This window comes from Elephas maximus, chromosome 17 (assembly GCF_024166365.1).
Source record: "Elephas maximus indicus isolate mEleMax1 chromosome 17, mEleMax1 primary haplotype, whole genome shotgun sequence".
NCBI lineage: Eukaryota > Metazoa > Chordata > Mammalia > Proboscidea > Elephantidae > Elephas > Elephas maximus.
In genome coordinates this window covers 43,139,916-43,716,631 of record NC_064835.1, presented here as the reverse complement: position 1 = coordinate 43,716,631, position 576,716 = coordinate 43,139,916, and the positions used below count along the sequence as shown (strand labels likewise).

Here is a 576,716-nt window from a genome sequence, read left to right as displayed (position 1 = left end):
CTAGGCTGGTGTGCCCCTTTACTCTTGTTTTGTTTTATGGGCCTGTCCAATCTTTGACTAAATGGTGAACCTCAGGAATGACTTCATTACTGAGCTGAAAGCATATCTGGGGGCATACTCTCAGGGTTTCTCCAGTCTCTGTAAGGCCAGCAAGTCTCCAGCTCTGTCCAGGACCCTCTTTTGTGATCCCTGTCAGAGCAGGCATTGATGGCATCCAGGCACCATCTAGTGGTGCTGGATTCAGTCTGCTGGAGGCAGTGGTAGATGTGGTCTTTTAGTCCTTTGGATTAATCTTTTCTTTAGATCTTTAGTTTTCTTCATTCTTCCTTGCTCCCGAAGGGGGGAGGCCAGTGGATTATCCTCAATGGCTGCTCACAGGTTTTTAAGACCCTAGATGCTATTCACCAAAGTAGAATGTAGGACCTTTTCTTTATAAAGTATGTTACACCAATTGAGATAGATGTTCCCAGAGACAATGGTCTCCACAGCCCTCAGCCCAGCAATTTGTTTCCTCAGGGAGTCTGGATGTGTTTATGGAGCTTCCATGACCTTGCCTTGTACAAGTTGTGCTGTCTTCCCCAGTATTGTGTACTGCCTTCCCCTTCACCAAAGTTACTACTTATCTATTGTCTTTTTAGTGTTTTTCCATCTCCACCCCTCCCCTCCCTCTTAACCATCAAAGATTTCTTCTTTTTGTGTGTAAACCTTTTCATGAGTTTTTACAGTAGTGATGTCATACAATATTGGTTTTTTTTTTTGTGATTAACTTAACTCACTCGGCATAATGCCCTCCAGGTTCATCCATGTTAGGAGATACTTCACAGATTCATCATCGTTCTTCATCATTGTGTAATACCGCACTGTGTGTATGTACCACAGTTTCATTATCCATTCATCTGTTGATGGGCATCTAGGTTGTTTCCATGTTTTTGCCAGTGTGGAGAACCTTGCAATGAATATAGGTGTGCATATGTCTATTCGTGTAATGACTCTTGTTTATCTAGGATATATTCCTAGGAGTGGCATTGCTGGATCATATGGTATTTTTATTTCTAGCTTTCTAAGGAAGCACCATATCATTTTCCAAAATGGTTACATCGTTTTGCATTCCTACCAGCAGCACATTAAAGTGCCAATCTCCCTGCAACCTCTCCAAGATATGTTATTTCCTGTTTTGTTTGATTGGTGACAGTAATGCCATGGTGGGATGGTATCTCATTGTGGTTTGATTTAAATTTTTAATGGCTAAAAAAAAAAAAATTTTTTTTTTTTTTTATCTAATCGCTACTTGGGTTTGGGTTTTAACAGCTAGTGATTGGGCGCATGTTCTCTTTTGTCTGTTAGCTGCTTCAATGTCTTTGGTGAAGGGTCTGTTCACTTCCTTTGCCCATGTTTGAATTGAATTATTTGCCTTTTTGCTGTAGAGGTATTGGATTTTCTTGCAGATTTTGGACATTAGACCTTCGTTTGATTCGTAACTGTGAAAATTTTTTTCCTACTCTGAATTTCTCTGTTTACTGTTTTGGTGAAGACTTTTGATGAGCATAAGTGTTTAATTTTTAGAAGATCCCAGTTATCTAGCTTATCTTCTGGAGTTTGTGTGTTGTTGGTTGTGGTGTGTATCCTATTAATGCCTTGTATTAGGACCTCTAGCGTTGATTCTTTTTTTTTTTTGTTCTATGACCTTCATATTTTTTGGCTTTATATTTAGTTCTTTGTTCCATTTTGAATTAATTTTTTATATGGTGTGAGGAATGGGTCCTGTTTCATTTTTTTACATATGGACCTCCAGTTTTGCTAACATCATTTGTTAAAAAGAGTGTCTTTTCCCTATTTGTTGGACTTTGGACCCTTGTCGAAGATCAGGCGACCAAAGATGGATGGACTTACATCTTCGTTCTCAGTTGTGTTCCATTGGTCAATGTGTCTGTTGTTGTATCCATAAGGGATGTTTTGATTACGGTACTGTAACTGTATAGGAGGCTCTGAGGTCAGGTAGTGCTTGTCTTCCTACTTATTCTTCTTACCATTTTTTTTTCAATACTGCTTTACTTATCTGGGGCTTCTTCCCTTTCCATATAATCTTAATGACAAGTTTTCCCGTCTCTTAAAGAGTATTGTTGGTACTTTGATCGGGGTTGTACTGTATGTGTAAATCACTTTGGGTAGAATTGTCATTTTCACAATGCTGAGTCTCCCTATCCAGGAACATGGTATGTTTTTCCATTTATGTAGATATGTCCTGTTTTCCTGCAGTAGTGTTTTGTAGTTTCTTTGTATAGGTCCTTTACATCCTTGTTCAGGCTTATTCCTAAGTTTTTAATTTTTTTAGGGGCTATTATAAACGGTCCTGTTTTCCTGATTTCCTTTTCATTGTTGTCTTTATTGTTGTATAGATATCCAACCGATTTTTGTGTGTTTATCTTGTATCCTGGGACTGTGCTGAATCTTCCTATTAGGTCTGGTAGTTTTCTTGTGGAGTCTTTTGGATTTTCTGTGTAGAGTATCGAATCATCCACAAATAAGGACCGTTTTACTTCTTTACTTCCAATTTGGATGCCCTTTGTTTTTCTTTCTTTCCTTCTTGCTCTAACTAGAAGTCCCAGCACAATGTTAAGTACGAGAGGGGATAACTGGCATCCATATCTTGTTTCTGTTCTTGAGGGGGAATGTTTTCAGCATCTCTCCATTAAGGATGATGTTGTCCTTTGGCTTTGCATAGATGGCATTTATTATGTTGAAAAATTGCCTTTCTATCCTATTTTATCGAGAGTTCTTACCAGGAATGGGTGTTGGACTTTGTGAAATTCCATTTCTGCATCTATTCAGATGATCGTGTGATTCTTCTCTTTCCTTTTACTAATGTGGAGGATTCCATTGATTGATTTTCTAATGTGGAACCATCCTCACATACCTGGTATGAATCCTACTTGGTTGTGGAGTGTTTTTTTTTTATTTTTTATTTTTTTATTTTGCTGAATTCTATTGGGTAGAATTTTGTTGATAATTTTTGCATGTATGTTCATCAGAGAAATTGGTCTGTAATTTTTTTTTTTTTTTTTTTTTGGTCTACTATTTTTTGTGTCAGTGTTATCCTGGCTTCATAGAATGAATTTGAAAGTATCCCTTCCTTTTCTATGTTGTGAAATATGTTGAGTGGTATTGCTGTAAGCTCTTCTCTGAATGTTTGGTAGAATTCTCCAGTAAAGCCATCTGGGCAGAGACTTTTTTTGTTGTTGTTGGGAGCTTTTTTCTTACTTTTTCTCTCTCTTCTCTTATCATGGGTCTGTTCATATTTTCGATATCATTTTGTTTTAAGCTGTGTAGGTAGTGTTTTTGTAGAAATTTGTGCATTTCCTCTAGGTTTTCAAATTTGTTGGAGTATACTTTTTCATAACACTGTCTTATGATTCTTTTTATTTCACATGGGTCTGTTGTAATGACTCCCATTTCATTTCTTATTTGTATTATTTGTGTCTTCTTGTGTTTTTTCTTTTGTCAGTTTGACCAGTGCTTTGTCAATTTTGTTGATCCTTTCAAAGAACCAACTTTCTATTGTTTTTCTATCTTCTATTTCATTTATTTCTGCTCTGATTATTTTTTCCTTTCTTCTGGTAGCTGGGGTCTTCTTTTGCTGTTCTCTTTCGATTTGTTCAAGGTGTAAGCTAATGTTATGAATTTTGTCACATTCTTCTTTTTTGATGTTTCATCTCTTGCTATAAGTTGACCTCTGAGCACTGTCTTTGGAAAGATGTGTTTTCATTCTCATCTGATTCTAGGGTTTTTTTTTGTTCTATCTCTGATTTCTTCAGTTTTGATTTGATAGATGTTTTCCTTTGTTCTTCTTGTTGTTAATTTCTACTTTTATGACATCCTGGTCAGAGAAGATACTTTGTATTTCTCAGTGTTTTTCATTTTGTTGAGTGTTGCTCTGTGTCCTAATATGTGGTCTGTCCTGGAGAACATTCCATGTGCATTGGAAAAGAATGTGTACTTTGCAACTGTTGGGTGGAGTGTTGTATATATGTCTATGAGGTCAAGTTAGCTGATTGTGCCCATTAGTTTTCTGTATCTTTGTTGAGTTTCTTTCTAGATGTTCTGTCCTTTACCAAGAGTGTTGTGTTGAAGTCTTCTACTATTATTGTGGAACTGCCAATTTCTCTTTTCAGTGCTGTTAGAGTTTGTTTTATGTATTTTTAGCTCTGTCATTGGGGCATAGATATTTATTATGGTTAAGTCTTCATGATGGATCATCCCTTTAGTCATTATACAGTGCCAATCTTTGTTTTTATGGTGGGCTTTGTTTGAAAGTCTATCTTACCTGAGATTAATATTGCCACTCCTGCTCTTTTTTGGTAGTTATTTCCTTGATATATTTTTTCCATCTTTTGATAATTAATAAATTTACATGTTTGTTTCTAAGGTGTGTCTCTTGTAGACTGTGTGTTGATGGAGTCTTTTTTTTTTTAATCCATTCTGTCACTCTGTGTCTCTTTATGGGTGCATTTAGGCCATTTACATAAAGTGTGATTACTGATAGGTGTGATTTTATTTCTGTGTTGTGTATTGCTTTTTTTTGTGGTGCTAACATTTTCTTTGTTCCTCTTACTCTGCTGTGCTGAGTTCCTTTTGTTTGTGGATTACTTGTTCATCTCTTTTTTTATGTATATATTGTTTTTATTGAGACTTTATCTTTTCTATTTCCTTGAGTAGGTTCTGTAAATTTCTTTGGGGTCACCTTGAAATTTACCCTTAACTTCCTAATTTGAACCAGTCTAGTATTACTTGGTATCACCTTGCTTTCCTCTGTGTTAGAAAGTTCTATCTGCACTGTTTATTGCCTCTTTTATTGTTCTGAGATTGTTCTCATTTATAGGTTAGTCTCTCCGGTTCCCTGTTGTAATTATTTTGGTTTTGGATAGTCCTTCAATGTTTCTTTTCTGTGTTGGTATCTGGCGGCTAAAATCTTGTATCCTAGGTTGAGGCTGTAGTCTGATGTCATTTTTTCTCAGGCTGAAGGACTCCCTTTAATAATTCTTGTAAGTTTTGTTTCATTTGCACATATTGCCCTAATTTCTGTTTATCAGGAAATGTCCTAGTTTCACCACCATATTTGAACAAGAGTACTGAAGGATATATTATTCGTGGCTGGCAATTTTTTTTCTTTCAGGGTTTTATATGTCATCCAATTGCCTTCTTGCTTGTGTGGTTTCTTCTGAATAATCAGAGTTTAGTGTCATTGTTTCTCGTCTGTATGTGACTTTTTGTTTTTCTCAAGCTGCTTTCAGGATTTTTTCTTTACTTTGGTTTTAGTGAGTGTGATTGTGATATGCCTTGATAATTTTCTTCTGCTGTCTATCCCAAATGGGGTTCACTGAGCTTTTTGGATGGTCAGCTTTTCATCTTTCATGATATTAGAGAAGGTTTCTGTTAGCAGTTCTTCATTAATCCTCTCTGTGTTGTCCATTTTCTCTCCCTCCTCTGGCAGTCTGATCACTTGCAAAATTTACCTTTTGATTGTATCCCACATAATTCTCAGGGTTTCTTCATTCTTCTTCTGATTTTTCCTCAAAGAGAGTTGTACCCAAGTCTTTGATTTCAGTTTTGCTGATCCTATCTTTCATCATTTAGAACCTGGTCCTCAGCCCTTCTATGACACTGCCCATTTCTTAAATATTGTGGTTTCCTTTTGAATTTCTTACTTTTGTTTTTTGAAGATTTCTAGTTGTGAATGTATTTTGGCATTTTGTTTCTGTATTGTTTTCCTGAATTCTTCCATGTTTTGTCTACTTTCCATGAATTTTTCTGCTTTTTCCATAAATTTGTCTATTTTTTCCTCGTTTTTGTTTTTTGTTTCTGCTCTTGGACAGTTCCAAATATTAGAGATTTGAATTCCGTGTCAGATAATTCTAGTGCCTTTTCTTCTACTGGAAATTCATCTGGTGTTTTATGTTGGATGCCTACTGGAACCATCTTTTCCTTTTTTATGCTTTGATATTGTCTGCTATCTACAGGACATTCAGTAGTTATTTTCCTCATTTATTGTAGTAGATCTGTTCATTTTGTCCTGCATTTTTTTTTTTAATTTGGTTGTGTCTAGCTGGTGGGCTGTGCATTGTTTGTTGTTCGCTTGTCCGTGGTCACGATATTTTCACCTCCTTGTCCAATGGGCAAGTCCAGTTGCTCAGCTATGGTGCAGCAGGCAGGTCCTGCTGAAGGTGAGTGGCAGGAGGTTTTGTGTGTGGCACGTACTATGGCCAACAGTGTGGAATGGTAATAAGGGCTGGGCAGGTTCACCAATTGCCGTGTTGTCAGCTGAGACTCATGGTGACCACATACGTGTAACAGAAGAACTGTGCTCCGTAGGGTTTTTAGTGTCTGACTTTTCTGCAGCAGGTCACCTTGTATTCTTCCGATAAGCCTCTTGTAGACTGAAACCTCCAACCCTTCATTTAGCAGCTAAGTGTGTTATCTGTTTGTACCACCCAGGGACTCCTGTGCTGTAGGTTAATAGCCTGCTGCTATTGAGTCAATTCCAAATTATAGAAAACTTTTTAGACACAGTAAAATTTCTCCAAAGCTTCCAAAGTGTAATCTTTATAGAAGCAGGTGCTCTACTGCCCTGGAGTTGATTCCGACTCATAGCGACCCTGTAGGACAGAGTTAAAGTGCTCCATAGAGTTCCCAAGGCTTTAAATCTTAACTATAAGTGGAATGCCACATCACACTCCTGCAGAGAAGCTGGTGGGTTCAAACCACAGACCTTTAGGTTAGTAGCCAAACATTTTAACCACTGCAAAACCAGGGCACCTTGTTAGGAGGGCCAAAAATTTGAGAGTGTAAATTCTGTACTTCTTTTTTATTTAGGGAATGCTGGTGGTGCAGTGATTAAGAGTTTTGCTGCTAACAAAAAGATCGGCAGTTTGAATCTACCAAATGATCCTTCGAAACCTTTTGGGGTGATTCTACTCTGTCCCATAGGGTCGCTATGATTCCCATTCCACTCCACCACAGGTTCAAGTTTTGGTTTTTGGTCCTAAGTTGACACCACACTAGGGGGCACTCAAGTCAAATTCTTGACATGTTTCTCCTTTTTCAACTTGCAGTCCAAAATGTTTTCTGTATTTGCCCGACTCATTAAAGTGTTATTGTTACAAAACCAAAAAAGAAAAAAAAAAAGAAACAAATTCACTGCCATCGAGACAAATTCTTCCTCTCTCTCTCTCTCTCTCTTCCTCTCACCCTCTCTCTGTTTGCCTGAAAATGTTAATCGAAGGCAACTTTCGTAAGAGATTTTCCACTGTTTTTTTTCTGTACAAGTTCTGAGTGTAGAAGAGCTCCTGTTATGTCCAGTATTAATTGCATAGTTTGAATCCAAGACACATCCGTTTCACTGAATCTTTTGACTTTACTGTTAAGCCAGAAGGAAAAGATATTGCTCTTTTGCTACTCAGAAATGTTATTGTCAAGCAAATATTTTCTTTTTTCCATATAATCAACAAGTTTAGCCCTTTTAAAAACAAAAATTATTTAAAAAAAAAAAAACCCATTGTCTTCATGGTACTTCCAACTAATAGTTACACCGAATGTGTCACAGTAGAATTGATCTCCACAGGGCTTCCTTGGCTGTAATCTTTATACAAACTGATCTCCCGGCTTTTCTTTGGTGTCACCATTGGGGGGATTGAGTCACCAATCTTTCTATTAGTGGATGAGAGCAAACTGTTTTTGCCACCCAGGAACTATTTGAATCTTTACTTTGCCTTAAATAAATATTGTTTGTGCATTCTTGGATGGAAGATTAATATTAATTCTCATAATCAGTTTTAAATTTCACGTAGGGCTGCTAGGATATTCGTCTATGAGAGAACCAAATGAGGAGGTCCCTAATTTCCAATTAAAAGACCTTGAAAGAGGAGCGAGAGCTGCCAAAGTCAGTTTCTATGAAGTTCTTACAGCCTGTAATTTTTGATAAACTTTGTGGTTTTATCCCCTGACTATTCCAGGAAACTCAAATTTATTTGACCTGGTTTTGGAAATCTTATCTTTTTGTGTTATCTCATTCTTTCTTTTTTAATTCAATTCCATTAGATTCAATGTGATTTGATTTGATTCAATTTATTACTGACCCTGCATTCTCCCCTTGGCCTAAGAGCTGTTGTAGAGGATGCAACATAAAAATTTCTAGAAATACTGAAATGTGAGTAGTTTATGCTTCAAAGAGCAATAATTTTGAGTTATCCTTGGCTCCTGATCAAGAGGATCAAGATAAGTTTTCTGTTAAGAGAATGCCGTCACTGTTTCTACTTGCTAATGAAGAAAAAAAAAAAATTTTTTTTGAAGAGATGGCATTATTATTATAAGACAAAGAATGGTTACTAAATAATGCATTGAGCCCTTAACTCTTGCTCACAGTTTTCAATTTTGGCTAACAGTTGATGAGACAAAGCACTTAAGGCAGAATCAACTGATTTCAGACATCATTTTAAGTGATTTAATTTGGTGTTTGATTTTTCCAGAGGGTCTTGATATCTTCTTATTAAAATTTATAGGATCAGGTTTTAAAATTCTTGAAACTATTTAATATGGAAGAAGACTCATGGAATTGGAGAACTCTCAGTCTATACTCTCCATTATTCTGCAGGCAAACTATAATATCCAAATAAAACTGTTTCAAAAATAACATTTTTCTTTGTCATCTTGGCATGTCCATAGAAATCCTCATGGCAAAGGCAGCTTCAGCAAGAAATTAAAAAGACTAAAATTCCCTTTTGTCCCCCAAAGTTTTCTTGGGCCCTGCAATCTCCATCTCTCGGATGAAGCAGGCTTTCTTACAATGTCAGACAAAAAGACACACCTCCTCACTGAACTTCTAGGCAAATTGTGGCTTCTAAGGAGGCTATCTGTTGAAGACAGAGGATCCTTTCATCAAGGGTGAGTTTTGAGAGGGGATCTCAGATGAATTAAAGAACTTACATGGCAGAGAATGCTCAGATACTCAATGGAATTAAGATCCCCTTTGCGGTGAGCTGGGGATCAGCAAAAAGATCCAGCACATGTTTCGGCCACATATCCTAAGGGTCAGTTGTGTGTCTCTATAGGATTTTTCCATTTATTCGAAGAGAAAAGTAGGAAAAATAATTCAGACATTTGGAAACAGACTCAGATTAGGAAGATGGAGAATAGGGTCTTGAGCCGCCAGAAAATCAGACATGTTAATATTCCCGCTTTTCATAGATGTTAGAGAGAACATCTAAACTCAGAAGATAAACGCTTTCACAGAGCTGTCCTGATCTCCCTGCAGTTAGAATATTTATCCGTGAATGTATCCCCTAAAAAAGTGGGTGACAATTGGCAGTTATTTATAGAGGGCAATCAGCTGTAATCACAGGTACCTCAGAGCCTAGGAATCCACTCAAGGTCACCTGCATGTGGAAACTTCCCTCTGCTGGGGGCTTGATCTCAATTCCTACACAAAGAAAAACTCTCACCTTTTTCCAGAAAGAACCTCCATTTGGGTCCACTTGGGGAAATGATCTCTTGTGTAAATCTGTTTGGTTTTGGGCTATTTGGGTAACAAAGTCTACAGAACAAAGTCTACAGAATGTGTGAGAGTTTCACACTCTACACCCCATAAACACTGACACTAGGGTAACTGACTCAAACAGTTCCACTTCCACAATTGTCTTCCTAAATCCTACAAACCACACTCTAGCTTTCAGTTCAGTGCACACCAAACTCCCAGTTTCTGACAACAGAGATAATCTACTGTAGAACCTACCTGTATAAGTTTCCTCCTTCATCTGAGTATGATCAACATGAGAGAATTAGAGAGGTCTGTTGCCCCCCACCTGGAACACATGGAGGTTATTTTTAATATTCTTTTACCAACTTTTGTTATTTGTGTCCAGTGTGGAGTGACCATCATTGACTGCTGGTCAGTTTTGTTGTCCAAGGCTGAGTATGGTTTCATAACATACAAGAGACAGTGATTCTTTAGAATTAGGAATATTGTGATGGCTCAGGATAGATAGCGTAAGGACATTTCAAGGCCATTTTCTGAGCAAGAAATATTTTTTACAAGATTATTTATTTTTTGGATATTTTACTTCAACTTATTAAAAAATCAAACAATCCTTCAGAATGGAATACCAGAACACTTAATTGTGCTCATGAGAAAACTATACAGAGACCAAGAGACAGTCATCCAAATAGAGCAAGGAAATACAGCATGGTTTAAATCAGAAAATGTTTAGTTCAGGTTAGTAGCTATCCCCCAAACTTTTTCAATCTGTATGATGAGCAAATAATTTGAAAAGGTGGACTATGTGAAGAAGAATGCAGCATCAGGATTGTTAGCAGCCAGCAATATTTAGATGACATAGCCATGCTTGTTGAAAGAAAAGACATGAAGCCCTTACTGATGAAGATCAAAGACTGCAGCCTTCAGTTTTGATTACACTTCAATATAAAGACAACAAAAATCCTCACAAATTGACCAATCGGCATCACCTTGAAAAATGGAAAAAAGATTGACATTGTGGAGGATTTCATTTTACCTGAGTCCATAAACAACACTCATGGAAGGAGCAGTCAGGAATCAAACAATTTATAGCATTGGGCAAATCACCTACAAAAGAACACTGTGAAGTGTTAAAAAGCAAATATGTCACTTTGAGAACTACAGTCCATTTGACCCAAACCATGGCATTTTCATCTGCCTCATTTTCATGTGAAAGCTGGACAATGACTAAGGAAGACCAAAGAAAAATTAATGTCTTTGAATTACGCTCTGGCAAATGATACTGAATATGTCACAGGTTTCCAGAAGAACAAACAAGTCTGTCTTGGGAGAGGTAGAGCCTGAATGCTTTGTAGAAGCCAGAATGGGGAGGCTTTCTCTCATGTACTTTGTACATGTTATCAGGAGGAACCAGTCCCTAGAGAACGACTTCATAATTATTGTAGTAGAGGACCATTGAAAAAGAGGAATGAGACGGATTGACACAGTGGCTGCCAAAAATGGGCTCAAACTTAACAATGATTCTAAGCCTGGTGCAGGCTGAACTGTGTCTTGTTGTGGTGTACACAGGGTTTCCATGAGTCAGAACCAACTTGCCAGCATGTAACAACAACAGCTTTATATGTATGTATAACGAAAGAGAGAGTAATAAGAGAGGCCATTCATCAATTTTAACAAATGATTACCAGGAATATCATATTCACTACCTGAGGCATAAAATTGTTTTCCTCTTTTCCCCTTGCCTTAAACTGACCTATTAGCTGTCTATGTGTAAGACACATTTTTTTTTTTTTTTTTTTCTTCCCTATCAAGCTCTTTTGACTTGAGGGCTCTTTAAGAGTTTCATTCACTGCGTCCCAGAGAGAGTTTGTAGCATTTGATTCAAACATTCTTAAACATTTAACCCGGTATCAGCAGATACCAGACAACCTTGAATGATCTCAAGGCCATCTCATTATTTACAGACGCCCTGTGGATCAGCACAGTGAGTGTGGGAGTTGCTTCCTTTTATAGATTAGCTGAGAGATAACCATGCAGGATGGTCATTCAGGGTCCCAGAGGCCAATCCTGGACAATCACCTATACATCATCAGGGTCTCTGATGGTTTCTTACAGTGTCAGGGCCATGTACATTGTGTCATTGACATGAATACATCCTTTTCCAATCCAAAGTGACCACTACTGCAGGGAGAACCAACTTTACCTCTGTTGGTTTTCCTTCAAACACAGAAGACCCTTTGTTATTTGCTCACCGGAGAGGCCCACCTTCCCCTCGGTTCTCTCCACACTGCTGTGCCCACCAAGGGATTTGCATGTTGTTTCCCAGGGAGGACCTTCCCTGGCCAAGTCTGAGATAAAAAGTCAGCTCTAATCTGCTTTGACTTATCAGGATTTATTCCTTCAACTTCTAAAATGAGGTTTCCTGCTCAGCTCTTGGGGCTGTTAATGCTCTGGACCCCTGGTGAGGACAGAGGGGGCATGGGAAAGGAGCAGGAGGTGGGGAGGGTGATCTCTGGGGGCACCACAGGTTCCTATGTGTTTTCTGTTCTCAAGTTAGATGAGTATGCCACTCCCACTCTGAGAGGCATGTGGTGTTTAGATCAGTGAAACTGAGGAGAACACAAGAGTAAAAGGGACCTGCTCCCTGGTGAAGATTTTCACAAAGAAAACCGAAAATCAAGCCAAACCCACTGCCATCGAGTGGATTCTGACTCAAAGTGAAATCCCCGTGGCCCAGTGCTTTGGAGTTTAGCTGCTAACCAAAAGGACAGCAGTTCAAATCAACCAGGTGCTCCTTGGAAACCTTACGGGGCAGTTCTACTCTGTCCTATAGGGCCAATATGAGTTGGAATCGACTCGAATGCACTGGCTTCACAAAGAAAGAGGTTCTTTTATGTCTGGTAGTATCAGAGTTGTTTTTTTTTTAATCGCCTATTTTGGAGTATGAATGAAAATCTCACTCGCGCATGCCTGCGCACAGATACACACACAATTTAGCCTGAAATAAATAGAAGGAAATCTTGACAATGGTTCTTAGCATTGGTACATAACCTTGCTCTTCTCTCTTGTCATTTTAGCATCCAGCGAGGATATTGTAATGACTGAGATTCCACTCAGTCTTCCAGTCACTCTTGGAGAGCTAGCCACAAACTCCTGCAAGTAGAGTCAGAGCCTCCTACATAGTAATGGGCAAACCTATCTGTACTGGTACCAGCAGAAGCCAGGCCAGGCTCCACAGCTCCTGATCTTTACGGTTCCTAACCGATTCTTAGGGGTCCCAGAGAAGTTCAGTGGCAGTGCATCAGGGACAGATTTCACTCTGAAATTCAGCAGGGTGGAGGCTGAGGATGTTGCAGTTTATTACTGCATGCAAGCTACAAAATATCCTCCCACAGTGAAAAAACCTTGCACAAAAGCTTCTCTGCTTGGGGTAGACCAGCTGCTCAAATGTGTGGCCTGTGTGGGGAGTCAGCCCAGCAGGTTCTCTGAGTCTGCTAAGAGGAAGATACTGGAGGATGTGTTGCATCTGAGGACTCTGGACCATGAGTGACTCTGCTACACCTGAGAAGGCTGTTCCGTTGTGGCCCATCAGGTGGACTAGTCTTAACATGGCAGAGCCAGCAGGGGTGATGGAGGAGGTCCAAATGTTCCTGCGAAACTAGACCTGATGCCAGGAGAGCTGACGGAGAGCTCATCCTAAGTCTCCTGCCTGTGTACATTTGTCAGTTAAATGTAGTCAGCATGACAGGCAGACAATTGACACAGACTGTAAAAACACAAGTTGAATACATGTGGAGGTTTAGAATGCTTCTTTGTATATTTTATCAGGATAATATTTGATGATATTTAGAAATTAGTCTTGTCCCACTCTCACAACCCCCTGCTTCTCACTTTACCACTTACACTTCCCCTTGAATTAAGATAGTTGAAATATCATTCTGTATTTGCTATCCTCAGGGGAGTGTGGCTGAGAAGGATTTGTGAAGATGTTGGTTATTGAGCCTTCAAATAGCATTTCATAAATTTATAAAGGACACAAGATCCTAATTCCACCAGTATTTTAATTTTCCCAGTTACTTCTTGTTGAGAAAAATAAGGAGTTCTTGGAATTTTAAACGTTGGGTTTTTTTTTAAAAAAAGAAAACAAAATATAGACTGAAAGATATAGGACATAGAACTTTGCCAATCCAGTAGTAGAAGGATACAAAATGACAGAAAAGATTTTCATTCGAAAGGTAAGAATATTAAGACTGTGGGTGGACTGCAAAAAATGGAATTTTGAAGGGCACATAACAGAGGTCAACTATTGGCCTGTGGATTCTCTCCCAGCTGTGTTTCTCTGTCTGGGCAAGGTCAGAATTCTGTCCACAAATTTCTCTGGCAAATTCTGCAAATGAACAAAAAGTCATGTGAATATCTTCACAGCTATAAATGATTTTTTCTCTTTGAAACCTTAAGTGATCCAGTTCTCATTTTTTCTACAGCCTCTGATATCACTAAAATAACATTTTTGCTTTTTATTCCTTTCGGTTTTGTAGTTTTTACAATGGTTGTGTTGGTCCTCCAACTCCTGTAATTTTCTACTTAGAAATGGTAATTTGTTTCATTTTTTAAAGTAAATTAATGTTTTGAAGATGATGACTTTGGGATTTTATTGTCATAAACAGAAGGAAAAGGACTAGCTTACATGACACTAGAGACAGAAGCACCACACTGTGCCTGCACAGCAAAGACCCAAAAAACTAAGTGAAACATCAATCCTGGAATCTGGAGCATCATATGGAAGAGATCAAGAATTGAGCCAAGCACCAAATGGAATAAGAAACTGACGGAGAATAGAGAGCGAGGAGAAAGTAGAGCGGAGGTCCCCTATCAGCTAAGGCAGCATGGATTCACCATCCTGGACTCCAGTTGACGATCAGCAAACAGGAAGTACAGGAAAGCACCAACACAGAGCTCCCAGTAGGAGACACAGCATCTGGTAACTAGCGATATAAGCTTTCCACTCACCATTCAAACATGAAATCAAAAGTGAGTAAAATTAATTTAGAAGAACCACGATTTTATCTAAATGAAAACTGCTTCAGATATTGTGGGCCCAGTGCTCTGAAAATAAACAAGTTGCATTTGAAATGGATGCTAATATTCTTTACAAAGAGTTACTTGGGTGATGCAAATGCTCACATTCTAGACTACTAAAAGGTGGGCATTTCAAACTAGCAAGAGGCTTCTTGGGGATAAGGCCTAGAGATCTGCTTCTGAAAGGTCATAGCCTTGAAAACCCTATGAGGTGTAGTTCTATTCTGCACACATGGTGTAACCATGAGTCAGAATCAATTTAGCAGCAACTAAAAACAACAGGATCCTGTAACAAATTCGTGTCTTCTGGCTTTTTTCATGTGCTCAATCCCTTGATGTATGGTAAATGTCAACAAACTTTGTCTGCAATTCACACACTCATTATCTTCTGTTTGAAAAACAAGAATTCAATAGTTAATTTTGTGTCAAGCATGCTCTATTATTTTTTATCTTATTACTGTCCAAAAGGTTTACAGTGGAAAAAAAAAAAAAACACTTTTACCAAGCAATAAGAGTCACAAGTTCACATCATACATTAAGTGAAAAACCACTGTAAGGAGAGAATTCAGACTGTTCTCCATTACTTTCATGGCAGAACTGCAGAGTCTCCACTTCCGCCATGTGTTTTCCTTATAACTAAGCTATCATTTTGAACAGGTTCCACTACCTCCAATGAGTGGCAGCCTAGAAGCTTTGGACATAGGCAGGTCAAGGCATAATTGGCTTCTCACCAAATGACTGCAACCAATATTTTACCCATCACCACCTGCGAGTAAGAATAGCTCATCAAAAATTATCAAAATATTAGTGCTTAAGGGATTAAGGTCTCAAGATGAAAAGGAAAAAAGATCAGGAAAAGTGAGGTGGGTTATTTCTAGTCTAAGGTTTAACCTCATGTTAAAGTGAAAGCTCTCTGCAAGACACATGGGTCTCATCACCTAAGTCATGGCAGAAGCCAAAGGGTTAGGAGGGAGAGGTCTTAAAACCATTGTACTCAGTTAAATAACAAAAACACACACACAAAAAAACCCATTTTGGTGGAGTACATTCCGACTTCTAATGGACCTATACAACAACTTAAAATGATGCTTTATTAGAAAATTTAAAAATATGAGTGAAAAAGCAAAACCATAGATACAGTAAAAAGTAAGTGGTTGCAGGCAGCTCCGGAGGAAGAGGGAGGGATGAATAGGTGGAGCACAGGGCATTTTTCAGGCAGAAATGTATGATCCTGTAATGGTCGAGCAATGATTTTATGCATTTGTCAAAACCCACAGGACTGTAGAAGACAAAGAGTGCACCCTAATGTAAATTATGGACATCAGTTAGTACTAATGTTTCACTGTTGGCTCATCACTGGTAACGAATGTACCCTGTGACTGTAAGACGTTAATAAGAGGAGAAACACCACACAGGGGAGAACAGGCGTGTGTGGTAGCTCTCTGCACTTTCTGCACAATTTTTCTGTAAACCTGAAACTGCTCTAAAGAATAAAGTCTTATTATAGACCTATATCCCTCATGAATGTAGATGCAAAAATCCACAACAAACTTGCAGCCAATAGAATTAAATAACATATCAAAAAAATAAGTCACCATGACGAAGTGGGATTCATACCAGGTATGAAAGGACGGTTCAACATTAGAAAAACAATTAATGTAATCCACCACATAAATAAAACAAAAGACAAGCATCACTGTGTTGGCAGCTCTTGTGTGAAGGTGAGAAGAGAAGGCAGAGGGTTACAGAAGCTGGTTGAGTGGACACGGAAAATACAGAGTGGAGAGGAGGAATGTGCTGTCACATTGTTGGGAGAGCAACTAGGGTCACAGAACAACATGTGTATAAGTTTTTGTATGACAAACTGACTAGAATTTTAAACTTTAACATAAAGCACTAGACAAAAAAAAGAAATAAAATTAATAGCATTCTCTTACACATGCACCTACCAACAAGACAATCTAAACATTCTCTTTTTAAAATAGAAATATGCATATATGTTTCCTTATATGTATATAAAGGTGGCGCGAACAGTTATGCACTCAACTACTAGCAGGAAGTTTGGTGGTTCGATCCTACACAGTTGCCCCTCAGAAGACAGGTCTGGAGATCTTCCAAAAGCTCATAGCCTTGAAAGCCCAATGGAGCAGTCCTACTTTGCACACAGTGGGTCACCATGAGTTGGAATCTTCTCAACAGGAGCTAATAACAACCACATATATAAGTATATATGAATATATGTATATATTCATATACATCCACACACACATATACAGATAGACAGAAATAGGTATTCATGCACAAATATTTTTGAGAAATGTTGACATAAACCATGAGGTGGTTTGGCTTTCCTATAACTAAGAAATGTGTTTGTACTAAGGCTGATTTTTCCTGATGGCAAGTAAGGATTCTGCAAATAAGTGGGCTTGAGTTTCAGGGCCATTGAAAGGCCAGGGAAGCAGAAGTGGGGACCAAGAGTCCATCCAAGTGGGGAGTTCAGAGTGAGATCATCCTGCATTAACCTGAAGTCCCATGTAGTCTCCACTTCAGATATGAATGAACCAGATTTAGACTGAATCCAGTGCTTTTCTCATTTTCAGGGAACTCCAGAAAAAGGTGCTCAGGTTTATCTCAGAACAAGAGAGGAAAAGGGAAAGGAAGAGAGAAAAAAAGAAACCTCCCCTAGGAAGTTCTGACTACAGATGAATCCCTCCGGGGATGTGTACCCCACATATGCATGGCCTGATTGGGTGTGACTCTTTGCAAACTTAAACTTGTTTAGCTGGACCTACTAATGTTAGTGCCTCCTAGAAGGTAGCAGACACAGAAATAAAACTTCTCTTGAGGAAGGCATATTCATTCTAGGTTTTAGAAACCCCAGAGATAATTTTTAAGGGCCAATATCACCAAGATGTTAGACATTTCTCGATATCCAAGAAAACAAGACTTTCTGAACATGAACACCTTTCGTAAAGAGCATCACAGAGAGCAGTGATGTCCCCTTAGTTTTCAGATTTTAAAATTGTCACAAATAGAATTTATTTAAAGAAGTGAATAACAAGCAAGAACGTATGTATAGGGAAAAGAGAAATATAACATGTGACATCACACTTTCAAAAATAGAATGTTCAACTTCATTTCTTGAAATTAAATATGTGAAACCAATACCTCAAGGTAATCGGCAGCAGTAAAGGATTCACTGAACTAGAGGATAAAGCAGAAGAAACGATCCATAATACAACATGGAGAAAGAAAAATATGGAAAAAACAGACAAAGCGGATGTAGTAAAAAACAGTGTGATTTCCTTATACTGATCTGAAAGACAAGAGATAGAGTTAATGAGCCTGCACAACATTTGAACAAAGAATGGTCAAGCATTAAACACTATTAGGAAGAGAAATTATTCCATAGACCCAAGTGCTAGAAAATTCCAACCTAAATAAATAAAAATGATTTCAAGCCTACACATACTACAGAGAGCTGCAGAAAACCAAAAACAAAGAGAAAAGCTTAGAATCGGACCGAAAAAAGGGACAGATCACCTTCGGAGGGGCTTGCACAGATCTGATTCTCTCAGTCAAAACCAAACCCAGTGCTGTCAAGTTGATTCTGACTCATAGTGACCCTACAGGACAGAGTAGAACTGCCCCATAGTGTTTCCAAGAAGTGCCTGGCACATTCAAACTGCCGACCCTTTGGTTATCAGCCTTAGCACTTAACCACTACGCCACCACGGTTTCCATTCTCTCAGTAGCAACGACAAAAACAAGAGGTGAGTAGAATGAGATTTTCAAAGAGTAGGAAAAGGTAACTACATATCTAGGATTCTATACACAAAAATATCATTTTAGAATGAAGGCTACATAAGGATATTTTTGGACAAACAAAAACTAAAATTGTTTATTAACATCAGACCATCTCTGTAGATGTGCATTGGCTCATCTTTACCCACAACAACACTAAAATACAGGTAGAATCACTATACACTGTGTTGTTGTTGTTAGGTGCCATCGAGTCGGTTCTGACTCATAGGGACCCTGTGTACCACAGATGGAAACACTGCTTCAACCTGAATGTCCTCAAGGTCATTGTAATGCTTGAACCCATTGTTGCAGCCAAAGTGTCAGTCCATCTCATTGAGGATCTTCCCCTTTTTCACGGACCCTCTACTTTACCAAGCATGATGTCCTTTTCCAGGGACTGATTCCACCTGATAACATGGTCAAAGTATGGGAGATGAAGTCTCACCATGCTTGTTTCTAAGGAGCATTTTGGCTGTACATCTTCCAAGACAGATTTGTTCGTTCTCCTGGAAATCCATGGTATATTCCATACTCTTTGCCAGCAGGATAATTAAAAGGCTTCGATTCCTCTTTGATCTTCTTTACTCATTGTCCAGCTTTAACATGCATGTGAGGTGATTGGAAATACCATGGCTTGAGCCAGGAACGCCTTAGTCCTGAAAGTGATATCTTTGCTTTTTAACACTTGTAAGAGGTCTTTTGCAGCAGATTTGCCCAATTGCAGTAGGTCATTTGAATTCTTGCCGGCTGCTCCTGTAAGCGTTGATTAGGGATCCAAGGAAAATTAATTCCTTGGCAGCTTACAAATTTAAAAATGTAGGCTTTCCTCTTTCTTTTATTTGTATGAGTCATAATTTTACCATTTTCTGAAAAGAAGTGTTTAACCAATGTATCTTGGCTGTCTCTGTACCACTCAGATTCCCATTTCCCTACTTCTTGTTGTTAGCTGCTGTCGAGTTGATTTTAAATTTGAAATTCCAAGCTTCTCCTTTATAACAATTCCCTGACCGAAACCAAGAATGTCACGGCCCCTCCCTTATTACATTACATTCATCTTGTAAAACCTAAACCCTGGGAAAAACTCCACCCTCCACATACCTGCCTCCATGTCCCTAATGTGGCTTGGAAAAAACACATAATTATGCTGATTCTTTCACCGTAAATTTATGCACTCTGCCTCAGGACAGCCCTTAATCCTGCCTTACAAACATACTTCATTTACCTGGTTCATTCAGTCTGCACCCTTTCTCTTTTCTTTTATCTTCAAATTTAACACCTACTTCTCATCCTAGTGGTGGAATGGTTAAGTGCTAGGGCTGTTAATCAAAGGGCTGGGAGTTCGAATCTACCAGTTGCTCCTCAGAAACTCTATGGGGCAGTTCTACTCTGTCCTGTAGGGTTGCTATGAGTTGGAATCGACTCGAAGGCCCTGGGTTTTTTGGTTTTCTAATCCTACCTTTCAGCAAATGACCTCATTTCCAGTTTCTTGGAAGAGCTTTCACTAGCTCCTCTCAGGCATCTTCTGATCCACAGTTGTCTACATCCCCATGCTCTGCCTTCCTTCCTTCCTTCCTTCCTATTACTGTAGATGAGCAGACAGCCCTCCTACCTGAGGCCAGGCCCTCTGCTCCTGTACTGCTGTCCCACCAAGAGCGTCTTAGCATTTCTCACTTTTCTTTTCTGAGTTATCCTTGTTCCCCTCACTTTAGCATCCTTTCCATTAGCATGAAACGTCACTTTGAAAAACTCTCCTGATTTCAAATCTCCCTCCAGTTATGTCCTCGTTCACTCTTCTCCCTTACCTTAAAGCTCATTGAAAGACTTGTATGTGGTCACCAACCTAAACCATCTCTTTTCATAAACCCTAAATCATGCCATCTCTGGCATTGTTTCTACACCAAGGCCATATTTTCCAAATACTCATCCTTCTTTGTTTCCACCTTCACATTCCAATCGCCAGTAATTACCAGTGCATCCTGATTGCATGTTCGATCAATTTCATAGATCAGATTTTGGTAAAAATCTTCTATTTCTTCATCTTTGGCCTTAGTGGTTCGAGGGTAAATTTGAATACTAGTCATATTAGCTGGCCTTACTTGTAGGCGTGTGGGTGTTATTCTATTACTGACAGTGTTGTAATTCAGGATAGATCGTGAAATGTTCTTTCTGATGATGCATGTAATGCCGTAGTAGACCATACAATTTTCTGACTGAAAATGACAAATACCAGTCCACTTCAGCTGAATAATCCCTAAGATATTGATCTTCATGCCTTCTTTTTCATTTTGACAATTTCTTAATTTTCCTGGACTCATACATTGTACATTCCAAGTTTAGTTTATTAATGGTTTCAGGTGTTTCTTCTCATTTTGAGCCACGCCACATTAGCACATGAATGCCCCGAAATCCTGACTCCATGCCCGTCATTAAGGTCAACTCTACTCTAAGGAGGCACCTCTCCCCCAGCCATGTATTGTGTGCTTTCCAACCTGAGAGGCTCCTCTTCTGGCAGTGTAACAGGCACTGTTTTGCTGCTGTTAGTAAGGGTTTCACTGGCTAATTCTTTCAGAAGCAGACCGCCAGGCCCTTCCTCCTAATGTGTCTTAGTCTGGAAGCTCAACTGAAACCTGTCCGCTGTGGTGATCCTACTGGTATTTGTCTATCGGTGGCACAGCTTCCAGCATCACAGCAACATGCAAGCCCTCACACTATGAAAAACTGACAGGTGTGTATTCTGTATCTATTTCCTGAAAATTTTAGTTTTCAGATCTGTAGTACCCCTGCTTTTAGTTTTCTGTGTCTTGCATGCAATGTGAAGTTTATCATTTACATTCTTTTAATAAACTCGCATAGTTCCCATATCAAAAGTGTGAGGAGGACTTTTCTTGTGTGTTATTTTTATTGCATCACATTCATATTCATACCCTAGTTATGCTATTTTCTTGGATGTCAAGAATCTCTGACTTCTTGGTGGCAGTAGTGTTTGAAAAATTATTTGTGAGGTGTCCTGAGTATTTCTGATGGGGATGCCCTCTTCCAGAGCAGCTTCAACTTGTTGCTCCTGTCAGTTGGGCTATCTTAAACTAATTTCATGATTAGAGAGCTCCAGACACACCTACACCATATACACCTACAGTGAAACTCTTTGGAGGTTTGGCTTTCAGACACAACTTCCCAAGGAAATCTTGCTTATTTTTTTGCTTCCGTTTCCACAATAAACCTAGAGACCTTTGATCATTTTCTAGCAGCTGTGGGAAGGATAGATTTAGTTTCTCTGGTTCACAATGACTTTGAGATTAGAGCACCCTCCCTTGGGCCTAGCTCAAAATAGGTTCCCTCAGGACTCCCCACACTTCTGGGCTTGCCTTCCATTTCCCTGGATCTTACATACCCCTAGAATTAAATCTTTAGTGTATGCAGTGACCTTAAACTGTCCGTCAGGGTAAAGGTTCTCCATTTTCATCTCTTTCTTTTATATATTTCTAGAGTTTTATATTACTTCACCAGGATTATAGAAACTAGATTATCATTTAAGAAAATGAACCCATTTCAACTTTTTTTCTCATTTTAAGTAGAAGCTCTCCTTAAGAGAATCTACTGTTTGTAGTTTTAGAACTTCTAAGTTGGTAATAGAGCTTCTCAGTTTTATACTTTGTCTTTTCTAGTCATTGGTTCTCTATTTACATTGGTTACTTTCACAACCCACTGCCCATGTAGTTTGCTTCCACATTGATGGCTGGCTTTCTATAGCCCGCCCAGGCCCAGTCTGGCTGCTCAGATTTTATAAAAGGGGACTATGCAATTTGAGCTGATTTTTATCAGGCTGGTGGACGCAGCAAGATGGTGTTACAGGCTCCTGTCTTCATGCATCTGTTGCTCTGGGTTTCTGGTGAGAAATAAACAGTGACTCAATCCCTTTCCAGAAGAATCTCTGTAGAGCTGAAAAATGATTTTAAGATGTTGTGGGATATGATGGCTGTTTCCAAAACTGACTCAATAATGTGTGACTCAATAATGTGTGACAGGCATACCACTAAAACACGCTTTTAAAATGGCATATGTTAATGTGCTTATCAAAAAGTGTGTGTATATATGTATGTATGGTAATTGTCTTCTCTGCAGGTGCCAGTGGGGACATCATGATAACACAGTCTCCTGTCTCCTTGACTGTGTCTCCAGGAGAAACGGTCACCATCAGTGCAAGTCCAGCCAGAATATTAGTAGCATCTTAGCCTGGTACCAGCAGAAACCAGCACAGGCTCCTAAGCTGCTTATCTCCTTGGCATCCAACTGGGCATCTAAGACATCTGACTGGTTAAGTGGCAGTAGGTCTGACAGTCCTCATTCTCACCATGAACAGTCTCTAGGTTGAGGACGAGGCAGGTTATTGCTGTTAGCAACATAATGGCTACCCTAGCACAGTGCTTCAGCCCCAAACACAAGCCTTCTCCCAGGGCTGGAGGCCTGTGAGTCTTCACTGCACCTGTTGCTTCCTGCCCTCACAGTCCGGAACATGTACACTTCCTCTATCTGCCCCAGAAACCTCATCTCCTAGACATGGAGTTTTCTCTCCAAAGTGATCCTCCTATGCAGACAGGCCTATATTTTCAGATGAGAAATGAAATAAAAGCTACAAGCTAACCAGGCCTGTCCACTTGTCCCAGGTAGAGACCCTTTTGGTTTGATGTTCCTTCTGTCCCTGATTGTGTAGCATCTCTGGATCATCCTCGGGTGCCTGTCGTTTCAGGTTCCAGTGGGCAGATCCTGCTCAGTAGGGGCCAGAATCTCTCCTGTCTCCCAGGAGAGAAGGTCTCCGTTAGCTGCAGGGCCAGTCGGAGTCTCGTCTACACTGACTGGAAACACTACTTGGGCTGGCGTGAGCATGGATCTGAGCAGGGGCCGAGGCGCCTCGTTTAGCATACTTCCTCATTTAGCATACATGTTGCTGCCATGTTGAACAGGTTTCAGCTGCACTTTCAGACACTAATACACACTAGAAAGAAATGCCTGGTGATCTACATCTGAAAAATCAGCCAGTGAAAACCCTGTGGATCAAAACAGAGGTCTCACTGTTCATGGAGTTGTTATGAGTTAGGGACCAATAGGTTGTCAATTAACAATAACGAAGAGCCATGATTTCCTTTCATCACTAAATTAAACTTGGGTGCCCAGGGGATAAATTTAAAGTGGAATTGACAACTAAGGAAAAAAGAATGTGGGAAAGGTATCAAGTATTTCTGGAGTGATAGGGTTAATGAATTAGAGGCTGGCCTTTGAAAGAATGAGAGCCACTGAAAGACATGGACAGAGGAGAAAAGGGCAGTAAAATGGGAGCTTAGAGCAGGAAATCACCTTCATTGACATTGACCAGGAAGGTTTGGCTGGAAAACAGAATCCATGGAAGGAAATGTAAGAGAGAAACAGTAGCTTCTCGGAGGGAGATTTTAAAAATGAAGGGCCCAGTTTTAACATCGGTTTAGGTCCAGAGTTATGAGGGGTGATTGAAGAGAAAGGAAAAAGTTAAGAATATCTAGGAAATAAAATGGGAATATTCCAGAGTCAAGAAGGCACAGGGAAGAGAAAACTGATCTTTCAGGGTGTAAAACACACTGGACCCTTCCCCAGATCAGTCATGTGATCTATCCATGTGAACTGTGCAGGTTCCTGTGATATGAAAATGCTTAACAAAGTAAACAAGACAATTTTACAGCATGTTTCTTTTATAATTTACCACAAAAGGGGATCCAGGAGAAGCCACATCTCTTAATTTTCTCCTGGAGCCTGCAAATACTCCAAGGAATTAGTCAGGAGATGCAGCCTTGGGGGCAGAGAGAGGAAGTGTGCATGTCCAGGGCTGAGCAGAAAGGTAGCGGCTGGTACAGTGAAGACTCACTGGCCTGTAGCCCTCGGGAGAAGGTTTGTGCCTGAGACTGAAGCACTGTGGGTAGTGTATTATAATGCTGCAGACAATAATAAACTTCGGCTTCATCAGCCTGGAAGTTGCTGATGGTGAGAGTGAAGTCTGTCCCAGACCCACTGCCACTGAACCGGTCAGGGACCCTAGATGCCAGGTTCGATGCATCGTAGATGAGTGGCTTAGGAGCCTGTCCTGGTTTCTGCTGGTACCAGGTTACGTAGTTGCTCACACTCTGACTGGCCTTGCAGTTGATGGTGACCCTTTCTCCTGGAGACACAGCCAGAGTAGCTGGAGACTGGGTCATCACAATGTCTCCACTGGCACCTGCAATCAGAGTGGACAATTTTCATGCATACAAATATACACACACTTATTTGTACACAGTTTAAAATAACATTTATACCACAGCCTCTAGTGATATTACATATCAGCACATAATTTTTTCCATTTTGGAAATAGCTATTATTTCCCACTACATCTTAAAGTCATTTTTCAGCTCTACAAAGATACTGCTCTAGAGGCATTGAAGCACTTTTAGTTTCTCACCAGAGGCCCAGAGCAACAGGGACATGCGGACCAGAGTCTGTGGCACCATCTTGCTGCCCCTGCCTGCCTGACGCAGATCAGCTCCCATAGCAAAGGCCCTGTTTATAGTATCTGAGCAGCCAGCCTGGTGTTGGAGGGGCCTATGCAAAGCAGTCAGTGAATTGAAAGCAAATTACATGGACCACGGATTGTGACACCATCCAACATAAATCAAGAGCTAAAAAATCACAGAAATGATAATTGTATGACTAGAAAAGACACAGAAGTGTATTTAGAAGTTCTAATATCAACTTTAAACCTCTTGTAGTCCAGTGGATTGCAACTCAGGACAACCCCATGTGTTACACAGTAGAGCTGCCCCATAGGGTTTTCTTACCTGTATTCTTTATAGAAGCAGACCGACAGGCTTTTCTTCCAGGGTGCCACTGGGTGTGTTCAAACTACCAACCTTTAGGTTAGCAGCCCATCACAACTGCTTGAAGCACCCAAGGTCTGATGAATAGCTTTAGTTTTAACTTAAAAAAAAAGTTTTAATTGGGTATTGGTTCCATAAATAATGGACTAGTTTCCTCAAATCAACAGTTTTTAGAAATGATAAAAAATGCTGAAAAATAAGTAACAAAGGAAAGGGAAGAATATAGGAAATTTTTGCCTCAATGTTTGATAAAAATTTATAGCTAGAAAATGTCTGAGCTCGAAAGCTACTTGTGTCCTGAAGGATACCTAAGAGACACTGCAAGCACTTGAGATTGAATTCCAGGGCTATGAAAGGGCCAGAGAAATGGAAGACAGCCCCAGAATTCACCTGTGTGGAAAGTCCTCAGGGAGCCTATATTGAGCTAGGTCTCAGGAGGGTTCAGATTACAAAGGCTATGGGAACCAAAGAGAAAGTGGAACCTATCATGTCCACAATGGCTAGGACCTGAGAAGAGGGCTCTAGATTCATTGGGAAAATGGACAGGAAAAACAAACAGGATTTCCTTGTAAAGCTGGGTTGAATGCTACCTCTTCACGGAGTTTCATTCCAGGTGTGCACGGCCTCAGTGTGCCTGGAGCAGCTCAGCCTTGAAGACGAGACTCCATCTGTTTTACTTTGGACATATTATAAGGAGGGACCAGTTCCTGGAGACGGACATCATGCTTCATTAAGTAGAGGGTCAGCGAAAAAGAGAAAGAGCTTCAAAGAAATGGATTGACACAGTGGCTACAACATTGGGCTCAAACATAGCAAAGACTTTGAGGATGGCTCAGGGCCATGGAGTGTTTCATTCTGTAGTGTATGAAGTCGCTATCACCTTTAACTGATTTGACAGCACATGACAAAAACCACAACATGAGTACAAATATGAAACAATAGAAATAACAGAGAAAAAAGAAGTTCTGCTCATACTTCAGATTTTGGGCATTACACGAGGTTATTTAAAGAAATAAATGACAAAGTTGACATTGTATGCAAGGTACAGAAAAGCAAAAAGGAGACACTTCAGTCTGGAAAGGAACCAACTGAATTTCTAGAAAGTAGAAGCAGAATTACCAAAATTTTAAACTCAGTAGAAGAGACTTCCACTTGTAGGCTAGATGGAATAACAAGGACAAGATTCACCCTCACCCATGAAACAGCCAAAACATAATTAATTATAAATTATGTTTAATGGTTAACTCACTGAACTCCTTGTCCATCAACACTGGCCTCAAAAAAAAAACAAAAACCTGGCGAACTACTTCTGAAAAATCATTCACTGAAAACCGTACAGATCACAGTGCTACTCTGACATACATGGGGCCACCATAGGTCAGAATCAAATCAATAGTGAATGGTTTTTAATCTTACAGAAGGAGATTGCCCAGCCTTTCTTCCAAGGCCCCACTGGTGGATTCAAACTGCTAATCTTTTGGTTAGTAATCCACATCACTAGGTAAATCTTAGTTTTGGGCAGAGAATCCTCGATAATATGTGGCCATTACTGCCATATTCAAAAAGTAAGTCAGAAGGGAGCATCCTACATTATTTTCTACTGTAACCCTGTGCTCTAAGACTTCACCATCATTCTCCCTGGCTCTTGGCATAAATGCTCCCTTGCCAAACCCCACCGTGGGCTCGGCCCTGCTGACCTGAACCTCATAAATGAAGCCTTTGCTGGGGAGTGGAACCTGAGCAACATCACACAAGAGAGAACCTGCAGGATGGTGACACCATCCAGGTCCTCAGGCTCCTGCTCTACTCTGTTCCAGGTGAGAAAATGTTAGCAAACCTAGAGTCGGAGCTTTCTCTGCAGAGTAATCCTTCCACGGAGAGCTACGATTTTAAAATGAGATGAAATAAATGCTACAGTAACTCAGGCCTGTCCACCTATCACAGGTAGGCTATTTTGGCTTGACTGGTTCTTCTATCCCTGATTGCACAGCATCTCAGCCTCATCCCCGTGTGCACACAGTGCCGTGTTGAGTGGTCCATGGTAATGTAGTCATAAGGCTGGGCCACACTGCAAAGTTATCAAGGAACAATGTGTTCTAAGTATGTGCCTGGGACAGAGAACCAACAAGAGTCCCCGCACACACACTACTGACCAACTAGGTGGTCAGGAGAGCCTTTCTCCTGCAATGTCCCTCTGACACCTTTTGTTGGCTGGAATTTTGTTGAGGATTTTTGCATCTATGTTCATGAATGATATTGACCTGTAATTTCTTTTTTTTGGTTTCTATGCCTGGCTTTGGTATGCCTGGCTTTGGTATCAGGGTATGCTGGCTTCCTATAATGAGTTTGGGAGTATTCCTTCCTTTTTATGCTCTGAAATTCCTTTAGTAGTACTGGTGTTAACTCTTCTCTGAATGTTTGGTAAAATTCTCCCGGGAAGCCTTCCGGATCAGGGTTTTTTTTTTCCCTTGGAAGTTTTGTTCACTTACATCATTAATCTCTTATTTTTTTATGGGTTTATTTATTTTTTTCTAACTAAGCTTAGAGTTATTTTAGATAAGCAGCATATTTCTAGAAATTTGTCCATTTCCTCTAGTTTTTCAAATTTGTCAGAGTACAATTTTTCATAGTATTCTGTTATGATCGTTTTCATTTCAGTGGGGTCTGTTATGATATTGCCCATCTCACTCAGGTTATTTGCTTGCACTCCTGTTTTTCTTTTTTTACTTTGGCCAATGATTTGTCAGTTTTGTTGATCTTTTCTTTTTTTTTTTTTTTCAAATAAGCACCTTTGGTTTTGTTGAATCTTTCAATTGTTTTTCTACTTCATTTATTTCTGCTCTAATCTTTATTATTTCCTTTTTTCAGGTGCTCCAGAGCTCTTTTTACTGCTCTCTATTCGTTCAAATTGTAGGGTTAATATTTTGGTTAGCGCCCTTTGTTCTCTTTGGACATGTGCATTTACTGTTATAAATTGACCTCTAAGCACTGCTTTTGCTGTGTTCCAAAAGTTCTCGTAGGATGTCTTTTCTTTCTTATTTGATTCTACGAATTTCTTTATTCTGTCATTGATTTCATCTATAACCTAGTAGTCTGGTTCTTTTTTTTTTCCTTTTTACTAGTACTTTAGATGAAGGTTTACAGAAGAAACTAGTGTCTCATTAAACAGTGCACTATGACATTGGTTAACAATGTCACGATATCAACACTCTCCCTTCTCAAACTTGGGTTCCCTATTATTGGCTTTCTTGTTCCCATTTGTTAAAAAGACTGTCTTTCCCCCATTTAACTGTTTTGGGGCCTTTGTCAAATATCAACTGCTCAAATGTGGATGGATTTATTTCCGGATTCTCAATTCTGTTCCATTGGTCCATGTATCTGTTGTTGTAACAGTAGCAGGCTGTTTTGACTACTCTGACAGTATAATAGGTTCTAAAAGCATGTAAATAAGGCCTCCCACTTTGTCCTTCTTTTTCAATAATGCCTTATTTATCCGGGGCCTCTTTCCCTTCCATATGAAATTGGTGATTTGTTTCCCCATCTCATTAAAGAATGTCCTTGGGATTTGGATCGGAATTGCACTAAATGTATGGATCTCTTTTGGTAGAATAGACATTTTTATAATGTTAAGTCTTCCTATCCACGAGCAAGGTATTTTCTTCCACTCGTGTAAGTCTCTTTTGGTTTCTTGTAGAAGTGTATTGTAGTTTTCTTTGTATAAGTCTTTTACATCTCTGGTAAGATTTATTCCTAAATATTTTATCTTCTTCGAGGCTACTATAAACAGCATTAATTTGGTGATTTCCTCTTCGATGTTCTTTTTCTCGGTATAGAGGAATCCAACTGATTTTTGTATGTTTATCTTGTATCCCGATACTCTGCTGAACTCTTCTCTTAGTTTCAGTAGTTTTCTGGAGGATTCCTTAGGGCTTTATGTGTATTAGATCACATCATCTGCAAATAGTGATACTTTACTTCTTCCTTGCCAATCTGGATGCCCTTTATTTCTTTATCTAGCCTGTTTGCTCTGGCTAGGACTTCCAGCACAATGCTGAATTAGAGCGGTGATAAAAGGCATCCTTGTCTGGTTCCCAATCTCAATGGGAATGTTTTCAGGCTCTCTCCATTTAGGGTGATGTTGGCTATTGGCTTTGTATAAATGCCCTTTTTTATGTTGAGGAATTTTCCTTCTATTCCTATTTTGCTGAGAGTTTTTCTCATGAATGAGTGTTGAACTTTGTCAAATGCCTCTTCTGCATCAATTGATAAAATCATGTGATTCTTGTCTATTGTTTTTTTTTTTTATGTGGTGGATTACGTTAATTGTTTTTCTAATGTTGAACCATCCCTGCACACCTGATATGAATCCCATTTGGTCTTGGTGAATTCTTTTTGTGATATGTTCTTGAATTGTATTGGCTGAATTTTGCTGAGGATTTTTGCATCTATTTTCATGAGGGATATAGGTCTATAATTAGACTTTATTCTTTAGAGCTGTTTCAGGTTTACAGAAAAATTGTGCAGAAAGTGCAGAGAGCTATCACACGCACCTGTTCTCCCCTGTGTGGTGTTTCTCCTCTTCTTAACATCTTACAGTCACAGGGTACATTCATTACCAGTGATGAGCCAATAGTGATACATTAGTACTAGCTGATGTCCTTAATTCACATTAGGGTGCAGTCTTTGTCTTCTACAGTCCTGTGGGTTTTGACAAATGCATAAAATCATGGCTCGACCATTACAGGATCATACATTCCTGCCTGAAAAATGCCCTGTTCTCTACCTATTCATCCCTCCCTCTTCCTCCTGAGCTGCCTGCAACCACTTACTTTTTACTGTCTCTATAGTTTTGCCTTTTCCCTCATTTTTTTTTAAATTTTCTAATAAAGCATCATTTTAAATTGTATAGGTCCATTAGGAGTCAGAATGTACTCCACCAAAATGTTTATTTTTTATTTTTTATTTAACTGACTACAATGGTTTTAAGACCTCTCCCTCCCAGCCCCTTGGCTTCCGCCATGACTTAGGTGATGAGACCCATGTGTCTTGCCGAGAGCTTTCACTTTAACATGAGGTTAAACCTTAGACTAGAAATAACCCACCTCACTTTTCCTGATCTTTTTTCCTTGTCATCTTGGGACCTTAATCCCTTAAGCACTAATATTTTGATAATTTTTGATGAGCTACTCTTACTTGCAGGTGGTGATGGGTAAAATATTGGTTGCAGTCATTTGGTTTGCAGCCAATTATGCCTTGGCCTGCCTATGTCCAAAGCTGCCAGGCTGCCACTCACTGGAAGTAGTGGAACCTGTTCAAAATGATAGCTTAGTTATAAGGAAAATACATGAGGGAAGTGCAGACTCTGCAGTTCTGCCGTGAAAGTAACGGAGAATAGTCTGTATTCTCTTGTTACAGTGGTTTTTCACTTAATGAGGATGTGAACTTGTGTCACTTTTTTATTGGTGGGTAACAGTGTTTTTTTTTTTTTTCTACCTTTGGACAGTAATGAAATAAAACGTAATAGAGCATGCTTGACACAAAATTAACTATTGAATTCTTGTTTTTCAAACAGAAGATAATGAATGTGTGAATGGCAGACCATGTTTACTGACATTTTCCATACACCAAGGGATTGACCATATGAAAAAAGCCAGAAGACACAAATTTGTTAAAGGATCCTGTTGTTTTTAGTTGCTGCTAAATTGATTCTGACTCACGGTTACACCAGATGTGCAGAATAGAACTGCACTCCATAGGGTTTTCAAGGCTGTGACCTTTCCGAAGCAGATCTCTAGGCCTTATCTCCAAGAAGTCTCTTGCTAGTTTGAAATGCCCACCTTTTAGTAGTCTACAATGGATCCATTTGCATCACTCAAGTAACCCGTTGTAAAGAATATCAGCATCCATTTCAAATGCAACTTGTTTATTTTCAGAGCACTGGGCCCACAATATCTGAAGCAGTTTTCATTTAGATAAAATGGTAGTGCTTCTAAATTAATTTTTCTCATTTTTGATTTCATGTTTGAATCATGAGTGGGAAAGCCTATATTGCTAGTTACTAGATGCTCTGTCGCCTACTGGGAGCTCTGTGTTGCTGCTTTCCTGTACTTCCTGTTTGCTGATCTCCAACTGGAGTCCAGGATGGTGAATCCATGCTGCCTTAGCTGATAAGAGAACGCCGCTCTAATTTCTCCTTGCTCTCTATTCTCTGTCAGTTTCTTATTCCATCTGGTGCTTGGCTCAATTCCTGATCTCTTCCTGTGATGCTACACGTTCCAGGATTGATGGTTCTCTATTTCACTTAGTTTTTCGGGTCTTTGCTGTGGAGGCACAGTGTGGTGCTTCTGTCTCTAGTGCCATGTAAGCTCCTCCTTTTTGTTCTGTTTATGACAATAAAATCCCAAAGTCATCATCTTCAAAACATTATTTATTTTAAAAAATGAAACAAAGTACCGTTTCTAAGTAGAAAATTACAGGAGTTGGAGGACCAACACAACCATTGTAAAAACTACAAAACCAAAAGGAATAAAATGCAAAAATGTTATTTTAGTGATATCAGAGGCTGTAGAAAAAACGAGAACTGGATCACCTAAGGTTTCAAAGGGAAAAAAAAAATTTATAGCTGTGAAGATATTCATGTGACTTTTTGTTCCTTTTTAGAATTTTCCAAAAATATGCGTGGACAGAATTCTGACCTTTCCCAGACAGAGAAACACTACTGGGAGAGAATCCACAGGCCAACAGTAGACCTCTGTTATGTGCCCTTCATGACTCCATTTTTTGCAGTCCACCACAGTCTTAAAATTCTTACTTTTGGAATGAAAAACTTTTCTGTCATTTTGTATCCTTCTAGTATTTGATTGATAAAATTCTATGTTCTATATCTTTCAGTCTATGTTTTGTTTTCTTTTTTTAAAAAACACAACTTTTAAAATTCTAAGAACTCCTTATTTTTCTCTACAGGAAGCAACTGGGGAAATTTGAAGACGGATGGAATTAGGATCTTGTGTCTTTGAAAAATTTATAAAAGGCTTTTTGGAGACTCAATAACCAACATCTTCACAAATCCTTCTCAGCCACACTCCCCTGAAGACAGCTAATATAGAATGATATTTCAACGACCTTAATTCAAGGGGAAGTGTAAGTGGTAAAATGAGAAGCAGGGGGTTGGGAGAGTGGGACAAGACTAATTTCTAAATATCATCCTGATAAAATATACAAAGAAGCCTACTAAACCTCCACATGTATTCAACTTGTGTTGCTACAGTCTGTGTCAACTGTCTGCCTTTCATGCTGACTAAATTTAACCGACAAATGTACACAGGTGGGAGACTTAGGATGAGCTCTCAGTCGGCTCTCCTGGCATCAGGTCTAGTTTCTCAGGAACATCTGGACCTCCTCCATCATCCCTGCTGGCTCTGCCATGTTAAGACTAGTCCACCTGATGGGCCACAACGGAGCAGCCTTTTGAGGTGTAGCAGAGTCACTCATGGTGCAGAGTCCTCAGAGGCAACAAATTCCCCTGAGGTCTCCAGCATCTTCCTCTTAGCAGACTCAGAGAACCTACCTGCTGGGCTGACTCCCCGCACAGGCCACTCATTTGGGCAGCTGGTCTACCCCAAGCAGAGAAGTTTTTGTGCAAGGTTGCTCCACTGTGGGAGGATATTTTGTAGCTTGCGTGCAGTAATAAACTGCAACATCCTCAGCCTCCACCCTGCTGAATTTCAGAGTGAAATCTGTCCCTGATCCACTGCCACTGAACTTCTCTGGGACCCCTAAGAATTGGTTAGAAACCAGAGAGATCAGGAGCTGTGGAGCCTGGCCTGGCTTCTGCTGGTACCAGTACAAATAGGTTTGCCCATTACTATGTAGGAGGCTCTGACTCTACTTGCAGGAGACAGTGGCTAGCTCTCCAAGAGTGACCGGAAGAGTGAGTGGGGTCTCAGTCATCATAATATCCTTGCTGAATGCTAAAATGACAAGAGAGAAGAGCAAGGTTATGTACCAATACTAAGAACCATTTTCAAGATTTCCTTCTGCTATTTATTTCGGGCTAAATTCTGTGTGTGCAATAAAAAAACAAACAAACAAACAAACAAACTCTGATACTACCAGACATAAAAGAAGCTCTTTCTTTGTGAAGCCATTGCATTCGAGTTGATTCCGACTCATAGTGGCCCTATAGGACAGAGTAGAACTGTCCCATAGCATTTCCAAGGAGCACCTGGTTCATTTGAACTGGTGTCCTTCTGGATAGCAGCTGAACTCTAAACCACTGTGCCACGGGGATTTCACTATGAGTTGGAATTGACTCGATGGCAGTGGGCTTGGCTTGATTTTTGGTTTTCTTTGTGAAAATCTTCACCAGGGAGTAGGTCCCTCTTACTCTTGTGTTCTCCTCAGTTTCACTGATCTAAACACCACATACCTCTCAGAGTGGGTGTGACATACTCATCTAACTTGAGAACAGAATACACACAGGAACCTGAGGTGCCCCCAGAGCTCACCCTCCCCACCTCCTGCTCCTTTCCCATCCCCCGCTCTGTCCTCACCAGGGATCCAGAGCATTAACAGCCCCAAGAGCTGAGCAGGAAACCTCATTTTGAAGTTGAAGGAATAAATCCTGATAAGTAAAAGCAGATTAGAGCTGACTTTTTATATCAGACTTTGCCAGGTAAGGTCCTCCCTGGGAAACAACATGCAAATCCCTTGGTGGGTGCAGCAGTGTGGAGAGAACCAAGGGGAAGGTGGGCCTCTCCGGTGAGCAAATAACAAAGTGTCTTCTGTGTTTGGAGGAAAATCAACAGAGGTAAAGTTGGTTCTGCCTGCAGTAGTGGTCTCTTTGGATTGGAAAAGGATGTATTCATGTCAATGACACAATGTACATGGCTCTGACACTGTAAGAAACCATCAGAGACCCTGATGATGTATAGATGATTGTCCAGGGTTGGCCTCTGGGACCCTGAATGACCATCCTGCATGGTTATCTCTCAGCTAATCTATAAAAGGAAGCAACTCCCACACTCACTGTGCTGATCCACAGGGTGTCTGTAAATAATGAGATGGCCTTCGGGTCATTCAAGGTTGTCTGGTGTCTGCTGATACCAGGTTAATTGTTTAAGAATGTTTGAATCAAATGCTACAAACTCTTTTTCTCTGGGACACAGTGAATGAAACTCCTAAAGAGCCCTCAAGTCAAAAGAGCTTGAAAGGGAAGAAAAAAAATCTCTTAGACATAGACTGCTGATAGGCCAGTTTAAGGCAAGGGGAAAAGAGGAAAACAATTTTATACCTCAGGTAGTGAATATGATATTCCTGGTAACCATTTGTTAAAATTGATGAATGTCCTATCTTATTACTCTCTCTTTCGTTATACATATATATAAAGCTGTTGTTGTTACATGCTGGCGAGTTGGTTCTGATTCATGGAAACCCTGTGTACAGCACAACAATACACAGTTCAGCCTGCACCAGGCCTAGAATCATTGTTATGTTTTAGCCCATTGTTGCAGCCACTGTGTCAATCCATCTTATTCCTCTTTTTCGATGGTCCTCTACTACACTAATTATGAAGTCCTTCTCTAGGGACTGGTTCCTCCTGATGACATGTACAAAGTACATGAGACGAAGCCTCCCCATTTTGGCTTCTAAAAAGAATTCAGGCTCTACCTCTCGCAAGACAGACTTGTCTGTTCTTCTGGAAACCTGTGACATGTTCAGTATCTTTCACCACAGCGTAATTCAAAGGCATCAATTTTTCTTTGGTCTTCCTTAGTCATTGCCCAGCTTTCACATGAAAATGAGGCAGATGAAAATGCCATGGTTTGGGTCACGTGGACTGTAGTCCTCAAAGTGACATGTTTGCTTTTGAACACTTTAAAGCATTCTTTTGTAGGTGATTTGCCCAATGCTATAAATTGTTTGATTCCTGGCTGCTTCTTCCATGAGTGTTGTTTATGGACTCAAGTAAAATGAAATCCTTCACAATGTCAATCTTTTATCCGTTTTTCACGGTGATGCTTATTGGTCAATTTGTGAGGATTTTTGTTGTCTTTATGTTGAAGTGTAATCAAAACTGAAGGCTGCAGTCTTTAATCTTCATCAGTGAGTGCTTCATGTCTTCTCTTTCAACAAGCATGGCTATGTCATCTAAATATTGCAGGTTGTTACCAATCCTGATGCTGCATTCTTCTTCACATAGTCCAACTTTTCAAATTATTTCTTCATCATTAAAAAAAAAAAATCATCATACAGATTGAAAAAGTTTGGGGGATAGATACTAACCTGAATTGAGCCTTTTCTGATTTAAACCATGCAGTATATCCTTGCTCTGTTTGAAAGACTGTCTCTTGGTCTATGTACAGTTTTCTCATGAGCACAATTAAGAGTTCTTAAATTCCATTTTGAATTGTTGGTTGATTTCTTAATATGCTGAACTAAAATATCTAGAAAATAAAAAATATTGTAAAAAATATTTCTTGCTCAGAAAATGGCCTTGAAATGTCCTTATGTTACCTACTACCCAGAGCCATCACAATATTCCTAATTCTAAAGAATCACCGTCTCTTGTATGTTATGAAACCATACTCAGCCTTGGACAACAAAACTGACCAGCAGTCAATGATGGCCACTCCACACTGGACACAAATAACAAAAGCTGGGGAAAGAATATTAAAAATAACCTTCATGTGTTCCAGGTGGGGGGCAACAGACCTCTCTAATTCTCTCATCTTGATCATACTCAGATGAAGGAGGAAACTTATACAGGTAGGTTCTACAGTAGATTATCTCTGTTGTCAGATACTGGGAGTTTGGTGTGCACTGAACTGAGAGCTAGAGTGTGATTTGTAGGATTTAGGAAGACAATTGTGGAGGTGGAACTGTCTGAGTCAGTTACCCTAGTGTCAGTGTTTATGGGGTGGAGAGTGTGAAACTCTCACACATTCTGTAGGCTTTGTTCTGTAGACTTTGTTACCCAAATAGCCCAAAACCAAACAGATTTACACAGGAGATCATTTCCCCAAGTGGACCCAAATGGAGGTTTTTTCTGGAAAAAGGTGAGAGTTTTTCTTTGTGTAGGAATTGAGATCAAGCCCCCAGCAGAGGGAAGTTTCCACATGCAGGTGACCTTGAGTGGATTCCTAGGCTCTGAGGTACCTGTGATTACAGCTGATTGCCCTCTATAAATAACTGCCAATTATCACCCACTTTTTTAGGGGATACATTCGTGGATAAATATTCTAACTGCAGGGAGGTCAGGACAGCTCTGTGAAAGTGTTTATCTTCTCAGTTTAGATGTTCTCTCTAACGTCTGTGAAAAGAGGGAATGTTAACGTGTCTGATTTTCTGGTGGCTCAAGACCCTATTCTCCATCTTCCTAATCTGAGTCTGTTTCCAAATGTCTGAATTATTTTTCCTTCTTTTCTCTTTGAATAAATGGAAAAATCCTACAGAGACACACAACTGAGGCTTAAGATATGTGGCCGAAACATGTGCTAGCTCTTTCTGCTGATCCCAAGCTCACCGCGAAGGGGACTTTAATTCCATTGAGTATCTGAGCATTCTCTGCCTTGAAAGTTATTTAATTCATCTGAGATCCCCTCTCAAAACTCACCCTTGATGAAAGGGGCCTCTATCTTCAACAGATGGCGTTCTTAGAAGTCACAACTTGCCTGAAAGTTTGGGGGGGGGTGTGTCTATTTGTCCGACGTTGTAAGAAAGTCTCCTTCACCTGACAGATGGAGATTGCAGGACCCAAGAAAACTTTGGGGGACAAAAGGGAATTCTAGTCTTTTTATTTTATTGCTGAAGCTGCCTTTGCCATGAGGATTTGTATGGATTTGCTAAAATAACAAAGAAAAATGTTATTTTTGAAATAGCTTTATTTGGATATTGTAGTTTGCCTGCAGAATAATGGAGAGTAAAGACTGAGAGTTCTCCAATTCCATGAATATTCTTCCATATTAAACAGTTTCAAGAATTTTAAAAACTGATTATATGAATTTTAATAAGAAAATATTAAGACCCTCTGGAAAAATCAAACACCAAATTAAATCACTTAAAATGATCTCTGAAATCAGTTGCTTCTGCCTTAACCGCTTTGTCTCATCAACTGTTAGCCAAAATTGAAAACTGTGAGCAAGAGTCAAGGGCTCAATGAATTATTTAGTAACCGTTCTTTGTCTTATAGTAATGCCGTCTCTTCATTAGCAAGTAGAAACAGTGACTTTCTGCTTTAAAGATGGCAGCATTCTCTTAAGAGAAAACTTAAGACCGATTTTGATCTTCTTGATCAGAAGCCAAGTATAACCCAAAATTACTGCTCTTTGAAGCATAAACTACTCACATTTCAGTATTTCTGGAAATTTTTATGTTGAATCCTCTACAACAGCTCTTAAGCCAAGGGGAGAATGGAGAGTCAGTAATAATTGAATATAATCAAATCAAATTGAATTGAATCAAAAAAGATAGAATGAGATAACACAAAAAATAAGATTATACAAAACCAGATGAAATAAATTTGAGCTCCTTGGAATAATTTGGGGAAAAAAAACACAAAGTTGATCAAAAATTTAAATGGTATAAGAACTTCATAGAAACTTAATTTGGCAGATCTAACTCCTCTTCCAAATTCTTTTAACTGGAAATTAGGAACCTCCTCATTTGGTTCTCTCATAGAGGAATATCCTAGCAGCCCTACATGAAATTTAAAACTGATTATGAGAATTAATATTCCATCCAAGAATGCACAAACGTTATTTATTTAAAGCAAAGATTCAAATAGTTCCTGGGTGGCACAAACAGTTTGCCATCATCCACTAATTGAAAGATTGGTGACTCAACCCCCAAAATGGTGCCACCAAAGAAAGTCCTGGAAATCAGTTTGTATAAAGATTACAGCCAGGGAAGCCCTGTGGAGATCACTTCTACTGTGACACATTTGGTGTAACCATTAGTTGGAAGTACCATGAAGACAATGGGTTTGGTATTTTTTTAATAACTTTTGTTTTTAAAAGGGCTAAACTTGTTGATTATATTAAAAAAGCAAATATTTGTCAATAATATTTCTGAGTACCAAAACAGCAATATCTTTTGTGTCTTGCTTAACAGTAAAGTCAGAAGATTCAGTAAAACTGATGCACCTTGGATTCAAACTATGCAATTAATATTGGTCATAACAGTAGCTCTTCTACCCTCATAACTTGTACAGAAAAAAAGACAGTGGAAAATCTCTTATGAAAGTTGCCTGAGATTAAAATTTGCGGGCAAACAGAGAAAGGGTGAGAGGAAAAAATAGACAGAGAGAGGAAGAATTTGTCTTGATGGCAGTTAATTGGTTTCTTTCTTTTCTTTTGGTTTTACAACAGTAACACTTTAATGAGTCAGGGAAATACAGAAAACATTCTAGACTGCAAGTTGAAACAGGATAAACACGTCAAGAATTTGACCTGAGTGCCCCCTAGTGTGCTGTTAACTTAGGACCAAAAACCGAAAAACAAACCTGTGGTGGAGTGGAATGGTACTGATAGCGACCCTATAGGACAGAGTAGAATCACCCCAAGAGGTTTCAAAGGGTTGTTTGCTATATTCAAACTGCCGATCTTTTTGTTGGCAGCAAAATTCTTAATCACTGCACCACCAGCGTTTCCTAAATTAAAAAGAAGTACAGGATTTACACTCTCAAATTTTTGGCCCTCCTAACAAGGAGCCCTAGTTTTACAGTGGGTAAAGTGCTTGGCTGCTAACCTAAAGGTCTGTGGTTTGAACCCACCAGTTTCTCTGCAGGAGTATGATGTAGCATTCCACTTCCCGTTAAGATTTAAAGCCTTCGGAACTCTATGGAGCACTTTAACTCTGTCCTATAGGGTCACTATGAGTCAAAATAAATTCCAGGGAAGTAGAGCATCTGCTTCTATAAAGATTATACTTTGGAAGCTTTGGGGAAAATTCACTGTGTCCAAAAAGATTTCTATGACTCAGAATTGACTCAATGGCAGCGGGTTATTAAACTACAGCACAGGAGTCCCTGGGTGGTACAGACAGATAACACACTTGGCTGCTAAATGAAGGGTTGGAGGTTTCAGTCTACAAGAGGCTTATCAGAAGAATGCAAGGTGACCTGCTTCCGAAAAGTCAGACACTAAAAACCCTACGGAGCACAGATCTTCTGTTACGCATATGTGGTCACCATGAGTCTCAGCTGACAACTCAGCAACTGGTGAACCTGCCTAGCCCTTATTACCATTCCACTCTGTTGGCCATAGTACGTGCCACAAACAAAACCTCCTGCCACTCACCTTCAGCAGGACCTGCCCTGCTGCACCATAGCTGAGCGACTGGCCTTGCCCATTGGATAAGGAGCTGAAAAATATAATGACCATAGACAAGAAAACAACAAAGAATCACAGGCCACCCAGTAGATGTAACCAAATAATAATAATAATAATAAATGCAGGACAAAATGAACAGGTCTACAAAAGTAAATGAGGAAAATGACTACTGAATGTCCTGGAGATAGCAGACAATATCAAAACATAAAAAAGGATAAGATGGTTCCAATAGGCATCCAAAATAAAACACCAGATGAATTTCCAGTAGCAGAAAGGCATTAGAATTACCTGACACAGAATTCAAATCTCTAATATCTGGAACTGTCTAAGAGTAGAAACAAAAAGACAAAAATGAGGAAAAAATAGACAAATTTATGGAAAAGGTAGAAAAATTCATGGAAAAAAAGACAAAAAATGGAAGAATGCAGGAAAATAATACAGGAACAAAATACCAAAAGACATTCACAACTAGAAATCATAAAAAAAAAAAAAGGTAAGAAACCCAAAGGAAACAACAATATTTCAGAAATGAACAGTGTCATAGAAGGGCTGAGGACCAAGTTCTAAATGATGGAAGATAGAATTAGTGAAATTGAAATCAAAGACTTGGGTACAACTCTCTTTGAAAAAAAATCAGAAGAAGCATGAAGAAACCCTGAGAATTATGTGGGATACAATCAAAAGCTAAATTTTACAAGTGATCAGAGTGCCAGAACAGAGAGAGAAAATGGAAAACACAGAGAGGATCAATGAAGAATTACTAACAGAAATCTTCTCTAACATGAAAAATGAAAAGTTATCCATTGAAAAGTTCAATGAACCCCAATTGGGATAGACAGCAAAAGAAAACTATCAAGGAATATCACAATCACACACACTAAAACCAAAGACAAAGAAAAAATCCCGAAAGCAGCTCGAGAAAAACAAAAAGTCACATATAGAGGAGAAACAATGAGAATAACCTCTGATTATTGAGCGGAAACCACACAAGCAAGAATGCAATTGGATGACATAAATAAAACCTTGAAAGAAAAAAATTGCTGGCCACAAACACTATATCCTTCAGAACTCGCATTCCAATAAGATGGTGAAATTAGGACATTTCCAGATAAACAGAAATTAAGGGAATATGTGAAAATGAAACAAAATTTACAAGAATTATTAAAGGGAGTCCTTCATCCTGAGAACAAATGACATCAGACCATAGCCTCAACCTAGGATACAAGATTTTGCCAGCCAGATACCAACATAGAAAATAAACTTTCAAGGGCTATCCAAAACCAAAATAATTACAACAGGGAACCAGAGAGACTAATCTGTAAATGAGAACAATGTTAGAACAATAAAACAGGGAATAAACAGTTCAGGTATAGAACTTTCTAACGAAGAGGAAGGCAAGGTGATACCAAGTAATACTAGACTGGCTCAAACTAGGAAGATAAGGGTAAATTTCAAGGTAATCCCAAAGAAATTTAAAGAACCTACTCACCAAAATAAAAAAGATAAAGCCTCAATAAAAACAAAATATGCATAAACAAAAGAGATGAAAAAGAAATCCACAAACAAAAGGAACTCAGCACAGCAGAGTAAGAGGAACAAAGAAGAAAATGTTAGCACCACAAAAATAAAAGCAATACACAATACAGAAAGAAAATCACACCTATCAGTAGTAACACTTTCTGTAAATGGCCTAAATGCACCCATAAAGAGACAGAGAGTGACAGAATGGGTTAAAAAAAAAAAAGAAGAAGAACAGAATCCATCAATATACGGTCTACAAGAGACACACCTTAGAAACAAACAGGTAAATTTATTAAAAATCAAAGGATGGAAAAAGTATATCAAGCAAATAACTACCAAAAAAGAGCAGGAGTGACAATACTAATCTCAGTTAAGATACACTTTAAAACAAAACCCAACATAAAAGACAATGAAGGGAACTATGTAATGACTAAAGGGATGATCCATCATGAAGACTTAACCATAATAAACAACTATGCCCCCAATGACAGAGCTAAAAATACATAAAACAAACTCTAACAGCACTGAAAAGAGAAATTGGCAGCTCCACAATAATAGTAGAAGACTTCAACACACCACTTTTGTTATAGGGCAAAACATCTAGAAAGAAACTCAACAAAGATACAGAAGACTAATGGGCACAATCAGCCAACTTGACCTCATAGACATATATACAACACTCCACCCCACAGTTGCAAAGTACATACACATTCTTTTCCAATGCACATGGAATGTTCTCCAGGATAGACCATGTATTAGGACACAGAGCAACACTCAACAAAATGCAAAACACTGAGAAATACAAAGTATCTTCTCTGACCACAATGTCATAAAAGTAGAAATTAACAACAGGAAGAAGAAAGGAAAACATCAATTAAATGGAAAGTGAAGAAATCAGAGACGGAATAAAAAAAAATTCCTAGAATCAGACGAGAACGAAAACACATCTTACCAAAGGCAGGGCTTGCAGGTTAATTGATAGCAATAGATGCAAACATCAAAAAAGGAGAAAGTGACAAAATCATAACATTAGCTACACAACTTGAACAAATAGAAAGAGAACAGCAAAAGAAGCCCCCAGCTACCAGAAGAAAAGAAAAAATAATCAGAGCAGAAATAAATGAAATAGAGGATACAAAAACAATAGAAAGTTGGTTCTTTGAAAAGACCAACCAAATTGACAAACCACTGGTCAAATTGACAAAAGAAAAATACAAGAAGACACAAATAATATAAATTAGAAATGAAATGGGAACCGTTACAACAGGCCCAAGAGAAATAAAAAGAATCATAACAGAGTATTATGAAAAAGTATACTCCAACAAATTTGAAAACCTAGAGAAATGGACAAATTTCTACAAACACACTACCTACACAACTTAAAACAAAATGATGTTGAAAATATGAACAGGCCCATGACAAGAGATAGAAAAAGTAAGAAAAAAACTCCCAACAACAAAAAAGACTCAGCCCAGATGTCTTTACTAGAGAATTCTACCAAACATTCAGAGAAGAGCTTACACCATTAACACTCAACATATTTCAGAACACAGAAAAGGAAGGGATACTTTCAAATAAATTCTATGAAGCCAGCATAACCCTGAAAAAAAAATTGTCAGACTAAAAAAAAAAAAAAACTTACATACCAAATTCTCTCATGAATATAGATGCAAAAATTATCAACAAAATTCTACCCAATAGAATTCAGCAAAATATAACAACAACAACAAAAAAAAACTCCACAACCAAGTAGGACTCATACCAGGTATGCGAGCATGGTTCCACATTAGAAAATCAATCAATGCACTCCTCCTCATTAATAAAAGGAAAGATAAGAATCACACGATCATCTGAATAGATGCAGAAAAGGAATTTGACAAAGTCCAACACCCATTCTTGATAGGAACTCTCAATAAAATAGGTGTATAAAACAGGTATAGAAGGGCAATTTTTTGACATAAGAAAGGCGATCTATGCAAAGCCAAAGACCAAAATCATTCTTAATGGAGAGATGCTGAAAACATTCCCCTCAAGAACAGAAACAAGATACGAATGCCAGTTATCCCCTCTCCTATTTAACATTGTGCTGGAACTTCTAAAAAAAAAAAATTCTAATAGGAAGATTCAGCACAGTCCCAGGATACAAGATAAACATACAAAAATCAGTTGGTTATCTATACAACAATAAAGACAATAATGAAAAGGAAATCAGGAAAACAATACCATTTATAATAGCCCCTAAAAAAATTAAAAACTTAGGAATAAGTCTAAACAAGGATGTAAAGGACCTATTCAAAGAAACTACAAAAGACTCCTGCAGGAAAACAAGAGAGATCTACATAAATGGAAAAACATACCATGTTCATGGATAGGGAGACTCAACATTGTGAAAATGACAATTCTACCCGAAGTGATTTACATGTACAGTGCAACCCCGATCAAAATGCCAACAATACTCTTTAAGAGATGGGAAAACTTATCATTAAGTTTATATGGAAGGGAAAAAGTCCCAGATAAGTAAAGCACTATCAAAGAAGAATAATAAGAAGAAGGAGTAGGAAGACTAGCACTACCTGACCTCAGAACCTACTGTACAGCTAGAGTATGGTAATCAAAACATTCTGTACTGGTAAAGCAATAGATACATTGACCAAGGGAACACAATTGAGAACACAGGTGTAAGTCCATCCATCTTTGCTCACCTGATCTTCGACAAGGCACCAAAGTCCATCAAATAGGGAAAAGATACTCTTTTTAACAAATGATGCTAGCAAAACTGGATTTCCATATGCAAAAAACTAAAACAGGACCCATATCTCTTACCACATAAAAAAAAATAATTCAAAATGGAACAAAGTCGTAAATATAAAGCCAAAAAGTATGAAGGTCATAAAGGAAAAAATAGGATCAATGCTAGAGGTCCTAATACAAGGCATTAACAGGATACAAACCACAACCAACAACACACAAACTCCAGAAGATAAGCCAGATAACTGAGATCTTCTAAAAATTAAACACTTATGTTCATCAAAAGACTTCACCAAAACAGTAAACAGAGAAATTCAGACTAGGAAAAAAATTTCACAGTTACAAATCAGACGAAGGTCTAATGTCTAAAATCTGCAAGAAAATCCAATACCTCTACAGCAAAAAGACAAATAACCCAGTTCAAAAATGGGCAAAGGAAATGAACAGACACTTCACCAAAGACATTCAAGCAGCTAACAGACAAAAGAGAACATGATCCCAATCACTAGCCATTAGAGAAATTTAAATCAAAACCCCAATGAGATACCAACCCACCATGTCATTACTGTCATCACTCAAAATAAACAGGAAATAACATATGTTGGAGAGGTTGCGGGGAGATTGGAACTTTTATGTACTGCTGATGGGAATGCAAAATGATATAACCATTTTGGAAAATTATATGATGCTTCCTTAGAAAGCTAGAAATAGAAATACCATATGATCCAGCAATGCTACTCCTAGGACTATATCCTAGATAAATAAGAGTCATTACACGAATAGACATATGCACAACCATGTTCATTGCACGATTCTCCACACTAGCAAAAACATGGAAACAACCTAGATGTCCATCAACAGATGAATGGATAATGAAACTATGGTACATACACACAATGGAGTATTATACAATGATGAAGAAGGACGATAAATCTGTGAAGTATCTCCTAATATGGATGAACCTGGAGGGCATTATGCTAAGTGAGATAAGTTACTCACAAAAAGACAAATATTGTATGACATCACTACTGTAAAAACTCACCAAAAGGTTCACACACACAAAAAAGAAGAAATCTTTGGAGGTTAAGAGGGAGGGGAGGGGTGGAGATGGAAAAAACACTAAATAGACAATAAATAAGTAGTAACTTTGGTGAAGGGGAAGGCAGTATGCAATACTAGGGAAGACAGCACAACTCGTACAAGGCAAGATCATGGAAGTTCCATAAACATATCCAGACTCCCTGAGGGAACAAATTGCTGGGCTGAGGGCTGTGGGGACCATTGTCCCTGGCAACATCTCTCTCAATTGCAGTAACATAGTTTATAAAGAAAAGGTTCTACACTCTACTTTGGTGAGTAGCATCTGGGGTCTAAAAAACCTGTTAGCACCCATCTAGGATACCCCACTGGCCTCACCCCTTCAGGAGCAAGAAAGAATGAAGAAAACTAAAGATATAAAAAGATATAAAGAAAAGATTAATCCAAAGGACTAAAGGACCACATCTACCACTGCCCCCCACAGACTGAATCCAGTACAACTAGATGGTGCCTGGATACCATCAATGCCTGCTCTGACAGGAATCACAAAAGAGGGTCCTGGACAGAGCTGGAGACTTGCTGGCCTTAAAGAGACTGGAGAAACCCTGAGATTGTGCCCCCAGATACGCTTTCAGCTCAGTAATGAAGTCATTCCTGGGGTTCACCCTTCAGCCAAAGATTGGATAGGCCCATAAAACAAAACAAGAGTAAAGGGGCACACCAGCCCAGGGGCCAGGACTAGAAGGCAGAAGGGAACAAGAAAGCTGGTAGTAGGGAACCTAAATTTCAGAAGGGAGAGCGTTGACATGTGGGGTTGTTAACCCATATCATAAAACAATGTGTGTACTGTTTAAAGAGAAACTAGTTTGTTCAGTAAAGCTTCATCTGGAGTACTATTTAGAAAAAAAAAAAAAAAGAAGCTACTGGGTTATAGAAGAAATCAAGGAGAAAATAAAGGAATTCATAGCTTCAAATGAGAATGAAAAGACATCTTACCAGAACTTTTGGGATGCAGCAAATGCAGGGCTTAGAGGTCAATTTATAGCAATAAATGCACACATCAAAAAAGAAGAAAGAGCCAAAATCAAAACATTAACCGTAAAACTTGAAGTAATAGAGAGCAGAAAAAGGAGTTTTTGGGCACCAGAAGAAAGGAAAAAAAGATTAGAGCAGAAATAAATGAAATAGAAAAACAATTGAAAGATTCAACAAGACTGAAAGCTGGGTTTTTTGAAAAGATCAGCAAAATCAACAAATCATTGGCCAAACTGACAAAAGAAAAACAGGAAGCAAAAACCAAACCCACTGCCAGGAGGGGAAACAAATAACCTGAATGAGATGGGCAATATCACAACAGACCCAACTGAAATAAAAAGGATCATAACAGAATACTATGACAAATTGTATTCCAATAAATTTGAAAACCTAGTGGAAATGGACAATTTTCTAGAAACACACTGCTTACCTAAACTAACACAAAACTTGGGTCGTTGGGTAGAAAAAATAAATAAACCCATAACAAAACAAGAAATTAAAGAGGTAATAAAAAAAAAAAAAAAAAACTCCCTGGCCCAGAAGGCTTTCCTGGAGAATTTTACCAAACATTCAGAGAAGAGTTAACACCGGTGCTACTAAAGGTATTTCAGAGTGTAAAAAAGGAAGGAATACTCTCGAACTCATTACAGGAAGCCAGCATAACCTGATACCAAAGCCAGACACAGGAACCACAAAAAAAGAGAATTACAGACCAATATCCTCAACAAAATTCCAGCCAATAAAAGGCGTTGGAAGGGCATTGCAGAAGAAGGGCTGTCCTGACTGTCTAGTCGGTCAATTGAGTGAGTGCGAAGACACTTGTTGGTTCTCAGTCCCAGCCACATACTTGGAACACATGGTTCCTTGATGATTTTGCATTGTGACCCAGCCTGAGGACTATCTTACCACAGACCACCCAACAGGGCACTGTGTGCACAAGGGCATGATGCAGAGATGCTGTGCAATCAGGGGTAGAAGAAACAATCCAGGCAAAATAGTGTAACTGCAGTAGGTGGACAGGCCTGTGTTGCTGTAGCATTTATTTCATATCTCTTTTTAAAATTGTAGCTCTTCACGGAAGGATTACTCTGCAGAGAAAACTCCATTTCCAGGTTTGCAAATACCTTCTCACCTGGAACAGAGTAGAGCAGGAGCCTGAGGATTTGGATGGTGTCACCACCCTGAAGCTTCTCTCTTGTGTGATGTTGCTCAGGTTCCATTCCTCAGAAAAGGCTTCCTTTATGAGGCTCAGATAAGCAGGGCCGAGCCCACGGTGGGGTTTGGCAAGGGGGCATTTATGTCAAGAGCCAGGGAGTACGATGGTGAAGTCTGAGAGCACAGGGTTGTGGTAGAAAATCTTGTACGGTGCTCTCTTCTGACTTACTTTTTGAATATGGCAGTAATGGCCACATATCATCTTGGATTCTCTGCCCCAAACTAAAATTAAGCTAGTGATGTAGAGCAAATGTTTTGGGCTCGACTACTAACCAAAAGGTTAGCAGTTGAAATCCAACAATGGGGCCTTGGAAGAAAGGCCTGGCAATCTAGTTCTGTAAGATTAAAGAGAGTTCACCACTGAGTTGATTCGGACTTCTGGTGACCCCATGTGTGTCTGAGTAGAACTGTGATGTATGTGGTTTTCAAAGACTGATTTTTCAGAAGTAGAGCGCCAGGGTTTTTTTTTTTTTTTTTTTTTTGAGACCACCGTTGGTGGACTAGGAGTTGAGTGAGTTAACCATTAAATAAAATTTTAATTAATTATTTTTTTTTTTTTTTGCATGCTTCAGGGTAAATCTTATCCTTGATATTCCATTCAGCCTACAAGTGGAAGTCTCCTACTGAGTTTTAAAATATCGGTAATTCTATTTCTAATTTCTGGAAATTCAGTTGGTTCTTTTTCAGACCTGAAGTGCCTCCTTTTTAGTGTTTTTACCTTGCATACAATGTCAAGATTATCATTTATTTCTTTAAATAAACTCATATAATGCCCAAATCTGAAGAAAGAACAGAATTCCTTTTTTCTGTTATTTTTACTGCATCACATTTGCATTCAAATCATGCTATTGTTGTTGTATGTGCCCTCAAGTCAGTATTGTGAACTTATACACAAGAGAACGAAACACTCTGTGGCCCTGAGCCATCCTCACAATCTTTGCTATGTTTGAGCCCTACGTTGTAGCCACTGTGTCAATCCATTTATTTGAGGCTCTTTCTCTTTTACGCTGACCCTCTACTATGAGAAGCATAACGTCCTCCTCCAGGGACTGGCCCCTCCTGATAACATATCCAAAGTAAGAGAGATGGAGTCTCAACTTGAAGATTGAGCTGCTCCAGGCACACCGAGGCCATGCATACCTGGAATGAAACTCCTTGAAGAGTTGATATTCAATCACAACTTTACAAGGAAATCCTGTTTTTTTTTTCCTGTCCATTTCCACAATGAATCTAGAGCCCTCTTCTTAGGTCTTAGCCATTGCGGACATGATATGTTCCACTTTCTCTTTGGTTCACACTTCCTTTCTGATCTGAACCCTCGGAAGGCCTAGCTCAATATGGGATCAATGAGGACTTTCCACACAGGTGAATTCTGGGCCTGTCTTCCATTTCTCTGGCCCTTGCATAGCCCTGGAATCCAATCTGAAATGCTTGCAGTGTCTTTTAGCTATCCTTCAGGATAAAAGTGTCTTTAGAGCTCAGACATTTTCTAGCTATAAATTTTTATCAAACTTTGAGGCAAAAATTTCCCTTATTCTTCCCTTTCCTTTGATATTTTTTTCCAGCATTTTTTATTATTTTCCAAAACTGTTGATTTGGGGAAACTAGTCCATCATTTATGGAACCTGAACCCATTTGTAACTGTTTATAAGTTAAAAGTAAAGCCATTTATTAGATCATGAGTGTTTCAAGCAGTTCTGTCGGGCTAGTAACCTAAAGGTTGGCAGTTTGAACACACCCAGAGGTACCCTTGAATAAAAGCCTGTCAATCTGCTTCTATAAAGAATACAGGCAAAAAAACCCTATGGAGCAGCTCTCCTGTGTAACACATGGCGTTGCCCTGAGTTGGAATCCACTGGGCTGTGAGAGGTTTTAAGTTGATACTAGAGCTTCTAAGTACACTGCTGTGTCTGTTCCAGTGATAAAGTTATACTTTGTGCAATATTTTTGGTTGTTGATGTACATTAGATACTTTCACAAACGTGGTCCATGTAATCTGCTTTCAGTTCACTGACTGCTTTGCATAGGCCCCCCCACACCCACGCTGGCTGCTCAGATATTATAAACGGGGCCTGTGCAATGGGAGCTGATCTGCAACAGGCAGGCAGGGGCAGCAAGATGGTGCCACAGACTCTGGTCCTCCTGTCCCTGTTGCTCTGGGCCTCTGGTGAGAAATTAAAAGTGTTCAATCCCTCTAGAGTAGTATCTTTTCAGAGCTGAAAAATGATTTTTACAAATAGTGGGAAATGATGGTTATTTCCAAACTGGAACCAATTACGTGCTGATACCTAATATCAGTAGATGTTGTGTTGGGGGATATTTTCATGTGCCTATGAAAAAGTGTGTGTATATGTATGCATGGTAATTGTCCACTTTGAATACAGGTACCAGTGGGGACATCATAATGACCCAGTCTCCAGCCTCCCTGGCTGCATCTCCAGGAGGAATGGTCACCATCAACTGCAAGGCCAGCCAGAGTCTTTTTGACAGCTCCGACAACAAAGACTATTTAAACTGGTACCAGCAGAAACCAGGACAGGCTCCTAAGCTGCTCATCTACTTGGCATCTAGCCGGGCATCTGGGGTCCCTGACCGGTTCAGTGGCAGTGGGTCTGGGACAGACTTCACTCTCACCATCAGCAACTTCCAGGCTGAAGACGCTGCAGTTTATTACTGTATGCAGAATTATGATGATCCACCCACGGTGCTTCAGCTTCGAACAAAAACCTCCTCCCAAGGGCTACAGGCCAATGAATCTTCACTGCACCAGCTGCTTCCTTTCTGCTCAGCCCTTAACATTCACGCTTCCTCTGTCTGCCCCAAGGACTGCATCTCCTGATGAATTCCTTGGAGTATTTGCAGGTACCAGGAGAAACTTAAGGGATGTGGTTTGTTCTGGATCCCATTTTGTGGTACACGAAAGAAAAAAAATCCTCTAAAAACCTCTTGTAGACTTTGTCAGGAGTTTTCATATCACAGGAACCTGCATGTTTCACATGGATAGATCACATGACTGATTTGGGGTAGTGTCCAGTGTGGTTTACACCCTGAAAGATCAGTTTTCTCTTCCCTGTGCATTGTTGACTCTCGAATATTCCCGGTTTATTTCCTTGTTTTCCTGGACTTTTTCCTTTCTCTTCCATTATGCCTCATAACTCTGGATCTAACCCAATACTAAATTTGTGCCTTCATATTTAAAATCTCCCTCACAGAAGGGAGTATTCCTCTCTTACATTTTCCTTCCATGGATCCTGTTTTCCAGCCAAACCTTCCAGGTCCACATCAGTGAAGGTGTTTTCCTGCTCTAAGCTCCCATTTTACTGCCCCTTTCGCCTCTGTCCATGTCTTTCAGTGTCACTCATTCTTTCAAAGGCCAGACTCTAACTCATTAACCATATCACTCTAGAAACATGTAATAGTTTTCCCATTTCTTTTTTCGTTATTTGTCAATTCCTCTTTACATTAATCCCTTGGGTGCCCAAGTTTAATTTAGTGACTGAAGGAAATCATGTTTCTTTCTCATTTTTACTTGTCATCTTGTGAGTCCCTGACTCATGAAAATTCAGTGCACAATATAATCTGATTGTTGTGATCCATAGGGTTTTCCCTGGCTGATTTCTCAGAAGTAGGTCGCTAGGCCTTTCTTTCTAGTCTGTATTAGTCTGCAAGTGCTACTGAAACCTGCTCAGCATCACAACAACACATGTAGAGGAAGTATGGTAAATGAGGCCTATAGGTCCCTGTTCGGGTTGATGCTGATGACAACCCAAGTAGTGTTTCCAGTCAGTGTAGACAAGACTCTGGCCCTGCAGCTAATAGAGACTTGCTCTCCTGGGAGACAGCAGAGATTCTGGCACCTACTGAGCAGGATCTGCCCTCTTGAACCTAAAATGAAAGGCACACAAGGATGATCCAGAGTTACTGTGCAATCGAGTACAGAAGGAAAATCAAACCAAAATGGTCTCTAACTGGAACAAGGGCACAGGCCTACGTGGCTTGTAGCATCTATTTCATATCTCACTTCAAAATGTAGACCTATCTGAATAGGAGGGTCCCTCTGGAGAGAAAACTCCATCTCTAGGAGATGAGGCTTCTGGGCCAGATAGAGGAACTGTACATGTTCAGGAGTGTGAAGGAAACAGCTGGTGCGGTGAAGGTTCACAGGCCTCTAGCCCTGGGGAGGAGCTTGTGTTCAAGGCTGAAATACAGTGAGATCATAGGCACAATGTTGCAAATAGCAATAATCTACCACATCCTCACCCTGGAAGCTGCTGATTGTGAGGGTGAAGACTGTCTCAGGCCCACTGCCACTAAAGCAGTCAGGAATCTTGGATGCCTGGTTAATGTGCAAAGGAGATATTCAGCTTAGGAGCCTGTGCTAGTTTCTGCTGACAGTAGGCTAAGATGCTGCCAACACTCTGGCTGGGCTTGTACTGATGGTGATCATTTCTCCTAGAGAAACAGTCAAAGAGACAGGAGACTGTGTTATCATGATGTCCACACTGGCACTTGCAATCAGAGAAGACAAATACATGCACTCATATATACACAGCTTTTCATACACACATTAAAATATACCATTTTAAATGTGCATTTTAGTGGAATACACTTCAAACTTAATGGACCCCTCATTTACTACTATGCCCTAAAATAGTTTTTCACCTCTATAAAGATACTTCTCTAAAGGGATTGAGGCACTTTTCTTTTCTCACCAGAGATACAGAGCAACAGGGACATGAGGAAAGGAGCTTGTTACACCAGCTTCCTACCTCCATCTGCCTGATGAAGATCTATGCACACTGCAAAGTCCCCATTTATAGAACCTGAGCAGCCAGACTGGGCCTGGAGCGCCTCTGCAAAGCCATCATTGAATGTGAAAGCAAACTGCATGGGCAGCGGGTTGTGAAACCAACAAATGTAAATCAAGAGCCAAAGACTAGAAAAGACAAAGTAGTCAACCTAGAAGCTCTAATATCAACTTAGAAGCTCTAAAACTAGGAACAGTAGCTTCCCTTAAGAAGACTTCTATTTAAAATAGGGAAAAAAACTGAAATGGGTCTAGGGCTGGTATCCTGATTTCTATGATGCTCGTGAAATAATACAAAATACTGGAAATATATAAAAGAAAGAAAGAGGAGTATAGAAGTGATTACAACAGAGAACTTTTGGTTCACTTTTTGAAAAAAATTTATGGCCAGAAAATGTCTGAGCTCTAAACCCAATTTTATCCTGAAGGACAGTTTAAAATCACTCCATACACTAAAGTTGCAATTCTAGGGAATTGTAAAACCCAGGAAAATGGAAGACCGGCCCAGAAATTACCTATGTGGAAGTCCTGAGGGTCCCTACATTGTGCTTGAACCAAGGGAGTGGGACTGTAATCTCAAAGTCAGTGTGAACTAGAGAAACTGAACCTATCCTTCTCAGAACTGCTAGAAAATTATCAAAAGGTTCTAGGTTCATTGTGGAAATGGGCAGAAAAAAATAAGCAAGATTTCCTTGAGAAGATGTGTCTGAAAGTCAATCTTCCAAGGAGTTTCACTCCAGGTATGTATGGCCTAGGTGTCTCTGGAACTCTCCAAACTTGAAATTAGTTTAAGAAGTCCCAATCCATAGGAAGCTGCTCTAGAAGAGGGCACACCCATCATAAATCCTCAGGAATCCTCATCAATAATTTTTGGAAGACTGACACCACCAAGACATCAGAGATTCTTGACTTCCAAGAAAATAACTAGGATATGAATACAAATGTGATACAACTGAAATAACAGAGGAAAAAAACAGTGTTCTCCTCAGGCTTTAGATTTGGGAGTTGTGTGACTTAATTTAAAGAAATAAATGATAAAATTTACATTGTGTACAAGGCACAGAAAAATAAAAGCAGGGTGCAACAGATCTGAAAAACAAATTCCAGAAATTAGATTCAGAATACACGTCTATCGGTTTGTCTTACTTAGGGAGCTCACATGTTGCTGTGATCCTGGTTGCTATGCTGCCAGTAGACAAATACCACCAGGTTCAGCCCAGTGGACAGGTTTCAGCTGAGCTTCCAGACTAAGACAGACCATGAAGAAAGACCCGGTGGTCTGCTTCTGAAAGAATTAGCTATTGAAAGCCCAATTAAGAGCAGCAAAACTCTGTCTTTTACACGGCCAGAAGATGAGCCCCTCAGGTTGGAAGGCACTCAAAACATGACTGGGCAAGAGCTGCCTCCTAAAAGTAGAGTTGACCTTAATGAGGTGCACGGGGTTAGTCTTTTGGGATATTCATGTGCTGATGGGGCATGACTCAAAATGAGAAGAAACAGCTGAACATCCATTAATAATCGACATGGGAAATGTATGAAGTATGAGTCTAGGAAAATGAGAAATTGTCAGAAATGAAGTAGAATGCATAAAGATCAATATTCTAGGCATTAGTCAGCTGAAATGGGCTGGTATTCATGATTTCGAATTGGAAAACAATATGGTCTACTATGCCGATCATGATAACTTGAAGAGGAATGGCACTGCATTCATCATCAAAAAAGATATTTCAAGATCTGTCCTGAAGTACAACGCTGTCAGTGATAGAATAACATCTACAGGCCTACAAGTAAGACCAGATAGTATGACAATTTTTCAAATTTACCCACCAACCACTAAGGCTAAAGATGAAGAATTCGATTTTCACCAAGTTCTGCAGTCTGAAACTGATTAGAAACGCAATCAAGATGCCCTGATAATTTCTGGTGATTGGAATGCAAAAGCTGGAAAAAAGAAGAATCAGAGTTTGGAAAATATGTCCTTGGCAATAGAAACGATGCTGGAGATTGCATGATTTAGGGTATATGAAAAGAGACGGTCTAGGATTTGTGACTACGTACAAGTCTTTCAATGAGCTTTAATGTAAAGGAGAAGAGAGAAACAGGAACAAATTGGAGGCAGATGTGAAGTCAAGAGAGTTTAAAAATGATGTCTCGTGATGACAGAAACAATGCTAAAGTGAGGGGAACGTGGATAGTTCAAAAAAGAGGGGTGAGAAATGCCAAGAATGCCCTTGGGGGGAACAGTGGTGGAGGAGCAGTGGGACTGGCCTCAAGTAAGAAGGCTGTCTGCTCATCTATGGTAATAAGGAGGAAGGAAGGCAGAACATGGGGATGTAGATACCCGTGGATCTGAAGGTGCATGAAGGGAGCTAGTAGAAGCTCTTCCTGGAAACAGGAAATGAGATCATTTGCTGAAAGTTAGGATGAGAAGTAGGCGTTACAACTTGAAGAGAACAGAAAAGAGAAATGGTGGATGAACCAGGTAAATAAAGTACAACCATGAGGCAGGATTAAAGGCAGTCCTGAGGTAGTGTGCATAAATTTATGGTGAGATGAATCAGAATAATTTATGTGTTTTTCTCCAGCCACTTTAGGGACATGGAGGCAGGTATGTGGTGGGTGGAGTTTTTCCCAAAGTTTAGGTTTTACAAGAGGAATATGATGAAATAAGATAGGGACCATGGTGTTCTTGATTCCGGAGATGGAATTTTTATACAGGAGAATACTGGCATTTGCAATGGGTATGAAGTGAAAATCGACTCAATGTCAGCTAACAACAGCAAGTGGGGATATGGAAATGTGAAGGGTGCAGAGACAGCAAAAATAGATTTATTGAAAACTTCTTTTCTGATAATGGCAAAATTCTGATTCATACAAATACAAGAAAGAGCAAATACTATATTTTAAAATTTTTCTTATGATTAAAGAAACTTATTTTCTCTTTAGAGTTTTGTACTAGTAATCCTTCTGTTAAAATGGTTTTGGTAAAATAATACTTGCTTTGCTTTTACACAAGGGCAAGCATGGATCTAGTTTTTTCCCATTCCTGAGAAATTTTCTCTGGCATAAACTTTAGCGGGAAGCAGGGACAGGAATGCTCAGGGGGTAGGGGCTCTAGCCTTTGGCCTAGAGAGGAGCAGCTGTTCCGGAGCAGCAATAAAGGCATTTGGGAGTCATGGTTCAGGTCAGGCTAGAGAAGACCAGATGGGAATGCAAATGACCATGGAGTGAAGCCCAGAGTGAGGGCTGAGAGCAGATTTAAAGGAAGTGAGCAGGAAGACCAGAAGGCCTGCTCATTTTGGAGCCAGAGGTGGACCAGCTGTCGATTTTCTGACTACTTCATGTCAACTTTTTTGTGTGACCAAAACAAAAAAATAAAACACAGCAGTCTCTGTGACAGTGCCTCGTAAGTGGGACACTTCCCCTACCTCTGCTCTGGTAAGAAGTTGCATTGTTACCACAAAACACAGATTCTAGCCCCCTGTCGCAAAGCCAATACTGAGACAGGGATGAGGTAAGCAGCAAGAGGCCTTTATTGTAAATGGGTATACAAGAGAAAGGGGGGATAGCACTCCTCCAAAGACTGTCTGTCTGCTAGAGACTGGCCAGATGGTTTTATAGGGTTGGGGCTAGGCTTGAAGAATCTGGGAATGGCAGTTCCCCTTTGAGGGAGGATGCTGACCACATTTCAGATATGTTGACCTTCTGTGGGTTTTCATAGAGGTCTTCTGAGGCCATCCTCGTTTCATTCTCAAGATGGACCCTCCTTGTCTGGTTGTCTTATCCCAGATCTTATTGATTGTTGTTCTGATTGTTCAAGAGGAACACAGGTTAATTTTAAACTTCATAAGACCATGGAGAATGGGAGAGGGAAGGGAGGAAACAAACCACAAATCACAAAACCAGCAGGGTAAGCAAAAGTTAACTATGCGGGAGCCAAAATGGCAGAATAGACACACGCTTCCTGAGAGCCCTCTTTACCACAAAAACCTGAAAAAACAAGTGAAGTGAGTATATTTGGCACAAGCTCGGAGCTCTGAGCTTGAAGGACAAGCTTAGAAAATGAACTGAGGGGCAGGGGGAGGAAGAGACCATTCAGAAGCGGAGAGGAGGTACCAGACATGAATCACTGGGAGCCCTCAGGCAGCGGAGGGGTGATACTAGTGTTCGGCCACACTTTCCTCAGGGAGAAGCAGCCAGCCACACAGCCTACTCACATCTCTGGAACCTGAGAAGAATGGCACTCTCAGCAAAAGTTAAGTACATGCATATATTTCACGGTGCCCCCACAACCCCAAGCTGGCTTCAGCAGCTGAATTCCCTCAACACCCTGTTGAGCACCTAGAGCCATCCTCCCAGCCTTGGAGAAGAAACAATTTTCAATTGCGGGAAAAATAATTTGCCAGCTCCACTAACTGGTATAGCTCAGGACAGAAGTGGCTCCTGTTCAGGCATAAATACTCTATGGACTTTGAGCACATTTCCCTTCTGCGTAGACCAGTGTGGGCCTATTTTGGGAGAATAGGCCCTTGTTGGAAGACTTCGACAATTTCTGCCATGTGGCAGAGAGGTGGGTGTTTGATGTTTGACATCACTGTGCCCATTAAACAAGGTCCTCACCTACCCACATCAGGGACCTAAGGGCTGGTAGCTCCATTCAGGTCACCCAGCCACCGGCAACAGGGGGTCCAAGGATAACTGGTACCTCCCAGTCCTTACAACCAAAAATGTTGGGTGTCCATGGTCAGTCTGCACAACCAACCCACCTGCACGCTCCAGAGAAGAGGGATGTGCTTTCCTCAGAGACACTCAGGAGTCAGTTGTCAGCCCCCCTGCCTTGATCAGAGAGTGACCTCCTGCTGCAATCAGATACCAGTACATACACCAATCATGCCTGCCCCTCTGAGACTGTGGGACAGAGCATGTACCACACATTTGATGATCAGCTACCTGGACACCGGAGTTGAATTCATACAAGAAAAGTGAATGGACTCCTAGACTGATATACCTGATGACATCTCTAGCCATCTGGGGACAGGACATCAGAGCTCCAAAGGCGAAAATAATCAAGCTCACTCACTCAAGAAACCCATCTGTGTATATCAAAACAAAACAAAGCAAGAAGCAATGCTACAGTTAGCAAGCATAAACTAATTAGTTTAGCAAGCATAAACTAATACAATAACATATAAATGGCTCAGAGACTACAGTCAATATCAAGTCACAAAAGGAAACAGACCATGATCACTTCAACAAACTCTCAAAACAAAGAATCCAGGGATCTTCTAGATGAAAGTGCATTCCTGGAATTACCAGAGCCAGAATACAAAGATTAATATACAGAACCCTTCAAGGCATCAGGAAGGAAATGAGACAATACACAGAAAAGGCCAAGGAAAACACAGATAAAGCAATTGAAGAAATTAGAAAGATTATTCAGGAACATAGTGAAAAATTTAAGAAGATGGAAAAATCCATACACAGACAGCAATCAGAAATTCAGAAGATTAACAATAAAATTACAGAAGTAGACAACTCTGTAGAAAGTCAGAGGAGCAGAACTGGGCAAGTAGAAGCCAGGATTTCTGAATTTGAAGATAAATCACTTGGCACTAACATATTTGAAGAAAAATCAGATAAAAGAATTTAAAAATAATGAAGAAACCTTAAGAATCATGTGGGACTCTATCAAGAGAAATAACCTCCGAGTGACTGGAGTACCAGAACAGGGAGAGATAACAGAAAATACAGAGAGAATTGTTGAAGATTTGTTGGCAGAAAACGTCCTGGATATCATGAGAGATGAGAAGATATCTATGGAATATGCTCATTGAACTCCACATAAGGCAGATGTTAAAAAGGAAGTAATGAAGACTTATTATAATCAAATTTGCCAAAACCAAAGAGAGAGTTGGAAGAGCACCTAGGGATAAACGAAAACTCACCTACTTTGGAGAGTCAATAAGAATGAGCTCGGTCTACTCGGCAGAAACTTCGCAGGCAAGAGGACAATGGGAAGACTTATTTAAAAAGTAGAAGGAAAAAAATTTCCAGCCAAGAATCATATATCCAGCAAAACTGTCTCTCAAAAATGAATGTGAAATTAGGACATTTCCAGATAAACTGAAGTTTAAATTCATAAAAACCAAACCAAAACTACGAGAAATTTGAAAAGGAATTCTTTGGTTAGAAAATCAATAATATGAGGTATCAACCCAAGACTACAACACTGAGCAGAGCAATGAGAACTCAACCCAGACAGGGAAATCAAAAAAAGCAAAGGAACATTTAAAAAAAAAAAGCTAAAAACAGGGTAACAATGAAGTTATTATGTAAAAGGAGACAACATTAAAACAATAAAGAGGGTTTTTTTTTTTTTAAGAAATGTAGTCATAGATCTTCCATACGGAGAGGAAGATACGGCAATACAAAGAAATAAAAGTTAGGTTTAAATTTAGAAAAATAGAGGTAAATAATAAGGCAACCACAAAGGAGACAACTATCCTGCTCATCAAAATAAAATACAAGAAAAAAATACTCAGCAGAAACAAAATCAAAACCAATGAACAAGAGGAAGGGACAATATATAAAGTTAATCTACTCGGAAAATACAATTAAGTGGGAAAAAGAAACTGTCAACAACACATAAAAAAAGACACCAAAACGAGAGCACTAAATTCCTACCTATCCATAATTACCCTGAATAAAAATGGACTAAGTGTACCAATAAAGAGACAGAGGGTGGCAGAATGGATTAAAAACCAAGACCTGTGTATATACGCCTACAAGAGACACACCTTAGACTTAGAGACACAAACAAACTAAAACTCAAAGGATGGAAAAAAATATATCAAGCAAACAACAGTCAAAAAAGAGCAGGAGTAGCAATATTAATTTCTGACAAAATAGACTTTAAAGTTAAATCCATCAGAAAGGATAAGGAAGGACACTACATAATGATTGAAGGGCCAATATACCAAGAAGATATAACTATTAAATATTTATGCACCCAATGACAGGGCTGCAAGATGCATAAAACAAACTCAGCATTGAAAAGTGAGATAGACAGCTCCACAATAATAGTAGGAGACTTCAACACACCACTTTTGGTGAAGGACAGGACATCCAGAAAGAAGCTCAATGAAGACACAGAAGATCGAAATGCCACAATGAACCAACTTGACTTCACAGACATATACAGAACACTCCACCCAACAACAACCAAGCATACTTTCTTTTGTAGTGCACATGGAACATTCTCTAGAATAGACCACATAATAGGGCATAAAGGAAGCCTTAAGAAAATTCAAAACATTCAAATATTACAAAGCACCTTCTCTGACCATAAGGCCATAAAAGTGGAAATCAGTAACAGAAATCAAACACTTGGAAATGGAACAATACCCAGCTCACAAAAGCCTGGATTATAAAAGACATTAAGGATGGAACAAAGAAATTCACAGAAACCAAAGAGAATGAAAACGCTTCCTATCTGAACCTTTGAGACACAGTAAAAGCAGTGCTCAGAGGCCAACATATCAATACATGCACACATACAAAAAGAAGAATGGGCCAAAATTAAAGAATTCTCCCTAAAACTTGTACAAAGAGAAAGAGAACAACAAAAGAAATTGTCAGGCACCAGAAGAAAACAAATAATAAAAATTAGAGCAGAACTAAATGAAATAGAAAACAGAAAAACAACTGAAAGAATTAAGAAGACCAAATCTAGTTCTTTGAAAAAATCAACAAAATTGATAAACCCCTGGACAAACTGAAAAAAGAAAAACAAGAGAGGAAGCAAATAACCCAAATAAGAAATGAGATGGGAGACATTACAACAGACAAAACTGAAATTAAAAGAATCCTATCAGAGTACTGTGACAAATTGTGCTCTAACAAATTTGAAAACCTGGAAGAAATGGATGAATCCCTAGAGACACACTACCTACGTGAACCAACACAAACAGAGGTAGAACAACTAAATAGACCCATAACAAAAGAAGAGGTTGAAAAGGAAATCAAAAAACTCCCTACAAAAAAAAAGCCCTGGCCTGGATGGCTTCACTGCAGAGTTCTAGCAAACTTTCAGAGAAGAGATAACACCACTATTACTAAAGGTATATGAGAGCATAGGAAAAGATGGAATACTACCAAACTCATTCTATGAAGCCACCATATTCCTGATACCAAAACAAGGTATAGACACCACAAAAAAAAAAAAAAAAAAAGGAAATTATAGACCTATATCTCTTATGAACTGAGATGCAAAAATGCACAAGAAAATTCTAGCCAATAGAATTCAACAACATATCCAAAAAAATTCACCATGACCAAGTGGGATTTCTACCAGATATGCAGGGATGGTTCAACATTTAGAAAAAAAATTAATGTAATCCATCACATAAATAAAACAAAAGACAAGAATCACATTTTTTTATCAATTGATGCAGTAAAGACATTTGACAAAGTTCAACACTCATTCATGATAAAAACTCTCAGTAAAATAGGAATAAAAGGAAAATTCCTCAACATAATAAAGCGTATTTTATACAAAGCTAACAGCCAAGATCACCCTAAATGGAGAGATCCTGAAAGCATTCCCACTGAGACTGGGAACCAGACAAGGATGCCCTTTATCACTGCTCTTGTTCAACATTGTGTTGGAGGTCCTAGCCAGAGCAATTAGGCTAGATAAAGAAATAAAGGGCATACAGGTTGGCAAGGATGAAGTAAAATGGTCTCTGTTTGCAGACGACAGGATCTTATCCACAGAAATACATAAGGAATCCCAAGAAAACTACTGAAACTAATAGAAGAGTTCAGCAATGTATCTTAACATACAAATATCAAGTGGATTCCTCTACACCAACAAAAAGAACATCGAAGAGGAAATCACCAAATCAGTGCCATTTACAGTAGCCCCCAGGAAGTTAAAATACTTAGGAACAAATCTTACCAGAGATGTAAAAGACTTATACAAAGAAAACTACAATACTCTTCTGCAAGAAACCGAAAGTGACCTACATAAGTGAAAAACATATCTTGCGCATGAATAGGAGGACTTAACATTATAAAAATATCTATTCTACCGAAAGCAATCTATACATTTAAGGCAATTCCGATGCAAATTCCAATGACATTCTTTAATGAAATGGAGAAAAAAATCACCAACTTCCTACGGAAGGGAAAGAGATCCCAGATAAATAAAGCATTACTAAAAAAGAAGAACAAAGTGGGAGGCCTTACCCTACTGGATTTTAGGACCTTCTATACTGCTTTTTTCTTTTTTTTTTATACTGCCACAGTAGTCAGAATAGCCTGGTACTTGTACAACAACAGATACATAGACCAGTGGAACAGAATTGAGAATCCAGACCTAAATCCATCCACATATGAGCAGCTGATATTTGACAAAGGCCCCAAAACAGTTAAACGGGGAAAAGACAGTCTTTTTAACAAATGGTGCTGGCATAACTGGATATCCATCTGCACAAAAAAAATCTTGCATTTGTTATTCCATCTAGCCTACAAGTAGAAGTCTCTCATCTATTGACTTTAACAATTTTGGTAATTCTATTTCTAATTTCTAGAAATTCAGTTGGCCTTTCTCAGATCTGAAGTGTCTCCTTTTTAGCTTTCTGTCTCTTGCATACAACGTCAACTTTGTCATCTATTTCTTTAAATAAACTCGTGTAATGTCCAAATCTGAAGTATAAGCAGAACTCCTTTTATTCTGTTGTTTCTGCTGCAACACATTTGTATTCATATCATGTTACTGCTGTTGTTCTGTGCCCTCAAATCGGTTCCAACTGATAGTGACCTTATACACAAGAGAAAGAAACACTCCATGGTGCTGAGCCATCCTCACAGCTTTTGCTATGTTTGACCCCAATGTTGCAGCCACTGTGTCAAACCATTTCTTTGAGGCTCTTTCTCTTTTTCATTGACTCTACTTTATGATGGATGATGTCCTTCTACAGGGGCTCGTCCCTCCTGATAACATGCCCAAAGTAAAAGAGTTTCAGTCCCACCTTAAACGTTAAGCTGCTCCAGGCAGAACGAGGCCACGCGTACCTGGAATGAAACTCCTTGAAGACTTGATATTCAGTCACAACTTTAAAAGGAAATCCTGTTTGTTTTTTCCTGAACATTTCCACAATGAATCTAGAGCCCTCTTCTTAGGTCCCAGCCTTTGTGGACATGATAGGTTCCACTTTCTCTTTGGTTCACACTTCCTTTGTGATCTGAGCCCTCCCCAGCCTCATTCAATATAGGGTCCTGAGGACTTTCCACACAGGTGAATTCCGGCCCTGTCTTCCATTTCTCTGGCCCTTGCAAAGCCCTGGAATCCAATATCAAGTACCTGAAGTGTTTTTAGGTATCCTACAGGATACAAGTGTCTTTAGAGTGCAGACATGTTCTAGCTATGAATTTTTATCAAATATTGAGGCAAAAATTTACCATATTCTTCCCTTTATTTTGTTTTTTTTTTTTCCCCCAGCATTTCTTATCATTTGCCAAAAGTGTTGATTTGAGGAAACTAGTCCCTCATTTATGGAACCTGAAACCATTTAAGACTGTTTTTAAGTTAAAACTGAAGGTATTCATTAGATCATGGGTGCTTCAAGCAGTTGTGATGGGCTACTAACATAAAGGTTTGCAGTTTGGACACACCCAGTGGTACCCTGGAATAAAAGCCTGTCAACCTGCTTTTATAAAGAAAACAGGCAAGAAAACCCTATGGAACAGCTCTACTGTGTAACACATGGGGTTGCTATGGTTGGAATCCCCTGGACTGTGAGAGGTTTTATTTTAAGTTGATATTAGAGCTTCTAAGTACTGTGTTTCGACTGATAAAATGATACTTTCTGTGATATTTTTGGCTCTTGATGTACATTGGATAGTTTCACAAACCGTGGTCCATGTAATTTGCTTTCAATTCACTGATTGCTTTGCATAGGCCCCTCCACACCCAGGCTGGCTGCTCAGACATTATAAACAGGGCCTGTGCAATGTGAGCTGATCTGCATCAGGCAGGCAGGAGCAGCATGATGGTGCCACAGACCCTGTTCCTCATGTCCCTGTTGCTCTGGGCCTCTGGTGAGAAATTAAAAGTGCTTCAATCCCTATAGAGTAGAATTTTTGTAGAGCTGAGAAATGATTTTAAGATATAGTGGGAAATGATGGTTATTTCCAAATGAAACCAATTATGTGCCGATACCTAATATCGCTAAATGTTTTTGTATCAGGGGGATATTTTAATGTGTGTATGAAAAAGTGTGTGTATATATGTATGAATGGTAACTGGCTGCTCTGATTACAGGTGCCAGTGGGGACATCATACTGACCCAGTCTCCAGCTTCCCTGGCTGCGTCTCCAGGAGAAACAGTGACCATCAACTGCAAGGCCAGCCAGAGTCTTTTTCACAGCAGCTACGACGTGAACCTCTTAGCTTGGCAGCAGCAGAAACCAGGACAGGCTCCTAAGCGGCTCATCTACTTGGCATCTAACCGGGATTCTGGGGTCCCTGACCGGTTCAGTGGCAGTGGGTCTGGGACAGACTTCACTCTCACCATCAGCAACTTCCAGGCTGAAGATGCCGCACTTTATTATTGTCAGCAGGGTAAAGAGCTACCTCCCACAGTGCTTCAGCCTCGAACAAAAACCTCCTCCTGAGGGCTACAGGCCAGTGAGTCTTCATTGCACCAGCTGCTTCCTTTCTGCTTAGCCCTGAACATGCATGCTTCCTCTGTCTGCCCCAAAACCTGCATCTCCTGACTAATTCCTTGGAGTATTTGCAGGTTCCAGGAGAAAATGAAGGGATGTGGCTTCTTCTGGATCTCCTTTCGTGATAAATTAAAGAAAAAAAAAGCTCTAAAAATGTTTTGTAAGCTTTGACAGGAGTTTTCATATCACAGGAACCTCCATGTTTCATATGGATAGATCATGTGACTGATTTCAGAAGGGTTCACTGTGCTTTTACCCTGAAAGATCAGTTCTCTCTTCCCTGTGCCTTCTTGACTCTGGAACATTCCCATTTTATTTCCTTGTTTTCCTGGACTTTTTTCCTTTCTGTGCTATTACCCCTCATTACTCTGGACCTAACCCAATATTAAACCTGGATCCTTCATTTTTAAAATCTCCCTCACAGAAAGTAGTATTTCTCTCTTCTGTTTTCGTTCCATGGATCTTGTTTTCCAGCCAAGTCTTCCTGGCCAACATCCATGAAGGAATTTTCATGCTCTAAGCTCCCATTTTACTGCCTTTTCTCCTCTCTCCATGTCTTTCAGGGGCACTCATTCTTTTAAAGACCAGATTCTAACTCATTAATCCTATCACTCTAGAAACATGTGATAGCTTTCCCACGTTCTTTTTCATTAGTTGTCAATTCCTCTTTGCATTAGTCCCTTGGGTACCCAAGTTTAATTTAGTGACTAAAGGAAGAAATCATGGTTCTTTCTCTTTGTTAGTTGCCATCCTGTGAGTCCATGACTCATGAGAATTCAATGCATAATATTATCTGATTTTTGTGATCCATAGGGTTTTCCCTAGATGATTTCCCAGAAGTAGGTCACCAGGCCTTTCTTTCTAGTCTGTATTAGTCTGCAAGTGCTACTGAAACCTGTTCAACATCACAACAACACGGGTAGAGGAAGTGTGGTGAGGGAGGCCCATAGGTCCCTGCTACCTTGTATGCTGATGACAACCCAAGCAGTGTTTCCTGTCAGTATAGTTGAGAGTCTAACTGGCCCTGCAGCTAATGGAGACTTTCTCTCCTGGGAGACAGCCAGAGATTCTGGCACCTAGTGAGCAGGATCTGACCACTGGGACCTAAAATGTCAGACACATGAGGATGTTCCAGAGATACGGCATAATCAGGGATACAAGTAACATCAAACCAATGTTCTCTAACTGGGACAAGTGGACAGGACTTGGTGGCTTCTAGTGTTTATTACACATCTCCTTTCAAAATGTAGACCTATCTAAATAGGAGGATAACTCTGGAAGAAAATTCCATGTCTAGGAGATGAGGCTTCTGGGGCAGATAGAAGAAGTGTGCATGTTCAGGACTGTGCAGAAAGGAAGTAGCTGGTGCAGTGAAGACTCACAGGCCTCCAGCCCTGGGGAGGAACTTCTATTTAAAGCTAAAACAGTGTGAGAGCTTAGCCATAATGTTGCTAACAGCAACAATTTGCCATGTCTTCAGTCTGGAAGCTGCTGATTGTGACGGACCCACTGCCACTGAACAGGTCAGGGATCTCAGATGCCTAGTTGGATGCAAAGGAGAAAAGCAGCTTCGGAGCCTGCCCTGGTTTTTGCTTATACCGGACCAAGACGCTGCTAACACTCTGCCTGGACTTGCACTGATGGGGATAATTCTTCTGGAGACATGGTCAGGGAGACAGGAGACTGTGTTATCACAATGTCTCTACTGGCACCTGCAATCAGAGAGGACAATTACCATACACATATGTATACACACACTTTCTCATAGGCACCTTAAAATATACCATTTTGAATGGGCATTTTAGTGGAATACCTCTCACACATAATTGAGTCATTTTTGGAAATAGCCATCATTTCCCACTACGTCTTAAATCATTTTTCAGCTCTACAAAGATACTTCTTTAAAGGGATCGAGGCAGTGTTCATTTCTCCCCAGAGACCCAGAGCAACAGGAACATGAGGACAGAAGCTTGTAATACCATCTTGCTGCCTCCACCTGCCTGATAAAGATCAATGCACATTGCAAAGTCCCCATTTATAAAATCTGAGCAGCCGGACTGGGCCTGGAGGATCTATGCAAAGCGTTCATTGAATGTGGAAGCAAAGGACGTGGGCAGTGGGTTGTGAAAGTAATCCATGTAAATCAAGATCTAATTACTAGAAAAGACAAAGTCGGCAACTTAGAAGCTCTCATATCAACATAGAAGCTCTAAAACTACAAGCAGTAGCTTCTCTTAAGAGCTTCTATTTAAAATAAGAAAAAAAAATTGAAATGGGTTCAGGGCCCATAAACAATGGGCTAGTTTCCCGATTTCTGCAATCCTCATGAAATAATATCAAATGCTCAAAGTATATGAAAGAGAGTGAGGAGTAAAGAGAGATGACAATGGAGAAATTTTGGTTCACTTTTTGATAAAAATTTATGACCAGAAAATGTCTGAGTACTAAACCCAATGTTATCCTGAAGGACAGTTGAAGTCACTGTATACACTAATGAATTACTTCTAGAGATATGTAAAATCCAGGAAAATGAAAGACAGACCTAGAAATTACCAATGTGGGGAGTCCTGAGGGACCCTATGTTGTGCTAGAGCCAAGGGATGGTGGCTCTAATCTCAAAGACAGTATGAACCAGACAAACTAAACGTATCCTTCTCATAGCTGCTAGAAAATGGTCAAAGGGCTCTAGGGTCATTGTGGAAATGGACAGGGAATAATAAGCAAAATTTCCTTGGGAAGTTTTGTCTGGAAGTCAGCCTTCCAAGGAGTTTCACTCCAGCTATGTATGGCCTAGGTGTGTCTGGAACTCTCCAAACTTGAAATTAGTTTAAGAAGGCCCAATCAATAGAAAGCTGCTCTAGAAGAGGGCACACCCAGCAATCCTCAGGGCACCTCACAAATAAGTTTTCAAAGACTGACACCACCAAGAAGTCAGAGATCCTTGATATCCAAGAAAATAAGATAACTAAGATATGAATATGAATGTGAAGCGACTGAAATAACAGAGAACAAAAGGTGTTCTCCTCACACTTTAGATTTGGAAGCTATGTGAGTTTATTTAAAGAAATAAATGATAAACTTTACATTGTATGCAAGTCCTGGAAAACTAAACGCATTGTACTAGGTATCTGAAAAAAAAAAAAATCCAGAAATTAGATGCAGAATACACTTCCAACAGTTTGTCATACCGTGAGGGCTTGCATATTGCTGTGATGCTGGTAGCTATGCCAACAATATACAAACACCAGGAGGGTCACCACAGTGGACCTGGTTTCAGTTGAGCTTCTAGAGTAAGACAGACTAGGATGAAGGACCTGGTGGTCTGCTTCTGAAAGAATTAGCCAGTGAAAGCCTTATTAATAGCAGCAGAACAATGTCTGTTTCACTGCCAGAAGAGGAGCCCCTCAGGTTGGAAGGCACTCAAAAGATGACTGGGGAAGAGCTGCCTCCTTACAGTTGAGTTGATCTTAATGCTGTGCATGAAGTCTAGCTTTTGGGACCTTTGCTCACTGATATGGCATGACTCAAAGTCAGAAGAGCCAGGTGAACATCCTTTAATAATGGAAATGTAGAATGTACGAACTGTAATTAGGAAAAGAGAAATTGTCCGAAATGAAATGGAATGCATAAAGATCAATATCCTAGACATTAGTCAGCCAAAATGGACTGGTATTGGTCATTTTGAGTTGAAAAATCATATGATCTATTATGCCAGGAATGATAACTTGAAGAGGACTGATGTTGAATTTATCAAGAAGAACAATTCAAAATCTATCCTGAAATACAATGTTGACAGTGATAGAATAACATCTACATGTATACAAGTAAGACCAGTTAATATGAGTATTATTCAAATTTACCCACTAACCACTAAGGCCAAAGGTGAAGAAATAGAAGATTTTTACCAAGTTCTGCAGTCTGAAATTGATCGAATACGCAATCAGTATGGTGACAGGAATGTGAAAGTTGGAAACAAAGAGGAAGGATCAGTAATTGAAAACTATAGCCTTGGTGACAGAAAGGATGCTGGAAATTGCATGATTGAGGGAGGACGAAAAGAGATGGTCCAGGTTTGGTGACTATATAGAAGTCTTTCAATGAGCCTTAAGGTAAAGGAGAAGAGGGAAACAGGACGTAACTGGAGGGAGATGTGAAATCAGGACAGTTTTTAAAAAAAGATGTTTCATGCTGTTGGAAATGACGCTAAAGTGTGGAAAACACAGAGAGTTGAGAAAAGAGAGGTGAGAAATGCCAAGATACCCTTGGGAGGGACAGTGGTATAGGAGCAGAGGGACTGGCCTCAGGTAGGAGGGCTGTCTGCTCATCTACAGTAACAGGAAGAAAGGAAGGCAGAACCTGGGGATGTAGATGCCTGTAGATCAGAAGATACATGAGAGGAGCTAGTGGAAGCTCTTCTAAGAAACAGGAAATGAGGTCATTTGCTTGGCATTTCACAAACTGAAAGAACTGAAGAAAAAATTCAAGCCTTAAGTTGCAATAGTGTAGGATTCCGTGGGGAAAATATTAAATGACGCAGGAAGCATCAGAGGAAGATGGAAGGAATACACACAGTCAGTATACCAAAAAGAATTAGTCGATATTCAACCACTTCCAGAGGTGGCATATGATCAGGAACTGATGGTACTGAAAGAAGAAGTCTAAGCTGCTCTGAAGTCATTGGCGAAAAACAAGGCTTCAGGAATTGATGGAATATCAATTGAGATGCTTCAACAAACAGATGCAATGCTGGAGGTGCTCACTCGTCTATGCCAAGAAATATGGAAGACAGCTTCCTGGCCAACTGACTGGAAGAGATCCATATTTACCCCTATTCCCAAGAAAGGTGATCGAACCAAATGTGGAAATTACAGAACAATATCATTAATATCACACGCAAGCAAAATTTTGCTGAAGAACGTTCAAAAATGGCTGCAGCAGTATATCGACAGGGAACTGCCAGAAATTCAGGCTGGTTTCAGAAAAGGACATGGAACCAGGGATATCACTCCTGATGTCAGACGGATCCTGGCTGAAAGCAGAGAATACCAGAAGGATGTTTACCCGTGTTTTACTGACTATGCAAAGGCATTTGACTGTGTGGGTCATAACAAACTATGGATAACACTGCGAAGAATGGGAGTTCCAGAACAATTATTTGTGCTCATGAGAAACCTTTACCTAGATCAAGAGGCAGTTGTTTGGACAGAACAAGGGGATACTGATTGGTTTAAAGTCAGGAAAGGTGTGGGTCAGGGTTGTATTCTTTCACATCTATTTAATCTGTATGCTGAGCAAATAATCTGAGAAGCTGGACTATATGAAGAAGAATGGGGCATCGTGATTGGAGGAAGACTCATTAGCAACCTGCGTTATGCAGATGACACAACCTTTCTTGCTGAAAGTGAAGAGGACTTGAAGCACTTACTAATGAAGATCAAAGACCACAGCCTTCAGTATGGATTACACCTCAACATAAAGAAAACAAAAATCCTCACAACTGGACCACTGAACAACATCATAATAAACGGAGAAAAGATTGAAGTTGTCAAGGATTTCATTTTACTTGGATCCACAATCAACAGGCATGGAAGCAGCAGTCAAGAAGACGCATTGCATTGGGAAAATCTACTGCAAAGGATCTCCTCAAAGTGTTGAAGAGCAAAGATGTCACCATGAAGACTAAGGTGCGCCTGACCCAAGCCATGGTATTTTCAATCGCATCATTTGCATGTGAAAGCTGGACAATGAATAAGGAAGACCGAAGAAGAGTTGACGCCTTTGAATTGTGGTGTTGGTGAAGAATAGTGAATATACCATGGACTGCCAAAAGAAGGAACAAATCTGTCTTCGATGAAGTGCGGGCAGAATGCTCCTTAGAGGAAAGGATGGCGATACCGTGTCTTACATACTTTGGACATGGTGTCAGGAGGGATGAGTCCCTGGAGAAGGACATCATGCTTGGCGGAGTACAGGGTCAGCGGAAAAGAGGAAGACACTCAACAAGGTGGATTGGCACAGTGGCTGCATCAAATGAGCTCAAACATAACAACGATTGTAAGGATGGTGCAGGACCAGGCAGTTTTTCATTCTGCTGTACATAGGTTCGCTATGAGTTGGAGCCAACTTGATGACATCTAACAGCAACAAAAACAAAGAATGAGAAGTAGCTGTTAAAACTGAAGAGAAAAGAAAAGAGAAAGGGTGCAGACTGAATGAACCAGGTAAATGAAATACGACTGTGAGGCAGGATTAAGGGCTGTCCTGAAGTAGTGTGCATAAATTTATGGTGAGATGAATCAGAATAATTATGTGTTTTTCTCCAGCCACGTTAGGGCCATGGAAGCACGTATGTGGAGAGTGGAGTTTTTCCTAGGGTTTAGGTTTTTGGTGCAATGACTCTGTGTATTTCTTCCATCTTTTCTTTTGTTGCTTCCTGTGTTATTTAATATTTTCCCCTTAGAATCCTTCACTATTGCAACATGAGGCTTGAATTTTGAATTTTCAGTTTGAGAATCGCTCAGCGTTTTCTTCCCTTTTGGTTTACCATCTCCAGCTCTTTGCACAGGTCATTGTAATACTTTAATTTGTCTTCTCGAGACACCCTTTGAAATTTGCTGTTCAGTTCTTTTACCTCATCAATTCTTCCTCTTGCTTTAGCTGCTTGACGTTGGAGAGCAAGTTTCAGAGTCTCCTCTGACATCCGTCTTGGTCTTTTCTTTCTTTCCTGTCTTTTCAATGACCTCTTGCTTTCTTCATGGATGATGTCCCTGATGTCATTCCACAACTCGTCTGGTCTTTGGTCACTAGTGTTCAATGAGTCAAATTTATTCTTGAGATGGTCTCTCTATTTCAATAAACCCATAGGGTTTTCAAAGACTGATTTTTCAGTAGTAGATTGCCAGGTTTTTTTGTTTTTTGTTTTTGAGACCACTGTTGGTGGACTAGGAGTTGAGTAAGTTAACTGTTAAATACAATTTTCAATTATTTTTTCAGCTGTTTCATGTATGAGGGTAAATCTTGTCTTTGTTATTCCATCTAGCCTACAAGCAGAAAGTCTCTTATCTATTGAGTTTTAAAATTTTGGTAATTCTATTTCTAATTTCTAGAAATTCAGTTGGCCTTTCTCAGATCTGAAGTGTCTCCTTCTTAGTTTTCTGTCTCTTGCATACAACGTCAACTTTGTCATTTATTTCTTTAAATAAACTTGTGTAATGTCCAAATCTGAAGTATGAGCAGAACTCCTTTTATTCTGTTATTTCTGCTGCAACACATTTGTATTCATATCTTGTTATTGTTGTTGTTCTGTGCCCTCAAATCGGTTCCAACTGATAGTGACCTTATACACAAGAGAACGAAACACTCCATGGTGTTGTACCATCCTCACAGTCTTTGCTATGTTTGGCCCCAATGTTGCAGCCACTGTGTCAATCCATTTCTTTGATGCTCTTTCTCTTTTGAATTGACTCTGTGCTTTATGACGCATGATGTCCTTCTCCAGGAACTCATCCCTCCTGATAACATGTCCAAAGGAAAAGAGTTTCAGTCCCACCTTAAACATTAAGCTTCTCCAGGCACAATGAGGCCATGCATACCTAGAATGAAACTCCTTGAAGAGGTGATATTCAATCACTGATTGCTTTGCATAGGCCCCTCCACACCCAGGCTGGCTGCTCAGATATTATAAACGGGGCCTCTTCAATGTGAGCTGATCTGCATCAGGCAGGCAGGGGCAGCAAGATGGTGCCACAGACCCTGTTCCTCATGTCCCTGTTGCTCTGGGCCTCTGGTGAGAAATTAAAAGTGCTTCAATCCCTGTAGAGTAGAATCTTTGTAGAGCTGAGAAATGATTTTAAGATATAGTGGGAAATGATGGTTATTTCCAAATGGAACCAATTACGTGCTGATAACTAATATCACTAAATGTTTTGTATCAGGGGGATATTTTAACGTGTGTATGAAAAAGTGTGTGTATATGTGTATGCATGGTAATTGGCCGCTCTGATTACAGGTGCCAGTGGGGACATCATACTGACCCAGTCTCCAGCTTCCCTGGCTGCATCTCCAGGAGGAACAGTGACCATCAACTGCAAGGCCAGCCAGAGTCTTTATTCTAGTACCTACAAGAAAGACTTATTAGCTTGGCACCAGCAGAAACCAGGACAGGCTCCTAAGCTGCTCATCTATGATGCATCCAGCCGGGCATCTGGGGTCCCTGACCGATTCAGTGGCAGTGGGTCTGGGACAGACTTCACTCTCACCATCAGCAACTTCCAGGCTGAAGATGCCGCAGTTTATTATTGTCAGCAGAGTAAAGAGCTACCTCCCACAGTGCTTCAGCCTCGAACAGAAACCTCCTCCCGAGGGCTACAGGACAGTGAGTCTTCACTGCACCAGCTGCTTCCTTTCTGCTCAGCCCTGAACATGCATGCTTCCTCTGTCTGCCCCAAAACCTGCATCTCCTGACTAATTCCTTGGAGTATTTGCAGGTTCCAGGAGAAAATGAAGGGATGTGGCTTCTTCTGGATCTCCTTTCGTGATAAATTAAAGAAAAAAAATGCTCTAAAAATGTTTTGTAAGCTTTGTCAGGAGTTTTCACATCCCAGGAACCTCCATGTTTCATATGGATAGATCATGTGCCTGATTTCGGAAGGGTTCACTGTGCTTTATACCCTGAAAGATCAGTTCTCTCTTCCCTGTGCCTTCTTGACTCTGGAACATTCCCATTTTATTTCCTTGTTTTCCTGGACTTTTTTCCTTTCTGTGCCATTACCCCTCATTACTCTGGACCTAACCCAATATTAAACCTGGACCCTTCATATTTAAAATCTCCCTCACAGAAAGTAGTATTTCTCTCTTCCGTTTTTCTTCCATGGATTCTGTTTTCCAGCCAAGTCTTCCTGGCCAACATCAGTGAAGGCATTTTTATGCTCTAAGCTCCCAATTTAGTGCCTTTTCTCCTCTCTCCATGTCTCTCAGGGGCACACATTCTTTTAAAGACCAGACTCTAACTCATTAATCCTATCACTCTAGAAACATGTGATAGCTTTCTCATGTTCTTTTTCATTAGCTGTCAATTCCTCTTTGCAGTAGTCCCTTGGGTACCCAAGTTTAATTTAGTGACTGAAGGAAATCATGGTTCTTTCTGTTTGTTAGTTGCCATCTTGTGAGTCCATGACTCATGAGAATTCAGTGCATAATATTATCTGATTGTTGTGATCCATAGGGTTTTCCCTGGCTGATTTCCCAGAACTAGGTCACCAGGCCTTTCTTTCTAGTCTATATTAGTCTGCAAGTGCTACTGAAACCTGTTCAGCATCACAAAAACACTTGTAGAGGAAGTATGGTGAGTGAGGCCCGTACGTCCCTGCTATGGTGTATGCTGATGACAACCCAAGTAGAGTTTCCTGTCAGTACAGTTGAGAGTCTAACTGGCCCTGCAGCCAATGGAGACTTTCTCTCCTGGGAGACAGCCAGAGATTCTGGCACCTAGTGAGCAGGATCTGACCACTGGGACCTAAAATGTCAGACACATGAGGATGATCCAGAGATACTGTGTAATCAGGGATACAAGTAACATCAAACCAATGGTCTCTAACTGGGAAAGGGGACAGGACTTGGTGGCTTGTAGTCTTTATTACATATCTCATTTCAAAATGTAGACCTATCTAAATAGGAGGATCACTCTGGAAGAAAATTCCATGTCTAAGAGATGAGGCTTCTGGAGCAGATAGAGGAAGTGTGCATGTTCAGGACTGTGCAGAAAGGAAGAAGCTGGTGCAGTGAAAACTCACAGGCCTCCAACTCTGGGGAGGAGCTTCTATTTAAAGCTAAAACAGTGTGAGAGCTTAGCCATAATGTTGCTAACAGCAACAATCTGCATGTCTTCAGTCTGGAAGCTGCTGATTGTGATGGACCCACTGCCACTAAACAGGTCAGGGATCTCAGATGCCTAGTTGGATGCAAAGGAGAAAAGCAGCTTCGGAGCCTGCCCTGGTTTTTGCTTATATCAGGCCAAGGTGCTGCTAACACTCTGGTAGGACTTGCACTGAAGGGGATCATTCTTCTGGAGACATGATCAGGAAGACAGGAGACTCTGTTATCACAATGTCTCTACTGGCACCTGCAGAGAGGACAATTACCATACATATATGTAAACACACACATTTTCCTAGGCACCTTAAAATATATTATTTTGAATGGGCATTTTAGTGGAATGCCCCTCACACATAATTGAGTCATTTTTGGAAATAGCCATCATTTCCCACTATGTCTTAAATCATTTTTCAACTCTACAAAGATACTTCTTTAAAGGGATCGAGGCAGTGTTCATTTCTCACCAGAGACCCAGAGCAACAGGAACATGAGGACAGGAGCTTGTAACACCATCTTGCTGCCTCCACCTGCCTGATAAAGTTCAGTACACATTGCAAAGTCCCCATTGATAAAACCTGAGCAGCCGGACTGGGCCTGGAGGATCTATGCAAAGCCGTCATTGAATGTGGAAGCAAAGGACGTGGGCAGTGGGTTGTGAAAGTAACCCATGTAAATCAGTATGTAATTACTAGAAAAGACAAAGTAGGCAACTTAGAAGCTCTCATATCAACATAGAAACTCTAAAACTACAAGCAGTAGCTTCTCTTAAGAGCTTCTATTTAAAATAAGAAAAAAAAATTGAAATGGGTTCAGGACCCATAAACGATGGGCTAGTTTCCTGATTTCTGCAATCCTCATGAAATAATATAAAATGCTGGAAATATATAAAAGAGAGTGAGGAGTAAAGAAGAGATGACAATGGAGAAATTTTGGTTAACTTTTTGATAAAAATTTATGTCCAGAAAATTTCTGAGCTCTAAACCCAATGTTATCCTGAGGGACAGTTGAAGTCACTGTATACACTAATGAATTACTTCTAGAGATATGTAAAATCCAGGAAAATGAAAGACAGACCTAGAAATTACCAATGTGGGGAGTCCTGAGGGACCCTATGTTGTGCTAGAGCCAAGGGATGGTGGCTCTAATCTCAAAGACAGTATGAACCAGACAAACTAAACGTATCCTTCTCATAGCTGCTAGAAAATGGTCAAAGGGCTCTAGGGTCATTGTGGAAATGGACAGGGAATAATAAGCAAAATTTCCTTGGGAAGTTTTGTCTGGAAGTCAGCCTTCCAAGGAGTTTCACTCCAGCTATGTATGGCCTAGGTGTGTCTGGAACTCTCCAAACTTGAAATTAGTTTAAGAAGGTCCAACCAATAGATAGCTGCTCTAGAAGAGAGCACACCCATCATGAACCCTCAGGGCACCTGACAAATAAGTTTTCAAAGACTGATACCACCAGGAAGTCAGAGATCCTTGACATTCAAGAAAATAAGATAACTAAGATATGAATATGAATGTGAAGGGACTGAAATAACAGAGAACAGAAGGTGTTCTCCTCCCACTTTAGATTTGGAAGCTATGTGAGTTCATTTAAAGAAATAAATGAGAAACTTTACATTGTATGCAAGTCATGGAAAACTAAACGCAGGGTACTACATATCTGAAAAAAAAAAAATCCAGAAATTAGATGCAGAATACATTTCCATCAGTTTGTCATACGGTGAGGGCTTGCATATTGCTGTGATGCTGGTAGCTATGCCACCAATATACAAATACCAGGAGGGTCACCACAGTGGGCCTGGTTTCAGTTGAGCTTCTAGAGTAAGACAGACTAGGATGAAGGACCTGGTGGTCTGCTTCTGAAAGAATTAGCCAGTGAAAGCCTTATAAATAGCAGCAGAACAATGTCTGTTTCACTGCCAGAAGAGGAGCCCCTCAGGTTGGAAGGCACTCAAAAGATGACTGGGGAAGAGCTGCCTCCTTAAAGTTGAGTTGACCTTAATGCTGTGCATGAAGTCTAGCTTTTGGGACATTTGCGTGCTGATATGTCATGACTCAAAGTCAGAAGAACCAGGTGAACATCCTTTAATAATGGAAATGTAGAATGTACGAACTGTAATTAGGAAAAGAGAAACTGTCAGAATTGAAATGGAATGCATAAAGATCAATATCCCAGATATTAGTCAGCCAAAATGGACTGGTATTGGTCATTTTGAGTTGGAAAATCATATGATCTATTATGCCAGGAATGATAACTTGAAGAGGAATGGTGTTGCATTTATCCTCAAGAAGAACAATTCAAAATCTATCCTGAAATACAATGTTGACAGTGATAGAATAACATCTACATGTATACAAGTAAGACCAGTTAATATGAGTATTATTCAAATTTACCCACTAACCACTAAGGCCAAAGGTGAAGAAATAGAAGATTTTTACCAAGTTCTGCAGTCTAAAATTGATCGAATACGCAATCAGTATGGTGACAGCAATGTGAAAGCTGGAAACAAAGAGGAAGTATCAGTAATTGAAAAATATGGCCTTGGTAATAGAAAGGATGCTGGAGATTGCATGATTTAGGGAGGATGAAAAGAGATGGTCCAGGTTTGGTGACTATATAGAAGTCTTTCAATGAGCCTTAAGGTTAAAGAGAAGAGTGAAACAGGACGTAACTGGAGGGAGATGTGAAATCCGGACAGTTTTTAAAAAAGATGTTTCATGCTGATGGAAATGATGCTAAAGTGAGGAGAACACAGATAGTTGAGAAAAGAGAGGTGAGAAATGCCAAGATACCCTTGGGAGGGACAGTGGTATAGGAGCAGAGGGACTGGCCTCAGGTAGGAGGGCTGTCTGCTCATCTGCAGTAAGAGGAAGAAAGGAAGGCAGAACATGGGGATGTAGACGCCTGTGGATCAGAAGATACATGAGAGGAGGTAGTGGAAGCTCTTCTAAGAAACAGGAAATGAGGTCATTTGCTCGGCGTTTCTCAAGCTGAAAGAACTGAAGAAAAAATTCAAGACTCAAGTTGCAATAGTGAAGGATTCCGTGGCGAAAATATTAAATGATGCAGGAAGCATCAGAAGAAGATGGAAGGAATACACAGAGTCATTATACCAAAAAGAATTAGTCGATATTCAGCCATGTCAGAGGTGGCATATGATCAGGAACTGATGGTACTGAAGGAAGAAATCTAAGCTGCTCTGAAGCATTGGCGAAAAACAAGTCTTCAGGAATTGATGGAATATCAATTGAGATGTTTCAACAAACAGATGCAATGCTGGAGGTGCTCACTCGTCTATGCCAAGAAATATGGAAGACAGCTTCCTGGCCAACTGACTGGAAGAGATCCATATTTATGCCTATTCCTAAGAAAGGTGACCCAACCGAACGTGGAAATTATACAACAATATCATATGCAAGCAAAATTTTGCTGAAGATCGTTTAAAAATGGCTGTAGCAGTATATTGACAGGGAACTGCCAGAAATTCAGGCTGGTTTCAGAAGAGGACATGGAACCAGGGATATCACTCCTGATGTCAGATGGATCCTGGCTGAAAGCAGAGAATACCAGAAGGATGTTTACTTGTGTTTTACTAACTATGCAACGGCATTTGACTGTGTGGATCATAACAAACTATGGATAACACTGCAAAGAATGGGAGTTCCAGAACACTTATTTGTGCTCATGAGGAACCTTTACATAGGTCAAGAGGCAGTCGTTTGGACAGAACAAGGGCATACTGATTGGTTTAAAGTCAGAAAAGGTGTGCGTCAGGGTTGTATTCTTTCACATCTATTTAATCTATATGCTGAACAAATAATCTGAGAAGCTGGACTACATGAAGAAGAATGGGGCATCGTGATTGGTGGAAGACTCATTAGCAACCTGCGTTATGCAGATGACACAACCTTGCTTGTTGAAAGTGAAGAGGACTTGAAGCACTTACTAATGAAGATCAAAGACCACAGCCTTCAGTATGGATTACACCTCAACAAAAAGAAAACAAAAATCCTCACAACTGGACCAATGAGCAACACCATGATAAACGGAGAAAAGACTGAAGTTGTCAAGGATTTCATTTTACTTGGATCCACAATCAACAGCCATGGAAGCAGCAGTCAAGAAGACGCATTGCATTGGGAAAATCTACTGCAAAGGATCTCTTCAAGGTGTTGAAGAGCAAAGATGTCACCATGAAGACTAAGGTGTGCCTGACCCAAGCCATGGTATTTTCAATAGCATCATATGCATGTCAAAGCTGGACAATGAATAAGGAAGACTGAAGAAGAGTTGACACCTTTGAATTGTGGTGTTGGCGAAGAATAGTGAATATACCATGGACTGCCAAAAGAACGAACAAATCTGTCTTGGAGGAAGTGCGGTCAGAATGCTCCTTAGAGGAAAGGATGGCGATACCGCGTCTTACATACTTTGGACATGGTGTCAGGAGGTATGAGTCCCTGGAGAATAACATCATGCTTGGCAGAGTACAGGGTCAGTGGAAAAGAGGAAGACACTCAAAAAGGTGGATTGGCACAGTGGCTGCAACAATGAGCTCAAACATAACAACGATTGTAAGGATGGCGCAGGACCAGGCAGGTTTTCATTCTGTTGTGCATAGGGTCGCTATGAGTTGGAGCCAACTTGATGACATCTAACAGCAACGAAAACAAAGAATGACAAGTAGCTGTTAAAACTGAAGAGAAAGGAAAAGAGAAAGGGTGAAGACTGAATGAACCAGGTAAATAAAATACGATTGTGAGGCAGGATTAAGGGCTGTCCTGAAGTAGTGTGCATAAATTTATGGTGAAATGAATCAGAATAATTATGTGTTTCTCTCCAGCCACATTAGGGCCATGGAAGCATGTATGTGGAGGGTGGAGTTTTTCCTAGGGTTTAGGTTTTTGATATAATGACTCTGTGTATTTCTTCCATCTTCTTTTGATGGTTCCTGCGTCGTTTAGAATTTTCACCATAGAATCCTTCACTATTGCAACTTGAGGCTTGAATGTTTTCTTCAGGTCCTTCAGTCTGAGAATTCCTGAGCGTGTTCTTCCCTTTTGGTTTACCATCTCCAGCTCTTTGCACAGGTCATTGTAATACTTTGTCTTCTTGAGACACCCTTTGAAATCTACTGTTCAGTTCTTTTACTTCATCAATTCTTCCTTTTGCTTTAGCTGCTTGACGTTCAAGAGCAAGTTTCAGAGTCTCCTCTGACATCTGTCTTGGTCTTTTCTTTCTTTTCTGTCTTTTCAGTGACCTCTTGCTTTCTTCATGGATGATGTCCTTGATGTCATTCCACAACTCGTCTGGTGTTTGGTCACTAGTGTTCAATGAGTCAAATCTATTCTTGTTTGACTGTGCCCATTAGCTCTTCCATAGCTTTGCTGAGTTTCTTTCTAGATGTTCTGTCCTTTACCAAGAGTGTTGCGTTAAAGTCTCCTATTATTATTGTGGAACTGTCAATTTCTCTTTTCAGGGCTGTTTGAGTTTGTTTTATGTGTTTTGGAGCCCTGTCATTGAGTGCATAGATGTTTATTATGCTTAAGTCTTCATGTTGGATTGGCTCTTTACTTACTACATAGTGCCCTTCTTTGACTTTTACGGTGGATTTTGTAATAAAGTATATCTTATCTTAAATTAATATTGCTGTTTCTGCTCTTTTATGGTAGTTATTTGCTTAATATATTTTTTTCCATCCTCTGATTTTTAATAAATTTGCTTCTTTGTTTCTAAGGTGTTTCTGTTGTAGACAGCATAGTGATGGATCCTGTTTTTTTTTTTTTTTTCTTATCCATTCTGTCACTCTGCATCTCTTTATGGGTGCATTTATGCCACTTACATTCGGTGTAATTATTGAGAGGTGTGAGTTTATTGCTGTATTTTGTATTGAATTTTTTTTTTTTTTTTGGCGTTAACATTTTCATTGTTCCTCTTACTTTCCCCTGCTGAGATCCTTTTGTTTGTGGATTTCTTTTTCTTTTCTTTTGTTTCTGTAGATTTTGTTTTCATTGAGACTGTTTATCCTTTTTTTTTGCTCCTTCCATGAGATTTATTGTTTTAGATTTTATATTTAGGACTTTGATCCATTTTGAGCTCGTTTTTGTGCAGTGACTGAGCTATGGGTCTTGTTTCATTTTTGTGCAGATGGATATCCAGTTATGCCAGCACCATTTGTTAAAAAGACTGTCTTTTCCCCATTTAACTGTTTTGGGGCCTTTGTCAAATATCAACTGCTCATATGTGGATGGATTTAGGTCTGGATTCTCAATTCTGTTCCACTGGTCTATGTATCTGTTGTTGTACAAGTCCCAGGCTATTCTGACTACTGTGGCAGTATAGGAGGTTCTAAAATCCGGTAGGGTAAGGCCTCCCATTTTGTTCCTCTTTTTTTTTTTCAGAAATGCTTTATTTATCCGGGATCTCTTTCCCTTCCGTAGGAAGTTGGTGATTTTTTTCTCCATTTCATTAAAGAATGCCATTGGAATTTGGATCGGAATTGCCCTAAATGTATAGATTGCTTTTGGTAGAATAGATATTTTTGTAATGTTAAGTCTTCCTATCCATTCGCAAGGTATGTTTTCCACTTATGTAGGTCACTTTCAGTTTCTTGCAGAAGAGTATTGTAGTTTTCCTTGTATAAGTCTTTTACATCTCTGGTAAGATTTGTTCCTAAGTATTTTATCTTCCTGGGGGCTACTGTAAATGGCACTGATTTGGTGATTTCCTCTTCGATGTTCTTTTTGTTGGTGTAGAGGAATCCAATTGATATTTGTATGTTAAGATACACTGCTGAACTCTTCTATTAGTTTCAGTAGTTTTCTTGAGGATTCCTTACGTTTTTCTGTGTATAAGATCATGTCGTCTGCAAACAGAGATCATTTTACTTCTTCCTTGCCAATCTGGATGCCCTTTATTTCTTTATCTAGCCTAATTGCTCTGGCTAGGACCTCCAACACAGTGTTGAATAAGAGCAGTGATAAAGGGCATCCTTGTCTGGTTCCCGATCTCAGTGGGAATGCTTTCAGGATCTCTCCACTTAGGGTGATCTTGGCTTTTAGCTTTGTATAAATACCCTTTATTATGTTGAGGAATTTTCCTTTTATTCCTATTTTGCTGAGAGTTTTTATCATGAATGAGCGTTGAACTTTGTCAAATGCCTTTTCTGCATCAATTGATAAAAAAATGTGATTCTTGTCTTTTGTTTTATTTATGTGATGGATTACAGTAATTTTTTTTCTAAATGTTGAACCATCCCTGCATATCTGGTAGGAATCCCACTTGGTCATGGTGAATTTTTTTGGATATGTTGCTGAATTCTATTGGCTAGAATTTTCTTGAGCATTTTTGCAATTCAGTTCATAAGAGATTTAGGTCTATAATATCTTTTTTTTTTTTTTTTTTTTTTGTGGTGTCCTTACCTTGTTTTGGTATCAGGAATATGATGGCTTCATAGCATGAGTTTGGCAGTATTCCATCTTTTTCTTTGCTCTGATATACCTTTAGTAATAGTGGTGCTAACTCTTCCCTGAAAGTTTGGCAGAACTCTGCAGTGAAGCCATCCAGGCCAGGGCTTTTTTTTGGTAGGGAGTTTTTTGATTTCATTTTCAATCTCTTTTGTTATGGGTCTATTTAGTTGTTCTACCTCTGTTTGTGTTAGTTTAGGTAGGTAGTGTCTCTCCAGGAATTCATCCATTTCTTCCAGGTTTTCAAATTTGTTAGAGTACAATTTTTCACAGTACTCTGATATGATTCTTTTAATTTCAGTTGTATCTGTTGTAATGTCACCCATCTCATTTCTTATTTGGGTTATTTGCTTCCTCTCTTGTTTTTCTTTGTTCAGTTTGTCCAGGGGTTTATCAATTTTGTTGATTTTTTCAAAGAACTAGCTTTTGGTTTTGTTAATTCTTTCAGTTGTTTTTCTGTTTTCTATTTCATTTAGTTCTGCTCTAATTTTTATTATTTGTTTCCTTCCAGTGCCTGACAATTTCTTTTGTTGTTCTCTTTCTCTTTGTACAAGTTGTAGGGAGAATTCTTTGATTTTGGCCCATTCTCCTTTTTGTATGTGTGCGTGTATTGATATAAGTTGGCCTCTGAGCACTGCTTTTACTGTTTCTCAAAGGTTCTGATAGGAGGCGTTTTCATTCTCTTTGGATTCTGTGAATTTCTTTGTTCCATCCTTAATGTCTTCTAGAATCCAGGCTTTGTGAGCTGGGTATTGTTCTGTTTCCAAGTGTTTGATTTCTGTTACTCTTTTCTACTTTTATTGCCTTATGGTAAGAGAAGGTGCTTTGTAATATTTGAATATTTTGAATTTTCTTAAGGCTTCCTTTATGCCCTAATATGTGGTCTATTCTAGAGAATGTTCCATGTGCACTACAAAAGAAAGTATGCTTGGTTGTTGTTGGGTGGAGTGTTCTGTATATGTCTATGAGGTCAGTTTGGTTCATTGTGGCATTTCGATCTTCTGTGTCTTTATTGAGCTTCTTTCTGGATGTCCTGTCCTTCACCAAAAGTGGTGTGTTGAAGTCTCCTACTATTATTGTGGAGCTGTCTATCTCACTTTTCAATGCTGAGCTTGTTTTATGTATCTTGCAGCCCTGTCATTGGGTGCATAAATATTTAATAGTTATATCTTCTTGGTATATTGTCCCTTTAATCATTATATAGTGTTCTTCCGTATCCTTTCTGATGGATTTAATTTTAAAGTCTATTTTGTCAGAAATTAATATTGCTACTCCTGCTCTTTTTTGACTGTTGTTTGCTTGATATATTTTTTTTCCATCCTTTGAGTTTTAGTTTGTTTGTGTCTCTAAGTCTAAGGTGTGTCTCTTGTAGGCAGCATATACACAGGTCTTGTTTTTTAATCCATTCTGCCACCCTCTGTCTCTTTATTGGTACACTTAGTCCATTTTTATTCAGGGTAATTATGGATAGGTAGGAATTTAGTGCTCTCATTTTGGTGTCTTTTTTTATGTGTTGTTGACAGTTTCTTTTTCCCACTTAATTGTATTTGCTGAGGAGATTAACTTTATATATTGTCCTTTCCTCATGTTCATTGGTTTTGATTTTGTTTCTGCTGAGTCTCTATTTTTTTCTTGTATTTTATTTTGATGAGTAGGATAGTTTGTCTCCTTTGTGGTTGCCTTATTATTTACCCCTATTTTTCTAAATTTAAACCTAACTTTTATTTCTTTGTATTGCCGTATCTTCTTCTCCGTTTGGAAGATCTATGACTACATTTCTTAGTGCCTCTTTATTGTTTTAATGTTGTCTCCTTTTACATAATAACATCATTGTTACCCTGTTTTTAGCTTTTTTTCTTTTTTTCTTAAATGTTCCTTTGCTTTTTTTGATTTCCCTGTCTGGGTTGACTTGTGATTGCTCTGCTCAGTGTTGTAGTCTTGGGTTGATACCTCATATTATTGATTTTCTAACCAAAGAACTCCTTTTCATATTTCGCGTAGTTTTGGTTTGGTGTTTAGGAGTTCAAACTTCTGTTTATCTGGAAATGTCCTAATTTCACCTTCATATTTGAGAGACAGTTTTGCTGGATATGTGATTCTTGGCTGGAAATTTTTTCCTTCAATTTTTTAAATAAGTCTTCCCTTTGCCCTCTTGCCTACGAAGTTTCTGCCGAGTAGACCGAGCTCATTCTTATTGACTCTCCAATGTAGGTGAGTTTTCCTTTTATCCCTAGGAGCTCTTACAATTCTCTCTTTGGTTTTGGTAAATTTGATTATAATATGTCTTCGTGACTTTCTTTTAACATCTGTCTTATGTGGAGTTCAATGAGCATATTGTATAGATATCTTCTCATCTTTCACGATATCCAGGAAGTTTTCTGCCAACAAATCTTCAACAATTCTCTCTGTATTTTCTGTTATCCCTCCCTGTTCCGGTACTCCAGTCACTCGGAGGTTATGTCTCTTGATAGAGTCCCACATGGTTCTTAAGGTTTCTTCATTTTTTTTTTTAATTCTTTTATCTGATTTTTCTTCAAATATGTTAGTGCCAAGTGATTTATCTTCAAGTTTAGAAATTCTGGCTTTTATTTGCCCAGTTCTGCTCCTCTGACTTTCTACTGAGTTGTCTACTTCTCTAATTTTATTGTTAATTTTCTGAATTTCTGATTGCTGTCTGTGTATGGATTTTTAAAGCTTATTAAATTTTTCTTTATGTTCCTGAATAATCTTTCCAGTTTCTTCTATTGCTTTATCTGTGTGTTCCTTGGCTTGTTCTGTGTTCTGCCTCATTTCCTACCTGATGTTTTGAAGGGTTCTGTATACTAATCTTTTGTATTCTGGCTCTGGTAATTCCAGGAACGCACTTTCATCTAGAAGATCCCGGGATTCTTTGTTCTGAGATCTTGTTGATGTGCTCATGGTCTGTTTCTTTATGCGACTTGATATTGACTCTTGTCTCTGAGCTATTTATAAGTTATTGTATTAGTTTATGCTTGCTAACTGTGGCATTGTTTCTTGCTTTGTTTTGTTTTGATATATACAAATGGGTTGCTTGAGTGAGCTAGCTTGATTATTTTCAGGTTTGGAGCTCTGACGTCCTGTCCCCAGATGGCTAGAGGTGTTATAGGTATTTCAGTCTAGGAGTCCATTCACTTTTCTTGTATGAATTCAAGTCAGGTGTCCCAGTAGCCGATCATCAAATGTGTGGTACATATTCTGTCCCACAGTCTTAGAGGGGCAGGCATGATTGGTGTTGTACCGGTATCTGATTGCAGCAGGGGTCACTCTCTGATCAAGGCAGGGGGCTGACAACTGACCCTGAGTGTCTCTGAGGAAAGCGCATCCCTCTTTCCTAGAGTGTGCTGGTGGGCGGGTTCTGCAGACCGACCATGGGCACCCAACATTTTTGGTTGTAAAGACTGGGAGGTACCACTTATCCTTGGACCCCTGTTGCGGGTGGCTGGGTGACCTGAATGGAGCTACCAGCCCTTAGGTCCCTGATGTGGGTAGGTGAGGACCTTGTTTAAGAGGCAAGGTGATGTCAAACATCAAATAACCACCTCTCCTCCGCACCGTGGAAATTGTTGAAGTCTTTCAGCAAGGGCCTATTCTCCCAAAATAGGCCCACACTGGTCTACGCAGAAGGAAATTGTTCTCAAAGTCCATAGACCATTTATGCCTGGACAGGAGCTGCTTCTGTCCTGAGCTCCCCCAGATAGTGGAATTGGCAAATCATTTTTTTCCCCCAGTTGAAAATTTGTTCCTTCTCCAAGGCTGGGAGGATGGCTCTAGGTGGTCAACAGGGAATTCAGCTGCTAAAGCCAGCTTGGGGTTGTGGGGGCACAGTGAAATATATGCACGTACTTAGCTTTGCTGAGAGCTCCATACTTCTCAGGTTCCAGAGGTGTGAGTGGACTGTGTGGCTAGCTGCTTCTCCCGGAGGAAAGTGTGGCCGAACACTAGTATCACCCCTCTGCCGCCACTCCGGGAGTGGTGCCTGAGGGCTCCCCGTGATTCACATCTGGTACCTCTTCTCCGCTTCTGAACTGTCTCTTCCTCCCCCTGCCCCTCAGTTCGTTTTCTAAGCTTGCCTTTGAAGCTCAGAGCCCCAAGCTTGTTATAAATATACTCACTTCACTTGTTTTTTCAGGTCTTTCTGGTAAAGAGGGCTTTCAGGACGCGTGTGTCTATTCCGCCATCTTGGCTCCCACATAGTTAACTTTTGCTTACCCCAGTGATTTTGTGATCTGTGGTTTCTTTCCTCCCTTCCCTCTCCCATTCTCCATGGTTCTATGAAGTTTAAAATTAACCTGTGTTCCTCTTGAACAAGCAGAACAGCAATCAATAAGATCTGGGATAAGACAACCAGACAAGGAGGGCCCATCTTGAGACTGAAACCAAGATGGACTCAGAGGACCTCTATGAAAACCCACAGAAGGTCAACATATCTGAAATGTGCTCAACATGCTCCCTCAAAGGGGAAATGCCATTCTCCAGATACTTCAAGCCTAGCCCCAACCCTATAAAACCGTCTGGCCAGTCTCCAGCAGACAGACAGTCTTTGGAGGAGTGCTATCCTTTCTTTCTCTTTTATACCTATTTACAGTAAAGGCCTCTTGCTGCTTACCTCACCCCTGTCTCAGTATTGGCTTTGCGACAGAGGGCTGGAATCTGTGTTTTGTGGTAACAATGTGACTTCTTACCAGAGCAGAGGTAAGGGAAGTGTCCCACTTACTAGGCACTGTCACAGAGACTGCTGTGTTTTATTTGTTTGTTTTGGCCACACAAAAAAGTTGGCATGAAGTAGTCAGAAAATCGACAGCTGGTCCACCTCTGGCTCCAAAATGAGCAGGCCTTCTGGTCTTGCTGCTCACTTCCTTTAAATCTGCTCTCAGCCTTCACTCTGGGCTTCACTCCATGGTCATTTGCATTCCCATCTGATCTTCTCTAGCCTGACCTGAACCGTGACTCCCAAATGCCTTTACTGCTGCCCCAGAACTGCAGCTTCTCTCTAGGCCAAAGGCTAGAGCCCCTATCCCCTGAGCACTCCTGTCCCTGCTTCCCCGCTGAAGTTTACACCAAAGAAAATATCTCAGGAATGGGAAAACACTAGATCCATGCTTGCCCTTGTGTAAAAGCAATGCAAGTATTATTTTACCAAAATCATTTTAACAGAAGGATTACTAGTACAAAACTCTAAAGAGCAAGTAAGTTTCTTTAATCATAAGAAAAAATTAAAAATATAGTATTTGCTCTTTCTTATATTTGTATGAATCAGACTTTTACCATTTTTGAAAAGAAGTTTTCAATAAATCTATTTTTGCTGTCTCTGCATCCTTCATATTCCCATATACCCACTTGCTGTTGTTAGCTGACATTGAGTCGATTTTCACTTCATACCCATTGCATATGCCAGTATTCTCCTTTATAATAATTCCCTCCCTGGAACCAAGAACACCATGATCCCTACCTTATTTCATCATATTCCTCTTGTAAAACCTAAACTTTGGGAAAATCTCCACCCAACACTTACCTGCCTCCGTGTCCCTAATGTGGCTGGAGAAAAACACATAATTATTCTGCTTCATCTTACCATAAATTTATGCACACTACCTCAGGACTGCCTTAATCCTGCCTCACAGTTGTACTTTATTTACCTGGCTCATCCACCATTTCTCTTTTCTTTTCTCTTCAAGTTGTAATGCCTACTTCTCATCCTAACTTTCAGAAAATGACCTCATTTCCTGTTTCCAGGAAGAGCTTCTACTAGCTCCCCTCATGCACCTTCAGATCCACTGGTGTCTACATCCCCATGTTCTGCCTTCCTTCCTTCCTATTCCTGTAGATGAGCAGACAGCCTTCTTACTTGAGGCCAGTCCCTCTGCTCCTATACCGCTGTTCCCCCAAGGGCATTCTTAGCATTTCTTACCCCCTTTGTTGAACTATCCATGTTCCCCTCACTTTAGCATTGTTTCTGTCATCAGGAGACATCATTTATAAAGTCTCTTGACTTCACATCTGCCTCCAATTTTGTCCTGTTGCTCTCTTCTCCTTTACATTAAAGCTCATTGAAAGACTCGTATGTGGTCACAATACCTAGACCGTCTCTTTTCATATACCCTAAATCATTCAATCTCCGGCATCGTTTATACCACCAAGGACATATTTTCCAAACTCTGATTCTTCTTTTTTCCAGTTTTCACATTCCAATCACCAGTAATTTTCAGGGCATCCTGATTGCATTTCTGATCAGTTTCAGACTGCAGAACTTGGTGAAAATCTTCTAATTCTTCATCTGTAGCCTTAGTGGTTGGTGGGTAAATTTGAAAAATTGACATATTATCTGGTCTTACTTGTAGGCCTGTAGATGTTATTCTATCACTGACAGCGTTGTACTTCAGGACAGATCTTGAACTATTCTTTTTGATGATGAATGCAGCGCCATTCCTCTTCAAGTTATCATTCTCGGATAGTAGACCATATTGTTTTCCGATTCATAATGACGAATACCAGGCCATTTCAGCTGACTAATACCTAGAATATTGATGTTTATGAATTCTATTTTATTTCTGACAATTTCCCGTTTTCCTAGACTCATACTTCATACATTCCACATTTCTATTATTAATGGATGTTCAGCTGTTTCTTCTCATTTTGAGTCATGCCCCATCAGCACATGAATGTCCCAAAGGACTAACTCCATGCCCCCCATTACGGTCAACTCTACTTTTAGGAAGCAGCTCTTCCCCAGTCATGCTCTGAGTGCCTCCCAACCTGAGGGGCTCATCTTCTGGCCGTATAAAAGACAGAGTTTTGCTGCTCTTAATTAGGCTTTCAATAGCTAATTCTTTCAGAAGCAGACCACCAGGTCTTTCTTCTTAGTCTGTCTTAGTCTGGAAGCTCAGCTGAAACCTGTCCACTGGGGTGAACCTGGTGATATTTGTCTACTGGCAGCATAGCAACCAGGATCACAGCAACATGTGAGCCCCCTAAGTAAGACAAACCGATAGACGTGTATTCTGAATCTAATTTCTGGAATTTGTTTTTCAGATCTGTTGCACCCTGCTTTTATTTTTCTGTGCCTTGTACGCAATGTAAATTTTATCATTTATTTCTTTAAATTAAGCCACACAGCTCCCAAATCTAAAGTGTGAGCAGAACACTAATTTTTTTCTCTGTTATTTCAGTTGCATCATATTCATATTCATATCCTAGTTATTTTCTTGTACGTCAAGAATCTCTGATGTCTTGGTGGTATCAGTATTCCAGAAATTATTGATGAGGATTCCTGAGGATTTAGGATGGGTGTGCCCTCTTCTAGAGCAGCTTCCTATTGATTGGGCTTTCTTAAACTAATTTCAAAGTTAGAGAGTTCCAGACACACCTAGGCCATACACACCCAGAGTGAAACTCCTTGGAAGATTGACTTTCAGACACATCTTCCCAAAGAAATCTTGCTTATTTTTTTCTGCCCATTTCCACAATGAACCTAGAACCTTTTGATAATTTTCTAGCAGCTGTGAGAAGAATAGGTTCAGTTTCTCTAGTTCACACTGACTTTGAGATTACAGTCCCACTCCCTTGGTTCAAGCACAACGTAGGGACCCTCAGGACTTCCACATAGATAATTTCTGGGCCTGTCTTCCATTTTCCTGGGTTTTATATACCCCTAGAATTAAAACTTTAGTGTATGGAGTGATTTTAAACTGTCCTTCAGGATAAAATTGTGTTTAGAGCTCAGACATTTTCTGGCCATAAATTTTTATCAAAAAGTGAACCAAAAGTTCTCCATTGTAATCACTTCTATACTCTTCTTTCTTTCTTTTATATATGTCCAGCATTTTGTATTATTTCATGAGGATCATAGAAATCAGGAAACCAGCCCATCACTTAGGAGCCCTGAACATGTTTCAATTTTTTTGCCTGATTTTAAATAGAAGGTCTTCTTAAGAGAAGCTACTGCTCCTAGTTTTAGAGCTTCTAAGTTGACTACTTTGTCTTTTCTAGTCTTTGGTCTGGATTTACATTGGTTGGTTTCACAACCCGCTGCCCATGCAGTTTGCTTTCACATTCAGTGACGGCTTTCCATAGACCCTCCAGGCCCAGTCTGGCTGCTCAGGTTCTATAAATGGGGACTTTGCAGCAGGCTTAGGTCTTCATCAGGCAGATGGAGGAAGCAAGCTGGTGTTACAAGCTCCTTTCCTCATGTCCCTGTTGCTCTGGGTCTCTGTTAAGAAATGAAAAGTACCTCAATCCCTTTAGAGAAGTATCTTTACAGAGCTGAAAAATGATTTTAGGGCATAGTAGTAAATGATGGGTCAATTATGTTTGAAGTGTATGCCACTAAAATGCACATTTAAAATGGGATATTTTAATGTGTGTATGAAATGCTGTGTGTATATGTATGTGTGCATGGTAATTGTCTTCTCTGATTGCAAGTGCCAGTGAGGACATTGTGATAACACAGTCTCCTGTGTCTTTGACTGTGTCTCCAGGAGAAATGATCACCATTAGTACAAGCCCAGCCAGAGTGTTGGCAGCATCTTAGCCTGCTATCAGCAGAAACTAGCACAGGCTCCTAAGCTGAATATCTCCTTTGCACATGAACCAGGCATCCAAGATTCCTGACTGCTTTAGTGGCAGTGGGCCTGGGACAGTCTTCACCCTCACAATCAGCAGCTTCCAGGGTGAGGATGTGGTAGATTATTGCTGTTTGCAACATTGTGCCTCCGTTGTCATAGTGTTTCAGCCTTGAACATAAGCTCTTCCCCAGAGCTAGAGGCCTGTGAGTCTTCACTGCACCAGCGGCTTCCTTCCCACACACTCCTGAACATGCACAGTTCCTCTATCTGGTCCAAGAGCCTCATCTCCTAGAAATGGAGTTTTCTCTCCAGAGGGACCCTCCTATTCAGATAGGTCTACATTTTGAAGTGAGATATGAACTAGATGCTTCAAGCCACATAGGCCTGTGCACTTGTTCCAGTTAGAGACCATTTTGGTTTGATTTTCCTTCTGTACTTGATTAGACAGTAACTCTGGCTCATCCTTGTTTGCCTTTCATTTTAGGTTCAAGAAGGCAGATCCTGCTCAGTAGGTGCCAGAATCTCTGCTGTCTCCCAGGAGAGAAAGTCTCTATTAGCTGCAGGGCCAGAGTCTTGTCTACCCTGACTGGAAACACTACTTAGGTTGTCATCAGCATCAACCTGATCAGGGACCTACGGGCCTCATTTACCATACTTCCTCTACACGTGTTGTTGTGATGCTGAGCAGGTTTCAGTAGCACTTGCAGACTAATACAGACTAGAAAAAAAGGCCTCGCGACCTACTCCTGAGAAACCAGCCAGTGAAAACTCTATGGATCAGAACCATCAGATAATATTGTGCATTGAATTTTCATGAGTCAGGGACTCACAAGATGGCAAGTAAAAACGAGAAAGAAATATGGTTCCCTTCAGTCACTAAATTAAACTTGGGCCCCTAAGGGATTAATGTAAAGAGGAATTGACAAAAAATGAAAAAAGAAATGGGAAAACTATCACATTTCTAGAGTGACAGAGTTAATGAGTTAGAGTCTGGCCTTTGAAAGATTGAGTGACACTGAAAGACATGGAGAGAGGAGAAAAGGGCAGTAAAGTGGGAGCTTAGAACAGGAAAACACCTTCATTGATGTTGACCAGGAAGACTTGGCGGAAAAATGTAAGAGAGGAATACTCCCTTCTGTGAGGGAGATTTTAAATATGAAGGGCCCAAGTTTAATATTGGGTTAGGTCCAGAGTTATGAGGCATAACAGAAGAGAAAGGAAAAAGTCCAGGAAAACAAGGAAATAAAATGGGAATATTTGAGAGTCAAGAATGCACAGGGAAGAAAAAACTGATCTTTCAGCGCGTAAAGCACACTGGACACTACCCCCAATCAGTCATGTGATCTATCCATGTGAAACATGCAGGTTCCTGTGATATGAAAACTCCTGACAAAGTCTACAAGAGATTTTTAGAGGATTTTTTTTCTTTAGTTTACCACAAAATGGGACCCAGAAGAAGTCACATCCCATAATTTTCTCCTGGAACCTACAAATACTCCAAGGAATTAGTCAGGAGATGCAGGCTTTGGGACAGAGAGAGGAAGCGTGCATGTTCAGGGCTGAGCAGAAAGGAAGCAGCTGGTGCAGTGAAGACTCACTGGCCTGTAGCCCTCGGGAGGAGGTTTTTGTTCGAGGCTGAAGCACCGTGGGTGGAGTATTATAACCTTGCTGACAGTAATAAACTGCAGCGTCTTCAGCCTAGAAGTTGCTGATGGTGAGAGTGAAGTCTGTCCCAGACCCACTGCCACTGAACCGGTCAGGGACCCCAGATGCCCTGGTCGATGCATAGTAGATGAGCAGCTTAGGAGCCTGTCCTGGTTTCTGCTGGTGCCAGGCTAATAAGTCTTTCTTGTTGGAGCTGTCAAAAAGACTCTGGCTGGCCTTGCAGTTGATGGTGACCGTTCCTCCTTGAGACGCAGCCAGGGAGGCTGGAGACTGGGTCATTATGATGTCCCCACTGGCACCTGTAATCAGAGTGGACAATTACCATGCGTACATATATACACACACTTTTTCATAGGTACATGAAAATATCCCCCCGAATACCAGAACATTTAGTGATATTAGGTATGAGCACATAATTTGTTCCATTTGGAAATAACCATCATTTCCCACTATGCCTTAAAATTATTTCTCAGCTCTACAAAGATACTCCTCTGGGGGGATTGAAGTACATTTAATTTCTCACCAGAGGCCCAGAGCAACAGGGACATGAAGAACAGGGTCTGTGGCACCATCTTGCTGCCCCTGCCTGCCTGATGCAGATCAGCTCACATTGAAGAGGCCCCGTTTATAATATCTGAGCAGTCAGCCTGTGTGTGGAGGGGCCTATGCAAAGCAATTAGTGAATTGAAAGCAGATTACACGGACCATGGTTTGTGAAACGGTTTGTGAAACTAATGTACATCAAGAGCCAAATATATTACGGAAAGTATAATTTTATCACTAGAAAATACACAGAAGTGTACTTAGAAGCTCTAATATCAACTTAAAACCTCTTGCAGTCCAGTGGATTCCAACTCAGGGCAAGGCCATGTGTTACACAGTAGAGCTGCTCCCTAGGGTTTTCTTGCCTGTATTCTTTATAGAAGCAGACTGACAGGCTTTTCTTCCAGGGTACCACTGGGTGTGTTCAAACTGCCAACCTTTAGGTTAGTAGCCCGTCACGACTGCTTGAAAAACCCATGACCTAATAAATAGCTTTAGGTATAACTTAAAAACAGTCTTAAATGGTTTCAGGTTCCATAAATGATGGACTAGTTTCCTCAAATCAACAGTTTTGGGAAATGATAAAAAATGCTGGAAAAAAATATTAAAGGAAAGGGAAGAATAGGCGAAATTTTTGCCTCAATGTTTCATAAAAATTTATAGTAGAAAATGTCTGAGCTCTAAAGACACTTGTAACCTGAAGGATATCTAAAAGACACTGCAAGCATTTGAGATTGACTCCAGACTTATGCAAGGCCCAGAGAAATGGAAGGCAGGCCCAGAATTCACCTGTGTGGAAAGTCCTCAGGGATCCTATATTGAGCTAGGCCTTACCAGGGCTCAGATCAGAAAGGAAGCGTGAACCAAAGAGAAAGTGGAACCTATCACGTCCACAACGGCTAAGATCTAAGAAGAGGGCTCTAGATGCATTGTGGAAATGGACAGGAAAAAACAAACACGATTTCTGTGTAAAATTATGATTTAATACCAATTCTTCAAGGAGTTTCATTCCAGGTATGCACAGCCTCGGTATGCCTGGAGCAGCTCAATCTTCAAGTTGAGACTCCATCTCTTTTACTTTGGATATGTTATCAGGAGGGGCCAGTCCCTGGAGAAGGACATTATGCTTCTTAGAGTAGAGGGTCTGAAAAAGAGAAAGAGCCTGAAAGAAATGGATTGACACAGTGGCTGCAGCGTAGGGCTCAAACCTAGCGAAGGTTGTGAGGATGGCTCAGGGCCACGGAGTGTTTTGTTCTCTTGTGTATAAGGTCACTATACTGATTTGAGGGCACATAACAACAGTAACAACAACAATACCATGATATGAATACAAATGTGATGCAACGAAAATAACCGAAGGAATTCTGTTCATACTTCAGATTTGGTCATTATATGAGTTTATTTAAAGAAATAAATGACAAACTTGACATTGTATGCAAGGTACAGAAACCTAAAAAGGAGACATTTCAGATCTGAAAAAGAACCAACTGAATTTCCAGAAATTAGAAATAGAATTACCAAAATTTTAAAACTCAGTAGGAGACTTCCACTTGTAGGCTAAATGGAATATCAAGGATAAGATTTACCCTGAAGCATGAAAAAAAAAAAAAATTAATTAAAATTTTATTTAACGGTTAACTCCCTCAACTCCTAGTCCACCAACAGTGGTCACAAAAACAATAATAATAATAATAAAAACTCCTGGGGATCTACTTCTGAAAAATCAGTCTTTAAAAACCATATTGATCACAGTTCTACTCAGACCCACGTGGGGTCACCATAAGTCAGAATCAACTCAGTGGTGAACTCCTTTTAATCTTACAGAACTAGATTGCCAGGCCTTTCTTCCAAGGCCCCATTGTCAGATTTCAACTGCTAACCTTTCGGTTAGTAGTCGAGCATAAAACATTTGCTCCACATTGCTAGCTAAATCTTAGTTTTGGGCAGAAAATCCAAGATGATATGTGGCCATTACTGCCATATTCAAAAAGCAAGTCAGAAGAGAGCACCCTACAAGATTTTCTACCACTATCCTGTGCTCTCCGACTTCACCATCATGCTCCCTGGCTCTTGGCATAAATGCCCCCTTGCCAAACCCCACCGTGGCCTCGGCCCTGCTTATCTGAGCCTCATAAAGGAAGCCTTTTCTGAGGAATGGAACCTGAGCAACATCACACAAGAGAGAAGCTTCAGGGTGGTGACACCATCCAAATCCTCAGGCTCCTGCTCTACTCTGTTCCAGGTGAGAAGGTATTTGCAAACCTGGAAATGGAGTTTTCTCTGCAGAGTAATCCTTCCATGAAGACCTACAATTTTAAAAAGAGATATGAAATAAATGCTACAGCAACACAGGCCTGTCCACCTACCACACTTACACTATTTTGGCTGGATTGTTTCTTCTATCCCTGATTGCACAGCATCTCTGCATCATCCCCATGTGCACACAGTGCCCTATTGGGTGGTCTGTGGTAAGGTAGTCCTCAGGCTGGGTCACAATGCAAAATCATCAAGGTACCATGTGTTCCAAGTATGTGGATGGGACTGAGAACCAACAAGTGTCTTCGCACTCACCCAACTGACCGACTAGGCAGTTACGACAGCCCTTCTTCTGCAATGTCCCTCCAACACCTTTTATTGGCTGGAATTTTGTTGAGGCTATTGGTCTGTAATTCTCTTTTTTTGCAGTTCCTGTGTCTGGCTTTGGTATCAGGTTATGCTGGCTTCCTGTAATGAGTTCGAGAGTATTCCTTCCTTTTTTACACTCTGAAATACCTTTAGTAGCACTGGTGTTAACTCTTCTCTGAATGTCTGGTAAAATTCTCCAGGAAGCCTTCTGGGCCAGCGATTTTTTTTTGGTGTGGCGGGGGGGAGATTTTTTTTTTTTATTACCTCTTTAATTTCTTCTTTTGTTATGGGTTTATTTATTTTTTCTACCGAAGTTTAGTGTTAGTTTAGGTAAGCAGTGTGTTTCTAGAAAATTGTCCATTTCCACTAGGTTTTCAAGTTTATTGGAGTGCAATTTGTCATAGTATTCTGTTATGATCCTTTTTATTTCAGTTGGGTCTGTTGTGATATTGCCTGCCTCATTCAGGCTGTTTGCTTCCCCTCCTGGCAGTGGGTTTGGTCTTTGGTTCCTGTTTTTCTTTTGTCAATTTGGCCAATGATTTGTTGATTTTGCTGATCTTTTCAAAAAAAACAGCTTTTGGTCTTGTTGAATCTTTCAATTGTTTTTCTATTTCATTTATTTCTGCTCTAATCTTTTTTTTTTCCTTTCTTCTGGTGCCCAAGAGCTCCTTTTTCTGCTCTCTATTACTTCAAAGTTGTACGTTTAATGTTTTGATTTTGGCCCTTTCTTCTTTTACGATGTGTTCATTTATTACTATAAATTGTCCTCTAAGCAATGCTTTTCATTCTCATTTGAAACTACGAATTTCTTTATTTTCTCCTTGATTTCTTCTATAACCCAGTAGCTTCTTTTTTTTTTTTTTCCAATAGTACTTTAAATGAACCTTTACTGAACAAACTAGTTTTTTATTAAACAGTACACATAATTGTTTTATGACATTGGTTAACAACTCCACAACATGTCAACACTCTCCCTTCTGAAACTTAGGGTCCCTATCACCAGCTTTCTTGTTCCATTCTGCCTTCTAGTCCTTGCCCCTGGGCTGGTGTGCCCCTTTACTCTTGTTTTGTTTTATGGGCCTGTTCAATCTTTGGCTGAAGGGTGAACCTCAGGAATGACTTCGTTACTGAGCTGAAAGCATATCTGGGGGCACAGTCTCAGGGTTTCTCCAGTCTCTGTAAGGCCAGCAAGTCTCCAGCTCTGTCCAGGACCCTCTTTTGTGATCCCTGTCAGAGCAGGCATTGATGGGATCCAGGCACCATCTAGTGGTGCTGGATTCAGTCTGCTGGGGGCAGTGGTAGATGCGGTCTTTTAGTCCTTTGGATTAATCTTTTCTTTATATCTTTAGTTTTCTTCATTCTTCCTTGCTCCCGAAGGGGTGAGGCCAGTGGAATATCCTCAATGGCTGCTCACAGTTTTTTAAGACCCTAGATGCTATTCACCAAAGTAGAATGTAGAACCTTTTCTTTATAAACTATGTTACTCCAGTTGAGATAGATGTTCCCAGAGACAATGGTCCCCACAGCCCTCAGCCCAGCAATTTGATCCCTCAGGGAGTTTGGATGTGTTTATGGAGCTTCCATGACCTTGCCTTGTACAAGTTGTGCTGTCTTCCCCAGTATTGTGTACCACCTTCCCCTTCACCAAAGTTACTACTTATCTATTGTCTATTTAGTGTTTTTCCATCTCCACCCCTCCCCTCCCTCTTAACCATCAAAGATTTCTTCTTTTTGTGTGTAAACCTTTTCAGGAGTTTTTACAGTAGTGATGTCATACAATATTGTTTTTTTTTTTGTGATTAACTTAACTCACTCGGCATAATGCCCTCCAGGTTCATCCATGTTAGGAGATACTTCACAGATTCATCATCGTTCTTCATCATTGTCTGATACCCCACTGTGTGTATGTACCACAGTTTCATTATCCATTCTTCTGTTGGTGGGCATCTAGGTTGTTTCCATGTTTTTGCTAGTGTGGAGAATCTTGCAATGAACATGGGTGTGCATATGTCTATTCGTGTAATGACTCTTATTTATCTAGGATATATTCCTAGGAGTGGCATTGCTGGATCATATGGTATTTCTATTTCTAGCTTTCTAAGGAAGCACCATATCATTTTCCAAAATGGTCATATTGTTTTGCATTCCTACCAGCAGCATGAAAAAGTGCCAATCTCCCTGCAACCTCTCCAAGATATGTTATTTCCTGTTTTGTTTGATTGGTGACAGTAATGCCATTGTGGGATGGTATCTCATTGTGGTTTTGATTTAAATTTCTCTAATGGCCACAAAATATATATATTATTATTTTATTTTATTTTTTTAATCTAATGGCTACTTGGGTTTTAATGGCTAGTGATGGGGCGCATGTTCTCTTTTGTCTGTTAGCTGCTTGAATGTCTTTAGTAAAGGGTCTGTTCATTTCCTTTGCCCATTTTTGAATTGGATTATTTGTCTTTTTGCTATAGAGGTATTGGATTTTCTTGCAGATTTTAGACATTAGACCTTCGTCTGATTTGTAACTGTGAATATTTTTTTTCCTACTCTGAATTTCTCTGTTTACTGTTTTGGTGAAGAATTTTGATGAGCATAAGTTTTTAATTTTTAGAGGATCCCAGTTATCTAGCTTATCTTCTGGAGTTTGTGTGTTGTTGGTTGTGGTGTGTATCCAATTAATGCCTTGTATTAGGACCTCTAGCGTTGATTCTACTTTTTGTTCTATGTCCTTCATATTTTTTGGCTTTCTATTTAGGTCTTTGTTCCATTTTGAATTAATTTTTTTATATGGTGCGAGGAATGGGTCCTGTTTCATTTTTTTGCAGATGGACCTCCAGTTTTGCTAACATCATTTGTTAAAAAGAGTGTCTTTTCCCTATTTGATGGACTTTGGACCCTTGTCGAAGATCAGGTGACCAAAGATGGATGGACTTACATCTGCCTTCTCAATTGTGTTCCATTGGTCAATGTGTCTGTTGTTGTACCCATAAAGGATGTTTTGATTACTGTACTGTAACTGTATAGGAGGCTCTGAGGTCAGGTAGTGCTTGTCTTCCTACTTATTCTTCTTATCATTCTTTTTCCATACTGCTTTACTTATCTGGGGCTTCTTCCTTTTCCATATAATCTTAATGATAAGTTTTCCCATCTCTTAAAGAGTATTGTTAGTATTTTGATCGGGGTTGTACTGTATGTGTAAATCACTTTGGGTAGAACTGTCGTTTTCACAATGCTGAGTCTCCCTATCCATGAACATGGTATGGTTTTCCATTTCTGTAGATCTGTCTTGTTTTCCTGCAGTAGTGTTTTGTAGTTTTTTCTATAGTTCCTTTACATCCTTGTTTAGGCTTATTCCTAAGTTTTTAATTTTTTTAGGGGCTATTATAAATGGTCCTGTTTTCCTGATTTCCTTTTCATTGTTGTCTTTATTGTTGTATAGATATCCAACTGATTTTTGTATGTTTATCTTGTATCCTGGGACTGTGCTGAATCTTCCTATTAGGTCCAGTAGTTTTCTTGTGGAGTCTTTTGGGTTTTCTGTGGAGAGTATAGAATCATCCACAAATAAGGACCGTTTTACTTCTTTATTTCCAATTTGGATGCCCTTTGTTTTTTTTCTTTCCTTCTTGCTCTAGCTAGAAGTCCCAGCACAATGTTAAATAGGAAAGGGGATAACTGGCATCCATATCTTGTTTCTGTTCTTGAGGGGAATGTTTTCAGCATCTCTCCATTAAGGATGATGTTGTCCTTTGGCTTTGCATAGATGGCCTTTATTATGTTGAAAAATTGCCCTTCTATCCTATTTTATCGAGAGTTCTTACCAGGAATGAGTGTTGGACTTTGTCAAATTCCATTTCTTCATCTATTCAGATGATCGTGTGTTTCTTCTCTTTTCTTTTACTAATGTGGAGGATTCTATTGATTGAATTTCTAATGTGGAACCATCCTCACATACCTGGTATGAATCCTACTTGGTTGTGAAGTGTTTTTTTTTTTTTTATATTTTGCTGATTTCTATTGGGTATAATTTTGTTGATAATTTTTGCATGTATATTCATCAGAGAAATTGGTCTGTAATTTTTTTTTTTTTGGTCTACTATTTTTTGTGTCAGTGTTATGCTGGCTTCATAGAATGAATTCGAAGGTATCCCTTCCTTTTCTATGTTCTGAAATATGTTGAGTGGTATTGCTGTAAGCTCTTCTCTGAATGTTTGGTAGAATCCTCCAGTAAAGCCATCTGCGCCAAGACTTTTTTTGTTGTTGGGAGCTTTTTTCTTACTTTTTCTCTCTCTTCTCTTATCATGGGTCTGTTCATATTTTCAACATCATTTTGTTTTAAGCTGTGTAGGTAGTGTGTTTGTAGAAATTTGTGCATTTCCTCTAGGTTTTCAAATTTGTTGGAGTATACTTTTTCAAAACACTCTCTTATGATTCTTTTTATTTTCACATTGGTCTGTTGTAACGACTCCCATTTCATTTCTTATTTGTATTATTTGTGTCTTCTTGTGTTTTTCTTTTGTCAGTTTGACCAGTGGTTTGTCAATTTTGTTGATCCTTTCAAAGAACCAACTTTCTATTGTTTTTCTATCCTCTGTTTCATTTATTTCTGCTCTGATTATTTTTTCCTTTCTTCTGGTAGCTCGGCGCTTCTTTTGCTGTTCTCTTTTTATTTGTTCAAGCTGTGTGGCTAATGTCCTGATTTTGTCACTTTCTTCTTTTTTGATGTTTCCTCTATTGCTATAAATTGACCTCTGAGCACTGCCTTTGGGAAGATGTGTTTTCATTCTCATCTGATTCTAGGATTTTTTTTTTTTATTCCATCTCTGATTTCTTCAGTTTTGATTTAATAGATGTTTTCCTTTGTTCTTCCCGTTGTTAATTTCTACTTTTATGACATCGTGATCAGAGAAGTTACTTTGTTTTTCTCAGTGTTTTGCATTTTGTTGAGTGTTGCTCTGTGTCCTAATTTGTGGTCTGTCCTGGAGAATATTCCATGTGCATTGGAAAAGAATGTGTACTTTGCAACTGTGGGGAGGAGTATTGTATATATGTGTATGAGGTCAAGTTGGCTGATTGTGCCCATTAGTTTTCTGTATCTTTGTTGAGTTTCTTTCTAGATGTTCTGTCCTTTACCAAGAGTGTTGTGTTGAGGTCTTCTACTATTATTGTGGAACTGTCAATTTCTCTTTTCAGTGCTGTTAGAGTTTCTTTTATGTATTTTTAGCTCTGTCATTGGGGCATAGATATTTATTATGGTTAAGTCTTCATGATGGATCATCCCTTTAGTCATTATATAGTGCCCTTCTTTGCTTTTATGGTGGGTTTTGTTTTAAAGTCTATCTTGTCTGAGATTAATATTGCCACTCCTGCTCTTTTTTGGTAGTTATTTCCTTGATATATTTTTTCCATCTTTTGAGAATTAATAAATTTACATGTTTGTTCCTAAGATGTGTCTTTTGTAGACTGTATATTGATGGAGTCTTTTTTTTTTTTTAATCCATTCTGTCACTCTGTGTCTCTTTATGGGTGCATTTAGGCCATTTACATGAAGTGTAATTACTGATAGGTGTGATTTTATTTCTGTGTTGTGTACTGCTTTTTTTTTGTGGTGCTAACATTTTCCTTGTTCCTCTTACTCTGCTGTGCTGAGTTCCTTTTGTTTGTGGATTACTTGTTCATCTCTTTTGTTTATGTATATATTGTTTTTATTGAGGCTTTATCTTTTCTATTTTGGTGAGTAGGTTCTGTAAATTTCTTTGGGGTCACCTTCAAATTTACCCTTAACTTCCTAGTTTGAACCAGTCTAGTATTACTTGGCATCACCTCGCCTTCCTCTTCGTTAGAAAGTTCTATACCTGCACTGTTTATTGCCTTTTTATTGTTCTGAGATTGTTATCACTTATAGGTTAGTCTCTCTGGTTCCCTGTTGTAATTATTTTGGTTTTGGATAGTCCTTCAATGTTTCTTTTCTGTGTTGGTATCTGGCGGGTAAAATCTTGTATCCTAGGTTGAGGCTGTGGTCTGATGTCATTTTTTCTCAGGCTGAAGGACTCACTTTAATAATTCTTGTAAGTGTTTGTTTCGTTTGCACATATTGCCCTAATTTCTGTTTATCGGGCAATGTCCTAGTTTCACCACCGTATTTGAACAAGAGTTCTGAAGGATATGTTATTCGTGGCTGGCAATTCTTTTTCTTTCAGGGGTTTATATATGTCATCCAATTGCCTTCTTGCTTGTGTGGTTTCTTCTGAATAATCAGAGTTTAGTCTCATTGTTTCTCCTCTGTATGTGACTTTTTGTTTTTCTCGAGCTGCTTTCAGGATTTTTTCTTTGCTTTGGTTTTAGTGAGTGTGATTGTGATATGCCTTGATAATTTTTTTTTTGCTGTCTATCCCAAATGGGGTTCATTGAGCTTTCTGGATGGTCAGCTTTTCATCTTTCATGATATTAGAGAAGATTTCTGTTAGCAGTTCTTCATTAATCCTCTCTGTGTTGTCCATTTTCTCTCCCTGTTCTGGCACTCTGATCACTTGCAAAATTTAGCTTTTGATTGTATCCCACATAATTCTTAGGGTTTCTTCATTCTTCTTCTGATTTTTCCTCAAAGAGAGTTGTACCCAAGTCTTTGATTTCAATTTCTCTGATCCTATCTTCCATCATTCAGAACCTGGTCCTCAGCCCTTCTATGACACTGTCCATTTCTTAAATATTATTGTTTCCTTTTGGATTTCTTACTTTTGTTTTTTGAAGATTTCTAGTTGTGAATGTATTTTGGCATTTTGTTTCTGTATTATTTTCCCGAATTCTTCCATGTTTTGTCTCTTTTCCACGAATTTTTCTGCTTTTTCCATAAATTTGTCTATTGTTTCCTCATTCTTGTTTTTTGTTTCTACTCTTGGACAATTTCAAATATTAGAGATTTAAATTCCGTGTCAGGTAATTCTAGCGCCTTTTCTTCTACTGGAAATTCATCTGGTGCTTTATTTTGGATGCCTACTGGAACCGTCTTTTCCTTTGTTATGCTTTGATTTTGTTTGCTATCTGCAGGACATTCAGTAGTTATTTTCCTCATTTATTGTTGTAGATCTGTTCATTTTGTCCTGCATTTTTTTTTTTTTAATTTGGTTATGTCTAGCTGGTGGGCTGTGCATTCTTTGTTGTTTGCTTGTCCATGGTCATGATATTTTTCACCTCCCTTGTCCAATGGGCAAGTCCAGTTGCTCAGCTATGGTGCAGCAGGCAGGTCCTGCTGAAGGCGAGTGGCTGGATGTTTTGTTTGTGGCACGTACTATGGCCAACAGTGCGGAATGGTGATAAGGGCTGGGCAGGTTCACCAGTTGCCGTGTTGTCAGCTGAGCCTCATGGTGACCACATACGTGTAAGAGAAGAACTGTGCTCCATAAGATTTTTAGTGTCTGACTTTTCTGAGGCAGGTCACCTTGCATTCTTCTGATAAGCTTCTTGTAGACTGAAACCTCCAACCCTTCATTTAGCAGCTAAGTGTGTTATCTGTTTGTACCACCCAGGGACTCCTGTGCTGTAGTTCAATAGGCTGCTGCTGTTGAGTCAATTCCGATTCATAGAAAACTTTTTGGACACAGTAAAATTTCCCCAAAGCTTCCAAAGTATAATCTTTATAGAAGCAGGTGCTCTAGTGCCCTGGAGTTGATTCTGACTCACAGCGACCCTATAGGACAGAGTTAAAGTGCTCCATAGAGTTCCAAGGCTTTAAAACTTAACTGGAAGTGGAATGCCACATCACACTCCTTCAGAGAAGCTGGTGGGTTCAAACCAGAGACCTTTAGGTTAGCAGCCAAGCATTTTAACCACTGCAAAACCAGGGCTCCTTGTTAGGAGGGCCAAAAATTTGAGAGTGTAAATTCTGTACTTCTTTTTTATTTAGGAAATGCTGGTGGTGCAGTGATTAAGAATTTTGCTGCTAACAAAAAGATTGGCAGTTTGAATCTACCAAATGATCCTTCGAAACCTTTCGGGATGATTCTACTCTCTCCTATAGGGTCGCTATGATTCCCATTCTACTCCACCACAGGTTCAAGTTTTCGTTTTTGGTCCTAAGTTAACAGCACACTAGGCGGCACTCAAGTCAAATTCTTGACATGTTTCTCCTTTTTCTACTTGCAGTCCAGAATGTTTTCTGTATTTGCCTGACTCATTAAAGTGTTATTGTTACAAAACCGAAAAAGAAAGGAAAAGAAACAAATTTACTGCCATCGAGACAAATTCTTCCTCTCTCTCTCTCTTTTCCTCTCACCCTCTCTCTGTTTGCCTGAAAATATTAATCTAAGGCAACTTTCGTAAGAGATTTTCCACTGTTTTTTTTTCTATACAAGTTCTGAGTGTAGAAGAGCTCCTGTTATGACCAATATTAATTGCATAGTTTGAATCCAAGACACATCCGTTTCACTGAATCTTGTGACTTTACTCTTAAGCCAGAAGGAAAAGATATTGCTCTTTTGTTACTCAGAAATGTTATTGTCAAGCAAATATTTGTTTTTTTTTCATATAAGCAACAAGTTTAGCCCTTTTAAAAACAAAAATTATTTAAAAAAAAAATACCAAACCCATTGTCTTCATGGTACTTCCAACTAATAGTTACACCGAATGTGTCACAGTAGAATTGATCTCCACAGGGCTTCCTTGGCCGTAATCTTTATACAAAATGGTCTCCCGGCTTTTCTTTGGTGGCACCATTGGGGGGGTTGAGTCACCAATCTTTCTATTAGTGGATGAGAGCAAACTGTTTTTGCCACCCAGGAACTATTTGAATCCTTACTTTGCCTTAAATAGTGTTTGTGCATTCTAGGACGGAAGATTAATATTAATTCTCATAATCAGTTTTAAATTTCTTGTAGGGCTGCTAGGATATTCATCTATGACAGAACCAAATGAGGAGGTCCCTAATTTCCAATTAAAAGACCTTGAAAGAGGAGTGAGATCTGCCAAAGCATGTTTCTATGAAGTTCTTATTGCCTCTAGTTTTTGATAAACTTTGTGGTTTTATCCCCTGACTATTCCAGGAAGCTCAAATTTATTTGACCTGGTTTTGTATAATCTTATCTTCTTGTGTTATCTCATTCTTTCTTTTTTAATTCAATTCAATTTGATTTGGTTATATTCAATTTATTACTGACCTCCATTCTTCCCTTGGCCTAAGAGCTGTTCTAGAGGATGCAACATAAAAATTTCTAGAAAAATTGAAATGTGAGTAGTTTATGCTTCAAAGAGCAATAACTTTGGGTTATCCTTGGCTCCTGATCAAGAAGATCAAGATAAGTTTTCTGTTAAGAGAATGCCGTCACTGTTTCTACTTGCTAATGAAGAGATGGCATTATTATTATAAGACAAAGAATGGTTACTAAATAATTCATTGAGCCCTTGACTCTTGCTCACAGTTTTCAATTTTGGCTAACAGTTGATGAGACAAAGTGGTTAAGGCAGAATCAACTGATTTCAGAGATCATTTTAAGTGATTTAATTTGGTGTTTGATTTTTCCAGAGGGTCTTAATATCTTCTTATTAACATTCATAGAATCAGGTTTTAAAATTCTTGAAACTGTTTAATATGGAAGAAGACTCATGGAATTGGAGAACTCTCAGTCTATACTCTCCATTATTCTGCAGGCAAACTATAATATCCAAATAAAACTGTTTCAAAAATAACATTTTTCTTTGTCATCTTGGCATGTCCATAGAAATCCTCATGGCAAAGGCAGCTTCAGCAAGAAATTAAAAAGACTAGAATTCCCTTTTGTCCCCCAAAGTTTTCTTGGGTCCTGCAATCTCCATCTCTCAGATGAAGCAGGCTTTCTTACTATGTCAGACAAAAAGGCACACCACCCCACCAAACTTCCAGGCAAGTTGTGACTGCTAAGGATGCTATCTATTGAAGACAGAGGCCCCTTTCATCAAGGGTGAGTTTTGAGAGGGGATCTCAGATGAATTAAATAACTTACATGGCAGAGAATACTCAGATACTCAATGGAATTAAGGTTCCCTTTGCGGTGAGCTGGGGATCAGCAAAAAGATCCAGCACATGTTTCGGCCACATATCCTAAGGGTTAGTTTGTGTCTCTATAGGATTTTTCCATTTATTCGAAGACAAAAGTAGGAAAAATAATTCAGACATTTGGAAACAGACTCAGATTAGGAAGATGGAGAATAGGGTCTTGAGCCGCCAGAAAATCAGACATGTTAACATTCCCGCTTTTCACAGATGTTAGAGAGAACATCTAAACTCAGAAGATAAACGCTTTCACAGAGCTGTCCTGACCTCCCTGCAGTTAGAATATTTATCCATGAATGTATCCCCTAAAAAAGTGGGTGACAATTGGCAGTTATTTATAGAGGGCAATCAGCTGTAATCACAGGTACCTCAGAGCCTAGGAATCCACTCAAGGTCACCTGCATGTGGAAACTTCCCTCTGCTGGGGGCTTGATCTCAATTCCTACAAAGGGAGAAACTCTCACCTTTTTCCAGAAAGAACCTCCATTTGGGTCCACTTGGGGAAATGATCTCTTGTGTAAATCTGTTTGGTTTTGGGCTATTTGGGTAACAAAGTCTACAGAACAAAGTCTACAGAATGTGTGAGAGTTTCACACTCTCCACCCCATAAACACTGACACTAGGGTAACTGACTCAGACAGTTCCACCTCCACAATTGTCTTCCTAAATCCTACAAATCACACTCTAGCTTTCTGTTCACTGCACACCAAACTCCCAGTATCTGACAACAGAGATAATCTACTGTAGAACCTACCTGTATAAGTTTCCTCCTTTATCTGAGTATGATCAAGATGAGAGAATTAGAGAGGTCTGTTTCCCCCTACCTGGAACACATGGAGGTTATTTTTAATATTCTTTTACCAATTTTTGTTATTTGTGCCCAGTGTGGAGTGGCCATCATTGACTGCTGGTCAGTTTTGTTGTCCAAGGCTGAGTATGGTTTCATAACATACAAGAGACTGTGAATCTGAAGAATTAGGAATATTGTGATAGCTCTGGATAGGTAACATAAGGAAATTTCTAGGCCATTTTCTGGGCAAGAAATATTTTTTATGTTCTGGGTATTTTAGTTCACCATATTAAGAAATAAACCAACAATTCAAAACGGGATTCCAGAACACTTAACTGTGCTCATGAGAAAACTATACTTAGACCAAGAGACAGTCATTCAAACAGACCAAGGCTACACTGCATGGTTTAAAATCAGAAAAGGTTTAGTAGAGGTTAGTAGCTATCCCCCAAACTTTTTCAATCTGTATGATGAACAAATAATTTGAAAAGGTGGACTGTGTGAAGAAGAATGCAGCATCAGGATTGTTAACAACCTGCAATATTTAGATGACATAACCATGCTTGTTGAAAGAGAAGACATGAAGCACTTACTGATGAAGATCAAAGACTACAGTCTTTGGTTTTGATTACACTTCAACATAAAGACAACAAAAATCCTCACAAATTGACCAATCAGCATTACCGTGAAAAATGGAAAAAAGATTGACATTGTGAAGGATTTCATTTTACTTGAGTCCATAAACAACACTCATGGAAGGAGCAGTCAGGAATCAAACAATTTATAGCATTGGGCAAATCACCTACAAAAGAACACTTTAAAGTGTTAAAAAGCAAATAAGTCACTTTGAGGACTACAGTCCACGTGACCCAAACCATGGCATTTTCATCTGCCTCATTTTCATGTGAAAGCTGGACAATGAAAAAGGAAGATCAAAGAAAAATTAATGTCTTTGAATTACGCTCTGGCAAAAAAAAGAAAAAAAAAGTTTTGTTTTTTTTTTTCTGGCAAAACATACTGAATATGTCACAGGTCTCCAGAAGAAGAAACAAGTCTGCCTTACAGCATCAGGGCCATGTACATTGTGTCCTTGACATGAATACATCCTTTTACAATCCAAAGTGACCACTACTGCAGGCAGAACCAACTTTACCTCTGTTGGTTTTCCTCCAAACACAGAAGACAGTTTGTTATTTGCTCACAGGAGAGGCCCACCTTCCCCTTGGTTCTCTCCATACTGCTGCGCCCACCAAGGGATTTGCATGTTGTTTCCCAGGGAGGACCTTCCCTGGCCAAGTCTGAGATAAAAAGTCAGCTCTAATCTGCTTTTACTTATCAGGATTTATTCCTTCAACTTCTAAAATGAGATTTCCTGCTCAGCTCCTGGGGCTGTTAATGCTCTGGATCCCTGGTGAGGACAGAGGACGGATGGGAAAGGAGCAGGAGGTGGGGAGGGTGAGCTCTGGGGGCACCACAGGTTCCTGTGTGTATTCTGTTCTCAAGTTAGATGAGTATGTCACACCCACTCTGAGAGGCATGTGGTGTTTAGATGTGTGAAACTGAGGAGAACACAAGAGTAAAAGGGACTTGCTCCCTGGTGAAGATTTTCACAAAGAAAACGGAAAATCAAGCCAAACCCACTGCCATCGAGTGGATTCTGACTCAAAGTGAAATCCCCGTGGCGCAGTGGCTTAGAGTTTAGCTGCTAGGTACTCCTTGGAAGCCCTGTGGGGCAGTTCTACTCTGTCCTATAGGGCCACTATGAGTCGGAATTGACTCGAATGCAATGGCTTCACAAAGAAAGAGGCTCTTTTAAGTCTGGTGTTATCAGAGTTTTTTTTTTTTTTTTTTTTAATTGCCTATTTTGGAGTATGAATGAAAATCTCACTCGCGCGTGCATGCGCACAGACACACACACAATTTAGCCTGAAATAAATACCAGAAGGAAATCTTGAAAATGGTTCTTAGTATTGGTACATTTAACCTTGCTCTTCTCTCTTGTCATCTTAGCATCTAGCGAGGATACTGTGATGACTGAGACTCCACTCACTCTTCCAGTCACTCTTGGAGAGCTAGCCACCATCTCCTACAAGTCGAGTCAGAGCCTCCCACATAGTAATGGGAAAACTTATTTGTACTTGTACCAGCAGAAGCCAGGCCAGGCTCCACAGCTCCTGATCTCTGTGGTTTCTAACCGATTCTTAGGGGTCCCAGAGAAGTTCAGTGGCAGTGGATCAGGGACAGATTTCACTCTGAAATTCAGCAGGGTGGAGGCTGAGGATGTCACAGTTTATTCCTGCATGCAAGCTACAAAATATCCTCCCACAGTGGAGCAACCTTGCACAAAAACTTCTCTGCTTGGGGTAGCCCAGCTGCCCAAATGTGTGGCCTGTGTGGGGAGTCAGCCCAGCAGGTCCTCTGAGTCTGCTAAGAGGAAGATGCTGGAGACCTCAGGGGAATGTGTTGCATCTGAGGACTCTGGACCATGAGTGACTCTGCTATACCTCAGACCGCTGCTCTGTTGTGGCCCATCAGGTGGACTAGTCTTAACATGGCAGAGCCAGCAGGGGTGATGGAGGAGGTCCAAATGTTCCTGCGAAACTAGACCTGATGCCAGGAGAGCTGACGGAGAGCTCATCCTAAGTCTCCTGCCTGTGTACATTTGTCAGTTAAATGTAGTCAGCATGACAGGCAGACAATTGACACAGACTGTAAAAACACAAGTTGAATACATGTGGAGGTTTAGAACGCTTCTTTGTATGTTTTATCAGGATAATATTTGATGATATTTAGAAATTAGGCTTGTCCCACTCTCACAACCCCCTGCTTCTCACTTTGCCACTTATACTATACTTCCCCTTAAATTAAGATAGTTGAAATATGTTATTTGTCCTCCGGGGCGTGTGGCTGAGAAGGATTTGTGAAGATGTTGGTTATTGAGCCTCCAAATAGCATTTTATAAATTTATAATGGACACAAGATCCTAATTCCACCAGTATTTTAATTTTCCCAGTTACTTCTTGTTGAGAAAATTAAGGAGTTCTTGGAATTTTAAATGCTGGGTTTTTAAAAAAAGAAAACAAAATATAGACTCAAAGATATAGGACATAGAATTTTATCAGTCGAGTACTAGAAGGATACAAAATGACAGAAAAGTTTTTCATTCCAAAGGTAAGAATTTTAAGACTGGGTGTGGACTGCAAAAAATGGAATCATGAAGGGCACATAACAGAGGTCAACTATTGGCCTGGAGATCTCTCCCAGTTGTGTTTCTCTGTCTGGGGAAGGTCAGAATCCTGCCCATGCATTTTTTTTGGCAAATTCTGCAAATGAACAAAAAGTCATGTGAATATCTTCACAGCTCTAAATGTTTTTTTTTCTCTTTGAAACCTTAGGTGATCCAGTTCTCATTTTTTTCTACAGCCTCTGATATCCCAAAAAAAAAAAAAAAAAAACATTTTTGCATTTTATTCCTTTCAGTTTTGTAGTTTTTACAATGGTTGTGTTGGTCCTCCAGCTCCTGTAATTTTCTACTTAGAAATGGTAATTTGTTTCATTTTTTAAAATAAATAATGTTTTGAAGATGATGGTTTTGGGATTTTATTGTCATAAACAGAAAGAAAAGGAGGAGCTTACGTGACACAATGGACAGAAGCACCACACTGTGCCTCCACAGCAAAGACCCAAAAAACTAAGTGAAACAGAGAAACATCAATCCTGGAACCCGGAGCATCATAGGAAGAGATCAAGAATTGAGCCAAGCACCAAATGGAATAAGAAACTGACAGAGAACAGACAGTGAGGAGAAAGTAGAGCAGAGGTCTCCTATCAGCTAAGGCAGCATGGATTCATGATGCTGGACTCCAGTTGGAGATCACCAAACAGGAAGTACAGGTAAGCAGCATCACAGAGCTCCCAGTAGGAAAAACTACCGATATAAGCTTTCCACTCACCATTCAAACATGAAATCAAAAATGAGTAAAATTAATTTAGAAGAACCACCATTTTATCTAAATGAAAACTGCTTCAGATATTGTTGGGCCCAGTGCTCTGAAAATAAACAAGTTGCATTTGAAATGGATGCTAATATTCTTTACAAAGAGTTACTTGGGTGATGCAAATGCTCACATTCTAGACTACTAAAAGGTGGGCATTTCAAACTAGCAAGAGACTTCTTGGGGATAAGGCCTAGAGATCTGCTTCTGAAAGATCACAGCCTTGAAAACCCTATGAGGTGCAGTTCTATTCTGCACACATGGTGTAACCATGAGTCAGAATCAATTTAGCAGCAACTAAAAACAATAGGATCCTTTAACAAATTTGTGTCTTCTGGCTTTTTTCATGTGCTCAATCCCTTGGTGTATGGTAAATGTCAACAAACATGGTCTGCAATTCACACATTCATTATCTTCTGTTTGAAAAACAGGAATTCAATAGTTAATTTTGTGTCAAGCATGCTCTATTATTTTTTATCTCATTACTGTCCAAAAGGTTTTCAGTGGGGAAAAAAAGAAAAAACTTTTACCAAGCAATAAGAGTCACAAGTTCACATCATACATTAAGTGAAAAACCACTGTAACGAGAGAATACAGACTGTTCTCCATTACTTTCATGGCAGAACTGCAGAGTCTCCACTTCCCTCATGTATTTTCCTTATAACTAAGCTATCATTTTGAACAGGTTCCACTACCTCCAATGAGTGGCAGCCTGGCAGCTTTGGACATAGGCAGGCCAAGGTAAAATTGGCTGCAAACCAAATGACTGCAACCAATATTTTACCCATCACCACCTGCGAGTAAGAGTAGCTCATCAAAAATTATCAAAATATTAGTGCTTAAGGGATTAAGGTCCCAAGATGAAAAGGAAAAAAGATCAGGAAAAGTGAGGTGGGTTATTTCTAGTCTAAGGTTTAACCTCATGTTAAAGTGTAAGCTCTCTGCAAGACACATGGGTCTCTTCACCTAAGTCACGGCGGAAGCCAAGGGGCTGGGAGGGAGAGGTCTTAAAACCATTGTAGTCAGTTAAATAACCAAAAAAAAAAAAAACCCGAAACCCATTTTGGTAGAGTACATTCTGACTCCTAATGGACCTATACAACAATTTAAAATGATGCTTTATTACAAAATTAAAAAAAAAAAAAGAGGGAAAAGGCAAAACTATAGAGACAGTAAAAAGTAAGTGGTTGCAGGCAGCTCAGGAGGAAGAGAGAGGGATGAATAGGTAGAGAACAGGGCATTTTTCAGGCAGGAATGTATGATCCCGTAATGGTAGAGCCTTGATTTTATGCATTTGTCAAAACCCACAGGACTGTAGAAGACAAAGAGTGCACCCTAATCTAAATTATGGACATCAGTTAGTACTAATGTATCACTATTGGCGCATCACTGGTAATGCATGTACCCTGTGACTGTAAGATGTTAATAAGAGGAGAAACACCACACAAGGGAGAACAGGCATGTGTGGTAGCTCTCTGTACTTTCTGCACAATTTTTCTGTAAACCTGAAACTGCTCTAAAGAATAAAGTCTTATTATAGACCTATATCCCTCATGAATGTAGATGCAAAAATCCTCAACAAAATTCTAGCCAATAGAATTCAACAACATATCAAAAAAAAAAAAGAATTCACCATGACCAAGTGGTATTCATACCAGGAACACAGGGATGGTTCAACATTAGAAAGACAATTAATGTAATCCACCACATAAATAAAACAAAAGACAAGAATCACATGATTTTATCAGTTGATGCAGAAAAGGCATTTGACAAGGTTCAACACTCATTCATGATAAAAACTCTCAGCGAAATAGGAATAGACATAATAAAGGGCGTTTATACAAAGCCAACAGCCAACATCACCCTAGATGGAGAGAGCCTGAAAACATTCCCATTGAGATTGGGAACCAGACAAGGATGTCCTTTATCACCACTCTTATTCAACATTGTGCTTGAAGTCCTAGCCAGAGCAATTAGACTAGATAAAGAAATAAAGGGCATCCAGATTGGCAAGGAAGAAGTAAAATTATCTCTATTCGCAGATGACATAATCTTAAACACTGAAAACCCTAAGGAATCCTCCAGAAAACTACTGAAACTAATAGAAGAGTTCAGCAGAGTATCAGGATACAAGGTAAACATACAGAAGTCAGGTGGATTCCTCTACACCAAGAAAAAGAACATCGAAGAGGAAATCACCAGATCAATGCCATTTACAGTAGCCCACAAGAAGATAAATACTTAGGAATAGATCTTACCAGAGATGTAAAAGACTTATACAAAGAAAACTACAGCACACTTCTGCAAGAAAACAAAAGAGACTTACATAAGTGGAAGAATATACCTTGCTCGTGGATAGCAAGACTTAACATTGTAAAAATGTCTATTTTACCAAAAGTGATCTATACATTTAATACAATTCTGATCCAAATTCCAAGGACATTCTTTAATGAGATGGGGAAACAAATCACCAATTTCATATGGAAGGGAAAGAGGACCCGGAAAAATAAGGCATTACTGAAAAAGAAGAACAAAGTGGGAAGCCTTACTTTACATGATTTTAGAACCTATTATGTCACCATAGTAGTCAAAACAGCCTGTTACTGTAACAACAACAGATACATGGACCAATGGAACAGAATTGAGAATCCAGACATAAATCCTTCCACATATGAGCAATTGATATTTGAAAAAGGCCCCAAAACAGATAAATGGGGAAAAACAGACTTGTTTTACAAATGGTGCTGGAATAACTGGATATCCATCTGCAAAAAAAATGAAACAAGAACCATACCTCACTCCACGCACTAAAACGGGCTCAAAATGGATCAAAGATCTGAATATAAAATCTAAAACAATAAAGATCAGGGAAGAAAAAACAGGGACAACATTAGGAGCCCTAATACATGGCATAAACAGTATACAAAACATTATAAAGGATGTAGAAGAAAAACTAGATAACTGGGAGCTCCCAAAAATCAAACACTTATGCTCATCCAAAGACTTCACCAAAAGAGTAAAAAGACTACCTACAGACTGGGAATAAGTTTTTAGCTATGACATTTCTGATCAGCGCCTGATCTCTAAAATCTATATGATACTGCAAAAACTCAACTGAAAAAAGCCAAATAACCCAATTAAAAAATGGGCAAAACATATGAATAGACACTTCACTAAAGAAGACATTCAGGTAGCTAACAGATATATGAGAAAATGCTCATGATCATTAGCCATTAGAGAAATGCAGATCAAAACTACAATGAGATTTCATCTCACTCCAACAACAACAACAAAAAAAACAAGGTTGGCATTAATCCAAAAAAGACAAAATAAATGTTGGAGAGGCTATGGAGAGATTGGAACACTTATACACTGCTGGTGGGAATGACAAATGGTATAACCACTTTGGAAATCGATTTGGCGCTTCCTTGAAAAGCTAGAAATAGAACTACCATATGATCCAGCAATCCCACTCCTTGGAATATATCCTAGAGAAACAAGAGCCTTTACACGAACAGATGTATGCACACCCGTGTTTATTGCAGCACTGTTGACAATAGCAAAAAGATGGAAGCAACCAAGGTGCCCGTCAACGGATGAATGGATAAATCAATTATGATGTATTCACACAACGGAATACTACGCATTGATAAAGAACAGTGAGGAATCTGTGAAACATTTCATAACGTGGAAGAGCCTGGAAGGCATTATGCTGAGTGAAATTAGTCAGTTGCAAAAGGACAGATATTGTATAAGACCACCATTATAAGAACTTGAGAAATAGTTTAAACTGAGAAGAAAACATTCTTTCATGGTTATGAGAGCGGGGAGGGAGAGAGGGTGGGAGAGGGGCATTCACTAATTACATAGTAGATAAGAACTGTTTTAGGTGAAGGGAAAGACAGCACACAATACAGGGGAGGTCAGCACAATTGCAATAAACCAAAAGCAAAGAAGTTTCCTGGATAAACTGAATGTTTCGAAGGCAAGCCTAGCAGGCGCAGGGGTCTGGGGACCGTGGTTTCAGGGGACATCTAAGTCAATTGGCATAATAAAATCTATTAAGAAAACATTCTGCATCTCACTTTGAAGAGTGGCGTCTAGGGTCTTAAACACTAGCAAGCGGCCATCAAAGATGCATCAATTGGTCTCAACCCACTTGGATCAAAGGAGAATGAAGAACACCAAGTATACAAGGCGATTACGAGCCCAAGAGACAGAAAAGGAGGCTACATCATCCTGAGACTAGAAGAACTGGATGGTGCCTGGCTACAACCGATGACTGCCCTGACAGAGAACACAACAGAGAACATGGAGTTTTCTCTCCAGAGTGATCCTCCTATTAAGATAGGCCTACAATTTGTAATGAGATATGAAATAAATGCTACAAGCCACACAGACTTGTCCACTTGTCCCAGGTAGAGACCCTTTTGGTTTGATGTTCCTTCTGTCCCTGATTGTATAGCATCTCTGGATCACCCTCTGGTGCCTGTCGTTTCAGGTTCCAGCGGGCAGATCCTGCTCAGTAGGGGCAAGAATCTCTGCTGTCTTCCAGGACAGAAAGTCTCCATTAGCTGCAGGGCCAGTCAGAGTCTTGTCTACACTGACTGGAAACACTACTTGGGCTGGCGTGAGCATCAACCTGAGCAGGGGCCGAGGTGCCTCATTTAACATACTTTCTCTATGCATGTTGCTGCGACGCTGAACAGGTTTCAGCTGCAATTTCAGACACTAATATACACCAGAAAGAAATGTCTAGTGATCTACGACTGAAAAATCAGCCAGTGAAAACCCTATGGATCACAACAGAGGTCTCACTGTTCACGGAGTTCTCATGTTAGAGACCAATAGGTTGTCAATTAACAATAACAAAGAACCATGATTTCCTTCAGTCACTAAATTAAACTTGGGTGCCCAGGGGATAAATTTAAAGAGCATTTGACAACTAAGGAAAAAAGAATGTGGGAAAGGTATCACGTATTTCTGGAGTGATAGGGTTAATGAATTAGAGGCTGGCCTTTGAAAGAATGAGAGTCACTGAAAGACATGGAGAGAGGCGAAAAGGGCAGTAAAATGGGAGCTTAGAGCAGGAAAACACCTTCATTGACATTGACCAGGAAGGTTTGGCTGGAAAACAGAATCCATGGAAGGAAATGTAAGGGAGAAATAGTAGCTTCTCGGAGGGAGATATTGAAAATGAAGGGCCCAGTTTTAACATCGGTTTGGGTCCAGAGTTATGAGGGGTGATTGAAGAGAAAGGAAAAAGTTAAGAATATCTAGGAAATAAAATGGGAATATTCCAGAGTCAAGAAGGCACAGGGAAGAGAGAACTGATCTTTCAGGGTGTAAAACACACTGGACCCTTCCCCAGATCAGTCATGTGATCTATCCATGTTAACTGTGCAGGTTCCTGTGATATGAAAATGCTTGACAAAGTAAACAAGACATTTTTACAGCATGTTTCTTATATAATTTACCACAAAAGGGGATCCAGGAGAAGCCACATCTCTTAATTTTCTCCTGGAGCCTGCAAATACTCCAAGGAATTAGTCAGGAGATGTGGCCTTTGGGGCAGAGAGAGGAAGTGCGCATGTCCAGGGCTGAGCAGAAAGGAAGCAGCTGGTGCAGTGAAGACTCACTGGCCTGTAGCCCTCAGGAGGAGGTTTGTGTCCAAGACTGAAGGACTGTGGGTGGTGTATTATAATGCTGCAGACAACAAAGAACTGCGGCATCATCAGCCTGGAAGTTGCTGACGGTGAGAGTGAAGTCTGTCCCAGACCCACTGCCACTGAACCTGTCAGGTACTCCAGACGCCCGGTTCAATGCATGGTAGATGAGCTGCTTAGGAGCCTGTCCTGGTTTCTGCTGGTACCAGGCTACGTAGTTGCTCACACTCTGACTGGCCTGCAGTTGATGGTGACCCTTTCTCCTGGAGACACAGCCAGAGTAGCTGGAGACTGGGTCATCGCAATGTCCCCACTGGCACCTGCAATCAGAGTGGACAATTACCATGCATACAAATATACACACACTTATTCGTACACAGTTTAAAATAACATTTATACCACAACATCTACTTATCAGCACATAATTTGTTCCCTTTCAGAAATAGCAATCATATCTCACTATGTCTTAAAGTCATTTTTCAGCTCTACAAAGATACTGCTCTAGAGGGATTGAAGCACTTTTAGTTTCTCACCAGAGGCCCAGAGCAACAGGGACATGAGGAACAGAGTCTGTGGCACCATCTTGCTGCCCCTGCCTGCCTGATGCAGATCACCTCCCATAGCAAAGGCCCTGTTTATAGTATCTGAGCAGCCAGCCTGGTGTTGGAGGGGCTTATGCAAAGCAGTCAGTGAATTGAAAGCAAATTACATGGACCACGGGTTGTGACACCATCCAATATAAATCAAGAGCTATAAAATCACAGAAATGATAATTTTATGACTAGAAAATACAGAGAAGTGTACTTAGAAGTTCTAATATCAACTCAAAACCTCTTATAGTCCAGTGGATTCCAACTCAGGACAACCCCATGTGTTACACAGTACAGCTGCCCCATAGGGTTTTCTTACCTGTATTCTTTATAGAAGCAGACCGACAGGCTTTTCTTCCAGGGTGCCACTGGGTGTGTTCAAGCTGCCAAACTTTAAGTTAGCAGCCCATCACAACTGCTTGAAGCACCCAAGATCTAATGAATAGCTGAAGTTTTAACTTAAAAAAAAGTTTCAATTGGGTTCAGGTTCCATAAATAATGGACTAGTTTCCTCAAATCAACAGTTTTTAGAAATGATAAAAAATGCTGAAAAAAAAATAACAAAGGAAAGGGAAGAATATAGGAAATTTTTGCCTCAATGTTTCATAAAAATTTATACTAGAAAATGTCTGAGCTCTGAAGCTACTTGTATCCTGAAGGATACCTAAGAGAGACTGCAAGCACTTGAGATTGGATTCCAGGGCCATGGAAGGGCCAGAGAAATGAAGACAGGCCCAGAATTCATCTGTGTGGAAAGTCCTCAGGGAGCCTGTATTGAGCTAGGGCTCAGGAGGGTTCAGATCACAAAGGAAGTGGGAACCAAAGAAAAAGTGGAACCTATCATGTCCACAATGGCTAGGACCTGAGAAGAGGGCTCTAGATTCATTGGGAAAATGGACAGGAAAAACAAACAGCATTTCCTTGTAAAGCTGTGATTGAATGCCACCTCTTCACGGAGTTTCATTCCAGGTATGCACGGCCTCAGTGTGCCGTCGGCAGCTCACCCTTGAAGATGAGACTTCATCTGTTTTACTTTGAACATGTTATCAGGAGGGACCAGTTCCTGGAGATGGACATCATGCTTCATTAAGTAGAGGGTCAGCGAAAAAGAGAAAGAGCTTCAAAGAAATGGATTGACACAGTGGCTACAACATTAGGCTCAAATATAGCAAAGACTTTGAGGATGGCTCAGGGCCACGGAGTGTTTCATTCTGTTGTGTATGAAGTCGCTATCACCTGGAACTGATTTGACGGCACATAACAACCACCACAACATGAATACAAATATGATACAATAGAAATAACAGAGAAAAAAGGAGTTCTGCTCATACTTCAGATTTCGGCATTCCACAAGGTTATTTAAAGAAATAAATGACAAAGTTGACATTGTATGCAAGGTACAGAAAACCAAAAAGGAGACACTTCAGGTCTGGAAAAAAACCAACTGAATTTCTTGAAAGTAGAAACAGAATTACCAAAATTTTAAAACTCAGTAGAAGAGTCCTCCATTTGTAGGCTAGATGGAATAACAAGGACAAGACTCACCCTCACGCATGAAACAACCCAAACATAATTAATTATAAATTATATTTAATGGTTAACTCACTCAACTCTTAGTCCACCAACATTGGCCTCAAAAAAAAAAAAATAACCTGGCGACCTACTACTGAAAAATCGGTCACTGAAAACCATACAGATCACAGTGTTACTCTGACATACATGGGGTCACCGTAAGTCAGAATCAAATCACTAGTGAATGGTTTTTAATCTTACAGGAGGTTGCCAGACTTTCTTCCAAGGCCCCACTGGTAGATTCAAACTGCTAATCTTTTGGTTAGTAATCCACATCACTAGCTAATCTTAGTTTTGGGCAGAGAATCCACGATAATATGTGGCCATTACTGCCATATTCAAAAAGTAAGTCAGAAGGGAGCACCCTACAAGATTTTCTACCGCAACCCTGTGCTCTAAGACTTCACCATCATTCTCCCTGGCTCTTGGCATAAATGCTCCCTTGCCAAACCCCACCATGGGCTCAGCCTTGCTGACCTCAGCCTCATAAATGAAGCCTTTTGTGGGGAGTGGAACCTGAGCAACTTCACACAAGAGAGAAGCTGCAGGATGGTGGCACCTTCCAAGTCCTCAGGCTCTTGCTCTACTCTGTTTCAGGTGAGAAAATGTTAGCAAACCTGGAGTCGGAGTTTTCTCTGCAGAGTAATCCTTCCATTCAGAGCTACGATTTTAAAATGAGATGAAATAAATGCTACAGCAACTCGGGCCTGTCCACCTATCACGGGTAGACTATTTTGGCTTGATTGGTTCTTCTATCCCTGATTGCACAGCATCTCAGCCTCATCCCCGTGTGCACACAGTGCCGTGTTGAGTGGTCCATGGTAATGTAGTCATAAGGCTGGGTCACACTGCAAAGTTATCAAGGAACAATGTGTTCTAAGTTTGTGCCTGGGACAGAGAACCAACAAGAGTCCTCGCACACACACTACTGACCAACTAGGCGGTCAGGAGAGCCCTTCTCCTGCAATGTCCCTCCAATACCTTTTATTGGCTGGAATTTTATTGAGGATTTTTGCATCTATGTTCATGAATAATATTGGCTTGTAATTTCTTTTTTTGGGGGGGGTCTCTATGCCTGGCTTTGATATCAGGGTATGCTGGCTTCCTATAATGAGTTTGGAAGTATTCCTTCCTTTTTTATGCTCTGAAATACCTTTAGTACTACTGGTGTTAACTCTGCTCTGAATGTCTGGTAAAATTCTCCCGGGAAGCCTTCCGGGCCAGGGTTTTTTTTTTTTTTTTCCTTGGGAGTTTTGTTTACCTACCTCATTAATCTCTTTTTTTTTTATGGGTTTATTTATTTTTTTTTCTAACTAAGCTTAGAGTTATTTTAGACAAGCAACATATTTCTAGAAATTTGTCCATCCCCTGTAGTTTTTCAAATTTGTCAGAGTACAATTTTTCATAGTATTCTATTATGATCGTTTTTATTTCAGTTCGGTCTGCTATGATATTGCCTGTCTCATTCAGATTATTCGGTTGCACTCCTGTTTTTCTTTTTTCACTTTGGCCAATGATTTGTCGATTTAGTTGATCTTTTCAAAGAAGCAGCTTTGGTTTTGTTGAATCTTTCAATTGTTTTCCTATTTCGTTTATTTCTGCTCTAAGCTTTATTATTTCCTTTTTTCAGGTGCTCCAGAGCTCTTTTTACTGCTCGCTATTGGTTCAAGTTGTAGGGTTAATATTTTGATTTCGCCCCTTTCTTCTGTTTGGATGTTTGGATTTATTAGTATAAATTGACCGGTAAGCACTGCTTTTGCTGTGTTCCAAAAGTTCTCGTAGGATGTCCTTTCTTGTTTGATTCTATGAATTTCTTTAATCTGTCACTGATTTCATCTATAACCCAGTAGCCTGGTTCTTTTTTTTTTCCTTTTTACTGGTACTTTAGATGAAGGTTTACAGAAGAAACTAGTGTCTCATTAAACAGTGCACATACTGTTTTAAGACATTGTTTAACAACGTCATGATGTCAACACTCTCCCTTCTCAAACTTGGGTTCCCTCTTACTGGCTTGCTTGTTCCCATCTGGTCATTGCCCCTGGGCTGGTTTGCCCCTTTACTCTCATTTTGTTTCATGGGCCTATCCAACCTTTTGCTGAAAGGTGAGCCTCAGAAATGACTTCATTATTGAGCTGAAAGTGTATCTGGGGGCCATACTTTCAGGGTTTCTCATGTCTCTGAAAGGCCAGCAAGTCTGGTATGTCTTTCTGAGTTGGGATTTTGTTCTGCATTTTTCTCCCTCTCAGTCCAGAACCTTCTATTTTGATCCCTGTTAGAGCAGTCATTGGTGGTAGCAGGGCACCATCTAGCTGCACTGGACTCAGCCTGGTGGAGGCCGTGGTAGATGTGGTCCATTAGTCCTTTGGGCTCATCTTTCCTTTGTGTCTTCAGTTTTCTTCATTCTTCCTTGCTCCTGAAGGGGTGAGACGAGCGGAGTATCCTAGATGGCCACTCACAGGCTTTCAAGACCCGGATGCTACTCACCAAAGTAGAATGTAGAACTTTTTTCTGTATAAATTGTATTATGCCAGTTAAGCTAGATATTTCCCAAAACCATGGTCCCTACACCCTCAGCCCAGCAATTTGGTCCCTCAGGGGGTTTGGATCTTCCACGACCTTGCCTTGTACAAGCTGTGCTGGCTTTCCTAGTATTGTGTATTGCCTTACCCTTCAGCAAAATTACCAATTATCTGTTGCCCATTTAGTGTTTTTCCATCCCCAGTGCTCCCCTCCCTTGTAACCATCAAAGATTGCTTCTTTTTGTGTGTAAACCTTTCCATGAGTTTTTACAGTAGTGCTCTCATACAATATTTGTCATTTTGTGATTGACTTATTTCCCTCAGCATAATATCCTCCAGATTAATCCATGTCATGAGATGTTCTGCAGATTTGTCGTTGTTCTTTATCATTGTGTAATACTCCATTGTGTGTATGTACCACAGTTTGTTTATCCATTCATCTGTTTGATGGTCATCTGGGTTGTTCCCATGTTTTTACTATTGCGAACAACGCTGCAATGAACATGGGAGTGCATATGTCTATTCCTGTGACCACTCTTATTTCCCTAGGATACAGTCCTAGGAGTGGAATTGCTGGATCATATGGTATTTCTGTTTCTTGCATTCTAAGGAAGCGCCATATCATTTTTCAAAATTGTTGTATGATTTTGCATTTCCACCAGCAGCGCGTGAGAGTTCCGATCTCCCCGCAGCCTCTCCAACAGTTTTTATTTCCTGATTTTTTGATTGGTGCCAGTAATGCTGGGGTGGGATGGTATCTCATTGTGGTTTTGCTTTGCATTTCTCTAATGGCTAGTGCTTGGGAGTATTTCCTCATATTCCTGTTAGCCACTTGAATGTCTTCTTTGGTGTACTATCTGTTCATTTCCTTTGTCCAGTTTTTAAATTAGATTATTTGTCTTTTTGTTGTAGAGGTGTTGGATATTCTTGTAGAATTTAGACATTAGAACTTTGTCTGATTTGCAATAATTTTTTCCCCCCTTCAGTCTGAAGGCTCTCTGTTTACTCTTTTGGTGAAGTCTTCTGATGAGCATAAATGTTTAATTTTTGTAATATCCCAGTTATCTAGCTTATCTTCTGGAGTTTGTGTGTGGTAGGTTGTGGTTTGTATCCTATTGTTGCCTTGTAGTAGGGCCTCTAGTGTTGATCCTATTTTTTCTTCTATGACCTTCATACTTTTTGGCTTTATATTTAGGTCTTTGATTCATTTTGAATTAGTTTTTGTATATAGTGTGAGATATGGGTCCTGTTTCACTTTTTTGCAGATGGACATCCAGTTTTGCCAGCACCATTTGATAAAAAGAGCGTCTTTTCCCCATTTGATGGACTTTGGGCCCTTGTCGAAGATCAGGTGACCATAGGTGGATGGATTTACATCTGGGTACTCATATTTTTTTTTCCACTGGTCAATGTATCTGTCTTTGTGCCAGTACTAGGATGTTTTGATTACTGTAACATAGCTGTATAGTAGATTCTGAGGTCGGGTAGTGTGAGTCCTTCTACTTTCTTCTTCTTCTTCAATAGTGCTTTACTTTTCTGGGACTTCTTCCCTTTCCATATAAAGTTAATGATAAGTTTTTCCATCTCTTTAAAGAATATTGTTGGTATTTAGATTGGCATTGCCTTGTATTTGTAAATCAGGTAGAATTGTCATTTTTACAATGTTGAGTCTACCTATCCATGAGCATGGTGTGTTTTCCCATTTATATAGATCTCTTTTGGTTTCTGGCAATAGTGTTTTGTAGTTTCTTTGTATAGATCTTGGCATTCCTGGTTAAACTTATTCCTAAATTGTTTGTTTGTTTGTTTGTTTTTAGGGGCTGTTATAAATGGTATTGTTTTCCTGATTTCCTTTTCATTGTTGTCTTTATTGTTGTATTGAAAGCCAACTGATTTTTGTGTATTTATCTTGTGTCCTGGGACTGTGCTGAATCTTTCTATTAGTTGCAATACTTTTCTCGTGGAGTCTTTTGTGTTTTCTATGTAGAGAAGCATATAATCCAAAAATAGGGACAGTTTTATTTCTTCATTTCCAATTTGGAAGCCCCTTGTTTCTTTTTCTTTCCTTCTTGCTCTAGTTAGAGCTTCCAGCATAATATTAAATAGGAGTGGGGATAAAGGACATTGTTGTCTTGTTCCTGTTCTCAAGGGGAATGTTTCAGTCTGTCATCTTTAAGAATGATGTTGACCTTTAGTTTTGTATAAATGTCCTTTATTATGCTGAGAAATTGCCCTTCTATACCTATTTTATTGAGAGTTCTTATCAGGAATGGGCTTTGGACTTTGTCGAATGCTTTTTCTGCATCCATTCAGATGATCATGTGATCTTTTTCTTTCCTTTTATTAGTGTGGTGGATTATGTTGATTGATTTTCTAATGCTCAACCACCCTTGCATACCTGGCATGAATCCTACTTGGTTGTGGTGTTTTTCTTTTTGATACGACGCTGAATTGTATTGGCTAGAATTTCGTTGAGAAGTTTTGAGTCTATATTCATGAGAGATATTGGCTGGTATTTTTTTTTTTTTTTTTGTGGTGTCTTTGCCTTGTATTCATATCAGGGTTATGCTGGCTTCATAGAATGAATTTGGAAGGAGCCCTTACTTTTCTATATTCTGAAATATGTTGAATAGTAATGGTATAAGCTCTTCTCTGAATGTTTGGTAGAATTCTCCAGTGAAGCCATCTGGGTCAGGGCTTTAATTTGTTGGGAGGTTTTTTCTCATCTTTTCTATCTCGTTTCTTGTTATGGATCTGTCCAGACATTTAACATCATTTTGTGTTAATTTGGTTAGGCAGGGTGTTTCTAGAAATTTGTCCATTTCCTCTAGGTTTTCTAATTTGTTGGAGCATACTTTTCGTAATACTCTGTTATGATTCTTTTTATTTCAGGTGGATCTCTTGTCATGACCCCAATTTCATTTCTTAGTTGGGTTATTTGCAACCTCTCGTGTTTTTCTTTTGTCAGTTTGTCCAGTGGTTTTTCAATTTTGTCGATCTTTTCCAAAGAACCAACTATTGGTTTTGTTGATTCTTGCTATTGTTTTTCTATCCTCTATTTCATTTATGTCTGCTCTGATCTTTCTTATTTCCTTTCTTCTGATGGCTATGGGCTTCTTTTGCTGTTCTCTTTCTGTTTGTTCAGGTCGTGTAGCTAATATTCTGATTTTGTCACTTCCTTCTTTTTTGATGTGTGCATCTATTGCTATAAATCGACCTCTGAGCACTGCCTTTCCTGTGTCCCAAAGGTTTTGGTATGAAGTGTTTTCATTCTCATCTGATTCTGGGAATTTTTTTTTAATTCATCTCTGATTTCTTCTATTACCCAGACATTTTTAAGCAGGTTGTTCTTCAGTTTCCATGTAACTGATTTTTTTCCCTTGTTCTTCCTGTTGTTGATTTCTACTTTTATGACATTGTGGTCAGAGAAGATACTTTGTAGTATCTCAATCTTTCGATTGTGTTGAGGGTTGCTCTGCGGCCTAAAATATGGTCTATTCTGGAGAATGCTCCATGTGCACTGGAAAAGAATGTGTACTTTGCATCTGTTGGGTGGAGTGTTCTATATATGTCTATGAGGTCAAGTTGGCTGATTGTGCCTTTAGTTCTTCTGTATCTTTGTTGAGTTTCTTTCTAGATAATTTGTTCTTTCCTGAGAGTGGTGTGTTTAAGTCTCCTACTACTATTGTGGTGCGGTCAATTTCTCTTCTTATTGCTGTTAGGGTTTGTTTTATGTATTTTGGAGCCTTGTCATTGGGTGTGGAGATGTTTATTATGGTTAAGTCTTCATGATGGATTGTCCCTTTAATCATTATATACTGCCATTCTTTGTCTTTTATGTTGGATTTTATTTTAAAGTCTATCTTACCTGAGATTAGTATTGCTACTCTCACTCTTTTTTCTTTTTCTTAACTTTTATTGAGCTTCAAGTGAACTTTTACAAATCAAGTCAAACTGTCAAATATAAGTTTATATACACCTTACTCCGTACTCCCACTTGCTCTCCCCCTAATGAGTCACCCCTTTCAGTCTCTCCTTTCGTGACAATATTGCTAGCTTCCAACTCTTTCTATCCTCCCATCCACCCTCCAGACAGGAGATGCCAACACAGTCTCAAGTGTCCTCCTGATACAAATAGCTCACTCTTCATCAGCATCTCTCTCCTACCCACTGTCCAGTCCCTTTCATGTCTAATGAGTTGTCTTCGGGGATGGTTCCTGTCCTGTGCCAACAGAAGGTTTGGGGACCATGACCGCCAGGATTCCTCTAGTCTCAGTCAGACCATTAAGTATGGTCTTTTTGTGAGAATTTGGGGTCTGCATCCCACTGATCTGCTCCCTGATGGGTTCTCTGTTGTGCTCCCTATCAGGGCAGTCATCGGTTGTGGCCAGGCACCAACTAGTTCTTCTGGTCTCAGGATGATGTAGATCTCTGGTTCATGTGGCCCTTTCTGTCTCTTGGGCTCTTAGTTATCATGTGACCTTGGTGTTCTTCATTCTCCTTTGACCCAGGTGGGTTGAGACCAATTGATGCATCTTAGATGGCCGCTTGTTAGCATTTAAGACCCCAGACTCCACATTTCAAAGTGGGATGCAGAATGTTTTCATAATAGAATTATTTTGCCAGTTGACTTAGAAGTCCCCTTAAACCATGGTCCCCAAACCCTCGCCCTTGCTCCACTGACCTTTGAAGCATTCAGTTTATCCTGGAAACTTCTTTGCTTTTGGTCCAGTCCAGTTGAGCTGACCTTCCATGTATTGAGTATTGTCCTTCCCTTCACCTAAAGCAGTTTTTATCTATGAACTAATCAGTAAAAAACCCTCTCCCACCCTCCCTCCCTCCCCTCCTCGTAACCACAAAAGAATGTGTTCTTCTCAATTTATACTATTTCTCAAGATCTTATAATAGTGGTCTTATACAATATTTGTCCTTTTTGCCTCTGACTAATTTTGCTCAGCATAATGCCTTCCAGGTTCCTCATTGCTATGAAATGTTTCACAGATTCGTCACTGTTCTTTATCGATGCGTAGTATTCCATTGTGTGAATATACCACAGTTTATTTATCCATTCTTCCGTTGATGGACACCTTGGTTGCTTCCAGCTTTTTGTTTTGTAAACACAGCTGCAATAAAGATGGGTGTGCATATATCTGTTTGTGTGAAGGCTCTTATTTCTCTAGGGTATATTCCGAGCAGTGGGATTTCTGGGTTGTATGGTAGTTCTATTCCTAACTGTTTAAAATAATGCCAGATAGATTTCCAAAGTGGTTGTACCATTTTACATTCCCACCAGCAGTGTATAAGAGTTCCACTCTCTCTGCAGCCTCTCCAACATTTATTATTTTGTGTTTTTTGGATTAATGCCAGCCTTGTTGGAGTGAGATGGAATCTCTTCGTAGTTTTAATTTGCATTTCTCTAATGGCTAATGATCGAGAGCGTTTTCTCATGTATCTGTTAGCTGCCTGAATATCTTCTTTAGTGAAGTGCGTGTTCATATCCTTTGCCCACTTCTTGATTGGGTTGTTTGTCTTTTTGTGGTTGAGTTTTGACAGAATCATATAGATTTTAGAGATCAGGCACTGGTCGGAGATGTCATAGCTGAAAATTCTTTCCCAATGTGTAGGTGGTCTTTTTACTCTTTTGGTGAAGTCTTTAGATGAGCATAGGTGTTTGATTTTAAGGAGCTCCCAGTTATCGGGTTTCTCTTCGTCATTTTTGGTAATGTTTTGTATTCTGTTTATACCTTGCATTAGGGCTCCTAACGTTGTCCCTATTTTTTCTTCCATGATCTTTATCATTTTAGTCTTTATGTTTAGGTCTTTGATCCACTTGGAGTTAGTTTTTGTGCATGGTGTGAGGTATGGGTCCTGTTTCATTTTTAGGCAAATGGATATCCAGTTATGCCAGCACCATTTGTTAAAAAGCCTATCTTTTCCCCAATTAACTGACACTGGGCCTTAGTCAAATATCAGCTGCTCCTATGTGGATGGATTTATATCTGCGTTCTCAATTCTGTTCCATTGGTCTATGTGTCTGTTGTTGTACCAGTACCAGGCTGTTTTGACTACTGTGGCTGTAAAATAGGTTCTAAAATCAGGTAGAGTGAGGCCTCCCACTTTCTTCTTCTTTTTCAGTAATGCTTTACTTATCTGAGGCTTCTTTCCCTTCCATATGAAGTTGGAGATTTGTTCCTCCATCACATTAAAAAATGACATTGGAATTTGGATCGGAAGTACATTGTAGGTATAGATGGCTTTTGGTAGAATAGATATTTTTACTATGTTAAGTCTTCCTATCCATGAGCAAGGTTTGTTTCTCCACTTAAGTAGGTCCTTTTTAGTTTCTTGTAGTAGTACTTTGTACTTTTCTTTGTATAGGTCTTTTACATCTTTGGTAAGATTTATTCCTAAGTATTTTATCTTTTGGGGGCTACTGTGAATGGTATTGATTTGGTTATTTCCTCTTCGATGTTCTTTTTCTCGGTGTAGAGGAATCCAAGTGATTTTTGTATGTTTATCTTATAACCTGAGACTCTGCCAAACTCTTCTATTAGTTTCAGTAGTTTTCTGGAGGATTCCTTAGGGTTTTCTGTGTATAAGATCATGTCATCTGCAAATAGATATAATTTTACTTCCTCCTTGCCAATCTGGAGGCACTTTATTTCTTTGTCTTGCCTAATTGCTCTGGCTAGGACCTCTAGCACAATGTTGAATAAGAGCGGTGATAAAGGGCATCCTTGTCTGGTTCCCATTCTCAAGGGAAATGCTTTCAGGTTATCTCCATTTAGAGTGATGTTGGCTGTTGGCTTTGTATGGATGCTCTTTATTATGTTGAGGAATTTTCCTTCAATTCCTATTTTGCTGAGATTTTTTTATCATAAATGGGTGTTGGACTTTGTCAAATGCCTTTTCTGCATCAATTGATAAGATCATGTGGTTTTTGTCTTTTGTTTTATTTATATGGTGGATTACATTAATGGTTTTTCTAATATTAAACCAGCCTTGCATACCTGGTATACATCCCACTTGGTCATGGTGGATTAATTATTTGATATGTTGTTGAATTCTATTGGCTAGAATTTTGTTGAGGATTTTTGCATCTATGTTCATGAGGGATATAGGTCAGTAATTTTCTTTATTTGTGATGTCTTTACCTGGTTTTGGTATCAGGGCTATGGTGGCTTCATAGAATGAGTTAGGTAGTATTCCGTCATTTTCTATACTTTGAAATACCTTTAGTAGTAGTGGTGTTAACTCTTATCTGAAAGTTTGGTAGAACTCTGCAGTAAAGCCATCCGGGCCAGGGCTTTTTTTTGTTGGGAGTTTTTTGATTACCGTTTCAATCTCTTTTTTTGTTATGGGTCTACAACTTCTGATTGTGTTAGTTTAGGTAGGTGGTGTTTTTCCAGGAATTCATCCATTTCTTCTAGGTTTGCAAATTTGTTAGAGTACAATTTTTCGTAATAATCTGATATGATTCTTTTAATCTCAGTTGGGTCTGTTGTGATGTGGCCCATCTCGTTTCTTTTTCGGGTTATTTGTTTCCTTTCCTGGCCAATGGTTTATCAGTTTTGTTAATTTTTTCAAAGAACCAGCTTTTGGCTTTGTTAATTCTTTCAATTGTTTTTCTGTTTTCTAATTCATTTAGTTCAGCTCTAATTTTTATTATTTGTTTTCTTCTGGTGCCTGATGGATTCTTTTGTTGCTCACTTTCTAATTTCTATTTGTTCAAGTTGTAGGGACAGTTTTCTGATTTTGGCTCTTTCTTCTTTTTGTATGTGTGCATTTATCGATATAAATTGGCCTCTGAGCACTGCTTTTGCTGTGTCCCAGAGGTTTTGATAGGAAGTATTTTCATTCTCGTTGCTTTCTATGAATTTCCTTATTCCCTCCTTGATGTCTTCTATAACCCAGGCTTTTTTCAGGAGGGTATTGTTCATTTTGCAAATATTTGATTTCTTTTCCCTAGTTTTTCTGTTATTGATCTCTAGTTTTATGGCCTCGTGGTCTGAGAAGATGCTTTGTAATATTTCGATGTTTTTGGATTCTGCAAAGGCTTGTTTTATCACCTAATATGTGGTCTATTCTAGAGAATGTTCCATGTGCACTAGAAAAAAAAGTATACTTTGCAGCAGTTGGGTGGAGGGTTCTGCATAAGTCAATGCGGTCAAGTTGGTTGATTGTTGTAATTAGGTCTTCCGTGTCTCTACTGAGCTTCTTACTGAATGTCCTGTCCTCCGAAAGTGGTGTGTTGAAGTCTCCTACTATAATTGTGGAGGTGTCTATCTCACTTTTCAGTTCTGGTAAAATTTGTTTTATGTATCTTGCAGCCTTGTCATTGGGTGCATAAATATTTATTATGGTTATATCTTCTTGGTCAATTGTCCCTTTAATGATTAAGTAGTGTCCTTCTTTATCCTTTGTGGTGGATTTAAATTTAAAGTCTATTTTGTCAGAAATTAATATTGCTACCCCTCTTCTTTTTTGCTTATTGTTTCCTTGATATATATTTTTTCCATCCTTTGAGTTTTAGTTTGTTTGTGTCTCTAAGTCTAAGGTGTGTCTCTTGGAGGCAGCATATAGACGGATCGTGTTTCTTTATCCAGTCTGAGACTCTCTGTCTCTTTATTGGTGCATTTAGTCCACTTACATTCTGAGTAATTATAGATAAGTATGTGTTTAGTGTTGTCGTTTTGATGCCTTTTTGTGTGTGTTGTTAACAATTTCATTTTTCCACTTCCTTTTTTGTGCTGAGACTTTTTTTTTGTAAATTGTGTGTTCCTCATTTTCATTGTATTTGACTTTATGTTTGCTGAGTCGTTACTTTTTTCTTGGTTTTTATTTTGAGTTATGGAGTTGTTATGCCTCTTTGTGGTTACCTTAATACTTACCCCTATTTTTCTAAGTAAAAACCTAACTTGTATTGTCGTATATCTCCTTGTATCCCTCTCCATATGGCAGTTCTATGCCACCTGTGTTTAGTCCCTCTTTTTGATTATTGTGATCTTTTACATATTGACTTCAATGATTCCCTCTTATGAGCATTTTTTTTAATTAATCTTATTTTGTTTTTGTGATTTCCCTATTTGAGTTGATATCAGGATGTTTTGTTCTGTGACCTTGTGTTTTGCTGGTATCTGATATTATTGGTTTTCTGACCAAACAATTTCCTTTAGTATTTCTTGTAGCTTTGGTTTGGTTTTTGCAAATTCTCTAAGCTTGTGTTTATTTGTAAATATCTTAATTTTGCCTTCATATTTCAGAGAGAGTTTTGCTGGATATATGATCCTTGGCTGGCAGTTTTTCTCTTTCAGTGCTCTGTATATGTCATCCCATTGCCTTCTTGCCTGCATGGTTTCTGCTGAGTAGTCTGAACTTATTGATTCTCCCTTGTAGGAGACCTTTCTTTTCTCCCTGGCTGCTTTTAAAATTTTCTCTTTATCTTTGGTGTTGGCAAGTTTGGTGATAATATGTCTTGGTGATTTTCTTTTTGGATCAATCTGAAATGGGGTTCGATGAGCATCTTGGATAGATATCCTTTCATCCTTCATGATGTCAGGGAAGTTTTCTGTCAGCAGATCTTCAACTATTCTCTCTGTGTTTTCTGTCCTACCTCCCTGTTCTGGGACTCCAATCACATGCAAGTTATCCTTCCTGATAGAGTCCCACAGGAGTCTTAGGGTTTCTTCATTTTTTTTAATTCTTTTATCTGTCTTATTTTCAGCTATGTTGGTGTTAATTCCCTGGTCCTCCAAATTTCCCTGTCTGCATTCTAATTGCTTGAGTCTGCTCCTCTGACTTCCTATTGCGTTGTCTAATTCTGTAATTTTATTGTTAATCTTTTGGATTTCTGCATGCTGTCTCTCTATGGATTCTTGCAACTTATTAATTTTTCCACTATGTTCTTGAATAATCTTTTTGAGTTCTTCAACTGTTTTATCAGTGTGTTCCTTGGGTTTTTCTGCAGGTTGCCTTATTTCATTTCTTTGGTCATCCCTGATGTCTTGAAGCATTCTGTAAATTAGTTTTTTATATTCCGTATCTGATAATTCCAGGATTGTATCTTCATTTGGGAAAGATTTTGATTCTTTAGGTTGGGGGGTTGTAGAAGCAGTCATGGTCTGCTTCTTTATGGTCTCACTCTTTTTTGGTTTTGTTTGATTTTTTTTACTATCCTTTGATTTTTAATAAATTTACATCTTTGTTTCTAAAGTGTGTCTCTTGTAGACAGCATATAGATAGTTCCTGTTTTTTTTTTTTTTTTTTTTTAAATCCATTCTGGCACCCTTTGTCTCTTTATGGGTGCATTTTGGCCATTTACATTCAGTTTAATTATTTATTAATAGGCTTGAGTTTATGGCTGTCATTTTGTAGTTTTTTTTTTTTTTTTTTTTTTTTTTGCGGTGCTAACCTTTTCTTTGTTCCTCTTACTCTCTTGTGCCGAATTCCTTTTTTTGTGTGGATTTCTTTTGTTTCGTAGATTTTGATTTTATTGATACTTTATGATTTTTTTCTTCTTTTTTTTTTTTGGTGAGTAGGTTCGTTAACTTTTTTTGGGATTACCTTGAAATTTACCCTTATCTTTCTAGTTTAAGCAGTCTATTATTACTTGGTATCACCTTGCCTTCCTCTCCATTAGAAAGTTCTATACCTACACTGTTTATTCCCTCCTATTGTTCTGATGTTGTTGTCATTCACAGATTAACCTCTCTGGTTCCCCGTTGTAATTCTTTTGGTTTTGTATAGTCCTTGAGAATTCATTTCCTTCATTGGGCTCTGGCTGGTAAAATCTTTTTTCCTAGATTCAGGCTGTGGTCTGATGTTTTTTGTTCTGAATCTGAAAGACTCCCTTTAATAATTCTTGTATGTTTGGTTTGATTTTCACATATTCCCTTAATTTCTGTTAATCTCGAAATGCCCTAATTTCACCATCATATTTGAATGAGAGTTCTGAAGGATATATTATTCTTGTTTGGGATTTTTTCTTTTTTTCTATCAAGGTTTTATATATGTCATCTAATTGCCTTCTTGCCTTGGTGGTTTCTGCCAAATAATCAGAGGTTAGTTTCATTGTTTCTCTTCTGTATGTGACTTTTTGTTTTTCTCGAGCTGCTCTCAGGATTTTTCCTTTGTCTTTGGTTATATTCAGTGTGATCGTGATTTGCCTTGGTTAATTTCTTTTGGTTCTATCCCATATGGGTTTTTTTGAGCTTTTTGGATGGTCAGCTTTTCATCTTTCATGATATTTGGGAAGTTTTCTGTCAGCAATTCCTCAATGATGTTCTCTGTTACTTCCATTTTCTCTCCCTGTTCTGGAACTCTGATCACTAGCAAATGTTTGTTTTTCATTGTATCCCACATAATTCTCAAGGTTTCTTCATTTTTCTTCATTCTTTTTCTGATTTTTCCTCTAACAGAGTTGTATCCAAGCCTTTGATTTCAATTTCGCTGATCTTATTTTCCGTAATTTCGTACCTGGTCCTCAGCCCTTCTGTGACATTGTCCATTTAGAAGTCTTGTTATTTATATGTTCGATTTCTACTTGTTGTTTTTGAATGGGTTCTAGTTGTGAATGTATTTTGGCATTTTTTTCCTTTATTATTTTTCTGAACTCTTCCCTTTTTTGGTCTGTTTTTTCTATGCATTTGTTTGTTTTTCCATAAATTTGTCTATTTTTTCCTCATTTTTCTCTTTTTGTTTCTACTCTTGGATAACACAGAATATTGGAGATTGGAATGCCCTGTCAGGTAGTCTAGTGGCTTTTCTTCCATGGGAAATTCATCTTTTGTATTATTTTCGACTCCTACTGGACCCATCTTGTCCTTTTTTATATATGTTTTGATATTTCTGATATTTTCAGGACATCCAGTAGTTATTTTCCTCATTTATCAATTGTAGATCTCTTTGTTTCGACCTGCTTTTTTGTTTTCTTTGGTTAAGTCTGAGTGGGTGGGCTGTGCATTCTTTGTTGTTTGATTATCTTTGGTCACGACAGTTTTCACCGCATTGCCAAATGGGCAAGGCCAGTCACTCAGCTATGGTGCAACAGGGTAGGTCCAGCTGAAGGGGAGAGCCTGGGATGGGTTGTTTGTGGCACATGCAAATGCTGAAAGAGCAGAATGGTGGTTAGTTCTGGGCAGGTTAACCAGTTGCTGAGTTTTCAGCTGAGATTCCTAGTGACCACATATTTGTAAGAGTAGAACTGTGCACCATAGTGTTTTCAGTAGCTGACCTCTCTGAATCAGGTCACCATTCTTTTCCTCTGATAAGCCTCTTGTAGACTCGAACTTTCAACCTTTTGCGTAGCAGCCAAGTGTGTTTACTGCTTGCATCACCCAGGGACTCCTGTGCTCTAGTTTAATAACTTTCTGCTGTTGAGTCAATTCTGAGTCATAGAAAACTTTTTGGACAGAGTAGAATTGTTACAAAGATTTCCAAAGTGTAATCTTTATGGAAGCTGGGGCTCTAGTTAACCCACTGTCTCTGAGTTGATTCCAACCTATAGTGACACTTTAGGACAGAGTTGTGCTGGTCCATATGGTTTCCAAGGCTGTAGCACTTAACAGGAAGCAGAATGCCATATCTTTCTCCTTCAGACCACCTGGAGGGTTGAAACCACAGACCTATCAGTTAGCAGCCAAGCTCTTTAACTACTGCAAAACCATCGCTCCTTGTTAGGTCGGCCAAAAAATTGAGAGCATGAATTCTGTACTTATTGTGTACTTAGGAAACTCAGGTGGCATAGTGGTTATGAGTTTGGCTGCTAACCAAAAGGTCTGCAGTTAGAATCTACAATGCACTTCTTAGGAAACTTATGGGGTGATTCTGCTCTGTCCTATTGGGTCACTATGAGTTGAATTCCATTCCACCAGAGGTTTGGTTTTTGGTCCTAAGTTTACATCACACTAGGAGGCACTCAAGTCAAATTCTTGACATGTTTATCCTGTTTCAGATTGAAGTCCAAAATGTTTTCTGTATTTGCCTAACTCATTAAAGTGTTACTGTTACAAAACAAAAAGAAACAAATTCAATGCCATCTAGTCAAATTCTTCCTCTCTCTCTCTTCATCTCCCATTCTGTCTGCATGCAGATGTTAATCTCAGGCAACTTTCATAAGAGATTTTCCACTGTCTTTTTTCCTCCAAAAGTTCTGAGGGTAGAAGAGGTAATGTTATGACCAATGTGAATTATACAGTTTGAATCTAAGGTGCATCACTTTTAACGAATATTGTGACTTTACTGTTAAGCCAGAAGCAAAAGTTATTGCTCTTTTGCTACTCAGAAATATTATCGACAAGCAAATATATGCTTTTTTATCATATAGTCAACAGTTTTAGCCCTTTTAAAAACAAAAATAATTTTTAAAAAACCGAACCTATTGTCTTTGTGGTACTTCCAACTATTGGTTACACCAAATGTGTCACAGTAGACGTGATCTCCACAGGGCTTCCGTGGCCATAATCTTTATCAAAACTGATTTCCAGGCCTTTCTTTGGTGGCACCATTGGGGGGGTTGAGTCACCAATCTTTCGATTAGTGGATTAGAACAAACTGTGCCACCCAGGAAGTACTTGAATATTTAGTGTGCTTTAAATAGATAATGCTTTTGCGTTCTAGGATGGAAGATTAATATTAATTCTCACTATCAGTTTCAAATTTCACATAGGGCTGCTAGGATATTCGCCTTTGAAAAAACGAATGAGGAGGTCCCTAACTTCCAAAGAAAAGAATATGAAACAGGAGTGAGATCTGCCCAAGTCAGTTTCTATGAAGTTCTTATAGCTTCTAATTTTTTGTTAAACTTTATGGCTTTATCCCCTGACTCTTCCAGGGAGCTCAAATTTATTTGATTTGGTTTTGTATTATTTTATCTTTTTGAATTATCGGATTCTATCCTTTTCCATTCAATTTGATTTGATTATATTCAATTTTTTACTGACCCTGCATTCTCTCCTTGGCCTAAGAGGTGTTGTAGGGAAGTCAACATACAAATTTCTAGAAATACTGAAAGGTGAGTAGTTTATGCTTGAAAGAGCAGTAATGTTAGGCTATCCTTGTCTCCTGATCAAGAAGACTAATATGGGGCTCATGTTTCTGCTAAGAGAATGCTGCATTCTTAAAGCAGAAAGTCCCTGTTTCCAATTGCTAATAAAGAGATGTCATTATTATTTTAAGACAAAGAATGGCTCCTAAATGATTCATTGAGCCCTTGCCTCTTAATTCGCAGCGTTCAGTTTTGGCTAACAGACGATAAGACAAAGTGGTTAAGACAGAATCAACTGACTTCGGAGATTATTATAAGTGATTTAATTTGGTGATTGATTTTTCAAGAGGGTCTTAATATCTTCTTATTAAAATTCATACAAGCAGTTTTTAAAATTCTTGAAACTGTTTAATACAGAAGAAGAACCATGGAATTTGAGAGCTCTCAGTCTATACTATCCATTTTTCTGCAGGTAAACTATAATATCCAAATGAAACTACTTCAAAAATAACACTTTTCTTTGTCATCCAGGCATATCCATACAAATCCTCGTGGCAAAGGCAGCTTCAGTAACAGATTAAAAAGTCTAGAATTCCCTTTTAGCCCCCAAAATTTTCTTGGGTCCTGCAATCTCCATCTCTAAGGTGAACCAGGCCTTCTTACAAGGTCATACAGACAGATTTCACCATCCAACAACCAGGGAAGTTGTGACTTGTAAGGAGGCCATGTTGTAAAGACAGAGTCCCCTTTCTGCAAGGGTGAGTCTTGAGAGGGAAACTCAGACTAGGTAAGTAACTTACAAGGCAGAGAATGCCAAGATAGTCAATGGAATTAAGATCCCCTTTTTTTTTTTTTTTTTTTGTGGTGCGCTGGGGATAGGCAGAAAGAGCCAGCACATGTTTCCCCGACCTATCCTAAGACACAGTTGTGAGTCTCTATGGGATTTTTCCATTTATTCTAACAAAAAAAAATCAGACGTGTGGAAGCAGACTCAGACCAGAAAGATGGAGAATAGGGCCCTTAAATTCCAGAGAAGTCAGGCATGTTATCATACCTCTTTTTCACAGGTTAGAAAGAACATCTAAACTCAGTAGATAAACAGAGTCACAGAGCTGTCCTGAGCTCCCTGCAGTCAGAATATTTCTCCATGAATGTATCCCCTAAAAAATCCCCTAGTGGGTGACAATTTGCAGTTATTGATAAAAGACAATCAGCATTAACCACAGGTGCCTCAGAGCCTAGGAATCCACTCAAGCCCACCTGCAGGTGGAAAGCTCCCTCTGCTGGGGGCTTGATCTCAATTCCTACTCAAGGAAAAACTCTCACCTTTTATCAGAAAGAGGCTCCATTTGGGTCCAGGTGAAAATTGGGCCTCTTGTATAAATCTGTGTGGGTTTGGGCTATTTTGGTATCAAAGATTACAGAACAAAGTCTACAGAATGTGTGAGACTATGACACTCTCCACCCCATAAACACTAAATCTAGGGCAATGGACTCAAACAGTTCCACCTCCACAACTGTCTTCCCAGTTCCTACAAATCGCACCCTAGCTTCCAATTCAATGCACACCAGACTACCAGCATCTGGTAACAGAGGTCATCTGCTGCATGACCTGTCCATATCAGTTTCCTCACTTCTTTGAGTATGATCAAGATGAGAAAATTAGAGAGGTCTGCTGCTCCCCACCTGGACCAAATGGAGGTTATTTTTAACATTCTTTTACCAACTCTTGTTCCTTGTGTCCAGTGTGGAGTAACCATCTTTGAATGCTGATCAGTTGTGTTACCCAAGCGAGATTATGGTTTCACAGCACAAAAGAGGCAGTGATTCTTTTCCAGTTAGGAATACTGTGCTGTCTCTGGATAGGGAACATAAGAAAATTTCACAGCCATTTCCTGAGCAAGAAATATTTTTTACAAGATGATTCATTTTTTGGATATTTTAGTTCAACTTATTAAGAAATCAAACAATCCTTCCGAATGGAATTCCAGAACACTTAATTGTGCTCGTGAGAATACCATACACAGACCAAGAGGCAGTCATTGGAACAGAGCGAGGAGACACTTCATGGTTTAAAATCAGAAATGGTATAGATCAGGGTAGCATCTTTTCACCATAGTTATTCAATTTGTATGCTGAGAAAATAATTAGAAAAGCTGGACTATGTGAAAAATAATGCAGCATCAGGATTGCAAGAAGACTCATTAACAACCTGCAGTATGCAGATGACTTGAAGCACTTACTGATGAAGATCAAAGACTACAGCCTTCAGTTTTGATTGTACTTCAACAGAAAGACAACAGAAATCCTCACAAATGGACCAATAAGCATCTTCATGATAGCTGGAGAAAAGATTGATATTGTCAAGGATTTCATTTTACTTGAGTCCACAAACAACACTCATGGAAGGAGCAGTCCGGAAATCAACTTACTGCATTGGGCAAATCTCTTGCAGATGAGTTAAAGTGCTAAAAAGCAAAAATGTTCACTCTGAGGACTACAGTGCTTCTGATCCAAAGTGTGGCATTTTCAGTCACCTCATTTTCATGTGAAAGCTGGAGAATGAATAAAGAACGTGAAGAAAACTTGATGTCTTTGAATTACTCTGTGTTGAACGATACTGAATATGTCATGAACTTCCAGTAGAACAAACAAGTCTGTCTTGGAAGAAGTAGAGCCAGAATTCTCCTTAGAAGCTAGAATAGTGAGACTTCATTTCATGTAATTTGCACATGTTATCAGGAGGGACCAGTCCCTGGAGAAGGACTTCATACTTAGTAAAGTAGAGGATCAGCCAAAAAGAGGAAGAAGATGGATTGACACAGTGGCTTCAACAATGGGCTCAAACATAGCAATGATTCTAAGGCTGGCGCATGAGGGACCATGAGTCAGAACCAACTAACCGGCATGTAACAACAAACTTATATATACATATAAAGAAAGTGAGAGAAATAGGATATTCATCAATTTTATTAAGTTGCTGCCAGAAATATCATATTCACCACTTGAGGCATAAAATTTCTCTCCTCTTTTCCCCTTGCATGAAGCTGCTCTATTAGCTCTTTATGTATGAGACAATATTTTTCTTTCCTTCCAAGCTTTTTTGACTTGAGCACTCTTTAGAAATATAATTCACTTGGCCCCAGGGATAGTTTGCAGCACTTGGTCTAACATTTTTAAACCATTAACCTTGTGTCAGCAGATACCAATCTTTTTTTACAAGTAATCATATATTTTTTAATTTTTCTTGTGCTTTAAATGAAAGTTTACAAATCAAGTCAGTCTCTCACACAAAAACTTATATACACCTTGTTACATTCTCCCAACTGCTCTCCTCCTGATGAGACAACCCGCTCTCTCTCTCCACTTTCTCTTTTCATGTTCATTTTGCCAGCTTCTAACCCCCTCTACCCTCTCACCTCTCCTCCAGGCAGGAAATACCTACATAGTCTCAAGTGTCTACCTGATCCAAGAAGCTCACTCCTCACCAGCATTCCTCTCCAACCCACTGTCCAGCCCAATCCCTGTCTGAAGAGTTGGCTTTGGGAATGGTTCCTGCCCAGGCCAACAGAAGGTATAGGGGCCATGACCACAGGGTCCTTCTAGTCTCAGTCAGACCATTAAGTCTGGTCTTTTTTGAGAATTTACTGTCTGGATTACATTGCTCTCCTGCTCCCTCAGGGGTTGTCTACTGTGTTCCCTGTCAGGGCACTCATGGGCTGTAGCCAGGCACTACCTAGTTTTTGTGGTCTCAGGATGATGTAGTCTCTGGTTTATGTGTCCCTTTCTGTCTCTTGGGCTTGTAATTACCTTGTGTCCTTGGTGTTCTTCCTTCTCCTTTGACCCACGTGGGTTGAGACTAATTGATACAACTTAGATGGCTGCTTGGTAGTGTTTAAGACCCCAGGGACCACTCTCCAAATTGGGATGCAGAATATTTTCTTAATAGATTTTATTATGCGAATTCACTTAGTTGTCCCTTGAAGCCACGGTCCCAAAACCCCAGCCCCTTCTACACTGGCCTTGGAAGTATTCAGTTTATTCAGAAAACTTTTTTGCTTTTGGTTTAGCCCAGTTGTGCTGACCTCACCTGTATTGTGTGTTGTCTTTCCCTTCACCTAAAGTAGTTCTTATCTACTATCTAATTAGTGAATACCCCTCTCTCACCCTCTCTCCCTCCCCCTCTCATAACCATTAAAGAATATTTTGTTCTCTGTTTAAACTATTTCTCGAGTTCTTATACTAGTGGTCTTACACAATATTTTTCTTTTTGCAATGGACAAATTTTACTAAGCATAATGCCTACTAGATTCCTCCATGTTATGAAAAGTTTCACAGATTCATCATTGTTCTTTATCGATGGGTAGTATTCCACTGTGTGAATATACCATAATTTATTTATCCATTCATCCATTGGTTGATGGGCACCATGGTTGCTTCCATTCTTTTGCTATTGTAAACAGTGCTGCAATGAACAAGGGTGTGCATATATCTGTTCATGTAAAGGCTCTTATTTTTCTGGGATATATTCCAAGGTGTGAGATTGCTGGATTGTATGATAATTCTGTTTCTAGCTTTTTAAGGAAGTGCCAAATAGATTTCCAAAGTGGTTGTGCCATTTGACATTCCCACCAGCAGTGTATAAGTGTTCCAATCTCTCCACAGCCTCTTCAACATTTATTCATTTGTCTTTCTTGGATTAATGCCAGCCTTGTTGGAGTGAGATGATATCTCATTGTAGTTTTGATTTGCATTTGTCTAATGCCTAATGATCATGAGCATTTCCTCATGTATCTTTTAGGTACCTGAATGTCTTCTTTAGTGAAGTGTCTGTTCATATCTTTTGCCCATTTTTAATTGGGTTATTTGTCTTTTTGTAGTTGAGTATTTGCAGTATCATGTAGATTTTACAGATCAGGCCCTGATCAGGAATGTCATAGCTAAAAACTTTTTCCCAGTCTGAAGGTAATCTTTTTACCCTTTTGGTGAAGTCCTTGGAGGAGCATAGGTGTTTGATTTTTAGGAGCTCCCAGTTATCTACTTTTTCTTCTGCATCGTTAGTAAAGTTTTGCATAGGACTTATGCCATGTATTAGGGATCCTAATGTCCTAATTTTTTCTTCCATGATCTTTATTGTTTTAGATTTTATATTTAGTTTTTTGATCCGTTTTGAACTTGTTTTTGTGCATGGAGTGAGGTATGGGTCTTGTTTCACTTTTTTACAAATGGATATTCAATTATTTCAGAACCATCTGTTAAAATGACTGTCTTTTCCTCATTTACCTTCTTAGGGGGGGTTGTCAAAGATCACTACTCATATGTGGATGGATGTATGTCTGCATTCTCAATTCTGTTTCATTGGTCTGTGCATCTGTTGTTGTACCAGTACCAAGCTGTTTTGACTACTGTGGGTGTATAATAGGTTCCAAAATCAGGTGGAGTAAGGCCTCCCACTTTGTTCTTCTTTTTCAGTAATGCTTTACTTATCTGGGACCTCTTTCCCTTCCATAAGATGTTGGTGATTTGCTTCTCCATCTCATTAAAAATGTCGTTGGAATTTGGATCGGAATTGTGTTAAATCTACAGATTGCTTTTGGTAGAATCGGCATTTTTGTAATTTTAAGTCTTCCTATCCATGTGCAAGATATGCTTTTCCCCTTATGTAGGTCTGTTTTGGTTTCTTGCAGAAGTGTTTTCTAGTTTTCTTTGTATAAGCCTTTACATCTCTGATAAGATAAATTTCCATGTATTTTATCTTCTTGGGGACTACTGTAAACGGTATTGATTTGGTGACTTCCTCTTTGATGTTATTTTTATTGGTGCATAGAAATCCAACTGATTTTTGTATGTTTATCTTGTATCCTGATTCTCTGCTGAACTCTTTTATTAGTTTCAGTAGTTTTCTGGAGGATTCCTTAGGGTTCTCTGTGTATAAGATCATGTCATCTGCAAATAGAGATAATTTTACGTCTTCCTTGCCAATCTGGATGCTCTTTATTTATTTATCTAGCCTAATTGCTCTGGCTAGGACCTCCAGCACAATGTTAAACAAGAGTGGTGATAAAGGGAATCCTTGTCTGGTTCCCGATCTCAAGGGGAATGCTTTCAGGCTGTCTCTATTTAGGATGATGTTGGTTATTGTCTTTGTATAAATGCCCTTTATTATGTCTATTCCTATTTTGCTGAGAGTTTTTATCATGGATGGGTGTTGCACTTTGTCAAATGTCTTTTCTGAATCATTGATAAAATCATGAGATTCTTGTCTTTTGTTTTATTTATATATATGATGGATTACATTAATTGTTTTTATAATGTTGAGCCACCTGTTCATAGCTGCTATGAATCCCTCTTCATCATGGTGAATTATTTTTTTGATATGTTGTTGAATTCTATCAGCTATAATTTTGTTGAGTCTTTTTGCATCCATGTTCATGAGGGATATAGGTTTGTAATTCCTTTTTTTGTGGTATTTTCTTTACCTGGTTTTTGTATCAGGGATATTCTGGTTTCATAGAATGATTTTGGGAGTATTCCGTACTTTTCTATGCTCTGAAATACCTTTAGGAGTAGTGGTGTTAACTCTTCTCTGAAATTTTGGTAGAACTCTGCAGTGAAGCCATCTGGGCCAAGGTTTTTTGTTGTTATTGTTGGAACTTCTTGGATTACCTTTTCAATCTCTTCTTCTGTTATGGGTCTATTAAGTTGTTCTACCTCTGTTTGTCCCCCACATGTCTGTCAGTTTGTCGTACTGTGGGGGCTTGCATGTTGCTGTGATGCTGAAAGCTATGCCACTAGTATTCAGATACTGGCAGGGTCACCCATGGAGGACAGGTTTCAGGTGAGTTTCCAGACTAAGACAGACTAGGAAGAAGGACCCAGCGGTCTACTTCGGAAATACATTAGCAAGTAAAAACCTAATGAATAGAGGTGGGACATTGTATGATATAGTGCTGGAAGATGAGCCCCCCAGGTTGGAAGGCACTCAAAACATGACTGGGGAAGAACTGCCTCCTCAAAGTTGAGACAACCTTAATGACGTGGACGGAGTAAAGCTTTCAGGACCTTCATTTGCTGATGTGGCACGACTCAAAATGAGAAGAAACAGCTGCAAACATCCTTTAATAATCGGGACCTGGAATGTATGAAGTATTAATCTAGGAAAACTGGAAATGGTCAAAAATGAAATGGAACACATAAGCATCGATATCCTAGGCATTAGTGAGCTGAAACGGACTGGTACTGGCCACTTTGAATCAGACAATCACATAGTGTGCTATGCTGGGAATGACAGCTCGAAGAGGAATGGTATTGCATTCATCATCAAAAGGAACATTTCAAGATATGTCCTGAAGTACAACGCTGTCAGTGATAGGATGATATCCATATGCCTACAAGGAAGACCAGTTAATATACCTATTATTCAAATTTATGCACCAACCACTAGGGCCAAAGATGAAGAAATAGAAGATTTTTATAAGCTGCTGAAATCTGAAATTGATCAAACATGCAATCAAGATGCATTCATAATTACTGGAGATCAGAATGCAAAAGTTGGAAGCAAAAAAGAAGGATCAGTAGTTGGAAAATATGGCCTTGGTGATAGAAACAATGCCAGACATCGAATGATAGAATTTTGGAAGACCAACAACTTCTTCATTGCCAATACCTTCTTTCATCAACATAAGCGGCGACTATACACGAAGAGTATACATACAGAAATCATTGACTATATCTGTGGAAAGAAATGATGGAAAGCTCAATATCTTCAGTCAGAACAAGGCCAGGGTCCAACTGTGGAAAAGACCATCAATTGCTCTTACGGAAGTTCAAGCTGAAACTGAAGAAAATCAGAGCAAGTCCACGAGAGCCAAAATATGACCTTGAGCATAATCCACCTGAATTTAGAGACCATCTCAAGAATAGATTTGACTCATTGAACACTAGTGACCAAAGACCAGACTAGTTGTGGAATGACATCAAGGACATCATCCATGCAGAAAGCAAGAGGTCATTGAAAAGACAGGAAAGAAAGAAAAGACCAAGACGGATGTCAGAGGAGACTCTGAAACTTGCTCTCAAACGTCGAAAAGCTAAAGCAAAAGGAAGAATTGATGAAGTAAAAGAACTGAACAGAAGATTTCAAACTGTGTCTCGAGAAGAAAAAGTAAAGTATTACAATAACGTGTGCAAAGAGCTGGAGATGGTAAACCAAAAGGGAATAACACGCTCGGCGTTTCTCAAGCTGTAAGAACTGAAGAAAAAATTCAAGCCTCAAGTTGCAATAGTGAAGGATTCTACGGGGAAAATATTAAATGACGCAGGAAGCATCAAAAGAAGATGGAAGAAATACACAGAGTCATTATACCAAAAACCTAAACCCCAGGAAAAATTCCAACCTCCACATACGTGCTTCCGTGGCCCTAATGTGGCTGGAGAAAAAGACATAATTATTCTGATTCATCTCACCATAGATTTATGCACACTACCTCAGGACAGCCCTTAATCCTGCCTCACAATTGTACTTCATTTACCTGGTTCATTCAGTATGCACCCTTTCTCTTTTCTTTTATCTTCAAGTTTTAACAGCTACTTCTCATTCTTTGTTGTTGTTGTTAGATGCCATCAAGTCGGCTCCTACTCATAGCAACCCTATGCGCAACAGAATGAAAAACTGACCGGTCCTGCCCCAGCCTTACAATCGTTGTTATGTTTGAGCTCATTGTTGCAGCCACTGTGCAAATCCACCTTGTTGATGGTCTTCCTCTTTTCCACTGACCCTGTACTCTGCCAAGCACGATGTCCCTCTCCAGGGACTCATCCCTCCTGACACCATGTCCAAAGTATGTAAGATGCAGTATCGCCATCCTTTCCTCTAAAGAGCATTCTGGCCACACTTCTTCCAAGACAGATTTGTTCGTTCTTTTGGCAGTCCATAGTATATTCAATATTCTTCACCAACACCACAATTCAAAGGCGTCAACTCTTCTTCAGTCTTCCTTATTCATTGTCCAGCTTTCATATGCATATGATGTGATTGAAAATACCATGGCTTGAGTCAGGCACACCGTAGTCTTCAGGGTGACATCTTTGCTCTTCAACACTTTGAAGAGGTCCTTTGCAGCAGATTTGCCTAGTGCAGTATGTCTCTTGATTTCTTGGCTGCTGCTTCCATGGCTGTCGATTGCGAATCCAAGTAAAATGAAATCCTTGACAACTACAATCTTTTCTCCATTTATCATGATTTTGGTCATTGGTCCAGTTGTGAGGATTTTTGTTTTCTTTATGTTGAGGTGTAATCCATACTAAAGACTGTGGTCTTTGATCTTCATTAGTCAGTGCTTCAAGTCCTCTTCACTGTCAGCAAGCAAGGTTGTGTCATCTGCATAATGCAGGTTGTTAACGAGTTTTCCTCTAATCCTGATGCCCCATTCTTCTTCATATAGTCCGGCTTCTCAGATTATTTGTTCAGCATACAGATTAAATAGATGTGGTGAAAGAATAGAACCCTGACACACACCTTTCATGACTTTAAACCAATCAGTATCCCCTTGTTCTGTCCAAACTACTGCCTCTTGATGTATGTAAAAGTTCCTCATGAGCACCATTAAGTGTTCTGGAATTCCCATTCTTCAAAGTGTTATCCATAGTTTGTTATGACCCACACAGTCGAATGCCTTTGCATAGTCAATAAAACACAGGTAAACATCCTTCTGGTATTCTCTGCTTTCAGCCAGGATCCATCTGACATTAGGAGTCATATCCCTGGTTCCATGTCCTTTTCTGAAACCAGCCTGAATTTCTGGCAGTTCCCTGTTGATATACTGCTACAGCCATTTTTGAATGATCTTCAGCAAAATTTTGCTTGTGTGTGATATTAATGATATTGTTCTATAATTTTCACATTCGGTTTGGATCACCTGTCTTGGGAATAGGCATAAATATGGATCTCTTCCAATCAGCTGGCCAGGAAGCTGTCTTCCATATTTCTTGGCATAGAAGAATGAGCACCTCCAGCATTGCATCTGTTTGTTGAAACATCTCAATTGATATTCCATCAATTCCTGGGGCCTTGTGTTTCTCCAATGCCTTCAGAGCAGCTTGGACTTCTTCCTTCACTACCATCAGTTTCTGATCATATGCCACCTTTTGAAATGGTTGAATATCAACTAATTCTCTTTGATATAATGACTCTGTGTATTCCTTCCATCTTCTTCTGATGCTTCTTACGTCATTTAATATTTTCCCCATGGAATCCTTCACTATTTCAACTCGAGGCTTGAATTTTTTTCTTCAGTTCTTTCAGTTTGTGAAATGCTGAGGAAATGACCACATTTCCTGTTTCTTAGAAGAGCTTCCACTAGCTCCTCTCATGTATCTTCTGATCCAGAGGCATCTACATCCCCATGTTCTGCCTTCCTTTCTTCCTGTTACTGTAGATGAGCAGACAGCCCTCCTACCTGAGGCCAGTCCCTCTGCTCCTATACCACTGTCCCTTCCAAGGGTATCTTGGCATTTCTCACCTCTCTTTTCTCAACTCTCTGTGTTCTCCTCATTTTAGCATCATTTCCGTCAGCATGAAACATCTTTTTTAAAAACTGTCTTGATTTCACATCTCCCTCCAGTTATGTCCTGTTTCACTCTTATCCTTTACGTTAAAGCTGATTGAAAGACTTCTATATAGTCACCAAACCCGAACCATATCTTTTCATCCTCTCTAAATCATGCGATCTCAGGCATCCTTTCTATCACCAAGGCCATATTTTTCAAATACTGATCCTTCCTCTTTGTTTCCAACTTTCACATTCCTGTCACCATACTGATTGCATATTCAATCAATTTCAGACTGCGGAACTTGGTAAAAATCTTCTATTTCTCCACCTTTGGCCTTAGTGGTTAGTGGGTAAATTTGAATAATACTCATATTAACTGGTCTTACTTGTATACGTGTAGATGTTATTGTATCACTGTCAACATTGTACTTCAGGATAGATTTTGAATTGTTCTTCTTGATGATAAATGCAACACCATTCCTCTTCAAGTTATCATTCCTGGCATAATAGATCATATGATTTTCCAACTCAAAATGACCAAAACCAGTCCATTTCGGCTGCCTAATGTCTAAGATATTGATCTTTATGCATTCTATTTCATTTCTGACAATTTCTCATTTCCTACTTATAGTTCGTACATTCTACATTTCCATTATTAAGGGGTGTTCACCTGGTTCTTCTGACTTTGAGTAATTCCATATCAGTACACGAATGTCCCAAAAGCTAGACTTCATGAACAGCATTAAGGTCAACTCTACTTTAAGGAGGCAGCTCTTCCCCAGTCATCTTTTGAGTGCCTTCCAACCTGAGGGGCTCATCTTCTGGCAGTGAAACAGACTTTGTTCTGCTGCTATTAATAAGGCTTTCACTGGCTAATTCTTTCAGAAGCAGACAGCCAGGTTCTTCGTCCTAGTCTATCTTACTCTAGAAGTTCAACTGAAACCAGGTCCACTGTGGTGACCCACCTGGTATTTGTATACTGGTGGCATAGCTACCAGTACCACAGCAATATGCAGTTCCCTTTATGGTATGACAAACTGATAGAAGTGTATTCGGCATCTAATTTCTGGATTTTTTTTTCCAGATATGTAGTACCCTGCGTTTAGTTTTCCATGACTTGCATACAATGTAAAGTTTATCATTTATTTCTTTAAATAAACTCACATAGCCTCCAAATCTAAATTGTGAGGAGAACACCTTTTGTTCTCTGTTATTTCAGTTGCTTCACATTCATATTCATATCTTAGTTATCTTATTTTCTTGGATGACAAGGATCTCTGACTTCTTGGTGGTATTAGTCTTTGAAAACTTTTTTGTGAGGTGCTCTGAGGATTTATGCTGGGTGTGCCCTCTTCTAGAGCAGCTTTCTATTGATTGGGCCCTCTTAAACTAATTTCAAGGCTGGAGAGTTCCAGACACACCTAGGCCATACACACCTGGACTGAAACTCCTTGGAAGGTTAACTTCGAGACACAACTTCCCAAGGAAATTTTGCTTATTATTCCCTGTCCATTTGCACAATGACCCTAGAGCCCTTTGATTATTTTCTAGCAGCTGTGAGAAGGATACGTTTAGTTTCTCTTGTTTATACTGTCTTTGAGATTAGAGCCACCATCCCTTGGCTCTAGAGCAACATAGGGTCCCTCAGGACTCCCCACATTGGTAATTTCTGGGTGTGTCTTCCATTTTCCTGGATTTTACATATCTCTAGAATTAATTCATTAGTGTGCACAGTGACTTAAACTGTCCTTCAGCATAAAATTGGATTTAGATCTCCGACATTTTCTGGCCATAAATTTTTATCAAAAAGTGAACCAAAAGTTCTCCATTGTCATCTCTTCTTTACTCTTCTTTCTCTCTTTTATATATTTCCAGCATTTTGTATTATTTCACCAGGATTGCAGAAATCGGGAAACTAGCATATCATTTATGGGCCCTGAACCCATTTAGATTTTTTTTCTTATTTTAAATAGAAGCTCTTCTTTAGAGAAGCTACTGCTTATAGTTTTAGAGTTTCTAAGTTGATATGAGAGCTTCTAAGTTGCCTACTTTGTCTTTTCTAGTAATTGGCTGTTGCTTTACATCGGTTACTTTCACAACCCATTGCCCATGTACTTTGATTCCACATTCAAAGATGGCTTTGCATAGATCCTCCAGGCCCAGTCCGGCTGCTCAGATTTTATAAATGGGGACTTTGCAATGTGCACTGATCTTTATCAGGCAGGTGGAGGCTGCAAGATGGTGTTACAAGCTCCTGTCTTCATGTTCCTCTTGCTCTGGGTCTCTGGTGAGAAATGAACACTGCCTCAATCCCTTTCAAGAAGTATCTTTGTAGAGCTGAAAAACGATTAACATGTAGTGGGAAATGATGGCTATTTCCAAAAATGACTCAATTATGTGTGACACGTATTCCGCTAAAATGCCCATTTAAAACGGTAAAGTTTAAGGTGCCTAAGAAAAAGTGTGTGTATACACATATGTATGGTAATTGTCCTCTCTGATTGCAGGTGCCAGTAAAGACATTGTGATAACACAGTCTCCTGTCTCCCTGACCATGTCTCCAGAAGAATGATCCTCACCAGTGCAGGTCCAGCCAGAGTTTTACCAGCCTCTTAGCCTGGTATAAGCAAAAACCAGGACAGGCTCCGAAGCTGCTTATCTCCTTTGCATCCAAGTAGGCATCTGAGACTCCTGACCTGTTTAGTGGCAGTGGGTCCTTCACAATCAGCAGCCTCCAGACTGAAGACATGGCAGATTATTGCTGTTAGCAACATTACGGCTAACCTCTCACACTGTTTTAGCCTCAAACAGTAGCTCGTCCCCAGGGCTGGAGGCCTGTGAGTCTTCACTGTACCAGCTGCTTCCATTCCACACAGTCCTGAACATGCACACTTCCCCGATCTGTCCAGAAGCCTCATCTCCTGGACATGGAATTTTCTTCCAGAGTGATCTTCCTATTCAGATAGGTCTACATTTTGAAATGAGATATGTAATAAATGCTACAAGCCCCCAAGTCCTGTCCACTTGTCCCAGTTAGAGACCATTGGTTTGATGTTACTTGTATCCCTGGTTGCACACTATCTCTGGATGATCCTCACGTGTCTGATATTTTAGGTCCCAGTGGTCAGATCCTGCTCAGTAGGTGCCAGAATCTCTGTCTCCCAGGAGAGAAAGTCTCCACTAGCTACAAGGCCAGTTAGACTCTCAACTATACTGACAGGAAACGCTACTTGGGTTGTCATCAGCATACACCGAGCAGGGACCTATGGGCCTCACTCACCATACTTCCTCTACACGTGTTGTTGTGATGCTGAACAGGTTTCAGTAGCACTTGCAGACTAATACAGACTAGAAAGAATAGCCTGGTGACCTACTTCTGGGAAATCAGCCAGGGAAAACCCTATGGATCACAACAATCAGGTAATATTGTGCATTGAATTTGCATGAGTCATGGACTCACAAGATGGCAACTAACAAACAGAAAGAACCATGATTTCCTTCAGTCACTAAATTCAACTTGGGTACCCAAGGGATTAATGCGAAGATTAATTGACAACTAATGAAAAAGAGCATGGGAAAGCTATCACATGTTTCTAGAGTGATAGGATTAATGAGTTAGAGTCTGGTCTTTAAAAGAATGAGTGCCCCTGAAAGACATGGAGAGAGGAGAAAAGGCAGTAAAATGGGAGCTTAGAGCGTGAAAATGCTTTCATTGATGTTGACCAGGAAGACTTGTCTGGAAAACAGGATCCATGGAAAGAAAATGGAAGAGAGAAATACTACTTTCTGTGTGGGAGATTTTAAATATGAAGGGTCCAGGTTTAATATTGGGTTAGGTCCAGAATTATGAGGAGTAATGGCACAGAAAGGAAAAAAGTCCAGGAAAAAGGAAATAAAATGGGAATGTTGCATAGTCAAGAAGGCACTGGGAAGAGAGAACTGATCTTTCAGGGAAAAAGCTCAGTGAACCCTTCCGCAAATCAGTCATGTGATCTACCCATGTGAAACATGCAGGTTCCTGTGATTTGAAAACTCCTGCCAAAGCCTAGAAAAGATTTTTAGAGCATTTTTTCTCATTAATTTATCATGAAAGGGGATTCAGAAGAAGGCACATCCTTTAATTTTCTCCTGGAACCTGGAAATACTCCAGTGAATTAGTCAGGAGATGCAGGCTTTGTGGCAGAGAGAGGAAGCGCGCATGTTCAGGGCTGAGCAGAAAGCAAGCAGCTGGTGCAGTGAAGACTCACTGGCCTGTAGCCCTCGGGAGGAGGTTTTTGTTCTAGCCTGAAGCACTGTGGGAGGTAGCTTTTTACCCTGCTGACAATAATAAACTGCGGCATCTTCAGCCTGGAAGTTGCTGATGGTGAGAGTGAAGTCTGTCCCAGACCCACTGCCACTGAACCGGTCAGGGACCCCAGATGCCCGGTTAGATGCCCAGTAGATGAGCAGCTTAGGAGCCTGTCCTGTTTTCTGCTGGTACCAGGCTAAGAGGTCCTCCTCGTAGCTGCTGTCAAAAAGACTCTGGCTGGCCTTGCAGTTGATGGTCACTGTTCCTCCTGGAGACACAGCCAGGAAAGCTGGAGACTGGGTCATTATGATGTCCCCACTGGCACCTGTAATCAGAGCGGCCAATTACCATGCATACATATATACACACACTTTTTCATACACACATTAAAAAACCCCCCGATACAAAAACATTTAGTGATATTAGGTATCAGCACATAATTGGTTCCATTTGGAAATAACCATCATTTCCCACTACATCTTAAAATCATTTCTCAGCTCCACAAAGATTCTACTCTACATGGATTGAAGCACTTTTAATTTCTCACCAGAGGCCCAGAGCAACAGGGACATGAGGAACAGGGTCTGTGGCACTGTCTTGCTGCCCCTGCCTGCCTGATGCAGATCAGCTCACATTGCACAGGCCCCGTTTATAATATCTGAGCAGCCAGCCTGGGTGTGGAGGGGCCTATGCAAAACAATCAGTGAATTGAAAGCAAATTACAAATATCCAATGTACATCAAGAGCCAAAAATATCACAGAAAGTATCATTTTATCAGTAGAAACACACAGAACTGTACTTAGAAGCTCTAATATCAACTTAAAATCTCTCACAGTCCAGTGGATTCCAACCATGGCAACCCTATGGGTTACACAGTAGAGCTGCTCCATAAGGTTTTCTTGCCTGTTTTGTTTATAGAAGCAGGTTGACAGGCTTTTATTCCAGGGTACCACTGGGTGTGTACAAATCGCAAACCATTAGATTAGTAGCCCATCACAACTGCTTGAAGTACCCATGATCTAATGAATACCTTCAGTTTTAACTTAAAAACAGTCTTAAATGGGTTCAGGTTCCATAAATGAGGGACTAGTTTCCTTAAATCAACAGTTTTGAGAAATGATAAGAAATGCTGGGGGGGAAAAATAACATAGTAAAAGGAAGAATATGGTAAATTTTTGCCTCAATATTTGATAAAAATTCTTAGCTAGAAAATGTCTGCACTCTAAAGACACTTGTATCTTGAATACCTAAAAACACTGCAAGCACTTGATATTGGATTCCAGGGTTATGAAAGGGCCTGAGAAATGGAAGACAGGGCCAGAATTCACCTGTGTGGAAAGTCCTCAGGGACCCTGTATTGAGTTAGGGCTCAGGAGGGCTCAGATCACAAAGGAAGTGTGAACCAAAGAGAAAGTGGAACCTATCATGTCCACAAAGGCTAGGACCTAAGAAGAAGGCTCTAGGTTCATTGTGGAAATGGACAGGAAAAAACAAACAGGATTTCCTTTTAAAGTTGTGATTGAATATCAACTCTTCAAGGAGTTTCATTCTAGGTATGCATGGCCTCATTGTGCCTGGAGAAGCTTAATGTTTAAGGTGGGACTGAAACTCTTTTCCTTTGGACATGTTATCAGGAGGGATGAGTTCCTGGAGAAGGACATCATGCGTCATAAAGTACAGAGTCAATTCAAAAGAGAAAGAGCATCAAAGAAATGGATTGACACAGTGGCTGCAACATTGGGGCCAAACATAGCAAAGACTGTGAGGATGGTACAACACCATGGAGTGTTTCGTTCTCTTGTGTATAAGGTCACTATCAGTTGGAACCGATTTCAGGGCACAGAACAACAACAGTAACATGATATGAATACAAATGTATTGCAACAGAAATAACAGAATAAAAGGAGTTCTGCTCATACTTCAGATTTGGGCAGTACACGAGTTTATGTAAAGAAATAAATGACAAAGTTGACATTGTATGCAAAGCACAGAAAACTAAAAAGGAGACACTTCAGATCTGGAAAAGGATCAACTGAATTTCTAGAAATTAAAAATAGAATTACGAAAATTTTAAAACTGAATAGAAGAGAGACTTCTACTTGTAGGCTAGATGGAATAACAAAGACAAGGTTTACCCTCACACATGAAACAGCCAAAAAAAAATCAAAAATTATATTTAACAGTTAACTCACTCAACTCCTAGTCCACCAACAGTGAGTGGTCTCCAAAAAAAAAAAAAAAGCCTGGCAATCTTAACAACAACAACAAAAAACCATACCCAGTGCCGTCCAGTGGATCCCGACTCATAGCGACCCTATAGGATAGAGTAATCAGTCTATGAAAACCCTACCAGTTTATTTAAATAGGAGTGGGGATAAAGGGCATACTTCTTAAAAATCTTGTTTCTGTTCTTGAGGGGAAAGTTTTCAGCACATCTCTGTTAAACATGATGTTGGCCTTTGGCTTTGCATAGACTCCCTTTATTATGTTGTGCAATTGCCCTTCTATACCTATTTTATCGAGAGTTCTTACTAGGAATGGGTGTTGGACTTTGTCAAATTGCTTTTCTCCATCTATTTAGATGATCATGTGATTCTTATCTTTCCTTTTATTAATGTGGAGGATTGCATTGATTGATTTTCTAATGTGGAACCATCCTGGCATACCTGGTACGAATCCTACTTCATTGTGGTATATTATTGCTATTTTTTGATATGTTGCTGAATTCTATTGGTAGAATTTTGTTGAGAATTTTTGCATCTATATTCAGGAAAGAAATTGGTCTGTAATTTTTTTTTGTGGTGTCTTTGCCTGGTTTTGCTGCCAGGAGTATGCTGGCTTCATAGAATGAATTTGGAAGTATCCCTTCCTTTTCTATATCCTGAAATATGTTGAGTTGTAATGGTGTAAGCTCTTCTCTGAATGTTCAGTAGGATTCTCCTGTGAAGCCATCTGGGCTGGGTATTTTTTTTTGTTGAGAGTTTTTTTCTTAACTTTTCTACCTCTTCTCTTGTTACCGGTCTGTTCAGATTTTCAATATTATTTTGTTTAAATTGTGTAGGTACTGTGTTTGTAGAAATTTGTCTATTTCCTCTAGGTTTTCAAATTTGTTGGAGCATACTTTTTCATAATATTGTTATGATTCTTTTTATTTCAGTTGGGTCTGTTGTAATGACTCCCCTTTCATTTCCTATTTGGGTTATTTGTATCCTCTTGTGTTTTTCGTTTGTCAGTATGATCACTGGTTTGTCAATTTTGTTGATCCTTTCAAAGAACCAATTCTTGGTTTTGTTGATTCTTTCTATTGTTTTTCTATCCTCTGTTTCATTTATTTCTGCTCTGATCTTTCTTATTTCCTTTCTTCTGGTGGCTGGGGGCTTCTTTTGCTGTTCTCTTTCTATTTGTTCAGGTTGTGTAGCTAATGTTCTGATTTTGTCACTTTCTTCTTTTTTGATGTGTGCATCTATTGCTATAAATGGACCTCTGAGCACTTCCTTTGTTGTGTCCCCAAGGTTTTTGTTTGATGTGCTTTCATTCTCATCTGATTCAAGGAATTTTTTTATTCCATCTCTGATTTCTTCAGTGCCCATTTAATTGATTTTTCCCTTGTTCTTACTGTTGTTAATTTCTACTTTTATGACTTTGTGGTCGGAGGAGACACTTTGTATTTCTCTTTGTCTTGTATTTTGTTGCGTGTTGCTCTGTGGCCTAATATTTGGTCTATCCTAGAGATCATTCCTTGTGCATTGGAAAAGAATGAGCACTTTCCAGCTGTTGGGTGGAGTGTTCTATATATGTCTCTGAGGTCGAGTTGGCTGACTGTGCCCATTAACTCTTCCATTGCTTTGCTGGGTTTCTTTCTAGATGTTCTGTCCTTTACCAAGAGTGTTGCGTTGAAGTCTCCTACTATTATTGTGGAACTGTCAATTTCTCTTTTCAGTGCTGTTTGAGTTTGTTGTATGTATTTTGGAGCCCTGTCATTGAGTGCATAGATGTTTATTATGGTTAAGTCTTCATGATGGATTGGCCCTTTAGTTATTATATAGTGCCCTTCTTTGTCTTTTACAGTGGATTTTGTATTAAACTCTATCTTATCTGAAATTAGTATTGCCATTTCTGCTCTTTTCGGTAGTTATTTGCTTAATATAGCTTTTTCCATCCTCTGAATTTTAATAAATTTACTTCTTTGTTTCTAAGGTGTTTCTGTTGTAGACAGTATATTGATGGATCCTATTTTTTTTTTTTTTTTACCCATTCTGTCACTCTGCATATCTTTATGGGTGCATTTAGGCCACTTACATTTGGTGTAAGTATTGACAAGTGTGAGTTTATTGCTGTATTTTGTATTGAATTTTTTTTATTGGTGTTAACATTTTGTTCCGCTTACTTTCCTCTGCTGAGTACCTTTCGTTTGTGGATTCCTTTTTCGATTCTTTTTTTTCTGTAGATTTTGTTTTTATTGAGACTTTATGTTTTTCTTCTTTATTTTAGTGAGTAGGTTCTTTAAATTTCATTGGGATTGCCTTGAAATTTACCTTATCTTCCTAGCTTGAACCAGTCTAGTATTATTTGGTACCGCTTTGCCTTCCTCTTCATCAGAAAGTTCTATACCTGCACTGTTTATTTCCTCTTTTACTGTTCTGACATTGTTGTCATTTACACATTAGCCTCTCTGGTTCCCTGTTGTAATTATTTTGTTTTTGGAGAGTCTTTGAAAGTCTATTTTCTATGTTGGTATCTGGCTGGTAAAATCTTGCATCCTAGATTCAGGCTGTGGTCCGATGTTTGTTCTCAGACTGAAGGAGCCCCTTTAATAATTCTTGTAAGTTTCATTTCATTTTCAAATATTCCCTTAATTTCTGTTTGTCTGGAAATGTCCTAATTTCACCATCATATTTGAACAAGAGTTCTGAAGGGTATGCTATTCTTGGCTGGCAATTTTTTTCTTTCAGGGTTTTACATACGACACCCAATTGCCTTCTTGCTTGTGTGGTTTCTGCTGACTAATCAGAGGTTAGTCTCATTGTTTCTCCTCTGCATGTGACTTTTTGTCTTTCTTTAGATGCTTTCAGGATTTTTTCTTTGTCTTTGGTTTTAGTGAGTGTGATTGTGATATGCCTTGGTAATTTTATTTTGCAGTCTATCCCAAATGGGGTTTGTTGAGCTTCTTGGATGGTCAGCTTTTCTTCTTTCATGATATTAAGCAAGATTTCTGTCAGCAACTCTTCATTAATCCTCTTTGTGCTTTGCATTTCCTCTCTCTGTTCTATCACTCTGATCACTTGCAAAACTTAGCTTTTGATTGTATCACATGAACTTCTCAGAGTTTCTTCATTCTTCTTCTGATTTTTCCTCAAAGAGAATTGTACCCAAGTCCCTGATTTCAATTTTGCCGATCCTATCTTCCTTCATTTGGAAACCCTGGTGGCGTAGTGATTAAGTGCTACAGCTGCTAACCAAAGGGTCAGCAGTTCAAATCCACCAGGCGCTCCTTGGAAACTCTATAGGGCGGTTCTTCTCTGTCCTATACAGTCACTATGAGTCAGAATCGACTTGAAGGCACTGGGCTCTGGGTATCTTCCATCATTTAGTACCTGGTCCTCAGCCCTTCTATGACACTGTCCATTTCTGAAATACTGTTGTTTACTTTTGGATTTCTTACTTTTTTTTTTTATGATTTCTAACTGTGAATGTATTTTGGCATTTTGTTTCTGAATTCTTTCCTGAATTCTTCCATTTTTTCTTTGTATTTTCCATGAATTTTTCTGCCTTTTCCATAAATGTGTTTATTTTCCCCTCATTTTTGTCTTTTTGTTTCTATCCTTGGACAGCTCCAAATATTAGAGATTTGAATTCTCTGTCAGAAAAATTTAGTGCCTTTTCTTCTACTGGAAATTCATCTGGTGTTTTATTTTGGCTGCCTATTGGAACCATACCGTCCTTGCTTTATGTTTTCATATTTTCTGCTAACTTCAGGACCTTCAGTAGTTATTTTCCTCATTTATTGATTGTAGATCTCTTTGTCTTGCCCTGCAATTTTTTTTTTTTTTTAATTTGGTTATATCTGAGCACATGGGCTGTGCACTCTTGGTTGTTTCCTTGTTCATGGCCACGATATTTTTCACCTCCTTGTCCAATGGGCAAGGCCAGTCTCTCAGCTATGGTGTAGCAGGGCAGGTCCTGCTGAAGTTGAGGGGTGAGATGCTTTATTTGTGGCACTTACAAGAGCTGACAGCATGGGATGATAATAAGGACTGAGGAGGTTAAGTAGTTTCCGTGTTGTCAGCTGAGACTCATGGTGACCACATATACATAAGAGAAGAGCTGTGCTCCGTACTGTTTTTAGTAGCTGACTTTACTGAAGCAGGTCATCTTTCTTCCTTCAGATAAGCCTCTCATAGACTCGTACCTCCAACTCTTCACTTAGCAGCCAAGTGTGTTATCCATTTGTACCTCCCAGGGTCTCCTGTCCTCTAGTTTAATAGCCTGCTGCTGTTGGGTCAATTCCAAGTCATAGAAATATTTTTGGACAGAGTAGAATTGCCCCGAAAGGTTTCCAAAGTATAATCTTTATGGAAGCAGGTGCCCTTGTTAACCCACTACCGTGGAGTTGAATCTGACTCATGGCCGCCACCCTATAGTACAGAGTTAATCTACTCCATACAGTTTCCAAGGCTTTAACTCTTAACTGGAAACACAATGCCACATCATACCCTGAAGACCAGTTGGTGGATTCAAACCACAGACTTTTTTCGCTTAACAGCCAAGTGTTTTAACTACTGCAAGACGAGGGCTTCTTCTTTGAGGGCCAAAAATTTGAGAGTATAAATTCTGTACTTCTTTTGTATTTAGGAAACCCTGGTGGCGCAGTGGTTAGGTTTTTTGCTGCTAACTGTAAGATTGGCAGTTTTCATCTACCAAACGCTCCTTGGAAACCTTTTGGGATGATTCTACTCTGTCCTATAGGGTCACTATGAGTCCCATTCCACTCCACCACAAACAAGTTCATTTTCTGGTTTTTGGTCTTAAGTTAACAGCACACTAGGGGACACTCAAGTCAAATTATTGATGTGTTTACCATTTCAATTTGCAGTCCAAAGTGTTTTCTGTATTTGCGTGACACATTAAAGTGTTGGTATTATAAAACAAAACAAAAAAACTAAATTTACTGCCTTCAAGTCAAATACTTCCGCTGTCTCTTTTCCTCTACCCTCTCTCTTTTTGCCTGCAAATATTAATTTCATGCAACTTTCGTAAGAGATTTTCCTCTATCTTTTTTTTCTCTACAAATTCTGAGGGTAAAAGAGCTACTGTTATGACCAATATTAACTGTGAAGTTTGAATCCATGGTACATCAGTTTTACTGAAACTTGTGACATTACTATTAAGAGAGAAGCAAAAGATATTGCTCTTTTGCTCCTCAGAAATATTATTGACAGGCAATATTTCCTTTTTTCATATAATCAATAGGTTTAGCCCTTTTAAAAACAAAAATAATTTAAAAACAAAAAAACCCATTCTCTTCAAGGTACTTCCAACTAATGGTTACACCAAGTGTGTCACAGTTGAAGTGATCTCCACAGGGTTACCTTCGCTGTAATCTTTATAGAAACTGATTTCCAGGCCTTTCTTTGGTGGCACCATTGGGAGGGTTTGGGCCACCAATCTTTCGATTAGTGGATGAGAGCAAACCCTGTGCCACCCAGGAAGTATTTGAACCTTTAGTATGCCTTAAATAAATAATGTTTGTGCATTCTGGAATGGAAGATTAATATTAATTCTCATAACCAGTTTCAAATTTCACCTAGGGCTGCTTGGATATTAGCCTATGAGAGAACCAAATGAGGTTGGTTCTCAAAAACTCCATATAAAAATTTCCAAGGAAAAGAATATGAAAGAGAAGGGAGATTTGCCAAAGTAAGTGGTTAAGGCAGGATGAACTGACTTTGGAAATGATTTTATGTGATTTAATGTGGTGTTTGATTTTTCCAGAGGGTCTTAATATCTCCTTATCAAAATTCATATAAGCAGTTTTTAAAATTCTTGAAACTGTTTTATATGGAAAAAACTCCATATAAAAATTTCCAAGGAAAAGAATATGAAAGAGAAGGGAGATTTGCCAAAGTAAGTCTCTATGAAGTTCTTATTGCCTCTAACTTTCTGATAAACTTTATGGTTTTATCCACTGACTATTTGATTTGGTTTTGTATGATTTTTTTGTGTTATCTCATTCTCTCTTTTTGGATTCAATTTGATTGGATTTAATTTTATTTGATCATATTCAATTTGTTACTGACCTTCCATTCTCCCCTCGGCCGAAGAGCTGTTGTAGAGGGGTCAAGACACAAATCTCTAGAAATACTGAAAGGTGAGTAGTTTATTTTTCAAAGAGCATTAATTTTGCATTACCTTTGACTCCTGATAAGCCTTAAGTTTTCTACTAAGAGAATGTCACATTCTTATGAAAGAAAGTCACTGTTTCCCCTTGGTAATGAAGAGATGGCATTATTATTATAAGACAAAGAATGGCTACTAAATATTTCATTGAGCCCTTGACTCTTGCTCACAGTTTTCAATTTTGGCTACCAGTTGATGAGACAAAGTGGTTAAGGCAGGATGAACTGACTTTGGAAATGATTTTATGTGATTTAATGTGGTGTTTGATTTTTCCAGAGGGTCTTAATATCTCCTTATCAAAATTCATATAAGCAGTTTTTAAAATTCTTGAAACTGTTTTATATGGAAAAAACTCATAGAATTTGAGAATTCTCAGTCTATACTCTCCATTTTTCTGTAGGTAAACTATAATATCCAGAAAAAAAAAAACGATTTCAAAAATAACAGTTTTCTTTGTCATCTTGGCATATGCACACAAATCCTCATGGCAAAGGCAGCTTCAGCAACAAGTTTAAAAAACTAGAATTCCTTTTTTGTTCCCCAAAGTTTTCTTGGGTCCTGCAATCTCCATCTCTCAGGAGAACCAGGCCTTCTTACAACGTCAGAAAGACATACCTTCCCACCAAACTTCCAGGCAAGTTGTGACTTCTAAGAAGGCCATCTGATGAAGACAGAGAACCCTTTCATCAAGGGTGAGTTTTGAGAGAGGATCTTAGGCAAGGCAAATAACTTACAAGGAAGAGAATGCCCAGATACTCGATGGAATTAAGGTCCCCTTTTTTGTGGTGAGCTGGGGATCAGCAGAAAGAGCCAGCACATGTTTCCTCCACCTATTCTAAGACTCAGCTGTTTGCCTCTATAGGATTTTTCCATTTACTCAAAGAAAAAAGAAGGAAAAACAATTCAGAGGCTTAGAAATGGGCTCAGATTAGGAAGATGGAGAATAGGGTCCTGAGCCTCCAGAAAAGTCTGGCATGTTAACATCCCTGATTTTCACAGGTGTTGGAGAGAACATCTAAACTCAGAAGATAAACACATTCACAGAGCTGTCCTGAGTTCCCTGCAGTAAGAATATTTATCCATGAATGTATCCCCTAGTTGGTGACAATTTGCACTTATATATAGAAGGTCATCAACTTTAATCAGGGCTACCTCATAGCCTAGCAATCCACTCAAACCCACCTGCACCTGGAAACTTCCCTCTGCTGGGGGCTTGATTTCAATTCTTACACAAGGAAAAACTCTCACCTTTTATCAGAAAGAACCTCGGGTGGGAAAAGGACCTCTTGAGTAAATCTTTTTGGGTTTGGGTTTGGGCTATTTGGGTCACAAAGTCTACAGAACAAAGTCTGCAGAATGTGTGAGAGTATCACACTCTCTGTCCCATAAACACTGAGGCTAGAGTAACTGACTCAAAAAGTTCCACCTCCAAAATTGTCTTCCTAAGTCCTACAAATCACACTCTAGCTTCTAGTTCAGTGCACACCAAACTATCAGCATCTGGCAACAGAGGTAATCCACTGTAAATCCTGCCTACATAAGTTTCCTCCTTCATTTGAATATGATCAAGTTGAGAGCATTGGAGAGATCTGCTGCTCCCCACCTGGAACAAATGGAGGTTCTTTTTAACATTCTTTTACCAACTCTTGTAATTTGTGTCCAGTGTGGAGTGACCATCTTTTACTGCTGGTCAGCTTTGTTGTCCAAGCCAGTGTCTGGCAGTAGCCTTTTACAATGCAAAGTGACCACTACTGCAGGCAGTACCAACTTGATCTCTGTTGGTTTTCCTCCAAACACAAAAGACACTTTGTTACTTGCTCACAGGAAAGGCCCACCCTTCCCTTGGCTTTTTCCACACTGTTGTACCCACCAATATATTTGCATATGGTTTCCCAGGGCAGACCTTCCCTGGCAAAGTCTCAGATAATAGGTCAGCTCTCTAATCTGCCTTTCCTCATCAGGACTCATCAATTCCACTTCAAAAATGAGCTTTCCTGCTCAGCTCCTGGGCAGTTATTGCTCTGGATTCCTGGTGAGGACAGAGCGGGAATAGGAAAGGAGAAAGAGGAGAGGAGGATCCTCTCTGGGGGCACCACTGGTTCCCCTGGGTATTCTGCTCTCAAGTTAGATGAGTATGTCACACCCACTCAGAGAGGAATGTGGTGTTCAGATCTGTGAAACTGAGGAGAACACAAGAGTAAGAGGGACCTGATGTTTGGTGAAGATTTTAACAAAGAAACAGGTTCTTTTATGCCTGGAATTATCAGGTTTTTTTTTTTTTTTTTTAATTATCTGTTTTGGGATGTGAATGAAAATTTCTCACACACACACAAACACACACACAAACTTAGCCTGGGATAAATAACAGAAGGGAATCTTGTTAATGGTTCTTAGTATTGGTACATAACTTTGCACTTCTCTCTGGTTATTTTAGCGTCCAGCAGGGATGTTGTGACGACTGAGGTTCCACTCACTCCTCCTGTCACTCTCGGAGAGCCAGCCACCATCTCCTGCAAGTCAAGGCAGAGCCTCCTACATAGTAATGGATAAACCTATTCGCACTGATTCCGGCAGAATCCAGGCCAGACTCCATGGCTTCTGATCTCCATGGACTCTAATTGGTTCCCTGGGGTCCCAGACAGGTTCAGTGGCAGAGGGTCAGGGACAGATTTCACTCTTCAAATCAGCAGGGTGGAGGCTGAGGATGTTGCAGTTTTTTACTGTCGGCACAGTATACAAAACCCTCCACAGTGGTACAGCTCTGCATACAAACCTCTCTGCCTGGGGTGGCCCAGGTGAACAAAGGAGTGGCCTGTGTGGGGAGTAGAACCAGCAGGCTCTCTGAGTCTGCTAAGAGGAAGAAGCTGGGGACCTCAGGGGAATGGGTTGCAGCTGAGGACTCTGCACCGTGAGTGCCTCTGCTACACTGCCCATTTGTGACCCATCAGCTGGACTAGTCTTAACATGGCAGAGGCAGCAGGGATGATGGCAGAGGCCCAAATGTCTCTGGAGAGCTGACTGAGAGCTCATCCTAATCCTCCTGCCTGTGTCCATTTGTCAGCGAAATTTAGTCAGCATGACAGACAGACAATTGACACAGACTGTGGCAATGCAAGTTGAGTACATGTGGGGGTTTAGCAGGCTTCTGTGTATGTTTCATCAGCATAATACTTGGTGATATTTAGAAATTAGTATTGTCCCACTTTCCCAATCCCCTGCTTCTCATTTGACAACTTACACTTCCCCTTGAATTAAGATAGTTGAAATATCATTCTATATTAGCTGCCCTCAGAGGGAATGTGGCTGAGAAGAATTTGTGAAGATGTTGGTTTTTGAGCCTCCAAAGACCATTTATAAATTTTTCCAAGACACAAGATCCTAATTCCACCAGTCTTTGAGTTTCCCCAATTACTTCTTGTGGAGATAAATAAGGAGTTCTTGGAATTTTAAAAGTTGGGTTAAAAAAAAAAAAGAAACTGAAAGATGTAGGAGGTAGAATTTTCTCAGTCAGCTACTAGAAGGTACAGAATGACAGAAACGTTTTTCATCCCAAAGGTAAGAACTTGAATACTGTAGGCGGACTGCAGAAAATGGAATCATGAAGGGCACATAACAGAGGTCAGCTATTGGTCTGTGGATTCTTTCCCAGGTGTGTTTCTCTGTCTGGGCAAGGTCAGAATTCTGTCCATGCATATTTTTTGGCAAATACTGCAAATGAACTGAAAGTCCGGTGAATATCTTCCCAGCTATGAATGGTTTTTTTCCTTTTGAAGCAAAAGGCGATCTTGTTCTCATTTCTCTACAACCTCTAATATCACTAAAATATTTTTGCATTTTATTCTTTTTCATTTTGTAGTTTTTACAATGGTCATGTTGGTCTTCCAACCCCTGCCATTTTCTACTTGAAAATGGTAATTTGTTTCATTTTTTAAAATACACAATGTTTTGAAGATGATGACTTTGAGATTTTATTGTCACAAAAAGAAAGAAAAGGAGGAGCTTACATGGCACTATAGACAGAAGCACCACACTGTGCCTCCACAGCAAAGACCCAAAAAACTAAGAGAAACAGAGAAACGTCAATGCTGGAACCCTAAACATCACATGAAGGGATCAAGAATTCAGCCAAGCACCAAAAGGAATAAGAAACTGACAGAGAATAGAGAGCAAGGAGAAATTCATGTGGAGGTCCCCTATCAGCTAAGGCAGCATATATTCACCATCTTCGACTCCAGTTGGAGGTCAGCAAACAGGAAGTACAGGAAAGAAGCATCACACAGCTCCAAGCAGGAGACAGAGTACCCAGTAAGTAGTGATATAGGCTTTCCTACTCACCATTCAAACATGAAATAAAAGATAAGTAAAATTAATTTTGAAGAACCATCATTTTATCTAAATAAAAACTGCTTCAGATTTTGTGGGGCCCAGTGGTCTGAAAATAAAGAAGTTGCACTTGAAATGGATGCTAATATTCTTTACAAAACGTTACTTGGGTGATGTGAATGGTTAAGTTCTAGACTACTAAAAGGTGGGCATTTCAAACTCAGGAAGACACCTCCTGGGGATAAGGTCTAGAGATCTGCTTCTGAAAGGTGACAGGCTTGAAAACCCGACTGAGTGCAGTTCTATTGTGCACACATGGTGTAACCCTGAGTCAGAATCAACTTAACAGCAACTAAAAACAACACGATCCTTTAGCAAATTTGTGTCTTCTGGTTTTCATGTGGTCAATCCCTTGGTGTATGGTAAATGTCAACGAACATGGTCTGCAATTTACACATTCTTTATGTTCTGTTTGAAAAACAAGAATTCAACAGATAATTTTGTGTCAAGCATGCACTTTTATTTTTTCTCTCATTTCTGCCCAAAAGGTTTACAGTGGGAAAAAAAAAATTTACCAAGGAATAAAAGAGTCACAAGTTCACATGATATATTAAGTAACAAAAGCTGTGTAGTGAGAAACTACAGACTGTTCTCCCTTACTTTCATGGCAGGACTGCAGAGTCTCCATTTCCCTCACGTATTTTCCTTATAACTAGGCTATCATTTAGAACAGGATCCACTACCTCCAGTGAGTAGCAGCCTAGCAGCTTTGGACATACTGCGGGCCGAGGCATAATTGGCTGGCAAACCAAATGACTGGTGAGAACAGAAGCAACCAATATTTCATGCATCACCACCTGTGACTAAGAGGAGCTGAGCAAAAATTATCAACATATTTGTGCCTAAGGGATCAAGGTCCCAAGATGAAAAGGAAAAAAGATCAGGAAAAGTAAGGTGGGTTAATTCTAGTCTAAGATTTCACTTCATGTTAAAGTGAGAACTCTCTGCAAGACACATGGGTCTCATCACCTAAGTCATGGCAGAAGCCAAGCGGTTTGAGGGACAGGTCTTAAAACTATTGTAGTTATTTAAACACCAAAAAAAAAAAAAAAACCCATTTAGGTCGAGTCCATTTAGTCTTCTAACGACCCTATACAACAATTAAAAATGATATTTTCTTAGACAATTAAAAAAATGAGGAAAAAGGCAAAACTATAGAGACAGTAAAAAGTAAGTGGTTGCAGGCATCTTGGAGGAAGAGGGAGGGATGAATAGGCAGCGCACAGGGCATTTTTCAGGCAGTGATGTATGGTCCTACAATAGCAGAGGGAAGACTTTATGCAGTTGTCAAAACCCACAGGAAAGTGGAAGACAAAGAGCGCACCCTAATGTAACCTATGAACATCAGCTAATACTAATGTCTCACTATTGGCGCAGCACTGGTAGTGAACCTGCCTGTGACTGTAAGATGTTAATTAGAGGAGAAACACCACACAGGGGAGAGCAGCATGTGTGCTAGCTCTCTGTCCTTCCTGCGCAATTTTTCTGTAAACCTGAAACTGCTCTAAAGAATAAAGTCTACCAAAAATAAAATGAAAAATTCTGGGACAAAGGCTAAACTGGACAGGGCAGTGAGGCAGTTGATACAAGCCAGGAAAGTTTTGAACAATTCTGAATACATAAGTTTATAAAAAAAACAAAAAGATTAACTCGCAGAAAGTGAACTAGGCAACAAAATCAAAAAGGATAATCATGATTTCCTAGATTAGCGGCGTATCAGAATCACCTAGGAACATATTTTGAAAAAGAATATTGAGCCACAGCATGGCCAAATTGGTTAGAATTCCTGGAACGGGAGTTTAGGAATCTACATTTTAGCAAAATCCCCAGATCTTTCTTTTGTAGTGTGTGGCACCTGTCCATGAATAGGCATATAGGGACCACTGCTGCATCCCACACAAGCATCCCAATGACATCAGGGGAAGAAAGAAACCTACTTCGTATGGTATTTATGAGGATTAAATGAAATACACAAGGTATGTCACAAATGTTAATCATTATCATTTTTATCCAAATACAAAAGTAAAGAAAACACAGCTAAGAATTTTAAATGACTACTTGACTTGGAAATTAAGGGTGCATTGCTGCCTTTACTGCAGGGTGGGTAAAAAGGCAAGACATTGCAGAGTCTTCAAGAGAAGATCAGATAAAGAAGTGGAAGTAACAAATGAAAGGAAGGCCAATGGGGGATGACAAATGTGGTTTGAAGGTACATTTTTACTGTGATAGTAGGAGACAGAATTACTGACCCCAAAGCTCTCAGGTGCTAATTCTAGAATGAGTACATATTTCCATCCATAGCAAAGAATTTGCAGATGTGATTCGCAGGTAAGGATCTTGAGATATGGAGATTTTCCTGGATTATCAGGAGGGGCCCTAAATGTCACTGCATGTATCCTATGATAAGAGGAAGATTTGACCACACACAGAAAAGAAGGCTACCTGAAGACTGAGCAGAGAAAGGTGTAAAGATGCTGGCCTTGAAGACCACAGTGATGTGGCCACAAGACAATGAATGATGGCAGCCACCAGAAACTGGGTGAGGGAAGGAATAGATTCTCTACTAGAGCCTTTGGAAGAGTTGTGGCCCAGCCAACATTTTGATTTTAGCCCAGTGATCCTGGGCCCCTTCAAATGGAGTGAATTCTTAAAGCAAAGATCCCTTCTCAACTGTGGTCAGAGGGAGATGTGAAAACTAAAGAAGAATCAGATAGACTCAATGTTGCTGACTTTGAAGATGGACTAGGAGACGATGAGAAAAGAAATGCAGGAGACTGCTAAGAACGAGAAAAAGTAGGAATTAGATTTTCCCCTAAAAAAAAACTAAATAAAAAGATTTTCCCCTAGATTTGCCAAAAAGAATACAACCCTGCCAACACCTTGATTTTATAGACCAGTGATAGACATTCAGGACTTCTGTAAAATGATGATTTTAGTTTGTTTGTTTTAATCCACTAAATCTGTGGTAATTTGTTACAGCAGGAAGAGAAAGCTGATACAAAGGGTTAGAATGCATGTTCCTACAGGGACTTTCCACCACAGGGAGCCAAAATCAAATCAAAAACCAACTTGTAGCCGTGGAATCACTTCCAACTCATAGTGACCCTAGGACAGACTACAACTGCCCCACAGAGCTTCCAAGGCTGTAATGGGAGCTGACTGCCACATCTTTCTCCCGCTGAACAGCTAGGGGGTTCAAACCACCAATATTTTGGTTAGCCACAAAGAATTTTAAGTTTTTACAGGTAAGCAAAGAGACAAGAAACTCCTGAATTGTCCCCTGAGCACTGCAAACCTTCCTGCAGGTAAGTCAGGAGACACAGGCTCTCACCAGATGGAGGAAGTGTGGGAGCCCAGGGCCTGTGGGCAGAAGCAGTTGCTCCTGCAGAGACTCGCTGACACACAGCCTGGGGAGGAGGTTTGTGTTCATACTAAAGCACTGTGACAAGAATGCCATAATTTTGCTGACAGTAATAATCTGCCACATGTTGTGACTGGAGGCTGTTGATGGTGACAGTGAAACCTGTCCCATACCCGCTGCCACTAAACCAGATGTGGGCACAGATGCCTGGGTGGTTGCTGAGTAGACGAGCAGCTTAGGAGCCTATCCTGGTTTCGGCTGGTAGCAGCCTAAGGAGCTCTGCACACTCTGACTGCGCTTGTAGTTGATGGTGACCATTTCTCCTGGAGCTTCAGCCAGGGAGACAGGAGACTGGGTCATCAAAATGTCCCCACTGGCACCTTCAATCAGAGTGGACAATTACCATGCACACCTACATTCAGCCAACACATTTAAACGCATATTGTTCATATTGTGTTTTCCTATAGCATTGCATGTGCAACAGAGTCTTTTAAGTAATAGACATTATTTCACTTCACATCTACAACCATTTTTCCTGAAATACAAAAATATTAATCTGGATGCATGGAAGGGTTTTTCAATCTGTCACCTGAGACCCAGAGCAGCAACGCCATGTGGAGCTGGGTCTGTGCCATCATCATTGTGCCTTAGACCTGCCTGATGCAGCTCATTCACACTGAGATGACAGGAGCTTTTTGGAAATCTCAGAGCAGATGGTGGGTTGGTGCAGTGGTTAAGAGCTATGGCTGCTAACCAAAAGACCTGCACCTTGAATTCACCAGCTGCGATTTGGGAATCCTCCGGGGAAATTCTACTCTGTCCTATAGGGTTACTGTGAGTGAGATTTGACTCCACAGAAACAGGTTTTTAGCAGCTGACCAGGGCCCAGAGGGGGCTATGCAAAGCAGACAGGGGTTATGGAAGTAAATAGCGTGGGCAGTGAGTCGTGGAGGTATATAATGTAAACAAAGACTTCACTGTATCATCACAAGAATTAGCTGACTATGAAGGATGCGGAAATCAGTTTAGAAGGTTTAATTGTAAATCCAAACTTCAGAAGCAAATTGAAAGAAAAAATGCATTTCAAAATTGATAGCATTGAGGGAGAGAGTAGCAGAAGGGGGTCTAGGGATCATGGTTTCAGGGGGCATCTAGATCTATTGGCATAAAAAAGTGTAGTAAGGAAATGTTCTGCATCCCACTTTGCTGCGTGGCGTCCAGGGTCTTAAAAGCTAGCAGGCAACCATCTAAGATGCATCAGTTGGTCTCAAGCCACCTGGAGTAAAGGAGAACGAAGCACACCAAGAGACAAGGAAAACAGGAGCCCAAGAGACAGAAAGGGCCTCATAAAGCAGAGATTCCATCAGACTGGGGCCGGAAAAGCTAGGTGGTGCCGGGCCACCACCAACAACTATCCTGACAGGCAACATAACAGAGAATCCCTGATGCAGCAGGAGAAAAGTGGGATGCAGAACTCAAATTCTAGTAAAAAGACCAGACTAAATGGTCAGAGACTGAAGTGACCCTAGAGGACATGGGCCCCGGACTCTCTGTAAGCCCAAAGCTAAAATCATTCCCGAAGTCAACTCTTCAGACAAAGATTGGACTGGAGTATAATACATAAAATGATACTGGTGAGGAGTGTGCTTCTTAGCTCGAGTAGACACATGAGACTATGTGGGCAGCTCTTGTCCGGAGGTGAGATGAGAAGGCAGAGGGGTACAGAAGCTGGATGAAAGGACATGGAAAATACAGAGTGGAGAGGAGAAATGTGCTGTCACATTGTAGGGAGAGCAACTAGGGTCACGTAACAATGCGTGTATAAGTTTTTGTATAAGAAACTGACTTGAATTACAAACTTTCACTTAAAGCACAGTATAAGAAAAATAAGAAAAAAAATTAATATCATTCTCTTACACAATCACCAAGAAAATAATCTAAACATTTTATTAAATAGAAATATGCATATATTTTTCCTTATATGTATATAAAGGTGAAGCGAGCAGTTATATGCTCAACTAGTAGCAGAAAGTTTGGTGGTTTGATGTTACACAGATGCCCCTCAGAAGACAGATCTGAGGAACCTTTTCCAAAAGCTCGTAGCCTTGAAAGCCCGATGGAGCAGTCCTACTTTGCACACAGTGGGTCACCATGACTTGGAATCTTCTCAACAGCAGCTAATACCAACAACATATATAAGTATATATGCATATATGTATATGTACATATACATACATACACACACAATCATATACAGAGAGATAGATATAGGTATTCATCCATAAACATTTTTGAGAAGTGCTGACATAAATCATGAGGTGGTTTGGCTTTCCTATAACTAAGAAGAAATGTGTTAGTGCTAAAGCTGATTTTTCCTGAAGGCAACTAAGGATTCTGCAAGTTAGTGGGCTTGAGTTCCAGAGCCTTTGAAAGGGCAGTGAAGCAGAAGTGGGGACCAAGAGTTCATCCAAGTGGGAAGTTCAGAGTGAGATCATCCTGCATTAACCTGAGGTCCCATGTGGGCTCCACTTCAGGTACGAATGAACCAGATTTAGACTGAATCCTCTGCTTTTCTCATCTTCAGGGAACTGCAGAAAAGGATGCTTTGGTTTATTACAGAACAGGAGAGGAAAGGGGAAAGGAAGAGAGGAAAAAAGAAACCTCCCCTAGGAAGTTCTGACTACGGATCAATCCCTGCAGGGATGTGTACCCCACATATGCATGGCCTGATTGGGTGTGATCCTTTGCAAACTTAAACTTGTTTAGCTGGACCTACTAATGTTAGTGCCCCGTAGAAGCTTGCAGACACAGAGATAAAACTTCTCTTGAGGAAGGCATATTCATTGTAGGTTTTAGAAACCCCAGAAATAAGTTTTGAGGGGCCAATATCATCAGCAAGATGTTAGAGATTTCTCGATATCCAAGAAAACAAGGCTTCCTGAACATGAACACCTTTCATGAAGAGCATCACAGACAGCAGTGACGTCCCCCTTAGATTTCAGATTTTAAAATTATCACAAACAGAATTTATTTAAAGAAGTGAATAACAAGCAAGAATTGATGTATACGGAAAAGAGACATAAAATGTGACATTACACTTTCAAAAGTATAATGTTCAGCTTCATTTCTTGAAATAAGATATGTGAAACCAATACCACAAGGTAATCGGTAGCAGTAAAAAATTCACTGAACCAGACGAAATGATCCAAAATACAACATGGAGAAAGAAAAATATGGGAAAAAAACAGACATAGTGGATATAGTAAAAAACAGTGTGATTACCTAATATGGATTTAAAAGACAAGGGAGAGAGTTAATGGGCCTTTACAACATTTCAATAGAAAACATTCAAGTACTAACCACAGATTAGTAACAGACATTACTCCATAGGCCCAAGAGCTAGAAAATTTCAAGATAAATAAATAAAAATGATTTCAAGCCTAGACACATTACAGAGAACTTCAGAAAACCAAACACAAAGAGAAAACCTTAGAAGCAGACAGAGAAAAGAGACAGATCACCTTCAGAAGGGCAGAGTTATACACAGGTCTGATTCTATCAGTAGCAACAATGAAAACGAGAGGCGAGTAGAATAATATCTGCAAAGAGTTGGAAAAATAACTACATGCCTAGCATTCTATACACAAAAATATCATTCTAGATTGAAGGCTACAAAAGGACATTTTTGGACAAACAAAAACTAACATCATTTATTACCATCAGACCAACTCTGTAGATGTGTATTGATTCATCTTTATCCACAACAACACTAAAAAATAGGTAGAATTACTATACACATAGTGTTGTTGTTGTTCTGTTAGGTGCCATCAAGTTGGTTCCGACTCATAGGGACCCAATGTACCACAGACGGAAACACTGCTCCATCCTGAACGTCCTCAAGGTTATTGTAATGCTTGAGCCCATTGTTGCAGCCAATGTGTCAGTCCATCTCGTTGAGGATCTTCCTCTTTTTCACGGACCCTCTGCTTTACCAAGCATGATGTCCTTTTCCAGGGACTGATCCCGCCTGATAACGTGTTCAAAGTAAGGGAGAAAAAGTCTCACCATGCTTGCTTCTAAGGAACATTCTGGCTGTACAACTTCCAAGCCAGATTTGTTCATTCTTCTGGAAATCCATGGTATGTTCCATACTCTTTGCCAGCAGCATAATTAAAAGGCCTCAGTTCTTCATTGATCTTCTTTATTCATTGTCCAGCTTTCAGATGATCATGAGGTGCTTAGAAATACTATGGCTTGGTTCAGGAACCCCTTTGTCCTAAAAGTGAAATCCTTGTTTTTTAACACTTGTAAGCGTTCTTTTGCAGCAGATTTGCCCAGTTGCAATATGTCGTTTGATTTCTTGACTGCTGCTTTCTAAGGAAAATGAAATCCTTGGCAACTCAAAAATTTAAAAATGTAGTCCTTGCTCTTTCTTTTATTTGTATGAGTCATAATTTTGTCATTTTCTGAAAAAAAGTGTTTAACAAATCTATTTTGGCTGTCTCTGCACCCCTCACACTTCCATTTCCCTACTTGTTGTTGTTAGCTGCCCTTGAGTCAATTTGAAATTTTAAATTCCAAGCTTTCCTTTATAATAATGCCCTCACCCAAACCAAGAACTCCATGGCCCTTCCCTTATTTCATCATATTCATCTTGTAAAACCTAAACACTGGGAAAACCTCCACCCTCCACATATCTACCTCCATGACCCTAATGTGGCTGGAGAAAAACACATAATTATTCTGATTCTCTCACCATAAATTCATGCACACTACCTCAAGACAGACCTTAATCCTGCCTCATAATCGTACTTCATTTCCCTCATTCATTCAGTCTCCACCCTTTCTCTCTTCTTTTCTCTTCAAGTTTTAACACCTACTTCTCATCCTGCCTTTCATCAATTGACCTCATTTTCTGTTTCTTGAAAGAGCTTCCACTAGCTCCTCTCATGCATCTTCTGATCCACAGGCGTCTACACCCCCATGTGCTGCCTTCCTTCCTTCCTTCCTATTACTGTAGATGAGCAGGCAGCCCTCCTACCTGAGGCCAGGCCCTCTGCTCCTATACCCCTGTCCCTCCAAGGGCATCTTGGCATTTCTCACCTCTCTTTTCTGAGTTATCCATGTTCCCCTCACTTTAGCATCATTTCCATCAGCATGAAACATCATTTTTAAAAACTCTTCTGATTTCAAATCTCCCTCCAGTTATGTCCTGTTTCACTTGTCTCTTTTATCTTAAAGCTCATTGAAAGACTTGTATATAGTCACCAACCCAAACCATCTATTTTCATACACCCTAAATCATGCGATCTCTGCCATTGTTTCTATCACCAAGGCCATATTTTCCAAATACTGATCCTTCTTCTTTGATTCCAACTTTCACATTCCAAAGACCAAAAATTATCAGTGATTCCTGATTGCATGTTCGATCAATTTCACACAACAGATTTTGGTAAAAATCTTCTATTTCTTCACGTTTGACCTTAGTGGTTTTTGGGTAAATTTGAATAATAGCCCTGTTAACTGCTCTTATTTGTAGGTGTGTGGGTGTTACTCTATCACTGACAGAGTTATACTTCAGGATAGCTCCTGAAATGTTCTTCTTGATGATGAATGCAATGGTGTGGTAGGCCATATGATTTTCCAATTCAAAGTGACCACTACCAGTCCACTTCAGCTGAATAATGCCTAGGATATTGATCTTTAGGCATTCTATTTCATTTATGACAATTTCTAATTTTCTTAGACTCATACTTCGTACATTCCACCTTTAGATTATTAATGGATTTTTGCAGGTGTTTCTTCTCATTTTGAGTTGTGCCACATCAGCACATTAATGTCCCGAAATCCTGAGTCCATGCCCGTCATTAAGGTCAACTCTACTCTAAGGAGGCAGCTCTCCCCCAGTCGTGTTTTGAGTGCTTTCCAACCTGAGGGACTCATCTTCTGGCGGTGTAACAGACTTTGTTCTACTGCTGTTAATAAGGGTTTCACTGGCTAATTCCTTCAGAAGCAGACCGCCAGGCCCTTCTTCCTAGTCTGTCTTAGTCTGGAATCTCAGCTGAAGGCTGTCTACTGTGGTGACCCTGCAGCTGTTTGTATATCAGTGGCACAGCTTCCAGCATCACAGCAACTCACAAACTCTGACAATATGAAAAACTGACAGATGTGTATTCTGCATCTACTTTCTAGAAATTTTTTTTCAGATCTGTAGTGTGCGTGCTTTTAGTTTTCTGTGTCTTGCATGCAATGTAAAGTTTATCGTTTACATTCTTTCAATAAACTCACACGGTTCCCATATCAAAAGTGTGAGGAGGACTTTTCTTGTGAGTTATTTTAGTTGCATCACATTCGTATTCATCCCCTAGTTATGTTATTTCCTTGGATGTCAAGAATCTCTGACTTCTTGGTGGCAGTAGTGTTTGAAAAATTATTTGTGAGGTGTCCTGAGCATTTCTGATGGGGATGCCCTATTTCAGAGCACCTCCAACTTTTTGCTCCTATCAGTTGGGCTGTCTTAAAGTAATTTCATGATTAGAGAGCTTTGGACACGCCTACACCATATACACCTACAGTGAAACTCCTTGGAGGTTTGGCTTTCAGACACAACTTCCCAAGGAAATCTTGCTTATTTTTTTGTGTCCATTTCCACAATGAACCTAGAGCCCTTTGATCATTTTCTAGCAGCTGTGGGAAGGATAGATTTAGTTTCTCTGGTTCACAATGACTTTGAGATTAGAGCCCCTCCCTTGGGCCTAGCTCAAAATAGGTTCCCTCAGGACTCCCCACACTTCTGGGCTTGGCTTCCATTTCCCTGGATCTTACATACCCCTAGAATTAAATCTTTAGTGTATGCAGTGATCTTAAACCGTCCTTCAGGGTAAAGGTTCTCCATTTTCATCTCTTTCTTTTATTTATTTCGAGGGTTTTGTATTAGTTCACCAGGATTATAGGCCTCTGGAAACTAGGTTATCATTTAAGGAAATGAACCCATTTCACCTTTTTTTCTCATTTTAAGTAGAAGCTCTTCTTAAGAGAATCTACTGTTTGTAGTTTGAGAGCTTCTAAGTTGGTAATAGAGCTTCTCAGTTGACTACTTTGTCTTTTCTAGTCATTGGTTCTTGATTTACTTTGGTTACTTTCACAAGCCACTGCCCATGTAGTTTGCTTCCACATAGACTGCTGGCTTTCCAAGATCCTCCAGGCCCAGTCTGGCTGTTCAGATTTTATAAAAGGGGGCTTTGCGATGTGAGCTGATTTTTATCAGGCTGGTGGAGGCAGCAAGATGATGTTACAGGCTCCTGTCCTCATGTATCTGTTGCTCTGGGTTTCTGGTGAGAAATGAACAAATGAACAGTGCCTCAATCCCTTTAGAGAAATATCTTTGTAGAGCTGAAAAATGATTTTAAGATGTGATGGGAAATGATGGCTGTTTCCAAAACTGACTCAATAATGTGAGACATGCATTCCACTAAAACGCACATTTAAAATGGCATATGTTAATGTGCCTATGAAAACGTGTGTGTATATATGTATGTATGCTAATTGTCTTCTCTGATTGCAGGTGCCAGTGGGGACATCGTGATAATACAGTGTACTGTCTCCTTGACTGTGTCTCCAGGAGAAACAGTCACCATCAGTGCAAGTCCAGGCAGAATGTTAGTAGCATCTTAGCCTGGTACCAGCAGGAACCAGGACAGGCCCCTAAGCTGCTTATCTCCTTGGCATCCACCTGGACATCTAAGACACTTGACTGGTTAAGTGGCAGTAGGTCTTGCAGTCCTCACTCTCACCATGAACAGTCTCCAGGTTGAGGATAAGGCAAGTTATTGCTGTTAGCAAAACAATGGTTAAGCTCTCACAATGCTTCAGCCTCAAACACAAGCCTCCTCCCAGGGCTGGAGGCCTGTGAGTCTTCACTGCACCAGCGGCTTCCTTCCTACACCGCCCTGAACATGCACACTCCATCTATCTTCCCCAGAAGCCTCGTCTCCTCGTCATGGAGTTTTCTCTCCAGAGTGATCCTACTATTAAGATAGGTTTACAATTTGTAATGAGATATGAAAGAAATGTTACAAGCCAACCAGGCCTGTCCACTTGTCCCAGGTAGAGACCCTTTTGGTGTGATGTTCCTTCTGTCCCTGATTGTTTAGCATTTCTGGATCATCCTCGGGTGCCAGTCGTTTCAGGTACCAGCGGGCAGATCCTGCTCACTAGGTGCCAGAATCTCTGCTGTCTCCCAGGAAAGAAAGTCTGCATTAGCTGCAGGGCCAGTCAGAGTCTTCTGTACACTGACTGGAAACACTACTTGGGCTGGTGTGAGCATCAACCTGAGCAGGATCTGAGGCGCCTCATTTAGCATACTTCCTCTATGCATGTTGCTGCGATGCTGAACAGGCTTCAGCAGCACTTTCAGACACTAATACACACTAGAAAGAAATGTCTGGTGATCTACTTCTGAAAAATCAGCCAGTGAAAACCCTGTGGATCACAACAGAGGTCTCACTGTTCATGGAGTTGTCATGTTAGAGACCAATAGGTTGTCAATTAACAATAACAAAGAACCATGATTTCCTTCAGTCACTAAATTAAACTTGGGTGCCCAGGGGATAAATTTAAAGAGCATTTGACAACTAAGGAAAAAAGAATGTGGGAAAGCTGTCATGTATTTCTGGAGTTATAGGGTTAATGAATTAGAGGCTGGCCTTTGAAAAAATGAGAGCCACTGAAAGGCATGGAGAGAGGAGAAAAGGGCAGTAAAATGGGAGCTTAGAGCAGGAAATCACCTTCATTGACATTGCCCAGGAAGACCTGGCTGGAAACCAGGATCCATGAAAAGAAATGTAAGAGAGAAAGAGTACCTTCTGTGAGGGAGATGTTTCAAATATGAAAGGCCCAGTTTTAATATTGGTTTAGGTCCAGAGTTATGAGGGGTGTGCCTGCAAAGAAAGGAAAAAGTTAAGACTCTCCAGGAAATAAAATGGGAATATTCCAGAGTCAAGAAGGCACAGGGAAGAGAGAACTGATCTTCCAGGGTGTAAAACACACTGGACCCTTCCCAGATCAGTCATGTGATCTATCCATGTGAAATGTGCAGATTCCTATGATATGAAAATGCTTGACAAAGTAAACAAGAGATTTTTACACCGTGTTTCTTACATAATTTACCACAAAAGGGGATCCAGAAGAAGCCACATCCCTTAATTTTCCCTTGTAACTTGCAAATACTCCAAGGAATTAGTCAGGAGATGCAGCCTTTGGGGCAGACAGAGGAAGTGTGCATGTTCAGGGCTGAGCAGAAAGGAAGCAGCTGGTGCAGTGAAGACTCACTGGCCTGTAGCCCTCGGGAGGAGGTTTGTGTTCGAGCCTGAAGCACTGTGGGAGGTGGGTTATTATATTGCTGACAATAATAATCTGCGGCATGATCAGCCTGGAAATTGCTGATGGTGAGAGTGAAGTCTGTCCCAGATCCACTGCCACTGAACCGGTCAGGGACCCCAGATGCCCGGTTCGATGCACCGTAGATGAGCCGCTTAGGAGCCTGTACTTGTTTCTGCTGGTACTAGGCTACGTTGGTGCTCACACTCTGACTGGCCTTGCAGTTGATGGTGACCCTTTCTCCTAGAGACACAGCCAGAGTAGCTGGAGACTGGGTCATCACAATGTCCCCACTGACACCTGCAATCAGAGTGAACAATTACCATGCATACAAATATACACACACTTATTCGTACACAGTTTAAAATAGCATTTATACCACAACATCTAGCGATATTACATATCAGCACACAATTTGTTCCATTTCGGAAATAGCTGTCATTTCCCAGTATGTGTTAAAGTCATTTTTCAGCTCTAGAAGGGTACTGCTCTAGAGGCATTGAAGCCCTTTTAGTTTCTCACCAGAGGCCCAGAGCAGCAGGGACATGAGAACCAGAGTCTGTGGAACCATGTTGCTGCCCCTGCCTGCCTGATGCAGATCAGGTCCCATAGCAAAGGCCCCATTTATAATATCTGAGCAGCCAGCCTGGGGGGTGGAGGGACCTATGCAAAGCAGTCAGTGAATTGAAAGGAAATTACAAGGACCACAGATTGTGACACCATCCAATATAAATAAAGAGCCAAAAAATCACAGAAATGATAATTTTATGCCTAGAAAAGACACAGAAGTGCACTTAGAAGTTCTAATATCAACTTAAAATCTCTCATAGTCCAGTGGATTCCAACTCAGGACAACCCCATGTGTTACACAGTAGAGCTGCCCCATAGGGTTTTCTTACCTGTATTCTTTATAGAAGCAGACTGACAGGCTTTTCTTCCAGGGTGCCACTGGGTGTGTTCAAACTGCCAACCTTAAGGTTAGCAGCCCATCACAACTGCTTGAAGTACCCAAGGTCTAATGAACAGCTTTAGGTTTAACTTAAAAAAAAAGTTTCAGTTGGGTTCCTGTTCCATAAATGCTGGACTAATTTCTTCAAATCAACAGTTTTTAGAAATGATAAAAAAAAATGCCAATAAATAAATAACAAAGGAAAGGGAAGAATATAGGAAATTTTTGCCTCAATGTTTCATAAAAATTTATACCTAGAAAATGTCTGAGCTCTGAAGCTACTTGTATCCTGAAGGATACCTAAGAGACACGGCAAGCACTTGAGGTTGGATTCCAGGGCTATGGAAGGGCCAGAGAAGTGGAAGACAGGCCCAGAATTCACCTGTGTGCAAAGTCCTCAGGGAGCCTGTATTGAGCTAGGGCTCAGGAGGGTTCAGATCACAAAGGAAGTGGGAACCAAAGAGAAAGTGGAACCTATCATGTCCACAAAGGGTAGGACCTGAGAAGAGGGCTCTAGATTCATTGGGAAAATGGACAGGAAAAACAAACAGGATTTCCTTGTAAAGTTGTGATTGAATGCCACCTCTTCACGGAGTTTCATTCCAGGTATGCACGGCCTCAGTGTGCCTGGAGCGGCTCAGCCTTGAAGATTAGACTCCATCTGTTTTACTTTGGACATATTATAAGGAGGGACCAGTTCCTGGAGGCGGACATCATGCTTCATTAAGCAGAGGGTCGGCGAAAAAGAGAAAGAGCTTCAAAGAAATGGATTGACACAGTGGCTACAACATTGGGCTCAAACATAGCAAAGATTGTGAGGATGGCTCAGGGCCATGGACTGTTTCATTCTGTTGTGTAAGAAGTTCCTATCACCTGGAACTGATTTAACGGCACATAACAACAACCACAAGGTGAATACAAGTATGATACGATAGAAATAACAGAGAAAAACAGAGTTCTGCTCATACTTCAGATTTGGGCATTAAAAAAAAAAAAAAAAAACTGGGGCATTACACGAGGTTATTTAAAGAAATAAATGACAAAGTTGACATTGTATGCAAGGTACTGAAAACTAAAAAGGAGACATTTCAGGTCTGGAAAAGAACCAACTGAATTTCTAGACAGTAGAAACAGAATTACCAAAATTTTAAAACTCAGTAGGAGAGACCTCCATTTGTAGGCTAGATGGAATAACAAGCACAAGATTCACCCTCAGGCATGAAACAACCAAAACATAATTAATTAGAAATTATATTTAATGGTTAACGCACTGAACTCCTAGTCCACCAACATTGGCCTCAAAAAAAAAAAAAAAAAACCTGAAACCTGGCCACCTCCTTCTCAAAAATCAGTCATTGAAAACCATACAGATCACAGTGCTACTCTGACATACATGGGGTCACCATAGGTCAGAATCAAATCAATAGTGAATGGTTTTTAATCTTACAGAAGGAGATTGCCAGACCTTTCTTCCAAGGCCCCACTGGTGGATTCAAACTGCTAATCTTTTGGTTAGTAATCCACATCACTAGCTAAATCTTAGTTTTGGGCAGAGAATCCACGATAATATGTGGCCATTACTGCATATTCAAAAAGTAAGTCAGAAGGGAGCACCCTACATTATTTTCTACCACAACCCTGTGCTCAAAGACTTCACCATCATACTCTCTGGCTCTTGGCATAAATGCTCCCTTGCCAAACCCCACCGTGGGCTCGGCCCTGCTGACCTGAGCCTCATAAACGAAGCCTTTGGTGGGGAGTGGAACCTGAGCAACATCACAGAAGAGAGAAGCTGCAGGATGGTGGCACCATCCAGGTCCTCAGGCTCCTGCTCTACTCTGTGCCAGGTGAGAAAATGTTAGCAAACCTAGAGATGGAGTTTTCTCTGCAGAGTAATCCTTCCATTCAGAGCTACGATTTTAAAATGAGATGAAATAAATGCTACAGCAACTCAGGCCTGTCCACCTATCACAGTTAGACTATTTTGGCTTGACTGGTTCTTCTATTCCTGATTGCACAGCATCTCAGCCTCATCCCCGTGTGCACACAGTGCCGTGTTGAGTGGCCCATGGTAATGTAGTCATATGGCTGGGTCACACTGCAAAGTTATCAAGAAACAATGTGTTCTAAGTATGTGCCTGGGACAGAGAACCAACAAGAGTCCTCACACACACACTACACACTACTGACCAACTAGGTGATCAGGAGAGTCCTTCTCCTGCAATGTCCCTCCAACACCTTTTATTGGCTGGAATTGGATTGAGGATTTTTGCATCTATGTTCATGAATGATATTGGTCTGTAATTTTTTTTTTTTTTTGTGGTTTCTCTATGCCTGGCTTTGGTATCAGAGTATGCTGGCTTCCTATAATGAGCTTGGGAGTATTCCTTCCTTTTTATGCTCTGAAATTCCTTTAGTAGTGCTGGTGTTAACTCTTCTCTGAATGTTTGGAAAAATTCTCCTGGGAAGCCTTCCGGGCCAAGGTTTTTTTTTTTCTTGGGAGTGTTGTTTACTTACCTCATTAATCTCTATTTTTTTTTTTTTATGGGTTTATTTCTTGTTTTCTACCAAAGTTTAGAGTTATTTTAGATAAGCAGCATATTTCTAGAAATTTGTCCATTTCCTCTAGTTTTTCAAATTTGTCAGAGTACAATTTTCCATAGTATTCTGTTATGATCGTTTTTATTTCCATTGGGTCTGTTGTGATATTGCCCGTCTCACTCAGGTTTTTTTTCAGGTTATTTGCTTGCCCTCCTGTTTTTCTTTTTTCAGTTTGGCCAATGATTTGTCAATTTTGTTGATCTTTTCAAAGAAGCAGCTTTGGTTTTGTTGAATCTTTCAGTTGTTTTTCTATTTCATTTATTTCTGCTCTAATCTTTATTATTTCCTTTTTTCAGGTGCTCCAGAGCTCTTTTTGCTGCTCTCTGTTGGTTCAAGTTGTAGGGTTAATATTTTGGTTTCGCCTCTTTCTTCTTTCTGGATGTGCGCATTTATTGCTATAAATTGACCTCTAAGCACTGCCTTTGCTGTGTTCCAAAAGTTCTTGTAGGATGTCTTTTCTTTCTTATTTGATTCTATGAATTTCTTTATTCTGTCATTGATTTCATCTACAACCCAGTAGTCTGGTTCTGTTTTTTTCCTTTTTAATAGTACTTTAGATGAAGATTTACAGAAGAAACTAGTGTCTCATTAAACACTGCAGATATTGCTTATTGTTTTGTTTTTCGTGATGTCAACACTCTCCCCTCTCAAACTTGGGTTCCCTATTACTGGCTTTCTTGTTCCCTTCTAGTCATTGCCCCTGGGCTGTTGTGCCTCTTTGCTCTCATTTTGTTTCACGGGCCTATCCAACATTTTGCTGAAAGGTGAGCCTCAGAAATGACTTCATTATTGAGCTGAAAGTGTATCTGCGGGCCATACTTTCAGGGTTTCTCAAGTCTCTATAAGGCCAGCAAGTCTGGTATGTCTTTCTGAGTTGGAACTTTGTTCTGCATTTTTCTCCCACTCAGTCCAGAAACCCTCTATTGTGATCCCTGTCAGAGCAGTCATTGGTGGTAGCAGGGCATCATCTAGCTGCACTGGACTCAGCCTGGTGGAGGCCATGGTAGATGTGGTCCTTTAGTCCTTTGGACTAATCTTCCCTTTGTATCTTCAGTTTTCTTCATTCTTCTTTGCTCCTGAAGGGTGAGACCAGAGGAGTAGCCTAGATGGCCACTCACAGGCTTTTAAGACCCAGATGTTACTCACCAAAGTAGAATATAGAACTTTTTTTCTGTATAAATTTTATTATGCCCATTAAGCTAGATATTTCCCAAGACCATGGTCCCCAGACCCTCAGCCCAGCAATTTGGTCCCTCAGGGAGTTTGGATGTGTCTCTGGATCTTCCATGACCTTGCCTTCTACAAGTTGTGCTGGCTTCCCTAGTATTGTGTACTGCCATTGTGTACTGCCTTACCCTTCAGCAAAATTACCACTTATTTATTGTCTGTTTAGTTTTTCCATCCTCACTGCTCCCCTCCCTTGTAACCATCAAAGATTGCTTCTTTTTGTGTGTAAACCTTTCCATGAGTTTTTACAGTAGTGCTCTCATACAATATTTGTCCTTTTCTGATTGACTTATTTCACTCAGCATAATGTCCTCCAAATTAATCCATGTCATGAGATGTTTGACAGATTCATCATTGTTCTTTATCATTGTGTAATACTCCATTGTGTGTATGTACCACAGTTTGTTTATCCATTCATCTGTTTGATGGTCATCTGGGTTGTTTCCATCTTTTTACTATTGTGAACAACACCGCAATGAACATGGGAGGGCATATGTCTATTCCTGTGACCACTCTTATTTCCCTAGGATATAGTCCTAGGAGTGGGATTGCTAGATCATATGGTATTTCTGTTTCTTGCATTCTAAGGAAGCGCCATATCATTTTTCAAAATGGTTGTATGATTTTGCATTTCCACTAGCATCACATGAGAGTTCCGACCTCTCCGCAGCCTCTCCAACAGTTTTTATTTCCTGATTTTTTGGTTGGTGCCAGTAATGCTGGGGTGGGATGGTATCTCATTGTGATTTTGATTTGCATTTATCTAATGGCTTTTTTTTGCTAGTGCTTGGGAGTATTTCCTCATATTCATGTTAGCCACTTGAATGTCTTCTTTGGTGTACTATCTTTTCATTTCCTTTGTCCAGTTTTTAAATTAGATTATTTGTCTTTTTGTTGTAGGGATGTTGGATTTTCTTGTAGATTTAGACATTACAACTTTGTCTGATTTGTAATAGACCATTTTTTTTTTTTTCCCCCCCAGTCTGAAGGCTCTCTGTTTACTCTTTTGGTGAAGTCTTCTGATGAGCATAAATGTTTAATTTTTGTAACATCCCAGTTATCTAGCTTATCTTCTGGAGTTTGTGTGTGGTAGGTTGTGGTTTGCATCCTGTTAATGCCTTGTATTAGGGCCTCTAGTGTTGATCCTATTTTTTCTTCTACGACCTTCATACTTTTTGGGCTTTATATTTAGGTCTTTGATTCATTTGGAATTGAATTAGTTTTTGTGTATAGTGTGAGATATGGGTCCTGTTTCGCTTTTTTGCAGATGGACATCCAGTTTTGCCAGCACCATTTGATAAAAAGAGTGTCTTTTCCCCATTTGATGGACTTTGGGCCCTTGTCGAAGATCAGGTGAACATAGGTGGATGGATTTACATCTGGGTACTCATTTTTTTAACATTGGTCAATGTATCTGTCGTTGTGCCAGTACTAGGATGTTTTGATTACTGTAACATAGCTGTATAGTAGATTCTGAAGTCGGGTAGTGTGAGTCCTTCTACTCTCTTATTCTTCTTCAATAGTGCTTTACTTTTCTGGGACTTCTTCCCTTTCCATATAAAGTTAATGATAAGTTTTTCCATCTCTTTAAAGAATATTGTTGGTATTTAGATCGGCATTGCATTGTGTTTGTAAATCAGGTAGAATTGTCATTTTTACAATGTTGAGTCTACCTCTCCATGAGCATGGTATGTTTTCCCATTTATATAGATCTCTTTTGGTTTCTGGCAATAGCGTTTTGTAGTTTCTTTGTATAGATCTTGACATTCCTGGTTAAACTTATTCCTAAGTTGTTTTGTTTGTTTGTTTATTTTTAGGGGCTGTTATAAATGGTATTGTTTTCCTGATTTCCTTTTCATTGTTGTTTTTATTTTGTATAGAAATCCAACTGATTTTTGTGTATTTATCTTGTGTCCTGGGACTGTGCTGAATCTTTCTATTAGTTGCAATACTTTTCTCGTGGAGTCTTTTGGGTTTTTTTTGTACAGTCTCATATAATCCAAAAATAGAGACAGTTTTATTCCTTCACTTCCAATTTGGAAGCCCTTTGTTTCTTTTTCTTTCCTTCTTGCTCTAGTTAGAACTTCCTGCATAATATTAAATAGGAGTGGGGATAAAGGACATCCTTCTCTTGTTCTTGTTCTCAAGGGGAATGTTTACAGCCTCTCTTCTTTAAGAATGATGTCGGCCTTTGGTTTTGCATAAATGTCCTTAATTATGTTGGGAAATTGCCCTTCTATACCTATTTTATTGGAAGTTGTTATCAGGAATGGGTTTTGGACTTTGTCAAATGCTTTTTCTGCATCTATTCAGATGATCATGTGATTCTTTTCTTTCCTTTTATTAATGTGGTGGATTATGTTGATTGATTTTCTAATGTTCAACCACCCTTGCATACCTTGCATGAATCCTACTTGGTTGTGGTGTATTTTCGTTTTTGTTTTTTTTTTTGGATATGATGCTGAATTGTATTGGCTAGAATTTTGTTGAGAAGTTTTGAGTCTATATTCATGAGAGATATTGGTTGTTAGTTTAGTTTTTTTTTTTTTTTTGTGGTGTCTTTGCCTTGTATTCATATCAGGGTTATGCTGGCTTCATAGAAGGAATTTGGAAGGAGCCCTTCCTTTTCTATATTCTGAAATATGTTGAATGGTAATGGCATAAGCTCTTCTCTGAATGTATGGTAGAATTCTCCAGTGAAGCCATCTGGGTCAGGGCTTTAATTTGTTGGGAGGTTTTTTCTTACCTTTTTTATCTCATTACTTGTTATGGGTCTGTTCAGACTTTCAACATCATTTTGTGTCATTTTGGGTAGGCAGGGTGTTTCTAGAAATTTGTCCATTTCCTCTAGGTTTTCTGATTTGTTGGAGTATACTTTTTCATAATACTCTGTTACGATTCTTTTTATTTCAGGTGGATCTCTTGTCATGACCCCCATTTCATTTTTTATTTGGGTTATTTTCAACCTCTCGTGTTTTTCTTTTGTCAGTATGTCCAGTGGTTTTTCAACTTTGTTGATCTTTTCCAAAGAACCAACTATTGCTTTTGTTGATTCTTTCTTCTTTTATCCTCTATTTCTGCTCTGATCTTTCTTATTTCCTTTCTTCTGGTGGCTGTGGGCTCCTTTTGCTGTTCTTTTTCTGTTTGTTCAAGTTGTGTAGCTAATATTCTGATCTTGTCACTTTCTTCTTTTTTGATGTGTGCATCTATTGCTATAAATTGACCTCTGAGCATTGCCTTTCCTGTGTCCCAAAGGTTTTGGTATGAAGTGTTTTCATTCTCATCTGATTCTAGGAATTTTTCTGTCTCATCTCTGATTTCTCCTGTTACCCAGACATTTTTAAGCAGGTTGTTGTCAGTTTCCATGTAACTGATTTTTTCCCTTGTTCTTCCTGTTGTTAATTTCTACTTTTATGACATTGTGGTCAGAGAAGATACTTTGTAGTATCTCAATCTTTCAATTTTGTTGAGGGTTGCTCTGTGGCCTAACATATGGTCTCTTCTGGAGAATGCTCCATGTGCACTGGAAAAGAATGTGTACTTTGCATCTGTTGGATGGAGTGTTCTATATATGTCTATGAGGTCAAGTTGGCTGATTGTGCCTTTAGTTCTTCTGTATCTTTGTTGAGTTTCTTTCTACATAATCTGTTCTTTACTGAGAGTGGCGTGTTTAAGTCTCCTACTACTATTGTTGAGCAGTCACTTTCTCTTTTTATTGCTGTTAGGTTTTGTTTTATATATTTTGGAGCCTTGTCATTGGGTGTGGAGATGTTTATTATGGTTAAGACTTCATGACGGATTGTTCCTTTAGTCATTATATACTGCCATTCTTTGTCTTGTATGGTGGATTTTGTTTTAAAGTCTATCTTATCTAAGATTAGTAGTGCTACTCTCACACTTTTTTGGGAGTTATTTGATATATTTTTTTCTATCCTTTGATTTTTAATAAACTGACATCTTTGTTTCTAAGGTGTGTCTCTTGTAGACAGCATATAGATAGTTCCTTTTTTTTTTTTTTAAATCCATTCTGTCTCTCTGTGTCTCCTTATGGGTGCATTTTGGCCATTTACGTTCAGCTTAATTATTTATTAATAGGTTTGAGTTTATTGCTGTCATTTTGTAGTGCTTTTTTTTTTTCTGGTGCTAACATTTTCTTTGTTCCTCTTACTCTTTTGTGCCGAGTTCCTTTTGTTTGTGGATTTCTTTTTCATTTCCTTTGTTTTTGTAGATTTTGATTTTATTGATACTTAATGATTTTCTTCTTCTTCTTTTTTTTATTTTGGTGAGTAGGTTCATTAATTTTCTTTGGGATTGCCTTGAAATTTACCCTTATCTTTCTAGTTCGAACAGTCTATTATTACTTAGTATCACCTTGCCTTCCTCTCCATTAGAAAGTTCTATACCTACACTGTTTATTCCCTCCTATTGTTCTGATGTTGTTGTCATTCACAGATTAAACTCTCTGGTTCCCCGTTGTAATTCTTTTGGTTTTGTAGAGTCCTCGAGAGTTCATTTCCTAAATTTGGATCTGGCTGGTAAAATCTTGTGTCCTAGATTCCAGGCCTTTCTTTAGTGGCACCATTGGGGGGTTTAGTCACCAAACTTTCTATTAGTAGATGAGAGCAAACTGTTTGTGTCTCCATGGAAGTATTTGAATCTTTAGTATGCTTTAAATAGATAAAGTCTGTGAATTCTAGGATGGAAGATTAATATTCATTCTCATTATTGGTTTCGAATTTCACGTAGGGCTGCTAGGATATTCGCCTTTGGGAGAACCAATGAGGAGATACCTAATTTCCAAAGAAAAGAATATGAAACAGGAGTGAGATCTGCCCAAGTTTGTTTCTAGGAAGTTCTTATAGCTTCTAACTTTTTGTTAAACTTTATGGCTTTATCCCCTGAATCTTTTTTTTTTTTTTTTTCTTCCAGGGAGCTCAAATTTATTTGATTTGGTTTTGTATTATTTTGTCTTTTTGTATTATCTGATTCTATCCTTTTCCATTCAATTTGATTTGATTATATTCAATTTTTTACTGACCCTGCATTCTCTCCTTGACCTAAGATGTGTTGCAGGGGAGTCAACATACAAATTTCTAGAAATACTGAAAGGGGAGTAGTTTATGCTTCAAAGAGCAGTAGTGTTGGGGTACCTTGGCTCCTGATCAAGAAGACTAATATGGGGCTTATGTTTCTGCTAAGAGAATGCTGTATTCTGAAAGCAGAAAGTCGCTGTTTCCAATTGCTAATAAGCAGATGGCATCATTATTATAAGACAAAGAATGGCTCCTAAATAACTCATTGAGCCCTTGCCTCTTAACTCACAGTTTTCACTTTTGGCTAACAGATGATGAGACAAAGGGGTTAAGGCAGAATCAATTGACTTCGGAGATCATTATAAGTGATTGAATTTGGTGATTAATTTTTCAAGAGGGTCTTGATATCTTCTTATTAAAATTCATGCAAGCAGTTTTTAAAATTCTTGAAACCGTGTAATATGGAAGAAGAACCATGGAATTTGAGACCTCTCAGTCTCTATTCTCCATTTCTGTGCAGGTAAACTATAATATCCAAATGAAACTACTTCAAAAATAACATTTTTCTTTGTCATCTTGGCATATCCATACAAATCCTCATGGCAAAGGCAGCTTCACCAACAGATTAAAAATTCTAGAATTCCCTTTTACCCCCCAAAGTTTTATTGGGTCTTGCAATCTCCATCTCTAAGGTGAACCAGGCCTTCTTACAAGGTCATACAAAGAGACAGACTTCAGCATCAAACATCCAGGCAAGTTGTGACTTGTAAGGAGGCCATGTTTTAAAGACAGAAGCCCTTTCCTCAAGGGTGAGTCTTGAGAGGGAATCTCAGAGGAGGTAAGTAACTTACAAGGCAGAGAATGCCAAGATAGTCAGTGGAATTAAGATCCCCTTTGTGGTGAGCTGGGGATAGGCGGAAAGAGCCAGCCCATGTTTCCCCGACCTACCTAAGGCGCAGTTGTGAGTCTCTATGGGATTTTTCCATATATTCTAAGAAAAAAAAAGAAAATCAGACATGTGGAAGCAGACTCAGACCAGAAAGTTGGAGACTAGGGCCCTGAAACTCCAGAGAAGTCAGGCATGTTATCATACCTCTTTTTCACAGGTTAGAAAGAACATCTAAACTCAGTAGATAAACAGACTCACAGAGCTGTCCTGAGCTCCGTGCAGTCAGAATATTTCTCCATGAATGTATCCCCTAGTGGGTGACAATTTGCAGTTATTGATAAAAGACAATCAGCATTAACCACAGGTGCCTCAGAGCCTAGGAATCCACTCAAGCCCACCTGCAGGTGGAAAGCTCCCTCTGCTGGGGGCTTGATCTCAATTCCTACCCAAGGAAAAACTCTCACCTTTTAGCAGAAAGAACCTCCATTTGGGTCCAGGTGAAAATTAGGCCACTTGTATACATCTGTGTGGGTTTGGGCTATTTTGGTAACAAAGTCTACAGAACAAAGTCTACAGAATGTGTGACAGTGTGACACTCTCCACCCCATAAACACTGAATCTAGGGCAACCAACTCAAACAGTTCCACCTGCACAGCTGACTTCCCAGTTCCTACAAATCACACCCTAGCTTCTAATTCAATGCACACCAACTACCAGCATCTGGTAACAGAGGTAAAATCTACTACATGACCTATCCATATCAGTTTCCTCACTCCTTTGAATATGATCAAGATGAGAAAATTAGAGAGGTCTGCTGCTCACCACCTGGACCAAATGGAGGTTATTTTTAAAATTCTTTTACCTACTCTTGTTCCTTGTGTCCAGTGTGGAGTAACCATCTTTGAATGCTGATCAGTTGTGTTATCCACATGAGAGTATGGTTTCACAACACACAAGAGACAGTGATTCTTTTCCAATTAGGAATACTGTGCTGTCTCTGGAAAGGGAACATAAGAAAATTTCAGAGCCATTTCCTGAGCAAGAAATATTTTTTACAAGATTATTCATTTTTTGGATATATTAGTTCAACTTATTAACGGATCAAACAGTCCTTCCGAATGGAATTCCAGAGCACTTAATTGTCCTCATGATAAAATTACGCATGGACCAAGAGGCAGTCATTGGAACAGAGCAAGGAGACACTTCATGGTTTAAAATCAGAAAAGGTATAGATCAGGGTAGCATCTTTTCACCATACTTATTCAATTTGAATGCTGAGAAAATAATTGGAAAAGCTGGACTATGTGAAGAATAATGCAGCATCAGAATTGCATGAAGACTCATTAACAACCTGCAGTATGCAGATGACTTGAAGCACTTACTGATGAAGATCAAAGACTTCAGCTTTCTGTTTTAATTATACTTCAAAATAAAGGCAACAGAAATCCTCACAAATTGACTAATAAACATCTTCATGATAAATGGAGAAAAGATTGATATTGTCAAGGATTTCATTTTACTTGAGTCCACATGCACCATTTATGGAAGGAGCAGTCCAGAAATCAAATTCCTGAATTGGGCAAATCTCCTGATGAAGAGTTAATGTGCTAAAAAGCAAAAATGTCACTTTGAGGACTACAGTGCTCCTGACTCAAAATGTGGCATTTTCAATCGTCTCATTTTTTATTTTATTTTTTTTCATTTTTATGTGAAAGCTGGACAATGAATAAGGAATCTGAAGAAAACTTGATGTCTTTGAATTATTCTGGAATGAAAGATACTGAATATGTCATGAACTTCTAGTAGAAAAAACAAGTCTGTCTTGGAAGAAGTAGAGCCAGAACGCTCCTTAGAAGCTACAATGGTGAGACTTCATTTCATGTACTTTGCACATGTTATCAGGAGGGACCAGTCCCTGGAGAAGGACTTCATATGTAGTAAAGTAGAGGATCAGCCAAAAAGAGGAATAAGATGGATTGACACAGTGGCTGCAACAATGGGCTCAAACATAGCAATGATTCTAAGGCTCGCGCATGATGGGCAGTATCTCCTTGTGCTGTACACAGGGTGACCATGAGTCAGAACCAACTAACCAGCATGTAACAACAAATTTATATATACATATAAAGAAAGAGAGAGAAATAAGATAGGATATTCATCAATTTTATTAAGTTGCTCCCAGGAATATCATATTCACTACCTGAGGCATAAAATTTCTTTACTCTTTTCCCCTTGCTTGATACTGTTCTATTAGCTCTTTATGTATGAGACAATATTTTTCTTCCCTACCAAGCTTTTTTGACTTGAGCTCTCTTTAGAAATATAATTCACTTGTCCCCAGGGATAGTTTGCAGCACTTGGTCTAACATTTTTAAACCATTAACGTTGTGTCAGCAGTTACCAATCTTTTTATACTAGTAATCTTATATATATATTTTAATTTTTATTGTGCTTTAAGTGAAAGTTTACAAATCAAGTCAGTCTCTCACACAAAAACTTATATACACCTTGCTACATACTCCCAACTGCTCTCCTCCTAATGAGACAACCTGCTCTCTCTCTCCGCTTTCCCTTTTCATGTTCATTTTGCCAGCTTCAAACCCCCTCTATCCTCTCACCTCCCCTCCAGGCAGAAAATGCTTACATAGTCTCAAGTGTCTACCTGATCCAAGAAGCTCACTCCTCACCAGCATCCCTCTCCATCTCATTGTCCAGCCCAATCCCTGTCTGAAGAGTTGGCTTTGGGAATGGTTCCTGTCCAGGGCCAGCAGAAGGTCTAGGGGCCATGAGCACAGGGTCCTTCTAGTGTCAGTCAGACCATTAAGTTTGGTCTTTTTGAGAATTTCCTGTCTGCATTACACTGCTCTCCTGCTCCCCCAGGGGTTCTCTACTGTGTTCCCTGTCAGGGCACTCATGGGTTGTAGCCAGGCACCATCTAATTCTTGTGGTCTCAGGATGATGTAGTCTCTGGTTTATGTGTCCCTTTCTGTCTCTTGGGCTTGTAATTACCTTGTGACCTTGGTGTTCTTCATTCTCCTTTGACCTACATGGGTTGAGACTAATTGATACAACTTAGATGGCTGCTTGGTAGCGTTTAAGACCCCAGGCACCACTCTCCAAAGTGGGATGCAGAATATTTTCTTAATACATTTTATCATGCCAATTCACTTAGTTGTCCCCTGAAGCCATGGTCCCAAAACCCCGGCCCCTTCTACACTGGCCTTGGAAGCATTCAGTTTATTCAGAAAACTTTTTTGCTTTTGGTTTAGCCCAGTTGCTGACCTCACCTGCATTGTGTGTTTTCTTTCCCTTCACCTAAAGTAGTTCTTATCTACTACCTAATTAGTGAATACCCCTCTCTCACCCTCTCTCCCTCCCCCTCTCATAACCATTAAAGAATATTTTCTTCTCTGTTTCAACTGTTTCTCGAGTTCTTATAATAGAGGCCTTGCACAATATTTTTCATTTTGCAATGGACAAATTTTACTAAGCATAATGCCTACTAGTTTCCTCCATGTTAAGAAAAGTTTCACAGATTCATCACTGTTTTTTATTGATGGGTAGTATTCCACTGTGTGAATATACCATAATTTATCCATTCATCCATTGGTTGATGGGCACCATGGTTGCTACCATTCTTTTGCTATTTTAAACAGTGCTGCAGTGAACAAAGGTGTGCATATATCTGTTCGTGTAAAGGCTCTTATTTTCTAGGATATATTCCAAGGAGTGAGATTGCTGGATTGTATGATAATTCTGTTTCTAGGTTTTTAAGGAAGTGCCAAATAGATTTCCAAAGTGGTTGTGCCATTTAACATTCCCACCAGCAGTGGATAAGTTTTCCAGTCTCTCCACAGCCTCTCCAACATTTATTCATTTGTCTTTCTTGGATTAATGCCAGCCTTGTTGGAGTGAGATGAAATCTCATTGTAGTTTTGATTTGCATTTGTCTAATGGTTAATGATCATGAACATTTCCTCATGTATCTGTTAGCTACCTGGATGTCTTCTTTACTGAAGTATCTATTCATATCTTTTGCCCGTTGATTAATAGGGTTATTTGACTTTTTGTAGTGGAGTTTTTGCAGTATCATGTAGATTTTAGATATCAGACCTGGTCAGGAATGTCATAGCTAAAAACTTTTTCCCAGTCTGTAGGTAATCTTTTTACCCTTTTGGTGAAGTCCTTGGAGGAGCATAGGTGTTTGATTTTTAGGAGCTCCCAGTTATCTATTTTTTCTTCTGCATTGTTAGTAATGTTTTGCATAGGAATTCTGCCATGTATTAGGGCTCCTAATGTTGTCCTAATTTTTTCTTCCATGATCTTTATCGTTTTAGATTTTATATTTCGGTCTTTGATCCATTTTGAACTTGTTTTTGTGCATGGAGTGAGATATGGGTCTTGTTTCATTTTTTTACAAATGGATATTCGGTTATTTCAGAACCATCTGTTAAAATGACTGTCTCTTCCTCATTTAACTGCTTAGGGGCCTTTGTCAAATATCAACTGCTCATTTATGGATGGATGTATGTCTGGATTCTCAATTCTGTTCCATTGGTCTATATGTCTGTTGTTGTACCAGTACCAAGCTGTTTTGACTACTGTGGCTGTATAATAGATTCCAAAATCAGGTAGAGTAAGGCCTCCCACTTTGTTCTTCTTTTTCAGTAATGCTTTACTTATCTGGGACCTCTTTCCCTTCCATAAGAATTTGGTGATTTGCTTCTCCATCTCATTAAAAATGTCGTTGGAATTTGGATCGGAATTGCATTAAATCTATAGATTGCTTTTCGTAGAATAGACATTTTCGTAATTTTAAGTCTTCCTATTCATGTGGAACGTATGCTTTTCCCCTTATGTAGGTCTCTTTTGGTTTCTTGCAGAAGTGTTTTCTAATTTTCTTTGTATAAGCCTTTACATCTCTGGTAAGATATATTCCCATGTATTTTGTATTCTTGGGGGCTACTGTAAATGGTATTGATTTGGTGACTTCCTCTTTGATGTTCTTTTTGTTGGTGTATAGGAATCCAATTGATTTTTGTATGTTTATCTTGTATCCTGATAATCTGCTGAACTCTTTTATTAGTTTCAGTAGTTTTCTGGAGGATTCCTTAGGGTTTTTTGTGTATAACATCTTTTTATCTGCAAACAGAGATAATTTTACTTCTTCCTTGCCAACCTGGATGCCCTTTATTGCTTTATCTAGCCTAATTGTTCTGGCTAGGACCTCCAGCACAATGTTAAATAAGAGTGGTGATAAAAGGCATCCTTGTTTGGTTCCTGATCTCAAGGGGAATGCTTTCAGGCTGTCTCCATTTAGGATGATGTTGGTTATTGGCTTTGTATAAATGCCCTTTATCATTTCTATTCCTATTTTGCTGACACTTTTTCTCATCAATAGGTGTTGCACTTTGTCAAATGCCTTTTCTGAATCAATTGGTAAAATCTTGTGATTCTTGTCTTTTGTTTTGTTTATATGATGGATTACATTAATTGTTTTCCTAATGTTGAGCCACCTGTGCACACCTGCTATGAATCCCACCTGCTCATGGTGAATTATTTTTTTGATACGTTGTTGAATTTTATCAGCTAGAATTTTGTTGAGTTTTTTTGCATCCAAGTTCATGAGGGATATAGGTTTGTAATTTCCTTTTTTTGTGGTATTTTCTTTACCTGGTTTTGGTATCAGGCATATGCTGGCTTCTTACAATGAGTTTGGGAGTATTCCGTCCTTTTCTATGCTCTGAAATACCTTTAGCAGTAGTGGTGTTAACTCTTCTCTAAAAGTTTGGTAGAACTCTGCAGTGAAGCCATCTGGGCCAGGGTTTTTTTTTGTTGTTGTTGTTGTTGGAAGTTTTTTGATTACCTTTTCAATCTCTTATTTTTTATGGGTCTATTAAGTTGTTCTACCTCTGTTTGTCCCCCACATGTCTGTCCGTTTGTTGTACTGTGGGAACTTGCATGTTGCTGTGATGCGGGAAGCTATGCCTACAGTATTCAAGTACCAACAGGGTCACCCATGGAGGACAGGTTTCAGGTGAGTTTCCAGACTAAGACAGACTAGGAAGAAAGACCCAGCAGTCTACTTCTGAAATACATTAGCAAGTAAAACCTTATTAATAGCAGTGGGACATTGTATGATATAGTGCTGTAAGATGAGCCCCCCCAGGTTGGAAGGCACTCAAAACATGACTGGGGAAGGGCTGCCTCCTCAAAGTAGAGACGACCTTAACGACGTGGATGGAGTAAAGCTTTCAGGACCTTCATTTCATGGTGTGGCACGACTCAAAATGAGAAGAAACAGCTCCAAACATCCGTTAAAAATTGGAACCTGGAATGTATGAATCTCGGAAAACTGGAAATGGTCAAAAATGAAATGGAATACATAAACATCAAAATCCTAGGCATTAGTGAGCTGAAATGGACTGGTATTGGCCACTTTGAATCAGACAATCATATAGTGTACTATGCTGGGAATGACAACTCAAAGAGGAATGGTGTTGCATTCATCATGAAAAAGAGCATTTCAAGATGTAGCCTCAAGTACAACGCTGTCAGTAATAGGATGATATCCATATGCCTACAAGGAAGAGCAGTTAATACAACTGTTATTCAAATTTACGCACCAACCACTAGGGCCAAAGATGAAGAAATAGAAGATTTTTATCAGCTGCTGCAGTCTGAGATTGATCAAACATGCAATCAAGATGCATTCATAATTACTGGAGATGGGAATGCAAAAGTTGGAAGCAAAAAAGAAGGATCAGTAGTTGGAAAATACGGCCTTGGTGATAGAAACAATGCCGGATATCGAATGATAGAATTTAGCAAGACCAACGACTTCCTCATTGCCAATACCTTCTTTCACCATCATAAACGGCGACTATATACGGAGAGTATACATACAGAAATCATTGACTATATCTGTGGAAAGAAATGATGGAAAAGCTCAATATCTTCAGCCAGAACAAGGCCAGGGTCCGACTGTGGAATAGACCATCAATTGCTCATATGCAAGTTCAAGCTGAAACTGAAGAAAATCAGAGGAAGCCCATAAGAGCCAAAATATGACCTTGAGTATAACCCACCTGAATATAGAGACCATCTCAAGAATAGATTTGACTCATTGAACACTAGTGACCAAAGACCAGACGAGTTGTGGAATGACATCAGGGACATCATCCATGAAGAAAGCAAGAGGTCATTGAAAAGACAGGAAAGAAAGAAAAGACCAAGACGGATGTCAGAGGAGACTCAGAAACTTGCTCTCAAACGTCGAAAAGCTAAAGCAAAAGGAAGAATTGATGAAGTAAAAGAACTGAACAGAAAATTTCAAAGGGTGTCTCGAGAAGACAAAGTAAAGTATTACAATGACCTGTGCAAAGAGCTGGAGATGGTAAACCAAAAGGGAAGAAAACGCTGAGCGATTCTCAAACTGAAAATTCAAAATTCAAGCCTCATGTTGCAATAGTGAAGGATTCTATGGGGAAAATATTAAACTACACAGGAAGCATCAAAAGAAGATGGAAGAAATACACAGAGTCATTATACCAAAAACCGAAACCCTAGGAAAAACTCCACCCTCCACATACGTGCTTCCATGGCCCTAATGTGGCTGCAGAAAAACACATAATTATTCTGATTCATCTCACCATAAATTTATGCACACTACTTCAGGACAGCCCTTAATCCTGCCTCACAATTGTATTTCATTTACCTGGTTCATTCAGTCTGCACCCTTTCTCTTTTCTTTTCTCTTCAGTTTTAACAGCTACTTCTCATTCTTTGTTTTCATTGCTGTTAGATGTCATCAAGTCGGCTCCGGCTCACAGCGACCCTATGCACAACAGAATGAAAAACTGCCTGGTCCTGCACCATCCTTACAATCGTTGTTATGCTTGAGCTCATTGTTGCAGCCACTGTGTCAATCCACCTTGTTGAGTGTCTTCCTCTTTTCCGCTGACCCTGTACTCTGCCAAGCATGATGTCCTTCTCCAGGGACTCATCCCTCCTGGCACCATGTCCAAAGTATGCAAGACGCAGTATCTCCATCCTTTCCTCTAAGGAGCATTCTGCCCGCGCTTCATCCAAGACAGATTTGTTCATTCTTTTGGCAGTCCATGGTATATTCACTATTCTTCGCCAACACCACAATTCAAAGGCGTCAACTCTTCTTCGGTCTTCCTTATTCATTGTCCAGCTTTCACATGCATATGATGCAATGGAAAATACCATGGCTTGGGTCAGGCACACCTTAGTCTTCATGGTGACATCTTTGCTCTTCAACACTTTGCAGAGATCCTTTGCAGTAGATTTTCCCAATGCAATGCATCTTCCTGACAGCTGCTTCCATGGCTGTTGATTGTGGATCCAAGTAAAATGAAATCCTTGACAACTTCAATCTTTTCTCCGTTTATCATGATGTTGCTCAGTGGTCCATTTGTGAGGATTTTTGTTTTCTTTATGTTGAGGTGTAATCCATACTGAAGGCTGTGGTCTTTGATCTTCATTAGTAAGTGCTTCAAGTCCTCTTCACTTTCAGCAAGAAAGGTTGTGTCATCTGCATAACGCAGGTTGCTAATGAGTCTTCCTCCAATCATGATGCCCCATTCTTCTTCATATACTCTGGCTGATCAGATTATTTGTTCAGCATACAGATTAAATAGATGTGAAAGAATACAACCCTGATTCACACCTTTCCTGACTTTAAGCCAATCAGTATCCCCTTGTTCTCTCCAAACAACTGCCTCTTGATCTATGTAAAGGTTCCTCATGAGCACAAATAATTGTTGTGGAACTCCCATTCTTCACAGTGTTATCCATAGTATGTTATGATCCACACAGTCAAATGTCTTTGCATAGTCAGTAAAACACGGGTAAACATCCTTCTGGTATTCTCTGCTTTCAGTCAGGATCCATCTGACATCAGGAGTGATATCCCTGGTTCCATGTCCTCTTCTGAAACCAGCCTGAATTTCTGGCAGTTCCCTGTCGATATACTGCTGCAGCCATTTTTGAACAATCTTCAGCAAAATTTTGCTTGAGTGTGATATTAATGATATTGTTCTATAATTTCCACATTCGGTTGGATCACCTTTCTTGGGAATAGGCATAAATATGGATCTCTTCCAGTCAGTTGGCCAGGAAGCTGTCTTCCATATTTCTTGACATAGACGAGTGAGCATCTCCAGCATTGCATCTGTTTGATGAAACATTTCAATTGATATTCCATCAAATCCTGAAGCCTTGTTTTTCGTCAATGACTTCAGAGCAACTTAGACTTCTTCTTTCAGTACCATCAGTTCCTGATCATATGCCACCTCTGGAAATGGTTAAATATGGACTAATTCTTTTTGGTATAATGACTGTGTGTATTCCTTCCATCTTCTTCTGATGCTTCCTGCATCATTTAATATTTTCCCCATGGAATCCTTCACTATTGCAACTCGAGGCTTGAATTTTTTCTTCAGTTCTTTCAGTTTGTGAAATGCCAAGCAAATGACCTCATTTCCTGTTTCTTAGAAGAGCTTCCGCTAGCTCCTCTCATGTATCTTCTGATCCACAGGCGTCTACATCCCCATGTTCTGCCTTCCTTTCTTCCTGTTACTGTAGATGAGTAGACAGCCCTCCTACCTGAGACCAGTCCTATACCACTGTCCCTCCCAAGGGTATCTTGGCATTTCTCACCTCTCTTTCTCAACTATCTGTGTTTTCCACACTTTAGCATCACTTCCGTCAGCATGAAACATCGTTTTTAAAAACTGTCCTGATTTCACATCTCCCTCCAGTTATGTCCGGTTTCACTCTTCTCCTTTACCTTAAGGCTCATTGAAAGACTTCTATAGAGTCACCAAACCTGGACCATCTCTTTTCGTCCTCCCTAAATCATGCAATTTCCAGCATCCTTTCTGTCACCAAGGCCATATTTTTCAAATACTGATCCTTCCTCTTTGTTTCCAACTTTCACATTCCTGTCACCATACTGATTACGTATTCGATCAATTTCGGACTGCAGAACTTGGTAAAAATCTTCTATTCCTTCACCTTTGGCATTAGTGGTTAGTGGGTAAATTTGAATAATACTCATATTAACTGGTCTTACTTGTATATGTGTAGATGTTATTCTATCACTGTCAACATTGTATTTCAGGATAGATTTTAAATTGTTCTTCTTGATAAATGCAACACCATTCCTCTTCAAGTTATCATTCCTGGCATAATAGATCATATGATTTTCCAACTCAAAATGACCAATACCAGTCCATTTTGGCTGACTAATGTCTAGAATATTGATCTTTATGCATTCTGTTTCAATTCTGACAATTTCTCTTTTCCTAATTACAGTTAATACATTCTACATTTCCATTATTAAAGGATGTTCACCTGGTTCTTCTGACTTTGAGTCATGCCGTATCAGCACGCGAATGTCCCAAAAGCTAGACTTCATGCACAGCATTAAGGTCAACTCAACTTTAAGGAGGCAGCTCTTCCCCAGTCATCTTTTGAGTGCCTTCCAACCTGAGGGGCTCATCTTCTGGCAGTGAAACAGACATTGTTCTGCTGCTATTTATAAGGTTTTCACTGGCTAATTGTTTCAGAAGCAGACCACCAGGTCCTTCATCCTAGTCTGTCTTACTCTAGAAGCTCAACTGAAACCAGGCCTACTGTGGTGACCCACCTGGTATTTGTATATTGGTGGCATAGCTACCAGCATCACAGCAATATGCAAGACCTCACGGTAAGACAAACTGTTGGAAGTGTATTCTGCATCTAATTTCTGGATTTATTTTTTTCAGATACATAGTACCCTGCGTTTACTTTTCCATGCCTTGCATACAATGTAAAGTTTATCATTTATTTCTTTAAATAAACTCACATAGCTTCCAAATCTAAAGCGTGAGGAGAACACCTTTTGTTCTCTGTTATTTCAGTCTCTTCACATTCATATTCATATCTTAGTTATCTTATTTTCTTGGATGTCAAGGATCTCTGACTTCTTAGTGGTATCAGTCTTTGAAAACTTATTTGTGAGGTGCCCTGAGGATTTATGCTGGGTGTGCCCTCTTCTAGAGCAGCTTTCTATTGATTGGGCCTTCTTAAACTAATTTCAAGGTTGAAGAGTTCCAGACACACCTAGGCCATACATAGCTGGAGTGAAACTCCTTGGAAGGCTGACTTCCAGACAAAACTTCCCAAGGAAATTTTGCTTATTATTCCCTGTCCATTTCCACAATGACCCTAGAGCCCTTTGACCATTTTCTAGCAGCTATTTGAAGGATACACTTAGTTTCTCTGGTTCATAGGGTCTTTGAGATTAGAGCCACCATCCCTTGGCTCTAGCACAACATAGGGTCCCTCAGGACTCCCCACATTGGTAATTTCTAGGTCTGTCTTTCATTTTCCTGGATTTTACATATCTCTAGAAGTAATTCATTAGTGTATACAGTGACTTCAACTGTCCTTCAGGATAACATTGGGTTTAGAGCTCAGACATTTTCTGGCCATAAATTTTTATCAAAAATTGAACCACAATTTCTCCATTGTCATCTCTTCTTTACTCCTCACTCTCTTTTGTATATTTCGAGCATTTTATGTTATTTCACCAGGATTGCAGAAATCAGGAAACTAGCCCATCGTTTATGGGCCCTGACCCATTTCAATTTTTTTTTTCTTATTTTAAATAGAAGCTCTTAAGAGAAGCTACTGCTTGTAGTTTTAGAGCTTCTATGTTGATATGAGAGCTTCTAAGTTGCCTACTTTTTCTTTTCTAGTGATTAGATCTTAATTTACTTGGGTTACTTTCACAACCCACTGCCCACGTCCTTTGCTTCCACATTCAATGATGGCTTTGCATAGATCCTCCAGGCCCAGTCCGGCTGCTCAGGTTTTATAAAGAGGGACTTTGCAATGTGCATTGATCTTTATCAGGCAGGTGGAGGCAGCAAGATGGTATTACAAGCTCCTGTCCTCATGTTCCTGTTGCTCTGGGTCTCTGGTGAGAAATGAACACTGCCTCGATCCCTTTAAAGAAGCATCTTTGTAGAGCAGAAAAATGATTTAAGACATAGTGGGAAATGGTGGCTATTTCCAAAAATGACTCAATTATGTGTGAGAGGTATTCCACTAAAATGCCCATTCAAAATGGTATATTTTAAGATGCCTATGAACAAGTGTGTGTATACATATATGTATGGTAATTGTCCTCTCTGATTGCAGGTGCCAGTAGAGACATTGTGATAACACAGTCTCCTGTCTCCCTGACCATGTCTCCAGAAGAATGATCACCATCTGTGCACGTCCAGCCAGAGTGTTAGCAGCGTCTTGGCCTGGTATAAGCATAAACCAGGGCAGGCTTCGAAGCTGCTTTTCTCCTTTGTATCCAACTAAGCGTCTGAGATCCCTGACCTGTTTAGTGGCAGTGGGTCCATCACACTCAGCAGCTTCCAAACTGAAGACATGCAGATTGTTGCTGTTAGAAACATTATGGCTAACCTCTCACGCTGTTTAACTTCAAATAGAAGTTCCTTCCCAGGACTGGAGGCCTGTGAGTCTTCACTGCACCAGCTACTTCCTTTCTGCACAGTCCTGAACATGCACACTTCCTCTATATGCTCCAGAAGCCTCATCTCTTAGACATGGAATTTTCTTCCAGAGTGATCCTCCTATTTCGATAGGTCTACATTTTGAAATGAGATATGTAATAAACACTACAAGCCACCAAGTCCTGTCCACTTGTCCCAGTTAGAGAACATTGGTTTGATGTTACTTGTATCTCTGATTACACAGTATCTCTGGATCATCCTCATGTGTCTGACATTTTAGGTCCCAGTGGTCAGATCCTGCTCACTAGGTACCAGAATCTCTGTCTGTCTCCCAGGAGAGAAAGTCTCCATTAGCTGCAGGGCCAGTTAGACTCTCAACTATACTGACAGGAAACACTACTTGGGTTGTCATCAGCATACATCGAGCAGGGACCTACGGGCCTCCCTCACCATACTTCCTCTACAAGTGTTTTTGTGATGCTGAGCAGGTTTCAGTAGCACTTGCAGACTAATACAGACTAGAAAGAAAGGCCTGGTGACCTACTTCTGGGAAATCATCCAGGGAAAACCCTATGGATCACAACAATCAGATAATATTATGCATTGAATTCTCATGAGTCATGGACTGACAAGATGGCAACTAACAAACAGAAAGAACCATGATTTCCTTCAGTCACTAAATTAAACTTGGGTACCCAAGGGACTAATGCAAACAGGAATTGACAACTAATGAAAAAGAACATAGGAAAACTATCACATGTTTCTAGAGTGATAGGATTAATGAGTTAGAGTCTGGTCTTTAAAAGAATGTGTGCCCCTGAGAGACATGGAGAGAGGAGAAAAGGCAGGAAAATGGGAGCTTAGAGCATGAAAATGCCTTCATTGATGTTGGCCAGGAAGACTTGGCTGGAAAACAGGATCCATGGAAGGAAAACGGAAGAGAGAAATTCTACTTTCTGTGAGGGAGATTTTAAATATGAAGGGTCCAGGTTTAATATTGGGTTAGGTCCAGAGTAATGAGGGGTAATGGCACAGAAAGGAAAAAAGTCCAGGAAAACAAGGAAATAAAATGGGAATGGTCCAGAGTCAAGAAGGCACATGGAAGAGAGAACTGATCTTTCAGGGTATAAAGCACAGTGAACCCTTCCGAAATCAGTCACATGATCTATCCATATGAAACATGGAGGTTCCTGTGATATGAAAACTCCTGACAAAGCTTACAAAACATTTTTAGAGCATTTTTTTTCTTTAATTTATCATGAAAGGAGATCCAGAAGAAGCCACATCCCTTCATTTTCTCCTGGAACCTGCAAATACTCCAAGGAATTAGTCAGGAGATGCAGGTTTTGGGGCAGAGAGAGGAAGCATGCATGTTCAGGGCTGAGCAGAAAGGAAGCAGCTGGTGAAGTGAAGACTCACTGGCCTGTAGCCCTCAGGAGGAGGTTTTTGTTCAAGGCTGAAGCACTGTGGGAGGTAGCTCTTTACCCTGTTGACAATAATAAAGTGCGGCATCTTCAGCCTGGAAGTTGCTGATGGTGAGAGTGAAGTCTGTTCCAGACCCACTGCCACTGAACCGGTCAGGGACCCCAGATGCCCGGCTGGATGCATCATAGATGAGCCGCTTAGGAGCCTGTCCTGGTTTCTGCTGGTGCCATGCTAAGAAGTCCACGCTGGAAAACATGATGCTTTCAGAAAGACTCTGGCTGGCCTTGCAGTTGATGGTCACTGTTTCTCCTGGAGACGCAGCCAGGGAGGCTGGAGACTGGGTCAGTATGATGTCCCCACTGGCACCTGTAATCAGAGCGGCCAATTACCATGCATACACATATACACACACTTTTTGATACACACATTAAAATATCCCCCCAGTACAAAAACATTTAGTGATATTAGGTATCAGCACATAATTGGTTCCATTTGGAAATAACCATCATTTCCCACTATATCTTAAAATCATTTCTCAGCTCTACAAAGATTCTACTCTGCAGGGATTGAAGCACTTTTAATTTCTCACCAGAGGCCCAGAGCAACAGGGACATGAGGAACAGGGTCTGTGGCACCATCTTGCTGCCCCTGCCTGCCTGATGCAGATCAGCTCACATTGCACAGGCCCCGTTTATAATGTCTGAGCAGCCAGCCTGGGTGTGGAGGGGCCTATGCAAAGCAATCAGTGAACTGAAAGCAAATTACATGGACCACGGTTTGTGAAACTAAACAATGTACATCAAGAGCCAAAAATATCACAGAAAGTATCATTTTATCAGTAGAAACACAGTACTTAGAAGCTCTAATATCAACTTAAAATAAAACCTCTCACAGTCCAGGGGATTCCAACCATGGCAACCCTATGTGTTACACAGTAGAGCTGCTCCATAGGGTTTCCTTGCCTGTTTTCTTTACAGAAGCAGGTTGACAGGCTTTTATTCCAGGGTACCACTGGGTGTGTCCAAATTGCAAACCTTTATGTTAGTATGTTAGTAGCCCATCACAACTGCTTGAAGCACCCATGATCTAATGAATACCTTCAGTTTTAACTTAAAAACAGTCTTAAATGGGTTCAGGTTCCATAAATGAGAGACTAGTTTCCTAAAATCAACACTTACGGGAAATGATAAGAAATGCTGGGAAAAAAAAAATAACAAAATAAAGGGAAGAATATGGTAAATTTTTGCCTCAATATTTGATAAAAAATTATAGCTAGAATATGTCTGCACTCTAAAGACACTTGTAGGATACCTAAAAACACTTCAAGTACTTGATATTGGATTCCAGGGTTACGCAAGGGCCAGAGAAATGGAAGACAGGGCCAGAATTCACCCGTGTGGAAAGTGTTCAGGGACCCTATATTGAATTAGGCTGGGGAGGGCTCAGATCACAGAGGAAGTGTGAACCAAAGAGAAAGTGGAACCTATCATGTCCACAAAGGCTGGGACCTAAGAAGAGGGCTCTAGATTCATTGTGGAAATGGATAGGAAAAAACAAACAGGATTTCCTTTTAAAGTTGTGATTGAATATCAAGTCTTCAAGGGGTTTCATTCCAGGTACACGCAGCCTCGGTCTGCCTGGAGCAGCTTAATGTTTAAGGTGGGACTGAAACTCTTTTACTTTGGACATGTTATCAGGAGGGACGAGTCCCTGGAGAAGGACATCATGCATCATAAAGTAGAGTCAATGAAAAAGAGAAAGAGCCTCAAAGAAATGGATTGACACAGTGGCTGCAACATTGGGGTCAAACAGCAAAGACTGTGAGGATGGTTCAGCACCATGGAGTGTTTCGTTCTCTTGTGTATAAGGTCACTATCAGTTGGAACCGATTTGAGGGCACAGAACAACAGCAATAACATGATATGAATACAAATGTGTTGCCGCAGAAATAACAGAATAAAAGGAGTTCTGCTCATACTTCAGATTTGGACATTACACGAGTTTATTTAAAGAAATAAATGACAAAGTTGACGTTGTATGCAAGAGACAGAAAACTAAAAAGGAGACACTTCAGATCTGAGAAAGGCCAACTGAATTTCTAGAAATTAGAAATAGAGTTACCAAAATTTTAAAAGTCAATAGATGAGAGACTTGTACTTGTAGGCTAGATGGAATAACAAAGACAAGATTTACCCTCACACATGAAATAGCCGAAAAAATAATTAAAAATTATATTTAACGGTTAACTCACTCAACTCCTAGTCCACCAACAGTGAGTGGTCTCCAAAAAAAAAAAAAAAAAGCCTGGCAATCTAAACAACAACAACAACAAAAAAACAAACCCAGTGCCGTCCAGTGGATTCCAACTCATAGCGACCCTATAGGATAGACTAATCAGTCAATGAAAACCCTATGGGTTTATTTAAATAGGAGTGGGGATAAAGGACATACTTTTTAAAAATCTTGTTTCTGTTCTTGAGGGGAAAGTTTTCAGCATCTCTCTGTTAAACATGATGTTGGCCTTTTGCTTTGCATAGATGCCCTTTATTACGTTGTGCAATTCCCCTTCTATACCTATTTTATCGAGAGTTCTTATCAGGAATGGGTGTTGGACTTTGTCAAATTCCTTTTCTGCATCTATTCAGGTGATCATGTGATTCTTCTCTTTCCTTTTCTTAATGTGGAGGTTTGCATTGATTGATTTTCTAATGTGGAACCATCCTTGCATACCTGGTATGAATCCTACCTGGTTGTGGTATATTATTACTATTATTTTTTGGTATGTTGCTAAATTCTATTGGGTAGAATTTTGTTGGGAATTTTTGCATCTATATTCATGAGAAAAATCGGTCTGTAACTTTTTTTTTCTTTTTTTTTTTTGTGGTGTCTTTGCCTGGTTTTTGTGTCAGGGTTATGCTGGCTTCATAGAATGAATTGGGAAGTGTCCCCTCCTTTTCTATCTCCTGAAATATGTTGAGTAGTAATGGTGTAAGCTCTTCTCTGAATGTTCAGTAGGATTCTCCTGTGAAGCCCTCGGGGCTGGGTCTTTTTTTTGTTGTGAGTTTTTTTCTTACCTTTTCTTCCTCTTCTCTTGTTGTGGGTCTGTTCAGATTTTCAATATTATTTTAAGTTGTGTAGGTAGTGTGTTTGTAGAAATTTGTCTGTTTCCTCTAGGTTTTCAAATTTGTTGGAGTATACTTTTTCATAATATTTTTATGATTCTTTTTATTTCAGTTGGGTCTGTTGTAATGACTTTCCTTTCTTTTCCTATTTGGATTATTTGCATCCTCTTGTGTTTTTCTTTTGTCAGTATCATCAGTGGTTTGTCACTTTTCTTGACCCTTTCAAAGAACCAATTCTTGGTTTTGTTGATTCTTTCTATTGTTTTTCTATCCTGTTTCATTTATTTCTTCTCTGATTATTATTTCCTTTCTTCTGGTGGCTGGGGGCTTCTTTTGCTGTTCTCTATTTGTTCAGGTTGTGTAGCTAATGTTCTGATTTTGTCACTTTCTTCTTTTTTGATGTGTGCATCTATTGCTATAAATGGACCTCTGAGCACTTCCTTTGTTGTGTCCCCAAGGTTTTTTTTTTTTTTTTTTTTTGATGTGTTTTCATTCTCATCTGATTCAAGGAATTTTTTTATTCCATCTCTGATTTCTTCATTGTCCATTTAATTGATTTTTCCCTTGTTAATTTCTACTTTTATGACTTTGTGGTCAGAGGAGACACTTTGTATTTCTCATTGTCTTGTATTTTGTTGAGTGTTGCTCTGTGGCCTAATTTATGGTCTATCCTAGAGATTATTCCGTGTGCATTGGAAAAGAATGTGCACTTTCCAGCTGTTGGGTGGAGTGTTCTATATATGTCTCTGAGGTCGAGTTGGCTGACTGTGCCCATTAGCTCTTCCATAGCTTTGCTGAGTTTCTTTCTAGATGTTCTGTCCTTTACCAAGGGTGTTGCGTTGAAGTCTCCTACTATTATTGTGGAACTGTCAGTTTCTCTTTTCAGTGCTGTTTGAGTTTGTTGTATGTATTTTGGAGCCCTGTCATTGAGTGCATAGATGTTTTTTATGCTTAAGTCTTCATGATGGATTGGCTCTTTAGTTATTATATAGTACCCTTTTTTGTCTTTTACGGTGGGTTTTGTATTAAAGTCTACCTTATCTGAAATTAGTATTGCCATTTCTGCTCTTTTTCGGTAGTTATTTGCTTAATATATTTTTTTCCATCCTCTGATTTTTAATAAATTTGCTTCTTTGTTTCTAAGGTGTTTCTGTTGTAGACAGCATAGTGATGGATCCTGTTTTTTTTTTTTTTTTCTTATCCATTCTGTCACTCTACCTCTCTTTATGGGTGCATTTAGGCCACTTACATTCGGTGTAATTATTGACAGGTGTGAGTTTATTGCTGTATTTTGTATTGAATTTTTTTTTTTTTATTGTTGTGAACATTTTCATTGTTCCTCTTACTTTCCTCTGCTGAGTTCCTTTTGTTTGTGGATTTCTTTTTCTTTTCTTTTGTTTCTGTAGATTTTGTTTTTATTGAGACTTTTTGTCCTTTTTTTGTTCCTTCCATGAGATGTATTGTTTTAGATTTTATATATAGATCTTTGATCCATTTTGAGCCCTTTTTTTGTGCAGGGACTGAGGTATGGGTCTTGTTTCATTTCTGTGCAGATGGATATCCTGTTATGCCAGCACCATTTGTTCAAAAGACTGTCTTTTCCCCATTTAACTGTTTTGGGGCCTTTGTCAGATATCAACTGCTCATATGTGGATGGATTTAGGTCTGGATTCTCAATTCTGTTCCACTGGTCTATGTATCTGTTGTTGTACAAGTACCAGCCTATTCTGACTACTGTGGCAGTACAGTAGGTTCTAAAATCCGGTAGGGTGAGGCCTCCCACTTTGTTCTTATTTTCTAGTAAAGCTTTATTTATCCAGGATCTCTTTCCCTTCCGTAGGAAGTTGGTGATTTTTTTCTCCATTTCATTAAAGAATGTCATTGGGGATTAGGGCAGGGCCAAGATGGCGGACTAGGTGGACGCTACTGCGGATCCCTCTTGCAACAAGGACTCCGAAAAACAAGTGAATCAATCACATACATAACAATCTACGAACTCTGAACAACAAGCACAGACTTAGAGATGGAAAATGAACAAATACAGGCAGACAGCGACCGTTTTCAGAACTAGGAGCCAGCGTACCAGGCAGGTGACCTTCGGAGCCTGATCTGCGGCAGAGCTCAGGGGGGCAGACGGCACAGACAAGGGGCCCAGCCCTACCCCCCCGAACCCATCCCGGGAGAGAGTCTAGCTGATTGGCGCAGGTGGTATAGTGGCACAGCCGTAGGGAGAAGCACCCGGGAGGCAGTGACTGATCTTGGAGCGGGGAGAGCAGCGTCCCAGCCGGGGAGCCATCCGGCTGGGAGTTTGGCGGGAAGCGGGCGGGCCGCGAACGGGGGGGGTCAGCTATATTTCCCTAAAGCGAACCTGGGGCGGGGCCCACACATTCGTGCGGGGGGACGCCCACCCAGTTTGGGCATCTAGCGTGGCGCACTGGAGGGAGAAGTCCCCGGGAGGAAGTGACAGGCCTTGGAGCGGGGAGAGCAGCGTCCCAGCCGGGGAGCCGTCCCGCTGGGATTTTGGCGAAAGTGGGCGGGGCGTGAGCGTGGGGCCCAATTATATTCCCCTGAATTGACCTAGGGGGCGGGCCCAACTGGTCGTGCGGGTGACGCCCACCCAGTTCGAGAGAGCGGTGCAGCGCACCGGAGGGAGAAGTCCCTGGGAGGAAGTGACTGGTCTCGGAGTGGGGAGAGTAGCGTCCCAACCAGGGAGCCGTCCCGACCGGATTTTGGCGGATGGGGTCAGAGTGTGAACGCGGTGATCAGCTCTATATTCTGTGGTGCTACACTCCTAGCTCTCTGATCCTTCCCCCACCCTCCCCAGGCGGCTCCATTAACATCCGAATACCTGGAGCCAGAGGGAGAATTCAGATAGGGATTTGACTGCATTTTTTTTTAGCTGATTACCTGGAAAATCTAGTTTCCAGTGATGGCTCAGAGACAGCAGTCCATATCAAACCACATAAAAAAACAGACCATGACAGCTTCTCCAATCCCCCAAACAAAAGAATCAAAATCTTTCCCAAATGAAGATACTATCCTGGAATTATCAGATACAGAATATAAAAAACTAATTTACAGAATACTTAAAGATATCACAAATGAAATTAGGATAAATGCAGAAAAAGTCAAGGAACACACTGATAAAACTCAAAAAAGATTATTCAAGAACATAGTGGAAAAATTAATAAGTTGCAAGAATCCATAGAGAGACAGCATGTAGAAATCCAAAAGATTAACAATAAAATTACAGAATTTGAAAACACAATAGAAAGTCAGAGGAGCAGACTCGAGCAATTAGAATGTAGACTGGGTCTTCTGGAGGACCAGGGAATCAACACCAACATAGCTGAAAAAAATCAGATAAGAGAATTTAAAAAAATGAAGAAACACTAAGAATCATGTGGGACTCTAGCAAGAAGGATAACTTCCGAGTGATTGGAGACCCAGAACAGGGAGGGGGGACAGAAAACGCAGAGAAAATAGTTGAAGAACTCCTGACACAAAACTTCCCTGACATCATGAAAGACGAAAGGATATATATCCAAGATGCTCATCGAACCCCATTTAAGATTGATCCAAAAAGAAAAACACCAAGACATATTATCATCAAACTTGCCAAAACCAAAGACAAACAGAAAATTTTAAAAGCAGCCAGGGAGAAAAGAAAGGTTTCCTTCAAGGGAGAATCAATAAGAATAAGTTCAGACTACTCAGCAGAAACCATGCAGGCAAGAAGGGAATGGGACGACATATACAGAGCACTGAAGGAGAAAAACTGCCAACCAAGGATCATATATCCAGCAAAACTCTCTCTGAAATATGAAGGAGAAATTAAGATATTTACAGATAAACACAAGTTTAGAGAATTTGCAAAAACTAAACCAAGACCGCAAGAAATGCTAAAGGAGATTGTTTGGCCGGATGACCAATAATATCAGGTACCAGCACAATACAAGGTCACAAAACAGAACACCCTGATATCAACGCAACTCAAATAGGGAAAGCACAAAAACAACCAAATTAAGACTAATTCTAAAAAATAAATAAATAAACAAAATAATAAACATAACAGGAAATCATGGAAATCAATAGATAAACGATCACAATAATCAAAAAGAGGGACTAAATATAGGAGGCATTGAACTGCCAGATGGAGAGTGATACAAGGCGATATAGAAGGATACAAGTTAGGTTTTTACCTAGAAAAATAGGGGTAAATAATAAGGTAACCACAAAAAGGAATATCAATTCCATAACTCAAGAAAACAGCCAAGAAAAATGTAACGACTCAACAAACATAAAGTTAAACATTATGAAAATGAGGATCTCACAAGCTACTAAGAAAAACGTCTCAGCACAAAAAAGCATGTGGAAAAATGAAAAGGCCAACAACACACATGAAAAGGCATCAAAATGACAGCACTAAAAACTTATTTATCTGTAATTACCCTGAATGTAAATGGACTAAATGCACCAATAAAGAGACAGAGAGTCACGGACTGGATAAAGAAACACAATCCATCTATATGCTGCCTACAAGAGACACACCTTAGACTTAGAGACACAAACAAACTAAACTCAAAGGATGGAAAAAATATATCAAGCAAACAATAAGCAAAAAAGAAGAGGAGTAGCAATATTAATTTCTGACAAAATAGACTTTAGACTTAAATCCGGCACAAAGGATAAAGAAGGACACTATATAATGATAAAAGGGACAATTGATCAGGAAGACATAACCATATTAAATATTTACGCACCCAGTGACAGGGCTGCAAGATACATAAATCAAATTTTAACAGAATTGAAAAGTGAGATAGACACCTCCACATTTATAGTAGGAGACTTCAACACACCACTTTCGGAGAAGGACAGGACATCCAGTAAGAAGCTCAATAGAGACACGGAAGACCTACTTACAACAATCAACCAACTTGACCTCATAGACTTATACAGAACTCTCCACCCAACTGCTGCAAAGTATACTTTTTTTTCTAGTGCACATGGAACATTCTCTAGAATAGACCACATATTAGGTCATAAAACAAATCTTTGCAAAATCCAAAACATCGAAATATTACAAAGCACCTTCTCAGACCACAAGGCAATGAAGCTAGAAATCAATAACAGAAAAACTAGGGAAAAGAAATCAAATACTTGGAAACTGAACAATACCCTCCTGAAAAAAGACTGGGTTATAGAAGACATCAAGGAGGGAATAAGGAAATTCTTAGAAAGCAACGAGAATGAAAATACTTCCTATCAAAACCTCTGGGACACAGCAAAAGCAGTGCTCAGAGGCCAATTTATATCGATAAATGCACACATACAAAAAGAAGAAAGAGCCAAAATCAGAGAACTGTCCCGACAACTTGAACAAACAGAAAGTGAGCAACAAAAGAACCCATCAGGCAGCAGAAGAAAACAAATAATAAAAATTAGAGCTGAACTAAATGAATTAGAGAACAGAAAAACAATTGAAAGAATTAACAAAGCCAAAAGCTGGTTCTTTGAAAAAATTAACAAAATTGATAAACCATTGGCTAGACTGACTAAAGAAAAACAGGAAAGGAAACAAATAACCCAAATAAGAAACGAGAAGGACCACATCACAACAGAGCCAAATGAAATTAAAAGAATCATTTCAGATTACTACGAAAAATTGTACTCTAACAAATTTGAAAACCTAGAAGAAATGGATAAATTCTTGGAAAAATACTACCTACCTAAACTAACACATTCAGAAGTAGAACAACTAAATAGACCCATAACAAAAAAAGAGATTGAAACGGTAATCAAAAAACTTCCAGCAAAAAAAAGTCCTGGCCCAGACGGCTTCACTGCAGAGTTCTACCAAACCTTCAGAGAAGACTTAACACCACTACTATTGAAGGTATTTCAAAGCATAGAAAAAGATGGAATACTACCCAACTCATTCTATGAAGCTACCATCTCCCTGATACCAAAATCAGGTAAAGACACTACAAAAAAAGAAAATTTTAGACCTATATCCCTCATGAACATAGATGCTAAAATCCTCAACAAAATTCTAGCCAATAGAATCCAACAACACATAAACAAAATAATTCACCCTGATCAAGTGGGATTTATACCAGGTACGCAAGGCTGGTTTAATATCAGAAAAACCATTAATGTAATCCATCACATAAATAAAACAAAAGATAAAAACCACATGATCTTATCAATAGATGCAGAAAAGGCATTTGACAAAGTTCAACACCCATTTATGATAAAAACTCTTACCAAAATGGGAATTGAAGGAAAATTCCTCAACATAATAAAGGGCATCTATGCAAAGCCAACAGCCAATATCACTCTAAATGGAGAGAACCTGAAGGCATTTCCCTTGAGAACGGGAACCAGACAAGGATGCCCTTTATCACCGCTCTTATTCAACATCGTACTTGAAGTCATAGCCTGGGCAATTAGGCTAGACAAAGAAATAAAGCCTATCCAGATTGGTAAGGAGGAAGTAAAGCTATCACTATTTGCAGATGACATGATCGTATAAATGGAAAACCCTAAAGAATCCTCCAGAAAACCACTGAAACTAATAGAAGAGTTTGGCAGAGTCTCAGGTTATAAAATAAACATACAAAAATCACTTGGATTCCTCTACATCAACAAAAAGAACACCGAAGAGGAAATAACCAAATCAATACCATTCACAGTAGCCCCCAAGAAGATAAAATACTTAGGAATAAATCTTACCAAGGATGTAAAAGACCTATACAAAGAAAACCATGCAACTCTGCTACAAGAAATTCAAAAGGACATGCTTAAGTGGAAAAACATACCCTGCTCATGGATAGGAAGACTTAACATAGTAAAAATGTCTATTCTACCAAAAGCCATCTATACATATAACGCACTTCCAATCCAAATACCAATGTCATATTTTAAGGGGATAGAGAAACAAATCACCAATTTCATATGGAAGGGAAAGAACCCCTGGATAAGCAAAGCATTACTGAAAAAGAAGAAGAAAGTGGGAGGCCTCACTCTACCTGATTTCAGAACCTATTATACAACTACAGTAGTCAAAACAGCCTGGTACTGGTACAACAACAGGCACATAGACAAATGGAACAGAATTGAGAACCCAGATATAAATCCATCCATGTATGAGCAGCTGATATTTGACAAAGGACCAGTGTCAGTCAATTGGAGAAATGATAGTCTTTTTAACAAATGGTGCTGGCATAACTGGATATCCATTTGCAAAAGAATGAAACAGGACCCATACCTCACACCATGCACAAAAACTAACTCCAAGTGGATCAAAGACCTAAACATAAAGACTAAAACGATAAAAATCATGGAAGAAAAAATAGGATCTACCCTAGGAGCCCTAATACAGGGCATAAACAGAATAGAAAACATTACCAAAAATGATGAAGAGAAACCCGATAACTGGGAGCTCCTAAAAATCAAACACCTATGCTCATCTAAAGACTTCACCAAAAGAGTAAAAAGACCACCTACAGACTGGGAAAGAATTTTCAGCTATGACATCTCCGACCAGCGCCTGATCTCTAAAATCTACATGATTCTGTCAAAACTCAACCACAAAAAGACAAACAACCCAATCAAGAAGTGGGCAAAGGATATGAACACACATTTCACTAAAGAAGATATTCAGGCAGCCAACAGATACATGAGAAAATGCTCCCGATCATTAGCCATTAGAGAAATGCAAATTAAAACTACAATGAGATTCCATCTCACACCAACTAGACTGGCATTAATCCAAAAAACACAAAATAATAAATGTTGGAGAGGCTGAGGAGAGATCGGAACTCTCACACACTGCTGGTGGGATTGTAAAATGGTACAACCACTTTGGAAATCCATCTGGCGTTTTCTTAAACAGTTAGAAATAGAACTACCATACAACCCAGAAATCCCACTCCTCGGAATATACCCTAGAGATACAAGAGCCTTCACACAAACAGATATATGCACACCCATGTTTATTGCAGCTCTGTTTACAATAGCAAAAAGCTGGAAGCAACCAAGGTGTCCGTCAACGGATGAATGGGTAAATAAATTGTGGTATATTCACACAATGGAATACTACGCATCGATAAAGAACAGTGACGAATCTCTGAAACATTTCATAACATGGAGGAATCTGGAAGGCATTATGCTGAGCAAAATGAGTCAGTTGCAAAAGGACAAATATTGTATAAGACCACTATTATAAGATCTCGAGAAATAGAAAAAACGGAGAACACATACTTTTGTGATTACAAAGGGGGGAGGGAGGGAGGGAGGGAGAGGGCTTTTTATTGATCAATCTGTAGATAAGAACTGCTTTGGGTGAAGGGAAAGACAACACTCAATACAAGGAAGGTCAGCCTAATTGGACTGGACTAAAAGCAAAGAGGTTTCCGGGATAAAATGAAAGCTTCAAAGGTCAGCGGAGCAGGGGCTGGGGTCTGGGGAACTTGGTTTGAGGGGACTTCTAAGTCAATGGGCAAAATAATTCTATTATGAAAACATTCTGCATCCCACTTTGAATTGTGGTGCCGGGGGTCCTAAATCCCAACAAGCGGCCATCTAAGATACATCAATTGGTCTCAACCCACCTGGAGCAAAGGCAAAGGAAGAACACCAAGGTCACACGACAACTAAGAACCCAAGAGACAGAAAGGGCCACATGAACCAGAGACCTACATTATCCTGAGACCAGAAGAACTAGTTGGTGCCCGGCCACAATCGATGTCTGCCCTGTCAGGGAGCACAACAGACAACTCCTGAGGGAACAGGAGACCAATGGGATACAGACCCCAAATTCTCATGAAAAGACCACACCTAATGGTATGACTGCGACTAGAGGAATCCCAGAAACAATGCTCCCCAGAACTTCTGATGGCACAGGACAGGAACCATCCCCGAAGACAAATCATCAGGCATGAAAAGGACTGGTCAGTGGGGGGGAGAGAGATGCTGATGAAGAGTGAGCTAATTAAATCAGGTGGACACTGGAGAGTGTGTTGGCAACTCTTGACTGGAGGGGGGATGGGAAGATAGAGAGAGAGGGAAGATGGCAAAATTGACACGAAATGAGAGACTGAAAGAGCTGACTCAATAGGGGGAGAGCAAGTGGGAGAAGGGAGTAAGATGTATGTAAACCTACATGTGACAGACTGATTGGAATGGTAAATGTTCACTTGAAGCTTAATAAAAATTAATTAAAAAAAAAAAAAAAGAATGTCATTGGAATTTGGATCAGAATTGCCTTAAATGTATAGACCGCTTTTGGTAGAATAGTTATTTTTATAATGTTAAGTCTTCCTATCCATGCGCAAGGTATGTTTTCCACTTATGTAGGTCACTTTCGGTTTCTTGCAGAAGAGTATTGTAGTTTTCTTTGTATACGTCTTTTACATCTCTGGTAAGATTTGTTCCTAAGTATTTTATCTTCCTGGGAGCTACTGTAAATGGCACTGATTTGGTGATTTCCTCTTCGATGTTCTTTTTGTTGGTGTAGAGGAATCCAATTGATTTTTGTATGTTAAGATACACTGCTGAACTCTTCTATTAGTTTCAGTAGTTTTCTTGAGGATTCCTTACGTTTTTCTGTGTATAAGATCATGTCGTCTGCAAACAGAGATCATTTTACTTCTTCCTTGCCAACCTGTATGCCCTTTATTTCTTTGTCTAGCCTAATTGCTCTGGCTAGGACCTCCAACACAATGTTGAATAAGAGCAGTGATAAAGGGCATCCTTGTCTGGTTCCCGATCTCAGTGGGAATGCTTTCAGGATCTCTCCATTTAGGGTGATCTTGGCTGCTAAAAAAAAAATTGTATAAATACCCTTTATTATGTTGAGGAATTTTCCTTTTATTCCTATTTTACTGAGACTTTTTCTCATGAATGAGTGTTGAACTTTGTCAAATGCCTTTTCTGCATCAATTGATAAAAAAATGTGATTCTTGTCTTTTGTTTTATTTATGTGATGGAGTACATTAATTGTTTTTCTAAATGTTGAACCATCCCTGCATATGTGGTAGGAATCCCACTTGGTCATGGTGAATTTTTTTGGATATGTTGTTGAATTCCATTGGTTAGAATTTTCTTGAGCATTTTTGCAATTCAGTTCATAAGAGATATAGGTCTATAATTTCCTTTTTTTTTTTTTTCTTTGGTGTCTATTTTATACCTTATTTTGGTATCAGGAGTATGATGGCTTCATAGTATGAGTTTGGTAGTATTCCATCTTTTCCTATGCTCTGACATACCTTTAGTAACAGCGGTGTTAACTCTTCTCTGAAAGTTTGCTCGAACTCTGCAGTAAAGCCATCCAGGCCAGGGCTTTTTTTTTTGTAGGGAGTTTTTTGATTTCCTTTTCAATCTCTTCTTTTGTTATGGGTCTATTTAGTTGTTCTACCTCTGTTTGTGTTAGTTTAGGTAGGTAGTGTGTCTCTAGGAATTCATCCATTTCTTCCAGGTTTTCAAATTTGTTAGAGCGCAATTTGTCACAGTACTCTGATATGATTCTTTTAATTTCAGTTGTGTCTGTTGTAATATCACCCATCTCATTTCTTATTTGGGTTATTTGCTTCCTCTCTTGTTTTTCTTTTTTCACTTTGTCCAGGGGTTTATCAATTTTGTTGATTTTTTCAAAGAACTAGCTTTTGATCTTGTTAATTCTTTCAGTTGTTTTTGTTTTCTATTTCATTTAGTTCTGCTCTAATTTTTATTATTTGTTTTCTTCTGGTGCCTGACAATTTCTTTTGTTGTTCTCTTTCTATTTGTACAAGTTGTAGGGAGAATTCTTTGATTTTGGCCCATTCTTCTTTTTGTGTGTGTGCATGTATTGATATAAGTTGGCCTCTGAGCACTGCTTTTACTGTGTCTCAAAGGTTCTGATAGGGAGCGTTTTCATTCTCTTTGGATTCTGTGAATTTCTTTGTTCCATCCTTAATGTCTTCTATAATCCAGGCTTTTGTGAGCTGGGTATTGTTCCATTTCCAAGTGTTTGATTTCTGTTACTGATTTCCACTTTTATGGCCTTATGGTCAGAGAAGGTGCTTTGTAATATTTGAATGCTTTGAATTCTCTTAAGGCTTGCTTTATGGCCTAATATGTGGTCTATTCTAGAGAATGTTCCATGTGCACTACAAAAGAAAGTATGCTTGGTTGTTGTTGGGTGGAGTGTTCTGTATATGTCTATGAGGTCAGTTTGGTTCATTGTGGCATTTCGATCTTCTGTGTCTTTATTGAGCTTCTTTCTGGATGTCCTGTCCTTCACCAAAAGTGGTGTGTTGAAGTCTCCTACTATTATTGTGGAGCTGTCTATCTCACTTTTCAATGCTGAGTTTGTTTTATATATCTTGCAGCCCTGTCATTGGGTGCATAAATATTTAATAGTAATATCTTCTTGGTATATTGTCCCTTTAATCATTATATAGTGTCCTTCCTTATCCTTTGTGATGGATTTAACTTTAAAGTCTATCTCGTCAGAAGGTAATATTGCTACTCCTGCTCTTTTTTGACTGTTGTTGTTTGCTTGATATATATTTTCTGTCCTTTGAGTTTTAGTTTGTTTGTGTCTCTAAGTCTAAGGTGTGTCTCTTGTAGGCAGTATATACACAGGTCTTGTTTTTTAATCCATTCTGCCACCCTCTGTCTCTTTATTGGTACACTTAGTCCATTTTTATTCAGGGTAATTATGGATAGGTAGGAATTTAGTGCTCTCATTTTGGTGTCTTTTTTTATGTGTTGTTGACAGTTTCTTTTTCCCACTTAATTGTATTTGCCCAGTAGATTAAATTTACATATTGTCCTTTCCTGACGTTCTTTGGTTTTGATTTTGTTTCTGCTCAGTATTTTTTTCTTGTATTTTATTTTGATGAGTAGGAGAGTTGTCTCCTTTGTGGTTGCCTTATTATTTACCCCTATTTTTCTAAATTTAAACCTAACTTTTATTTCTTTGTGTTGCCGTATCTTCCTCTCCGTATGGAAGATCTATGACTACATTTCTTAGTCCCTCTTTATTGTTTTAATGTTTTCTCCTTTTACATGATAACATCATTGTTACCCTGTTTTTAGCTTTTTTTTTTTTTTTTTTAAATCTTCCTTTGCTTTTTTTGATTTCCCTGTCTGGGTTGACTTCTGATTGCTCTGCTCAGTGTTGTAGTCTTGGGTTGATGCCTCATATTATTGATTTTCTAACCAAAGAACTCCTTTTCATATTTTGAGTAGTTTTGGTTTGGTTTTTATGAATTTAAACTTCAGTTTATCTGGAAATGTCCTAATTTCACCTTCATATTTGAGAGACAGTTTTGCTGGATATATGATTCTTAGCTGGAAATTTTTTTCCTTCAATTTTTTAAATAAGTCTTCCCATTGCCCTCTTGCCTGCGAAGTTTCTGCCGAGTAGACCGAGCTCATTCTTATTGACTCTCCAAAGTAGGTGAGTTTTCATTTATCCCTAGGAGCTCTAACAATTCTCTCTTTGGTTTTGGCAAATTTGATTATAATATGTCTTCGTGACTTTCTTTTAACATCTCCCTTATGTGGAGTTTGATGAGCATATTGCATAGATATCTTCTCATCTTTCACGATATCCAGGAAGTTTTCTGCCAACAAATCTTCAACAATTCTCTCTGAATTTTCTGTTATCCCTTCCTGTTCTGGTACTCCAGACACTCGGAGTTTATTTCTCTTGATAGAGTCCCACATGATTCTTAAGGTTTCTTCATTTTTTTTTTAATTCTTTTATCTGATTTTTCTTCAAATATGTTAGTGCCAAGTGATTTATCTTCAAGTTCAGAAATTCTGGCTTCTACTTGCCCAGTTCTGCTCCTCTGACTCTCTGCAGAGTTATCTTCTTCTGTAATTTTATTGTTAATCTTCTGAATTTCTGATTGCTGTCTGTGTATGGATTTTTACAGCTTATTAAATTTTTCTTTATGTTCCTGAACAATCTTTCCAATTTCTTCCATTGCTTTATCTGTGTGTTCCTTGGCTTCTTCTGTGTATTGCCTCATTTCCTTCCTGATGTTTTGAAGGGTTCTGTATATAAATCTTTTGTATTCTGACTCTGGTAATTCCAGGAATGCACTTTCATCTAGAAGATCCCTGGATTCTTTGTTTTGAGAGCTTGTTGAAGTGATTATGATCTGTTTCTTTATGTGACTTGATATTGACTGTCGTCTCTGAGCCATTTATAAGTTCTTGTATTAGTTTATGCTTGCTAACTGTGACATAGCTTCTTGCTTTGTTTTGTTTTGATATACACAAATGGGTTGCTTGAGTGAGCTAGCTTGATTATTTTTGCCTTTGGAGCTCTGACATCCTGTCCCCAGATGGCTAGAGGTGTTATGAGGTATATCAGTCTAGGAGTCTATTCACTTTTCTTGTATGAATTCAACTCAGGTGTCCCAGTAGCCAATCATCAAATGTGTGGTACATGCTCTGTCCCACAGTCTTAGAGGGGCAGGCATGATTGGTGTATGTACTGGTATCTGATTGCAGCAGGGGTCACTCTCTGATCAAGGCAGGGGGCTGACAACTGACCCTGAGTGTCTCTGAGGAAAGCGCATCCCTCTTCCCTAGAGTGTGCTGGTGGGCGGGTTCTGCAGACCGACCATGGGCACCCAACATTTTTGGTTGTAAGGACTGGGAGGTACCAGTTATCCTTGGACCCCTGTTGCGGGTGGCTGGGTGACCTGAATGGAGCTACCAGCCCTTAGGTCCCTGAAGTGAGTAGGTGAGGACCTTGTTTTAGAGGAAAGGTGATGTCAAACATCAAATACCCACCTCTCCTCCGCACCGTGGAAATTGTTGAAGTCTTTCAGCAAGCGCCTATTCTCCCAAAATAGGCCCACACTGGTCTACACAGAAGGGAAATGTGCTCAAAGTTCATAAACCATTTATGCCTGGACAGCAGCCGCTTCTGTCCTGAGCTCCTCCAGTTAGTGGAGCTGGCAAATAATTTTTTCCCCCAATTGAAAATTTGTTCCTTCTCCAAGGCTGGGAGGATGGCTCTAGGTGATCAACAGGGAATTCGGCTGCTAAAGTCAGCTTGGGGTTGTGGGGGCACAGTGAAATATATGCCCCTACTTAGCTTTGCTGAGAGTGCCATACTTCTCAGGTTCCAGAGGTGTGAGTAGGCTGTGTGTCTGGCTGCTTCTCCCTGAGGAAAGTGTGGCCAAACACTAGTATCACCCCTCCGCCGCCACTCCGGGAGTGGTGCCTGAGGTCTCCCCGTGATTCACATCTGATACCTCCTCTCCACTTCTGAACTGTCTCTTCCTCCCCCTGCCCCTCAGTTCATTTTCTAAGCTTGCCTTGAAGCTCAGAGCTCCGAGCTTGTGACAAATATACTCACTTCACTTGTTTTTTCAGGTCTTTGTGGTAAAGAGGGCTCTCAGGAAGCATTTGTCTATTCCGCCATCTTGGCTCCCGCCTAGTTAACTTTTGCTTACCCCAGTGATTTTGTGATTTGTGGTTTGTTTCCTCCCTTCCCTCTCCCATTCTCCATGGTTCTATGAAGTTTAAAATTAACCTGTGTTCCTCTTGAACAAGCAGAACAACAATCAATAAGATCTGGGATAAGACAACCAGACAAGGAGGGCCCATCTTGAGACTGAAACCACTATGGCCTCAGAGGACCTCTATGAAAACCCACAGAACATCAACATATCTGAAATGTGGTCAACATGCTCTCTCAAAGGGGAACTGCCATTCTCCAGATTCTTCAAGCCTAGCCCCAACCCTATAAAACCATCTGGCCAGTCTCCAGCAGACACACAGTCTTTGGAGGAACACTATCCCCTCTTTCTCTTTTATACCCATTTACAATAAAGGCCTCTTGCTGCTTACCTCACCCCTGTCTCAGTACTGGCTTTGCGACAGGGGGCTCGAATCTGTATTTTGTGGTAACAATGTGACTTCTTACCAGAGCAGATGTAGAGGAAGTGTCCCACTTACGAGGCACTGTTACAGAGACTGCTGTGTTTTATTTGTTTGTTTTGGCCACACAAAAAAGTTGGCATGAAGTAGTCAGAAAATTGACAGATGGACCACCTCTTGCTCCAAAATGAGCAGGCCTTCTGGTCTTGCTGCTCACTTCCTTTAAATCTGCTCTCAGCCCTCACTCTGGGCTTCACTCCATGGTCATTTGCATTCCCATCTGATCTTCTCTAGCCTGACCTGAACCCTGACTCCCAAATGCCTTTACTGCTGCCCCGGAACAGCAGCTCCTCTCTAGGCCAAGGCTAGAGCCCCTATTTCCTGAGCATTCCTGTCCCTGCTTCTCTGCTGAAGTTTATGCCAGAGAAAATATCTCAGGAATGGGAAAACACTAGATCCATGCTTGCCCTTGTGTAAAAGCAAAGCAAGTATTATTTTACCAAAACCATTTTAACAGAAGGATTACTAGTACAAAACTCTAAAGAGAAAAAAAGTTTCTGTAATCATAAGAAAAAATTAAAAATATGGTATTTGCTCTTTCTTGTATTTGTATGAATCAGAATTTTACTATTATCAGAAAAGAAGTTTTCAATAAATCTATTTTTGCTGTCTCTGCACCCTTCACATTTCCATATCCCCACTTGCTGTTGTTAGCTGACATTGAGTCGATTTTCACTTCATACCCATTGCAAATGCCAGTATTCTCCTGTATAAAAATTCCCTCCCCGGAACCAAGAACACCATGGTCCCTATCTTATTTCATCATATTCCTCTTGTAAAACCTAAACTTTGGGAAAAACTCCACCCACCACATACCTGCCTCCATGTCCCTAAAGTGGCTGGAGAAAAACACATAATTATTCTCATTCATCTCACCATAAATTTATGCACACTACCTCAGGACTGCCTTTAATCCTGCCTCACGGTTGTACTTTATTTACCTGGTTCATCCACCATTTCTCTTTTCTTTTCTCTTCAAGTCGTAACGCCTACTTCTCATCCTAACTTTCAGCAAATGATCTCATTTCCTGTTTCCAGGAAGAGCTTCTACTAGCTCCCTTCATGCACCTTCAGATCCACGGGTATTTACATCCCCATGTTCTGCCTTCCTTCCTCCCTATTACCGTAGATGAGCACACAGCCTTCTTACCTGAGGCCAGTGCCTCTGCTCCTACACCACTGTTCCCCCCAAGGGCATTCTTGGCATTTCTCACCCTTCTTTTTTGAACTATCCATGTTCCCCTCACTTTAGCATTGTTTCTGTCATCATGAGACATCATTTTTAAACTCTCTTGGCTTCACGTCTGCCTCCAATTTGGTCCTGTTTCTCTCTTCTCCTTTACATTAAAGCTCATTGAAAGACTTGTACGTAGTCACAAATCCTAGACCGTCTCTTTTCATATACCCTAAATCATGCACTTTCCAGCATCGGTTCTATTGCCAAGGACATATTTTCCAAACTCTGATTCTTCTTTTTTCCAGCTTTCTCATTCCAATCACCAGTAATTATCAGGGCATCCTGATTGCGTTTCTGATCAGTTTCAGACTGCAGAACTTGGTGAAAATCGAATTCTTCATCTTTAGCCTTAGTGGCTGGTGGGTAAATTTGAAAAATTGTCATATTATCTGGTCTTACTTGTAGGCCTGTAGATGTTATTCTATCACTGACAGCGTTGTACTTCAGGACAGATCTCGAAATATCTTTTTTGATGATGAATGCAGTGCCATTTCTCTTCAAGTTATCATTCTCGGCATAGTAGACAATATTTGTCTACTGGCAGCACAGCAACCAGGATCACAGCAACATGTGAGCCCCCTAAGTATGACAAACCGATAGACGTGTATTCTGAATCTAATTTTTGGAATTTGTTTTTCAGATCTGTTGCACCCTGCTTTTATTTTTCTGTGTCTTGTACGCAATGTAAATTTTATCATTTATTTCTTTAAATTAAGTCACACAGCTCCCAAATCTAAAGTGTGAGGAGATCACTTTTTTTTTCTCTGTTATTTCAGTTGCATCACATTCGTATTCATATCCTAGTTGTTTTCTTGGAAGTCAAGAATCTCTGATGTCTTGGTGGTATCAGTCTTCCAAAAATGATTGATGAGGATTCCTGAGGATTTATGATGGGTGTGCCCTCTTCTAGAGCAGCTCCCTATTGATTGGGCTTTCTTAAAAACTAATTTCAAGGTTAGATAGTTCCAGACACACCTAGGCCATACACACCCAGAGTGAAACTCCTTGGAAGGTTGAATTTCAGACACATCTTCCCAAGGAAATCTTGCTTATTTTTTTCTGCCCATTTCCACAATGAACCTCGAGCCTTTTGATAATTTTCTAGCAGCTGTGAGAAGAATAGGTTCAGTTTCTCTAGTTAGAAACTGACTTTGAGATTACAGTCCCACTCCCTTGGTTTAAGCACAACGTAGAGACCCTCAGAACTCCCACAAAGGTAATTTCTGGCTTGTCTTCCATTTTCCTGGGTTTTATATACCCCTAGTATTAAAACTTTAGTGTATGGAGTGATTTTAAACTGTCCTTCAGGATAAAAGTAGCTTTAGAGCTCAGACATTTTCTGGCCATAAATTTTTATCAAAAAATGAACCAAAAGATTTCCATTGTAATCACTTCTATACTCTTCTTTCTTTCTTTTATATATGTCCAGCATTTTGTATTATTTCACTAGGATTATAGAAATCAGGAAACCAGCCCATCACTTACGAGCCCTGAACGTGTTTCAATTTTTTTGCCTGATTTTAAATAGAAGGTCTTTTTAAGAGAAGCTACTGTTCCTAGTTTTAGAGCTTCTAAGTTGACTACTTTGTCTTTTCTAGTCTTCGGTCGTGATTTACATTGGTTGGTTTCACAACCCGTTGCCTGTGCAGTTTGCTTTCACATTCAATGATGGCTTTCCATAGACCCTCCAGGCCCAGTCTGGCTGCTCAGGTTGTATAAATGGGGACTTTGCAGCAGGCTTAGGTCTTCATCGGGCAGATGGAGGCAGCAAGCTGGTGTTACAAGCTCCTTTCCTCATGTACCTGTTGCTCTGGGTCTCTGGTGAGAAATGAAAAGTACCTCAATCCCTTTAGAGAAGTATCTTTACAGAGCTGAAAAATGATTTTAGGGCATAGTAGTAAATGATGGGTCAATTATGTTTGAAGTGTATGCCACTAAAATGCATATTTAAAGTGGTATATTTTAATGCGTGTATGAAAAGCTTTGTGTATATATGTGTGCATGGTAATTGTCTTCTCTGATGGCAAGTGCCAGTGTGGACATCGTGATAACACAGTCTCCTGTCTCTTTGACTGTGTCTCTAGGAGAAATGATCACCATCAGTAGAAGCCCAGCCAGAGTGTTGGCAGCATCTTAGCCTGCTATCAGCAGAAACTAGCACAGGCTCCTAAGCTGAATATCTCCTTTGCACATTAACCAGGCATCCAAGATTCCTTACTGCTTTAGTGGCAGTGGGCCTGGGACAGTGTTCACTCTCACAATCAGCAGCTTCCAGGGTGAGGATGTGGTAGATTATTGCTGCTTGCAACATTATGCCTACGCTCTCACAGTGTTTCAGCCTTGAACACACGATCCTCCCCAGGGCTAGAGGCCTGTGAGTCTTCACTTCACCAGCGGCTTCCTTCCCACACACTCCTGAACATGCACAGTTCCTCTATCTGCCCCAGAAGCCTCATCTCCTAGAGAAGGAGTTTTCTCTCCAGAGGGACCCTCCTATTCAGATAGGTCTACATTTTGAAGTGAGATATGAAATAGAAGCTACAAGCCACATAGGCCTGTGCCCTTGTTCCAGTTAGAGACCATTTTGGTTTGATTTTCCTTCTGTACTCAATTGCACAGTAACTCTGGATCATCCTTGTGTGCCTTTCATTTTAGGTTCAAGAGGGCAGATCCTGCTCAGTAGGTACCAGAATCTCTGCTGTCTCCCAGGAGAGAAAGTCTCTATTAGCTGCAGGGCCACAGTCTTGTCTACACTGACTGGAAACACTACTTGGGTTGTCATCAGCATCAACCTGATCAGGGACCCACAGGCCTCATTTACCATACTTCCTCTACACGTGTTGTTGTGATGCTGAGCAGGTTTCAGTAGCACTTGCAGACTAATACGGACTAGAAAGAAAGGCCTCGCGACCTACTCCTGAGAAACCAGCCAGTGAAAACCCTATGGATCACAACAATCAGATAATATTTTGCATTGAATTTTCATGAGTCAGGGACTCACAAGATGGCAAGTAAAAACGAGAAAGAAACATGATTTCCTTCAGTCACTAAATTAAACCTGGGCACCCAAGGGATTAATGTAAAGAGGAATTGACAAATAATGAAAAAAGAAATGGGAAAACTATCACTTTTCTAGAATGATAGAGTTAATGAGTTAGAGTCTGGCCTTTGAAAGATTGAGTGACACTGAAAGACATGGAGAGAGGAGAAAAGGGCAGTAAAGTGGGAGCTTAAAGTAGGAAAACACCTTCATTGATGTTGACCAGGAAGACTTGGCAGAAAAATGTAAGAGAGGAATACTCCCTTCTGTGAGGGAGATTTTAAATATGAAGGGCCCAAGTTTAATATTGGGTTAGGTCCAGAGTTATGAGGCATAACAGAAGAGAAAGGAAAAAGTCCAGGAAAACAAGGAAATAAAATGGGAATATTTGAGAGTCAAGAATGCACAGTGAAGAGAAAACTGATCTTTCAGCATGTAAAACATACTGGACACTACCCCAAATCAGTCATGTGATCTATCCATGTGAAACATGCAGATTCCTGTGATATGAAAACTCCTTACAAAGTCTACAAGAGATTTTTAGAGGGTTTTTTTTTTCTTTAGTTTACCACAAAATGGGATCCAGAAGAAGCCACATCCCTTCATTTTCTCCTGGAACCTACAAATACTCCAAGGAATTAGTCAGGAGATGCAGGCTTTGGGACAGAGAGAGGAAGCGTGCATGTTCAGGGCTGAGCAGAAAGGAAGCAGCTGGTGCAGTGAAGACTCACTGGCCTGTAACCCTCGGGAGGAGGTTTTTGTTCGAGGCTGAAGCACCGTGGGTGGAGTATTATAACCTTGCATACAGTAATAAACTGCAGTGTCTTCAGCCTGGAAGTTGCTGATGGTGAGAGTGAAGTCTGTCCCAGACCCACTGCCACTGAACCGGTCAGGGACCCCAGATGCCCTGGTCGATGCATAGTAGATGAGCCGCTTAGGAGCCTGTCCTTGTTTCTGCTGGTACCAGTTTAAATAGTCTTTCTTATCGGAGCTGGAAAAAACACTCTGGCTGGCCTTGCAGTTGATGGTGACCGTTCCTCCTTGAGACACAGCCAGGGAGGCTGGAGACTGGGTCATTATGATGTCCCCACTGGCACCTGTAATCAGAGTGGACAATTACCATGCATACATATATACACACACTTTTTCATAGGCACATGAAAATATCCCCCCCAATACCAGAACATTTAGTCATATTAGGTATCAGCACATAATTGGTTCCTTTTGGAAATAACCATCATTTCCCACTATATCTTAAAATCATTTCTCAGCTCCACAAAGACTACTCTACAGGGGTTGAAGCACTTTTAATTTCTCACCAGAGGCCCAGAGCAACAGGGACATGAGGAACAGGGTCTGTGGCACCATCTTGCTGCCCCTGCCTGCCTGATGCAGATCAGCTCACATGGCACAGGCCCCGTTTATAATATCTGAGCAGCCAGCCTGGGTGTGGAGGGGCCTATGCAAAGCAATCGGTGAATTGAAAGCAGATTACACGGACCACGATTTGTGAAACGATTTGTGAAACTATCTAATGTACATCAAGAGCCAAATATACTATGAAAAGTATAATTTTATCACTAGAAAATACACAGAGGTGTACTTAGAAGCTCTAATATCAACTTAAAACCTCTCGCACTCGAGTGGATTCCAACTCAGGGCAGCCCCATGTGTTACACAGCAGAGCTGCTCCCTGGGGTTTTCTTGCCTGTGTTCTTTATTGAAGCAGACTGACAGGCTTTTCTTCCAGGGTGCCACTGGGTGTGTTCAAACTGCCAACCTTTAGGTTAGTAGCCCGTCACAACTGCTTGAAAAACCCATGACCTAATAAATAGCTTTAGTTATAACTTAAAAACAGTCTTAAATGGTTTCAGGTTCCATAAATGATGGATTAGTTTCCTCAAATCAACAGTTTTGGGAAATGATAAAAAATGCTGGAAAAAAATATTAAAGGAAAGGGAAGAAGAGGGGAAATTTTTGCCTCAAAGTTTGATAAAAATTTATAGCTAGAAAATGTCTGAGCTCTAAAGACACTTGTATCCTGAAGGATATCTAAAAGACACTGCAAGCATTTGAGATTGGATTCCAGACCTATGCAAGGCCCAGAGAAACGGAAGACAGGCCCAGAATTCACCTGTGTGGAAAGTCCTAAGGGATCCTATATTGAGCTAGGCCTTACCAGGGCTCAGATCAGAAAGGAAGTGTGAACCAAAGAGAAAGTGGAACCTATCATGTCCACAATGGCTAAGATCTAAGAAGAGGGCTCTAGATTCATTGTGGAAATGGACAGGAAAAAACAAACAGGATTTCCTTATAAAGTTGTGATTGAATACCAATTCTTCAAGGAGTTTCATTCCAGGTATGCACAGCCTCGGCATACCTGGAGTAGCTGAATCTTCAAGGTGAGACTCCGTCTCTCTTACTTTGGATATGTTATCAGGAGGGACCAGTCCCTGGAGAAGGACATTATGCTTCTTATAGTAGAGGGTCAGCGAAAAACAGAAAGAGCCTGAAAGAAATGGATTGACACAGCGGCTGCAGCATAGGGCTCAAACATAGCAAAGATTGTGAGGATGGCTCAGGGCCATGGAGTGTTTCGTTCTCTTGTGTATAAGGTCACTATACTAATTTGAGGGCACATAACAACAACAATAGCATGATATGAATACCAATGTGATGCAACAAAAATAACAGAACAAAAGGAATTCTGTTCTTTCTTCAGATTTGGGCATTACGTGAGTTTATTTAAAGAAATAAATGACAATCTTGACATTGTATGCAAGGTACAGAAAACTGAAAAGGAGACACTTCAGATCTGAAAAAGAACCAGCTGAATTTCCAGAAATTAGAAATAGAATTACCAAAATTTTAAAACACATTAGGAGACTTCCACTTGTAGGCTAAATGGAATGTCAAGGATAAGATTTACCCTGAAGCATGAAAAAAAAAATAATTAATTAAAATTTTATTTAATGGTTAACTGCCTCAACTCCTAGTCCACCAACAGTGGTCTCAAAAACAGTAATAATAATAATAAAAACTCCTGGCTCTCTACTTCTGAAGAATCAGTCTTTGAAAACCATATCGATCACAGTTCTACTCAGACACACGTGGGGTCACCAGAAGTCAGAATCAACTCAGTGGTGAACTCCTTTTAATCTTACAGAACTAGATTGCCAGGCCTTTCTTCCAAGGCCCCATTTTCGGATTTCAACTGCTAACATTTTGGTTAGTAGTCGAGCATAAAATGTTTGCTCCACATCAATAGCTAAATCTTAGTTTTGGGCAGAAAATCCAAGATGATATGTGGCCATTACTGCCATATTCAAAAAGCAAGTCAGAAGAGAGCACCCTACAAGATTTTCTACCACAACCCTGTGCTCTCAGACTTCACCATCATGCTCCCTGGCTCTTGGCATAAATGCCCCCTTGCCAAACCCCACCGTGGGCTCGGCCCTGCTTATCTGAGCCTCATAAAGGAAGCCTTTTCTAAGGATTGGAACCTGAGCAACATCACACAAGAGAGAAGCTTCAGGGTGGTGACACCATCCAAATCCTCAAGCTCCTGCTCTACTCTGTTCCAAGTGAGAAGGTATTTGCAAACCTGGAAATGGAGTTTTCTCTGCAGAGTAATCCTTCCATGAAGACCTACAATTTTAAAAAAAAATATGAAATAAATGCTACAGCAACACAGGCCTGTCCACCTACCACACTTATACTATTTTGGCTGGATTGTTTCTTCTATCCCTGATTGTACAGCTTCTCTGCATCATCTCCATGTGCACGCAGTGCCCTATTGGGTGGTCTGTGGTAAGGTAGTCCTCAGGCTGGGTCACAATGCAAAATCGTCAAGGAACCATGTGTTCTAAGTATGTGGCTGGGACTGAAAACCAACAAGTGTCCTCGCACTCACCAACTGACCAACTAGGCAGTCAGGACAGCCCTTCTTCTGCAATGTCCCTCCAACTCCTTTTATTGCCTGGAATTTTGTTGAGGATATTGGTCTGTAATTCTCTTTTTTTGTGATTCCTGTGTGGCTTTGGTATCAGGTTATGCTGGCTTCCTGTAATGAGTTCGAGAGTATTCCTTCCTTTTTTTACACTCTGAAATACCTTTAGTAGCACTGGTGTTAACTCTTCTCTGAATGTTGGTAAAATTCTCCAGGACAGCCTTCTGGGCCAGGGATTTTATTTTGGCGGGGAGCGGGGGAGGGGGGGAGTGTTTTTTTTTTTTTTTTTTTACCTCTTTAATTTCTTCTTTTGTTATGGGTTTACTTACTTTTTTCTACCAAAGTTTAGTGTTAGTTTAGGTAAGCAGTGTGTTTGTAGAAAATTGTCCATTTCCACTAGGTTTTCAAATTTATTGGAGTGCAATTTGTCATAGTATTCTGTTATGATCCTTTTTATTTCAGTTGGGTCTGTTGTGATATTGCCTGTCTCATTCAGGCTATTTGCTTCCCCTCCTGGCAGTGGGTTTGGTGTTTGGTTCCTGTTTTTCTTTTGTCAGTTTGGCCAATGATTTGTCGATTTTGCTGATCTTTTTTTTTCAGAAAATCCTGCTTTTGGTCTTGTTGAAACTTTCAGTTCTTCTATTTCATTTATTTCTGCTGTAATCTTTATTTCCTTTCTTCTGCTGCCCAAGAGCTCCTTTTTCTGCTGTCTATTTTTTCAAGTTGTACAGTTAATGTTTTGATTTGGGCCCTTTTCTTCTTTTACGATGTGTTCATTTATTACTATAAATTCACCTCTAAGCAATGCTTTTGCTGTGTCCCAAAAGCTCTGGTAAGATGTCTTTTCATTCTCATTTGAAACTATGAATTTCTTTATTTTCTCCTTGATTTCTTCTATAATCCAGTAGCTTCTTTTTTTTTTTTTTTAATAGCACTTTAAATGAAGCTTTACTGAACAAACTAGTTTCTCATTAAACAGTACACATATTGTTTTATGACATTGGTTAACAACCCCATAACTGTCAGCACTCTCCCTTCTGAAACTTAGGGTCCCTATCACCAGCTTTCTTGTTCCATTCTGCCTTCTAGTCCTTGCCCCTGGGCTGCTGTGCCCCTTTACTCTTGTTTTGTTTTATGGGCCTGTCCAATCTTTAGCTAAATGGTGAGCCTCAGGAATGACTTCATTACTGAGCTGAAAGCGTCTCTGACGGCATACTCCCAGGGTTTCTCCAGTCTCTGTAAGTCCAGCAAGTCTCCAGCTCTGTCCAGGACCCTCTTTTGTGATCCCTGTCAGAGCAGGCATTGACGGTATCCAGACACCATCCAGTGGTGCTGGAATCAGCCTGCTGTGGGCAGTGGTAGATGTGGTCTTTTAGTCCTTTGGATTAATCTTTTCTTTAGATCTTTAGTTTTCTTCATTCTTCCTTGCTCCCGAAGGCGTGAGGCCAGTGGATTATCCTCAATGGCTGCTCACAGGTTTTTTGAACCCTAGATGCTATTCACCAAAGTAGAATGTAGAACTTTTTTTTTTATAAACCATGTTATACCAATTGAGATAGATATTCCCAGAGACAATGGTCCCCACAGCCCTCAGCCCAGCAATTTGATCCCTCAGGGAGTCTGGATGTGTTTATGGAGCTTCCATGACCTTGCCTTGTACAAGTTGTGCTGTCTTCCCCAGTATTGTGTACTGCCTTCCCCTTCACCAAAGTTACTACTTATCTATTGTCTATTTGGTGTTTTTCCATCTCCACCCCTCCCCTCCCTCTTAACCATCAAAGATTTCTTCTTTTTGTGTGTAAACCTTTTCAGGAGTTTTTACAGTAGTGATGTCATACAATATTTGTCTTTTTGTGATTAACTTAACTCACTCAGCATAATGCCCTCCAGATTCATCCACGTTTGGAGATACTTCACAGATTCATCATCGTTCTTCATCATTGGGTAATACCCCACTGTGTGTATGTACCACAGTTTCATTATCCATTCTTCTGTTGGTGGGCATCTAGGTTGTTTCCATGTTTTTGCTAGTGTGGAGAATCCTGCAATGAACATGGGTGTGCATATGTCTATTTGTGTAATGACTCTTATTTATCTAGGATATATTCCTAGGAGTGGCATTACTGGATCATACGGTATTTCTATTTCTAGCTCTCTAAGGAAGCACCATATCATTTTCCAAAATGGTCATATCGTTTTGCATTCCTACCAGCAGCATGAAAAAGTGCCAATCTCCCTGCAACCTCTCCAAGATATGTTATTTCCTGTTTTGTTTGATTGGTGACAGTAATGCCATTGTGGGATGGTATCTCATTGTGGTTTTGGTTTAAATTTCTCTAATGGCTAAAAGAAATTTTTTTTTTTTTAATCTAATGGCTACGTGGGTTTTAATGGCTAGTGATCGGGCGCATGTTCTCTTTTGTCTGTTAGCTGCTTGAATGTCTTTAGTGAAGCATCTGTTCATTTCGTTTGCCCATTTTTGAATTGGATTACTTGTCTTTTTGCTGTAGAGGTATTGGATTTTCTTGCAGATTTTAGACATTAGACCTTCGTCTGATTTGTAACTGTGAAAATTTTTTTCCTACTCTGAATTTCTCTGTTTACTGTTTTCATGAAGACTTTTGATGAGCATAAGTGTTTCATTTTTAGAAGATCCCAGTTATCTAGCTTATCTTCTGGAGTTTGTGTGTTGTTGCTTGTGGTGTGTATCCAATTAATGCCTTGTTTTAGGACCTCTAGCATTGATTCTATTTTTTGTTCTATGTCCTTCATATTTTTTGGCTTTCTATTTAGGTCTTTGTTCCATTTTGAATTAATTTTTTATATGGTGTGAGGAATGGATCCTGTTTCATTTTTTTGCATATGGACCTCCAATTTTGCTAACATCATTTGTTAAAAAGAGTGTCTTTTCCCTATTTGATGGACTTTGGACCCTTGTCAAAGATCAGGTGACCAAAGATGGATGGACTTACATCTGCGTTCTCAGTTGGGTTCTATTGGTCAATGTGTCTGTTGTTGTACCCATAAGGGATGTTTTGATTACCGTATTGTAACTGTATAGGAGGTTCTGAGGTCAGGTAGTGCTTGTCTTCCTACTTATTCTTCTTATCATTCTTTTTCAATACTGCTTTATTTATCTGGGGCTTCTTCCTTTTCCATATAATCTTAATGATAAGTTTTCCCATCTCTTAAAGAGTATTGTTGGTATTTTGGTCGGGGTTGTACTGTATGTGTAAATCACTTTGGGTAGAAATGTCGTTTTCACAATGCTGAGTCTCCCTATCCATGAACATGGTATGGTTTTCCATTTCTGTAGATCTGTCTTGTTTTCCTGCAGTAGTGTTTTGTAGTTTTTTGTATAGGTCCTTTACATCCTTGTTTAGGCTTATTCCTAAGTTTTTAATTTTTTTAGGGGCTATTATAAATGGTCCTGTTTTCCTGATTTCCTTTTCATTGTTGTCTTTATTGTTGTATTGATATCCAACTGATTTTTCTATGTTTATCTTGTATCCTGGGACTGTGCTGAATCTTCCTATTAGGCCCAATAGTTTTCTTGTGGAGTCTTTTGGGTTTTCTGTGTAGAGTATCGAATCATCCACAAATAAGGACTGTTTTACTTCTTTATTTCCAATTTGGATGCCCTTTGTTTTTTTTTTCTTTCCTTCTTGCTCTAGCTAGAAGTCCCAGCACAATGTTAAATAGGAGAGGGGATAACTGGCATCCATATCTTGTTTCTGTTCTTGAGGGGAATGTTTTCAGCATCTCTCCATTAAGGATGATGTTGGCCTTTGGCTTTGCGTAGATGGCCTTTATTATGTTGAAAAATTGCCATTCTATCCTATTTTATCAAGAGTTCTTACCAGGAATGGGTGTTGGACTTTGTCAAATTCCGTTTCTGCATCTATTCAGATGATTGTGTGATTCTTCTCTTTCCTTTTACTAATGTGGAGGATTCCACTGATTGAATTTCTAATGGGGAACCATCCTCACATACCTGGTATGAATCCTACTTGGTTGTGGAGTGGTTTTTTTTTTCTTTTTTTTATATATTTTGCTGAATTCTATAGGGTATAATTTTGTTGATAATTTTTGCATGTATATTCATCAGAGAAATTGGTCTGTAATTTTTTTTTTTTTTTTTGGTCTACTATTTTTTGTGTCAGTGTTATGCTGGCTTCATAGAATGAATTTGAAAGTATCCCTTCCTTTTCTATGTTGTGAAATATGTTGAGTGGTATTGCTGTAAGCTCTTCTCTGAATGTTTGGTAGAATTCTCCAGTAAAGCCATCTGGGGCCGAGACTTTTTTTGTTGTTGTTGGGAGCTTTTTTCTTACTTTTTCTCTCTCTTCTCTTATCATGGGTCTGTTCATATTTTCAACATCATTTTGTTTTAAGCTGTTTAGGTAGTGTGTTTGCAGAAATTTGTGCATTTCCTCTAGGTTTTCAAATTTGTTGGAGTATACTTTTTCATAATACTCTGTTATGATTCTTTTTATTTTCACATTGGTCTGTTGTAATGACTCCCATTTCATTTCTAATTTGTATTATTTGTGTCTTCTTGTGTTTTTCTTTTGTCAGTTTGACCAGTGGTTTGTCAATTTTGTTGATCCTTTCAGAAAACCAACTTTCTATTGTTTTTCTATCCTCTCTTTCATTTATTTCTGCTCTGATTATGTCTTCGTTTCTTCTGGTAGCTGGGGTCTTCTTTTGCTGTTCTCTTTCTATTTGTTCAAGTTGTGTAGCTAATGTCATGATTTTGTCACTTTCTTCTTTTTTGATGTTTCATCTATTGCTATAAATTAACCTCTGAGCACTGCCTTTGGTAAGATGTGTTTTCATTCTCATCTGATTCTAGAATTTTTTTTTTTATTCCATCTCTGATTTCTTCCGTTTTGATTTAATAGATGTTTTCCTTTGTTCTTCCTGTTGTTAATTTCTACTTTTATGACATCGTGGTCAGAGAAGATACTTTTTATTTCTCAGTGTTTTGCATTTTGTTGAGTGTTGCTCTGTGTCCTAATATGTGGTCTGTCCTGGAGAACATTCCATGTGCATTGGAAAAGAATGTGTGCTTTGCAACTGTGGGGTGGAGTATTGTATATATATATATGAGGTCAAGTTGGCTGATTGCGCCCATTAGTTTTCTGTATCTTTGTTGAGTTTCTTTCTAGATGTTCCGTCCTTTACCAAGAGTGTTGTGTTAAGGTCTTCTACTATTATTGTGGAACTGCCAGTTTCTCTTTTCAGTGCTGTTAGAGTTTGTTTTATGTATTTTTAGCTCTGTCATTGGGGCATAGATATTTATTATGGTTAAGTCTTCATGATGGATAATCCCTTTAGTCATTATATAGTGCCCTTCTTTGCTTTTATGGTGGGTTTTGTTTTAAAGTCTATCTTATCTGAGATTAATATTGCCACTCCTGCTCTTTTTTGGTAGTTATTTCCTTGATATCTTTTTTCCATCTTTTGAGAATTAATAAATTTACATGTTTGCTTCTAAGGTGTGTCTCTTGTAGACTGTATATTGATGGAGTCTTTTTTTTTTTTTTAATCCATTCTGTCACTCTGTGTCTCTTTATGGGTGCATTTAGGCCATTTACATGAAGTGTAATCACTGATAGGTGCGATTTTATTTCTGTGTTGTGTATTGCTTTTTTTTTTGTGGTGCTAAGATTTTCCTTGTTCCTCTTACTCTGCTGTGCTGAGTTCCTTTTTTTTGTGGATTACTTTTTCATCTCCTTTGTTTATGTATGTATTGTTTTTATTGAGGCTTTATCTTTTCTATTTCGGTGAGTAGGTTCTGTAAATTTCTTTGGGGTCACCTTCAAATTTACCCTTAACTTCCTATTTTGAACCAGTCTTGTATTACTTGGTATCACCTTGCCTTCCTCTTTGTTAGAAAGTTCTATACCTGCACTGTTTATTGCCTCTTTTATTTTTCTGAGATTGTTATCATTTATAGGTTAGTCTCTCTGGTTCCCTGTTGTAATTATTTTGGTTTTGGATAGTCCTTGAACGTTTCTTTTCTGTGTTGGTATCTGGCGGGCAAAATCTTGTATCCTAGGTTGAGGCTGTGGTCTGATGTCATTTTTTTCTCAGGCTGAAGGACTCCCTTTAATAATTCTTGTAAGTTTTGTTTCATTTGCACATATTGCCCTAATTTCTGTTTATCGGGAAATGTCCTAGCTTCATTACCGTATTTGAACAAGAGTTCTGAAGGATATGTTATTCGTGGCTGGCAATTTTTTTTTCTTTCAGAGTTTTATATATGTCATCCAATTGCCTTCTTGCTTCTGTGGTTTCTTCTGCATAATCAGAGTTTAGTCTCATTGTTTCTCCTCTGTATGTGACTTTTTGTTTTTCTCGAGCTGCTTTCAGGATTTTTTCTTTACTTTGGTTTTAGTGAGTGTGATTGTGATAGGCCTTGATAATTTTCTTTTGCTGTCTATCCCAAATGGGGTTCATTGAGCTTTTTGGATGGTCAGCTTTTCATCTTTCATCATATTAGAGAAGGTTTCTGTTAGCAGTTCTTCATTAATCCTCTCTGTGTTGTCCATTTTCTCTCCCTGTTCTGGCACTCTGATCACTTGCAAAATTTAGCTTTTGATTGTATCCCACATAATTCTCAGGGTTTCTTCATTCTTCTTCTGATTTTTCCTCAAAGAGAGTTGTACCCAAGTCTGTGATTTCAATTTCTCTGATCCTATCTTCCATCATTTAGAACCTGGTCCTCAGCCCTTCTATGACACTGTCCATTTCTTAAATATTGTTGTTTACTTTTGGATTTCTTACTTTTGTTTTTTTAAGATTTCTAGTTGTGAATGTATTTTGGCATTTTTTTTCAGTATTATTTTCCTGAATTCTTCCATGTTTTGTCTATTTTCCATGAATTTTTCTGCTTTTTCCATAAATTTGTCCATTTTTCCTAATTTTTGTTTTTCGTTTCTACTCTTGGACAGTTCCAAATATTAGAGATTTGAATTCCATGTCAGGTAATTCTAGTGCCTTTTCTTCTACTGGAAATTCATCTGGTGTTTTATGTTGGATGCCTACTGGAACTGCCTTTTCCTTTTTTATGCTTTGATATTGTCTGCTATCTGCAGGACATTCAGTAGTTATTTTCCTCATTTATTGTTGTAGATCTGTTCATTTTGTCCTGCATTTTTTTTTAATTTGGTTATGTCTAGCTGGTGGGCTGTGCATTCTTTGTTTTTTGCTTGTCTCTGGTCATGATATTTTTCACCTCCTTGTCCAATGGGCAAGTCCAGTTGCTCAGCTATGGTGCAGCAGGCAGGTCCTGCTGAAGGTGAGTGGCAGGAGGTTTTGTTTGTGGCACATACTATGGGAAACAGTGTGGAATGGTGATAAGGTCTGGGCAGGTTCACCAGTTTCCGTGTTGTCAGCTGAGCCTCATGGTGACCACATACGTGTAAGAGAAGAACTGTGCTCCATAAGGTTTTTAGTGTCTCACTTTTCTGAGGCAGGTCACCTTGCATTCTTCCGATAAGCCTCTTGTAGACTGAAACCTCCAACCCTTCATTTAGCAGCTAAGTGTGTTATCTGTTTGTACCACCCAGGGACTCCTGTGCTGTAGGTTAATAGCCTGCTGCTATTGAGTCAATTCCAAATTATAGAAAACTTTTTGGACACAGTAAAATTTCCCCAAAGCTTCCAAAGTATAATCTTTATAGAAGCAGGTGCTCTACTGCCCTGGAGTTGATTCTGACTCACAGCGACTCTATAGGACAGAGTTAAAGTGCTCCATAGAGTTCCAAGGCTTTAAAACTTAACTGGAAGGGGAATGCCACATCACACTCCTTCAGAGAAGCTGGTGAGTTCAAACCAGAGACCTTTAGGTTAGTAGCCAAACATTTTAACCACTGCAAAACCAGGGCTCCTTGTTAGGAGGGCCAAAAATTTGAGAGTGTAAATTCTGTACTTCTTTTTTATTTAGGAAATGCTGGTGGTGCAGTGATTAAGAGTTTTGCTGCTAACAAAAAGATCGGCAGTTTGAATCTACCAAATGATCCTTCGAAACCTTTCGGGGTTATTCTACTCTGTCCCATAGGGTCACTATGATTCCCATTCCACTCCACCACGGGTTCAAGTTTTGGTTTTTGGTCCTAAGTTAACAGCACACTAGGGGGCACTCAAGTCAAATTCTTGACATGTTTCTCCTGTTTCAACTTGCAGTCCAAAATGTTTTCTGTATTTGCCTGACTCATTAAAGTGTTATTGTTACAAAACCGAAAAAGAAAAAAAAAAAAAAAAAAAGAAGAAGAAACAAAATCACTGCCATCGAGAAAAATTCTTCCTCTCTCTCTCTCTTTCTCTTTTCCTCTCACCCTCTCTCTGTTTGCCTGAAAATATTAATCTAAGGCAACTTTCGTAAGAGATTTTCCACTGTTTTTTTTCTGTACAAGTTCTGAGTGTAGAAGAGCTACTGTTATGACCAATATTAATTGCATAGTTTGAATCCAAGGCATATCCATTTCACTGAATCTTTTGACTTTACTGTTAAGCCAGAAGGAAAAGATATTGCTCTTTTGCTACTCAGAAATGTTATTGTCAAGCAAATATTTTCTTTTTTTCATATAATCCACAAGTTTAGCCCTTTTAAAAACAAAAATTATTTAAAAAAAAATACCAAACCCATTGTCTTCATGGTACTTCCAACTAATAGTTACACCGAATGTGTCACAGTAGAATTGATCACCACAGGGCTTCCTTGGCTGTAATCTTTATACAAACTGGTCTCCCGGCTTTTCTTTGGTGGCACCATTGGGGGGGTTGAGTCACCAATCTTTCTATTAGTGGATGAGCGCAAACTGTTTTTGCCACCCAGGAACTATTTGAATCCTTACTTTGCCTTAAATAGTGTTTGTGCATTCTAGGACGGAAAATTAATATTAATTCTCATAATCAGTTTTAAATTTCTCGTAGGGATGCTAGGATATTCATCTATGACAGAACCAAATGAGGAGGTCCCTAACTTCCAATTAAAAGACCTTGAAAGAGGAGTGAGATCTGCCAAAGTATGTTTCTATGAAGTTCTTATCGCCTCTAATTTTTGATAAACTTTGTGGTTTTATCCCCTGACTATTCCAGGAAGCTCAAATTTATTTGACCTGGTTTTGTATAATCTTATCTTTTTGTGTTATCTCATTCTTTCTTTTTTAATTCAATTCAATTTGATTCAATGTGATTTGATTTGATTCAATTTATTACCGACCCTCCATTCTCCCCTTGGCCTAAGAGCTGTTGTAGAGGATTCAACATAAAAATTTCTAGAAATACTGAAATGTCAGTAGTTTATGCTTTAAAGAGCAATAATTTTGGGTTATCCTTGGCTCCTGATCAAGAAGATCAAGATAAGTTTTCTGTTAAGAGAATGCCGTCACTGTTTCTACTTGCTAATGAAGAGATGGCATTATTATTATAAGACAAAGAATGGTTACTAAATAATTCATTGAGCCCTTGACTCTTGCTCACAGTTTTCAATTTTGGCTAACAGTTAATGAGACAAAGTGGTTAAAGCAGAATCAACTGATTTCAGAGATCATTTTAAGTGATTTAATTTGGTGTTTGATTTTTCCAGAGGGTCTTAATATCTTCTTATTAACATTCATAGAATCAGGTTTTAAAATTCTTGAAACTGTTTAATATGGAAGAAGACTCATGGAATTGGAGAACTCTCAGTCTATACTCTCCATTATTCTGCAGGCAAACTATAATATCCAAATAAAACTGTTTCAAAAATAACATTTTTCTTTGTCATCTTGGCATGTCCACACAAATCCTCATGGCAAAGGCAGCTTCAGCAAGAAATTAAAAAGACTAGAATTCCCTTTTGTCCCCCAAAGTTTTCTTGGGTCCTGCAATCTCCATCTCTCAGGTGAAGCAGACTTTCTTACAACGTCAGACAAAAAGACACACCTCCCCACCAAACTTCTAGGCAAATTGTGACTTCTAAGGAGGCTATCTATTGAAGACAGAGGCCCCTTTCATCAAGGGTGAGTTTTGAGAGGGGATCTCAGATGAATTAAATAACTTACATGGCAGAGAATGCTCAGATACTCAATGGAATTAAGGTTCCCTTTGCGGTGAGCTGGGGATCAGCAAAAAGATCCAGCACATGTTTCGGCCACATATCCTAAGGGTTAGTTGTGTGTCTCTATAGGATTTTTCCATTTGTTCGAAGACAAAAGTAGGAAAAATAATTTAGACATTTGGAAACAGACTCAGATTAGGAAGATGGAGAATAGGGTCTTGAGCCGCCAGAAAATCAGACATGTTAACATTCCCGCTTTTCATAGATGTTAGAGAGAACATCTAAACTCAGAAGGTAAACACTTTCACAGATCTGTCCTGACCTCCCTGCAGTTAGAATATTTATCCATGAATGTATCCCCTAAAAAAGTGGGTGACAATTGGGAGTTATTTATAGAGGGCAATCAGCTGTAATCACAGGTACCTCAGAGCCTAGGAATCCACTCAAGGTCACCTGCATGTGGAAACTTCCCTCTGCTGGGGGCTTGATCTCAATTCCTACACAAGGAAAAACTCTCACCTTTCTCCAGAAAGAGCCTCCATTTGGGTCCACTTGGGGAAATGATCTCTTGTGTAAATCTGTTTGGTTTTGGGCTATTTGGGTAACAAAGTCTACAGAACAAAGCCTACAGAATGTGTGAGAGTTTCACACTCTACACCCCAGAAACACTGACACTAGGGTAACTGACTCAGACAGTTCCACCTCCACAATTGTCTTCCTAAATCCTACAAATCACACTCTAGCTTTCAGTTCAGGGCACACCAAACTCCCAGTATCTGACAACAGAGATAATCTACTGTAGAACCTACCTGTATAAGTTTCCCCATTCATTTGAGTATGATCAAGATGAGAGAATTAGAGAGGTCTGTTGCCCCCACCTGGAACACATGGAGGTTATTTTTAATATTCTTTCACCAACTTTTGTTATTTGTGTCCAGTGTGGAGTGGCCATCATTGACTGCTGGTCAGTTTTGTTGTCCAAGGCTGAGTATGGTTTCATAACATACAAGAGACAGTGGTTCTTTAGAATTAGGAATATTGTGATGGCTCAGGATAGGTAGCATAAGGAAATTTCAAGGCCATTTTCTGAGCAAGAAATATTTTTTACAAGATTATTTATTTTTTGGATATTTTAGTTCGAATTATTAAAAAATCAAACAATCCTTCAGAAAGGAATTCCAGAACACTTAATTGTGCTCATGAGAAAACTATACAGAGACCAAGAGACAGTCATTCAAATAGAGCAAGGATATACTGCATGGTTTAAATCAGAAAATGTTTAGTTCAGATTAGTAGCTATCCCCCAAACTTTTTCAATCTGTATCATGAACAAATAATTTGAAAAGGTGGACTATGTGAAGAAGAATGCAGCATCAGGATTGTTAGCAACCTGCAATATTTAGATGACATAGCCATGCTTGTTGAAAGAGAAGACATGAAGCACTTACTGATGACGATCAAAGACTACAGCCTTCAGTTTTGATTACACTTCAACATAAAGACAACAAAAATCCTCACAAATTGACCAGTCAGCATCACTGTGAAAAATGCAAAAAAGATTGACATTGTGAAGGATTTCATTTTACTTGAGTCCATAAACAACACTCATGGAAGGAGCAGTCAGGAATCAAACAATTTATATCACTGGGCAAATCACCTACAAAAGAACACTGTAAAGTGTTAAAAAGCAAATATGTCACTTTGAGAACTACAGTCCATGTGACCCAAACCATGGCATTTTCATCTGCCTCATTTTCATGTGAAAGCTGGACAATGAATAAGGAAGACCAAAGAAAAATTGATGCCTTGAATTACACTCTGGCAAAAGATACTGAAATGTCACAGGTCTCCAGAATAACAAACAAGTCTGTCTTGGGAGAGGTAGAGCCTGAACGCTTTGTAGAAGCCAGAATGGGGAGGCTTTCTCTCATGTACTTTGTACATGTTATCAGGAGGAACCAGTCCCTAGAGAATGACTTCATAATTATTGTAGTAGAGGACCATCGAAAAAGAGGAATGAGATGGATTGACACAGTGGCTGCAACATGGGCTCAAACATAACAATGATTCTAAGCCTGGTGCAGGCTGAACTGTGTCTTGTTGTGGTGTACACAGGGTTTCCATGAGTCAGAACCAACTCACCAGCATGTATCAACAGCGCTATATATATATATATATATTTATATATATTTATATATATTTATATATATTTATATTTATCTATATTTATTTATATATATTTATATATATATATACGAAAGAGAGTAATAAGATAGGACATTCATCAATTTTAACAAATGATTACCAGGAATATCATATTCACTACCTTAGGCATAATTTTTTTTCCTTTTTTCCCCTTGCCTTAAACTGGTCTATTAGCTGTCTATGTGTAAGATACATTTTTTTTCTTCCCTATCAAGCTGTTTTTACGTGAGGGCTCTTTAGGAGTTTCATTCACTGCGTCCCAGAGAAAGAGAGTTTGTAGCATTTGATTCAAACATTCTTAAACATTTAACCCGGTATCAGCAGATACCAGACAACCTTGAATGACCCGAAGGCCATCTCATTATTTACAGACACCCTGTGGATCAGCACAGTGAGTGTGGGAGTTTCTTCCTTTTATAGATTAGCTGAGAGACAACCATGCAGGATGGTCATTCAGGGTCCCAGAGGCCAACCCTGGACAATCACCTATACATCATCAGGGTCTCTGATGGTTTCTTACAGTGCCAGGGCCATGTACATTGTGTCCTTGACATGAATTCATCCTTTTCCAATCCAAAGTGACCACTACTGCAGGCAGAACCAACTTTACCTCTGTTGGTTTTCTTCCAAACACAGAAGACACTTTGATATTTGCTCACAGGAGAGGCCCACCTTCCCCTTGGTTCTCTCCACACTGCTGCGCCCACGAAGGGATTTGCATGTTGTTTCCCAGGGAGGACCTTCCCTGGCCAAGTCTGAGATAAAAAGTCAGCTCTAATTTGCTTTGACTTATCAGGATTTATTCCTTCAACTTCTAAAATAAGGTTTCCTTCTCAGCTCCTGGGGCTGTTAATGCTCTGGACCCCTGGTGAGGACAGAGGAGGGGATGGGAAAGGAGCAGGAGGTGGGGAGGGTGAGCTCTGGGGGCACCACAGGTTCCCCTGTGTATTCTGTTCTCAAGTTAGATGAGTATGTCACACCCACTCTGAGAGGCACGTGGTGTTTAGATCAGTGAAACTGAGGAGAACACAAGAGTAAAAGGGACCTGCTCCCTGGTGAAGATTTTCACAAAGAAAACAGAAAATCAAGCCAAACCCACTGCCATCGAGTGGATTCTGACTCAAAGTGAAATCCCTGTGGCGCAGTGGTTTAGAGTTTAGCTGCTAACCAAAAGGACAGCAGTTCAAGTCAACCAGGTGCTCCTTGGAAACCCTACGGGGCAGTTCTACTCTGTCCTATAGGGCCGCTATGAGTTGGAATCGACTCAAATGCAATGGTTTCACAAAGAAAGAGGTTCTTTTATGTCTGGTAGTATCAGAGTTGTTTTTTTTTTAATCACCTATTTTGGAGTATGAATGAAAATCTCACTCGCACGTGCGTGCGCACAGATACACACACAATTTAGCCTGAAATAAATAGAAGGAAATCTTGAAAATGGTTCTTAGTATTGGTACATAACCTTGCTCTTCTCTCTTGTCATTTTAGCATCCAGTGAGGATACTGTGATGACTGAGACTCCACTCACTCTTCCAGGCACTCTTGGAGAGCTAGCCACCATCTCCTGCAAGTCAAGTCAGAGCCTCCTACATAGTAATGGGCAAACCTATTTGTACTGGTACCAGCAGAAGCCAGGCCAGGCTCCACAGCTCCTCATCTCTGTGGTTTCTAACTGATTCTTAGGGGTCCCAGAGAAGTTCAGTGGCAGTGGATCAGGGACAGATTTCACTCTGAAATTCAGCAGGGTGGAGGCTGAGGATGTTGCAGTTTATTCCTGCACGCAAGCTACAAAATATCCTCCCACAGTGGAACAACCTTGCACAAAAACTTCTCTGCTTCGGGTAGCCCAGCTGCCCAAATGTGTGGCCTGTGTGGGGAGTCAGCCCAGCAGGTTCTCTGAGTCTGCTAAGAGGAAGATACTGGAGACCTCAGGGGAATGTGTTGCATCTGAGGACTCTGGACCATGAGTGACTCTGCTACACCTGAGAAGGCTGTTCCGTTGTGGCCCATCAGGTGGACTAGTCTTAACATGGCAGAGCCAGCAGGGATGATGGAGGAGGTCCAGATGTTCCTGAGAAACTAGACCTGATGCCAGGAGAGCTGACTGAGGTCTCATCCTAAGTCTCCCGCCTGTGTACATTTGTCAGTTAAATTTAGTCAGCATGAAAGGCAGACAATTGACACAGACTGGAGCAACACATGTTGAATACATGTGGAGGTTTAGATCGCTTCTTTGTATATTTTATCAGGATAATATTTGATGGTATTTAGAAATTAGTCTTGTCCCACTCTCACAACACCCTGCTTCTCACTTTACCACTTACACTTCCCCTTGAATTAAGATAGTTGAAATATCATTCTATATTAGCTCTCCTCAGGGCAGTGTGGCTGAGAAGGATTTGTGAAGATGTTGGTTATTGAGCCTCCAAATAGCATTTTATAAATTTATAAAGGACACAAGATTCTAATTCCACCAGTATTTTAATTTTCCCAGTTACTTCTTGTTGAGAAAAATAAGGAGTTCTTGGAATTTTAAAAGTTGTGTTTTTAAAAAAAAAGAAAACAAAATATAGACTGAAAGATATAGGACATAGAATTTTGTCAATCGAGTAGTAGAAGGATACAAAATGACAGAAAAGGTTTTCATTCCAAAGGTAAGAGTTTTAAGACTGTGGGTGGACTGCAAAAAATGGAATTATGAAGGGCACATAACAGAGGTCAACTATTGGCCTGTGGATTCTCTCCCAGTTGTGTTTCTCTGTCTGGGCAAGGTCAGAATTCTGTCCACACATTTTTTTGGCAAATTCTGCAAATGAACAAAAAGTCATGTGAATATCTTCACAGCTATAAATGTTTTTTTCTCTTTGAAACCTTAGGTGATCCAGTTCTCATTTTTTCTACAGCCTCTGATATCACTAAAATAACATTTTTGCATTTTATTCCTTTTGGTTTTGTAATTTTTACAATGGTTGTGTTGGTCCTCCACCTCCTGAAATTTTCTACTTAGAAATGGTAATTTGTTTCATTTTTTAAAATAAATAATGTTTGAAGATGATGACTTTGGGATTTTATTGTCATAAACAGAAAGAAAAGGAGCTTACATGACACTATAGACAGAAGCACCACACTGTGCCTCCACAGCAAAGACCCAAAAACTAAGTGAAACATCAATCCTGGAATCTGGAGCATCATAGGAAGAGATCAAGAATTGAGCCAAGCACCAAATGGAATAAGAAACTGACAGAGAATAGAGAGCGAGGAGAAAGTAGAGCGGAGGTCCCCTATCAGCTAAGGCAGCATGGATTCACCATCCTGGACTCCAGTTGGAGATCAGCAAACAGGAAGTACAGGAAAGCAGCAACACAGAGCTCCCAGTAGGAGACACAGCATCCAGTAACTAACGATATAAGCTTTCCACTCACCATTCAAACATGAAATAAAAAATGAGTAAAATTAATTTAGAAGAACCACCATTTTATCTAAATGAAAACTACTTCAGATATTGTTGGGCCCAGTGCATTTGAAATGGATGCTAATATTCTTTACAAAGAGTTACTTGGGTGATGCAAATGCTTACATTCTAGACTACTAAAAGGTGGGCATTTCAAACTCAGCAAGAGACTTCTTGGGATAAGGCCTAGAGATCTGCTGCTGAAAGGTCACAGCCTTGAAAACCCTATGAGGTGCAGTTTTATTCTGCACACATGGTGTAATCATGAGTCAGAATCAATTTAGCAGCAACTAAAAACAACAGGATCCTTTAACAAATTTGTGTCTTCTGCCTTTTTTCATGTGGTCAATCCCTTGGTGTATGGTAAATGTCAACAAACATGGTCTGCAATTCACACATTCCTTATCTTCTGTTTGAAAAACAAGAGTTCAATAGTTAATTTTGTGTCAAGCATCCTCTATTATTTTTTATCTCATTACTATCCAAAAGGTTTATTCTGAGGGAAAAAAAAAAAAAAAAACTTTTACCAAGTAATAAGAGTCACAAGTTCACATCATACATTAAGTGAAAAACCACTGTAACGAGAGAATACAGACTGTTCTCCATTACTTTCATGGCAGAACTGTAGAGTCTCCATTTCCCTCATGTATTTTCCTTATAACTAAGCTATCATTTTGAACAGGTTCCACTACCTCCAATGAGTGGCAGCCTAGAAGTTTTGGACATAGGCAAGCCAAGGCATAATTGGCTGCAAACCAAATGACTGCAACCAATATTTTACCCATCACCATCTGCAAGTAAGAGTAGCTCATCAAAAATTATCAAAATATTAGTGCTTAAGGGATTAAGGTCTCAAGATGAAAAGGGAAAAAGATCAGGAAAAGTGAGGTGGGTTATTTCTAGTCTAAGGTTTAACCTCATGTTAAAGTGAAAGCTCTCTGCAAGACACATGGGTCTCATCACCTAAGTCATGGCGGAAGCCAAGGGGCTGGGAGGGAGAGGTCTTAAAACCATTGTAGTCACTTAAATAACAAACAAACAAACAAAAAACCCATTTTGGTGGAGTACATTCTGACTCCTAATGGACCTATACAACAATTTTAAATGATGCTTTATTAGAAAATTTAAAAATATGAGTGAAAAAGCAAAACCATAGATATAGTAAAAAGAGAGTGGTTGCAGGCAGCTCAGGAGGAAGAGGGAGGGATGAATAGTTGGAGCACAGGGCATTTTTCAGGCAGAAATATATGATCCTGTAATGGTCGAGCGATGATTTTATGCATTTGTGAAAACCCACAGGACTGTAGAAGACAAAGAGTGCACCCTAATCTAAATTATGGACATCAGTTAGTACTAATGTTTCACTGTTGGCTCATCACTGGTAACGAATGTACCCTGTGACTGTAAGATGTTAATAAGAGGAGAAACACCACACAGGGGAGAACAGGTGTGTGTGGTAGCTCTCTGCACTTTCTGCACAATTTTTCTGTAAACTTGAAACTGCTCTGAAGAATAAAGTCTTATTATAGACCTATATCCCTCATGAATGTGGATGCAAAAATCCTCAACAAACTTGTAGCCAATAGAATTAAATAACATATCAAAAAAATAAGTCACCATGACCAAGTGGGATGCAAGGATGGTTCAACATTAGAAAAACAATTAATGTAATCCACCACATAGACAAGCATCACTGTGTTGGCAGCTCTTGTCCGAAGGTGAGATGAGAAGGCAGAGGGTTACAGAAGCTGGTTGAATGGACACGGAAAATACAGAGTGGAGAGGAGGAATGTGCTTTCACATTGTAGGGAGAGCAACTAGGGTCACATAACAACATGTGTATAAGTTTTTGTATGACAAACTGACTAGAATTATAAACTTTAACATAAAGCACTAGACAAAAAAATAAAATAAAATTAATAGCATTCTCCTACACATGCACCTACCAACAAGACAATCTAAACATTCTCTTTTTAAAATAGAAATACGCATATATGTTTCCTTATATGTATATAAAGGTGGTGCGAAGAGTTATGCACTCAACTACTAGCAGGAAGGTTGGTGGTTCGATGCTACACAGTTGCCCCTCAGAAGACAGGTCTGGAGAGCTTCCAAAAGCTCATAACCTTGAAAGCCCAATGGAGCAGTCCTACTTTGCACACAGTGGGTCACCATGAGTTGGAATCTTCTCAACAGGAACTCATAACAACAGCATATATAAGTATATATGAATGTATGTATACATTCATATACATACACACACGCATATACAGATAGACAGAAATAGGTATTCTGCACAAATATTTTTGAGAAATGCTGACATAAACCATGAGGTGGTTTGGCTTTCTTATAACTAAGAAATGTGTTTGTACTAAAGCTGATTTTTCCTGATGGCAACTAAGGATTCTGCAAATAAGTGGGCTTGAGTTCCAGGGCCATTGAAAGGGCAGTGAAGCAAAAGTGGTGACCAAGAGTCCATCCAAGTGGGGAGTTCAGAGTGAGATCATCCTGCATTAACCTGAGGTCCCATGTGGTCTCCACTTCAGGTACGAATGAACCAGATTTAGACTGAATCCAGTGCTTTTCTCATTTTCAGGGAACTCCAGAAAAAGGTGCTTTGGTTTATTACAGAACAAGAGAGGAAAAGGCAAAGGAAGAGAGGAAAAAAGAAACCTCCCCTAGGAAGTTCTGACTACAGATGAATCCCTCCGGGGATGTGTACCCCACGTGTGCATGGCCTGATGGGTGTGACCCTTTGCAAACTTAAACTTGTTTAGCTGGACCTACTAATGTTAGTGCCCCCTAGAAGCTAGCAGACACAGAAATAAAATTTCTCTTGAGGAAGGCATATTCATTGTAGGTTTTAGAAACCCCAGAGATAATTTTTAAGGGCCAATATCACCAAGATGTTAGACATTTCTCGATATCCAAGAAAACAAGACTTTCTGAACATGAACACCTTTCATAAAGAGCATCACAGAGAGCAGTGATGTCCCCTTAGTTTTCAGATTTTAAAATTGTCACAAATAGAATTTATTTAAAGAAGTGAATAACAAGCAAGAATGTATGTATAGGGAAAAGAGAAATATAACATGTGACATTACACTTTCAAAAAATAGAATGTTCAACTTCATTTCTTGAAATTAGATATGTGAAACCAATACCACAAGGTAATCGGCAACAGTAAAGGATTCACTGAACTAGAGGATAAAGCAGAAGAAATGATCCATAATACAACATGGAGAAAGAAAAATATGGAAAAAACAGACAAAGCGGATGTAGTAAAAAGCAGTGTGATTTTCTTATACTGATCTGAAAGACAAGAGATAGAGTTAATGGGCCTGCACAACATTTGAACAGAGAATGGTCAAGCATTAAACACTATTAGGAGGAGACATTATTCCATAGACCCAAGTGCTGGAAAATTGCAACCTAAATAAATAAAAATGATTTCAAGCCTACACATACTACAGAGAGCTGAAGAAAACCAAAAACAAAGAGAAAAGCTTAGAATCGGACAGAAAAAAGGGACAGATCACCTTCGGAGGGGCTTGCACAAATCTGATTCTCTCAGTCAAAACCAAACCCAGTGCTGTCAAGTTGATTCTGACTCATAGTGACCCTACAGGACAGAGTAGAACTGCCCCAAAGGGTTTCCAAGAAGTGCCTGGCACATTCAAACTGCCGACCCTTTGGTTATCAGCCTTAGCACTTAACCACTACGCCACCACGGTTTCCATTCTCTCAGTAGCAACGACAAAAACAAGAGGTGAGTAGAATGAGATTTTCAAAGAGTAGGAAAAGGTAACTACATATCTAGGATGCTATACACAAAAATATCATTTTAGAATGAAGGCTACATAAGGATATTTTTGGACAAACAAAAACTAAAATTGTTTATTAACATCAGACCATCTCTGTAGATGTGCATTGGCTCATCTTGACCCACAACGACACTAAAATACAGGTAGAATTACTATACTCTGTGTTGTTGTTGTTAGGTGCCATCGAGTCGGTTCTGACTCATAGGGACCCTGTGCACCACAGATGGAAACACTGCTCCATCCTGAACGTCCTCAAGGTCATTGTAATCCTTGAGCCCATTTTTGTCCATCTCATTGAGGATCTTCCCCTTTTTCACGGACCCTCTGCTTTATCAAGCATGATGTCCTTTTCCAGGGACTGATCCCACCTGATAACATGGTCAAAGTGTGGGGGATGAAGCCTCACCATGCTTGTTTCTAAGGAGCATTCTGGCTGCACATCTTCCAAGACAGATTTGTTCATTCTCCTGGAAATCCGTGGTATACTCCATACTCTTTGCCAGCAGCATGATTAAAAGGCTTCAATTCCTCTTTGATCTTCTTTACTCATTGTCCAGCTTTAACATGCATGTGAGGTGATTGGAAATACCATGGCTTGAGCCAGGAACGCCTTAGTCCTGAAAGTGACATCTTTGCTTTTTAACACTTGTAAGAGGTCTTTTGCAGCAGATTTGCCCAATTGCAGTGTCATTTGAATTCTTGACTGCTGCTTCTGTGAGTGTTGATTAGGGATCCAAGGAAAATTAAATCCTTGGGAGTTTACAAATTTAAAAATGTAGGCTTTGCTCTTTCTTTTATTTGTATGAGTCATAATTTTACTCTTTTCTGAAAAGAAGTTTTTAACCAATGTATCTTGGCTTTCTCTGTACCACTCAGATTCCCATTTCCCTACTTCTTGTTGTTAGCTGCTGTCGAGTTGATTTTAAATTTGAAATTCCAAGCTTCTCCTTTATAACAATTCCCTGACCGAAACCAAGAATGCCACGGCCCCTCCCTTATTTCATTACATTCATCCTGTAAAACCTAAACCCTGGGAAAAACTCCACCCTCCACATACCTGCCTCCGTGTCCCTAATGTGGCTGGGAAAAAACACATAATTATTCTGATTCTCTCATCATAAATTTATGCACACTGCCTCAGGACAGCCCTTAATCCTGCCTTACAAACATACTTCATTTACCTGGTTTATTCAGTCTGCACCATTTCTCTTTGCTTTTCTCTTCAAATTTAACACTTACTTCTCATCCTGGTGGTGGGATGGTTAAGTGCTAGGGCTGTTAATCAAAGGGTTGGGAGTTCGAATCCACCAGTTGCTCCTCAGAAACTCTATGGGGCAGTTCTACTCTGTCCTATAGGGTTGCTTTGAGTTGGAATCGACTCGAAGACACTGGGTTTTTTGGTTTTCTCATCCTACCTTTCAGCAAATGACCTCATTTCCAGTTTCTTGGAACAGCTTCCACTAGCTCCTCTCATGCATCTTCTGATCCACAGGTGTCTACACCCCCATGTGCTGCCTTCCTTCCTTCCTTCCTATTACTGTAGATGAGCAGGCAGCCCTCCTACCTGAGGCCAGGCCCTCTGTTCCTGTACTGCTGTCCCACCAAGGGCGTCTTAGCATTTCTCACCTTTCTTTTCTGAGTTATCCTTGTTCCCCTCACTTTAGCATCCTTTCCATTAGCATGAAACGTCACTTTGAAAAACTCTCCTGATTTCAAATCTCCCTCCAGTTATGTCCTCGTTCACTCTTCTCCCTTACCTTAAAGCTCATTGAAAGACTTGTATGTGGTCACCAACCTAAACCTTCTCTTTTCCTACACCCTAAATCATGCAATCTCTGGCATTGTTTCTACACTAAGGCCATATCTTCCAAATACCGATCCTTCTTTGTTTCCACCTTTACATTCCAATCACCAGTAATTACCAGTGCATCCTGATTGCATGTTCAATCAACTTCATAGATCAGATTTTGGTAAAAATCTTCTATTTCTTCATCTTTGGCCTCAGTGTTTCGAGGGTAAATTTGAATAATAGTCATATTAGCTGGCCTTACTTGTAGGCATGTGGGTATTATTCTATTACTGACAGTGCTGTAATTCAGGATAGATCTTGAAATGTTCTTTCTGATGATGCCTGTAATGGCGTAGTAGACCATACAATTTTCTGACTCAAAATAACAAATACCAGTCCACCTCAGCAGAGTAATCCCTAAGATATTGATCTTCATGCCTTCTTTTTCATTTTGACAATTTCTTAATTTTCCTATACTCTGACATCGTACATTCCAAGTTCAGTTTATTAACGGTTTCAGGTGTTTCTTCTCATTTTGAGCCACGCCACATCAGCACATGAATGTCCCGAAATCCTGACTCTATGCCTGTCATTAAGGTCAACTCTACTCTAAGGAGGCACCTCTTCCCCAGCCGTGTTTTGTGTGCTTTCCAACCTGAGAGGCTCCTCTTCTGGCAGTGTAACAGGCACTGTTTTCCTGCTGTTAGTAAGGGTTTCACCGGCTAATTCTTTCAGAAGCAGACCACCAGGCCCTTCCTCCTAATCTGTCTTAGTCTGGAAGCTCAACTGAAACCTGTCCGCTGTGGTGATCCTACTGGTATTTGTCTATTGGTTTCATAGCTTCCAGCATCACAGCAACATGCAAGCCCTCACACTATGAAAAACCGAGAGATGTGTATTCTGTATCTATTTCCTGAAAATTTTATTTTTCAGATCTGTAGTACCCCTGCTTTTAGTTTTCTGTGTCTTACATGCAATGTAAAGTTTATCATTTACATTCTTTTAATAAACTCACACAGTTCCCCTATCAAAAGTGTGAGGAGAACTTTTCTTGTGAGTTATTTTAGTTGCATCACATTCGTATTCACACCCTAGTTATGTTATTTTCTTGAATGTCAAGAATCTCTGACTTCTTGGTGACAGTAGTGTTTGAAAAATTATTTGTGAGGTGTCCTGAGTATTTCTGATGGGGATGCCCTCTTCCAGAGCAGCTTCAACTTCTTGCTCCTGTCAGTTGGGCTATCTTAAACTAATTTCATGATTAGAGAGCTCGGGACACACTTACAGCATATACACCTACAGTGAAACTCCTTGGAGGTTTGGCTTTCAGACACAACTTCCCAAGGAAATCTTGCTTATTTTTTTGCGTCCATTTCCACAATGAACCTAGAGCCCTTTGATCATTTTCTAGCAGCTGTGAGAAGGATAGATTTAGTTTCTCTGGTTCACAATGACTTTGAGATTAGAGCACTCTCCCTTGGGCCTAGCTCAAAATAGCTTCTCCCAGGACTCCCCACACTTCTGGGCTTGCCTTCCATTTCCCTGGATCTTACATACCCCTAGAATTAAATCTTTAGGGTATGCCTTGATCTCAAACTGTCCTTCAGGGTACAAGTTCGCCATTTTCATCTCTTTCTCTTATATATTTCTAATGTTTTGTATTAGTTCACCAGGATTATAGGTCTCCAGAAACTAGATTATCAATTAAGAAAATGAACCCATTTCAACTTTTTTTCTCATTTTAAATAGAAGCTCTTCTTAAGAGAATCTACTGTATGTAGTTTTAGGACTTCTCAGTTGGTAATAGAGCTTCTCAGTTGAATACTTTGTCTTTTCTAGTCATTGGTTCTCGATTTACATTGGATACTTTCACAACCCACTGCCCACGTAGTTTGCTTCCACATTGACTGCTGGCTTTCCATAGCCTGCCCAGGCCCAGTCTGGCTGCTCAGATTTTATAAAAGGGGACTATGCAATTTGTGCTGATTTTTATCAGGCTGGTGGAGGCAGCAAGATGGTGTTACAGGCTCCTGTCCTCATGCATCTGTTGTTCTGGGTTTCTGGTGAGAAATGAACACTGCCTCAATCCCTTACAGAAGAATCTCTGTAGAGCTGAAAAATGATTTTAAGATGTAGTGGGATATGATGGCTGTTTCCAAAACTGACTCAATAATGTGTGACAGGCATACCACTAGAACACGCTTTTAAAATGGCATATGTTAATGTGCCTATGAAAATGTGTGTGTATATGTATGTATGGTAATTGTCTTCTCTGATTGCAGGTGCCAGTGGGGACATAGTGATAACACAGTTTCCTGTCTCCTTGACTGTGTCCCCAGGAGAAATGGTCACCATCAGTGCAAGACCAGCCAGAATGTTAGTAGCATCTTAGCCTGGTACCAGCAGAAACCAGCACAGGCTCCTAAGCTGCTTATCTCCTTGGCATCCAACTGGGCATCTAAGACATCTGACTGGTTAAGTGGCAGTAGGTCCAACAGTACTCATTCTCACCGTGAACAGTCTCCAGGTTAAGGATGAGGTAGGTTATTGCTGTTAGCAACATAATGGCTACCCTCTCACAGTGCTTCAGCCCCAAACACAAGCCTCCTCCCAGGGCTGGAGGCCTGTGAGTCTTCACTGCACCTGCTGCTTCCTTCCCACACAGTCCTGAACATGCACACTTCCTCCTCTATCTTCCCCAGAAGCCTCATCTCCTAGACATGGAATTTTCTCTCCAGAGTGATCCTCCTATGCAGATAGGCCTACATTTTCAAATGAGATATGAAATAAAAGCTACAAGCTAACCAGGCCTGTCCACTTGTCCCAGGTAGAGACCCTTTTGGTGTGATGTTCCTTCTGTCCCTGATTGTGTAGCATCTCTGGATCATCCTTGGGTGCCTGTCGTTTCAGGTCCCAGGGGGCAGATCCTGCTCAGTAGGGGCCAGAATCTCTCCTGTCTCCCAGGAGAGAAGGTCTCCATTAGCTGCAGGGCCAGTTGGAGTCTAGTCTACACTGACTGGAAACACTACTTGGGCTGGCGGGAGCATCAACCTGAGCAGGGGCCGAGGCACCTCATTTAGCATACTTCCTCTATGCATGTTGCTGCCATGCTGAACAGGTTTCAGCTGCACTTTCAGACACTAATACCCACTAGAAAGAAATGTCTGGTGATCTACTTCTGAAAAATCAGCCAGTGAAAACCCTATGGATCACAACAGAGTTCTCACTGTCCATGGAGTTGTCATGAGTTAGGGACCAATAGGTTGTCAATTAACAATAACAAAGAACCATGATTTCCTTTCATCACTAAATTAAACTTGGGTGCCCAGGGGAAAAATTTAAAGTGAATTGACAAATAAGGAAAAAAGAATGTGGGAAAGGTATCACGTATTTCTGGAGTGATAGGGTTAATGAATTAGAGGCTGGCCTCTGAAAGAATGAGAGCCACTGAAAGACATGGAGAGAGGAGAAAAGGGCAGTAAAATGGGAGCTTAGAGCAGGAAAACACCTTCATTGACATTGACCAGGAAGGTTTGGTTGGAAAACAGAATCCATGGAAGGAAATGTAAGAGAGAAACAGTAGTTTCTCAGAGGGAGATTTTAAAAATGAAGGGCCCAGTTTCAACATTGGTTTAGGTCCAGAGTTATGAGGGAAGATTGCAGAGAAAGGAAAAAGTTAAGAATATCTAGGAAATAAAATGAGAATATTCCAGAGTCAAGAAGGCACAGGGAAGAGAAAACTGATCTTTCAGGGTGTAAAACACACTGGACCCTTCCCCAGATCAGTCATGTGATCTATCCATGTGAACTGGGTAGGTACCTGTGATATGAAAATGCTTGACAAAGTAAACAAGACATTTTTACAGCATGTTTCTTATATAATTTACCACAAAAGGGGATCCAGGAGAAGCCACATCTCTTAATTTTCTCCTGGAGCCTGCAAATACTCCAAGGAATTAGTCAGGAGATGCGGCCTTTGGGGCAGAGAGAGGAAGCGTGCATGTCCAGGGCTGAGCAGAAAGGTAGCAGCTGGTGCAGTGAAGACTCACTGGCCTGTAACCCTCGGGAGGAGGTTTGTGCCTAAGACTGAAGCACTGTGAGTAGTGTATTATAATGCTGCAGACAATAATAAACTGCGGCATCATCAGCCTGGAAGTTGCTGATGGTGGGAGTGAAGTCTGTCCCAGACCCACTGCCACTGAACCAGTCAGGGACCCTAGATGCCAGGTTCGATGCATCGTAAATGAGCGGCTTAGGAGCCTGTCCTGGTTTCTGCTGGTACCAAGCTACGTAGTTGCTCACACTCTGACTGGCATGGCAGTTGATGGTGACCCTTTCTCCTGGAGACACAGCCAGAGTAGCTGGAGACTGGGTCATCACAATGTCCCCACTGGCACCTGCAATCAGAGTGGACAATTACCATGCAAATATACATGCACTTATTCGTACACAGTTTAAAATAACATTTATACCCCAACATCTAGCGATATTACATATCAGCACATAATTTGTTCCATTTCGGAAATAGCTATCATTTCCCACTATGTCTTAAAGTCATTTTTCAGCTCTACAAAGATACGGCTCTAGAGGAATTGAAGCACTTTTAGTTTCTCACCAGAGGCCCAGAGCAACAGGGACATGAGGACCAGAGTCTGTGGCACCATCTTGCTGCCCCTGCCTGCCTGATGCAGATCACCTCCCATAGCAAAGGCCCTGTTTATAGGATCTGAGCAGCCAGCCTGGTGTTGGAGGGGCCTATGCAAAGCAGTCAGTGAATTGAAAGCAAATTACATGGACTACGGGTTGTGACACCATCCAACATAAATCAAGAGCTAAAAAATCACAGAAATGATAACTTTATGACTAGAAAAGACACAAAAGTGTACTTAGAAGTTCTAATATCAACTCAAAGCCTCTCGTAGTCCAGTGGGGTGCAACTCAGGACAACCCCATGTGTTACTCAGTAGAGCTGCTCCATAGGGTTTTCTTACCTGTATTCTTTATAGAACCAGACAGACAGGCTTTTCTTCCAGGGTGCCACTGGGTGTGTTCAAACTGCCAACCTTAGGGTTAGCAGCCCATCACAACTGCTTGATGCACCCAAGATCTAATGAATAGCTTTAGTTTTAACTTAAAAAAAGTTTTAATTGGGTATTGGTTCCATAAATGATGGACTAGTTTCCTCAAATCAACAGTTTTTACAAATGATACAAAATGCTGAAAAAAAAAATAACAAAGGAAAGGGAAGAATACAGGAAATTTTTGCCTCAATGTTTGATAAAAATTTATACTAGAAAATGTCTGAGCTCTGAATCTACTTGTATCCTGAAAGATACCTGAGAGACACTGCAAGCACTTGAGATTGGATTCCAGGGCTATGGAAGGGCCAGAGAAATGGAAGACAGGCCCAGAATTCACCTGTGTGCAAAGTCCTCAGGGAGCCTATATTGAGCTAGGGCTCAGGAGGGTTCAGATCACAAAGGAAGTGGGAACCAAAGAGAAAGTGGAACCTATCATGTCCACAATGGCTAGGACCTGAGAAGAGGGCTCTAGATTGATTGGGAAAATGGACAGGAAAAACAAACAGGATTTCCTTGTAAAGCTGTGATTGAATGCCACCTCTTCATGGAGTTTTATTCAAGGTATGCACGGCCTCAGTGTGCCTGGAGCAGCTCAGCCTTGAAGATGAGACTCCGTCTGTTTTACTTTGGACATATTATAAGGAGGGACCAGTTCCTGGAGACGGACATCATGCTTCATTAAGTAGAGGGTCAGCGAAAAAGAGAAAGAGCTTCAAAGAAATGGATTGACACAGTGGCTACAACAGTGGGCTCAAATATAGCAAAGATTTTGAGGATGGCTCAGGGCCATGGAGTGTTTCATTCTGTTGTGTATGAAGTCACTATCACCTGGAACTGATTTGATGGCACATAACAACAACCACAACATGAGTACAAATATGACACAATAGAAATAACAGAGAAGAAAGGAGTTCTGCTCATACTTCAGATTTGGGCATTACACGAGGTTACTTAAAGAAATAAATGACAAAGTTGACATTGTATGCAAGGTACAGAAAACTAAAAAGGAGACACTTCAGGTCTGGAAAGAAACCAACTGAATTTCTAGAAAGTAGAAACAGAATTACCAAAATTTTAAACTCAGTAGAAGAGACTTCGATTTGTAGGCTAGATGGAATAACAAGGACGAGATTTACCCTCACGCATGAAACAACCAAAACATAATTAATTATAAATTATATTTAATGGTTAACTCACTCAACTCCTAGTCCACCAACACTGGCCTCAAAAAAAAAAAAAAAAAATCCTGGTGACCTACTTCTGAAAAATCATTCATTGAAAACCATACAGATCTTAGTGCTACTCTGACATACATGGGGCCACCATAGGTCAGAATCAAATCAATAGTGAATGGGTTTTAATCTTACAGAAGGAGATTGCCAGGCCTTCCTTCCAAGGCCCCACTGGTGGATTCAAAGTGCTAATCTTTTGGTTAGTAATCCACATCACTATGTAAATCTTAGTTTTGGGCAGAGAATCCAAGATAATATGTGGCCATTACTGCATATTCAAAAAGTAAGTCAGAAGGGAGCATCCTACATGATTTTCTACCACAACCCTGTGCTCTAAGACTTCACCATCACACTTCCTGGCTCTTGGCATAAATGCTCCCTTGCCAAACCCCACCGTGGGCTCGGCCCTGCTGACCTGAGCCTCATAAAGGAACCTTTTGTGGGGAGTGGAACCTGAGCAACATCACACAAGAGAGAAGCTGCAGGATGGTGGCACCATCCAGGTCCTCAGGCTCCTGCTCTGCTCTGTTCCAGGCGAGAAAATGTTAGCAAACCTAGAGTCGGAGCTTTCTCTGCAGAGTAATCCTTCCATTCAGAGCTATGATTTTAAAATGAGATGAAATAAATGCTACAGCAACTCAGGCCTGTCCACCTATCACTGTTAGGCTATTTTGGCTTGATTGGTTCTATCCCTGATTGCACAGCATCTCAGCCTCATCCCCGTGTGCACACAGTGCCATGTTGTGTGGTCCATGGTAATGTAGTCATAATTCTGGGTCACACTGCGAAGTTATCAAGGAACAATGTGTTCTAAGTATGTGCCTGGGACAGAGAACCAAGAGTCCTCACACACACACTACTGACCAACTAGGCAATCAGGCGAGCCCTTCTCCTGCAATGTCCCTCCAACACCTTTTATTGGCTGGAATTTTGTTGAGGATTTTTGCATCTGTGTTCATGAATGAGATTGGTCTGTAATTTCTTTTTTTTTTTTTGTTTTGTTTTGTTTCTATGCCTGGCTTTGGTATCAGGGTATGCTGGCTTCCTATAATGAGTTTGGGAGTATTCCTTCCTTTTTTATGCTCTGAAATTCCTTTAGTAGTGCTGGTGTTAACTCTTCTCTGAATGTTTGGTAAAATTCTCCCGGGAAGCCTTCTGGGCCAAGGTTTTTTTTTTTTTCTTTGAAAGTTTTGTTTGCTTACCTCATTAATCTCTTATTTTTTTATGGGTTTATTTTTTTCTAACTAAGCTTAGAGTTATTTTAGATAAGCAGCATATTTCTAGAAATTTGTCCATTTCCTCTAGTTTTTCAAATTTGTCAGAGTACAATTTTTCATAGTATTCTGTTATGATCGTTTTTATTTCAGTTGGGTCTGTTGTGATATTGCCCGTCTCATTCAGGTTACTTGCTTGCACTCCTGTTTTTCTTTTTTCGCTTTGGCCAGTAATTTGTCAATTTTGTTGATCTTTTCAAAAAAGCACCTTTGGTTTTGTTGAATCTTTCAATTGTTTTTCTATTTCATTTATTTTTGCTCTAATCTTTATTATTTCCTTTTTTCAGGTGCTCCAGAGCTCTTTTTACTGCTCTCTATTCGTTCAAGTTGTAGGGTTAATATTTTGGCTTCGCCCCTTTCTTCTTTTTGGATGTGCGCACTTATTGGTATAAATTGACCTCTAAGCACTGCTTTTGCTGTGTTCCAAAAGTTCTCGTAGGATGTCTTTTCTTTCTTATTTGATTCTATGAATTTCTTTATTCTGTCATTGATTTCATCTACAACCCAGTAGTCTGGTTCTGTTTTTTTTCCTTTTTAGTAGTACTTTAGATGAAGATTTACAGAAGAAACCAGTGTCTCATTAAACAGTGCACATACTGTTTTATGACATTTGTTAACAACGTCATGATGTCAACAATCTCCCTTCTCAAACTTGGGTTCCCTATTATTGGCTTTCTTGTTCCCTTCTAGTCTTGCCCCTGGGCTGGTGTGCCCCTTTACTCTCGTTTTGTTTCATGGGCCTATCGAACCTTTTGCTGAAATGTAAGCCTCAGAAATGACTTCATTATAGAGCTGAAAGTGTATCTCTGGGCCATACTTTCAGAGTTTCTCAAGTCTCTGAAAGGCCAGCAAGTCTGGTATGTCTTTCTGAGTTAGAATTTTCTGCATTTTTCTCCCTCTCAGTCCAGAACCTTCTATTGTGATCCCTGTCAGAGCCGTCATTGGCGGTAGCAGGGCATCATCTAGCTGCACTGGACTCAGCCTGGTGGAGGCCGTGGTAGATGTGGTCCATTAGTCCTTTGGGCTAATCTTTCCTTTGTATCTTCAGTTTTCTTCATTCTTCCTTGCTCCTGAAGTGGTGAGACCAGCGGAGTATCCTAGATGGCCACTCACAGGCTTTTAAGACCCGGATGCTACTCACCGAAGTAGAACGTAGAACTTTTTTTCTGTATAAATTGTATTATGCCCATTAAGCTAGATATTTCCCAAGACCATTGTCCCCAGACCCTCAGCCCAGCAATTTGGTCCCTCAGGGAGTTTGGATGTGTCTCTGGATCTTCCATGACCTTGCCTTCTACAAGTTGTGCTGGCTTCCCTAGTATTGTGTGCTTCCACTGTGTACTGCCTTACCCTTCAGCAAAATTACCACTTATCTGTTGTCTATTTAGTGTTTTTCCATCCTCACTGCTCCCCTCCCTTGTAACCATCAAAGATTGCTTCTTTTTGTGTGTAAACCTTTCCATGAGTTTTTACATTAGTGCTCTCATACAATATTTGTCCTTTTGTGATTGACTTATTTCACTCAGCGTAATGTCCTCCAGATTAATCCATGTCCTGATATGTTCTACACATTCGTCATTGTTCTTTATCATTGTGTAATACTCCATTGTGTGTATGTACCACAGTTTGTTTATCCATTCATCTGTTTGATGGTCATCTGGGTTGTTCCCATGTTTTTACTATTGTGAACCACACTGCAATGAACATGGGAGTGCATATGTCTATTCCTGTGACCACCCTTATTTCTCTAGGATGTAGTCCTAGGAGTGGGATTGCTGGATCTTATGGTATTTCTGTTTCTTGCATTCTAAGGGAGCGCCATATCATTTTTCAAAATGGTTGTATGATTTTGTATTTCCACCAGCAGCGCGTGAGAGTTTCGATCTCCCTGCAGCCTCTCCAACAGTTTTTATTTCCTGGTTTTTTGATTGGTGCCAGTAATGCTGGGGTGGGATGGTATCTCATTGTGGTTTTGCTTTGCATTTCTGTAATGGCTAGTGATGGGGAGTATTTCCTCATATTCCTGTTAGCCACTTGAATGTCTTCTTTGGTGTACTATCTGTTCATTTCCTTTGTCCAGTTTTTAAATTATTTTATTTGTTTTTTTATTGTAGAGGTGTTGGATTTCCTGTAGATTTTACACATCAGAACTTTGTCTGATTTGTAATAGACCAATAATTTTTTTTTTCCCCAATCTGAAGGTTCTGTTTACTCTTTTGGTGAAGTCTTCTGATGACCATAAATGTCTAATTTTTGTAAGATCCCAGTTATCTAGCTTATCTTCTGGAGTTTGTGTGTCGTAGGTTGTGGTTTGTATCCTATTAATGCCTTGTATTAGGGCCTCTAGTGTTGATCCTATTTTTTCTTCTATGACCTTCATACTTTTTGGCTTTATATCTAGGTCTTCGATTCATTTTGAATTAGTTTTTGTATATAGTGTGAGATATGGGTCCTGATTCACTTTTTTGCAGATGGACATCCAGTTTTTCCAGCACCGTTTGTTAAAAAGAGTGTCTTTTCCCCATTTGATGGACTTTGGGCTCTTGTTGAAGATCAGGTGAACATAGGTGGATGGATTTATATCTGGGTACTCATTTTTTTTCCATTATTCAATGTATCTGTCGTTGTGCCAGTGTTAGAATATTTTGATTACTGTAACATAGCTGTATAGTAGATTCTGAGGTCAGGTAGTGTGAGTCCTTCTACTTTATTATTCTTCTTCAATAGTGCTTTACTTTTCTGGGACTTCTTCCCTTTCCATATAAAGTTAATGATAAGTTTTTCCATCTCTTTAAAGAATATTGTTGGTATTTAGATTGGCATTGCATTGTGTTTGTAAATCAGGTAGAATTGTCATTTTTACAATGTTGAGTCTACCTATTTATGAGCATGGCATGTTTTCCCATTTATATAGATCTCTTTTGGTTTCTGGCAATAGTGTTTTGTAGTTTCTTTGTATAGATCTTGACATTCCTGGTTAAACTTATTCCTAAGTTGTTTGTTTGTTTTTAGGGGTTATTATAAATGCTATTGTTTTCCTGATTTCCTTTTCGTTGTTGTCTTTATTGTCGTATAGAAATCCAACTGATTTTTGTGTATTTATCTTGTGTCCTGGGACTGTGCTGAATCTTTCTATTAGTTGCAATAGTTTTCTTGTGGAGTCTTTTGGGTTTTCTATGTAGAGTGTCATAGAATCCAAAAATAGGGAAATTTTATTTCTCTATTTCCAATTTGGAAGGCCTTTGTTTCCTTTTCTTTCCTTCTTGCTCTAGTTAGAACTTCCAGCACAATATTAAATAGGAGTGGGGATAAAGGACATTGTTGTCTTGTTCCTGTTCTCAGGGGGAATGTTTTCAGACTGTCTTCTTTAAGAATGATGTTGGCCTTTAGTTTTATATAAATGTCCTTTATTATGTTGAGAAATTGCTCTTCTATACCTATTTTATTGAGAGTTCTTATCAGGAATGGGTTTTGGACTTTGTCGAATGCTTTTTCTGCATCTATTCAGATGATCATGTGATTCTTTTCTTTCCTTTTATTAATGTGGTGGATTATGTTGATTGATTTTCTAATGTTCAACCACCCTTGCATACCTGGCATGAATCCTACTTGGTTGTGGTATTTTTTTTTTTTTTTTTTTTGATATGATGCTGAATTGTATTGGCTAGAATTTTGCTGAGAATTTTTGAGTCTATATTCATGAGAAATATTGGTTGGTAGTTTTTTTTTTTTTTTTTTGTGGTGTCTTTGCCTTGTATTCGTATCAGGGTTATGCTGGCTTCATAGAATGAATTTGGAAGGAGCCCTTCCTTTTCTGTGTTCTGAAACATGTTGAACAGTAATGGCATAAGCTTTTCTGTGAATGTTTCGTAGAATTCTTCAGTGAAGCCATGTGGGCCAGGGCTTTAATTTGTTGGGAGGTTTTTTCTTGTCTTTTCTATCTCGTTTCTTGTTATTGGTCTGTTTAGACTTTTAACATCGTTTTGTGTTAATTTGGCTAGGCAGGGTGTTTCTACAAAATTGTCCATTTCTTCTAGGTTTTCTAATTTGTTGGAGCATACTTTTTCATAAAACTCTGTTACGGTTCTTTTTATTTCAGTTGGATCTGTTGTAATGACCCCCATTACATTTCTTATTGGGGTTATTTGCAACCTCTCGTGTTTTTCTTTTGTCAGTTTGTCTAGTGGTTTTTCAATTTTGTTGATCTTTTCCAAAGAACCAACTCTTGGTTTTGTTGATTCTTGCTATTGTTTTTCTATCCTCTATTTCATTTATTTCTGCTCTGATCTTTCTTATTTCCTTTCTTCTGTTGGCTATGGGCTTCTTTTGCTGTTCTCTTTCTGTTTGTTCAGGTTGTGTAGCTAATATTCTGATTTTGTCACTTCCTTCTTTTTTCATGTGTGCATCTCTTGCTATAAATTGACCTCTGAGCACTGCCTTTCCTGTGTCCCAAAGGTTTTTATTTGAAGTGTTTTCATTCTCATCTGATTCTAGGAATTTTTTTGTTTCATCTGTGATTTCTTCTATTACCCAGACATTTTTAAGCAGGTTGTTGTTCAGTTTCCAAGTAACTGTTTTTTTTTCCATTGTTCTTCCTGTTGTTAATTTCTATTTTTATGACATTGTTGTCAGAGAAGATACTTTGTAGTATCTCAATCTTTCAATTTTGTTGAGGGTTGCTCTGTAGCCTAACATGGTCTATTCTGGAGAATGCTCCATGTGCACTGGAAAAGAATGTGTACTTTGCATCTGTTGGGTGGAGTGTTCTATATATGTCTATGAGGTCAAGTTTGCTGACCGTGCCTTTAGTTCTTCTGTATCTTTGTTGAGTTTCTTTCTAGATAATCTGTTCTTTACTGATAGTGGTGTGTTTAAGTCTCCTACTATTATTGTGGAGCAGTCAATTTCTCTTCTTATTGCTGTTAGGGTTTGTTTTATGTATTTTGGAGCCTTGTCATTGGGTGTGGAGATGTTTATTATGGTTAAGACTTGATGACGGATTGTTCCTTTAGTCATTATATACTGCCATTCTTTGTCTTTTTTGGTGGATTTTGTTTTAAAGTCTATCTAATCTGAGATTAGTATTGCTACTCTCACTCTTTTTTGTAGTTATTTGTTTGATTTTTTCTATCCTTTGTTTTTTAATAAATTTACATCTTTGTTCCTAAAGCGTGTCTCTTGTAGACAGCGTATAGGTAGTTCCTGTTTTTTTTTTTTTTTTTTAAATCCATTCTGTCACCCTATGTCTCTTTATGGATGCATTTTGGTCATTTACATTCAGTTTAATTATTTATTGATAGTTTTGAATTTATTGCTGTCAGTTTGTGGTGCTTTTCTTTTTTTTTGTGGTGCTAACATTTTCTTTGATCCTCTTACTCTCTTGTGCTGAGTTCCTTTTGTTTGTGGATTTCTTTTTCATTTCTTTTGTTTTTGTAGATTTTGATTTTATTGATACTTTATGATTTTCTTCTTCTTTTTTCTTTTTTTGGTGAGTAGGTTCGTTACCTTTCTTTGGGATTACCTTGAAATTTACCCTTATCTTTCTAGTTTGAACGTCTGTTATTACTTGGTATCACCTTGCCTTCCTCTCCATTAGAAAGTTCTATACCTACACTGTTTATTCCCTCCTATTGTTCTGATGTTGTTGTCATTCACAGATTAACCTCTCTGGTTCCCCGTTGTAATTCTTTTGGTGTTGTATACTCCTTAGAGTTCGTTTCCTACATTTGGATCTGGCTGGTAAAATCTTGTGTCCTAGATTCAGGCTGTCGTCTGATGTTTTTTGTTCTCAAACTGAAGGACTCCCTTTAATAATTCTTGTATTTTTGGTTTGTTTTTCACATATTCCCTTAATTTCTGTTAATCTCAAAATGTCCTAATTTCACCATCATTTTTTTTTAACTTTTATTGAGCTTCAAGTGAACATTTACAAATCAAGGCAGACTGTCACATATAATTTTATACACACCTTACTCCATACTCCCACTTGCTCTACCCTTAATGAGTCAGCACTTCCAGTCTCTCCTTTCGTGACAATTTTGCCAGCTTCCAACTCTCTTTATCCTCCCATCCCCTCTCCAGACAGGAGATGCCAACACAGTCTCAAGTGTCCACCTGATACAAATAGCTCACTCTTCATCAGCATCTCTCTCCTACCCACTGTCCAGTCCCTTCCATGTCTGATGACTTGTCTTCGGGAATGGTTCCTGTCCTGCACCAAGAGAAGGTTTGGGGACCATGACTGCCAGGATTCCTCTAGTCTCAGTCAGACCATTAAGGATGGTATTTTTGTGAGAATTTGGGGTCTGCATCCCACTGATCTCCTGCTCCCTCAGGGGTTCTCTGTTGTGCTCCCTGTCAGGGCAGTCATCGGTTGTGGCCGGGCGCCAACTAGTTCTTCTGGTCTCAGGATGATGTAAGTCTCTGGTTCATGTGGCCCTTCCTGTCTCTTGGGCTCTTAGTTATCATGTGACTGCGGTGTTCTTCGTTCTGCTTTGATCCACGAGGGTTGAGACCACTTGATGCATCTTAGATGGCCGCTTGTTAGCATTTAAGACCCCAGACACCACATTTCAAAGTGGGATGTAGAATGTTTTCATAATAGAATTATTTTGCCAATTGACTTAGAAGTCCCCTTAAACCATGGTCCCCAAACCCCTGCCCTTGCTCTGCTGACCTTTGAAGCATTCAGTTTATCCCGGAAAATTCTTTGCTTTTGGTCCCGTCCAGTTGAGCTGACCTTCCATGTATTGAGTATTGTTCTTTCCTTCAACTAAAGCAGTTCTTATCTACTAACTAATCAGTAAAAAACGCTGTCCCACCCTCCCTCCCTCCCCCCCTCGTAACCACAAAAGTATGTGTTCTTCTCAGTGCATACTATTTCTCAGGATCTAATAATAGTGGTCTTATACAATATTTGTCCTTTTGCCTCTGACTAATTTTGCTCAGCAAAATGCCTTCCAGGTTCCTCCATGTTATGAAACGTTTCACAGATTCGTCACTGTTCTTTATCGATGCGTAGTATTCCATTGTGTGAATATACCACAATTTATTTACCCATTCATCCATTGACGGACATCTTGATTGCTTCCAGCTTTTTGCTATTGTAAACAGAGCTGCAATAAACATGGGTGTGCATATATCTGTTTGTGTGAAGGCTCTTGTATCTCTAGGGTATATTCCGAGGAATGGGATTTCTGGGTTGTATGGTAGTTCTATTTCTAACTGTTTAAGATAACGCCAGATAGATTTCCAAAGTGGTTGTATCATTTTACGTTCCCACCAGCAGTGTGTAAGAGTTCCAAACTCTCCACAGCCTCTCCAACATTTATTATTTTGTGTTTTTTGGATTAATGCCGGCCTTGTTGGAGTGAGATGGAATCTCATTGTAGTTTTAATTTGCATTTCTCTAATGGCTAATGATCAAGAGCATTTTCTCATGTATCTGTTAGCTGCCTGAATATCTTCTTTAGTGAAGTGTGTGTTCATATCCTTTGCCCACTTCTTGATTGGGTTGTTTGTGTTTTTGTGGTTGAGTTTTGACAGAATCATATAGATTTTAGAGATCAGTCGCTGGTCAGAGATGTCATAGCTGAAAATTCTTTCCCAGTCTGTAGGTGGTCTTTTTACTCTTTTGGTGAAGTCTTTAGATGAGCATAGGTGTTTGATTTTTAGGAGCTCCCAGTTATCTGATTTCTCTTCATCATTTTTGGTAATGGTTTGTATTCTGTTTATGCCTTGTATTAGGGCTCCTAAGGTTGTCCCTATTTTTTCTTCCATGTTCTTTATCGTTTTAGTCTTTATGTTTAGGTCTTTGATCCACTTGGAGTTAGTTTTTGTGCTTGGTGTGAGGTATGGGTCCTGTTTCATTTTTTTGCAAATGGATATCCAGTTATGCCAGCACTATTTGTTTAAACTATCTTATCCCCAATTAACTGACATTGGGCCTTTGTCAAATATCAGCTGCTCATATGTGGATGGATTTATATCTGGGTTCTCAATTCTGTTCCATTGGTCTATGTGCCTGTTGTTGTACCAGTACCAGGCTGTTTTGACTACTGTGGCTGTATAATAGGTTCTGAAATCAGGTAGAGTGAGGCCTCCCACTTTCTTCTTCTTTTTCAGTAATGCTTTACTTATCCGAGGCTTCTTTCCCTTCCATATGAAGTTGGTGATTTGTGTCTCTAACACATTAAAAAATGACATTGGAATTTGGATCGGAAGTGCATTGTATGTATAGATGGCTTTTGGTAGAATAGACATTTTTACTATGTTAAGTCTTCCTATCCATGAGCAAGGTTTGTTTTTCCACTTAAGTAGGTCCTTTTTAGTTTCTTGCAGTAGTACTTTGTAGTTTTCTTTGTATAGGTCTTTTGCATCCTTGGTAAGATTTATTCCTAAGTATTGTATCTTCTTGGGGGCTACCATGAGTGGTATTGATTTGATTATTTCCTCTTCGATGTTCTTTTTGTTGATGCAGAGGAATTCAAGTGATTTTTGTATGTTTATCTTATAACCTGAGACTCTGCCAAACTCTTCTATTAGTTTCAGTAGTTTTCTGGAGGATTCCTTAGGGTTTTCTGTGTATAAGATAATGTCATCTGCAAAAAGAGATAATTTTACTTCCTCCTTGCCAATCCGGATGCCCTTTATTTCTTTGTCTAGCCTAATTGCTCTGGCTAGGACCTCTAGCACAATGTTGAATAAGAGCGGTGATAAAGGGCATCCTTGTCTGGTTCCCATTCTCAAGGGAAATGCTTTCAGGCTCTCTCCATTTAGAGTGATGCTGGCTGTTGGCTTTGTATAGATGCCCTTTATTATGCTGAGGAATTTTCCTTCAATTCCTATTTTGCTGATTGTTTTTATCATAAATTGGTGTTGGACTTTGTCAAATGCCTTTTCTGCATCAATTGATAAGATCATGCGGTTTTTGTCTTTTGTTTTATTTATATGGTGGATAACATTCATGGTTTTTCTAATATTAAACCAGCCTTGCATACCTGGCATAAAACTCACTTGGTCATGGTGGATTATTTTTTTGATATGTTGTTGAATTCTATTGGCTAGAATTTTGTTGAGGATTTTTGCATCTATGTTCATGAGGGATATAGGTCTGTAATTTTCTTTTTTTGTGATGTCTTTACCTGGTTTTGGTATCAGGGAAATAGTGGCTTCATAGAATGAGTTAGGTAGTATTCCTTCATTTTCTGTGTTTGAAATTCCTTTAGTAGTAGTGGTGTCAACTGTTCTCTGAAAGTTTGGTAGAACTCTGCAGGAAAGCCATCCGGGCCAGGGCTTTTTTTTGTTGGGAGTTTTTTGATTGCCATTTCAATCTCTTTTTTTATTATGGGCCTATTTAGTTCTTCTGCTTCTGATTGATATGATTCTTTTAATTTCAGTTGGGTCTGTTGTGATGTGGCCCATCTCGTTTCTTATTCGGGTTATTTGTTTCCTTTCCTGTATTTCTTTAGTCAGTCTAGCCAATGGTTTATCAATTTTGTTATTTTTTTCAAAGAACCAGCTTTTGGCTTTGTTAATTCTTTCAATTGTTTTTCTGTTCTCTAATTCATTAAGTTCAGCTCTAATTTGTATTATTTGTTTTCTTCTGGTGCCTGATGGATTCTCTTGCTGCTCACTTTCTATTTGCTCAAGTTGTAGGGACAGTTCTCTGCTTTTGGCTCTTTCTTCTTTTTGTATGTGTGCATTTATTGATATAAATTGGCCTCTGAGCACTGCTTTTGCTGTGTCTCAGAGGTTTTGATAGGAAGTATTTTCATTCTTGTTGCATTCTATGCATTTCCTTATTCCCTCCTTAATGTCTTCTATAACCCAGTCTTTTTTCAGGAAGTTATTGGTCAGTTTCCAAGTATTTGATTTCTTTTCCCTAATTTTTCTGTTTTTGATTTCCACTTTAATTGCCTTGTGGTCTGAGAAGATGCTTTGTAATATTTCGATGTTTTGGATTCTGCAAAGGTTTGTTTTATGACCTAATATGTGGTCTATTCTAGAGAATGTTCTATGTGTTCTAGAAAAAAAAGTATACTTTGCAGCAGTTGTGTGGAGAGTTCTGTATAAGTCAATGAGGTCAAGTTGGTTGATTGTTGTAAATAGGTCTTCCGTGTCTCTTTTGAGCTTCTTACTGGATGTCCTGTCCTTCTCCGAAAGTGGTGTGTTGAAGTCTCCTACTATAATTGTAGAGGTGTCTATCTCACTTTTCAGTTCTGGTAAAATTTGTTTTATGTATCTTGCAGCCCTGTCACTGGGTGCATAAATATTTAATATGGTTATATCTTCCTGGTCAATTGTCCCTTTAATGATTAAGTAGTGTCCTTCTTTATCCTTTGTGGTGGATTTAACTTTAAAGTCTCTTTTTTCAGAAATTAATATTGCTACTCCTCTTCTTTTTTGCTTATTGTTTGCTTGATATATATTTTTCCATCCTTTGAGTTTTAGTTTGTTTGTGTCTCTAAGTCTAAGGTGTGTTACTTGTAGGCACCATATAGACGGATCGTGTTTCTTTATCCAGTCTGAGACTCTCTGTCTCTTTATTGGTGCATTTAGTCCATTTACATTCAGCGTAATTATAGATAAGTATGTGTTTAGTGTTGTCATTTTGATGCCTTTTTATGTGTGTTGTTGACAATTTCATTTTTCCCCTTACTTTTTTGTGCTGAGACGTTTTTCTTTGTAAATTGTGTATTCCTAATTTTCATAGTATTTGACTTTATGTTTGCTGAGTCATTACATTTTTCTTGGTTTTTATTTTGAGTTATGGAGTTGTTATACCTCTTTGTGGTTACCTTAATATTTACCCCCCCATTTTTCTAAGTAAAAACCTAACTTGTATTGTCCTATATCGCCTTGTATCCCTCTCCATATGGCAGTTCTATGCCACCTGTATTTAGTCCCTCTTTTTGATTACTGTGATGTTTTACATATTGACTTCAATGATTCCCTGTTTTGAGCATTTTTTTTCCTTTTAAATTAATCTTAATTTGTTTTTGTGATTTCCCTGTCTGAGTTGATATCAGGATGTTCTGTTCTGTGACCTTGTGTTGTGCTGATATCTGATATTATTGGTTTTCTGACCAAACAATTTCCTTTAGTCTTTCTTGTAGCTTTGGTTTGGTTTTTGCAAATTCTCTAAGCTTGTGTTTATCTGTAAATATCTTAATTTTGACTTCATATTTCAGAGAGAGTTTTGCTGGATATATGATCCTTGGTTGGAAGTTTTTCTCCTTCAGTGCTCTGTATATGTCATCCTATTGCCTTCTTGCCTGCATGGTTTCTGCTGAGTAGTCTGAACTTATTGATTCTCCCTTGTAGGAGACCTTTCTTTTATCCCTGGCTGCTTTTAAAATGTTCTCTTTATCTTTGGTTTTGGCAAGTTTGATGATAATATGTCTTGGTGATTTTCTCTTTGGATCAATCTTAAATGGGGTTCGATGAGTATCTTGGATAGATATCCTTTCGTCTTTCATGATGTCAGGAAGTTTTCTGTCAGCAGATCTTCAACTATTCTCTCTGTGTTTTCTGTTATCCCTCCCTGTTCTGGGATTCCAATCACACGGAAGTTATCCTTCTTGATAGAGTCCCACATGATTTTTAGGGTTTCTTCATTTTTTTAAATTGTTTGATCTGATTTTTTTTTTTCAGCTGTATTGGTGTTAATTCCCTGGTCCTCCAGATTTCCCACTCTCCATTCTAATTGCTTGAGTCTGCTCCTCTGACTTCCTATTGCATTGTCTAATTCTGTAATTTTATTGTTAATCTTTTGGATTTCTGAATGCTGTCTCTCTATGGATCCTTGCAACTTATTAATTTTTCGACTATGTTCTTGAATAATCTTTTTGAGTTCTTCTACTGCTTTATCAGTGTGTTCCTTGGCTTTTTCTGCAGATTGCCATATTTCATGCCTGAGGTCATCCCTGATGTCTTGAAGCATTCTGTAAATTATTTTTTTATATTCTGTATCTGATAATTCCAGGATTGTATCTTCATTTGGGAAAGATTTTGATTCTTTAGTTTGGGGGGTTGTAGAAGCAGTCATGGTCTGCTTCTTTATGTGGTTTGATATCGACTGCTGTCTATGAGCCATCAGTAAGATATTGCAGTGATTTATTCTATATTTGATCACTGAGTCTTATCTTGTTTTGTTTTCTTTCAATATATGTGGATGGGCTACTAGATTGCGCTGTCTTGATTGTTGTAGCCCTTGACTTACTTATGACCTATTACCAGCTGGTTTGGGCTGTTACCAGATATATATGCCTGAGTCTATTCACTATTCTTGAGTAGAATCTGATTTTGGGTCATCAAGTGTGTGATGCACACTGTCACCTATCCACCTTGAGAAGTAGTGGTGATAGTTGTGTGCACCAGATTCTAGTAGCAGCTGGGGTTCACACTCCAGGGGGGCAGGATGCTGACAGGCTTCCCCCAAGTGTCAGTGAGGTAGATGTGTCTCTATTCCTAAAGCACCTTGGTGGGTGGGCTCTGCAGCTGTACCTTAGGCCCCCAATGCAAGTTCCACTACAGATTGGTAGGTGTCACCCTCCTTAGACCCCTAAGGCAGGAGGCTAGGTGGTCTGGGGAGAGCTTCAGCCCTCAGTTCCCTGTTGTGTGTCAGTGAGGGCTCTGTTGAATACACAGAGATATCAGACCTGGGAAACTTGTCTTTCCAATAAATCCACTAAAACAAATGCAGTCCGATCCCTTTCAGAAATGCCTTTGCATTATAATAGCCACCTTGTTCCCTGTAGGGATGAAAGCCTGAGACTGTGGATCACATATGCTTGGCTGGAGCTGGTTCTGTGTTTTTAGTCCAATTAGGGAAGGATTTTTGGTCCCTGGGTTTTTTGTGGTTGCTTCTCTCAGGCGGGAAGAATGGGTTAGGAAAAGACCAAAAAAAAAAAAAAAGGAAAAGAAAAGCCGTGGAGCAGTTTTCCCTCTGGCTCAGGAAATTCCAATGTTAATGAAACCGCCTGGGAAGGGGAGGGGCGGGTTCAGAAAAACAGGAGAGAGTAGCACCCAGGAATATAGACAAAGTTACTTATCTTGCTTGGGATGATTGTTTTATCTGAGATTCCCGAGGGGCGCTTCAACTGTGTGCGCTGGCTGGGTAGAGGTTGCCCCCAAGGGTCAGGCCTGAGTCCCGTGCTTGTGCTGTCTCAGAAGCCGTGGTTAGTTCCTCCGCTCCCAGTCCAAAGACCAGCACCAAGGTTCCCCGGCTGGGATGCTGCACTTCAGGCTCCAAAACCAGTCACTGACTCCCAGTGACTCCTCCTCCTGTCACCCGTGTCGCTGCGCTGCCTGCGTGCACTGGCTGGGCTTCCCCCGTGGTCACTTCAGGGAGCTAGGGCTGCGCCCCATACTTGCGCCGTCTCAGGATGCCGTGCTCAGCTCCCCTGTGCCCAGCCCAAAGGCCGGTGCCAAGGTTTTCTGACTGGGACGCTGGCTCCAGTCTCCAAAAACAGTCCCTGCTTCCCTGTGGTTGTTCGTTCTCTCGTTAGCCCGGTCATTTTGCAGCCTGCTTGTGCTGGCTGAGTCTCTACGGAGGTTACCCCAGGGTGCTAGGGGTTAGGGCTGTGTCCCGTGCCTGCCCCACCTCAGCAAGCTGCAATCGGCCCTGCCACTCGGCACCAGGGAACTGCCGGGTCTCAAGGCTGTGGGGTGGGTCGCGGGTTCCAGAAGCGGTCACTGGTTCAGCGCAGCTTTTAGCTCACCTGTCACTCAGGTCAACTCTTTAGATCTGTGTTTGATGGTCAGGGCTCATAGATTGTCGTGTATGTGATCGATTCACTTGTTTTTCCGAGTCTTTGTTGTAAGAGGGATCCGAGGTAGCTTCTACCTATTCAGCCATCTTGGCCCCGCCTCCATTAATAGGTTTTTTTTATGCCAATTGACTTAGATGTCCCCTGAAACCATGGTCCCCAAACCCCTGACCCTACTACACTGGCCTTCGAAGCATTCAGTTTATTCAGGAAACTTCTTTGCTTTTGGATTAGTCCAGTTGTGCTGAACCCCCTGTATTGTGTGTTCTTTCCATTCACCTAAAGTAGTTCTTATCTACTATCTAATTAGTGAATACACCTCTCCCACACTTTCTTCCTCCCCTCCCCGTAACCACAAAAGAATCTTTTCCTCTCAGTTTAAACTATTTCTCAAGTTCTTATAATAGTGGCCTTATAGAATATTTGTCCTTTTGCAACTGACTAATTTCACTCTGCATAATGCCTTCCAAGTTCCTCCAGGTTATGAAATGTTTCACAGTTTCATCACTGTTCTTTATCGATGCATAGTATTCCATTGTGTGAATATACCATGATTTATCCATTCTTCTGTTGATGGGCACCTTGATTGCGTCCGTCTTTTTGCTACTGTAAACACTGTTGCAATAAACATGAGTGTGCATACATCTGTTTGTGTAAAGGCTCTTAGTTCTCTAGGATATATTCCGAGGAGTAGGATTGCTGGATCATATGATAATTCTATATCTAGTTTTTTAAGGAAGCGTCAAATGGATTTCCAAAGTGGTTGTACCATTTTACATTCTCACCAGCATTGTATAAGTGTTCCAATCTCTCCACACCCTCTCCAACATTTATTATTTTGTGTTTTTTGGGTTAATGCCAGTCTTGTTGGAGTGAGATGATATTGTAGTTTTGATTTGCATTTCTCTAATGGCTAATGATCGTGAGCATTGCCTCATGTATCTGTTAGCTACCTGAATGTCTTCTTTAGTGAAATGTCTCCTTATATCCTTTGCCCATTTTTCAATTAGGTTATTGGTTTTTTGTAGTTGAGTTTTTGCACTATCGTGTAGATTTTAGAGATTGACTGCTGATCGGAAATGTCATAGCTGAAAACGTTTTCCCAGTCTGTAGGTGATCTTTTTATTCTTTTGGTGAAGTCTTTGGATGAGCATAGTTGTTTGATTTTTAGGAGCTCCCAGTTACCTAGTTTTTCTTCTGCATTCTTAATAATGTTTTGTATACTGTTTATGCCATGTATTAGGGCTCCTAACATTGTCCTTTTTTTTTTCCCTTCCATGAGATTTATTGTTTTAGATTTTATATTTAGGTCTTTGATCCATTTTGATCTCATTTTTGTGCATGGAGTGAGGTATGGGTCTTGTTTCATTTTTGTGCAGATGGATACCCAGTTATGCCAGCACCATTTGTTAAAAAGACTGTCTTTTCCCCATTTAATTCTTTTGGGGTCTTTGTCAAATATCAACTGCTCATATGTGGATGGATTTATGTCCGGATTTTCAATTCTGTTCCAGGCTGTTCTGACTACTGTGGCAGTATAATAGATTCTAAAATCCAGTAGTGTAAGGCCTCCCACTTTGTTCTTCTTTTTCAGTAATGCTTTATTTATCCGGGATCTCTTTCCCTTCTATATGAAGTTGGTGATTTTTTTCTCCTTTTCATTAAAGAATGTCATTGGAATTTGGATCGGAATTGCCTTAAATGTATAGATTGCTTTTGGTAGAATAGATATTTTTATAATGTTAACGCTTCGTATCCATGCGCAAGGTATGACGTAGGTCTCTTTCGGTTTCTTGCAGAAGTGTATCGTAGTTTTCTTTGTGTAAGTCTTTTATATCTCTGGTAAGATTTGTTCCTAAGTATTTTATCTTCTTGGGGGCTAATGTAAATGGCATTGATTTGGCGATTTCCTCTTTGATGTTCTTTTTGTTGGTGTAGAGGAATCCAACTGATTTTTGTATGTTTATCTTGTATCCCAATACTCTGCTGAACTCTTCTATTAGTTTCAGTAGTTTTCTGGAGGATTGCTTACGTTTTTCTGTGTATAAGATCATGTCATCTGCAACTAGAGATAATTTTACTTCTTCCTTGCCAATCTGGATGCGTTTTATTTCTTAATCTAGCCCAATTGCTCTGGCTAGGACTTCCAACACAATGTTGAATAAGAGCGGTGATAAAGGGCATCCTTGTCTGGTTCCTGATCTCAGTGGGAATGCTTTCAGAATCTCTCCATTTAGGGTGACCTTGGCTGTTAGCTTTGTATAAATAACCTTTATTATGTTGAGGAATATTCCTTTTATTCCTAATTTGCTGACAGTTTTTATCATGAATGAGTGTTGAACTTTGTCAAATGCCTTTTCTGCATCGATTGATAAAAAAAAAATGATTCTTGTCTTTTGTTTTATTTATGTGATGGTACTACATTAATTGTTTTTCTAAATGTTGAACCATCCCTGCATACCTGGTATGAAACCCACTTGGTCATGGTGAATTTTTTTTTTGATATGTTTTTGAATTCTATTGGCTAGAATTTTCTTGAGGATTTTTGCATCATAGGTCTATAATTTCCTTTTTTTTATGTGGTGCCTATACCTTGTTTTGGTATCAGGAAGATGGTGGCTTCATAGAATGAGTTTGGTAGTATTCCATCTTTTTCTATGCTCTGATATACCTTTAATAATACTGGTGTTAACTCTTCTCTGAAAGTTTCATAGAACTCTGCAGTGAAGCCATCCAGGCCAGGCTTTTTTTTGTAGGGAGTTTTTTCATTTCCTTTCAATCTCTTCTTTCGTTATGGGTCTATTGAGTTCTTCTACCTCTGTTTGTTAGTTTAGGTAGGAAGTGTGTTTCGAGGAATTCATCCATTTCTTCTAGGTTTGCAAATTTGTTAGAGTACAATTTTTCATAATAATCTGATATTATTCTTTTAATTTCAGTTGTGTCTGTTGTGATGTGGCCCATCTCGTTTTTTATTCGGGTTATTTGCTTCCTTTCCTGTATTTCTTTTTTTAGTTTGTCCAGGGGTTTATTAATTTTGTTGATTTTTTCAAAGAACTAGCTTTTGGTCTTGTTAATTCTTTCAATTGTTTTTCTGCTTTCTATTTCATTTAGTTCTGCTCTAATTTTTATTATTAGTTTTCTTCTGGTGCCTGACAGATTCTTTTGTTGCTCTCTTTCTATTTGTACAAGTTGTAGGGAGAATTCTTTGATATTGGCCCTTTCTTCTTTTTGTATGTGTGCATGTGTTGGTATAAGCTGGCCTCTGAGTAATGCTTTTGCTGTGTCCCAAAGGTTCTGGTAGGAAGTGTTTTCATTCTCTTTGGATTCTATGAATTTCTTTGTTCCATCCTTAATGTCTTCTACAATCCAGTCTTTTGTGATGCCAGGTATTGTTCAGAGTCCAGGTGTTTGATTTCTGTTACTGATTTCCACTTTTATGTCCTTATGGTCAGAGAAGGTGCTGTGTAATACTTCAATGTTTTGAATTCTTTTAAGGCTTGCTTTATGCCCTAATATGTGGTCTATTCTAGAGAATGTTCCATGTGGACTCCAAAAGAAAGTATGCTTGGTTGCTGTTGGGTGGAGTGTTCTGTATATGTCTATGAGGTCAAGTTGGTTTATTGTGGCATTTAGATCTTCTGTGTCTTTATTGAGCTTCTTTCTGGATGTCCTGTCCTTCACCGAAAGTAGTGTGTTGAAGTCTCCCACTATTATTGTGGAGCTGTCTATCTCACTTTTCAATGCTGATAGAGTTTGCTTTATGTATCTTGCAGTCCTGTCATTGGGTGCATAAATATTTAATACGGTTATATCTTCTTGGCATACTGTCCCTTTAATCATTATATAGTGTCCTTCCTTATCCTTTATGATGGATTTAACTTTAAAGTCTACTTTGTCAAAAATTAATATTGCTATTCCCGCTCTTTTTTGACTGCTGTTTGCTTGATATGTTTTTTTCCATCCTTTGAGTTTTAGTTTGTTTGTGTCTCTAAGTCTAAGGTGTGACTCTTGTAGGCAGCATATACATAGGTCTTGTTTTTTAATCCATTTTGCTACTCTCTGTCTCTTTATTGGTACATTAGTGCATTTACATTCAACATAATTATGATTAGGTATGAATTTAGTGCTATCATTTTGGTGTCTTTCTTTATGTGTTGTTGACGGTTCCTTTTTCCCACTGAATTTTATGTGCTGAGTAGATTATCTTTATATATTGTTCTTTCCTCATATTCGTTGTTGTTGATTTGCTTTCTGCTGAGTCTCTATTTTTTTCTTGTATTTTATTTTGATGAGTAGGATAGTTTGTCTCCTTTGTGGTTACCTCATTATTTACCCCTATTTTTCTAAATTTACAGATAAATTTTAATTCTTTGTATTGCCATGTCTTCCTCTCCATATGGAAGATCTATGACTACATTTCTTAGTCCCTCTTTATTATTTTAATGTTGTCTTCGTTTACATAGTAACATCACTGTTACCCCGTTTTTAGCTTTTTTTTTTTTTTTTTTAATCTTGCTCTGCTTTTTTTGATTTCCCTGTCTGGGTTGACTTCTGATTGCTCTGCCCAGTGTTCTAGTCTTGGGTAGATACCTCATATTATTGATTTTCTAACCGGAGAACTGCTTTTCATATTTTTGGTTTGGGTTGTAAGAATTCCTTAAACTTCTGTTTATCTGGAAAAGTCCTAATTTCACCTTCATATTTGAGAGACAGTTTTGCTGGATATGTGATTCTTGGCTGAATTTTTTTTTCCTTCAATTTTTTAAATAAGTCTTCCCATTACCCTCTTGCCAGCGTAGTTTCTGCCGAGTAGTCCGAGCTTATTCTTATTGACTCTGCAATGTAGGTGAGTTTTGTTTATCCCTAGCTGTTCTTACAATTCTCTATCTTTGGTTTTGGCAAGTTTGATTATAATATGTCTTCATGACCTTCTTTTAAGATCTGCCTTATGAGGAGTTCGATGAGCGTATTTGATAAATATCTTCTCATCTTTCATGATATCCAGGAAGTTTTCTGCCAACAAATCTTCAACAATTCTCTCTGTATTTTCTGTTATCCCTCCCTGTTCTGGTACTCTAGTCACTTGGTGATTATTTCTCTTGATAGAGTCCCACATGATTCTTAAGGTTTCTTCATTTTTTTTTAATTCTTTTATCTGATTTTTCTTCAAATATGTTAGTGCCCAGTGATTTATCTTTGAGTTCAGAAATTCTGGCTTCTACTTGCCCAGTTCTGCTCCTCTGACTTTCTACTGAGTTGTCTACTTCTGTAATTTTATTGTTAATCTTCTGAATTTCTGATTGCTGTCTGTGTATGGATTTTTACAGCTTATTAAATTTTTCATTATGTTCCTGAAAAATCTAATTTCTTCAATTGCTTTATCTGTGTGTTCCTTGGCTTGTTCTGTGTATTGCCCCATTTCCTTCCTGATGTCTTCAAGGGTTCTGTATATTAATCTTTTGTATTCTGGCTCTGGTAATTCCAGGAATGCACATTCATCTAGAAGATCCCTGGATTCATTGTTTTTAGAGATTGTTGAGTGATCATGGTCTGTTTCTTCATGTGACTTGTTATTGACTGTTGTCTCTGAGCCATTTATAAGTTACTGTATTAGTTTATGCTTGCTAACTGTGACATAGCTTCTTGCTTTGTTTTGTTTCGATATACACAAATGGGTTGCTTGAGTGAGCTAGCTTGATTATTTTCGCCTTTGGAGCTCTGATGTCCTGTCCCCAGATGGCTCGAGGTGTTATCAGGTATATCAGTCTAGGAGTCCATTCACTTTTCTTGTATGAATTCATCTCAGGTGTCCAGGTAGCTGATCATCAAATGTGTGGTACATGCTCTGTCCCACAGTCTTAGAGGGGCAGGCGTGATTGTTGTATGTACTGGTATCTGATTGCAGCAGGGGGTCATGCTCTGATCAAGGCAGGGGGCTAACAACCAACTCCTGACTATCTCTGAAGAAGGCACATCCCTCTTCCCTAGAGCGTGCAGGTGGGTGGGTTCTGCAGATCAACCATGGGCACCCAGCATTTTTGGTTGTAGGGACTGGGAGGTGCCAGTTATCCTTGGACCCCTGTCGCAGGTGGCTGGGTGGCCTGAGTGGAGCTACCAGTCCTTAGGTCTCCTATGTAGGTAGGTGCGAACCTTGTTTAATAAACAAAGTAATGTCAAACATCAAACACCCACCTCTCCACCACACAGCAGAAATTGTTGAAGTCTTCCAACAAGAGCCTGTTCTCCCAAAATAGGCCCACACTGGTCTATGCAGAAGGGAAATGTGCTCAATGTCCATGGACCATTTATGCCTGGACAGGAGCCACTTCTGTCCTGAGCTCCCCCAGTTAGTGGAGCTGGCAATTTATCTTTTCCCCCAACTGAAAATTTTTTCCTTCCCCAAGATTAGGAGGATGGCTGTAGGTGCTCAACAGGGAATTTGGGGAATTCAGCTGCTGAAGCCAGCTTGGGGGTGTGGGGGCACCGTGAAATATATGCATGTACTTAGCTTTGCTGAGAGTGCCATACTTCTCAGGTTCCAGAGGTATGAGTAGGCTGAGTGGCTGGCTGCTTCTCCCTGAGAAAACTGCCCCCGAACATTAGGATCACCCCTCTGCCGCCACTCTGGGAATGGTGCCTGAGGGCTCCCCATGATTCATGTCTGGTACCTCCTCTCCCCTTCTGAACTGCCCCTGAGTTAGTTTTCTGAACTTGCCTTTGAAGCTCAGAGCTCGGAGCTTGTGAGAAATATACTTGTTTCACTTGTTTTTTTCAGGTTTTTGTTGAAAAGAGGGCTCTCAGAAAGCGTGTGGCTATTCCACCATCGTGGCTCCCGCATAGTTAACTTTTGCATACCCCGGTGATTTTGTGATTTGTGGTTTGTTTCCTCCCTTCCCTCTCCCATTCTCCATGGTTCTATGAAGTTTAAAATTAACCTGTGTTCCTCTTGAACAAGCAGAACAACAATCAATAAGATCTGGGTTAAGACGACCAGACAAGGAGGGCCCATCTTGAGACTGAAACCAGGATGGCATCAGAGGACCTCGAAGAATACCGACAGAAGGTCAATGTATCTGAAATGTGGTCAACATACTCCTTCAAAGGAGAACTGCCATTGCCCAGATTCTTCAAGCCTAGCCCCAACCCTGTAAAACCGTATGGCTTGTCTCCATTCGACAGACAGTCTTTAGAGGAGTGCTATCCCTTCTTTCTCTTGTATACCCATATACAATAAAGGCCTCTTGCTGCTTACCTCACCCCTGTCTCAGTATTGGCTTTGCGACAGGGGGTTCGAACCTGTGTTTTGTTGTAACAATGTGACTTCTTACCAGAGCAGAGGTAGGGGAAGTGTCCCACTTACGAGGCACTGTCACAGAGACTGCTGTGTGTTTTATTTGTTTGTTTTGGCCACACAAAAAAGTTGGCATGAAGTAGTCAGAAAATCGACAGTTGGGCTGCCTCTGGCTCCAAGATGAGCGGGCCTTCTTGTCTTCCTGCTCACTTCCTTTAAATCTGCTCTCAGCCCTTACTCTGGGCTTCTTTCCGTGGTCATTTGCATTCCCATCTGATCTTCTCTAGCCTGACCTGAACCCTGGCTCCCAAACTCCTTTACTACTGCCGCAGAACAGCAGCTCCTCTCTAGGCCAAAGTCTTGAGCCGCTTTCCCCTGAGCATTCCTGTCCCTGCTTCCCCGCTGAAGTTTATGTCAGAGAAAGTATCTCAGGAATGAGAAAATACTAGATCCATGCTTGCCCTTGTGTAAAAACAATGCAAGTGTTATTTTACCAAAAACTTTTTAAAAGAAGGATTACTAGTACAAAACTCTGAAGAGGAAAATAAATTTCTTTAATCATAAGAAAAAATTAAAAACATAATATTTGCTCTTTCTTATATTTGTATGAATCAGAATTTTACCAGAAAAGAAGTTTTCAATAAATCTATTTAGGCTGTCTCTGCACCCTTCATATTCCCATATCCCCACTTCTTATTGTTAGCTGACATTGAGTCGATTTTCACTTCATACCCATTAAAAATGCCAATATTCTCCTTTATAATAATTCCCTCCCCTGAACCAAGAACACCATGGTCCCTATCTTATTTCATCATATTCCTCTTGTAAAACCTAAACTTTGGGAAGAACTCCACACTCCACATACCTGCCTCCATGTCCCTAATGTGGCTGGAGAAAAACACATAATTATTCTGATTCATCTTACCATAAATTTATGCACACTACCTCAGGACTGCCTTTAATCCTGCCTCACAGTGTACTTCATCTACCAGATTCACCCACCCTTTCTCTTTTCTTTTCTCTTCAAGTTGTAACGCCTACTTCTCATCCTAACTTTCAGCAAATGACCTCATTTCCTGTTTCCAGGAAAAGCTTCTACTAGCTCCCCTTATGCACTTTCAGATCCTCAGGTGTCTACATCCCCATGTTCTGCCTTCCTTCCTTCCTATCCCTGTAGATGAGCAGACAGCCTTCTTACCTGAGGCCAGTCCCTCTGCTCCTACACCACTGTTCCCTCAAAGGGCATTCTTGGCATTCCTCACCCCTCTTTTTTGAACTATCCATGTTCCCCTCACTTTAGCATTGTTGCTGTCATCATGAGATATCATTTTTAAACTCTCCTGACTTCATGTCTGCCTCCAAAACCTAGACCGTCTCTTTTCATACACCCTAAATCATGCAATCTCTGGCATCGTTTCTATCACCAAGGACATATTTTCCAAACTCTGATTTTTCTTTTTACCAGCTTTCTCATTCCAATCACCAGTAATTATCATGCTTCCAGATTGCATTTCCGATCAATTTCAGACTGCAGAACTTGGTGAAAATCTTCTAATTCTTCATCTTTAGCCTTAGTGGTTGGTGGGTAAATTTGGATAATTGTCGTATTATGTGGTCTTATTTGTAGGCCTGTAGATGTTATTCTATCACTGACAGTGTTGTACTTCAGGATAGATCTCAAAATGTTCTTTTTGATGATGAATGCAGCGCCATTCCTCTTCAAGTTATCATTCCCGGTAGAGTACACCATATCGTTTTCTGATTCAAAATGACGAATACCAGCGCATTTTAACTGACTAATGCCTAGAATATTGATCTTTATGCATTCTATTTCATTTCTGACAATTTCTCATTTTCCCAGACTCATACCTCGGACATTTCACATTTCGATTATTAATGGATGTTCAGCTGTTTCTTCTCATTTTGAGTCATGCCCCATCAGCACATGAATGTCCCAAAAGACTATCTCCGTGCACCTCATTAAGGTCAACTCTACTTTTAGGAGGCAGCTCTTCCCCAGTCATGTTTTGAGTGTCTTCCAACCTGAGGGGCTCCTCTTCTGGCCGTGTAAAAGACATAGTTTTGGTGCTCTTAATTAGGCTTTCAATAGCTAATTCTTTCAGAAGCAGACCACCAGGTCTTTCTTCCTAGTCTGACTTAGTCTGGAAGCTCAGCTGAAACCTGTCCACTGGGATGAACCTGCTGGTATTTGTCTACTGACAGCATAGCAACCAGGATCAGAGCAACATGTGAGCTCCCTAAGTATGACAAACCGATAGACGTGTATTCTGAATCTAATTTCTGGAATTTGTTTTTCAGATCTATTGCACCCTGCTTTTATTTTTCTGTGCCTTGTACGCAATGTAAATTTTATCATTTATTTCTTTAAATTAAGTCACACAGCTCCCAAATCTAAAGTGTGAGCAGAACACTATTTTTTTTTCTCTGTTATTTCAGTTGCATCACATTCGTATTCATATTCTAGTTATTTTCTTGGAAGTCAAGAATCTCTGATGTCTTGGTGGTATCAGTCTTCCAAAAATGATTGATGAGGATTCCTGAGGATTTATGATGGGTGTGCCCTCTTCTAGAGCAGCTTCCTATGGATTGGGCTTTCTTAAACTAATTTCAAAGTTAGAGAGTTCCAGACACACCTAGGCCATACACACCGAGAGTGAAACTCCTTGGAAGGTTGAATTTCAGACACATCTTCCCAAGGAAATCTTGCATATTCTTTTCTGCCCATTTCCACAATGAACCTAGAGCTTTTTGATAATTTTCTAGCAGCTGTGAGAAGAATAGGTTCAGTTTCTCTAGTTCACACTGACTTTGAGATTACAGTCCCACTCCCTTGGTTCAAGGACAATGTAGGGACCCTCAGACCTCCCACATAGGTAATTTCTGGGCCTGTCTTCCATTTTCCTGGGTTTTATATACCCCTAGAATTAAAACTTTAGTGTATGGAGTGATTTTAAACTGTGCTTCAGGATAAAATTGGGTTTAGAGCTCAGACATTTTCTGGCCATAAATTTTTATCAAGAAGTGAACCAAAAGTTCTCCATTGTAATCACTTCTATACTCTTCTTTCTTTCTTTTATATATTTCCAGCATCTTGTATTATTTCATGAGGATTGTAGAAATCAGGAAACCAGCCCATCACTTACGAGCCCTGAAAGTGTTTCAATTTTTTTGCCTGATTTTAAGTGGAAGATCTTCTTAAGAGAAGTTACTGTTCCTAGTTTTAGAGCTTCTAAGTTGATATTAGAGCTCCTAAGTTGACTACTTTGTCTTTTCTAGTCTTTGGCTCTTGATTTACATTGGTTGGTTTCACAACCCACTGCCCATGCAGTTTGCTTTCACATTCAGTGATGGCTTTCCATAGACCCTCCAGGACGAGTCTGGCTGATCAGGTTCTATAAATAGGGACTTTGCAGTGTGCGTAGATCTTCATCAGGTAGATGGAGGCAGCAAGCTGGTGTTACAAGCTCCTTTCCTCGTGTCCCTGTTGCTCTGGGTCTCTGGTGAGAAGTGAAAAGTACCTCAATCCCTTTAGAGAAGTATCTTTATAGAGCTGAAAAATGATTTTAGGGCATAGTAGTAAATGATGGGTCAATTACGTTTGAAGTGTATGCCACTAAAATGCACATTTAAAATGGGATATTTTAATGTGTGTATGAAATGCTGTGTGTATATATGTGTGCATGGTAATTGTCTTCTCTGATTGCAAGTGCCAGTGTGGACATCGTGATAACACAGTCTCCTGTGTCTTTGACTGTGTTTCCAGGAGAAATGATCACCATCAGCACAAGCCCAGCCAGAGTGTTGGCAGCATCTTAGCCTGCTATCAGCAGAAACTAGCACAGGCTCCTAAGCTGAATATCTCCTTTGCACATGAACCAGGCATCCAAGATTCCTGACTGCTTTAGTGGCAGTGGGCCTGGGACAGTCTTCACACTCACAATCAGCAGCTTCCAGGGTGAGGATGTGGTAGATTATTGCTGTTAGCAACATTAGGCCTACACTCTCACAGTGTTTCAGCCTTGAACTCAAGCTCTTCCCCAAGGCTAGAGGCCTGTGAGTCTTCACTGCACCAGTGGCTTGCTTCCCACACACTCCTGAACATGCACGGTTCCTCTATCTGCCCCAGAAGCTTCATTGCCTAGAGATGGAGTTTTCTCTCCAAAGGGACCCTCCTATTCAGATAAGTCTACATTTTGAAGTGAGATATGAAATAGAGGCTACAAGCCACATAAGGCTGTGCACTTGTTCCATTTAGAGACCATTTTGGTTTGATTTTCCTTCTGTACTCGATTGCACAGTAACTCTGGATGATCCTTGTGTGCCTTTCATTTTAGTTTAAATAGGACAGATCCTGCTCAGTAGGTGCCAGAATCTCTGCTGTCTCCCAGGAGAGAAAGTCTCTATTAGCTGCAGGGCCAGAGTCTTGTCTACACTGACTGGAAACAGTACTTAGGTTGTCATCAGCATCAACCCGAGCAGGGACCCACAGGCCTCATTTACCATACTTCCTCTACACGTGTTGTTGTGATGCTGAGCAGGTTTCAGTAGCACTTGCAGACTAATACGGAATAGAAAAAAAGGCCTGGTGACCTACTTCTGAGAAATCAGCCAGTGAAAACCCTATGGATCACAACAATCAGATAATATTGTGCACTGAATTTTCATGAGTCAGGGACTCACAAGATGGCAAGTAAAAACGAGAAAGAAGCATGATTTCCTTCAGTCACTAAATTAAACTTGGGCACCCAAGGGATTAATGTAAAGAGGAATTGACAAATAATGAAAAAAGAAATGGGAAAACTATTACGTGTTTCTAGAGTGATAGGGTTAATGAGTTAGAGTCTGGCCTTTGAAAGAATGAGTGACACTGAAAGACATGGACAGAGGAGAAAGGGGCAGTAAAATGGGAGCTTAGAGCAGGAAAACACCTTCATTGATGTTGACCAGGAAGGCTTGGCTGAAAAACAGGATCCATGGAAGGAAAATGTAAGAGAGGAATACTACCTTCTGTGAGGGAGATTTTAAATATGAAGGGCCCAAATTTAATATTGGGATAAATCCAGAGTTATGAGGCATAATGGAAGAGAAAGGAAAAAGTTCAGGAAAACAAGGAAATAAACCGGGAATATTCGAGAGTCAAGAATGCACAGGGAAGAGAAAACTCATCTTTCAGAGTGTAAAGCACACTGGACACTACCCCAAATCAGTCATGTGATCTATCCATGTGAAACATGCAGATTCCTGTGATATGAAAACTCCTTACAAAGTCTACAAGAGATTTTTAGTGGGTTTTTTTTTTCTTTAGTTTACCACAAAATGGGATCCAGAAGAAGCCACATCCCTTAATTTTCTCCTGGTACCTGCAAAGACTCCAAGGAATTAGTCAGGAGATGTGGCCTTTGGGGCAGATAGAGGAAGCGTGCATGTTCAGGGCTGAGCAGAAAGGAAGCAGCTGGTGCAGTGAGGACTCACTGGCCTGTAGCCCTCGGGAGGAGGTTTTTGTTCGAGGCTGAAGCACTGTGGGTGGACTCTTATAACCTTGCTGACAGTAATAAACTGCAGCGTCTTCAGCCTGGAAGTTGCCGATGGTGAGAGTGAAGTCTGTCCCAGACCCACTCCCACTGAACCGGTCAGGGACCCCAGAATCCCGGTTAGATGCCCAGTAGATGAGCAGCTTAGGAGCCTGTCCTGGTTTCTGCTGGTACCAGTTTAAATAGTCTTTGTTGCTGGAGCTGTAAAAAAGACTCTGGCTGGCCTTGCAGTTGATGGTGACCGTTCCTCCTGGAGATGCAGCCAGGGAGGCTGGAGACTGGGTCATTATAATGTCCCCACTGGCACCTGTATTCAAAGTGGACAATTACCATGCATACATATACACACACTTTTTCATAAGCACATGAAAATATCCCCCAACACAACATCTACTGATATTAGGTATCAGCACATATTTGGTTCCAGTTTGGAAATAACCATCATTTCCAACTATTTGTTAAAATCATTTTTCAGCTCTGAAAAGATACCACTTTAGAGGGATTGAACAGTTTTCATCTCTCACCAGAGGCCCAGAGCAGCAGGGACAGGAGGACCAGAGTCTGTGGCACCATCTTGCTGCCCCTGCCTGCCTGTTGCAGATCAGCTCCCATTGCACAGGCCCCGTTTATAATATCTGAGCAGCCAGCCTGGGTGTGGAGGGGCCTATGCAAAGCAATCAGTGAACTGAAAGCAAATTACATGGACCACGGTTTGTGAAAGTATCTAATGTACATCAACAACCAAAAATATTACACAAAGTATAATTTTATCACTGGAACAGACACAGCAGTGTACTTAGAAGCTCTAATATCAACTTAAAACCTCTCACATCCCAGTGGATTCCAACTCAGGGCAACCCCATGTGTTACACAGTAGAGCTGCTCCCTAGGGTTTTCTTGCCTGTATTCTTTATAGAAGCAGATTGACAGGCTTTTATTCCAGGGTACCTCTGGGTGTGTTCAAACTGCCAACCTTTAAGTTAGTAGCCCGTCACAACTGCTTGAAACACCCGTGATCTAATAAATAGCTTTAGTTTTAACTTAAAAACAGTTATAAATGGGTTCAGGGTCCATAAATATGGACTAGTTTCCTCAAATCAACAGTTTTGGGAAATAATAAAAAAAAGCTGGAAAAAAATATCAAAGGAAAGGGAAGAATATGGGAAATTTTTACCTCAATGTTTCATAAAACGTTATAGCTAGAAAATGTCTGAGCTCTAAAGACACTTGTATCCTGAAGGACACCTAAAAGACACTACAACCATTTGAGATTTGATTCCATGGCTATGCAAGGATCAGAGAAATGGAAGACAGGCCCAGAATTCACCTGTGTGGAAAGTCCTCATTGATCCCATATTGAGCTAGCTCTTACGAGGGCTCAGATCAGAAAGGAAGTGTGAACCAAAGAGAAAGTGGACCTATCATGTCCGCAATGGCTAAGACCTAAGAAGAGGGCTCTAGATTCATTGTGAAAATGGACAGGAAAAAATAAACAGGATTTCCTTGCAAAGTTGTGATTGAATATCAACTCTTCCAGGAGTTTCGTTCCAGATATGCACGGCATCGGTATGCCTGGAGCAGGTCAGTCTTCAACGTGAGACACCATCTCTCTTACTTTGGATATGTTATCAGGAGGGACCAGTCCCTGGAGAAGCACATTATGCTTCTTATAGTAGAAGGTCAGCAAAAAAGAGTAAGAGCCTCAAAGAAATGGATTGACACAGTGGCTGCAACATAGGGCTCAAGCATAGCAAAGATTGTGAGGATGGCTCAGGGCCACGGAGTGTTTCGTTCTCTTGTGTATAAGGTCACTATACTGACTTGAGGGCACATAACAACAATAATAGCATGATATGAATGCCAATGTGATGCAATAAAAATAACAGAACAAAAGGAATTCTTTTCTTTTTTCAGATTTGGGCATTATATGAGTTTATTTAAGGAAATAAATGACAAACTTGACATTGTATGCAAGGTATAGAAAACTAAAAAGGAGGCACTTCGGATCTGAAAAAGAACCAACCGAATTTCTAGAAATTAGAAATAGAATTACCAAAATTTTAAAACTCAGTAGAAGACTTCCACTTGTAGGCTACATGGAATGTCAAGGATAAGATTTACCCTCAAGCATGAAAAAACCAAAAAAATAATTAATTAAAATTTTATTTAATGGTTAACTCACTCAACTCCTAGTCCACCAACACTGGTCTCAAAAAACAAACAAACAAAAAAAAACCCTGGCGCTCTACTTCTGAAAAATCAGTCTTTGAAAACCATATCGATCACAGTTCTACTCAGACACACGTGGGGTCACCAGAAGTCTGAATCAACTCAGTGGTGAACTCTTTTTAATCTTACAGAACTAGATTGCCAGGCCTTTCTTCCTAGGCCCCATTGATGGATTTCAACTGCTAACCTTTTGGTTAGTAGTCGAGCACAAAACATTTGCTCCACATCACTAGCTTAATTTTAGTTTGGGGCAGAGAATCCAAGATGATATGTGGCCATTGCTGCCATATTCAAAAAGTAAGTCAGAAGAGAGCACCCTACAAGATTTTCTGCCACAACCCTGTGCTCTCAGACTTCACCATCGTACTCCCTGGCTCTTGGCATAAATGCCCCCTTGCCAAACCCCACCGTGGGCTCGGCCCTGCTTATCTGAACCTCATAAAGGAAGCCTTTTCTGAGGAATGGAACCTGAGCAACATCACACAAGAGAGAAGCCTCAGGGTGGTGACACCATCCAAATCCTCAGGCTCCTGCTCTACTCTGTTCCAGGTGAGAAGGTATTTGCAAACCTGGAAATGGAGTTTTCTCTGCAGAGTAATCCTTCTGTGAAGAGCTACAATTTTAAAAAGAGATATGAAATAAATGCTACAGCAACACAGGCCTGTCCACCTACCACACTTACACTATTTTGGCTGGATTGTTTCTTCTATCCCTGATTGCACAGCATCTCTGCATCATCCCCATGTGCACGCAGTGCCCTATTGGGTGGTCTGTGGTAAGGTGGTCCTCAGGCTGGGTCACAATGCAAAATCATCAAGGAACCATGTGTTCTAAGTATGTGGCTGGGACTGAGAACCAACAAGTGTCCTCGCACTCACCCACCTGACCAACTAGACAGTCAGGACAGCCCTTCTTCTGCAATGTCCCTCCAACTCCTTTTATTGGCTGGAATTTTGTTGAGGATATTGTTCTGTAATCTTCTTTTTTTGTTATTTCTGCATCTGGCTTTGGTATCAGGTTATGCTGGCTTCCTGTAATGAGCTCGACAGTATTCCTTCCTTTTTTACACTCTGAAATACCTAGTAACACTGATGTTAACTCTTCTCTGAATGTTTGGTAAAATTCTCCAGGACAGCCTTCTGGGCCAGGGAGTTTTTTTTGGTGGGGGGGAGGGGGGAGATTTTTTTTTTTACCTCTTTAATTTCTTCTTTTGTTATGGGTTTATTTATTTTTTCCACCAAAGTTTAGTGTTAGTTTAGGTAAGCAGTGTGTTTCTAGAAAATTGTCCATTTCCACTAGGTTTTCAAATTTATTCAGATACAATTTGTCATAGTATTCTGATATGATCCTTTTTATTTCAGTTGGGTCTGTTGTGATATTGCCCATCTCATTCAGGTTATTTGTTTCCCCTCCTGGCAGTGGGTTTGGTTTTTGGTTCCTGTTTTTCTTTTGTCAGTTTGGCCAATGATTTGTTGATTTTGCTGATCTTTTCAAAAAACCTAGCTTTCGGTCTTGTTGAATCTTTCAATTGTTTTTCTACTTCATTTATTTCTGCTCTAATTTTTTTTTCTTTCTTCTGGTGCCCAAAAACTCCTTTTTCTGCTCTCTATTACTTCACGTTTTATGGTTAATGTTTTGATTTTGGCCCATCCTTCTTTTTCGATGTGTACATTTATTGCTATAAATTGACCTCTAAGCACTGCATTTGTTGCGTCCCAAAAGTTCTGGTAAGATGTCTTTTCATTCTCATTTGATACTATGAATTTCTTTATTTTCTCCTTGATTTCTTCTATAACCCAGTAGCTTCTTTTTTTTTTTCTGAATAATACTCTAGATAAAGCTTTACTGAACAAACTAGTTTCTCATTAAACAGCACACATATTGTTTTATGACATTGGTTACCAACCCCACAACATGTCAACACTCTCCCTTCTGAAACTTAGGGTCCCTATCACCAGCTTTCTTGTTCCCTTCTGCCTTCTAGTCCTTGCCCCTGGGCTGGGGTGCCCCTTTACTCTTGTTTTGTTTTATGGGCCTGTCCAATCTTTGGCAGAAGGGTGAACCTCAGGAATGACTTCATTAATGAGCTGAAAGCATATCTGGGGGCACACTCTCAGGGTTTCTCCAGTCTCTGTAAGGGCAGCAAGTCTCCAGCTCTGTCCAGGACCCTCTTTTGTGATCCCTGTCAGAGCAGGCATTGATGGTATCCAGGCACCATCTGGTGGTGCTGGATTCAGTCTGCTGAGGGCAGTGGTAGATGTGGTCCTTTATTCCTTTGGATTAATCTTTTCTTTATATCTTTAGTTTTCTTCATTCTTCCTTGCTCCCGAAGGGGTGAGGCCAGTGGGGTATCCTAGATGGGTGCTCACAGGTTTTTAAGACCCCAGATGTTACTCACCAAAGTAGAGTGTAGAACCTTTTCTTTATAAACTATGTTACTCCAATTGAGAGAAATATTCCCAGGGACAATGGTCCCCACAGCCCTCAGCCCAGCAATTTGGTCCCTCAGGGAGTCTGGATGTGTTTAAGGAGCTTCCATGATCTTGCCTTGTACAAGTTGTGCTGTCTTCCCTAGTATTGCATACTGCCTTCCCCTTCACCAAAGTTACTACTTATCTATTGTCTATTTAGTGTTTTTCCATCTCCACCCCTCCCCTCCCTCTTAACCTTCAAAGATTTCTTCTTTTTTGTGTGTGTGTAAACCTTTTTGTGAGTTTTTACAGTAGTGATGTCATACAATATTTGTCTTTTTGTGAGTAACTTATCTCACTCAGCATAATGCCCTCCAGGTTTATCCATGTTAGGAGATACTTTACAGATTTATCGTCCTTCTTCATCATTGTGTAATACCCCACTGTGTGTATGTACCACAGTTTCATTATCCATTCATCTGTTGATAGACATCTAGGTTGTTTCCATGTTTTTGATAGTGTGGAGAATCTTGCAATGAACATGGGTGTGCATATGTCTATTCATGTAATGACTCTTATTTATCTAGAATATATTCCTAGGAGTGGCATTGCTGGATCATATGGTATTTCTATTTCTTGCTTTCTAAGGAAGCATCATATCATTTTCCAAAATGGTTATATCATTTTGCATTCCCATCAGCAGCACATAAAAGTTCCAATCTCCCTGCAACCTCTCCAACATACGTTATTTCCTGTTTATTTTGATTGGTGACAGTAATGCCATGGTGGAATGGTATCTCATAGGGGTTTTGATTTAAATTTCTCTAATAGCTAGTGGTTGGGATCGTGTTCTCTTTTCTCTGTTAGCTGCTTGAATGTCTTTGGTGAAGTGTCTGTTCATCTCCTTTGCCCATTTTTGAATTGGATTATTTGTCTTTTGCGTTAGAGGTATTGGATTTTCTTGCAGATTTTAGACATTAGACCTTCGTCTGATTTGTAACTGTGAAATTTTTTTTCCTAGTCTGAATTTCTCTGTTTACTGTTTTGGTGAAGTCTTTTGATGAACATAAGTGTTTAATTTTTAGAAGATCTCAGTTGTCTGGCTTATCTTCTGGAGTTTGTGTGTTCTTGGTTGTGGTTTGTATCCTATTAATGCCTTGTATTGGGACCTCTAGCATTGATCCTATTTTTTCTTCTATGACCTTCATACTTATTGCTTTATATTTAGGTCTTTGTTCCATTTTGAATTAATTTTTTTATGTGGTAAGAGATATGGGTCCTGTTTCATTTTTTTTCATATGGAAATCCAGTTTTGCTAACATCATTTGTTAAAAAGAGTATCTTTTCCCTATTTGATGGACTTTGGACCCTTGTCGAAGATCAGGTGACCAAAGATGGATGGACTTACATCTGTGTTCTCAATTGTGTTCCATTGGTCAATGTATCTGTTGCTGTACAGTAGGTTCCGAGGTCAGGTAGTGCTAGTCTTCCTACTTCTTATTGTTCTTCTTTGATAGTGCTTTACTTATCTGGGGCTTTTTCCCTTTCCATATAAACTTAATGGTAAGTTTTCCCATCTCTTAAAGAGTATTGTTGGTATTTTGACTGGGGTTGCACTGTACATGTAAATCACTTCGGGTAGAATTGTCGTTTTCACAATGTTGAGTCTCTCTATCCATGAACATGGTATGTTTTTCCATTTCTGTAGATCTCTCTGGTTTTCCTGCAGGAGTATTTTGTAGTTTCTTTGAATAGGTCCTTTACATCCTTGTTTAGACTTAATCTTAAGTTTTTAATTTTTTTAGGAGCTATTATAAATGGTATTGTTTTCCTGATTTCCTTTTCATTATTGTCTTTATTGTTGTATAGATAACCAACTGATTTTTGTATGTTTATCTTGTATCCTGGGACTGTGCTGAATCTTCCTATTAGGTCCAGTAGTTTTCTTGTGGAGTCTTTTGGGTTTTCTGTGGAGAGTATTGAATCATCCACAAATAAGGACCGTTTTACTTCTTTAATAACAATTTGGATGCCCTTTGTTTTTTTTCTTTCCTTCTTGCTCTAGATAGAAGTTCCAAAAAAAAAAAAAAGAATTTTTTTTTTAGAAGTTCCAGCACAATGTTAAATAGAACAGGGGATAACTGGCATCCATATCTTGTTTCTATTCTTGAGGGGAATGTTTTCAGCATCTCTCCATTAAGAATGATTTTGGTCTTTGGCTTTGCATAGATCACCTTTATTATGTTGAAAAAATTGCCCTTCTATACCTGTTTTATATACCTATTTTATCGAGAGTTCCTATCAAGAATGGGTGTTGGACTTTGTCAGATTCCTTTTCTGCATCTATTCAGATGATCGTGTGATTCTTATTTTTCCTTTTATTAATGAGGAGGAGTGCATTGATTGATTTTCTAATGTGGAACCATCCTCGCATACCTGGTATGAATCCTACTTGGTTGTGGATTTTTTTTTTTTTTTTGGTATATTTTGCTGAATTCTATTGGGTAGAATTTTGTTGATAATTTTTGCATCTATATTCATGAGAGAAATTGGTATGTAATTTTTTTTTCAGTCTGACTATTTTTTTTGTCAGGGTTATGCTGGCTTCATAGAATTTATTTGAAAGTATCCCTTCCTTTTCTGTGTTCTGAAATATGTTGAGTGATAATGGTGTAAGCTCTTCTCTGAATGTTTGGTAGAATTCTCTAGTAAAGACATCTGGGCTGAGTCTTTTGTTGTTGGGAGTTTTTTTCTTACTTTTTCTATCTCTTTTCATGGGCCTGTTCATATTTTCAACATCATTTTGTTTTAAGTTGAGTAGGTACTGTGTTTGTAGAAATTTGTCCATTTCTCTAGGTTTTCAAATTTGTTGGAGTATACTTTTTCATAATACTCTGTTATGATTCTTTTTATTTCCCTTGGGCCTGGTGTAATGATTCCCATTTCATTTCTTATTTGTATTATTTGTGTCTTCTTGTATTTTTCTTTTGTCAGTTTGACCAGTGATTTGTCAATTTTGTTGGTCTTTTCAAAGAACCAACCTTCTATTGTTTATGTATCCTCTATTTCATTTATTTCTGCTCTGATTATTTTTTGTTTTCTTCTGGTAGCTAGGGGATTTTTTTGCTGTTCTCTTTCTATTTGTTCAAGTTGTGTAGCTAATGTTATGATTTTGTCACTTTCTCATTTTTTGATGTTTGCATCTATTGCTATAAATTAACCTCTGAGCACTGCCTTTGGTAAGATATGTTTTCATTCTCATCTGATTCTAGGAATTTTTTTTTTATTCCGTCTCTGATTTCTTCACTTCCATTTAATTGATGTTTTCCTTTCTTCTTCCTGTTGTTAATTTCTACTTTTATGACATTGTGGTCAGAGAAGATACTTTGTATTTCTCAGTGTGTTGCATTTTGTTGAGTGTTGCTCTGTGTGCTAATATGTGGTCTATCCTGGAGAACATTCCATGTGTATTGGAAAAGAATGTGTACTTTGCAACTGTGGGGTGGAGTGTGGTATATATGTCTATGAGGTCAAGTTGGCTGTTGTGCCCATTAGTCTCCTGTATCTTTGTTGAGTTTCTTTCTGGATGTTCTGTCCTATAACAAAAGTGGTGTGTTGAAGTCTTCTACTATTATTGTGGAACTGCCAATTTCTCTTTTCGGTGCTGTTAGAGTTTGTTTTATGTATTTTTAGCTCTGTCATTGGGGGCATAGATGTTTATTATGGTTAAGTCTTCATGATGGATCATCCTTTTAGTCATTATATAGTGCCCTTCTTTGTCTTTTATGTTGGGTTTTGTTTTAAGTCTATCTTATCTGAGATTAGTATTGTCACTCCTGCTCTTTTTTGGTAGTTATTTGCTTGATACATTTTTTCCATCCTTTGAATTTTAATAAATTTACCTCTTAGTTTCTAAGGTGTGTCTCTTGTAGACCGTATATTGATGGATTCTGTTTTTTTTTTTAATCCATTCTGTCACTCTGTGTCTCTTTATGAGTGCCTTTAGGCCATTTACAGAAAGTGTTACTACTGATAGGTGTGATTTTATTTCTGTATTGTGTATTGCTTTTATTTTTGTGGTGCTAACATTTTCTTCTTTGTTCCTCTTACTTTGCTGTGCTGAGTTCCTTTTGTTTGTGGATTTCTTTTTCATCTCTTTTGTTTATGTATATTTTGTTTTTATTGAGGCTTTATCTTTTTTATTTTGGTGAGTAGGTTCTTTAAATTTCTTTGGGATTACCTTCAAATTTACCCTTATCTTCCTAGTTTGAGCCAGTCTAGTATTACTTGGTATCACCTTGCCTCCCTCTTTATTAGAAAGTTCTATATCTGAACTGTTTATTCCCTCTTTTATTGTTCTAACTTTGTTCTCATTTACAGATTAGTCTCTCTGGTTCCCTGTTGTAATTATTTTGGTTTTGGATAGCCCTTGAAAGTTTATTTTCTATGTTGGTATCTGGCTGGCAAAATCTTGTATCCTAGGTTGAGGCTGTGGTCTGATGTCATTTGTTCTCAGGATGAAGGACTCCCTTTAATAATTTTCATAAATTTTGTTTCATTTTCATGTATTCCCTTAATTTCTGCTTATCTGGAAATGTCCTAATTTCACCATCATATTTGAATGAGAGTTCTGAAGGATGTAGTGTTTGTGGCCAGCATTTTTTTTCTTTCAAGGTTTTATATATGTTATGCAATTGACTTCTTGCTTGTGTGGCTTCTGCTGAATAATCAGAGGTTAGTCTCGTTGTTTCTCCTCTGTATGTGACTTTTTGTTTTTCTCAGGCTGCTTTCAGGATTTTTTCTTTACTTTGGTTTTAGTGAATGTGATTGCGATATGCCTTGACAATTTTCTTTTGCTATTTATCCCAAATGGGATTCATTGAGCTTTTTTGGTGGATAGCTTTTCATTTTTCATATTAGAGAAGATTTCTGTTAGTAATTCTTCATTGATCTTCTCTGTGTTTTCCATTTTCTCTTCCTGTTCTGGCACTCTGATCACTTGCAATACTTAGCTTTTGATTGTATCCTACATAATTCTCAGGGTTTCTTCATTCTTCTGATTTTTTCTCAAAGAGAGTTGTACCCAAGTCTTTGATTTCAATTTCGCTAATCCTATCTTCCATCATTTAGAACCTGGTCCTCAGCCCTTCTATGACACTGTTCATTTCTGAAATATTGTTGTTTCCTTTGGGTTTCTTACTTTTTTTTTTTTATGATTTCTAGTTGTGAATGTATTTTGGCATTTTGTTCCTGTATTATTTTCCTGAATTCTTCCATTTTTTGTCTTTTTTCCATGAATTTTTCTGCCTTTTTCTTAAATTTGTCTATTTTTCCTCATTTTTGTCTTTTTATTTCTACTCTTGGACATTTCCATACATTAGAGATTTGAATTCTGTGTCAGGTAATTCTAGTGCCTTTTCTGCTACTGGAAATTCATCTGGTGTTTTATTTTGAATGCCTACTGGAACCGTCATATCCTTTTTTATGTTTTGATATTGTCTGCTATCTTCAGGATATTCAGTAGCCATTTTCCTCATTTACTGTTGTAGATCTGTTCATTTTGTCCTGCATTTTTTTTTTTAATTTGGTTATATCTACTGGGTAGCCTGTGATTCTTTGTTGTTTGCTTGTCCATGGTCATTATATTTTTCACCTCCTTGTCCAATGGGGCAAGGCCAGTCACTCAGCTATGGTGCAGCAGGCAGGTCCTGCTGAAGGTGAGTGGCAGGAGGTTTTGTTTGTGGCATGTACTATGGCCAACAGTGTCAAATGGTATTAAGAGCTGGGCAGGTTCACCAGTTGCCAAGTTGTCAGCTGAGACTCATGGTGACCACATATGTGTAACAGAAGAACTGTGCTCCATAGGGTTTTTAGTGTTTGACTTTTCTGAAGCAGGTCACATTGCATTCTTCTGATAAGCCTCTAGTAGATTGAAACCTCCAACCCTTCATTTAGCAGCCAAGTGTGTTATCTCTTTGTACCACCCAGGGACTCCTGTGCTGTAGTTTAATAGCCCGCTGCTGTTGAGTCAATTCTGAGTCATAGACATCTTTCTGGACACAGTGAAATTTCCCCAAAGCTTCCAAAGTATAATCTTTATAGAAGCAGGTGCTCTACTGCCCTGGAGTTGATTCCGACTCATAGCAACCCTATAGGACAGAGTTAAAGTGCTCCATAGAGTTTCCAAGGCTTTAAGTCTTAACTGGAAGTGGAATGCTACATCATACTCCTGCAGGGAAGCTGGTGGGTTCAAACCACAGACCTTTAGGTTAGCAGCCAAGCACTTTAACCACTGCAAAACTAGGACTCCTTGTTAGGAGGGCCAAAAATTTGAGAGTGTAAATCCTGTACTTCTTTTTTATTTAGGAAATGCTGGTGGTGCAGTGATTAAGAATTTTGCTGCTAACAAAAAGATTGGCAGTTTGAATCTAGCAAACGACCCTTTGAAACCTATTGGGGTGATTCTACTCTGTCCTATTGGGTCTCTATGTGTCCCATTCCACTCTACCACAGGTTTGTTTTTTGGTTTTTGGTCCTAAGTTAACAGCACTCTAGGGGGCACTCAAGTCAAATTCTTGACATGTTTATCCTGTCTCAACTTGCAGTCCAGAATGTTTTCTGTATTTGCCTGACTCATTAAAGTGTTACTGTTTTAAAACCAAAAAAAGAAAGAAAGAAACCAATTCACTGCCATCAAGAAAAATTCTTCCTCTCTCTCTCTGTCTCTCTTTTCCTCTCCCCCTCTCTCTGCTTGCCCGCAAATGTTAATCTCAGGCAACTTTCATAAGAGATTGTCCACTGTCTTTTTTTCTGTACAAGTTCAGAGTGTAGAAGAGCTACTGTTATGACCAATATTAGTTGCACAGTTTGAATCCAAGGTACTTCAGTTTTACTGAATCTGGTGACTTTACTGTTAAGCAAGACACAAAAGATATTGCTGTTTTGCTACTCAGAAATGTTACTGACAAACAAATGTTTGCTTTTTTTTATATAATCAACAAGTTCAGCCCTTTTAAAAACAAAAATTATATATATAAAAAAACCCAAACCCATTGTCTTCATGGTAATTCCCACTAAAGGTTACACTAAATGTGTCACAGTAGACGTGATCTCCACAGGGTTGCCGTGGCTGTAATCTTTATCGAAACTGATCTCCAGACCTTTCTTTGGTGGCACCATTGGGGGGGTTGAGTCACCAATCTTTCAATTAGTGGATGATGGCAAACTCTTTGTGACACCCAGGAACTATTTGAATCTTTTCTTTGCTTTAAATAAATAATGTTTGTGCATTCTTGGACGGAATATTAATTCTCATAATCAGTTTTAAATTTCATGTAGGGCTGCTAGGATATTCATCTATGAGAGAACCAAATGAAGAGGTTCCTAATTTCCAGTTAAAAGAATTTGAAAGAGGAGTTAGATCTGCCAAATTAAGTTTCTATGAAGTTCTTATGCCCTTTAAATTTTTGATAAACTTTGTGGTTTTATCCCCTAACTATTCCAAGGAGCTCAAATTTATTTGATCTGGTTTTGTATAATCTTATCTTTTTGTGTTATCTCATTCGATCTTTTTCAATTCAATTCAATTTGATTTGATTATATTCAACTATTACTGACCCTCCATTCTCCCCTTGGCTTAAGAGCTGTTGTAGAGGATTCAACATAAGAATTTCTAGAAATACTGAAATGTGAGTAGTTCTTGCTTCAAAGAGCAGTAATTTTGGGTTATCCTTGGCTCCCGATCAAGAAGATCAAGATAGGTCTTAAGTTTTCTGTTAAGGGAATGCTGCCATCTTTAAAGCAGAAAGTCATTGTTTCTACTTGCTAATGAAGAGATGGCATTATTATTATAATACAAAGAATGGTGACTAAATACTTCTTTGAGCCCTTGACTCTTGCTCACAGTTTTCAATTTTAGCTAACAGTTGGTGAGACAAAACGGTTAAGGCAGAATCAACTGATTTCAGAGATCATATTAAGTGATTTAATTTGGTGTTTGATTTTTCCAGAGGGTCTTAATATCTCCTTACTAAAATTCATAGAATCAGGTTTTAAAATTCTTGAAACTGTTTAATATGGAAGAAGATTCATGGAATTAGAGAACTCTCAGTCTATACTCTCCATTATTCTGCAGGCAAACTATAATATCCAAATGAAACTATTTAAAAAATAACATTTTTCTTTGTCATCTTGGCATATCCATACAAATCCTCATGGCAAAGGCAGCTTCAGCAAGTAATTAAAAAGACTGGAATTCCCTTTTGTTCCCCCAAATTTTCTGGGGTTCTGCAATCTCCATCTCTGAGCTGAACCAGGCTTTCTTACAACGTCAGGTAGACAGACACACCTCCCCACCAAACATCCAGCAAGTTGTGACTTCTAAGGCCATCTGTTGAAGACAGAGGCCCCCTTCATCAAGGGTGAGTTTTGAGAGGGGATCTCAGATGAATTAAATAACTTACAAGGCAGGGAATGCTCAGATACTCAATGGAATTAAGATCCCCTTTTTTTATGGTGAGCTGGGGATCAGCAGAAAGAGCTAGCACACGTTTCAGCCACATATCCTAAGGCTCAGTTATGTGTCTCTGTTGGATTTTTCCATTTATTCAAAGAGAAAAGAAGGAAAAATAATTCAGACATTTGGAAACAGACTCAGATTAGGAAGATGGAGAAGAGGGTCTTGAGCCGCCAGAAAAGTCTGGCATGTTAACATCCCTGTTTTTCACAGACATTAGAGAGAACATCTAAACTCAGAAGATAAACACTTTCACAGAGCTGTCCTGATCTCCCTGCAGTTAGAATATTTATCCATGAATGTATCCCCTAAAAAAGTGGGTGACAATTGGCAGTTATTTTTAGAGGGCAAGCAGCTGTAATCACAGGTACCTCAGAGCCTAGGAATCCACTCAAGCTCACCTGCATGTGGAAACTTCCCTCTGCTGGGGGCTTGATCTCAATCCCTACACAAAGAAAAACTCTCGCCTTTTTCCAGAAAAAACCTCCATTTCTGTCCACTTGGGAAAATGATCTCTTTTGTAAATCTGTTTGGTTTTGGGCTATTTGGGTAACAAAGTCTACAGAACAAAGCCTACAGAATGTGTGAGAGTTTCACACTCTACACCCCAGAAACACTAACACTAGGGTAACTGACTCAAACAGTTCCACCTCCACAATTGTCTTCCTAAATCCTACAAATCACACTCTAGCTTTCAGTTCAGTGCACACCAAACTTCCAGTATCTGACAACAGAGATAATCTACTGTAGAACCTACCTATATAAGTTTCCTCCTTCATCTGAGTATGATCAAGATGAGAGAATTAGAGAGGTCTGTTGCCCCCCACCTGGAACACATGGAGGTTATTTTTAATATTTTTTACCAACTTCTGTTATTTGTGTCCAGTGCGGAGTGACCATCATTGACTGCTGGTCAGTTTTGTTGTCCAAGGCTGAGTATGGTTTCATAACATACAAGAGACAGTGATTCTGAAGAATTAGGAATATTTGCGATGGCTCTGGATAGGTAACACAGGGAATTTCAAGGCCATTTTCTGAGCAAGAAATATTTTTTACAATATTTTTTATTTTCTACATATTTTAGTTCAGCATATTAAAAATCAACCAACAATTCAAAATGGAATTCCAGAACTCTTAATTGTGCTCATGAAAAAACTATACGTAGAAGAAGAGACAGTCATTCAAACAGAGTATGGATATACTGCATGGTTTAAATCAGAAAAGGTTTAGTTCAGGTTAGTAGGTATCCCCCAAACTTTTTCAATCTGTATGATGAACAAATAATTTGAAAAGGTGGACTATGTGAGGACGAATGCAGCATCAGGGTTGGTAATAACCGGTAATATTTAGATGACATAGCCATGCTTGTTGAAAGAGAAGACATGAAGTACTTACTGATGAAGATCAAAGACTACAGCCTTCAGTTTGATTACACTTCAGCATAAAGACAGCAAAAAACCTCACAAATTGACCAATAAGTATCACCATGAAAAACGGAAAAAAGATTGACTTTGAGAAGGATTTCATTTTACTTGGATCTGTAAACGACACTCATGGAAGGAGCAGTCAGGAATCAAACAATTTAGATCATTGGGCAAATCACCAACAAAAGAACACTTTAAAGTGTTAAAAAGCAAACATGTCACTTTGAGGACTACAGTCCAGGTGATCCAAACCATGGCATTTTCATCTGCCTCATTTTCATGTGAAAGCTGGAAAATGAATAAGGAAGACCAAAGAAAAATTGATGCCTTTGAATTATGCTGTGGCGAAAGATACTGAATATGTCACAGGTTTCCAGGAGAAAAAACAAGTCTGTCTTGCGAGAGGTAGAGCCCGAATGCTTTTTAGAAGCCAGAATGGGGAGGCTTCATCTCAAGTACTTTGTACATGTCATCAGGAGGAACCGGTCCCTAGAGAAGAACTTCATAATTAGTGTAGTAGAGGACTGTCGAAAAAAGGGAATAAGATGGATTGACACAGTGGCTGCAACAACGAGCTCAAACATAACAATGATTCTAGGCCTGGTGCAGACTGAACTGTGTCCTGTTGTGGCGTACGCCGGGTTTCCATGAGTCAGAACCAACTCGCCAGCATGTAACAACAACAGCTTTTTATATATGTATAACGAAACAGAGAGTAATAAGAGAGGACATTCATCAATTTTAACAAATGATTACCAGGAATATCATATTCACTACCTGAGGCATAAAATTGTTTTCCTCTTTCCCCCTTGCCTTAAACTGGCCTATTAGCTGCCTCTGTGTAAGAGACATTTTTTTTCTTCCCTTTCAAGCTCTTTTGACTTGAGGGCTCTTTAGGAGTTCCATTCACTGTGTCCCAGAGAAAAAGAGTTTGTAACATTTGATTCAAACATTCTTAAACAAATCACCTGGTATCAGCAGACACCAGACAACCTTGAATGATCTCAAGGCCATCTCATTATTTACAGACACCCTGTGGATCAGCACAGTGAGTGTGGGAGTTGCTCCCTTTTATAGATTAGCTGAGAGATAACTATGCAGGATGGTCATTCAGGGTCCCAGAGACAGACACTGGACAATCACCTATACATCATCAGGGTCTCTGATGGTTTCTTACAGTGTCAGGGCCATGTACATTGTGTCCTTGACATGAATTCATCCTTTTCCAATCCAAAGTGACCATTACTTCAGGCAGAACCAACATTGCCTCTGTTGGTTTTCCTCCAAACCCAGAAGACCCTTTGTTATTTGCTCACAGGAGAGGCCCACCTTCCCCTTGGTTCTCTCCACACTGCTGCACCCACCAAGGGATTTGCATGTTGTTTCCCAGGGAGGACCTTCCCTGGCAAAGTCTGAGATAAAAAGTCAGCTCTAATCTGCTTTTACTTATCAGGATTTATTCCTTCAACTTCTAAAACGAGGTTTCCTGCTCAGCTCCTGGGGCTGTTAATGCTCTGGATCCCTGGTGAGGACGGGGGTGGGTGGGAAAGGAGCAGGAGGTGGGGAGGGTGAGCTCTGGGTGCACCACAGGTTCCTGTGTGTATTCTGTTCCCAAGTTAGATGAGTAAGCCACACCCACTCTGAGAGGTATGTGGTGTTTAGATCAGTGAAACTGAGGAGAACACAAGAGTAAAAGGGACCTGCTCCCTGGTGAAGATTTTCACAAAGAAAACGGAAAATCAAGCCAAACCCACTGCTATCGAGTCGCTTCTGACTCACAGTGAAATTCCCGTGGCTCAGCGGTTTAGAGTTGAGCTGCTAACCGAAAGGACAGCAGTTCAAATCAAGCAGGTGTACCTTGGAAACCCTATGGGGCAGTTCTACTCTGTCCTATAGGGGCACTATGAGTGGGAATCGACTCGAATGCAATGGCTTCACAAAGAAAGAGGTTCTTTTATGTCTGGTAGTATCAGAGTTGTTTCTTTTTTTTTTAATTGCCCATTTTGGAGTATGAATGAAAACCCCACTCACGTGTGCAAGCGCACACACACACACACACAATTTAGCCTGAAATAAATACCAGAAGGAAATCTTGAAAATGGTTCTTAGTATTGGTACATAACCTTGCTCTTCTCTCTTGTCATTTTAGCATCCAGCGAGGATATTGTGATGACTGAGACTCCACTCACTCTTCCGGTCACTCTTGGAGAGCTAGCCACTGTCTACTGCAAGTAGAGTCAGAGCCTCCTACATAGTAATGGGCAAACCTATGTGTACTGGTACCAGCAGAAGCCAGGCCAGGCTCCACAGCTCCTGATCTCTGTGGTTTCTAACCAATTCTTAGGGGTCCCAGAGAAGTTCAGTGGCAGTGGATCAGGGACAGATTTCACTCTGAAATTCAGCAGGGTGGAGGCTGAGGATGTTGCAGTTTATTACTGCACGCAAGCTACAAAATATCCTCCCACAGTGGAGCAACCTTGCACAAAAACTTCTCTGCTTGGGGTAGACCAGCTGCCCAAATGTGTGGCCTGTGTGGGGAGTCAGCCCAGCAGGTTCTCTGAGTCTGCTAAGAGGAAGATGCTGGAGAATGTGTTGCATCTGAGGACTCTGCACCATGAGTGACTCTGCTACACCTGAGAAGGCTGTTCCGTTGTGGCCCATCAGGTGGACTAGTCTTAACATGGCAGAGCCAGCAGGGATGATGGAGGAGGTCCAAATGTTCTTGAGGAGCTAGACCTGATGCCAGGAGAGCTGACTGAGGTCTCATCCTAAGTCTCCCGCCTGTGTACATTTGTCAGTTAAATTTAGTCAGCATGAAAGGCAGACAATTGACACAGACTGGAGCAACACATGTTGAATACATGTGGAGGTTTAGATCGCTTCTTTGTATATTTTATCAGGATAATATTTGATGATATTTAGAAATTAGTCTTGTCCCACTCTCACAACCCCTGCTTCTCACTTTACCACTTACACTTTCCCTTGTATTAAGATAGTTGAAATATCATTCTATATTAGCTGTCCTCAGGGCAGTGTGGCTGAGAAGGTTTTGTGGAGATGTTGGTTATTGAGCCTCCAAATAGCATTTTATAAATTTATAAAAGACACAAAACCCTAATTCCACCAGTATTTTAATTTTCCCAGTTACTTCTTGTTGAGAAAAATAAGGAGCTCTTGGAATTTTAAAAGTTGGGTTTTTAAAACAAAGAAAACAAAATATAGTCTGAAAGACATAGGACATAGAATTTTATCAACCAAGTACTAGAAGGATACAAAACGACAGAAAAGTTTTTCATTCCAAAGGTAAGAATTTTAAGACTGCGGGTGGACTGCAAAAAATGGAATCATGAAGGGCACATAACAGAGGTCAACTATTGGCCTATGGATTCTCTCCCAGTTGTGTTTCTCTGTCTGGGCAAGGTTAGAATTCTGTCCACACATTTTTTTTTGGCAAATTCTGCAAATGAACAAAAAGTCATGTGAATATCTTCCCAGCTATAAACGTGTTTTTTTTTCTTTGAAACCTTAGGTGATCCAGTTCTCATTTTTTCTACAGCCTCTGATATCACTAAAATAACATTTTTACATTTTATTCCTTTCGGTTTTGTAGTTTTTACAATGGTTGTGTTGGTCCTCCACCTCCTGAAATTTTCTACTTAGAAATGGTAATTTGTTTCATTTTTTAAAATAAATAATGCTTTGAAGGTGATGACTTTGGGATTTTATTGTCATAAACAGAAAGAAAAGGAGGAGCTTACATAACACTATAGACAGAAGGACCACACTGTGCCTCCACAGCAAAGACCCAAAAAACTAAGTGAAAGAGAGAACCATCAATCCTGGAACCTGGAGCATCATACGAAGAGATGAAGAATTGAGCCAAGCACCAAATGGAATAAGAAACTGACAGAGAATAGAGAGCGAGGAGAAAGTAGAGCGGAGGTCTCCTATCAGCTAAGGCAGCATGGATTGACCATCTTGGACTCCAGTCGGAGATCAGCAAACAGGAAGTATAGGAAAGCAGCAACACAGAGCTCCCAGTACGAGACACAGCATCTGGTAACTAGCCACATATAGGCTTTCCCACTCAGCATTCAAACATGAAATCAATAATGACTAAAATTAATTTAGAAGAATCATCATTTTATCTAAATGAAAACTGCTTCAGATATTGTTGGTGCCAGTCCTCTGAAAATAAACAAGTTGCATTTGAAATGGATGCTAATATTCTTTACAAAGGGTTACGTGGGTAATGCAAATGCTCACATTCTAGACTACTAAAAGGTGGGCATTTCAAACTCAGCAAGAGACTCCTTGGGGATAAGGCCTAGAGATCTGCGCCTGAAAGGTCACAGCCTTGAAAACCCTATGGAGCGCAGTTCCATTCTGCACACATGGTGTAACCATGAGTCAGAATCAATTTAGCAGCAACTAAAAACAATAGGATCCTTTAACAAATTTGCGTCTTCGGGCTTTTTTCATGTGGTCAATCCCTTGCTGTATGGAAAATGTCAGTAAACATGGTCTGCAATTCACACATTCATTATCTTCTGTTTGAAAAACAAGAATTCAATAGTTAGTTTTGTGTCAAGCATGCTCTATTATTTTTTTATCTCATTACTGTCCAAAAGGTTTACAGTGGAAAAAAAAAAAAAAAACTTTTACCAAGCAGTAAGAGTCACAAGTTCACATCCTACATTAAGTTAAAAACCACTGTAAGGAGAGAATACAGACTGTTCTACATTACTTTCATGGCAGAACTGTAGAGTCTCCACTTCCGCCATGTGTTTTCCTTATAACTAAGCTATGATTTTGAACAGGTTCCACTACCTCCAATGAGTGGCAGCCTGGAAGCTTTGGACATAGACAGGCCAAGGCATAATTGGCTGCAAATCGAATGACTGCAACCAATATTTTACCCATCACCACCTGCAAATAAGAGTAGCTCATCAAAAATTATCAAAATATTAGTGCTTAAGGGATTAAGGTCTCAAGACAAAAAGGAAAAAAGATCAGGAAAAGTGAGGTGGGTTAGTTCTAGTCTAAGGTTTAATCTCATATTAAAGTGAAAGCTCTCTGCAAGACACATGGGTCTCATCACCTAAGTCATGGCAGAAGCCAAAGGGTTGGGAGGGAGAGGTCTTAAAACCATTGTAGTCACTTAAATAACCAAAAAAAAAAAAAAAAAAAAAGAAGCCCATTTTGGTGGGAAACATTCTGACTTCTAACGGACCTATACGATAATTTAAAAAGATGCTTTGTTAGAAAATTTAAAAAAATGAGGGAAAAGGCAAAACTATAGATACAGTAATAAGTAAGTGGCTGCAGGCAGCTCAGGAAGAAGAGGGAGGGATGAATAGGTGGAGCACAGGGCATTTTTCAGGCAGGGATGTATGATCCTGTAATGGTCGAGCGATGATTTTATGCATTTGTGAAAACCCACAGGACTGTAGAAGACAAAGAGTGCACCCTAATGTAAATTATGGACATCAGTTAGTACTAATGTTTCACTGTTGGCTCATCACTGGTAACGAATGTACCCTGTGACTGTAAGATGTTAATAAGAGGAGAAACACCACACAGGGGAGAACAGGTGTGTGTGGTAGCTCTCTGCACTTTCTGCACAATTTTTCTGTAAACCTGAAACTGCTGTAAAGAATAAAGTCTTATTATAGACCTATATCCCTCATGAATGTAGATGCAAAAATCCTCAACAAACTTGTAGCCAATAGAATTAAACAACATATCAAAAAAATAAGTCACCATGACCAAGTGGGATTCATAGCAGGTATGCAAGGACGGTTCAACATTAGGAAAACAATTAATGTAATCCACCACATAAATAAAACAAAAGACAAGAATCACAGGATTTTATCAACTGATGCAGAAAAGGTATTTGACAAAGTTCAACACTCATTCATGAGCCATTAGAGAAATGCAGATCAAAACTACAATGAGATTTCATCTCACTCCAACAAGGCTGGCATTAATCCAAAAAACACAAAATGATAAATGTTGGAGAGGCTGTGGAGAGATTGGAACACTTATACACTGCTGGTGGGAATGTCTAATGGTACAACCACTTTGGAAATCGATTTGGCGCTTCCTTGAAAAGCTAGAAATAGAACTACCATATGATCCTGCAATCCCACTCCTTGGAATACATCCTAGAGAAACAAGAGCCTTTACACGAACAAATGTATGCACATCCATGTTTATTGCAGCACTGCTGACAATAGCAAAAAGATGGAAGCAACCAAGGTGCCCATAAATGGATGAATGGATAAATCCATTATGATGTATTCACACAATGGAATACTGCGCATCGATAAAGAACAGTGATAAATATGTGAAACATTTCATAACGTGGAGAAGCCTGGAAGGCATTATGCTGAATGAAATTAATCAGTTGCAAAATGACAGATACTGTAAAAGACCACTATTATAAGAACTTAAGAAATAGTTTAAACTGAGAAGAAAACATTCTTTCATGGTTACGAGAGGGGGGCGGGAGGGAGGGTGGGAGAGGGGCATTTGATAATTAGATAGTAGATAAGAACTACTTTAGGTGAAGGGAAAGACAGCACACAATACAGGGGAGGTCAGCACAATTGGATTAAACCAAAAGCAAAGAAGTTTCCTGGATAAACTGAATGTTTCAAAGGCAAGCCTAGCAGGGGCAGGGGTCTGGGGACCATGGCTTCAGGGGACATCTAAGTCAATTGGCATAATAAAATCTATTAAGAAAACATTCTGTATCCCACTTTGAAGAGTGGCATCTGGGATCTTAAGCACTAGCAAGCGGCCATCTAAGATGCATCAATTGGTCTCAACCCACCTGGATCAAAGGAGAATGAAGAACACCAAGTATACAAGGAGATTAGGAGCCCCAAGAGACAGAAAAGGCCACATGAACCGGTGACTAGAACATCCTGAGACCAGAAGAACTAGATGGTGCCTGGCTACAACCAATGACTTCCCTGACAGAGAACACAACAGAGAACCTCTGAGGGAACAGGAGAGCAGTGTGACGCAGACCTCAAATTCTCTTAAGCCCAGACTTAATGGTGTGACTGAGACTAGAAGGACCCTGGTGGTCGTGGCCCCCAGACCTTCTGTTGGCCCAGGACAGGAACCATTCCCGAAGCCAACTCTTCAGACGTGGATTGGACTGGAGAATGGGTTGGAGAGGGATGCTGGTGAGGAGTGAGCTTCTTGGATCAAGTGGACACTTGAGACTGTGTTGGCATCTCCTGCCTGGAGGGGAGATGAGAGGGTAGAGGGGGTTAGAAGCTGGTGAAATGGACACAAAAAGAGACAGTGGAGGAAGAGAGCAGGCTGTCTCATTAGGGGGAGAGTAATTGGGAGTGTGTAGCAAGGTGTATATGTGTTCTGTGTGAGAGACTGACTTGATTTTTAAACTTTCAGTCTTTTGAAAATGAAATGAAAAATTCTGGGACAAAGGCTAAACTGGACAGGACCCTGAGGCAGTTGATACAAACCAGGAATATTTCGAACAATTCTGAATACAGAAGGTTACATAAGAAACAAACAGATTGACCCCTAGAAAATAAACTAGGCAATATAATCAAAAAGGATAATCATGATTTCCCACATTAGCTGCGTATCAGAATCATCTAGGAACGTGTTTTGACAATGAATATTGAGCCACAGTATGGCCAAATTGGTGAGAATTCCCAGAACTGGGGCTTCGGAATTTATATTTTAGCAACGTCCCCAGATTGTTCTTTTGTAGTGTGTGGCACGAATCCTTGAAATGGCACATACAGACCACTGCTGCATCCCACACAAGCATCCAAGTGATATCAGGGGAAAAATAAAACCTGCTTCATGTGGTACTTATGAGGAATAAAAGAGATGCAGAAAGCATATCACAGATGTTAATCATTATCATTTTTATCCAAATATAAAAGTAATGAAAACACAGCTAAGAATTTTAAATGACTACTTGACTTGGAAATTAAGGGTCCATTGTTGGCTTTACAACAGGGTGTGTAAAAAGGCAAAACATTGCAGAATATTCAAGAGAAGATCAGATAAAGAAGTGGAGGGAATAAATGAAAGGAAGGCCAATAGAGAAATAACACATGTGGTTTGAAGGTGCCTTTTTATTGTGATAGGAGGAGACAGAATTACAGACCCCAAAGCTATCAGATGCTAAATCTAGAATGAGTACATGTTCCCATACATACCAAAGAATTTGCAGATGTGATTTGCAGGTAAGGATCCTGAGTTATGGAGATTATCCTGGATAATCAGGATGGACCCTAAATGCCTTTGCAGGTATCCTATTCAAAGAGGAAGATTTGATCACACACAGAAAAGATGGCTACCTGAAGTTGGAGCAGAGAAAGATACAAAGATGCTGGCCTTGAAGACCACAGTGATCTGGTCACAAGACAATGAATGATGGCAGCCACCAGAAACTGGAGGAGGGAACGAACAGATTCTCTACTAGAGCCTTGGAAGAATCATGGCCCTAACAACATTTTGATCTTAGCCCAGTGATACTGGGACCATTCTAATGGCATGAATCCTTAAAAGCAGAGATCTCATCTCAAATACAGTCAGAGCGAGATGTGAAAATCTAAAGAAGAATCATAAAGATGCAATGTTGCTGACTTTGAAGATGAACATAGGAGACCATGGGGCAAGAAATGCAGGAGACTACCAAGAACCAGAAAAAGCAACGAATTAGATTTTCCCCCAGTTTTGCCAAAAAGAATAGAACCCTGCCAACACCTGGATTTTAGACCAATGACATCCATTGAGGACTTCTGCAAAATGATGTTTTTAGTCTGTTTTAATCCACTACATCTGTGGTAATTTGTTACAGCAGCAATAGAAAACTGATACAGAGGGTTAGAATGCATGTTCCTACAGGGACTTTCCACCACAGGGAGCCAAAATCAAACCAAAAACCAAACTTGTAGCAGTGGAGTCAATTCCAACTCATAGTGATCCTAGGACAGACCAGAACTGCGCCGTAAAGTTTCCAAGGCTGTAATCTTTGTGGAAGCTGAGTGCCATATCTTTCCCCTGCTGCTCCCCTAGTGGGTTCAAAGCACCAACATTTTGGTTAGCAACCAAGAATTTTAACCATCTGCAGGCAATCAAAGAGACACCAAACTCCTGAATTGTCCCCTGAGCCCTGCAAACCTTCCCGCCCATAAGTCAGGAGACACAGGCTCTCAGTAGATGCAAGAAGTGTGGGAGCCCAGGGCCTGTGGGCGGAAGCAGTTGCTCCTGCAGAGACTCGCTGACACACAGCCTGGGGAGGAGGTTTGTGTTCACACTAAAGCACTGTGACAAGAATGGCATAATTTTGCTGATAGTAATAATCTGGCACAACTTCAGACTGGGGGCTGCTGATGGTGACAGTAAAATCTGTACCAGACCCAGGGCCACTGAACCAGATTGGGGCCCCAGATGACTGGGTGGATGCTAAGTAGATGAGCAGCTTAGGAGCCTGTCCTGGTTTTGGCTGGTACCAGGCTAAGGAGCTCTTCACACTCTGACTGCACTTGTAGTTGATGGTAACCATTTCTCCTGGAGCTGCAGCCAGGGAGGCAGGAGACTGGGTCATCGAAATGTCCTCACTGGCACCTGCAATCAGGGTGGACAATTACCATGCACACCTACATTAAGTCAACACATTTAAACACATATCATTCATATTGTGTTTAGGTAATAACCGTTATTTCACTCCACATCTAGAATCATTTTTCCTGAGCTACAAAGATAATCAGGATGCATGGAAGAGCTTTTCAATCTCTCACCTGAGACCCAGAGCAGCAACACCATGAGGAGCTGGGTCTGTGCTATCATCATTGTGCCATTGCCCTGCCTGATGCAGCTCATTCACACCGAGATGACAGAAACCTTTTGAAAAGCTCAGAGCAGACAGTGGGTTGGTGCAGTGGTTAAGAGCTATGGCTGCTAACCAAAAGATTTAAAAAAAACCAAAAGATTGGCTCTCTGAATTCACCAGCTGAAATTTGGGAATCCTCTGTGGAAATTCTACTCTGTCCCATAGGGTTACTGGGAGTGAGACTTGACTCCACAGAAACAGGTTTTTTAGCAGCTGGCCAGGGCCAGAGGGGCCTATGCAAAGCAGACAGGGGTTATGGAAGTAAATAGCATGGGCAGTGAGTCGTGGAGGTGTATAATGTAAACAAAGAGTTCAATGTATCATCACAAGAAGTAGCTGACTATGAAGGATGCAGAAATCAGTTTAGAAAGTTTAATTGTAAAACAAATCTTCAGAAGCAAGGTGAAATAAAAAATGCATTTCAAAATTAATAGCATTGAGGGACAGAGTAGCAGGGGCGGGGGTTTGGGGACCATGGTTTCAGGGGACATCTAGATCAACTGGCATAAAAAAGTGTAGTAAGGAAACATTCTGCATTCCACTTTGCTGAGTGGCATCTGGGGTCTTAAAAGCTAGCAGGCAGCCATCAAAGATGCATCAATTGGTCTCAAGCCACCCGGAGCAAAGGAGAATGAAGAGCATCAAAGGCACAAGGAAAACAGGAGCTGAAGAGACAGAAAAAAAAAAAAAAAAAAAAACTCATTACCATCGAGTCAATTCCGACTCATAGTGACCTTATAGGATAGAGTAGAACTGCCCCATAGAGTTTCCAAGGAGTGCCTGGTGGATTCGAACTGCTGTCATTTTTGTTAGCAGCTGTAGCATTTAACCACTACACCACATAAACCAGAGATGCCATCAGACTGGGGCCGGAATAGCTAGCTGGTGCTGGGCCACCACCACCGACTGCCCTGACAGGCAACACAACAGAGAATCCCTGATGCAGCAGGAGAAAAGTGGGATGCAGAACTCAAATTCTAGTAAAAAGACCAGACTTAATGGTCAGAGACTGAAGTGACCCCAGAGGAGATGGGCCCCAGACTCTCTGTAAGCTCAAAACTAAAACCATTCCTGAAGCCAACTATTCAGGCAAAGATTAGACTGGACTATAAGACATAAAATGATATTGGTGAGGAGTGTGCTTCTTAGCTCAAGTAGACACATGAGACTGTGTGGGCGGCTCTTGTCTGGAGGTGAGATGAGAAGGCAGAGGGTACAGCAGCTGGTTGAATGGACACGGAAAATACAGAGTGGAGAGGAGGAATGTGCTGTCACATTGTAGGGAGAGCAACTAGGGTCACATATCAACGTGTGTATAAGTTTTTGTATGAGAAACTGACTAGAATTATAAACTTTCACTTAAGGCACTAGACAAAAAAAAGAAACAAAATTAACAGCATTCTCTTACACATGCACCTACCAACAAGACAATCTAAACATTCTCTTTTTAAAATAGAAATATGCATATATGTTTCCTTATGTGTGCATAAAGGTGAAGTGAGCAGCTATGTCCTCAACTACTAGCCGGAAGGTTGGTGGTTTGATGCTACACAGTTGCCCCTCAGAAGACAGGTCTGGAGATCTTCCAAAAGCTCGTAGCCTTGAAAGCCCGATGGAGCAGTCCCACTTTGCACACAGTGGGTCACCATGACTTGGAATCTTCTCAACAGCAACTAATAAGAACAACATACATAAGTATATATGCATATATGTATATGTACGTATACACACACACCCATATACAGAGAGATAGATACAAGTATTCATCCATAAACATTTTTGAGAAACGCTGACATAAATCATGAAGTGTTTTGGCTTTCCTATAACTAAGAAATGTGTTAGACTAAAGCTGACTTTTCCTGAAGGCGACTAAGGACTCTGTAAATAAGTGGGCTTGAGTTCCAGGGCCGTTGAAAGGCCAGTGAAGCGGAAGTGGTGACAAGAGTCCATCCAAGTGGGAAGTTGAGAGTGAGATCATCCTGCCTTAATGTGAGGTCCCATGTGGGCTCCACTTCAGGTAGGAATGAACCAGATTTTGACTGAATCCTCTGTTTTTCTCATTTTCAGGGAACTGCAGAAAAAGATGCTTAGGTATATTACAGAACAAGAGAGGAAAAGGGAAAGGAAGAGAGGAAAAAAGAAACCTCCCCTAGGAAGTTCTGACTACAGATGAATCCCTGGAGGGATGTGTACCCCACATATGCATGGCCTTTTTGGGTGTGACTCTTTTTCAGGCTTAAACTTGTTTAGCTGGACCTACTAATGTTAGTGCCCACTAGATCTTAGCAGACACAGAGATAAAACTTCTCTTGAGGAAGGCATATTCATTCTAGGTTTTAGAAACCCCAGAGATAATTTTTAAGGGCCAATATCACCAAGATGTTAGAGATTTCTTGATATCCAAGAAAACAAGATTTTCTGAACATGAACACCTTTCATAAAGAGCATCACAGACAGAAGTGAAGTCCTCCTTACATGTCAGATTTTAAAATTATCACAAACAGATATATTTAAAGAAGTGAATAACAAGCAAGAATGTATGTATAGGGAAAAGAGAAAGATAAAATGTGACATTACACTTTAAAACGTAGAATGTTCAACTTCATTTCTTGAAATTAGATATGTGAAACCAATACCACAAGGTAATCGGCAGCAATAAAGGATTCACTGAGCTAGAAGATAAAGCAGAAGAAACGATCCATAATACAACATGGAGAAAGAAAAATATGGAAAAAACAGACAAAGTGGATGTAGTGAAAAACAGGATGATTACCTTATACTGATCTGAAAGACAAGAGATAGAGTTAATGGGCCTGCACAACATTTGAACAGAGAATGGTCAAGCATTAAGCACAATTAGGAAAAGACATTATTCCATAGACCCAAGTGCTAGAAAATTCCAAGCTAAATAAATAAAATGATTTCAAGCCTAGACATATTACAGAGAGCTGAAGAGAACCAAAAACAAAGAGAAGGCCTTAGAAGCGGACAGAGAAAAGGGACAGATCACCTTCAGAGAGGCTTAGTTATGCACAGATCTGCTTCTTTCAGTCGAAACCAAACCAGTGCTGTCAAGTCGATTCCGACTCATAGTGACCCTATAGGACAGAGTAGAACTGCCCCATAGAGTTTCCAAGGAGTGCCTGGCAGATTGGAACTGCCGAACCTTTGGTTATCAGCCTTAGCACTTAACCACTACGCCCCCAGGGTTTCCATTCCCTCAGTAGCAACAACAAAAACAGAAGGCTAGTAGAATGAGATTTTCAAAAAGTTGGAAAAGGTAACTACATATCTAGGATGCTATACACAAAAATATCATTTTAGAATGAAGGCTACATAAGGATATTTTTGGACAAACAAAAACTGAAATTGTTTATTAACATCAGGCCATCTCTGTAGATGTGTATTGACTCATCTTTACTCATAACAACCCTGAAATATAGGTAGAATCACTCTACACTGTGTTGTTGTTGTTGTTAGGTGCCATCAAGTGGGTTCTGACTTATAGGGACCCAATGTACCACAGATGGAAACACTGCTCCATCCTGAACGTCCTCAAGATCATTGTAACGCTTGAGCCCATTCTTGCAGCCAATGTGTCAGTCCATCTCGTTGAGGATCTTCCTCTCTTTCACGGATCCTCTACTTTACCAAGCATGATGTCTTTTTCCAGGGACTTATCCCACCTGATGACATGTTCAATGTACGGGGGATGAAGTCTCACCACGCTTGTTTCTAAGGAGCATTCTGGCTGCACATCTTCCAAGACAGATTTGTTCTTTCTCCTGGAAATCCGTGGTATATTCCATACCCTTTGCCAGCAGCATAATTAAAAGGCTTCAATTCCTCTTCGATCTTCTTTATTCATTGTCCAGCTTTAACATGCATGTGAGGCAATTGGAAATACTGTGGCTTGAGTCAGGAACACCTCAGTCCTGAAAGTGACATCTTTGCTTTCTAACACTTGTAAGAAGTCTTTTGCAGCAGATTTGCCCAATTGCAGTATGTCATTTGAATTCTTGACTGCTGCTTCTGTGAGCATTGATTAGGGATCCAAGGAAAATTAAATCCTTGGCAACTTGCAAATTTAAAAATGTAGGCTTTGCTCTTTCTTTTATTTGTATGAGTCATAATTTTACCATTTTCTGAAAAGAAGTGTTTAACCAATGTATCTTGGCTGTCTCTGCACCACTCACATTCCCATTTCCCTACTTGTTGTTGTTAGCTGCCCTCCAGTTGATTTTGGATTTGAAATTCTAAGCTTCTCCTTTATAACAATCACCTCACGGAAACCAAGAATGCCTCGGCCCCTCCCTTATTTCATTGCATTCGTCTTGAAAAACCTAAACCCTGGGAAAAACTCCACCCTCCACATACCTGCCTCCACGTTCCTAATGTGGCTGGGAAAAAACACATAATTATTCTGATTCCCCATAAATTTATGCACACTGCCTCAGGACAGCCCTTAATCCTGCCTTACAACCATACTTCATTTACCTGGTTCATTCAGTCCGCACCCTTTCTCTTTTCCTTTCTCTTCGAATTTAACACCTACTTCTCATCCTAGTGGTGGGATGGTTACATGCTAGGGCTGCTAATCAAAGGGCTGGGAGTTCGAATCCACTAGTTGCTCCGCAGAAACTCTATGGGGCAGTTCTACTCTGTCCTATAGGTTTGCTATGAGTTGGAATCCACTCGAAGGCACTGGGTTTTTTGGTTTTCTCATCCTACCTTTCAGCAAATGACCTCATTTCCAGTTTCTTGGAAGAGCTTCTACTAGCTCCTCTCATGCATCTTCTGATCCACAGGTGTCTACACCCCCATGTGCTGCCTTCCTTCCTTCCTTCCTTCCTATTAGTGTAGATGAGCAGGCAGCCCTCCTACCTGAGGCCAGGCCCTCTGCTCCTGTACCACTGTCCCTCCAAGGGCATCTTGGCATTTTTCACCTCTCTTTTCGGAAATATCCGTGTTCCCCTCACTTTAGCATCCTTTCCATTAACATGAAATGTCACTTTGAAAAACTCTCCTGATTTCAAATCTCCCTCCAGTTATGTCCTCTTTCACTCTTCTCCCTTACCTTAAAGCTCATTGAAAGACTTGTATGTAGTCACCAACCTAAACCATCTCTTTTCATACACCCTAAATCATGCTATCTCTGGCATTGTTTCTACACTAAGGCCATATTTTCCAAATACCGATCCTTCTTTGTTTCCACTTTCACATTCCAATCACCAGTAATTACCAGTGCATCCTGATTCCATGTTCGATCATTTTTACATATCAGATTTTGGTAAAAATCTTCTATTTCTTCAACTTTGGCCTTAGTGGATTGAGGGTAAATTTGAATAATAATCATACTAGGTGGCCTTACTTGTAGGTGTGTGGGTGTTATTCTATTACTGACAGTGTTGCAATTCAGGATAGATCTTGAAATGTTCTTTCTGATGATGCCTGTAATGGCATAGTAGACCATACAATTTTCTGACTCAGAATGACAAATGCCAGTCCACTTCACCTGAATAATCCCTAAGATATTGATCTCTGCATTCTTTTTCATTTTTGACAATTTCTTAATTTTCCTAGACTCATACATGGTACATTCCAAGTTTAGGTTCTTAATGGATGGTTTCAGGTGATTCTTCTCATTTTAAGCCACGCCACATCTGCACATGAATGTCCTGAAATCCTGACTCCATGCCCGTCATTAAGGCCAACTCTACTCTAAACATGCAAGCCCTCACACTTTGAAAAACTGACAGATGTGTTTTCTGTATCTATTTCCCAGAATTTTTTTTTTCAGATCTGTAGTACCCCTGCTTTTAGTTTTCTGTGTCTTGCATGCAATGTAAAGTTTATCATTTACATTCTTTTAATGGACTCACACAGTTCCCATATCAAAAGAGTGAGGAGAACTTTTCTTGTGATTCACCTCTCTCCCAGCCGTATTTTGTGTGCTTTCCAACCTGAGGATCTCATCTTCTGGCAGTGTAACAGGCACTGTTTTGCTGCTGTTAGTAAGGGTTTCACTGGCTAATTCTTTCAGAAGCAGACCACCAGGCCCTTCCTCCTAATCTGTCTTAGTCTGGAAGCTCCACTGAAACCTGTCCGCTGTGGTGATCCTACTGGTATTTGTCTATCGGTGGCATAGCTTCCAGCATCACAGCAACATGCAAGCCCTCACACTATGAAAAACTGACAGGTGTGTATTCTGTATCTGTTTCCCGGAAATTTTTTTTCAGATCTGTAGTATGCCTGCTTTTAGTTTTCTGTGTCTTGCATGCAATGTAAAGTTTATCATTTACATTCTTTTAATAGACTCACACAGTTCCCATATCAAAAGTGTGCGGAGAACTTTTCTTGTGTGTTATTTTTGTTGCATCACATTCGTATTCATACCCTAGTTATGTTATTTTCTTGGATGTCAAGAATCTCTGACTTCTTGGTGACAATACTGTTTGAAAAATTATTTGTGAGGTGTCCTGAGTATTTCTGACGGGGATGCCCTCTTCCAGAGCAGCTTCAACTTGTTGCTCCTATCTGTTGGGCTATCTTCAACTAATATCTTGATCACAGAGCGCCAGACACACCTACACCATATACACCTACAGTGAAACTCCTTGGAGGTTTGGTTTTCAGGCACAACTTCCCAAGGAAATCTTGCTAATTTTTTTTGAGTCCATTTCCACAATGAACCTAGAGCCCTTTGAGTATTTTCTAGCAGCTGTGAGAAGGATAGATTTAGTTTCTCTGGTTCACAATGATTTTGAGACTAGAGCCCCTTCCCTTAGGCCTAGTTTAAATAGGTTCCCTCAGGCCTCCCCACACTTCTGGGCTTGCCTTCCATTTCCCTGGATCTTACATACCCCTAGAATTAAATCTTTAGCGTGTGCAGTGATCTTAAACCGTCCTTCAGGGTAAAAGTTCTCCATTTTCATCTCCTTTATTTATTTCAAGTGTTTTGTATTAGTTCACCGGGATTATAGATCTCAGCGAACTAGATTATCACTTAAGAAAATGAATCCATTTCAACTTTTTTTCTCATTTTGAATAGAAGCTCTTCTTAAGAGAATCTACTTTTTGTAGTTTTAGAGCTTCTAAGTTGGTAATAGAGCTTCTCAGTTGACACTTTTTCTTTTCTAGTCATTGGTTCTTGATTTACATTGGTTCCTTTTGCAACCCACTGCCCATGTAGTTTGCTTCCACATTGACTGCTGGCTTTCCATAGCTCCTCCAGGCCCAGTCTGACTGCTCAGATTTTACAAAAAGGGGGCTATGCAATGTGAACTGGTTTTTATCAGGCTGGTGGAGGCAGCAAGATGGTGTTACAGGCTCCTGTCCTCATGTATCTGTTGCTCTGGGTATCTGGTGAGAAATGAACACTGCCTCAATCCCTTTAAAGAAGTATCTCTGTAGAGCTGAAAAATGCTGGCTGTTTCCAAAACTGACTCAATAATGTGTGACATGCATTCCACTAAAACACACATTTAAAATAGCATATGTTAATGTGCCTATGAAAAAGCATCTGTGTGTATGTATGTATGGTAATTGTCTTCTCTGATTGCATCTGGGGTCATTGTGATAACACAGTCTCCTGTCTCCTTGACTGTGTCTCCAGGAGAAACGGTCACCATCAGTGCAAGACCAGCCAGAATGTTAGTAGCATCTTAGCCTGGTACCAGCAGAAACCAGCACAGGCTCCTAAGCTGCTTATCTCCTTGGCATCCAACTGGGCATCTAAGACACCTGACTGGTTAAGTGGCAATAGGTCTGGCAGTCCTCACTCTCACCATGAACAGTCTCCAGGTTGAGGATGAGGTATGTTATTGCAGTTAGCAACTTAATGGCCATGCTCTCACAGTGCTTCAGCCTCAAACACAAGCCTCCTCCCAGGGCTGCAGGCCTGTGAGTCTTCACTGCACCATTGGCTTCCTTCCTCCACAGTCCTGAACATGCACACTTCCTCTATCTGCCCCAGAAGCCTCATCTCCTAGTCATGGAGTTTTCTCTCCAGGGTGATCCTACTATTCAGATAGGCCTACAATTTGTAATGAGATATGAAATAAATGCTACAAGCCACACAGGCATGTCCACTTGTCCCAGGTAGAGACCCTTTTGGTTTGATGTTCCTTCTGTTCCTGATTGTGTAGCATCTCTGGATCATCCTTGGGTGCCTGTCGTTTCAGGTTCCAGCGGGCAGATCCTGCACAGTAGTGGCCAGAATCTCTCCTGTCTCCCAGGAGAGAAAGTCTCCATTAGCTGCAGAGCCAGTCAGAGTCTCGTCTACTCTGACTGGAAACACTACGTGGCCTGGCGGGAGCATCCACCTGAGCAGGGGCCTAGGCGCCTCATTTAGCACACTTCCTCTATGCATGTTGCTCGGATGCTGAACAGGTTTCAGCTGCACTTTCAGACACTAATACCCACTAGAAAGAAATGTCTGGTGATCTACTTCTGAAAAATCAGCCAGTGAAAACCCCATGGGTCACAACAGAGGTCTCACTGTTCATGGGGTTGTCATGAGTTAGGGACCAATAGGTTGTCAATTAACAATAACAAAGAACCATGATTTCCTTCAGTCACTAAATTAAACTTGGATGCCCAGGGGATAAATTTAAAGAGGAATTGACAACTAAGGAAAAAAGAATGTGGGAAAGCTGTCATGTATTTCTGGAGTGATAGGGTTAATGAATTAGAGGCTGGCCTTTGAAAGAACAAAAGCCACTGAAAGACATGGAGAGAGGAGAAAAGGGCAGTAAAATGGGAGCTTAGAGCAGGAAAACACCTTCATTGACATTGACCAGGAAGGTTTGGCTGGAAAACAGAATCCATGGAAGGAAATGTAAGGGAGATATAGTAGCTTCTCGGAGAGAGATTTTAAAAATGAAGGGCCCAGTTTTAATTGGTTTAGGTCCAGAGTTATGCGGGGTGATTGCAGAGAAAGGAAAAAGTGAAGAACATCCAGGAAATAAAATGAGAATATTCCAGAGTCAGGAAGGCACAGGGAAGAGAGAACTGATCTTTCAGGGTGTAAAACACACTGGACCCTTCCCCAGATCAGTCATGTAATCTATCCATGTGAAATGTGCAGGTTCCTGTGATATGAAAATGCTTGACAAAGTAAACAAGACATTTTTACAGCACGTTTCTTATATAATTTACCACAAAAGGGGATCCAGGAGAAGCCACATCTCTTAATTTTCTCCTGGAGCCTGCAAATACTCCAAGGAATTAGTCAGGAGATGCAGCCTTTGGGGCAGAGAGAGGAAGTGTGCATGTCCAGGGCTGAGCAGAAAGGAAGCAGCTGGTGCAGTGAAGACTCACTGGCCTGTAGCCCTCGGGAGGAGGTTTGTGCCTGAGACTGAAGCACTGTGGGTAGTGTATTATAATGTTGCAGACAATAATAAACTTTGGCATCATCAGCCTGGAAGTTGCTGATGGTGAGAGTGAAGTCTGTCCCAGACCCTCTCTCGCTGAACCGGTCAGGGAACCCTAGATGCCCGGTTCCATGCATCGTAGATGAGCCGCTTATGAGCCTGTCCTGGTTTCTGCTGGTACCAAGCTACGTAGTTGCTCACACTCTGACTGGCCTGCAGTTGATGGTGACCCTTTCTCCTGGAGGCACAGCCAGAGTAGCTGGAGACTGGGTCATCACCATGTCCCCACTAGCACCTGCAATCAGACTGGACAATTACCATGCATGCAAATATACACACACTTATTCGTACACAGTTTAAAATAGTATTTATACCACAATATCTAGTGATATTACATATCAGCACACAATTTGTTCCATTTTGGAAATAGCTATCATTTCCCACTATGTCTTAAAGTCATTTTTCAGCTCTACAAAGATACTGCTCTAGAGGAATTGAAGTACTTTTAGTTTCTCACGAGAGGCCCAGAGCAACAGGGACATGAGGACCAGAGTCTGTGGCACCATGTTGCTGCCCCTGCCTGCCTGATGCAGATCAGCTCCCATAGCAAAGGCCCTGTTTATAGTATCTGAGCAGCCAGCCTGGTGTTGGAGGGGCCTATGCAAAGCAGTCAGTGAATTGAAAGCAAATTACATGGACCACGGGTTGTGGCGCTATCCAATATAAATCAAGAGCTAAAAAATCACAGAAATGATAATTTTATGACTAGAAAAGACACAGAAGTGTACTTAGAAGTTCTAATATCAACTTAAAACCTCTCATAGTCCAGTGGATTCCAACTCAGGACAATCCCATGTGTTATGCAGTAGAGCTGCCCCTTAGACTTTTCTTGCCTGTATTCTTTATAGAAGCAGACTGACAGGCTTTTCTTCCAGGGTACCAGTGGGTGTGTTCAAACTGCCAAACTTTAAGTTAGCAGCCCATCACGACTTCTTGAAGCACCCACGGTGTAATGAATAGCTTTAGTTTTAATTTTAAAAAAAAGTTTCAATTGGATTCAGGTTCCATAAATGATGGACTAGTTTCCTCAAATCAACAGTTTTTAGAAATGATACAAAATGCTGAAAAAAAAAAAAAAAACAGCAAAGGAAAGGGAAGAATATAGGAAATTTTTGCCTCAATGTTTGATAAAAATTTATACTAGAAAATGTCTGAGCTCTGAAGCTACTTGTATCCTGAAGGATACCTAAGAGAGACTGCAAGCACTTGAGACTGGATTCAAGGGCTATGGAAGGGCCTGAGAAATGGAATACAGGCCCAGAATTCACCTGTATGGAAAGTCCTCAGGGACCCTATATTGAGCTAGGACTCAGGAGGGTTCAGATCACAAAGGAAGTGGGAACCAAAGAGAAAGTGGAACCTATCATGTCCACAATGGCTAGGACCTGAGAAGAGGGCTCTAGATTCATTGGGAAAATGGACAGGAAACACAAACAGCATTTCCTTGTAAAGCTGTGATTGAATGCCACCTCTTCACGGAGTTTCATTCCAGGTATGCACGGCCTCAGTGTGCCCGGAGCAGCTCAGCCTTGAAGATGAGACTCCATCTGTTTTACTTTGGACATGTTATCAGGAGGGACCAGTTCCTGGAGACGGACATCATGCTTCATTAAGTAGAGGGTCAGCGAAAAAGAGAAAGAGCTTCAAAGAAATGGATTGACACAGTGGCTACAACATTCGGCTCAAACATAGAAAAGATTGTTAGGATGGTTCAGGGCCATGGACTGTTTCATTCCATTGTCTATGAAGTCACTATCACCTGGAACTGATCTGAAAGCACACAATGACAACCACAACATGAATAAAAATATGATGCAATAGAATAATGGAGAAAAAGGGAGTTCTGCTCATTCTTCAGATTGGGGTATTATTTGAGTTTATTTAAAGAAAAAAATGACAAATTTGACACTGTATGCAAGGTACAGAAAACTAAAAAGGAGACACCAGGTCTGGAAAAGGACCAACTGAATTTCTAGAAAGGAGCAACAGAATTACCAAAATTTTAAAACTCAGTAGAAGAGATGTCCTTTTGCAGGCTAGATGGAATAACAAGGACAAGATTCACTCTCATGAATGAAACAACCAAAACATAATTAATTATAAATTATATTTAATGGTTAACTCACTCAACTCCCAGCCCACCAACATTGGCCTCAAAAAAAAAAAAAAAAAAAACCTGGTGACCTCCTTCTGAAAAATCATTCATTGAGAAACATACAGATCGCAGTGCTACTCCAGCATACATGGGGTCACCATAAGTCAGAATCAAATCAATAGTGAATGGTTTTTAATCTTACAGAAGGAGATTGCCAGGCCTTCCTTCCAAGGCCCGACTGGTGGATTCAAACTGCTAATCTTTTGGTTAGTAATCCACATCACTAGGTAAATCTTAGTTTTGGGCAGAGAATCCATGATAATATGTGGCCATTACTGCACATTCAAAAAGTAAGTCAGAAGGGAGCACCCTACATGATTTTCTACCGCAACACTGTGCTCTAAGACTTCACCATCATACTCCCTGGCTCTTGGCATAAATGCTCCCTTGCCAAACCCCACCGTGGGCTCGGCCCTGCTGACCTGAGCCTCATAAATGAAGCCTTTTGTGGGGAGTGGAACCTGAGCAACATCACACAAGAGAGAAGCTGCAGGATGGTGGCACCAGCCAGGTCCTCAGGCTCCTGCTCTGCTCTGTGCCAGGTGAGAAAATGTTAGCAAACCTAGAGTCAGAGTTTTCTCTGCAGAGTAATCCTTCCATTCAGAGCTAAGATTTTACAATGAGATGACATAAACGCTGCAGCAACTCAGGCCTGTCGACCTATCACAGGTAGTCTATTTTGGCTTGATTGGCTCCTCTATCCCTGATTGCACAGCATCTCAGCCTCATCCCCGTGTGCACACAGTGCCGTGTTGAGTGGTCCATGGCAATGTAGTCATAAGGCTGGGTCACACTGCAAAGTTATCAAGGAACAATGTATTCTAAGTATGTGCCTGGGACAAAGAACCAACAAGAGTACTCACACACACACTACTGACCAACTAGGCGGTCAGGAGAGCCCTTCTCCTGCAATGTCCCTCTGACACCTTTTATTGGCTGGAATTTTGTTGAAGATTTTTGCGTCTGTGTTCATGAATGATATTGGTCTCTTATTTATTTATTTATTTATTTTGTGGTTTCTATGCCTGGCTTTGGTATCAGGGTATGCTGGCTTCCTGTAACGAGTTTGGGAGTATTCCTTCCTTTTTTATGCTCTGAAATTCCTTTAGTAGTACTGGTGTTAACTCTTTGAATGTTTGGTAAAATTCTCCCGGGAAGCCCTCCTGGCCAGGGCTTTTTTTTTTTTTTCCTTGGGAGTTTTGTTTACTTACCTCATTAATCTCTTATTTTTTTATGGGTTTATTTTTTTTTTTTACCTAAGTTTAGAGTTATTTTATGTAAGCAGCATATTTCTAGAAATTTGTCCATTTCCTCTAGTTTTTCAAATTTGTCAGAGTACAATTTTTCATAGTATTCTGTTATGATCGTTTTTATTTCAGTTGGGTCTGTTGTGATATTGCCCATCTCATTCAGGTTATTTGCTTGCACTCCTGTTTTTCTTTTTTCAGTTTGGCCAATGATTTGTCAATTTTGTTGATCTTTTCAAAGAAGCAGATTTGGTTTTGTTGAATCTTTCAGTTGTTTTTCTATTTCATTTATTTCTGCTCTAATCTTTATTATTTCCTTTTTTCAGGTGCTCCAGAGCTCTTTTTACTGTTCTCTATTGGTTCAAGTTGTAGGGTTAATATTTTGGTTTCGCCCCTTTCTTCTTTTTGGATGTGCGCATTTATTGCTATAAGTTGACCGCTAAGCACTGCTTTTGCTGTGTTCCAAAAGTTCTCGTAGGATGTCTTTTCTTTCTTATTTGATTCTATGAATTTCTTTATTATGTCATGGATTTCATCTCTAACCCAGTAGTCTGGTTCTTTTTTTTCTTTTTTTACTAGTACTTTAGATGAAGATTTACAGAAGAAACTAGTGTCTCATTAAACAGCGCACATATTGTTTCTTGTTTTGCTTTTCATGAGATCAACACTCTCCGTTCTCAAACTTGGGTTCCCTTTTACTGGCTTTCTTGTTCCCTTCTAGTCCTTGCCCCTGGGCTCGTGTGCCCCTTTACTCTCTCGTTTTGTTTTAAGGGCGTATCCAACCTTTTGCTGAATGGTGAGCCTCAGAAACGACTTCATTATTGAGCTGAAAGTATATCTGGGGGCCATAATTTCAGGGTTTCTCAAATCTCTGAAAGGCCAGCAAGACTGGTATGTCTTTCTGAGTTAGAATTTTGTTCTGCATTTTTCTCCCACTCAGTCCTGAACCCTCTATTGTGATCCCTATCAGAGCAGTCATTGGTGGTAGCAGGGCACCTTCTAGCTGCACTGGAGTCGGTCTGGTAGAGGCCGTGGTAGATGAGGTCCATTAGTCCTTTGGGCTAATCTTTCCTTTCTGTCTTCAGTTTTCTTCATTCTTCCTTGCTCCTGAAGGGGTGAGACCAGCGGAGTATCCTAGATGGCCACTCACAGGCTTTTAAGACCTCAGATGCTACTCACCAAAGTGGAATGTAGAACTTTTTTTCTGTATAAATTGTATTATGCCAGTTCAGCTAGATATTTCCCAAGACCATGGTCCCCAGACCCTCAGCCCAGCAATTTGGTCCCTCAGGGAGTTTGGATGTGTCTATGGATCTTCCATGACCTTGCCTTGTACAAGTTGTGCTGGCTTCCCTGGTATTGTGTACTGCCATTGTGTACTGCCTTACCCTTCAGCAAAATTACCACTTATCTGTTGTCTATTTAGTGTTTTTCCATTCCCACTGCTCCCCTCCCTTGTAACCATCAAAGATTGCTTCTTTTTGTGTGTAAACCTTTCCATGAGTTTTTACATTAGTGCTCTCATACAATATTTGTCCTTTTGTGATTGACTTATTTCACTCAGCGTAATGTCCTCCAGATTAATCCATGTCATGAGATTTTCTGCAGATTCGTCATTGTTCTTTATCATTGTGGAATACTCCATTGTGTGTATGTACCACAGTTTGTTTATCCATTCATCTGTTTGATGGTCATCTAGGTTGTTTCCATCTTTTTCCTGTTGCGAACAACACTGCAATGAACATGGGAGTGCGTATGTCTGTTGCTGTGACCACTCTTACTTCCCTAGGATATAGTCCTAGGAGTGGAATTGCTGGGTCATATGGTATTTCTGTTTCTTGCATTCTAAGGAAGCGCCATATCATTTTTCAAAATGGTTGTATGTTTTTGCATTTCCACCAGCAGTGCGTGAGGGTTCTGATTTCCCCTCAGCCTCTCCAACAGTTTTTATTTCCTGATTTTTTGATTGGTGCCAGTAATGCTGGGGTGGGATGGTATCTCATTGTGGTTTTGATTTACATTTCTCTAATAGCTAGTTTGATTTTGGTTTAATAGCTAGTGATGGGGAGTATTTCCTCATATTCCTGTTAGCCACTTGAATGTCTTCTTTGGTGTACTATCTGTTCATTTCCTTTGTCCAGTTTTTAAATTAGATAATTTGTCTTTTTGTTGTAGAGGTGTTGGATTTTCTTGTAGAATTTAGACATTAGAACTTTGCCTGATTTGTAATACACCAATAACTTTTTTTTGTCTTCTCTGTCTGAAGGTTCTCTGTTTACTCTTTTGCTGAAGTCTTCTGATGAGCATAAATGTCTAATTTTTGTAAGATCCCAGTTATCTAGCTTATCTTCTGGAGTTTGTGTGTCGTAGGTTGTGGTTTGTATACTATTAATGCCTCATATTAGGTCCTCTAGTGTTGATCCTATTTTTTCTTCTATGATCTTCATTCTTTTTGGCTTTATATTTAGGTCTTTGATTCATTTTGAATTAGTTTTTGTATATCGTGTGAGATATGGGTCCTGTTTTACTTTTTTGCAGATGGACATCCAGTTTTGCCAGCACCATTTGATAAAAAGAGCGTCTTTTCCCCATTTGATGGACTTTGGGCCCTTGTTGAAGATCAGGTGACCATAGGTGGATGGATTTACATCTGGGTACTCATTTTTTTTTTTTTGCATTGGTCAATGTATCTGTCTTTGTGCCAGTACTAGGATGTTTTGATTACTGTAACATAGCTGTATAGCAGATTCTGAGGTCAGGTAGTGTGAGTCCTTCTACTTTATTCTTCTTCTTCAATAGTGCTTTACTTTTCTGGGACTTCTTCCCTTTCCATACAAAGTTAATGATAAGTTTTTCCATCTCTTTAAAGAATAGTGTTGGTATTTAGATTGGGATTGCATTGTACTTGTAAATAAGGTAGAATTGTCATTTTTACAATGTTGAGTCTACCTATCCATGAGCATGGTGTGTTTTCCCATTTATATAGATCTCTTTTGGTTTCTGGCAGTAGTGTTTTGTAGTTTCTTTGTATAGATCTTGGCATTTCTGGTTAAACTTATTCTTAAGTTGTTGTTTTTGTTTTTAGGGGCTATTATAAATGGTATTATTTTCCTGATTTCCTTTTCATTGTTGTCTTTATTGTTGTATAGAAATCCAACTGATTTTTGTGTATTTATCTTGTGCCCTGGGACTGTGCTGAATCTTTCTATTAGTTGCAGTAGTTTTCTTGTGGAGTCTTTTGGGTTTTCTTATCATATAATCCAAAAATAGGGACAGTTTTACTTTTTCATTTCCAATTTGGAAGCCCTTTATTTCTTTTCCTTTCCTTCTTGCTCTAGTTAGAGCTTCCAGCACAATATTAAATAGGAGTGGGGATAAAGGACATCCTTGTCTTGTTCCTGTTCTCAAGGGGAATGTTTTCAGCCTCTCTTCTTTAAGAATGATGTTAGCCTCTGGTTTTGCATAGATGCCCTTTATAATGTTGAGAAATTGCCATTCTATACCTATTTTATTGAGAGTTTTTTTCAGGAATGGGTTTTGGACTTTGTCGAATGCTTTTTCTGCATCTATTCAGATGATCATGTGATTCTTTTCTTTCCTTTTATTAATGTGGTGGATTATGTTGATTGCTTTTCTAATGTTCAACCACCCTTGCATACCTGGCATGAATCCTGCTTGGTTGTGGTGTATTTTGGGGTTTTTTTGGATATGATGCTGAATTGTATTGGCTAGAATTTTGTTGAGAATTTTTGAGTCTATATTCATGAGAGATATTGGTTGGTAGTTTGTGTGTGTGTGTGTGTGTGTGTGTGTGCGTGGTGCCTTTGCCTTGTATTCGTATCAGGGTTATGCTGGCTTCATAGAATGAATTTGGAAGGAGCCCTTCCTTTTCTATGTTCTGAAATATGTTGAATAGTAATGGCATAAGCTCTTCTCTGAACGTTTGGTAGAATTCTCCAGTGAAGCCATCTGGGTCAGGGCTTTAATTTGTTGGGAGGTTTTTTCTTACCTTTTCTATCTCGTTTCTTGTTATGGGTCTGTTCAGACTTTCAACATCATTTTGTGTTAATTTGGGTAGGCAGGGTGTTTCTAGAAATTTGTCCATTTCCTCTTTGTTTTCTAATTTGTTGGAGCATACTTTTTCATAATACTCTGTTACGATTCTTTTTATTTCAGGTGGATCTGTTGTAATGACCCTGCTTTCATTTCTTATTTGGGTTATTTGCAACCTCTCGTGTTTTTCTTTTGTCAGTTTGTCCAGTGGTTTTTCAATTTTATTGATCTTTTCCAAAGAACCACCTATTGGTTTTGTAGATTCTTTCTATTGTTTTTCTATCCTCTATTTCATTTATTTCTGCTCTGATCTTTCTTATTTCCTTTCTTCTGGTGGTTGTGGGCTTCTTTTGCTGTTCTCTATTTGTTCAGGTTGTGTAGCTAATATTCTGATCTTGCCACTTTCTTCTTTTTTGATGTGTGCATCTATTGCTAAAAATTGACCTCTGAGCATTGCCTTTCCTGTGTCCCAAAGGTTTTGGTTTGAAGTGTTTTCATTCTTATCTGATTCTAGGAATTTTTTTTTATTTCATCTCTGATTTCTTCAATTACCCAGACTTTTTTAAGCAGGCTGTTCTTCAGTTTCCATGTACTTCATTTTTTCCCTTGTTCTTCCTGTTGTTAATTTCTTCTTTTATGACATTGTGGTCAGAAAAGATACTTTCTATTATCTCAATCTTTCGATTTTGTTGAGGGTTGCTCTGTGGCCTAACATATGGTCTCTTCTGGAGAATGCTCCATGTGCACTGGAAAAGAATGTGTACTTTGCATCTGTTGGGTAGAGTGTTCTATATATGTCTATGAAGTCAAGTTGGCTGATCGTGCCTTTAGTCCTTCTGTATCTTTGTTGAGTTTCTTTCTAGATAATCTGTTCTTTACTGAGAGTGGTTTGTTTAAGTCTACTACTATTATTGTGGAGCAGTCAGTTTCTCTTTTTATTGCTGTTAGCATTTGTTTTATGCATTTTGGAGCCTTGTCATTGGGTGTGCAGTTGTTTATTATGGTTAAGTCTTCATGATGGATTGTCCCTTTATACACTGCCATTCTTTGTCTTTTATGGTGGATTTTGATTTTAAGTCTATCTTATCTGAGATTAGTATTGCTACTCTCACTCTTTTTTGGTAGTTATTTGTTTGATATTTTTTTCTATCCTTTGATTTCTAATAAATTTACATCTTTGTTTCTAAGGTGTGTCTCTTGTAGACAGCATATAGATAGTTCCGTTTTTTTTTTTTTTTTTTTTTTTTAATCCATCCTGTCACTCTGTGTCTCCTTATGGGTGCATTTTGGCCATTTACACTCAGTTAAATTATTTATTAATAAGTTTGAGTTTATTGCTCTCATTTTGTAGTGCTTTTTTTTGTGGTGCTAACATTTTCTTTTTGTTCCTCTACTCTCTTGTGCCGAGTTCCTTTTGTTTGTGGACTTCTTTTTCTTTTCTTTTGTTTTTGTAGATTTTGATTTTATTGATACTTTATGATTTTCTTCTTCTTTTTTTTTTTTTGGTGAGTAGGTTCGTTACTTTCTTTGGGATTACCTTGAAATTTACCCTTTTTCTTTCTGGTTTGAACAGTCTATTATTACTTGGTATCACCTTGCATTCCACTCCATTAGAAAGTTCTATACCTACACTGTCTATTCCCTCCTATTGTTCTGATGTTGTTGTCATTCACAGATTAACCTCTCTGGTTCCCCGTTGTAATTCTTTTGGTTTTGTATCATCCTTGAGAGTTCGTTTCCTACATTTGGATCTGGCTGGTAAAATTTTGTGTCCTAGATTCAGGCTGTGGTCTGATGTTTTTTGTTCTCAAACTGAAGGACTCTCTTTAATAATTCTTGTATGTTTGGTTTGGTTTTCACATATTCCCTTAATTTCTGTTAATCTAGAAATGTCCTCATTTCACCATCATATTTGAATGAGAGTTCTGAAGGATTTAGTATTCTTGGTTGGGATTTTTTTTTTTTTTTCCTGTCAAGGTTTTATATATATCATCCAATTACCTTCTTGCCTGGGTGGTTTCTGCCAAATAATCAGAGGTTAGTCTCATTGTTTCTCTTCTGTATGTGACTTTTTGTTTTTCTTGAGCTGCTCTCAGGATTTTGCCTTTGTCTTTGGTTTTGTTCAGTGTGATTGTGATTTGCCTTGGTAATTTTCTTTTGGGGTCTATCCCATGTGAGGTTTGTTGAGCTTCTTGGATGGTCAGCATTTCATCTTTCATGATATTGTGGAAGTTTTCTGTCAGCAATTCCTCAATGATCTTCTCTGTGTCTTCCATTTTCTCTCCCTGTTCTGGAACTCTGATCACTAGCAAATGTTTGCTTTTGATTGTATCCCACATAATTCTCAAGGTTTCTTCATTTTTCTTCATTCTTTTTCTGATTTCCTCTAACAGAGTTGTATCCAAGCCTTTGATTTCAATTTCACGGATCTTATTTTCCATAATTTTGTACCTGGTCCTCAGCCCTTCTGGGACATTATCCATTTCTGAAATCTTGTTATTTATCTGTTCGATTTCTACTTGTTCTTTTTGAATGGTGTCTAGTTGTGAATGTATTTTGTCATTTTCTTCCTGTATTATTTTTCTGAACTCTTCCCTTTTTTGGTCTGTTTTTTTCTGTGAATTTGTCAGTTTTTCCATAAATTTGTCTATATTTTCCTCATTTTTGTCTTTTTGTTTCTACTCTTGGATAGCACAGAATATTGGAGATTTGAATTCCCTATCAGGTAGTTCTAGTTCTTTTCATCTACAGGAAATTCATCTTTTGTATTATTCTGGAGACCTACTGGACCCATCTTGTCTTTTTTTTTTTAATATGTTTTGATGTCGTCTGCTATCTTCAGGACAATCAGTGGTTATTTTCCTCAGTTATTGATTGTAGATCTCTTTGTTTCGACGTGCTTTTTTGTTTTATCTGGTTAAGTCGGAGTGGGTGGGCTGTGCATTCTTTGTTGTTTGATTATCCATTGTCATGACATTTCCCAACTCATTGTCAAAAGGGAAGGCCAGTCACTCATCTATGGTGCAGCAGGGCAGGTCCAGCTGCAGGGGAGGGCCTGGGATGGGTTGTTTGTGGCACATACGAATGCTGAAAGAGTGGAATGGTGATAAGTTCTGGGCAGGTTAACCAGTTACTCATTTTTCAGCTGAGATTCATGGTGACCACGTATTTGTAAGAGTAAAACTGTGTACCATAGTGTTTTCAGTAGCTGACTTTTCTGAAGCAGGTCACCATTCCTTTCCTCTGATAAGCCTCTTGTAGACTCAAACTTCCAACCTTTTGCTTAGCAGCCAGGTGTGTTCACTGCTTGCATCACCCAGGAACTCCTATGCTCTAGTTTAATAACCTTCTGCTGCTGAGTCAATTCTGAGTCATAGAAACCTTTTTGGACAGAGTAGAATTGTTCCAAAGATTTCCAAAGTGTAATCTCTATGGAAGCAGGGGCTCTAGTTAACCCACTGTCCTTGAGTTGATTCCAACTTACAGGGACCCTATAGGACAGAGTTGTACTGCGCAATATGGTTTCCAAGGCTATAGCACTTAACAGGAAGCAGAATGCCATATCTTTCTCCTGCAGAGCATCTGGAGGGTTCAAGCCACAGACCTATCAGTTAGCAGCCAAGCTCTTTAACTACTGCAAAACCAGCGCTCCTTGTTAGGAGGGCCAAAAAATTGAGAGCATGCATTCTGTACTTCTTCTGTACTTAGGAAACTCAGGTGGCATAGTGGTTATGAGTTTGGCTGCTAACCAAAAGGTCTGCAATTAGAATCTACCATGCACTTCTTGGGAAACTTATGGGGTGATTCTACTGTGTCCTATAGGGTCACTATGAGTTGGATTCCATTCCACCACAGGTTTGGTTTTTGGTCCTAAGTTAAGAGCACACTAGGGGGCACTCAAGTCAAATTCTTGACATGTTTATCCTGCTTCAAATTGCAGTCCAAAATGTTTTCTGTATTTGCCTAACTCATTAAAGTGTTACTGTTACAAAACAAAAAGGAACAAATTCAATGCCATCAAGTAAAATTCTTCCTCTCTCCCTTTCTCTTTCTCTCTTTTCATCTCCCACTCTGTCTGTTTGCCTGCAAATGTTAATCTCAGGCCATTTTCGTAAGATATTTTCCACTATCTTTTTTTCTCTACAAGTTCTGAGGGTAGAAGAGCTACTGTTATGACCAATATTAATTGTACAGTTTGAATCCAAGGTGCATCAGTTTTAATGAATCTTATGACTTTACTGTTAAGCCAGAAGCATAAGATATTGCTGTTTTGCTACTCAGAAATATTATTGACAAGCAAATATATGCTTTTTTTTCATACATTCAACAATTTTAGCCCTTTTAAATACAAAAATAATTTAAAAAAAAATACCAAACCCCTTGTCTTTGTGGTACTTCCAACTAATGTTTACACCAAATGTGTCACAGCAGAAGTGATCTCCCCATGGCTTCCGTGGCCGTAATCTTTATCAAAACTGATTTCCAGGCCTTTCTTTGGTGGCACCATTAGGGGGGTTGAGTCACCAATCTTTCTATTAGTGGACGAGAGCAAACAGTTTGGCCACCTAGGAAGTATTTGAATCTTTAGTATGCTTTAAATAGATAAAGTTTGTGCATTCTAGGATAGAAGATTAATTTTAATTCTCATTATCAGTTTCAAATTTCACTGAGGGCTGCTAGGATATTCGCCTTCCAGAGAACCAATGTGGAGATCCCTAATTTCCAAAGAAAAGAATGTGAAACAGGAGTGAGATCTACCCAAGTCAGTTTCTATGAAGTTCCTATAGCCTCTAACTTTTTGTTAAACTTTATGGCTTTATCCCCTGACTCTTCCAGGGAGCTCAAATTTATTTGATTTGGTTTTGTATTATTTTATCTTTTTGTTTTATCTCATTCTATCCTTTTGCATTCAATTCGATGTGAATATATTCAATTTATTACTGACCCTCCATTCTCTCTTTGGCCTACAAGGTGTTGTAGGGGAGTCAACATACAAATTTCTAAAAATACTGAAATGTGAGTAGTTTCTGCTTCAAAGAGCAGTAGTGTTGGGTTATCCTTGGCTCCTGATCAAGAAGAGTAATATGGGGCTTATGTTTCTGCTAGGAGAATGCTGCATTCTTAAAGCAGAAATTCGCTGTTTCCAATTGCTAACGAAGAGATGGCATTCTTATTATAAGACAATGAATGGCTAATAAATAATTCACTGAGCCCTTGACCCTTAATTCACAGTTTTCAATTTTGGCTAACAGATGATGAGACAAAGTGGTAAAGGCAGAGTCAACTGACTTCAGAGATCATTATAAGTGAATTTATTTGGTGATTGATTTTTCAAGAGAGTCTTAATATCTTCTTATTAAAATTCATACAAGAAGTTTTTAAAATTCCTGAAACTGTGTAATATGGAAGAAGAATCATGGAATTTGAGACCTCTCAGTCCATACTCTCCATTTTTCTGCAGGTTAACTATAATATCCAAATGCAACTACTTCAAAAATAACATTTTTCTTTGTCATCTTGGCATATCCATACAAGTCCTAGTGGCAAAGGTAGGTTCAGCAACATTTTAAAAAGACTAGAATTCCCTCCCCCCCCCAAAGTTTTCCTGGGTCCTGCAATCTCCATCTCTAAGGTGAATCAGGCCTTCTTACAAGGTCATACAAACAGACAGGCTTCACCATCAAACATCCAGGCAAGCTGTGACTTGTAAGGAGGCCATGTTTTAAAGACAGAGGCCTCTTTCCTCAAGGGTGAGTCTTGAGAGGGAATCTCAGATGAGGGAAGTAACTTATAAGGCAGAGAATGCCAGGATAGTCAAAGGAATTAAGATCCCCTTTGTGGTGAGCTGGAGATAGGCACAAAGTGCCAGCACATGTTTCCCCGACATATCCTAAGATGCAGTTGTGAGTCTTTATGGGATTTTTCCATTTATTCTAAGAAAAAAAAAAAAAAAAATCAGACATGTGAAAGCAGACTCAGACCAGAAAGTTGGAGAACAGGGCCCTGAAACTCCAGAGGAGTCAGGCATGATATCATACCTCTTTCTCACAAGTTAGAGAGAACATCTAAATGCAGAAGATAAACAGAGTCACAGAGCTGTCCTGAGCTCCCTGCAGTCAGAATATTTATCCATGAATGTATCCCCTAGTGGTAGACAATTTGCAGTTATTGACAAAAGGCAATCAGCTTTCATCATAGGTGCCTCAGAGCCTAGGAATCCACTCAAGCCCACCTGGGGATGGACAGCTCCCTCTGCTGGGGCTTGTTCTCAATTCCTACCCAAGGAAAAACTCTTACCTTTTAGAAGAAAGAACCTCCATTTGGGTCCAGGTGAAAATTGGGCCTCTTGTATAAATCTGTGTGGGTTTGGACTATTTTGGTAACAAAGTCTACAGAACAAAGTCTACAGAATGTGTGAGAGTATGACACTCTCCACCCCATGAACACCGAAACTAGGGCAACAGACTCAAACAGATCCCCCTCCACAACTGTCTTCCCAGCTCCTACAGATCACACCCTGGCTTCCAATTCAATGGACACCAGACTACCAGCATCCGGTAACAGAGGTAATCTGCTACATAACCAGTCCATATCATTTTCCTCACTCCTTTGAGTATGATCAAGATGAGAAAATTAGAGAGGTCTGCTGCTCCCCACCTGGACCAAATAGACATTATTTTTAACATTCTTTTACCTACCCTTGTTCCTTGTGTCCAGTGTGGAGTAACCATCTTTGAATGCTGATCAGTTGTGTTACCCAAGTGAGAGTATGGTTTCACAACACAGAAGAGACAGTGATTCTTTTCCAGTTACAAATATTGTGCTGTCTCTGGATAGGGAACATAAGAAAATTTCAAAGCCATTTCCTGAGCAAGAAATATTTTTTACAAGATTATTCATTTTTTGGATATTTTCGTTCAACTTACTAAGAAATCAAACAATCCTTCAGAATGGAATTCCAGGACACTTAATTGTGCTCGTGAGAATACTATACATAGACCAGGAGGCAGTCATTGGAACAGAGCAAGGAGACACTTCATGGTTTAAAATCAGAAAAGGTATAGATCAGGGTAGCATCTTTTCACCATACTTATTCAATTTATATGCTGAGAAAATAATTGGAAAAGCTGGACTATGTGAAGAATAATGCAGCATCAGAATTGCAAGAAGACTCATTAACAACCTGCAGTATGCAGATGACTTGAAGCACTTACTGATGAAGATCAAAGACTACAGCCTTCAGTTTTGATTATACTTCCACAGAAAGACAACAGAAATCCTCACAAATGGACCAATAAGCATCTTCATGATAAATGGAGAAAAGATTGATATTGTCAAGGATTTCATTTTACTAGAGTCCACAAACAACACTCATGGAAGGAGCAGTCCAGAAATCAAATTCCTGAATTGGGCAAATCTCCTGCAGAAGAGTTAAAGTGCTAAAAAGCAAAAATGTCACTTTGAGGACTACAGTGCCCCTGATCCAAAGTGTGGCATTTTCAATCACCTCATTTTCATGTGAAAGCTGGAGAATGAATAAAGAACGTGAAGAAAACTTGATGTCTTTGAATTACTCTGGGTTGAAAGATACTGAATATGTCATGAACCTCCAGTAGAACAAACAAGTCTGTCTTGGAAGAAGTAGAGCCAGAATGCTCCTTAGAAGCTACAATGGTGAGACTTCATTTCATGTACTTTGCACATGTTATCAGGAGGGACCAGTCCCTGAAGAAGAACTTCATGCTTAGTAAAGAGGAGGATCAGCCAAAAAGAGGAATAAGGTGGATTGACACAGTGGCTGCAACAATGGGCTCAAACATAGCAATGATTCTAAGGCTGGCGCATGATGGCCGGTGTCTCCTTGTGCTGTGCACACGGTGACCATGAGTCAGAACCAACTAACTGGCATGTAACAACAAATTTTTATATGCATATAAAGAAAGTGAGAGAAATAGGATATTCATCAATTTTATTAAGTTGCTACCAGAAATATCATATTCACTACCTGAGGCATAAAACTTCATTACTCTTTTCCCCTTGCATGAAGCTGGTCTATTAGCTCTTTATGTATAGGAGACAAGATTTTTCTTTCCTACCAAGCTTTTTTGACTTGAGCACTCTTTAGAAATATAATTCACTTGGCCCCAGGGATAGTTTGTAGCACTTGGTCTAACATTTTTAAACCATTAACCTTGTGTCAGCAGATACCAGTCTTTTTTTACGAGTAATCTTATGTATTTTTTAATTTTTAATGTGCTTTAAGTGAAAGTTTACAAATCAAGTCAGTCTCTCACACAAAAACTTATATACACCTTGTTACATACTCCCAACTGATCTCCTCATAATGAGACAACCCGCTCTCTCTCTCCACTTTCCCTTTTCATGTTCATTTTGTCAGCTTCTAACCCTCTCTACCCTCTCACCTCTCCTCCAGGCAGGAAATGCCTACATAGTCTCGTGTCTACCAGATCCAAGAAGCTCACTCCTCACCAGCATCCCTCTCCAACCCATTGTCCAGCCCAATCCGTGTCTGAAGAATTGGCTTTGGGAATGGTTCCTGCCCAGGCCAACAGAAGGTCTAAGGGCCATGACCACAGGGTCCTTCTAGTCTCAGTCAGACCATTAAGTCTGGTCTTTTTTGAGAATTTCCTGTCTGCATTACACTGCTCTCCTTCTCCCTCAGGACTTCTGTACTATGTTCCCTGTCAGGGCACTCATGGGTTGTAGCCAGGCACCATCTAGTTATTGTGGTCTCAGGATGATGTATGCTCTGGTTTATGTGTCCCTTTCTGTCTCTTGGGCTTGTAATTACCTTGTGTCCTTGGTGTTCTTCATTCTGCTTTGACCCAGGTGGGTTGAGACCAACCGACACACCTTAGATGGCTGCTTGGTAGCGTTTAAGACCCCAGGCACCACTCTCCAAAGTGGGATGCAGAATATTTTCTTAATAGATTTTATTATGCCAATTCACTTAGTTGTCCCCTGAAGCCATGGTCCCAAAACCCCGGCCCCTTCTACGCTGGCCTTGGAAGCATTCAAGTTTATTCAGAAAACTTTTTTGCTCTCGGTTTAGCCCAGTTGTGCTGACCTCATCTGTATTGTGTGTTGTCTTTCCCTTCACCTAAAGTAGTTCTAATCTACTATCTAATTAGTGAATACCCCCTCTCTCACCCTCTCTCCCTCCCCCTCTCGTAACCATTAAAAAATATTTTCTTCTCTGTTTCAACTATTTCTCGAGTTCGTATAAGAGTGGTCTTACACAATATTTTTCATTTTGCAATGGACAAATTTTACAAAGCATAATGCCTACTAGATTCCTCCATGTTATGAAAAGCTTCACAGATTCATCACTGTTCTTTATCAATGGGTAGTATTCCACTGTGTGAATAGACCATAATTTATTTATCCATTCATCCATTGGTTGATGGGCCCCATGGTTGCTTCCATTCTTTTGCTATTGTAAACAGTGCTGCAATGAACAAGGGTGTTCATATATCTGTGTGTGTAAAGGCTCTTATATTTCTAGGATATATTCCAAGGCGTGAGATTGCTGGATTGTATGATAGTTCTATTTCTAGCTTTTTAAGGAAGTGCCAAATAGATTTCCAAAGTGGTTGTACCATTTGACATTCCCACCAGCAGTGTATACATGTTCCAATCTCTCCACAGCCTCTCCAACATTTATTCATTTGTCTTTCTTGGATTAATGCCAGCCTTGTTGGAGTGAGATGAAATCTCATTGTAGTTTTGATTTGCATTTGTCTAATGGCTAATGATCGTGAGCATTTTCTCATGTATCTGTTAGCTACCTGGATGTCTTCTTTACTGAAATGTCTGTTCATATCTTTTGCCCATTGTTTGATAGGGGTATTTGCCTTTTTGTAGTTGAGTTTTTGCAGTATCATGTAGATTTTAGAGATCAGGCCCTGATCAGGCATGTCATAGCTAAAAACTTTTTCCCAGTCTGTAGGTAATCTTTTTACCCTTTTGGTGAAGTCTTTGGAGGAGCATAGGTGTTTGATTTTTAGGAGCTCCCAGTTATCTACTTTTTCTTCTGCATTGTTAGGAATGTTTTGTATACTGTTTATGCCACGTATTAGGGCTCCTAACGTTGTCCTAATTTTTTCTTCTATAATCTTTATCATTTTAGATTTTATATTTAGGTCTTTGATTCATTTTGAGCTTGTTTTTGTGCATGGTGCAAGGTATGCTTTTCCCCCATGTAGGTAGGTCTCTTTTGGTTTCTTGCAGAAGTGTTTTGTAGTTTTCTTTATATAAGCCTTTACATCTCTGGTAAGATATATTTCCATGTATTTTCTCTTCTTGGAGACTACTGTAAATGGTATTGATTTGGTGACTTCCTCTTTGACGTTCTTTTTGTTGGTATGTAGGAATCCAAGTGATTTTTGTATGTTTATCTTGTATCCTGATAATCTGCTGAACTCTTTTATTAGTTTCAGTAGTTTTCTAGAGGATTCCTCAGGGTTTTCTGTGTATAACATCCTTTTATCTCCAAATAGAGATAATTTTACTTCTTCCTTGCCAATCTGGATGCCCTTTATTTCTTTATCTAGCCTAATTGCTCTGGCTAGGACCTCCAGCACAATGTTAAATAAGAGTGGTGATAAACGGCATCCTTATCTGGTTCCCGATCTCAAAGGGAATGCTTTCAGGTTGTCTCCATTTAGGATGATGTTGGTTATTGGCTTTGTTTAAATGCCCTTTATTTTGTCTATTCCTATTTTGCTGAGAGTTTTTATCATGAATGGGTATTGTACTTTGTCAAATGTCTTTTCTGAATCAATTGATAAAATCATGTGATTCTCATCTTTTGTTTTGTTTATATATATGATGGATTACATTAATTGTTTTTCTAATATCGAACCATCCCTGCATACCTGGTATGAATCCCGTCTGGTCATGGTGAATTACTTTTTTGGTATGTTGTTGAGTTCTATCAGCTAGAATTTTGTTGAGTTTTTTTGCATCCAAGTTTATGAGGGATATAGGTTTGTAATTTCCTTTTTTTGTGATATTTTCTCTACCTGGTTTTGGTATCAGGGATATGCTGGCTTCAGAGAATGAGTTTGGGAGTATTCTGTCCTTTTCTACGCTCTGAAATACCTTTAGTAGTAGTGGTGTTAACTCTTCTCTGAAAGTTTGGTAGAACTTTACAGTGAAGCCATCTGGGCCAGGGTTTTTTTTTGTTGTTGTTTTGGAAGTTTTTGATTACTTTTTCAATCTCTTCTTCTGTTAAGGGTCTATTAAGGTGTTCTACCTGTGTTCGTTCCCCACATGTCTGTCAGTTTGTTGTACTGTGGGGGGTGGATGTTGCTGTGATCTTGGAAGCTATGCCATCGGTATTCAGATACCAGCAGGGTCACCCATGGAGGACAGGTTTCAGGTGAGCTTCCAGACTAAGACAGACAAGGAAGTAAGACCCAGCAGTCTATTTCTGAAATACATTAGCAAGTAAAATCCTTATGAATAGCAGTGGGACATTGTATGATATAGTGTTGGAAGATGAGCCCTCCAGGTTGGAAGGCACTCATTAGATGACTGGGGAAGAGCTGCCTCCGCAAAGTAGAGTCGACCTTAATGACGTGGATGGAGTAAAGCCTTCAGGACCTTCATTTGCTGATGTAGCACGACTCAAAATGAGATGAAACTGCTGCAAAAATCCATTAATAATAGGAACCTGGAATGTCTGAAGTATGAATCTAGGAAAACTGGAAATGGTCAAAAATGAAGTGGAACACATAAACATCAATATCCTAGGCATTAGTGAGCTGAAATGCACTGGTATCGGCCGTTTTGATTCAGACAATCACATAGTGTACTATGCTGGGAATGACAACTCGAAGAGGAATGGTGTTGCATTCATCATCAAAAAGAACATTTCAAGATGTATCCTGAAGTACAACGCTGTCAGTGATAGGATGATATCCATACGTCTACAAGGAAGAGCAGTTAATACAACTGTTATTCAAATTTACGCACCAACCACTAGGGCCAAAGATGAAGAAATAGAAGATTTTTATCAGCTGCTGCAGTCTGAAATTGATCAGACGTGCAATCAAGATGCATTCATAATTACTGGAGATGGGAATGCAAAAGTTGGAAGCAAAAAAGAAGGATCAGTAGTTGGAAAATATGGCCTTGGTGATAGAAACAATGCCAGACATCGAATGATAGAATTTTGAAAGACCAACAACTTCTACATTGCCAATGCCTAGTTTCACCAACATAAATGGCGACTGTACAGGTGGAGTATACATACAGAAATCATTGATTACATCTGTGGAAAGGAATGATAGAAAAGCTCAATACCTTCAGTCAGAACAAGGCCAGGGGACGACTGTGGAATGGACCATCAGCTGCTCATACGGAAGTTCAAGCTGAAACTGAAGAAAATCAGAGCAAGTCCACGAGAGCCAAAATATGACCTTCAACATAACCCACCTGAACTTAGAGACCATCTGAAGAATAGATTTCACTCATTGAACACTATAGACCAAAGACGAGACGAGTTGAGGAACGACATCATCCATGAAGAAAACAAGAGGTCATTGAAAAGACAGGAAAGAAAGAAAAGGCTAGGATGGATGTCAGAGGAGGCTCTGAAACTTACTCTCGAATGTTGAGCAGCTGAAGCAAAAGGAAGAATTGATGAAGTAAAAGAACTGAACAGAAGATTTCAAAGGGTGTCTCGAGAAGACAAAGTAAAGTATTACAATGACCTGTGCAAAGAGCTGGAGATGGTAAACCAAAAGGGAAGAACACACTCGGCATGTCTCAAGCCAAAAGAACTGAAGAAAAATTCAAACCTCGACTTGCAATAGTGAAGGATTCTATGTTGAAAATATTAAATGACGCAGGAAGCATCAAAAGAAGATGGAAGAAATACACAGAGTCATTATACCAAAAATCTAAACCCTAGTTAAAACTCCACCCTCAACATAAGTGCTTCCTTGGCCCTAATGTGGCTGGAGAAAAACACATAATTATTCTAATTTATCTCACCATAAATTTATGCACACTACCTCAGGACAGCCCTTAATCCTACCTCACAATCGTATTTATTTACCTGGTTCATTCAGTCTGCACCCTTTCTCTTTTCTTTTCTCTTCAAGTTTTAACAGCTGCTTCTCATTCTTTGTTGTCGTTGTTGTTAAATGCCATCAAGTCGGCTCCGACTCGTAGCGACCCTATGCACAACAGAATGAAAAACTGCCTGGTCCTGCACCATCCTTACAATCGTTGTTATGCTTGAGCTCATTGTTGCAGCCACTGTGCCAATCCACCTTATTGAGTGTCTTCCTCTTTCCCACTGACCCTGTACTCTGCCAAGCATGATGTCCTTCTCCAGGGACTCATCCCTCCTGACACCATGTTCAAAGTATGTAAGATTCACTATTGCCATCCTTTCCTCTAAGGAGTACTCTGGCTGCACTTCTTCCAAGACAGATTTGTTCGTTCTTTTGGCAGTCCATGGTATATTCAATATTCTTCGCCAGCACCACAATTCAAAGGCATCAACTCTTCTTCAGTCTTCCTTATTCATTGTCCACCTTTCACATGCATATGATGCGATTGAAAATACCATGGCCTGGGTCAGGGGCACCTTAGTCTTCAGGGTGACATCTTTCTCTACAACACTTTGAAGAGGTCCTTTACAGCAGATTTGCCCAATGCAATGCGTCTTTTGATTTCCTGATTGCTGCTTCCATGGCTGTTGATTGTGAATACAAGTAAAATGAAATCCTTGACAACTACAATCTTTTCTCTGTTTATCATGATGTTGCTCATTGGTCCAGTTGTGAGGATTTTTGTTTTCTTTACGCTGAGGTGTAATCCATACTGAAGGCTGTGGTCTTTGATCTTCATTAGTAAGTGCTTCAAGTCCTCTTCACTGTCTGCAAGCAAGGTTGTGTCTTCCTCCGATTCTATGCCCCATTCTCCTTCATATAGTCCAGTTTCTTGTGTTATTTGTTCAGCATACAGATTGAATAGATGTGGTGAAAGAATACAACCCTGACGCACACCTTTCCTGGCTTTAAACCAATCAGTATCCTCTTGTTCTGTCCAAACAGCTGCGTCTTGATCTATGCAAAGTTTCCTCATGAGCACAATTAAGTGTTCTGGAATTCCCATTCTTCACACTGTTACCCATAGTTTGTTGTGATCCACACAGTCGAATGCCTTTGCATAGTCAATAAAACACAGGTAAACATCCTTCTGGTATTCTCTGCTTTCAGCCAGGATCCATCTAACATCAGCAGTGATATCTCTGGTTCCATGTCCTCTTCTGAAACCAGCCTGTATTTCTGGTAGTTCCCTGTCGATACACTGCTGCAAACATTTTTGAATGATCTTCAGCAAAATTTGCTTGCGTGTGATACTAATGATAATGTTCTACGATTTCCACATTTGGTTTGGATCACCTTTCTTGGGAATAGGCATAAATATGGATCTCTTTCAGTCAGTTGACCAGGAGGTTGTCTTCCATATTTCTTGGCATAGACGAGTGAGCACCTCCAGCACTGCATCTGTTTGTTGAAACATCTCAATTGATATTCCATCAATTCCTGGAGCCTTGTTTTTCACCAATGCCTTCAGAGCAGCTTGGACTTCTTCCTTCAGTACCATCCGTTCCTGATCATATGTCACCTCCTGAAATGGTTGAATATCAACTAATTCTTTTTGGTATAATGACTCTGTGTATTCCTTCCATCTTCTTCTGATGCTTCCTGCGTCATTTAATATTTTCCCCATGGAATCCTTCACTATTGCAACTCGAGGCTTGAATTTTTTTCTTCAGTTCTTTCAGCTTGTGAAATGCCAAGCAAATGACCTCATTTCCTGTTTCTTAGAAGAGCTTCCACTAGCTCCTCTCATGTATCTTCTGATCCACAGGCATCTACATCCCCATGTTCTCCCTTCCTTTCTTCCTGTTACTGTAGATAAGCAGACAGCCCTCCTACCTGATGCCAGTCCCTCTGTTCCTGTACCACTGTCCCTCCCAAGGGTGTCTTGGCATTTCTCACATCTCCTTTCTCAACTGTGTTCTCCTCACTTTAGCATCATTTCTGTCAGCATGAAACATCTTTTTTAAAAACTGTCCTGATTTCACATCTCCCTCCAGTTATGTCCTGTTTCACTCTTCTTCTTTACTTTAAGGCTCATTGAAATACTTCTATATAGTCACCAAACCCGGACCATCTCTTTTCATCCTCCCTAAATCATGCAATCTCTGGCATCCTTTCTATCACCAAGGCCATATTTTTCAAATACTGGTCCTTCCTCTTTGTTTCCAACTTTCACATTCCTATCACCATACTGATTGCATATTCGATCAATTTCAGACTGCAGAACTTGGTAAAAATCTTCTATTTCTTCACCTTTGGGCTTAGGGGTTAGTGGGTAAGTTTGAATAATACTCATATTAACTGGTCTTACTTGTATACGTGTAGTTGTTATTCTACCACTGTCAACATTGTACTTCAGGATAGATTTTGAATTGTTCTTCTTCATGGTACATGCAACACCATTCCTCTTCAAGTTATCATTCCTGGCATAGTAGATCATATGATTTTCCAACTCAGAATGACCAATACCAGTCCTTTTCAGCTGACTAATGTCTAGAATATTGGTCTTTATGCATTTTATTTCATTTCTGACAATTTCTCATTTCCTACTTATAGTTCGTACATTCTACATTTCCATTATTAAAGGATGTTCACCTGGTTCTTCTGACTTTGAGTCATGCCATATCAGCACTCAAATGTCCCAAAAGCTAGACTTCATGCACAGCATTAAGGTCAACTCTACTTTAAGGAGGCAGCTCTTCCCCAGTCATCTTTTGAATGCCTTCCAACTTGAGGGGCTCATCTTCTGGCAGTGAAACAGACATTGTTCTGCTGCTATTAATAAGGCTTTCCCTGGCTAATTCTTTCAGAAGCAGACCACCAGGTCCTTCGTCCTAGTCTGTCTTACTCTAGAAGCTCAACTGAAACCACGGCCCACTGTGGTGACCCTCCTCGTATTTGTATATTGGTGGCATAGCTACCGGTATCACAGCAATATGCAAGCCCCTACGGTATGACAAACTGATGGAAGTATATTCTGCATCTAGTTTCTGGACTTTTTTTTTCAGGTGTAGGACCCTGTGTTTAGATTTTCATGTCTTACATACAATGTAAAGTTTATCAGTTATTTCTTTAAATAACCTCATATAGCTTCCAAATCTAAAGTGTGTGGAGCACACCTTTTGTTCTGTGTTATTTCAGTCACTTCACATTCATATTCATGTCTTAGTTATCTTATTTTCTTGGATGTCAAGGATCTCTGACTTCTCGGTGGTATCAGTCTTCGAAAACTTATTTGTGAGGTGCCCTGAGGATTTATGATGGCTGTGCCCTCTTCTAGAGCAGCTTCCTATTGGCTGGGCCTTCTTAAACTAATTTCATTTTTGGAGAGTTCCAGACACACCTAGGCCATACACACCTGGAGTGAAACTCCTTGGAAGGTTGACTTCCACACATCTTCCCAAGGAAATTTTGCTTATTATTTCCTGTCCATTTCCACAATGACCCAAGAGCCCTTTGATCATTTTCTAACAGCTGTGGGAAAGATACGTTTAGTTTCTCTGGTTCATACTGTCTTTGAGATTAGAGTCTCCATCCCTTGCCTCTAGCACAGTGTAGGGTCCCTCAGGACTCCCCACATTGGTAATTTCTGGGTCTGTCTTCCATTTTCCTGGATCTCACATGTCTCTAGAATTAATTCATTAGTGTATACAGTGACTTCAACTGTCCTTCAAGATAAAATTGGGGTTAGAGCCGAGACATTTTCTGGCCGCAAATTTTTATCAAAAAGTTAACCAAAAGTTCTCCATTGTCATCTCTTCTTTACTCTTCTTTCTCTCTTTTATATTTTGCCAGCGTTTTGTATTATTTCACCAGGACTGCAGAAATCAGGAAACTCGCATATCATTTGTGGGCCCTGAACCCATTTCAATTTTTTTTCTTATTTTAAATAGAAGCTCTTAAGAGAAGCTACTGCTTGTAGTTTTAGAGCTTCTAAGTTGATATGAGAGCTTCTAAGTTGCCTACTTTGTCTTTTCTAGTAATTGGCTCTTGCTTTACATAGGTTACTTTCACAACCTACTGCCCACGTACTTTGCTTCCACATTTAATGACGGCTTTGCATAGATCCTCCAGGCCCAGTCTGGCTGCTCAGATTTTATAAATGGGGACTTTGCAATGTGCACTGATCTTTATCAGGCAGGTGGAGGCAGGAAGATGGTATTACGAGCTCCTGTCCTCATGTTCCTGTTGCTCTGTGTCTCTGGTGAGAAATGAACACTGCCTCAATCCCTTTCAAAAAGTATCTTTGTAGAGCTGAAAAATGATTTAAGATGTAGTGGGAAATGATGGCTATTTCCAAAAATGACTCAATTATGTGTGACGTGTATTCTGCTAAAATGCCCATTTAAAATGGTATATTTTAAGTTGTCTAAGAAAAAGTGTGTGTATACATATATGTATGGTAATTGTCCTCTCTGGTTGCAGGTGCTGGTAGAGACATTGTGATAACACAGTCTCCTGTCTCCCTGATGTCTCCAGAAGAATGATCACCATCAGTGCAAGTCTAGCCAGAGTGTTAGCAGCCTCTTAGCCTGGTATAAGCAAAAACCAGGACAGGCTCCGAAGCTGCTTATCTCCTTTGCATCCAACTAGGCATCTGAGATCCCTGACCTGTTTAGTGACAGTGGGTCCATCACAATCAGCAGCCTCCAGACTGAAGACATGGCAGATTGTTGCTGTTAGCAACATTATGGCTAACCTCTCACACTGTTTTAGCTTCAAACAAAAGCTCGTCTCCAGGGCTGGAGGCCTGTGTGTCTTCACTGCATCAGCTGCTTCCTTTCCACACAGTCCTGAACATGCACACTTCCTCCATCTGCCCTAGAAGCCTCATCTCCTAGACATGGAATTTTCTTCCAGAGTGATCCTCCTATTCAGTTAGGATTACATTTTGAAATGAGATACGTAATAAACGCTACAAGCCACCAAGTCCTGTCCACTTGTCCCAGTTAGACACCATTGGTTTGATGTTACTTGTATCCCTGATTGCACAGTATCTCTGGATCATCCTCATGTGTCTGACATTTTATGTTCCAGAGGACAGATCCTCCTCAGTAGGTGCCAGAATCTCTGTCCGTCTCCCAGGTTGGAAAGTCTCCATTAGCTGCAGGGCCAGTTAGACTCTCAACTATACTGACGGGAAACACTGCTTGGGTTGTCATCAGCATACACCGTAGCAGGGACCTACGGGCCTCACTCACCATACTTCCTCTACACGTGTTGTTGTGATGCTGAACAGGTTTCAGTAGCACTTGCAGACTAATACAGACTAGAAAGAAAGGCCTGGTGACCTACTTCTGGGAAATCAGCCAGGGAAAACCCTATGGATCACAACAATCAGATAATATTATACATTGAATTCTCATGAGTCATGGACTCACAAGATGGCAACTAACAAACAGAAAGAACCATGATTTCCTTCAGTCACTAAATTAAACTTTGGCGCCCAAGGGATTAATGCAAAGAGGAATTGACAACTAATGGAAAAGAACATGGGAAAGCTATCACATGTTTGTAGAGTGATAGGATTAATGAGTTAGAGTCTGGCCTTGAAAAGAATGAGTGCCCCTGAAAGACATGGAGAGAGGAGAAAAGGCAGTAAAATGGGAGCTTAGAGCATGAAAATGCTTTCATTGATATTGGCCAGGAAGACTTGGCTGGAAAACAGGATCCATAGAAAGAAAATGGAAGAGAGAAATACTACTTTCTGTGAGGGAGATTTTAAATATGAAGGGTCCAGGTTTAATATTGGGTTAGGTACAGAGTTATGAGGGGTAATGGCACAGAAAGGAAAAAAGTCCAGGAAAACAAGGAAATAAAATGGGAATGTTCCAGAGTCAAGAAGGCACAGGGAAGAAAGAACTGATCTTTCAGGGTATAAATCACAGTGAACCCTTCCCCAAATCAGTCATGTGATCTATCCATGTGAAACATGGAGGTTCCTCTGATATGAATACTCCTGACAAAGCCTACAAAAGATTTTAGAGCATTTTTTTTTTCTTTAATTTATCACAAAAGGAGATCCAGAAGAAGCCACATCCTTTAATTTTCTCCTGGAACCTGCAAATACTCCAAGGAATTAGTCAGGAGATACAGCTTTTGGAGCAGGCAGAGGAAGCTTGCACGTTCAGGGCTGAGCAGAAAGGAAGCAGCTGGTGCAGTGAAGACTCACTGACCTGTAGCCCTCGGGAGGAGGTTTTTGTTCGAGGCTGAAGCACTGTGGTTGGATCATTATAACCTTGCTGACAGTAATAAACTGCGGCATCTTCAGCCTGGAAGTTGCTGATGGTGAGAGTGAAGTCTGTCCCAGACCCACTGCCACTAAACCGGTCAGGGACCCCAGATGCCCGGCTGGATGCCCAGTAGATGAGCAGCTTAGGAGCCTGTCCTGGTTTCTGCTGGTACCAGGCTAAGTAGTCCTTTTTGTAGCTGCTGCCAAAAAGACTCTGGCTTGACTTGCAGTTGACGGTCACTGTTCCTCCTGGAGACACAGCCAGGGAAGCTGGAGACTGGGTCATTATGATGTCCCCACTGGCACCTGTAATCAGAGTGGCTAATTACCATGCATACATATATACACACACTTTTTTCATAGGCACATTAAAATATCCCCCAATACAAAAACAGTTAGTGATATTAGGTATGGGCACATAATTGGCTCCATTTGGAAATAATCATCATTTCCCAGTGTGTCTTAAAATCAGTTTTCAGCTCTACAAAGATACTACTCTGGAGAGATTGAAATACTTGTAATTTCTCACCAGAGGCCCAGAGCAACAGGGACAGGAGGACCAGAGGCTGTGGCACCATCTTGCTGCCCCTGCCTGCCTGATGCAGATCAGCTCACATTGCAGAGGCCCCGTTTATAATATCTGAGCAGCCAGCCCGGGTGTGGAGGGGCCTATGCAAAGCAATCAGTGAATTGAAAACAAATTACATGGACCACGGTTTGTGAAACTATCCAATGTACATCAAGAGCCAAAAATATCACAGAAAGTGTCATTATATCAGTAGAAACACAGTACTTAGAAGCTCTAATATCGACTTAAAATAAAACCTCTCACAGTCCAGTGGATTCCAACCATGGCAACCCTATGTGTTACACAGTAGAGCTGCTCCATAGCGTTTTCTTGCCTGTAGTCTTTGTAAAAGCAGGCTCACAGGCTTTTATTCCAGGGTACCACTGGGTGTGTACAAACTGCAAACCTTTAGGTTAGTAGCCCATCACAACTGCTTGAAGCACCCATGATCTAATGAATACCTTCAGTTTTAAATTAAAAACAGTCTTAAATGGGTTCAGGTTCCATAAATGAGGGACTAGCTTCCTCAAATCAACACTTTTGGGAAATGATAAGAAATGCTGGAAAAAAAAAAAATAACAAAATAAAGGGAAGAATATGGTAAATTTTTGATAAAAATTCATGTCTGCACTCTAAAGACACTTGTATCTTGTAGGATACCTAAAAACACTGCAAGTACTTGATATTGGATTCCAGGGCTATGCAAGGGCCAGAGAAATGGAAGACAGGGCCAGAATTCACCCATGTGGAAAGTTCTCAGGGACCCTGTATTGAATTCCGCTGGGGAGGGCTCACATCACAAAGGAAGTGTGAACCAATGAGAAAGTGGAACCTATCATGTCCACAAAGGCTAGGACCTAAGAAGAAGGCTCTAGATTCATTGTGGAAATGGACAGGAAAAAACAAACAGGGTTTCCTTTTAAAGTAGTGATTGAATATCAACTCTTCAAGGAGTTTCATTCCAGGTATACATGGCCTCGTTGTGCGTGGAGAAGATTAATCTTAAGGTGGGATTCAAACTGTTTTACTTTGGACATGTTATCAGGAGGGACGAGTCCCTGGAGAAGGACATCATGCGTCATAAAGTAGAGAGTCAATGAAAAAGAGAAAGAACCTCAAAGAAATGGATTGACACAGTGGCTGCAACATTGGGGTCAAACACAGCAAAGACTGTGAGGATGGCTCAGCACCATGGAGTGTTTCATTCTCTTGTGTATAATAAGGTCACTATCAGTTGGAACCGATTTGAGGGCACAGAACAACAACAATAACATGATATGAATACAAACGTGTTGCAACAGAAATAACAGAATAAAAGGAGTTCTGCTCATACTTCAGATTTGGGCATTACACAAGTTTATTTAAAGAAATAGATGACAAAGTTGACATTGTATGGAAGGTACAGAAAACTAAAAAAGAGACACTTCAAATCTGGAAAAGGACCAACTGAATTTCTAGAAACTAGAAATAGAATTACCAAAATTTTAAAAGTCAGTAGATGAGAGACTTCCACTTGTAGGCTAGATGGAATAACAAAGACAAGATTTACCCTCACACATGAAACAGCTGAAAAAAATAATTAAAAATTATATTTAACGGTTAACTCACTCAACTCCTAGTCCACCAACAGTGGTCTCAAAAAAAAAAAAAAAAAAGAAAAAGCCTGGCAATCTACTACTGAAAAATCAGTCTTTGAATACCCTACGGGTTTATTTAAATAGGAATGGGGAGAAAGGGCAACCTAATCTTGTTTCTGTTCTTGAGGGGAATGTTTTCGGCATCTCTCCATTAAGAGTGATGCTGGCCTTTGGCTTTGCATAAAAAAAAAATTGCCCTTCGATACCTATTTTATCAAGAGTTCTTATTAGGAATGGGTGTTGGACTTTGTCAAATTCCTTTTCTGCATCTATTCAGATGATCATGTGATTCTTATCTTTCCTTTTCTTAATGTGGAGGATTGCATTGATTGATTTTCTAATGTGGAAGCATCCTTGCATACTTGGTATGAATCCTGTTTGGTTGTGGTGTACTTTTTATTTATTTATTTATTTTTTGGTATGTTGCTGAATTCTATTGGGTAGAATTTTGCTGAGAATTTTTGCATCTACATTCCTGAGAGAAATTGGTCTGTAATTTTTTTTTCTTTTTTTTCTGTGGTGTCTTTGCCTGGTTTTTGTGTCAGGGTTATGCTGGCTTCATAGAATTAATTTGGAAGTGTCCCCTCCTTTTCTATGTCCCGAAATATGTTGAGTAGTAATGGTGTAATCTCTTCTCTGAATGTTCAGTAGAATTCTCCTGTGAAGCCATCTGGGCTGGGTCTTTTTTTTTTGTTGCGAGTTTTTTTTCTTACCTTTTCTTCCTCTTCTCTTGTTGTGGGTCTGTTCAGGTTTTCAATATATTTTGTTTTAAGTTGTGTAGGTAGTGTGTTTGTAGAAATTTGTCTACTTCCTCTAGGTTTTCAAATTTGTTGGAGTATACTTTTTCATAATATTGTCATGATTCTTTTTCTTTCAGTTGTGTCTGTAGTAATGACTCCCCTTTCATTTCCTATTTGTGTTATTTGCATCCTCTTGTGTTTTTCTTTTGTCAGTTTGACCAGTGGTTTGTCAATTTTGTTGATCCTTTCAAAGAACCAATTCTTGGTTTTGTTGATTCTTTCTATTGTTTTTCTATCCTGTTTCATTTCTTTCTGCTCTGATTATTATTTCCTTTCTTCTGGTGGCTGGGGGCTTCTTTTGCTGTTCTCTTTCTATTTGTTCAACTTGTGTAGCTAATGTTCTGATTTTGCCACTTTCTTCTTTTTTAATGTGTGCATCTGTTGCTATAAATTGACCTCTGAGCACTTCCTTTGTTGTGTCCCAAAGGTTTTCGTTGGATGTGCTTTCATTCTTATCTGATTCTAGGATTTGTTTTATTCCATCTCTGATTTCTTCAGTGTCCATTTAATTGATTTTTCCCTTGTTCTTACTGTTGTTAATTTCTACTTTTATGACTTTGTGGTCAGAGGAGACACTTTGTATTTCTCATTTTCTTGTAATTTGTTGAGTGTTGCTCTGTGGCCTAATATGTGGTCTATCCTGGAGAACATTCCATGTGCATTGGAAAAGAATGTGCTCTTTCCAGCTGTTGGGTGGAGTGTTCTATATATGTCTCTGAGGTCGAGTTGGCTGACTGTGCCCATTAACTCTTCCATAGCTTTGCTGAGTTTCTTTCTAGATGTTCTGTCCTTTACCAAGAGTGTTTCGTTGAAGTCTCCTACTATTGTTGTGGAACCGTCAATTTCTCTTTTCAGTGCTGTTTGAGCTTGTTTTATGTATTTTGGAGCCCTGTCATTGAGTGCATAGATGTGAATTTTGGTTAAGTTTTCATGTTGGATTAGCCCTTTAGTTATTACATAGTGCCCTTCTTTGTCTTTTATGGTGGATTTTGTATTAAAGTCTATCTTATCTGAAACGAGTATTGCCACTCCTGCTCTTTTTTGGTAGTTATTTGCTTGATATATATTTTTTTCATCCTTTGATTTTTAATAAATGTATATCTTTATTTCTAAGGTGTTTCTGTTGTAGACAGTACATTGACAGATCCCTTTTTTTTTTTTTTTTCTTATCCATTCTATCACTCCGCATCTGTTTATGGGTGCATTTAGGCCACTTACAATTGGTGTAATTATTGACAGGTGTGAGTTTATTGCTGTATTTTGTATTTTTTTTTTATTCGTGTTAACATTTTCTTTGTTCCTCTTACTTTCCTGTGCTGAGTTCCTTTTGTTTGTGGATTTCTTTTTTGTTTCTGTAGATTTTGTTTTTATTGAAACTTTATGTTTTTCTTCTTTATTTTAGTGAGTAGGTTCTTTAAATATCATTGGGATTACCTTGAAATTTGCCCTTATCTTCCTAGTTTGAACCAGTCTAATATTACTTGGTATAACCTTGCCTTCCTCTTCATCAGAAAGTTCTATACCTGCACTGTTTATTCCCTCTTTTATTGTTCTGACATTGTTGTCATTTACAACAATGGTTCCCTGTTGTAATTATTTTGGTTTTGGATAGTCTTTGAGAGTTTATTTCTATGTTGGTATCTCGCTGGTAAAATCTTGCATCCTAGATTCAGGCTGTGGTCTGATGTTGTTTGTTCTCAGACAGAAGGAATCCCTTTAATAACTCTTGTAAGTTTTGCGTCATTTTCACACATTCCCTTAATTTCTGTTTATGTGGAAATGTCCTAACTTCACCATCATATTTGAATGAGAGTTCTGAAGGATATATTATTCTTGGCTGGCAATTTTTTTTCTTTCAGTGTTTTACATATGTCATCCAATTGCCTTCTTGCTTGTGTGGTCTCTGCTGAATAATCAGAGGTTAGTCTCATTGTTTCTCCTCTGTATGTAAATTTTTGTTTTTCTTTAGCTGTTTTCAGGATTTTCTTCTTTGTCTTTGGTTTTAGTGAGTGTGATTGTGATATGCCTTGGTAATTTTCTTTTGCTGTCTATCCCAAATGGGGTTCATAGAGCTTCTTGGATGGTCAGCTTTTCATGTTTCATGATATTAAGGAAGATTTCTGTCAGCAATTCCTCATTGATCTTCTCTGTGTTTTCCATTGTCTCTCCCTGTTCTGGAACTCTGATCACTTGCAAAACTTAGCTTTTGATTGTATCACATGAAATTTTCAGGGTTTCTTCATTCTTCTTCTGATTTTTCCTCAAAGAGAGTTGTACCCAAGTCTTTGATTTCAATTTCTCTGATCCTATCTTCCATGATTTAGAACCTGGTCCTCAGCCCTTCGATAGCACTGTCCATTTCTGAAATATTGTTTTACTTTTGGGTTTCTTAATTTTTTTTTTTTTTAGGATTTCTAGAATGTATTTTGGTATTTTTGTTTCTGTATTATTTTCCTGAATTCTTCCATTTCTTTGTTTGTATTTTCCATGATTTTTTTTTGCCTTTTCCATAAATTTATTTTCTCCTCATTTTTGTCTTTTTGTTTCTACTCTTGGACAGCTCCAAAAGAGATTTGAATTCTGAGTCAGGTAATTTTAGTGCTTTTTCTTCTACTGGAAATTCATCTGGTGTTTTATTTTGAATGCCTACTGGAACTGTTGGACAGCTCCAAAAGAGATTTGAATTCTGTGTCAGGTAATTTTAGTGCTTTTTCTTCTACTGGAAATTCATCTGGTGTTTTATTTTGAATGCCTACTGGAACTGTACCATCCTTGCTTTTTGTTTTCATATTGTCTGCTACCTTCAGGACATTCAGGAGTTATTTTCCTCTTTTATTGATTGTAGATTTTTTTGTCTTCCCCTGCATTTTTTTTTTTTAATTTGGTTATATCTGAGCACGTGGGTTGTGCATTCTCTGTTGTTTACTTGTTCAAGGTCATGATATTTTTCACCTCCTTGTCCAATGGGCAAGGTCAGTCTCTCAGCTATGGTGTAGCAGGGCAGGTCCTGCTGAAGTTGAAGGGTGAGATGCTTTGCTTGTGGCACATGTAAGAGCTGACAACATGGAATGATAATAAGTGCTGGGCAGGTTAAGTAGTTTCCATGTTGTCAGCTGCGACTCATGGTGACCACATATGTGTAAGAGAAGAACTGTGCTCTGTAGGGTTTTTAGTAGCTGACTTTACTGAAGCAGGTCACCTTTCTTCCTTCTGGTAAGCCTCTCATAGGCTTGTACCTCGAACCCTTCACTTAGCAGCCAAGTGTGTTATCTGTTTGTACCTCCCAGGTTCCCCTGTCCTCTAGTTTAATAGCGTGCTGCTGTTGGGTCAATTCCAAGTCATAGAAATCTTTTTTGGGCAGGGTAGAATTGCCCCAAAAGTTTCCAAAGTATAATCTTTATGGAAGCAGGTGCCCTAGTTAACCCATGCCCCTGGAGTTGAATCTGACTCATGGCCACCCTATAGTACTGAGTTAGACTACTCTATATACTTTCGAAGGCTTTAACTCTTACTGTAAGCAGAATGCCACATCATACTCCTGCAGAGCAGTTGGTGGGTTCAAACCACAGTCCTTTTGCAGTTAACAGCCAAGCGCTTTAACTACTGCAAAACTAGGGCTCTGTGTTAGGTGGGCCAAAAATTTGAGAGTATAAATTCTGTACTTCTTTTGTATTTAGGAAACCCTGGTGGTGCAATGGTTAGGATTTTTGATGCTAACTGAAAGGTTGGCAGTTTTCATGTGTCAAACGCTCCTTGGAAACCTTTTGGTATGATCTTACTCTGTCCTATAGGGTCACTATGAGTCCCCTTCCACTCCACCAGAAGTTCGTTTTTTGGCTTTTGGTCTTAAGTTAACAGCACACTAGGGGGCACTCAAATCAAATTATTCACGTGTTTACCATTTCAACTTGCAGTCCAAAATGTTTTCTGTATTTGCCTGACTCATTGAAGTGTTACTGTTATAAAAAAAAAAAAAAAACTAAATTCACTGCCTTCAAGTCAAATACTTCCGCTGTCTCTTTTCCTCTACCCCTCTCTCTTTTTGCCTGCAAATATTAATCTCATGCAACCTTCTTAAGAGATTTTCCACTATCTTTTTTTTCTCTACAAATTCTGAGGGTATAAGAGCTACTGTTATGACCAATATTAACTGTGTAGTTTGAATCCATGGTACATCAGTTTTACTGAATCTTGTGACTTTTCTATTAAAAGAGAAGCAAAAGATATTGCTCTTTTGCTACTCAAATATTATTGACATGCAATATTTGCTTTTTTCATATAATCTTCATGTTAGCCCTTTTAAAAAAAATTAAAAAAAAAAAAAACCCATTCTCTTCAAGGTACTTCCAACTAATGGTTACACCAAATGTGTCACAGTTGAAGTGATCTCCACAGGGTTACCTTCACTGTAATCTTCATAGAAACTGATTTCCAGGCCTTTCTTTGGTGGCACCATTAGGAGGATCTGGGCCACCAATCTTTAGATTGGTGGATGAGAGCAAACTCTGTGCCACCCAGGAAGTATTTGAATCTTAATATGCCTTAAATAAATAATGTTTTTGCTTTCTGGGGTGGAAGATTAATATTAATTCTCACAATTAGTTTCAAATTTCACCTAGGGCTGCTAGGATATTAGCCTATGAGAGAACCACAGGAGGAGGTCCCTAATTTCCAAGGAAAAGAGTATGAAAGAGAAGTGAGATTTGCCAAAGTAAGTTCCTATGAAGTTCTTATTGCCTCTAACTTTCTGATAAACTTTACGGTTTTATCCACTGACTAGTCCAGGGAGCATGAATTCATTTGATTTGGTTTTGTATGATCTTTTTGTATTATCTCATTCTCTCTTTTTGGATTCAGTATGATTTGATTCAATTCTATTTGATCACATTCAATTTATTACTGACCTTCCATTCTCCCCTTTGCCGAAGAGCTGTTGTAGAGGAGTCAACACACAAATTTCTAGAAATACTGAAAGTTGAGTAGTTTACTCTTCAAAGAGCATTAATTTTGGATTACCCTTGGCTCCTGATAAGGCTAAATTTTTTGCTAAGAGAATGCCACATTCATAAAAGAGAAAGTCACTGTTGCCACTTGCTAATGAAGAAAAGCATTATTATTATAAGACAAAAAAAAAAAGACAAAGTGGCTACTAAATATTTCATTGAGCCCTTGACTCTTGCTCTCAGTTTTCAATTTTGGCTAACAGTTGATGAGACAAAGTGGTTATTTGGAGATCATTTTATGTGATTTAATGTGCTGTTTGATTTTTCCAGAGGGTCTTAATATCTCCTTATTAAAATTCATATAAGCAGTTTTTAAAATTCTTGAAACTGTTTTATATGGAAGAAAACTCATGGAATTTGAGAATTCTCAGTCTATACTCTCCATTTTTCTGCAGGTAAACTATAATATCCAAATAAAACTATTTCAAAAATATCAGTTTTCTTTGTCATCTTGGCATATCCACACAAATCCTCATGGCAAAGGCAGCTTCAGCAACAAATTAAAAAGGCTAGAATTCCCTTTTACGCCCCAAAGTTTTCTTGGGTCCTGAAATCTCCATCTCTAAGGTGAACCAGGCCTTCTTACAACATCAGACAGACTGACCTCCCCACCAAATTTCCAGGCAAGTTGTGGCTTCTAAGGAGGCCTTCTGATGAAGACAGAGAACCCTTTCATCAAGGGTGACTTTTGAGAGGGGATCTTAGACAAGGCAAATAACGTACAAAGCAGAGGATGCCCAGATACTCAATGGAATTAAGGTCCCCTTTGTGGTGAGCTGGGGATCAGCAGAAAGAGCCAGCACATGTTTCCCCCGCCTATTCTAAGACTCAGCTGTGTGTCTCTAGAGTATGTTTCTGTTTATTCAAAGAAAAAAGAAGGAAAAACAATTCAGACATTTAGAAATGGGCTCAGATTACGAAGATGGAGAATAGGGTCTTGAGCCTCCAGAAAAGTCTGGCGTGTTAATATCCCTGTTTTTCACAGAGGTTAGAGAGAACATCTAAACTCAGAAGATAAACACATTCACAGAGCTGTCCTGAGTTCCCTGCAGTAAGAATATTTATCCATGAATGTATCCCCTAGTTGGTGACAATTTGCACTTATATATAGAAGGTCATCAGCTTTAATCATGGCTACCTCATAGCCTAGCAATCCACTCAAACCCACCTGCACGTGGAAACTTCACTCTGCTGGGGGCTTGATTTCAATTCTTACACAAGGAAAAACTCTCACCTTTTATCAGAAAGAACCTCCATTTGCGTCCAGGTGGGAAAAGGACCTCTTGAGTAAATCTTTTTGGGTTTGGGTTTGGGCTATTTGGGTAATAAAGTATACAGAACAAAGTCTGCAGAATTTGTGAGAGTATCACACTCTCTGCCCAATAAACACTGAGGCTAGGGTAACTGACTCAAATAGTTCCACCTCCAAAATTGTCTTCCTAAGTCCTACAAATCACATTCTAGCTTCTAGTTCAGTGCACACCAAACTATCATCATCTGGCAACAGAGATAATCTACTGAAGAACCTACCTATATATGTTTCCTCCTTCATTTGAATATAATCAAGATGAGAGAATTAGAGAGATCTGCTGCTCCCCACCTGGAACAAATGGAGGTTATTTTTAACATTCTTTTACCAACTCTTCTAATTTGTTTCCAGTGTGGAGTGACCATCTTTTACTGCTGGTCAGCTTTGTTGTCCAAGTGAGTGTCTGGTAGTAGCCTTTTACAATGCAAAGTGACCACTACTGCAGGCAGTACCAACTTGATCTCTGTCAGTTTTCCTCCAAACACAAAAAACACTTTGTTATTTGCTCACAGGAGAGGCCCACCCTTCCCTTGGCTTTCTCCACACTGCTGTACCCACCAATACATTTGCATGTTGTTCCCCAGGGCAGACCTTCCCTGGCAAAGTCTGGTGAGCTCTAATCTGCCTGTCCTTATCAGGACTCATCAATTCCACTTCTAAAATGAGGTTTCCTGCTCAGCTCCTGGGCTTCTAATGCTCTGGATTCCGGGTGAGAACAGAGCGGGAATAGGAAAGGAGAAAGAGGTGAGGAGGATCCTCTCTGGGGGCACCACTGGTTCCCCTGTGTATTCTCTTCTCAAGTTAGATGCGTATGTCACACCCACTCAGAGAGGCATGAGGTGTTCAGATGTCTGAAACTGAAGAAAACACAATAGTAAGAGGGACCTGATCTTTGGTCAAGATTTTAACAAAGAAACAGGTTCTTTTATGCCTGGCATTATCAGGGATTTTTTTTTTTTTTTTATTGTTTTGGGGTGTGAATGAAAATTTCTCTCTCTCACACACACACACACACACACACACACTTAGCCTGAAATAAATAACAGAAGGGAATCTTGTTAATGGTTCTTAGTATTGGTACACAACTTTGCACTTTTCTCTGGTTATTTTAGCGTCCAGGAGGGATGTTGCGATGACTGAGACACCACTCACTCTTCCTGTCACTCTCGGAGAGCCAGCCACCATCTCCTGCACTTCAAGGCAGAGACTCCTACATAGTAATGGATAAAACTATTCGCACTGATACCGGCAGAAGCCAGGCCAAACTCCATGGCTTCTGATCTCTATGGATTCTAATTGGTTCTCTGGGGTCCCAGACAGGTTTGGTGGCAGAGGGTCAGGGACAGATTTCACTCTTAAAATCAGCTGGGTGAAGGCTGAGGATGTTGCAGTTTATGACTGTCGGCACAGTATATAAAACCCTCCAGTGGTACAGCTCTGCATACAAACCTCTCTGTTGGGATGGCCCAGGTGAACAAAGGAGTGGCCTGTGTGGGGAGTAGAACCAGCAGGCTCTCTGAGTCTGCTAAGAGGAAGAAGCTGGAGACCTTAGGGGAATGTGTTGTATCTGAGGACTCTGGACCATGAGTTGCTCTGCTACACTGCCCATTTGTGACCCATCAGCTGGACTAGTCTTAACATGGCAGAGCCAGCAGGGATGATGGCAGAAGTTCATAAGTCTCTGGAGAGCTGACTGAGAGCTCATCCTAATCCTCCTGCCTGTGTCCATTTGTCAGTGAAATTTAGTCAGCATGACAGGCAGACTATTGACACAGACTGTGGCAATGCAAGTTGAGTACATGTGGGGGTTTAGCAGGCTTCTGTGTATGTTTCATCAGCATAATACTCGGTGATATTTAGAAATTAGTATTGTCCCACTTTCCCAACCCCCTGCTTCTCACTTTACTGCTTACACTTCCCCTTGAATTCAGATAGTTGAAATAACATTCTATATTAGCTGCCCTCAGAGGGAATGTGGCTGAGAAGAATTTGTGAAGATGTTGGTTTCTGAGCCTCCAAATAGCATTTATAAATTTATCCAAGACACAAGATCCTAATTCCACCGGTCTTTGAATTTCCCCAATTACTTCTTGGTGAGAAAAATAAGGAGTTCTTGGAATTTTAACAGTTGGGTTTAAAAAACAAAACAAACTGAAAGATGTAAGACATAGAATTTTCTAAGTCAGCTACCAGAAGGATACAGAATGACATAAATATTTTCTTTCCAAAGGTAAGAATTTTAATACTGTAGGCGGACTGCAGAAAATGGAATCGTGGAGGGCACATAACAGAGGTCAGCTATTGGTCTGTGGATTCTTTCCCAGTTGTGTTTCTCTGTCTGGGCAAGGTCAGTATTCGGTCCACACATATTTTTTGGCAAATACTGGAAATGAACAAAAAGTCCTTTAAATATCTTTGCATGCTATGAATGGTTTTTTCTCTTTGAAGCTTTAGGTGATCTAGTTCTCATTTTCTCTACAGCCTCTGATATCACTAAAATAATATCTCTGCATTTTATTCATTTTTGTTTTGTAGTTTTTACAATGGTTATGTTGGTCTTCCGACCCCTGTAATTTTCTACTTGAAAATGGTAATTTGTTTCATTTTCTAAAATAAAGTTTTGAAGATGATGATTTTGGGATTTTATTGTCACAAAAAGGAAGGAAATGAGGAGCTTAAATGCACTATAGACAGAAACACCACACTGTGTTTCCGCAGCAAAGACCTGAAAAACTAAGAGAAACAGAGAAAGGTCAATGCTGGAACCCTAAACATCACATGAAGGGATCAAGAATTCAGCCAAGGACCAAAAGGAATGAGAAACTGACAGAGAATATAGAGCAAGAAGAAATTAATGCGGAGGTCCCCTATCAGCTAAGGCAGCATGGATTCACCATCTTGGACTCCAGTTGAAGATCAGCAAACAGAAAGCACACGAAAGCAGCATCACAAAGCTCCAAGCAGGAGACAGAGCACCCAGTAAGTAGCGATATAGGCTTTCCCACTCACCATTCAAACCTGAAATCAAAGATAAGCAAAATTAATTGAGAAGTACAGTTATTTTTATCTAAATGAAAACTGCTTCAGATGTTGTTGGGCCCAGTGCTCTGAAAACAAACAACTTGCATTTGAAATGGATGCAAATATTCTTTAACAAAGGAGTACTTGGGTTTTGCAAAGGGTTAAGTTCTAGACTACTAAAAGGTAGGCATTTCAAACTCACTAAGGGATTACCTTGGGGATAAGGCCTAGAGATCTGCTTCTGAAAGGTGACAGGCTTAAAAACCCGATTGAGTGCAGTTCTATTGTGCACACATCATGTAACCATGAGTCAGAATCAACTTAACAGCAACTAAAAACAACAAGATCCCGTAGCAAATTTGTGTCTTCTGGTTTTCATGTAGTCAATCCCATGGTGTATGGTAAATGTCAACAAACATTGTCTGCAATTTACACATTCATTATGTTCTGTTTGAAAAACAAGAATTTAAGAGTTAATTTTGTGTCAAGCATGCACTTTTATTTTTTATCTCATTGCTGCCCAAAAGGTTGACAGAGGAAAAAAAAAAACTTTTACCAAGCAATGAAAGAGTCAGAAGTTCACTTGATATATTAAATGACAAAACCAGTGTAGTGAGAGACTACAGACTGTTCTCCATTACTTTCATGGCAGGACTGCAGAGCCGCCACTTCCCTCAGGTATTTTCCTTATAACTAGGCTATCATTTAGAACAGGATCCACTACCTCCAGTGAGTAGCAGCCTAGCAGCTTTGGACATACTGCGGGTCAAGGCATAATTGGCTGGCAAGCCAAATGACAGGTGAGAACAGAAGCAACCAATATTTCACCCATCACCACCTGTGACTAAGAGGAGCTCATCAAAAATTATCAGAATATTAGTGCCTAAGGGATCAAGGTCCCAAGATGAAAAGGAAAAAAATCAGGAAAAGTGAGGTGGGTTATTTCTAGTCTAAGATTTAACTTCATGTTAAAGTGAGAACTATCTGCAAGACACATGGGTTTCATCACCTAAGTCATGGCAGAAGCCAAGGGGGTTTGAGGGAGAGGTCTTAAAACTATTGTAGTCATTTAAATACCAAAAAAAAAAAAAAATTTAGGTCGAGTCCATTCTGACTTATAAAAACCCTATACAACAATTAAAAATGATCTTTTCTTAGACAATTAAAAAAATGAGGGAAAAGGCAAAACTATAGAGACAGTAAAAAGGAAGTGGCTGCAGGCAGCTCAGGAGGAAGAGGGAGGGATGAATAGGCAGCGCACAGGGCATTTTTCAGGCAGTGATGTATGATCCTATAATAGCAGAGTGAAGACTTCATGCAGTTGTCAAAACCCACAGGAAAGCGGAAGACAAAGAGCGCACCCTAATGTAACCTATGGACATCAGCTAATACTAATGTCTCACTATTGGCGCAGCACTGGTAGTGAACGTGCCCTGTGACTGTAAGATGCTAATTAGAGGAGAAACACCACACAGGGGAGAGCAGCGTGTGTGCTAGCTCTCTGTCCTTCCTGCACAATTTTTCTGTAAACCTGAAACTGCTCTAAAGAATAAAGTCTACCGAAAATAAAATGAAAAGTTGTGGGACAAAGGCTGCCCTGGACAGGACACTGAGGCAGTTGATACAAGGCAGGAATATTTTGAACAATTCTCAATGCATAAGGTTATACAAAAAACAAACAGATTGACTCACAAAAAATAAACTAGGTAAGAAAATCAAAAAGGATAATCATGATTTCCTAGATTAACTGTGTATCAGAATCATCTAGGAACATATTTTCAAAATGAATATTGAGCCACAGCATGGCCAAATTGGTGAGACTTCCCAGAACTGGGGTTTGGGAATCTATATTTTAGCAAAGTGCCCAGATCTTTCTTTTGTAGTGTGTGGCACCAATCCTTGAAATGGCATTTACAGACCACTGCTGCATCCCGCACAAGCATCCAAATGACATCAGGGGAAGAAAAAAACCTTCTTCGTATGGTATTTATGAGGATTAAATGAGATACACAATGTTAATCATTATCATTTTTATCCAAATATAAAAGTAATGAAAACACGGCCAAGAATTTTAAATTACTATTTGACTCGGAAATTAAGGGTGCATTGCTGACTTTATTGTAGGGTGGGTAAAAGGCAAGACATCGTAGAGTATTCAAGAGAAGATCAGATAAAGAACTAGAAGCAACAAATGAAAGAAAGACCAATAGGGAGATGACGAAAGCGGCCTGAACGTGCATTTTTACTGTGATAATAGGAGACAGGATTACTGACCCCAAAGGTATTAGGCACTAATTCTAGAATGAGTACATATTCCCATCCATAGCAAAGAATTTGCGGATGTGATTTGCAGGTAAGGATCTTGAGATATGGAGATTTTCCTGGATTATCAGGAGGGGCCCTAAATGTCATCACAGGTATCCTACGATAAGGGGAAGATTTGACCACACACAGAAAAGAAGGCTACCTGAAAATGGAACAGAGAAAGATGTAAAGATACTGGCCTTGAAGACCACAGTGATGTGGCCACAAGACAATGAATGATGGCAGCCACCAGAAACTGGGTGAGGGAAGGAACAGATTCTCTACTAGAGCCTTTGGAAGAGTTGTGGCCCAGCCAACATTTTGATTTTAGCCCAGTGATCCTGGGCCCCTTCAAATGGCATGAATCCTTCAAAGCAAAGATCCCTTCTCAACTATGGTCAGAGGGAGATGTGAAAACTAAAGAAGAATCAGACAGATACAATGTTGCTGACTTTGAAGATGGACTAGGAGACGATGAGCCAAGAAATGCCGGAGACTACTAAGAAGGAGAAAAAGCAAGGAATTAGATTTTCCCCTAGGTTCGCCAAAAAGAATACAACCCTGCCAACACCTTGATTTTAGACAAGTGATAGACATTCAGGACTTCTGTAAAATGATGATTTTAGTTTGTTTGTTTTAATCCACTAAATCTGTGGTAATTTGTTACAGCAGCAAGAGAAACCTGATACAAAGGGTTAAAATGCACATTCCTACAGGGACTTTCCAGCACAGGGAGCCAAAATCAAATTAAAAACCAACTTGTAGCAGTGGAGTCAATTCCAACTCATAGTCACCCTAGGACCGACTACAACTGCCCCATAGAGTTTCCAAGGCTGTAATCTTTATAGAAGCCGACTGCCACATCTTCCTCCTGCTGAACAGTTGGTGGGTTCAAACCACCAACATTTTGGTTAGCCACCAAGAATTTTAACCATCTGCAGGGAAACAAAGAGACACCGAACACCTGAATTGTCCACTGAGCACTGCAAACCTTCCTGCAGGTAAGTCAGGAGACAAAGGCTCTCACCAGATGGAGGAAGTGTGGGAGCCCAGGGCCTGTGGGTGGAAGCAGTTGCTCCTGCAGAGACTCGCTGACACACAGCCTGGGGAGGAGGTTTGTGTTCACACTAAAGCACTGTGACAAGAATGCCATAATTTTGCTGACAGTAATAATCTGCCACATCTTGTGACTGGAGGCTGTTGATGGTGACAGTGAAACCTGTCCCATGCCCGCTGCCACTAAACCAGATGGGGGCCTCAGATGCCTGGGTGGATGCTGAGTAGACGAGCAGCTTAGGAGCCTGTCCTGGTGTTGGCTGGTACCAGGCTAAGGAGCTCTTCACACTCTGACTGCGCTTGTGGTTGAAGGTGACCATTTCTCCTGGAGCTGCAGCCAGGGAGACAGGAGACTGGGTCATCACAATGTCCCCATGGGCACCTGCAATCAGAGTGGACAATTACCATACACACCTACATTAGGTCAACACATTTAAACACATATTGTTCATATTGTCTTTAGATAATAAACATTATTTCACTCCACATCTAAAATAATTTTTCCTGAAATACAAAGATATTAATCTGGATGCATGGAAGGGCTTTTCAATCTGTCACCTGAGGCCCAGAGCAGCAACGCCATAAAGAGCTGGGTCTGTGCCATCATCATTGTGCCTTTGACCTGCCTGATGCAGCTCATTCACACTGAGATGACAGAAGCTTTTTGTAAATCTCAGAGCAGACAGTGGGTTGGTGCAGTGGTTAAGAGCTATGGCTGCTAACCAAAAGACCGGCACTTCGAATTTGCTACCCGCAATTTGGAAATCCTCTGGGGAAATTCTACTCTGTCCTATGGGGTTATTGTGAGTGAGACTTGACTCCACAGAAAAAGGTTTTTTAGCAGCTGGCCAGGGCCCAGTGGGGACTATGCAAAGCAGACAGGGGTTATGGAAGTAAATAGTGTGGGCAGTGAGTCGTGGAGGTATAAAATGTAAACAACGACTTCAATGTATCATCACAAGAAGTAGCCGACTATGAAGGATGCAGAAACTAGTTTAGAAAGTTTAATTGCAAATCAAATCTTCGGAAGTAAGTTGAAATAAAAAATGCATTTCAAAATTAATAGCATTGAGGGACAGAGTAGCAGGGGCAGGGGTTTGGGGACCATAGTTTCAGGGAACATCCAGATCAACTGGCATAAAAAAGAGTAGTAAGGAAACTTTGTGCATCCCACTTTGCTGAGTGGCGTCTGGGGTCTTTAAAGCTAGCAGAGAACCATCAAAATGCATCGATTGGTCTCAAGCCACCTGGAGTAAAGGAGAATGAAGAACACCAAAGACACAAGGAAAACAGGAGCCCAAGAGACAGAAAGGGCCACATAAACCAGAGATGCCATCAGACTGGGGCCGGAATAGCTAGGTGGTGCTGGGCCACCACTGCCCTGACAGGCAACACAACAGAGAATCCCTGATGCAGCAGGAGAAAAGTGGGACGCAGAACTCAAATTCTAGTAAAAAGACCAGACTTAATGGTCAGAGACTGAAGGGACCCCAGAGGACATGGACCCCAGACTCTCTGTTAGCCCCAAACTAAAACCATTCCGAAAGGCAACTCTTCAGACAAAGACTAGGCTGGACTATAAGGCATAAAATGATACTGGTGAGGAGTGTGCTTCTTAGCTCAAGTAGACATATGAGATCATGTCGGCAGTTCTTGTCCAGAGGTGAGATGAGACGGCAGAGGGTTACAGAAGCTGGTTGAACGGACATGGAAAACACAGAGTGGAGAGGAGGACTGTGCTGTCACATTGTAGGGAGAGCAACTAGGCACATAACAAACATATGCATAAGTTTTTGTATGAGAAACTGACTAGAATTACAAACTGTCACTTAAGGCACAATACAAAAAAAAAGAAACAAAACTAATAGCATTCTCTTATGCATGCACCTACCAACAAGAGAATCTAAACATTCTCTTTTTAAAATGGAAATATGCATATATTTTTCCTGATGTGTGCATAAAGGTGAAGTGAACAGTTATACACTCAACTACTAGCTGGAAGTTTGGTGGTTTGATGCTACACAGCTGCCCCTCTAGACAGGTCTGGAGAGCTTCCAAAAGCTCATAGCCTTGAAAGACCGATGGAGCAGCTCTTCTTTGCACACAGTGGGTCACCATGAGTTGGAATCTTCTCAACAGGAACTAATAACAACGACATATATATGTATGTATGCATATATGTATATATTCATATACATACACACTCATATACAGATAGAGAGATACAGGTATTCATCCATAAATATTTTTGAGAAATGCTGACATAAATCATGAGGTGGTTTGGCTTTCCTAAAACTAAGAAATGTGTTAGTACTAAAGCTGTTTTTTCCTGATGGCAACTGAGGGATCTGCAAATAAGTGGGCTTGAGTTCCAGGGCCATTGAAAGGCCAGTGAAGCAGAAGTGGGGACCAAGAGACCATCCAAGTGGTAAGTTCAGGTTGTATAGAATTACTATACACATTGTGTTGTTGTTGTTGTTGTTAGGTGCCACCGAGTCGGTTCTGACACATAGGGACCCTGTGCACCACAGCAGGAAACACTGCTCCATCCTGAACCTCCTCAAGATCATTGTAATCCTTGAGCCCATTGTTGCAACCAATGTGTCAGTCCATCTCATTGAGGATCTTCCTCTTTTTCATGGACCCTCTACTTGACCAAGCATGATGTCCTTTTCCAGGGACTGATCCCACCTGATAACATGTTCAAAGTATGGGGGATGAAGTCTCACCATGCTTGCTTCTAAGGAGCATTCTGGCTGCACATCTTCCAAGACAGATTTGTTTGTTCTCCTGGAAATCTGTGGTATACTCCATACTCTTTGCCAGCAGCATAATTAAAAGGCTTCAATTCCTCTTTGATCTTCTTTATTCTTCGTCCAGCTTTAACATGCATGTGAGGTGATTGGAAATACCATGGCTTGAGTCAGGAATGCCTTAGTCCTGAAAGTGACATCTTTGCTTTTTAACACTTGTAAGAGGTCTTTTGCAGCAGATTTGCCCAGTTGCAGTATGTCATTTGAATTCTTGATGGCTGCTCCTGTAGGCGTTGATTAGGGATCCAAGGACAGTTAAATCCTTGGCAGCTTACAGATTTAAAAATGTAGGCTTTGCTCTTTCTTTTATTTGTATGAGTCATAATTTTACCATTTTCTGAAAAGAAGTTTTTAACCAATGTATCTTGGCTGTCTCTGCACCACTCACATTCCCATTTCCCTACTTCTTATTGTTAGCTGCCCTCTAGTCGATTTTAAATTTGAAATTCCAAGCTTCTCCTTTATAAAAATCTCCTCACCGAAACCAAGAATGCCACGGCCCCTCCCTTATTTCATAACATTCATCCTGAAAAACCTAAACCCTGGGAAAAACTCCACCCTCCACATACCTGCCTCCATGTCCCTAATGTGGCTGGAGAAAAAAACACATAATTATTCTGATTCTCTCATCGTAAATTTATGCACACTGCCTCAGGACAGCCCTTAATCCTACCTTACAACCATACTTCATTTACCTGGTTCATTCAGTCTGCACCCTTTCTCTTTTCTTTTCTCTTCAATTTAACACCTACTTAAATTTTTTTTTTTTTTTTTCCCACCCTGCTGGTGGAATGGTTAAGCGCTAGGGCTGCTAATCAAAGGGTTGGGAGTTCGAATCCACCAGTTGCTCCTCAGAAACTCTATGGGGCAATTCTACTCTGTCCTATAGGGTTGCTATGAGTTGGAATCGACTTGAAGGCACTGGGTTTTTTGGTTTTCTCATCCTACCTTTCAGCAAATGACCTCATTTCCAGTTTCTTGGAAGAGCTTCCACTAGCTCCTCTCATGCATCTTCTGATCCACAGGCGTCTACACCCCCATGCTCTGCCTTCCTTCCTTCCTTCCTTCCTTCCTATTACTGTAGATGAGCAGGCAGCCCTCCTACCTGAGGCCAGGCCCTCTGCTCCTATACCCCTGTCCCTCCAAGGGCATCTTAGCATTTCTCAACTCTCTTTTCTGAACTATCCGTGTTCCCCTCACTTTAGCATCCTTTCCATTAACATGAAATGTCACTTTGAAAAACTCTCCTGATTTCAAATCTCCCTCCAGTTATGTCCTCTTTCACTCATCTCCCTTACCTTAAAGCTCATTGAAAGACTTGTATGTAGTCACCAACCTAAACCATCTCTTTCCACACACCCTAAATCATGCGATCTCTGGCATTGTTTCTACACCAAGGCCATATTTTCCAAATACCGATTCTACTTTGTTTCCACCTTCACATTCTAATCACCAGTAATTACCAGTGCGTCCTGATTGCATGTTCGATCAATTTCATAGATCAGATTTTGGTAAAAATCTTCTATTTCTTCATCTTTGGCCTTAGTGGTTCGAGGGTAAAATTGAATAATAGTCATATTAGCTGGCCTTACTTGTAGGTGTGTGGGTGTTATTCTATTACTGACAGTGTTGTAATTCAGGATAGATCTTGAAATGTTCTTTCTGATGATGCCTGTAATGGCATAGTAGACCATACAATTTTCTGACTCAGAATGACAAATACCAGTCCACTTCAGCTGAATAATCCCTAAGATATTGATCTTTATGCATTCTATTTCATTTTTGACAATTTCTAATTTTCCTAGACTCATACGTTGTACATTCCAAGTTGACGTTATTAATGGGTGGTTTCAGGTGTTTCTTCTCATTTTGAGCCACGCCACATCTGCACATGAATGTCCCGAAATCCTGACTCCATGCCCGTCATTAAGGTCAACTCTACTCTACGGAGGCACCTCTCCCCCAGCCGTGTTTTGTGTACTTTCCAACCTGAGAGGCTCATCTTCTGGCAGTGTAACAGGCACTGTTTTGCTGCTGTTAGTAAGGGTTTCACTGGCTAATTCTTTCAGAAGCAGACCACCAGGCCCTTCCTCCTAATCTGTCTTAGTCTGGAAGCTCCACTGAAACCTGTCCGCTGTGGTGATCCTACTGGTATTTGTCTATCGGTGGCACAGCTTCCAGCATCACAGCAACATGCAAGCCTTCACACTATGAAAAACTGACAGATGTGTATTCTGTATCTATTTCCTGAAAAATTTTTTTCAGATCTGTAGTACGCCTGCTTTTAGTTTTCTGCGTCCTGCATGCAATGTAAAGTTTATCATTTGCATTCTTTTAATAAACTCACACGGTTCCCGTATCAAAAGTGTGCGGAGAAATTTTCTTGTGAATTATTTTAGTTGCATCACATTCATATTCACACCCTAGTTATGCTATTTTCTTGGATGTGAAGAATCTCTGACTTCTTGGTGACAATAGTGTTTGAAAAATTATTTGTGACTTATCCTGAGTATTTCTGATGGGGATGCCCTCTTCCAGAGCAGCTTCAACTTCTTGCTCCTGTCAGTTGGGCTATCCTAAACTAATTCCGCGATTAGAGAGCTCCAGACACACCTACAGCATATACACCTACAGTGAAACTCCTTGGAGGTTTGGCTTTCAGACACAACTTCCCAAGGAAATCTTGCTTATTTTTTTGCATCCATTTCCACAATGAACCTAGAGCCCTTTGATCATTTTCTAGCAGCTGTGGGAAGGATAGATTTAGTTTCTCTGGTTCACAATGACTTTGAGATCAGAGCCCCTTCCCTTGGGCCTAGCTCAAAATAGGTTCCCTCAGGACTCCCCACACTTCTGGGCTTGCCTTCCATTTCCCTGGATCTTACATACCCCTAGAATTAAATCTTTAGTGTATGCAGTGATCTTAAACTGTCCTTCAGGGTAAAGGTTCCCCATTTTCATCTCTTTCTGTTATATAATTTGAGTGTTTTGTATTAGCTCACCAGGATTATAGGCCTCAGGAAACTAGTTTATCATTTAAGAAAATTAACCGGTTTCAACTTTTTTCTCATTTTAAATAGAAGCTCTTCTTAAGAGAATCTACTGTTTGTAGTTTGAGAGCTTCTAAGTTGGTAATAGAGCTTCTCAGTTGACTACTTTGTCTTTTCTAGTCATTGGTTCTTGATTTACATTGGTTACTTTCACAAGCCACTGCCCATGCATGTAGTTTGCTTCCACATTGACGGCTGGCTTTCCATAGACCCTCCAGGCCCAGTCTGGCTGCTCATATTTTATAAAAGGGGACTTTGCAGTGTGAGCTGATTTTTATCAGGCTGGTGGAGGCAGCAAGATGGTGTTACAGGCTCCTGTCCTCATGTATCTGTTGCTCTGGGTTTCTGGTGAGAAATGAACAGTGCCTCAATCCCTTTAAAGAAGTATGTCTGTAGAGCTGAAAAATGATTTTAAGACATAGTGGGAAATGATGGCTGTTTCCAAAACTGACTCAATAATGTGAGACATGCATTCCACTAAAACACACTTATAAAATGGCCTATGTTAATGTGCCTATGAAAAAGCGTGTGTATATATGTACGTATGGTAATTGTCTTCTCTGATTACAGGTGCCAGTGGAGACATCGTGATAACACAGTCTCCTGTCTCCTTGACTGTGTGTCTCCAGGAGAAACAGTCACCATCAGTGCAAATCCAGCCAGAATATTAGTAGCATCTTAGCTTGGTACCAGCAGAAACCAGGACAGGCTCCTAAGCTGCTTATCTCCTTGGCATCCAACTGGGCATATAAGACACCGACTGGTTAAGTGGCAGTAGGCCTCGCAGTCCTCACTCTCACCATGAACAGTCTACAGGTTGAGGATGAGGCAGGTTATTGCTGTTAGCAATATTATGGCTACCCTCTCACAGTGCTTCAGCCTCAAACACAAGCCTCCGCCCAGGGCTGGAGGCCTGTGAGTCTTCACTGCACCAGCGGTTTCCTTCCCACACAGTCCTGAACATGCACACTTCCTCCTCTATCAGCCCCAGAAGGCTCATCTCCTAGACATGGAGTTTTCCCTCCAGAGTGATCCTCCTATGCAGATAGGCCTACAATTTGTAATGAGATATGAAATAAATCCTACAAGCCACCCAGACCTGTCCGCATGTCCCAGGTAGAGACCCTTTTGGTTTGATGTTCTTTCTGTCCCTAATTCTATAGCATCTCTGGATCATCCTCGGGTGCCTGTCGTTTCAGGTCCCAGCGGGAGATCCTGCTCAGTAGGGGCCAGAATCTCTGCTGTCTCCCAGGAGAGAAGGTCTCCATTAGCTGCAGGGCCAGTCAGAGTCTTGTCTACACCGACTGGAAACACTACTTGGGCTGGCGGGAGCATCAACCTGAGCAGGGACCTACGGGCCTCATTATGCACACTTCCTCTATGCATGTTGCTGCAATGCTGAACAGGTTTCAGCTGCACTTTCAGACACTAATACACACTAGAAAGAAATGTCTGGTGATCTACTTCTGAAAAATCAGCCAGTGAAAACCATATGGATCACAACAGAGGTCTCACTGTTCATAGAGTTCTCATGAGTTAGGGACCATAGGTTGTCAATTAACAATAACAAAGAACCATGATTTCCTTCTGTCATTAAATTAAACTTGGGTGACCAGGGACTAAATTTAAAGAGCAACTGACACCTAAGAAAAAAGAATGTGGGAAAGCTGTCATGTATTTCTGGAGTGATAGGGTTAATGAATTAGAGACTGGCCTTTGAGAGAATAAGAACCACTGAAAGACATGGAGAGAGGAGAAAAGGGCAGTAAATGGGAGCTTAGAGCAGGAGATCACCTTCATTGACACTGACCCAGAAGGTTTGGCTGGAAAACAGGATCCATGGAAGGAAACGTAAGAGAGAAATAGTAGCTTCTCGGAGGAAGATGTTTTAAATACGAAAGGCCCAGTTTTAATATTGGTTTAGGTCCAGAGATATGAGGGGTGATTGCAGAGAAAGGAAAAAGTTAAGAATATCCAGGAAATAAAATGGGAATATTCCAGAGTCAAGAAGGCACAGGCAAGAGAGAACTGATCTTCCAGGGGGTAAAACACACTGGACCCTTCCCCAGATTAATCATGTAATCTATCCATGTGAAATGTGCTGATTCCTGTGATATGAAAATGCTTGACAAGCAGCCCATCACAACTGCTTGAAGCACCCAAGGTCTAATGAACAGCTTTAGTTTTAACTTAAAAAAAAGTTTCAGTTGGGTGCAAGTTCCATAAATGATGGACTAGTTTCTTCAAATCAACAGTTTTTAGAAATGATAAAAAATGATAATAAATAAATAAATAAGAAAGGAAAGAGAAGAATATAGGAAATTTTTGCCTCAATATTTGATAAAAATTTATACTAGAAAATGAGCTCTGAATCTACTTGTATCCTGAAGGATACCTAAGACACACTGCAAGCACTTGAGATTGGATTCCAGGGCTACGGAAGGGCCAGAGAAATGGAAGAGAGGCCCAGAATTCACCTGTGTGCAAAGTCCTCAGGGACCCTATATTGAGCTAGGGCTCAGGAGGGTTCAGATCACAAAGGAAGTAGGAACCAAAGAAAAAGTGGAACCTATCATGTCCACAATGGCTAGGACCTGAGAAGAGGGCTCTAGATTCATTGGGAAAATGGACAGGAAAAACAAACAGGATTTCCTTGTAAAGCTGTGATTGACTGACGCCTCTTCATGGAGTTTCATTCCAGGTATGCACGGCCTCAGTGTGCCCGGAGCAGCTCAGCCTTGAAGATGAGACTCCATCTGTTTTACTTTGGACATGTTATCAGGAGGGACGAGTTCCTGGAGACGGACATCATGCTTCATTAAGCAGAGGGTCGGCGAAAAAGAGAAAGAGCTTCAAAGAAATGGATTGACACAGTGCCTACAACATTGGGCTCAAACATAGCAAAGATTTTGAGAATGGCTCAGGGCCATGGACTGTTTCATTCTGTTGTGTATGAAGTCGCTATAAGCTGGAACTAATTTGACAGCACATAACAACAACCACAAGATGAATGCAAATATGATACAATAGAAATAACAGAGAAAAAAGGAGTTCTGCTCATACTTCAGATTTGGGCATTAAAAAAAAAACTGGGGCATTACACGAGGTTGTTTAAAGAAATAAATGACAAACTCGACATTGAATGCAAGGTACAGAAAACTGAAAAGGAGACACTTCAGGTCTGGAAAAGAACCAACTGAATTTCTAGACAGTAGAAACAGAATTATCAAAATTTTAAAACTCAGTAGAAGAGACCTCCATTTGTAGGCTAGATGGAATAACAAGGACAAGATTCACCCTCACGCATGAAACAACCAAAACATAATGAATTATAAATTATATTTAATGGTTAACTCACTGAACTCTAGTCCAACAACATTGGCCTCAAAAGAAAAAAACAAAAAACCTGAAACCTGGCCACCTCCTTCTGAAAAATCAGTCATTGAAAACCATACAGATCATAGTGCTACTCTGACATACATGGGGTCACCATAGGTCAGAATCAAATCAATAGTGAATGGTTTTTAGTCTTACAGAAGGAGATTGCCAGGCCTTCCTTCCAAGGCCCCACTGGTGGATTCAAACTGCTAATCTTTTGGTTAGTAATCCACATCACTAGCTAAATCTTAGTTTTGGGCAGAGAATCCAAGATAATATGTGGCCATTCCTGCATATTCAAAAAGTAAGTCAGAAGGGAGCACCCTACATGATTTTCTACCGCAACACTGTGCTCTAAGACTTCACCATCATACTCCCTGGCTCTTGGCATAAATGCTCCCTTGCCAAACCCCACTGTGGGCTCGGCCCTGCTGACCTGAGCCTCATAAATGAAGCCTTTGCTGGGGAGTGGAACCTGAGCAACATCACGCAAGAGAGAAGCTGCAGGATGGTGGCACCATCCAGGTCCTCAGGCTCCTGCTCTATTCTGTGCCAGGTGAGAAAATGTTAGCAAACCTAGAGTCAGAGTTTTGTCTGCAGAGTAATCCTTCCATGGACAGCTACGATTTTAAAATGAGATGAAATAAATGCGACAGCAACTCAGGCCTGTCCATCTATCACAGTTAGGCTATTTTGGCTTGATTGGTTCTTCTATCCCTGATTGCACAGCATCTCATCCTCATCCCGGTGTGCACACAGTGCGGTGTTGAGTGGTCCATGGTAATGTAGTCATAAGGCTGGGTCACACTGCAAAGTTATCAAGGAACAATGTGTTCTAAGTAAGTGCCTGGGACAGAGAACCAACAAGAGTCCTCGCACACACACTACTGACCAACTAGGTGATCAGGAGAGCCCTTCTCCTGCAGTGTCCCTCCAACACCTTTTATTGGCTGGAATTTTATTGAGGATTTATGGATCTATGTTCACGAATGATATTGGTCAGTAATTTTTTTTTTTTTTTTTTTTTTTTTGTGGTCTCTATGCCTGGCTTTGGTATCAGGGTATGCTGGCTTCCTATAATGAGTTTGGGAGTATTCCTTCCTTTTTTATGCTCTGAAATTCCTTTAGTAGTGCTGGTGTTAACTCTTCTCTGAATGTTTGGTAAAATTCTCCCTGGAAGCCTTCCAGGCCAGGGTTTTTTTTTTTTCCTTCGAAGTTTTGTTTACTTACCTCATTAATCTCTTATTTTTTTTATGGGTTTATTTATTTTTTTCTACCAAGGTTTAGAATTATTTTAGATAAGCAGCATATTTCTAGAAATTTGTCCATTTCCTCTAGTTTTTCAAATTTGTCAGAGTACAATTTTTCATAGTATTCTGTTAAGATCGTTTTGATTTCCGTTGGGTCTGTTGTGATATTGCCCGTCTCATTCAGGTTATTCGCTTGCACTCCTGTTTTTCTTTTTTCATTTGGACCAATGATTTGTCAATTTTGTTGATCTTTTCAAAGCAGCACCTTTGGTTTTGCTGAATCTTACAATTGTTTTTCTATTTCATTTATTTCTGCTCTAATCTTTATTATTTCCTTTTTTCAGGTGCTCCAGAGCTCTTTTTGCTGCTCTCTATTGGTTCAAGTTGTAGGGTTACTATTTTGGTTTCGCCCCTTCCTTCTTTTTTGATGTGTGCATTTATTGCTATAAATTGACCTCTAAGCACTGCTTTTGCTGTGTTCCAAAAGTTCTTGTAGGATGTCTTTTATTTCTTATTTGATTCTATGAATTTCTTTATTCTGTCATTGATTTCATGTACAACCCAGTAGTCTGGTTCTTTTTTTTTTTTCCTTTTTAGTAGTACTTTAGATGAAGGTTTACAAAAGAAACTAATGTCTCATTAAACAGTGCACGTATTGTTTATTGTTTTGTTTTTCACGATATCAACACCCTCCCTTCTCAAACTTGGGTTCCCTATTACTGGCTTTCTTGTTCCCTTCTAGTCCTTGCTCCTGGGCTGGTGTGCCTCTTTGCTCTCATTTTGTTTCACGGGCCTATCCAACCTTTTGCTGAAAGGTGAGCCTCGGAAATTACTTATTATTGAGCTGAAAGTATATCTGGGGGCCATAATTTCAGGGTTTCTCAAGTCTCTGAAAGGCCAGCAAGTCTGGTATGTCTTTCTGAGTTGGAATTTTGTTCTGCATTTTTCTTCCACTCAGTCCAGAACCCTCTATTGTGATCCCTGTCAGAGCAGTCATTGGTGGTAGCAGGGCACCATCTAGCTGCACTGGACTCAGTCTGGTGAAGGCCATGGTAGATGTGGTCCGTTAGTCCTTTGGACTAATCTTTCCTTTGTATCTTCAGTTTTCTTCATTCTTCTTTGCTCCTGAAGGGTGAGACAAGCGGAGTATCCTAGATGGCCACGCACAGGCTTTTAAGACCCAGATGGTACTCACCAAAGTAGAATGTAAAACTTTTTTTCTGTATAAATTGTATTATGCTAGTTAAGCTAGATATTTCCCGAGACCATGGTCCCCAGACCCTCAGCCCAGCAATTTGGTCCCTCAGGGAGTTTGGATGTGTCTCTGGATCTTCCATGACCTTGCCTTGTACAGGTTGTGCTGGCTTCCCTAGTATTGTGTGCTTCCACTGTGTACTGCCTTACCCTTCAGCAAAATTACCACTTATCTGTTGTCTATTTAATGTTTTTCCATCCTCACTGCTCCCCTCCCTTGTAACCATCAAAGATTGCTTCTTTTTGTGTGTAAACCTTTCCATGAGTTTTTACAGTAGTGCTCTCATACAATATTTGTTGTTTTATGATTGACTTATTTCACTCACCGTAATGTCCTCCAGATTAATCCATGTCATGAGATGTTTGACAGATTCGTCGTTGTTCTTTATCATTGTGTAATATTCCATTGTGTGTATGTACCACAGTTTGTTTATCCGTTCATCTGTTTGATGGTCATCTGGGTAGTTTCCATCTTTTTACTATTGTGAGCAACACTGCAATGAACATGGGAGTGCATATGTCTATTCCTGTGACCACTCTTATTTCTCTAGGATGTAGGCCTAGGAGTGGGATTGCTGGATCATAAGGTATTTCTGTTTCTTGCATTCTAAGGAAGAGCCATATCATTTTTCAAAATGGTTATATGATTTATCATTTCCACCAGCAGCACATGAGAGTTCCGATCTCCCGGCAGCCTCTCCAACAGTTTTTATTTCTTGATTTTTTGATTGGTGCCACTAATGCTGGGGTGGGATGGTATCTCATTGCGGTTTTGATTTGCATTTCTCTAATGGCTAGTAGTTGGGAGTATTTCCTCATATTCCTGTCAGCCACTTGAATGTCTTCTTTGGTGTACTATCTGTTCATTTACTTTGTCCAGTTTTTAAATTAGATTATTTGTCTTTTTGTTGTAGAGGTGTTGGATTTTCTTATAGATTTTAGACATTAGAACTTTGTCTGATTTGTAATAGACCAATTTTTTTTTTTTTTTTCCCAGTCTGAAGGCTCTCTCTTTACTCTTTTGGTGAAGTCTTCTGATGAGCATAAATGTTTAATTTTTGTAAGATCCCAGTTATCTAGCTTATCTTTTGGAGTTTGTGTGTCGTAGGTTGTGGTTTGTATCCTGTTAATGCCTTGTACTAGGGCCTCTAATGTTGATCCTATTTTTTCGTCTATGACCTTGATACTTTTTGGCTTTATGTTTAGGTCTTTGATTCATTTTGAATTAGTTTCTGTATATAGTGTGAGATATGGGTCCTGTTTCACATTTTTGCAGATGGACATCCAGTTTTGCCAGCACCATTTGATAAAAAGAGTGTCTTTTCCGCATTTGATGGGCTTTGGGCTCTTGTTGAAGATCAGGTGACCATAGGTGGATGGATTTACATCTGGGTACTCATTTTTTTTCCATCGGTCAATGTATCTGTCTTTGTGCCAGTACTAGGATGTTTTGATTACTGTAACATAGCTGTGTAGTAGATTCTGAGGTCAGGTAGTGTGAGTCCTTCTACTTTATTATTCTTCTTGAATAGTGCTTTACTCTTCTGGGACTTCTTCCCTTTGCATATAAAGTTAATGATAAGTTTTTTCATGGCTTTAAAGAATATTGTTGGTATTTAGATTGGCATTGCATTGTATTTGTAAATCAGGTAGAATTGTCATTTTTACAATGTTGAGTCTTCCTATCCATGAGCGTGGTATGTTTTCCCATTTATATAGATCTCTTTTGGATTCTGGCAGTAGCATTTTGTAGTTTCTTTCTATAGATCTTGACATTCCTGGTTAAACTTATTCCTAAGTTGTTTTTTTGTTTGTTTGTTTTCAGGGGCTATTATAAATGGTATTGTTTTCCTGATTTCCTTTTCATTGTTGTCTTTATTGTTGTATAGAAAGCCAAATGATTTTTGTGTATTTATCTTGTGTCCTGGGACTGTGCTGAATCTTTCTAATAGTTATAATATTTTTCTCGTGGAGTCTTTTGGGTTTTCTATGTAGAGTATCATATAATCCAAAAATAGGGACAGTTTTACTTCTTCATTTCCAATTTGGAAGCCCTTTGTTTCTTTTTCTTTCCTTCTTGCTCTAGTTAGAACTTCCAGCATAATATTAAATAGGAGTGGGGATAAAGGACATCCTTGCTTGTTCCTGTTCTCAAGGGGAATGTTTACAGCCTCTCTTCTTTAAGAATGATGTCCGCCTTTGGTTTTGCATAGAAGTCCTTTATTATGTTGAGAAATTGCCCTTCTATACCTATTTTATTGAGAATCCTTATCAGGAATGGGTTTTGGACTTTGTCAAATGCTTTTTTCTGCATCTATTCAGATGATCATGTGATTCTTTTCTTTCCTGTTATTAATGTGGTGGATTATGTTGATTGATTTTCTAATGTTCAACCACGCTTGCATACCTGGCATGAATCCTATGTGGTTGTGGTGTATTTTTGTTTTTGTTTTGGATATGATGCTGAATTGTATTGGCTAGAATTTTGTTGAGAATTTTTGAGTCTATATTCATGAGAGATATCGGTAGGTAGTTTTATTTATTTATTTATTTTTGTTGTGTCTTTGCCTTATATTCGTATCATTGTTATTCTGGCTTCATAGAATGAATTTGGAAGGAGCCCTTCCTTTTCTGTATTCTGAAATATGTTGAATAGTAATGGCATAAGCTCTTCTCTGAATGTTTGGTAGAATTCTCTAGTGAAGCCATCTGGGCCAGGGCTTTAATTTGTTGGGAGGTTTTTTCTTACCTTTTCTATCTCATTACTTGGTTTGGGTCTGTTCAGACTTTCAACATCATTTTGTGTTAATTTGGGTAGTTAGGGTGTTTCTAGAAATTTATCCATTTCCTCTAGGTTTTCTGATTTGTTGTAGTATACTTTTTCATGATAATCTGCTACGATTCTTTTTATTTCAGGTGGATCTGTTGTAATGACCCTGCTTTCATTTCTTATTTGGGTTATTTGCAACCTCTTGCGTTTTTCTTTTGTCAGTTTGTCCAGTGGTTTTTCAATTTTGTTGATCTTTTCCAAAGAACCAACTATTGCTTTTGTTGATTCTTTCTTCTTTTATCCTCTATTTCATTTATTTCTGCTCTAATCTTTCTTATTTCCTTTCTTCTGGTGGCTGTGGGCTCCTTTTGCTGTTCTCTTTCTATTTGTTCAGGTTGTGTAGCTAATGTTCTGATTTTGTCACTTTCTTCTTTTTTGATGTGTGCATCTATTGCTCTAAATTGACCTCTGAGCATTGCCTTACCTGTGTCCCAAAGGTTTTGGTATGAAGTGTTTTCATTCTCATCTGATTCTAGGAATTTTTTTATTTCATCTCTGATTTCTTCTATTACCCAGACACTTTTAAGCAGGTTGTTGTTCAGTTTCCATGTACTTCATTTTTCCCCTTGTTCTTCCTGTTGTTAACGTCTACTTTTATGACATTGTGGTCAGAGAAGATACTTTGTATTATCTCAATCTTTCGATTTTGTTGAGGGTTGCTCTGTGGCCTAACATATGGTCTCTTCTGGAGAATGCTCCATGTGCACTGGAAAAGAATGTGTACTTTGCATCTGTTGGGTAGAGTGTTCTATATATGTCTACGAGGTCAAGTTGGCTGATTGTGCCTTTAGTTCTTCTGTATCTTTCTTGAGTTTCTTTCTAGATAATCTGTTCTTTACTGAGAGTGGTGTGTTTAAGTCTCCTACTACTATTGTTGAGCAGTCGATTTCTCTTTTTATTGCTGTTAGGTTTGTTTTATATATTTTGGAGCCTTGTCATTGGGTGTGGAGATGTTTATTATGGTTAAGTCTTCATGATGGATTGTCCCTTTAGTCATTATACACTGCCATTCTTTGTCTTTTTTGGTGGATTTTGTTTTAAAATCTATCTTATCTGAGATTAGTATTGCTACTCTCACTCTTTTTTGGTAGTTATTTGATATATTTTTTTCTATCCTTTCATTTTTAATAAACTTACATCTTTGTTTCTAAGGTGTGTCTCTTGTAGACAGCATATAGATAGTTCCTTTTTTTTTTTTTTTAATCCATTCTGTCACTCTGTGTCTCCTTATGGGTGCATTTTGGCCATTTACAATCAGTTTAATTATTTATTAATAGGTTTGAGTTTATTGCTGTCATTTTGTAGTGCTTTTTTTTTCTGGTGCTAACATTTTCTTTGTTCCTCTTACTCTTTTGTGCCGAGTTCCTTTTGTTTGTGGATTTCTTTTTCATTACTTTTGTTTTTGTAGATTTTTATTTTATTGATACGTTATGATTTTCTTTTTTTTTTTTTGGTGAGTACTTTCCTTAACTTTCTTTGGGATTACCTTGCAATTTACCCTTATCTTTCTAGTTTGAACAGTCTATTATTACTTGGTATCACCTTGCCTTCCTCTCCATTAGAAAGTTCTACACCTACACTGTTTATTCCCTCCTATTGTTCTGATGTTGTTGTCATTCACAGATTAACCTCTCTGGTTCCCCGTTGTAATTCTTTTGCTTTTGTATACTCCTTGAGAGTTCATTTCCTACATTGGGATGTGGCTGGTAAAATCATGTGTCGTAGATTCAGGCTGTGGTGTGATGTTTTTTGTTCTCATACTGAAGGGCTCCCTTTAATAATTCTTGTATGTTTAATCTTTATGGAAGCAGGTGCTCTAGTTAACCCACTGTCCTTGAGTTGATTCCAACCTATAGCGACCCTCTAGGACAGAGTTGTACTGCTCCATATGGTTTCCAAGGCTGTAACACTTAACAAGAAGCAAAATGCCATATCTTTCTCCTGCAGAGAATCTGGGGGGTTCAAACCACAGACCTAAGAGTTAGCAGCCAAGCTCTTTAACTACTGCAAAACCAGCGCTCCTTGTTGGAGGGCCAAAAAATTGAGAGCATGAATTCTGTACTTCTTCTGTACTTTGGAAAGTCAGTGGGCATACTGGATATGAGGTTGGCTGCTAACTAAAATGTTTGCAGTTAGAATCTACCATGTACTTCTTGGGAAACTTATGGGGTGATTCTACTGTGTCCTATAGGGTCACTGTGAGTTGGATTCCATTCCACCACTTTTTTGGTTTTTGGTCCTAAGTTAAGAGCACACTAGGGGGCACTCAAGTCAAATTCTTGACATGTTTATCCTGTTTCAAATTGCAGTCCAAAATGTTTTTTATATTTGCCTAAATCATTAAAGTGTTACTGTTACAAAACAAAAGGAAACAAATTCAATGCCATCCAGTCAAATTCTTCCCCTGTCTCTCTTTCTCTCTCTGTCTCTCTTTTCATCTCCCATGCTGTCTGTTTGCCTGCAAATGTTAATCTCAGGCCATTTTCATAAGATATTTTCCACTATCTTTTTTTCTCTACAAGTTCTGAGGGTAAAAGAGCTACTGTTATGACCAATATAAATTATACAGTTTGAATCCAAGGTGCATCAGTTTTACTGAATCTTCTGAATTTACTGTTAAGCCTAAAGCAAAAGATATTGCTCTTTTGCTACTCAGAAATATTATTGACAAGCAAATATATGCTTTTTTTCATATACTCCGCAATTTTAGCACTTTTAAAAAGAAAAATAATTAAAAAAAAATACCAAACCCATTGCCTTTGTGGTGCTTCCAACTAATGGTTACACCAAATGTGTCACAGTAGACGTGATCTCCACAGGGCTTCCATGGCCGTAATCTTTATCAAAACTGATTTCCAGGCTTTTCTTTGGTGGCACCATTGGGGGGGTTGAGTCACCAATCTTTCTATTAGTGGATGAGAGCAAACTGTTTGTGCCACCCAGGAAGTATTTGAATCTTTAGTATGCTTTAAATAGATAATGTTTGTGCGTTGTAGGATGGAAGATTAATATTGATTCTCATTATCAGTTTCAAATTTCACCTAGGGCTGCTAGGATATTCGCCTTTCAGAGAACCAATGAGGAGGTCCCCAATTTCCAAAGAAAAGACTATGAAACAGGAGTGAGATCTGCCCAAGTCAGTTTCTATGAAGTTCTTATACCTTCTAACTTTTTGTTAAACTTTATGGCTTTATCCCCTGACTATTCCAGGGAGCTCAAATTTATTTGATTTGGTTTTGTATTATTTTGTCTTTTTGTATTATCTGATTCTATCCTTTTCCATTCAATTTGATTTGATTATATTCAATTTATTACTGACCTTCCATTGTCTCCTTGGCCTAAGAGGTGTTGTAGGGGAGAAATACTGAAAGGTGAGTAGTTTATGCTTCAAAGAGCAGTAGTGTTGTGTTATCATTGGCTCCTGATCAAGAAGACTAATATGGGGCTTACGTTTCAGCTAAGAGAATGCTGCATTTTTAAAGCAGAAAGTCGCTGTTTCCAATTGCTAATGAAGAGATGGCATTATTATTATAAGACAAAGAATGGCTCCTAAATATTTCATTGAGCCCTTGACTCTTAACTCACAGTTTTCAATTTTGGCTAACAGATGATAAGACAAAGTGGTTAAGGCAGAATCAATCGACTTCAGAGATCATTATAAGTGATTTAATTTGGTGATTGATTTTTCAAGAAGGTATTAATATCTTCTTATTAAAATTCTTACAAGCAGATTTTAAAATTCTTGAAACTGTGTAATATGGAAGAAGAACCATGGAATTTGAGAGCTCTCAGTCTATACTCTCCATTTTTCTGCAGGTAAACTATAATATCCAAATGCAACTACTTCAAAAATAACATTTTTCTTTGTCATCTTGGCATATCCATAGAAATCCTCGTGGCAAAGGCAGCTTCAATAACAGATTAAAAAGTCTAGAATTCCTTTTGCCCCCCAAAGTTTTCTTGGGTCCTGCAATCTCCATCTCTAAGGTGAACCAGGTCTTCTTACAAGGTCATACAAATAGACAGACTTCAGCATCAAACACCCAGGCAAGCTGTGACTTGTAAGGAGGCCATGTTTTAAAGACAGAGGCCCCTTTCCTCAAGGGTGAGTCTTGAGAGGGAATCTCAGACGAGGTAAGTAACTTATAAGGCAGAGAACGCCAAGATAGTCAAGGGAATTAAGATACTCTTTGTGGTGAGCTGGGGATAGGCAGAAAGAGCCAGCACGTGCTTCCCCGACCTACCTAAGACGCAGTTGTGAGTCTCTATGGGATTTTTCCATTTATTCTAAGAAAAAAAAAAAATCATGCATGTGGAATAGACTCAGACCAGAAAGTTGGAGAATGGGGCCCTGAAACTCCAGAGAAGTCAGGCATGTTATCATACTTCTTTTTTACAGGTTAGAGAGAACATCTAAGCTCAGAAGATAAACACAGTCACAGAGCTGTCCTGAGCTCCCTGCAGTCAGAATATTTATCCATGAATGTATCCCCTAGTGGGAGACAATTTACAGTTATTGATAAAAGGCAATCAGCTTTAATCACAGGTGCCTCAGAGCCTAGGAATCCACTCAAGCCCACCTGCAGCTGGAAAGCTCCCTCTGCTGGGGGCTTGATCTCAATTCCTACCCAAGGAAAAACTCTCACCTTTTATCAGAAAGAACCTCCATTTGGGTCCAGGTGAAAATTGGGCCTATTGTATAAATCTATGTGGGTTTGGGCTATTTTGGTAACAAAGTCTACAGAATGTGTGAGAGTATGACACTCTCCGCCCCATAAACACTGAATCTAGGGCAACTGACTCAAACAGTTCCATCTCCACAAGTGTCTTCCCAGCTCCTACAAATCACACCCTAACTTCCAATTCAGTGCACACCAAACTGCCAGCATCTGGTAACAGAGGTAATCTACTACATGACCTGTCCATATCAGTTTCCTCACTCCTTTGAATATGATCAAGATGAGAAAATTAGAGAGGTCTGCTTCTCCCCACCTGGACCAAATAGACGTTATTTTCAACATTCTTTTACCTACCCTTGTTCCTTGTGTCCAGCGTGGAGTAACCATCTTTGAATGCTGATCAGTTGTGTTATCCAAGTGAGAGTATGGTTTCACAACACAAAAGAAACAGTGATTCTTTTCCAATTAGGAACATCGTGCTGTCTCTGGATTTGGAACATAAAAAAATTTCAGAGCCATTTCCTGAGCAAGAAATATTTTTTACAAGATGATTCATTTTTTGGATATTTTAGTTCAACTTATTAAGAGATCAAACAATCCTTCAGAATGGAATTCCAGAGCACTTAATTATGCTCGTGAGAATATTATGCATAGACCAAGAGGCAGTCATTGGAACAGAGCAAGGAGACACTTCATGGTTTAAAATCAGAAAAGGTATAGATCAGTGTAACATCTTTTCATCATACTTATTCAGTTTCTATGCTGAGAAAATAATTGGAAAAGCTGGACTATGTGAAGAGTAATGCAGCATCAGAATTGCACGAAGACTCATTAACAACCTGCAATATGCAGATGACTTGAGGCACTTACTGATGAAGATCAAAGACTACAGCCTTCAGTTTTGATTGTACTTCAACAGAAAGACAACAGAAATCCTCACAAATGGACCAATAAGCATCTTTGTGATAAATGGAGAAAAGATTGATATTGTCAAGGATTTCATTTTACTTGAGTCCACAAACAACACTCATGGAAGGAGCAGTCCAGAAATCAAATTACTGAATTGGGCAAATCTGCTGATGAAGAGTTAAAGTGATAAAAAGCAAAAATGTTCACTTTGAGGACTACAGTGCTCCTGACCCAAAGTGTGGCATTTTCAATTGCCTCTTTTTCATATGAAAGCTGGAGAATGAATAAAGAATGTGAAGAAAACTTGATATCTTTGAATTACTCTGGGATGAAAGATACTGAATATGTCATGAACTTCCAGTAGAACAAACAAGTCTGTCTTGGAAGAAGTAGAGCCAGAAAGCTCCTTAAAAGCTAGAATGGGGGGAAGGGGCCAAGATGGCTGACTAGGTAGACGCTACCTCGGATCCCTCTTGCAACAAAGACTCGGAAAAACAAGTGAATCGATCACATACATGACAATCTATGAACCCTGAACAACAAACACAGATTTAAAGAGATGACCTGAGTGACAGAGATGGAGAACAAACAACTATAGGGAAGCAGAGCCTGTTTTTGGAGCCTGGAGCCAGCGTCCCAGTCAGGTAACCTTGGTGCTGGGCTTAGAACTGGGCTCAGGGGAACTGAACACAACATCCCGTGAGGGCGCAAACACGGGGAGCAGCCCTACCCCCCTGAACTGACCTCGGGAGGGGGCCCAGCTGGTCAGTGCGGGTGGGGTGGCGATGCGGCTGGCGGGAGGAGAAGTCCCCAGGAGGCAGCGACTGTTTTTGGAGCCGGGAGTGCAGCATCCCAGCAGGGGAACCTTGACGCTGGGCTTTGGACTGGCAGCAGAGGAAATGACCGTGGCTTCTGCGGGCCTGATCCTCGGGGACAATCTCTACCCAGCCAGCACACATAGGCGACAAGCCTGCCTCTCGGGATTCTCAGATAAAATAGTCATCCCAAGCAAGATAAGTAACTTTGTCTATGTTCCGGGGTGCTACTCTCTCCTGTTTTTCTGAACCCTCCCCTCCCCTTCCCAGGCGTCTTCATTAACATTGGAATTTCCTGAGCCAGAGGGAGAACTGCTCTGCGGCTTTTCTTCTCCCCCCCCTTTTTTTTTTTTTTTTTGGTCTTTTCCTAACCCATTCTTCCCGCCTGAGAGAAGTAACCAAAAAAAACCCAGGGACCAAAAATCCGTCCATAATTGGACTAAAAACAGAACCAGCTCCAGCCAAGCATATATGATGCATATCTCAGGCTTTGATCCCTACAGAGAACAAGGTGGCTATTATAATGCAAAGGCATCTCTGATAGGGATCTGATGCATTTTTTTTAGTGGATTTACTGGAAAAACAAGTTTCCCAGGTCTGATATCTCTGCTTATTCAACAGAGCCCTCACTGACCCACAACAGGGAACTGAGGGCTGAAGCTCCCCCCAGACCACCTAGCCTCCTGCCTTAGGGGTCTAAGGAGAGTGACACCTACCAATCTGTAGAGGTACTTGCATTGGGGGCCTAAGGTACAGCTTCAGAGCCCTCCCACTAAGGTGCTTTAGGAATAGAGACACACCTACCCCACTGACACTTGGGGGAAGCCTGTCAGCATCCTGCCCCCCCCGGAGTAAGAACACCAGCTGCTACTGGAATCTGGTGCACACAACTATCACCACCACTTCTCAAGGTGGATAGGTGACAGTGTGCATCACACACTTGATGACCCAAAATCAGATTCTACTCGAGAATAGTGAATGGACTCAAGCATATATATCTGGTAACAGCCCAAACCAGCTGGTAATAGGTCATAAGTAAGTCAAGGGCTACAACAATCAAGACAGCAAAATCTAGTGGCCCATCCACATATAGTGAAAGAAAACAAAACAAGATAAGACTCAGTGAGCAAATATAGAATAAATCACTGCAATATCTTAGTGATGGCTCGGAGACAGCAGGCGATATCAAACCACATAAAGAAGCAGACCATGAAAGCTTCTACAAACCCCCAAACAAAAGAATCAAAACTTTCCCAAATGAAGATACAATCCTGGAATTATCAGATACAGAATATAAAAAACTAATTTACAGAATGCTTCAAGACATCAGGGATGACCTCAGAAAGGAAATAAGGCAAACTGCAGAAAAAGCCAAGGAGCACACTGATAAAACAGTTGAAGAACTCAAAAAGATTATGCAAGAACATAGTGGAAAAATTAATAAGTTGCAAGAATCCATAGAGAGACAGCATGCAGAAATCCAAAAGATTAACAATAAAATTACAAAATTAGACAACACAATAGGAAGTCAGAGGAGCAGAGTCGAGCAATTAGAATGAAGAGTGGGAAAAATGGAGGACCAGGGAATTAACACCAACATAGCTGAAAAAAAATCAGATAAAAGAATTAAAAAAAATGAAGAAACCCTAAGAATCATGTGGGACTCTATCAAGAAGGATAACTTGCGTGTGATTGGAGGCCCAGAACAGGGAGGGAGGACAGAAAACACAGAGAAAATAGTTGAAGATCTGCTGACAGAAAACTTCCCTGACATCATGAAGGACGAAAAGATATCTATCCAAGATGCTCATCGAACCCCATTTAAGACTGATCCAAAAAGAAAAACCCCAAGATATGTTATCTTCAAACTTGCCAAAACCAAAGATAAAGAGAAAATTTTAAAAGCAGCCAGGGAGAAAAGAAAGGTCTCCTTCAAGGGAAAATCAATAAGAATAAGTTCAGACTACTCAGCAGAAACCATGCAGGCAAGCAGGCAATGGGATGACATATACAGAGCACTGAAGGAGAAAAACTACAAGCCAAGGATCATATATCCAGCAAAACTCTCTCTGAAATATGAAGGTGAAATTAAGATATTTACAGATAAACACAAGCTTAGAGAATTTGCAAAAACCAAACCAAAGCTACAAGAAATACTAAAGGAAATTGTTTGGTCAGAAAACCAATAATATCAGATACCAGCACAACACAAGGTCACAGAACAGAACATCCTGATATGAACTCAAATGGGGAAATCACAAAAACAAATTAAGATTAATTTAAAAAAAAATGCTCAAAACAGGGAGTCATTGAAGTCAATATGTAAAAGATTACAATAATCAAAAAGAGGTACTAAATACAGGTGGCATAGAACTGCCATATGGAGAGGGATACAAGGCGATATAGGACAATACAATTTAGGTTTGTACTTAGAAAAATAGGGGTAAATATTAAGGTAACCACAAAGAGGTATAACAAATCCATAAGTCAAAATAAAAACCACAAAAAACGTAACAACTCAGCAAACATAAAGTCAAATACTATGAAAATGAGGAAAACACAATTTACAAAGAAAAACATCTCAGCACAAAAAAGTAAGTGGAAAAATGAAATTGTCAACAACACACATAAAAAGCCATCAAAATGACAACACTAAACACTTACTTATCTATAATTACGCTGAATGTAAATGGACTAAATGCACCAATAAAGAGACAGAGAGTCTCAGACTGGATAAAGAAAGACGATCCGTCTATGTGCTGCCTCCAATAGACACACCTTAGTCTTAGAGACACAAACAAACTAAAACTCAAAGGATGGAAAAATATATATCAAGCAAACAATAAGCAAAAAAGAAGAGGAGTAGCAATATTAATTTCTGAAAAATAAACTTTATACTTAAATCCACCACAAAGGATAAAGAAGGACACTACATAATGATAAAAGGGACAATTGACCAGGAAGATATAACCATGTTAAATATCTATGCACACAATGACAGGGCTGCAAGATACATAAATCAAATCTTAACAGAACTGAAAAGTGAGATAGACACCTCCACAATTATAGTAGGAGACTTCAACACACCACTTTCGGAGAAGGACATGACATCCAGTAAGAAGCTCAATAGAGACACGGAAGACCTAATTACAACAATCAACCAACTTGACCTCATTGATTTATACAGAACTCTCCACACAACTGCTACAAACTATACTTTTTTTTCTAGCACACATGGAACATTCTCTAGAATAGACCACATATTAGGTCATAAAGCAAACCTTTACAGAATCAAAAACATCAAAATATTACAAAGCATCTTCTCAGACCACAAGGCCATAAAAGTGGAAATCAATTACAGAAAAATTAGTGAAAAGAAATCAAACACTTGGAAACTGAACAATACCCTCCTGAAAAAAGACTGGGTTATAGAAGACATTAAGGAGGGAATAAGGAAATTCATAGAATGCAACAAGAATGAAAACACTTCCTATCAAAACCTCTGGGACACAGCAAAAGCAGTGCTCAGAGGCCAATTTATATCGCTAAATGCACACATACAAAAAGAAGAAAAAGCAAAAATCAGAGAACTGTCCCTACAACTTGAACAAATAGAAAGTGAGCAACAAAAGAATCCATCAGACACCAGAAGAAAACAAATAATAAAAATTAGAGCTGAACTTAATGAATTAGAGAACAGAAAAACAATTGAAAGAATTAACAAAGCCAAAAGCTGGTTCTTTGAAAAAATTAACAAAATTGATAAACCATTGGCCATACTGACTAAAGAAATACAGGAAAGGAAACAAATAACCCGAATAAGAAACAAGATGGGCCACATCACAACAGACCCAACTGAAATTAAAAGAATCATATCAGATTACTACAAAAAATTGTACTCTAACAAATTTGCAAACGTAGAAGAAATGGATGAATTCCTGGAAAAACACTACCGACCTAAACTAACACAATCAGAAGTAGAACAACTAAATAGACCCATAACAAAAAAAGAGATTGAAACGGTAATCAAAAAACTCCCAACAAAAAAAAAAAGCCCTGGCCCGGATGGCTTTGCTGCAGAGTTCTACCAAACTTTCAGAGAAGAGTTAACACCACTACTACTAAAAGGTATTTCAAAGCATAGAAAATGACAGAATACTACCTAACTCATTCTATGAAGCCACCATCTCCCTGATACCAAAACCAGGTAAAGACATCACAAAAAAAGAAAATTACAGACCTATATCCCTCATGAACATAGATGCAAAAATCCTCAACAAAATTCTAGCCAATAGAATTCAACAACATATCAAAAAATTAATCCATCATGACCAAGTGGGATTTATACCAGGTATGCAAGGCTGCTTTAATATTAGAAAAACCATTAATGTAATCCACCATATAAATAAAACAAAAGACAAAAACCACATGATCTTATCAATTGATGCAGAAAAGGCATTTGACAAAGTCCAACACCCATTTATGATAAAAACTCTCAGCAAAATAGGAATTCAAGGAAAATTCCTCAACATAATAAAGGGCGTCTATTTTTTATACAAAGCCAACAGCCAACATCACTCTAAATGGAGAGAGCCTGAGAGCATTTCCCTTGAGAACGGGAACCAGACAAGGATGCCCTTTATCACTGCTCTTATTCAACATTGTGCTGGAGGTCCTAGAAAGAGCACTTAGGCTAGACAAAGAAGTAAAGGGCATCCGGATTGGCAAGGAGGAAGTAAAATTACTTCTATTTGCAGATGACATGATCGTATACTCAGAAAACCCTAAGGAATCCTCCAGAAAACTACTGAAACTAATAGAAGAGTTTGGCAGAGTCTCAGGTTATAAGATAAACATACAAAAATCACTTGGATTCCTCTACATCAACAAAAAGAACATCGAAGAGAAAATCACCAAATCAATACCATTCACACTGGCCCCCAAGAAGATAAAATACTTAGGAATAAATCTTACCAAAGATGTAAAAGACCTATACAAAGAAAACTATGAAGTACTAGTGCAAGAAACTAAAAGGGACCTACATAAGTGGAAAAACATACCTTGCTCATGGATAGGAAGACTTAACATAGTAAAAATGTCTATTCTACCAAAAGCCATCTATACATACAATGCACTTCCGATCCAAATTCCAATCTCATTTTTTAATGTGATAGAGAAACAAATCACCAACTTCATATGGAAGGGAAAGAAGCCTCGGATAAGCAAAGCATTCCTGAAAAAGAAGAAGAAAGTGGGAGGCCTCACTCTACCTGATTTCAGAAGCTATTATACAGCCACAGTAGTCAGAACAGCCTGGTACTGGTACAACAACAGGCACATAGACCAATGGAACAGAATTGAGAACCCAGATATAAATCCATCCACATATGAGCAGCTGATATTTGACAAAGGCCCAGTGTCAGTTAATTGGGGAAAAGATAGTCTTTTTAACAAATGGTGCTGGCATAACTGGATATCCATTTGCAAAAAAATGAAACAGGACCCATACCTCACACCATGCACAAAAACCCAAGTGGATCAAAGACCTAAACATAAAGACTAAAATGATAAAGATCATGGAAGAAAAAATAGGGACAACCTTAGGAGCCCTAATACAAGGCATAAACAGAATACAAAACATTACCAAAAATGACAAAGAGAAACCAGATAACTGGGAGCTCCTAAAAATCAAACACCTATGCTCATCTAAAGACTTCACAAAAAAGAGTAAAAAGACCGCCTACAGATCAGGAAAGAATTTTCAGCTATGACATCTCCGACCAGCACCTGATCTCTAAAATCTATATGATTCTGTCAAAACTCAACCACAAAAAGACAAACAACCCAATCAAGAAGTGGGCAAAGGATATGAACACACACTTCACTAAAGAAGGTATTCAGGCAGCTAACAGATACATGAGAAAATGCTCTTGATCATTAGCCATTAGAGAAATGCAAATTCAAACTACGATGAGATTCCATCTCAGTCCAACAAGGCTGGCATTAATCCAGAAAACACAAAATAATAAATGTTGGAGAGGCTGCGGGGAGATTGGAACTCTTATACACTGCTGGTGGGAATGTAAAATGATGCAACCACTTTGGAAATCTGTCTGGCGTTATCTTAAACGGTTAGAAATAGAACTACCATACAACCCAGAAATCCCAGTGTCAGTGTCAGTTGGAAATAAAGGCTTCTTGATTAGATTGAATAAATAGTAGAGTTGGAATTCTCGGAATATACCCTAGAGAAATAAGAGCCTTCACACAAACAGTTATATGCACACCCATGTTTATTGCAGCTCTGTTTACAATAGCAAAAAGCTGGAAGCAACCAAGGTGTTCATCAATAGGTGAATGGTTAAATAAGTTGTGGTATATTCACACAATGGAATACTACGCATCGATAAAGAACAGTGACGAATCTGTGAAACATTTCATAACATGGAGGAACCTGGAAGGCATTATGCTGAGTGAAATTAGTCAGAGGCAAAAGGACAAATATTGTATAAGACCACTATTAATAAGATCTGGAGAAATAGTATAAACTGAGAAGAACACATACTTTTGTGGTTACGAGGGGGGGAGGGAGGGAGGGTGGGAGAGGGTTTTTTACTGATTAGTTAGTAGATAAGAACTGCTTTAGGAGAAGGGAAGGACAATACTCAATACATGGAAGGTCAGCTCAACTGGACTGGACCAAAAGCAAAGAATTTTCCGGGATAAACTGAATGCTTCAAAGGTAAGCGGAGCAAGGGTGGGGGTTTAGGGACCATGGTTTAAGGGGACTTCTAAGTCAATTGGCAAAATAATTCTCTTATGAAAACATTCTGCATCCCACTTTGAAATGTGGTGTCTGGGGTCTTAAATGCTAACAAGCGGCCATGTAAGATGCATCAATTGGTCTCAACCCACCTTGATCAAAGGAGAATGAAGAACACCAAGGTCACACGATAACTAAGAGCCCAAGAGACAGAAAGGGCCACATGAACCGGAGACCTACATCATCCTGAGACCAGAAGAACTAGTTGGTGCCTGGCCACAACCGATGACTGCCCTGACAGGGAGCACAACAGAGAACCCCTGAGGGAGCAGGAGATCAGTGGGATACAGACCCCAAATTCTCACAAAAAGACCATACGTAATGGTCTGACTGAGACTAGAGGAATCCTGGCGGTCATGGTCCCCAAACCTTCTGTTGGCCCAGGACAGGAATCATTCCCGAAGACAACTCATCAAACATGAAAGGGACTGGACAGTGAGTAGGAGAGAGATGCTGATGAAGAGTGAGTTACTTGTATCAGGTGGACACTTGAGACTGTGTTGGCATCTCCTGTCTGGAGCGGGGATGGGATAGAGAGAGTTGGGAGCCGGCAAAAATGTCACTAAAGGAGAGACTGGAAGGGCTGACTCATTAGAGGGAGAGCAAGTGGGAGCACGGAGTAAGGTGTATATAAACTTATATGTGACAGTCTGACTTGATTTGTAAACATGCACTTGAAGCTCAATAAAAGTTAATAAAATAAGGGATTTTCTTAGGAAAAAAAAAAGCTAGAATGGTGAGACTTCATTTCATGTACTTTGCACATGTTTTCAGGAGGGACCAGTCCCTGGAGAAGGACTTCATACTTAGTAAAGTAGAGGATCAGCCAAAAAGAGGAATAAGATGGATGGAAACAGGGGCTGCAACAATGCGCTCAAACATAGCAACGATTCTAAGGCTGGCGCATGATGGGCAGTGTCTCCTTGTGCTGTACACTGGGTGACCATGAGTCAGGACCAACTAACCAGCGAATAACAACAACAAATTTATATATACATATAAAGAAATAGAGAGAAATAAGATACGATATTCATCAATTTTATTAAGTTGCTACTGGAAATATCATATTCACTACCTGAGGCATAAAATTCCTTTCGTCTTTGCTCCTTGCATGAAACTGGTCTATTAGCTCTTTATGTATGAGACAATATTTTTCTTCCCTACCAAGCTTTTTTGACTTGAGCTCTCTTTAGAAATATAATTCACTTGGCCCCAGGGATAGTTTGCAACACTTGGTCTAACATTTTTAAACCATTAACCTTGTGTCAGCAGATACCAATCTTTTTTTTACCAGTAATCTTATATATATATATATTTTTTAATTTTTATTGTGCTTTAAGTGAAAGTTTACAAATCAAGTCAGTCTCTCATACAAAAACTTACATACACCTTGCTAAAAAGAAAAAAAAAAACATGCTCCCAATTGCTCTCCTCCTAAGGAGACATCCCGCTGTCTCTCTCCACTTTCTCTTTTCATGTTCATTTTGCTAGCTTCTAACCCCCTCTACCCTCTCAACTCCCCTCCAGGCAGGAAATGCCTACATAGTCTCAAGTGTCCACCTGATCCAAGAAGCTCACTCCTCACCAGCATCCCTCTCCAACCCATTGTCCAGCCCAATCCCTCTCTGAAGAGTTGGCTTTGGGAATGGTTCCTGTCCAGGACCAACAGAAAGTCTAGGGACCGTGACCACAGGGTCCTTCTAGTCTCAGTCAGACCATTAAGTCTGGTCTTTTTGAGAATTTACTGTCTGCATTACACTGCTCTCCTGCTCCCTCAGGGGTTCTCTATTGTGTTCCCTGTCAGGGCACTCATGGGTTGTAGCCAGGCACCATCTAATTCTTGTGGTCTCAGGATGATGTAGGCTCTGGTTTATGTGTCCCTTTCTGTCTCTTGGGCTTGTAATTACCTTGTGTCCTTGGTGTTCTTCATTCTCCTTTGAACCACGTGGGTTGAGACTAATTGATACAACTTAGATGGCTGCTTGGTAGCGTTTAAGACTCCAGGCACCACTCTCCAAAGTGGGATGCAGAATATTTTCTTAATAGATTTTATTATGCCAATTCACTTAGTTGTTCCCTGAAGCCATGGTCCCAAAACCACGGCCCCTTCTACGCTGGCCTTGGAAGCATTCAGTTTATTCAGAAAACTTTTTTGCTTTTGGTTTAGCCCAGTTGCGCTGACCTCATCTGCATTGTGTGTTGTCTTTCCCTTCACCTAAAGTAGTTATCTACTATCTAATGAGTGAATACCCCTCTCTCTCCCTCTCTCCCTCCCCCTCTCCTAACCATTAAATAATATTTTCTTCTCTGTTTAAACTATTTCTCGAGTACTTATAATAGTGGTCTTAGACAATATTTTTCATTTTGCAATGGACAAATTTTACTAAGCATAATGCCTACTAGATTCCTCCATGTTATGAAAAGTTTCACAAATTCATCACTGTTTTTTATCTATGGGGAGTATTCCACTGTGTGAATATACCATAATTTATTTATCCATTCATCCATTGGTTGATGGGCACCATGGTTGCCACCATTCTTTTGCTATTGTAAACAGTGCTGCAATGAACAAGGGTGTGCATATATCTGTTCGTGTAAAGGCTCTTATTTTTCTAGGATATAGTCCAAGGCGTGAGATTGCTGGATTGTATGATAGTTCTATTTCTAGCTTTTTAAGGAAGTGCCAAATAGATTTCCAAAGTGGTTGTACCATTTGACATTCCCACCAGCAGTGTATAAGTTTTCCAGTCTCTCCACAGCCTCTCCAACATTTATTAATTTGTCTTTCTTGGATTACTGCCAGCCTTGTTGGAGTGAGATGAAATCTCATTGTAGTTTTGATTTGCATTTGTCTAACGGCTAATGATCATGTGCATTTCCTCATGTATCTGTTAGCTACCTGGATGTCTTCTTTACTGAAGTATCTGTTCTTATCTTTTGCCCATTGATTAATAGGGTTATTTGACTTTTTGTAGTTGAGTTTTTACAGTATCATGTAGATTTCAGAGATCAGGCCTGATCAGGAATGTCATAGCTAAAAACTTTTTCCCAGTCTGTAGGTAATCTTTTTACCATTTTGGTGATGTCCTTGGAGGAGCATAGGTGTTTGATTTTTAGGAGCTCCCAGTTATCTACTTTTTCTTCTGCATTGTTACTAATGTTTTGCATAGGAATTATGCCATGTATTAGGACTCCTAACATTGTCCTAATTTTTCTTCCATGATCTTTATCGTTTTAGATTTTATATTTAGTTTTTTGATCCCTTTTGAACTTGTTTTTGTGCATGGAGTGAGGTATGGGTCTTGTTTCATTTTTTTACAGTTATTTCAGAACCATCTGTTAAAATCACTGTCTCTTCCTCATTTAACTGCTTAGGGGCCTTTGTCAAATATCAACTGCTCATATGTGGATGGATGTATGTCTGGATTCTCAATTCTGTTCCATTGGTCTATATATCTGTTGTTGTACCAAGCTGTTTTGACTAATGGAGCTGTATAATAGGTTCCAAAAGCAGGTAGAGTAAGGCCTCCCTCTTTGTTCTTCTTTTTCAGTAATGCTTTACTTATCTGGGACCTCTTTCCCTTCCATAAGAAGTTGGTGATTTGTTTCTCCATCTCATTAAAAATGTCATTGGAATTTGGATCGGAATTGCATTAAATCTATAGATCGCTTTTGGTAGGAGAGACATTTTTATAATTTTAAGTCTTCCTATTCATGTGCAAGGTTAGCTCTTCCCCTTATGTAGGTCTATTTTGGTTTCTTGCAAAAGTGTTTTCCAGTTTTCTTTGTATAAGCCTTTACATCTCTGGTAAGATGTATTCCCATGTATTTTATCTTCTTGGGGGCTACTGTAAGTGGTATTGATTTGGTGACTTCCTCTTTGATGTTCTTTTTGTTGGTGTATAGGAATACAACTGATTTTTGTATGTTTATCTTGTATACTGAGAATCTGCTAAACTCTTTTATTACTTTTGGTAGTTTTCTGGAGGATTCCTTAGGGTTTTCTGTGCATGACATCCTGTCATCTGCAAATAGAGATAATTTTACTTCTTCCTTGCCAATCTGGATGCCTTTTATTTCTTTATCTAGCCTAATTGCTCTGGGTAGGACCTCCAGCACAATGTTAAATAAGAGTGGTGATGAAGGGCATCCTTGTTTGGTTCCCGATCTCAAGGGGAATGCTTTCAGGCTGTCTCCATTTAGGATGATGTTGGTTATTGGCTTTGTATAAATGCCCTTTACTATGTCTATTCCTATTTTGCTGAGAGTTTTTATCATGAATGGGTATTGTACTTTGTCAAATGTCTTTTCTGAATCAATTGATAAAATCATGTGATTCTTGTCTTTTCTTTTATTTGTATATATGATGTATTACATTAATTGTTTTTCTAATGTTGAGTCACCTGTGCATACCTGCTATGAATCCCACTTGGTCATGGTGAATTATTTTTTTGGTACGTTGTTGAATTCTATCAGTTAGAATTTTGTTGAGTTTTTTTGCATCCAAGTTCATGAAGGATATATGTTTGTAATTTCCTTTTTTTCATGGTATTTTCTTTACCTGGTTTTGGTATCAGGCATATGCTGGCTTCATAGAATGAGTTTGGGAGTATTCCGTCCTTTTCTATGCTGTGAAATACCTTTAGCAGTAGTGGTGTTAACTCTTCTCCAAAAGTTTGGTAGAACTCTGCAGTGAAGCTCTTTGGGCCAGGGTTTTTTTTTTTTGTTGCTGTTGGAAGTTTTTTTATTACCTTTTCAATCTCTTATTTTTTATGGGTCTATTAAGTTGTTCTACCTCTGTTTGTCCCCCACATGTCTGTCAGTTTGTTGTACTGTGGTGGCTTGCCTGTTGCTGTGATGCTGAAAGCTATGCCACTAGTATTCAGATACCAACAGGGTCACCCATGGAAGACAGGTTTCAGGTGAGCTTCCAGACTAAGACAGACTAGGAAGAAGGACCCAGCAGTCTACTTCTGAAATACATTAGCAAGTAAAAACCTTATGAATAGCACTGGGACATTGTATGATATAGTGCTGGAAGATGAGGTCCCCCAGGTTGGGAGGCACTCAAAAGATGACTGGGGAAGAGCTGCCTCCTCAAAGTAGAGACGACCTTAATGACGTGGATGGAATAAAGCTTTCAGGACCTTCATTTGCTGATGTGGCATGACTGAAAATGAGAAGAAACAGCTGCAAAAATCCATTAATAATAGGAACCTGGAATGTATGAAGTATGAATCTAGAAAAACTGGAAATGGTCAAAAATGAAATGGAACACATAAACATCGATATCCTAGGCATTAGTGAGCTGAAATGGACTGGTATTGGCCACTTTGAATCAGAACAATCATATTGTGTACTATGCTGGGAATGACAACTCGAAGAGGAATGGTGTTGCATTCATCATCAAAAAGAACATTTCAAGATGTATCCTCAAGTACAACGCTGTCAGTGGTAGGATGATATCCATATGCCTGTACGGAAGACCAGTTAATACGACTATTATTCAAATTTATGCACCAACCACTAGGGCCAAAGATGAAGAAACAAGATTTTTATCAGCTGCTGCAGTCTGAAATTGATCAAACATGCAATCAAGATGCATTCATAATTACTGGAGATAGGAATGCAAAAGTTGGAAGCAAAAAAAGAAGGATCAGTAGTTGGAAAATATGGCCTTGGTGATAGAAACAATGACAGATATCAAATGATAGAATTTTGCAAGACCAACGACTTCTTCATTGCCAATACCTTCTTTCACCAACATAAATCACTGCTATACATAGAGAAATCATTGAGTATATCTGTGGAAAGAAATCATGGAAAAGCTCAACATCTTCAGCCAGAACAAGGCCAGGGTCCGACTGTGGAACAGACCATCAATTGCTCTTACGGAAGTTCAAGCTGAAACTGAAGAAAATCAGAGGCAGTCCACGAGAGCCAAAATATGACCTTGAGTATAACCCACCTGAATTTAGAGACCATCTCAAGAATAGATTTGACTCATTGAACACTAGTGACCAAAGACCAGGCGAGTTGTGGAGTGACATCAAGGACATCATCCATGAAGAAAGCAAGAGGTCATTGAAAAGACAGGAAAGAAAGAAAAGACCAAGATGGATGTCAGAGGAGACTCTGAAACTTGCTCTTGAGAGTCGAGCAGCTAAAGCAAAAGGAAGAATTGATGAAGTAAGAGAACTGAACAGAAGATTTCAAAGGGTGTCTCGAGAAGACAAAGTAAAGTATTACAATGACCTATGCAAAGAGCTGGTGATGGTAATCCAAAAGGGAAGAACACGCTCGGTGTTTCTCAAGCTGAAAGAACCGAGGAAAAAAATTCAAGCCTGGAGTTGCAATAGTGAAGGATTCTATGTTGAAAATATTAAATGATGCAGGAAGCATCAAAAGAAGATGGAAGAAATACACAGAGTCATTATACCAAAAATCTAAACCCTAGGAAGAACTCCACGCTCCACATATGTGCTTCCATGGCCCTAATGTGGCAGGAGAAAAACACATAATTCTTCTGATTCATCTCACCATAAATTTACGCACACTACCTCAGGACAGCCCTTAATCCTGCCTCACAATTGTATTTCATTTACCTGGTTCATTCAGTCTGCACCCTTTCTCTTTTCTTTTCTCTTCAAGTTTTAACAGCTACTTCTCATTCTTTGTTGTCGTTGTTGTTAGATGCCATCAAGTCGGCTCCGACTCATAGCAACCCTATGCACTACAGAATGAAAAACTGCCTGATCCTGCACCATCCTTACAACCATTGTTATGCTTGAGCTCATTGTTGCAGCCACTGTGCCAATCCACCTTGTTGAGTGTCTTCCTCTTTTCCACTGACCCTGTACTCTGCCAAGCACGATGTCCTTCTCCAGGTATTCATCCCTCCTGACACCATGTCCAAAGTATGTAAGATGCAGTATCACCATCCTTTCCTCTAGGGAGCATTCTGACTGCACTTCTTCCAAGACAGATTTGTTTGTTCTTTTGGCAGTCCATGGTATATTCAATATTCTTCGCCAACACCACAATTCAAAGGCATCAACTCTTCTTCAGTCTTCCTTATTCATTGTCCAGCTTTCACATGCATATGATGCAATTGAAAATACCATGGCTTGGGTCAGGCACACCATAGTCTTCAGGGTGACATCTTTGCTCTTCAACACTTTGAAGAGGTCCTTTGCAGTAGATTTTCCCAATGCAATGCTTCTTCTTGACTGCTGCTTCCATGGCTGTTGATTGTGGATCCAAGTAAAATGAAATCCTTGACAACTTCAATCTTTTCTCTATTTATAATGATGTTGCTCAGTGGTCCAGTTGTGAGGATTTTTGTTTTCTTTATGTTGCGGAGTAATCCATACTGAAGGCTGTGGTCTTTGATTTTCATTAGTAAGTGCTTCAAGTCCTCTTCACATTCAGCAAGCAAGGTTGTGTCATCTGCATAATGCAGGTTGTTAATGAGTTTTCCTCCAATCATGATGCCCCATTCTTCTTCATATAGTCCAGCTTCTCAGATTATTTGTTCAGCATACAGATTAAATAGATGTGGTGAAAGAATACAATCATGAGGCACACCTTTCCTGACTTTATACCAATCAGTATCCCCTTCTTCTGTCCAAACAACTGCCTCTTGATCTGTGTAAAGGTTCCCCATGAGCATAAATAAGTGTTCTGGAACTCCCACTCCTCGCACTGTTATCCACAGTTTGTTATGATCCACACAGTCAAATGCCTTTGCCTAGTCAGTAAAACACAGGTAAACATCCTTCTGGTATTCTCTGCTCTCAGCCAGGATCCATCTGACAGCAGTGATATCCCTGGTTCCATGTCCTCTTCTGAAACCAGCCTGAATTTCTGGCAGTTCCCTGTCGATACACTGCTGCAGCCGTTTTTGAATGATCTTCAGCAAAATTTTGCTTGCATATGATATTAATCATATTGTTCTATAATTTCCACATTCGGTTGGATCATGTTTCTTGGGAATAAGCATAAATATGGATCCCTTCCAGTCAGTTGGCCAGGAAGCTGTCTTCCATATTTCTTGGCATAGACGAGTGAGCACCTCCAGCATTGCATCTGTTTGTTGAAACATCTCAATTGATATTCCATCAATTCCTGGAGCCTTGTTTTCGCCAATGCCTTCAGAGCAGCTCAGACTTCTCCCTTCAGTACCATCAGTTCCTGATCATATACCACCTCTTGAAATGTTTGAATATCAACAAATTCTTTTTGGTGTAATGACTCTGTGTATTCCTTCCATCTTCTTCTGATGCTTCCTGTGCCGTTTAATATTTTCCCCATGGAATGTTTCACTATTGCAACTCAAGGCTTGAATTTTTTCTTCAGTTCTTTCAGTTTGTGAAATGCCAAGCAAATGACCTCATTTCCTGTTTCTTAGAAGAGCTTCCACTAGCTCCTCTCATGTATCTTCTGATCCACAGGCATCTACATCCCCATGTTCTGCCTTCCTTTCTTCCTGTTACTGTAGATGAGCAGACAGCCATCCTACCTGAGGCCAGTCCCTCTGTTCCTATACCACTGTCCCTCCCAAGGGTATCTTGGCATTTCTCACCTCTCTTTTCTCAACTATCTGTTACTATCTGTTCTCCTCACTTTAGCATCATTTCCATCAGCACGAAACATCTTTTTAAAAAACTGTCCAGATTTCACATCTCCCTCCAGTTACGTCCTGTTTCACTCTTCTCCTTTACCTTAAGGCTCATTGAAATACTTCTATATAGTCACCAAACCCGGACCATCTCTTTTCATCCTCCCTAAATCATGCAATCTCTGGCATCCTTTCTATCACCAAAGCCATACTTTTCAAATACTAATCCTTCCTCTTTGTTTCCAACTTTCACATTCCTATCACCGTACTGATTGCATATTCGATCAATTTCAGACTGCAGAACTTGGTAAAAATCTTCTATTTCTTCATCTTTGGCCTTAGTGGTTAGTGGGTAAATTTGAATAATACTCACATTAACTGGTCTTACTCGTATACGTGTAGATGTTATTCTATCACTGTCAACGTTGTACTTCAGGATAGATTTTGAATTGTTCTTCTTGATGATAAATGCAACACCATTCCTCTTCAAGTTATCATTCCTGGCATAGTAGATCATATGATTTTCCAACTCAAAATGACCAATATGAGTCCATTTTGGCTGACTAATGCCTAGGATATTGATCTTTAGGTATTCTATTTCATTTCTGACAATTTCTCATTTCCTACTTATAGATCGTGCATTCTACATTTCCATTAACAAAGGATGTTTACCTGGTTCTTCTCACTTTGAGTCACACCATATCAGCATGCAAATGTCCCAAAAGCTAGACTTCATGCACAGCATTAAGGTCAACTCTACTTTAAGGAGGCAGCTCTTCCCCACTCATCTTCGGAGTGCCTTCCGACATGAGGGGCTCATCTTCTGGCAGTGAAACAGACATTGTTCTGCTGCTATTAATAAGGCTTTTACTGGCTAATTCTTTCAGAAGCAGACCACCAGGTCCTTCGTCCTAGTCTTTCTTACTTTAGAAGCTCAACTGAAACCAGGCCCACTGTGGTGACCCACCTGGTATTTGTATATTGGTGGCATAGCTACCAGCATTACAGCAATATGCAAGCCCCTACGGTACGACAAACTAATAGAAGTGTATTCTGCATCTAATTTCTGGATTTTTTGTTTTTCAGATGTGTAGTACCCTGCGTTTAGTTTCCATGTCTTGCATACAATGTAAAGTTTATCATTTATTTCTTTAAATAAACTCACATAGCCTCCAAATCTAAAGTGTGAGAACACCTTTTGTTCTCTGTTATTTCAGTCGCTTCACATTCATATTCATATCTTAGTTATCTTATTTTCTTGGATGTCAAGGATCTCTGACTTCTTGGTGGTATCAGTGTATGAAAAATTATTTGTCAGGTGCCCTGAGGATTTATGATGGGTGTGTCCTCTTTTAGGTCAGCTTTCTATTGATTGGGCCTTCTTAAACTAATTTCAAGGTTGGAGAGTTCCAGACACACCTAGGCCATACATAGCAGGAGTGAAACTCCTTGGAAGGTTGACTTCCAGACACAACTTCCCAAGGAAATTTTGCTTATTATTCCCTGTCCATTTCCACAATGACACTAGAGCCTTTTGATCATTTTCTAGCAGCTGTGAGAAGGATACGTTTAGTTTCTCTGGTTCATACTGTCTTTGAGATTAGAGCCACCAATCCCTTGGCCCTAGTGCAACATAGGGTTCCTCAGGACTCCCCACATTGGTAATTTCTAGGTCTGTCTTCCATTTTCCTGGATTTTACATATCTCTAGAAGTAATTCATTAGCATATACAGTGACTTCAACTGTCCTTCAAGATAAAATTGGGTTTAGAGCTCAGACATTTTCTGGCCATAAATTTTTATCAAAAAGTTAACCAAAATTTCTCCATTGTCATCTCTTCTTTACTCCTCACTCTCTTTTATATATTTCCAGCATTTTGTATTATTTCACCAGGATTGCAGAAATCAGGAAACTAGCATATCATTTGTGGGCCCTGAACCCATTTCAATTTTTTTTCTTATTTTAAATAGAAGCTCTTAAGAGAAGCTACTGCTTGTAGTTTTAGAGTTTTTATGTTGATATGAGAGCTTCTAAGATGCCTACTTTGTCTTTTCTAGTAATTAGATCTTGATTTACATCAGTTCCTTTCACAACCCGCTGCCTATGTACTTTGCTTCCACATTCAATGATGGCTTTGCATAGATTCTCCAGGCCCAGTCTGGCAGCTCAGATTTTATCAATGGGGACTTTGCAATGTGCACTGATCTTTATCAGGCAGGTGGAGGCAGCAAGATGGTGTTACAAGCTCCTGTCCTCATGTTCCTGTTGCTTTGGGTCTCTGGTGAGAAATGAACACTGCCTCAATCCCTTTAAAGAAGTATCTTTGTAGAGGTGAAAAATGATTTAAGATGTAGTGGAAAATGATGGCTATTTCCAAAAATGACTCAATTATATGTGACACATATTCGGCTAAAATGCCCATTTAAAATGGTATATTTTAAGGTGTCTATGACAAAGTGTGTGTATACATGTATGTATGGTAATTGCCCTCTCTGATTGCAGGTGTCAGTAGAGACATTGTGATAACACAGTCTCCTGTCTCCCTGACCATGTCTTCAGAAGAATGATCACCATCAGTGCAAGTCCAGCCAGAGTGTTAGCAGCGTCTTGGCCAGGTATAAGCAAAAACTGGGACAGGCTCCAAAGCTGTTTATCTCCTTTGCATCCAACTAGGCGTCTGAGATCCCTGACCTGTTTAGTGGCAGTGGATCCGTCACAATCAGCAGCCTCCAGACTGAAGACATGGCAGATTATTGCTGTCAGCAACATTATGTTTAACCTCTCACACTGTTTCAGCCTCAAACGGAAGCTCTTCCCCAGGGCTGGAGGCCTGTGAGTCTTCACTGCACCAGCTGCTTCCTTTCCACACAGTCCCGAATATGCACACTTCCTCTATCTGCCCCAGAAGCTTCATCTCCTAGACATGGAATTTTCTTCCAGAGTGATCCTCCTATTTAGATAGGTCTACATTTTGAAATAAGATATGTAATAAAAGCTGCAAGCCACCAAGTCCTGTCCACTTGTCCCAGTTAGAGACCATTGGTTTGATGTTTCTTGTGTCCCTCGTTACACGGTATCTCTGGATCATCCTCATGTGTCTGACATTTTATGTTCCAGAGGACAGATCCTCCTCAGTAGGTGCCAGAATCTCTGTCCGTCTCCCAGGTTGGAAAGTCTCCATTAGCTGCAGGGCCAGTTAGACTCTCAACTATACTGACAGGAAACACTACTTGGGTTGTCATCAGCATACACCGTAGCAGGGACCTATGGGCCTCACTCACCGTACTTCCTCTACACGTGTTGCTGTGATGCTGAGCAGGCTTCAGTAGCACTTGCAGACTAATACAGACTAGAAAGAAAGGCCTGGTGACCTATTTCTGGGAAATCAGCCAGGGAAAACCCTATGGATCACAACAATCAGATATATTGTGCATTGAATTTTCATGAGTCATGGACTCACAAGATGGCAACTAACAACGAGAAAGAACCATGATTTCCTGCAGTCACTAAATTAAACTTGGGCACCCAAGGGATTAATGCAAAGAGGAATTGACAACTAATGAAAAAGAACATGGGAAAGCTATCACATGTTTCTAGAGTGATAGGATTAATGAGTCGGGCCTTTAACAGAACGAGCGCCACTAAAAGACATGGAAAGAGGAGAACAGGCAGTAAAATGGGAGCTTGGAGCACGAAAATGCCTTCATTGATGTTGATCAGGAAGACGTGGCTGGAAAGCAGGATCCGTGGAAGGAAAACAGAAGAGAGAAATACTCCCTTCTGTGAGGGAGATTTTAAATATGAAGGGTCCAGGCTTAATATTGGGTTAGGCCCAGAGTAAGGAGGGGTAATGGCACAGAAAGGAAAAAAGTCCAGGAACACAAGGAAATAAAATGGGAATGCTGCATAGTCAAGAAGGCACAGGGAAGAGAGAACTGATCTTTCAGGGTATAAAGCACAGTGAACCCTCTCCAAATCAGTCATGTGATCTATCCATGTGAAACATGCAGGTTCCTGTGATATGAGAACTCCTGACAAAGCCTACAAAAGATTTTTAGAGCATTTTCTTTTCTTTAATTTATCACAAAAGTGGATCCAGAAGAAGGCACATCCCTTAATTTTCTCCTGAAACCTACAAATACTCCAAGGAATTAGTCAGGAGATTCAGGCTTTGGGGCAGACAAAGGAAGCGTGCACGTTCAGGGCTGAGCAGAAAGGAAGCAGCTGGTGCAGTGAAGACTCACTGGCCTGTAGCCCTCGGGAGGAGGTTTTTGTTCGAGGCTGAAGCACCGTGGGTGGATTATTATAACCTTGTTGACAGTAATAAACTGCAGCGTCTTCAGCCTGGAAGTTGCTGATGGTGAGAGTGAAGTCTGTCCCAGACCCACTGCCACTGAACCGGTCAGGGACCCCAGATGCCCTGGTCGATGCATAGTAGATGAGCCGCTTAGGAGCCTGTCCTGGTTTCTGCTGGTACCAGTCTAAATAGTCTTTCTTATCGGAGCTGGAAAAAACACTCTGGCTGGCCTTGCAGTTGATGGTCACTGTTACTCCTGGAGACGCAGCCAGGAAAGCTGTAGACTGGGTCATTGTGATGTCCCCACTGGCACCTGTAATCAGAGCGGCCAATTACCATGCATACATATAGACTCATGCTTTTTCATACACACATTAAAATATCCCCCCTGATACAAAAACACTTAGTGACATTAGGTATCAGCACATAATTGGTTCCATTTGGAAATAACCATCATTTCTCACTATGTCTTAAAACCCTTTCTCAGCTCTACAAAGATGCTGCTCTGGAGGGATTGAAGTGCTTTTAATTTCTCACCAGAGGCCCAGAGCAACAGGGACATGAGGAACAGGGTCTGTGGCACCATCTTGCTGCCCCTGTCTGCCTGATGCAGATCAGCTCCCATAGCAAAGGCCCTGTTTATAATATCTGAGCAGCCAGCATGGGTGTGGAGGGGCCTATGCAAAGCAATCAGTGAATTGAAAGCAAATTACATGGACCATGGGTTGTAAAACTATCCAATGCACATCAGGAGCCAAAAATATTACAGGAAGTATCATTCTATCACTAGAAACACACAGAAGTGTACTTAGGAGCTCTAATATCAACTAAAAACTTCTCACAGTCCAGTGGATTCCAACCATGGCAACCCCATGTGTTACACAGCAGAGCTGCTCCCTAGGGTTTTCTTGCCTGTTTTCTTTATAGAAGCAGGTTGACAGGCTTTTATTCCAGGGTACCACTGGGTGTGAACAAACTGCAAACCTTTAGGTTAGTAGCCCATCACAACTGCTTGAAGCACCCATGATCTAATGAATACCTTCAGTTTTAACTTAAAAACAGTCTTAAACGGGTTCAGGCTCCATAAATGAGGGACTAGTTTCCTCAAATCAACACTTTTGGGAAATGATAAGAAATGCTGGAAAAAAATAATAACAAAGTAAAGGGAAGAATATGGTAAATTTTTGCCTCAATATTTGATAAAAATTCATAGCTAGAAAATGTCTGCACTCTGAAGACACCGGATTCTTGAAGGATACCTAAAAACACTGCAAGCACTTGATATTGGATTCCAGGGCTAAGCAAGGCCTGAGAAATGGAAGACAGGCCCAGAATTCACCTGTGTGGAAAGTCCTCAAGGACCCTATATTGAGTTAGGGCTCAGGAGGGTTCAGATCACAAAGGAAGTGTGAACCAAAGAGAAAGTGGAACCTATCATGTCCACAAAAGCTAGGACCTAAGAAGAAGGCTCTAGATTCATTGGGGAAATGGACAGGAAAAAACAAACAGGATTTCCTTTTAAAGTTGTGATTGAATATCAACTCTTCAGGGAGTTTCATTCCAGGTATGCATGGCCTCGTTGTGCCTCGAGAAGCTTAATCTTTAAGGTGGGACTCAATCTCTTTTTCTTTGGACATGTGATCAGGAGGGACGAGTCCCTGGAGAAGGACATCATGCGTCATAAAGCAGAGAGTCAATGAAAAAGAGAAAGAACCTCAAAGAAATGGATTGACACAGTGGCTGCAACATTGGGGTCAAACAGCAAAGACTGTGAGGATGGTTCAGCACCATGGAGTGTTCGTTCTCTTGTGTATAAGGTCGCTATCAGTTGGAACCGATTTGAGGGCACAGAACAACAACAATAACATGATATGAATACAAACGTGTTGCAACAGAAATAACAGAATAAAAGGAGTTCTGCTCATACTTCAGATTTGGGCATTACACAAGTTTATTTAAAGAAATAGATGACAAAGTTGACATTGTATGGAAGGTACAGAAAACTAAAAAAGAGACACTTCAGATCTGGAAAAGGGCCAACTGAATTTCTAGAAATTAAAAAGAGAATTACGAAAATTTTAAAACTCAATAGAAGAGAGACTTCTACTTGTAGGCTAGATGGAATAACAAAGACAGGATTTACCCTCACACATGAAACAGCCAAAAAAAATAATTAAAAATTATATTTAATGGTTAACTCACTCAACTCCTAGTCCACCAACAATGGTCTCCAAAAAAAAAAAAAAACCTGGTAATCTAAACAAAAAAAAAAAAAACCAAACCCAGTGCTGTCAAGTGGATTCCGACTCACAGAGAGACCCTGTAGGACAGAGTAATCAGTCTTTGAAAACTCTGTGGGTTTATTGAAATAGGAGTGGCGATAAAGGGCACACTAATCTTGTTTCTGTTCTTGAGGGGAATGTTTTCAGCATCTCTCTGTTAAACATAATGTTGGCCTTTGCATAGATGCCCTTTATTACATGGTGCAATTGCCCTTCTATACCTATTATATCAAGAGTTCTTATTAGGAATGGGTGTTGGACTTTGTCAAATTCCTTTTCTGCATCTATTCAGATGATCATGTGATTCTTATCTTTCCTTTTCTTAATGTGGAGGATTGCATTGATTGATTTTCTAATGTGGAACCATCCTTGCATACCTGGTCTGAATCCTACTTGGTCGTGGTATATTATTATTATTATTTTTTGATATGTTGCTGAATTCTATTGGGTAGAATTTTGTTAAGAATTTTTTTTTCTTTTGTTGTAATTTTTTTTCTTTCTCTTTCTTTTCTTTTTTTTTTGTGGTGTCTTTGCCTGGTTTTGCTGTCAGGGTTATGCTGGCTTCATAGAATGGATTTGGAAGTATCCCTTCATTTTCTATGTTCTGAAATGTGTTGCGTTGTAATGGTGTAAGCTCTTCTCAGAATGTTCGGTAGAATTCTCCTGTGAAGCCATCTGGGCTGGGTCTTTTTTTTTGTTGCGAGTTTTTTTCTTACCTTTTCTACCTCTTCTCTTGTTATGGGTCTGTTCGGATTTTCAATATTATTTTGTTTTAAGTTGTGTATGTAGTGTGTTTGTAGATATTTGTCTATTTCCTCTAGGTTTTCAAATTTGTTGGAGTATATTTTTTCATAATATTGTTATGATTCTTTTTATTTCTGTTTGGTCTGTTGTAATGACCCCCCTTTAATTTCCTATTTGAGTTATTTGCATCCTCTTGTGTTTTTCTTTTGTCAGTTTGACCAGTGGTTTGTCAATTTTGTCGATCCTTTCAAAGAACCAATTCTTGATTTTGTTGATTCTTTCAATTCTTTTTCTATCCTCTGTTTCATTTATTTCTGCTCTGATTATTATTTCCCTTCGTCTGGTGGCTGGGGGCTTCTTTTGCTGTTCTCTGTTTGTTCAACTTGTGTAGCTAATGTTCTGATTTTGTCATTTTCTTCTTTTTTGATGTGAGCATCTATTGCTATAAGTTGACCTCTGAGCACTTCCTTTCTTGTATCCCCAGGGTTTTTGTTTGATGTGCTTTCATTCTCATCTGATTCAAGGAATTTTTTTATTCCATCTCTGATTTCTTCAGTGTCCATTTAATTGACTTTTCCCTTGTTCTTACTGTTTGTTAATTTCTACTTTTATGACTTTGTGGTCAGAGGAGACACTTTGTATTTCTCATTGTCTTGTATTTTGTTGAGTGTTGCTCTGTGGCCTAATATGTGGTCTATCCTGGAGATTATTCCGTGTGCATTGGAAAAGAATGTGCACTTTCCAGCTGTTGAGTAGAGTGTTCTATATATGTCTCTGAGGTCAAGTTGGCTGACTGTGCCCATTAGCTCTTCCATAGCTTTGCTGAGTTTCTTTCTAGATGTTCTGTCCTTTACCAAGAGTGTTGCGTTGAAGTCTCCTACTATTATTGTGGAACTGTCAATCTCTCTTTTCAGTGCTATTTGAGTTTGTTTTATGTATTTTGGAGCCCTGTCATTGAGTGCATAGATGTTTATTATATTTACGTTTTCATGATGGATTGGCCCTTTAGTTATTATATAGTGCCCTTCTTTGTCTTTTATGGTGGATTTTGTATTAAAGTCTACCTTATCTGAAATGAGTATTGCCACTCCTGCTCTTTTTTGGTAGTTATTTGCTTGATTTATTTTTTTCCATTCTTTGATTTTTAATAAATTTATACCTTTGTTCCTAAGATGTTTCTGTTGTAGACAGTATATTGACGGATCCCTTTTTTTTTTTTTTAATTGATTCTGTCACTCCGCATCTCTTTATGGGTGCATTTAGGCTACTTACATTCGGTGTAATTATTGACAGCTGTGAGTTTATTGCTGTATTTTGTGTTGATTTTTTTTAATGGTGTTAACATTTTCTTTGTTCCTCTTGCTTGCCTGTGTTGAGTTCCTTTTGTTTGTGCATTTCTTTTCTGTTTCTTTTGTTTCTGTAGATTTTGTTTTTATTGAGACTTTACGTTTTTCTTCTTTATTTTAGTGAGTAGGTTCTTTAAATTTCATTGGGGTTACCTTGAAATTTACCCTTATCTTCCTAGTTTGGACGATTCTAGAATTACTTGGTATCACCTTGCCTCCCTCTTCATCAGAAAGTTCTATACCTGCACTGTTTATTCCCTCTTTTATTGTTCTGACATATGTTGTCATGTACAACAATGGTTCCCTGTTATAATTATTTTGGTTTTGGATAGTCTTTGAGAGTTTATTTTCTATGTTGGTATCTGGTTGGTAAAATCTTGTATCCTAGATTCAGGCTGTGGTCTGATGTTGTTTGTTCTCAGACAGAAGGAATCCCTTTAATAACTCTTGTAAGTTTTACGTCATTTTCACACATTCCCTTAATTTCTGTTTATGTGGAAATGTCCTAACTTCACCATCATATTTGAATGAGAGTTCTGAAGGATATATTATTCTTGGCTGGCAATTTTTTTTCTTTCAGTGTTTTACATATGTCATCCAATTGCCTTCTTGCTTGTGTGGTCTCTGCTGAATAATCAGAGGTTAGTCTCATTGTTTCTCCTCTGTATGTAAATTTTTGTTTTTCTTTAGCTGCTTTCAGGATTTTCTTCTTTGTCTTTGGTTTTAGTGAGTGTGATTGTGATATGCCTTGGTAATTTTCTTTTGCTGTCTAACCCAAATGGGGTTCATAGAGCTTCTTGGATGGTCAGCTTTTCATGTTTCATGATATTAAGGAAGATTTCTGTCAGCAATTCCTCATTGATCTTCTCTGTGTTTTCCATTGTCTCTCCCTGTTCTGGAACTCTGATCACTTGCAAAACTTAGCTTTTGATTGTATCACATGAAATTTTCAGGGTTTCTTCATTCTTCTTCTGATTTTTCCTCAAAGAGAGTTGTACCCAAATCTTTGATTTCAATTTCCCTGATCCTATATTCCATGAAATAGAACTTGGTCCTCAGTCCTTCTATGGCTCTGTCCATTTCTGAAATATTGTTTTACTTTTGTGTTCCTCACTGTTGTTTTTTTTATTTTTATGATTTCTAGTTGTGAATGTATTTTGGTATTTTTGTTTCTGTATTATTTTCCTGAATTCTTCCATTTTTTTGTTTGTATTTTCCATGAATTTTTTTGCCTTTTCCATAAATTTATTTTCCCCTCATTTTTGTCTTTCTTTTCTACTCTTGGACAGCTCCAAATCTTAGAGATTTGAATTCTGTGTCAGGTAATTTTAGTGCTTTTTCTTCTACTGGAAATTCATCTGGTGTTTTATTTTGGACACCTACTGGAACCATTCCAGTATGGAAACCCTGACAGCATAGTGGTTAAGAGCTACGGCTGCTAACCAAAAGGTTGGGAGTTCGAATCTACCAGGCACACCTCGGAAACTCTATGGGGCAGTTCTACCCTGTCCTATAGGGTCGCTATGAGTCGGAATCGCTCTCGATGGCAAAGGGTTTTTTTTTTGTTGTTTTTTTTTTTCTGGAACCATAGCATCCTTGCTTTATGTTTTGATATTGTCTGCTATCTTCAGGACATTCAGGAGTTATTTTCCTCATTTATTGATTGTAGATTTCTTTGTCTTCCCCTGCATTTTTTTTTTTTTAATTTGGTTATATCTGAGCACGTGGGCTGTGCATTCTTTGTTGTTTGCTTGTTCATGGTCACGATATTTTTCACCTCCTTGTCCAATGGGCAAGGCCAGTCTCTCAGCTATGGTGTAGCAGGGCAGGTCCTGCTGAAGTTGAAGGGTGTGATGCTTTGCTTGTGGCATATACAAGAGCTGACAACATGGGATGATAATAAGTGCTGGGCAGGTTAAGTAGTTTCCATGTTGTCAGCTGCGACTCATGGTGACCACATATGTGTAAGAGAAGAACTGTGCTCTGTAGGGTTTTTAGTAGCTGACTTTACTGAAGCAGGTCACCTTTCTTCCTTCTGATAAGCCTCTGATAGGCTCGTACCTCCAACCCTTCAGTTAGCAGCCAAGTGTGTTATCTGTTTGTACCTCCCAGGGTCTCCTGTCCTCTAGTTTAATAGCCTGCTGCTGTTGGGTCAATTCCAAGTCATAGAAATCTTTTTTGGACAGATAGAATTGCCCCAAAAGTTTCCAAACTATACTCTTTATGGAAGCAGGTGCCCTAGTTAACCCACTCCCCTGGAGTTGAATCTGACTCATGGCCACCCTATAGTACTGAATTAAACTACCCCATAGACTTTCCAAGGCTTTAACTCTTAACTGGAAGCAGACTGCCACATTATACTCCTACAGAGCAGTTGGTGGGTTCAAACCACAAACCTTTTTCCGTTAACAGCCAAGCGCTTTAACTACTGCAAAACTAGGGCTCCTTGTTTGAGGGCCAACATTTTGAGAGTATAAATTCTGTACTTCTTTTGTATTTAGGAAACCCTGGTGGTGCAGTGGGTAAGATTTTTATTGCTAACCGAAAGGTTGGCAGTTTTCATGTGTCAAACGCTCCTTGGAAACCTTTTGGGATGATCTTACTCTGTCCTATAGGGTCTCTATGAGTCCCATTCCACTCCACCACAAGCTCTTTTTTTGGTCTTCGGTCTTAAGTTAACAGCACACTAGGGGGCACTCAAGTCAAATTATTGATGTGTTTACCATTTCAACTTGCAGTCCAAAATATTTTCTGTATTTTCCTGACTCATTAAAGTGTTTTTGTTATAAAACAAAACAAAAAAACTAAATTCACTGCCTTCAAGTCAAATACTTCCACTGTCTCTTTTCCTCTACCCTCTCTCTTTTTGCCTGCAAATATTAATCTCATGCAACTTTCATAAGAGATTTTCCGCCATCTTTTTTTCTCTACAGATTCTGAGGGTATAAGAGCTACTGTTATGACCAATATTAACTGTGTAGTTTGAATCCATGGTACATCAGTTTTATTGAATCTTGTGACTACTATTAAGACAGAAGCAAGAGATATTGCTCTTTTGTTACTCAGAAATATTATTGACAGGCAATATTTGCTTTTTTTCATATAATCTACAGGTTTAGCTGTTTTAAAAACAAAAATAATTAAAAAAAAAAAAAAACCCATTCTCTTCAAGGTACTTCCAACTAATGGTTACGCTAAGTGTGTCACAGTTGAAGTGATCTCCACAGGGTTACCTTCACTGTAATCTTTATAGAAACTGATTTCCTGGCCGTTCTTTGGTGGCACCGTTGGGAGGGTTTGGGCCACCAATATTTCGATTAGTGGATGAGAGCAAACTCTGTGCCACCCAGGAAGTATTTGAATCTTAATATGCCTTAAATAAATAATGTTTGTGCATTCTGGGATGGATGATTAATATTAATTCTCATAATCAGTTTCAAATTTCACCTAGGGCTACTAGGATGTTAACCTGTGGGAGAACCAAATGAGGAAGTCACTAATTTCCAAGGAAAAGAAAATGAAAGAGAAGTGAGATTTGCCAAAGTAAGTTTCTATGAAGTTCTTACTGCCTCTTTCTGATAAACTTTACGTTTTTTTCCGCTGACTATTCCATGGAACACAACTTCAATTGTTTCGGTTTTGTATGATCTTTTTGTATTATCTCATTCTCTCTTTTTGGATTCAATTTGATTTGATTCAATTCTATTTGATTATATTCAATTTGTTACTGACCTTCCATTCTCCCCTTGGCCGAAGAGCTGCTGTAGAGGAGTCAACACACAAATTTCTAGAAATACTGAAAGGTGAGTAGTTTATGCTTCAAAGAGCATTACTTTTGTATTACCCTTGGCTCCTGATAAGGCTTAAGTTTTCTGCTAAGAGAATGCCACATTCTTAGAAAGTGACTGTTTCCACTTGCTAATGAAGAGATGGCATCATTATTATAAGACAAAGAATGGCTACTAAATATTTCATTGAGCCCTTGACTCTTCCTCACAGTTTTCAATGTTTGCTAGTGGGTGATGAGATAAAGTGGTTAAGGCAGAATCAACTGACTTCAGAGATGATTTTATGTGATTTACTGTGGTGTTTGATTTTCCAGAGGGTCTTAATATCTCCTTATTAAAATTCATATAAGCAGTTTTTAAAATTCTTGAAACTGTTTTGTATGGAAGAAAACTCATGGAATTTGAGAATTCTCAGTCTATACTCTCCATTTTTCTGAAGGTAAACTATAATATCCAAATGAAACTATTTCAAAAATAATAGTTTTCTTTGTCATCTTGGCATATCTACACAAATCCTCGTGGAAAAGGAAGCTTCAGCAACAAGTTAAAAAGACTAGAATCCCTTTTTGTCCCCCAAAGATTTCTTGAGTCCTGCAATCTCCATCTCTAAGGTGAACCAGGCCTTCTTACAAGGTCAGACAGACAGACCTCCCCACCAAACTTCCAGGCAAGTTGTGACTTCTAAGGAGGCCATCTGATGAAGACAGAGAACCCTTTCATCAAGGGTGACTTTTGAGAGAGGATCTTAGACAAGGCAAATAACGTACAAAGCAGAGAATGCCCAGATAATCAATAGAATTAAGGTCTCCTTTGTGGTGAGCTGGGGATCAGCAGAAAGAGCCAGCACATGTTTCCCCCACCAATTCTAAGACTCAGCTGTGTGTTTCTATAGTATTTTTCTATTTATTCAAAGAAAAAAGAAGGAAAAACAATTCAGACATTTAGAAATGGACTCAGATTAGGAAGATGGAGAATAGGGTCTTGAGCCGCCAGAAAAGTCTGGCATGTTAACATCCCTGTTTTTCACAGAGGTTAGAGAGAACATGTAAACTCAGAAGACAAACACATTCACAGAGCTGTACTGAGTTCCCTGCAGTAAGAATATTTATCCATGAATGTATCCCCTAGTGCATGAAAATTTGCATTTATATATAGAAGGCCATCACTTTTAATCACGGGTACCTCATAGCCTAGCAATCCACTCAAACCCACCTGCATGTGGAAACTTCCCTCTGCTGGGGGCTTGATCTCAATTCCTACACAAGGAAAAACTCTCACCTTTTATCAGAAACAACCTCTGTTTGGGTCCAGGTGGGGAAAGGACCTCTTGGGTATATCTTTTTGGGTTTGGTTTTGGGCTGTTTGGGTAACAAAGTCTACAGAACAAAGTCTGCAGAATGTGTGAGAGTATCACACTCTGTGCCCCATAAACACTGAGGCTAGAGTAACTGACTCAAAAATTTCCCCCCCCCCCCAAAAAAATTGCCTTTCTAAGTCCTACAACTCACACTCTAGCTTCTAGTTCAGTGCATACCAAGCTATCAGCACCTGGCAACAGAGATAACCTACTGTAGAACCTACCTATATAAGTTTCCTCTTTCATCTGAATATGTTCAAGATGAGAGAATTAGAGAGATCTGCTGTTCCCCACCTGGAACAAATGGAGGTAATTTTTAACATTCTTTAACCAACTCTTGTAATTTGTGTCCAGTTTGGAATGACCATCTTTTACTGCTGGTCAGCTTTGTTGTCCAAGCAAGTGTCTGGTAGTAGCCTTTTACAATCCAAAGTGACCACTACTGCAGGCAGTACCAACTTGACCTCTGTTGGTTTTCCTCCAAACACAAAAGGCACTTTGCTATTTGCTCACAGGAGAGGCCCACCCTTCCCTTGGCTTTCTCCACACTGCTGTACCCACCAATACATTTGCATGTTGTTCCCCAGGGCAGACCTTCCCTGGCAAAGTCTCAGATAATAAAAGATAATAGGTGAGCTCTAATCTGCCTTTCCTTATCAGCACTTAACAGTTCCACTTCTAAAATGAGGTTTCCTGCTCAGCTCCTGGTGAGGACAGAGCAGGAATAGGAAAGGAGAAAGAGCTGAGGAGGATCCTCTCTGGGAGCACCCCTGGTTCCCCTGGGTATTCTGTTCTCAAGTTAGATGAGTATGTCACACCCACTCAGAGAGGAATGTGGTGTTCAGATCTGTGAAACTGAGGAGAACACAAGAGTAAGAGGGACCTGATCTTTGGTCAAGATTTTAACAAAGAAACAGGTTCTTTTATGCCTGGCATTATCAGGGATTTTTTTTTTTTTTTTAATTGTCTGTTTTGGGGTGTGAACGAAAATTTCTCATACACACACACACACACAAACTTAGCCTGAAATAAATAACAGAAGGGAATCTTGTTAATGGTTCTTACTATTGGTACATAATCTTGCACTTCTCTCTGGTTATTTTAGCGTCCAGCAGATTCCACTCACTCTTCCTGTCACTCTCGGAGAGCCAGCCACCATCTCCTGCAAGTCAAGGCAGAGCCTCCTCCTACATAAAAAACGCCTACATAGTAATGGATAAAACTATTCCCACTTTTACCAGCAGAAGCCAGGCCAGACTCCATGGCTTCTGATCTCTATGGATTCTAATTGGTTCTCTGGGGTCCCAGACAGGTTTGGTGGCAGAGGGTCAGGGACAGATTTCACTCTTAAATCAGCAGGGTAAAGGCTGAGAATTTTGCAATTTATGACTGTCAGCACAGTATACAAAACCCTCCACAGTGGTACAGCTCTGCATACAAACTTCTCTGCTTGGGGTGGCCCAGGTGAACAAAATGAGTGGCCTGTGTGGGGAGTAGAACCAGCAGGCTCTCTGAGTCTGCTAAGAGGAAGACGCTGGAGACCTCAGGGGAATGGGTAGTATCTGAGGACTCTGCACAGTGAGTGCCTCTGCTACACTGCCCATTTGTGACCCATCAGCTGGACTAGTCTTAACATGGCAGAGCCAGCAGGGATGATGGCAGAAGTTCATAAGTCTCTGGAGAGCTGACTGAGAGCTCATCCTAATCCTCCTGCCTGTGTCCATTTGTCAGTGAAACTCAGTCAGCATGACAGGCAGACTATTGACACAGACTGTGGCAATGCAAGTTGAGTACATGTGGGGGGTTAGCAGACTTCTTTGTATGTTTCATCAGCATAATACTTGGTGATATTTAGAAATTAGTATTGTCCCACTTTCCCAACCCCCTGCTTCTCATTTGACCACTTACACTTGCCCTTGAATTAAGATAGTTGAAATATCATTCTATATTAGCTGCCCTCAGAGGGAATGTGGCTGAGAATTTGTGAAGATGTTGGTTTTTGAGCCTCTAAATAGCATTTATAAATGTATCCAGTCACAAGATCCTAAATCCACCAGTCTTTGAGTTTTCCCAATTGCTTCCTGTTGAGAAAAAATAAGGAGTTTTTGGAATTTTAAAAGTTGGGTTAAAAAAAAAAAACTGAAAGATGTAGGAGGTAGAATTTTCTCAGTCAGCTACTAGAAGGTACAGAATGACAGAAGTGATTTTCATCCCAAAGGTAAGAACTTGAATACTGTAGGTGGACTGCAGAAAATGGAATCATGAAGGGCACATAACAGAGCTCAGCTATTGGTCTGTGGATTCTTTCCCAGGTGTGTTTCTCTGTCTGGGCAAGGTCAGAATTCTGTCCATGCATATTTTTTGGCAAATACTGCAAATGAACAAAAAGTCCTGTGAATATCTTCCCAGCTATGAATGTTTTTTTTTTCCTTCTGAAGCATCAGGTGGTCTTGTTCTCATTTTCTCTACAAGCTCTGATATCACTAAAATAATATTTTTGCATTTTATTCTTTTTGGTTTTGTAGTTTTTACAATGGTTATGTTGGTCTTCCAACCCCTGCAATTTTCTACTTGAAAATGGCAATTTGTTTCATTTTTTAAAATACAGAATGTTTTGAAGATGACGTCTTTTGGATTGTATTGTCACAAAAAGAAAGAAAAGGAGGAGCTTAAGTGGCACTATAGACAGAAGCACCACACTGTGCCTTCACAGCAAAGACCCGAAAAACTAAGTGAAACAGAGAAACGTCAATGCTGGAACCCTAAGCATCACATAAAGGGATCAAGAATTCAGCCAAGCACCAAAAGGAATGAGAAACTGACAGAGAATAGAGAGCAAGGAGAAATTCATGTGGAGGTCCCCTATCAGCTAAGGCAGCATGGATTCATCATCTTGGACTCCAGTTGGAGATCAGCAAACAGGAAGCACAGGGAAGCAGCATCACAAAGCACCAAGCAGGAGACAGAGTACCCAGTAAGTAGCGATACAGGCTTTCCTACTCACCTCTCAAACACGAAATCAAAGATAAGTAAAACTAATTCAGAAGAACCATCATTTTATTTAAATGAAAAGTGCTTCAGATTTTGTTGGTCCCAGAGGTCTGAAAATAAACCACTTGCACTTGAAATGGATGCTAATATTCTTTACAAAACATTGCTTGGGTGATGCAAATGATTACATTCTAAACTACTAAAAGGTGGGCATTTCAAACTCAGCAAGACACTTCTTGGGGATAAGGCCTAGAGATCTGCTTCTGAAAGGTGACAGATTTGAAAACCTGATGGAATGCAGTTCTGTTGTGCACACATGGTGCAACCATGAGTCAGAATCAACTTAACAGCAACTAAAAACAACAGGATCTTTTAGCAAATTTGTGTCTTCTGGTTTTCATGTGGTCAATCCCTTGGTGTATGGTAAATGTCAACAAACATTGTCTGCAATTTACACGTTCATTATGTTGTCTTTGAAAAACAAGAATTCAACAGTTAATTTTGTGTCAAGCATGCACTTTTACTTTTTATCTCATTGCTGCCCAAAAGGTTCACAGTGGGGAAAAAAAAACTTTTACCAAGGAATAAAAGAGTCACAAGTTCACATGATATATTAAGTGACAAAACCAGTGTAGTGAGAGACTACAGACTGTTCTCCATTACTTTCATGGCAGGACTGCAGAGTCTCCATTTCCCTCATGTATTTTCCTTATAACTAGGCTATCATTTAGAACAGGATCCACTACCTCCATTGAGTAGCAGCCTAGCAGCTTTGGACATACTGTAGGCCAAGGCATAATTGGCTGGCAAACCAAATGACTGATGAGAACAGAAGCAACCAATATTTCACCCATCACCACCTGTGACTAAGAGGAGCTCATCAAAAATTATCAAAACATTAGTGCCTAAGGGATCAAGGGCCAAAGCTGAAAAGGAAAAAAGATCAGGAAAAGTGAGGTGGGATATTTCTATACTTAGATTTAACTTCATGTTAAAGTGAGAACTCTCTGCAAGACACATGGGTCTCATCACCTAAGTCATGGCAAAAAACAAGGGGGTTTGAGGGAGAGGTCTTAAAACTATTGTAGTCATTTAAACACCAAAAAAAAAAAAAAAACCCATTTATGTCTAGTCCATTCTGACTTATAACTACCCTATACAACAATTAAAAATGATCTTTTCTTAGACAATTAAAAAAATGAGGGAAAAGGTAAAACTATAAAAAAAAAATAGAGAGACAGTAAAAAGTAAGAGGTTGCAAGCAGCTCAGGAGGAACAGGGAGGGATGAATAGGCAGCGCACAGGGCATTTTTCAGGCAATGATGTATGATCTCTAATAGCAGAGTGAAGACTTTACACAGTTGTCAAAACCCACAAGAAAGTAGAGGACAAAGAGCGCACCCTAAAGTAATCTATGGACGTCAGCTAATACTAACGTATCACTATTGGCGCATCACTGGCCGTGAATGTGCCCTGTGACTGTAAGATGTTAATTAGAGGAGAAACACCACACGGGAGAGCAGCGAGTGTGGTAACTCTCGGTCCTTTCTGCACAATTCTTCCGTAAACCTGAAACTGCTCTAAAGAAAAAAGTCTACCGAAAATAAAATGAAAAATTCTGGGACAAAGGCTAAACTGGAAAGGACACTGAGGCAGTTGATACAAGCCAGGAATGTTTCTAACAATTCTTAATATATAAGTTTATAGAAAAAAAAAAAATAGATTGACTCACAGAAAATAAATTAAGAAAATAAAAAAAAGGATAATCATGATTTCCTAGATTAGCTGTGTATCAGAATCATCTAAGAACATATTTTGAAAATGAATATTGAGCCCCAGCATGGCCAAATTGGTTAGAATTCCCGGAACTGGAGTTTAGGAATCAATATTTTAGCAAAATACCCAGATCATTCTTTTGTAGTGTGTGGCACCTGTCCATGAATAGGCATATAGGGACCACTGCTGCATCCCACACAAGCATCCCAATGACATCAGGGGAAGAAAGAAACCTACTTTGTATGGTATTTATGAGGATTAAATGAGATACACAAGGTATGTCACAAATGCTAATCATTATCATTTTTATCCAAATATAAAAGTAATGAAAACACAGCTAAGAATTTTAAATGACTACTTGATTTGGAAATTAAGGGTGCATTGCTGACTTTACTGTAGGGTGAGCAAAAAGGCAAGACATTGCAGAGTATTCAAGAAAAAATCAGATAAAGAAGTGGCAGCAACAAATGAAAGGAAGGCCAATAGGGGGATGACAAATGTGGTTTGAAGGTGCATTTTTACTGTGATAGTAGGAGACAGAATTACGGACCCCAAAGCTATCAGGAGCTAATTCTAGAATGAGTACATATTCCCATCCATAGCAAAGAATTTGCAGATGTGATTTGCAGGTAAGGATCTTGAGATATGGAGATTTTCCTGGATTATCAGGAGGGGCCCTAAATGTCATCACAGGTATCCTATGATAAGGGGAAGAATTGACCACACACAGAAAAGAAGGCTACCTGAAGACGGAACAGAGAAAGGTATAAAGATGCTGGCCTTGAAGACCACAGTGATGTGGCCATAAGACAATGAATGACGGCAGCCACCAGAAACTGGGTGAGGGAAGGAACAGATTCTCTACTAGAGCCTTTGGAAGAGTTGTGGCCCAGCCAACATTTTGATTTTAGCCCAGTGATCCTGGGCCCCTTCAAATGGCATGAATCCTTAAAAGCAAAGATCCCTTCTCAACTGTGGTCAGAGGGAGATGTGAAAACTAAAGAAGAATCAGATAGATACAATGTTGCCGACTTTGAAGATGGACTAGGAGACCATGAGCCAAGAAATGCAGGAGACTACTAAGAACCAGAAAAAGCAAGGAATTAGATTTTCCCCTAGATTTGCCAAAAAGAATACAACCCTGCCAACACCTTGATTTTAGACCAGTGATGGACATTCAGGACTTCTGTAAAATGATGATTTTAGTTTGTTTGTTTTAATCCACTAAATCTGTGGTAATTTGTTACAGCAGCAAGAGAAAGCTGATACAAAGGGTTAGAATGCATGTTCCTACAGGGACTTTCCCCCACAGAAAGTGGAATCTATCATGCCTACCATTGTTAAGAACTGGTAAGAGGGCTCTAAATTTATTGCGGAGATGGACAGAAAAAGCAAAACAAAACAAAAAAACAGGGTCTTCTCATGAAGTTGTGATTAAACAAGAACTCTTCAAAAAGTTTCATTCCAGGTATGCATGGCCTTGGTTTGCCTGGAACTTTCAAATTTGAAGTTGTTTTAAGGTAGTCCAACTGGTAGGGCCAATAAATGGAAGCCCCTCTGGAAGAGAGCCCACCCATCATAAATCTTCAGGAAGACTCACAAATAATTTTTCAAGGGCCAGTATCACCAAGAAGTCAGAGATTTTTGACAACCAAGAAAAAAGAGATAACTACTCTAACCTTGCGTGCTGAAAGCACAGGGGATTTGAAGCACTTACCGACGAAGATCAAAAACTATAGCCTTCAGAATGGATTACAATTCACATAAAGAATGCAAAAATCCTCACAACTGCACTAGTGAGTAACATTATGTTAAATGGACAAAATATTGAAGTTGTCAAGGATTTCATTTTATTTGGGTCCACAATCAATGTGGACTAGGATATGTGTCAATATCCTAGTGGCAAGTGAGACTGAGGAACGTTCTGACCAGATACTGTTTCCATTCTAAATCACCCGGCTAAGTGTGGTTACCAGGTATCCAAGAAAAAGGCCCAGATTTCACAACAACAGGTAAAATACCTGGGATTTCAAATCTCCCAGAGACAATGGGACCTTCTTCAAGATAGGAGGGAGGCCATCATGCAAGTGGCATCTCCAACCTCTAAGCAACACCTGAGAGGTTTCCTTGGGATGGCTGGGTTTTGTCAAATCTGAATACCAGGATTTGATTTATGGCAAGACCCTAGATGAGGCTGTTAAAAGAGAAGAAAAACAGCCCTTGTTATAGACAAAACAGTGTCGACAGGCCTTTGAAAAGTTTAAGTACAAACTGATGACGGCTCCAGCACTAGGGTTGCCTGACCTCCAAAGCCTTTAGAGCTATTCATACATCAAAGGCAGGGGATTGCTGCGGGAGTATTAGCTCAAACTCCAGGACTGGCCAGGGGCCCTGTAGCTTATTTTTCCAAACAGCTGGACAGAGTATCCCAGGGGTGACCCCCTTGCCCTCAAGCCGTGGCCGCAACCTGTGACCTGCTACAAGAACCCGAGAAGTTCACTCTTGGACAAAAGGTAACAGTGAAAACACCACACACGGTTTCACAATGTTTAGAACAAAAGGGGGGCTTCTGCCTCAGGGCAGACCGGATGAGAAAATATCAGGCAATCTTGTTGGACAACCCAAATGTAGTTTTAAAGGCTGTCTCCTCCCTGAATCCTGCTACACTGTTGCCTGTTTCGGAAGACACTCCCATACTTGACTGCCTGGAAATAATTGAAGAAGTCTATTCTAGCAAGCCGGACATCTCAGATGTCCCCTTGAGTGACTCAAAGATTAAAATGTATACAGACGTCAGTTGTTTTCTATATGAGGGTGTCGGAAGGCAAGATATGTGGTAGTAACATGAACTGAGGTTTTAGAAGCAGCTTCACTTCCTCCTGGCACTTTGGCTCAAAAGGCTGACTCATAGCTCTCAGGTGAGCCCTACAGCAAGGGGCAGGCAGGTGTGTAACTGGGTATACCAATGGCAATATGCCCATCTTGTCCTTCACTCGCACTATGCCCTGCAGAAAGAAAGGGGACTTCTGACATCTGCCAACAAGGAAAACATGTACCAACAATTCTTGAACTCCTAGAAGCGGTCACTGATCCTCGCCAGGTGGTGGCAGTGTATTGTCCCAGAAACCTGGAAACTTCAGTTATCCGTTGGTCTTTATAAACACCTACCCAAGACGGGTAGAACCTTTCCCCTATAGAACTAAACAAGTTCGAGAGATGACCAAGATATTGCTTAAAAAAATCATTCCTCAGTTTGGCCTGCCTCTTTCAATTCAAAGCAACAATGGGGAGCCTTTATGGCACAAATAAATCAAGAGGTCAGTAAAGGACCTTGGCGTGGCAACATTGCTAAAATTATTCCTCTTTAGGGCCAGTGATTCTCAACCCTGGCTATACATTAGAATTATCTGGGAGCTTTAAAACAATACTAATGCCTCCCACCTCCAGTTTAGAGATTCTGATTTAAGGGTTTGAGTTAAGGACAGGGCACCATATTTTCTTTTTTTTTTTTTTAATTTTCCAGGTGATTCCAATGAGCAGCCAAGTGAGGAAACACTGTTCTAATCTATCTATCTCTTTCTGCAGAAATAGAACTATTTACCCTGAATTCTGCGTTCTACATTCAAATATTCCTATCTAAGAAAAAAAAAAAATTTCTACTTAATCAAAATAAGTTTGAATGAGAAAATATCTACTTCATGTGATTTTATCATTTATGTAACTGGCATGCTTTATTCTTTTGTTCATTCTTCTAATTATTTCAAATGTACTCCTCCAAAAAAATGAGAAAAATGTATTTGATAGACCCAGATTTAGAATTTGACATTTTATCCTACTGGTGAAGAGGCTATTCTGAGCTCTGCAACATTTTAAATGACCAATGTTCTTCTTAAATGAGAAGATTCAGATTGTAAAAGTTGTGAGCATTAAAAACATGGGATAGAGACAATATGTGTTGAAAGGCCAGCTGACAGCCTGGTCATCCTCAATGAGAAACCTATTAGGAGGAGAAATGCCCCTATATCCTTTGCTAATAGTTGTTCCAAGATGCCCTGCTTATTTGTTCCCATACTGGTCCTTAAGGGGGATAGCAAGGTTAACACTGTGGGCTATTGTTGTTAACTGCCATTCAGTTGACTCCAACTCATGGTGATCTCACGTACAACAGAACAAAACGTTGCCTGGTTCTGTACCATCTTCACTATCGTTAGTATGCTTGAGTCCTTTGTTGTGGCCACTATGTATACAAGTTCCTTCCAGCCTTGGGGGCTCATCTTCCAGCACTATATAGTAAAATATTCTCTTGTGATCCATAGGGTTTTCATTGGTTAATTTTTGGAACTAGATCTCCAGCCCTTTCTTCCAAATTTATCTTACTCTGGAAGCTCTCCTGAACCCCGTCCACCATGGGTGACCCTGCTGGTATTTGAAACACAGGTGGCATAGTTTCCAGTATCACAACAACATGCAAGCCACTACAGTATGACAAATGGACAGGTGGATGGTGGAGCGCTGTGGGCTGGTGACCACAAAACTGGGTCCAAAGCAGAGAAATAACAGTGAAACAGCAACACGTGTGACATAATAGTATCAGGAAAGTGGAAGCGTTTTCTAGCCAGATATGAAGTTCTGCATCTAAGCAGATGTGAGGCTGGGTCCTGTTCCTAAAGCTTCAAAGGCTCTGCCACTGTGAGCAGCTGACCATTTTCCCAAGTAAAAGCCTATTAAAAGGGCTAAAACAAAAGACATTTATGTAACACTAAGTGATGGCAAGGATGTGGAGCAACTGGAACTCCCATACGTTGTTGCTGGGAGTACTTTGGAAAACAGTTTGGCAGTTTCTTATAAAATTAAACAATCACTTTCCATATGACCCAGCCATCCCACTCCTAGAGAAGAAATAAAAAGAAATGAAAATTTATGTTCACATGAAAACCTGTATGTCAAAGTCTATAGTGGCTTTAGTCATAATCACCAAACCCTGGAAACAACTCAAATGTCCTTCAAACTGGTGATCAGATAAACAAATTGGTACAGCCATACAATGGAATGCTACTCAGCAATGAAAAGGAACAAACTACTGATTCATCTTAAATGCATCTCAAATGAACTGTGCTAAGGGAAAGAAGCCAGGTTCAAAAAGCTACATACTGTGTGATTCCATTTATATGACATTCTGAAAAAGGAAAAACCATGACAGAATCCAAATCAGTGGTTGCCAGGGCCTAGGGGTGGGATGAGAGGCTAATTACAAAGGTATACCAGAGAATTTTTTTGAGGTGATGGCAATCTTGATTATGGTGGGGTTTACACGACTATACACATTTCTCAAAACTCATAGAACTATACAGTGAATTTTATTATGTTAATTATACCTCAGTTACACCTGATCAAGAAAAAGCCGACATCAAAATGTGGAAATTGGAAAGGTGATGCAAATGGAAAAGCAAAAAGTTAAGAAGACATTTGTTTGGATTAAAAATTAGTACTAAATTGGCTTTATTCAAGTGAGGAGCTTCCTTTAAGCCATAGCAACCATGCTCAACATGTGAAATTACACGTCACAAACAGGAACCCTGAGAATTATTCACAATATCTAAAGCCTTTGTTTTAGAAGATGGATGGAACATTTGGAAATTTTTGGTAAGATACTGCTTTCCACTGCACATCTTAAAAAAAACTTAGCCCCCCAAAAATACAATTGATTATGCTAATATTATGGAATCATTTGAAAATACTGTAAAAGCTGAAACAATAGTAACTTTGAAATAAAAATGAGAAAGTATAAATGAAAAAAAAAAAAAAAGGACCTTGGCAAAGCTTTGTGAAGAAACAAGCTCCACGTGGATACAAGTTTTACCCATTGCCCTGCTTAGAGTCCAGGTGGCCCCTCAAAGCAGGCTTAAGTTAAGCCCTTAGAAATTAATTTATGGGAGACCATCCCTAAAAAGGTCAACTTTCTCCACTTCTGTGATCTTTGAGGTAGGAAAGAGAGACTGAGTCTGCTCTCTGAGAGTTGTCATGGACACCATTAATCAATATGCTTCTTCTCATCTATCCTTCCCCTCTGATGAGGGCCTCCACAGGTTTCAGCCAGGAGATCAGGTCCTGCTAATGGTTTAGAAAAACCAACGTCCAGAAGAGCAGCTTGCCCTCACCTGGGAAGGACCACTGGAAGTTCTCCTGACCACTCACTTCTCTTTTAAGTTCGTAAGAGTGGCAGCGTGGGCACATCACCCGAGAGTGAAGGCAGTTCCTCCGGAAAAAGAAGAACAGAATGAAGAAACTACAGTCATCATACACTTGTACTCCTGTCCAAGGCCTAAAATATAAGTTCACAAAACCTGTAAAATAATGATCTTAACTTTCATTCTTTTATTCCAGACAAGATATCATGTTGCCTCTGGGAAAACGGATCAAGAGCCTACAATTCTTCAACGCAGAGGAACTTTAACCCTACAAGTAGGATATACCTAACCCTACCATGTGTAATTTCCTCTCTGACCTTGGTGGGCCCTGTCGAATGATACAAAAAATTTCCAGAGAGAAGGGAAATAGTGGTTTGAGAGGTTAACAATAAGTCTCCCTGAGTAGTCTCGATGACTGACACAGAAAAAAACCAAGACATTTGGATTTACATTTGTGTTCCTTGTTTTGTAAAATCTTGTCAAAAGGGACTACAAACACTCTCAAAGCTAGAGAAATTTTGTTCTATTAAATCGAGGCACTCCTTTATCACATCAGGGACATGCCTGATATTTAATCCACCAAGACGCAGCTGCTTTCAACTCTAATCTACCCCCTGACTATCACCTGTGATGAGTATTAGAAGTGTCTCACCCTAAGCTATGCCCCTAATCAGCAGAAAGTAGCCAGAAAAGAATGGCACCCTGTTTCCCAAGATTGAGAAACTTCCAATAAAAGGGGGACTGAAAGGGACAGCATGAGAAAGAGATTGTAGGGGCCTAACGTCCCGGTATTGTAGTATTGTTTCTATATGGCTTGCATAGTTAACTTTCTTTTTTTTTTTTTACTTTTCTTTTTTTAATTTTTACTGAACTTTAAGTGAAAGTTTACAAAACAAGGCAGTCTCTCACACAAAAACTTATATACACCTTGCTACATACTCCCAGCTAGTCTCCCCCTAATGAGACAGCCCGCTCCCTCCCTCTACTCTCTCTTTTCCTGTCCATTTCACCAGCTTCTAACCCCCTCTACCCTCTCATCGACTATCCAGGGAGGAGATGCCAACCTAGTCTCAAGTGTCCACCTCATGCAAGAAGCTCACTCCTCACCAGCATCTCTCTCCTTCCCATTGTCCAGTCCAATCAATGTCTGAAGAGTTGGCTTTGGGAATGGTTCCTGTCCTGGGTCAACAGAAGGTCTGGGGGCCATGACCACCAGGGTCCTTCTAGTCTCAGTCAGACCATTAAGTCTGGTCTTTTTATGAGAATTTGGGGTCTGTATCCCACTACCCTCCTGCTCCCTCAGGGGGTCTCTGTTGTGTTCCCTGTCAGGGAAGTCATCCATGGTTGCTGGGCACCATCTATTTCTTCTAGTCTCAGGCTGATGTAGTCTCTGGTTTATGTGGCCCTTTCTGTCTCTTGGGCTCATAATTACGTTGTGCCCTTGGTGTTCTTCATTCTTCTTTGACCCAGGTGAGTTGAAACCAATTGGTGCATCTTAGATGGCTGCTTGCTAGCATTTAAGACCTCAGATACCACTCTCCAAAGTGGGATGCAGAATGTTTTCTTAATAGATTTTTCTATGCCTATTGACTTAGATGTCCCCTGAAACCATGGTCACCAAACCCCTGCCCCTGCTACACTGGCCTTCGAAGCATTCAGTTTATTCAGGAAATTTCTCTGCTTTTGGATTAGTCCAGTTGTGCTGACCTCTCCTGTATTGTGTGTTGTCTTTCCCTTCACCTAAAGTAGTTCTTATATACTGTCTAATTAGTGAATACCCCTCTCCCACCCTCTCTTCCTCCCCACCCCTCGTAACCATAAAAGAATGTTTTCCTTTCAGTTTAAACTATTTCTCAAGTTCTTATAATAGTGGCCTTATACAATATTTGTCCTTTTACAACTGACTAATTTCACTCAGCATAATGCCTTCCAAGTTCCTCCATGTTATGAAATATTTCACAGATTCATCACTGTTCTTTATCGATGCGTAGTATTCCATTGTGTGAATATACCATAATTTATCCATTCTTCTGTCGGTGGGCATCTTGGTTGCTTCCAAGTTTTTGCTATTGTAAACAGTGCTGCAATAAGCATGGGTGTGCATACATCTGTTCGTGTAAAGACTCTTAGTTCTCTTGGATATATTCTGAGGAGTAGGACTGCTGGATCGTATGATAGCTCTATTTCTAGTTTTTTAAAGAGGTCCCAAATGGATTTCCAAAGTGTTTTACCATTTTACATTCTCACCAGCATTGTATAAGTGTTCCAATCTCTCCATACCCTCTCCAACATTTATTATTTTGTGCTTTTTGGGTTAATGCCAGCCTTGTTGGAGTGAGATGATATCTCATTGTACTTTTGATTTGCATTTCTCTAATAGCTAATGAGCATAAGCATTTCCTTATGTATCTGTTAGCTACCTGAATGTCTTCTTTAGTGAAATGTCTCTTTATATCCTTTGCCCATTTTTCAATTAGGTTATTTTATTTGTCTTTTTGTAGTTGAGTTTTTGCACTATCATGTAGATTTTAGAGATTAAGTGCTGATCGGAAATGTCATAGCTAAAAACATTTTCCCAGTCTGTAGGTAATCTTTTTCCTCTTTTGGTGAAGTCTTTGGATGAGCATAGGTGTTTGATTTTTAGGAGCTCCCAGTTATCTAGTTTTCCTTCTGCATTCTTAAGAATGTTTTGTATACTGTTTATGCCATGTATTAGGCCTCCTAACATTGTCCTTTTTTTTCTTCCATGAGATTTATTGTTTTAGATTTTATATTTAGGTCTTTGATCCACTTTGAGCTCAGCTCGTTTTTGTGCATGGGGTGAGGTATGGGTCTTGTTTCATTTTTTTGCAGATGGATATCCAGTTATGTCAGCACCATTTGTTAAAAAGACTGTCTTTTCCCCATTTAACTGTTTTGGGGCCTTTGTCAAATATCAACTGCTTATATGTGGATGGATTTATGTCTGGATTCTCAATTCCGTTCCACTGGTCTATGTATCTGTTGTTGTACAAGTACCAGGCTGTTCTGACTACTGTCGCAGTATAATAACGGTTTCTTGCAGAAGTGTATCATAGTTTTCTTTGTACAAGTCTTTTACATCTCTGGTAAGATTTGTTCCTAAGTATTTTATCTTCTTGGGAGCTACTGTAAATGGCATTGATCTGGTGATTTCCTCTTCGATGTTCTTTTTGTTGGTGTAGAGGAATCCAACTGATTTTGTATGTTTATCTTGTATCCCGATACTCTGCTGAACTCTTCTGTTAGTCTCAGTAGTTTTCTTGAGGATTCCTTACGTTTTTCTGTGTATAAGATCATGTCATCTGCAAATAGAGATAATTTTACTTCTTCCTTGCCAATCTGGATGCGCTTTATGTCTTTATCTAGCCTAATTGCTCTGGTTAGGACCTCCAACACAATGTTGAATAAGAGCGGTGATAAAGGGCGTCCTTGTCTGGTTCTCGATCTCAGTGGGAATGCTTTCAGGATCTCTCCATTTAGGGTGATCTTGGCTCTTAGCTTTGTATAAATACCCTTTATTATGTTGAGGAATTTTCCTTTTATTCCTATTTTGCAGAGAGTTTTTATCATGAATGAGTGTTGAACTTTGTCAAATGCCTTTTCTGTATCAATTGATAAAAAAATGTGATTCTTGTCTTTTGTGTTATTTATGTGATGGATTACATTAATTGTTTTTCTAAATGTTGAATCATCCCTGCATACTTGGTATGAAACCCACTTGGTCCTGGTGAAATTTTTTTTGAAATGTTGTTGGATTCTATTGGTGAGAATTTTGTTGAGGATTTTTGCATCTAAGTTCATGAGAGATATAGGTGTATAATTTTCCGTTTATTTTTGTGGTTTCTATAGCTTTTTTTTATACATATACCTTGTTTTGGTGTCAGGAATATGGTGGCTTCTTAGAGTGAGTTTTGTAGTATTCCATCTTTTTCTATGCTCTCATATACCTTTAGTAATAGTGGTGTTAACTCTTCTCTGAAAGTTTGGTAGAACTCTGCAGTGAAGCCATCCAGGCCAGGGCTTTTTTTTTTTGTAGGGAGGTTTTTGATTTCCTTTTCAATCTCTTCTTTTCTTATGGGTCTACTTAGTTGTTCTACCTCTGTTTGTGTTAGTTTAGGTAGTGTGTTTCTAGGAATTCATCCATTTCTTCTAGGTTTTGAAATTTCTTAGAGTACAATTTTTCACAGTAATCTGATATGATTCTTTTAATTTCAGTTGTGTCTGTTGTAATATCACCCATCTCATTTCTTACTCAGGTTATTTGCTTCCTCTCTTGTTTTTCTTTTTTCAGTTTGTCCAGGGGTTTATTAATTTTGTTGATTTTTTCAGAGAACTAGCTTTTGGTCTTGTTAATTATTTCAATTTCTTTCTATTTTTTTTAGTTCTGCTCTAATTTTTATTATTTGTTTTCTTCTGGTGCCTGACAGATTCTTTTGTTGCTCTCTTTCTATTTGTACAAGTTGTAGGGAAAATTCTTTGATATTGGCCCTTTCTTCTTTTTGTATGTGTGCCTGTATTGATATAAGTTGGCCTCTCAGTAGTGCTTTTGCTGTGTCCCAAAGGTTCTGATAGGAAGTGTTTTCATTCTCTTTGGATTCTATGAATTTCTTTGTTCCATCCTTAATGTCTTGTATAATCCAGTCTTTTGTGAGCCAGGTATTGTTCAGAGTCCAAGTGTTTGATTTCTGTTACTCATTTCCACTTTTATGGCCTTATGGTCAGAGAAGGTGTTTTGTAATATTTCAATGTTTTGAATTCTTTTAAGGCTTGCTTTATGCCCTAATATGTGGTCTATTCTAGAGAATGTTCCATGTGCACTAGAAAAGAAAGTATACTTTGTTCTGTTGGATGGAGTGTTCTGTATATGTCTATGAGGTCAAGTTGGTTTATTGTGGCATTTCGATCTTCTGTGTCTTTACTGAGCTTCTTTCTGGATGTCCTGTCCTTCACCGAAAGTAGTGTGTTGAAGTCTCCCACTATTATTGTGGAGCTGTCTATCTCACTTTTCAATGCTAATAGAGTTTGTTTTATGTATCTTGCAGCCCTGTCATTGGGTGCATAAATATTTAATATGGTTATATCTTCTTGGCATATTGTCCCTTTAATCATTGTATAGTGTCCTTCCTTATCCTTAATGATGGATTTAACTTTAACGTCTACTTTGTCAGAAATTATTATTGCTATTCCTGCTCTTTTTTGACTGCTGTTTTCTTGATATATTTTTTTCCATCCTTTCAGTTTTAGTTTGTTTGTGTCTCTAAGTCTAAGGTGTGTCTCTTGTAGGCAGCATATACACAGATCTTGTTTTTTAATCCACTTTGCTACTCTGTCTCTTTATTGGTACATTAGTGCATTTATATTCAGCATAATTACGGATAGGTAAAAAAAAGTTTTTTTTTTATGAATTTAGTGCTGCTCTCATTTTGGTGTCTTTTTTATGTGTTGTTGACGGTTTCTTTTTCCCACTCAATTTTATGTGCTCAGTAGATTATCTTTATGTATTGTACTTTCCTCATATTCGTTGTTGATTTGCTTTCTGCTGAGTCTCTATTTTTTTCTTGTATTTTATTTTGATGAGTAGGATAGTTTGTCTCCTTTGTGGTTACCTTATTGTTTACCCCTTTTTTTCTAAATTTACACCTAACTTTTATTTCTTTGTATTGCCGTATCTTCCTCTCCCTACGGAAGATTTATGACTACGTGTCTTAGTCCCTCTTTATTGTTTTAATGTTGTCTTCTTTTACATAATAACATCACTGTTACCCTGTTTTTAACTTTTTTTTTTTTAATCTTGCTCTGCTTTTTTTGATTTCCCTGTCTGGGTTGACTTCTGATTGCTCTGCCCAATGTTCTAGTCTTGGGTAGATACCTCATATTATTGATTTTCTAACCAAAGAACTCCTTTTCATATTTCTCATAGTTTTGGTTTGGTTTTTATGAATTCCCTAAACTTCTGTTTATCTGGAAATGTCCTAATTTCACCTTCATATTTGAGAGACAGTTTTGCTGGATATGTGATTATTGGCTGGAAATTTTTTTCCTTCAATTTTTTAAATAAGTCTTCCTATTGCCCTCTTGCCTGCATAGTTTCTGCCAAGTAGTCCGAGCTTATTCTTTTTGACTCTTCAGTGTAGGTGAGTTTTTGTTTTTCCCTAGGTCCTCTTACAATTCTCTCTTTATCTTTGGTTTTGGCAAGTTTGATTATAATATGTCTTTGTGACTTTCTTTTAACATCTGCCTTATGTGGAGTTTGATGAGCATATTGCATAGATATCTTCTCATCTTTCACGATATCCGGGAAGTTTTCTGCCAACAAATCTTCAACAATTCTCTCTGTATTTTCTGTTATCTCTCCCTGTTCTGGTACTCCAGTCACTCAGAGGTTTTTTCTTTTGATAGAGTCCCACATGATTCTTAAGTTTTCTTCATTTTTTTAAAAATTCTTTTATCTGGTTTTTCTTCAAATATGTTAGCGCCAAGTGATTTATCTTCAAGTTCAGAAATTCTGGCTTCTATTTGCCCAGTTCTGCTCCTCTGACTTTCTATGGAGTTGTCTACTTCTGTAATTTTATTGTTAATCTTCTGAATTTCTGATTGCTGTGTGTTTGGATTTTTACAGCTTATTAATTTTTCATTATGTTCCTGAATAAGCTTTCTAATTTATTCAGTTGCTTTATCTGTGTGTTCCTTGGCTTGTTCTGTGTATTGCCTCACTTCCTTCTTGATGTCTTGAAGGGTTCTGTATATTAATCTTTTGTATTCTGGCCCTGGTAATTCCAGGAATGCACTTTCATCTAGAAGATCCCTGGATTCTTTGTTTTGAGAGCTTGTTGATGTGATCATGGTCTGTTTCTTTATGTGACTTGATATTGACTGTCGTCTCTGAGCCATTTATAAGTTATTGTATTAGTTTATGCTTGCTAACTGTGGCATAGCTTCTTGCTTTGTTTGGTTTTGATATACACAAATGGGTTGCTTGAGTGAGCTAGCTTGATTATTTTCGCCTTTGGAGCTCTGACGTCCTGTCCCCAGATGGCTAGAGGTGTTATCAGGTATATCAGTCTAGGAGTCCATTCAGTTTTCTTGTATGAATTCATCTCAGGTGTCCAGGTAGCTGATCATCAAATGTGTGGTACATGCTCTGTCCCACAGTCTTAGAGGGGCAGGTGTGATTGGTGTATGTACTGGTGTCTGATTGCAGCAGGGGTCACTCTCTGATCAAGGCAGGGGGGCTGACAACTGACTCCTGAGTGTCTCTGAGGAAAGTGCATCCCTCTTCCCAAGAGTGTGCAAGTGGGTGGGTTCTGTAGACCGACCATGGGCACCCAAAGGTTTTGGTTTTAAGGACTGGGAGGTACTAGTTATCCTTAGACCCCTGTCACGGGTGGCTGGGTGACCTGAGTGGAGCTACCAGTCCTTAGGTCCCTGATGTGGGTAGGTGAGGACCTTGTTTAATAGGCAAAGTAATGTGAAACATCAAACACCTACCTGTCTGTCACACAGTGGAAATTGTTGAAGTCTTTCAACAAGGGCCTATTCTCCCAAAATAGGCCCACACTGGTCTATGCAGAAGGGAAATGTGCTCAAAGTTCATGGACCATTTATGCCTGGACAGGAGCCACTTCTGTCCTGAGCTCCTCCAGTTAGTGGAGCTGACAAATTACCTTTTCCCCAAGTTGAAAATTTTCTCTTTCTCCAAGCCTGGGAGGATGGCTCTAGGTGGTCAACAGGGAATTCAGGGAATTCAGCTGCTGAAGCCAGCTTGCGGGTGTGGGGGCGCAGTGAAATATATGCACGTACTTAGCTTTTGCTGAGAGAGCCATTCTTCTCAGGTTCCAGAGGTGTGAGTAGGCTGTGTGACTGACTTCTTCTCCCCGAGAAAACTGCGGCTAAACACTAGTATCACCCCTCTGCTGCCACTCCAGGAATGGTGCCTGATTGCTCCATGTGAGTCACGTCTGGTACCTCCTTTTCGCTTCTGAACAGTCTCTTCCTCCCCCTGCCCCTCAGTTCATTTTCTGAGCTTGCCTTTCAAGCTCAGAGCTCTGAGCTTGTGAAAAATATACTCATTTCACTTACTTTTTCAGGTCTTTGTTGTAAAGAGGAATCTCAGGAAGTGTGTGTCTATTCTGCCATCTTGACTCCCACATAGTTAGCTTTTGCATACCCCGGTGATTGAGTGATTTGTGGTTTGTTTCCTCCCTTCCCTCTCCCATTCTCCATGGTTCTATGAAGTTTAAAATTAACCTGTGTTCCTCTTAAACAAGCAGAACAACAATCAATAAGATCTGGGATAAGACGACCAGACAAGGGGAGCCCATCTTGAGACTGAAACCAGGATGGCCTCACAGGACCTCTAAGAAAACCCAGAGAAGGTCAACATATCTGAAATGTGGTCACGATGCTCCCTCAAAGGGGAACTGCCATTTTCCAGACTCTTCAAGCCTAGCCCCAACCCTATAAAACCATCTGGCTGGTCTCCTGCAGACAGACTGTCTTTGGAGGAGCGCTATCCCCTCTTTCTCTTGTATACCCATATGCAATAAAGGCCTCTTGCTGCTTACCTCACCCCTGTCTCAGTATTGGCTTTGCAACAAGGGGGCTCAAATCTGTGTTTTGTGGTAACAATGTGACTTCTTACCAGAGCACAGGTAGGGGAAGTGTCCCACTTACTAGGCACTGTCACAGAGACTGCTGTGTTTTATTTGTTTTTTTGGCCACACAAAAAAAGTTGGCATGAAGTAGTCAGAAAATCAATAGCTGGTGTGCCACTGGCTCCAAAAGCAGGCCTTCTAGTCTTCCTGCTCACTTCCTTTAAATCTGCTCTCACCGCTCACTCTGGGCTTCACTCCACGGTCATTTGCATTCCAATCTGATCTTCTCTAGCCTTACCTGAACCCTGACTCCCAAACGCCTTTACTGCTGCTCCAGAACAACAGCTCCTCTCTAGGCCAAAGTCTAGAGCCACTATCCCCTGAGCATTCCTGTCCCTACTTCCCTGCTGAAGTTTATGTCAGAGAAAGTATCTCAGAAATGAAAAAACACTAGATCCATGCTTGCCCTTGTGTAAAAACAATGCAAGTATTATTTTACCAAAAATGTTTTAACAGAAGGATTACTAGTACAAAACTCTGAAGAGGAAAATAAGTTTCTCTAATCATAAGAAAAAATTAAAAAATTATACTATTTGCTCTTCCTTGTATTTGTATGAATTAGAATTTTACCATTTTCTGAAAAGAAGTTTTCAATAAATCTATTTTGGCTGTCTCTGCACCCTTCACATTCCCATATCCCCACTAGTTGTTGTTAGCTGACATTGAGTCGATTTTTACTTCATACCCATTAAAAATGCCAATATTCTGCTTTGTAATAATTCCCTCCCCAGAACCAAAACCACAATGGTCTCTATCTTATTTCATCATATTCATCTTGTAAAACCTAAACTTTGGGAAAAACTCCACACTCCACATACCTGCCTCTATATCCCTAATGTGGCTGGAGAAAAACACATAATTATTCTCATTCATCTCACCATAAATTTGTGCACACTGCCTCAGGACAGCCTTTAATCCTGCCTCACAGTTGTCCTTCATTTACCTGGTTCATCCACCCTTTCTCTTTTCTTTTCTCTTCAAGTTGTAACACCTACTTCTCATCCTAACTTTCAGCAAATGACCTCATTTCCTGTTTCTAGGAAGAGCTTCTACTGGCTCCCCTCATGCACCTTCAGATCCACGGGTGTCTACATCCCCATGTTCTGCCTTCCTTCCTTCCTATTCCTGTAGATGAGCACACAGCCTTCTTACTTGAGGCCAGTCCCTCTGCTCCTATACCGCTGTTCCCCCCAAGGGCATTCTTGGCATTTCTCACCCCTCTTTTTTGAACTATCCATGTTCCCCTCACTTTAGCATTGTTTCTGTCATCATGAGACATCATTTTTAAAGTCTCTTGACTTCACATCTACCTCCAATTTTGTCCTGTTTCTCTCTTCTCCTTTACATTAAAGCTCATTGAAAGACTTGTATGTAGTCATAAATCCTAGACCATCTCTTTTCATACACGCTAAATCATGCACTCTCCAGCATCGTTTCTGTTGCCAAGGACATATTTTCCAAATTCTGATTCTTCTTTTTTCCAGCTTTCGCATTCCAATCACCAGTAATTATCAGGGCATCCTGATTGCGTTTCTAATCAGTTTCAGGCTGCAGAACTTGGTGAAAATCTTCTAATTCTTCATCTTTAGCCTTAGTGGTTGGTGGGAAATTGGATAATTCTCATATTATCTCATCTTACTTGTAGGCCTGTAGATGTTATTCTACCACTGATGGTGTTGTACTTCAGGACAGATCTTGAAATGTTCTTTTTGATAACGAATGCAGCACCATTCCTCTTCAAGTTATCATTCGCTGCATAGTAAACCAAATGGTTTTCCAATTCAAGATGACGAACACCAGCCCATTTCAGCTGACTAATGCCTAGAATATTGATCTTTATGCATTCTATTTCACTTCTGACAATTTCTCCTTTTCCTAGACTCACACTTCGTACATTCCACATGTCAATTATTAGTGGATGTTCAGCTGTTTCTTCTCATTTTGAGTCATGCCCCATCAGCAAATGAATGTCCTAAAAGACTAACTCTGTGCACCTCATTAAAGTCAACTCTACTTTTAGGAGGCAGCTCTTCCCAGCCATGTTTTGAGTGTCTTCCAACCTGAGGGGCTCATCTTCTGGCCATATAAAAGACATAGATTTGCTGCTCTTATTGAGGCTTTCAATAGCTAATTCTTTCAGACACAGACCACCAGGTCTTTCTTCCTAGTCTGCCTTAGTCTGGAAGCTCAGCTGAAACCTGTCCACTGGGGTGAACCTGCTGGTATTTGTATACTGACGGCATAGCAACCAGGCTCACAGCAACATGTGAGCCCCCTAAGTATGACAAACTGATAGACATGTATTCTGAATCTAATTTCTAGAATTTGTTTTTCAGATCTGTTGCACCCTGCTTTTATTTTTCTGTGCCTTGTACACAATGTAAATTTTATCATTTATTTCTTTAATTTAAGTCACATAGCTCCCAAATCTAAAGTGTGAACAGAACACTTTTTTTTTTCTCTGTTATTTCAGTTGCATCACATTCGTATTCATATCCTAGTTATTTTCTTGAAAGTTAAGAATCTCTAATGTCTTGGTGGTATCAGTCTTCCAAAAATGATTGATGAGGATTCCTGGGGATTTAGGATGGGTGTGCCCTCTTCTAGAGCAGCTCCCTATTGATAGGGCTTTCTTAAACTAATTTCAAAGTTAGTTTCAGACACACCTAGGCCATACATACCCAGAGTGAAACTCCTTGGAAGGTTGACTTTCAGGCACATCTTCCCAAGGAAATCTTGCTTATTTTTTTCTACCCATTTCCACAATGAATCTAGAGCCCTTTTGATAATTTTCTAGCAGCTGCAAGAAGGATAGGTTCAGTTTCTCTAGTTCACACTGACTTTGAGATTATAGCCCACTCCTTTGGTTCAAACACAACGTAGGGACCTTCAGAACTCCCACATAGGTAATTTCTGGGCCTGTCTTCCATTTTCCTGGGTTTTATATACCCCTAGAATTGAAACTTTTTTTTTTTTTTTTTTTAAGTGTATGGAGTGATTTTAAACTGTCCTTCAGGATAAAAGTAGCTTTAGAGCTCAGACATTTTCTGGCCATAAATTTTTATCAAAAAGTGAACCAAAAGTTCTCCATTGTAATCACTTCTATACTCTTCTTTCTTTCCTTTATATATTTCCAGCATTTTGTATTATTTTATGAAGATTGTAAAAATCAGGAAACCAGCCCACCACTTATGAGCCCTGAACATGTTTCAATTTTTTGCCTGATTTTAAATAGAAGCTTTTCTTAAGAGAAGCTACTGTTCCTAGTTTTAGAGCTTCTAATTTGGTACTAGAGCTTCTAAGTTGACTACTTTGTCTTTTCTAATCTTTGGCTCTTGATTTACATTGGTTGGTTTCACAACCCGCTGCCCACCGCAGTTTGCTTTCACTTTCAATGAGGCTTTCCATAGACCCTCCAGGCTCAGTCTGGCTGCTCAGACTCTATAAATGGGGACTTTGCAGCATGCTTAGATCTTCATGAGGCAGATGGAGGCAACAAGCTGGTGTTACAAGCTCCTTTCCTCATGTCCCTGTTGCTCTGGGTCTCTGGTGAGAAATGAAAAGTGCCTCAATCCCTTTACAGAAGTATCTTTATAGAGCTAAAAAATGATATAAGGGCATAGAAGTAAATGATGGGTCAATTATGTTTGAAGTGTATGCCACTAAAATGCACATTTAAAATGGGATATTTTAATGTGCATATGAAAAGCTGTGTATATATGTGTGCATGGTAATTGTCTTCTCTGACTGCAAGTGCCAGTGTGGACATCATGATAACACAGTCTCCTGTCTCTTTGACTGTGTCTCTAGGAGAAATGATCACCATCAGTACAAGCCCAGCCAGAGTGTTGGCAGCATCTTAGCCTGCTATCAGCAGAAACTAGCACAGGCTCCTAAGCTGAATATCTCCTTTGCACATGAACCAGGCATCCAAGATTCCTGACTGCTTTAGTGGCAGTGGGCCTGGGACAGTGTTCACTCTCACAATCAGCAGCTTCCAGGGTGAGGATGGGGTAGATTATTGCTGTTTGCAACATTATGCCTATGTTCTCACGGTGTTTCAGCCTTGAACATAATCTCCTCCCCAGGGCTAGAGGCCTGTGAGTCTTCACTGCACCAGCGGCTTCCTTCCCACACACTCCTGAACATGCACAGTTCCTCTCTCTGCCCCAGAAGCCTCATCTCCTAGAGATGGAGTTTTCTCTCCAGAGGGACCCTCCTATTCAGATAGGTCTACATTTTGAAGTGAGATAAGAAATAGATGCTACGAGCCACATAGGCCAGTGCACTTGTTCCAGTTAGAGACCATTTTGGTTTGATTTTCCTTCTATACTCAATTGCACAGTAACTCTGGATCATCCTTGTGCCTTTCATTTTAGGTTCAAGAGGGCAGATCCTGCTCAGTAGGTGCCTGAATCTCTGCCTGTCTCCCAGGAGGCCAGTTAGACTCTCAACTATACTGACAGGAAACACTACTTGGGTTGTCATCAGCATCAACCAGACCAGGGACCTATAGGCCTCATTTACCGTACTTCCTCTACACGTGTTGTTGTGATGCTGAGCAGTTTTCAGTAGCACTTGCAGACTAATACGGACTGGAAAAAAAGGCCTGGTGACCTACTTCTGAGAAATCAGCCAGTGAAAATCCTATGGATCACAACAATCAGATAATATTGTGCACTGAATTTTCATGAGTCAGCGATTCACAAGATGGCAAGTAAAAATGAGAAGGAAACATGATTCCCTTCAGTCACTAAATTAAACTTGGGCACCCAAGGGATTAATGTAAAGAGGAATTGACAAATAATGAAAAAAGAAATGGGAAAACTATTACGTGTTTCTAGAGTGATATGGTTAATGAGTTAGAGCCTGGGCTTTGAAAGATTGAGTGACACTGAAAGACATGGACAGAGGAGAGAAAAGGGCAGTAAAATGGGAGCTTAGAGCAGGAAAACACCTTCATTGATGTTGACCAGGATGGCTTAGCTGGAAAACAGGATCCATGGAAGGAAAATGTAAGAGAGGAATACTCCCTTCTGTGAGGGAAATGTTAAATATGAAGGGCCCAAATTTAATATTGGGTTAGGTCCAGAGTTATGAGGCATAATGGAAGAGAAAGAAAAAAGTCCAGGAAAACAAGGAAATAAACCGGGAATATTCAAGAGTCAAGAATGCACAGGGAAGAGAAAACTGATCTTTCAGGGTGTAAATCACACTGGACACTACCCCAAATCAGTCATGTGATATATCCATGCAAGTTCCTGTGATATAAAAACTCCTCAAAAAGTCTACAAGAGATTTTTAGAGTATTTTTTTTTCTTTAAAAATTAAAAAAAAAATTTTTTCTTTACTTTACCACAAAATGGGATCCAGAAGAATCCACATCACTTAATTTTCTCCTGGAAGCTGCAAATACTCCAAGGAATTAGTCAGGAGATTTGGCCTTTGGGGCAGACAGAGGAAGCGTGCATGTTCAGGGCTGAGCAGAAAGGAAGCAGCTGGTGCAGTGAAGACTCACTGGCCTGTAGCCCTTGGGAGGAGGTTTGTGTTCGAGGCTGAAGCACTGTGGGTGGAGTATTATAAATCTCCAAACAATAATAAACTGTGGGGTCTTCAGCCTGGAAGTTGCTGATGGTGAGAGTGAAGTCTGTCCCAGACCCACTGCCACTGAACCGGTCAGGGACCCCAGATGCCCGGGTCGATGCCCAGTAGATGAGCCACTTAGGATCCTGTCCTGGTTTCTGCTGGTACCAGTCTAAATAGTCTTTCTTGTTGGAGCTGTAAAGAAGATTCTGGTTGGCCTTGCAGTTGATGGTGACCGTTTCTCCTGGAGATGCAGCCAGGGAGGCTGGAGACTGGGTCATTATGATGTCCCCACTGGCACCTGAAATCAGAGTGGACAATTACCATGCATACATATATACACACACATTTTCATAAAAAAAAAAAAAATTTTTCATAGGCACATGAAAATATCCCCTGACACAACAACATCTAGTGATATTAGGTATCAGCACATAATTGGTTCCAGTTTGGAAATAACCATCATTTCCCACTATGTCTTAAAATCATTTTTCAGCTCTAAAAAGATACTACTCTAGAGGGATTAAACACTTGTAATTTCTCACCAGAGGCCCAGAGCAGCAGGGACAGGAAGACCAGAGTCTGTGGCACCATCTTGCTGCCCCTGCCTGCCTGATGCAGATCAGCTCCCATTGCACAGGCCCCGTTTATAATATCTGAGCAGCCAGCGTGGGTGTGGGGGGGCCTATGCAAAGCAATCAGTGAACTGAAAGCAGATTACATGGACCACGGTTTGTGAAACTGTCTAATGTACATCAAGAGCCAAAAATATTACGGAAAGTATAATTTTATCACTAGAAAATACACAGAAGTGTACTTAGAAGTTCTAATATCAACTTAAAACCTCTCACAGCCCAGTGGATTCCAACTCAGGGCAACGCCATGTGTTACACAGTAGAGCTGCTCCATAGGGTTTTCTTGCCTGTATTCTTTATAGTAGCAGACTGTCAGGCTTTTCTTCCAGGGTACCACTGGGTGTGTTCAAACTGCCAACCTTCAGGTTAGAAGCTCATCACAACTGCTTGAAACACCCATGATCTAATAAATAGCTTTCGATTTAACTTCAAAACAGTTATAAATGGGTTCAGGGTCCATAAATGATGGACTAGTTTCCACGAATCAACAGTTTTGGGAAATAATAAAAAATGCTGGAAAAAAATATCAAAGGAAAGGGAAGAATAGGGGAAATTTTTACATCAATGTTTGTTAAAAATTTACGGCTAGAAAATATCTGAGCTCTAAAGACACTTGTGTCTTGAAGGATACCGAAAAGACACTGCAAGCATTTGAGATTGGATTCCAGGGCTATGCAAGGGCCAGAGAAACAGAAGACAGGCCCAGAATTCACCTGTGTGGAAAGTCCTCAGGGATCCTATACTGAGCTAGGCCTTACCAGGGCTCAGATCAGAAAGGAAGTGTGAACCAAAGAGAAAGTGGACCTATCATGTCCACAATGGCTAAGACCTAAGAAGAAGGCTCTAGATTCATTGTGGAAATGGACAGGAAAAAACAAACAAGATTTCCTTGCAAAGTTGTGATTGAACATCAACTCTTCAAGGAGTTTCATTCCAGGTATGCACGGCCTCGGTGTGCCTGAAGCAGCTCAATCTTCAAGGTGAGACTCCATCTCTCTGCTTTGAATATGTTATCAGGAGGGGCCAGTACCTGGAGAAGGACAGTAGAGGGTCAGTGAAAAAGAGAAAGAGCCTCAAAGAAATGGATTGACACAGTGGCTGCAACATAGGGCTCAAACATAGCAAAGATTGTGAGGATGGCTCAGGGCCGTGGAGGGTTTCCTTCTCTTGTGTATAAGGTCACTACACTGACTTGAGGGCACATAACGACAATAACATGATATGAATGCAAATGTGATGCAACGAAAACAACCGAAGGAATTCTGTTCATACTTCAGATTTGGGAATTATATGAGTTTATTTAAAGGAATAAATGACAAACTTGACATTGTATGCAAGGCAAAGAAAACTGAAAAAGAGACACTTCAGATCTGAAAAAGAACCAACTGAATTTCAAGTAATTAGAAATAGAATTACCAAAATTTTAAAACTCAGTAGGAGACTTTCACTTGTAGGCTAAATGGAATATCAAGGATAAGATTTACCCTCAAGCATGAAAAAAAACAAAAAAATAATTAATCAAATTTATATTTAATGGTTAACTCACTCAACTCCTAGTCCACCAACAGTGGTCTCAAAAAAAAAAAACAAAAAAAAAACCTGGCGATCTAAAGAAAAAAAAAAATGAAAAATCTGTCTTTGAAAACCATATCAATCACAGTTCTACTCAGACACACGTGGGGTCACCATAAGTCAGAATCAACTCAGTGATGAACTCTTTTTAATAATACAGATCTAGATTGCCAGGCCTTTCTTCCTAGGCCCCATTGTTGGATTTCAACTGCTAACCTTTTGGCTAGTAGTCGAGCACAAAACATTTGCTCCACATCACTAGTTTAATTTTAGTTTTGGGCAGAGAATCCAAGATAATATGAGGCCATTACTGCCATATTCAAAAAGTAAGTCAGAAGAGAGCACCCTACAAGATTTTCTATCGCAACCTTGTGCTCTCAGACTCCACCTACATACTTCCTGGCTCTTGAAATAAATGCCTCTCTGCCAAACCCCACCATGGGCTCGGCCCTGCTTATCTGAGCCTCATAAAGGAAGCCTTTTCTAAGGAATGGAACCTGAGCAACATCACACGAGAGAGAAGCTTCAGGGTGGTGACACCATCCAAATCCTCAGGCTCCTGCTCTGCTCTGTTCCAGGTAAGAAGAGATTTGCGAACCTGGAAATGGAGTTTTCTCTGCAGAGTAATCCTTCCATGAAGAGCTACAATTTTAAAAAGAAATATGAAATAAATGCTACAGCAACACAGGCCTGTCCACCTACCACAGTTACACTATTTTGGCTGGATTGTTTCTTCTATCCCTTATTGCACAGCTTCTCTGCATCATCCCCATGTGCACACAGTGCCCTATTGGGTGGTCTGTGGTAAGGTAGTCCTCAGGCTGGGTCACAATGCAAAATCATCAAGGAACCATGTGTTCTAAGTATGTGCCTGGGACTGAGAACCTACAAGTGTCCTCACAGTCACCCAACTGACCAACCAGGCAGTTAGGACAGCCCTTCTTCTGCAATGTCCCTCCAGCATCTTTTATTGGTTGGAATTTTCTTGAGGATAGTGGTCTGTAATTTTCTTTTTTTGTGGTTCCTGTGTCTGGCTTTGGTATCAGGTTATGCTGGCTTCCTGTAATGAGTTCGAGAGTATTCCTTCCTTTTTTATGCTCTGAAATACCTTTAGTAGCGCTGTTGTTAACTCTTCTCTGTATGTTTGGTAAAATTCTCCAGGACAGCCTTCTGGGCCAGGGATCTTTTGGGGGTAGGGGGGAGATTTTTTTATTATTATTATTATTGTTACCTTTTTAATTTCTTCTTTTGTTATGGGTTTACTTATTTTTTCTACCAAAGTTTAGTGTTAGTTTAGGTAAGCAGTGTGTTTCTAGAAAATTGTCCATTTCCACTAGGTTTTCAAATTTATTGGAGTACTATTTTTAATAGTATTCTGTTGTGATCCTTTTTATTTCACTTGGGTCTGCTGTGATATTGCCTGTCTCACTCAGGCTATTTGCTTCCTTTCCTGGCAGTGGGTTTGGTTTTTGGTTCCTGTTTTTCTTTTGTCATTTTCGCCAATGATTTGTCGATTTTGCTGATCTTTTAAAAAAACCGAGCTTTTGGTCTTATTGAATCTTTCAATTGTTTTTCTATTTCATTTATTTCTGCTCTAATCTTTATTTCCTTTCTTCTGCTGCCCAAGCATTCCTTTTTCTGCTGTCTCTTTTTTCAAGTTGTATGGTTAATGTTTTGATTTTGGCCCTTTCTTCTTTTACGATGTGTGCATTTATTACTATAAATTGACCTCTAAGCACTGCTTTTGCTGCGTCCCAAAAGCTCTGGTAAGATTTCTTTTCATTCTCATTTGAAACTATGAATTTCTTTATTTTCTCCTTGATTTCTTCTATAACCCAGTAGCTTCTTTTTTTTTTTTTTTAATAGTACTTTAGATGACGCTTTATTGAACAAACTAATTTCTCATTAAACAGTACACATATTGTTTTATGACTTTGGTTAACAACTCCACAACATGTCAACACTCTCCCTTCTGAAACTTAGGTTCCCTATCACCAGCTTTCTTGTTCCCTTCTGCCTTCTAGTCCTTGCCCCTGGGCTGGTGTGCCCCTTTACTCTTGTTTTGTTTTATGGGCCTGTCCAATCTTTGGCTAAAGGGTGAACCTCAGGAATGACTTCATTGCTGAGCTGAAAGCGTATCTGGGGGCACACTCTCAGGGTTTCTCCAGTCTCTATAAGGGCAGCAAGTCTCCAGCTATGTCAGGACCCTCTCTTGTGATCCCTGTCAGAGGAGGCATTGATGGTATCCAGGCACCATCTAGTGGTGCTGGATTCAGCCTGCTGGGGGCAGCAGTAGATGTGGTCCTTTATTCCTTTGGATTAATCTTTTCTTTATATCTATAGTTTTCTTCATTCTTCCTTGCTCCCGAAGGGGTGAGGCCAGTGGGGTATCCTAGATGGCTGCTCACAGGTTTTTAAGACCCCAGATGCTACTCACCAAAGTAGAGTGTAGAACCTTTTCTTTATAAACTATGTTACTTCAATTGAGATAGATGTTCCCAGAGACAATGGTCCCCACAGCCCTCAGTCCAGCACTTTGATCCCTCAGGGAGTCTGGATGTGTTTATGGAGCTTCCATGACCTTGCCTTGTACAAGTTGTGCTGTCTTCCCCGGTATTGTGTACTGCCTTCCCCTTCACCAAAGTTACTACTAATCTATTGTCTATTTAGTGTTTTTACATCTCCACCCCTCCCCTCCCTCTTAACCATCAAAGATTTCTTCTTTTTGTGTGCAAACCTTTTCAGGAGTTTTTACAGTAGTGAGGTCATACAATATTTGTCTTTTTGTGATTAACTTAACTCACTCAGCATAATGCCCTCCAGGTTCATCCATGTTAGGAGATACTTCACAGATTCATCATCGTTCTTCATCATTGTGTAATACCCCACTGTGTGTATGTACCACAGTTTCATTATCCATTCATCTGTTGATGGGCATCTAGGTTGTTTCCATGTTTTTGCTAGTGTGGAGAATCTTGCAATGAACATGGGTGTGCATATGTCTATTCATGTAATGACTCTTATTTATCTAGGATATATTCCTAGGAGTGGCATTGCTGGATCATATGGTATTTCTATTTCTAGCTTTCTAAAGAAGCACCATATCATTTTCCAAAATGGTTATATCATTTTGCACTCCCACCAGCAGCGCATAAAAGTGCCAATCTCCCTGCACCCTCTCCAACATATGTTATTTCCTGTTTTGTTTGATTGGTGACAGTAATGCCATGGTGGGATGGTATCTCATTGTGGTTTTGATTTAAATTTCTCTAAAAATGGGTTTTAATGGCTAGTGATCGGGCACATGTTCTCTTTTGTCTGTTAGCTGCTTGAATGTCTTTAGTGAAGGATCTGTTCATTTCCTTTGCCCATTTTTTAATTGGATTATTTATCTTTTTTGCTGTAGAGGTATTGGATTTTCTTGCAGATTTTAGACATTAGACATTCGTCTGATTTGTATCTGTGAAAATTTTTTTCCTACTCTGAATTTCTCTGTTTACTGTCTTCATGAAGAATTTGATGAGCATAAGTGTTTAATTTTTAGAAGATCCCAGTTATCTAGCTTATCTTCTGGAGTTTGTGTGTTGTTGGTTGTGGTGTGTATCCTATTAATGCCTTGTATTAGGACCTCTAGCGTTGATCCTATTTTTTCTTCTATGACCTTAATATTTCTTGGCTTTATATTTAGGTCTTTGTTCCATTTTGAATTAATTTTTTTTTATGGTGTGAGGAATGGGTCCTGTTTCACTTTTTTGCATATGGACCTCCAGTTTTGCTAACATCATTTGTTAAAAAGACTGTCTTTTCCCTATTTGATGGACTTTGGACCCTTGTCGAAGATCAGGTGACCAAAGATGGATGGACTTACATCTGCGTTCTCAATTGTGTTCCATTGGTCAATGTGTCTGTTGTTGTACCCATACCGGATGTTTTGATTACTGTACTGTAACTGTATAGTAGGTTCTGAGGTCAGGTAGTGCTTGTCTTCCTACTTATTCTTCTTATCATTCTTTTTCAATACTGCTTTACTTATCTGGGGCTTCTTCCCTTTCCATATAATCTTAATGACAAGTTTTCCCGTCTCTTAAAGAGTATTGTTGGTATTTTGATCGGGGTTGTACTGTATGTGTAAATCACTTTGGGTAGAATTGTCATTTTCACAATGCTGAGTCTCCCTATCCATGAACGTGGTATGTTTTTCCATTTATGCAGATCTGTCTTGTTTTCCTGCAGTAGTGTTTTGTAGTTTCTTTGTATAGGTCCTTTACATCCTTGTTTAGGCTTATTCCTAAGTTTTTAATTTTTTTAGGGGCGATTACAAATGGTATTGTTTTCCTGATTTCATTTTCATTGTTGTCTTTATTGTTGTATAGATATCCAACTGATTTTTGTATGTTTATCTTGTATCCTGGGACTGTGCTGAATCTTCCTATTAGGTCCAGTAGTTTTCTTGTGGAGTCTTTTGGGTTTTCTGTGTAGAGTATTGAATCATCCACAGATAAGGACCATTTTACTTCTTTATTTCCAATTTGGATGCCCTTTATTTCTTTTTCTTTCTTTCTTGCTCTAGCTAGAAGTCCCAGCACAATGTTAAATAGGAGAGGGGATAACGGGCATCCATATCTTGTTTCTTTTCTTGAGGGGAATGTTTTCAGCATCTCTCCCTTAAGGATGATGTTGTCCTTTGGCTTTGCATAGATGGCCTTTATTATGTTGAAAAAAATTGCCCTTCTATCCTATTTTATCGAGAGTTCTTATCAGGAATGGGTGTTGGACTTCGTCAAATTCCGTTTCTGCATCTATTCAGATGATTCTGTGATTCTTCTCTTTCCTTTTACTAATGTGGAGGATTCCATTGATTGATTTTCTAAAGTGGAACCATCCTTCACATACCTGGTATGAATCCTACTTGGTTGTGGAGTGGTTTTTTTTTGCATATTTTGCTGAATTTTATTAGGTAGAATTTTGTTGATAATTTTTGCATGTATAGTCATGAGAGAAATTGGTCTGCAATTTTTTTTTTTTAGTCTTCTACTATTTTTTGTGTCAGTGTTATGCTGGCTTCGTAGAATCAATTTGAATATATCCCTTCCTTTTCTATGTTCTGAAATATGTCGAGTGTTTTTTTTTTTTTTTTTTATTGGTGTAAGCTCTTCTCTGAATGTTCGGTACAATTCTCCAGTAAAGCCAGCTGGGCCGAGTCTTTTGTTGTTGTTGTTGGGAGCTTTTTTCTTACTTTTTCTCTCCTCTTGTCATGGGTCTGTTCATATTTTCAACATCATTTTGTTTTAAGCTGTGTAGGTAGTGTGTTTGTAGAAATTTGTGCATTTCCTCTAGGTTTTCAAATTTGTTGGAGTATACTTTTTTCATAATACTCTCTTATGATTCTTTTTATTTCACATGGGTCAGTTGTAATGACTCCCATTTCATTTCTTATTTGTATTATTTGTGTCTTCTTGTGTTTTTCTTTTGTCAGTTTGACCAGTGGTTCATCAATTTTGTTGATCCTTTCGAAGAACCAACTTTCTATTTTTCTATCCTCTCTTTCATTTATTTCTGCTCTGATTATTTTTTCATTTCTTCTGGTAGCTGGGGGTTTCTTTTGCTGTTCTCTTTCTATTTGTTCAAGTTGTGTAGCTAATGTTCTGATTTTGTCACTTTCTTCTTTTTTGATGTTTCATCTATTGCTATAAATTAACCTCTGAGCACTGCCTTTGGTAAGATGTGTTTTCATTCTCATCTGATTCTAGGATTTTTTTTTTATTCCATCTCTGATTTCTTCAGTTTTGATTTAATAGATGTTTTCCTTTGTTCTTCCTGTTGTTAATTTCTACTTTTATGACATCGTGGTCAGAGAAGATACTTTGTATTTCTCAGTGTTTTTCATTTTGTTGAGTGTTGCTCTGTGTCCTAATATGTGGTCTGTCCTGGAGAACATTCCATGTGCATTGGAAAAGAATGTGTACTTTGCAACCGTGGGGTGGAGTATTGTATATATGTGTATGAGGTCAAGTTGGCTGATTGTGCCCATTGGTTTTCTGTATCTTTGTTGAGTTTCTTTCTAGATGTTCTGTCCTTTACCAAGAGTGTTGTGTTGAGGTCTTCTACTATTATTGTGGAACTGCCAATTTCTCTTTTCAGTGCTGTTAGAGTTTGTTTTATGTATTTTTAGCTTTGTCATTGGGGCATAGATATTTATTATGGTTAAGTCTTCATGATGGATCATCCCTTTAGTCATTATATAGTGCCCTTCTTTGCTTTTATGGTGGGTTTTGTTTTAAAGTCTATCTTATCTGAGATTAACATTGCCACTCCTGCTCTTTTTTGGTAGTTATTTGCTTGATATATTTTTTCCATCTTTTGAGAATTAATAAATTTACCTGTTTGCTTCTAAGGTGTGTCTCTTGTAGATTGTATATTGATGGAGTCTTTTTTTTTTTTTTAATCCATTCTGTCACTCTGCTCTGTGTCTCTTTATTGGTGCATTTAGGCCATTTACATGAGGTGCGATTTTATTTCTGTGTTGTGTATTGCTTTTTTTTGTGGTGCTAACATTTTCCTTGTTCCTCTTACTCTGCTGTGCTGAGTTCCTTTTGTTTGTGGATTACTTGTTCATCTCTTTTGTTTATGTATATATTGTTTTTATTGAGGCTTTATCTTTTCTATTTCGGTGAGGAGGTTCTGTAAATTTCTTTGGGGTCACCTTCAAATTTACCCTTAACTTCCTATTTTGAACCAGTCTAGTATTACTTGGTATCACCTTGCCTTCGTCTTCATTAGAAAGTTCTATACCTGCACTCTTTCTTCCCTCTTTTATTGTTCTGACATTGTTATCATTTACAGGTTAGTCTCTCTTGTTCCCTGTTGTAATTATTTTGGTTTTGGATAGTCCTTGAATGTTTATTTTCTGTGTTGGTATCTGGCGGGTAAAATCTTGTATCCTAGGTTGAGGCTGTGGTCTGATGTCATTTTTTCTCAGGCTGAAGGACTCGCTTTAATAATTCTTGTAAGTTTTGTTTCATTTTCACATACAGCCCTAATTTCTGTTTATCGGGAAATGTCCTAGTTTCACCATCATATTTGAACAAGAGTTCTGAAGGATATATTATTCCTGGCTGGCAATTTTTTTTTTCAGGGTTTTATATATGTCATCCAATTGCCTTCTTGCTTGTGTGGTTTCTTCTGAATAATCTGTTTAGTCTCATTGTTTCTCCTCTGTATGTGACTTTTTGTTTTTCTCGAACTGCTCTCAGGATTTTTTCTTTACTTGGGTTTTAGTGAGTGTGATTGTGATAGGCCTTGATAATTTTCTTTTCCTGTCTATCCCAAATGGGATTCATTGAGCTTTTTAGATGGTCAGCTTTTTGTCTTTCATGATATTAGGGAAGTTTTCTGTTAGCAATTCTTCATTAATCCTCTCTGTGTTGTCCATTTTCTCTCCCTCTTCTGGCACTCTGATCACTTGCAAAATTTAGCTTTTGATTGTATCCCACATAATTCTCAGGGTTTCTTCATTTTTCTGATTTTTCCTCAAAGAGAGTTGGACCCAAGTCTTTGATTTCAATTTTGCTGATCCTATCTTTCATCATTTAGAACCTGGTCCTCAGCCCTTCTATGACACTGTCCATTTCTTATTGTTGTTTCCTTTTGGATTTCTTACTTTTGTTTTTTTAAGATTTCTAGTTGTGAATGTATCTTGGCATTTTTTTTTCAGTATTATTTTCCTGAATTCTTCCCTGTTTTGTCTATTTTCCATGAATTTTTCTGCCTTTTCCATAAATTCCTCTATTTTTTCCTAATTTTTGTTTTTTGTTTCTACTCTTGGACAGTTCCAAATATTAGAGATTTGAATTCTGTGTCAGGTAATTCTAGCGCCTTTTCTTCTACTGGAAATTCACCTGGTGTTTTATTTTGGATGCCTACTGGAACCATCTTTTCCTTTTTAATGCTTTGATATTGTCTCCTATCTTCAGGGCATTCAGTAGTTATTTTCCTCATTTATTGTAGATCTGTTCATTTTGTCCTGCTTTTTTTTTTTAATATAATTTTGTTATGTCTAGCTGGTGGGCTGTGCCTTCTTTGTTGTTTGTTTGTCCATGGTCATGATACTTTTCACCTCCTTGTCCAATGGGCAAGTCCAGTCGCTCAGCTATGGTGCAGCAGGCAGGTCCTGCTGAAGGCGAGTGGCAGGAGGTTTTGTTTGTGGCACGTACTATGGCCAACAGTGTGGAATGGTAATAAGGGCTGGGCAGGTTCACCAGTTGCCATGTTGTCAGCTGAGACTCATGGTGGCCATATATGTGTAAGAGAAGAACTGTGCTCCGTAGGGTTTTTAGTATCTGACTTTTCTGAGGCAGGTCACCTTGCATTCTTCTGAAAAGCCTCTTGTAGACTGAAACCCCCAATCCTTTATTTATCAGCCAAGTGTGTTATCTCTTTGTACCACCAGGGACCCCTGTGCTGTAGTTTGATAGCCCCCTGCTGTTGAGTCAATTCCGAGTCATAGAAAACTTTTTGGACATGGTAAAATTTCCCCAAAGTTTCCAAAGTATAATCTTTATAGAAGCAGGTGCTCTGCTGCCCTGGAGTTGATTCCAACTCATAGCGACCTTATAGGACAGAGATAAAGTGCTCCATAGAGTTCCCAAGGCTTTAAAACTTAACTGGAAGTGGAATGCCACATCATACTCCTGCAGAGAAGCTGGTGGGTTCAAACCACAGACCTTTAGGTTAGCAACCAAGCACTTTAACCACTGCAAAACTAGGGCTCCTTGTTAGGAGGGCCAAAAATTTGAGAGTGTAAATTCTGTACTTCTTTTTTATTTAGGAAATGCTGGTGGTGCAGTGATTAAGAGTTTTGCTGCTAACAAAAATATCAGCAGTTTGAATCTACCAAATGATCTTTCGAAACCTTTTGGGGTGATTCTACTCTGTCCTATAGGGTCGCTGTGATTCCCATTCCACTCCACCACAGGTTCAAGTTTTGGTTTTTGGTCCTAAGTTAACAGCACACTAGGGGGCACTCAAGTCAAATTCTTGACATGTTTCTCCTGTTTCAACTTGCAGTCCAAAATGTTTTCTGTATTTGCCTGACTCATTAAAGTGTTACTGTTTTAAAACCAAAAAAAGAGAGAAAGAAACAAATTCACTGCCATCAAGACAAATTCTTCCTGTCCATCTCTGTCTCTCTTTTCCTCTCACCCTCTCTCTGTTTGCTCACAAATGTTAATCTCAGACAACTTTTGTAAGAGATTTTCCACTGTCTTTTTTTTCTCTAAAAGTCCTAAGGGTAGAAGAGTTCCTGTTATGACTAGTATTAATTGCCTAGTTTGAATCCAAGGTACATCCGTTTTACTGAATCTTGTGACTTTACTGTTAAGCCGGAAGGAAAAGATATTGCTCTTTTGCTACTCGCAAATATTATTGACAAGCAAATATTTGCTTTTTTTCATATAATCAAGAAATTTAGCCCTTTTAAAAACAAAAATTATTTTTAAAAAGTACCAAACTCATTGTCTCATGGTACTTCCAACTAATGGTTACATCGAATGTATTACAATAGAATTGATCTCCATAGGGCTTCCTTGTCTGGAGTCTTTATACAAATTGGTCTCCAGGCCTTTCTTTGGTGGCACCATTGGGGGGGTTGAGTCACCAATCTTTCTATTAGTGTATGAGACCAAACTGTTTTTGCCACCCAGGAGCTATTTGAATCTTTAATTTGCCTGAAATAAATAATGTTTGTGCATTCTAGGATGGAAGATTAATATTAATTCTCATAATCAGTTTTAAATTTCATGTAGGGCTGCTACGATATTCATCTATGTGTGAACCAAATAAGGAGGTCCCTAATTTCCAAAGAAAAGAACTTGAAAGAGGAGTGAGATCTGCCAAAGTTACTTTCTATGAAGTTCTTATAGCCTCTAACTTTTTGATAAACTTTGTGGTTTTATCCCCTGTCTATTCCAGGGAGCTCAAATTTATTTGATCTGGTTTTGTATAATCTTATCTTTTTGTGTTAGCTCATTCTGTCTTTTTTAATTCAATTCAATTTGATTCAATTCGATTTGATTATATTCAATTTATTACTGACCCTCCTTTCTCCCTTTGGCCTAAGAGGTGTTGTAGAGGATTCAACATAAAAATTTCTAGAAATACTGAAATGCAAGTAGTTTATGCTTCAAAGAGCAGTAATTTGGGGTTATCCTTGGCTCCTGATCAAGAAGATCAACATAGGTCTCAAAATTTCTGTTAAGAGAATGCCGCCCGTCCCACCTGGGGAACCTTGGTGCTGGGCTTTGGACTGGGAGCAGAGGAAATAACCACGGCTTCTGGGACAACACAAGCACAGGACTCGGGCCTGACCCTAGGGGGCAATCTCTACCCAGCCAGCGCACACAGTAGAAGTGTCCCTCGGGAATCTCAGATAAAACAGTCATCCCAAGAAAGATAAGTAACTTTGTCTATATTCATGGGTGTACTCTCTCTATCTGATCCCTCCCCTCCCCTTCAAAGGTGGCTTCATTAACACTGGAATTTCCTGGGCCAAAGAGTGAAGTGCTCTGTGGTTTTGTTTTTTTTTTTTCTTTGTATGTTTGTTTTGTCTTTTCCTAACCCATTCTCCTGGCCTGAGAGAAGCAGCTCCAAAAAAACCAGTGACCAAGAATCCTTCCATGACTTGCCGAAATTGGACTAAAAATACAGAACCAGCTCCAGCCAAGCATTTGTGATCAACAGCCTTGGGCTTTCATCCTTAGAGGGAACAAGGTGACTATTATAATGCAAAGGCAATTCTGATACTGTTCTGACTGTAATTGTTTTAGCAGATTACCGGAAAGACATGTTTCCCAGGTCTGATATCTATGCATATTCAACAGAGCTGCACTGACCCATAACGGGGAACTGAGGGCTGAAGCTCCACCCAAACCACCTAACCTCCTGCCATAGGGGTCTGAGGATAATGACATCTACCAGTCTGTACAGGCACATGCATTGGGTGCCTGAGGTACCACTGCAGAGCCCACCCACCAAAATGCTTTAGGAATAGAGACACACCTACCTCACTGGCACTAGGGGGAAGCCTGTCAGCATCCTGCTCCCCCTGGAATGTGACCTCCTGCTGCTACTAGAATCTGGTGCACAAAACTATCACCACTACTCCTCTAACCAAATAGCTGACAGTCTACCCCACACATTTGGTGACCCAAAATCAGATTCTACTCAAGAATAGTGAATGGACTCTTAGGCTTATTTTTCTGGTAATGGCCCAAAACAGCTGGTAAGAGGACATAAGTGATTCAAAGCCTACAACAATCAAGACAGCGCAATCTAGTAGCCCATCAACGTATACTGAAAGAAAACAAAACGAGAAAAGACTCAGTGAGCAAATGTAAAATAAATCATTACAATATCTTATAGATGGCTCAGAGACAACAGTCGATATCAAACCACATAAAGAAGCAGACATGATTGCTTCTACAACTCCCCAAATTAATGAATCAAAATCTTTCTCAAATGAAGATACAATCCTGGAATTGCCAGATGCAGAATATAAAAAACTAATTTACAGAATGCTTCAAGACATCAGAGATGACCTCAAAAATGAAATAAGGCAATCTACAAAAAAAGCCAAGGAACACACTGATGAAGCAGTTGAAGAAATCAAAAAGATTATTCATGAATATAGTGGAAAAATTAATAAGCTGCAAGAATCCATAGAGAGATGGCATTCAGAAATCCAAAAGATTAACAGTAAAATCACAGAATTAGACAATTCAATAGGAAGTCAGAGGAGCAGAATTGAGCAATTGGAATGCAGAGTGGGGGAGGTGGAGGATAAAGCACTTGGCACCAATATAGCTGAAGAAAAATCAGAGAAAAGAATTTAAAAAAATGAAGAAACCCTAAGAATCATGTGGGACTCTATCAAGAAGAATAACTTGTGTGTGATTGGAGTTCCAGAACAAGGAGGGATAACAGAAAATACAGAGAGAATAGTTGAAGATCTGTTGGCAGAAAACTTCCCTGACATCATGAAAGATAAAAGGATATCTATCCAAGATGCTCATCACACCCCATTTAAGATTGATCCAAAAAGAAAATCACCAAGACATATTATCATCAAACTTGCCAAAACCAAAGATAAAGAGAAAATTTTAAAAGCAACCAGAGAAAAAAGAAAGGTCTCCTACAAAGGAGAATCAATATGAATAAGTTCAGACTACTCAGCAGAAGCCATGCAGTCAAGAAGGCAATGGGATGACATATGTAGAGCACTGAAGGAGAAAAACTGCCAGCCAAGGATCATTTATCCAGCAAAACTCTCTCTAAAATATGAAGGCGAAATTAAAACATTTACAGATAAACACAAGCTTGGAGAATTTGCAAAAACCAAACCAAAGCTACAAGAAATACTAAAGGAAATTGTTCGGTCAGAAAATCAATAACAACACAACACAAAGACACAGAACAGAACATCCTGATATCAACTCAAATAAGGAAATCACAAAAACAAATTAAGATTAATTTTAAAAAGAAAAAAAATGCTCAAAACAAGGAATCATTGAAGTCATTGCGTAAAAGATTGCAATAATCAAAAAGAGGGACTAAATACAGGAGGCATAGAACTGCCATATGGAGAAGAAAACAAGGCGATATAGGACGATACAAGTTAGGTTTTTACTAAGAAAAATAGGGGCAAATATTAAGGTAACCACAAAGAGGTCTACCAATTCCATAACTGAAAATAAAAACCAAGAAAAACATAACGACTCAGGAAACATAATTTCGACTACTATGAAAATGAGGGACACACAATTTACAAAGAAAAACGTCTCAGCCCAAAAAAGTAAGTGGAAAAATGAAATTGACAACAACACACACAAAAAGGCATCGAAATGACAGCACTAAACACATTCTTATCTATAATTACACTGAATGTAAATGGACTAAATACAGCAATGAAAAGACAGAGGGTCTCAGACTGGATAAAGAAACGCGACCCATCTATATGCTGCCTACAAGAGACACACCTTATACTTGGAGACACAAACAAACTAAAACTCAAAGGATGGAAAAAATATGTCAAGCAAACAACAATCAAAAAAGAGCAGGATTAACAATATTAATTTCTGACAAAATAGACTTCGAAGTTAAATCCACCACAAAGGATAAAGAAGGACACTACATAATCATTAAAGGGACAAATGTCCAGGAAGATATAAGCATATTAAATATTTATGCACCCAGTGACAGGGCTGCAAGATACATAAAACAAATTTTAACAGAACTGAAAAGTGAGATAGACACCTCCACAATTATAGTTGGAGACTTCAACACACCACTTTCGGAAAAGGATAGGACTTCCAGTAAGAAGCTCAAGAGAGACACAGAAGATCTAATTGCTACAATCAACCAACTTGACCTCATAGATCTATACAGAACACTCCACCCAACAGCTGCAAAATATGCTTTTTTTTTCTAGTGCACATGGAACATTCTCTAAAATAGATCACATATTAGGTCATAAAACAAACCTTTACAGAATCCAAAACATTGAAATATTACAAAGCATCTTATCAGACCATAAGGCCATAAAAGTGGAAATCAATAACAGAAAAATCAGGGAAAAGAAATCATATACTTGGAAACTGAACAATACCCTGCTCAAAAAAGACTGGGTTATGGAAGACATTAAGGAGGGAATAAAGAAATTCATAGAATGCAACAAGAATGAAAATACTTCCTATCAAAACCGCTGGGACACAGCAAAAGCAGTGCTCAGAGGTCAATTTATATTGATAAATGCACACATACAAAAAGAAGAAGCCAAAATCAGAGAATTGTCCCTACAACACGAACAAAGAGAAAGTGAGCAACAAAAGAATCCATCAGGCACCAGAAGAAAACAAATAATAAAAATTAGAGCTGAACTAAATAAAATAGGGGACAGAAAAACAATTGAAAGAATTAACAAAGACAAAAGCTGGTTCTATGAAAAAATTAACAAAATTGATAAACCATTGGCCAGACTGACTAAAGAAATACAGGAAGGAAACAAATAACCCAAATAAGAGACGAGATGGGCCACATCACAACAGACCCAACTGAACTTAAAAAAATCATATCAGATTAGTATGAAAAATTGTACTCTAACAAATTTGCAAACCTAGGAGAAATGGATGAATTCCTAGAAAAACACTACCTACTTAACCTAACACAATCAGAAGTAGAACAACTAAATCGACCCATAACAAAAAAAGAGATTGAAACGGTAATCAAAAAACTCCCCCCCCAAAAAACCCTGGCCCAGATGGCTTCACTGCAGAGCTCTACCAAACTTTCAGAGAAGAGTTAACACCACTACTACTAAAGGTATTTCAAAGCATAGAAAATGATGGAATACTACCTAACCCATTCTATGAAGCCACCATATCTCTGATACAAAAACCAGATAAAGACACTACAAAAAAAGAAATTACAGACCTATATCCCTCATGAACATAGATGCAAAAATCCTCAACAAAATTCCAGCAAATAGAATTCAACAACATATCAAAAAAATAATCCACCACGACCAAGTGGGATTTATAGCAGGTATGCAAGTTTGGTTTAATATTAGGAAAACCATTAATGTAATCCACCACATAAATAAAACAAAAGACAAAAGCCACATGATCTTATCAATTGATGCAGAAAAGGCATTTGACAAAGTCCAACACCATTCATGATAAAAACTCTCAGCAAAACAGGAATTGAAGGAAAATTCCTGAACATAGTAAAGGGCATCTACACAAAGCCAACAGCCAACATCATTCTAAATGGAGAGAGCCTGAAAGCATTTCCCTTGAGAAAGGGAACCAGACAAGGATGCCCTTTATCAGCACTCTTATTCAACATTGTGCTAGAGGTCTTAGCCAGAGTAATTAGGCCAGAAAAAGAAATAAAGGGCATCTGGATTGGCAAGGAAGAAGTAAAATTATCTCTATTTGCAGATGACATGATCTTATACACAGAAAACCCTAAGGAATCCTCCAGAAAACTACTGAAACTAAGAGAAGAGTTCGGCAGAGTCTCAGGTTATAAGATAAACATACAAAAATCACTTGGATTCCTCTACATCAACAAAAAGAACATCGAAGAGGAAATTACCAAATCAATACCATTCGCAGTAGCCCCCAAGAAGATAAAATACTTAGGAATAAATCATACCAAATATGTAAAAGACCTATACAAAGAAAACTATGAAGTACTAGTGCAAGAAACTAAAAGGGACCTACATAAGTGGAAAAACATACCTTGCTCGTGGATAGGAAGACTTAACACAGTAAAAATGTCTATTCTACCAAAAGCCATCTATACATACAGTGCACTTCCGATCCAAATTCCAATGACATTTTTTAAAGTGATAGAGAAACAAATCACCAACTTCATATGGAAGGGAAAGAAGTCCCAGATAAGTAAAGCATTACTGAAAAAGAAGAAGAAAGTGGGAGGCCTCACTCTACCTGATCATAGAACATATTATACAGCCACAGTAGTCGAAACAGCCTGGTATTGGTTCAACAACAGGCACATAGACCAATGGAACAGAATTGAGAACCCAGATATAAATCCATCCACATATGAGCAGCTGATATTTGACAAAGGCCCAGTGTCAGTTAATTGGGGAAAAGATAGTCTTTTTAACAAATGGTGCTGGCATAACTGGATATCCATTTGCAAAAAAATGAAACAGGACCCATACCTCACACCATGCACAAAAACTAACTCCAAGTGGATCAAAGACCTGAACATAAAAACTAAAATGATAAAGATCATGGAAGACAAAATAGGGACAACGTTAGAAGCCCTAATACAAGGCATAAACAGAACACAAAACATTACCAAAAATGACAAAGAGAAACCAGAAAACTGGGAGCTCCTAAAAATCAAACACCTATGCTCATCTAAGCACTTCACCAAAAGAGTAAAAAGACCACCTACAGATTGGGAAAATATTTTCAGCTATGACATCTCTGACCAGTGCCTGATCTCTAAAATCTATATGATTCTGTTAAAACTCAACCACAAAAAGACAAACAACCCAATCAAAAAGTGGGCAAAGGATATAAACACACACTTCACTAAAGAAGATATTCAGGCGGCTAACAGACACATGAGAAAATGCTCTTGATCATTAGCCATTAGAGAAATGCAGATTAAAACTACGATGAGATTCCATCTCACTCCAACAAGGCTGGCATTAATGCAAAAAACACAAAATAATAAATGTTGGAGGGGCTGCGGAGAGATTGGAACTCTTATACACTGCTGGTGGGAATGTAAAATGGTACAACCACTTTGGAAATCTATCTGGCGTTTTCTTAAAAAGTTAGAAATAGAACTACCATACAACCCGGAAATCCCACTCCTCGGAATATACCCTAGAGAAATAAGAGCCTTTACACGAACATATATATGCACACCCATGTTTATCGCAGCACTGTTTACAATAGCAAAAAAGCGGAAGCAACCAAGGTGTCCATCAATAGATGAATGGTTAAATAAATTATGGTACATTCACACAGTGGAATACTACACATCAATAAAGAACAGTGACAAATCTGTGAAACATTTCATAACATGGAGGAACCTGGAAGGCATTATGCTGAGTGAAATTAGTCAGAAGCAAAAGGACCAATACTGTATAAGACCACTATCATAAGATCTTGAGAAGTAGTATAAACTGAGAAGAACATTCTTTTGTGGTTACGAGGGGGGGATGGAGGGAGGGTGGGAGAGGGTTATTTACTTATTAGTTAGTAGATAAGAACTGCTTTAGGTGAAGGGAAGGACAATACTCAATACAGGGAAGGTCAGCTCAACTGAACTGGACCAAAAGCAAAGAAGTTTTCGGGATAAACTGAATGTTTCGAAGGTCAGCGGAGCAAGGGCGGGGGTTTCGGGACTATGGCTTAAGGGGACTTCTAAGTCAATTGGCATAATAAACTCTGTTATGAAAACATTCTGCATCCCACTTTGAAGTGTGTCATCTGGGGTCTTAAATGCTAACAAGAGGCCCTCTAAGATGCATCAATTGGTCTCAACCCATCTGAATCAAAGGAGAATGAAGAACACCAAGGTTACACGATAACTAAGAGCCCAAGAGACAGAAAGGGCCACATGAACTAGAGACTTACATAATCCCGAGACCAGAAGAACTAGATGATGCCCGGCCACAACTGATGACTGCCTGTACAGGGAACACAACAGAGAACTCCTTAGAGAGCAGGAGAACAGTGGGATGCAGACCCCAAATTCTTATAAAAAGACCAGACTTAATGGTCTGACTGAGACTAGAAGAATCCCGGCGGTCATGGTCCCCAAACCTTCTATTGGCCCAGGACAGGAACCATTCCCGAAGAGAACTCATCAGACATGGAAGGAACTGGACAATGGGCTGGAGAGAGATGCTGATGAAGAGTGAGCTACTTGTATCAGGTGGATACTTGAGACTGTATTGGCATCTCCTGTCTGGAGGGGAGATGGGAGGGTAGAGAGGGTTAGAAACTGGCAAAAGGGTCACGAAAGGAGAAACTGGAAGAAGGGAACGGGCTGACTCATTAGGGGGAGAGTAAATGGGAGTATGCAGTAAAGTGTATATAAGCTTATATGTGACTGACTTGATTTGTAAACTTTCACTTAAAGCAAAATAAAAGTTGTTTAAAAAAAAAAAGAATGCCACCACCTTTAAAGCAGAAAGTCACTATTTCTACTTGCTAATGAAGAGATGGCATTATTATTATAAGACAAAGAATGGTTACTACATAATTCATTGAGCCCTTGACTCTTGCTCACAGTTTTCAATTTTGGCTAAGAGTTGATGAGACAAAGCGGTTAAGGCAGAATCAACTGATTTCAGAGATCATTTTAAGTGATTTAATTTGGTGTTTCATTTTTCCTGAGGGTCTAAATATCTTCTTATTGAAACTCATATAATCAGTTTTAAAAATTCTTGAAACTATTTCAAAAATAACATTTTTCCTTGTCATCTTGGCATATCCATACAAATCTTCACGGCAAAGGCAGTTTCAGCAACAAATTAAAAAGACTAGAATTCCCTTTTGTCCCCCAAAGTTTTCTTGGGCCCTGCAATTTCCATCTCTGAGGTGAGCCAGGCTTTCTTACAACGTCAGACAAAAAGACACATCTCCCCACCAAACTTCTAGGCGGGTTGTGACTTCTAAGGAAGCCATCTGTTGAAGACAGAGGCCCCTTTCATCAAGGGTGAGTTTTGAGAGGGGATCTCAGATGAATTAAATAACTTGCAAGGCAGAGAACGCTCAGATACTCAATGGAATTGAAATCCCCTTTGCAGTGAGCTGGGTATCAGCAAAAAGAGCCAGCACATGTTTCGGCCACATATCCTAAGGCTCAGTTGTGTGTCTCTACAGGATTTTTCCATTTATTCAAAGAGAGAAGAAGGAAAAATAATTCAGACATTTGGAAACAGACTCAGATTAGGAAGATGGAGAATAGGGTCTTGAGCTGCCAGAAAATCAGACATGTTAACATTTCCGCTTTTCACAAGCATTAGAGAGAACATTTCTCTAATGGCTAATGATCGTGAGCATTTCCTCATGTACCTGTTAGCTACCTCAATGTCTTCTTTAGTGAAATGTCTATTTCTATCCTTTGCCCATTTTATAATTGTGTTATTTGTCTTTTTGTAATTGACTTTTTGTACTATCATGTAGATTTTAGTACTATCATGTTATTTGCTTGTCTGTGGTTGTGATAGTTTTCACCTCCTTGTCTAATGGGCAGTGCCAGTCATTCAGCTAGGGTTAAGGACAGCAGGTCCAGGTGAAGGAGAAGGGCTGCAATGGGTTGTTTGTGGCAAGTACTAGCGCCAACAGGGTGGGGCAGGAATCAGTGCTGGGGAGGTTTCAGTAGGCCATGCCAGTGCTGCTCAGGTGTGTGATATTCAGTACATGATGCAGGTATGCAGGAACAAGTGGGGAAGTTGTGACATGTGGAGCTAATAGAGATGTGGAAAGAGGGGAGAGAGGAGAGTAAAAACAGGTGCCAAAAACAAACAAGCAAACAAAGAAAAAGAAAAGGGGGGAGCTTGCCATTGTAGCAGAGAAATGAGAAACCGAGATATGGAGAGAAGAAAAAAAAATTAAAAAGGGAAAATTAAGAAAAAAATAACTAGATAAAAATTTGGAAAAGAAAAGCCCCTAGAAATCCTGGAATGCCACCAGTGGGGCTGCTAAAACCAGGGAAGTGGCTCCCAGGCTGCACAGTATAGCCTGGCTAGGGTGGGTAGAGATGTCACACACCGTCAGGTATACAGGAGACAAGAAAAGAAGATAAGTGCAGAGATATGGGAACTGAGAAATGAAGACAGACAGAAAGGGAAAAAGAGAGAAAAGAGAAAACGAAATGCCCCCAGGGATCCCACCTACATGGCTGTGCAGACTTGAGGAGTGGCTTCTAAGCCTAAGCCTGGCAGTGCAACTCGGCTACAAGGGGCTCCCAAGCTAGAAAAAGAAAACAAAACAGAACAAATCAAAACAAGAAAAAAAAGCTCCAGGTGTCCCACCAGCCTAGTGTTGCTGGCTGGGGGAGTAGTTCCCCGGTCAAGGGTAGCTTCACAGCCTTTCAAAAAGAAGCAAAGATGGCAAAAAGAGCCAGGTGTTCCAGAGAAAGGGGGGGGGTGGTAGGAGGCAGAGAAGAAACAAAAAGAGACGGAAAGAACCAGCAGCAGCGCAGGGTCCCGGCCAGTGTGGTCAGGGTGAATTCAAGGAGCCTGAGGCCAAAGCAGTTGCCTCATCGCCAAGAGACTGCAACTGGAGGGAAGAGGAGACCAAAGGGGGGAGGAAAAAGGCGAGGTGTTAGGAAAGTGAATATTGCTCCCTATGAGGTGCTCTGTCTCCTGCTGGGAACTTAGTGAGCCTGCTTTCCCCTACTCCTTGTATGCTGATCTCTGACACAGGTGGGGTGATTCCAGGCGGCACTATGCTGCACTTCCTGGCCAGCCAAGCCACCACAGCCAGCCAGCAAGCTTGGAGGTAGAGCAGTGGGGAGAAAACGGGGGGGGGGGGCGGGGGGGGAAGCATGTATCCTTGGTTACCGGCTGCTCTGTCTCCTGCTGAGAATTCCGTAAAGCTGCATTCCCGTGCTCCCTGTCTGCTGATCCCTGACAAGAGGTCAAGATGGCAGATTTGTGCTGCATTAGCCCACAGGGCCATCAGCAGGTATCTCTTCTAGCTGTCCATCCTCTGTCTCTTATTCCATTCATTGCTTGGTTGAGTTCTCTTTCTCTTCATTTGGGACTTCAGGTTCCAGGAACAACATTTGTCTCTGTTTTACTTAGTTTTTCCACTCTTTGCTAAGGAGGGAGGGAGTGGTGCTCCTGTCTATGGTGTCACACTGGCTGGAAGTCACCATGGTATTTTCAATTGCCTCATATACATGCAAATGCTGGCCAATGAACATTGTTGTGGTTAGGTACCGTCAAGTCGGTTCCGACTCATACTGACCCTATCTACCACAGTATGAAACACTGCCCAGTCCTGCACCATCCGTACAATCATTGTTATGATTGAGCCCATTTTTTCAGCCACTGTGTCAGTCCATCTTATTGAGGGTCTTCCTCTTTTCCACTGACCCTATCCTTCTCCAGGGACTTATCCCTCCTGAAATGTCCAAAGTATGTAAGATGCAGTCTCACTATCCTTGCTTCTAAGGAGTATTCTAGTTGTACTTCTTCTGAGACATACTTGTTCATTCTTTTGGTAGTCCATGGTATATTCAATATTCTTCACCAACACCACAATTAAAAGGCATCAATTCTTCTTTGGTCTTCATTATTCATGTCCAGCTTTCACATGCGTACAATGCAATTGAAAACACCATGGCTCGGGTCAGGCGCACCTTAGCCTTCAAGGTGATATCTTTGCTTTTCAGCACTTTAAAGAGGTCCTTTGCAGCAGATTTGCCCAGTGCAATGCATCTGTTGATTCCTTGACTGCTTCTTCCATGGATGTTGATTGTGGATTCAGGGAAAATGAAATCCTTGACAACTTCAATCATTTCTATGTTTAGCATGATGTAGCTTATTGGTCCTGTTGTTGGGATTTTTGTTTTCTTTATGTTGAGGTGTAATCCATACTGTAGGCTGTGGTCTTTGATCTTCATCAGTAAGTGCTTGAAGTCCTCTTCACTTTCAGCAAACAATGTTGTGTCATCTGCATAACACAGGTTGTTAACGAGTCTTCCTCCAATCCTGATGCCATGTTTTTCTTCATATAGTCCAGCTTCTTGGGTTATTTGCTCAGCATACAGGTTGAATAGGTATGGTAAAAGGATACTACCCTGATGCACACCTTTCCTGCCTTTATACCACTCAGTATCTCCTCGTTCCGTCTGAACAACTGCCTCTCAAACTATGTAAAGCTTCCTCAAGAGCACAATTAAGTGTTCTGGAATTCCCATACATCAAAATGTTATCCATAATTTGTTATGACCCACACAGTCAAATGCCTTTGCATGGTCAATAAAACACAGGTAAACATCCTTCTGGTATTCTCTGCTTTCAGCCTCGATCCACCTGCCATCAGCAGTGATATCCCCGGTTGCACATCCTCTTCGGAATCGGGCCTGAATTTCTGGCAGTGCCCTGTTGCTATACTGCTGCAGCTGCTTTAGAATGATCTTCAGCAAACTTTTGGTTGCATTCGGTTGGATCATCTTTCTTGGAAATAGGCATAAATATGGACCTTTCCCAGTCCGTTGGCCAGGCAGCTGTCTTCCAAATTCCTTGGCATAGACGACTAAGCACTTCCAGCTCTACATCCATTTGTTGAAACATCGCAATTTATATTCGATCAATTCCCGGAGCCTTGTTTTTCACCAATGCCTTCAGTGCAGCTTGGACTTCTTCCTTTGGTGCCATTGGTTCCTGACCATATGCTACCTCTTGAAATGGTTGAATGCCAATTAATAAGAAAGACTAGAGAAGAATTGATGCTTTTAAATTATGGTGTTCAGTATACCGTGAGCTGCCAGTAGCATGAACAAGTCTGTCTTTGAAGAAGTACAGCCAGAATATTCCTTAGATGCCAGGATGGCAAGACTTTGTCTCTCTTACTTTGGACATGTTACCAGGAAGGACGAATCCTTGGAGAAGGACATTATGCTTGGTAAAGCAGAGGGTCATTAAAGAAGAGGAAAACCCTGAATGAAATGGATTGACACAGTGGCTGCAACAATGAGTTCGAGGATAACAAAGATTGCGAGAATGGCATAGGACCAGGGAGTATTTTGTTCTGTTGTACATGTGGTCACTATGAGTTGGAACTCATTTGATAGCACCAAACAACAACAACAACAGGATATGAATACAAATGTGATGCAACAGAAATAACAGAACAAAAGGAGTTCTACTTACACTTCATATTTGGGCATTACATGAGTTTTTACCTTATTTTATTTTTTTAAGGAATAAATGACAAACTACAGGAAACTAAAAAGTGGACACTTGAGATCTGGGAAAGAACCAACTGAATTACCAGAAATTAGATACACAATTACCAAAAGTTTAAAACTCAGTGGAAGAGAGTCTTCCACTCATAGGCTAGATGGAAATAACAAAGACAAGGTTTACCGTCACACATGAAAAACCAAAAAGAATTAATTAATTAAAAATCACATTTAATGGTAAACATCTTCACCAACTAGTCTAAAAAAGTGGCCTCAAAAAAAAAAGAAAAAAATAAAAAGCCTGGCAATCCACTTCTGAAAAATCAGTCATTGAAAACCCTATGGGTAACAGTACTACTCCAACACATATGGGGCCACCATAAGTCAGAATCAACTCGACCAGAAAAGTTTTTTAATCTTACAAAAGAAGATTGCTAGACCTTTCCTCCAAGGCCCCAAAGGGGGATTTAAACCCCTAATCTTTAGGTAAATAGTTCAGCACAAAATATTTGCTCCACATCAGTAGTTAAATCTTAGTTTTGGGCACAGAATCCAAGATAATAGGCAGCCATCACAGCCATATTCAAAAAGTAAGTCAGAAAAGAGCACCCACAAGATTTTTTACCACAACTCTGTTCTCTAAGACATCGCCATCATACTCCCTGGCTCTTAGCATAAATGTCCCCTTGTCACCACCCCACCCTGGGCTCAGCACTGCTGACCTAAGCCTCATAAATGGAGCCTTTTCTGGGGAGTGGAACCTGAACAACATCACACGAGAGAGAACCTGCAGGATGCTGACACCATCCAGAACCTCTGGCTCCTGCTCTGCTCTGTTCCAGGGGAGAGGATATTTGCAAACCTAGAAATGGAGATTTCTCTTCAGAGTAATCCTTCCATTCAGAGCTACAATTTTGAAATAAGATATGAAAAAATGCTACCAGCAACACAGGCCTGTCCGCCTATCGAAGATAGAGATTATTGTGGTGTGGTTGTTTCTTCTATTCCCTGATTGCCCAGCATCTCTGCATCATCCCTATATGCCTGTCATTGTAGGTTCCTGCGAGCAGATGGTGATGACACAGTCCAGAACTCATGAAGGTCTCCCTGGGTGAGTGTCCATCAGCTGAATGGCCAGTCAGAGTCTCCTCTACACTTACCTGAAACACCATTTAAGCTGGGCTGACTCTTAAGGTCCTCATTTACCTCATTTCTATCCGCTTTGATGGGCTGCCCGCCCACTTCAGTGGCAGTGGATCTGAGGCCAACTTCACTCTCACCATCAGTACCATCAGATCAAAGACAGCACTACAAACTACTGCATTCCAAAATCAAGATATCCTTTCATAATAATGTGACCCCAGATATAAACCTCTTACCAGGGCAGAGGTGGGGGAAGGGTTCCACTTCCTAGGCACTGTCACAGAGATTGCTGTGGTTTTTTGTTTTGATTGCACAAAAAAGTTGGCATGAAGTAGTCAGAAAATTGACAGCTGGGACTCTTATGGCTCCAAAAGAGAGCAGGACTCCTGCCCTTCCTGCTCTCTTCCTTCTAATCTGCTCTCAGCCCTCACTCTGGACATTTGCAGTCCCATCTGACCTTCTCTAACCTGACCTCGACCCTGACTCCCAAACGACTTTACTGCTGCCCCAGAACAGCACCTCCTCTCTAGGCCAAAGGCTAGAGCCACTATCCCCTGGGCATTCTTGTCCTTGCTTCCCCATCAAGTTTATGTCAGAGAAAACATCTCAGGAATGAGAAAGCACTAGATCCCTGCTTGCCCTTGTATAAAAGCAATGCAGGTTATGTCTTTCCAAATACATTTTAACAAAACTAATCCAAGTGTGAAAATGAAGAAGAGAAAAGAAGTTCCTTCCACCAAAATAAAATAAAATAAAAATGTAGTGTCTGCTCTTTCTTGTATTTTATGAGTCAGAATTTTACCCTTCTCTGAGGCATTTAACAAATCTATTTTGGCTATATCTTCACCCCTCGTATTCCTATTTCCCTACTAACAGTTGTTAGTCAATTTTAAATTTGAAATTCCAAGCTTCTCCTTTATAATTATCCCCTCACCCAAACCAAGAACACCATGGCCCCTAATTTATTTCATCAGATTCATCTTGCAAAACCTAAACCCTAGGAAAAACTCCACCCTCCTCATACCTGCCTCCATGGCCCTAATGTGGCTGGAGAAAAACACATACTTATTCTGATTCTCTCACCATAAATTTATGCACACTACCTCAAGACAGACCTTAGTCCTGCCTCATAATCATACTTCATTTACCTGGTTCATTCAGTCTCCACTCTTTCTCTTTTCTCTTCAAGTTTTAACACCTACTTCTCATCCTACCTTTCAGCAAATGACCTCATTTCCTGTGTCTTGGAAGAGCTTCCACCAGCTCCTCTCATGCGTCTTCTGATCCACAGGCATCTACACCCCCATGTGCTGTCTGCCTGCCTGCCTGCCTGCCTGCCTGCCTGCCTGCCTGCCTGCCTGCCTGCCTGCCTGCCTGCCTGCCTTCCTTCCTTCCTTCCTTCCTTCCTTCCTTCCTTCCTTCCTTCCTTCCTTCCTTCCTTCTTTCTTATTACTGTAGATAAGCAGACAGCCCTCCTACCTGAGGCCAGGCCCTCTGCTCCTATACCACTGTCCCCGCCAAGGGCATCGTGGCATTTCTCACCTCTCTTTTCTGAACTATCCATGTTCCCCTCACTTTAGCATCATTCCTATCAGCATGAAGCATCATTTTTAAAAACTGTCTTGATGTCACATCTCCTTCCAGTTATGTCCTGTTTCAGTCTTCTCCTTTACCTTAAAGCTCACTGAAAAACTTGTATATCAACACCAAATCCAGACTGTCAGTTTGGTCTCCTTCCATTGGAAATGTTAACCCCACCTTCTCATAGAAACTATTCCACTCAAAGCCAACAATGACTTCTACATTGACAAATCCAACAGTTACATTTGTGTCTTCACCTTACCAAACACATCAGGAGCATTAAACACACTGATGACAACTTCCTCTTTAATACAATCGCCTCACTGAGTTCCTGGGCATCACACTTCTTGTCTTCCATCCACACTACTCCTTCTCAGTCACCTTTGCTGTCTCCTCCTCGTCTCCCCTGCCTGAGAACTCAGTCTCTGGATATCTTTTGCTCTTCATCTATGCAACACTCATTTCATTGCTTATCAGATTTAAATCTCCACTCCATATCTCTCTACTGAACTCCAGACTCAAATCCAATTGTCTACTTGAGAACCACATGTGGAGGTCCAATACACAGTTCAAACTTAAAATTCCTGATTTTCCTCCCCAAATCCACTCCTCCCAAGGTCTTTCCTATCTAATTGTCAACTGTGCCCTTTAATTACTCAGAGCAAAATCTTGAAGTCATCTTGAGATTTCTCATACTCTTTGACAAAATCTTCAAGGTAATGTAACTGACAAGGTTAAACGGTTGCCCCTTCTCCCATCATACCCAGGCCTGTGAGCTCCTGATGAAGCATCCATTGTAAAAGCCCAACGTCGGAGGCGGAGCCAAGATGGCGGACTAGGCAGACGCTACCTCGGATCCCTCTTACAACAAAGACACGGAAAAACAAGTGAATCGATCACATACATAACAATCTACGAACCCTGAACAACAAACACAGATTTAGAGACGGAGAACGAACTAATACGGGGAAGCAGCGATTGTTTCCAGAGCCTGGAGCCAGCGTACCAGTCAGGTACGGCACAAGCACAGAGACCTGCTCCACCCCCCTGAACTAACCCCGGGAGGGGGACCAGCTGGTTCCACGGGCGGCGTGGGACGCAGCCGGTAGGAGAAGTCCCCGGGAGGCAGTGACTGATCTTGGAGCAGAAAGAGCAGCATCCGAGCCGGGGAACCGTCCCGCAGGGATTAGGACTGCACGCAGGTACGCCATAAACACGGAGAGTTGCTCCACCCCCTGAACTAACCCCGGGAAGGGGACCAGCCGGGTCGCGCGGGCGGCGTGGGACGCAGCCGGTAGGAGAAGTCCCCGGGAGGCAGCGACTGGTATTGGAGTGGGGAGAACAGCGTTCCAGCCAGGACACTCGGTCGCGGCACAAGCACAGGGAGCTACTCCACCCATCTGAACTAACCCCGGGAGGGGGCCCACCTAGTTCACGGGGGCGGCACGGCCACGCGGCTGGAGAGACGAGAAGTCCCCGGGAGGCAGCGACTGATTTTGGAGTTGAGAGTGCACCGTCCCAGTAGGGGAGCCTTGACGCTGGGCGTGGGGCTGGAAGCGGAGGATCTGACCGTGACTCCAGCGGGCCAGACCCCCCGGGGGCAATCTCCACACAGCCAGCACACATAGGCGACGCGCCCGCGAGAATCTCAGATATAACAGTCATTCCAAGCAAGACAAGCAACTCTGGCTATATTCTGAGGTGCTACTCTCCTATCTCTCTGTTCCCTCCCCCACCCTTCCCAGGCGGCTTCATTAACATCTGAATAGCCTGAGCCAAAGGGAGAACTCTGATAGGGATCTGACTGCAGTTTTTTTTTTAGCGGATTTTCTGGAAAAACTAGTTTCCCAGTGATGGCTCGGAGACAACAATCCATATCAAACCACTTAAAGAAGCAGACCGGGACAGCTTCTCCAACCCCCCAAACAAAAGAATCAAAATCTTTCCCAAATGAAGATACAATTTTGGAATTATCAGATACAGAATATAAAAAACTAATTTACAGAATGCTTAATGATATCACAAATGAAATTAGGATATCTGCAGAAAAAGCCAAGGAACACACTGATAAAACTGTTGAAGAACTCAAAAAGATTATTCAAGAACATACTGGAAAAATTAATAAGTTGCAAGAATCCATAGAGAGACAACATGTAGAAATCCAAAAGATTAACAATAAAATAACAGAATTAGACAACGTAATAGGAAGTCAGAGGAGCAGACTCGAGCAATTAGAATGCAGACTGGGACATCTGGAGGACCAGGGAATTAACACCAACATAGCTGAAAAAAAATCAGATAAAAGAATTTAAAAAAATGAAGAAACCCTAAGAATTATGTGGGACTCTATCAAGAAGGATAACCTGCGGGTGATTGGAGTCCCAGAACAGGGAGGAGGGACAGAAAACACAGAGAAAATAGTTGAAGAACTTCTGACAGAAAACTTCCCTGACATCATGAAAGACGAAAGGATATCTATCCAAGATGCTCATCGAACCCCATTTAAGATTGATCCAAAAAGAAAAACACCAAGACATATTATCATCAAACTCACCAAAACCAAAGATAAACAGAAAATTTTAAAAGCAGCCAGGGAGAAAAGAAAGGTTTCCTTCAAGGGAGAATCAATAAGAATATGTTCTGACTACTCAGCAGAAACCATGCAGGCAAGAAGGGAATGGGACGACATATACAGAACACTGAAGGAGAAAAACTGCCAGCCAAGGATCATATATCCAGCAAAACTCTCTCTGAAATATGAAGGCGAAATTAAGATATTTACAGACAAACACAAGTTTAGAGAATTTGCAAAAACCAAACCAAAGCTACAAGAAATACTAAAGGATATTGTTTGGTCAGAGAACCAATAATATCAGATATCAGCACAACACAAGGTCACAAAACAGAACGTCCTGATATCAACTCAAATAGGGAAATCACAAAAACAAACAAATTAAGATTAATTAAAAAAAAAAATACACATAACAGGGAATCATGGAAGTCAATAGGTAAAAGATCACAATAATCAAAAAGAGGGACTAAATACAGGAGGCATTGAACTGCCATATGGAGAGTGATACAAGGCGATATAGAACAATACAAGTTAGGTTTTTACTTAGAAAAATAGGGGTATATAATGAGGTAACCACAAAAAGGTATAACAACTCTATAACTCAAGACAAAAACCAAGAAAAACGTAACGACTCAACTAACATAAAGTCAAACACTATGAAAATGAGGATCTCACAATTTACTAAGAAAAACGCCTCAGCACAAAAAAGTATGTGGAAAAATGAAATTGTCAACAACACACATAAAAAGGCATCAAAATGACAGCACTAAAAACTTACTTATCTATAATTACCCTGAATGTAAATGGACTAAATGCACCAATAAAGAGACAGAGAGTCACAGACTGGATAAAGAAACACGATCCATCTATATGCTGCCTACAAGAGACACACCTTAGACTTAGAGACTCAAATAAACTAAAACTCAAAGGATGGAAAAAAGTATATCAAGCAAACAATAAGCAAAAAAGAAGAGGAGTAGCAATATTAATTTCTGACAAAATAGACTTTAGACTTAAATCCACCACAAAGGATAAAGAAGGACACTATATAATGATAAAAGGGACAATTGATCAGGAAGACATAACCATATTAAATATTTACGCACCCAATGACAGGGCTGCAAGATACATAAATCAAATTTTAACAGAACTGAAAAGCGAGATAGATACCTCCACAATTATAGTAGGAGACTTCAACACACCACTTTCGGAGAAGGACAGGACATCCAGCAAGAAGCTCAACAGAGACACGGAAGATCTAATTACAACAATCAACCAACTTGACCTCATTGACTTATACAGAACTCTCCACCCAACTGCTGCAAAATATACTTTTTTTTCCAGCGCACATGGAACATTCTCTAGAATAGACCACATATTAGGACATAAAACAAACCTTTGCAGAGTCCAAAACATCGAAATATTACAAAGCATCTTCTCAGATCACAAGGCAATAAAACTAGAGATCAATAACAGAAAAACGAGGGAAAAGAAATCAAATACTTGGAAAATGAACAATACCCTCCTGAAAAAAGACTGGGTTATAGAAGACATCAAGGAGGGAATAAGGAAATTCATAGAAAGCAACGAGAATGAAAATACTTCCTATCAAAACCTCTGGGACACAGCAAAAGCAGTGCTCAGAGGCCAATTTATATCAATAAATGCACACATACAAAAAGAAGAAAGAGCCAAAATCAGAGAACTGTCCCTACAACTTGAACAAATAGAAAGTGAGCAACAAAAGAATCCATCAGGCACCAGAAGAAAACAAATAATAAAAATTAGAGCTGAACTAAATGAATTAGAGAACAGAAAAACAATTGAAAGAATTAACAAAGCCAAAAGCTGGTTCTTTGAAAAAATTAACAAAATTGATAAACCATTGGCTAGACTGACTAAAGAAATACAGGAAAGGAAACAAATAACCCGAATAAGAAATGAGAAGGACCACATCACAACAGAACCAAATGAAATTAAAAGAATCATTTCAGATTATTATGAAAAATTGTACTCTAACAAATTTGAAAACCTAGAAGAAATGGATGAATTCCTGGAAAAACACTACCTACCTAAACTAACACATTCAGAAGTAGAACAACTAAATAGACCCATAACAAAAAAAGAGATTGAAACGGTAATCAAAAAACTCCCAACAAAAAAAAGTCCCGGCCCGGACGGCTTCACTGCAGAGTTCTACCAAACTTTCAGAGAAGAGTTAACACCACTACTACTAAAGGTATTCCAAAGCATAGAAAATGACGGAATACTACCCAACTCATTCTATGAAGCCACCATCTCCCTGATACCAAAACCAGGTAAAGACATTACAAAAAAAGAAAATTATAGACCTATATCCCTAATGAACATTGATGCAAAAATCCTCAACAAAATTCTAGCCAATAGAATCCAACAACACATCAAAAAAATAATTCACCCTGATCAAGTGGGATTTATACCAGGTATGCAAGGCTGGTTTAATATCAGAAAAACCATTAATGTAATCCATCACATAAATAAAACAAAAGACAAAAACCACATGATCTTATCAATTGATGCAGAAAAGGCATTTGACAAAGTCCAACACCCATTCATGATAAAAACTCTTACCAAAATAGGAATTGAAGGAAAATTCCTCAACATAATAAAGGGCATCTATGCAAAGCCAACAGCCAATGTCACTCTAAATGGAGAGAACCTGAAAGCATTTCCCTTGAGAACGGGAACCAGACAAGGATGCCCTTTATCACCGCTCTTATTCAACATCGTGTTGGAAGTCTTAGCCAGGGCAATCAGGCTAGACAAAGAAATAAAAGGTATCCGGATTGGCAAGGAAGAAGTAAAGTTATCACTATTTGCAGATGACATGATTATATACACAGAAAACCCTAAGGAATCCTCCAGAAAACTACTGAAACTAATAGAAGAGTTTGGCAGAGTCTCAGGTTATAAAATAAACATACAAAAATCACTTGGATTCCTCTACATCAACAAAAAGAACACCGAAGAGGAAATAACCAAATCAATACCATTCACAATAGCCCCCAAGAAGATAAGATACTTAGGAATAAATCTTACCAAGGATGTAAAAGACCTATACAAAGAAAACTACAAAGCTCTACTACAAGAAATTCAAAAGGACATACTTAAGTGGAAAAACATACCTTGCTCATGGATAGGAAGACTTAACATAGTAAAAATGTCTATTCTACCAAAAGCCATCTATACATTTAACGCACTTCCGATCCAAATTCCAATGTCATATTTTAAGGGGATAGAGAAACAAATCACCAATTTCATATGGAACGGAAAGAAGCCCCGGATAAGCAAAGCACTACTGAAAAAGAAGAAGAAAGTGGGAGGCCTCACCTTACCTGACTTCAGAAACTATTATACAGCCACAGTAGTCAAAACAGCCTGGTATTGGTACAACAACAGACACATAGACCAATGGAACAGAATTGAGAACCCAGACATAGATCCATCCACGTATGAGCAGCTGATATTTGACAAAGGACCAGTGTCAATTAACTGGGGAAAAGATAGCCTTTTTAACAAATGGTGCTGGCATAACTGGATATCCATTTGCAAAAAAATGAAACAGGACCCATACCTCACACCATGCACAAAAACTAACTCCAAGTGGATCAAAGACCTAATCATAAAGACTAAAACGATAAAGATCATGGAAGAAAAAATTGGGACAACCCTAGGAGCCCTAATACAAGGTATAAACAGAATACAAAACATTACCAAAAATGATGAAGAGAAACCCGATAACTGGGAGCTCCTAAAAATCAAACACCTATGCTCATCTAAAGACTTCACCAAAAGAGTAAAAAGACCACCTACAGATTGGGAAAGAATTTTCAGCTATGACATCTCCGACCAGCGCCTGATCTCTAAAATCTACATGATTCTGTCAAAACTCAACCACAAAAAGACAAACAACCCAATCAAGAAGTGGGCAAAGGATATGAACACACATTTCACTAAAGAAGATATTCAGGCAGCCAACAGATACATGAGAAAATGCTCTCGATCATTAGCCATTAGAGAAATGCAAATTAAAACTACGATGAGATTCCATCTCACACCAGCAAGGCTGGCATTAATCCAAAAAACACAAAATAATAAATGTTGGAGAGGCTGCGGAGAGATTGGAACTCTCATACACTGCTGGTGGGAATGTAAAATGGTACAACCACTTTGGAAATCTATCTGGCGTTATCTTAAACAGTTAGAAATAGAACTACCATACAACCCAGAAATCCCACTCCTAGGAATATACCCTAGAGATACAAGAGCCTTCATACAAACAGATATATGCACACCCATGTTTATTGCAGCTCTGTTTACAATAGCAAAAAGTTGGAAGCAACCAAGGTGTCCATCAACGGATGAATGGGTAAATAAATTGTGGTATATTCACACAATGGAATACTACGCATCGATAAAGAACAGTGACGAATCTCTGAAACATTTCATAACATGGAGGAACCTGGAAGGCATTATGCTGAGTGAAATTAGTCAGAGGCAAAAGGACAAATATTGTATAAGACCACTATTATAAGATCTTGAGAAATAGTAAACCTGAGAAGAACACATACTTTTGTGGTTACGAGGGGGGGAGGGAGGGAGGGTGGGAGAGGGTTTTTTATTGATTAATCAGTAGATAAGAACTGCTTTAGGTGAAGGGAAAGACAACACTCAATACATGGAAGGTCAGCTCAATTGGACTGGACCAAAAGCAAAGAAGTTTCCGGGATAAAATGAATGCTTCAAAGGTCAGCGGAGCAAGCGCGGGGGTCTGGGGAACATGGTTTGCGGGGACTTCTAAGTCAATTGGCAAAATAATTCTATTATGAAATCATTCTGCATCCCACTTCGAAATGTGGCGTCTGGGGTCTTAAATGCTAACAAGCAGCCATCTAAGATGCAGCAATTGGTCTCAACCCACCTGGAGCAAAGGAAAATGAAGAACACCAAGCCCACATGACAACTAAGAGCCCAAGAGACAGAAAGGGCCACATGAACCAGAGACCTACATCATCCTGAGACCAGAAGAACTAGTTGGTGCCCGGCCACAATCGATGACTGCCCTGACAGGGAGCTCAGCAGAGGACCCCTGAGGGAGCAGGAGATCAGTGGGATGCAGACCCCAAATTCTCATAACAAGACCAAACTTAATGGTCTGACTGAGACTGGAGGAATCCCGGCGGCCATGCTCCCCAGACCTTCAGCTGACACAGGATAGGAACCATCCCCGAAGACAACTCTTCAGAAATGAAAGGGACTGGTCAGCGGGTGGGAGAGAGAAGCTGATGAAGAGTGAGCTAATTATATCAGGTGGACACTTGAGATTGTGTTGGCAACTCTTGCCTGGAGGGGGGATGGGAGGATAGAGAGAGAGGGAAGCCGGCAAAATTGTCAAGAAAGGAGAGACTGAAAGGGCTGACTCAAGACGGGGAGAGTAAGTGGGAGTAGGGAGTGAGATGTATGTAAACTTATATGTGACAGACTGATTGGATTTGTAAACGTTCACTTGAAGCTTAATAAAAGTTATTATAAAAAAAAAAAAAAAAGAGAGAAGTGAGGACTTCAAAAAAAAAAAAAAAAAAAAAAAAAAAAAGCCCAACGTCCTTGTTACTGGTCCTCTTCTCAAGATTGCTTCATCACCCACTGCGGAACCCCCTCCGTTCAGACGTTCGCAATTAGCCACAAAGTTGTCCTTCTTGCTGCCATATTGCTCCCCAAATGCACTCTGATACATGGTATCTAGTTCCTGAAATTGCCTGTGTATTCTCAGAAATTTCATTAGCTCTGCATAATCTTACAACTGCCCTAGAATCCCCAACTTTGGGAAGCTGGATTTGAGATTTGGTCTCTGAATTACTTGCTTGACTGACTTGCAATAAAGTCTACTTTCTCTTTCTCAAAGGTCTGGTGTTTCTCAATTGAATTGATGGGTCACAGGGAGCAGGACCCACCCTCGTCAGATTACAATATTGTATATCTCTTTTCAAAATATGCCACTACTCATCCCCTTCACTGCTACTACCATCACTAAAGGAATTGTACTGTCTAGCCTGGATGATGATAATAGCCTGCTAACTGATACTTCTCCTACTCTTGTCCCCCAAAGAGTTCCTGTTAAGCTACAAATCAAATCATGTCCTCTTTTGAAAACTATTCCAGTCATTATCACATCCTTTAAAATGAAAAGAAAGTCCTTAAAGTAGCCTACATATCCTACAAAATGAGCCCCCTCGTTATTTCTTTGTCCTTATCTCCCACACAACCCTTCACAACACTGCTTCACCAACACAGGCTTCCTTGCTTCTTTCCCAACATGATGGTTACTTTTCTGCTTCAGAAGTGTGTGGTTTCACCTAACTATAACACTTTTGCCTAGAGATATTCCTATGACTCATTTTCTCACCAACATGAAGACTTTGATCAATTCATTCCTTCTCAGTACAGCCTTCCATCACCATCTATTGTAGAGCAATTGCAAAAATGCCCCAATTCTTTATCCTTCCCTGCATCCATACTTTTGTTAACGTGAATTTGTAGCTGTTCTAATTAGGGGGTAAGGGCTATTTTCCCTCTCCTTGAATATGAGCTGGTTGTGTGAACCATGTTGATAGATAACATGCAGCAAAAGAGACATTGTGCCAGTATTGAACCTACTTCAGCAGTACTTATGTGCTTTTACTTATTCTCTTGGAATTCTGCCAACTGCAATCAGCACAAGCTAGTTTCAGTCTGCCAAGTGGTGAGAGACATATGGCCAGGTCATCTCATTAGCTCCATCTGATGGCCAGCCAACTACAGACATGTGAAAGTTACCTGAGCCTTTCTAGATGAGCTAGCACCCAGGTGACCTGCCAGATAACTGTAAATGCATGAGCTCTCTAGACAAGATCACTCAAGACTGGTCCATACCAACCAAATTAACATGAAAGAAATAAAAATGCTTATGACTTTTAGCCACTGGATTTGTGTATGATTTATTACATGGCAAGAGCTAACTGATACATCACCCTCATTCAAATTGCTACTCATCTTTATGGATTGAATTGTGTCCTACAAAAATGTATGTCAACTTGGCTAGGCCATGATTTCCAGTAATGTCTGGTTGTCCAACATTTTTTTGGTCTGATGTGATTATCCTATGTGTTGTAAATCCTACATCTATGATGTTAATGAGGCAGGATTAGAGGCAGTTACATTAATGAGGCAGGACTCAAACTACAAGATTAGATTGTATCTTGAGTTGCTCTCTTTTAAGTCGTAAAGGAGAGAATCGAGCAGAGAGGAAAGATTTCCTACTACCAAGAGTGAAGAACCAGGAGGGGAGCTCATTCTTTGGACTGGGTGTCCCTGAGCTGAGAACCTCCTAGACCAGGGGAAGATTGATGACAAGGCCCTTTCTCCAGAGCTGACAGACAGAGAAAGCCTTCTACTAGAGCTGGCATTGTTATTTGGGACTTCTAGCCTCCTAGACTATGAGGGAATAAATTTCTTTTCATTAAAGCCATCTGCTTGTGGTATTTCTGTTACAGCACCACTAGATAACTGAGATATCATCTTACACCAGCAAGCTCTTATTCTTTCCCCTACTTTTTTTTTTTTCTTCATGCCACTTACAAAATTACTTAGCAAATTTTTACTTATCCATGTATTTTCCATCTTCCCCAACTAGGATGAAAGCAATATATCTGTTCATGACACATAGTAAGCACTCAATTAATATATCTTGAGTGAATAAATGACATGGAATCTTTAATATCCATTCTTTGAAAATATTTCTCATTGTTAGAGAAAAGGTGCTGTTATGTAGGTAAGAATGTTCAGAGTATATTGATCAAGTTTGTTAAGAACACCCAGATGCCAGATTTTATCAATCCATGTATTTCAGAAGGAGATGTAGAAATAACACTAGAATAACTGGAGTTTCTGTATTATTATACTGAGATGAGCATGTTAATTGAATGTTGTCAGAAGGATTCAATTATAGCTGAACAAAGAAAAATAGGCGGGAGTGGTGGTTCAGTGGTAGAATTCTCACCTCCATGCAGGAGACCTGGCTTTGATGCCCGGCCAATGCTCCTCAAACACAGGCACTACTCCTCTGTCAGTGGAGGCTTGCATATTGCTATGATGTTGAACAGATTTTTAGCCAAACTTCCAGACAAAGACCAACGAAGAAGAAAGGCCTAGAGATCTACTTAGAAAAATCAGCCAGTGAAACCCTATGAATCACCATGACCCGATCCCATTCTGCATGAAATCACCATTGTTCTTGGACCCACAGCAGCTAACAACAAAAAAGAACCATTATTTCCTTCAGTCACCAAATGAGACTGGGATGCCCAGGGGATGAAATTAAAAAGAAAGTTGTCAGTTAATGAAAAAAGATGTGGGAATAATATCACATATTTATAGAGTGATAGGGTTAATGAATTAGACACTTGCTTTTGAAAGAATGAAAACCACTGAAAGAAATGGAGAGAAGAAAAAGGTCAATAAAAAAGGAGGTAGAGCAGAAAAACTCCATCAGTGACACTGACCAGAAAGGCGTGGCTGAAAACGGGATCTGTGGAAGGAAAAAGCAAGAGAAGAATACTACCTTCTATGAGGGAGGTTCAGAATATGAAGGGTTAAAGATTTAATCTTGGGAAAGTCAAGAGTTAAGGGGTAATTACAGAGAAAGGAAAAAGTCAGGGAGACAAGGAGTTAAATTGGAAATATTCCAGAGTCAAGATGGCACAGGGAAGAGAGAATTCATCTTTCAGGGTGTAAAACTCACAGAGTACTTCTCCAGATGAGTCTTGTGATCCAGCCGTGTGAAATATTCAGGTTTCTGTACTATGAAAATTCCTGACATGACAAAGGCTATAAGAAATGTTTACAGCATTTTTCTACAGTAATGTCCGAGAAAAAGGAGTTTAGAAAAGTCCGTGGCTCTTACTTTCCTCAAGGACCCAAGGAATTAGTCAGGAGATGAGGCTTCTGGGGCAGATGGAGGAAGTGCGCATGTTCAGGACTGTGTGGGAAGGAAGCAGCTGGTGCAGTGAAGACTCACAGGCCTCCAGCCCTGGGGAGGAGGCTTGTGTTCCAGGCTGAAGGACCGTGAGAGGGCAGCCATAATGCTGCTAACAATAATCTGCCTCATTTTCAGCCTGGAGGCTGCTGATGGTGAGAGTGAAGTCTGTCCCAGGCCCACTGCCTCTAAAGGAGTCAGGGATCTCAGATGCCCAGTTGGATGCAAGGGAGATAAGCAACTTAGAAGAGTGTTCTGTGTTCTGCTGGTACCAGGCTAAGGTGATGCTAACACTCTGGCTGGACTTGTTCTGATGGTGACCATTTCTCCTGGAGACACAGTTAGGGATACAGGAGACTGGGTTATCACAATGTCCCCACTGGCACCTGCAATCAGACAGGACAATTACCATACATAAATGTATACACACACTTTTTTATAGGCACATTAAAATATACCATTTTAAATGTACATTTTACTGGAATACATGTCACACATAATTGAGTCAATTTTGGAAATACTCATTATTTCCCACTATGTCTTAAAATCATTGTTCAGTTTTACAAAGATAGCTCTCTCAAGGGATTGAGGCACTTTTCATTTCTCACCAGAGGCCCAGAACAACAGGGACATGAACAGGAGCCTGTAACATCGTCTTGCTGCATTCACCTGCCTGATAAAAATCAGCGCACATTGCAGTGTCCTCATTTATATAATCTGAGCAGCCAGATTGGGCCTGGAGAATCTACGCAAAGCCATCATTGAATGTAGAAGCAAAGTACATGGACATAAAAAGGAGCAAGATTTCCTTTGGAAAGTTGCATCTGAAAGTCAATAGTCCAAGGAGTTTCACTCCAAGTGTGTATGGTCTCTGTGTGTCTGGACCTCTCCAATCTTGATATTAGTTTAAGATAGACCAGTTGATAGGGCCAACAAATGGAAGCTGCTGTGGAAGAGGGCATGCCCATCATAAATCCTCAGGACATGTCACAAATAATTTTTCAAAGAGTGATACAACCAGTAAGTCAGAGATTCTTGATATCCAAGAAAATAGAATAACTAGGAAATAAATATGAAACAAGTGAAATAACAGAGAACAAAAGGAGTTCTCCTTACACTTTAGATTTGGAAGTTGTGAGTTTTTTTAAAGAAATAAATGATAAACTTGACATTGAAAACTAAAAGCAGGTGTACTACAGATCTGAAAAAAAAAATTCTAGATATAGAATACACGTCTGTCCATTTGTCATACTGTGGGGACTTGCGTGTTGCTGGAAGCTATGCTGCCAATATACTAATATCAGCAGGGTCACCACAGTGGACAGGTTTCGACTGAGGTTCCACACTAAGACAGATAGGAAGAATGATGTGGTGGTCTGCTTCTGAAAGAAGTAGCCAGTGAAATCTTATTACTAGCAGCTGAACGATGTCTGTTATAGTGCCAGAAGATGAGTCCCTCAGTTCAAAAGACACTCAAAAGAGGACTGGGGAAGAGCTGCCTCTTTAAAGTAGAGTTGGCCTTAATGAGATGCATGGAGTCAAGTTTTTGGGACATTCATGTGCTTATGTGGCATGACTCAAAATGAGGGGAAACAGCTGAATACATCCATTAATAATCTAAATGTGGAATGTATGAAATATGAGTCTAGGAAAATGGGAAATTGTGAAAAATGAAATAGAATGCATAAAGAGTAGTATCTTAGTCATTAGTCAGCTGAAATGGACTGGTATTGGTCATTTTGAATCAGAAAATCATATGGTCTACTATGCAGGGAATGATAACATCAAGAGGAATGGCATTACATTCATCATCAAAAAAAAAATACAAAGTACAATGCTTTCAGTGATAGACTAACAACCACACATCTACAAGGAAGACCAGTTAACACGACTATTACTCAAATTTACCAACAAACTACTAAGGCCAAAGGTGAAGAAATAGAAGATTTTTACCAACTTCTGCAGTCTGAAATTGACTGAATATGCAATCAGGATGCACTGACAATTACTGGTGATTGGAATGCAAAAGTTGGGGAAAAAAAAAAAAGATCAGTATTTGGAAAATATGGCCTTGGTGATAGAAATGATGCCAGAGACTGCATGATTGAATATTGCAAGATCAAAGACTTCTTCATTGCAAATAACTTTTTTCACCAGTGTAAATGGTGACTATCCACATGGACCTCACCAGATGGAATACACAGGAATCAAATCAACCTCATCTGTGGAAAGAGAAGATAGAAAAGCTCAATATCATCAGTTAGAACAATGTCAGGGGCTGAGTGCAAATCAGACCATCAATTACTCATATGCAAATTCAAGTTGAAACTGAAGAAAATTAGAACAAATCCTTGAGAGCAGAAGTACAACCTTGAGTATATCCCACCTGAATTTAGAGACCATCTTAGGAACAAACTTGACACGTTGAACACTAATGACTGAAAACCAGAAGAGTTGTGAAATGACATCAAGGAAATCATACATGAAGGAAGCAAGAGTTTGTGAAAAAGACAGGAGGGAAAAGAAAGAACTAGAAGGATGTCAGAAGAGACTCTGAAACTTGCTCTTGAACGTCGAGTAGCTAAAGCAAAGGAAAAAATGATAAAGTAAAAGAGCTGAACAGAAGTTTTCGAAGGGCAGCTCAAAAAGACAAAGTAAAGTATTATGATGACATGGGCAAAGATCTGGATATAGAAAACCAAAAAGGAAGAACATGCTCAGCATTTCTCAAGCTGAAAGAACTGAAGAAAAAATTCAAGTCTCAAGTTGCAATATTGAGGGATTCTTTTTTTTATGAGGAAAATAGTAAACAATGCATGAAACATCAAAAGAAGATGGAAGAGATACACAGAGTTACTATACCAAAAATACAGGTCGATGTTCAAACATTTCAGGAGGTAACATATGAATCAGGAACTGATAGTAATGAAGGAAGAAGTTCAAGCTCCACTGAAAACATTGGGGAAAAACAAGACTCTGGGAATTGACAGAATACCAATAGAGGTGTTTCAACAAACAGATGCAGTGTTGGAAGTTCTCAGTTGCCTACGCCTAGAAACTTGGAAGACAGGTACGTGGCCAACCAACTGGAAAATGTCCATATTTATGTCTATTCCCATGAAAGGTATTCCAACAGAATGTGGAAATTATCAAACAATATTGACTCAAAAGTGGCTACAGCAGTATATTGACAGGGAACTTTCAGAAATGCAAGCCAGATTCAGAAAACAATGTAGAACAAGGGATATCATTGCTAATGTCAGATGGACCTTGGCTGAAAGCAAAGAATACCAGAAAGATGTTTACCTATGTTTTATTGGCTATCCAAAGGTATTCAACTGTGTGGTTTGTAACAAATTATGGATAACATTGCCAAGAAGGGGAATTCCAGAACACCTAAATATGCTCATGAGGAATAGATCAAGAGGCAGTCATTAAAACAGAATAAAGAGTTACTGCCTAGTTTAAAGTCAAAAACTGTGTGTCTCACAGTTGTATCCTTTCACCATACTTATTCAGTTTACATGCTGAGCAAATAATTTGAGAACCTGGATTACATGAAGAAGAATGAGGACTCAGGGTTGGAGGAAGACTCACTAGCAACCTGCATGATGCAGATGAAACAAACATGTTTGCTGGAAATCAAGAGGACTTGAAGCATTTACTGATGAAGATCAAAGACCACAGCCTTCAGTATGGATTACACCTCAACATAAAGGAAAAAAAAATCCTCACAACTGGGCCAATAAGTAACATCATGATAAATGGAGAAAATACTGAAATTATCATGGATTTCATTTTCCTTGGATCCACAATCAACGTCTACCGAAACAGCATTCAAGAAATCAAAGGATGCTTTGCACTGGGCAAATTGGCTGCAAAAGACCTCTTTAAAGTGTTAAAAAGCAAAGGTGTCACCTTAAAGACTAAGAAGCATCTGAACCAAGCTGTGATGTTTTCAATCGCCTCCTATGCATATGAAAGTTGGGCAATGAATAAGGAAGACCAAAGAAGAACTGAATCCTTTGAATTATTGCGTTGGCGAAGAATATTGAACATACCATGGACTTACAGAAGAAGGAACAAATTTGTCTTGGAAGAAGTAGAGCCAGGCTGATCTTTTAGGAGGAAGGATTGAGAAACTTCGTTTCACATACTTTGGATATGTTATGAGGAGGGATCGGTCCCTGCAGAAGGACATTATGCTTGGTAAAGTAAAGTGTCAACAAAAAAGAGGACCCTCAACGAGATGGATTGACTCAGTGGCTACAACAATGGGCTCAAGTATAACAAAAATTGTGAGGATGGCTCAGACCTGGGCAGTGTTTTACTGTGTTGCTCATAGGGTTGCTAAGATTTGGAACTGACTTGACAGCACCTAACAACAACAACAACAAAAATGAGCAATATACTAATGAGATTATTTTTTGCAACTCCAAAAATCAGAAATGCAAAATGGTTAGTATAAATATTAATATTTAAAGGGAAAAACATTGATGAAGACCTGATATGTCAAATATTGAAATATATTCTTATCAGTTAGAGGTTTTGGTTGTAAACAACAGAAACCAACCAAGTCTAAATTTAGCAGAAAATGAAATGATTACTGGATGACTTGCAGATTTGACTGCAAGTCTCAGGAACATGGTGTGGTAAATGTACATGAAACCAGCTGGCAAAAGCACAGTCTACAATAAACCAGAGAAAGATGTTATATATGATCCCACCACCACCGGAGATGGACAGTGGATAGTCCTACTGGCTCCACCACCAAGGGACACCAGTCATGGGGCATTGGATATTGGAGGCCTCTGCTGCTGCTGTTCTGTTTGCAAACATTTTTAACTCTGTGAAATGAGCATTAGTACAATTTCCTCACAAATAGTTTCAATAAGTGTTCTTCAAGAATATATTTCCATTCCCAGAAACTATAACCAGTCAAAATCAAACCCATTACCATTGAGTTGATTCCGATTCATAAGAACCACACGTACTACAGAGCAGACCTGAGCTCTATAGGGCTTTTTGGGCTGTAATCTTCCTGGAAGCAGACCACTAAGCCCTTCTTCTGTGGCCCCACTGGATGGGTTCTAACTGCCGACCTTTATTTAGTAACTGAGTGCAAACTATTTGTACCACTCAGGGACCTTCAGCAAGTATAAAAGGAAACTAAAATATAACTATTTTCATCAGAGAATCCACAAAGAAATATTTGCCATATTCAAATAGTACTGCCCTATTCAAAAAGTAAGAAACATGCAATTTACAAGTTTATTAACCATAATCCTATGATCTAAGAATTTCACCATTAGACTCCAAGGTTCTTTGCATAAACGTCCCCTTGCCACACCCCAACCTGAGCTCACACCTGCTGACCTGAACCTCATACAAAGCTATGAAGGATAGAAACTGTTGAACCAGTGTGTGCTTTCTTGTGTGTATTCTCAACAGCAACAAGAACAACAACAAAAAAAACCAAAACGCTTGCCCATCAAGTCAATCGCAATTCACAATGATGTATAGGATGGAGTAGAACTGCCTGCCCTATAGAGTTGCCAAGGTATGGACAGTAGATTTGAATTGCTGACCTTTTGGTTAGCAACCATAGCTCTTAAACACTGTGCAATCAGGGCTCCTACAGCAAAATAAAAAAATTGGAAAAAGAAAAAGCTAAGAAAGAGAGTTTCTTGGGGGATGGAATCTGAGCAACATCACACAAAGAAGCTGTAGGGCTGGCACCACCCAGATCCTCAGTATCCTGCTCTGCTGTGTTCCAGGTGAGATGAAACCTAGACAGGCAGTTTTCTCTACAGAGTGAGCCTCCTATTCAGACAGGTCTATAATTTGAAAAGAGTTATTAAATAAATGTTACAAGCCACACAGGCCTGTCCACTTGTCCCAGTTAGAGACCATTTTGGTTTGATTTCCCTTCTATCCCTGATTGCACAGTATGTCTGGATCATCCTTGCGTGTCTGTCATTTTAGGTTCCTGCGGGCAGATCCTGCTCACTAGGTGCCAGAATCTCTGCTGTCTTCCAGGAGAGAAAGTCTCCATTAGCTGCAGGGCCAGTCGGAGTTTCCTCTACACTGACTGGAAACACTACTTAGGCTGGGATCTGCATGAACCTGAGGGGGGACCTACAGGCCTCATTCACCTCACTTCCCATATGCATGTTGTTGTGATGCTGAACAGGTTCAGCAGCACTTTCAGACTAATAGAGACTAGAGAGAAAGGCCTGGTGATCTGCTTCTGAAAAATCGGCCAGTGAAAATCCTATGGATGACAACAGTCAGATCTTATTGTGACTCAGGGGCTGACAAGATGGCAACTAACAACAAGAAAGATCCATGATTTCCTTCCTTCAGTCACTAAATTAATCTTGGTGCCCAAGAGATTAATTTAAAGAGGAACTAATGAAAAAATAACATGGAAAAGCTGTCACATGTAATAGGGTTAATGAATTAAAGACTGCCCTTTGAAAGAATGAGTGCTACTGAAAGACATGGAGAGAGGAGAAAAGAGCAGTAAAATGGGAGTTTAGAGCAGGAAAACACCTTCATTGACATTGCCCAGGAAGGCTTGGCTGGAAAACAGAATCCATGGAAGGAAAAAGTAAGAAAGAAAGATCACCTTCTGTGAGGGAAGTTTTAAACATGAAGGGCCCAGATTTAATACTGGGTTAGGTCCTTTTTTTTTTTTTTTTTTAGGTCCAGAGCTGTGAGGGGTAATTGCAGAGAAAGGAAAAAGTCCAGGGAAATAAGGAATTAAAATGAGAACGTTCTAGACTCAAGAAGGCAAAGGAAGAAAGAACTAATCTTTCAGGGTATAAAACTCACTGGACCTTCCCTGAATCAGTCATTTGATCTATCCCTGTGAAACAAGCAGGTTACTGTGATAGGAAAACTTCTGACAAAGCCTACAAGTGATTTTTAGAGCATTCTTTTTTCTATAATTTACCACAAAAGGGGATCCAGAAGAAGCCACATCCCTTAATTTTCTCCTGGAACCTGCAAGTACTCAAAGGAATTTGTCAGATGTGGCCTTTGGGGCAGACAGAGGAAGCGTGCATGTTCAGGGCTGAGCAGAAAGGAAGCAGCTGGTGCAGTGAAGACTCACTGGCCTGTAGCCCTCGGGAGGAGGTTTTTGTTCGAGGCTGAAGCACTGTGGGTGGACTCTTATAACCTTGCAGACAGTAATAAACTGCGGCATCTTCAGCCTGGAAGTTGCTGATGGTGAAAGTGAAGTCTGTCCCTGACCCACTGCCACTGAACCGGTCAGGGACCCCAGATGCCCGGCTGGATGCCCAGTAGATGAGCAGCTTAGGAGCCTGTCCTGGTTTCTGTTGGTACCAGTCTAAATAGTCTTTCTTATTGGAGCTGTAAAAAAGACTCTGGCTGGCCTTGCAGTTGATGGTGACTGTTCCTCCTGGAGACGCAGCCAGAGAGGCTGGAGACTGGGTCAGCACAATGTCCCCACTGGCACCTGCAATCAGAGTAGACAATTACCATGCACACATATGTACATGAACTTTTTCATAGGCACATTAAGTATACCGTTTATATCACAACATCTAGTGATATTACATATCGGCAAATCATTGGTTCCATTTTGTAAATAACTGTCATTTTCCACTGTCTTAAAATCATTTCTCAGCTCTACAAAGGTGCTAATCTAAGGGGGTTGAAGCACTTTTAATTTCTCACCAGAGGCCCAGAGCAACAGGGACAGGAGGACCAGAGTCTGTGGCACCATCTTGCTGCCCCTGCCTGCCTGATGCAGATCAGCTCCCATAACAAAGGCCCTGTTTATAATATCTGAGCAGCTAGCCTGGGTGTGGAGGGGCCTATGCAAAGCAATCAGGGAGTTGGAACAAATTATGTGGACGAAGGGTTGTGAAACTAACTAATGTACATCAGGAGCCAAAAATATCACAGAGAGCATGATTTTATGACTAGTAAAGACACAGAAGTATACTTAGAAGCTTTAATATAAATTAAAAAAAAAAAAGCTTTGCAGTCCAGTGGATTTCAACTCATGGAGACAGCATGTGTTATGGAGTAGAACTGCTCCATAGGGTTTTCTTGTTGCATCTTTTATTTTATTTTTTTTGTGTTTTAAGGGAAAGTTTACAAATCAAGGCAGTCTTTCACACAAAAACTTATATATACCTTGCTACATATTCCCAATTGCTCCCCCTAATGAGACAGCCCCCTCCTTCCCTTCACTCTCTCTTTTCATGTCCATTTCACCAGCTTCTGACTCCCTCTACCCTCTCATCTCCCCTCCAGGGAGGACATGCCAACATAATCTCAAGTGTCCACCTGATCCAAAAAGCTCACTCCTCACCAGCATCCCTCTCCGACCCTTTGTCCAGTCCAATCCCTTTCTGAAGAGTTGGCTTTGGGAATGGTTCCTGTCCTGAGCCAACAGAAGGTCTGGGGGCCACGACCACCAGGGTCCTTCTAGTCTCAGTCAGACCATTAAGTCTGGTCTTTTTATAAGAAGTTGAGGTCTGCATCCCTCTGCTCTCCTGCTCCCTCAGGGGTTCTCTGTTGTGTTCCCTGCCAGGGCAGTCATCGGTTGTAGCCGGGCACCATGCAGTTCCTTTGGTCTCAGACTGATGTAGTCTCTGGTTCATGTGGCCCTTTCTGTCTTTTGGGCTTGTAATTACCTTGAGTCCTTGGTGTTCTTCATTCTCCTTTGATCCAGGTGGGTTGAGACCAATCGATGCATCTTAGATGGCTGCTTGCTAGCATTTAAGACCCCAGACGCCACTCTCCAAAGTGGGATGCAAAATGTTTTCTTAATAGATTTTATTAGCCAATTGACTTAGATGTCCCCTGAAACCATGGTCTTCAAACCCCCACCCCTGCTACACTGGCATTCGAAGAATTCAGTTTGTTCAGGAAACTTCTTTGCTTTTGGTTTAGTCCAGTTGTGCTGACCTTGCCTGTATTGTGTGTTGAATATCCCATCACATAAAGTAGTTCTTATCTAGTATCAAGTTAGTAAAAACTCCTCTCCCACCCTCTCTCCCTCCCCTTTCTCATAACCATCAAAGAATATTTTCTTCTCTGTTCAAGCTATTTCTCGAGTTTTTATAATAGTGCTCTTATACAGTATTTGTCCTTTTGTAACTGACTAATTTCACTCAGCATAATGCCTTCCAAGTTCCTCCATGTTATGAAATGTTTCACAGATTTCTCACTGTTCTTTATCAATGCATAGTATTCCATTGTGTGAATATACCATAATTTATTTATCCATTCATCTGTTGATGGGCATCTTGGTTGCTTCCATCTTTTTGCTATTGTCAACAGTGCTGCAATAAACATGGGTGTGCATATACCTGTTCGTATAAAGGCTCTTATTTCTCTAGGATATATTTCAAGGAGTGGGATTGCTGGGTTGTATGGTAGTTCTATTTCTAGCTTTTTAAGGAAGCACCAAATCTATTTCCAAAGTGGTTGTACCATTTTACATTCCCACCAGCAGTGTGTAAGTGTTCCAATCTCTCCACAGCTTCTTCAACATTTATTATTTTTTGTATTTTGTATTAATGCCAGCCATGTTGGAGTGAGATGAAATCTCATTGTAGTTTTGATATGTGTTTCTCTAATGACTAATGATCGTAAGCTTTTCCTCATGTATCTGTTAGCTACCTGAATGTCTTCATTAGTGAAGTGTCTGTTCATATCTTTAGCCCATTTTTTAATTGGGTTATTTGTCTTTTTGTAGCTGAGTTTTCACAGTATCATGGAGATTTTAGAGATCAGGTGCTGTTCAGAAATGTCATAGCTAAAAACTTTTTCTCAGTCTTTTCACCCTTTTGGTGAAGTCTGTGGATGAGCATAGGTGTTTCATTTTCAGGAGCTCCCAGTTATCTAGTTTTTCTTCTGCATTGTTGGTAATGTTTAGTATACTGTTTATGCCATGTATTAGGGCTCCTAATGTTGTCCCTATTTTTTCTTCCAAGATCTTTATCATTTTAGGTTTTATATTTAGGTCTTTGATCCATTTTGAGCTTGTTTTTTGTGCATGGAGTGAGGAATGGGTCTTGTTTCATTTTTTTTTTTGCAGATGGGTGATCCAGTTATGCCAGTACCATCTGTTAAAAAGACATTCTTTTCCTCACTTAACTGCTTTGGTGCCTTTATCAAATATCAACTGCTCATATGTGGATGGATTTATGGCTGGATTCTCAATTCTGTTCCATTGGTCTATATATTTGTTGTTGTACCAGTACCAGGCTGTTTTGACTACTGCGGTGGTACAATAGGTTCTAAAATCAGGCAGAGTAAGGCCTTCTACTTTATTCTTCTTTTTCAGTAATGCTTTTCTTATGCAGGGCCCCTTCCCTTCCGTATGAAGTTGGTGATTTGTTTTTCCATCTCATTAAAGAATGTAATTGGGAGGGGGGCAAAGATGGCTGACTAGGTAGAAGCTACCTCGGATCCCTCTTGCAACAAAGACTCAGAAAAACAAGTGAATTGATCACATACATGACAATCTACAAACCCTAACCATCAAACACAGATCTAAAGAGTTGACCTGAGTGACAGAGACTGAGAATGAGCAACCACATGGAAGCAGCGACTGTTTTCGGAGCCTGGAGCCAGCATCCCAGTCAGAAAACCTTAGCGCTGGGCTTTGGACAGGGCGCAGGGGAGCTGAGCACGGCATCCTGAGATGGCGCAAACATGGGACACAGCCCTAGCCCCCAGAAGTGACCTCGGGGGAAGCCCAGCCAGTGCACGCAGGCAGCGCAGTGATGCGGCTGACAAGAGGATAAGTCACCAGGAGGCAGTGACTGGTTTTGGAGACTGGAGTACAACATCCCAGCTGGGGAATCTTGGCGCTGGGCTTTGGACTGGGAGTGGAGGAACTGACCACGGCTTCTGAGACAGCACAAGCACAGGACATTGGCCTGACCCTCGGGGGCTATCTTGACCCAGCCAACGCACACAGGCTACACACCCCTAGGGAATCTCAGATAAAACAGTCATCACCAAGCAAGATAAGTAACTTTGTCTATATTCCCGGGTGCTACTCTCTCCTATCTATCTGCTCCCTCCCCTCCACTTCCCAGCCGGGCGGCTTCATTAACATTGGAATTTCCTGAGCCAGAGAGTGAAGTGCTCTGCGTTTTTGTTTGTTTGTTTGTTTGTTTTTTGGTCTTTTCCTAATCCATTCTCCTGGCCTGAGAGAACCAGCTACAAAAAACACAGAGACCAAAAATCCTTCCCTGACTTCCCATAACTGGACTAAAAATACAGAACCAGCTCCAGCCAAGCATCTGAGATCCACAGTCTTGGGCTTTCATCCCTACAGGGAACAAGGTGGCTATTCTAATGCAAAGGCAATTCTGATAGGGATCTGACTGTAATTGTTTTAGTGGATTACTAGAAAGACAAGTTTCCCAGGTCTGATATCTCTGCTTATTAAACAGAGCCCTCACTGACCCACAATGAGGAACTGAAGGCTGAAGCTCCCCCCAGACCACCTAGCCACCTACCTTAGGGGTCTGAGAATGGTGACACCTACCAATCTGTAGAGGTACTTGCATTGGGTGCCAAAGGTACAACTGAAGAGCTCACCCACCAAAGTGCTTTAGGAATAGAGGCACACCTACCTCACTGGCACTTGGGGGAAGCCTGTCAGCATCATGCCCCCTGAAGTGTGACCCCCTGCTGCTACTAGAATCTGGTGCACACGACTATCACCACTACTCCTCTAGGTGGATAGGTGACAGTCTGCACCACACACTTGATGACCCAAAATCAGATTCTACTCAAGAATAGTGAATGGACTCTTAGGCTTATATATCTGGTAACAGCCCAAACCAGCTGGTAATAGGACATAAGTGATTCAAAGGCTACAACAATCAAGACAGCGCAATCTAATAGTTCAGTTAAGTATATTGAAAGAAAACAAAACGAGACTCAGTGAGCAAATATAAAATAAATCATTACTATATCTTACAGATGGCTCAGAGACAGCAGTCAATATCAAACCACATAAAGAAGCAGACCATGATTGTTTATACAACTCACCAAACTAAAGAATCAAAATCTTTCCCAAATGAAGATACAATCCTGGAATTGCCAGATGCAGAATATAAAAAACTAATTTACAGAATGCTTCAAGACAACAGGGATGACCTCAGAAATGAAATAAGGCAATCTACTGAAAAAGCCAAGGAACACACTGATAAAGCAGTTGAAGAACTCAAAAAGATTATTCAAGAATATAGTGGAAAAATTAATAAGCTACAAGAATCCATAGAGAGACAGCATTCAGAAATCCAAAAGATTAACAGTAAAATCACAGAATTAGACAATTCAATAGGAAGTCAGAGGAGCAGACTCGAGCATTTGGAATGCAGAGCGGGGGACCTAGAGGATAAGGGAATTGACACCAATATAGCTGAAAAAAATCAGATAAAAGAATTTTTAAAAAATGAAGAAACCTTAAGAATCATGTGGGATTCTATCAAAAAGAATAACTTGCGTGTGACTGGAGTTCCAGAACAGGGAGGGATAACAGAAAATACAGAGAGAATAGTTGAAGATATTTTGACAGAAAACTTCCCTGACATCATGAAAGACAAAAGGATATCTATCCAAGATGCTCATCGAACCCCATTTAAGATTGATCCAAAAAGAAAATCACCAAGACTTATTATCATCAAACTTGCCAAAACCAAAGATAAAGAGAAAATTTTAAAAGCAGCCAGGGATAAAAGAAAGGTCTCCTACAAAGGAGAATCAATAAGAATAAGTTCAGACTACTCAGCAGAAACCATGCAGTCAAGAAGGCAATGGGATGACATATATAGAGCACTGAAGGAGGAAAACTGCCAGCCAAGGATCATATATCCAGCAAAACCCTCTCTCAAATATGAAGGCGAAATTAAAACATTTACAGATAAACACAAATTTAGAGAATTTGCAAAAACCAAACCAAAGCTACAAGAAATACTAAAGGAAATTGTTTGGTCAGAAAGTCAATAATATCAGATTCCAGTACAACACAGGGTCACAGAACAGAACACCCTGATATCAACTCAAATAGGGAAATCACAAAAACAAATTAAGATTAATTTTAAAAAGAAAAAAAATGCTCAAAACAAGGAATCATTGAAGTCAATATGTAAAAAAAAAAAACAATAATCAAAAAGAGGGACTAAATACAGGAGGCATAGCACTGCCATATGGAGAGGCAAACAAGGTGATACAGGACAATACAGGTTAGGTTTTTATTTAGAAAAATAGGGGTAAATATTAAGGTAACCACAAAGAGGCATAACAACTCCATAACTCAAAATAAAAACCAAGAAAAACATAATGACTCAGCAAACATAAATTCAACTACTATGAAAATGAGGAACACACAATTTACAAAGAAAAACATCTCAGCACAATAAAGTAAGTGGAAAATGAAATTGTCAACAACACACACAAAAAGGCATCAAAATGACAGCACTAAAAAAAAATTATCTATAATTACACTGAATGTAAATGGGCTAAATGCACCAATAAAGAGACAGAGAGTCTCAGACTGGGTAAAGAAACACGAACTGTCTATCTGCTGCCTACAAGAGACACACCTTAGACTTAGAGACACAAACAAACTAAAACTCAAAGGATGGAAAAAAATATATCAAGCAAACAACAAGCAAAAAAGAGTAGTAGTAGCACTATTAATTTCTGACAAAATAGACTTTAAAGTTAAATCCACCACAAAGGATAAAGAAGGACACTACTTAATCATTAAAGGGACAATTGACCAGGAAGATATAACCATATTAAATATTTATGCATCCAGTATGTTCTGTAATTGAAAAAATGTTCACCAAATTTACTTTTTAGTGATTTACATGTACATTTTATACAGGACATGTTCTGTGTATAGTGAATAAATAAATTTTTAGTATCACACAAAAAAATATTTATGCACGCAATGACAGGACTGCAAGATACATAAAACAAACTAAGAACTGAAAAGTGAGATAGACACCTCCACAATTATAGCAGGAGACTTCAACACACCACTTTTGGAGAAGGACAAGACTTCCAGTAAGAAGCTCAATAGAGACACGGAAGACCTAATTGCTACAATCAACCAACTTGACCTCATAGACTTATACAGAACAGTCCACCCAACAGCTGGAAAGTATACTTTTTTTTCTAGCGCACATGGAACATTCTCTAGAAATGACCACATATTAGGTCATAAAACAAACCTTTGCAGAATCCAAAACACTGAAATATTACAAAGCATCTTCTCAGACCACAAGGGCATAAAAGTGGAAATCAATAACAGGAAAATCAGGGAAAAGAAATCAAATAGTTGGAAACTGAGCAATACCCTGCTCAAAAAAGACTGGGTTATAGAAGACATTAAGGAAGGAATAAAGAAATTCATAGAATGCAATGAGAATGAAAACACTTCCTATCAAAACCTCTGGGACACAGCAAAAGCAGTGCTCAGAGCTCAATTTGTATCAAAAAATGTACACATACATAAAGAAGGAGTCAAAATCAGAGAACCTTCCCTACAACTTGAACAAATAGAAAACGAGCAACAAAAGAATCCATCAGGCACCAGAAGAAAACAAATAGTAAAAATTGGAGCTGAACTAAATGAATTACAGGACAGAAAAACAATTGAAAGAATTAACAAAGTCAAAAGCTGGTTCTTTGAAAAAATTAACAAAATTGATAAACCATTGGCCAGACTGACAAAAGAAATACAGGAAAGGAAACAAATAACCCAAGTAAGAAACGAGATGGGCCATATCACAACAGACCCAACTGAAATTAAAAGAATCATATCAGATTATTATGAAAAATTGTACTCTAACAAATTTGCAAACCTAGAAGAAATGGATGAATTCCTGGCCCAGATGGCTTTAGTGCAGAGTTCTATCAAACTTTCAGAGAAGAGTTAACACCACTACTACTAAAGGTATTTCAAAGCATAGAAAATGATGGATTATGACCTAACTCATTCTATGAAGCCACCATATTCATGATACCAAAACCAGGTAAAGACACCACAAAAAAAGAAAATTACAGACCTATACCCCTCATGAACATAGATGCAAAAATCCTCAACAAAATTCCAGCAAATAGAATTCAACAACATATCAAAAAAATAATCCACCACGACCAAGTGGGATTTATACCAGGTATGCAAGGCTGGTTTAATATTAGAAAAACCATTAATGTAATCCACCATATAAATAAAACAAAAGACAAAAACCACATGATCTTATCAATTGATGCAGAAAAGGCATTTGACAAAATTCAACACCCATTCATAATAAAAACTCTCAGCAAAATAGGAATTGAAGGAAAATTCCTCAACATAATAGAGGGCATCTATACAAAACCAACAGCCAACATCACTCTAAATGTGGAGAGCCTGAGAGCATTTCCCTTGAGAATGGGAACCAGACAAGGGTGCCCTTTATCACTGCTCTTATTCAACATTGTGCTAGAGGTGCTAGCCAGAGCAATTAGGCTAGACAAAGAAATAAAGGGCATCCGGACTGGCAAGGAGGAAGTAAAATTATCTCTATTTGCAGATGACATGATCTTATACTCAGAAAACCCTAAAGAATCCTTCAGAAAACTACTGAAACTAATAGAAGAGTATGGCAGAGTCTCAGGTTATAAGATCAACATACAAAAATCACTTGGATTCCTCTACATCGACAAAAAGAACATCGAAGAGGAAATAACCAAATCAATACCATTCACAGTAGCCCCCAAGAAGATAAAATACTTAGGAATAAATCTTACCAAAGATGTAAAAGACCTGTACAAAGAAAACTATGAAGTACTAGTGCAAGAAACTAAAAAGAACCTACATAAGTGGAAAAACATATCTTGCTCATGAATAGGAAGACTTAACATAGTAAAAATGTCCATTCTACCAAAATCCATCTATACATACGATGCACTTCCGATCCAAATTCCAATGACATTTTTTAATGTGATGGAAAAACAAATCACCAACTTCATATGGAAGGGAAAGAAGCCCCGGATAAGTAAAGCATTATTGAAAAAGAAGAAGCAAGTGGGAGGCCTCACTCTACCTGATTTTAGAACCTATTGTACAGCCACAGTAGTCAAAACAGCCTGGTACTGGTACAACAACAGGCACATAGACCAATGGAACAGAATTGAGAACCCAGATATAAATCCATCCACATATGAGCAGCTGATATTTGACAAAGGCCCAGTGTCAGTTAATTGGGGAAAAGATAGTCTTTTTAACAAATGGTGCTGGCATAACTGGATATCCATTTGCAAAAAAATGAAACAGGACCCATACCTCACACCATGCACAAAAACTAACTCCAAGTGGATCAAAGACCTAAACATAAAACGATAAAGATCATAGAAGAAAAAATAGGGCCAATGTTAGGAGCCCTAATACAAGGCATAAACAGAATACAAAACATTACTAAAAATGACAAAGAGAAACCAGATAACTGGGAGCTCCTAAAAATCAAACACCTATGCTCATCTAAAGACTTCACCAAAGCAGTAAAAAGACCACCTACAGATTGGGAAAATATTTTCAGCTATGACATCTCTGACCAGTGCCTGATCTCTAAAATCTATATGGTTCTGTTAAAACTCAACCACAAAAAGACAAACAACCCAATTAAAAAGTGGGCAAAGTATATGAACACACACTTCACTAAAGAAGATATTCAGGCAGCTAACAGATACATGAGAAAATGCTCTCGATCATTAGCCATTAGAGAAATGCAAATTAAAACTACGATGAGATTCCATCTCACTCCAACAAGGCTGGCATTAACACAAAATAATAAATGTTGGAGAAGCTGCGGAGGGATTGGAACTCTTATACACTGCTGGTGGGAATGTAAAATGGTACAACCACTTGGAAATCTATCTGGCGTTTTCTTAAAAAGTTAGAAATAGAACTACCATACAACCCAGAAATCCCACTCCTCAGAATATATCCTAGAGAAATAAGAGCCTTTACATGAACAGATATATGCACACCCATGTTTATTGCAGCTCTGTTTACAATAGCAAAAAGTTGGAAGCAACCAAGGTGTCCATCAATAGATGAATGGTTAAATAAATTACGGTACATTCACACAATGGAATACTACGCATTGATAAAGAACAGTGATGAATCTGTGAAACATTTCATAACATGGAGGAACCTGGAAGGCATTATGCTGAGTGAAATTAGTCAGAGGCAAAAGGACAAATATTGTATAAGACCACTATTATAAGACGTTGAGAAATAGTATAACAGAGAAGAACACATATTTTGTGGTTACAAGGGGGGGAGGGAGGGAGGGTGGGAGAGGGTTATTTACTGATTAGTTAGTAGATAAGAACTACTTTAGGTGAAAGGAAGGACAATACTCAATACATGGAAGGTCAGCTCAAGTGGACTTGACCAAAAGCAAAGAAGTTTCTGGGATAAACTGAATGCTTCGAAGGTCAGCAAAGCAGGGGCAGGGGTTTGGGGATTATGGCTTAAGGGGACTTCTAAGTCAATTGGCAAGATAATTCTATTATGAAAACATTCTGCATCCCACTTTGAAGTGTGGCATCTGGGGTCTTAAATGCTAACAAGTGGCCATCTAAGATGCATCAATTGGTATCAACCCACCTGGATCAAAGGAGAATGAAGAACACCAAGGTCACACGATATCTGTGAGCCCAAAAGACAGAAAGGGGCACATGAACTAGAGACTTACATCATCCTGAGACCAGAAGAGCTAGATGGTGTCCGGCCATAATCAATGACTGCCCTGACAGGGAGCACAACAGAGAACCCCTGAAGGAGCAGGAGAACAGTGGGATGCAGACCCCAAATTCTCATAAAAAGACCAGACTTAATGGTCTGACTAAGGCCAGAAGAATCCCGGTGGTCATGGTCCCTAAACCTTCTATTGGTCCAGGACAGGAACCATTCCCGAAGAGAACTCATCAGACATGGAAGGGACTGTACAATGGGTTGGAGAGAGATGCTGATGAAGAGTGAGCTACTTGTATCAGGTGGACACTTGAGACTGTGTTGGCATCTCCCGTCTGGAGGGGAGATGGGAGGGTAGAGAGGGTTAGAAACTGGCAAAATTGTCACCAAAGGGGAGATTGGAAGGAGGGAGTGGGCTGACTCGTTAGGGTGAGAGTAAGTGGGAGTATGGAGTAAGGTGTGTATAAGCTTATATGTGACAGACTGACTTGATTTATAAACTTTCACTTAAAGCACAATAAAAATTATTTAAAAAAAAAGAATGTCATTGGAACTTGGCTCAAAGTCGCATTCAATCTATAGGTCACTTTTGGTAGAATAGATATTTTTATAATATTAAGTCTTCCTATCCATAAGCAAGGTATATTTTTCCACTTATGTAGTTCTCTTTTGGTTTCTTGCAGAAGTGTTTTGTAGTTCTCTTTGTATAAGTCTTCTACTTGCCTGGCAAGATTTATTCCATGTATTTGATCTTCTTGGGGGCTACTGTAAATGGTATTGCTTTGGTGATTTCCTCTTTGTGCTTTTCTTGTTGGTGTAGAGGAATGCAACTGATTTTTGTATGTTTATCTTATATACTGGTACTCTGCTGAACTATTAATTTCAATAGTTTTCTTGAGGATTCCTCAGGGATTTCTGTGTATAAGATCATATCATCTGCAAATAGAGATCATTTTACTTCTTCCTTGCCAATCTGGATGCCCTTTATTTCTTTATCTAGCCTAATTGCTCTGGCTAGGACCTCCAACACAATGTTGAATAAGACCGGTGATAACGGGCACCTTTGTCTGTTTCCCAATCTCAGGGGGAATGCTTTCAGGCTCTCTCCATTTGGGATGGTGTTGGCTATTGGCTTTGTATAAACGTCCTTTTTTTATGTTGAGGAGTTTTCCTTCTATTCCTGCTTTGCTGAGAATTTTTATCATGAATGGGTGATGAATTTTGTCAAATGCCTTTTTTGCATTACCAATTAACAAAATCATGTGATGCTTGTCTTTTATTTATATCATGGATTACATGAATTGTTTTTCTAATGGTGAACCATCCCTGCATACCTGGTGTGAATTCCACTTGGTCATGGGGAATTATTTTTTTGATATGATGTTGAATTCTATTGGCTAGAATTTTGTTGAGAATTTTCGCATCTAAATTCATGAGGGATATAGGCTTGTAATTTTCTTTTTTGTGGTGTCTTTTCCTGTTTTTGCTATCTGGTATATGGTGGCTTCGTAGAATGGGTTTGGGAGTATTCTGTTGTTTTCTATGCTCTGAAATACCTTTAGTAGTAGTGGTGTTAACTCTTCTCAGAAAATTTGGTAGAACTCTGCAGTGAAGCAGACATGGGCCAGGGCTTTTTGTTGTTGTTGTTGGGAGTTTTTTGATTACCTTTTCAATCTCTTCTTTTGAAACAGGCCTATTTAGTTGTTCTACCTCTGTGTTAGTTTAGGTTAGGCAGTGTGTTTCTAAGAGTTCATCCATTTCTTCTAGGTTTTAAAATGTGTTAGTGTATAATTTTTCATAGTAATCTGATGCGATTCTTTAAATTTCAGTTGGGTCTGTTTTAACATCACCCATCTCATCTCTTATTCGTGTTATTTTCTTCTTCTCCTGTTTTTCTTTTGTCAGTTTGGCCAATGGTTCATCAATTTTGTCAAAGAAGCAGCTTTGGTCTTGTTAATTCTTTCAATTGTTTTTCTGTTTTCTATTGCATTTAGTTCTGCTCTAATTTTTATTATTTGTTTTCTTCTGGTGGCTGAGGTTTCTTTTGTTGCTTTCTATTTGTTCAAGTTACAGGGATAATTCTTTGATTTTAGCCCTTTCTTCTTTTAGTATGTGTGCATTTATTGATATAAATTGACCTCTGAGCACTAGTTTCACTGTGTCCCAAAGGTTCTCATAGGAAGTGTTTTCATTCTCATTGGAGTCTATGAATTTCTTTATTCCATCCTTAATGTCTTTTACAATCCAGTTTTTTTGAGCAGGGTATTGTTCAGATTCCAAGTGTTTGATTTCTTTTCCTGTTTTTTCTCTTATAGATTTCCACTTTTATGACCTGATGGTCAGAGAAGGTGTTTTGCAATATTTCAGTGTTTTGGATTCCGCTAAGGCTTGTTTTATGACCTAATATGTGGTCTATTCTAGAGAATATTCCATGTGCACTACAAATAAATTATACTCGGCTGCTGTTGTTTGGAGTGTTCTGTGTATGTCTATGAGGTCAAGTCGGTTGATTGTGGCATTCAGATCCTCTGTTTCTTTATTGACCTTCTTTCTGGATGTCCTGTCCTTCACTGAAAGTGGTGTGTTGAAGTCCTCTACTATTATTGTGGAGCTGTCTATCTCACTTTTCAATGCTGTAGAGTTTGTTTTGTGTATGTTGCAGCCCTGTCATTGAGTGCATAGATATTTAATATGGTTATATCTTCTTGGTATATTGTGGCTTTAAAGTGTCCTTCCTTATCCTTTATGATGGATTTAACTTTAAAGTCTATTTTGTCAGAAATTAATATTGCTACTCCTGCTCTTTTTTGAATGTTGTTTGCTTGATATATTTTTTTTCATCCTTTGAGTTTTAGTTTGTTCGTGTCTCTAAGTCTAAGGTGTGTCTCTTGTAGGCAGCATATAGACGGATCATGTTTTTCAATCCATTCTGCCACTCTCTGTCTCTTTAATGGTGTATTTAGTCCATTCACATTCAGCATAATTATGGGTAGGTATGAATTTAGGGCTATCATTTTGATGTCTTTTTTGTGTGTGTGTTGTTGACTATTCTTTTTCCCACTTAATTTTATATGCTGGGTAGTTTATCTTTATATATTGTCGTTTCCTCATATTGGTTGCTGTTGATTTTGTTTCTGTTGCGTCTCCGTTTTTTTCTTTTCTTTTATTTTATAGTGTAGGATAGTTTGTCTCCTTTGTGGTTACCTTAGTATTTACCCCTATTTTTCTATATTTAACCTAACTTTTATTTCTTTGTATCACCTTATCTTCCTCTCCATGTGGAATATCTATGACTACATTTCTTAGTCCCTCTTTATTGTTTTAATGTTGTTTTCTTTTACATAATAACATCACTGTTACCCTTTTTTGAGTGTTTTTTTTTTTTAATCTTGATTTATTTTTGTGATTTCCCTGTCTGGGTTGATTTCTGATTGCTCTGCCCAGTGTTCTGTCTTGGGTTGATACCCGATATTATTGATTTTCCAACCAAAGTACTCCCTTTAGTACTTCTTTTAGTTTTGGTTTGGTTTTTAGGAATTCCCTACACTTCTGTTTATTTGGAAATGTCCTAATTTCACCTTCATATTTGAGAGAAAGTTTTGCTGGATATATGATTCTTGCCTGGCAATGTTTTTCCTTCAAGTTTTTATATGTCATCCTATTGCCTTCTTGCTTGCATGGTTTTTGCCGAGTAGTCTGAGCTTGTTCTTGTTGGCTCTCCTTTGTAGGTGACTTTTTGTTTATCCCTAGCTGCTCTTACAATTCTCTCTTTATCTTTGTTTTTGGCAAATTTGATTATAATATGCCTTGGTGACTTTCTTTTAACGTTTGCCTTATGTGGAGTTCGATGAGCATCTTGGATAGATATCTTCTCATCTTTCATGATATCTGGGAAGTTTTCTGCTGACAAATCTTCAACAATTCTCTCCATATTTTCTGTTATCCATCCATGTTCATAGGTTATTTCTCTTGATAGAGTCCCACATGATTTTTAAGCTTTCTTCATTTTTTTAAATTATTTTATCTGATTTTTCTTCAAATATATTAGTGCCAAGTGCTTTATCTTCAAGTTCAGAAATTCGGCCTTCCTCTTGCTCAAATCCGCTTCTCTTTCTATCGAGTTGTCTACTTTTGTGATTTTATTGTTAATCTTCTGAATTTCTGATTGCTGTCTGTCTATGGATTTTTCCAGCTTATTAAATTTTTCATTATGTTCCTGAATAACCTTTTTTCTTTCTTCAATTGCTTTATCTTTGTGTTCCTTGGTTTGTTCTGCATATTGCCTCATTTCCTTCCTGAAGTCTTGAAGGGTTCTGTATATTAATCTTTTGTATTTTGTCTCTGGTGTTTCCAGGAAGGCACTTTCATCTAGAAGATCCCGGATTCTTTGCTTTGAGTGCTTGTTGAGGGGTTCATAGTCTGTTTCTTTACGTGACTTGATATTAACTGTTGTCTCTGAGCCATCTATAAGTTATTGTTTTAGTTTATTTTTTATGTTTGCTTACTGTGTTGTAGCTTCTTGCTTTGTTTTGTTTTGATATGTCCAGATGGGTTGCTTGAGTGAGCTAGCTTGAATATTTTTGCCTTGGGAGCTCTAACATCCTTTCACCAGCTGGCTAGAGCTGTTCTCAGGTATATCAGTCTAGGAGCCCATTCATTTTTCTTGTATGAATTCAGCTCAGGTGTCCAGGTAGCTGATCATCAAGTGTGTGGTACAGCCTCTGTCCTACAGTCTTAGAAGGGCAGTGGTGTTTGGTGTAGGTGCCAGTATCTGATTGCAGAAGGGGGTCACACTCTGAACAAGGCAGGGGGCTGAGAATCATCCCTCATGTGTCTCTGAGGAAAGCGTGTCCCTGTTCCTTAGAGTGTACAGGTAGGCGGGTTCTGCAGAAGGACCATGGGTACCAAATGATTTTGGTTGTAAGGACTGGGAGGTAGAAGTTATCCTTGGTCCCCCGTCATGGGTGGCTACGTGACCTGAGTGGAGCTACCAGTCCTTAGGCCCCTGACGTGGGTAGGTGAGGACCCTGCGCAATAGGCAAAGCAGTGTCAAACATCAAACACCCACTTCTCCGCTACACAGCTGAAATTGTTGGAGTTTGCCAACAAGGGCCTATTCTCTGAAATAGGCCCACACAGGTCCATGCAGAGGAGAAATGTACTCAAAGTCCAAAAAGAAGACAAGGACCATTTATTCCTGGACAGGAGCTGCTTCTGTCCTGAGCTCCCCTGGTTAGTGGAACTGGCAAATTATCTTTCCCCCAATTGCAAACTTATTCCTTCTCCTAGACTGAAAGTATGGCTCTAGGCACTCAACAGGCCCTATCTCAGGCCCAGGAAATTCAGCCGCTGAAGCCAGCTTGGGGGTGGGGGGTGGGTAGAAAAATGTACACAAGTACTTAGCTTTTGCCGAGAGAACTGTTCTTCTCTGGTTCCAGAGGTGCGAGTAGGCTGTGTGGCTGGCTGCTTCTCCCTGAGGAAACTGCGGCCGAACCTAGCACCAGCCCACTGCCGCCACCGCTCTGGGAATTGTGCCTGAGGGCTCCCTGCAATTCAGGTCCAGTAATTCCTCTCTACTTCTGAACAGTCTCTTCCTCCCGCTGCCCTCAGTTCATTGTCTAAGCTTGCCTTTAATGGTCAGGGCTCCTAGCTTGTCATAAATATACTCATTTCACTTGTTTTTTTGTGTCTTTGTTTTAAGGAGGGCTCGCCAGAAGCGTCTGTCTATTCCGCCATCTTGCCTCCGCCTCTTCTGTATTCTTTAAAGACACAGATCACCAGGCTTTTCTTCCAGGGTACCACTGGGTGTGTTTCAACTGCCAACCTTTAGGTTAGCAGCCCATCTGAACTGATTGAAACACCTGTAATCTAATGAATAGCTTCAATATTAACTTAAAAACAGTTTTAAGTGGGTTCAGGTTCAATAAATGATGGATTAATTTCCTCAAAACAACAGTTTTGTGAAACAATAAAAATGCTGGAAAAAATAACAAGGAAATGGAAGAAGATGGGAAATTTTTACCTCAATGTTTGATAAAAATTTATAGCTAGAAAATGTCTGAGCTCTAAAGACACTCATATCCTGAAGGATAGCTAAAAACACCGCAAGCACTTGCGATTGTATTCCAGGGCTATGCAAGGGCAGGAGAAATGGGAGAGAGACCCAGAATTTACTTGTATGGAAAGTCCTCAGGGAACCTATATTGAGCTAGGGTCCAGGAGGGCTCAAATCTTGTAGAAAGTGTGAACCAAAGAGAAAGTGGAACCTATCATGCCCACAATGGCTAGGACCTGATAAGACAGCTCTAGATTCGTTGTGGAAATGGACAGGAAAAAACAAGCAGGATTTCCTTTTAAAGTTGTGATTGAATACCAAGTCTTCAAGGAGTTTCATTCTAGGTATGCATAGCATCGGTGGGCCTGGAGCAGCTCAGTCTCGAAGTTGAGACTTCATCTCTCTTACTTTGGATATGTTGTCAGGAGAGACCACTCCCTGGAGAAGGACATCATGGTTCATAAGATAGAGGGTGAGCAAAAAAGAGAGAAAGCCTCAAAGAAATGTATTGATACAGTGGCTGCAACATTGGGCTCAAACACAGCAAAGGTTGTAATGTTGGCTCAGGACCAGGGAGTGTTTTGTTCTTTTCTACAAAGGGTCACTATCAATTGGAACCGATTTGACGGTACATAACAACAACAACATGATATGAATACAAATGTGATGCAACAGAAATAACAGAGAACGAAAAGAGTTCTGTTCATACTTCACATTTGGGCATTATATGGGTTTATTCAAAGAAATAAATGACAAACTTCTCATTGTATGCAAGGTACAGAAAAATAAAATGGGGACACTTCAGATCCGAAGAACAAAATGAATTTCTAGAAATTAGAAATAGAATTACCAAAATTTTAAAACTCAGTGGAAGACAGACTTTCACCTGCAGGCTAGATGGAATATCAACGACAAGATTTAGTCTCATGCATGAAACAACCAAAAAATAATTAATTAAAAATTATTTTTAATAGTTAATGCACTCAGTTCCTAGTCCAACAATAACCCACCCACTGCCGTAGAGTTGATTTAGTCCAACAGTAGTGGCCTTAAAAAAAAAAAAAAAAAAAAAACCTGGTGACCTACTTCTAAGAAATCAATCATTGGAAGCCATATGGGTCACTTTTCTACTCTGACACATGTGAGGTCACCATAAGTCAGAATCAAGTCAACAGCAAATGGTTTTTAATCTTACAGAAGGAGGCCACCAGGCCTTTCTTCCAAGGCCCCATGGGTGGATTCAAACTGCTAACCTTCCAGTTAGTAGTCTAGCACAAAACGTTAGCTCCACATCACTAGTTGAATCTTAATTCAGGGCACAGAATCCAAGATAATAGGTGACCATTACTGCCATACTCAAAAAGTAAGTGAGAAAAGAACACCCTACAAGGTTTTTTTACCACAACTCTGTGCTCTAAGACTTCACCACTGTAGTTCCTGGCTCTTGGCGTAAATATTTGCTTACCACCATCCCACTCTGGGCTCAGCCCTGATGATCTGAATTTTACTGAGAGATGTTATGGGCCATAATGTGGTCTATCTTAGCAAGTGTTTTAATAGAAAAGTGTTTCCTGCTGTTGTTTGGAGAGTGTTCTCTAAGTGTCAGTTATGTCAGGATGGTTGATAGCCTTGTTCAGTCTCCTACATCCTAACTGCCCGCACTGCATGCTGGACCTGCTACAGAGCCTATACTACTCTGAGGCCCTCACAATGCTGTACAACTCCATGTACCTGGTGTACCGGCCACACCAGTATACCTGGGGGTGGAATGAAGGTTCAGAACTCAAAAAGCCCTACCAGGTGCTTTCTTCCTTTAAGGAAAAAGGCACACAGTAAAGATGCTAAGATAGAATGTCTATTCCCCTTTTAACCTTGCCTATTTTTTATGGGGCACACAACAGCTGTCTTCTCAGTGGGGGACAATATTTTATGCCAGTTTGTGCCAGTTATAGATGACAGTTTCCAGAAATATAAGCTTCACATCACCTTCAGCTAGGGAACATCAGCCACCAGACCTCAGCCAAAATGTTGCCTGAAATCCAGGAAGAGCTCACGGGTCATTTTCAGACCCCCTGGCTCATCTTGACACAATTCCTGGATTTGAGCTCTACTTAAGCAGTTGCTGTTTGTCAGCTGAGACTCATGGTGACCGCATGCTTTAAGAGTAGAACTGTGCTCCATAGGGTTTTCAATGGCTGACTTTTCTGAAGCAGGTCACCATGCCTTTCTCTTGATAAGCCTCTTGTAGACTCGAACGTCCAACCTTTTGCTTAGCAGCCAAGAGTTTTCACTGCTTGCACCACCCAGGGACTCCTGTGCTCTAGCTGCAGCTGTTGAGTCAATTCCGAGTCATAGAAACCTTTTCAGACACAGTAGAACTGCCCCTTAGTGCTTCCAAAGCAGTAATCTTTTAAGAAGCAGGTGCCCACTGCCCTTGTGTTGATTCCGACTCGTAGCGACCCTATAGGACAGAGTTGAACTGCTCCATAGGGTTTCCAAGGTTATAAATCTTTACTGGAAGCAGCACACCACATCTTCCTCTTGCGGAGCAGCCGGTGGGTTCAAACCACAGGCCTTTCAGTTAGCCGCCAAGTGCTTTAACCACTGCAAAACCAGGTCTCCTTGTTAGGAAGGCCAAAAATTTGAGAGTGTAAATTTTGTACTTCTTTTGTATTTAGGAAACCCTGGTGGCATAGTGGTTAAGAGTTCAGCTGCTAACCAAAAGGTCAGCAGTTTGGAAACCTTAAGGGGTGATTCTACTCTGGCCTATAGGGTCCCTATGAGTAGGATTTCACTCCACCACAGGTTTGGTTTTTGGATTTTCATCCTAAGTCAACAGCACACTGGGGGGCACTCAGGTCAAATTCTTGACATGTTTCTCCTGTTTCAGCTTGCACTTCAAAATGTTTTCTGTATTTGCCTGAATCATTAAAGTGTTACTGTTATAAAACCAAAAGAACCAAACCGAACTCGCTGCCATAGACTCAAATTCTTCCTCTCTCTCTCTTTCTCTCTCTGTCTCCCTTTTCCTCTCCTCATCTCTCTGTTTGCTTGCAAATGTTAATCTCAGGCAACTTTCGTAAGAGGTTTTCCCCTATCTTTTTTTTCTCCTTAAGCTCTGAGGGTAGAGGAGCTACTGTTATGACTAATATTAATTGTATAGTTTCAATCCAAGATACATCAGTTTTACTGAATTTTGTAACTTTAGTATTAAGCCAGAACAAAAGAGATTGCTCTTTTGCTACTCAGAAATATTATTGACAAGCAAATATTTGCTATATTTCTTTTCATATAATGAACAAGTTTTGCCCTTTTAAAAACAAAAATAATTTAAAAAAATTCCAAACCCATCGTCTCCATGGTACTTCCAACTAATAGTTACTCCATGTGTGTCACAGCAGAAGTGACCTCCAACAGGGTTTTCTTGTCTGTCATCTTTATAAAAAGTGGTTTCCAGGCATATCTTTGGAGGCATGGCCGGGGAGGCTTGAGTCACCAATCTTTCCATTAGTGGGTGAGTGCAAACAGTTCGTGCCACGCAGGGATTATTTGAATCTTTACTTTGCCTTAAATAAATAATGCTGGTGCATTCTGGGATGGGAGGTTAATATGAATTCTCATAATCAGCTTCAAATTTCACCTAGGGCTGCTAGGATACTCGCCTATGAGAGAACCAAATTAGGAGGTTCCTAATTTCCACGGAAAAGCTTATGAAAGAGGAGTGAGATCTGCCCTAAGTTTCTCTCAACTTCTTACAGTCTCTAACTTTTTGTTAAACTTTATGGTTGCATCCCCTTACTATTCTAGGGAGTTCAAATTTGTTTGATTTGGTTTTGTTTTATATTATCTTATTGTATTATTTCATTCTATCCTATTTAATTCAATTCAACTTGATTCAATTCGATTCAATTGTGTTGATTTATTACTGACCCTCCATTCTCCCCTTAGCCTAAGAGCTATTGTAGAGGAGCCAATATACAAATTTCTAGAAGTACTGTGTCTTAGTCATCTAGTGCTGCTATAACAGAAATACCACAAGCGGATGGCCTTAACAAAGAAAATTTATTCTCTCACACTCTAGTAAGTTACAAGTCCAAATTCAGTGTGTCGGCTCCAGGGGAAGTCTTTCTCTCTCTATTGGCTCAGGAGGAAGAGTCCTGGTCATCAATCTTCCGCCAGTATAGGAGCTTCTCAGGTACAGGGACCCCAGGTCCAAAGGACACATTCTTACTCAGGTGCTGCTTTCTTGGTGGTATGAGGTCCCCAACTCTCTGCTTACTTCCCTTACCTTTTATTTCTTGAGAGATAAAAGGTGGTGCAGGCCACAACCCAGGGAAACTCCCTTTACCTTGGGTCAGGGAGGTGACCTGAGTAAGTGTGGTGTTACAATCCCACCCTAATCCTCTCAACATAAAATTACAACCACAAAATGGAGGACAAGCACACAGTACTGGAATCATGGCCAAACCAATAGATACACACATTTTTGGGGGTACATAATTCAATCAGTGGAGTATTGAAAGATGAGTAGTTTATGCTTCAAAGAGGAGTAACTTTGGGTTATCTTTGGTCCTGATCAAGTAGTCCAAGATAAGGCTGAAATTTACTGCTGAAAGAATGCCTCTTTCTTAAAGCAGAAAGTCTCTGTTTCCTCTTGCTGTTGAAGAGATTGCATTATTATTTTAAGACAAAGAAAGTCTACTAAAAAATTAATTGAGCCCTTGACTCTTGCTCTCAGTTTTTAATTTTTGCTAATGGGTGATGAGGCAAACTGGTTAAGGCAGAATCAAATTTAGAAATCATTTTAAGTGATTTAATTGGTGTTTGATTTTCCCAGAGGGCCTAAAATCCCCTTATTAAAATCAGTATAAGCAGTTTTTAAAATTATTGAAACTGTTTAATATGGAAGAAGAATCATGGAATTGGAGAATTCAGTCTATACGCTCCATCTTTCTGCAGGTAAACCATAACATCGAAATAAAACTATTTCAAAAATAGCGTTTTCTTTGTCGTCTTGACCTAGCCACACAAATTCTCCTGGCGAAGGCAGTTTCAGCAACAATTTAAAAAGACTAGAATTCCCTTTTGACCCCCAAAGTTTTCTTGGGTCCTCCACTCTCCATCTCTAAGGTGAACCAAGCCTTCTTACAAGGTCAGGCAAACCAATAGACCTCACCATCAAACTTCCAGGCAAGTTGTGACTTTTAAGGAGGCCCTGTTTTGAAGACAGAGGCCCTCTTCCTCAAGGGTGAGTCTTGAGAGGGGCTATCAGATGAGGTAAATAACTTACAAGTCAGAGAATGCCCAGACAGTAAACAGAATTAAAGTCCCCTTTGCAGTTATTTATTTATTTTTTTTTGCGGTGAGCTGGGGATCAGCAGAAAGAGCCAGCACATGTTTCTGCCACCTCTCCTAAGACTCAGTTGTGTGTCTCTATGGGATTTTTCCGTTTATTCTAAGAAAAAAGGAAGAAAAATAATTCAGACATTTGGAAACAGACACAGATTAGGAAGATGGAAAATAGGGCCTTGAGCCTCCAGAAAAGTCAGGCATGTTAAAATCCTTGTTTTTCACAGAGGTTAGAGAGAATATCTAAACTCAGAAGATAGACACATTCACAGAGCTGTCCTGAGCTCCCTGCAGTCAGAATATTTATCCATGAATGTATCCCCTAGTAAATGACAAATTCCTGTTATTTATTAAAGGCAATCGGCTTTAATCACAGGTGCCTCAGAGCTTAGGAATCCGTTCAAGCCCACCTGGAGGTGGAAACCTCCCTTTGCTAGGGGCTTAATCTCAAATTCTACCCAAGAAAAAACTCTCACCTTTGGGTTTAGATGGGAAATGGGGCTCTTGTATAAATCTGTGTGGGTTTGGACTATTTGGGTAAGAAAGTCTACAGAACAAAGTCTACAGAATGTGTGAGAGTATCACACTGTCTGCCCCATAAACAGTGACATTAGGGTAACAGACTCAAAGACTTCAACCTCCACAGCTGTCTTCTCAAGTCCTACAAATCACATCCCACCTTCCAGTTCAATATACACAAAACTACCAGCATCTGGCAACAGAGATAATCTACTATATAACCTGCATATATAAGTCTCCTCATTCCTTTGAGTATGATCAAGATGAGAGAATTAGAGAGGTCAGCTGCTCCACACCTGGACCAAATGGAGGATTTTTTTTTTTAATAATTTTTATTGTGCTTTAAGTGAAAGATTACAAATCAAGTCAGTCTCTCACATAAAAACTTATGTACACCTTGCTACATACTCCAAATTACTCTCCCCCCAATAAGACAGCCCACTCCCTCTTTCCACTCTCTCTTTTTGTGTCCATTTTGCTAGCTTCTAAGCCCCTCTACCCTCCCAACTCCCCTCCGGGCAGGAGGTGCCAACATTGTCTCAAGTGTCCACCTGATCCAGGTAGCTCGCTCTTCACCAGCATCCCTCACCTACCCATTGTCCAGCCCCATCCATATCCAATGAGCTGGCTTCTGGAATGGTTCTTGTCCTGGGCCAACAGACGGCCTGGGGGCCATGACCACAGGGGTCCTTCTAGTCTCAGTTAGACCATTAAGTCTGATCTTTTCATGAGAATTTGGGGTCTGCATCCCACCATTCCCCAGCTCCCTCAGGGGTCCTCTGCTGTGTTCCCTGTCAGGGCAGTCATTGGTTGTGGCCGGGCACCATCTAGTTCTTCTGGTCTCAGGATGATGTATTCTCTGGTTCATGTAGCCCTTTCCGTCTCTTTATTACCTTGTGTCCTTGGTGTTCTTCATTCTCCTTTGATCCAGGTGGGTTGAGACTCATTAATGCATCTTAGATGGCCACTTGCTAGCCTTTAAGACCCCAGATGCCACTCTTCAAAGTGGGATACAGAATGTTCTCTTAATAGATTTTATTATGCCAATTGACTTAGATGTCCCCTGAAACCATGGTCCCTAAATCACCGCCCCTGCTTTGCTAACCTTCGAATCATTCCATTTATTCTGGAAACTCCTTTGCTTTTGGCTTAGTCCAGTTGTGCTGACCTCCCCTGTATTGAGTGTTGTCCTTCCCTGCACCTAAAGTAGTTCTTATCTACTGTCTAATTAGTAAATATCCCTCTCCCACCCTCCCTCCCTCCCCCCTCTCATAACCACAAAAGAATGTCTTCTTCTCAGTTTAAACTATTTCTTAAGATCTTATTTGTCCTTTTGCAACTGACTCATTCCACTCAGCATAATGCCTTCCAGGTTCCTCCATGTTATAAAATATTTCACAGATTCATCACTGTTCTTTATCGATGCGTAGTATTCCATTGTGTGAATATACCATAATTTATCCATTCTTCTGTCGGTGGGCACCTTGGTTGCTTCCATCTTTTTGCTATTGTAAACAGTGCTGCAATAAACATGGGTGTGCAAATATCTGTTCTTGTAAAGGCTCTTATTTCTCTAGGATATATTCCAAGGAGTGGGATTGCTGGATCATATGGTAGTTCTATTTCTAGCTTTTTAAGGAAGCGCCAAATTGATTTCCAAAGTGGTTGTACTATTTTACATTCCCACCAGCAGTGTATAAGTGTTCCAATCTCTCCACAGTCTCTCCAACATTTATTATTTTGTGTTTTTTGGATTAATGCCAACCTTGTTGGAGTGAGATGGAATCTCATTGTAGTGTTGATTTGCATTTCTCCAATGGTTAATGATCGAGAGCATTTTCCTCATTTATCTGTTAGCCACCTGAATATCTTCTTTAGTGAAGTATCTGTTCATGTCCTTTGCCCATCGTTTAATTGGGTTGTTTGTCTTTTTGTGGTTGAGTTTTAGCCCAATGATGTAGATTTTGGAGACCAGGCGCTGGTCGTAGTTGAAAATTTTTTCCCGGTCTGTAGGTGGTCTTTTTACTCTTTTGGTGAAGTCTTTAGATGAGCATAGGTGTTTGATTTTTATTAGCTCTCAGTTATCTGATTTCTTTTCAGCATTTTTAGTAATGTTTTGTATTCTGTTTATGCCATGTATTAGGGCTCCTAACGTTGTCCCTATTTTTCCTTCCATGATGTTTACTGTTCTAGACTTTATGTTTAGGTCTTTGATCCATTTGGAGTTAGTTTTTGTGCATGGTGTGAGGTATGGATCCTGTTTCTTTTTTTTGCAGATGGATATCCAGTTATACCTGCACCATTTGTTAAAAAGACTATCTTTCCCCCGATTGACTAACACTGGGCCTTTGTCAAATATCAGCTGCTCATATGTGGATGGATTTATATCCGGATTCTCAATTCTGCTCCATTGGTCTATGTGTCTGTTGTGGTACAGTGCCACGCTGTTTTGACTACTGTAGTGGTATAATAGTTTCTAAAATCAGGTAGAGTGAGGCCTCCCACTTTCTTCTTCTTTTTCAGTAATGCTTAACTTACCTGGGGCTTCTTTCCCTTCCATATGAATTTGGTGATTTGTTTCTCCATCTCATTAAAAAATGTCATTGGAATTTGGATCAGAATTGCTTTGTATATATAGATGGCTTTTGGTAGAATAGACATTTTCACAATGTTAAGTCTTTATATCCAAGAGCAAGGTATGATTTTCCACTTATGTGGGTCCCTCTTGGTTTCTTGCAGTAGTACCTCGTAGTTTTCTTTGTATAGGTCTTTTACGTCTCTGGCTAGATTTATTCCTAAGTATTTCCTTTGGGGCTTCTGTGAATGGCATTGATTTGGTGATTTCCTCTTTAATGTTCTTTCTGTTGATGTAGAGGAATCCAACTGATTTTTGTATGTTTATCTTGTAGCCTGATACTCTGCTGAACTCTTCTATTAGTTTCAGTATTTTTTTTTTTTTTTTGGATTCTTTAGGGTTTTCTGTGTATAAGATCATGTTATCTGGAAACAGAGATACTTTTACTTCTTCCTTACCAATCTGGATGCCCTTTATTTCTTTATTCAGCCTAATTGCTCTGGCTAGTACCTAAATGGAAGATATTTTTAGCATCCTTTTACCAACTCTTGTTATTTGTGTCTAGCGTGGAGTGCCCATCTTTGACTGTTGGTCAGTTTTGTTGTCCAAGTCAGAATATGGTTTCATAACATACAGGAGACAGTGATTCTTTTAGAATTAGGAATATTGTGCTGTCTGTGTACAGGTATAGGTAACATAAGAAAATTTCAAAGCCATTTTCTAAGCAAGAAATATGTTTTATGAGATTTTTTATTTTCTGGATATTTTAGTTCAACATACAAAAAATCAAAAAATCATTCAGCATGGAATTGCAGAACATTTAATTGTATTCCTGAGAAAACTGTACATAGATCAAGAGGCAGTCATTCAAACAGAGCAAGGAGATACTGCATGGTTTAAAATAAGAAAAGGTATAGATCAGGGAAGCATTTTTTCACCATACTTATTCAATCTGCATGCTGAGCAAATAATTTGAAAAGCTGGAGTAAGTGAAGAAAAATGCAGCATCAGTATTGGAGGAAAACTCATTAATAACCTACAATATGCAGATGACACAACGATGCTTGTAGAACGAGAAGACTTGAAGCACTTATTGATGAAGATCAAAGACTACAGCCTTCAGTTTTGATTACGCTTCAACCTAATGACAACAAAAATCCCCACAAATGGACCAATAAGCACAATAGTGAGAAATGGAGAAAAAGTTGACAATGTCAAGGATTTCACTTTACTTGAGTGCACAAACAACGCTCATGGAAGGAGCAGTCAGGAAATCAAACAAGTTATTACACTGGGCAAATCTCCTGCAAAAGACTCTTTAAAGTATTAAAGCAAACATGTCACTTTGAGGACTACAGTGCACCTGACCCAAACCATGGCATTTTCAATTCCTTCATTTTCATGTGAAAACTGGACAATGAATAAGGAAGACTGAAGAATAATTGATGCCTTTGAATTACACTGTGGTGAAAGATATTGAATATGTCGTAAACTTCCAGAAGAACAAACAGCTCTGTCTCGGAAGAGGTAGAGCCAGAATGTTCCTTAGAAGCCAGAATGGTGAGATTTTGTCCCATGTAATTTAGACATGTTATCAGGAAGAACCAGGCCCTGGGAAAGGACTACATGCTTAGTAAACCAGAGGACCAGCAAAAAAGAGGAAAAAGGTGGTTTGACACAGTGGCTCCAAAAATGCTGGCACTGGACTGTGCAGTGTCTCGTTGTGTTGTCCACAGCTTTGTCATGAGTCTGAACCAACTCACCAGCACCTAACAACAACTTTGTGTATATATATATAAGGAAAAAGAGAGAAATAAGGTAGGATATTCATCAATTTTAAGATGTGGTTACCACTACCTGAGGCATAAAAATTCTTTCCTCTTTTCCACTTGTCTTAAACTGGGTATTAGCTGTCTACCTGTAAAGGACAATCTTTTTTTCTTCCTTATCAAGTTCTTTTGTCTTGAGTGCTATTTAGGAGTTTAATTCACTGGGTTCTAGGAAAATAGAGTTTGTAGTACTTGATTCTAATATTCTTAAACAGTTAACCTGGTATCAGCAGATACCAGAGAATCTTTTTTAGTAGTAATTTTTTTTTTTTTGTACTTTAGATGAAGGTTTACAGAACAAACTATTTTCTCATCACACACTTAGTACACACATTGTTCTATGACATTGGTTAACAGCCCCACGACGTGTCAACACTCTCTCTTCTCAACACTGGGTTCCCTATTACCATCTTTCCTATTCCGTCCTGCCTTCCAGTTCCTGCCCCAGGGCTGGTGCACTCCTTTAGTCTTGTTTTGCTCCATGGGTATGTTTAATCTCTGCCTGAAATGTGAACTTAAGGAGTGACCTCATTACTGAGCTGAAAGTGTGTTAGGGCCATACTGTCAGGGTTTCTCTAATCTCTGTAAGGTCAGCAAACCTGGTCTTTCTTTTGAGTTAGAATTTTGTTGAACATTTTTCTCCAGCTCTGTCCAGGACCTTCTATTGCGATCTCTGTCACATAAATCAGTGGTGGTAGTCGGGCACCATCTTGTTGTACTGGACTCAATCTGGTTGAAGCCATGATAGATTTGGTCCATTAGTGCTTTGGACTATCTTTCCCTTGTATCTTTAGTTTTCTTCATTCTTCTTTATTCCTGAAGGGGTGAGATCAGTGAGTATCCTAGATGGCAGCTCACAGGCTTTTAAGACCCCAGATACTACTCACTAAAAAAAATAAAGTAGAAGGTAAAACATACACTTTATAAACTAAGTTGTGTCAATTGAGGTAGATATCCCCTGAGATCAGGGTCCCCACAGCCCTCAGCCCAGAAATTTGGTCCCTTAGGGAGTTTGGATGCATCTCTGGAGCTATGGTGACCTTGCCTTGTACAAGTTGTGCTGGCTTCCCCAGTATTGTGTACTGTTTTACCCTTCCACTTATCTATTGGATACCAGACAGTCTTGAATGATCTCAAGTCCAACTCGTTATCTGCAGACACTCTATGGCTCACTTGGTAGGTGTGGGAAATGATTCCTTTTTTAGATTAGCTGTGAGAGAACCACCCAGGATGGCCCTAGACATCCATCTGTCCATCTTCGGCGTCTCTGATGTTTTCTTACAGTGTCAGGGCCATGTGCATTGTGTCCTTGAAATGAATACAGCCTTTTACAAACCAAAGTGACCAAATTTATCTCTGTTGGTTTTCCTCCAAACACAGAAGACACTTTGTTATTTGCTCACAGGAGAGGCCCAGGCTTCCCTTGGTTTTCTCCACAATGCTGCAACCACCAAGGGAGTTGCATATTGTTCCCCAAGGAGGACCTTCCCTAGCAAAGTCTGAGATAAAAGGTCAGCTCTAATCTGCCTTTACTTATCAGGACTTATCCATTCAACTTCACAAAATGGGGTTTTCTACTCAGCTTCTGGGGTTGTTAATGCTCTGGATCCCTGGTGAGGACAGAGGGGGGAAGGGAAAGGAGAAGGAGGTGGGGAGGGTGAGCTCTGGGGGCAACACTTGTTCCCCTGTGTATTCTGTTCTCCAGTTAGATGCCCATGTCACAGCCACTGGGAGATGCATATGGCGTTCAGATCTATGAAACTGAAGAGAACGCAAGAGTAGGAGGGACCTGCTCTCTGGTGAAGATTTTAAAAAAGAAAGAGGTTTTTTTATGCCTGGCATTCTCAGGCTTTTTTTTTTTTTTTTTTAATTGTCTATTTTGGGGTATGAATAAAAATTTCACACACACACAATTAATTAGCCTGAAATAAATAGCAGAAAGGAATCTTGAAAATCATTCTTAATATTGGTACATAACTTTGCACTTCTCTCTCATAATTTTAGCATCTAATGGGGATATTGTAGTGACTCACACCCCAGTCTCTCTGCCAGTAATGCTTAGAGAGCAAGCCACCATCTCCTGCAAGCCGAGTCAGATCCTCCTACGTAGTGATAGATACACCTATTTGAACTAGTACCAGGAGAAGCTGGGCCAGCCCCCAAAGTTCCTAATCTATAGTGCTTCAAAGTGGTTCTCTGCAGTCCCAGGCAGGTTCAGTGGTGGGCTGTGGTGGGCTGGTGGTAACATTCGGATGCAGTTTCCTCAGGGAGAAGCAGCCAGCTGCACAACCTACTAACACCTCTGGAACCAGAGAATAAGCAACTTACTTGTGCATATTTTACTGCTCCCACTGCCCCCAAGCTATCTTCAGTCGCTTTTGATTTCCTTGGGCCTGAGATAGGCTCATTGGAATGACCTGAGCCATGCTCCCGGACGTGGAGAAGGAATAAATTCACAACAAGGTGAAAAGATACTTTACCAGCTCCACTAATCTGGGGAGCTCAGGACAAAAGCGGCTCCTGTACAGGCATAAATGGTCCTTGGACATTGAATACCTTTCCCCCCTGCATGGACTTTCTGGGCCCATTCCAGGAGAATAGGCCCTTGCTGGCAGACTGTGACTGTTTAAGTTGTTCAGTGAAGGGGTGGGTGTTTGATATTTGACACAGCTTTGCCTATTAAACATGGTCCTCACCTACCCACATTAGGGGCCTAAGCACAGGTGGCTCCTCTCAGGTCACCCAGCTCCCACGACAGAGGTCCAAGGATAACTGGTACCTCCTAGTCCTTACAACCAAAGGCATTGGGTGTCCATGGTCTGTCTGCAGAACCCACTCACCTGCACACTCTAGGGAACAGGGACATGCTCCTTTTAGAGACACTTGGGGACCTGTTCTCAGCCCCCTGCCTTGTCCAGAGCATGACCCCCTGCTCTAACCAGATACCGGTACCTAGAGGAAACACTCTTGCCCCTCAAAGACTGTAGGACAGAGCCTGTACCACACACTTAATGACCAGCTACCTGGACACCTGAGCTGAATTCACACAAGAAAAGTGAATGGACTCATAAGCTCATATACCTGATAACAGCTCTAGCCATCTGGTGACAGGACTTCAGAGCCCAAAAGGTGGAAAAAAACAAGCTAGCTCACTCAAGTAACCCATCTGGGTGTATCAAAACCAAGCAAAGCAAGAAGCTAGGATTAAGTAAGCAAACAAAATCAACGAATACAATAACTTATAGATGGCTCAGAGGCAACAGTCAATATCAAACCACATAAAGAAACAGACCATGATCACTTCAACAAGCTCTCAAAACAGAGAATCATTAGATCCTCTGGATGAAGGTGAACAGAATACAAAAGATTAATACACAGAACCCTTCAAGACATAAGGAAGAAGATCAGGCAATACGCAGAACAAGCCAAGGAACACACAGATAAAACAGCTGAAGAAATTAAAAAAGGTTCTTCAAGAACATAATGAAAAATTTAATAACCTGCAAGATTCCATAGAGAGACAGCAATCAGAAATTAAGAAGATCAACGATAAAATTACAGAATTAGACAACTCGATAGAAACTCAGAGGAATAGAATTGAGCCAGTGGAGGGCAGAATTGGGGACCTTGAAGATAAAGCACTGGGCATCAATATATTTGAAGAAAAATCAGAACAAAGCATTTAAAAAATGAAGAAACCTTAAGAACCATGTGGGACTCTATCAAGAGAAATAACCTATGAGAGATTGGAGTACCAGAACAGGGAGGGATAACAGAAAATACAGAGAAAATTGTTGGCAAAAACATCCCTGATATCGTGAAAGATGAGAAGATATCTATCCAAGATGCTCATCAAACTCCACATAAGGTAGATTTTAAAAGAAAGTCACCAAGACATATTATAATCAAACTTTCCAAAACCAAAGATAAAAAGAGAATTTTAAGAGCAGCTAGGGATAAATGAAAAGTCACCTACAAAGGAGAGCGAGTAAGAATAAGCTTGGACTACTCGGCACAAACCATACAGGCAAGAAGTCAATGGGATGACTTACATAAAGTTTGAAGGAAAAAAATTGCCAGCCAAGAATCATATCCAGCAAAACTATCTCTCAAATATGAAGGTGAAATTAGGACATATCCAGATAAACAGAACTTTAGAGAATTTGTAAAAACCAAGCCAAAACTACAAGAAATACTAAAGGAATTTCTTTGGCTAGAAGGTCAATAATATCAGGTAACAACCCAAGACTGGAACATTGGACAGAGTAATCGGATGTCAATCCAGAAAGGGAAATCACAAAAAAAAATCAAAATAAGAAAATATGCTGAAACAGAGAAACAGCGATGTTCATATGTAAAAGAAGAAAATATTAAAATAATAAAGGGGGACTAAGAAATGTAGTTATAGATCTTTCATATGGAGAGGAAGACAAGGTGATATAAAGAAATAAAAGTTACATTTAAATTTGGAAAAATAAGAGTAAATATTAAGGTAACCACAAAGGACACTAACCTACTCATCAAAATAAAATACAAGAAAAAGGTAGAGATTCAGCAGAAACAAAATCAACAACAACGAATAAGAGGAAAAAACAATATATAAAGATAAACTACTTGGCACAAAAAATTAACTGGGAAAAAGAAACAGTCAACAGCACAGAAAAAAAGACTTCAAAATAACAGCACTAAACTCATATCTATCCATAATTACGCTGAATATTAATGGACTAAATGCACCGATATAGAGACAGAGAGTGGCAGAACAGATTAAAAAAACATCTGCCTACACGCTGCCTACAAGAGACACACCTTAGATTTACAGACATAAACAAACTAAAACTCAAAGGATGAAAAAATATATATATGAAGCAAACAGCAATCAAAAAAGAGCAGGAGTGGCAACAAAAGTTTCTGAAAAAAGATTTCAAAGTTAAATCCACCACAAAATATAAGGAAGGACATTATATATCGATTAAAGCGGCAATATACCAGGAGGATATAACCATAAGAAATATTTATGCACCCAGTGACAGGGCTGCAAGATACATGAAGCAAACTCTAGCAACATTGAAAGGTGAGATAGACAGCTCCACAATTATAGTAGGAGACTTCAGGACACCACTTTCGGCGAAGGACAGGACATCCAGAAAGAAGCTCAATACAGACATGGAAGATCTAAACGTCACAATCAATCAACTCGGCCTTATGGGCATATACAGAACACTCCACCCAACAGCAGCCAAGTATACATTTTTTTTTAGTGCACATGGAACATTCTCTAGAATAGACCACATATTAGGTCATAAAGCAAGCCTTAGCAGAATCCAAAACACTGGAAACATCTTCTGACCATAAGGCCATAAAAGTAAAAATCAATATAGAAAAAGCAGGGAAAAGAAATCAAACACTTGGAAACTGAAGAATACCCTGCTCAGAAAAGACTGGGTTATAGAAGACATTAAGGAGGAAATAAAGAAATTCATAGAATCCAATGAGAAAGAAAAAGCTTCCCATCAGAACCTTTGGGACACAGTGAAAGCAGTGCTCAGAGGTCAATAAATGCACACATCTAAAAAAAAGAAAGGGCCAAAATGAAAGAATTATCCCTACAACTTGAACAAATAGAAACACAAGAAAGCTTCAGGCATTAGAAGAAAGGAAATAATAAAAACTAGAGCAGAACTAAATGAAATAAAAAACAGAAAAACAATTGAAAGAGTTAAAAAGACTAAAAGCTGGTTCTTTGAAAAAATTAACAAAACTGATAAACCATTGTCTAAACTGACAAAAGAGGAGAAGGAGCAAATAATCCAAATAAGAAATGAGATGGGTGATATTACAAACTGAAATTAAAGAATCATATCAGCTTATACGAAAAATTGTATTGTAATGAATTTGAAAACCTAGGAGAAATGGATGAATTCCTAGAAAAACATTACCTACCTAACCTAACACAAACAGAGGTAAAACAACAAAGTAGACTCATAACAAAAGAAGAGATTGAAAAGGTAATAAAAAAAACTCCGTACAAAAAAAAAAAAAAAAAAAAAGCCCTGATCTGAAAGGCTTCACTGCAGAGTTCTAGTAAACTTTCAAAGAAGAATTAACACCACTACTACTAAAGGTATTTCAGAGCATAGAAAAGGAAGGAATACTCCCAAACTCATTTTCTGAAGCCAGCATATCCCTGATACCAAAACCAGGTAAAGACTCTACAAAAAAAAGAAAATTACAGACCAATATTTTGTTGTTATCCCTTATGAACTTAGATGCAAAAATCCTCAACAAAATTCTAGCCAAAAGAATTCAACGGCATAGCAAAAAAATAATTCACCATCACCAAGTGGGTTTCATTCCAGGTATTCAGGGATGGTTCAGCATTAGAAAAACAGTCAATATAATCCATCATATAAATAAAACAAAAGACAAGAGAAACATGATTTTATCAATTGATGCAGAAAAGGCATTTGACAAAGTTCAACACCCATTCATGATAAACACTCTCAGCAAAATAGGAATAGAATGAAAATTCCTCATCACTATAAAGGGTATTTAAACAAAGCCAACAGCCAAAATCATCCTAAAGGGAGAGTGTCTGAGAGCATTCCTCTTGAGAACCAGAACCAGACAAAGACGCCCTTTATCACCACTCTTATTCACCATTGTGTTGATGGTCTTAGCCAGAGCAACTAGGGTAGATAAAGAAATAAAGGGCATCCAGATTGGCAAGGAAGAAGTAAAATTATCTCTATTTGCAGATGGCATGATCTTATACACAGAAAGCCCTAATGAATCCTCATGAAAACTACTGCACCTAATAGAAGAGTTCAGCAGAGTATCAGGATGCAAGATAAACATACAAAAATCGTTTGGATTCCTCTACACCAAGAAAAAAATCATCAAAGAGGAAATCACCAAATAAATTCCATTTGCAGTAGCCCCCAAGAAGATAAAATACTTAGTAATAAATCCTACCAGAGATGTAAAAAACCTACACAAAGAAAACTATAAGACACTACTGCAAGAAACCAAAAGAGACCTACATAAGTGGAAAAACATACTTTGCTCATGTATAGAAGGCTTAACATTGTAAAAATGTCTATTCTACTGAAAGACATCTATAAGTACAATGTAATTCCGTCCCAAATTCCAACAATATTTTTTAATGAGGTGGAGAAACAAATCACCAACTTCATATGGAAGGGAAAGAAGCCCCGAATAAGTAAAGCATTATTGAAAAAGAAGAACAAAATGGGAGGCCTCACTCTACCTGATTTTAGAAACTATTGTACCACTACAGTAGTCAAAACAGCCTGGTACTAGTACAACAGATACATAGACCAGTGGAACAGAATTGAAAATCCAGAAATAAATCCACCCACATATGAGCAGCTGATATTTGACAAAGACCCAAAGTCAGTTAAATGGCAAAAGACAGTATTTTTAACAAATGGTGCTGGTATAACTGGATATCCATCTGCAAAACAATGAAACAAGGCCCATACCTCACACCATGCACAAAAATGAACTCACAATGGATCCAAGCCCTAAATACAAAATGTAAAACAATAAAGATCATGGAAGAAAAAATAGGGACCATGCTAGGAGACCTAATACATGGCATAAATGGTATAGAAAACATTACTAACAATGCAGAGGAGAAACTAGATAACTGGGAGCTCCTAAAAATCAAACACCTATGCTCAACCAAAGACTTCACCAAAAGAGTAAAAAGATTACATACAGACTGGGAAAAAGTTTTTAGCTATGACATTCCCGATCAGTGTCTGATCTCTAAAACCTACATGATTCTGCAAAAACTCAACTACAAAAAGAAAAATAACCCAATTAAAAAAGGGTCAAAGGATATGAACAGGCACTTCATTAAAGAATACATTCAGGTAGCTCACAGATTCATGAGGAAAAGCTCACGATCATTAGCCATTAGAGAAATTCAAATCAAAACCACAATGAGGGAGAGGGATGCTGGTGAGGAGTGAGCTTCTTGGATCAGGTGGCCACTTGAGACTATGTTGGCATCTCCTCCCTGGAGGGGAGGTGAGAGGGTAGAGGGGGTTAGAAGTTGGCAAAATGGACACAAAAAGAGAGAGTGGAAGGAGGGAGCGGGCAGTCTCATTAGGGGGCAAGCAATTGGCGGTATGTAGCAAGGTGCATATAAGTTTTTGTGTGAGAGACTGGCTTGATTTGCAAACTTTCACTTAGAGCACAATAAAAAAAAAAACTACAATGAGATGGAGTGAGATGGCACTCCAACAAGGTTAGCATTAATCCAAAAAACCCAAAATAATGAATGTTGGATAGTTTGTGGAGAGACTGGAACTCTTATACACTTTTGTGGGAATGTAAAATGGTATAACTACTTTGGAAATCGATTTGGTGCTTCCTTAAAAAAACTAGAAATAGAACTATTGTAGGATCCAGCAATCCCACTCCTTGGAATATATTCTATAGAAATAAGACACGAATAGATATGTGCACATTCGTGTTCATTACAGCACTGTTTACAATAGCAAAAAGTTGGAAGCAACCAAGGTGCCCATCAAGGGATGAATGGATAAATAAATTATGGTATATTCACACAATGGAATACTATGCATTGGTTAAAAAAACAATGGTGAATCCGTGAAACCTTTCATAATATGGAGGAATCTGGAAGGCATTATGCTGAGTGAAATTAGTCAGCTGCAAAAGGACAAATACTGTATAACACCACTATTATAAGAACTGGAGAAATTGTTTAAACAGAGCAGAGGATATTCTTTGATGGTTACCAGAGTGGGGAGGGAGGGAGGCAGGGAGGGATGGAGGGTGGTACAGAGGGATGGAGGGGGGTTTTCATTAATTAAGTAGTAGATAAGAACTATTTTAGGTGAAAGGAAAGATAACACACAATACAGGAGAGGTCAGCACAACTGGGCTAAACCAAAAGCAAAGAAGTTTTCTGAATAAAGTAAATGCTTCAAAGGCCAGTGTAGCAGGGGCGGGGGTTTGGTGACCATGGTTTCAGGGGGCCTCTAAATCAATTGGCATAATAAAATCTACTAAGAAAACATTCTGCATTCCACTTTGGAGAGCAGTGTCTAAGGCCTTAAAGGCTAGCAAGCAACCATCTAAGATGCATTATTTGGTCTCAACCCACCTGGAGCAAAGGAGAATGAAGAACACCAAAGACACAGGGTAATTATGAGCCCAAGAAACAGAAAGGGCCACATAAACCAGGGACTACATCAGCCTGAGATCAGAAGAACTAGATGGTGCCCAGCTACAACCGATGACTGTCCTGACAGGGAACACAACAAAGAACTCCTGAGGGAGCAGTAGAGCAGTGGGATGCAGGCCCCAAATTCTCATAAAAAGACCAAACTTAATGGTCTTACTGAAACTAGAATGACCCTGGAGGTCATGGTCCCCAGACCTTCTGTTAACCCAAGACAGGTACCATTCCTAAAGCGAACTCTTCAGACAGGGATTGGACTAGACTATGTGATAGACAATGATACTGGTGAAGAACGAGCTTCTTGGATCAAGTAGACACATGAGACTGTGTTCGCATCTCCTGTCTGAAAGGGGGGTGAGAGGCTAGAAAGGGTCAGAAGCTGCCGAATGGACACGAAAAGAAATAAAGGAGGGAAGGAGTATGCTGTCTCATCAGGGGGAGAGCAACTAGGAGTATATAGCAAGGTGTTTATAAATTTTTGTATGAGAGGCCCACTTGATTTGTAAACATTCACTTAAAGCATAATAAAAATTGAAAGAAAAAAAAACTGTGGGACTGTACAACACAAAGAGTACACCCAAATGTAAATTATGGACACTAGTTAATCGTAATGTGTCAATATTGGTTCATCAGTGGGAATGAATGTACCACGTGAATGTAAGGTATTAGTAAGAGAAACATCTCGCAGGGTCAGCAGGTGTATATGGTAGCTCTATGTCCTTTCTGCACAATTTTTCTGTCAACCTGAAACTGCTCTAAAAAATAAAGTCCAGTGAAAATAAAATTAAAAATCCTAGGAAAAATGGCTAAACTGGACAGGACACTGAGGCAGTTGATACAAACCAAGGCTGTTTTGAACAATTCTGAATACATAATATTACACAAAAAACAAATCGACTAAACTAGGTATAAACTAGAAAATAAACTAGGTAACATAATCAAGAAGGATAATCATGGTTTACTAGATTAGCTGGGTATCAGAATCATCTAGGAACTTATTTTAAAAATGAATATTGAGTCACACTCTGGCCAAACTGGTCAGAATTCCTGGAATTGGGGTTTGGGAACCTGTATTTTAGCAAGGTCCCCAGATTTTTCTTTTGTAGTGTATAGCACCAGTCCATGAATAGGCATATAGAGACCACTGCTGCATCCCACACGAGCATCGCAGTGACATCAGGGAAAACAATAAAACTTACTTCATATAGTATATATGAGGATTAGATGAGATATAAAAGGTATATCACAAATGTTAACCATTATCATTTTTATCCATATATAAAAGTAATGAAAACACAGCTAAGAATTTTAAAATGACTATTTGACTTGGAAATTAAGGGTCCATGGCTGAATTTACTGCAGGGTGGGTAAAAAGGCAGGACAGTGCAGAGTGTTCAAGAGATCAGATAAAGAAATGGAGGCAGCAAATGAAGGGAAGGCCAATAGAGAGATAACACATGCGGTTTGAACGTGCATTTTTAATGTGATTGTAGGAGACTGAATTCTGGACTCCTAAGCGATCAGGTGGTAATTCTAGATGTTACCATATACAGCAAAGAACTTGCAGATGTGAGTTGCGGTTAACGATCTTCAGATATGGAGATTACCCTGGATTATCAGGATCCACCCTAGATGCCATCACATGTATCCTACTGTAAGGAAGATTTGGCTACACAGAAAAGAAACCTATCTGAAGATGGAACAGAGAAAGATATAATGATGCTGGCCTTGAAGACTACAGTGATGTGGCCACAAGACAATGAATGTCGGCAGCCACCAGAAGCTGGAAACGGCAAGGAGTAAATTCTCTACTAGAGCCTTTGGAAGAATCATGGCCCTGCCAACATTTTGATTTTAGCCCAGTGATACTGGGCCCATTCTAATTACACGAATCCTTAAAAGCAGAGATCCTTTCTCAACTGTGGTCAGAGGGAGATGTGAAAACCAAAGAAGAATCAGAGAGATGCAATGTTGCTGGCTTTGAAGATGGATGTAGGAGGCCATGAGCCAAGAAATGCGGGAGGCTACAAAGAATTAGAAAAAGCAAGGAATTTCGATTTTCCCCTGCCAACACCTTTACTTTAGACCAATGAGACCCATCCAGGACTTCTGTAAAATGATAATTTCTGTTTGTTTTAATCCACTAAATCTGTGGTAATTTGTTACAGCAGTAATAGAAAACTGATACAGAGAGTTAGAATGCATGTTCCTACAGGGACTTTCTACCACAGAGAGCCAAAATCAAACCAAAAACCAAAACAGTTATAATCGAGTCAATTCCAGCTCATAGTGACCCTAGGACAGAGTAGAATTGTGCCAAAGGGTTTCCAAAGATGTAATCTTTAAGGAAACTGATTGTCACATCTTTCTGCTGCTGAGCGGCTGATAGTTTCAAACCACCAACATTTTGGTTAGCAACAAAGCACTTTAACCTTCTAAAGGGGACCAAACAGACAAGAAACTCCAGAATTGTCTCCAGAGCCCTGCAAACCTTCTGGCCCATAAGTCAGAAGACACAGGCTCTCAGTAGATGGAGAAAAGTGTGCAAGCCCAGGGCCTGTGGGAGGAAGCCGCTGCTCCTGCAGAGACTGCCTGACACACAGCCTGGGGAGGAGGTTTGTGTTCACCCTAAAGCACTGTGAGAGGAAAGCCATAATGTTGTTGACAGTAATAATCTGCCACATCTTCCGACTGGGGGCTGTTGATGGTGACAGTGAAATCTGTCCCAGGTCCACTGCTGCTGTACCAGATGGGGGCCCCAGATGTCTGGATGGCTGCTGAGTAGACCAGCAGCTGGGGAGCCTGTCCTGGTTTCAGCTGGTACCAGGCCAAAGAGCTCTTAACACTCTGACTGCACTTGGAGTTGGTGGTGACCATTTCTCCTAGAGCCAGGGAGACAGGAAACTGGGTCATCACAGTGTCCCCACTGGCACTGGCAATCAGAGTGGACACATACATTAGGGCAACACATTTAAAATCATATTGTTCATATTGTGTTTTTCCATAGCATTTCTTGTGTAACAGAGTCTGTTTAGGTAAGAAACATTATTTCATTCCACATCTAAAATTATTTTTCCTGATCTATGAAGATATTTATCTGGATGCATGGACGTCCTTTAAATCTCTCACCTGAGACCCAGAGCAGCAACACCATGAAGAGCTGGGTCTGTGCCATCATCAATGTGCCATTACCCTGCCTGATGCAGCTCATTCACACTGATAGGACAGGAACCTTTTGTAAAGCTCAGAGCAGACAGCAGGTGGTGCAGTGGTTAAGAGCTATGGTTCCAAACTGAAAGACTGGCACTTTGAATCCACTAGCTGCAACTTGGACATCCTCTGGGGAAATTCTACTCTCTCCTGTTGGGTATTGTGAGTCAGACTTGACTCCACAGAAACAGGTTTTTTAGCAGCTGGCCAGGGCACAGAGGGGCCTATGCAAAGCAGACAGGGGTTATGGAAGCAAATTGCTTGGGCAGTGAGTCGTGGAGGTATATAATGTGAACAAAGACTTCAATATATCATCACAAGAAGTAGCTGACTATGAAGGATGCAGAAATCAGTTTAGAAAGTTTAATTGTAAATAAAATCTTCAGAAGCAAGTTGAAATATAAAATTCATTTCAAAATTAATACCATTGAGGGACAGGAGAGCCAGGGCGGGGGTCTGGGAACCATGGTTTCAGGGGACATCTAGGTCAATTGGCATAACAAAGTATATTAAGAAAACATTCTGCATCCCACTTTGAAGAGTGGTATCTGGGGTCTTAAAAGCTAGTAAGCACCCATGGAAGATGCATCAAATGGCCTCAACCCACCTGGAGCAAAGGAGAATGAACAACACCAAAGACATAAAGAAAACAAAGCCCAAGAGACAGAAGGACCACATAAACCAGAGATTCCATGGGACTGGGACCAAAAGAGCTAGACGGTACTGGGCTACCATCAACGACTACCCTGACAGGAAACAAAACAGAGAATCCCTGATGGTGCAGGAGAAAAGTGGGATGCAAAACTCAAATTCTAGTAAAAAGACCAGACTTAACAGTCCGAGACTGAAGACACCCCAGAGGACATGGCCTCCGGACTCTGTTACCCCAAAACTAAAACCATTCCTGAAGCTAATTCTTCAGACAAAGACTAGACAGGACTATAAAGCATAAAATGATACTGGTGAGGAGAGTGCTTCTTAGCTCAAGTAGAAACATGAGACTATGAGGGCAGGTGAGAGGAGAAGGCAGAGAGGGACAGGAGCTGGTTGAATGGGCACTGAAAATACAGGGTAGAGAGAAGGAGTGTGCCGTAACATTGTAGGGAGAGCAACTAGTGTCACATGGTAAGGTGTGTATAAGCTTTTGTATGAGAAACTGACTTGAATTATAAACTTTCACTTAAAGCACAATACAAAAAAAAGAGAAAAAATACTGAAACAAAATTAACAGCATTCACTTACACAAGCAACAATCAACAAGATAATCAAAACATTCTCTTTTTAAAACAGAAATAGGTATATAGTTTTCCTTATATGTATATATAGGGTGGCTATGAGTAGGAATCGACTTGAGGGCACTGGGTTTCGTTTGTTTTTTTGTATAAAAAGGTGAAGCAAACAGTTCAGCACTGAACTACTACTGGGAAGTTTGGTGGTTCAATGCTACACAGATGTCCCCAGAAGACAGGTCTGCAGATCTTCTTCCAAAAGCTCATAGCCTCGAAAGCCCGATGGAGCAGTCCTACTTTGCACGCAGTGGGTCACCATGAGTTGGAATCAACTCAATGGCAAATAATAACAGCAACACATATAAGTATAAATATATATATGTATATGTACATATACATTCACACACATAGATAGATGGTAGAGAGATAGACTGACTGACTGACAGACAGACAGACAGATAGATAGATATACATATTCATCCATAAATATTTTTGAGAAATGTTAAATCATGAGGTGGTTTGGCTTTCCTGTAACTAAGAAATGTGTTAGTACTAAAGCTGTTTTGTCCAGAAGGCAACTAAGGATATTGCAAATAAGTGGCCTTGAGTTCCAGGGCCATTCAAAGGCCAGTAAAGCAGAAGTGGTGACCAAGAGTCCATCCAAGTGGGAAGTTCAGAGTGAGATCATCCTGCATTAACCTGAGGTCCCATGTGGGCTGCACGTCAGGGAGGAATGAACTGGATTGAGACTGAACCTTCCACTTTTCTCATTTTCATGGAACTGCAGAAAAAAATGCTTATGTTTATTACAGAACAAGAAAGGAAAAAGGAAAGGGAGAGAGTAAAAAAAAAACCTTCCCTCGGAATTTGTGACTACAAGTCAATCCCTGCGTGGATACACACCCCACATATGCATGAACTAATTGGGTGTGACCCTTCACAGCCTTAAACTTGTTAAGCTGGACCTACTAATTTTTTTTTTTTTTTTTTTTTACCAATGTTAGTGCCCCCTAGAACCTAGCAGAAATATAGGTAACCCTTCTCAAGGGAGGTATATTCATTCTAAGTTTCAGAAACCCCAGAAATAACTTTTGAAGGGCCAATATCCAAGAAAACAAGACTTCCTGAGCATGAACGCCATACATAAAGATCATCACAGATAGGAGTGATGTCCCCCTTAGATGTCAAATTTTAAAATTATCACAAACAGAATTTATTTAAAGAAGTGAATAATAAACATGAATGTATGTATAGGGAAAAGAAAACTATAAAAGATGACATTACACTTTAAAATGTACAATGTTAAACTTCATTTCTTGAAATTTGACATGCAAAACCAAAACCACAAGGTAATTGGAAGCAGTAAAAGATTCACTGAGCTAGAAGGTAAACCAGAAGAAATGATCCAAAATACAATCTGGAGAAAGAAAAACATGGAAACCAGAGACATAGTGGATATACACTATGACTACCTAATACTGATTTGAAAGACAAGAGAGTTAATGGTCCTTCACAACATTTGAGCAGATAATGGTCAAGCATAACCACAATTAGGAACATAGACATGAGGGCTAGCAAATTCCAAGCTAAATAAATAAAAATGATTTCACACCTAGACACATTTCAGAGAACTGCAGAAAACCAAAAAACGAAGCGGAAACCTTAGAAGCTGCCACCTTCAGAGGGGCAGAGTTATACATGTTCAAAGTATGTGAGACAAAGTCTTACCATGTTTCTTTCTAAGGAGCATTCTGGGTGTATATCTTCCAAGAAGGATTTGTTCGTTTTCCTGGAATGTTCAATATTGTTCGCCAGCACCATAATTAAAAGGTGTCAATTCTTCTTCAGTCTTCCTTATTCATTGTCCAGCTTTCACATGCATATGAGATTTATTGTCTGAAATAGATGGAAGTAAAAGATAAAGCAGAAGAAATGACCCAAAATAAACATGGAGACAGAAAAAATAGAAAATACAGACATGACAGAAACAGTGAAATCATCTAATACAGATTTGATGGAGAGGAAAGAGAGTTAGTAGGCAGATTCAATATTTGAACAAACCATGTTTGAGAATTGCCAGAACTAGTAAAAGACACCAATTTGCCTGCTCAAAGGTCCAGCAAATCCCAAACTAGATAAATACAAGTATTTCACACCTAGACAAATCTCAGGGAGCTGCAGAAAAGCAAACAAACACACAAAAAAACACCTTCGAAGCAAGCAGAGGAGAAAGATCACCTTCAGTGGAGCAACGGTTATACAGAGAAGTTTCTCTGTAGCAACCATGAAAATAAGACAAGAGTAGAATTATATCTTCAAAATATTGCAAGAAAAGAACGAATACAAAGCATTCTATACACAAAAATGCCTTTCAAGAATAAACACTATCAAGAAGAGATTGAACAGGTAATCAAAAAACTCCCAACAAAAAAAAGCCCTGGTCCAGACGGCTTCACTGCAGAGTTCTACCAAACTTTCAGAGAAGAGTTAACACCACTACTACTAAAGGTATTTCAGAGCATAGAAAAGGACAGAATACTACCAAACTCATTCTATGAAGCCACCATATCCCTGATACCAAAACCAGGTAAAGACACCACAAGAAAAGGAAATTATAGACCTGTATCCCTCATGAACATAGATGCAAAAATCCTCAACAAAATTTTAGCCCATAGAATTGAACAACATATCAAAAAAATAATTCACCATGACCAAATGAGATTCATACCAGGTACGCAGGGATGGTTCAACATTAGAAAAACAATTAATGTAATCCACCACATAAATAAAACAAAAGACAAGAATCCCATGATTTTATCAGTTGATGCGGAAAAGGCATTTGACAAAGTTCAACACTCATTCATGATAAAAACTCTCAGCAAAATAGGAATAGACGGAAAATTCCTCAACATAATTTATACAAAGCCAACAGCCAACATCATCCTAAGTGCAGAGAGCCTGAAAGCATTCCCCTTGACATCGGGAACCAGACAAGGATGTCCTTTATCACCGCTTTTATTCAACATTGTGTTGGAGGTCCTAGCCAGAGCAATTAGGCTAGATAAAGAAATAAAGGGCATCCAGATTGGCAAGGAAGAAGTAAAAGTATCTCTAGTTGCGATGACATGATCTTATACACAGAAAACCTTAAGAAATCCTCCAGAAAACTACTGAAACTAATAGAAGAGTTCAGCAGAGTATCAGGACACAAGATAAACATACAAAAATCAATTGGATTCCTCTACACCAACAAAAAGAACATTGAAGAGGAAATCACCAAATCAATGCCATTTACAGTAGCCCCCAAGAAGATAAAATACTTAGGAATAAATCTTACCAGAGATGTAAAAGACTTATACAAAGAAAACAACAGTACACTTCTGCAAGAAACCAAAAGAGACTTACATAAGTGGAAAAAACATACCTTGCTCGTGGATAGGAAAACTTAACATTATAAAAATGTCTCTTCTACCAAAAGCAGTCTATACATTTAATGCAATTCTGATCCAAATCCCAATGACATTCTTTAATGAGTTGAGAAACAAATCACCAACTTCCTATGGAAGGGAAAGAGGCCCTGGATAAATATGTCATTACTGAAAAAGAAGAACAAAGTGGGAGGCCTTACTTTACCTGATTTTAGAACCTATTATACTGCCACAGTAGTCAAAACAGCCTGCTACTAGTACAACAACAGATACATAGACCAATGGATATGTCAAAACAGTAGTCAAAACAGCCTGCTACTAGTACAACAACAGATACATAGACCAAATGATATTTGAAAAAGGCCCCAAAACAGTTAAATGCGGAAAAGACAGTTTTTTTAACACATGGTGCTGGCATTACTGGATATCCATCTGCAAAAAAACGAAACAAGACCAGTACCTCACTCCATGCACAAAAACTAACTCAAAATGGATCAAAGACCTAAATATAAAATCTGAAACGATAAAGATCATGAAAGAAAAAATAGGGACAACATTAGGAGACCTAATACATGACATAAATAGTATACAAAACATTATTAAGAATGCAGAAGAAAAACTAGATAACTGGGAGCTCCTAAAAATCAAACACCTATGCTCATTCAAAGACTTCACCAAAAGAGTAAAAAGACTACCTACAGACTGGGAAAAAGTTCTTAGCTATGACATTTCCAATCAGCACCTGATCTCTAATACATGATACTGCAATAACTCAACTACAAAAAGACAAATAACCCAATTAAAAAATGGGCAAAAGATATGAATAGACGCTTCACTAAAGAAGACATTCAGGTAGCTAATAGATACATGAGGAAATGTTCACGATCATTAGCCATTACAGAAACGGAGATCAAAACTACGATGAGATTTCATCTCACTCCAACAAGGCTGGCATTAATCCAAAAATCACAAAATAATAAATGTTGGAGAGGCTGTGGAGAGATTGGAACACTTCTGCACTGCTGGTGGGAATGTCAAATGGTACGGTGCTTCCTCAAAAAGCTAGAAATAGAACTACCATACGATTCAGCAATCCTACTCCCTGGAATATATCCTAGAAAAATAAGAGCCTTTACACAAACAGATATATGCACACCGATGTTTATTGCAGCACTGTTGACAATAGCAAAAAGATGGAAGCAACCAAGGTGCCCATCAACAGATGAATGGATAAATAAATTATAGTATATTCACACAATGGACTGCTACACATCGATAGAGAACAGTGAGTAACCTGTGAAATATTTCATAACATGGAGGGACCTGGAAGGTATTATGCTGAGTGAAATTAGTCAGTTGCAAAAGGACAAATATTGTATAAGTCCACTATTAGAATAACTTGAGAAATAGTTTAAACTGAGAAGAAAACACTTTTGTGGTTATGAGAGGGGAGAGGGAGGGTGGGTATGAGGGGGTATTCACTAATTAGATAGTAGATAAGAACTACTTTAGGTGAAGGGAAAGACAACACACAGTACAGGGGATGTCAGCACAACTGGACTAAACAAATAGCAAAGAAGTTTCCTGAATAAACTGAATGCTTCAAAGGCCAGTGTAGCAGGGGCAGGGTTTTGGGGATCATGGTTTTGGGGGACATTTAAGTCAAATGGCATAATAAATTCTATTAAGAAAACATTCTGCATCCCACTTTCAAAAGTAGCATCTGGGGTCTTAAACGTTAGCAAGCAGCCATTTAAGATGCATCAATTGGTCTCAACCCACCTGGATCAAAGGAGAATGAAGAACATCAAAGACAGAAGGCAATTAGGAGCCCAAGAGACAGAAAGGGCCACATGAGCCAGAGACTACTTCATTCTCAGACCAGGAGAACTAGATGGTGCCCGGCTAAAACCTATGACTGCCCTGATAGGGAACACAACAGAGAACCCCTGAGGGAGCAGGAGAGCAGTGGGATGCAGACTCCAAAATCTCATAAAAAGACCAGACTTAATGGTCTGACTGGGACTAGAAGGACCCCAGTGGTCATGACCCCCAGACCCTCTGCTGGCCCAGGACAGGAACCATTCCCTATGCCAACTCTTCAGACGGAGATTGGACTGGACAATGGGTTGGAGAGGGATGCTGGTGAGGAGTGAGCTTCTTGGATCAGACGGACCCTTGAGACTATGTTGGCATCTTCTGCCTGGAGGGGAGGTGAGAGGGTAGAGGGGGTTAGAAGCTGATGAAATGGACACGAAAAGAGAGAGTGGGGGGAGAGAGCGAGCTGTCTCATTAGGGGGAGAGTAATTGGGAATATGTAGCAAGGTGTATATAAGTTGTTGTGTGAGAGACTGACTTGATTTGTAAACTTTCACTTAAAGCACAATAAAAATTATTTAAAACAAAGAACAAAGACTATCTAAGGACAATTTTTCTACCACTCATTTGTCATTGGTCATACTGTGGTGTCTTGTGTGTTGCTGTGATGCTGGAACCTATGCCATCTGTATTTGAAACACTAGGAAGGTCACCCATGGTGGACAGGTTTCAGCAGAGCTTCCAGACTAAGACAGACTAGGAAGAAAGTCCTGGTGATCTACTGCCAAGAGAACTGGCCAGTGAAAACGTTATGAATAGTAGCAGAACGTTGTCTGATACAGTGCCAGAAGATATGCCTCTCAGGTTGGAAGGCACTCAAAATACCACTGGGGAAAATCTGTCTCGTCAAAGTAGAACCAACCTCAATGATGCGGATGGAGGAAAGCTTTCAGGGCCTTCGTTTGCTGAGGTGGCATGATTGAAAATGATAAGCAATCTGCAAACATTCGTTAATAATAGAAACATGGAATGTACGAAGTATGAATCTAAGAAATTTGGAGGGCATCAAAAATTAAATGGAACAAATAAACATTGACATCCTAGGCATTAGTGAGCCGAAATCGACTGGTATTGGACATTATGAACCAGACAATCATATGGTCTACACTGCCTGGAATGACAAATTGAAGAAGAATGACTTTACATTCATCATTAAAAAGAACATTTCAAGATCTATTCTGAAGTTGAATGGTGTCAATGATAGGATAATATCCAGAAGCCTACAGGGAAGACCAGCTAGTACACTTATTATTCAAAATTATCCATCATCCACTAATGTCAAATAGGAAGAAGCTGAAGGTTTTTTTTTTACCAACTCCTGCAGTCTGAAATTGATCAAACATGCAATCAAGATGCTTTGATAATTGCTGGTGATTGGCTGCTAACCAAAAGGTCAGCAGTTCGAATCCACCAGCTGCTCCCTGAAAATCCTATGGGGTAGTTCTACTCTGTCGTATAGGGTTGCTATGAGTCGGAATCAACTGGATGGCAGTGGGTTTGGGGTTTTTTATATACATAATAATATATCACCCATGAGCCCTGATGGAGCAGTGGTTAAGCACTAGGCTGCTAAAGGAAAGGTCAGTGATCGGAAGCCACCAGGCATACCTGGGGAGAAATACCTGGCAACCTGCTCCTTTAAAGATTATACCATAGAAATCCTGTAGGGCAGTCCTATTTTATCCTGTATGACACAGGGTCAGTATGAGTGAGAATCGGCTGCAGGGGAAAGCATTTGTTTTATGAGTTTGTTTTTTTGTTTTGTTTAAAATCATCCTCTTCCATTCCCTTTTACTCTCCTGTTCTCTAAAACAAAAGTAAATTAGCTACAATAGTATTCAGTGTATATATATACTTTAATACGTAAAACCTTGTTCAAGGAAAAAGGTTCAGTTCATGATGATAAATGGTTCAATCACCATGTAGACATAACAACTTTAAATTGTATTCATTTAATAACTGGAGCTCTATATACATAAAGCAAGAAGTCTCAAAACTTAAAGGAGAAAAAAACACAATCATCCAGGGATGTATTAGCTCCCCATTCTCAGTACTTTAGAAAACAAACAGAATAAAATTAATAAGAACATGAAATTTGAAGAACATGCAGGGAAAAATGTATAAAAGATTTAAATAACAAGACCAACCCATGACTACACCCACACTCCAGAACACACGTTTTCTTCATGCACATATACCAAAATCAAAACCAAACCCGTTGCTGCCCAGTCAATTCCGACTCATAGCGAACCTATGGGACAGAGTAGAACTGCCACATAGGGTTTCTTAGGAGCTTCTGGTGGATTTGAACTGCAGACATTTTGGTTAGCAGCCAAACTCTTAACCACTACGCAACCAGGGTTTCCCAAGTGCATACAGAACCATGCAAATATTGATCTATGCTGAGCCAAAAAGCAAATTAGAAGCACTGAAAAATAAATTCTCTGAGCAGCATACAACTAAGCTAGAGATCAATAACAAAGCATAATTAGAGAACATCTATGTTTATAAATTAATAAAAGCACGTCTATGTCCCACTTCTGATAAGGCCCATCAAGCGCTGACAAGACAGGACACACTACAGATATAAATTCTGAATGAAATTCAGAAAGAAAACACTTGAAGGCACCAGACCATGAAAAAACTGGACAGGTTCTGGGGAAGAGTCAATAAGCAGGAAAAGGGAAGTTTAACATAAGGAATAATTAAACTATGGTAAAAAGAGTGTCAAAGAGAAATGGATAGCAGGTATTTTTCTTGATTTCGGATTTTGTTTTACCCACAAAACCGAAGATTCACTTTAAAGGAATCCTTGACCAAAATATATCCACCAGCAGCTTTTCTTTCACCCTAAGTTGCAAATCCTTTCTTTCCTGTTGGAAGACAGGCTTACTAAGTTTGAATCTCAAAAGATAAGGCTGCGTGGAGGGGCAGTGACCATCTTGTGAACTGATATCCATTGATCTCATTTAAGCAGGGAGGGGAGGGTTTAATCAGTCATGTTAAGATTAGCCAATGGTTGATCTTCTATATTAATCCCTCCTCTTCTCTTTATAAGCTCCATTGTACCTAACTTCTTCAATCTGTTTGTTTCTTCTGGAATCACTATGGTCTCCCTATATGCATATAGAATAACTGCTTAGGATAAGCCTTAGGTTCAAATTTCAGTGGGTTTTGATTATTTTTTATTATAAGAGTAACTATAAGATATAAAAGAAATCTGCATGGCACCCTGAGGCTAAAAGATCCCTACATGCTCTGAAGAAAGGTTGGAGTTCAGATCTCATTGGAGAAAGTGTAGTTGCACCCACTGGATGGTAGAGAAGTTCACTGGTTTGCACAAGCCAGAGCTGAACTTTAGCCACTTAGCAAGGAAAAAGTCCTCCTCCAGGGCACAGACCTACACAGGAGAGCCACAGTACCTGGTGGGGTGGGCAGCTTTGCAGAAGGAATGGGGACACTGGCGTAGAAGAAAGACCTGGAAGCACATTATCCTTGTTAAGGGGGCTGTGGGAAGGTGAGCACCAGGCTGTGAAAGGGCTGCAAATCTATCAGCGGACCATGTGATCTGTGTGTGGGAGGGACAAAATGTCCTCATAACCACTTTACTGACCCACCATCGACTCAGGAGCCACTTCCTTCTGCAACATCCATCCAACACACTTTATGAGAATTAAATGAGACATATCTTAAGAGTTAATCATTATTGTATGTATACAAATATCAAAGTAATGAAAATTGGGCTAATGTTAGAAAACGTCTATTTGATTTGGAAGCTAAGGGTCCATGGCTGGCCTTCATCACATGGTGGGTGAAAAGGTGCAGAGTATTGAAGAGAAGAGCAGGTAAGAAATGGAAGCAAAAAATGCAAGTAAGGTCAGTGGCCAGAAGACTCATGAGGTTTGAGGATACCTTTTCAATTAGGTCCTAATACCCAGTGGCATCATTAGGGTTGGTGTCACCACTCCCCCATGGACATCCTCTCATACCAGACCATACAGAATCCTTAGTAATTTGTGTGTGTGTGTGCTAGTGTTATTCATAGATCTTAATTCCAATGTATCACTCTTTATTTTCCTTTAATTAGAGGTCCTGGTAGTGCAGTGGTTAAAAGCTTGGTTGCTAACCAAAAGATGGGCAGTTATATAGACTATGCAAAGGCATCAGACTCTGTGGATCACAACTATAATGGATAATATTGCCAAGAATGGGATTTCCAGAACTCCTAATTGTACTCATGAGGAAACAGGAAATACATCAAGAAGCAGTCCTTTGAACAGAATAAGTGGATACTGCATGGTTTAAAATCAGGAAAGGTGTGTGTCAGGGTCAGGGACTTGGCCACATTGAACTGGGTTTAGCTGCTCCACCTACTGGAAGAGTCTCCAATCACCTGACAGAAAATGTAAAACTCCTCTTAAGGGCGTATCATGGATTGAATTATGTCCCCCCAAAAAAGTGTGTATCAATTTGGTCAGGCCGTGATTCCCAGCATTCTGTGATTGTCCTCCATTTTGTGATTGTAATTTTATGTTAAAGATTAGTAGGGTGGGATTGTAACACCCTTACCAGGTCACATCCCTGATCCATTGTAAATGGAGTTTTCCTAGGGTGTGGCCTGCACCACCTTTTATCTTACAAGAGATAAAAGGAAAAGGAAGCAAGCATAGATGGGGGGCCTCATACCACCAAGAAAGCAGCAGGATCAGAGCACATCCTTTGGACTTGACCTTCCTACAATGAGATACTCCCATACCAAAGGAAGACTGATGTTAAGGACCTTCCTCCAGAGCAGACAGAGAGAGAAAGCCTTCCACTGTAGCCGGCACCCTGAATTCAGAGTTCTAGCCTGCTAGACTGTGAGAGAATAAAGTTCTCTTTGTTAAAGCCATACACTTGTGGTATTTTTGTTATAGCAACACTAGATGACTAAGGCAGGGAGGCTCATCCTTTCTAAGGTGCAAGGAAACCCCAAAAATAATTTCTTAAAGCTCAATGTCATCCTGTTGTCAGTGACTTCTGACTCCAAGGACACAAGACTACATGACTACATGAACAAGAATGACATGAACAGCAACAGAATTACAAACTTCAGAAAAGTCCCCCTGACACTGGAGATTTTGGTGTTATCACTAAGTTCATTTACAGAAATGAATAACAAACATAAAAATATTCATCAAAAAAAAGTGTAAATGGTGTATTACACTCCTAAAAAGAATCAATTAGAATTTCTAGAAATTAGATCCTGAATATCCAATAATGAAATCTTAATGGAGGTAATTGAAAATGGTAAGAGATTTATTGTCTGAAATGACCCAAAATATAACAAGGAGACAGATACAATAGAAAATACAGTCATAACAGAAACTGTGAAATCATTTAATATAGACTTGAAGGAGAGGAGAGAGTTAGAGGGCAGATTCAATATTTGAACAAATCATGTTTGAGAATTGCCAGAACTAGTAAAAGACACCAATCTGCAGGCTCAAAGGTCCAGCAAAATCCAAACCAAATAAATACAAAATATTTCACAACTAGACAAATCTCAGAGAACTGCAGAAAAGCAAAGGCAAAAAAAAAAAAAAAAATCCTTAGAAGCAAACAGAGCAAAATGATCACCTTCAGTGGAGCAACCGTTATGCAGACAGCCGACTTTCTCTGTAGCAACCATGAGAACAAGAGAACAGTAGAATGATATCTTCGAAATACTGCAAGAAAGTAACTACATACAAAGCATTCTATACATAAAAATGCCGCTCAAGAATAAAGGCTAAGGACTTTTTTCCATCCACTTGTCTATCAGTTGGGCATACTGTGGTGGCTTGTGTGTTGCTGTGAAGCTGGAAGCTATGCCATCGGTATTTCAAATACCAGCAGGGTCATCCATGGTGGACAGGTTTCAATGGAGCTTCCAGACCAAGACAGACTAGAAAGAAGGTCTGGTGATCTACTTGCCAAAAAACTGTCCAGTGAAAACTTTGTGAATAGCAACAGAGCATTGTCTGATATAGTGCCAGAAGACGAGCCCCTCAGGTTGGAAGGTACTCAAAATACCACTGGGGAAGAGTTGGCTCCTTAAAGTACAATCGACCTTAATGGTGTAGATGGATGAAAGTTTTCAGATCCTTCATTTGCTGAGGTGGCAGGACTCAAAATGAGAAGAAAGCTGCAAAATAGGAACACAGAATGTAGGAAACATGAATCTAGAAAAATTGGAAGGCATGAAAAATCAAATGAACAAATAAACATCGACAGGCATTAGTGAGCTGAAATTGACTGGAATCGGCCATTATGAATCAAACAATCATATGGTCAGGAATGACTAACTGAAGAAGAATAGCATCACATTCATTGTTAAGAACATTTCAAGGTCTATCCTGAAGCACAATGCTGTCGATTATAGGATATCCATAACCTTTTGGTTAGCAGCCATAGCTCTTAACTACCAGGGTTTCCATGGCAGAGTTCAATCAGTCATGTTAAGATAAGCCAGTGGTGGGTCTTCTATATTGATCCCTCCTCTTCTTTTTATAAGTACCATTGTACCCAGCTTCTTTAATCTGTTTGCTCTTTCTGGAATCGCTATGATCTCCATAAAAGCAGATAGAATAACTGCTTAAAATAAACCTTATGTTCCAATTCCGATGAGTTTAGATTATTTTTTACAAGAGTAACTATAAGACATAAGAGAAATCTGCGTGGCACCCTATGACTAAAGGAGCCCTAGGTGCTCTGAACAAAGTTTGGTGTTCAGATCTCACTGGGGAAAGTGTAGTTGCACCCACTGGATGGCAGAGAAGTTCACTGGTTTGCAGAGGCCAGAGCTGGACTTTAGTCAATTAGCAAGGAACAAGTCCTCCTCCAGGGCACAGACCAACACAGGAGAGCCACAAGTAGCTGATGGGGCAGGCAGCTATCCCGAGGGAATGGGGATACTGGTGTATAAGGGAAACCTGGAAGTGCAGCATCCTTGTTAAGAGGGCTGTGGAAAGGTGATCACCAGGTTGTGAAAGGGCTGCAAAGTTATCAACGGACCATGTGGTCTGTGTGTGGGTGGGACAAAATGTCCTCATACCCACTCCAGTGAGAAACCATCGACTCAGGAGCCATTTCCTTCTGCACTATCCTCCCACCACACTTTATGAGGATTAAATGAGATACGTAAAGCATATCTGAAGGGTTAATCATTATCATATGTGTACAAATACCAAATTAATGTAAATTGGGCTAATGTTTGAAAATGTCTATTGCATTTGGAAACTAAAGTTCTATGGCTGGCCTTCATCACATGGTGGGTGAAAAGTTGCAGAGTATTCAGGAAAAGAACAAGTAAGGAACGGAAGCAACAAATGCAAGTAAGGTCAGCGAACAGAGGACTCATGAGGTCTGAGGATACATTTTTAATGTGATAGTGGTGGGCTGAATAATTTCAGAAACATTAGGTCCTAATACCCAGTGCTGTCAGTAGGGTTGGTGTCCCATGGACCTCCTCCCATACCACACCATATAGAATCCTTAGTAATGATTTTTGTACCAGTGACACTTGTAAATGGTAATTCCTATGTATCACTCTTTCTTTTCCTTTAATCGAGGGCCCTGGTGGCACAGGGGTTAAAAGATTGGCTTCTAACCAAAGGGTGGGCATTTGCAATCCACCAGCCACTCCTTGAAAACTTATGGGGTAGTTCTAGTCTGTTCTATACGGTCACTATGAGTGGGAATCAACAGGATGGCAGCAGGTTTGTTTGTTTTTGGTATATTTTAAAACATTGTTATTGTTAGGTGCCCTCGAGTTGGTTCCAACTTTTAGCCACCCCATTCACAGCATAACAAAACACTACCCGGTTCTGAGCCATCCTTACAATCGTTGTTATACTTCAGAACATTGATGCAACCACTGTATCGATCCAGCTTGTTGAGGGTCTTCCTGTTTTCCACTGACCCGGTACTTTACCAAGCATTACGCTTTACCAAGCATGATGTACTTCTCCAGGGGCTGATCTCTCCTGACAACATGTCCTAGTATGTAAGATGCAGTCTCATCATCCTTGCTTCTAAGGATCATTCTGGTTGTACTTCTTCCAAGACGGATTTGTTTAAAACCTGAGTATTTTCAAATCCATCTCTCCCATCATGGCTATAGAACAAGCGACCAACTGGATTCTTGAAATAGCTTCCTAACTGATCTTGAACCTAATCTTTACCTCTCTGAAGTGTACTCCACTAAAATCAGAGTGATCTCTCTAAAAAACAAATTTGATCATGTTATCTGCCTGCAAAATCCTTCCAAATCTTTCCATTATGTACAGGATAAACACAAAAGATACCTGGAGGACCCTTCCTGACTGGCCTCATACCTACCTCTTCTACCTCAAATTTATTATTATTATTTTTTGTGTGTGGCATTCTTTAATCAATGTCTGTATCCCTTCCACTTACAGTCCTGAGAGCAAGGCTCAATCTTAAACTGGTTACCACAATCAATATAACACCAATACCCAGAAGAGTACCTCATGCAATAGACTCTCAATTAATATTTATTTAATAAACGAATAATGAAAATGTCAATTTTATCAGGTTCCCTTATGGATAGTGGTTAAGAAATATGGCTGTTAACTAAAAGTTCGGCAGCTCAAATCTACCAGCTGCTCCTTCAAAACTCTATAGGATAGTTCTACGCTGTCATATTGGAGCATGATGAGTTAGAATTCACGCGAAGGCAACAGATTTTTTTTTGTTTTATTTTGACAAGAATCCAGCTGGTCGCTTGTTCTATGACCATGATGGGAGAGATGGATTTGGAAATACTCAGATTTTAAACAAGTCCGTCTTAATGATCCTTAGAAGCAAGGATGGCGAGACTGCGTCTTACATATTAGGACATGTTTTATTTTATACCCAGTGCTGTCAAGTCAATTCCGACTCCTAGTGACCCTATAGGACAGAGTAGAACTGCCCTGTAGCGTTTCCAAGGAAAGCCTGACAGATTTGAACTGCTGACCTTTTGGTTAGCAGCCATAGCACTTAACCACCACGCCACCAGAGTTTCCTGAAGCAATATACACCCCCCCCCACAAGTCTGTCAGTTGTACTGCAGGGGCTTGTGCCTTGCTGTGATGCTGGAAACTACGCCACTGGTATTCAGTTACCAGCAAACTCATCCATGACTGACAGGTTTCAGATGAGGTTCCAGGCTAAGGCTAGGAGGAAGGACCTGGCAGTCTACTTTTGAAAATAATTTGTCAGTGAAAACCTTCTGCATACCAGCAGAACACAGAATGATACAGTGCTCGGAGAGGAGCCCCTCACGTTAGAAGGCACTGAAAGTATGACTGGGGAAGAGCTGCCTCCTCAAAGTAGAATCAACCTTAATGTAGATCAAGTCAAGTTTTGGGGGCCTTCGTGTGCTTATGTGACATGACTCAAAATGAGAAGAAACAGCTGCAAACATCCATTAACAAATAGAACATACAGTGTACAAAGTATAAATCTAGGAAAATTGGAAATAGTCAAAAATGAAATGTAATACATAAACATTGATATCTTAAGCATTACTGAGCTGAAATGTACTGGTATTGGCAGTTTTGAAACGGACAATCATATGGTGTACTATGTGAGGAATGACAAATTGAAGAGGACTGCTGTTGCATTCATTGTCGAAAAGACCATTTCAAGATCTATCCTGAAGTACAAGGCTGTCAGTGATAGGTTAATATCCATATACCTACAAGGAAGGCCAGCTAATACAACTGTAATTCAAATTTACACAAAGATGAAGAAATTGAAGTTTTACCAACTTCTCCAGCCTGAAATTGATCAAACATGCAATCAGGATGCATTGGTAATTAACAGTGATTGGGATGTGAAAGTTGGAGACAAAGAGGCTGGATCAGTAGTTGAAAAATACGGCCTTGGTGTTAGAAATGATGCAGGAGATCCCATGACAGAATTTCGCAACGCCAATGACTTCTTCATTGCAAACACATTTTTTTAACAACATAAATGACAACTATACACGTGGACCTGGCCAGATGAAATAGACAGGATTCAAATCGGCTGCATCTGTGGAAAAAGGATGGAAAAGGTCAGTATCATCACTCAGAACAAGATCAGGGGCCAACTTCAGAACAGACCATCAATTGCTCCTATGCAAGTTTGAGTTGAAGCTGAAGAAAATTAGAACAAGTACATGACAGCCAAGTATGACTTTGAGTACAACCCACCTGAATTTACAGGCCAACTGAAGAATAAATTTGATGCATTGAATGCTAATGACCAAAGACAAGAAGACTTGTGGAATGACATTAAATACATCACATAGGAAGAAAGCAAGAGGTCATTAAAAAAAGAGAAACAAAGAAAAAATTAAAATTGATGTCAGAAGAGACTCTGAAACTTGCTTTTGAATGTAGGGCAGCTGAAGAGAAAAGAAGAAATGATGAAGTAAAAGAGCTGAAGATGATTCCAAAGGGTGGCTCAAGAAGATAAAGTATGTGCAAAAAAAAAAAAAAAAAAATTTTAAGATAAATGTGCAAAGACCTGGAGTTAGAAAACCAAAAGGTAAGAATATGCTCAGCATTTCTTGTGTAGCTTGGCCAGCTGATTTGATGAGATCCATATTTATGACCATTCCAAAGAAAAGTGATCCAACCTAATGTGGAAATTATTAAACGTTATCATTAATGTTATGGGCAAGTAAAGTTTTGTTGAAGTTCATTCAAAAGTGGTTTCAGCAGTACATCCAAAGGAACAGCCAGAAATTCAAACCAGATTTAGAAAAGGACATGGACTGAAGGATATCATTGTTAATAGCAGGTGGACCCTGGCTGAAAGCAGAGAATACCAGAAAGATGTTTACCTGTGTTTCTTTGACTATGCAAAAGCATTCGACTATGTGGGTCATAACAAATTATGGATAACTTTGCAAAGAATGGGAATTCCAGAACACCTAATTGTGCACATGAGGAACCAGTGCATAGGTCAAGAGGCAGTCCTTTGAACAGAATAAGGGGATATTGAATGGTTTAAAGTCAGAAAATGTGTGTGTCAGCGTTGTATCCTTTCACCATACTTGTTCAGTCTATATGATAAGCAAATAGTTTGAGGAGCTAGATTATATGAAGAAGGATGGGGAATCAGGATTGGAGGAAGACTCATTAGCAACCTGCCTGATGCAGATGACACAACATTGCTGAAAGTGAAGAGGACTTGAAGCATTTACTGATGAAGATCAAAGACTACAGCCTTCAGTATGGATTACACCTCAACATAAAGAAAACAAAAATCCTCACAGGTGGGCCGATAAATAACATCATGATAAACAGAGAAAATATTAAAATTGTCAAGAATTTCTTTTTACTTGAATCCACAATCAATGTCCATGGAGGCAGCAGTCAAGAAATCAAACAATGCATTGCACTGGGTAAATTGGCTGCAAAAGAATTCTTTGAAGTGTTAAAAAGCAAAGATATCACTTTAAAGACAAAGGTGCACCTGAACCAATCCATGGTGTTTTCAACCACCTCGTATGCATGTGAAATCTGGGCAATGATTAAGGAGGACAGAAGAAGAATATGACGCCTTTGAAGTGTGGTGTTGGAGAAGAATATTGAACATACCATAGACTTCCAGAAGAAGGAACAAATTTGTTTGGAAGAAGTACAGCCAAAATGCTCTTGAGAAGCGAGAATGGCAAGAATTTGTCTCACATACTTTCGACATATTATCAGGAGGAATTAGTTCCTGGAGAAGGACATTATCCTCGGTAAAGAGGAGGGTCAAAGAAAAACAGAAAGACCCTCAATAAGATGGATTGACTCAGTGGCTGCAACAATGGGCTCAAATAAAAATTGTGAGGATGACCCAGGCCCGAGCAGTGTTTCATTGTTTTATTCATAGGGATGCTAAGAGTTGGAACTGACTCAACGGCACCTAACAACAACAATAACAAGTAATATACTAGTGAGATTTTTTTTGTAATGCAAAAATTAGAAATGCAAACTGGTTAGTATAACATAAATATTCAAGAGGAAGGAACTTTGATGAAGATCTGACACTGTCAAATATAGAAATACGTTCTTATATGTCCGAGTTTTTGGTTGCAAACAACAGAAACTAACCAAGTCTAAAAAAAGCAGAAAATGAAATGATTACTGGGTAACTTGCAGATTTGACTGTAAATTTCGGGACCACGGTGTAGAAAATGTACAGGAAACCAGCTGGCATAAACACAGTCCACGACAAACCAGAGAAAGAAGTTGTGTATGATCCCACCACCACCAGAGATGAACAATGGATCATCCTACTGGCTTCTCCACCACTGGACACCAGTGATGGGACATTGGCTATTGGAAGCCTCTGCTTCCATTCTGTTTGCAAACGTTTTCAACTCTGTGAATTGATCATAGTACAGTTTCCACATGAATAATTTCAAACTCCTAGACATGGAGTTTTCTCTCCAGAGTGATCCTCCTATTCAGACAGGTCTACCAATTGAAATGAGATATGAAAAAACTGCTACAAGCCACATAGGCCAGTCCACTTGTCCCAGTTAGAGACCATTTTGGTTTGATTTTCCTTCTATCCCTGATTTCATAGCATCTTTGGATCATCCTCGTGGGCCTGTCATTTTAGGTCCCAGAGGGCAGATCTGCTCAGTAGGTACCAGAATCTCTGGCTGCCTCCCAGGAGAGAAAATCTTCTTCAGCTGCAGGACCCATCAGAGTCTTCTCTATATTGACTGGAAGCACTACTTGGACTGGCATCTACATAAACCTGAGGAGGGACCTATGGGCCTCATTTACCTCACATCCTGTATGCATGTTGTTGTGATGTTGGACAGGTTTCAGAAGCACTCTCAGACTAATAGAGACTAGAAAGAAAGACCTGGTTATCTACTTCTGAAAAATCAGCCAGTGACAACCCTGTGGATCACAACAGACAGATCCTATTGTGCATGGGGTGTCATGACTCGGGGGCCCACAAGATGGTAACTAACAACAAGAAAGAATCATGATTCTTTTCAGTCACTAAACTAAGCTTCGGTGCCCAGGGGGTAAATGTAAAGAGGAATTGACAACTAATGAAAAAAGAACATGGGAAAGCTGTCACATATTTCTAGAGTGATAGGGTTAATGAATTAGACAATGACCTTTGAAAGAATGAGTGCCACTGAAAGACATGCAGAGAGGAGAAAAGGGCAGTAAAAGGGAAGCTTTAAGCAGGAAAACACCTTCGTTGACATTGATCAGAAAGGCTTGGCTGGAAAACGAATTCATGGAAGGAAAAAGTAAGAGAGGAATACTACCTACTGTGAGGGAGATTTTAAATATGAAGGGCTCAGGTTTAATACTGGGATAGGTCCAGGGTTGTGAGGGGTAATTACAGAGAGAGGAAAAAGTTCGGGAAAATAAGAAATTAAAATGAGAACATTCCAGAGGCAAGAAAGCACAGGGAAGAGAGAACTAATCTTTCAGGGTATAACACTCCCTGGACCCTTCCCAAAATCAGTCATGTAATCTATCCATGTGAAACAAGTAGGTTCCTGTGGTATGAAAACTCCTGACTAAGCCTACAAGAGATTTTTAGTGCTTTTTTTTTTTTTTCTATAATTTACCACAAAAGGGGATCCAGAAGAAGCCACATCTCTTAATTTTCTCCTGGAACCTACAAATACTCCAAGGAATTAGTCAGGAGATGCAGGCTTTGGGGCAGACAGAGGAAGCGTGCATGTCCAGGACTGAGCAGAAAGGAAGCAGCTGGTGCAGTGAAGACTCACTGGCCTGTAGCTCTAGGGAGGAGGTTTGTGTTCGAGGTTGAAGCACTGTGGGTGGTGCATAATAACTTTGGAAACAATAATAAACTGCGGCATCTTCAGCCTGGAAGTTGCTGATGGTGAGAGTGAAGTCTGTCCCAGACCCACTGCCACTGAACCGGTCAGGGACCCCAGATGCCCGGCTGGATGCCCAGTAGATGAGCAGCTTAGGAGCCTGTCCTGGTTTCTGCTGGTACCAGTGTAAGTAGCTGCTCACACTCTGGCTGGCCTTGCAGTTGATGGTGACCGTTTCTCCTTGAGACTTAGCCAGAGAGGCTGGAGACTGGGTCAGCACAGTGTCCCCACTGGCACCTGCAATCAGAGTAGACAATTACCATGTGTACATTTATACACATGCTTTGTCATAGGCTCATTAAAATATACCATCTATACCACAACATCTAGCGATATTACATATCGGCACATAATTGGTTCACTTTGGAAATAACCATCATTTCCCCCTACGCCTTAAAATCATTTCTCAGCTCTACAAAGATTCCACTTTAGAGGGACTGAAACATTTTAATTTCTCACCAGAGGTCCAGAGCAACAGGGTCGTGAGGAACAGGGTCTGCGGCACCATCTTGCTGCCCCTGCCTGCCTGATGCAGATCAGCTCCCATGGCACAGGCCCCGTTTATAGTATCTGAGCAGCCAGCCTGGGCTTGGAGGGGCCTATGCAAAGCAATCAGTGAATTGCAAACAAATTACACAGACGATTGTTTGTGAAACTAACCAATCTACCTCAGGAGCCAAAAATATCACAGAAAGTTTAATTTTATGACTAGAAAAGATACAGAAGTGGCTTAGAAGCTCTAATATCAACTTGAAAAAAGAAATCTGTTGCAGTTCAGTCAATTTCAGCTCCAACTCATGGACATCCCATGTGTTACAGGGTAGAACAGTTCTATAGGGCATTCTTGCCTATATTCCTCTTAGAAGCGAACACCAGACTTTTCTTCCAGGGTACCACTGAGTGTGTTCAAGCTGCCAGCCTTAAGGTTAGCAGCTGATCACATACTGTTTGAAGCATACATGAGCTAGTGAATAGTTTCTGTTTTAACTCAAAAACAGTTTTAAATGAGTTCAGGTTCCATAAATGATGGGCTGGTTTCCTCAAATCAACAGTTCTGTGAAATAATAAAAAATACTGGAAGAAAATAACAAAGGAAATGGATGAATATGGGAAACTTTTGCCTCATCCTTTGATAAAAATTTATAGCTAGAAAACGTGTGAGTACTAAAAAAGGTTTTATCCTGAAGAATACTTTAAGGACACTGCAAACACTTGAGATTGGATTCCAGAGCTGTGCAAGGGTGAGAGAAATGGAAGACAGGCCCAGCATTCACCCGTGTGGAAAGTCCTCAGGGGCTCTATATTGAGCTAGGGCTTAGGAGGGCTCTTACCTCAAAGTAAGTTTTAACCAAAGAGAAACTGGAACCTATCATGTCCACAACAGCTAGGAACTGATAAGAGGGCTCTAGATTAATTGTGGAAATGGACAGGAAGAAACAAACACGATTTCCTTATATAGTTGTGACTGATTACCAACTCTCCAAGGAGTTTCATTCCAGGTATGCATGGCTTCAGTGTTCCTGGAACTTTTCAATCTTGAAGTTCGTTTAAAGTAGTCCAATAGGTAGGACCAACAAATGGGAGCCCCTGTAGAAGAGGGCACACCCATCATAAATCTTCAGGGAGCCTCACAAATAGTTTTTCAAGGGTAAACACCACTGAGAAGTCAGAGATTCTTGATACCCAAAAAAATAAGATAACTAGGAAAACTTTGCGTTCTGAAAGCACAGAGGAACTGAAGTACTTACTGATGACGATCATGGATTACACCTCAACATAAAGAAAACAGACATCCTCAGAACTGCAACACAAAAGCAAGATCATGAAAAATGAATATTGAAGTAATCAAGAATTTCATCTTACTTGGATCCACACTCAACGCTCATGGAAGCAGTGGTCAAAGTATCAAACAACCTATTACACTGGGCAAATAAGCTGCAAAAGACCTTTTTAAAGTGTTAAAAAGTGAAGTGCCTGGCACAAGTCATGGTATTTTCAATCATCTTGTATGAATGGGAAAGGTGGACAACGAATAAGGAAGATGGAAGAAGAATTGATGCCTTTGAATTATGATGTAGAATATATCCTGAACTGCTAGGAGAATGACCAAATATGTCTTCAAGGAAGTACAACCAGAATGCTGCTTAGAAGGGAGGATGGTGAGCTTTCATGTCTCTTACTTTGGACATATTGTCAGGAGGGACCAGTCTCTGGAGGACATCATGGTAAAGTAGAGGGTCTGAGAAAAAGACGAATTGGATTGACACAGTGGTTGCAAAAATGGGCTCAAGCATAGCAACTATCTTGAGCGTGGCGCAGGACCAGGGAGTATTTTGTTCTGTTGTACATAGGGTCACTATGAGTCAGAATCGACTTGACGGCTCCTAACAACAACAGGATAGGAATACGAACATGATGTAACAGAAACAAGGGAAAGGAAAAGCAGTTCTGCTCACACTTCATATTTGGGCATTATACGAGTTTATTTAATGAAATAAATGAAAAACTTGACATTATATGCAAGGTATAGGAAACTTAAAAGGGGGCACATCGGATCTTAAAAAGAAAAACTGAAATCCTAGAAATTAGAAGTAAAATTTCCAAAATTATAAAACTCAGTGGAAGAAAGACTTTCACTTGAATGCTAGATGGAATAACAAGGACAAGGTTTACCTTCACACATGAAACAGCAACAACAAAAATGAATTAACTAAAAATGATATTTAACGGTTAACATACTCAACTCCTAGTCCACCAAAAGTGGCCTCAAAAAAAAAAAAAAAGCCTAGCAATCCACTTCCGAAAAGTCAGCCATTGAAAACACTATGGATCATAGTTCTACTCTGACACATGGGGTCACCATAAGTCAGAATGAAGTCAACAGAAAATGGTTTTTAATCTTACATAAGTAGATTGCCAGGCCTTCCTTCCAAGGTCCCAGGGGTGGATTCAAACCAACCTTTCGGTTACTAGTCCAGCACAAAACATTTGCTCCACATCACTAAAATTAAATCTTAATTCAGGGCAGAGAACCCAAGATAACAGGTGGCCTTTACTGCCATATTCAAAAAGTTAGTCAGAAGAGAGCACCCTACAAGATTTTTTACCACAAACCTGTTCTCTAAGACTTCAGCATCGCACTCCTTGACTCTTGGCATAAATGTCTCCTTGCCATCACCCCACCTGGGCCCAGCCCTGCTGACCTGAGCCTCAAAGTGTAGCCTTTTCTGGGGAGTGGAACCTGAACAACATCACACAGGAGAGAAGCTGCAGGATGGTGACACCATCCAGAACCTCAGGCACCTGCTCTGCTCTGTTCCAGGGGAGAGGATGTTTGTAAACCTAGAGACGGAGTTTTCTCTGCAGAGTAATCCTTCCATTCAGAGCTAAAATTTTAAAATGAGGTATGAAAAAATGCTGCAGCAACACAGGCCTGTCCACCTATCACATTTAGACTATTTTGGCTTCATTGTTTGTTCTATCCTTGATTGCACAGAATCTCTGCATCATCCCGTGTGACTGTCATTGCAGGTTCCTGCCAGCAGATGGCGGTGACACAGGCTTCACAAGTCTCCCTGGAAGAGCTTCCCATCAGCTGAAGGGCCAGTCAGAGTCTTCCCTACACTGACCTGAGAGGCCGCTTAACCTGGACAGACTCCTAAGGCCCTGACTGACTTCACTTCCACCCGCGTTGGTGCGGTACCTGCCCGCTTCAGTGGCAGTGGTCTGAGGCCAACTTCTCTCTCACCATCCTCACCCTCAGATCAAAGATAGTACAACAAACTGCTGTGTTCCAAAATCAAGATATCCTCTCATAATAATGTGACCCCAGATATAAACCTCTTACCAGGGCAGATGTCGGGGAAGACTTCCACTTACTAGACACTGTCACAGAGACTGCTGTGATTTATTTGTTTTGATCACACAAAAAAGTTGGCATTAAATAGTCAAAAAATCCACAGCTGAGCCTTCTCTGGCTCCAAAAGAGAGCAGGCCTCCTGTTCTTCCTGCTCACTTCCTTCAAATCTGCTCTCGGCCATTACTCTGGGCGTCACTACCTGGTCATTTGCGGTCTCATGTGACCTTCTCTAACCTTCATCAACCCTGACTCCCAAACACCTTTACTGCTGCCCCAGAACAGCACCTCCTCTCTAGGCCGAAGGCTAGAGCCTCTATCCCCTGAGCATTCTGTCCCCGCTTCCCCACTCAAGTTCATGTCAGAGAAAACATCTCAGGAATGAGAAAGTACTAGATCCCTGCTTGCCTTTTGTATAAAAACAATGCAAGTTATGCTTTCCCAAGTACAATTTAACCCCCCCCCCCAAAAAAACCTGCTAGTATGAAACTGAGGAAGAGAAAATAAGGTCCTTCTATCATAAGAAAAAATTTAAAATGTAGTGGCTGCTCTTTCTTGCATTTTTTGAGTCACAATTTTTCCTTTTTCTGAAAAGAAGTTTTTAAGAAATTTGTTTTGGCTGTGTCTGCACCCCTCACATTCCCATTTCCCTACTTCTTATTGTTAGCTACTGTCAAGTCGATTTTAAATTTTAAATTCCAAGCATCTCCTTTAAAATAATGCCCTCACCCAAACCAAGAACGCAGTGGCCCCTTTCTTATTTCATCACATTCATCTTGTAAAACCTAAACCCTGGGAAAAATTCCACCCTCCACATACCTGCCTCCATGGTCCTAACGTGGCTGGAGAAAAACACATAATTATTCTGATTCATCTCACCATAAATTTACACACACTACCTCAGGACAGCCCTTAATCCTGCCTTGCGACCATACTTCATTTACCTGGTTCATTCAGTCTCCACTCTTTCTCTTTTCTTTTCTCTTCAAGTTTTAACACCTACTTCTCATCCCACCTTTCAGCAAATGACCTCATTTCCTGTGTCTTGGAAGAGCTTCCACTAGTTCCTCTCATGCATCTTCTGATCCACAGGTGTCTACACCCCCATGTGCTGCCTTCCTTCCTTCCTATTACTGTAGATGACCAGACAGTCCTCCTACATGAGGCCAGGCCCTCTGCTCCTATACCACTGTCCCTTCCAGGGGCATTTCTTGGTATTTCTCACCTCTCTTTTCTAAACTATCCATGTTCCCCTCACTTTAGTATCATTCTCGTCAGCATGAAACATCGTTTTTAAAAACTTCCTTGATTTCACATCTCCCTCCAGTTATGTCCTGTTTCACTCTTCTTCTTTACCTTAAAGCTCAAGAAAGACTTGTATATAGTCACCAAACCCAGACTGTCTCTTTTCATACTCCCTTGGGCTCCCTCCATGGAAGGTATTAACCCCACCTTCTCATAGAAACCGTTCTACTCAAAGTCACCAATGACTTCCACCCTGACAAATCCAACAGTCACATTTGAGTCCTCATCTTAACAGACCCATCGGTAGCATTAAACACACTGGTGACACCCTCCTTCTTAATACAGCCTCTTCACTGAGCTCCCGGGCACCACACTTCTTATCTTGCATCCACACTGCTCCTTCTCAGACTCCTTTGCTGGTTCCTCCTCATCTTCCCTCCCTGGGAGCTCAGTCCCTGGGCATCTTCTGCTTTTCATCTATGAAACGCTAATTTATTGTCTACCAGATTTAAATCTCCAGTCCCTATCTCTCCACTGAACCCCAAACTCAAATCTAATCGTCTACCTAACAACCACATGTGGAGGTCTAATATACAACTCAAATCTAAAATTCCTGATTTTCCTACCCATACCCATTCCTCCCAAGATCTTTCCTATCTGAATAATTGTCAACTCTGCCCTTCTAGTTGCTCAGAGCAAAACCTTGAAGTTATCCTGAGACTTCACATTCTCTTGGACAAAATTTTCAGGATACTGTAACAGACAGGGGTAAACTGTTCCCCTTCCTTCCGTCATACCCGGGCCTGTGAGCTCCTGATAAAGCATTCTGTGTAACAGCCCAAGGTCCATCTTACTGCTTCTTTTCTCAAGGCCACTTCACCACCTACCACCACCCTCCCTCTATTCGGACATGAGCAATAAGCCACAAATCTGTCCTTATTGCTGCCATATTGCACTGCCAAGTGCACCCCAATACATGGTATTTAGTTCCTGAAATTGCCAGCCTATTCTCAGAAACTTCATGGGTTCTACATAACCCTACTTTAGAATTCCAACTTCAGGGAGCTTGATTTGAGATTGGTCTCAAATTCTTGCTTGACTGGCTTGCAAAAAGCCTACTTTCTCTTTTTCAAAGGCCTGGGGCAAGGCCCACCCTCATCAGATTACCCATACCATACCCTCATCAGATTACAATACTGTATATCTATTTTCAAAATATGCCACTCCTCATCCCTTCCACTGCTACTACCATCACCAAAGCAATTGTCTTCTATGGCCTGGATGGTGGTAATGGCCTCCTAACTGGTGCTTCTCCTGCCCTTGTCCCCGAAGAGTTCCCGTTAAGCTACAAATCAAATCATGTCCTCTTTTGAAAACTATTCCAGTCATTATCACATCCTTTAAAATGAGAAGGAAGTCCTTAAAGTAGCCTACAAATCCTAAAAAATGATCCTTTTCATGTTTCTTTGACCTTATCTCCCACGCTACCCTTCACAACGCCACTTCACCAACAATGGCGTCCTTGCTTCTTTCCCAACATGCTGGTTACATTTCTGACTCAGAAGTGTGTGATTTTGTCTAACTATAACACTTTTGCCTGGAGATACTTCTATGGCTCATTTTCTCACCAACATTAAGACTTTGATCAAATCATGCCTTCTCAGTGCATCCTTCCATCACCATCCATTGTATAGCAATTGCAAAAACACCCCCAATTCTTTATCCCTCCCTATATCCATACTTTTGGTAATGTGACTTTATAGTTGTTCCTATTAGGGGTTAAGGGCTATTTTCCCTCTCCTTGAATATGAGCTGGTTGTGTGAATTGTGTTGATAGATACCATGCAGCAAAAGAGACATTGTGCCAGTAGCGAACCTAGGCTTCAACAGTACTTATGCACTTTTACTTATTCTCTTGGAATTCTGCCAAATGCTATCAAAACAAGCTAGTGTTAGTCTGCCATGTGATGAGAGACAAGTGGCCAGGTCACCTCAATAGCCCCATCTGATGGCCAGCCAACTACAGACATGTGAAAGTTACCTGAGCCTTTCTAGATGAGCTAGCACCCAGGTGACCTGCCAGATAACTGTAAATGCATGAGCTTTCCAGACAAGATCACTCAAGACTGGTGCATACCAACAGAACTCTTTATTGGTACTACTCACCAAATTAACATAGCCACTGGGTTTTGTGGATGTTTTATGTGAATGGCAAGAGCTAATTGATACATAGTCCTTATTTAAATCGCTACTCATTTGTTATGGATTGAATTGTGTCCCATAAAAATGTATGTCAACTTGGCTAGGTCATGATTTCTGGTATTGTGTGGTTGTTCAACATTTTTTGATCTCATGTGATTATCCTATGTGTTGTAAATCCTATACCTATGATGCTAATGAGGCAGGATTAGAGGCAGTTATGTTAATGAGCCAGGACTCAAACTACAGGAGTAGGTGGTATCTTGAGTCTATCCCTTTTGAAACATAAAAAAGAGAATCAAACAGAGAGGAGAGACTTCCTACCACCAAGAGTGAAGAACCATGAAGGGAGCTCGTTCTTTGGATTGGGTGTCCCTGTGCTGAGAAGCTCCTAGACCAGGGGAAGATTGATGACAAGGACCTTTCTCCAGAGCCAACAGAGAAAGAAAGCCTTCTATTAGAGCTGGCATTATTAATTGGGACTTCTAGCCTCCGAGACTGTGAGAGAATAAATTTTGTTTCATTAAAGTCATATACTTGAGGTATTTCTGTTATAGCAGCACTAGATAACTAAGACATCATCTTACACCAGCAAGCTCTTATTCTTTCCCCTACTTTATTTTTTTCATGCCACTTACAAAATTACTTAGTAAATTTTTACTTATCCATGTATTTATTTTCCATCTTCCCCAACTAGGATGAAAGCAATATATCTGTTCATGACACAAAGTAAGCACTCAATTAATATATCTTGAGTGAATAAATGACATGGAATCTTTAATATCCATTCTTTGAAAATATTTCTCATTGTTAGAGAAAAGGTGCTGTTGTGTAGTAAGAATGTTCAGAGTGTACTGATCAAGTTTGTTGAGATCACCCTGATGCCAAATTTTATCAATCGATGCCCAGCCAATGCTTCTCAAATACACGCACTACTCCTCTATCAGTGGAGACTTTCAAATCGCTTTGATGTTGAACAGATTTTAGCAAAACTTCCAGACTAAGGCCAACTAGGGAGAAAGACCTGGAGATCTACTTCCAAAAATCAATCAGTGACAACCCTATGAATTATGATGACCCGATCCCATTCTGCATGAAATCACCATTGTTCTTGGACCCACAGCAGCTAACAACAACAGAAAAAAAAAAAAAAATGATTTCCTCCAGTCACCAAGTTATATTGGGTTGCTCATGGGATGAACTTAAAGAGAAAGTTGTCAGTTAATGAAAAAAGATGTGGGAATAATATCACATATTTCTAGAGTGATAGGGTTAATGAATTAGACACTTACTTTTGAAAGAATGAATACCATTGAAAGAAATGGAGAGAAGAGAAAGGTCAATAAAAAAAAAGAGGTAGAGCAGAAAAATACCATCAGTGACACTGACCAGAAAGACTTGGCTAAAAAAGGGGATCTGTGGAAGGAAAAAGCAAGAGAGGAATACTATTTTCTATGAGGGAGGTTTGAAAAATGAAGGGTCAAAGACTTAATCTTGGGAAAGTCAAGAGTTAAGGTATAATTACACAGAAAGGAATAAGCCAGGGAGACAAGGAATTAAATTGGCAATATTCCAGAATCAAGACGGCACAGGGAAGAGAAAACTTGTAAAACTCACTGAGTGCTTCTCCCGATGAGTCCTGTGATCTAGCCATGTGAAACACGCAGGTTTCTGTACTATGAAAACCCCTGACATGACAAAGGCTATAAGAAATGTTTACAGCATTTTTCTACAGTAATGTCCCAGAAAAAGGAGTTTAGAAAAGTCCGTGGCTCTTACTTTCCTCAAGGGCCCAAGGAATTAGTCAGGAGATGAGGCATCTGGGGCAGATAGAGGAAGTGTGCAGGTTCAGGACTGTGTGGGAAGGAAGCAGCAGGTACATTGAAGAGTCGCAGGCCTCCAGCCATGGGGAGGAGGCTTGTGTTCAAGGATAAAACACTGTGAGAGGGCAACCATAATGCTGCTAACAATAATCTGCCTCATCTTCAGCCTGGAGGCTGCTGATGGTGAGAGTGAAGTCTGCCCCAGACCCACTGCCACGACGCCAGTCAGGGATCTCAGAAGCCAAGTTGGATGCAAAGGAGATAAGCAGCTTAGGAGACTGTCCTGTTTTCTGCTGGTACCAGGATAAGACACTACTAACACTCTGGCTGGACTTGCACTGATGTTGACCGTTTCTCCTGGAGACACAGTCAGGAGACAGGAGACTGGGTTATCACAATATCCCTGCTGGCACCTGCGATCAGAGAGGACGATTGACTCAATGGTAGTGGGTTAAATATATACACACACTTTTTCATAGGCACATTAAAATAAACCATTTTAAATGTGCATTTTAGGGGAATACATGTCACACATAATTGAGTCAGTTTGGGAAATAGCCATCAATTCCCACTACATCTTAAAATCATTGTTCAGCTCTGCAAAGATACTTCTCTAAAGGGATTGAGGCACTTTTTACTTCTCACCAGAGACCCAGAGCAACAGGGACATGAGGACAGGAGCCTGTAATACCATCTTGCTGCCCCACCTGCCTGATAAAAATCAGCCACATTGGGAAATTCCCTTTTATAAAATCTGAGCATCCAGACTGTGCCTGGAGGGTCTATGCAAAGCCATTGTTGAATGAGGAAGCAAACTACATGGACAGTGAGTTGTGAAAGTAAGCAAAGTAAACCAAGGACCAATGACTAGAAAAGACATAGCAATCATATTAGAAGGTCTAATATCAACTTAGAAGCTCTAAAATACAAACTGGTTTTTCTAAAGAAGAGCTTCTACTTAAAACAAGAAAAAAAAATTGAAACAAGTTCAGGTTCCGTAAATGGTGGGCTAGTTTCCTGCTATCCATTATCCTGGTGAAATAATGCAAACCATTGGAAATGTATAAAAGAAAGAAAGAAGAGTAAGAAGAGATGACAACGGAGAACTTTTGACTGACCTTCTGATAAAAATTACTGCCAGAAAATGTCCACATTCCAAACCACTTTCATCCTGAAGGACAATTTAAAGCCACTGCATACAATAAAGATTTAATTCCAGGGGTATGTAAGATCCAGGGAAACAAAAGACAGGCCCAGAAATTACCCATGTGGGGAGTCTTGAGGGACCCTATATTGAGCTAGAGTCAAGGGAGGGGGCTCTAATCGGAAAGTCAATGTGAAGCAAAGAAACCTGAACTATCCTTCCCACAGCTGTTAGAAAATGATCAAAGGACTCTAGGTTCATTATGGAAATGGACAGAAAATGTAAGCAAGATTTCCTTGGAAATTTGCATCTGAAAGTCAATATTCCAAACAGTTTCATTCCGGGTATATATGGCTTATGAGTGTCTGGACCTCTTCAATCTTGAAATTAGTTTAAGATAGCCCAACTGATAACGCCAACACATGGAAGCTGCTCTGGAAGAGGGCACACCCACCATATAATCCTCAGGACACCTCACAAATAATTTTTCAAAGAATAATACCACCAAGAAGTAAGAGATTCTTGACATCCAAGAAAATAAGATAACTAGGATATGAATATGAATGTGATGCAAGTGAAATAACAGAGAACAAAAGGAGTTCTTACACTTTAGATTTGGGAGTTGTGCTTTTTTAAAGACATAAATGCTAAACTTTACATTGTGTGCAAGGCACAGAAAACTAAAAGTAGGGGTACTAAAGATCTGAAAAAAATTTTCTAGAAATTAGATATAGAATACACGTCTGTCAGTGTGGGGACTTGTGTGTTCCTTTGATGGTGGAAGCTATACTGCCAATACAATAACACCAGCAGGGTCACCGCAGTGGACACGTTTCAGCTGAGCTTACAGACCAAAACAGACTAGAAGAAGGACCTGGTGATCTGCTTCTGAAAGAATTTGACAGTGAAATCTTATTAATAGCAGCAGAACAATGTCTGTTACAGTGCCAGAAGATGAGCCCCTCAGGTTGAAAGGCACTCAAAAGAGGGCTGGGGAAGAGCTGCCTCCTTAAAGTAGAGTTGACCTTAATGACATTCAGGGAGTCAAGTTTTCAGGACATTCATGTGCTGATGTGGCATGACTCAAAATGAGAAGAAAGAGCTGAATACATCTACTGATAATCTAAACGTGGAATTATGAAATATGACTCTAGGATCATGTGAAATTGTCAAAAATGAAATAGAATGGGTAAAGATCAATTTCTTAGTCATTAGTCAGCTGAAATGGACTGGTATTGGCCATTTTGAGTCAGATAATCATATGGTCTACTATGCTGGGAATGACAAGTTGAAGAGGAATGGTGTTGCATTCGTCATCAAAAAGAACGTTTCAAGATCTACCCTGAAGTACAGCCCTGACAGTGATAGAACAATATCCATATGCCCACAAGTAAGACCAGTTAATAAGAATATTATTGAAATTTATGTACCAAACACTAATGCCAAAGATGAGGAAATTGAAGATTTTTACAAACTTCTGCAGTCTGAAATTGATTGAATATGCACTCAGGATTCACTGATAATTACTGGTGATTGTAATGCAAAAGTCAAAACCGAGGAAAATTGGAACAAGTCCACGAGAGCCAAAGTACGACCTTCAGCATATCCCTCCTGAATTTAGAGACCATCTCAAGAACAGATTTGACACATCGATCACTTAGGACTGAAAATCAGACGAGTTGTGGAGTGACATCAACGACATCATACTTGAAGAAATCAAGAGGTCATGAAAAAGACAGGAGGGAAAGGAAAGACTTAAATGGATGTCAGAAGAGACCCTGAAACATGCTCTTAAACGTCGAGCAGCTAAAGCAAAGGAAAAAATGATCACGTAAAAGAGCTGAACAGAATTTTTGAAGGGCTGCTCGAGAAGGCAAAGTATTATGATAACATGTGTAAAGATCTGGAGATAGAAAACCAAAGGGAAGAACATGCTCACCATTTTTCAAGCTGAAAGAACTGAAGAAAAAATTCAAGCCTCGAATTGCAATATTGAGGGATTCTACTGGGAAAATACCAAACAATGCATGAAGCATCAAAAGAAGATGGAAGAAATACAGAGTCACTATACCAAAAAGAATAAGTCAACATTCAAAGATTTCGGGAGGTAACATAGGAATTGATAATAATGAGGGAAGAATTTCAAGCTGCACAGAAAGCATTGGGGAAAAACAATGCTCTGGGAATTGACAGACTACCAATCGAGGTGTTTCAACAAACAGATGCATTGCTGGAAGTGCTCAGTCATCTAAGCCAAGAAACTTGGAAGACAGATACATGGCCAATCAACTGGAAAGGTCCATATCTGAGCCTATTCCCATGAAAGGTAATCCAACCGAATATGGAAATTATCAAATAATATTCATTCCGATATGGCTACAGCAGTATATTGACACGGAACTGCCAGAAACGCAAGCCAGATTCAGAAAACGACTTGGAACAGAAGACATAATTCCTAATGTCAGGTGGATCCTGGCTGAAAGCAGAGACTACCACCACAAAGATGTTTACCTGTGTTTTATTGACTATGCAAAGGTATTCAACTGTGTAGACTGTAACAAATTATGGATAACATCGTGAAAAATGGGAACTCTAGAACACCTAAATGTGTCCATGAGGAACCTGTGCATATCAAGAGGTACTCGTTCAAACAGAATAAGGAAATAATGCATGGTTGAAAGTCAAAAAATGTGTGTGTCATGGTTGTATCCTTTCATCGTACTTATTCAGTCTCTATGCTGAGCAGATAATTTGAGAAGCTGGATTATATGAAGAAGAATGAGGAATCAGGGTTGGAGGAAGACTCTTTAGCAACCTACATGATGCAGATGACACAAACTTGTTTGCTGAAAATGAAAAGGACCTGAAGCATTTTATCGATGAAGATCAAAGACCACAGCCTTCAGTAAAGAAAACAAAAATCCTCATAACTGGGCCAATAAGTAACATCATGATAAATGGAGAAAATCCTGAAATTGTCATGGATTTTATTTTCCTTGGATCCATAATCAATACCCGTGGAAAAAGCATCCAAAAATCAAACGAAGCATTGCGCTGGGCAAATTGGCTGCAAAAGACCTCTGTGAAGTGTTAAAAAGCAAAGATGTCACTTCACACACTGGGTGTGTTCAAACTGCCAACCTTTAGGTTAGCAGCCCATCACAACTGCTTGAAATACCTATAATCCAATGAATAGCTTCAATTTTAACTTAAAAACAATTTTAAATGGGTTCAGGTTCAGGTTCCAAAAGTACTAGTTTTCCTGGAAAAATAATAAGGAAAGGGAAGAATATGGGAAATTTTTGCCTTAATATTTGATAAAAATGTATAGCTAGAAAATGTCTGAGCTTTAAAGACATTTGTATTCTGAAGGATATCTAAACCATACTGCAGACACTTGAGATTGGATTCTAGGGCTATGGAAAAAAAAAGGGGGCTATGAAAGGGATAGAGAAATGGAAGACAGGCCCAGAATTTACCGGTATGGAAAGTCCTCAGGGTCCCTATATTGAGCTGAGGTCCAGGAGGGCTCAAATCTCATGTTGTTGTTGTTGTTAGGTGCCGTCGAGTTGGTTCCAACTCATAGCAACCCTATGCACAACTGAACGAAACACTGCCCGGTCCTGCGCCATCCTTACAATCGTAGTTATGCTTGAGATCATTGTTGCAGCCACTGTGTCAATCCACCTCGTTGAGGGTCTTCCTCTTTTCCGCTGACCCTGTACTCTGCCAAGGATGATGTCCTTCTCCAGGGACTGATCCCTTCTGAAAACATGTCCAAAGTATGTAAGATGCAGTCTCACCATCCTTGCCTCTAAGGAGCATTCTGGCCACACTTCTTCCAAGACAGATTTGTTCGTTCTTTTGGAAGGCCGTGGTATATTCAACATTCTTTGCCAACACCACAATTCAAAGGCGTCAACTCTTCTTTGGTCTTCCTTATTCATTGTCCAGCTTTCACATGCATATGATATGATTGAAAATACCATGGCTTGGGTCAGGCGCACCTTAGTCTTCAGGGTGACATCTTTGCACTTCAACACTTTGAAGAGGTCCTTTGCAGCAGATTTACCCAATGCAATGCGTCTTTTGATTTCTTGACTGCTGCTTCCATGGCTGTTGATTGTGGATTCAAGTAAAATGAAATCCTTGACAACTTTCAATCTTTTCTCCATTTATCATGATGTTGCTCATTCGTCCAGTTGTGAGGATTTTTGTTTTCTTTATGTTGGGGCGCCATCCATACTGCAGGCTGTGGTCTTTGATCTTCATTAGTAAGTGGTTCAAGTCCTCTTCACTTTCAGCAAGTAAGGTTGTGTCATCTACATAATGCAGGTTGTTAATGAGTCTTCCTCCAATCTTGACGCCCCATTCTTCTTCATATAGTCCAGCTTCTCCCATTATTTGTTCAGGATATGGATTAAAAAGATATGGTGAAAGAATACAACCCTGAGGCACACCTTTCCTGACTTTAAACCAATCAGTATCCCCTTGTTCTGTCCGAACAACTGCCTCTTGATCTATGTAAAGGTTCCTCATGAGCACAATTAAGTGTTCTGGAATTCCCATTCTTCGCAATATTATCCATAGTTTGTTATGATCCACACAGTCGAATGCCTTTGCATAGTCAATAAAGCACAGGTAAACACGCTTCTGGTATTCTCTGCTTTCAGCCAGTATCCGTCTGACATCAGCAATGATATCCCTGGTTTCACGTCCTCGTCTGAAAATGGCCTGAATTTCTGGCAGTTCACTGTCGGTATACTGCTGCAGCCGTTTTTGAATGATCTTCAGCAAAATTTTGCTTGCGTGTGATATTAATGATATTGTTCTATAATTTCCACATTCAGTTGGATCACCTTTCTTGGGAATAGGCATAAATATGGATCTCTTCCAGTCAGTTGGCCAGGAAGCTGTCTTCCATATTTCTTGGCATAGACAAGTGAGCACCTCCAGTGCTGCATCTGTTTGTGGAAACATCTCAATTGATATTCCATCAATTTCTGGAGCCTTGTTTTTCGCCAGTGCCTTCAAAGCAGCTTGGACGTCTTCCTTCAGTACCATCGGTTCCTGTTTATATGCCACCTCTTGAAATGGTTGAATATCAACTAATTCTTTTTGGTATAATAACTCTGTGTATTCCTTCCATCTTCTTTTGATGCTTCCTGTGCTGTTTAATATTTTCCCCATAGAATCCTTCACTATTGCAACTCGAGGCTTGAATTTTTCTTCAGTTCTTTCAGCTTGAGAAATGCCAAGCATGTTCTTCCCTTTTGGTTTTCCATCTCCAGCTCTTTGCATATGTTATTATAATACTTTACTTTGTCTTCTCGAGAGGCCCTTTGAAATCTTCTGTTCAATTCTTTTACTTCATCAATTCTTCCTTTTGCTTTAGCTGCTTGACGCTCAAGAGCAAGTTTCAGAGTCTCCTCTGACATCCATCTTGGTCTTTTCTTTCTTTCCTGTCTTTTCAGTGACCTCTTGCTTTCTTCATGGATGATGTCCTTGATGTCATTCCACAACTCGTCTGGTCTGCGGTCACTAGTGTTCAAGCATCAAATCTACTCTTGAGATGGTCTCTAAATTCAGGTGGGATATACTCAAGGTCATATTTTGGCTCTCGTGGACTTCCTCTGATTTTCTTCAGTTTCAGCTTGAACTTGCATATGAGCAATTGGTGGTCTGTTCCACATTCAGCCCCTGGCCTTGTTCTGACTGATGATATTGAGCCTCTTTCCACAGATGTAGTCAATTTGGTTTCTGTGTCTTCCATCTGGTGAGGTCCATGGGTATAGTTGCCGTTTATGTTGGTGAAAGAAGGTATTGGCAATGAAGAAGTCATTGGTCTTGCAAAATTCTATCATTCGATCTCTGGTATTGTTTCTATCACCAAAGCCATATTTTCCAACTACTGATCCTTCTTCTTTGTTTCCAACTTTCACATTCCAATCACCAGTGATTATCAATGCATCTTGATTGCATTTTCGATCAATTTCAGACTGCAGCAGCTGATAAAAATCTTCTATTTCTTCATCTTTGGCCCTAGTGGTTGGTGCGTAAATTCAAATAACAGTCCTATTAACTGGTCTTCCTTGTAGGCGTATGGATATTATCCTATCACCGACAGCGTTGTACTTCAGGATAGATCTCGAAATGTTCTTTTTGACGATGAATGCAACGCCATTCCCCTTCGAGTTGTCATTCCCAGCATAGTAGACTGTATGATTGTCTGATTCAAATGGCCAATACCAGTCCATTTCAGGTCACTAATGCCTAGGTTATTGATGTTTATGTGTTCCATTTCATTTCTGATGATTTCCAATTTTCCTAGATTCATACTTCTTACATTCCAGGTTCTAATTATTAATGGATGTTTGTAGCTGTTTCTTCTCATTTCGAGTCGTGCCACATCAGCAAATGAAGGTCCCGAAAGCTTTACTCCATCCATGTCATTAAGGTCAACTCTACTTTGAGGAGGCAGCACTTCCCCAGTCATCTTTTGAGTGCCTTCCAACCGGGGGGACTCATCTTCCAGCACTATATCAGACAATGTTCAGCTGCTATTCATAAGGTTTTCACTGGCTAATGCTTCTCAGAAGTAGACTGCCGGGTCCTTCTTCCTAGTCTGTCTTAGTCTGGAAGCTCAGCTGAAACCTGACCTCCGTGGGTGACCCTGATGGTATCTGAATACTGGTGGCATAACTTCCAGCATCACAGCAATACACAAGCCCCTACAGTATGACGAACTGACAGACACGTGGGGGTCAAATCTCATAGGAAGTGTAAGCCAAAGAGAAAGTGGAACCTATCATGCCCACGGTGAGTAGGACCTGATAAGAGGGCTCTACAATCATTGTGGAAATGGATAGGAAAAAACAAGCAGGGTTTCCTTGTAAAGTTGTGATTGAATGTGAACTCTTCAAGGAGTTCATTCCAGGTATGCATGGCCTCAGTAGGCCTGGAGCTCTTCGGTCTTGAAGATGAGACTTCATCTTTCTTACTTTGGATATGTTATTAGGAGGGACCAGTCCCTGGAGAAGGACATCATGGTTCGGAAAGTAGAGGGTCAGTGAAAAAGAGAAAAAGCCTCAAAAAAAATGGGTTGACACAGTGCCTGCAACATTGGGCTCAAACATAGCAAATGTGAGGATGACTCAAGACCAGGGAGTGTTTCGTTTTGTTGTCCATAGGGTCACTATCAGTTGGAACCAATTTGACAGCACCTCACAACAACAACAACATGATATGAATACAAATGTAGTTCAACAGAAATAACAGAGAACAAAAGGAGTTCTGTTTGTACTTCACATTGGGGCATTATATGAGTTTATTCAAAGAAATAAATGACAAACCTGACATTGAATGCAAGGTACAGAAAACTAAAATGGGGATACTTCAGATCTGAAGAAGAACCAACTGAATTTCTAGAAATTAGAAATAGAATTACCAAAAATTTTAAAACTCAGTGGAAGACAGACTTCCACTTATAGGCTAGATGGAATAACAAGGACAAGATTTACCCTCATGCATGGAACAACCAAAAAATAATCATTTAATTAAAAATTATGTTTAATGGTTAATGCACTCAGGTCCTAGTCCAACAACAGTGGCCTCAAAAAAAAAAAAACCCAAAACCTGTCTATCTACTTCTGAGAAATGAATCATTGGAAACCATATGGATTACAGTTCTACTCTGACATATGTGGGGCCACCATGAGTCAGAATCAAGTCAACAGCAAATGGCTTTTCATCTCACAGAAGTGCATCGCTAGGCCTTTCTTCCAAGGTCCCATGGGTGGATTCAAACTTCTAACATTTCAGTTAGTAGTTTAGCAAAAAACATTAGCTCCAAAGCACCAGTTAAATCTTAGTTTGGGGCAGAGAATCCAAGATAATTGATGTCTATTACTGTCATATTCAGAAAGTCAGAAAAGAGCACCTACAAGATTTTTTACCATGAGCCTGTGCTCTGAGCCTTTCACCATCAAACTCCCTGGCTCTTGCCATAAATGTCCCCTCACCACCACCCCACCCTGGGCTCAGCCCTGCTGACCTGAGCCTCATAAATGGAGCCTTTTCTGGAGGGTGGATCCTGAACAACATCACAGGAGAGAGAAGCAGCAGGATGGGGACACCACCCAGAACCTCAGGCTCCTGCTCTGCTGTGTTCCAGGGGAGAAGATGTTTGCAAACGTAGACACACAGTTTTTTCTCCAGAGTAACCCTTCCATTCAGAGCTAAAATTTTAAAATTAGCTGAAATAAATGCTACACCAAGACAGGTCTGTCCGCCTATCGCAGATAGAGATTATTTTGGTTTCATTGTTTCTTGTATTCCTGATTGCACAGCATCTCTGCGTCATCCTGTGTGCCTGTCATTGCAGGTTCCTGCCAGCAGATGGCGATGACACAGTTTTCGGAACCCCTGGCTGTCTTCCTGGGAGAGAGCTCATTCCGCTGGAGGGCCATACTTCACGTGATTTGAATTCATTTAATTTTATTGAGAGATGTTATAGGCCATAACATGGTCTATCTTAGCAGGTGGTTTAAAAGAAAAGTGTTTCCTGCTGTTGTTTGAAGAGTGTTTCCTAAGTGTCAGTTATGTCAGGATGGTTGATAGCCTTGTTCAGTCTCCTACATCCTAACTGCCCGCACTGCATGCTGGGCCTGCTACAGAGCCTTTACTACTCTGAGGCCCTCACAATGCTGGCCAACTCCATGTACCTGGTGTACGGGCCACACCAGTATACCTGGGGGTGGAATGAAGGTCCAGAACTCAAAAAGCCCTACCAGGTGCTTTCTTCCTTTAAGGAAAAAGGCACACAGTAAAGATGCTGAGATAGAATGTCTATTCCCCCTTTAACCTTGCCTATGGGGCACACAACAGCTGTCTTCTCAGTGGGGGACAATATTTCATGTCCGTTTATGCCAGTTATAGAGGACAGTTCCCAGAAATACAAGCTTCACATCACTTTCAGCTAGGGGACATCAGCCACCAGACCTCAGCCAAAATGTTGCCTGGAATCCCAGGAAGAGCCTCTGGGTCGTTTTCAGACCCCCTAGTTCATCTTGACATGATCCCTGGATTTGTGCTCTACTTAACCAGTTACATGTTGTCAGCTGAGACTCATGGTGACCCCATGTCTGTAAGAGTAGAACTGGGCTCCATAGGGTTTTCAATGGCTGACTGGTCTGAAGCAGGCCAACTTGCCTTTCTCCTGATAAGCCTCTTGGAGACTCAAACTTCCAGCCTTTTGCTCAGCAGCCAAGTGTTTGAACTGCTTGCACCACCCAGGGCCTCCTGAGCTCTAGTTTAATAACCTGCTGCTGTTGAGTCACTTCCGAGTCACAGAAACCTTTTTGGACAGAGTAGAGCTGCCCCATAGGGTTTCTTTATGGAAGCAGGTGCTCTAGCTAACCCACCGCCTTTGATTTGATTCTGACTTATACCGACCCTCTAGGACAGAGTTGAACTGCTCCACAGGGTTTCCAGGGCTATAAACCTTTACTGGAAGCAGAACACCACATCTTTCTCCTGCAGAGCGGCTGGTAGGCTCAAACCAGAGACTTTTTGGTTACCATCCAAGCACTTTAACCACTGCAAAACCAGGGCTTCTTGTTAGGAGGGCCAAACATTGGAGAGTGTAGATTCTGTACTTCTTTTGTAGTTAGGAAACCCTGGTGGCGTAGTGGTTAAAAGTTTGGCTGCTAACCAAAAGGGCGGCAGTTTGAACCCTCCAGGCACTCCTTGGAAACCTTATGGGGTGATTCTACTCTGTCCTATAGGGTCTCTATGAGTTCCATTCAACTCCACCAAAGGTTTGGTTTTTGGTTTTTGGTCTAAGTCAACAGCACACTAGGGTTACTCAAGTCAAACTCTTGACATGTTTATCTTGCTTCAACTTGCAGTCCAAAATGTTTTCTGTATTTCCCTGACCCATTAAAGTGTTACTGTTATAAAACCAAAAAAAAAAGACGAACAAACAAAAAAAAAAACAAATTCACTGCCATCTAGTCAAATTCTTCCTCTCACTCTCTTTTTATCTTTTTGTCTCCCTTTTCCTCTCACCTTCTGTTTGCTGAAATGTTAATCCCCGAAACTTTCATAAGAGGTTTTCCACTGTCTTTTTTTCTATCCAAGTTCTGAGGGTAGAGGAGCTACTGTTATGACCACTATTAACTGTACAGTTTCAATCTAAGGCAAATCAGTTTTACTGAATCTAGTACTTTACTATTAAGCCAGAAACAAAAGATATTGCTTTTTTGCTACTCAGAAATATTATTGACAAGCAAATATGTGCCGTACTTTTTTTTTTCATATAATCAACAAGCTTTGCCCTTTTAAAAACAAAAATAATTTAAAACAAATACCAAACCCATTATTTTTGTGGTACTCCCAACCAATGGCTACCCATGTGTTTCACAGCAGACGTTAGCCCCTCAGTGTTTCCTTCGCTGTAATCTTTATGGAAACTGATTTCCTGGCCTTTCTCTTGTGTCACCACTAGGGGGGTTTGCGTCACCAATGCTTCGATTAGTGGGTGAGGGCAAATTGCTTGTACCACCCAGAGACTATTTGAATCTTTCCTTTGCCTTAAATAAACAATGCTTGTGCTTTCTGTGATGGAAGATCACTACAAATTCTCACGAACAGTTTCAAATTTCACCTAGGGCTCCTAGGATATTCCCCTGTGAGAGAACCAAAAAAAATTTGAAAAGCTGGACTATGAAGAATAATGCAGCATCAGGATTCCAAGAAGACTCATTAACAACCTGCAGTATGCAGATGACTCGAAGCACTTACTGATGAAGACCAAAGATTACAGCCTTCAGTTTTGATTATACTTCAACACAAAGACAACAGAAATCCTCACAAATGGACCAATAAGCATCTTCATGATAAATGGAGAAAAGATTGATATTGTCAAGGATTTCATTTTACTTGAGTCCACAAACAACACTCACGGAAGGAGCAGTCCGGAAATCAACTTACTGCATTGGGCAAACCTACTGCAAAAGAGTTTAAGTGTTAAAATGCAAAGATGTCACGTTGAGGACAACAGTGCATTTTTGATTGCCTCGTTTTCATGTGAAAGCTGGACAATGAATAAGGAACCTGAGGAAAACTTGATGCCTTTGAATTATGCTGGGATGAAAGATACTGAATATGTCATGAACTACCAGAAGAACAAACAAGCCTGACTTGGAAGAAGAAGAGCCAGAATGCTCCTTAAAAGCCAGAATGGTGAGACTTCATTTCATGTACTTTGCACATGTTATCAGGAGGGACCAGTCCCTGGAGAAGGACTTCATACTTCGTAGAGGATCAGCCAAAAAGAGGAACAAGATGGATTGACACAGTGGCTGCAACAATGGGCTCAAACATAGCAATGATTCTAAGGCTGGTGCATGATGAGCAGTGTCCCATTGTGGTATACACAGGGGAGCCATTAGTCAGAACCAACTCACCAGAGTATAACAACAACAAATTTGTATATACATATCAAAAAAGAGAAATAAGATAGGATAGTCAACAATTTTAATAAGTTGTTACCAGGAATATCATATTCACTACCCGAGGTGTGAAATTTCTTTCCTCTTTTCCCCTTGCATGAAACTGGTCTATTAGCTGTTTATGGGTAACAGACAATATTTTTCTTCCCTATCAAGCTTTTTTGACTTGAGCGCTCTTTAGAAATATAATTCACTTGGCCCCAGGGAAAGAGTTTGTAGCACTTGATTTGAACATTCTTAAACAATCAACCTTGTATCAGCAGATACCAATCTTTTTTTTACTAAAAGTCATCTTTTATTTTTATTTTTATTGTACTTGAAGTGAAAGTTTACAATTCAAGTCAGTCTCTCACACAAAAACTTCTATACACCTTGCTACATACTCCCAATTGCTCTCCCCCTGATGAGACAACCCGCTCCCTCCCTCCACTCTCTCTTTTCATGTTCATTTTGCCAGCTTCTAACCCCCTCTACCCTCTCACCTCCCCTCCAGGCAGGAAATGCCAACATAGTCTCAAGTGTCCACCTGATCCAAGAAGCTCACTCCTCACCAGCATCCCTCTCCAACCCATTGTCCAGTCCAATCCCTGTCTGAAGAGTTGGCATAGGGAATGGTTCCTGTCCTGGGCCAGCAGAGGGTCTGGGGGCCATGACCACTGGGGTCCTTCTAGTCTCAGTCAGACCATTAAGTCTGGTTTTTACGAGAAATTTGGTGTCTGCATCCCACTGCTCTCCTGCTCCCTCAGGGGTTCTCTATTGTGCTCCCTGTCAGGGCACTCCTGGGTTGTAACCTGGCACCATTTAGTTCTTGTAGTCTCAGGCTGATGTAGTCTCTGGTTTATGTGGCCCTTTCTGTCTCTTGGGCTTGTAATTACCTTGTGTCCTTGGTGTTCTACATTCTCTTTTGACTCAGGTATGCTGAGACCAATTGATGCATCTTAGGTGGCTGCTTGCTAGCGTTTAAGACCCCAGACACCACTCTCCAAAGTGGGAAGCAGAATGTTTTCTTAATAGATTTTATTATGCCAATTCACTTAGTTGTCCCCTGAAACCATGGTCCCAAAACCCTGGCCCCTTCTATACTGGCCTTGGAAGCATTCAGTTTATTCAGGAAACTTCTTTGCTTTTGGTTTAGTCCAGTTGTGCTGACCTCATCTGTATTGTGTGTTGCCTTTCTCTTCACCTAAAGTAGTTCTTATCTACTATCTAATTAGTGAATACCTCTCTCTCACCCTCCCTCCCTCCCCCCCTCATAACCATTAAAGAATATTTTCTTCTCTGTTTAAACTATTTCTTGAGTTCTTATAATAGTGGTCTCATGCATTATTTTTCCTTTTGCAGTGGACTAATTTTACTAAGCATAATGCCTAGTAGATTGCTCCATGTTATGAAAAGTTTCACAGATTCATCACTGTTCTTTATTGATGGGTAGTATTCCATTGTGTGAATATACCATAATTTATTTATCCATTCATCTGTTGGTTGACGGGCACCTTGGTTGCTTCCATATTTTTGCTATTGTAAACAGTGCTGTAATGAACAACGGTGTGCATATATCTGTTTGTGTAAAGGCTCTTATTTTTCTAGGATATATTTCAAGGAGTGGGATTGCTGGACCCTATGGTAGTTCTATTTCTAGATTATTAAAGAAGCATCAAATCGATTTCCAAAGTGGTTGTACCATTTGACATTCCCACCAGCAGTGTATAAGTTTTCCAACCTCTCCACAGCCTCTCAAACATTTATTGTTGTGTTTTTTGGATTAATGCCAGCCTTGCTGGAGTGAGATGAAATCTCATTGTACTTTTGATCTGCATATCTGTAATGGCTAATGATCGAGAGCATTTCCTTATATATCTGTTAGCTACCTGAATGTCTTCTTTAGTGAAGAGTCTGTTCATATCTTTTGCCCATTTTTTAATTGGATTATTTCTTTTTACAGTTGAGCTTTTGCAGTATCATATAGGTTTTAGATATCAGGCGCTGATCAGAAATGTCATAGCTAAAAACTTTTTCCCAGTCTATAGGCAGTCTTTCTACTCTTTTGGTGAAGTCTTTGGATGAGCATAGGTGTTTGATTTTTAGGAGCTCCCAGTTATCTAGTTTTTCTTCTACATTCTTTATAATGTTTTCTATACTGTTTATGGCATGTATTAGGGCTCCTAACATTGTCCCTATTTTTTCTTCCATGATCTTTATCATTTTAGATTTTATATTTAGCTCTTTGAACCATTTTGAGCTCGTTTTTGCACATGGAGTGAGGTATGGGTCTTGTTTCACTTTTTTGCAGGTGGATATCCAGTTATGCCAGCACCATTTGTTAAAAAGACTGTCTTTTCCCCATTTAACTGTTTTGGGGCCTTCGTCAAATATCAACTGCTCATATGTGAATGGATTTATGTCTGGATTCTCAATTCTGTTCCATTGGTCTATATATCTGTTGTTGTACCAGTACCAGGCTGTTTTGACTAATGTGGTGTTATAATAGGTTCTAAAATCAGGTAAAGTAAGACCGCTCACTTTATTCTTCTTTTTCAGTATTGCTTTACTTGTCCGGGGCCTCTTCCCATCCGTATGAAACTGGTGATTTGTTTCTCCATCTCATTAAAGAATGCCATTGGAATTTGGATTGGAATTGCATTAAAGTATAGATTGCTTTTGGTAGAATAGACATTTTTATAATGTTAAGTCTTCCTATCCATGAGCAAGGTATGTTCTTCCACTTTTGTAAGTCTCTTTTGGTTTCTTGCAGAAGTGTACTGTTGTTTTCTTTGTATAAGTCTTTTACATCTCTGGTAAGATTTATTCCTAAGTGTTTTGTCTTCTTGGGGGCTACTATAAATGGCATTGATTTGGTGATTTCCTCTTCTATGTTCTTTTTGTTGGTGTAGAGGAATCTAACTGATTTTTGTATGTTTATTTTGTATCCCGATACTCTGCTGAACTCTTCTATTAGTTTCAGTAGTTTTCTTGAGGACTCATTATGGTTTTCTGTGTATAAGATCATGTCGTCTGCAAATAGAGATGCTTTTACTTCTTCCTTGCCAATCTGGATGCGCTTTATTTCTTTGTCTAGCCTAATTGCTCTGGTTAGGGCCTTTAGCACAATGTTGAATAAGAGCGGTGATAAAGGGCATCCTTGTCTGGTTCCCGATCTCAAGGGGAATGCTTTCAGGCTCTCTCCATTTAGGATGATGTTGGCTGTTGGCTTTGTATTAACACCACTACTACTAAAGGTATTTCAAAGCATTCCTGCTGTTTTTTGATTGTTGTTTGCTTGATATATTTTTTTCCATCCTTTGAGTTTTAGTTTGTGTCTCTAAGTCTAAGGTGTGTCTCTTGTAGGCAGCAAATAGATGGATTTTTTTTTTTTTTAATCCTTTTTGGCACTCTCTGTCTCTTTACTGGTGCATTTAGTCCATTTACCTTCAGCATAATTATGGATAGGTATGAATTTAGTGCTATCATTTTGATGTTTTTTTGTGTGTTGTTGACAGTGTCTTTTTCCCACTTAATTTTATGTGCTGAGTAGTTTACCTTTATATGTTTATTGTCTTTTCCTCATATTTGTTGTTGTAGATTTTATTTCTGCTGAGTCTCTATTTTTTTTCTTGTATTTTATTTTGATGTGTAGGATAGTTTGTCTCGTTTGTGGTTACCTTATTTTTTACCCCTTTTATTCTAAATTTAAGCCTATCTTTTATTTTTTTGTGTCATCTTATCTTCCTCTCTGTACGGAAGATCTATGACTACATTTCTTAGTCCCTCTTTATTGTTTTAATGTTGTCTTCTTATACATAATAACTTCGCTGTTTCTCTGTTTTGAGCCTTTTTTATCTTGATTTATTTATTTTTTTATTTCCCTGTCTGGGTTGACACCTGGTTGACAATCCACAACTCATAGAGGGTGGAGGCAGTGCTTGATTGACCCTGGGTTCCTCAGGGGCTGTAGGGGACACTGTTGTTCCCCACCCAGACCCCTTTATCAGGCAGGTGCACTCATCCCCAAGCTGCTATGTTGCTTGCAGCTGCCCTCTTCTCCAGAGAATTCCCTTACAGAACAGGGTCTACCTTGCCCAGAAGTACCTGGAAGGCTATATGTCCTTCATCCCAACTCCAGCGGACTGCAGCCCATGACTGACCACCACAGACAGAAATGGCCCACCCCCTTCTCTCAAGAAGAGATTTATTCTGTGGTAGGATTCACCCTCCAGAGCTCCCCCTAGGATCAGTTGGAAGCTAGACTCCATCTTTGCTTAGCAACTTCCACTGTCTTGTCCTGCTTCCTTCACTCCCCTTCTCCTGAGAAGACACCCTCAGTAAAATGTGTGCATCCAAGTCCTTGTTTCAGGGTGTTCCTGACCACCCAGCCAGAAATGACCAAAGCACTGACCCCCCAACAGACACACACAATTCCCTCAGCCCCTTTTCTGTGATCCCCTCTTTCAAGACACAGGAAGCTTGCTATTTCCTTGTTTGTTGTCTACTCCTTCACCCTCACGATATCTAACGCCTTGTCTTGTATACTGTTGGTATCGATTTGATGATTTCCTCTTCGATGTTCTTTTTGTTGGTGTAGAGGAATCCAACTGATTTTCATATGTTTATCTTGTATTCCGATACTCTACTGAACTCTTCTATTAGTTTCAGTAGTTTTCTTGAGGATTCCTTAGGGTTTTCTGTGTATGATATCATGTTGTCTGCAAACGGAGATATTTTTACTTCTTCCTTGCCAATCTGGATGCCCTTTATTTCTTTGTCTAGCCTAATTGTTTTGGCCAGGACCTCCGGAACAATGTTGAATAAAAGCAGTGATAAAGGGTATCCTTGTCTGGTTCCCATTCTCAAGGGAAATGCTTTCAGGCCCTCTCTATTTAGGATGATGTTGGCTGTTGGCTTTGTATAAATGCCCTTTATTATGTTGAGGAATGTTCCTTCTATTCCTATTTTGCTGAGAGTTTTTATCAGGAATGGGTGTTGAACTTTGTCAAATGCCTTTTCTGCATCAATTGGTAAAATCATGTGATTCTTGTCTTTTGTTTTATTTATATGATGGATTACATTAATTGCTTTTCTAATGTTGAACCATCCCTGCATACCTGGTATGAATCCCACTTGGTCATGGGGAATTATTTTTGTGATATGTTGCTGAATTCTATTGGCTATAATTTTGTTGAGGATTTTTGCATCTTCATTCATGAGGGATATGGGTCTATAATTTTCTTTTCTTGTGGTGTCTTTACCTGGTTTTGGTATCAGGGATATGGTGGCTTCATAGAATGAGTTTGGTAGTATTCCGTCTTTTTCTATGCTCTGAAATACCTTTAGGAGTAGTGGTGTTAACTCTTCTCTGAAAGTTTGGCAGAACTCTGCAGTGAAGCCATCTGGGCCACGGCTTTTTTTTGTTGGGAGTTTTTTGATTACCTTTTCAATCTCTTCTTTCGTTATGGGTCTATCTTGTTGTCTTACCTCTGTTCGTGTTAGTTGTGGTAGGTAGTGAGTTTCTAGGAAATCATCCATTTCTTCTAGGTTTTCAAATTTGTTAGAGTACAGTTTTTCACAGTATCTGATATGATTCTTTTAACTTCAGTTGGGTCTGTTGTAATATCACCTATCTCATTTCTTATTTGGGTTATTTGCTTCCTCTCCTTTTTTTCTTTTGTCACTTTGGCCAATCTTTTATCAATTTTGTTGATTTTTTTCAGAGAACCAGCTTTTGGTCTTGTTCATCCTTTCAACTGTTTTTCTGTTTTCTATTTCATTTAGTTCTGCTCTAATTTTTATTATTTGTTTTCTTCTGGTGCCTGAGGGTTTCTTTTCTTGTTCTTTTTCTATTTGTTCAAGTTAGAAGGATAATTCTTTGATTTTGGCTCTTTCTTCTTTTTGTATGGGTGCATTTATTGATATAAATTGACCTCTGAGCACTGCTTTCACTGTGTCCCAAAGGTTCTGATAGGAAGTGTTTTCATTCACATTGGATTCTACGAATTTCTTTATTCCATCCTTAATGTCTTCTATAATCCAGGTTTGTTTTTTGTTTTTTTTTAGCAGGGTCTTATTCAGTTACCAGGTGTTTGATTTCTTTTCCCTGTTTTTTCTATTATTGATTTCCACTTTTATGACCTTATGCCCAGAGAAGGTGCTCTGTAATATTTCAATGTTTTGGATTCTGCTAAGGCTTGCTTTATGACACAATATGTGGTCTATTCTAGAGAATGTTCCATGTGCTCTAGAAAAGAAAGTATACTTGGTTGCTGTTGGGTGGAGTGTTCTGTATATGCTTATGAGGTCAAGTTGGCTGACTGGCATTTAGATCTTCTGTGTCTTTATTGAACTTCTTTCTGGGTATCCTGTCCTTCACCGAAAGTGGTTTGTTGAAGTCTCCTACTATTATTGTGGAACTGTCTATCTCACTTTTCAGTGCTGATAGAGTTTGTTTTATGTATCTTGCAGCCCTATCATTGGGTGCATATATATTTTTTATGGATATATCTTCTTGGTATATTTTCCTGTTAATCATTATATAGTGTCCTTCCTCATCCTTTATGATGGATTTAACTTTAAAGTCTATTTTGTCTGAATTTAATATTGCCACTCCTGCTCTTATTTGATTGTTATTTGGTTGAAATATATTTTTTCCATCCTTTGAGTTTTAGTTTGTTTGTGTCTCTAAGTCTAAGGTGTGTCTCTTGTAGGCAGCATATAGACCGATCATGTTTCCTAGTCCATTCTGCCACTCTCTGTGTCTTTATTGGTGCATTTAGTCCATTTACATTCAGCATAATTATGCGTAGGTATGAATTCAGTGGTATCATTTTGATTTTTTTTGTGTGTGTTGTTGATAGTTCCTTTTTCCACTTAATTTTTTGTGCTGAGTAGATTATCTTTATAAATTGTCCTTTCCTCATATTCATTATTGTTGATTTTGTTTCTGCTGAGTCTATTTTTTTCTTGTGTTTTATTTTGATGTGTAGTATAGTTTGTCTCCTTTCATTTACCCCTATTTTTCCAAATTTAAACCTAACTTTTATTTCTTTGTATTGCTGTATATTCCTCTCCATATGGAAGATCTATGATATTTCTTAGTCCCTCTTTATTGTTTTAATGTTGTCTTCTTTTGCATAATAACATCATGTTTATCCTGTTTTTAGCTTTTTTCTTTTAATTTTTTTTTTTTTTTTCTGTGTCTGGGTTGACTCTGATTGCTCTGCCCAGGGTTCTAGTCTTGGGTACCCAATATAGTCTTGGGTAGATACATGATATTATTGATTTTCTAACCAAAGAACTCCCTTTAGTATTTTTTCTAGCTTTGGTTTGGTTTTTACAAATTCCCTAAACTTCTGTTTAACTGGAAATATCCTAATTTCACCTTCGTATTTAAGAGACAGTTTTGCTCGATATAGGATCCTTGGCTGGCAATTTTTTTTCTTCAATTTTTTATATAAGTCATCCCATTGCCTTCTAGCCTGCATGGTTTCTGCTGAGTAGTCTGAGCTTATTCTTATTGACCCTCTGCTGTAGGTGGCTTTCGTTTATCCCTAGCTGCTCTTAAAATTCTCTATCTTTTATTTTGGCAAGTTCGATTATAATATGTCTTGGTGACTTACTTTTAAAATCTACCTTATGTGGAGTTTGATAAGCATCTTGGATAGATAGCTTCTCATCTTTCCCTATATCAGGGAAGTTTTCTGCCGACAAATCTTCAACGATTCTCTCTGTATTTTCTGTTAGCTCTCCTTGTTCTGGTACTCCAATCACTTGTAGGTTATTTCTCTTGATAGAGTCCCACATGATTCTTAAGGTTTCTTCATTTTCTTTTTTAATTCTTTTATCCGATTTTTCTTCAAATATATTAGTGGCAAGTGATTTATCTTCATGTTCTGAAATTCTGGCTTCCACTTGCTCAATTCTGCTCCTCTGACTTTCTATTGAGTTGTTTACATCTGTAATTTTATTGTTAATCTTCTGAATTTCTGATTGCTGTCTATTGATTTTTCCAGCTTATTAAATTTTCTTATTATGTTCCTGATTAATCTTTTTAATTTCTTCAACTGCTTTATCTGTGTGTTCCTTGGCTTGTTCTGCATATTTATTGTCTCATTTCCTTCTTGATGTCTTGACGGGTTCTGTTACTAATCTTTTGTATTCTGCCTCTGGTATTCAAGAAATGCAGTTTCATCTAAAGGTCCCTTGATTCTTTGTTTTGAGAGCTCTTTGAGACAATCATGCTCTGTTTCTTTATGTGACTTGATTTTAACTGTTTTCTCCAGTATTAGTTTATTTTATGTTTGCTTACTGTGTCATAGCTTCTTGCTTTGTTTTGTTTTGATATGCCCAGGTGGGTTGCTTGGGTGAGCTAGCTTGATTATTTTTGCCTTTGGAGATCTGATGTCCTGTCCCCAGATGGTTAGTGCTGTTATCAGATATATCAATCTAGAAGTCCATTCACTTTTCTTGTGTGAATTCAGCTCAGGTGTCCAGGTAGCTTATCATCATGTGTGTGGTACAGGCTCTGTCCTACAGTCTTAGAGTGGCAGGGGTGATTGGTGTAGGTACTGGTATCTGGTTGCAGCAGGGGGTCACACTCTGAAGAAGGAAGGGGGCTGAGAACCAACCCCTGAGTGTCTCTGAGTAAAGCATGTCCCTTTTCCTCAGAGCGTACAGGTGGGTGGATACTGCAGCAGACCATGGGCACCCAGGGTTTTTGGTTGTAAGGACTGGGAGATACCAGTTATCCTTGGACCCCTGTCACGGGTGGCTGGGTGAACTGAGTGGAGCTACCAATCCTCAGGTCCCTATGTGGATAGGTGAGGAACCTGTTTAATAGGCAAAGCAATGTCAAACATCAAACACCCACCTTTCCACTGCACAGCTGAAACAGTTAGAGTATGCCAACAAGGGCCTATTCTGAAATAGGCCCACACAGGCCCATGCAGAAGGGAAAGGTACTTAAATTCCACAGACTGTTTATGCCTGGACAGGAGCCACCTCTGTCCTGAGCTCCCCAGGTTAGTGCAGCTGGCAAATTTTCATTTCCCCCAAATGCAAATTTTTTCCTTCTCCAAGGCCAGGAGGTTGGCTCTAGGTGCTCAACAGGGCCTATCTCCAGCCCACAGAATTCAGCCGCTGAAGCCGGCTTGGGGCTGGGGGGGGGGTCACCTTAAAATATATGTAAGTACTTAGATTTTGCATTTCTCTGATTCTGGAGGTGTGAGTAGGCTGTGTGGCTGGCTGCTTCTCCCTGAGGAAACTGCGACCAAACTCTAGTACCAGCCCCTGCCACTGCTGCTCCAGGAATGGTGCCTGAGGGCTCCCCAAGATTCAAGTCCAGTAACTTCTCTCCACTTCTGAATGGCCTCTTCCTCCCCAACCCTCAGTTCATTTTCTAAGCTTGCCTTTGAAGCTCAGAGCTCCCAGCTTGTCACAAATATACTCGTTTCAATTGTTTTTTCAGGTCTTTGCTGTAAAGAAGGCTCACCAAAAGTGTCTGTCTATTCTGCCATCTTGGCTCCGCCTTCCAAAATACTTTTGGGTGTACTTCCAGCAGCAAATCTGGGATCAGGAAAACTTCATTAAGTCATTGGGTGAACAGAAAAATGGGAAAATGCATTACAAACATAGAATTCATTTGACAATCAAATTAAAACCCTTTTTTGATTAAAATTAAAACAGCAACAGAGGCGGAGCCAAGATGGCGGACTAGGCAGACGCTACCTCGGATCCCTCTTACAACAAAGACACGGAAAAACAAGTGAATCGATCACAGACATAACAATCTACGAACCCTGAACAACAAACACAGATTTAGAGACAGAGAACGAACTAATATGGGGAAGCAGCGATTGTTTCCAGAGCCTGGAGCCAGTGTACCAGTCAGGTACGGCACAAGCACAGAGAGCTTCTCCACCCCCCTGAACTAACCCCGGGAGGGGGACCAGCCGGTTCCACGGGCGGCATGGGACGCAGCCGGTAGGAGAAGTCCCCGGGAGACAGTGACAGGTCTTGGAGCAGGAAGAGCAGCGTCCCAGCCGGGGAACCGTCCCGCCGAGATTTGGACTGGACGCAGGTATGGCATAAACACGGAGAGCTGCTCAACCACCCTGAACTAACCCCGGGAAGGGGGCCAGCCGGGTCGCGTGGGCAGCGTGGGACGCAGCTGATAGGAGAAGTCCCCGGGAGGCAGCGACTGGTATTGGAGCGGGGAGAACAGCATCCCAGCCGGGACACTCGGTCACAGCACAAGCACGGGGAGCTGCTCCACCCATCTGAACTAACCCCGGGAGGAGGCCCAACTGGTTCTTGAGGGCGGCACGGCCACGCTGCTGGAGGGACGAGAAGTCCCCGGGAGGCAGTGACTGATTTTGGAGTCGAGAGTGCACCGTCCCAGTAGGGGAGCCTTGACGCTGGGCGTGGGGCTGGAAGCGGAGGATCTGACCGTGACTCCAGCGGGCCAGACCCCCCGGGGGAAATCTCCACACAGCCAGCACACAAAGGCGACGCGCCCGCGGGAATCTCAGATATAATAGTCATTCCAAGCAAGACAAGCAACTCTGGCTATATTCTGAGGTGCTACTCTCCTATCTCTCTGTTCCCTCCCCCACCCTCCCCAGGCGGCTTCATTAACATCCGAATAGCCTGAGCCAGAGGGAGTACTCTGATAGGGATCTGACTGCATTTTTTTTTTAGTGGATTTTCTGGAAAAACTAGTTTCCCAGTGATGACTCGGAGACAACAATCCATATCAAACCACTTAAAGAAGCAGACCATGACAGCTTCTCCAAACCCCCAAACAAAAGAATCAAAATCTTTCCCAAATGAAGATACAATCCTGGAATTATCAGATACAGAATATAAAAAACTAATTTACAGAATGCTTAAAGATATCACAAATGAAATTAGGATAACTGCAGAAAAAGCCAAGGAACACACCCATAAAACTGTTAAAGAACTCAAAAAAATTATACAAGAACATAGTGGAAAAATTAATAAGTTGCAAGAATCCATAGAGACAACATGTAGAAATCCAAAAGATTAACAATAAAATGACAGAATTAGACAACGCACTAGGAAGTCAGAGGAGCAGACTCGAGCAATTAGAATGTAGACTAGGACATCTGGAGGACCAGGGAATCAACACCAACATAGCTGAAAAAAAATCAGATAAAAGAATTAAAAAAAATGAAGAAACCCTAAGAATCATGTGGGACTCTATCAAGAAGCATAACCTGCGGGTGATTGGAGTCCCAGAACAGGGAGGGGAGACAGAAAACACAGAGAAAATAGTTGAAGAACTCCTGACAGAAAACTTCCCTGACATCATGAAAGATGAAAGGATATCTATCCAAGATGCTCATCGAACCCCATTTAAGATTGATCCAAAAAGAAAAACACCAAGACATATTGTCATCAAACTCGCCAAAACCAAAGATAAACAGAAAATTTTACAAGTAGCCAGGGAGAAAAGAAAGGTTTCCTTCAAGGGAGAATCAATAAGAATAAGTTCAGACTACTCAGCAGAAACCATGCAGGCAAGAAGGGAATGGGACGACATATACAGAACACTGAAGGAGAAAAACTGCCAGCCAAGGATCATATATCCAGCAAAACTCTCTCTGAAATATGAAGGCGAAATTAAGATATTTACAGACAAACACAAGTTTAGAGAATTTACAAAAACCAAACCAAAGCTACAAGAAATACTAAAGGATATTGTTTGGTCAGAGAACCAATGATATCAGATATCAGCACAACACAAGGTCACAAAACAGAACGTCCTGATATCAACTCAAATAGGGAAATCACAAAAACAAACAAATTAAGATTAATTAAAAAAAAAATACACATAACAGGGAATCCTGGAAGTCAATAGGTAAAAGATCACAATAATCAAAAAGAGGGACTAAATACAGGAGGCATTGAACTGCCATATGGAGAGTGATACAAGGCGATATAGAACAATACAAGTTAGGTTTTTACTTAGAAAAATAGGGGTAAATAATAAGGTAACCACAAAAAGGTATAACAACTCTATAACTCAAGATAAAAGCCAAGAAAAACGTAACAACTCAACATACAGTCAAACACTATGAAAATGAGGATCTCACAATTTACTAAGAAAAACGCCTCAGCACAGAAAAGTATGTGGAAAAATAAAAGTGTCAAGAACACACATAAAAAGGCATCAAAATGACAGCACTAAAAACTTATTTATCTATAATTACCCTGAATGTAAATGGACTAAATGCATCAATAAAGAGACAGAGAGTCACAGACTGGATAAAGAAACATGATCCATCTATATGCTGCCTACAAGAGACACACCTTAGACTTAGAGACACAAACAAACTAAAACTCAAAGGATGGAAAAAAGTATATCAAGCAAACAATAAGCAAAAAAGGAGTAGCAATATTACTTTCTGACAAAATAGACTTTAGACTTAAATCCACCACAAAGGATAAAGAAGGACACTATATAATGATAAAAGGGACAATTGATCAGGAAGACATAACCATATTAAATATTTATGCACCCAATAACAGGGCTGCAAGATACATAAATCAAATTTTAACAGAATTGAAAAGCGAGATAGATACCTCCACAATTACATTAGGAGACTTCAACACACCACTTTCGGAGAAGGACAGGACATCCAGTAAGAAGCTCAATAGAGACACGGAAGACCTACTTACAACAAACAACCAACTTGACCTCACTGACTTATACAGAACTCTCCACTCAACTGCTGCAAAATATACTTTTTTTTCTAGCGCACATGGAACATTCTCTAGAATAGACCACATATTAGGTCATAAAACAAACCTTTGCAGAGTCCAAAACATCGAAATATTACAAAGCATCTTCTCAGACCACAAGGCAATAAAACTAGAGATCAATAACAGAAAAACTAGGGAAAAGAAGTCAAATACTTGGAAAATGAACAATACCCTCCTGAAAAAAGACTGGGTTATAGAAGACATCAAGGAGGGAATAAGGAAATTCATAGAAAGCACCGAGAATGAAAATACTTCCTATCAAAACCTCTGGGACACAGCAAAAGCAGTGCTCAGAGGCCAATTTATATCGATAAATGCACACATACAAAAAGAAGAAAGAGCCAAAATGAGAGAACTGTCCCTACAACCTGAACAAATAGAAACTGAGCAACAAAAAAATCCATCAGGCTCCAGAAGAAAACAAATAATAAAAATTAGAGCTGAACTAAATGAACTAGAGAACAGAAAAACAATTGAAAGAATTAACAAAGCCAAAAGCTGGTTCTTTGAAAAAATTAACAAAATTGATAAACCATTGGCTAGACTGACTAAAGAAATACAGGAAAGGAAACAAATAACCCGAATAAGAAACGAGAAGGACCACATCACAACAGAACCAAGTGAAATTAAAAGAATCATTTCAGATTATTATGAAAAATTGTACTCTAACAACTTTGAAAACCTAGAAGAAATGGATGAATTCCTGGAAAAACACTACCTACCTAAACTAACACATTCAGAAGTAGAACAACTAAATAGACCCATAACAAAAAAAAGAGATTGAAACGGTAATCAAAAAACTCCCAACAAAAAAAAAGCCCTGGCCCGGACGGCTTCACTGCAGAGTTCTACCAAACTTTCAGAGAAGAGTTAACACCACTACTTCTGAAGGTATTCCAAAGCATAGAAAATGACGGAATAGTACCCAACTCATTCTATGAAGCCACCATCTCCCTGATACCAAAACCATGTAAAGACATTACAAAAAAAGAAAATTATAGACCTATATCCCTCATGAACATAGATGCAAAAATCCTCTACAAAATTCTAGCCAATAGAATCCAACAACACATCAAAAAAATAATTCACCCTGATCAAGTGGGATTTATATCAGGTATGCAAGGCTGGTTTAATATCAGAAAAACCATTAGTGTAATCCATCACATAAATAAAACAAAAGACAAAAACCACATGATCTTATCAATTGATGCAGAAAAGGCATTTGACAAAGTCCAACACCCATTTATGATAAAAACTCTTACCAAAATAGGAATTGAAGGAAAATTCCTCAACATAATAAAGGGCATCTATGCAAAGCCAACAGCCAATATCACTCTAAATGGAGAGAACCTGAAAGCATTTCCCTTGAGAACAGGAACCAGACAAGGATGCCCTTTATCACCGCTCTTATTCAACATCGTGCTGGAAGTCCTAGCCAGGGCAATTAGGCTAGACAGAGAAATAAAAGGTATCCGGATTGGCAAGGAAGAAGTAAAGTTATCACTATTTGCAGATGACATGATTATATACACAGAAAACCCTAAGGAATCCTCCAGAAAACTACTGAAACTAATAGAAGAGTTTGGCAGAGTCTCAGGTTATAAAATAAACATACAAAAATCACTTGGATTCCTCCACATCAACAAAAAGAACACCGAAGAGGAAATAACCAAATCAATACCATTCACAGTAGCCCCCAAGAAGATAAGATACTTAGGAATAAATCTTACCAAGGATGTAAAAGACCTATACAAAGAAAACTACAAAGCTCTACTACAAGAAATTCAAAAGGACATACTTAAGTGGAAAAACATACCCTGCTCATGGATAGGAAGACTTAACATAGTAAAAATGTCTATTCTACCAAAAGCCATCTATACATTTAACGCACTTCCGATGCAAATTCCAATGTCATATTTTAAGGGGATAGAGAAACAAATCACCAATTTCATATGGAAGGGAAAGAAGCCCCGGATAAAGCACTACTGAAAAAGAAGAAGAAAGTGGGAGGCCTCACTTTACCTGACTTCAGAACCTATTATACAGCCACAGTAGTCAAAACAGCCTGGTACAGGTACAACAACAGGCACATAGACCAATGGAACAGAATTGAGAACCCAGACATAGATCCATCCACATATGAGCAGCTGATATTTGACAAAGGAACAGTGTCAATTAATTGGGGAAAAGATAGCCTTTTTAACAAATGGTGCTGGCATAACTGGATATCCATTTGCAAAAAAATGAAACAGGACCCATACCTCACACCATGCACAAAAACTAACTCCAAGTGGATCAAAGACCTAAACATAAAGACTAAAACGATAAAGATCATGGAAGAAAAAATTGGGACAACCCTAGGAGCCCTAATACAAGGTATAAACAGAATACAAAACATTACCAAAAATGATGAAGAGAAACCCGATAACTGTGAGCTCCTAAAAATCAAACAGCTATGCTCATCTAAAGACTTCTCCAAAAGAGTTAAAAGACCACCTACAGTTTGGGAAAGAATTTTCAGCTATGACATCTCCGACCAGCACCTGATCTCTAAAATCTACATGATTCTGTCAAAACTCAACCACAAAAAGACAAACAACCCAATCAAGAAGTGGGCAAAGGATATGAACACACATTTCACTAAAGAAGATATTCAGGCAGCCAACAGATACATGAGAAAATGCTCTCGATCATTAGCCATTAGAGAAATGCAAATTAAAACTACGATGAGATTTCATCTCACACCAGCAAGGCTGGCGTTAATCCAAAAAACACAATAAATGTTGGAGAGGCTGCGGAGAGATTGGAACTCTTATACACTGCTGGTGGGAATTTCAAATGGTACAACCGCTTTGGAAATCTATCTGGCGTTATCTTAAACAGTTAGAAATAGAACTACCATACAACCCAGAAATCCCACTCCTGGGAATATACCCTAGAGATACAAGAGCCTTCATACAAACAGATATATGCACACCCATGTTTATTGCAGCTCTGTTTACATTAGCAAAAAGTTGGAAGCAACCAAGGTGTCCATCAACAGATGAATGGGTAAATAAATTGTGGTATATTCACACAATGGAATACTATGCATCGATAAGAACAGTGACGAATCTCTGAAATTTCATAACATGGAGGAACCTGGAAGCCATTATGCTGAGCAAAATTAGTCAGAGGCAAATGGACAAATATTGTATAAGACCACTATTATAAAATCTTGAGAAATAGTAAACCTGAGAAGAACACATACTTTTGTGGTTAAGAAGGAGGGGAGGGAGGGAGGGTGGGAGAGGGTTTTTTATTGATTAATCAGTAGATAAGAACTGCTTTAGGTGAAGGGAAAGACAACACTCAATACATGGAAGGTGAGCTCAGTTGGACTGGACCAAAAGCAAAGAAGTTTCCGGGATAAACTGAATGCTTCAAAGGTCAGCGGAGCAAGGGCGGGGGTCTGGGGAACATGGTTTGAGGGGACTTCTAAGTCAATTGGCAAAATAATTCTATTATGAAATCATTCTGCATCCCACTTTGAAATGTGGCGTCTGGGGTCTTAAATGCTAACAAGCGGCCATCTAAGATGCATCAATTGGTCTCAACCCACCTGGAGCAAAGGAAAATGAAGAACACCAAGGCCACACGACAACTAAGAGCCCAAGAGACAGAAAGGGCCACATGAACCAGAGACCTACATCATCCTGAGACCAGAAGAACTAGATGGTGCCCGGCCACAATCGATGACTGCCCTGACAGGGAGCACAGCAGAGGACCCCTGAGGGAGCAGGAGATCAGTGGGATGCAGACCCCAAATTCTCATAAAAAGACCAAACTTAATGGTCTGACTGAGACTGG

The 576,716-nt window shown here is 39.7% G+C and overlaps 1 protein-coding gene, 1 pseudogene and 9 gene segments (V, D, J or C); 3 read left to right on the top strand and 8 right to left on the bottom strand.

Annotated features, from left to right (window-relative positions):
* Window positions 1–24,210: 24,210 nt before the first annotated feature.
* LOC126060226 (immunoglobulin kappa variable 4-1-like) lies at window positions 24,211–24,918 on the bottom strand. The segment is given in 2 exon segments: window positions 24,211–24,647; window positions 24,870–24,918. Coding segments are annotated over 2 exon segments (486 nt in total).
* A 24,345-nt stretch (window positions 24,919–49,263) lies between these two features.
* Window positions 49,264–50,025, top strand: LOC126060439 (immunoglobulin kappa variable 4-1-like). The segment is given in 2 exon segments: window positions 49,264–49,338; window positions 49,556–50,025. Coding segments are annotated over 2 exon segments (504 nt in total).
* Window positions 50,026–62,978: 12,953 nt separating this feature from the next.
* Window positions 62,979–63,672, top strand: LOC126060450 (immunoglobulin kappa variable 4-1-like). The segment is given in 2 exon segments: window positions 62,979–63,081; window positions 63,305–63,672. Coding segments are annotated over 2 exon segments (405 nt in total).
* A 7,743-nt stretch (window positions 63,673–71,415) lies between these two features.
* LOC126060225 (immunoglobulin kappa variable 4-1-like) lies at window positions 71,416–72,798 on the top strand. The segment is given in 3 exon segments: window positions 71,416–71,494; window positions 71,717–72,082; window positions 72,776–72,798. Coding segments are annotated over 3 exon segments (438 nt in total).
* An 18,485-nt stretch (window positions 72,799–91,283) lies between these two features.
* On the bottom strand, window positions 91,284–91,905 carry LOC126060460 (immunoglobulin kappa variable 4-1-like). The segment is given in 2 exon segments: window positions 91,284–91,597; window positions 91,822–91,905. Coding segments are annotated over 2 exon segments (315 nt in total).
* Window positions 91,906–114,924: 23,019 nt separating this feature from the next.
* Window positions 114,925–115,520, bottom strand: LOC126060223 (immunoglobulin kappa variable 4-1-like; annotated as a pseudogene).
* A 32,178-nt stretch (window positions 115,521–147,698) lies between these two features.
* Window positions 147,699–398,203, bottom strand: LOC126060222 (immunoglobulin kappa variable 4-1-like). The segment is given in 3 exon segments: window positions 147,699–147,709; window positions 148,401–148,766; window positions 398,140–398,203. Coding segments are annotated over 3 exon segments (426 nt in total).
* On the bottom strand, window positions 198,638–199,311 carry LOC126060456 (immunoglobulin kappa variable 4-1-like). The segment is given in 2 exon segments: window positions 198,638–198,993; window positions 199,217–199,311. Coding segments are annotated over 2 exon segments (390 nt in total).
* On the bottom strand, window positions 221,606–222,384 carry LOC126060438 (immunoglobulin kappa variable 4-1-like). The segment is given in 2 exon segments: window positions 221,606–222,075; window positions 222,298–222,384. Coding segments are annotated over 2 exon segments (504 nt in total).
* Window positions 398,204–399,621: 1,418 nt separating the features above from the next.
* Window positions 399,622–479,158, bottom strand: LOC126060221 (immunoglobulin kappa light chain-like). Its single transcript, XM_049856353.1, has 4 exons — window positions 479,059–479,158; window positions 478,472–478,837; window positions 432,268–432,633; window positions 399,622–399,650 (listed from the first exon to the last, which is right to left on the bottom strand). The coding sequence occupies exons 1-4, from the start codon at window positions 479,144–479,146 to the stop codon at window positions 399,622–399,624; spliced, it is 849 nt and encodes a 282-aa protein (XP_049712310.1). The 5' UTR covers window positions 479,147–479,158.
* A 38,150-nt stretch (window positions 479,159–517,308) lies between these two features.
* Window positions 517,309–517,638, bottom strand: LOC126060220 (immunoglobulin kappa variable 4-1-like). The segment is given in 1 exon segment: window positions 517,309–517,638. A coding segment is annotated over 1 exon segment (330 nt).
* Window positions 517,639–576,716: the final 59,078 nt, after the last annotated feature.

Excerpts from the sequence above, each read along its gene's own strand:
- LOC126060221 (XM_049856353.1), bottom strand. The coding sequence starts at position 479,146 with ATGGGAGCTGATCTGCATCAGGCAGGCAGGGGCAGCAAGATGGTGCCA. Across the intron at positions 478,838-479,058 it reads CCTGTTGCTCTGGGCCTCTG|GTGCCAGTGGGGACATTGTG; the intron begins GTGAGAAATTAA and ends CTCTGATTGCAG. Across the intron at positions 399,651-432,267 it reads CTCCCAAGGGCTACAGGCCA|AAATTCAGTTGGCCCTTTTC; the intron begins GTGAGTCTTCAC and ends TTTAATTTCTAG.